At 37.3% G+C, this 502,955-nt stretch overlaps 11 protein-coding genes and 2 long non-coding RNA genes across 31 annotated transcripts; 7 read left to right on the top strand and 6 right to left on the bottom strand.

Moving 5' to 3' along the window:
• The first annotated feature begins 7,976 nt into the window (after nucleotides 1-7,976).
• On the top strand, nucleotides 7,977-68,216 carry tmcc3 (transmembrane and coiled-coil domain family 3). 2 transcript variants are annotated; one of them, XM_088645250.1, is made up of 4 exons: nucleotides 7,977-8,141; nucleotides 61,754-62,676; nucleotides 64,268-64,403; nucleotides 65,743-68,216. In XM_088645250.1, exons 1-4 carry the CDS (start codon nucleotides 8,079-8,081, stop codon nucleotides 66,043-66,045), a joined length of 1,425 nt encoding a protein of 474 aa, XP_088501376.1. In that variant the 5' UTR covers nucleotides 7,977-8,078; the 3' UTR covers nucleotides 66,046-68,216. The 2 variants fall into 2 exon arrangements, with proteins under 2 accessions (XP_088501376.1, XP_088501374.1); XM_088645248.1 differs by lacking the exon at nucleotides 7,977-8,141 and adding an exon at nucleotides 36,769-37,003.
• Nucleotides 68,217-71,460: 3,244 nt separating this feature from the next.
• On the bottom strand, nucleotides 71,461-86,093 carry LOC148655092 (histidine ammonia-lyase-like). 3 transcript variants are annotated; one of them, XM_088645247.1, is made up of 20 exons: nucleotides 85,844-86,093; nucleotides 82,167-82,227; nucleotides 82,052-82,076; nucleotides 81,874-81,948; nucleotides 81,705-81,777; nucleotides 80,514-80,580; nucleotides 79,996-80,033; nucleotides 79,197-79,322; nucleotides 78,946-79,085; nucleotides 78,360-78,407; nucleotides 77,966-78,113; nucleotides 77,140-77,235; nucleotides 77,000-77,058; nucleotides 76,778-76,858; nucleotides 76,255-76,320; nucleotides 75,584-75,749; nucleotides 74,220-74,354; nucleotides 73,302-73,410; nucleotides 73,144-73,213; nucleotides 71,461-72,718 (listed from the first exon to the last, which is right to left on the bottom strand). In XM_088645247.1, exons 1-20 carry the CDS (start codon nucleotides 86,088-86,090, stop codon nucleotides 72,647-72,649), a joined length of 1,902 nt encoding a protein of 633 aa, XP_088501373.1. In that variant the 5' UTR covers nucleotides 86,091-86,093; the 3' UTR covers nucleotides 71,461-72,646. The 3 variants fall into 3 exon arrangements, with proteins under 3 accessions (XP_088501373.1, XP_088501372.1, XP_088501371.1); XM_088645246.1 differs by lacking the exon at nucleotides 85,844-86,093 and adding an exon at nucleotides 82,550-82,837; XM_088645245.1 differs by lacking the exon at nucleotides 85,844-86,093 and adding an exon at nucleotides 82,550-82,837 and having other exon boundaries at nucleotides 71,461-73,213.
• A 6,344-nt stretch (nucleotides 86,094-92,437) lies between these two features.
• On the top strand, nucleotides 92,438-123,103 carry cep83 (centrosomal protein 83). The gene is made up of 16 exons (XM_088645229.1): nucleotides 92,438-92,486; nucleotides 93,895-94,184; nucleotides 100,746-100,896; nucleotides 101,433-101,525; nucleotides 102,049-102,180; nucleotides 103,968-104,219; nucleotides 107,751-107,882; nucleotides 109,196-109,310; nucleotides 109,514-109,658; nucleotides 111,167-111,316; nucleotides 113,016-113,091; nucleotides 115,043-115,200; nucleotides 118,093-118,222; nucleotides 118,537-118,640; nucleotides 121,012-121,198; nucleotides 121,669-123,103. The coding sequence occupies exons 2-16, from the start codon at nucleotides 94,033-94,035 to the stop codon at nucleotides 121,777-121,779; spliced, it is 2,088 nt and encodes a 695-aa protein (XP_088501355.1). The 5' UTR covers nucleotides 92,438-92,486; nucleotides 93,895-94,032; the 3' UTR covers nucleotides 121,780-123,103.
• Nucleotides 123,104-126,473: 3,370 nt separating this feature from the next.
• On the bottom strand, nucleotides 126,474-177,310 carry plxnc1 (plexin C1). 3 transcript variants are annotated; one of them, XM_088645227.1, is made up of 32 exons: nucleotides 176,719-177,305; nucleotides 176,237-176,346; nucleotides 173,114-173,248; nucleotides 171,630-171,764; nucleotides 171,428-171,528; nucleotides 168,889-169,009; nucleotides 168,623-168,794; nucleotides 168,258-168,363; nucleotides 167,943-168,036; nucleotides 157,895-157,927; nucleotides 155,683-155,816; nucleotides 151,840-152,016; nucleotides 151,134-151,227; nucleotides 147,498-147,680; nucleotides 147,237-147,407; nucleotides 146,640-146,736; nucleotides 146,175-146,276; nucleotides 145,403-145,506; nucleotides 145,098-145,139; nucleotides 144,393-144,517; nucleotides 140,047-140,245; nucleotides 139,205-139,351; nucleotides 137,364-137,538; nucleotides 135,679-135,782; nucleotides 133,941-134,016; nucleotides 132,770-132,804; nucleotides 132,584-132,688; nucleotides 132,104-132,267; nucleotides 131,635-131,782; nucleotides 130,987-131,127; nucleotides 130,824-130,898; nucleotides 126,474-127,346 (listed from the first exon to the last, which is right to left on the bottom strand). In XM_088645227.1, the coding sequence occupies exons 1-32, from the start codon at nucleotides 177,164-177,166 to the stop codon at nucleotides 127,242-127,244; spliced, it is 4,158 nt and encodes a 1,385-aa protein (XP_088501353.1). In that variant the 5' UTR covers nucleotides 177,167-177,305; the 3' UTR covers nucleotides 126,474-127,241. The 3 variants fall into 3 exon arrangements, with proteins under 3 accessions (XP_088501353.1, XP_088501352.1, XP_088501354.1); XM_088645226.1 differs by having other exon boundaries at nucleotides 176,237-177,306; XM_088645228.1 differs by lacking the exons at nucleotides 126,474-127,346; nucleotides 130,824-130,898; nucleotides 130,987-131,127; ... (2 more) ...; nucleotides 132,584-132,688; nucleotides 132,770-132,804 and adding an exon at nucleotides 132,853-133,539 and having other exon boundaries at nucleotides 176,237-177,310.
• LOC148655088 (uncharacterized) lies at nucleotides 176,671-213,249 on the top strand. The gene is made up of 3 exons (XR_015941183.1): nucleotides 176,671-176,755; nucleotides 211,103-211,245; nucleotides 213,165-213,249. It is a non-coding gene; the product is annotated as an uncharacterized LOC148655088 (long non-coding RNA).
• On the bottom strand, nucleotides 201,988-209,977 carry LOC148655089 (uncharacterized). The gene is made up of 2 exons (XR_015941184.1): nucleotides 206,286-209,977; nucleotides 201,988-206,050 (listed from the first exon to the last, which is right to left on the bottom strand). It is a non-coding gene; the product is annotated as an uncharacterized LOC148655089 (long non-coding RNA).
• A 675-nt stretch (nucleotides 213,250-213,924) lies between the features above and the next one.
• cradd (CARD and death domain containing adaptor protein) lies at nucleotides 213,925-231,845 on the bottom strand. Its single transcript, XM_088645240.1, has 2 exons — nucleotides 230,991-231,845; nucleotides 213,925-214,581 (listed from the first exon to the last, which is right to left on the bottom strand). Exons 1-2 carry the CDS (start codon nucleotides 231,295-231,297, stop codon nucleotides 214,283-214,285), a joined length of 606 nt encoding a protein of 201 aa, XP_088501366.1. The 5' UTR covers nucleotides 231,298-231,845; the 3' UTR covers nucleotides 213,925-214,282.
• Nucleotides 231,846-245,119: 13,274 nt separating this feature from the next.
• On the bottom strand, nucleotides 245,120-256,577 carry socs2 (suppressor of cytokine signaling 2). Of its 3 annotated transcripts, none has more exons than XM_088645243.1 (3): nucleotides 256,014-256,577; nucleotides 253,864-254,053; nucleotides 245,120-250,485 (listed from the first exon to the last, which is right to left on the bottom strand). In XM_088645243.1, the coding sequence occupies exons 2-3, from the start codon at nucleotides 253,988-253,990 to the stop codon at nucleotides 250,025-250,027; spliced, it is 588 nt and encodes a 195-aa protein (XP_088501369.1). In that variant the 5' UTR covers nucleotides 253,991-254,053; nucleotides 256,014-256,577; the 3' UTR covers nucleotides 245,120-250,024. The 3 variants fall into 3 exon arrangements, with proteins under 3 accessions (XP_088501369.1, XP_088501368.1, XP_088501370.1); XM_088645242.1 differs by lacking the exon at nucleotides 256,014-256,577 and adding an exon at nucleotides 254,888-255,034; XM_088645244.1 differs by lacking the exon at nucleotides 256,014-256,577 and adding an exon at nucleotides 254,888-255,010 and having other exon boundaries at nucleotides 253,864-254,140.
• Nucleotides 255,169-286,734, top strand: ncaph2 (non-SMC condensin II complex, subunit H2). 6 transcript variants are annotated; one of them, XM_088645232.1, is made up of 22 exons: nucleotides 255,169-255,306; nucleotides 260,468-260,654; nucleotides 270,911-271,038; nucleotides 272,130-272,231; nucleotides 272,418-272,473; nucleotides 273,054-273,135; nucleotides 274,252-274,323; nucleotides 274,760-274,833; nucleotides 275,594-275,739; nucleotides 277,762-277,854; nucleotides 278,735-278,826; nucleotides 278,969-279,040; nucleotides 279,177-279,243; nucleotides 279,866-279,973; nucleotides 280,238-280,285; nucleotides 280,476-280,546; nucleotides 280,721-280,838; nucleotides 282,673-282,750; nucleotides 284,320-284,369; nucleotides 284,461-284,562; nucleotides 284,974-285,123; nucleotides 285,483-286,734. In XM_088645232.1, exons 2-22 carry the CDS (start codon nucleotides 260,561-260,563, stop codon nucleotides 285,624-285,626), a joined length of 1,947 nt encoding a protein of 648 aa, XP_088501358.1. In that variant the 5' UTR covers nucleotides 255,169-255,306; nucleotides 260,468-260,560; the 3' UTR covers nucleotides 285,627-286,734. The 6 variants fall into 6 exon arrangements, with proteins under 6 accessions (XP_088501358.1, XP_088501356.1, XP_088501362.1 ...); XM_088645230.1 differs by having other exon boundaries at nucleotides 277,759-277,854; XM_088645234.1 differs by lacking the exon at nucleotides 260,468-260,654 and adding an exon at nucleotides 269,407-269,472 and having other exon boundaries at nucleotides 255,224-255,306; nucleotides 277,759-277,854.
• An 879-nt stretch (nucleotides 286,735-287,613) lies between these two features.
• Nucleotides 287,614-290,919, bottom strand: sco2 (synthesis of cytochrome C oxidase 2). 3 transcript variants are annotated; one of them, XM_088645237.1, is made up of 3 exons: nucleotides 290,737-290,919; nucleotides 288,330-289,928; nucleotides 287,614-288,224 (listed from the first exon to the last, which is right to left on the bottom strand). In XM_088645237.1, exon 2 carries the CDS (start codon nucleotides 289,876-289,878, stop codon nucleotides 288,925-288,927), a length of 954 nt encoding a protein of 317 aa, XP_088501363.1. In that variant the 5' UTR covers nucleotides 289,879-289,928; nucleotides 290,737-290,919; the 3' UTR covers nucleotides 287,614-288,224; nucleotides 288,330-288,924. The 3 variants fall into 3 exon arrangements, with proteins under 3 accessions (XP_088501363.1, XP_088501365.1, XP_088501364.1); XM_088645239.1 differs by lacking the exon at nucleotides 290,737-290,919 and adding an exon at nucleotides 290,570-290,729; XM_088645238.1 differs by lacking the exon at nucleotides 290,737-290,919 and adding an exon at nucleotides 290,338-290,547.
• Nucleotides 290,920-290,995: 76 nt separating this feature from the next.
• On the top strand, nucleotides 290,996-311,231 carry LOC148655083 (death-associated protein kinase 1-like). The gene is made up of 17 exons (XM_088646615.1): nucleotides 290,996-291,028; nucleotides 291,963-292,080; nucleotides 292,210-292,308; nucleotides 292,516-292,620; nucleotides 293,456-293,554; nucleotides 294,940-295,038; nucleotides 295,616-295,714; nucleotides 296,891-297,013; nucleotides 297,295-297,375; nucleotides 298,295-298,420; nucleotides 298,901-298,994; nucleotides 301,846-302,009; nucleotides 302,648-302,768; nucleotides 304,812-304,966; nucleotides 308,333-308,410; nucleotides 309,209-309,322; nucleotides 310,032-311,231. The coding sequence occupies exons 2-17, from the start codon at nucleotides 291,979-291,981 to the stop codon at nucleotides 311,229-311,231; spliced, it is 2,859 nt and encodes a 952-aa protein (XP_088502741.1). The 5' UTR covers nucleotides 290,996-291,028; nucleotides 291,963-291,978.
• An 8,899-nt stretch (nucleotides 311,232-320,130) lies between these two features.
• Nucleotides 320,131-362,265, top strand: ccdc136b (coiled-coil domain containing 136b). The gene is made up of 10 exons (XM_088645225.1): nucleotides 320,131-320,195; nucleotides 325,144-325,256; nucleotides 343,073-343,438; nucleotides 344,856-344,930; nucleotides 348,355-348,672; nucleotides 352,904-353,021; nucleotides 353,432-353,741; nucleotides 356,004-356,138; nucleotides 358,521-358,638; nucleotides 359,866-362,265. The coding sequence occupies exons 1-9, from the start codon at nucleotides 320,170-320,172 to the stop codon at nucleotides 358,620-358,622; spliced, it is 1,563 nt and encodes a 520-aa protein (XP_088501351.1). The 5' UTR covers nucleotides 320,131-320,169; the 3' UTR covers nucleotides 358,623-358,638; nucleotides 359,866-362,265.
• Nucleotides 362,266-372,234: 9,969 nt separating this feature from the next.
• flncb (filamin C, gamma b (actin binding protein 280)) lies at nucleotides 372,235-439,835 on the top strand. Of its 5 annotated transcripts, XM_088645219.1 has the most exons (49): nucleotides 372,235-373,049; nucleotides 392,063-392,311; nucleotides 398,377-398,474; nucleotides 400,895-401,045; nucleotides 401,350-401,468; nucleotides 401,644-401,721; nucleotides 402,404-402,566; nucleotides 402,707-402,907; nucleotides 403,829-403,951; nucleotides 406,804-406,941; nucleotides 407,450-407,576; nucleotides 407,955-408,091; nucleotides 409,213-409,406; nucleotides 409,656-409,769; nucleotides 409,883-410,026; nucleotides 410,357-410,480; nucleotides 410,573-410,733; nucleotides 410,931-411,021; nucleotides 411,236-411,405; nucleotides 411,605-411,722; nucleotides 412,136-412,398; nucleotides 413,568-414,165; nucleotides 415,588-415,761; nucleotides 417,729-417,891; nucleotides 418,173-418,333; nucleotides 418,871-419,038; nucleotides 419,141-419,264; nucleotides 419,592-419,748; nucleotides 422,253-422,442; nucleotides 422,595-422,618; nucleotides 422,773-423,020; nucleotides 423,762-423,857; nucleotides 425,140-425,239; nucleotides 425,655-425,795; nucleotides 426,091-426,219; nucleotides 426,690-426,863; nucleotides 427,928-428,089; nucleotides 428,360-428,563; nucleotides 429,709-429,861; nucleotides 430,293-430,415; nucleotides 431,709-431,948; nucleotides 432,640-432,909; nucleotides 433,164-433,301; nucleotides 434,332-434,447; nucleotides 435,752-435,884; nucleotides 436,527-436,703; nucleotides 437,042-437,260; nucleotides 437,792-437,995; nucleotides 438,528-439,835. In XM_088645219.1, exons 1-49 carry the CDS (start codon nucleotides 372,680-372,682, stop codon nucleotides 438,713-438,715), a joined length of 8,307 nt encoding a protein of 2,768 aa, XP_088501345.1. In that variant the 5' UTR covers nucleotides 372,235-372,679; the 3' UTR covers nucleotides 438,716-439,835. The 5 variants fall into 5 exon arrangements, with proteins under 5 accessions (XP_088501345.1, XP_088501347.1, XP_088501346.1 ...); XM_088645221.1 differs by lacking the exon at nucleotides 403,829-403,951; XM_088645220.1 differs by lacking the exon at nucleotides 423,762-423,857.
• The last annotated feature ends 63,120 nt before the right edge of the window (nucleotides 439,836-502,955 follow it).

The following is a 502,955-nucleotide window of genomic DNA, read 5'->3' as shown; positions in this document are numbered from 1 at the left end:
TGAGATAAATTGTTATGGCTCTTTTCCCTGGGTGTCAATCTTAAGCCCTGAACTGAGGTGACTTTATTTGTTTATTGAAAAGACTACTGTAGTAGCAAGTAGCATGTGTAGAGCTTCACCCTGTGGGTTGACAATTTGCACTGTGTGAAGTGCTCGCGAATCTTCACAGGTTAGAGAGAATGTTTAGTTTTCATTTATATAGAAGATGATTGTGTGATGGGGGAGGGGAGTGTAGTTTTTTTATAAAAGCATGAGTTGGCTGTATTCTGATGAGAATTAAAAAGAATTTTAAGTCATGGAATAACTTTTTCAATCGCTTTACTGTGTCTGCAGTGCTGCATAATATTTATTCATTGGTCATTGTATTTTTCTGTTCCATGTTTCCTGCACGGTTATGTTTCCTTTGTTTGAAGAAGCATATTTGTGCTGGTGACATATTATGTTCATTGATGTGTTTGGTGATATCAAATTATGCCAAAGGAAGAGCTATAAACCTCAGCAATTTACTTCAAATAGATTCCCAAATTACTAAAAGGTGTGGCAATCTGGATATCTTGGGGAGAACACAGGTGAGACTGTCTCCTGTTACTTTTATAGCAGTATCCTCAAAAAGGAGAAGTTAATTATATTTTCCTTCTGCCAAGTTTAATTGACCAGTGCATGAACTAGTCCTGTTCTGCCATTGCAAGTAATGTTCGTAATTGCTTTAGAAAAGCAGTGCATCTTGCTTTGTGTTCAGTAAGGCCAGATTAGTTGCAGCTAATTTTTGTTTATGCTATGTATAACACATTATTGTTATGTATGATAATTGTGTATGTGTGACATATACTGTATTGCACTATGAACACTAATGAAATGTTGAATACAGTCAGCCCTTGACCTTCAGTGAACTTGTTTTAGTGAACTAAACCCTTTCATGCCAAATAAAGTCTGTGAAGAGGAAATTGATTATTGGTGTCAGCCAGTAGATCAATGTATGGGAAAGGTCATGTTTATGTCACAGGTAAGCATTGACCATCTTTTTTGACTAAGGTTTCTAAATCTCATAAGAGTTCCATACGCAGAAATGTCTGTGGAATTAGAGATAAAGAATTTTTAATAAACACAAAATCTATACTGGATGTACTGGGTATGTTAAGGGGCATATCGGAGCTGTCCCTGTGTGCTTGTGTGTCTGTGGCAATGGATTGGTGTTAGGTCTAAGGTCTAGTCCCATCTTACACTATGTACATCTGGGATAGGCTCCAGGATGCTGGATCTTTGAATGAATGCATGTACTCGGGTAGGATCAAAATAAATGAATCTTCCGAGCCATCGAATATTTTATGATGGGTGCCGGCTTTTTTTACCGCTTTCATGGTTTAAACAGAAATAATGAAATTGCTGAGGAGTGATTTGGCAGATGCAACCATACATACACGTTATGTTGCAGCAAAACATGAAACTAGGGAGTTTTATAGATTATTTCAATATTCCCTTAGCACTATCCCAAAACATTTCAATAAGTGCATTGAACAAAGGGTTTAAATATTTAGGGACTTCATATTTACTGAAATGTACTGTTCATATGTGAAATATACACGTGAATTTATTGTAAGGGTGAGCAAATTAACAAAAAATGTAACGTTTCTACCTTTATAATGATCCGTCCCCACTGTGCTCCTGTTTTAGAGGATTGGTCTGGTCAGAGCACTGGGATGCATATCTGAAATAAGAGACAAATGCTTTAATTCAGACTATACCTGGAGTCAGTTACAAAATATTGAGAGTGGAGGGTGGTAAACAAAATTATTTTAAAAGGACAAGTCTTAAGTCTTCTAATGAGTCTCCAAAAAACATTTTGTTTTAATTTGGAGAGTCCGAGTTAAAACTGTATAGATATGAAATTTGAAAACATCTTCAGATGCATGCACACGTCCTCTGCAGCCAGCCCTGAAGGATACGACTATTCGTAAATGTAATTAGCTTACAGAGTTGTATCCTGTTTATTCGATGTACAGCATTGACAGTGTTCGTTTCATGGTTGGCCAACTTGTACAAACAGAATAAGAAAAGCTTTCTGCTTAGCAGAGCAATCAATAATCCGTTAACTGCAAATGAGAGAAACAAATGGAAAACATTTTGTTTTAGAGGTGATTGGGAGTTTTCTGTATTTTCTTTGCAAAAGGCATGTGTCAATGCAGTAGAGTAAACTGGAGTGTAGGATGACAGTTAGCTCTCAAAACATCTAATGTGCTAGCCGGAAATCTAATACAGCATGTTTCCTGTCGTATCCTTCAAGCTGTTTTATAACCTTCCACCACCTTGCCATCCTAGTGGTTTCTTGGCAAACACCTTACAGGGATCTTCATGATCAGCCTGCTTGTGATAAGCTTGCTCTCCCCCATCTACTGTTGAAGGCCTACAAAATGAATGCAAGGAATATGTGCATATAAAATGGGTTACAGTTAAATAGTAGGGTGTTGTCTTGATGTCTTGTGCTTCAGTAAATCGGCAATATCTCGGAATACACATTAAACAGTTTGAGAGGCCTTCTCAGAGTCTCATTATGGCTGATGTTCCTTCATTGTGGACAGTCTTTTTTCAGTAGATATTGGTCTTAAAAAACACATCCAGATAGCCATGTCAGTTTAAGTCAGTGTGTCTTGCAAAACATTGGAGCTACGCGAGTTTCACTTGCTTGTTGAAAAAATATTGTAACGCATACGGCCGACATTACAGGTTGTGCGAGCCGGCTTACTAGCGCGGTGACGTCACCGCCCTTCCCTGTGAATAGCAGGGACCTCAGCTGCCAGGCTGAAGGAAGATCTCCCTTTAGCTCAGCTGGCTAGTTCCCTGTTGAGTGATGCCGGAGGCCTGGGTTTGAGTCCCCAGTGGTGGGTTGCCAACCTGAGGCGGCAGCGGCGAGGGCACATACCCACGTGATCCTGAAAGTGCTACAGTATGTAATAGAACTTCTTACCTGTAAGAGTGCTGTTTAAAGGACATACAGATGTATGTCCTGGCACTGCAGGAACGGATTGTTTTGTCTTCGTGTTACCAATGATTTTACTATGGCGTGCTTATGAAATATTTGTTTCTTTGCTTTCTGACTTTTTGTAATACATTAACAATTGTGCATAGCTCTGTGGAATTGTATAGTTCAGCAGTATTAAATGTTTTTTGGAAAGTTACATAAGTGTTGTGAAGCTTACCAAAACATTCTAATAACTGCTGGAGTTTGTAACTCCACAGAATGTAATGCATATTATTTTTCGATTTTAGAATTTACTGTGTAACTCACTATGTGATCGGTCATCTTTTACATAAAGATGTCACTAAATTAAATTGCCAGTTGTTTTATCTCAGCTCCCAGCCATGCTGCTTCTATCCACGTGGAGAGAATGAGGAAGCACAAACCAACCTGCCCTTTGGACCTTCATGCTTTCTAATGCGTACAAGCTCTGTCGTGAGGCTCAGGAGGGACCAATCTGATTGGAGGAGGAGTGTGACATCTCAGTGACATCACCATCGTGAGTCTGCCGGTACCTGCAGGAAAGTTACAGGGGCCACTGTGTCACTGGGGCAGTGATATTTACAGTATAATGAATGTATATGTAAGGATATTAGTTGGTGCTACTGGTGGGCAGTATAGACGGTATATGGTATATAGAAATATGTGCCACGATATGGATTTGGCTATACCATTTATACCGGTAGAGAATGGATTTTGATGTTTAAATAGATTCCCCCGCCAGCATCGTCGCTAAACAGGGTTTGGAAATTTTTACAATTGACCCGTCATAGTTTAAAATTCTGCCGTATTTTAGCTCCAATTATATAATTCTGAAAATGTTGATCTTGGTGATATTTGGAAATCTTTGGTGGTTCAGACGTCCGGTCTTTGTCAAATCTGAGGTCATTGCGGCCAATAAAAACAAACGCACGTGTTTGGTGTGCCCGTCTGCAAACACGAATATGCCGAGAATGAATAAAACAAAAACGGAATACGCCGAGAAATGCTTGAATGTTTTTTTTTTAATTTATTTGTGTAATTTTATTTTGTTTTAAGAGGTATTACATATTTAAGTTTATAAGAATTTTATTTGAAGTGTTACATATTTACTTATTTAATTCATATTCATATTGTATTGTTTCAGTTCTGCAAAATAAAATGTTCTTAAAATATTCGACTTCTACTTCATTTCTATGTGAAAAACCTAATAGTTAACTCCAGGCAATAAAAATTTACTATCCAAGTCTTGTACTCCTTTTAAAGCATGCTCTATTGAAATTATGAGAAAAAGGTCTATACCATGATGTACAGTGCCTTGCGAAAGTATTCGGCCCCCTTGAACTTTTCAACCTTTTGCCACATTTCAGGCTTCAAACATAAAGATATAAATTTTTTATTTTATGTGAAGAATCACCAACAAGTGGGACACAATTGTGAAGTGGAACGAAATCTATTGGATTTTTGAAACTTTTTTTACTAATAAAAAAATGAAAAGTGGGGCGTGCAAAATTATTCGGCCCCTTTACTTTCAGTGCAGCAAACTCACTCCAGAAGTTCAGCGAGGATCTCTGAATGATCCAATGTTGTCCTAAATGACTGATGGTGATAAATAGAATCCACCTGTGTGTAATCAAGTCTCTGTATAAATGCACCTGCTCTGTGATAGTCTCAAGGTTCTGTTGAAAGCGCAGAGAGCATCATGAAGACCAAGGAACACACCAGGCAGGTCCGTAATACTGTTGTGCAGAAGTTTAAAGCCGGATTTGGATACAAAAAGATTTCCCAAGCTTCAAACATCCCAAGGAGCACTGTGCAAGCGATCATCTTGAAATGGAAGGAGTATCAGACCACTGCAAATCTACCAAGACCTGGCCGTCCCTCTAAACTTTCAGCTCAGACAAGGAGAAGACTGATCAGAGATGCAGCCAAGAGGCCCATGATCACTCTGGATGAACTGCAGAGAACTACAGCTGAGGTGGGAGAGTCTGTCCATAGGACAACAATCAGTCTTACACTGCACAAATCTGGCCTTTATGGAAGAGTGGCAAGAAGAAAGCCATTTCTCAAAGATATCCATAAAAAGTCTCGTCTAAAGTTTGCCACAAGCCACCTGGGAGACACCCCAAACATGTGGAAGAAGGTGCTCTGGTCAGATGAAACCAAAATCGAACTTTTTGGCCACAATGCAAAACGATATGTTTGGCGTAAAAGCAACACAGCTCATCACCCTCAACACACCATCCCCACTGTCAAACATGGTGGTGGCAGCATCATGGTTTGGGCCTGCTTTTCTTCAGCAGGGACAGGGAAGATGGTTAAAATTGAGGGGAAGATGGATGCATCCAAATACAGGACCATTCTGGATGAAAACCTGTTGGAGTCTGCAAAAGACCTGAAACTGGGACGGAGATTTATCTTCCAACAAGACAATGATCCCAAACATACAGCAAAATCTACAAAGGAATGGTTCACAAATAAACGTATCCAGGTGTTTGAATGGCCAAGTCAAAGTCCAGACCTGAATCCAATCGAGAATCTGTGGAAAGAGCTGAAAACTGCTGTTCACAAACGCTCTCCATCCAACCTCACTGAGCTCGAGCTGTTTTGCAAGGAAGAATGGGCAAGAATTTCAGTCTCTCGATGTGCAAAACTGATAGAGACATACCCCAAGCGACTTGCAGCTGTAATCGCAGCAAAAGGTGGCTCTACAAAGTATTAACGCAAGGGGGCCGAATAATTTTGCACGCCCCACTTTTCATTTTTTTATTAGTTAAAAAAGTTTCAAAAATCCAATAGATTTCGTTCCACTTCACAATTGTGTCCCACTTGTTGGTGATTCTTCACATAAAATAAAAAATGTATATCTTTATGTTTGAAGCCTGAAATGTGGCAAAAGGTTGAAAAGTTCAAGGGGGCCGAATACTTTCGCAAGGCACTGTATATCGTTATCGTCCAAAATTAAAATTATACCGTGATATACATTTTAGGCCGTATCGCTCAGCCCTAGTTGGTGCATGTGCACAGGAATAAGGAGATGTTTGTAAACCATGAATGTAGTAACGCAACGTGGTGTGCAAGTCTTTTCCAGTAAAGTTGTCATTCTCTTTCAAATCTTGTGGCTTGATAATGAATCGAACCCAGAATAACAGAACAACAGGACGCTGACAGCTGACATGTGCACCCCTGCCTGGGGAGTCTGAGCACAGCTGGCCCAGTGACGTGACCCGGCCTCTGACTCATAACATCTGGATCACTATGGATTGTAGTCACTGCCTTGAATTTCATGACGGTGAACACCAGGGACAACACTGGGATGTGTACTGTGGCATGAAATTTACTTTATAGAGTCAGGGAAAGTAGTGGAGGTAAATAGCCTTTTACCTGAGATGCTTTGGACAATTAGCTGATTACCACTGTGATGCAAAATAGTGCTGATTACACCCAACTTATACAATCTTGTACAACTACCTTATCTTAGATGATTAAATTGACAGGAATTGCATAATTACATAAACTACAGCTGGCATTTTTACAGAGAATAAATATGTTTGAAAGTTCTGTTCAGAAATATAGGAATTGTGTTACAGATATGCTAACAATCCATCCATCAATTATCTAACCACTTTATCCAGTAGAGAGTCACAGGGGAGCCTGAACCTGTCTCAGCAAGCAACAAGTGCAAGGCAGGTACACACTGGATGACACACCAGTCCATCACAGGGCAGACAGACACCAACACACTCAGACCAGGGCCAGTTTTCCCAGAAGCCAATTAACCTACAGTACCAGTATAGATTTAGACTTTGGGAGCAATCTGCAGCACCCAGAAGAAACCCACACAAACAGGGGGAGAACATAATAGCACAGATAGCACCCCAGGAATTGAACCCAGGGCTCCAGTTCTGCAAGTCAGCCCCATACAGAATTATACAGTATTATGCGTATGTTATTACAAATCACGTTCCTTTACTTTTTGACTTTTTGAGACAAGTCTTTCTACAGTTGTTTAGAATGAAATATAAGCACAGTGAAGAAAACTCTGTGTTGTTAAAAGCCACAGTTCTTTCTAAAAAGCTGCAGGGGGGCTTTTGTGTACAACATAAAAGTTTATTTTTCAGTCAACTCTTAGCATGCAGTAGTTCCACCTCTAAAAACGTCTAGAATAGTGTTTCAAAATAGTTCAGGTACTGTAGGTAGCATGCATAGGCTGCCGAGGAACAAGTAAAAGTTTATTCCATGTTTATTCCAAGAAAAGAAACACGACGTTTAGGCTGTGGAGCCCTACTCTTCTTCTTCTGACACATCTGAAGAAGGCTGCACAGCCGAAATTTTGTGTTTTTCTTCTCTTTTCAGCATGGAATAAACCTTTTACTTCTTCTTTTGTAGAATTGTGTTTCTTTTTGTGCTTCTTTTTTAATATAGCCTACCTCTATATTGCTTCTCTGTTGATCTTTAGGCAGTGTGAGGAGAGATGGCTTGGGAGTCGTGTGGATGTCGTGACAAAAAGCAACATGATAGCTGAACACAGGGAGCAAATCAGTACCCTTCGCCTTGCGGGCTCCTTTGCTTGCTCCTATTATCAAGTGGTACGGGACACACGCTGACCATCAGTGGAACAGTGCAGACTTCCTGTGTCACATGCTGAAATGCACTTATCAAATCAATGTTGATACCAGTGCATGTCTCATGTGTGATTTTTGTAGTGGTCCTGCACACCCTCAACAAGCCTATAACATTGTTTTTCAGGCTTTTTCTTTGCTTAGTTAATCAATAATGATTGAATTACAATTATGTGACATTATCTGTGTTTGAAACTGACCTGCAGTATTATAATCTTCCTGTCGCTGTTTTCAGATCAATTAGGGAGCTTATCTACAATAAATAAAGTCTGGATGGCTGCCTCGATTTGCCCATGTGGGTTATGTTTAATAGCATTTGTTTATCTCTGAAAGGGGAAGGAAAGGCTTTTTCAGCAGCACAGGAAAGTGATTTCCTTAACGCCCTTCCATTGCGAGCTAAACTATGAAAAGATGCAGAGTTCAAGTCAAAATAAGCATGGACTTCCACACATACTTTGACCTAGATGGAAAAAGGACAAGAAATGAAGAAACACTGTGGTGTTGTTCCACAGATACATGTCTCAGAGGTATGTCTCCCTATTCCTTTTGTCATCTTACTAAATCATGCTGCTGTTCAAGCATTAAACTTAAGAACTTGCACTGTATCTGTGGATAAATATCTAAGTTCTAGCTGCAATTTAAAGCAAATTTCAGACTGTTTACTGCTGTAATTGAAACAACACTAAAATCATTGAAGTTCAGAAAGACATATATAATATTGTAGCTGTCGTACTCACACGAGACAGTGAGACTCCGGGACTCGGTATGCTATACAAGTTGTGATCTGTGTAGCATGGAGTGAGGGGTGCTTCTTCATTGAAAGAGGCTCATGTACTGTAGCAGGTGAAGACGCCTCTTCTTTCATCTTGTGTTACCCTCCCAGGGAGATATAAAAAAAGGAGAAAACCAGACCCAGGCTCTTTTTTAGCACAGTCTAAAAATGACCTTTGTCAGTGTCTACACCTACTCAAGTGCTCTGCCTGCTTCCCAAGTTTTGTTTTAAAACTTTTTCTTCATTTTTATACTCTGTCTTATTTTGGATTGTGTCTGAAACCTGGGGGGTACTAACAGCCTTGTAAGCATCCAACACCCACTGCATCATCTGGTTTCTCCACATTGCTGTGGGAGCAGGAACTACTGTATGTGACACTAGACAGTCAGGACATGTTGCGCAAAGAGGAAGTAAAACCTTCGTGTCACAGAGGAGGGTCAGCTGACAGCAGGCTGGGGAGAGGGTTCAGGCGCCACGGCCACAACCACAAGAGTGGCTGGCTGTAGCAGCCTGACTGCCAAGTGTCAGAGTATGCCAAGGGCTGATACTGTGGGCAGCTTTTCAGAGTGTCTGGACAGACCCCACTGAGCAGTGGGAGTCTTCCTGCTGGTGGCAGCAGGGTCTTGAGTGGAGACCAGTCTTCTTCAGGTGCTATGAAGGTGCAGCCGAAACGTTGTGTTTCCTTTCTTTTCAGCATGGAATAAACCCGCTACCTGTTCCTTTGCAGCCTACGCATGCTGACGCAGCTACCTCCTTGAGCTACTTCTTCAGGGGCTAGTCTGACTCTGCCAAACCAAGTGGGTAGGGAAAGGAGACTTAGTAGTCCCTCCTACCTGTGCGGAAATATCTTGCTCTCCAGTGTAGCACAGTATGCTGCTGTGCCAGCAGTAGAGAAGGGATTCAGTGTTTGATGGAATTGTGCCAAAGGGAAGTGGGTCAGGTCCAGCTTGAGATGCAGGTGAGAGCAAATTGTTGGAGAAAGAAGATGGCACAGCTGGTCGAGTCCCTGCAGGGCCTGGTCCTGCAGGAGCTTCTGGATGAAAGTGGTGAGGTGGTATTATGATTGGACACCCTGGCGCATCCCCGGGCTGTCCAGGCTGACCTGACCATGGGGTGTGGTCAGGCAGGGACCAGGAATGTTAGTCTTGATAAGGGTAGAAGTGGCGGCTGAGGCGCATAGAGCATCTGCTGCAGGGGAAACCAAGCTCACCACTTCCTTGGTTGCCAAGGCCAGCTATGCCAGGCTGTGCTGGAGGATATGGGAGAAACGTTAGGCATTTCAGTACATTGCAATTCAATATTTTTTATGTTAGACTTCGACTTAACAACATTATCTCAGCTGCGGTTCTTTTGTGCTTATTCGGGAAACATGAGAGTTTTCCTTTTGCTGTATCAGTGGTTGCATTCAATCAGAAGTTGAATCTTTAGAGTTAAATACCTGGAGTTCTTTGAAAAACATTGTTTCAGAATATATGTTTGTCAAGCTTTTGCTGGTAAGATAAGAGGGGATTCTGTGAAAAATGCTCCTGTCACTGCAGGAAACAGTGCTCATTATTATAGTAATGATGACATAGCAGGTTTAGTCATGCAAAAACTGTTCCTTATTTTATTTAAAGGAATTGGGGTATTCCACATCTGTAAATGTATTTTTGACATGATTTCAAAAACACAGGGCATCAGTTTATTTTTCAGTCTAAGTGTGGGTCAGCTAGTGGCTCAGCAGTTTTCCAAATCCTGTGCAGCCTTGTGAAAACACAACCAACCACAAACTGCAAAAGATGTGTCAGGTTTAGAAACACAGTGTGACCCCAAGAAAAAACTTTGACATCCTGTCTTGATAAGTTTTATTCTGAACGTGCAGCGGGGACTGTGACATTACCAGCACCCAAAGACCAACACTGCCAATGTTGGTTTAGTTAGTTTTTTCATATTTTAAATGTTCTGTCTCTTCCTTTCGGACCCCTCTGACATCCGAATTTTTTATTATCGGTCTTCTCTCAGGGAAAACTGAAGAACCTTTTTCTTTCTGCTGGTCTTATCTATCTCTTTTACATTCCTGTCATGAGTCTTTACACTCAGTGGACCTTCTCACTAACTCATTAGCCTCTATCTTCATTAATCACCAGGCACTAGAGCATTCGTATTCACTCTGTGATGCACAGCTTCTTGTACATGCTCTTCACTCTCTTGTCGTTGTTAATCACCACATCTTCACAAACAACCAGTAACTCTTCTCCCTGCTGACTGTCGTGGGAGATCCTGTGTGACCAGTGACACCTCCCTGTACCCAACACATTGCATCCCTGACGCAGCAGCAGCTGGTTTGTTGTTTTCCCATTCTTACACCCCCTGAGACCACCAGTCTGTCTGCTGATGGTAAGGCCGCAAGAGTAATCTTGTCAGCTCGAGTCCTAGCTCTCTCAGCTCTGGAGACAAGGTGCACCACTATCTTGCCAAGTGATGGTCCACTCCAGCAGTTAGCCCCAGTTCTGTCCTGTTCCTTGACAGTGTATTTCAACCCCAAACAAACTGCCAGCCTTAAGGAACGTAGGACACTCTTTGTCCCTCACCTTTGGGACTTCTGAGCAAGCAGCTCCTAGCTTCACCTTTGGGTCTTTTGGGATTGCTGTACACTACCTTCCTTATCTTCTTTAGTCTTTAGGTAGTTCACAACAATCCCATTCCTAGCTACCATGCAGCCCTGTGGCCATCTGTGGCCCCTCAGTATAGGCTAGGCTGTATTTTCTCAAGCATCCCTAGCTCACTCACAGGCCTGCAAAACAGCTCAGTCCTTTGCTAATGAATAATCCCCTCTAGAGCTCTCACTCTCCCTCCATCCAAGCTGGAGACTAGACTAGTCCAAACCTTAGCTGGATTTGTAAACCTCTTAATTGGCCCAGAGGCGGGGCGACTTCCATGCTAAGCACTATACTGCCGGCTCCTTTCCCTGACATGGAATATCACTCCCTTTGAATGCTACTTACTCAATCAGAGAGTGTACCACATTCTACCGGTTTTTTTTTCCCCATTAATGGGTGACTGTCTCTCAAAACCAGCTCTCATTACCTTAAGGGGACATTTCGGTTTCGAGCTCAGTTGCAGATAGCATCTCTCCCTAGCAATTAGAACATATAGCCCAAGGCTGTTCCGAGCAACTGGTGAATTTTGAGTTTGGTTTACAGCATGGGTTAAAGGACTGGGTTTGAATGCTATGCATGCAGGTTCATGCCATGCAGGTATACTCTAGTAGACTTTAAGAAGGACACCAGCTTGAGGCTGAGCCACTGTCTGGAACAGTGGGCTGGTGTGCCCTGACAGGAAAGCATTGCAAAAATGGGGAATTCTGTTTGCGGTGTGACCCCTGCGTCACTGTGATAAATTCCGCTCTACTCTGTCACAGGATTTTCTGTATATGGATTTTGCCATAAATCATGCCAAATCCCCCCCACTTTTTTTTTCCTTTGACAGTTCATTTAAACAGAAAAGAATGTGCAATGAGAAATGTAAACTCAAAACAGCAAACGGAAGATGAATAGTCCTCAGGGGACGGGACAGGCTGCTGCATCAGCAATCAGAGGAAGCAGTGAAGCCAGAACCGAATGCATACTGGCTAAGAAAAGATAACGCTTCCCTCACCAGTGTCTCAAGTGTCTCACTGCAGGTTCATTGTAAATGGTAGAAACCGGCAGTAAATGCCTCTTACATGCTTACATGGCAGAATATCGAATTGTCTCTGATTTAATACCTTATTCTAAGTATTGCTTATTGATTTATGTTTGTTAAATGTTTAAATATCTGAGCGAATGCATATGATCTCCAATAAAATACGATCAAATTCCTTATAGAAATCAAATACATTGAATTGACTCCTAAATCAAATAATTTCTTTTAAAGGTGACCTTTGCCTATATTAGGCTATTATTATCATTACTCCATAAGCTAACTCAGGTGCCAAGGATGTAAAAACGGCTTTTCAAACGTCAATCTGTTGTGCAGAGCAGCTTCCAGGATGAAGTGTGACATTCTATTTGAAACAGAATCTGTTACATGTTTATGAAAGTCAAGCATCTGATTCCCCACCGCAATGCTTTCAAATAGTGTGTCATTCCTTTTATATTTAATATATAAAATATTTTCAGGATCTTATAGCAATCTTCATTATTGCGAAATTGCACAAGTACTGATGCTGGCAGTGTGCAAAAAAACATTTGTCTCCATCTTCTTCTTCTTTCACCTGTACAGTTCCTTCTTAAACAATATGTGCAGAGTGCACAACAAAAACAACTTTTGCATGTTTTAAGGCTTCTCACTCATGTAGGTGGACATAAGCATGCTCCTGGTGAGCTGTACTGTTGTTGCTTCAAACAACTTGAGCAAGTTCAAACAGTTTAACATGTCTACTTTCAGTCTGATTCTAATTTCTTTTAGATATTTGCTATGCTGCAATTCCTTTCCACAATCAGCAAACACACAGCTCAGCATATTCCATTTAAAACTACAGTGCTCTCTGCTGTGACTTCTTTATCTGTAATGTCTGGATACAATGCCTCTTAAACAAGACCGTGGTTTCCTTTCTGTCACATACTAGCAGATGTTAAACACCAGAAAGGGAAAACTCACTTGTTAACATACAGAAAATAACTTTCAGGCAGGGTGTTCAGAATGTAAAAGACAGTCAAGGAATAGAAAACAAAGTGTAAAGTGAGGGGGTGAACGTTGGGGATTGAACCTTAATTGTGAACAAACACACTATTACATCATGAAAGGGCCTGGACTGATGGTTACAGGAGTTGCCCTGCTGCTGTGTGCATCTTGGAAATTGTAAAGCATACAAATGTCATTTTTATTCCCCACCTAGTAAACTATATTGCATAGCAAAAAATTGAGGTTTTTTTTCTTATGTATCAGTACAGCATTTGACACAGTGCTGATATACTGCTTCTCTTTCAAATTTTTTAGGATTATTTTTTCCTCTGCAGTAATTATTGGTTGTTCCAGGAATGTATCTCCTGTGTTAGTTATATCGCAAAACTGGATAAAAAAAAAATTCTACATTCAGTCAAATATCTGCCCACCCAACCAATTTCTAACCACATCATCCAGTACAGAGTTGTGGGGAAGCCCGAGCCAATCCTGGCAAGCAAGTGGGTCAAATAAAGCAGGATACACCCTGGATGGGATGCCAGTCCATTGCAGGGCACACACAGATAACACAGACACGCACACATTCATAGTAGTGCTAGTTTTACCAGAAGCCAATTAACCTACCAGTATGTCTTTGGACTGTGGGAGGAAAACCGGAGGACCCAGAAAACAATACCCACATGAACAGGAGGAGAACACACAAACTCCACACAGACAGCACCCCAGGAAGTGACCCAGGGCCCCACAAGTGACAGCTAGCAAGGCTTACCACCACACCACTGTGCCACCCACAATAAGCCACTTTATGAAAAAGATAGGAGCCACGTGGACAAGATAAATACAATTATGATCACTGGCAGAAAGGTCAGTTTTATAATTTCATTTGCTGTAAATAGATGTAATTGACATGATGTCATTGACATGATGTCAGTGGCTTGTTGCCATAAGAACCAGGATGATAATGCAGTTCTTAAAAATGTGACAGGCAACAATAACCACTGCTTCATTAATACTGTAGGGGCCAGCAGTATGAATAAGAATGTTATGATAGATTATATTACAGGAATATATAAATATTTACAACATGTAATTGGAGATGAAATCTATATCTATGTGTCCATTTTCTAAAGAGTATTTGGACCTCCTTGGTAGTCTTTGTTTGGCAGACTCAGCTGTACAGTTCGATGCTCTGCTACCCTTCCACCTAGTCACAAGGGTCCCTGTGTACTTCTCCCTTCCTGATGATAAAACACTCCAGCTTTAATCCATTGTAGGCAGGTGGAAACTGTATTGTTTGTAGGCCACAGCAGAGCAAGGCTCACTTGTACAGTACAGAAGAACGGTATGCAGAATCTGTGTAACAAACTGCTGTAGCAATTCAAGAAGAAGATGTTACTTTGATGATGCCAATCAAACATCCGTTTTCATTATAACTCCACATCTACTAACATTTACAACACTAACAACAATAATGACATCAACAATAAAAAAACTGGTGGTGGTTATGCTGCAGTGAAAAACAGCAGTAGAAAATCTGGAAGAAATATTTACCCTTACATATTTACCCTTGTACCAAAAATAAAAACACAATCTTTATTTTAACATTTTATTTTCTTTATCAGAATATTTGTAATATTTTAAGCAATCATCTTAAAAGGTTCACCGCACAAAAAACAATGAAAATAAAACGAAAAGGCTGCTGTTTATGAGCTGCTATTTTTATTTTCAAAAACTCTTTTTATTACGTACAATCTTACACAGGCCACCTTCTGTTTGTGACTTAGCTGACATCTGTATTTCTGCAGTCCATTAAAATGCAGCTAAAGTCAGTACTGTATATGTCTCATAGGATGGAATATTATTCTGAATAACAAACAACAAAAACAAATCCTGCATCTCTCTTTATTCTTGCATTGTTCAGACTTGTGTTAGATACAGTGCCCTCTTTATTTATTCAGAACTCCAATGAAATAAAGTAAAATAAAACCATCATATGATATACTCAGAAAGATTTAGGGATTATGTACTGTACCTTTCGGGAAAGAAAAATCAAAAACTGTCATAATGTAATCTTAGTATCAACGTCATATTTCTCATAAATAATGAAAATCCAGAAAACATGAGGGTCATTTATGTGAACACCCCTGAAGTTACCGTAGTATTGTGCAGATCCTCCTCAGGCATGGAATGCATTGACAGAATTCTTCCTGTAGTGTACTCTGGGATTCTGGCTCTTCTGTGGGGTTGTTCTGACCCTTCCTCCAGGCAAAATTCCTCCTAGCCCTTTGGTTTCAGTCTGTGAATTGCTTTCTTGAGCTCAAACCACACATTATGTATTAGATTGCAGTCTGAAGTGTGGGGGTTGAAATGACCAGGAGAGAACATTTATCTTGTGTGCAGTCAACCATTCCTTTGTCGATCTGGATGTATGCTTTGGGATCAGAGTCATGCTGGAATGACCATTTTAGCCTGTACTCGAAGGAGTTAGGGTTCAGGCCAAAATGGACTGATATGTATTCGAATTCGAACTCTATGATTCATGACCCCTATTTTATCAAGGGCTCCAGGAAACCATAAACAAAACTCAATCCTAATATATAGTAACTCCCAGCCCCCTGCACATTTCACAGGGGGTAATACCTGAGCACAGTATTTTCTCAACATGAGCTACACTTGTAAGGTTGTAAGCAGTCTTAAATGTCTTAATAATGGATACTACAGTGGAAAGTGGTAGATTGGATAACTTTACAGCCATCCCCCATCTTGCGGAATGAAATGACCATTTTGCTTATAGTCTTCAGAGAGCTTTTGAAGTTTCTTTTTGAAATAAATGACCAAACCCAAACAACAAATGACTTCTTTCTAGGAAATATCTTTCTCCTGAAAACCAATCCTATTTACATCACTAAAGATAAGTTTCTTAATCATCACAAAAGTAAGGCAAAAGAGAAATCCCATAATAGTACTGGTGTACCTTGTTGTCAATGAACAATATAACACTAGCTCATTGAAAAAGCAGCCGTCAAAATGTAATGTGACCAGGCTCTGTAGAAGAACAATATATACTTAGACATGAATTCTTAAATAAAAGATGACACAAGATTGGAAAGGCATCTATTGTCACAGCATTCTGAGAGAGAAAATGTAAGGCACCCCTGCTACAACTGTATTAAATAATTCTTCACAAAAGCTGGAGGGAGGAAAATAAACATACATTTTCCTTAAATGTATTTGCTGATGTGTTTTTTTCCAGTCAAATCTGTGTTTAGACTGGGAAACTCCTAACCTGTGCAGAAATGTAGCTATAGGTACACTGTAATCTGACTGGGCAAAATGAAACGCTGACATGTATTGGAAATAAAAATAATTTTCTAGTCATTTTCAGAAAACAAATACCCCAATCTCAAAACAAATTCATTCTTAACATTGCAGTGCTTCTTTAAGAAAAGCCATCCAGTTAATGGAAGTTTTTCTGATGGGAGTTGGTGGAAATGTGGCTGTGGTTTCTGTTCAGTACTTTCAATTTAATGCTTAGCTAAGATTATTGGTGGACACACATAATTACAAAAAGAAGGTATTTTTATCTTTTAGGACTACAAAATGGGTGTAAGCTAATATGGTTTTTCTTATGACTTGTCATAACCAGTAGCAGTAGTGCAGTTTGGAGTTCTGCAGAGTTATGTTTTAAAGGTCAGGATTGTCCCTTTTTCATTGTTCGATTAAAATGTTTTGCTCAAAGTCAAAGATTTAATGTCAAATAATAAAATGGATAAATTATAACCTTTTCATTTTTTGAATAATTGCTCACAGTTAATGAGACTCCAGAATACTAAATATATATATATATAAAATTGCTTCTATTGAAATTCAAAAGCATTTCCTGCCACCTTCTCTCTCTCTCTCAGCTGATTGTAATTCAGAATTGTTAATCACCAAAAGCTAAGTTTTGCTGTGTTGAAATCTTAGAATTTTAAGGAAGAGGAAGAAAGTGAATCAAAGGAATTTTAATCAGAATTTGTGATCCAACTTCAGTCTATTTTTTGGTACGAGCAGAATAATCGACAGAATGACCCTAGTGTTTGAATGAAAGATGGTCTTTATTTCGATTTCATACAGGAGGCCAAATTCATACAATTTGCAGTCCTTCAGTGCTGACATTCTTACTGAACCTGTTACACAAGGGTCTCCAATACTGACTCTGGAGGGCCGTTTCTCTGCACGATTGTATTCCAACCCGGCTCTTGAACTTCTGAATCATCTTGCTATTGCTGAAATTACACCAGCTTAACAGCTTTTTCCAGCTGTTCAAGTGCTGGTGCTTGAAAGAGGTCTGCAGAACCCATATGAGCACCAGCCCTGCAGGACTAGAATCAGAGCACAAAGGTCTGTTTCATTCTGTGGTTAAACTGATTTCACTCCATATATTAAAATTATTTGAATTCAGATAAATTGGATTATAAACTACGATGGCTTAGATCAACCTGGTTCAACCCCTAGCTGTGCTTCTGATTCACTGTATCTTTCCCCGAGCAACCTACACCTCCCCATGCTATACCCCCATGCTACCATGTTGCAGATGTTCTGTATAGTAGATTAGTGTTCGTACTATATTGGACTCTTCTGCAACACCTGTAGAGGCAGGTTGCTTTGGATAAGTGACATTTTAAATTCTGTAACAAGAGGGCCCTGCCTGATATAGCTAAATATTGTGTGGGCTGAGACAAAGCAAACAAGACTTTTGATTTATAGCAGAAATCAACATTTTTCTTTCAGTGCAGATTTCATAGAAATACCCTGCATACTCAGCCATGATGACATAAATTGCATTATTTTAGCTTGTACCATCTTGCTAACTGATTGTACCAGAGCACTGTCTGGCTGCATTTCTATTCCCATGATTCCCATTGCTCTGTACAGCTATAATTATGGCAGAAGAGTGATGTATTGTGGTCATTTCAAGCTGTCACATATTGCCCTAATATGTCTAGAATAACTGGCTCCTGAAACTGTAACATCTGCGTCTCCTCAAGCCTGTTTAGTTAGATTTGATACTTGATTTCATTTAATTGCTTTTATTTATTCAAGTTAATTTACTTAATAAAGTGGCATGATATTTTAAATTTGCTTATTTCACAATGCCTAAGATAAAATGTACCAATTTAAATGATGCTTATGGTAATTTGGAATGCGTTCCCTACCTTTACTCAACAGAAATTCTAAAATAACAGTGAAATATTCCAACAACAGTAGGCATTAGGTGTGTAACTGGCATATCTGTGTTCAATATCAGGTACAATGTGCTTCAGTCTCAAATACAGACAGACGATCAACACAATCACAAAAGTTGATCACTGATTGTGATGAACGGAGGTAACATTGGTGGGATTGTAGCCTCTTGCTTGTCTACATAGTGTAAAATCCACTGCTGAAAGAGACGTTTCTAGCAGATGAAAATGAAGAACAGTGATGTTTTCTAGCAGATAACTACGAGCTTTGATTAAAAAGAAACAAGCCCACAAAATCCACAGTTCTCCAGCTGTTATATTTGCCAGTGATTGGATTATGTTCTCAGGCCATGTTTCAGCTGCAATGTTTTCTGCCACAGGGTGAACTCCCCCACAGTCAATGCTGAAATGTTGTTATTACTAACAACAGTGAAGCTGGCCACAGTAAAGCTGGCGACCAGCAGAAGCATGGTCTGTATACAGTAATTTCTTCAAATCTTTGATATATTATGCAGGACAATGTGGTATCGTGACTGCAATCTCATTACAGTGCTTTATTTTTAGCGTTAGAACATGCTCTTAGCCTTGATCATTTTGGAATGCCTTGAAGATCATGTCACCTGCATTCAGAGTTACTATGGCAGCACGACTCCTTGATTATGATGGTGACGATACATGACCCTCGTTCCCTGAAATGCCACAGAAATCTATCTGAAAGACTGTTTGTTGGAAATCCAGGTTAATTCACATCTTTCTGTCTCCAGTATTAACTGCTAGGTTTAAGAATATGTACTGTAGCTTGGACATTACTAAAAAAAAAATTGCACATTTTTTCCCCTGAAGGATGTGGTGAAAACCTTCTCAGCTGAACAATGAACATAATGGAATTTATCAACAAGCACAGGAACAGCTTGAGACAGTGGTACACACCTGTTGTTCTAATGAATTATTTACCAGCAAAGCCTGTTTTAAAGGCACGCATATCTTTCTGGCTGCTTTCAGCAGAAGGTGTTGAATCATTAATGAAGACACAGCATGACTTTAGACATCCTCTGTTAAGGCCCTTTTGTTCCTCTCTCAATTTTACTACGGAAGAGTGAGTAGAAATGACTTACAAATGTTACTCCTGGATTTAGTAGATAAAGCAGCACAACCCCTTGAGCTCACCTGAAGTTCCATCACTAAATTGCTTTTTCCATTAATAATGAAAGAATCTTCTTCTGCTAAAAGTTCTGTACACAGGATAAGATAAGGGCAACAATGGAATTTCAAAAAGCAGCAGCGTATAACAGAAATTCTAAAATAAAAAAGGATTACATGTTTTGTGCGGTGGTTAGGTTTCTCAACTCCTTGGTTTGTTGGATATAGACTTTTTGGATTCTCTGCTCTCATTGCAAGTGTCTTCATTAGCAAAGACAGTAGAATCAAGGAATCACAGGTTATTTTCATAGGAGCTGTGCTCTTGAGGGTTGAATATGAAGAAATAATCATTTTGGATTAAAATGCATTCTACTATAAATCTACCACTCCAGTTCCCATGCTGCAGTTTATAAAATCACTTTGAGAAACAGACTCGAGACAGCCTTCTGTTATTGTGTCACCTGTATTTCATAACTTTCAAATGAGGTCTGGCCTGCTAGAGATTGCTGACTGCTCTTCAGAACAAATCTAAAGAATCTTGCATGCATGGCAGCCCTTCTGTGATGAATTTTATAATGGATCCTATTACGGCTCAGTCCTTAACTCAGTGTTGTGGAGGCTGCTGTCTTTTAGTATGAGTGTTTACACAATCTCCTAGCATGATGAATCCAGACTCCTTCATGGTCCACTGTTGAGAACAAAGATGGACAAAGGCTGGATCTTCAAGGTGGGACAGTAAAATGTTGCTCTCGCACCAGCAATTACAGTATCTGTGGTAATGAAGTGAAAAGAGAAGTGTCCTGTAAACGGGGCATCATTTCTCATTCCATGTACTCTAAATAAGGCGAATTAATCCTGAGAATGGGTATATCTTTACATTGCTTCCTGCATTGTGCCGTTTTAATAGGTCAAACAGACCTGTCTGAATAGGTCAAAACAGAATGAATAAAAGTACTAACTTGAAGAAAATCCTGGACTATCCTTTCAGAAAACAACGGTACTAAATGAGGAACTATCTCCTGAAACATTAGCAAAGAAGATTGTTTAGCATTACCTGAACTCTTGGCTGCATTGTCAAATTCCCAGACTACTGTTGCCCAGTACATCTCCTCCTGAGCTGCTTCTATGGAGAGTGTACTGTAGCTCTGTGCCCTCTGGAATTCAATCATGGTCTCTCATGGGCAATGTCTGTCTTCAGAGCGGCACAGTACCTCTCTCCAGACAGCAAGCCAGGCCTCACACAGTGGGAGATATCAGTGCCGTTCAGGCTCAAGGAGGTGACATCATCTTCTGTAATAGACTCAGTACGGAAGTGCCCCTGTTACTGTCCGAACCATACTCCTTGTTCTCCTCTGCTACAACCTCAGTGACCAAGAGACATTTTTCTCTGTGGTCTGGGTCAAGGCTCACATTGCACATTGTTGAAAGTGCAGCTCAGTTCTTCTGGGATTGCTATTGTGGCGAAAACCCCAGACAGCACAGTCTAAACCTAAATGCCTGGCCATGTGTTGCAGAAAAACTTGGTTCCATCCAAGTTAAAAGGAGATGATGTCACCTTCTGAAACAGGCTCAGAATCAAATGATCTCTGCTACATCTAATTGCAATGCACTTCACATATATTTAATGTCATACAAACAAATCTTGCATCTATACACATACTCTTCCGTATTAACTGGTCATATTTGGTTTAATTCAAAATGAATTCATCCATAGTCTTTTTGAGCTTCATAAAAAGTAGCTGGACACTGAAAATTAGTCATCATCTAATTGGTGTCCTGGAGAGGCCATTCATCTCAACACCAAAACAAAAATAATTACACTTACAGTCAAACCCCAAAAAACAAACACATGAATTCCAGGGTAACAATTTATGTTGTTATGTTGAAGCCTGCAAAATGTGCAATACTTGTTTAGGGAACATTTAATTTTGTTAATAATTATCTTGAGTCATCTAAGATGACATCATTTAACAAAATTAGCATTGGAAGGAGACGATCCTAGGACTGCTTTTTATCAGTAAAAGTCCTCTTATATGAAAACCATAACGAAGAGGGACAGAACCAAGACGTGACCTGCAGGCCTTTTTAGGTTTCATTTTAATATAACCGAAGGTAATAAATAAGAGTGGCCTTAAGTTCTTAAGAGAGGACATGAGTAACATACATGTTAAGAGACTGAAAATGAAATGAAAGCGCTCTGCTGGCCAGACACTTATGACGTAATCCTCCTCTTGCAGGTTTGCCACCGATTTACTGATAGTGAATTGACAGGACTCTAGAGCACCCAGATGTACAAGATCAAAAACAATTACCATGGCGATACTCAGAACTAATCCCAGCATGCACCCATGACAGTTCAATGATTTCCCATCTATGGAAGCAGGTAAGGGAAGATGAAAGGAATCAAAGACCGGAATCTAGGCGGCAGTGGAGGTGTGTGTGAGATTGTACCATTTCATCACTTTGATCTCTCTTCAAGGCTGTAACTTCAAGAAAGAAAATCAGCACTGCCCTTGAAACAGATACCGTAGTGTGGCTTGCGTCATTCAATGTTTCTCATTGCTTTGCCTACTGTACATTCACCACAAAATGGTAGTATGTGCAATAGTGAAGCAATTGAAAATACGTTCAAAATGACTTACTAGTTGGATTATATTTGGAAAACAAACTTTTCAGTCAGGAATTAAAACTTGAAGGCAATCCTGTACAGTATGTGTTAAGGCTGTGGTTTTAGCTGTCTGTTCCAGGAATACCCTTGAGTGCACTGAGCTCTGACTTTAATGAAACCTTAATTGAACTAATAATTTGTTCCATTACTCCTTTTATTTTATCAATTTCAGACCCTATTAAGCTGGTTATTTGAGGTTTCCCGAATAATGCTTTACACACTGAAATCTCCAGTGATTTAAATAAATTAATTTATAAAGGTCTGATGAAGCAATTTGTCATTTCAATTAAAGTTGAATTCAATAACCAAGAGCTCATTTGGAATGAAAACAAAGAGGGACACTCTAAAACAATGAAATCATGCACAAAATTAAAAGTGTCCTAATGACTTGGTTTTTCAAGATCCCATGGCACTGTTTTTATCCTGGTGTCCGGGCAAAATTCCATTCTGAAATGGAACAAAATGGAATCTCTAAAGTTCTTTCTTAATTGAATTGCTGAAGTGATTTCTTATTTCCCTGCCTGATCTTCTGTGTTGTCCTGCTGCTGGTGCAGAGCAACTGCTGGGTGTCCCTCTGGGGCTGCTGGGAGCTGCACTTCGATGTAGAAAGAAGTGGTCCCTTCCTGTGTGTGAAGCACTTTGAGGTCCTCTGGGAGGAAAACAGCTGTCCAATTGCAACCAGTTATAAGAAAGGGAAGCTGAGTTTTACTACAGTGCATATGCCTGTACTATATTTTGGCATAGCTGGTGCAAGAATTTCAACATTTTCGAAAAATGGAAATGCCAATTCCTTTGTTATTGTCCCTTTTGAAAAGCCACAACCTCAAAACTGGGTCTGTCAGTCCGCTGTGAAGGGGGTTGCAAAAAAAATCAAACAATAACCTGGACCTTTAATAACCTCAATCCCTCCAAACCCCAGTGACTCTACCGATTATGGCCACAGTTAGCTAATGACTCAAAGGAAGTTGACGATATTTGTCTCTGCATTCATTTTGCTCACACTGAGCCTAAATGAAAAACATCACATTTTGTCCTCTGCTATCTAACACTTTCCAAGAAATAGCGAAATCCATATTCAACCCACATGTACAAAGAATTCACCAAATGAAAATTGTCAAAATAGAAAGGGATTTACCATATTTGTGTTCTATTAGAACGTCCTGTGTTTTTTTAAAATCATGAAGCACCATAATGACAGAGCTTTCAAAATGTTTACCTAAACTGAACACAAACTTGTTAATTTTACACAAGAAGAAGACAGATCGTACTTACAGTACTTAGCCCACTACCGAGCATCGGTTATTTTTACATATGTGTAGGAAGGAATTGCTCCTAAATCACAAAAAAACAAAACAAAAATTAGTTGCCAGAGCACTTCTGTCCTGTCGAGGAATCATTTAAAAGATAATAGAGGAGAGTGGTTGGGGTGGATGCTGTGGGTGTGAACACTTTATAATGTTATATAGAATTCAGCAGAATTACTGCAGTTTTATCTGTGCATTTCAATGACACGCTTCAGAAAAACCCTAGATTAAATATGGGTTAAATTCACTTTAAATTTTAGGATTACCTGAAGATATACAGTAGTTGTAGGATGTCTATGTAAATGGAGTTTAAAATTACTGCACCCTGATTAAGCGGTGCATTAACAATAAAGCATTGATTGTTTAATACATGTTGAGATCCTTGCAGAGGTTTGGGCTAAAATGTACTTCAATTATTTAACATACATGTACTGTACTCTATGTATATGAAAAAACTATTTTAAATCCCCCCCCAAGATTTAAACAACAGATGTGTCACGATTGTAGTCCCTCCTCCTTAAGGGCGCTCCGGCTCTTTTCACTTTGGACTTATTCTGTGCACCTGCCCCTTGTTCCACCCTCCTTCCCGTCCCCCTTAAAAGCCAAACACTCAGTCAGTTCCGGGCTCTGCATCTGATTTCTGTATCGTGCGAGCCCGGGTCTGGATGAGTCTGGCTCTGTTATGGTTTTAAGTCTTTGTTCCTGTTACCCTTGCCGGTTCCGTTACCCGGTTCCTGATTTTATCTCCTGTTTCGGATGGATCGCATGGCCATGGGCTCTGTCTTGTTTTTGGATTCCCTGTCTGGATTATTTTTGGATTGTTTGCCTTGGCCACAACTCCCCCGTGCACCAGCGCACTTTGGACACGTCCCCCTGTTTTCATCCCCGTGTTCCTGCATGACTTTTTCCCCAGTGTTTCCTCACTATTTCGGATTGTGTCGTCCGCATAGGGTCCGGAAAGAACTGTTCCATTACAAGTAGTAAAACACCCCACCTACCTCTTTCTAAATGGGCAATTGGAGGGTTTGTGTGATGCACTCCAGCCTTATTCAAATTCAAATTTTAATTCAAAGTCTGGTTTCATATTTAAATGTTTCTTTCATTTTTAATTCATTGTTGTTGTTTTTTTAACTGGTATCACAAGTCATACCACTAGTAAGCTTACGTGGAACCCTTAAGTATGGAACACAGAGATAGTTTTCACAGCAAATATTTCATGACTAGATTTTCTTCAGTGAGAGAAGTGTCAAAATGTGGCTAATGGATTATATCCCCACCTTGCCAAGTAAAACATCTTAAAGGATAAAATTGAGCTAAATTGTGCCTCAAGGAGATTTGAGAAGGAACAAGGATCAGATTCAATTACTATCAGAGTGTGGGGAGGCTGAAACAATTTGACAGACATACATTTTTTCAGTGCTGCTATCATTTTGTTACTTTCTTCACAAGCTTCGTTTTGAATGAGGCTCTTATTGCTCTAGAAGGAAGGGCTGTCAGTTTTGCTAGATGTGTAAAGAATAATAGCCATACATTATAATCTATGGCAGAAAACTGATTCTGTAATGCAAAGTTTTACTCGTGTGATCGATCTATATATTGATCTACTGTATAATGATCACAGCTAAAACTAGGGTACTCCAGAATACACAAGGAAAATATAAGACACAATCCTTTTACTTAAGAATTCTGAGGGTTAAGCACTGTTTAATAGATGGGTTAATAGATTAATTGTGTTTACTGTTATGCAATTTGTGATAACAAAAAATAAAAATATACATTTCTAAGTTTGTTTTTATCAGACAGAATTTATTGTAGTTGGACTAAATTATTACCCTTAAGCAGAAAGAGAACACTAGTTAGTGGAATAATTTAGTAAAAATATACCACAAGACAAAAACCCTTACTTAACTTGAGGTCGGTGTTGTAAAACAAGGACTTAGCCAGTATGCTCATTAAATATAAAACATCCACAGTTTACTAAATATTAATCTTGGAGACAGAATAGATGGTTTTTTCCTATTGAGGACAGTAGAATTTCCATTATTATGTTGATGAGACCTGATGAAATGGAAAACTCAATACTCGAGATCAGAAGCATAAATGTAGAGTTGGCAAAATATCAGTACACTGATACACTGAGGTCTGGTCTTTCACCCAATGCAAGGCAGAACTGTGCAGGGCAGGGTTAACAGGGTCTGTGGACTTAAACCCATTCTTAGCACATAGTCCATTAAAGGGTCTCATGGACCTTTTAAAAGGTCACAATTGTTGCCCACAGTGCGTCAAACAGACAAATTTTCCCACAGCTTGTGGGTGGTTCAGTATCTAACCACACTTCACCACTTGTCTGAAAACTGAAAGCCAGGATCTGAAGGGTAAAGGGTTTTTGGCAGCATGTGTCGCAATGCTCTTTAAGTAATATTATACAGTATATGCTGCTTAGATACAGTAGGTCCAGTGGCTTGTAGGATGATAAGCTATTGTACTGTATCTGCATCTTACTCATCCCATGTGGATGTGATATCCGTCAGTTCTTATTAATTAATACCTTCTCTAGTTTCTTCTCTTCAAGCAACTGGTGTATGGTCTCTAGGATATGGCCATCTCTAGCACCCAGGAGGTTGCCATCTGGCTCCTTTTAAAATGGGCAATCAGCCTTTTTCAGCAGCCTGGAGAATTGTTCCTGATACTTTGTTTACTCTTTGTTGGTTTCTCCCAATGTCCAATTGGGCCAGCGTGCACCTTCATTCAAAGTCCATCAGTTGTTGTGAACCTCTCTTAAGTTACACTCCTATTATTTGTGCTGGGGAACATTTTGTTTTGTATGTTTAATATCTCCTGTATACAGTACATATGTGTATCACTAGATTTTGAGAGGTTAAGAGGTGCTAAAGGTGTGAAAATGGCTGGATACTTTTAAAAAGTAAATTGAATCCACAAAATAAAAAAAATGTTAATATTAAGTATAAGAACAGCGAAAAGTGTTTGGTGCCTGCAATATTGCTGAAAATGTAACAGTAAGGGCACTAGAGACTCTGAAAAATGACAAATTAGACCAAATGGAAATAACAGACTAAAGGTTGAGGAAATTATCTGCTAACCACTTATTCAATATTACCAAATGGCCTGAATCACACATCAGAAAATAATGAGTCAGTATGGCAAACAGGAGACCAGACATTCAGAGATCCAGAACTTAAACTTACAGAACCAAAATAATATACTGTTAAACTCACACAGTCATTAATACAAAAAATACTCAATAAGCAAAGAGTTGCAAAGCATCAGTGTTAATGGTCAATGCCTATAGAATCATGAAATTTGACCAAAGAAAGTCTGTTTATATTTTATAAGTCATCAAATGTACGGTATATTGCAACCAAACATTAACATGCTTTGTTTTCAAATTATAGGGTATCCAGGCTTTTGATGGACAAAACATTTGCCTTGTTGGTCATATTAACATTGATTGGTTTAATTTGACTTTCAACACTCCTTTGTGTTAAGTGGTGGTAATAATATCTCAATCATGCCAAGCGTGCTAATATCCATGCTTTAAACCAGTTACTTACTGAAACTTAAGAATCACATCTGTTTGGAAAAAAGTAAAAGAAAGGTGCTAATTTCTATTTTTTGGTTCTAAGGAACTATGCTATTTTAGAGGGGAACTATAACTGAGGGATTGAACAGGAAGACAACGATTTAAATGGAAAGCTGTTGAGAGTTATACAGACAAATTGTGAAAATAACAGACAGATAATTATTCAATCAATGGGAAACCTTCAATTTTCATTAGTAGTAAAATATTTAACAAATATGCATTACCAGGATTCAGGGCTAAAACTACAACAAAGAAGGTTAGGGTAGTTAAGGTGAAAAGGTAAGAGTTCATATCAAATATTTGCATGGTCCCAATGGAAATAAGCCATGATACATTCATATAAGCTTTAATTCAACAGCAGTCAGTAAGTCTGTGCAAGATCTCTTACATGACTGGGTTTCATTTTTGCAGAGTTCCTTTTTGTGGTACTTCTGGAGTAATAGTTATGTTAGTGTTCTCAGAACTTGATTCTCTCTCTACAGTTGTTCTATTAAAGTCAGCTAAAAAGACATGTAGCTATCTGCAGATTTAAATGTATTAAAACAATTAAGAGCAAATTGCCTTCTTGCAGAAATGCTGAAGTCAGAGCAGAGTAATTGTTTTGATGAACACTATTTCCTGCTTCACCAAGCATCTGGGTGTTAATGTGTCTTTAATTCCTGTTTTTCCTCATAATGAGCACTTAAGCCCTACTCTCTATTAACACAGTTTTTGTTGTTGTTGATTTTCCCCATAAACCAAAACAAGATGAGGTTATAACAGAGATACAATTGTCATGTTGTTACAGTACATATTAACATTGATATTAATTATATTTAATTCAGCTTCATTTGAATTATTTTTAAGTAGGATGCTCAGCTTCAGTATAGAGTGCTTGTTACTTTTTTTAAATATAAAAAGTACACAAGTCATTAGTTTCTATGCTGAAGTATCACTTAGTAATAATTAGGAATGAAAAATGGGATATGAAATTGGAAGTGAAAGAAACGTAAGAAAAAATAAACAGTATGTCAACTACTCACGGAGCAAATCCTTAAATGTAACTTTGGTCCTACAACTTTGATCTTTTACCCAGCTGTGTGTGAGACAAAGAAGACATCAAAAATATTCTTGAGCGGTTTAAAAGTCAACTGGATGAAAATGTCTTTCTGTGAATATATAGCCGTGCTTTGTCTCTCATTAAATGAACCGTTAAATCGTGTACTCAGCGTCTTTTATAAATATTAATTTACAAATTTGATTTTCACACCACTGACAGTTTTATGATATTTTATGAGTGCAATCAAAATGTCGATGAATCTGGTTATCGTAGAAACCATGCGTATTGACGAGTCTTCATTTTTGTAAAACAAATGAGGTTGGAGCAATTGTCCTGGCTTGCAGGATCTGTGATGGGATATTCTTTTCAAATGAGATTGACGACTGCAGGTTGATAGAAAAACTTCATAATGGAGAGGTTCAGGTGGGGAGCTGCGTCAGCATGCGTAGTCTGCAAAGGAACAATTAATAGGTTTATTCCATGCTGAAAAGAGTACCTGAAGAAGGCTTCACAGCCGAAACGTTGTGTTTTCTCTCTTCTCTTTTCAGCATGGAATAAACCTATTACATATTCCTTCGTAATGGAGAGTTTGTGAACTAATATGAACTTCATTAAAACCTATACAGTAGAGGCTATTTTTTTTCATGTAATTTAGACTGTATCTGCATACTTTGTGATTTAATATTAAATGGACCAACCATACAAGCAAGATCATGCAGTGTTTTCTTAAATACAACTTGTGTGCTTGTCTTTACTGTACATTGGTGACACTGGAGTTTTAATTGGTTCTTAGCTATTCTTCAGAGTTTGCCTTGTGAAATCTACAGGAAGGAGCTAATGACCTCTTGGCTGGGGGAAATTAAGCACATGCAAAAAAAAGCACTGATGGACAGCAATGCTATTAGTTTTTTTTTTTATTCTGATCATAATGAAATGGTGAGGAATTTAATAATTCAATCAAAGGGGCAGATGCATTTGCTGTTCCTCATGCTACTACTAGCCAGCAGCTACTGTATATCAGCCTCCAACTCACAACCGGCAGCCCACTGAAGCTCAGCAGGTGTGAGCCTGGTCAGTATCTGGATTGTTGATCTCCTGGGAAAAACTAAGGTTGCTGCTGGAAGGGGTGTTAGTGGGGACAGTAGGGGGCACTCATCCCATGGTCTGTGTGGGTCCTAATGCCCCAGTACAGTGACGGGGACACTGTACTGTAAAAAGGTGCCATCCTCTGGATGAGAAGTAAATCCGAGGTCCTAACTCTCTGTGGTCATTAAAAATCCCAGGGCGTTTCTTTAAAAGAGTTGGGTTGTTAACACCTGTGTCCTGGCCAAATTTCCCATTGGCCCTTACCAATCATGGCCTCATAATGATCCCCATCTATGAACTGGCTTCATCACTCTGTTCCCCTCCCCACTGAGAGCTGGTGTGTGGTGAGCGTACTAGTATACTTTGGCTGCTGTCCCATCACCCCAGGTGGAGCTGCACATTGGTAGCAGAGAGAAGTTTCCATTACCTATAAAGTGCTTTGAGTGGAGTATCCAGAAAAGTGCAATATAAGTCTAAGGATATTATTTATTTTAATTAACTAACAGCATAAATCTTTGTGTGTGCAACACAATAGTCATAGAGGAAGCTGTATTGTGAGGAGGCTGATGCTGAGGCAGGAGAAGAGCACTCAGCAGATCAGGTCCAGAAGCTCAGACACTGAGAGGACTGACGACCACTGTAACTAAATTACTGCAGAATTGGTGCTGCACTCTGTCTGAGCTGTGATGTCAACACTGATACTCATTTCAGCATGCGCAGACATGAGGGTTTGGGTTTGAGATGTGGTACAGTATGTCCTGAAAACACCAAAGAAGTGCATCCAGAAAATTTAATAATCTGTTACTTTTACTGGGGTACAATCAATAGTGACCGTCATCCTTATATAAGGGGAAGTAACTTAACTATATAAACTCATTTATAGTTCAAGTAGGTAGCTGTGTCAGCATGCGTAGGCTGCAAAGGAAAAGGTAACAGGTTTATTCCATGCTGAAATGAAAAGAAAAGAAACACAACATTTCGGCTGTGGAGCCTTCTTCAGGTTCCATACCTTTCTTTCTTTTCTTTTCACTGTGGAATAAACCCGTTACCTGTTCCTTAACTAATTTATACTCTACAGTATTAACTAATGATTAATAGACTGTTTAGACCACACATTTGGTTAGATATGCTTTTATCCAATCAGAAAAAAACATATGTGAAGCTGTAAAGCATACGTTTTTAGGATGACAATTTAAGACATTAAAGGCAGTTGGTCTTTGTTTTCCTTTTTTTAAAAAAAAATGACAGTGACAGTGCAAAAACCCAATAGATGTGGAAAATTACATTTTGGGAATTCCTGTAGACACCTGCAGTATGATTAAAAAAAACCTTTGACCAAAGGCAGTTTATGGCTGGTATTTAGAAGAATGTATCAAATACCATTACTGAATGCAAACTTTGAACTGCATTTATCATTAAAGAATTACATTAGGTGTAATGATCACAGATTTAATAGCAACAAATGTCTAACCTGCTGCCTTCTGAAACATTGTTATGAAAAGGTCTTTCTTGTAGATTAAATGTATATGGTCCATCATAATAGCTTTTCTCTCAATAACAATGTGTTAATGAACATTCTCTTCTTTATTATTTCCTTTTAATGATTAGATGGGAACATAAAGTCTGACTTGTGCAGCTAATGTAAAAAACAACTCGATCAATAGCAAAATGTGCTTCTGCTTTAAATTAATGTGCTTCAAGCTACAAAGAGTATAGGTTACACAGAATGGACTAAAAGAACCAGTATAAAATTATTTTTGTTATGATTTTAAGACACAAGTCTCCTGTTGAAGTACAGATGAAAGGCTGTCTAATCGATGTCTGAATAAAGTAAAACTGCTGACATGAGTTATTAAGCTTAGACACCACAAAGCTGGTTCGTAGTAGGCAATTTGAACTGAGGAAACATGATCATAAGCACTGAGCACAGAGGATAAAGAGACACATGTTCTCACATTTAATTCAGGCAGCTCTCTTCATGGATTAGTGAAATACAGGGAGGTATAACTGTCACCAGCCATGATGTTATTTAAACAGCATTTAATTCTGTGTAAAGGATTTTTTAATTATTAACATTGCAAGACATTGCCTTAGACTAGATTTATTTCTTAAGCAGTACAGAAAAACCTGTGGGATACCTGTACTTGCAGGAAAGATGCTGGACAGCTGTTTTTATAGCACTCATATACAGTACTGTCATTTGTATCTGCTCCATGTAAACATATCCTAAACCAACAGTCCTTCAAAGTGAATAGTGATGAATGAGGTTTTCTATAACAAATCACAATAAATCCCTTGTGAAATACCTTGAGGGTATACAATACTTTCTGTCCTTTATAAACAAACATAATATCTTCAGAATTCTTTTTGCTGCTCTGTTTTGTAGATCTACGCAGTCCCTTACATAATTCTTTCTGCTTATAGAAATAATTTGCCCTTATGAAACTGAATATATATTAACATCAAGTCATTTTCCAAAGTCTCTTCTTTCATATTTCCTCTTTTCTGTTGCAAAACCAATCTTCTTTTTTGTGTGAGGTTGTTGTTTATCAATCAAACTAGATATTTCACTGAAGAAATAGCTTGTGATTAGGCTTTTCATACCTTAATACTAAATGGAGTGAGTACAATTTATCAATGATAAATGCTTCTTTATAAGACCTGTGTGAAACTGATTAGCTTCCCCATGTTTACTGTACATCCTGACCATTTACAGGAGACCTGCCAGTAGTTTTGCTTGTATTTTTTAGCATTTAAGAGATATTGCTAAACTTAGAGCTGCCATCAAAAGGAAAGTTGCAAAGATATTAATATATGTCTTTGTGACCTCTCATGTTGTCTATTTACTTATACCAGGCAGCTGTTTGTTAACTAGTCTGGTTCATAATAAGATCAATTATAATCCTAATTAAGTTACTGACTCGCACATCTTTCACACAGTATTTCAGTATTCAAGTCTTTCTATTGGTTACGGTTTTAAAATATTTACAAAAGTTAGCATTATAATTTAGAATATCCTTCATGCTGTAGAATCTTCGTATCTTAAAGAGTTATTATGGCCACACTTTAAGTGAAATTTGCTCATGTTCTTTGTTTGGTCTACATTAACGTAAAGTGCTCTGGAATACTCTTGCACATAGCCAGGTACAATTTTAATTTGGTTGACAGAACAATTACATTTTCTAGCCATTATTTTGTATTTTTTGTATCATTTTCTGTATAGTGAAATTAAGCATGGCTGACCAGTACTTCCACCTGAATAGTAATAACCAAACAAATACTAAATCCTGTAACTTTTAGACTTAAACCAAGGAATTACAACCTCTTAAAGGTACAGGATTTTAAAGTAATTCTATGATGTTTACACTTTTAAAAATATAAACATACAAATCATCTTGTTTCAATCAGTTTCAAAATGTTTTCAATGAAAAAATACAATTGGAGAATGATAACCTGTTTTCCAGATTGATGTTTTTCCAAGCAATATAAAAAGAGATTAAATCTCGCAGGAATGAAGTCTGACCTGTTGTTCCCAGAAATGTTGAGAGAGAATGAGAGAACAACACAAGAGCTTTGAAGTGCTAAAATCGTCATTCTGTGCCTGTACTGTATTGTAATTTCTGAAAATAGCTCAATGATCATTTAAGTGCAACTCCAAATGAGAAAATAAAATTAAAAACTAATAGTTTTCTTCCCCTGAATACCTACATATTATTCGATTTGAATATAATAATAGAAATTGCATCAATGAAGAGGAAATGAAATGTGGATTGTTATTTCTTTGCATTGTGTAAGAACTTAATTGTTTATACATTGTGCAGAATAGGATCCCTTTGATGCTCTAAACATATTTCATGTTTTTTTTTAATGGCATTATATTCATCATGGTACTGAATCACTTTCACATAATTATTTTTCCCCTGTGCCATTGAAAAGTAGTGAAAGATATAATTTTCAGACTGGTAAGGAGTAATTTAATTGTGGTTGAATCTCCCAAGACCTTTGTCTTGCTACAGTATACTGTTAATGAAAATGAATGGCAGTGTTTCATAGATCTCCTGGCCCTTATTAATGGCTTTTGTGTTTAGTCAATATTAAAAGCCGTGCACGCCATTATGGAGCTCAGTGAAATCGTGCCAGTTGTGCTATCTCTGTGCTACAGGCTAAAGCACAGAGAAGCTGGTATCACAAAAACAATTAAACATATGACAATTTTCAAAAGAAAGCAGCAACTGTACAGTTTAAGGAAAAGCATTCAATACTTTCCTGTAACTGTTTTCCAAGAAAGTGTGCACAGGAGAACACCTCTTACTTGCAAATATAGTATGGAAAGTAATTACCATTCCACCTCACCATGTGGTGTTCTGTTCATCCATCCATTCAGTTTCTATCCACTTCCAGTTCAGGGTCACAGGGCAGCTGGTGCCTATCCCAGCAAGCAATGGGTACAAGGCAGTGTACACCCTGGATGGGACACCAGTCCATCACAGGGAAGATGGACACCAACACGCACACACAGCCACACCAGGGCCAATTAACCTATTAGTATCTTTCTGGACTGTGGGACAAAAGTGGTTCAATCAGAAGAAACCCATGTGAACACCTGCACTAAAAGGCAGCAATGCTAGCCACTGCACCACAGGCCTGCCTTGTTCATTTTATTTAAATATACTTAAAAAATTATTAAAGTCTTTTAATACCTCACTCTGTTCATCATGAACTCTTCACTCCTCATGCTTAATGATGCATCATGTTGCATCATGATGGAGGTGGAGTTAGAGCGAGCATGTGGGGAAGGATGGGCCTCTTTGGCGTCCAGGGTGGTAGGATGACTGTTCTTAGATACCCTGCTGAGCTTTTCTGACAGCACAAACTTATGCAGGTGAAGTAGTCCTACACTAAATATTGGACGATGGTAATGTCCACAAGTCTGGAGCAAAAACCATTGGAGCTTATTTTGAGCAGAAGGTGACAAAGTGCATGGAGTTATCAGAGGAACCTCTGGACCTTATCACTACTGAACATACGGGGAAAATGATACTGAAATTGAGAACAACCCACACCGTGCAAAGCAACACTCCACTTCTATTCAGTGGCGTATTAACATGTCACTGTGACTTGTGCTAGATAATTTCTAGTTATGATCCTGTACAAGTGCGCAGGATCTTTTAAAACTACTGTAGTTTTCAACTTTTTTTTGTTTTTAACCTTTGTTCTGGCAGTGGGAACAGAAGGTTCCCGGTGCCTTTGGAGTCGAGTAAATGACTTAATGAATATCATATTATTATGCATAATGTTCTTCATGTTAAACTGAGTATTAGCATTCTCAGCTTTTCATAAAAGGCACAGAATGAAAATCCTTTTGGTCACAAATCTAGACGCCGAGAGAATACTGAATAATGAAAGGTTGAGGACACACATTTGCTGCTGAAGGTGCTCCAGGACTTTATTCAACTGTATTGTGTGTGAAACTGACTTGGTCTGAAATTGTTTCCACTTAGCCCTTGTGCTATGTGAAGAGAATGATAAAGTCCCCCAGGTAAGTGGGAGGAAGCAGTTAACAAACAAGAGGTGAGGTACTGTACTTACAGTTTGAATAACTAATCCATGAATCATTTAAAAAAGAGGAGTTTAAAAGACTGATTGCTAATTAAATGCTTTGTGTTTTTGCATTCACATATCCAGTTTTCCTCCTATTACATTTTCAAGTAAACTCTTTAAAAATGGATGGTGTGAAGAATGTTTTTTTTTATTAATGTCTTGTTCTTTTCTTAGCAACCATTATAAAGGACTGAGTTCTTCTTCACAGTTTTACATAGCTGGGTGTTACGAGTCAAATTCATCACAACTCCTAATTTATTTATTAGCGATCTATGAATCTTTTTAAAGCATTTCATGTGTAATTAATGACAGTGTATGACTAAAGCCATGTTAGGATGGTGTACTGTGTGTTGATCTCATATTCTGTACATCTTCAGGAAAAAGATAGTTATTTAATAATTTAGCACTTATGCAAAATATAAAATGATAAAAGGCTACCAATGAATGCTTTTGTTGGTTATTAAATTGTGAACTCATATAGGGCAGGTTGAGGTGAAAGTCTGAAATGTCCTCTCTCAACAGAGTATTGAGGAAATATCTGAATTTCAGAGAAGAATAAGAAGATGATTTAATCTACAGAGCTCCAATATAAGAAAACTAGATGTCAGTACATTAGTATCTATAATACTGTACACAACTGCTTGATATTTAACACATACCTTCAATTGTACTGTTCAGTGTTATTGTGAATGTTCATCTACAGTATATATAAACATTTAACCCCATACCTTTTGTAAAGAGAAATCAGAACAAAAAAAGTCAGAGGAGATACATCAGTATGCCAACTGTAAAGAAAGACGTTTACTTCCTTGCTGCAAAGTAAAAGGAAAGGAGCAAAAACACAACATTGTGGCTATAGAGTCCTCCTCAGGTGTGCAGTGAAATGAGCAGGACACAGCAGTGAAAATGCATTGCATGAAACTCCTGAGACACCTAAGCAGTTCATTGAAGTAAAGTTACAGGTGATACTTCTTCATGATTATTAACAAGCTCCATCATGCTAAATCCAGGAGAGCATTTGCTCTTTCTAATGTCATCTGGACATAGTTTCGGCCATTTTAAACAACACTCAAAGTGGCAGGGGCAAAGATCAGACCTAGGACCTACTGTACGAAAGGCCAACGACCTTGGACATAGGGTTTGCAATGCACTAGACTTCATTTACAATATATGGCAAGTGCAACCAAGTACATTCTCCTATACTGTCAGGCTAAAATACGTGAACTTGTTCAGTAATAAACACAGACGTTTATGAGGGCCCTGGATCAAGAGTTCATAACCCTCACAGGTATTGACAAAGTCAACCCAGTGGACTTTATCAGATAGAGCAATGAAATATGAGCCAAGGGGCACGAGCTGACTAAGAGGAAAAATGTGTAAAACTGCAAACAGCTGGCAGTTTTGTGTAACACTAAATGTAACACTAAAACCATAAAATCAATTAACAGAAACGGGAATACCTTGCTAGGAATTTTGCTGCAACGTTTTGTCTTTAATTTGTCTGGACAAGGTGTTGGTCTTTCTCATCTGTGTATTATAATACTACAGAGAACACATAAAAGGTAACGATTGACGTTTGTGACTTTAACCTTCTGAAAAAACACTTAATACCTATTTTAACAACAAATCAAGAAGGGTCTACGCTTCAGTGCACAATCAGCGTCACGTGTTGTATTAAACGTCATGCACCGATAATGTTAAACATTTTGAAACACTCATTCTGCATCAGTTTTTTTTTATTGAGAAAGATGAATCCAGTCACTTCAAAACATTGGATATTATCCATTAATGATAAACACGCTCTGAATCTTCTCTGTGGCAAGCGCTTTGCTGTAATGAAAATGAACCGAGGGACAGACAGACGGCAATTTTAAAGAATTAGGGCTTACATGTTTGAATAATACAATGTAAGTGTACTGTATTGCTGCATTATTATTCGTGAGAATTTAAGAAACGAGCATGGAAATAAGTATTTCCTCAGTCTCAGGGAGATTTTACAAACGTGGGGCGTGTAAAGAGTTAACTCAAACTATTCCCTCTGTCACACTCGGAGCTAGGCGGGGTTTACTCGCACATTGCGTTGCCTGCTGCAAGTGTTGTACAAGCAGCGCGGCAGTAAATCTGGGTGAAGAGTTGTTGTCGGTTGCACTTGGGAACCTCTACAGAGTGAGTCATGTACCTGGTCTGAAACAACCTGAATACCTCTGTGACCGAGTTGCAGCAGGATTATGCCGGACGCAGAATTAACAATTGCAGCGGATAAAAGTTTACCCGAATCGGGCAGTTCCCACGAGACCAGGCAGAATATGGTAAACAGACTGTTCACTATTAGCTTTTATTTCGTCTTTTTTTTTATTTCGAGAAGATCAATGTTGTCTTATAACTTCGATCGTTCAGACGGGTTTATTTATTTTATTGAAAACAGCAAACACTGGACGAAATGAGTCCCCAAACATTGTCAATTTAAAAGTAGGGGCTTTCCAGGATTATTAAAGGGTATAATACTACGGGTTGCTTTCTTAGCTCTAAAGGAGTGCGAAATTAATAGTCTCTTACACGCGAGAAATGAATAAAATTACAATATACCGACTCAGTGCCTGTACACACTGGCCCACATACCCATAGTGTGTATACGGTATAGAAAAATCGTAATTCGTGGGTTGTATATGCATTTATTGCGCTGGTGCTTTGTCTCATCGTTGCTATACATTTATTATTTTTTATTTCAATACTGAAGTCCAAGGACAAGCTCTTGGCTACGCGTTTGTGTTCCACCATGCTTTAACACTCAATGTGTGTTTGTTCCTCATGCATTGTTTTTGTATCTTGTTTTGGTTGTGATAGTGAAAGCGCTGCTATTTCAAAATATTTTGAGCTCGTTCTTACTGCCTATGCAAGCGTTTAGACACAGCAACACGTTGGTCTGTATAGGTGAGACATTGTGAAGAAGCGAGAAATAAGCTGTCCTCCAGCCGACTTCTTGTGGCCAGATGATTTCAGTTCTGTGCTGAGCACTAAGGCAGGAGTGTTTTATAGTTGATTCTCCGTGATGATTTCATACGGAGTATGAAATATATGAAAGTCTCTTGCTGTGTACAGAAAAAAAAGATCGATATGTAACATCACCCATTATTAACTGTAACTTAACTTGAGGGTATATGTCCCACATATTTAAAACAGCATTTAAAATCTTGATTGTGACAGCGCTGTGTTGGATCTAAATGGTTGGGGAAAGTCGATTTTTTCGATTAATAATACTGCAGACGTATTTCTAATTTAAGGTTAACACAGAATCACCAGAACAGCAAAATTAACGGCTGCTCTTTTTTGTGTAGGTAATTATGGTCTAGATTAGTAGCCTAGGAAGAGTCTCATTCACTGTTCAGGTGCGGCTATGGTACATCTCAACACCTGAAGATTTAAACACTCTGGATAAACCAGTAGTCTCTGAACAGCTGGCAGTTTAACCTGTTGGCTCTCTAGAGGCTTGAAGCTATAGCGCTGCAGATGTGAGTGGTAGTTTGCGACTCGCTTCAGTTGTCTGCAGACTCATTTCGTTTGCTTGATGACCACAAGACTCTCGGCAGCGTTTTAGATCAAAGAGCGTATTGTAGGACTCTGGATACAGTAGATTAAGGCACATAACTGAAATAACGATTTCGTTGCTACCATTTTCTACCAGAAAAGCGAAACAAAATTGAATTTATGCTGGAAATTATCCAGATACCCTAATCACTAACAGCGAGTTACACACAAGTCTTGAAGAAATCGCCAAAGCAAGTCGAAAATGAAATGATCACCATGTCCACCACAATGCCTTAGATAATGTAAATTCTCATTTATGTAAACGTAACAGTGATTTATATATTTGTTCTGAGTTTTATTGGCAAATTGCTTCATATGAGCTATTCTTGTTAACGTATCAATGGTCTTTCGATGTTAGAAAACGTCAAATATATACAGTCTAATACTACTTACAGTTGTGTCACCTGTAATGAGTAATACTTGGCAATATTTACTGACATTTTGAATTTAGAAAACATTACAATCATATTAGATGTTTTTCATGATTGTTTTAAAAAATTGCACTGTAATTAGATTTAATTGAAATTACACCTGCAGCGTTTTGAAAACCTCTCTCTTTTGGACATTTGTTATCATTAGTATGTGTTAGACCACTTTGTAGTTGGGAGCAAATTCTATATTCAGGGTATGAATTTCTTTTGTAAAGGCTTTCAAACCTTAGGACACTTAAGTCCTGATAACATTTTAGAGATCTGCATACACAGCTACAGTATGCATGTGTGGTGTGCCAAAACAGTTTTCTGAAGTATAAAACATATTCTTGTTTTGTTTGCAACAAATCTTTGTCATCGATTTTTGGTGCTTCTAGAACAGGGAAAAACAATGACTGTGTTTTGCAATAAAGAGCACTAAGAATTGCTTTCGTGCGTCTACATTGTACTGGTTGCAGTTTCATTTTAGAAAAACAGCAAGGATTGTATGCACTACCTGAATGCAACAGGTAGTGTTTAGTTACTCCAGCCTGCTGCTTAACGTATTCACATTCATCAGTCTGTTATACAAAAAGGTTAAGAAGAAAACCGTATGAATGTTTCATTAATTTTAGAACTTTTGCACAAGGATAAAACTGTACTCGGAGAGCAAAGTTTGTTTACCAGGTAGTGAGAATTTTTCTGTGACCTGTTATCTTGGCAGTCGCTCTTGATGTTTCCTTCTACTCCATTTACATTACCATTTATCATTACAGTACCATTTACAGTGATAGCAGTTCATGGCCTCACTTCCAAGAGACTAAAATTATGCGGTTAATTCAGTTTTAATAATAATAATAATAGCTTACACTTATATTCCTGGACACTCCACTCAAAAGCGCTTTACAGGTAATGGGGACTCCCTTCCACCACCACCTGGATGATGCGACGGCAGCCATAGTGTGCACAGTATGCTCACCACACACAAGCTCTCAGTGGGGAGGAGAGCAGAGTGATGAAGCCAATTCATAGACGGGGATTATTAGGAGGCCATGATTGGTAAGGGCCAATGGGAAATTTGGCCAGGACGCCGGTGATTACACCCCTACTCTTTTCGAGAGACGCCCTGGGATTTGTAATGACCGCAGAGAGTCAGGACCTCGGTTTTACATCTCATCCGAAGGACGGCACCTGTTTACAGTATAGTGTCCCCCCCTATACTGGGGCATTAGGACCCACATTGACCACAGGGTGAGCACCGCCCGCTGGCCCCACTAACACCTCTTCCAGCAGCAACCTTAGTTTTTCCCAGGAGGTCTCTCATCCAGATACTGAGCAGGCTCACACCTGCTTAGCTTCAGTGGGTTGCCAGTTGTGAGTTGCAGGGTGATATGGCTGCTGGTGGATAGTTTTCATGCAGTTTGGACTGGGGAAATGAATGTATGTTGGATGGAATAAAAACCACTAGGCTTTGTGCTTTACCTTATCTCAACATTGGTGTGCTGATCTGAAAGTGGTGGAAGTGCACACACGTTCTTCCATACACGGCACGCATACAGTATTTTTATTTTTTGACAGTACTTCAAATCCTTGATTTTGTTTTTCTGCTTTGTGTAGCTGGAGGATGGACAAATTCAGCAGGGATGGTTCTAATTTGAAACAGCTGGAGTTGCAGGAGGGAAACTATGCGTAGTTGGCAGGAAAGTCAAAGACAGAGAATACTTAGATGTAGTTTGTCTCCTTCATTTCCCTGGCTGAATTCAGCATCTCTCAACTGCTTTCCACGCATTTCTGATTGGTTTGTGCTGTTCTGCTAAGGTATTTTGGAAAGGAATCGATGTCATTATTTTTATTGGTCTTGCACGTCTCATTTCAGGAAACGCATGAAAAGCATTTTGCATAATAAGCAAACATTATCTTAGTAGATAACCTCAGGGATTGCGATATATTTCTGGCATGTGGAATTTGCATTTAGGTGAAGTACAGAGAAAGGAAAACCTAGTTTTGAATCTTTTCAATACTTAAAGAAACCTTACTTAAGAAGACACTCATCATAAAGGTTTAAAACTATTTTAATGAAACCATTGTTTTAGTGTTGGTTTTCAATGTACAGTAGTTTTAGGTTATGGTAAAACTGTTTTGTATCATGTCAAAGAGTCTTCCTTTTAGTTTCCCTTATATACATATACAGTAAATGTCTGAAAGCTTATGTAGCATAGTTTTAGTTCAGTATTCTGTATAGTGTTATTAATACATGTTTCTGAATAGTATTTCAGCCAATCAGGTGATTAAAGGAGTTAGGAGGATTGAGGTCTTGCCAATTGTCAGCTGAAGTCTTGTCTTGTGAAGCAGTCTGACTTGCTGCAAGCCATGTTACTACTCTTCTTCAGACACACTTATCTGTAAGTATTCATTTTTTAAATATATATATAAATGACCTTAAAGTGAAATGCTGAATGTGAAAAGAGCACAGAAAAAAATGAAGGCATCCAATAGCAGTAATGATACTTAACGTTTCTTCGAAAAGGTGTCAGTAAGATTTATAAACTAGTCTTGTTCCGTATTGTTTAAAAACAATTCATCTGACATTCTCTTAGTCAGAGTAGAAAGGTTTGGAAAATAAGACTCACAACTAACACAAGCCTGTGCTTGTTTAGTTTCTTGGTACAATACAGGGAGATACACAGTTCGGTTACATTGTGATTTCCTCCTATCTGAAAGAGCTATCGAAACCTGGGTGTGGAATTGTAAGCAGGGAGAAATCAAAACAGATACTTAACTCTTGTAGTTTCATAAGGAAAGGTTCTGTGGAAGTAATGTAGTAATGTGAAGGTGGTGATTTCATCATGAAATTGATGCTTATCAGATATACAGTATCAACTGTTGCTTCGTGAGACATTTAACTTCCTGAAAATTCCCTCACAATAACATCACATAGTCAGTACTTCCCGTATTGGGGACAACCCCCGCTCCTTCAAGGATGGATGAAATCCCCTTGAAGTCCTGCCTACCCAGACAGTGATCATTTTGAGTAACTAGCCAGTCAAGCCTAACCTGCTTGTCTTTGGGAAACCAGAATTCCTGGAATTATGGTGCTGTATGACAGTAGTTCTGATCACCATGCCAGAGTACCAACCCCCTACAATTTTATTTTCTGCTTATATTTTCTTGAAAAGGTGTTAGGTAAGTGTTTTAGTCCACGTTTAGTTTTTTATATAAATTCTTCGAGTCTGATTTAAAATATTTCATGTAAAATTAAAATAAAATATTTTAGGGCACTTTTTAAAAACTGAATGCCAAATTTACTAAACTTTATTGAGGCAGTATATTTCAACACTAGCCCCTTAGGAAGTCTGTGGCTTTCTGCAAATCATAGCATTGTATACTGTGAATGTTTGTTCGTGTTTTGTGGATGTTATGTTTCTACCATCAGAGCTCTTCAGGAGATATGCTTTTTTTATCACAGTAGAAGTGTTCTTTACATGTGGGGAAGGAGTAGTGTTTGTGTTTTTTTTTCAAAATGGAATGAAAGGAAGGTAATAGACTGTAACCTAACACTGCTACAGTTTTCGGCAGGAATGTGTCTACCTGTCATACGACAGACTTGTTTGGAAGTACAATGTGGTCTCAAGTATGTTAATGAGGCTTCTGTAAACAAGCAAGGAATAGTAGTGTTAAGATGACTTACCGTATTGATGGCCGAACATGTACAGTACATCAACATACAAGGTCATGCCATTTCAAAAGTCATGCCTTTGAGAATGCTGGCCTGCTGGCTATTACAAATAATTTTCCTTTTAGATGGATATTTCTGTTCATATGACTTAAGAGCTGCCTCATTAATCATTAAACACTAAAAGCCAGTCATGCTTTTTTTTAAAAAAAAAGGTGGAAGTGAATTTCAGTGAATGGGCACCTTAGTGTTTGAAGTAAAATGGTCAGTTCTTTATTCTTCAAAATGTTGATAATTACAAGACATGTTCAAGGTGACTGAGTCAGAGATCTTGTCACTACCAGTTGTGGTAACAAAAGGTATTTGATTTTCAGTAGTTTGGGTCCTTCCAAGATCTCTACTGCTCTGATTTGTGTATCTTCAATGTCCCTCCTTCTGTGTATTAACTACATTGAATACTTCCTTTTCACAGTTCGCTCACAGCTGCGACTCTAAACATCTGAAAGTATGAAAGTGTTCCATCTTAAAATAGCAACACACGTTTTTATCATTTCTCTCGCCAGTTGGACATATTTTTGAAGTGCTCACAATTATTACAGATCATAACGATATCAATAAATCATGTGTTTGAAAGTACCCTTTATTTTTTATGTGCACGTGAGACCTACATGGATGGTGCTTTCACAGAACCCTTCCAACATCGAAGGGAACTGGTGTGGAATGCAGGAAAGTTGCTACCCCAAGAGCCCTGGTTCTGAAAAACCCAAAAAAGCTCTGCACTCTCGCAGCTGGTAAAAAATGTTATCTACAATGCAAGAAAGAGGAGCCCCTGCCCAATATAATGCACACAAAGCGGTACTTGCTAGGCTTATTCAGTTTTGTCAAATGCATTTATCGACTATCGCTACTATATACAGTACCTGTAAACTTACTTACTCCAATACAGAGGAGCAGTGACTGGAGTAAACCCCACCTTGCAAACATTCAAGAAGGTACTGTAGGTTGTAATTTTACTGGGACTTGTGATGTTTAGTATAAATGATGTACAGTGATTCAGTAACAGTGACAGCAGGACATGCAAGGGTTAAAAAGACCTGATCATGATATAAAAAAGGCAACCTTAGTATTTCCAAATTTATAAACCTTAACACTTTATGGGTTTGGTAAGTATGCAAAGGCTCTGCTTCTGTATTGGCCAAAGGCTGTAGTACGAAATGTGTGTGCTCCAGTTGTGTTCTGTATAGCTGGATTTCAGGGTTCAGTGGCTGCTCTTAATTGCAGTTTTCAAAACCTGAATCTTGCGTGGATATTTAAAGATTCATTTAAGAACATGGCTGCTACTTGTAATGACATTTTATACTGGTGGTGAAATGACAGTGATATGGTGCTGAAAATGTCGGAGGCAAGAGTTATATTTTCACTGACTTTTACTGTAATTCCCATGGATAAGTGAAAGGCTAGCCTTATTTACTCCTTTACTTTTTCAAGCTGCAACAACTTTATTGCTGCAGGACCATCTGATTCAACATTTTAAGCTTTACTTCCAGCTCAGCAGGCAGCTTGTCTCAGAAACATCTGCGGTGCATTATGTGATATAAATCAGTCTGTAGCACTGGGTCCACAGGAGACTTTAAAATATGAGTCCTTTTTCTGGACTATCTCCATTGGAAATTCTGGGTTGGATACTGCTGTTGTACTCTTGGGCCAGTAGATGCCCTGCTGTAAGAAGGGGTCTCCAGGTTATCATTGTAAATGAGAATTCCTTCTCAATTTACTTCCCTGGTAAAATAAAATAATCAAAAGTTAGGATTGAAGTGTTTTTGTATGTTCTCAGACAGTGGTGCCCCTTGTTGTTTGCTCTCATCCTTGACTTCAAGAACAGTTCAAAATCTCTGTTTTTGAAATATTTTAAAGTTATTGTGGTATCGGTTGCATGCTTGACATAAAGTAGAATTGATCATTTTAACCCCCCACAGAGAGTGTGGGTTAAATAAAAGATGTTGTAATGTTTAAATCTTCTCTTTCGCTGTTCTTTGTCATAATCATTAGACTCTAGATGGAGTTTGGAGTTTGGAACTCTATTTGGAGTTCAAACCTCCAGATGTTCCTTAAAATAACTTGTTGCTCTCTGCTGAGGTGTGCATTGTTTCATTTTCAAAATGCCATAAGAGATCTGTAAACTGCTGTACTACCCCCGTGACAGAAAATGAAAGCCTTTGTATGATACAGGAGGTGTTTGTCACCTATCAGCACTATAAAACAGAGGAAAGTGCTGGTGGTGTCTTTCAAGGCTTTCAAGGGTTTTCTGTACGACTTCCTGTACTCACTAGTAAACACCCATTACTGTATACTACCATTGACTGCACTTTTGTAAAACGATGATATTTTTTTACTAAAACAAAGCATTACATTGTTAGATTAAGAGCACTTTGTTGTAATGATCATAAACAAGCGATTGTCCTTGGTTCAGTAGTTGACTGAAGATGGACTTGTGTAAAAAAGCTCTGAAAGCAGATGCATTGGTTAACTGTTCGGGGAATCAGGACGCCATTTTCTGTTTTACTACAAAAGACGCACTTTCATTGTAGTGAAAAATTCTTCCCAACTGCGAAAAATGGGTTTGAAAATTTGTAATGGTAAAAATTTGTAAATCAGGTGTTCAGAAATCAAGGACGTGGTTATATAAGCGAATTAATCATTTGGATGTTTTACCCCTCTTATAGCAGAATATAATGTAGTTCTCGTCAGGTGTTTGTGAAGCCAGAAAAAATGTAATTTATATTATGACTTTCATCAGACTTCTGTGTTATTGTGTTGCCTAGCAGCACCAAGCTTTTATAAGGTTTGTAAAGAGCAGTTAGTTTGAATTAGTTGCATCTTAATAAATTGAATCTTTGTTCCCACACAACCCTTTTTTCAGATCCACAACTAAATTCCCCAAGGGCCAAAATTTTCTCAGTTAATTAAGTGTCTTTTTTTTCCCCCCAGTGTCATCAAGTTTCAGTTTGAATATAGTGGGTGGTTCTTGAAATCTGTCGGGAGATCATTGCTGTCATGATCTGTTATTCGTTAATGTTATGACAGTGAACAATTACAAGGGGTAGATAAGCTCACTGGGATTCAATTACATTCCATTTCTCCTGCCCACTTTTAACTTTGGTCTTTAGTTTCAGTTAAATTCTTAAAAGATCATTTGAAATTGCATTTTTTTCTGCCTTTCCTAAGTCAAATTAAATCTAGTTCAGTATTTTCAATTGTTGTAAAGGGAGAAGTCCCACTTTATATATACACTGTTCTCTCAAAATCAACAGCTTTCATTTTTTTGTTCTGTTCTATGAAGCAGCTTTGAAAGCTTCTGCTAGTTTCATGTTTAGGGTACTTAGCACCTTAAATAAGAGTTCTCTGCTAAGTTTTTATATTGCTGAATAATTATTTGCATATGCTCCTCTTGTTATTCTGTAGCCGTTTGTGGTTGTCGAAATATTTAAGAACACGAGAGAGGTTAAAAATCCGAGGGGGTGGCATGGTGGTGCAGTGGTTGGCCCTGCTGCCTCACAGCCCTGGGGTCCTGGGATTGTTTGTCTCCCTGTGCTCGCATGGTTTTCATCCAGGTGATCTGGTTTCTTTCCACAGTACGGAGACAGAGTGGTAGGTTAAATGGCTTCTGGGAAAATTGGTGTGAGTGTGTGCATGTCTGTGTGTGTGCCCTGTGACGGACTGGCATTTCATCCAGAATGTATCCTGCCTTGTGCCTGTTGCTTGCTGGGATAGGCTCCAGCTCCCCTGGGACCCTGAATTGGATAAAGCGGTTAGAAAATGTGTGGATTGAGAAATGAGAGGAGAACATTTGGCCCATCTGGCTCATTAGGTACTTGCTTATTGATCAAGAATTTCAGCTGTTTCTTGAAGGAAGCCAATGTATCAGCTTCACCCACTCGACTGGCTAAATCTTAGACTCCTGTAACCCTTTGGGTGAAGAACTGCTTCCTTTTCTTAGTTTTAAAATAATTTCAAATGTATTTTATCTTTTACCGTAAACATTTATTGCAAGTGATTTTTATTAAAGGCTCGGTGTCTTTTAGGACAGGTACAGTATTGACATATTTTGTTAAATTTGCTTTTTTTTTTTAATGGATGTTCAGTCGAAGTGCAAGATATCAACTTGAAAAACTTTCCACAAGTCTCCACTCAAATCTCAAACAGAAATACGTAACTGCTCCTTATCTCAATATGGATCTTATCTCAGTAAGCACATGTGTGGGGAACAAAGTGCAGAGGTTTCAGAAGTTCATGCTGCTATTTGTGTGTTGTCTATTTTTATACATGTCTGCTCAAGACCTGTGTGGGACATGGGGCTTCACTTCAGTAAAGGGAGTGCTTTGCTTTTAGTAATCATGATATTTTTGGGCTTCATGCACCTGTGCTGTACCAGTGTTGTTGGACTGTCTTCAGTAAAGCACAACAGCACTCGTTTACTGTAATAACCCTGCTTGTAGATTTTGTCACGGCGATCTCAAGTTGCGGCCTCCTTTGATGTAGTTCATTATCTGAAGTCTGCACTGTCACACGCTTGTTGCCTGTCAAGGCCTTCATTAAAAAATGATTTTTGAGCAAGTCATGAAAAGAACTTCTTGTGCGGTAACATTGCTCCTAAGCCAGTTGGGCAGCACCAGCTTTTTGAAGTTCTCTAAATTTCCCCCCATTTTTGTTTGAAAACCCAAAAAGAAACGCAGCCCTGTGGAATCATGCAGGAGTCACATGAACATTTGGCTAAATGTGAAGTATTTTTTCTGTTATCACTATATGATTTTTTGACTACATATTACTTTGATATACTTAGAGGGAAACCATGATATATTTTCTTCGTAGCTTATTTCACACTTCAGTGAGGTCTTTTCCGTGACTTTTCTTATCAATTTCTGTGTAATATTTTTGCCTTAAAGTTAAATCTTAACTTTAATTTTTTTTATTATGTGATTAGTGAATGAAAAAAATCCCAATTTTTCCTCCACATTTTACAATTGGCAGTTATTAACTATTTGGAAATAATATAATAGAGAATACTTAACATGGATTTAATAAGTCTTACCTAACTAACTTGTTAGAGTTCTTTGAACAAGCAGCTTCATTTGAAATGTAATTTAAATTTTCATTCTTTATTTTAAATTGAATTCTAAAAAGCATAGCATTTTGCTCACAGAAATGTCCTTATTTTCAATGTGAGGTGTCCTGAAGCTAACAGTTCAAAATGGCTGTTGACACCAGGTATTTATCTTGTCTTTGAGCCTATGGTAGTTTTCATTTGTTAATTTGTTAATTGTATATAATTTGTATTTGAAAAAAGTGTTCAGACAAATTAATATATGCATTTGTCAACGAAAAGTGTGAATAAGTGGACAATATGGTATTATGCAATTTTCTCTTGTAGAAAATTTGTGCAATTTCTAAAAGTGTGAAAGCTAAATGAAATGTGCTATAAGATATACGAAAATGAAGAAAAAAAGAGATGTGATACAAAATTGACATTGATTAATGGTCTAAACAAAGTGAAACAGAATCCTGTGCAAAAGGTGTTTTTAATCACCTTGTTCATCTTTCATGTCAGCCTTTTGCTCTATGAAATATTATGAGCAGACTACAGGACTGACAGCTCAAACAATATGCACTGCTGACTTTGAGGGGGGATTAAAAACAAGTCATTGACACTGAATTATGCTTTTATTTAAGTTACATTATTCTCTCTTTGACAGACGATTCGAGTTACAAGTTACAGTTTCGAGTAACAAAGGTTTTGTGAAAGATTTATTCAGGGTTTTTTTTGGCAATTCTATTAAAGGATACGCTGGCTTTAATCTGATACCTGTTCCGCCAGTTGCTTTGTGCTCATAACGTGTTCAGTGAGTTTCTTGCAGAGTGGCTAAGGGAGTCTTATCAAATTACTTTTTTTTTATTTTGTCTAATTGCAACCCAGTGGATATTTTGTACGTAGTTTTTGACATGAATATTTTCCATCCATATCGTCTGAATTACAGTGCTACAAGGGCAGTCTCTCTTTTGGTTTTTCATATTTGTCAAGTTCCTGTTCCTTGAAAGTGCCATCAAGCAGAAACTTCACAAAACGGTATAAGAGAAAGATGAAGAAAAAATACTAAGAATACATTAAAGTCTGCTGCTTTTGTTGAAATTACTGGATGTACAATAAATTGCCACTGGATGACACTGTTATGGAAAATCAATTTTTTTCTCCTGGCCTAACTTCTGTTACAGAATACGTCTTGCTAGTTCTTTAGAAGATATTACAGTTTACAGTTTTCTTAACCTTAATGCAATGTTACACTAGACCTTACCAAACAGAATTATAAACAACAATTATAAAATCCACTTTGCTGTCGAACGTTACCAGTGCAAAAAGGAATCCAGTTTGGTGTCCATTCCAGTTTTTTAATTAGAATTTTTAACCCAATCCCTGTTGCAGTTCCACTCAAAAGAAATGAGAATTTTCTTTAATTAAATTAGAATTTAGAAAACAAGAAATGACCAGCTCTGAAAAGAAACTCGTTGTTGTTTTGGCTTACTTTACCATGAACTTGAGACGGGTTAAAGTGAGGACTTTTTTGGCTTGTTTGGTCAGTATCTTATTGATCCCAGAAATCCAGCCATTTCTTGAAGGAAACCGTGGTATCTGCGACAGCTGCATGCCGGGTAGCTTGTTCCACACTCCCACATCCCTTTGTATAAAGATGTTCCTCCAGTTCTCAATTTTAAATGCACTTCCAGGTAGTTTCTTCTTTGACTTGCGGTATGTTTTTCACTGTTTACTCTTATTCATTTTAGGTAATCTTTATCATTATATACAGTATATAGAAGTGTTATATATAAATAATATTATTTCAGTGTTTCTGACTGTTAAACTTCCTTTCTTCAGTTTGTTTGCAGTCTACGTTGACCACATTGAGTCTTGTAACAGTCTTTTCTGCCTACATTCTCAGGTTCAGTAGTAGTGATGTGAATGTATTTGCAGTATGCCTAATAGGAATGAGTGATTGAAAGTGATGTGATGAAGTAAGAATGTTCAAGTAACTTGATACAGTGGCTGCCACATATTTAAATACTATTTCTCCTTCATCTGGTAAGCATGTACAATTGCATACAAAATTGCTGCCACTCTATATTTGAAACAGCATCGTTCCCTAGTTTATTTTAATGCCTACAGCTCATTAAACTACACTAATTTATTAATGGTAAAAGTAAAGATTTAGGTGAAATATCTAAGATCAAGTAATTTGGAAAAAAGTCAAAGGGCAATCACAGTGTGCTAAAAATTTTATAAATATATAACATTTTAGATTAGGGGTACCAATACCTTTGATATTGTAAAATACCAATTATGTATTTAGTGTTTACCCAATTAATTACTGTATTTTAACTACTCTGGAAGCCTGCATGGTTTAACAGGCTGTTGCCTTAGATTCTCTGAGCTTATGTATTGAAAGAGAAAATAGAACCACATTCTTGTTAGATTATCTTGACCTTGGATTAACTGATTGGCAGTTCAAACCCTGGTGTCAGATATTGCTAGTAGCCAAGCAGGAGGTAGGCTTGTCTGTCTGGTGCAAAGCAGATTTAGAGCAATGTAACCTTAATGTGAAGTGTTCAAATCATGTTCTGTAACCTGAATTCTTTAACCACTTTACATAATTCCGGGTGAAACACAGGAGTGCTTTTAGTTGCTTTTCAACCACTGGAATAATTTCTGATGTCAGAACATACTTACTGGCCGATATAATTTGTCTAGCCTCCATTTTTCTGTTTTTGTGTCTACTTTTTCAATGATCTCTTTTGTCTTGTGCGATTTAAAAAAAAAACCCAACCCTGCATGAGCAGTAAAGCAATAAGAAGATGATTTTAGTTGTGCAAGTTTCCCCTTCTGTGTTCCCCATCGTGGGAAGTGACCTGTGCAAAATGGGTGCAACTTGCTTTCCCAGCCAGCACTCGGGGAAACCAGATGGTCTCACAGCTGGTTCAGTTCGGTTACATCAGAACTGGGGGGGGGGGGACAAAACAAACAGGAAATCCAGGGAATGAGGTTTTGCTATTTGATACTCCACTTTTCATTATACACATTGTGTGACTGATAATAGTCAAATCTATATGCAGAAGTTGAAAATGTGTAATGAGTTCAATGCTCCATTTAGCAGTGAGGGAGTAATGGTGAGATCTCCAGTCTTGCTCTAGGTACTTTAGTAACTAGAAGGCGGTGCGTTTGAATCCCAGGTGGGACACTGATGTTGTGCTCTTGAGCAAGGTACTTGACTCCGATTTCTCCAGTAGAACATTCGGCGCTGTAAATCACTTTGCAAATGAATTATTAATTTCATGCCTTACAAAGTTTGGTTTTCTTTAGAAGTGGACCCTTCTCTCTGTATACAGCATATTTGAGTTTACATAGTCCTCAACCACTATAACGCACAGTAGTATAGAAAAATTGAAATTATATCTGGCTGTATTTCAATAGGAGAGGGGACAGTGTATTGGATTCTTGCAGTATTTTGACGGGAAACATTTTGTTTTCCAGTTACCCATGCTCTTTTTGTTTGATGTTGTTTTGATTAATATTCATAATAATCATATTAATAATCAGTCTTGTTCCTGTGATGCATCAGGGTTTTCTGGTTTTTTTTATTCTGCCCATGTTAATAATGAAGTGATTAAATCTATTTTTCTTAATGTATCTTAATTGCAGTAATTTCCAAGGCTTAGTCATTGAGGTGTTTGAATTCCCTTATAAAACCTGCAGGGCTATCCTTTCCAGGAGATGATGCAAGGATTACTCAGGGGCTTGGTGCTTTTTTTGTGACACAAATATCTTACTAGAAAAGACATTGCTTTTTACAGGATTGCCAGTGGTACAGAGAACAGAAAGGTAAAATCAGAATTACTGTAGTAGGGGAGAGACTTAAGAACCATCCATAGTGTGAGCAAAGTGAGTGTGCTTTTGTTCCACTGAATTTTTGAATAATAGATATAAAATAAATCTTACAAGGAATTCGGATCTTAGTCTTAGTACACATTTGCATTCCTCATTTGTATGCATGAGCCGGTGGTGTCTCACAGACGCGTCCTGAATTAGATTGGATTAAGAATTGCATTTTGGGTACACATTTATATGAACAGAGACGAGGTGAGGAATAAGTGCTGTAGGAAGGGTACTGTCTGATTACATGTTGGATATTCTGCTCATGTTCCAAACTAGTTTGTGGGTGACACAGTGCTGCTGTTCATATCAAGGCACTATGAGTTTGCATTGTGCGGACATACACTTACTGTATATTAAATAGAACTGTATCTGACCTTTACTGTGGCTGCCTTTGAAGTCTTCCTTCGAGGGACTGCTGCTGTGTCTAGCCTTGCTGTTTAAGGAATAACCAGTAACCATCGATTTTAGTCACATTGCACAACTGCATTATGGTTAAATTAAACTACCTTTCCTTGGGATTTTAGTGTCAAATTGCTACTAGTTTATTATTGGGTAAAATTATACTAGAGGCTATTTTAGGTTTCAACTAAAGCACTGTGGAGTAATCCCTGTTTTTTATTTTTTTTGTTAATTACATTAGTTCAGGGAAAGATATATTTATGCTTAATTTCTTTTGGGGATTAAAGTAACATTTTAATTATACAATTGTGTGATCTTGAACATCATAGTAGATATTTGGCAAATAGGATTTGTGTTCTGAGCTGTAGTTGTATCGTGGTTTCACTCTTACGTTTTGTTGGTAATTTAATGGTAAATTCATGCAGATAACGAATGTTTTTTAGGATGCTTTGCACTGATGCAGATGTTGAATATCGATTCCTGTACTCATTGATGCTCAGCATTTGATTATACTGATTTATTCTTTACTTACATTGTGCTGGCTTAATTAACTTCTTGAGCTCCTGACTTAAATTCACGAATTCTGGTGGTTCAGATTCAACCATATTTCGTAGGGCTGTAGTAGTAATATCTGTAGTACCTTAGTTGTTTATTATAATCACTTTTGATTATATATTTATTATAAGTGACCTTATTTAATAAACCTGACACCTGAAGAAGGCTCCACGGACGAAACGTTGTGTTCTCTTTCTTCTTTTTTTCAGCATGGAATAAACCTATTACTTGTTCCTTATTTAATAAATCCTACTTCTGGAAACCAGAACTTGGTATTTGTAGCTGGTATGTAGCACTCTGGATCATTGGAGATGTCAAAAACTTTCAAATATGGTTAAATATCCAACCAGAGGAGAAAAAATAGTCTATTTTTTTATTTCCATATCCATTGCATGTCAACAGACTTATAAGTAATAACTGTGGGATAGTATGTGCAAGAGATGTATTAATTAAAAAGTATTTAAGACCATACTTGATAACTTAGACAAGCATAACCCTCTTTGTTTTTAGAAAGAATTTCCCAAGTATCTTCTGGACATGTTAGAACAAGAAGCAATACTAGTGCTGTATTCACATTCTTGAGATTGTCAGCTGCCTTTATATTGTACCTGAGGTTAAAGTGCTTTGAAACCACTCCCTGGAGGTGGCCTGCCTGTTGTAGTTTTGAAAAACATGCACTTGTTTTGATGTCTACTTCAATCATGCACACACAGAGTTTTTGTGTTTTTAAAGCCCCTTCTCCTCTGCTGTGTGTGGGGTTTGAATGGCAAACACAAATGTAGATCCTCTGCTTTGGTAGCAGTGTGGTTAAACTGATAAATTACAGAATTGGACCAGTAGTCTTGCTTCTGATAAACTGGTTTTAGGCTTCTCTTGCTTTAGCGATCTCGAGTAATTCTGGTCCGAAGAGAAGGCTGCCACCTGCTGGTGACATTTATAGCAGCATATTGGTTTTCCTTGAAAGTGTCATGCCTGAGCTGACCAGGCCCAACCTGTATTTTAACAAGCACTGTTTATGGATTAATCAGAAAGAGGATTATAGCAGAGCTCTGACTAATGACAAAACCCGAAAAAATGTGTTTCTGTGAACAAGTCTAATCCTGCTTGGATGCCTCCCTCTTCCGCCTTTTAGTTTAATCATAGAGCATTAGAATGTGTATGATATGGATTTGAGTAGCTTCTCCTCATGGTACAACACGGATCATTCATGTTAATCCAACACTAGCACAGTACTACAAAAGACAAAAAGGCAGAAAATTGCCTGGTACATTTATTTTTGTAAGAGCATTATAATAACTCATATTTAAGGCCTTAATTAAGCACTCAGTATGGCTTAATAAGTAAGTGGATCATAAAACCTAAATGCTTGAGTAGAGTTGAGTTTCCAATCAGCAGGTCTTGAGTATTTTTTTAGTCAACACTCTATTTCAGGTAACTTCCAACATTGTTATAAAAATAGCAAATAAGACAAATTTCATTCCATTTCAGTAAAAGCCATACATAATCCGCTTAAAGAAACATGCATAAACATCCTCAAGCATATGTTTGAGTTTGGAATTCTGTTTGCCTGCAGTTTTGTTTCTGGTGCAGTTTCAGCACCACATTCCCTTGGCGAAGAGACGAGTAGTCATGTGTGCTCAATTCAAGTGCTCAAATATCATTATATTTCCAGTTTGCCTTTTTTTGCATAACTGGAACAGGAATTGGCAGCTTTATTGTCACCATGCATTAAATGAATGCTTAGAACCTTTGCAGTCATAGTTTTGACAAAATAAACTGTCTCCTGACCGACCTTGATAGGGTAATTAATGATTAGCTTGACTTCTGATTTGTGTGACTTATGATACTGTCAGTCACTCCTACTGGAGTGCATGGAAAAACAGGTTGTGATCACTGGTACTTCCCTTAGTTGGGTTCACTCCTGTTGTCAGAATCCAGTTAGTAAATGTTGGCTGTTTTAAATCTGAATCCCAAGCTGCTTTGTGCCTTTAAGAAATAGATACAGTGGCCCTACAATACCAAGGTTATAGTTTTTTATCAGAGTTGGTGACGTCAGTTCGGTGATTGACTATGCTGATATTTAACACACGATAGAAGTTAAACACATTGGTTTTACTGTTGACCCTGTGTTTGTCATCTGAAATGCGTGATCGGAATGTCACTCATTTTTCCGTCTGCTTTATATACTGTAGCAAGGGCTCTAACCCAGCTCTGCCTGCTGCTGAAATATTTGATTCACGCCCTTGTTTAATCAAGATTAGACTGATGTTGTGACTTATTGGGATGTCTGTGTATATACTGTAATAAACCAGCTTCAGTATGTTTAGAATTGGGCTTGATATCTATAAGCACTTTGCATATTGGCATAAAACTCCTATACTATATAAATTGGCTTCCTTTGAGGACTTTAAGGTTCTCCTGCTCCCACCTAAGGTACAGTACTGAATGGTCCATCTCATAAGATCATAAGGTCTTATTGTATGAGTGTAGTCTAATCTAGACTAAATCTGATTTGAGATGTGATGATTCAGGCTTTCTTACTTTACTAAAGACCAGATACAACAGGTGACGTAGATTCTTAGCAGAGCACAACATCTGAGGCACTTATTTTCTGAATTCGCTAGAGGATCTGTGACTGTAGGCATTTTAAAAATATTAAAGATCAACCTTTTCACTGTAGGTTTTAATGTAAGCTTCTTTATCTTTTATTTTTTTGATATGCTGATATTAATATAATGTTCTGTTTTTTTGTGTGTGCTTTGATATACTTGAGAGGTGATAATGAATAAAATGTATTATGTCATTTTGTATGGCCTTGAACAGATATAGAAGCATTATCAAACTGAAATTATTTCTTTCTTTTTCCCAGACAGGCCTAGTGTTTATTTCTGTCCTCAGATTCACTATTATAATATTTAGGTGAATAGTGTTAAAAAGTGTTCTCCACAATCCATGACCAAACAATTAATCTTAACCAGTTTTTCTTTGATCTCTGGGTTTATGTTGCCATGTATGTCAGCCCAAAAAAGAAAATAAGCACCCAGGAGTTCAGTGCACATGTCCTGTATTGAAGAAAAAAGATTATGCTTTCACAATTCTCTTTGAAAATAACTGGTCGGAAATTTCTGTGATTTGATTCGTTTTATTCAAAAACTTCTTATGATATTGTACGCCCGTAAATTAGAATACCAGGTTCTGTGAAATTGAGTTTAGGCTGGAGAGTGCAAAAGAATGGCAAGAGAACAAGTAAACATTCAGTTTTGTGTATATGATCATAGGTTCAGCTTGGAGAATAATAAGCAGAAAGACCCTATCCTGTATGAAAACAAAATCACTCTTTCTGGTCTTAGTCTTTCAGAAGAAATTTAAAGAAAAAGACCTTGATGCTAACGTGTGAAGGCAATACATTATGAAGAAACTTGTTCAGCTTTCAGACATGTTTTTTTTTTTAAAAGCACAGCATCATCAAAAGGTAATGCAGACAGAAATCGATTAGATAGCTGAGCAACTGTGTGTGCAAATACTGTATATCTGATTAACATGGTTTGCACACTGTCTCGGAATTCTGTGTTCTTTACACAAAAAGGAGCCCAGTTATTGCTCACTTGTTTGAGCAAGCAGTATGGTTTAGCTTCCAGCCTCAAGCTGACTTCTACTTGACACCTGCATGAGGATCAGCCAAAGAGCTATCTTGGAATGGCTTTAAAATGAATTGGCTCGTTTTGTGAGCGACAGGAGAGCACTGCGATGTCAGATACCACCCTCCTAATAGAAACTTGCTTTATTTAAACTTGTGTGTTTACTTAGTGTCATTAAGACAGCTTTTAACCGACATTCATAATCAGTCTTTGCAATGGCAAGATCATGCAGGCCCGCTATCAACATATGTTGAATACATTTTATTTTTTTATTTTAGTAACTTTCAAGAATGCTTCTCGGTTACGATAAAATGTCTGACATTATCAAACATTGCTTCTTAATGTAGTAATAATGATAATAATAATAATTGCTTACACTTACTGTATATAGCGCTTTTCTGGACACTCCACTCAAAGCGCTTTACAGGTAATGGAGACTCCCCTCAACCACCACCAATGTGCAGCATCCACCTGGATGATGCGACGGCAGCTGTAGTGCGCCAGAACGCTCACCACACATCAGCTATTAGTGGGGAGGAGAGCAGAGTAATGAAGCCAATTCATGGACGGGGATTATAAGGAGGTCATGATTGGTAAGGGCCAATGGGAAATTTTACAATTTTACAATGGGAAATTTTAACCAATGGGTTACACCCCTACTCTTTTCGAGAAATGCCCTGGGATTTGTAATGACCACAGAGAGTCAGGACCTCGGTTTAACGTCTCATCCAAAGGACGGCACCTGTTTACAGTATAGTGTCCCCGTCACTATACTGGGGCATTAGGACCCACATAGACCACAGGGGGAGCGCCCCCTGCTGGCCCCACTAACACCGCTTCCAGCAGCAACCTTAGTTTTGTACTCAGTGACTCTTCTTAATGAAACCAAAGTGTGAGTATGGCCATTAATACCATTAATGTTGTTGCATCTTTATATAACATAGTGCAAGTGGCTCTCTGCATTTTGTTATGGCTATGTCTTTCATTGTATTCTTGTGGCAGCCACTCAAGCTACAGGGTGGCAGGTGGTGCCTGTTTGTTAAGTCTTGTACCCCATGTCTTGCATTGTACTCAATGGTGCTTGCGTGTAGAACCTAGATTATGACCTAGTGTCAAGTTCTACAAATCTGGCCAGTAAACCAGGGCTCATCTTGTCATTTCATGTAGGCTGATAATCAGGCCCTTCCAATTCAATAGAAGTTGCTTGATTAGAATTAAACTATGTATGGAACTTGGAATGGAACTACGTACAGATACCGACAGTAGTAATCTGTTGGTATTTAAACATGACTCTGCTAGTACCTTGCACTAGAAACTGTTTGAGTTTCTTCAATTGGTGCTGCTGAACATTAGTGTTAACAATACAATATCAGTATGCATCATCATTGTGGCTCTATATCAGAATTACAATTTCAGGATTGACTTCTCATTTTTACTGATTCAGGATAAAGCATCTTGTTTTTTTATCCCCCAAAATTTTGTGGGCTTAGGTTTCCTAAACAGAGCCAGATGTGCAATTATAGTGGAGCTTGCACAAAAACGTTGAGCCTATAAGCCGATTCAATTCTTACCATACAAAAATGCGTAAACACTTACTGTAGTATGCGTGTAGCAGACTCAAAGGCCATTTGTGGGTTTTGCAGAAGAAGAACAATTATTAACAGTGGCAGATCTATTCTTTATTGCTCTTGTGTGCTTTATTGCTCTTTATTGCTGAATTGCCTCTCAATGTTTTAATTTGTGCTTTTAATGGAAAATGTTTTGATATGACAACTGACAATTGCTTCTTTTATGAAGGTTTTCATTATGCAGTTTTTTCACTAACTGCATTATTTTCTTTCCACATCTTTTGTAGTGTTTTGCCCATATTTCACAAAAACATGCTCAGTGTTCAAAATCTGAGGGATAAGAACTTAAGGCACTTATAATTTATTTTGCTCTTTTGGGACTGCTTTACTGTTATTCACTTCATTTGCTTCATTATTGGATTTCTCTGTTCCAACACTCCAGCAAAGTGCACAAATTAATATACTCATGATTATCACTTCTGATTCAGTTCAGTCACCTTCTTTGTCTCAAGAAAATGGAGAGCCTATTTAGGTTGCATAGTGTTCTGGTTTCAGTAAAGCTTTTAATACGGATGTGTTTAATTTTGTCATGCAACAAATATTTCAGAAAACCATTGCATTTGTCTTACATTAATGTTTAACAAAACAATGAATCAAATGCTTTTCCTTCATAGAAAAACTTAATATAAATGTTTAAAGCTGCAATATTATGTGTGAAGTAGAGATTATCAGCTTTTGATGTGCTGCTTCCATGTATTTATTGAGGTGAAGTTTGTTTAAGTATTTTATCAGACCATGCATTTGAACTTGATTACATTTTAGCATCCTATAATTGTCCCATAGCAGAATGAACAGGAATTGGAGGTGTGTGTTCTAGCACAAGAAGACCTGATTCCAAAGTGTTCAAGATCTACTACATCTACTGTACCATGTTCTGTGCCCATGCTGTTTGGAAACCTGTTCAGTGTGATTATCCACCCTTGTCACTTTTATTTGCTGCATTTTATCATTACAAAAAACCTGAAGGGGAAGACCTGTGAGATTTCAGCTGGACTCTGAATTGACGTTCTGTGTCTCAAGAGAGAGACTGTAACTCTTTTTATCTTACACCTAGAATACAAATGAGAACCCCAAGAGACCAGAGCAGAGACAGAGGTATCGACGGTTTTGAAGGGATTAAAAAGGAATGGAAAGAAGGAACAGGACATTGGCGAGAAAACATCTTTGTGGCAGATGCAGTGGGTCTCAGGGTGCAGTAAGGGCACAGAGACATAGAGTGCTGTAGCTGTAAAAATTTTTGTATAGCGTTCCCATTTGCTTTCATGTTTCATTAAACAGTGTTCAAAGCGAGGCACTTCTGTATCTTTCTATATGTAATAATAGGATTGCGTTTTTGAATGCAGTGGTGTAATGCAGAATACATGTAAGAACCCAGAATGTCTTTCTTGCTTTTGTGATTTCCCTAGATTATATTATATAACACTTAATTTAAAGATTTGTATTGGTTCCTGTAACAATAACCACATGTTCTTAATCCCAAAAACCCTTGGGAATGATGCTGTATAAGCATGTGCGTTGTCTCCTTCCCTCCCAGGGGGATGAGGTTTTTCAAGCCAACAGCAGTTAACTTTCAGCTTGACCTGGTTTATGTTATGAGCAACAGTTTATTTCCAGAAAGAGGAAAAGAAAAATACATGCAAAACAACTTGAGCACAAAGAGTTCTATATAGGGAGCTCATACGCAAATATAGAAAGAGTGACTTAGTTTATGAAAGTCAAATGTTTTTTAATATTCTGCATCGATAAGAGGGTTCATCTTTCTTGGTGTGTTTGTTGAAACAGTAAGAGCATTCATAGGTAAAATAAGACCAAGGTTTGAGATTGGTCAAGACTGTTTTATGTACAGTAGTCTGCAGACGACGCAGTATGTATCTTTTTGGTCAATAACAATCTCTATACTGATCATTTGGTCACTCTGCCCCTTGCGTTACTGAATTAGAGTGAACTTCATACTTAAGTTCAACTCTGCCCTTCAGTGCTTATGTTTTGTGCTCTTTTATCACAAAATCAGCCAAATAATTGCTCCATTTTAATAATTCCATCCAACCAGTCTCTTCCAATTCAAGGTCGTGGGGGAGCAGGAGCCTATCCCAGCAAGCAATGGACGCAAGACAGAACACACTCTGGTCCATCGCAGGGCAGTTGGAAACAGCTACAAATGCAAACAATCGCATCGGGGCCAATTTTCACAGAAGCCGATTAACCTACCACTATGTCTTTGGATTGTGGGAGGAACCCAGAGTCCAAACTCCATGCAGTAATAGTAATCCATGGATATAAAATGAAATACATAATTTCAACAAAAGTGTAAATCAATCAGAATAATGATTTCTGAAAATAACGTGATGCACGGTCAAAATGAAAGCTGTGAAAAGTTAGTATCAGGTCTGAACTCCCTAAGCATAATGAGGTTCCTGGGAGCGGCCATGCAAAGCTGTGATCAGGCTGTGGTCAGACTGCTGTGGGACGTTCCACCACCCTCCCTGTAAAGCTGCAGCCAGCTGGTGAAGGTTGTCTGGCCGTGGCTGGATCCTCTTGGTGGCATGAGCGAATCACAGATGTTCTACTGGATTCCGGACAGGAGATACAGCTGAGCCTGGCAAGACCTTGATTTCATGGGCATTAGGGTCCATGGCCCTTCTAGAGATAGGTTCTCTAGACCAGTCTGGTTAATGTTTGAAGCGGAACATCTCATGCTGTGGGCGGCTTCTAAGGTTTTGTGTGTGATCAGTGAGATACTGACTTAAAACATGACTCTTGTTCCATTTTCCTTTTTTATTAGTTCACTAGTGTAGAAGTAATGGGACATTCTGAGTATTGGAAAGACTCTTCTGTAATATCATGTCCTTGAATGTACATAACACTGAGAAACATTATACAGTCTCAGACTAAACGGTATATAGGTTATGATGTTGTTTTATGATCATTTTGTATTGGAAAAACTTTGTGAAGTGAGTCATTCTACATTATGACTCTTTGAAAGCAAAAGCCGTCTTGGTTAGAAGGTCAATTATATAACACTCCAGTGGAGAAAAAACCTTTTCATAAAAAATACTGTGAATAACCATCACCTGATTGCTATTGTAAAGAGGAATGAATGTTAGGAATGTATTTTAAATAGAATGCAAACCAGAAATAAAAAATGTGTAAGAATTTAAACTACTGTATAAAGTGCCTTCCAAAAGAATTCAAACTCATAGCTACTTCACATTATGTACTTTAAAACTTGTAGTCAACAATTTGAAGTAGCAAACTGTTATTCACATCCTTCTCCATATTTAAAGAGAAAAATTAAGTAAATAAAATGACAGGAAAATGGAAAAGACATGATTGCATAAATATTCAAACACTTCGTGTCAACTGAAATTTATTTAGATGCACAAAATTGCAATATTACCTCAATGAGCCATGCAGTAATTTGAGTGGTCTTAGTCTGAGTGCAGCAGTAGTGGTAAATAATAGTGGTTTCATAGTTAATAAATCTTATCTTATCTTAAGGTCCTTCAGTTAGGTAGTGAATTCCAGGCACATACTGTGTTAAAACATGAAGACTAAAGCCATACTGGTTTTACCGTGAGAACGTGAATGTTCCTGAGTGTCTTAAAGCCCTGGTTTGATCAACCCCATGAAATCCCAAATGAAATCCCAAGCAACTTCAGAACAAATCTGCCAAGAAGAAAAATTGCACCAAGCCGGCGTGCAATGTTGCTGATGACTGACCAGGCTATAATTGCTGGAAAGGTTGCTTCCACCAAATATTGAGTTCACGGGTCTGAATACTTACAGTATTCTATTTGCTGGTATTAACTGTAAGTTATCTTACCTGCAGGAGTCTTCAGTTTGAGCATTTTACTTTTGAATTTACAATTTTAACTTGGGGAAAAAAACAAGGTCATATGCTGCGAGAAATATTTCATTTTTACAAAATTGGACACCATTTCAGGATGTTATTTAAGACAGTAACTTTTTTAAGTTCATTAGTGATAGTTTGTAATTACTACTAATAATTAGTAATAAAATACAACAGTTGTTCAACAATTCAGGTAAAATACCTTGCTTAATTTACAATACAGTATACAATAGCAGTGTCCAGTCTGGCATTTGAACCCACAACCTTCTAGTTACAAGTCCAGAACCTGGACTCCTCCTGCATACTGCTGCCCTAATTATAAGAGTGCTGTTCTTGTTTTGCAGGCAGATCCGAACGACGTGAGCAGTCTCAGTATACCTGTCCCAATCCGCAGAGGGGGATCGGACACCAACCTCAACTTCAGTGTGACAGATGGCGTCTCGAACTTCCACTGGCTCAAACCCGGCAATGAAAACCTGCAGCAGAAGATCCTGAAGATCGCAGAGCAGATCAGGATCGAGAAGACGGCCTGCGACGAGAACGTCGCCGAGTACCTCAAGCTGGTCAATACTGCGGACAAGCAGCAGGCGAGACGCATCAGGCAGGTGTTCGAGAAGAAGAACCAGAAGTCGACACAAAGCATCGCTCAGCTCCAGAAGAAGCTGGAGCAGTACCTCAAGAAGATAAACGAGAGTGAGATGAATAGCTCCTCCAAAGCTCCCAAAGAAAGCAAGGAATCCTCCAAAGAAAACCTGAAAGACGTGCACTCGATCACAAAGGAAATGGTCTGCAGCTCTAGGACTGGTAATCCTGGTGTGGACAAGGTCAAGAGTTTAGGGCCAGGCGTCACCTTGTCCCCACCCTTCTTTTTCAGCAAGCCCAGGGAATTTGCCAACCTGATCCGCAACAAGTTCGGCAGCGCGGACAACATCACGCAGCTCAAGAACACGCTGGATACGTTCCACCCAGAAAGTGGGAACAGGGCGCTGAGCGGCAGCGCCACGATTGTGGCCAAGCCCAAGTACCCCAGTGACGACGAGTGTTCCTCTGGGACCTCGGCGTCCGCCGACAGTAATGGGAATGCGGACTGCGGGGCCGAAAGGCCCATCTCCGCACGGAGCCAGGCTCAGCTGGCCATAATCACAAAGGAGCTTGAGGATCTCAAGGAGTTGCAGTCACATCTGGCTGAGAATCTGGAGAACTTGAAAATTCAGTTTAAAAGAGACTACACATTCCTGACGCAGACCCTCCAGGAGGAACGATACAGGTAATTGCTTCATTGCAAACTCAAGTGATGTACACGAACAGCGCTTGATGTTATTCACGAGAACACAGAATGATGGCCTGACGTTGGTAAATAGAAGTAATGCCATCCCCCTGAAAGTATAAGGACAGCAAAGTCAAAACTGTTATTTTTGCTTTACTGTCAAGTAATTTGTGTTTTTGATTACGAAATTAACATGGATAACAAGGACAATATAATTTTTAATGTGTATATTTCAAAAATAAACCAAGTGTCCACAAGTATTGGGGCACATTCAATTTAAATTTCATAGTGTAAAGATTTGGATTTGGTTGCATATTAATTTGAGGCAATAACTGCATGAGGTCTGCAGCCTATTGAGCTCACTACACATCTATATATACTTCTGTTGCAATATTTCGGACACCAACCTCAACCAACACCTTTGCTGCAGTCCCTTTGAGGTCTTACCTGTTCTTGAGGTGTTCTGAATTTTATTTTTGTCTTCAGCATGCAGAATGCGTGCTCCCTTTTAATTTGGAGACAGACTTTGGCAGCCTGGGACGTTCCACTTTTTTCTCCTGATGAACTCTGTTTGCTTTAGGTTTATTTTGAGTCATTGTCATGCTGCAGAGTCAAGGAACGCCCAGTCTGTTTGGAAGCATATTCTTGTACATACGCAGATAAAATATTTTGGTAAACATAAGAATCCCTTCTACATTTGCTGCCATCATAAGTTACATCCTCAATAAAAACCAGTGAAAAATTCCAGAGATGGCTACATGTCCAGGTCATGACACGACCTCCACCAGGCTTCACAGATGAGGTGGTGTGCTTTGTAGCATCATCATTTGCTTTCTTTCTACACACTTTATACTGTCCATCACTTTGGTAAAGATTAATATTGAGCCCATTCATCCATTGAACTTTGTTCCAAAGCTCTCCTGTATCCTGTTTCAAGCATTCTGTTGTTCCATTTTGAAGCTTGGTGGAGGTACTGTCATGATCTGGGCACTCAATTGTATTGTTACAAATATTCATTTACAATTGTTAGTTTTTAAACATAATGTGTGGGGAAACGAGTGGGTGGGTCTGCATCATCTTCTTTTAAAGGGCTACTGAATACTTTGTCCTATGACTTTAAATATTAAAACTATTCCCCCTAATTTCCTTATTAGGATGAATATCCTGCTTACTTCTTCAAAATGCTTTCTAAAGCGTTTCTATTGATGAGAAATGTCAACATTGTAGAGAATTCAACTTTGTCCAGGGAAAGGATTGCATGTGACACCACTCTTCTGACTCTGAGGCTCTGAGACTGTTCTTTCCTCTCATCCATCACCTGCAAAGCCGTAAGATTGAGGATTGAGCCGTAGCAATTTACTTTAAGCATTTGCCTTGCTTAAAAACTGCCACCAAGAGTACTGAAAATAGAAATGTTAAAATCCCACCTCTCGCATCCCAGGTGTGTTTCTGCCTTTGCTCCTTGTGCTTTCTGATATAGGTTCCAGGTTGGCGTGACCCCTACCTGGAAGAAGTGACTTTCTCCTAATGGATGATCCCCCTGCTAACCCTCATGACATACGTCCTATGATTTTTTTCTTGAACTTTGCAGGTTTGAGCGTTTAGAGGACCAACTAAATGATCTCACAGAACTGCATCAGCACGAGACCAGCAACCTCAAGCAAGAGCTTGCCAGTATTGAAGAGAAGGTGGCCTATCAGGCTTATGAACGAGCCCGAGACATTCAGGTATGAAACAGCAAATCCAAAAGGCAACAGTGCGTTGCTTCGTGGACGTTGTCTCAAAGGAGACCACAGTTAAGTTGTTGCTATATCAGTATTTGTTTTCTTTGTGAAAAAGAAGGAAATAAAGTTGAAGAACAAGATGTAGAAGAATACATTAAAAGCTGAGCTAGAGTTGAGTGAAAGAGTGAGAGGTGTAAGGCTGTTATGTGTGTCTTTACTAGAACCGACACAGTTTGAAACCAGTTAGCATAACAAAAAGTGCATTTTTATAAAGGTTTAAATAATTTGCTGTCAGATTCTGTCTGCTACCAGGCCTGAGGAAAGAGTGTTGACCTTTTTTCACCTCTCTAGCGTAAGGATTACAGAAGGAATAGATACTGATAAGGATTAGAGGCGCGAATGCACAGTTCCTGCTTTGCCACTCCCTACTGTTACTAGTCTTAGAGGGATACACATTTTTAATGAATATTTTATATGAATCTTTTATATTAATGATTTATTCCTGTTCTGTAACTCGAGTCATTGTGCTCCAGGTTTATGCATTGGAAAATGTGCTGTTGAACCTGTGCTAGTAATGTAATGGTATTAATCTCGTACTGGTCATTACTGTAGAGTCTCAGCTATTCCTGGTCATACTGTATCATGCTATAATAATAATAATAATAATAATAATAGTTGTTTACACTTATATAGCGCTTTTCTGAACACTCCATTCAAAGTGCTATACAGGTAATAGGGACTCCCCTCCACCAATGTAAAGCCTCACCTGAATAATGTGACGGCAGCCAAAGTGTGCACAGTATGCTCACCACACACCAGCTCTCAATGGGGAGGAGAACAGAGTGGTGAAGCCAATTCATAGATGAGGATTATTAGGAGGCCATGTTTGGTAAGGGCCAATGGGAAATTTGGCCAGGATGCTGGTGTTACACCCCTACTCTTTACGAGAAACACCCTGGGATTTGTAATGACCACAGAACGTCAGGACTTCTTTTACATCTCACCTGAAGGACGGCACCTGTTTACAGTATAGTGTCCCCGTCACTATACTGGGGCATTAGGACCCATATAGACTGCAGGGTGAGCGCCCCCTGCTGGCCCCACTAACACCTCTTCCAGCAGCAACCTTAGTTTTTCCCAGGAGGTCACCCATTCAGGTACTGACCAGACCCACACCCCCTGAGTTTCAGTGGGCTGCCAGTTGTGAGTTGCAGGGTGATATGGCTGCTGGCCGATGTTCTAGTGCCTTGAATACACGTGCCGCTTTGTGCGCAAGGGCTCGTCTCATTGCGAGAGGGTGGTATTACTCACTGTCCTTTCTGTCCGTGCTCGTCCTGCGCAGGAGGCGTTGGAGGCCTGCCAGACGCGCATCTCCAAGCTGGAGCTCCACGCTCAGCACCAGCAGGTGGTGCAGCTGGAGAACACGGACGCCAAGGTGCTGCTGGGCAAGTGCATCAACATCATGCTGGCCATCGTCACGCTGATCCTGGTATGCGTCTCCACCGCGGCCAAGTTCACCGCCCCCCTCATGAGGAGCCGGCTGCACGTCGTCTGCACCCTCTGCGCCGTCACGCTCCTGGCCATCTTCTGGAAGAGCTGGGACAACCTGCAGTGCGCCATGGAGCGTGTACTCATGCCGAGCTGAAGCCGGGGAGCACGTCAGTTCTGCCCTGCTTAATAGGAAGTGGTGGATGTGCTGAGGTACCGTTCTGTTGAGAAAAAGGACAAGGCCGTTTGGGATGCCGTCTGCTTCGAAGTGGACTGCATGGATTCCGTGCGGAGGCTTAACTTTAACTTCCGTGTCTCTTCCTTTCCTGCCTTTTCCCTGTGGTGAACCGTCGTGTTTTGCCTTGTAACGATGACTTCAAAGAGCCACTTGATTTCTCGTCTCTCATTTGACAAGTGCAATATACGTGTTTAGTTTTGAAAGTGTGTCTTTTTTTTTTAAAACCAGGAACAGTAAAGTTGTTTCTTTGTGTGTACCCAGTTAATTACTTTGTCAGATTTGTGTGTTGGAAGAGGTTTTCGTGTATGATTTAAAAAAAAACTACAATAGTGATGCTTGAAAGAGGTTAATAAACTGCAGAGCAGTGCCCTGTATAAAACATGTCTCTTAAGCAGTTATGTTTGGGTCCCTTTTAGATGCAAATTGCGTTCTTTTGAAACACCCGGGGCAAGGGTCTGGGGTTTGATTTGGGTGTTTTGTCTCTGGTCCTGATGTGTTCTCATTTCGTTTCCCTGGACTAGGTTTGATTGGCCATTTGAGTTGGTCCCGTTTTTCATGGTCCTGTGATGAGCTTTGTCCAGTTGGTGGACAATAGTTGTGTGCCAAGCGTCATGTGTTTCCAGGATAGGCTCTAGCTCTTCAAGACTTTCTGATAAAGGACATGGGAACTGATATTTCTGAAGGTTCATTCGGTATATTTTTGTTAGAATTAGATGTGTTAGGTGTATATACATAGGAAAATATCACAGGGAGCTTGATGCAAATCTAATGATACATGTTATTTCCTCTAAGAGGACTTTAATGATAAAATGCATTTGTAAATTCATAATTGTAACAGGGCTTAATATAAAGAATCACATTTTCCTTCATATTTTGATGCTTATATTAAAGACAAGGAACATTAACATTCTCAAAATTAGCTTAAAGCTTAACATTACAGTATACAGTAACTTTATTACAGTTTTTATAATATTATTTTTAAACGTTTCAATTAAAAAAGAGGGGTGATTAAATTGGGGGTTGTCTGAAACAAAATTAAAGTTTATGGTCACTAAAGGGGGAACTCTATTCTTAATTTTAGCTTTAGTGCATTTAGGTGCCCCAGTCATTGTGGATTGTGTTCAGGGTGCATTTTCTTTTTGATTTTCTTTTTTCTGTGTAGAATCCATCCTTCTATTTGCTTCACCTAATTTGGTGTCACAGGGGAGCTGGAGCCTATGCCAGCAAGCAACAGGCGCAAGACAGGGTACAACCTGGACGGGACACCTGTCCATCGCAGGTCAGACAAACACAGACCAATTCACCTACCAGTCTGTCTTTGGACTGTGGGAGGAAAGCAGAACACCCAGAGGAAACCCACAGGAACACGGAGAAAACATACAAACTCCACACAGCTACCCCCTCTGCAAAATCAGTTTCTTATTCTTATTTTTTACACCCTTGTCTGAAATCAAGTAGCGTTAATTAGGAGTTCCAAGGTTTCTCTTGAAACAGCATGGAAATCCTCAGATTCTTCGGCTTGCAGTTTGTGTTGTAGAAATGGTGAGCTCCACACAGTCTTATAGGAAAGAGCCTGGGTTGTAGGAATCCTGCTAGCTCAGGGGTGCCCAGGAAATCTCAGGAGTTACAATTGTGTTGCTACTGAAGGAAATGTTGACTACCTTGAGTCCATTTAGACTCTGCACTGCTTTCCCTCTTGTGTGCCACCTATTGGAGAGTGAGCAGCTTTGCTAGTTCAGCTGTTCTGGTGCCCCAGGGGTACGATTGTGCAATTGTCCTAACATTGCAAGTGTATCTTTCTGGATGTTGTGATCAGTTTTGTTGCTACTTACAGTTTTCCAGGAAACTGAATGTAGTGCCTGTGATGGGGTTTGCTTTGTCTGAGTGAATACAGGGATAAAGTTCCAGAGTGAAGCATGACTCTATTCCTGTCACTCAGTAGACATGTTAGTGATGCCTTTGCAAGTGAAATGGAAAGATAACAAAAGTGCACATAAAAGAACACCATGGCCTTAAGACCACTGTACCTGCATTGGTGTCAGCCAGCAGGGGGCACTCATGACATGCCTGGTCACTCCAGGTAGGAAAGATCCAGAGCAAGTAAAGATCACAAGGTTACTGATCTTTCAGTTAATGTTACTTTTTGCATAATATGTACAGTTAATTCACAGAAATGCAGTCATGCATTTTAAGTGGGTGATAGTTTTCCAGGACTGTATACTGTATCTCAGGAAGATTAAACCTGTGGAGAAATATGCTGTTCAAAGGATTATACTTCTGCATTATGAATTGCTGTAATGAGCAGTTTCCCTTTGTGGATCAGCATTCAGTATCAGATTTGAATGGTATTTCATAGGTGCCTGTCAGTGTATTTGCCGACTGTAAGCAACTGAATGGTATAAGCTTTTGAAATGGAACAAGTAATGCTTGTAATGCTGAAAAGAGAAGAAAGAAAACACAATGTTTTGGATGTGTAGCCTTCTTCGAAGAATGCTCCGCAGCCGAAACGTTGTGTTTTCTTTCTTCTCTTTTCAGCATGGAATAAACCATATTATTTGTTCCTTTACAGCCTACGCATGCTGACGCAGCTACCCACCTGAACTACTTCAGCTTTTGAGATGGTAGCACAAAGAGAAACACATGAAACAGAAAGTTCATTCAAGTACAGCAGGGTGATGTGTGAATAAAAATTCTGTAACTTAAGATTGCAGGTAAATAGAATGAAGACTGTACCAGTTTTATCGTCACTTCAAGTTCAAGTTCACATTTGTCATTCCAGCCATATACAGTACAAGTATACAGTGGAACGAAATATCGTTCCTTCTGGTCCATGGTGCAATTACAGACAGGACACTGACATAGACATTGTAGACAGGAACATATGGTGCAAAGTGCAGATTACAAGGCAAATACATTATACAATATACACAACACACTGGGGGGGATCTAAACCCTGTTTCTGGAATTGGGGCGGATGCAAGTAGATTCTTTTGAAGAATTTTTTTGTGCCTCCGTCATTTGCCAAATCGAAACTTTACTGCTAGCAAAACGTCTGAATTCCTTTGTTTGCTTTCCATTGTAAATTCGAAACACCTCAAATTATTGTACAACGAACGGGCAAAGTAGGGGGGGTGGGGGGGGAGTCTCACGTTAGCCATCTTTGTGCCAGTTCTTATACACTGCAGTATTGAAAGCTGTTTTAAATGAATTTGTCTTGCAATACTTGCTAAAAAAAGAAATTAATTTAAGTTGTAGGATTCTTGTTCTGGTGCATATTAAGAACATTGGCTTTATTTTTGGTCTTTCAATTTCTAGAGTACTGTTTTGGTGTTTTCAACTCTTCCAGCATTTGGATTTTAGCAGTACTGACTAATTGCTCCACTTTCCTCTCGTGTGTACTGATTTAAGCATGACTACTCAGTGATAAACTTACCTGGTTTTACTTTACCTGCTTTAATGAAACTCTTTTCAGTGTGTAGCAAGCAAAGGGTGCTGGTGTCTTGTGTGAACTTGAACTTGCCTGACACAACTGCTTACATCCACAGAGCTCTGTCTGGGACTGTGCTGTTGTAAAAAATTAAAATGGAACTTTCTTCTACGAATGTGTACAAAACTAACTTATTAAGAACTGTGTAAATGCACCTGCATCTTATTTTGCAGATGCTGTTTTTTTCCTAATTTTTTTTTTATTTTTTAAGAAATGAATTTTATAACTTATATTTTAAGGAGAGACTGCAACAGTTTCTCCCCTTTGGGGATTCCCTTGGAAGTGTACATGTACAATATTTAGGGGTCTTTTGTCAATCAGCTCAACTGTTGGAATCTTTAAAAACTGCCAGTTTAGAGCTCTCCGCGATTATACTTTTTAGATTTAAACAGAAATCTGTGGAATTCACTTAAGACTTCCTCATTCTGGGGAAGTAGCGTTTTATCTACTGTATACCTTTCATGAATGATATAGAGAAAGTTTCCAAGAAGTGCTTTAGAAGCCTGTAGTGTAATGTGTTAAGTGATTTATGTATATGTGGTTTTTGCACTCCTCTGCAAGCTATGTTGATGATTAAATGGCCCCAGATTCCAAAAAATCAACGTTACCTTATGGCATTCAGCCATAAGACAAAAACCTTACTACCTTTCTTTTTTAGGGCCACAAAATGACTTTCCATTTTAATGCTTTCCTGTTAAATAGTTTTGAGTACAAGTTGATTTGTAATCCTAGCATGAGATTGTTGTGTTTTACTAGTTAGAGTTAATCACTAAATGTCTAGGAGAGCTTTATCACAATGTTCATTCCAATAGCACCTGTCTTCTACCCCTTCACCACCAGTTCCAGCGGAATGCCTTGTTCTTTTGGCCCTCAAACCCTCAAACCTTTCAGGTGACATAGAAGATCTGATAATTGTTCTGCATCAATCACAATTGTATTATTTCTGGGTTGGTTTGTTCTTAACGTCAGTCTTTTCTTTCGTATTGTTTATTCTATCTGTTACCTCCCATGTTCATTTTATGTAACGTTTTGTGTTTTCTGCTTTGTGTGTGGCTAGCTTGGTTAGTTTGGGTATGTCTTTCAGTCAGACCATTATCCCCAAAGAAACTAGACAGTTATTTTATCAATAAATGTTGTTTTTCCACTTTTACATCTATAATGGAGCTTGAGTACTACTGCTGCTGAACCTTGTACAAAAGTGGATGTACTAAGATGTCTATTTCTCGATTATTATTTTTTTCAGGGACAGTTTGGAGAGAATAAATGCCATTTATTTAAGGACAGGTCTTTATCATATTATTCTAAGTACCAGGAAATGTACTGCTGTGGAAAGCTATGTAGTATGGAATGCCTTTCAAAAAATGGATTTCAAAATTTTATTTTCCTGTTTGCAGATTTTACATAATAAAGCCTGTCTTAGCTTTACCAGTTCTTGGAAAGTGTGTAATGTTTAATTTCCCTCATGGCCAAGTAATTATTGTTTGAAGCCACATAGCCTAGAATGATTTAATAATTTGGGGGTTAGTTTTTTTATTGGTGATGTACAATATGGTGAGATATGTGGGGAGATCCTCGTGTTAATTTACCAACAAATGGGTTAGATGAAATGAATGGCTGCATCTTGTTTGTAATCTTTCTTATATCTCTAAATTATCACTCTGTGCCTTTATTCCTTTCATGGATTAACACCTACAGTATATAGGTTTCACAGTGCTGCAACCCTTAACAAGAACAAGCAACTTTTTGATAGGGGTTGCTTTTTTGTGGGTTAAGACTAGGCATCAAAATGCATAGATGGTTAGCTTTCCATTTTTATATTATAACAGTTGTTGTAATGTTTTTTCAAAAAAAAAAAAGTGATACCAGTCACTACACAATGTACTTTGGAAGTAAAATGACTACATTCATTTTATTACAGTGGAAAATACTGATCATAAAATCTCAGAACTTCAGCAAATTCAGAAACTTGTTAGGAAAATGTTTATTGTAGTGGTTGCCCTTTTATTGAACAGGCATGGCAGAAGTAAATTCATTTATGCGGATTAACATTTGCCATCCACAGAGTTGATCAACAGAATGGCTATTGTGAAAAAAGTGTTGAGCTGTGTGTGGCCACAGCAGAAAGCCTTTATATCAGCAATGCATTCTTTGCACCAGCTGTTTTGTGGGATTCTCTCCCATTCTTTTCATAAAGCCCGGACTAGCTTGTGTCTGTTCCCTGGTCTCTGAGCTCTAGAGGCCACACACTGTCCCAGCTCATCCCACAAATGTTCAGTGGGGCTTAATTCCACTGACCAGGGCAGCACTGACCACAGCACTCTTACACAATACAATGATCCTTTTTGTTTTCTGGAATTTCGCCACGTCAGCATGAGCCAAGGGATGGAGGGTAAGGTCACAGAACTTGAGCAAAGTAGCACCATGCAGTCAAGGTGGCATTAATCAGTACTGGTGGAGTTCTGCAGCAACTGCTTATGCCTGCCAGGACCATTGCACTTTGACCTCCCCATCATTCTTGGTTTCCTGGCTCGTGGTCTCCCAGACTGTGACCTGTCATTGACAGAATATAGTTGGCTGTAAACCCTTCCCCAGGTTAGAAATGTTAAACTGTGAACATCCCAGATAATGTGTGCAGAATTCATTCAGTCTCCACCATACTGATGACACTATATCCAAATGAATGTCCAGATTCAGTCAATTCTGTGTTTTTGTAAACAATGTATGTATGATGGGTCTCCTATGACACTTGGTCAAATGTATTTTTCTAAAATGAATTGAATTGAAAACTTACAGTAAAAGCAACCTTTTGAATTTAATGGAATTGTAATTATCCAGTAAAATTAAATACCATTTATTCTTTTGGACTATGAACTTTAAAAATTTGTTGTAGAATGATTATTCTCCTCGGTGTAGTAGAACGTAATTGTCAGCACATTTTGTTCCTGTCGTTCTGCAGTTTGTTTTATAGAGGTATGTAACATCTTAATCTAATTGTTTCTTTCTTGCTGAGAAGTTGAAGAAACAACTTTTTGTTCACAAAGCAGGGACGTGTGGGGCTTGGCTCTTTCTGTACTCCTCCATGTAAGGGCTTGCAACTTCCCACACCTAAAAAGGACCATATTGATAGAAATTTTTAGATTTTTTTTTCTGAAAATCCACCATCAGGTTTTCAAAAACTATAACCAGGTATATCTCCTCAAATGCATAAAACCACATTTTTAAATATGTGATTTATAACATTGTGTAAGGATGTTAGACCTATAAAAACAGATTTAAAGAGTTAAAGTTTTAAGTACAACATCCTCGTCAACCTAAACTTCTCAACAGTGGGGAACAAAACTGGCTAAAGTCCGTCGTAGGCCCTTAAAAAAATCTGAAAATGATCCAAGAGTTAAGGTTTCCAATTCTCCACTGACGAGATTTTTTTAGGCATTTCAGTCCAGTAAACTAAATAGAACTGTTCCATTCCCATTTGATGAAACAAACATCTTCAAAATGAGAAATGACAAAAGAAACCCCGCGCTGCTTACTTTCTCTTCCAGAAGCAGTTTGTGAACAGCCTCAATGTCTGGTGTCATGACGCGGTCCTTATCCAAAGGCCTAATGGGGATAAAATTGACTTATGATTCTTGGACAATTCCAAAGATTTACGAGAATTGTTCAAGCTTAGCCGTTACAGTGGTCTTACTTGACAGATGCACGAACAAGGTCATAGACTTTCTCCAATGGAGTGGTAGTTCTCAGGGGGCGTAAAAACTCGATCCCCTGGCAGGCTGCGAGCAGCTCTATGGACAGAACTGAGAAGGAAAGTCCAGTTGGAAAAGAAATACAGCAAAAACATATACTGTTTCTTAAACTAAGAAACCTGAAAAAGATTATTTTCCACCTGTTGTTTATGGTACAGTAGTTAAAAAAAATCAGTGTTATTTTTTCACACTATGTATGACAATAAAACAAATTGTTTTAGTGGGTTATAGGGGCAACAAATGAGTACCAGCCTAAGCCTTGAGGCACAGCAATTCATGACGCTGGAAAACGAAGAGAAATGTAGGTCTCAACAGCAGAGTGACGCGTGTTGCTCTAGCAACCTCCCACTTCTGAAACAAAGCCCCTGCAGGGACATGATCAACCCAGCTGGTGGCTCCAGAAGATGACACGTGGGATGTCTTCGGCTGTCATTCGGATATTGAGGCTCCCAAGAGGAGGCTGCCTTTGTCTTTTCAAAAAGATGTACGCCTCCCTCTGTCTTGCACAATGACCACCTGCATGGTTCATTTATCATCACGAAATTCTGTTTACACCATTTCCTTAAAACTAAGTTAGAGCAGCTTTGAACTGAATAGAATTTGTTTTAATTCTGTTTCTCTCTTTATATAATATATATATAAAACCCGACTCTTTGGTACATTTCATCACTGTGTGGGAAAGAAAAGTAACTTACTGTAATTTTATACTTATAGTTCTTAAAATAAATATAACTTACTGTACTGTGTATGCTGCAGTATGTTTTTTATTTCTCTGCTCAAATGTTTTGTATGTAAAACTGTTTAAGCTCCCGGCTGCATGTGCGTTTGCTGTTCCCATTGAGATAACAAGTACCGAGTACCTTGTTCCACATGCTCCACCACGCGGAGGGCCTTCCTGGCTGCCCAGCCGCCCATTGACACGTGGTCCTCAGTGGCAGCGCTGGTGGACAGGGAGTCCACAGAGGACGGGTGACACAGCACTTTATTCTCGGACACTGCAGGGACAGGACAGTGCTATTGAATGAAGAGTCTGTCCTCACATTATCATATACAGTGTCCCTATCAAGGTACCTACTGTGTCCTCATCATGCACCATACACTGTAGTCATCACACCACTTGTAGTGTCCTCTTAGTGTAACATACTGTACAATGTCCTCATGATGCTACATAGACTGTGGTTATCACGCCACAGACAGTAGCCTCATCATGGCACATACAGTGTCATCATCATGCCACATGCAGTGCTATTGAGCTCTCTTATATTCACAGTACAGCTCTAACAACTTCAAATAATGACAATACAAGCAGAGTAATAAAATGGAAAAGTTTCCTTAATTCTTTGATTCATCTGGTTGAGGAATTGAGAGCCCTGGCTAAAGGGCTTACACATCCACACGCACACACATAGCAGGAATGAACCACAGCGTTGTGGACAGCCAGACAGTATTTATACTGTAGGTAGGAAAGCAGAAGAGCAAGATCATAATTTGTCCATCTACTGACCTTCTGTTAAATAACAATAGTAGGTACAGGCACAACTGATCAGGTTATATTTAAACTCGGTAATGAAAATGATTCTAAACCCTTTTCTGCAGTTTATTTGTATCTTATTTCAATGCATATCACTGAATGATAAAAGGATTAAGAACAAAGTATTAAAACCATCTTAGTTTACTGGTTATTACAGATTTTACTGCCATATAGACCTAAATTCCTGTTCATATACTAGAAGAAAGAAAACATTACAGCAAATATGACAGCAATTTGACATATCAAAGTCAAACATCCAAGTAATGGAGAATTACAGAGAAAATTTAGTGTTTCAAATCCAAAATTATTTGGGGAAAAAAAACCCATCTGCTTGCTTATCAACTTATCAAATTAAATAAACAGTCTATTAGTATATCTTTGTGATATTATCTGTTCATGTCCAATAAATGAAATTATTCTTCATATTTACTTTTACTCATATTTAAACTAGGTGTTATTTAACTTTTTTTACTCATAAAATAGTACCCCTTAATCTGTTCAGTTTCCTACTGTAGGTATTGTCACGACTTCGACCAAGGATACAAGGTTAAGCTAACTACAACCAGATTTTGCTAAACCAGAATTTTCGGCTTTTGACCAGGTTTGCATCTGGTCCTACATTTACCGTGGGTACAGCGTCGTAACAGGTGTAACTTCAGGACTGCTCAACAGCACACGTAACTACTCACTCACCCAGAGCAGCGGCAGTGCAGTGGGCTATCATGAACCCGGAGTTCAGGCCCCCTTCGCTGACCAGGAACGCGGGCAGCTCGCTCAGAGACGGGTTACACAGCCGCTCAATCCTCCTCTCACTGATGGAGGCCAGCTCGTGCACACCGATGGCTAAGTAGTCCAGAGCCTGGAATTACAGAAGGTGAGCAACTTCAGAACAGTACGGGGTTTATTGACAGGTTGTGGCAACCGTATTTCCAGTGTTTCAATTCCTACAGGTAAGTTCATTCATCCATCTATTTTCAATAACCACTTAATCCAGTGCAAGGCCGGATCCTAACTGGCAAGATTCACCCCAGTAAATCACATGGCACACAAATTTACAGACACATACTGTATGCATAGAGGGGAACAACTGAAAAACACTAGGTGACCTAGCCAGGATGCCTTTGGATTTGGATTGGAGTGTACGCAGTATTCAAACATCTAGTCCCTTAAACTATAACACTAAATTTACTTTTAAACTGAGCTTCAGTTACACAATTATCATCACATCTTTGCAGATTTCATCTACATGAAAACAGCAAGAGAAAATTAATTTGATTGGACAAACTTCTAAAAATGCATAGCAAACTTCTTGGGTCTTTTATCGTGTTCATGAGAAATTTTCACAAATATTTCCATTCACATACTTTAGCAGGGTATTCACCATGAAAATTCCCACCAGAAATAGTTTCTCCTCTCTCAGCAAAAACCATCTTCAGTACTCGTTAAGGTTCTTAATTTTTAAACAAAACGAACAAGCAAAAAGGTAGCACTTTAACTTAACACAATCGATTTCTCTCTTTGAAACAGTAACATAAACATCACAAAAGAGATCTACATACCATATGTTAAGACACAAGCCATTCTCTACAAATAAAATAAAAAAAGGATTATAGGCAAATTGTAGTAAAACCCATAATAAAACCATTGTTCTCAATGGTTAATGTTCGTTGTTCAGTGTTCAAAATAAGGTCTGAAGTATTTGAACCTAAAGGAAGTCCAAGCACCCCTAAAAATAAAAAAATAAAATAAAATGGCTTTTCCATTAGTGCAATATTTGTTGACTGCAACAATACATAAAAGATTTCCATTTGCAGCTGAGCCCTCTAACACTTGTGGTGTTAACACCAGATTAATTAGAGCAAACTTTCGATAGCAGCTGCAGGATACGGGGTTGTCTGTGACGCTGTTGATTTCTGTGTTGATGATGTTCTTGACAAACGCAATTGTGTCGTTAACTACTCCATGGACCTAGAAGAAATGAAAGTGTGGTACACAGTAAATCTGAATAGCCGATTGATTAACATGTTAAGGTAGTATTAGGGCTGTGTGTGTTTGACCAAGGCATGGAATTTGATCTCTTAAATATCACCTAGCATCTGCATTCTATACCTGAGGACAGCAGCGCAGGGTGTACGCATCTTGAACTCGGTCACAAAACCTGTGGCTTTCTGTCGAACAGAATCAGAATCAGAAATCAAGCAGAACAAAATCTGAAAAGGAAATAAGTGCTGATTTAAACAGATCTCCACCTGCTATTTCCGAAGGATGATGACCAGAGTCCAGCAGTGATCGAAACCTGAAGGCCACTTCCTTCTGTCCAGAGTGAGGACGCAGCTCATGGATACCTAGGGGACAGTGCTCTCCAGGTTGGTTAAAGCTGGCTTACAAACAGCTTTATTTGCTAGTGACCAGCAGAGTTCTTAGCAATAAGCAACACACAGTGCAAATGCATTGTCTTGACCAGGTGCTTTCAGCAGAAGGCCTAAATTGTAGCCACCACACAGTGTGTATTCACGCATAGTAACACAGACACAAAGAGGAAGCAAAACACAGCGAGGGAGACAAAAACAGAACTTTTCAGAAATAAACAGCAGAAAGACTGAACAGTTACATAAAGCTTTACTTTTCAGTTCCCTTCAACTCCCAAGGCCTTAGTCCTGTGTGCCCTTAGCAACTGTACAGTTCTCTTCACCTGGTACCAAGGGAACTGCCAAAGCAGATGGTGCTAAAATATTTTTTTCCTATGTCATGATTCACTTTGCGCAGAATTTATTCAATCTCTAAAATATTATCTTCATTTTTTTCCAGAATTATGACTGAGCCTTTTGTCAAGACCATCTAGGAGTTATTCTAGATCTCAGTCGATGCTATCGGAAGTTCAGTCCTACCCTGAAATTTCATATCCAAGACAATGACACATGTGACAAACATTTCTGACGTTATATAAAAGAATAAAATAAGTAGGTTGCAAAACATCTCATGCACAACACCCAAAAATACCCAAGTGTGTCTTCTGTGGTGAAGCAAACAGAGCTTAAAAAAGGTATTCCCAGCCAATAAGACTCCCTGTCTCACCACTGTCAAAGGCCCTTGTGGTTCCCTTGAGCACCTCCAGGGTTAACGCGGCGATGATGTCAGCCTGCCTGGCGATGGCCTGAGCCCTCTCCACTGCCTCCGCACCCAGAGACGTGATCATCTGGGTCCCATTGATGAGGGCCAGCCCCTGGGGGTCAAACACAGGGAGCCATTGACATCCACCAAGCAAGTCAATATTTGACGTATAATATTTGAAAGTGGAAGAAACAATTGTACATATACAAAGCATAATATTTATTGACTTGGCACATCAGCAGTGCACAGTTTGTCTCTACAGTGCATAGTTTATCAGGACACGTATGAAAAATAAAGGAGATTCTGAATCTGGTAATGAACTACAGTGAGATATTTCAAAGATAACATTGATCAGTACCTCTTTAGGCTTCAGAGATATGGGGCTCAGTCCATGGGCCTTCAACACCTGAATAATGGAAAGCCAAATAAAAGTTCAGAGGTAATGGGTTTATTACAATTTTTTTTTTTAAATCCTTTATGAAGGGAAGATTCAATGTTTCTGTCAAACACAGGCAGAGCACATTTTCAAAGGAGTAATAAAATAAGTTCGAATTTAGGAAGTGGAGTAGTGTAAAGGTTAAGCTGTCGGACTCATTTCTAGCAGGTTGTGGCTTTTTACGTCCCTTCTGCTAAATCTGCTGAGTCTGCAGTTATACCCTTGAGTGAGGTACTTTACCCCAGCTGCCCCAGGCCACTCAGCTGAATAAGAAGGGACCTGCACTGGTTGGGTGAAGTCCCTGCAGCGGTTGACGTCCTATCCGAGGGGGGGAGAGGGGTCACATGCTCTCTCATCCGCTTCACGCTACAGAAACCACGATGACCTCTGGCCTGATGAGCTGCTGTGGTTCTGGGGATGAACTTGACCTTATTTACGCCAACCTGCTCTAACTCAGTATCAACCAAGAACAGAACGGAGGGTTGTGTCCTGTAGTGCGAAATCTCACGGATTTGGCGTCGGCCCAGCCGCTCTTCGGCGACCACATCTTGCCCTCTCCCATGAGCCCCAGGGCCAGGTGAGCCAGGGGTGCGAGGTCTCCGCTGGCCCCGACCGTCCCCTTCTCTGGGACATAAGACAGGCAGGAGGCTGCAGAGACAGGCGGGACGCGAGTCACCCGTCGCACATGCCCAAGCGGCTTCTTGTTACACATTAACGCAATGCATCTTGATGAAGGGAAAAGAGCAAACTAAAGATTACAATTGAAAGCCGCTATCATGTGTTGCAGGGTTTCAAGGGAGATGCCACTGTATCCTTTGGCCAAGACATTGATCCTCAGTGCCAGCAGCATTCGGGAGCACTCGGGGCTCAGGGGCATCCCAACACCTGCATTCAACATGAAAGGAGTATAAAAAGACAAAGGTCGTGCCATTCAAAAGACAGTATCTTTCTTTTTATTATTATAAGAATAGTTGGTTATTCTTGACACATTCCTACATCTGGAACAGCTGCCTATTAGAAATGAAAATTCTACCAACTTGTCCTTTCAAGCAAGAAAATATCTCAGTATCAGCAGGGCTATTCCCAGATGAGAAACAACAGGAACTCCTGGTGTGTGATGAGCAACATCATCTCCAACCAAGCAAACCCAAACCTAGGGCATCTGAGTACTCTGAAATCCCTCATCATACTCAGCTAATGTCATAGGCTCGTGTTCACAAGGGTTTTCTTTGGGGATTTCCTGGTTTCCTCACACTGAATTCTAAAGCAAAACTGGTAGGTTAACTAGGTTCTGGGAAAACTGGCCCTGGTGTGAGAATGTGTGTGTCTGTGTGTGTCCTGCAATGGACGGGTGTACCGTCCAGGGTGTATCCTGCCTTGTGACTATTGCTTGTTGGGATAGACTTCGGCTCCCCTGTGACCCATTGTTGGATAAAATGGATGGATAAGTTTGATCTGGCAACCTCTGGGGGATATCCTGCAGGAAATGTTCTACCTGTTATGGCTGGTGAATTGTGTTTTTTTAGCCCTTGCATTAGTGGAAAGGAATGTGACTCACCAGTTGAATCTGCCCGAATCAAGTTCTCCTGCAGTTCCCTACAGATCCAAGACAAGGGTGAAAATGAATCATGTAATTAGTCTTATTTTGAGTGGTATGTGTAATGAATTTTGTATTGTTGTCTTCAGAATAATTTTTTTAAAGTGACCAAACAACATATACAAATAATAGAAAAAAATCTTCCACACGGAGAACATAAAAACTAAAAAGAGGATTCGCATACTTCTGGAATCTGTTTAATATATAGAAATAACTGCAAAAGTAGCTTTGGTGGGTTCTGGAAACCTTTTAACCTTTTAAAACCTTTTAAAAGAATAAGAGTAAATAATCTACAAGGAGATGAAAGGCAGGAAGAATTCCGTTTTAACATCTGACATTGTTTTAAAAAGGTCAAAAACCAAAATCACAGATTCAGAAAACACCTGGGCCAAGAAGCAGTATTTGTTTAAACTGAAGAAAAACTGCTTCCTGTGTCATACAATGTGGAGGGAATAGAGGAACACAAGAAAACAACTTACTTGAGCTTACTTTTTGGTATGAGTGTTCGAGCAACCTTTCCAAATCCTGTATTGATTCCATAAACAACTAGAAGACAGAAATGCAGTTTTTAAATTAGAAAGTACTTATGTCATCATAATTATAACATTTTATATAATATTTCAGGTTTGTGAACTAAAGTGGCACAGGGGTACAGTGGTTAGCATTGCTGTCTCTCAGTCCCATGGTTCAGTTCCAAACCTATTGTGCTATCTGTGTGGAGTTTGTATGTTCTCTTAATGCTCATGTGGGCTTCCTTCCACACTTCATAGACACACTTTAAGACACACTGGTAGGTTAATTGGCATCTGGAAAAACTGGCCTAGCTGTGTGTGTGTGCATGTTTGTGTGAGCTTTGCAAAGGACTGTTGTCCTGTCCAGTGTGTATCCTGCCTTGTGCCCACTGCTTGCTGGGATAGGCTGCCCTGTGGTAGGTTAAATGGCATCTGGAAAAACTGTCCTAGCTGTGCGTGTGTGCATGTTTGTGTGAACTTTGCAAAGGACTGTTGTCCCGTCCAGCGTGTATCCTGCCTTGTGCCCACTGCTTGCTGGGATAGGCTGCCCTGTGACCCTCTACTAGATAAATAAGTTAGAAATGAATGTATGGACAGTTCTGAACTAATTTCTATCAGTTGTGATTTTTTTTAACTAGAATAATATGCTACAATACAAAAACCAACATGGTAACCCCTTCCATATCTCCAACAAAAGGGCATGTAAACAAGAATAAGATCAAATCATGTACAGCACTCAAAGGTCCATTGTCTGCCTCAAACACCTCACTGCACTTCATAGATCCGAGATCTCATAGATCATAGATCACACAGAGCTCCTCATTAATCCAGTGATGTCTGGGGAGGAAATGCAGAAGAAAGTTTAGGATGTACAAAAAAAAACATTTCCTAAATGTGGCATTCTCAAATGTGTAGAGAGCCACACTGCAACCTGACCAGAAACTAAATTCACATAATGGAGCCCTAGAGGGGGGTCAAGTATGGAAGTATGAAAATATTTTTGTTTGTAATTAAAACAAATTGAATTACTATAGTCTCAAATGTTACAGGAAATGCCTTTATTTGTAAATTTCACCTTCCTTTTCCATACAATAACATCTGCTGAGGGTTAATTATTTTAAAAGTAAAATTTTCACAATTTTAGAGAAAGAAAATTACCTTTATTTTCATCAACAACCTTTTCCACAAGTTGTCTTGATTGTCTGACTTTGTGTTCTGCCTCTGGGGTTAGCTGAACCACAATATGACATATGTATCTTATTAGCAATCATATATAAATTACTTGATTTACAGTCAATAATATCTTAATCTTGTTGATAAACCTCACCTTAATCTGGTAAATTCCTTTCCCCAACTTTACCAGTTCTGATGTTGTAAGACTGTTGCCATCCAGATGAATAAACTATGAATGAAAGTAAAAGATGCATATTGTCATCAATTGTTTGCTGCTTGCTTATATTTTACAGATATTATAATAAACTTATTTTACTAGAAATGACACTCACTTCATGGGGTTTTTGATAAGTAGGACTGTTAAAAGCTGTTAAGGAAATCTTTTGTCATGATACTGTAATTGATACAAAATATCAGCTCTGACCATTTAGAATTTCAAAAGGATACAACGGAAAAGCTCCAGGATGAGATGGGATAGAATCTGTAGACATCACATCTCCCTCTATAACTGCAAGAAGTAGTATCGTTATTTTATACTTCGATCATACTTGTTGAAAGAAGAAGTACGTTGATAATCCAAATTATAAAAATATAAAATGTTACTAAAAGTAGAAAATCCGTAAATTATAAACGATTGTTATAATGTTTTTAGTTACTCTTATTACATTCTAATGCGTCCTACGGTATGTGAAACGAAATACTTTAGGAAAATGTTGGTAATAAATTCTAATAAGAAGGTTTTGAAACTGTGTAAACTAAAAATCACAGATACTATTGAATTTTGTTCGAATGATAAGGTACTGTAATTTGGGGAGGTCATTTTTAATTACCGATTTCAACGAAATCGTTGTCTTCCAATACGTCTTCGATCACATCGTCCGCGTCCAGCAGCCCGTGTCCCTGACATCGCCTCACATAGAAACGCACATCTTTCACCGAGCTGATGCCCCCATTGTCGGGCTTGTTCTTCGTGTACCGTCGGAGCGCCTCGACGCCCAGCCACTGCACCGTGTTAGACACGTCCTTGCAGGGCACGGTCAGCCACTCGTCCCTGACGTGCACCGTGAGACGAGCCATCGCGCTGCTGGCGGGGGATACCCTGGACTACTGTAACTCTCCTACTTCGCTGTTCATAGCTCCCTGTACCTGCTCGTACCTGCCCGCCCATGGCAGGGCGGCACCAATCACATGTAGCCGGAGAAACACCTCCTGATTCAAAGTTAAATGGACGTGCGTTTTGTTTGTTGGCCTCTCATATTTGAAAAGCTTACAGTAGAAACCGCACATACTATTATATGTCCACACTGTTCACGTGAAGCAAAAATGCGTCCACTGCCTTTGATATCCAACTATTCAGTAATCTACTGTATTTCTACTTCATGGGATAAGCCAAATACTTATTGTGGTGTTGAAGTAGAGTTTTTTAAGAAGTTTGCAAGCAAGATGAGGTTATTCGGCACATTTGACTCTCTACTAATTAACAGCAAACAATAGACGGTACTGTATATACTGTACAGTAGTATATGTAATATAACTAATATGTATTAAAATATATTGTTATATATAAATATACCTTTAAACATTGGTATTATTCTCTCAATGTAGTTAAATTCCCAAAATGTACACTCCTTAAAATGTAAACGCATTTGTAATAATAAGAAATATACACTAGTATCCTCTAATAATTGTGGCACTGCTATTTCATTAGGAAGTTTTTATTTCACGAGGTAAGCAATTTAAAACATTGTATTCAAGTGATTACATTATAAGTGTGTAAATACGTCACAGCTATGCACGCTATGCACGAGTAAATTAAGTAATAAAACGCACAGGCTCATAGCCAAATGTACTGCAGCAGTTATATTTTACATAGAATATCACCATCTTTAAATCTAATCTGCATATTGAAGAATTGTGTAACTTGTTGACACTGTAGGTGGAGGGGTTTGCCATGAAGATGGTTTCCTGCGTCTTTTCCAGAAATTTCCTGTGATCCTTGCTTCCTTATTTGTCAGGAAGTGAGATTCAATAATTACACCATTCGTCTAGAACTATAAGACTGACAGCAGCAAACACAAGGGTCTTGGCAAACAGGCAAAATGGCATTCCCTGAAAATCTAGTAAAGAACACAAATACTCCTGTGTGGTTACATATGGAAGCATTAGTCAACACCAAAACCTCTCTCCCAGCTGAGCCCTTTTCTAAATTGTAATCTCTCAATAAGATGACAAGGACAAGTATTATTCTGAGGAACACTCTGAGAGTACTAAATCAGATTACAAATTTGGACACAATACCCAAAACATCAGGTTGTGCTTCAATGTTTTTCAAAATGCCTGTACTCCTTCACAAAATTATGAAGTGATTACAAAATGTAAGGAAGAAGACTGATTACTTTTAAAAATCTGGGGTGGAGTGGTGTCTGGAAGGTTGCCAGTTCAAGTCCTGCAGCTGTCAGAGGAATCCTACTCCATCTGGCCCCTGAGCAAGGCCCTTAACCCCAGCTGCTCCAGGGGTGCTATACAATGGCTGACCCTGCACTCTGACCCCTAACTTCTCTCTGTGTCCATGTCTTATGGAGAGCAAGCTGGGGTATGCAAAAAGATGAATTCCTCATGCAAGAAATTGTAGAGGGCCACTAAAGTTATCTTATACAGTAGGTTATACAACTTTACATTGTGTATTAGTATATGTAGTGTATAGGAACAAGTAATAGGTTTATTCCATGCTGAAAAAAAGAAGAGAGAAAAAACACAACGTTTCGGCCGTGGAGCCTTCTTCAGGTGTGACACCTATTACTTGTTCCTTTGCAGCCTACGCATGCTGACGCAGCTACCCACCTTAACTATATCGTGTATATTTTGTCAGTTAAGATATTAATTAAGCCTTACGCAAATGTACTTTTTAAATCTTTTACATTTTAGACACTTTGTTAAGCAAAATGTGCCTCAATTTGCCTAAAGCTGGTCTGTTCTTTGATCTCGTGCAATGAGCTTCTAAGTCACAGCTGGTGTCTTTTTTCCCAGGCACATTAAACTGTCTGTTTGTCACCTGAAATATGCTCAGTGCAAGGAGCTCCGTATAGAATTTTCGAATGCAGGTTGGGTGAAGGGCTTAAGCAATGCTCTCACGGGTGCTCTATTATAATGCTAGCCATCAAGTCATACAATACAAGGTCTTGCATTGACTTCATCACTCTAAAACTATACTGAACACGATACATCCTTTCAGTGTCTCCTGTAAGGGACAGGTGCAGGGTCTCTGGTGGTACACTCACACATCTCATCTGACTACGTCTTGAATTGTATGCCTTGTGGATAGAAATAGTCCAGTGGTACTCGAAAGTGTTGAGGATTAATATTCCCTCTGATCCTGAATTAGCACTCTTTGGTTGTTCAGAGGCAACATCCGGACTAACAAAGGAAGGGCAATCAGCACTGAAGTTCAGAATGGTTGTGGCCAACAAAATATGTTCTTGTTCTCTGTTTCAAGAGCTGGCAAAACAAGATAATCTCCTCAGTTAGAATGGAGTCACATACTGTATGGTGCGCATCATAAACAGATACTGTAACTGCGCAATGCCTCAGAACTCAATGCGTCTCTACACTATGCACTTTTGACTTGAACTGCCATGTATTTATGTTCACTACCATATATTTCCTGTTCTGGTTGTTTATTGACTGTACATTCTATCACTATTTATTATGTACTATGGTGTTGTCTGTTGCACTGCGCTGTGCTTATCCTTAAAGAATAGCGCAAATACGAATTCCAATGTACATGGACATGTAGCAGTAAACTCTTTTACCTACCCTCTCTACCTCTGAAGGAAGTATTTGGCAACTCCTCAAGAAGAAGTACGTTGATAATCCAAATTATAAAAATATAAAATGTTACTAAAAGTAGAAAATCCGTAAATTATAAACGATTGTTATAATGATTTTAGTTACTCTTATTACATTCTAATGCGTCCTACGGTATGTGAAACGAAATACTTTAAGAAAATGTTGGTGATAAATTATAATTAGAAGGTTTTGAAATGTGTAAACTAAAAATCACAGATACTATTGAATTATGTTCGAATGATAAGGTACTGTAATTTGGGGAGGTAATTTTTAATTACCTATTTCAACGAAATCGTTGTCTTCCAAAACGTCTTCGATCACATCGTCCGCGTCCAGCAGCCCGTGTCCCTGACATCGCCTCACATAGAAACGCACATCTTTCACCGAGCTGATGCCCCCATTGTCGGGCTTGTTCTTCGTGTACCGTCGGAGCGCCTCGACGCCCAGCCACTGCACCGTGTTAGACACGTCCTTGCAGGGCACGGTCAGCCACTCGTCCCTGACGTGCACCGTGAAACGAGGCATCGCGCTACTTGGCAGTGTGGCAGCTGTATGTGCTCTGGATAGCGGCTGGGTAAAATAAAGTATATAGGAGATGAGCAGAGTCATATGTTCTTTGTGAATAATTAAAAATATGGTCACACTTTTATGTAAAAATAACCAGCATTAAGTTTCAGTTTGATCCTACTGGATGTATTCATTAATCCAAGTTGAACTCTGCAACGGGGATTTTCTGAGACAATGCCAGAAATGTCTGGAGTTTATATATACTGATGGAAAAAAGAAACACAACATTTTCTGGAATGAGAATACTATAGTTATAGCTTATGTACCTTCACAAAAAGTTGTCAATTTGTTTTAAGCCCTCTGACCAGCAATACAGCTTGTGCAGTGAGCCATTGCAACTTGCCAACTTGGTGCACTTTTACTCAACGAAGTCCAGGTGGAACAATACCTGATCAGGTCACCTTTAAATTTGCCTTAATTCAAAGCTTAGGTCACTGCAAGAAAAAGAAAACAAAGTCAGTTTTCTGTGCATTCCATAATGCCTCCAGTGTCACCAGAAGCAAGGGAGAGGACCATTGGCATGCTGCAGGCACGCATGTCATGTGCCAGCGTTGCCAGACGCTATGGAGTAAGCTTCTCCACTGTGTCTTGACTGCAGAGCAGGTTTCACTGCAGACCAGCAGGACAGATGACTGGTGATCACACCAGAGAAGGACCAACACATCAGACTGGTCCATCTGAGAGATCGTTTCAGATCTGCCAGCCGTCCTGCTGCAGAAACTGCCGGCAGACACAATGCCCGCGTCAGTGACAGGACAGTGAGGCTCCATGCTGCTGGCCTTAGAGCAAGGCGACCTGTCAGAGGCCCTGTGCTCATACCTCCTAGACGTCACACCCGACTGGCTTGGGCCAGACAGAGGCTGCGATGGACTCATCACCAGTGGCATCAGGGATGAGTCACTCTTCAGCCTGTTCCACGCAGACGGGAGGGATAGAGTGTGGAGGCATTTCTTTTTTCCATCAGTATATACAGTATGTTTAAAAGTAAGTGTACTTTCTGTGACATACAGTATATCCCATTAGATTTTGTTTACTACAGAAACAAACACTAACTGGTGGGGAGCTTCTACCCTTCTACATTTTGTTTCTTGTCCTTGACATTATTTTTAAATAGTAGGTGAGTGGTAACTCTGTAGATCAGCTTGTGTCTCTAAAACAGGGAGAATTCTTCCATGACAGGAGACCCATTCTTCGGACATAGAGGGAATCTCTGCTGTCTGTGGAATGGCGCTGTGTGGCTCTGAAGCTGGAGTGGCTCTAATTGAATTACTGTGGAGATAGAGCCACGCACACTATATTGGTGCCATGTCTCCTATTACAGAAACTGGTGGCTCTCAGTCACTGAGGTTGCTGCAGAGGAGAAAGGAACATCTAAAAGAGAAGAATGTAAAAGGGCTTGTTCTATTACTGAGACTGCTGCAGAAGAAGATAGATGATGTCACTTCCTTGGAACCAGGTTAATGCTGAATTTTACCCACAACAGGAGGCTTAGCCTTTTAGTGTAGCAGAATTCATCATTCTGGGAGAACAGCATGGGTATGGTTATGAAACCAGACGTCTGTGATTAAATCCCAAAGGAGAAGAGTTGCGAATGTCACACATTTGTGTTGCTATAAGTGTGACAACATAAATCATTATATTGTTATAAAAAGTAGTGGAGTCAGCATATAACCATATAACCCAGTTTACCATACTACAATGTATTTTATTATTCTTCTGCACAGATCTTGGTGATATAGTAAGAAATCAGAGCCAAACTTGGACAACAAAAAACAAATATTTATTAGCAATTAAACAAATGATAACCAGTGCTTTAAGGTTTCTGAATAAGGTCTTGAGTAAAGCACTCAAGAAGTGAACTGAAAATTTAGACTTGGCCATACACACACACCCTGGGAAATTGTACAGTACATTTTACAATTTATTATATTTCTTTCTGTGTTGGTTTCTGGTGTAATGAAAACAAGTTGTTCACTTTTTTAGGGCGATATGTAAATTACTGCTCTGTCTGTAATTTATCTCTCAGCAAATGCCTTTATGCAAACAGCATTATTATAAATTGATGACTGCAATTTAATAACAGTGGACAACTGTTTCTCCAGTATCACTTTTAGGCCTGGGATTTTACATACATTATATTTGATGAACAGAGTTTAAGGAGTTTCATTAAATTCCTCTTTGACTAATGTGACTAATGGTCACTATGTAGTAAATCAAGGTCTCCCTTTTAATACATGGACTTAATTATCCTTTAAATTAAATAGATCGGGTCTTTTTGCATAAATGTGGTACTTTGTGCATTACAGAACCTCTGGCAGTATTTATGTAAGAGGGACATAATTGTGTGAATCTACAGCTCCCATTCATGCTGTCATTAGTTAACAAAAGTTTAATTTTTCTTAGACCTTTTAGATTTAGGGAGTGTAACTTCTTAACAGATATTAACTCAACTCCTTTTAAAGTTTACAGTTAATCAGCAACAGTTTTTATAAAGTGACTGGCACTATGTTAATATTTATCAGATTCCCACAACTTTATCACGAATGTTCCTAGATTCATGGTGATGGATTTCTGTTCCATCTGTATTGAATATTTAAGTTGTGTTAAACATGTAATTCTGTGAGGCAGTAACTCTAGTTTTATGGTATGTTGGGTTCAGGGGTTCAAACTGCACTTTGTTCAAAGGTGTCGGTTGGTACTGATTCTTGTACATTGAGTGGAACTAGGGTTTACAATATCACCAGTACAACAAACTGCAGCTGTGAAGTAAAAGGCATGAAAGACTGAAAGAAGGTGTTCTATTTCAAGACTGCTGTGCTGGGGCAACCATTGATACTCCAAGCAGACAGCACTTTAAACCAATGCTACACCACCTCCCTACAGTAAGGATCTCATTCCTGTGTGATTCTCACTCTTTTGGACTTCTAAGATGGTCTCAAAAGTCTCAAAGACTGGCCAGCGATAATGAACATGCAATAAAGCCAGACCGTATTTTATACCTTTTTTTATTTACATGAACTTTCTTCATTTCTGTCAGTACTCTCATCTTCTGAACTCTATGTGTATAGTGCTGTCCTATAAAATATAAATGAAATCAATGTTGCAGGCTGTTTTCTGGAAAGACCTGCCACTAGAGGTAATTTAAGGCCCCTGTTGTGTGTAAATAAAACACTGTGATGGATTAAATCCAACATCCAACAATGCGTGATACTTTGGTGCCTGCAGAATGCCAAGATTGCTGCTGGCTATGTGGGTAATCCATGTCAGGGACTCCTTGTTAGGCAGAAGTGCATTAAATCCCAAGTCTGACAGCACGTCTTGCGTTGCCAGAAGTAATTGTTTCTGCTCCTCTTGATACATCTGTCACCAGATGTTTTTGACAGCAGACTTTGCAGCCCAGATGAGAAACTGCTGCCCTATCCATCTGTTTCAGCAGAGACAGCTCTTAGGGGACGGTGGGTGCCACTGTCTTCCAGCAGGACAGTTAAGGGGCTCCTAAGTACAAAATAAATGTCCAGTTGGGTCAGCAGGAAGGGGAACTTCTAACAGGATTCTAACATAAACTTCTTACAATGACAAACACGCGTTGCCCACGTGCCACAGCCTGTTTCTGCTGAAAAAGACACATTGATTTAGTATGTTAATGCTTTATTTTCTTGGACTGCTGAACTTTCACTGAATTTACAGGTATTTTGAAACAGTTCTATATGATGTAAATATGTATACATCTGCAGAGAAACTGAAGTCAGAAGTTGTGCTTTGCTGGCATATGATTAGATCCACATTAGAAGCCAGATCCAGTTTCCACACAAAGAAAAAAAGACTTGATTTGTTAAAAAGCATTTGCATGCATATACAGTAGCTGTAGTTTATACTAACGGGATCCCATAGCCATTAATTAGAACAGGCTGTCACCAGATGAGCCTTAAAGAGATAATCATTCTTCAGTTTTATTGCCTTAAGAATAAGGTTTTGCTGTTTCATTCTGTTGAGTGCTAGTCTTGGAATATATATATATATGATAATGTATCTAGCTATTTTAGAGTATGAATATGTAGATTGAGAATATTAATAGAAATATGCAAATTATTAATTTAACAAGGAGGTAAAATGCTGCCACTTGTGAACAACTGCTAGACCTGGTTCATCATTGGGTCTGTGCAGATTGGATGTCTCTTTCAGAGCTGTGAATCTATGTGGTGTTGTGAACCTTGGCTCCTGGACTCCATACCATTTAATCTTCACTCTGGCTAATCCTTAACTGGACCACCTGGGTTAATTAAGCAGTTGCAGACTGGTTTAGTTCAGGGCTTACGGAAAGTTTTAAAATCCTGTCCATGTGTCATGGTTTCCTACCTCTGACCTAGAGTTGAATTGCTAATTGCTAATGCCATTTCTAAATTACTTGGTAAAGTGTGTCAGCTCAGTACATTTTGGGTGTTCTAGCAAGAATTCAAATATAGGACATAACTGTATTTCACTATAGCAGAGGGTAGTACTACCCTCTTATGACCAACACAGGAAGTTACATTTTTTTTCAACCACATTGGATTTTCTTGATTCAAGGCAGGCAAATGCATTTCTTGCTGTAATCTCAATATCTGAATTCTTAGTATCACTATTTTTTTCCCTCGGCTTTCTTTCTGGTTCAAGACAAGTTAATGAAGCAAAAGGAGTCTTTCTGAGTGTATGGTTTTATATTTGATTTTCTGGCAGTTCTGATGAGGTGGATAATGGTTTAACCAGTTTTGACAGTGTTTTCCCATTAAATTATCTTGGTTTATCTGCACACAAAGCAGAGACGTGTAGGGAGAATCTTACTAATGCAAACAGGATTAACTAACCAATGCAATAGATTTTGGAAATCCCGAAGGTGAAGGTTTGTGCTGAGTTTCAGTTAAGGAAAGTCATTTCCTATGACCTGGGTATATGTAACTAGATGGGCATGTAAAATCCTATTACTTCCCAGTAACATTCCAAAATCCCAAATGAGTCAATGTGTTAGGGCTGTGGGACAATGGAAAAAGCTACTCTGCCATGTTGTTGAAGCTGATACCCCAGTTTCTTTCAAGAAACAGCTGAATGAGATCAATTAACTACTAACTACCAAACAGGCTAGATACTCCAAATGGCCTACTCTTGTCTTATGTTCTTAAAAGAAGCATTTGCTGGAGTCCCGTTCCTCTGAGAGGGTATGTTTGACATCTTGTCAAACCTGAGATGCTTCTCCCAGGGGGGGTAAGTGAGGAAGGCAAAACCAGCGCCATGAGCTGGCAGTGTGGGGTACTGCTTAGGTGCTCCGGGTCAGGCACTGCGCTCATACCCTTGATCAAGGTATTTGTCTGTGGTTTTTACAATAAAATGTACAAACTGGTAGAAATCCAAGTCACTTTGGAAAAGCACATCAGATAAACTAAGAATAATTAAATCATCAGAACTGTGTGCAATTGACTAAGTACTCGGAGAGCATTGCCCAAATTGTCTAAATCCAATTGCTTTGCCATAAGAACATCCCTGTGAACCTCTTACATTGGTCTGTATTGTCTCTATTTTTTAGGTAAAGTCTGATTAGAAATGTATGAAAGTTTTAATTGAAGATGAAGATAACTTGACTAGTTATTTATGTAGAGTGCTAATTTCATGTAATGTGTGTATATACACTGGTTAAAAAATAATAAGGTAATAGTATCTATTGGTTACATATGTTATGTATTTAATTTTTAATTGAAATGGTACAGCTAGCTGCTTCACACAAGCAATCACAAACTGAGCAAATAAGATCCCAAATAACTGCTATAAATATCTTAAACGTAAATATGTAGTTTGAATGTTATATATTATGTTTTATATTTCTTAGGTTACATTTAAGCAGACATCAATGAGTTTTGAGTTACGAGTCACACTTATTATTTTACACTTAATGGGATAGTATTAATTCAGGATCTGGAGCAAACATTTTGTTATGAAAGATGTAAAATAAACTTTGAATTGGGAACATTTTGCAAATCACATGCAAAATTATCGACACTCCGAAAAAGTTCTGTTGATAGTTTAAGACGTTTTAGCAGCTGAAAGGTATATGAGGCGAAAGCAAAAGCTTTTTAACAGCTAGATAGCACAAGTGACTAGAACAAGATTGGTTGAGATCTCTGTATCTTTTACATTTTGTACAGGTTTACAGTTTTATATACTGTTAGTATATGTCCATGTGTTACCGCTAGATGGTGCGCAAACGGCGAGCGCCATCCTTCTTGAATGAACTACACTTCTGTGGTCCATCCCGTGAAGCACTTCGGTTTTGTAGTCCTAGCGTGTGTTGGACTGAGCTTGGCGGAAGGTGGTCTGCAGCTGTAGGTAAGGGGAGTTTAACGCCAGAAATGGTATGATAATTATATCGCGCAGAAACTGTGAAAATATTTTTACATGTAATGATGCCCATATTCACTTTTTGTTTTATAGTAATGGAAGGATTTTGTGTAGTTACGAGATGCTAATAATTATAAGCAGCGGCGGGAGGAAAAGCGCCATTTTTAAATATCAGAACTGAAGTGACAGGAAAAACAAACGGCATCAACAGAAAGATTATAAAGTGCGTTTCTTTCTAGCTGTACTTTGCATACGCGATATCAAAAGCTTAAGCATAAAATGAACGCACTGATTCTCTTAGATGGCATCAAAAATAATTTTAATATGTGTGTCATGGTGTCAAGTTCAGTGCTGTTATCCTCAATTTCCCCTCAGGATCAATACAGTCTTATCTTATGTAAATTACTCAAATGATTGGCAGTGACATCCAGTTCTCGTTCTGTATGCTGTTATTTTAATCGATTATCTGAAAACAGTATCGCTTAGTGATTTATGAGACTCGGAAAAGGGAGTGTCTTTAGTTTCTAACGACTCGCTTTGAACTGGACCTTGTAGTAAAATTTGCTTATGTGAACCACTGGTGTCATCAGATCTTATAAGGCAGGATTTTAAGGCAGGAATTTTAGCCTGGATGTACAAGCTGTTGTTACCAGGGCCGCGCTGTTACCTTAACAACGACGTTAAAAAAGGTTAATCAAGCTCCACCCCAGCTGCAGTTCAGGGTTTGTTTTCGGTTTAGTCTTGGGGTTTACTAGTGCTGAGGAAACAATGGTATTTATAGCTTTTGTCACAGAATAATTTACCGTTGTATTTTAATCTTCTGGAAGCGTGGATTTCATAATTGTGATTATCTTATTTTAGACTGTTTCTCTGTTAACCTGCTTCTGCGCCTCGTTGGCAGTTCTCTCACACAGGGCGGAGTGTGATATTCCCGAATTATCTCGTGTAAGCAGCTGGAAAATGGATGGATTTCTGTTGAAGTGCGTCGACTTCTTTTCCCACACCAACAGAACAGAATGTTGCCTTTTCGATTTACTTAGCAGATGTGCAGCTACAGCTGATTGATGAGAAACTATCGCCCGTCTGTAATCCAGTTTTGGCTGAAGATACCCATCCTTTTTAAACGAAAACTTGATTAGGTGACGTTTTAGAAAATAAAGAAATCAGACTTCCACTACCCAGTTTGTGCTGATTGATGTTAATAATAATAATAATAATAATAATAATAATTGCTTACACTTATATAGCGTTTTTCTGGACACTCCACTCAAAGCGCTTTACAGGTAATGGGGACTCCCCTCCACCACCACCAATGTGCAGCATCCACCTGTTGTAGTTCTAGACTTGAATGGAGTTGAATAGGACACAAGACTATGTCAAACATGTTCTCTTCAAGGTGATTTGTTGTCTGGGATGACCACTGGGCAGGAGGAGGAGGCTGCTGCTGGACACCCTTTCGACGAGTGAGAGACCTCTGCCTGCAGGCCTGGTGCTCCCTTCTGCTGTAGCACAGTCTGCACCCCTCTTTCCAGGCATGGACCCTCTGGCTGGGAACCCCACAATCACGCGAGGAGCTGTGGGGCTGGGAGCTTCCGATATGGAGCTGCAGAAATTGCTCATCGACGAAAGAATGAGATGTGAGCATCACAAGACTAATTATCAGACTCTAAAAGCCGAGCACACGAGGTAAGTCCAATATGTGTGTTTTGGATCGTTCTTGTTACCAAGTTATTCATTCAACCCTTTATTTCCAGAAAACGGTCAGGGAAAGCCAGAGCCTGTCTTGGAAGCACAGGGAGCAAGTGGGGTGTGGGACTGGATGGGATGCCGGTCTATGTGTGATGATTTGAGAGTTTGAGTTTACTTGGGCCATTAGAAATATGATGGTAAGTGGTAATGCTGTCCAGTGTAGTGGCAAACCCACATAGTACATCCCTCATTGGGGTTATGGCAGTTGATATCCAGCTGGAGTATGAGTCTAGATGTGCATTCCTCCTACAGATTCAGTGAGTGTTAATTTAGAGATTAAGTCACTGGTGTTGTCATTGTCTTCCCATGATTGCCTAACTCGGATGTTGGAGTACCATAGAATCCTAGTTAGGAGATCCCTCTCTCGTAAACATCCTTGTGGAGCTGGTTGAGAGGAGTCGACCAGTTCTTGGATTGACTTCCGTGTCAAGGGAAAGATTATAAAGATGATAATCTTTTTTTTTTAAGTTTGTTCTCGGCCTTACCAGTACCTTGATGCAACGTAAACGCACACAAACGTGCGCATGTGCAGGAGTACAGGTGCAATTTAGAGACGCCCATTAACCTCACTAGTGTAACAGCTGCTGCTCTGTTCTGCTGGGATTTGCTCAGGCTCAGAACAGAAAAATACATCAGTAGCTGCAGATAATTTAAAGCCTAGATGAGTTGGCCATTCTTTTAAATTGACATTCATTACAGATATGCCTTTCTCATTTTTTCGGTTTGTGCGTTTGTTGAGTCTTAACTTCCCTCTCAGGAATGTTAACACACCTGCATTTTGGAGCAGCATTTTTTTGTTGACTAGAGGTCACCCACTCCCACTCCCACTCCCAGTTCAATCATCGTGTACGTTGGGGGAGTTGGCAGTTCTAGGCCTGGAAGGCCTGTGTGTCTGTACGTTGTCATTCTAACTCAGCCCTTAAGGAGCTCAGACAGCTCATTACTGGCTTAATGCTTAATGAGGCCAATTTAACAGCTTCATTCAGCTCCTCAGGTGCTGATTGAAGAGATGTAGAGAACCTGCTTGATCCTTTCTTCTGAATTTTTGCTTCATTAAGAGCAATGTGATGGATGTTATTGAGATAAAAACATTACTTATATATCAGGGTTACAGTGGAGAAAATATAGCTTAGCCTAACGCAAAAGTGTGCACTGTTAAACTGCTGTGGAGCTAATGATTGGCTTCAGTTTACCTTATGCAGTCCTGTGGTTTCCTAATAAATGGGGGGCAAATACTAGAGTGGAAATTCACCTTCATCTAGGGTGGTCCCCTGTGGCCTGTAACCATGAAGTTGTATGGATCTTGAATTGGGCCTTTCCCCATTTTGTGCAAATACCTCATGGTGGTGATGTTGAGCTGTGAATCATTTTGACTTATCCTTTGATGTATAGACCTGCGTAATGGGCAGCAAATCAGTTGTTTGATGTGGGTACACTGTGTAAATAATTAAGATGGTAATTGAATTTGAAAAAGGAGAAACAAACTCAGAAAAGTGGAAAACCCGATTTGACTAATCTGATTTTTTTTCTGTAGGACCTTTAAATGAACTCTAAATGAACATAGGGTGTTAAGAAGGTTTTGCAGTGTACATACAAACCTTAGAAAGTTTTCAGTTGAGAGGAGACTATTTGGCCAATGTAGCTCTTTTGGTTTTTAATAGCAATGAGATCTGAGGATTTCATCCACTGCCGAAACCCTCTTTTAAATGTGTTCCCTGTTTTAAATGCACTTTTACATGGTTTCTGTTTGTGTCCTCAGACTCACATTCCATTATTGATTCATAGAAGTCAATTGGGTTCACTGTATCAAAGAGTTCAGCAGAGACCCACATTCTATTTTTGTAAGGGAGAAAGCAGAGCAAATCAAATTTGTGCTTGTTGTGTCAGGGAATCTCTACTGACCGTGATAATGTCAGAAGGCTGAATCAAAGTTGCAGAACTTCCAAGTGTTTGGATTTTTTGTTGCACATATGAATTGGCGATGAAAAATATATCCATGTGAAAAACTTGGCACAAATCAACTGTAGGTATCTGAGACTGGCTGCTGTGCACCATCGGCAAAAAATATTGGGGATGTTGACGCATGATTTTCTGTTGCTGCACAGTGATGTAAGATTTCACAAGAGCTGAGTTGCATAGACTGCCATTCTCTACTGTGGCTTGTACTGCTAATTTATTCACCCTACAGACTGCTTGTGTGTTAATGACTCTTATCACTTCCATTATTTGGATTCTGCTGTGTGACACTTGGTTTTCATATTTCCCGGAAACCTTGCATTGAAGAGTAGGCACCTACTCAATGTTGCGCCTTTTAAGGAAATGGCCGATGCGTTCGATTAACTATGTAATTTTGTACTTTTTTGAATGTCCTTGCAGCTGAGGCAAAAAAGAATGAAATGATTATAACAGCCTCTTATTTTTCTTGACAATCAAAGGAGCTGACTTTAGCTGGGAGTTGGTAAATTGGAGGATAAGGAACTTACATTTACATGGGATAAATACATTGTGAAGAAATGGGTTTTATTGTTTTTTTCTTTTTATGTACCTCAAACCTTTTTAAGGAGAGGCGCAAATGTTGAAGTATTTAACTGAACGCAAGTTCAGGTCTTTGACCCAGGATTAGCGGGTTCGAGCATGAGCCACGCTGCTAGACGACTATGACCAAGACTCTTAAGAGGCTGCCCACAATTTGCTCAGTGCTCCTAGGCCTAGAGTGGGTTTAATAGGTCATAGTTCTCTTTGTCCTCAGAGACACAGGTGGAGTAAACCGTCCTTATTCTCACCTTGTGATGTTGTGAGCTTGAAACCGCCCCACAAGGTGAGAAAAACACGCAGCTGGAAATTGGGTGGGTATAACTTCATTTACAATCTTACGTGTATATTTAAAAAGGCTTTACATACCTCACGAATATTGGGAATGATTTGGTTTTTATTATAATAAAACAGAAATGCGCCATTCTTTTTGTCAGGATAAACAATGAAAGTAAAACGCTTAAGTCATTTATCTTCCTGAATGGACCACTTCTACTTTTGAGCCTGACTGCACTCCTTGTATGGAAACAAATGGTTGAGTTCAGTTTGTTTCAGGGGAAATGCCAAGGAAGTTGCTGAAGCTCTATTTATTCTTTAGTGTAACTGCTGTCTTGCACATATGGTGGGGGGGAAAAAGCAGAAGGAAGTTAAACTCTCCCATTTATTGTAGAAATAAGTCTAATTCTATCTGCAACAATCTGGTGACACATGCAATTTCCGAATTATCAGTTAATCAGTATGTTGCAGAGAAGGTTTGAGTTTTCCTTTATATCTGTTTATCACACAAAACCTCTCTGTAGGACCACTGCTGCTATACATGAAGTGCTAATTATTTCTTAATTCCAGTATCTTGCAAAAGTATTCAGACACTTCCTATGGTGTACAGTGTTGTGAAATCACAAAATGATGCGTGCAGCTTTTTAATGTTGTATTGAAAGTTAATATGTCTAAGGGTTAGGTAATGTACAGTAAATATAATCAAAAACTAAAGAGAAAAACTAAAATATTTTCATTACATAAGTACTCAAACTCGTAGAAGCACCTGTGGCAGAATTTACAGATGTAAGTCTCTACCAGCTTTGCACACTGGTTTGTTGCAGTTTTTGCTCATTATTGTGGCTGATTTTGCTCAAGCTCTCTGAATTTGCTCGGCGATCTCTTATGGACAGAAGCTTTCAGATCTTTGCACGGATTCTCAAGAGGATTCAAGCCAGGATCGTGACTCGCCACTCAAGGACACCCACTGCTTAAGCATAAAATTAGTCTTTATGGTTTTGATAATTTTCAGCTGAAAGCTGAATTTTTGTCCCAGTTTTAGGTCTGAAGCAGGTTTTTCCTCTTTGATTTGCCAGTACTTTGCTCCATCTGTGTTCCCGTCAGTCTTGAGGAGAAGCAGGGTTTGTAAGGGCTTGCAAGCAACATATTGCTGCCGACACCATGCTTGACAGAAAGGAGGGTGTTGACTGTGTGATGCTCAATGATGGGTTTGTACCAGATGTAACACTTTATATTTAGACCAGAAAGTGCCAGTATTACTTGTCTGACCACAAAACCAACAAGTTGCTTGTTTGCGGTATCTCTTACAGTAGATGCTTTGACCATAAACCCTGTATGGATTTTATCACACAGTTTTTCCAGTTCCATACAAGTCCCCTTTTTTGAGTGACTGGGTTATTGTTAATATCATTAATCACCTTTTCTTCCATCACAGCCTTAATGGCTGATACTCTGTAACTTCAGTCATTGTTGGCCCCACAGTGGCATCTCAAACCAGCGTCCTGTTTGCTTAGATGCTCCGTTTGATGGGACAGACTGATTTAGGCCATGTCTAGGTGCCTTTCATTTATTGATCAAGTTCACAATGCTGAAAGAGATTTTAATGGTCTTTGAAATGTTTTTTTACCCATCTCTTGATCAGTACTTTTGTAAAACTCTTTTTTTGTGTTGTTGTGAAAGCTCTTTGGTTGAATCTTTGCTTGAAATTCATTGTCTGTGGGACCTTATAGAGATAATTGTATATTGTATGTTTTGTAATCATGTGAAGCACCATCATTGCATGCATTAGCCACTCAACAAATTGTGTGACTTAAAAAAGCATCTATTGTAGGTGCACCTGAATTTTGTGCACCTGAAATAGTTGAGGTTCACCGCAGTGAAGTGTTTGAATGCTTATGGAATCATGACTTTTCCATTTTTCTATGATCTATTTAATTATTTTATTTTGTTTTGAATGTGTGGAGTAGGTTGTGCATATAAAAAAAATATTAATTCTAACTTCAAGGTGTCATGACTGCAAACTTTAAAGCAACAAAATGTGGTAATGGTCCACAAGTCTGAATATTTGTGCAAGGTCCTATATACTCTATATGTTGTACATTACATTATTTGTAAGTGTCTATGTGCACAAACCTACAGTAGACACTTTTGGAATTTACATATGAAGATAGATATTTCAGAAAAGTTTAATGACAAATAGGAACATGGTTTATGAAACTCCCATGAAGACCTTTTGGGGGCACATTATGCATAAACCATGTGATTAGTATCTGTCATTCAAAGTAATGGCTTTAGCAACATTGACAAACATTGAAGTGCATTTATGTTTCCCTAATAAGGGACGTTCATATGAAAATACCAAGTACAATGGAGCTGACTGGTGGGGAAGGAGCTCACGTATTCCACACAGTCTCTCCACTGAAGTGATACTTCTACTTGCAGATGGCCTTTGTGTCTTTTAGTTTTCACTTCAGCCAGGACTCTTAACAGTTGTTCAATTAATTTGCATTGTCAGTGTCTCCAGGTCTTTGATTATGGAGGATTACAAATTGCCTCTAAACCCTGGTGCACTGCAGTCCTCTCTTAACCAGATTCTAATGAGCTGTTTTTGACTGTCATGCTTCTTTTCTTTTTTTGCCCATCAGAAAGCATAAGCATAGAATATAGCACCAAAGCATAAATATAAAAGCTGTCCTGTTGACGGTCATTGTCATAAATCCTCACATTAAATAAATGAAATGAAGATTACAAACTAACTCCTCCTCAACAGTTCTGCAATGTGAATACCTCACTCTTTCCCTTGAGACATCTCTCACATGTTCTACACTGTGAATAGACACTGTTTTATTTAATGTGTGCCTCTGACGTCCAGTAATCTAGCTCTGTAGTACTGTACAGAAATGGACAAGAGAGGTGGATATTCACAGCCAATTTGTTACATGCTTGTTAGCTTGTTAGAAGTGTTTTTTTTTTTGTTGTATGTAAATTATTGCAGAGTAGCTGGTAAATCAATCTAACAGTCTAAAAGCTGTTAAACAAACAGAACGTCTGACAGAGTAATCAGTGGAGTTGCACTGATAAACAGCATTTGGTTTATTGTGAAATATTTTGACCTGTGCAGCATTATCAGTGGTGTGAGGTGGTTTGGTTAACCTGTTTACTGTGATTTAGATGTAAAGAAAGAAGAAGGCTCCACAGCCCAGATGTTGTGACTCTTTTCTTTTCAGCATGGAATAAACCTTTACTTGTTCCTTAGCAACCTACGCATGCTGATGCAGCTGCCTACTTGAACCTACATGATTTAGCTTTGTCTAGTTAATTCTTGATATTACATAGCCAGCGCAGTTTGAATAGACTAATCTAGGAATTCTGATGTTGGCCTTAGTAAGTAGATCAAACGTTTGTCCCAAACACAGATTGCAGACATATTACCTAATGGTAGATTTCTGAATGCCATAGATGCCTTACATTTACAAAGCTGCTGTTGGGTTCAGAATTGGTGATGAGTAAGTCATAATTTTGATGTGATTCAAGTCTTTGTCAGGAATGACTAGCAAGATTTGTAGAAATGTTTCCACGTAACCTATGGTCTTACACTAACATGGTTTTAAGCATTATATGTGAATACTGTAACAAATGTTTGTAAGAATGATAGCTCTTATTTGATTATGCTTGTGTGTATTTTTACAGGCTACAGGATGAATACACCAGAGCTCAGAATGAACTGAAACGTTTGCTGAGTGAGAAGCAGGCTGCACAAGATAAGCTTCAGTTGCTGCTTGCAGAACTCCGGGGAGAGCTGTTGGATAAAACTAGGGAATTAGAGGAGCTGAAAATGCAGGTAATTTAGTAATTGTTACATTTCTGTTCCCTATCGGGACTGTGGAAATTTTAATACTGTATCTTCTTCTCTAAGTCATTTTCCCTTAACTCTTTGTGTATGTGTATGTTTTTGAGAACCACTGATTTTCTGTAGTACTCTCTCAGTGTTCTTGGAATCCTTGCATATTTTAGCGTGTAGGTCAAGATAACTTTTTCTCTTTGTATTTTAAGTTTTATCAGAAGATAGAGAGCTGAGTCTGAAAACATTTTGTACTTGCATATCTTTAGCATTTTAAATCAAATTGCTGGACTTGTAAGGCTGACGTTTCTTGTGATGCTTTTAGTGTAACACACTAACACTACTAATATATTTAATGTAGAATTCATGTTAAGCAGTGAATATTTTCATATTTCCCTTGTACAGATGCCATGTGTTGTTTTCTGTATTTTTCACAAATGCGAAAAAGGCTGATAGTTTTCTTCCTTGTTTTCATTATCTGAAGAAGAAAAAAATGGGTATTCAGAGTAGGAAGTTTTTTGTTTTGTTTGTGCCAGATGCTTACTCCACAGAAACTGGAATTGCTGCGAGCCCAGATCCAGCAGGAACTGGAGATGCCAATGAGGGAGAGATTTAGTAAACTTGAAGAGGTTAGTCTTAATTTACAATACTAGATATTCATAAGAACAGTTACAAATGAGAGGAGGCCATTTGAACCTTATAGTCTGTTTGGTGGTTAGTATTCAATTATCCCAAAGATCTCATCCAGAGGGTATCAGCTTCAACAACATAGCTGGTTAGCTTGTTCCATACTTTGGGTAATAAAGTGCCTCCTCTGGTGCCCTCTGGTTTGTGGTTCGCTGTTTGCTAGGAAGTTCTCTGAGTTAACTTTGTCAATGCATTTGAGCATGTGCATTACTGGTATCTTAATTTATTTCTAGAAAGCTTGCCCATGCACTTTCTGTAAGATAACAGCACATTTCATTTTATTAAAAGAACCTTTGCATACCTGGGTGGGTGCAAACTGTAAACAGTTGCACGTGCTAAGGGATTCTCAATAGAGACCATCACGGAGAATTCTCATCCTGCATGTTACATTTTTTTAAATGGTTCTTCACAATTCTGTGTAAATATAGTAACATGGCAAAAATGTTAACCTTTCCTTTTTCAAAGGAAACAGAAAAGTACCGTTCGGAGTACAACAAGCTCCGTTATGACTACACTTTCCTGAAGTCTGAATTTGAACACCAGAAGGAAGAGCACATGCATGTTTTGGAGGAAAGGAAGATGCGTTTTGAAGCAGAGGTGGGTTAAGAACTACCTGAAACTACCACTCGTAGACTTGATTCATTTAATAATAGTTTAAATAGACATTCAAGCAACAAAGGCGCTGGAGGAAGTTTGTTTAGTTTTTATTATACTTTTTTCAGATTTTTTTTTAAAAAAATAATTAAAATAAAACTAATGAAATTGCATACTGTTAGACACCATTGTCAAATTGCCAGAGTGATTACATGGTTTGGCTGCCGTATTGAATTATTTGCAAAACTTTAAAACAATTGTTTACTGTGAAACCATTTAAAATGCAAATCTGAAACCTGGTCCACAATTTTAGGCAATGTCAAAGAGACTTGTTCAGGATGTGATAGTTGTTTGCGTGTTTTGGCTGCTATATTGGATTAGTTAAAAGTGTTCAAGTGACTCCTCTCAAACTCCAAGATTAATTGTAATGAAATTTAGTCTGAAACATGTCTGATACAGGTTGCTCTATTGAAAGGCAAGGCCAGTATGAAAACAATGAAGGTCTCTGTTTAAGAGCAGTTGGTCTGTTGACTCCAAACTTAGTACTGTAGGTGCTGTTTTAGTGTCAGTATCAGCGTTCTGCATAAATCAGAATGACTGCCTCACTGTCATTTTGTTCTGACAGCTAAGATATTCAAAGCTATTTTTTTGGTCGTACCTCACAAAGAAAATAATTTATTCTGGTAATGGGTCGTCATCTGCTTAGTGAAGTGGATCTTGGTCTTCTTCATTAAGTGTTTTGCTAATTAATTCAAACCCTTTTAGGTTCTTTAAATTGACAATGCAGTTACCATATAGTGAAACTTAACTGTACAGTAACTATATAAGCTGCAAAGACCAAATGACAGCTGTTTTGTTCTCTTTCTGATCCATAACTTGTACTGAAAACTGATCTTCGGCAAAATACAGTTCATATCGAACTTTGTGGGTATGCTTCCAGTGACAATGCAGTTTTGTAAACCTAACCACTTAATATGACTGCCATTTTGTTCTCTTATTGACTTTTCCTGTACCACAAACTGCTATTGTGCAAAACCTGTTTGGCTAACTATACAGTTGATGTATTGCAATATGGGAGTGATGCCTCAACACCCTTTTCTCTGTACTTTCACACTGTCTCGCTCTTGGGAAATGCTGCACTGATTACACCTCGTGTGTTGCAACAATATTTTTTCTGCCTGCACCAGTTCATTGGGCAAACAGTTCACAGCCTTCTAAGATTATTTCATCTATATGAAATACTTACTCTTTTTTTAATATTGAAGCTAGAAATTGGGGGTTTACAGTAGGTAGAGTAAGCTCAGAGTAGAAGAGACAAGTAAAGTATGTTAGTGAGTGTTTTGTATATGTGCTTTCACACTTGCTAAAGTTCACACTCTGCTGAGGCAAAAAGGGTAGGAGATATTTATATGAGTCTGTTAGACTGAACTACTGTGCCCTATATCTTTTAGGACCACTTTCAGATAGGAGAGGAAGGTGATAAAATAGTGTTTTCCTCCATTATTAGTTGTTTGAAGTTCATTTAAGTTTTGTTACATGAAACATTCTGCTTTTGCCTTCTTTTTTAGGTGGTTGTGGGATAACTCTTCAGGGAGTTCCAGCAAATTTGAATGGCTATCACATAAAACACAGCCTATTTTGCTAACACATACTGTACATGCATTTCTTTATCTTCATTTATGAAACTATATAAATTAAACAAAACATAAAACAATGATCAGGTTTCCTACTTCTGTGTTTTAAGAAACAGATTGCATCCTAGTAAGCAGATGTGTTTATTTTTATATTAGGTCTCCCGGTTAGAAAAAGACAAAGAGGAGCTTTCCAATCAGCTGTTAGGCGCCGACCCCACAAGAGACAACAAGCGGGTGGAATCGCTCCTAAGGGAGAAGGCTCAGTTGCACCAGAGGCTGAAGAGCTTGGAGGCAGAGGTCGCTGAGCTGCGGGCTGAGAGGGACAACTCTGGGGCACAGGCAGAGAACGTGCAGAGGATCCAGGTGCGACAGCTGGCCGAGTCCCAGTCTGCGGTCAGATCTCTGGAGGTAGGTGCTCCAGCTGAGCCGAGACACTTAAATGACTTAAAACCTGAGTTTAATAACATGGAAGATATACATGAAAAGGGGTCTTTATTCTTCTTCAAAATCATCTAGTAAAATATCAGGAAAATCTCCCCCTTTTTACTGCCCCACGAAACACACGATGTGAATAAACCTTTTAGGTTTTCCTTTTGTTAAACAATACACAGTAGCCAAAACCAGTGCTGCACCAGTGTGTATTAGAGACCTGGCCATAACACCAAAAATAGGTCCCAATACTTTTTTGGTCATATTCGTAATCCATATTTGTCAGAAATCAATGAATATCATTAGTTACTATTTAGTTTTACTCTGAAAGCAAATAAAGGAAAAGCAATTCAGACATATGGGCCATAACTAGAAATAGATTTCCACAAAAGAAGAGTACATGATGTCTTATGATCACATGGGTTTTTAGGGGGCATAGGCATAATGTTCTTTTAAGAGGATACAGCATGGAATCATTTAAAATTTAAGCTATAAAAATAATACACATAGATTGTTGTTAATTAACTATTTTATTATTAAGTAGTTCAGTTATTTCTGCAGTCAACAGAAATGACATCTTATGATTTTGAGAAATGCTGAGTTGAGAACAGTTAAATGAAAAGGTGGTACATACATATTGGAACTAAGTTCTAATGTTTATACCAATAAACAGTGTAGTATCAATAACAGCAATTACTAGTAGGGGGACTTTCTAGCCTAAAACTGCAACTAATTGTACTGTTAACTGCTCATAATAAATCAGTACTTTGCATTGGCCTATTTAACGTATGTCAGCATCTTCATATAATAAACACATGACTGATGTGATTTTCTGAGAAAGGTCTTGTAGCTCAGATACAAAATAGATTATTAAAGCTTAAAGACTATGGAGGTCTTCAAAATTTGCCTGTTTCTGAATTTTCAGAGCTGTATAAATCTGCATTTGCATTTGCTTAAAGAAGTACCAGAAAGTGTGATGTTAATGTGTGAAAGTGTGATGTTATTGTGTGTGTGAAGTGTAGTGTGTGTGAAAACTCGAGTTTCAAGCTAGTGAGAAGATGAAAAAAGAACGTGGTTCCTGGTGACCCACACCCACCCTTGACCACTGCACAGAGCTAAATGCCTAATATAAGTGCATAAGGAATATTACATGTAAGAGGAGGCTGTTTGGCCCATCTAGCCTGTTTGGAAGTTAGTAGTTAATTGATCCAGGGATTTCATTTTTGGATATTGAAAAAAACCAATATCTGTCATCACACACAGCAAAATAGGCCCCACATCAGCACAGCAGCTGTCAGTAAGACATACTGTCTATTAATACTTTCTTACTGACACAAAGCTTGTTGAGAGCTGCTAAATGTCTAAAACATGACTGGTACCTGTATTGTTAGTAAGGCCTGAAAAGAAAGCTTTAGTTATTACTGGTGTAATATATAACTTAACAAATGTTGGATAACCACTGCATGATGGTTAGTAAGTTACATATTACACCAGTAATAACTAAATCCACAACAAATGGCACTGAAGCATAAACAACAAATATGTTCTGCAATCTGCTGAAAATCTTAAAAAAACACTTGCCCATTGATTTACCAAATGTTGGATAACCACTGCATGACGGTTGTTAAATGCTAGGATATCATTTGTACGTAACTGCTACATGGTTTACAGGTGTCTGCTTTCTATAGTCTTCCCACAAGAATACTGTAAAGATTCAGCAGGCATCAACTACTTTGTCAATGGGCAAGTGGTTTTTTAAGGTTTTCAGCAGAACATATTTGTTTTTGCTGCAGTGCCATTTGTTTTGGATGATTGTTTGAAGGGCAGAGATTTCTGAGATGTTTAATCCCTCATTCAAAAGAAAGAGAAAAAGAATTAAGACACAAAGAAGCTGGTATGAAGGTGGCAATGTGTTCATTTTTTGCATATATTAAGATGCCTTTTAAAATACTTTAAATGTATTATTCAAATGTTTTTTTTTCCTTAACTGTGGTGGAAATTACTTGTTTAAGCATAGTATAGAATGCAAATGACAGGCAGAGTGCAGTATGTGTATTCATCCTGATTTTCCTCAAGTTATTTGTTACTTCTTTTCCTACTTTGAATGGCACATGAGTACTAACATACAGTATGTACATTGTCTGACTTAAACCTGTGCTGTTTTATATACCAGCACTAACGGTAACTTCAAGATCTTGATTAAAACAATAATGTAAGAAAAATACACACAAGTCAGTCACAGAACAGTGGTAGGTATCTCTGACACAAACAGAGCTGCCACCTGGTCTTTTTTTTGTGTAACTGCCTGTTACAGATGACATTATTTAAAAAGCTGGCTTGTTTTAGAATTTAAAGAGCTATTGCGTTATTGTATTTGTATGCTCTTTTGTGCCAGCACAGTAGAGTCTCTAAAGACTTCTGAGGATAGTTTGCTTCCTGAATGCCTTTTGGATTTTGATGTAGCTTTTAAGGTTAGGCTTTCTCTTACATGAAAGAGAAACATAATCAACTGACATTACAGTTTTCTGATGTTGTATTAGCTTTTTATAATCTGCTGTAGAAGCCTTGGGCTATTACATTCTTTGCTAATGTGTACTATTACAGTTTTAGAAATATCAATTTTATTGTGGAACTTTAGAAGGGTAGTAGTTGGTTTATTGTGTTTCTCAAAAAGCAGGAGATCTAAATACAAATATCATATTTGTATTTAGATCTCCTGGCAAAACGTCCTCATTACTGTAGTTTTTATTAATACTATGTTTGTATCCCCCGTTGGTAAATTGGTAAGGTTTCTTTGGGCTCCCTAACAAATCTAAAAACCCATGTGTCTCATTTTGTTCAGGGATCAATTCTTACTAAGAATTAAAATAAGAATAAAAAATAATATTGCTAAAAGCTGGCAAAGAGCTGTCATTTTATTTTAAGTTCCTAGAGCATATGTTTCTCAGATGTCTTACCATCAAATTATTATTTGTGATTGTTGTGTGTAATGTTTGCATTTTATAATCTATGAACAACATTTTAGTGAAGTTAGAAGACAAATAAGTATGGAAACAGTTTCTTTCCACATTAATGCCTGGGTTAAATCAAAACCACTCTCCAGTCACATTTTATAAACCCAGCACTAATGCAAGTTTCAATTTCTAAGAACTCAGAATGAAACTCAGAGGTTGTGGGGTTATAGAATTTTTAATTTCAAAACCAGGTTAAAAATGTATTTAAACTGGGCCTAAACTTGTTTTTCCAAAATTAATTTAATATGCAAATGCCCATAGTGATCTACTCTTTCTTCATTTTGCTTCTCTTGGGCAATGTAGTTCCAGAAGAAAAATGCAAAATGTAATAAACCAACCCCCATAAATCAAAAGGTCTATATCCACTGAGGATGTGGAGATATCTGGTGTTAGAGTTGAGTGTTTATAGTCTTCATGATTTTTAAATAACTTTCTTGTTGATCACTTTGATAGGCAATTTGCAAAAAGCTGATAGGTGCTGTTTTCTCATTTCTAGGGTGAGAAGCAGTCTCTAAAGCTACAGGTGGAGCGCTTAGACAGAGAATTACTGCTAAGTCATGAACAAAATGCACAGCTCACCAGCAAGTTGCACAAGGTTGAACGTGAGGTCAATATTCTAACTAGCAAAGTAAGTATTTATGCTGTGTGCTAGGAGTTTTCTCACTTTGTGACCTCTGAGATATCAACAACATAAAGCATAGCGATATGAGATGCATTTTTTTCCTTTGTTTTTACACTTTATTTTGAATCATCTTGCCTCATCTTACTAGACATTTAATTTACTGTATATGGGAAATTAAAAACTTCTACTCAATGATCTATACTAGAGGTGGTCAGCCCTGATCCTGGAGTGTCTTATACAGTACATTGCCTTTAATCATTGATTTATCAAAAGCTTAGAACCTTTATGGGTTGTGAGTTTAGTAAGTTAATTAGTTCTATTAAGTCACAAATGGCCAGTTAAAGTGCTTAAGAGCTTTGGGAGTAGATCTCTAAACTTTATTGACGATTGCCTTTCTTTCAAAACTTTTTGGGCACAATTCACAGAAACAGAAAATGCCAACAAAATCCTTATAATTAAGTTTGTGGAATTCAGATCGAGGGAAGTAATATTAGAATTATACATGGTATTATTCTGAGGTTGGAGTGGGTTGTCACTGCATTGTTTGGGCAGCAAAGGAACAAGTATAGGTTAATTCCACACTGAAAGTGGGGAAAAAATGTAGAATTTTAGCTGTTGAGCCTTTAGATGAGGATCTCTCCTGAAGAATGGCTAAATTTCAGATATTAACCTCTCTGCTCCAGTTTTGAAGAAAACACAGAAAGGTCTTATAAACATCAGCCAAAGACTCCCCCTCCATTTATGATTTTGATTTCCGCACCAGTTGTGTGTTTCTGTCCTAAAGTGTTTGCTTTTGAATATTGCTTTTTTTGTTAAGGTTAAGCTTTAAAGACTTTTATTAAACATTTTCAGACCATGCTATACAGTATATTTAACTTTTCCAAAATGGGTCTAAATATTGTTTCTTTTTGTGTTACACAAAATGAAATGATGTCCTGAAAAAAGCCCAAACCTTTCAATTCAGTCTAAAGACTGTTTCTTTCATTTTTAATTAAAAGTGATAAGCTTATTTAATTAAACCTTTTGAGTTTTAATTTCTCTTTTGTTATGCTTAGGACATTTTGATCAGACTAATTTTGTCTAAACATGTCATGGCTTAGCTGATTATGAACTAGGTTTACAGACAGACACAAGCAGCTGTAGCTTGGTCTAATAGAAAGATAATTTGATTAACAACATACATAAAATACCTTTGAATACTAAGAATTATATTCAGCATTGCACACTAAAATGTTTATTGACAGTACCAGTAAATACTTTCTTGGTCTTGATGGACACAACAAGAAAACATTCTCAAAAAACTGATATTTTCTTTTTAGGTAGAGGAACTTAAACATTCCCATAAGATTGAGGTTGCTAATATTAAACTAGAGTGTGCAAGATCAAAGGGAGAGGTGGAGAGAGAGCGGGACATCCTACAGAACCAACTGGATGGTAATTGACTAATTTCCTCATTTAAACAATTAATAAGCATGCCTCCATTCAGGCATTCTTGGGACCATGTGACACAGAGCTGCCTGTTGCTTTTCATGCTTAAAATTAATGAAGGATCAAAAACAGTAGATATTTCCTGTCCTTTACTCTGCCTGCTGTCCCTGTTTTATGCTATATTTTGTTTTTCCTCCATGTTTTAACAGGATTGCAGTCAGACGTTGAAATCTTAAAGACCACCATTGAAAGGAACAAGGAGCATTTGGCTGAAAAGGAACGTGAATTAATACGCAAAGTTCAGGCAGTCAGGGAGGAGGAATTTCAAAAACTGGCCACAGTACAGGATGAAAAGTAACTATACATTTGTTTCATCCATTTCGGTTACTTTCAAGTGCCAACCCGTCAAGCTGAACCTAGTGGATGGATGTGTGCACACATACAAGATCAGACCAAATCTATAATAAAAAAAATTCTTCAAAGCATTTGCCATTGGGATGCTACTTTTCTTTCGGCTGTAGGACGTTAGTCATAATTTGTCATGGAGAGAAATCATTATTCTGTAAGAAGAACTAACACATTGGGCAACTCTTTAAGCTTTAATTTAGAGAAAGAAATATGTCACATATGGTAAGTAATGCACTGCTACTGTAAACCTGCAGCTACTGCTAATGTGGTCAGCCTGACCACATAAATAAAACACTTACTGTAGGGCTGCGCTAGTGTTTTTGAAGTTTGGAGGTTGCAAGGCGAGTTTCTTCAGTGGTTATGTCTGTTGTTGTTGTCTTACAAATGATCTTCAGACAAACATTTTAAAATTGATAGTGTCCAGTTTCTTTAAAGACTGTATTCATTGAGTTTGGTGTTATCCAGTACCGATAATTGTTAATCCTTTTCTGTAGGTGAATCTTCTCTTTGAAATGTCAGAACCATGTGTCTTTGGGCACAAGTCTATGAAATGCTTTGAAAAATGTAATTAAAAAATGACAGATGTCAATTTAAAATAAAATAAAAAAAACTAATTTCACTTTCCCAGAATTTTGGATAATCCTTTTAAAATATACAGTATTTGATTTATATAAAAGTTAGTGAAAACTCACATTTTATTGTAGGTAAAGCAGAGAGCAAAAAAACCCAGGCATGGTTTCAATTAACATATTATTAAAGAAAAATAATAAATTACTAATCATTTTGATTGGTTAATCCACAGATCAGTAATCTCTTTACATATATTTACAAATATTAAAAAATAATAAGTAACCATAAAAGTCCTTCAAAACTAGAACATAATTCCAAATATCCATATCCCTTGATTTTTACAATCACTTAAAAATGATCTGACTCTTTCGGTTTTCTCAGTACTTGTGATTACTACTCTTTTCCCTCCAGCACTTAGAGATAAACATGAGTTTGTTTGTTTTATGAAAGGTTGCTTGTACTAGGCCATCTGCAGACTTTTCTTTGAAGTAATGTGACATCAGTAAGGTTTCTCATAATTTGCTACATGGTTCCGGGCATTTCACAGGAAGCCTTTTTAATCACTTATGCAAATCTTATTTGTATACCTTTGATATTCTTGGACCCGTGTTTTAGAGTTATATTATTCAAAACAGTCATTCTAGGGCACAGCTGAGGTCCAAAAACATTTTTTTACTGAAGATGTTTTTATGCAAGTTAGTAATAATATCATCTATTGATGTAAGCCTACTTTAATACATGTAATGTTAAGAGATTCCTTAGTAAACAGCTGAGGGGTTTAGGTTGTCCCGTACACCTACAGTTCAGTAAGTATGTTAGATGCACAGTGTTTAATGCTCGTTAAGGCTGATTGGGGCTACGGCTGTCCTGTGTCCTCTGTCCAGGCTGGAGCTGGAGAGCCGCGTGGTGGAGCTGGAGCAGCAGAGGGCAGTGCAGGAAGCTGCAGGGAGCTCGCACAGAGAGCAGTGGGAGGAGAAGCTGCGTGCCGTCGAGCGGAGCGAAGATATCGCCAGGAAGGAAGTCCAGAGCCTCAGGTACTGCTTTCTTTAGTGCTGTTAAGGAAGCTGCTTCAAAAAGATGCATCACGTTCACGCTGAAATAGCAGCTCCAAAACAAGTCAGCTGCTACCAGAACTTATTTGTAAGGGTTATTTAAAGATATTTAAACCCCCCCTCAAAGTTACTTTAGAAGTTACTGTATGTACTGGTACGTAGACATCAGAAATCAGGTTTGAAAATGTTCACTGTGGGTTTCAAGGTCCATAATATAAAACTTGTCACAGCCGTTTTAGTGCTGCATATAATACATGTCTCCCCTTGAAATTTCTACACCTCTGTAGCATTATGTAGTACAGGACTGAAAATTCTGAAGTCTCAAAAGCATCAGACTGAAGAATGTATCGATTGCTGACTGCACAGGCTGAAGAAAAGGTTAAAATGGTAGTGCCTGCAATGAGCTACTACAATTAAACATTTCTGCCACTTTGAGTTCTTGGCACTTTGGGTTGTATTGCAATCCGTGATAAATGTTATATGGCTATGAACAGGTTTTAAACAAGCTGTCTTAAGTACAGTATACATTTTATTGACTTCTTAAAGTGTTATGTTATGATAAATATCATAATTTATAATTTCATTTTTCATTTCCAACCAAAGTAATCTGTTCCATTTTTGTTGTGTTCAGTGCACATGGTTACGTTTTTTTTTAGGTTTTATGACTGTTTCTTTAGGTTCATGACTTTATTTTTGATAAGCTGAAAGCTGCTTATTCCATTTTTTTCTGTATGGGAGAAAATCCACACAATCGTCATTTAAATATTTTTTGTAGGAAGCTGAAGGTTATAACAGAGTTAAAAATAAACAGGCAAAACTTACCTGTCAAAAGAAGAAAATGAAAAATAGTTGCCTCAGTGGTTCCTGTTATGTGCTTGTCACTCTCTGTAAAAACCTGATATTGCACTGGTTAAAGAAGTTCTCGTACTTCTTTTAAATTCATTTTTATAGCTGTCCATACATAGAGGTGCTTTTTTTTTGTTTTCCCTGCTCTTAATTTAATTCAAGCATTTGATCCCCCAGGTGTTTAGGGCTTGCAAAAGATACACATAAGCAAGGTTGTATTTCTTGATTCCACCTTCTCACAGTGCTTTTTAAGTCTGCATTTCCACCATTACAATTTCTGATGGGAATTTAGCTCTCCCAATGATTTTTAGTTTTTTTTTTCACAAAATGTGCAGCAGACACCTAACTTAATCTACAGTCTTCTGCTCTGAGTACAACACAGCCTATAAGACATAACACATTCGGGAGTGGGAGTTAGAGAAACAGTTCAAAGTTAGAAAGTTCATTTAGACTTTTACTACATGGGGAAAAAAAAGTTAATTTGAAGATCACAAATTGGGGCTGGTAGTGTGCCTTGCTTGCAGAATTGTCTGTTAAATGGCAATTAGCACTTTCGCACAAATACTAAAAATAGCTTCCTAACACTTATAGGCTGTAGCACCTTTAGACTTCAGCTACATGTAGCCGTTGTCTATGTTTACTGTTATAGCGTTACAGATCACAACGGACGTCCTTGTTATTTTTGTATTCATCTACAACTGCGATACATTTAGTGTACAAGGAAGAAAGGTCCTCAAATGTTTTGTTGCTTGTAAAGTATCTTCAGGAATCATTGAACCTCATTACAAAAATAACTGCCACGTGCTTTCATATCATTCTCACTCCATTCTCTCAGGACTAAAGTACAACAGCAAAGCCTTCACCTGGAGGAGCTGGAGAAGGAAAAGAATGAGAATTGTGACCTCAGACAGGTATAATGCATGTTCACACAACAAGTGGAGCTTAACATGTATACAGCTCTGCTGTTCAGAAAGTCAGTCACATTTCCACTGTAAATGTCATGTCAGTCACATTCCCATTGCCAGTATTGGACTTGCAAAATATGTAAAAAATCAAAGGTAGGAAAATCTTTTCCTGAATAACATGGCTGTTATATAAATGATTAAAATATACTAGCGCATATTGTGCATATACGTTGTATAACTATCACTTCATCTGCCATGGGTATCATGGTCCACTGCGAGTGTGCTCTATCACAACAAGGGTGATGATATATCCAGAAACTTGATTGAGAAAACGGATAAATAGGGCAGAGTGACTCTTTAGTGAAGAAGGCATTTCATTTTGATCTGTTTTTTCAAAAACACAGGGAGCCTGTGTGCTGAAGAAGGCAAAACATTCCAAATGGCATAATGTATCATTATTAATGATAATACATATTATATCAAGGGTTGGCAACATCTCTTTAACACAATGGCAGAACTCCTTGTGAACCGGGCAGTGGGTGGTGAGGGACAATACATAAGGCAGTACTTTAGAGGTTATTGCTGTATTCAAGTTACGCTTACAAATGACACGTGGACAGCATTTTAAAGATCAATATCATACATAAAATGTATAGTACTGAGATGTAAACTATACTGTGTTTAAGACACTACACAAGGCTGTGCAGTTCAACAGGAAACCACATTTTTATGTACTTGTTCAAACCTTTTAATATCAAGTTATTTTAACACCTGTAATGACATACTAGTAGCCAAAAGTAGTAACATTCTTGCATAAAATGTTCAGTGATCATTTATTCAGTTACCCGACTGTGATTCTCCACTCTTGTATGCGTGATTCAATCTGCAATTCATTTTGTGCCTCTAGAGGTTGTGCTGGGATTAGCTGGTTAAGGCTCTGCTGGCTCCCAGCGAAACAGACTCCTGTGGCTTTCCAAAAGCATACAGGCTTATGGTGAAGTCAGTGAGGGATGTGCCACTCTTCCAGTCAGTACTTAAGTCGCTGCAGAACCTATAGCATGAAATAAGATGAATAGCTTGGAATGATCCCTCTGAATTTCTCTTTATTTGTAATCCATTCCCTCGGTTTGTTCACCAACTTTCAAATTACAAGGTAATTTTCAGCGTTTGTTCTCCAGATCCTTGTTGGGTTACATTTTTCTTTTGCAAACTGTCCGCTCAACCAATGACCTTCAGCTGAGCTGCACAGAGCAGATTCAACCACTACTATGAAGCTGTAGTTAGCAATAAATAGAAACAGAACTGCGACAAATTTGAGTTTATGGCATAGCGAGGAGTGATACACTGAGGGCTGGGTGTACTGTAAATTCTAAGTGGTGTTTTTCAGGTCTATTCTTACACTTCCCACAGTGTCAGTAATTTCCAAGGATGAAAAGTGAAAATTTTTAGCAAAAGTTATGAAAACTGATACTATGAAAAGTCTCTGTGTTTGACAACATTTCCAAAATCTGGAGAATTTTCTTTTTAATTTTTTGTTTTTTTTATTTCCCCTTTCTGTGCTTGAACCCAATTGTAACAGTCAATTGTTGCTGTTAAATTGGGAGTAAAAATGGCTGTAACCCACAGAACGTCAAGCAAAAAAATCTGTTTATGTAAAACAGTAAAAGACTATTTCTTTTTCTAACAGTCTTGTTCTTTGTATGAAATTTGAGATTTGTATGATCTAATGAAGTGATGGGGTCAAATTGTTTTTAATAATGTGTTTTGAAAAATGAATTCTGGACATCTGAATGATGTCAAAGTTAGGTTGGATAATTAAATAGTTAATATCAGAAATTTAAACTAACCTTCATAAAGGGACTTAGATAGATGTAAATGTGTATGTGGGGTTACTTTTTTCCCCATGGGCTTATTTTAAATCTGAGTGGCCTGGTGTCCTTTTTTTTTATTTTTACAGCAAACTCATGAGCTGCAAATCCAAGTCAGCACTCTGTCACAATCGGAGAGCGACTTGCTCGACGCTAATCACAAATTGAAAGAGCTGCTTGAACGGCTGAAGGAGGAACTGAGAAATGCCCGAGGCCAAGCGGAGAAGGCACAGAGTGAAGCAGAAAAGTAAATTTCCACTTTTGTCCTGCGAAATGATTACTTCCCATTAGTTTACTGAGCTAAGAAACTGTTGAATTAAAAAGGTGTGAACAAAACATGTCTTCTCCTGAAAAATATTTCTGATCTTAAATCCGGCTTTGAGGTGGGATGCCAGCTCTGCATGAAAGTGAAGCTCAGACTTTAAATTGATTTGCTTTCTTCTTTTTTGGCTTGCATTAGAGGGTTGTCTGAGTATGTGGATCTGCTTTCCCTGAAATACAATAAGCTTCACATTGCAGCTTCCCACAATGGTCCTATGGCAATTATATTTGTACTTTCAGTTAGCAGTTCGGGGAACTTAGGTTAAGATGATGGTGGGATTTTAGAGAAGTTTATGTAGGACTAAAATGTAGACAGTACCCTCAACTTATTTATGATAGCCTATTGGAAGTCACCGAAAGGTTTTGTGGTGAAGTAGGATTAGAGGGAAGTTCAAATAAAATCAGTATAGAAATGACTGATTGGATCAATTGCCAAAGTTTTTGTAAGTGTCTGAGAATACATACTTCTGCAAGTTAGTTCTTTAAAGTATAGTGGTTTAAGGGTTTAGCTTTTGAACTGGATAATTTGATGGGGCCAGAATCTGAGCTAGACATGGCTGAAATGTTAACGATTGCTTCTTGACACAGTCTGTTAAAGCACCTGAGTGGGAAGATGCTTTTATGACCTAGACTTTTTTTGGACAGCTAGGATATAATTAAGGTGACAGGCGAACACCTTAATTATAAGGTGATAGAACCAGTGGATAGAGGTGATATAATATTTTAGTATAGTATATAATATTGTATTTGTTGATGTGTACAGTAAATCTGGTAAATCTTTAAATTTTTTTAAAGTAGTGAACTTTTGCATTCAGGTCATTAGAATGAGGATGAATGGACTTCATAAACACAATTGTTTTAGGGGTGAAGTTGTTTTAAGGCTGTGATATTATTTTCCTAGATTTGGATTTATGGCCTTGATGGTTTAATCGAGAAATTATAGGAAATAAGGAATAGGAATAAGAAAACACACCAGGGGAAGAGAGTGGTTTACAGGTTGTGTAAAAGTGTCCAAGATTCCAAAATAAAAAAACAGCACAGAGCTACAGGCACACATGAAAAACTGCATAGTGAATTGCATAGAAGGAGACAGAAGACAGAAAAGAATATTGTAATGGGGTAAAAAAATATTTTCATTTAATGAAGTAATTAAGTATTTTCATTTTCAGTGTTACAACAGTAGAGGAACAGTATAAGTGTAAATAGTTAAGATAGCAGGATATAAGTGATAGAAGATTATAAAGTTAGTCAACATGCTAAATTAATATGAAGGTCTCTATAGTAGGTGTCAATAACATGCTCCTTGTTATCTTACATGCTTCAATTTTAATTTAACAGATCTAATACCCACAGGGGAATTAAATGCAGTCTGATTCTCACTGGGAAATTTAATGTAATGTAATGAGTTCATAAAAATATGTTCAGAGCTGAGCCAAGGAATGATTGACTAATTTCCCTTTCTCCTGCTGCTGGTAAAGCTATCGGAACAACAGTCATAGCTGAAGTGAAATAATACTTAGAGAATAATGTCATTTTAAGAGACAGCCAACATAGAACTAGAAAGGTAAGATCTGACAACAAAGACTTTAGGCACAATTAAAGCATATACCTGAAACAGTGTATTCGATTTCCTGAGAGTTTTCTATAAGGTCTTTCCTAAAAGATAAATCGTCAAATTAATGGCCATTGGAACTTAAGATAATGTATGCTTATGGGTTAAAAAGTGGTTAGTGAGTAGGAAATGGAAATAGTGAGTCATCTTAAGGAGAGTAACCTGGACAGATGCAAGCACCTGTGTACGGCACACATCTGTTTTAGGCTGCTAGCTCTCCCTGATCTATATCTGTGATTTCGATTCAGATCTACAGTAGTTAACAAACAATTTCAGTGTGGTGATGATACAAAAATAGACTAGATAGCAGAAACAGTGGCAAGGGCTGAGATTTGGACAGAATCGTGGTTTGGACAGACAGTTGGCAAATGCAATTTAACATGAATAAGTGCAAAGAGTTAGCAGATCCACAGAGTTAGCAGATGCATATACGATATTATTCCATGGGTGACTGTGAGTTGTTCGAAGCTATGCTCAAAAATGTATCTGGGTTTTTATGTACATTCACACCAAAACAATTATGGAAATTAGATAGTAAAATTAAAAGAGTAAATGGTATGAGCAAATGCCTGGGTATTTTGCAAAGAGCTTTGCATACATAAATGCAGTAAATAGAAGAAAGTTGTGGTCAAGCTTTACATCAGACTAGTCAGACCACATTGAAGGCTATTTTAGTAGTACTAGCAGACAGTCCACAGCAAGCAGAAGATAGTTGTGCTTGATCAAGGCCATCCAGCCCCAGTGATGCTCGGCGAGATGCGCACAGCTGTTTCGGGAAATTCTGCTCATAGTTGACTGATGGTGTTGTCTCAGACTCGAATTAGCGAAGTCTGTGTTAGAGAGCTGAAGCTTTGCTCCAGATGACTACCTTTACAGTCTGAGCTATCCCCTCTGCTGTGAGGCTGTGAATGCATAATAAGATTAACATTGTTCGAATGAAAATCAAATAAGATCTTTTAAAAAGCATGTAGTTTTTAAGTTTTTTAATTGTGGTTTTAAGCCCTAAAAAAACATTTTCAGTAGACTGTTTTAAACATTGTGTACATGCATTCTATGTGGTTAGTGTAGTAAGTAATATAATTTATTGTGATTCGGAAACTTGTAGATGTATTGAACCATTACAGGAGCTACTGGTGTCTTACTTTACTGTAAATATGAGGCTGTCCTGCCCCTAACAAGGTGCTTTTTGTCCTGTCCCTGTTAAAGAGTTCTTGAGGACAAGCGTATCTCCTGGCTGGAGGAGAAGCACAGGCTACAGGAGCGAGGTACTGAACTGCAGGAGAAGTACAACCAGGCCAAGGAGAAGCTACAGAGAGCTGCATCAGCTCAGAAAAAGGTATCCACTGTGAGCACATTGATTTCCTGAATCCGCGCCTAGTTTACAGTGATAGTTTTCTAACCTTTGTGACTCTGCAAGCTCTGTTGGGAAAGAATATATTAAAAGGTAAGATTCAAACAATGCCAAGCAAGATGAGTTTTCCAAGCAGACAGCAATGATTGATGAAGAGTAATACAAAATCAACTTCTTGTTGTGTATTTAAAGAAAAACCTTACCGAAAGAAGCTGCTCTGTGTAAATTCTGCCTCTGACCAATAAACCTGTAGGTCTAATGTAAAATGAGTTTTGTATATATTTTTTTTTTCTTTGCAGCGGAAGACGTTAACTGAAAGTAAACAAAAACGACTACAGGACAAAATACAGCTGCTGGAGGCAAAGATACAGGAATTAGAAATAGAGAAGAACACCTTAAACAAGTACGTTTCAGGCCTTTTCTTTTGATAGAATGAATCAAGCAGGAGAACATCTTGCTATCAAAACATGAACTGTAAATTTATGCTTTGCAAAAAACAGAATTAAGCAAGGCCCATGATCCACTTTGTTGTTACAGTAAGCAAATCTTAGTGGTTATTTATAGCAGCACTCAAATCTGCGGTGACCCATTTTTCAAACAGACTGAAACCTTATGCAACCGATGATGTGATTATCTGAATTCTCTTTGCAGAACTAGAGGCCTGGGTTAAAACTAGTGTATTCTATAAATGAAGACATAAACCAGTAGTTTGCATATAGTTTGCAAAGCATATGAAAGTCTCAAACAAAAACAAAAAAACATTGACATTGAAGATGGTAAACATTTTAATATTCATTTGCATACCATTAGGTCACTCATTCCCTTAATTATAAGCTCTTTAAAAAAAGCATATTATTATTTTTGCAACTGTGTGTCAGTTATTCTGCATCTTTAAAGAGTGTAACATCGGTTAGTGCTTCTGTAGTTTTGAATTGACAGTATATGTAACAAAACCTCAGAAGGAAATACACCGCCCAGATTTTGTTTCTCAGGAGAAGTGAATTTTCCTAAAGCAGTGAAGTTACTTCTGTAGTAATGTATTTGGTCTGTGCTTATTTGCTCTAACTGCAGACCTACAGTGCCTTGCGAAAGTATTCGGCCCCCTTGAACTTTTCAACCTTTTGCCACATTTCAGGCTTCAAACATAAAGATATACATTTTTTATTTTATGTGAAGAATCACCAACAAGTGGGACACAATTGTGAAGTGGAACGAAATCTATTGGATTTTTGAAACTTTTTTAACTAATAAAAAAATGAAAAGTGGGGCGTGCAAAATTATTCGGCCCCCTTGCGTTAATACTTTGTAGAGCCACCTTTTGCTGCGATTACAGCTGCAAGTCGCTTGGGGTATGTCTCTATCAGTTTTGCACATCGAGAGACTGAAATTCTTGCCCATTCTTCCTTGCAAAACAGCTCGAGCTCAGTGAGGTTGGATGGAGAGCGTTTGTGAACAGCAGTTTTCAGCTCTTTCCACAGATTCTCGATTGGATTCAGGTCTGGACTTTGACTTGGCCATTCAAACACCTGGATACGTTTATTTGTGAACCATTCCTTTGTAGATTTTGCTGTATGTTTGGGATCATTGTCTTGTTGGAAGATAAATCTCCGTCCCAGTTTCAGGTCTTTTGCAGACTCCAACAGGTTTTCATCCAGAATGGTCCTGTATTTGGCTGCATCCATCTTCCCCTCAATTTTAACCATCTTCCCTGTCCCTGCTGAAGAAAAGCAGGCCCAAACCATGATGCTGCCACCACCATGTTTGACAGTGGGGATGGTGTGTTGAGGGTGATGAGCTGTGTTGCTTTTACGCCAAACATATCGTTTTGCATTGTGGCCAAAAAGTTCGATTTTGGTTTCATCTGACCAGAGCACCTTCTTCCACATGTTTGGGGTGTCTCCCAGGTGGCTTGTGGCAAACTTTAGACGAGACTTTTTATGGATATCTTTGAGAAATGGCTTTCTTCTTGCCACTCTTCCATAAAGGCCAGATTTGTGCAGTGTAAGACTGATTGTTGTCCTATGGACAGACTCTCCCACCTCAGCTGTAGTTCTCTGCAGTTCATCCAGAGTGATCATGGGCCTCTTGGCTACATCTCTGATCAGTCTTCTCCTTGTCTGAGCTGAAAGTTTAGAGGGACGGCCAGGTCTTGGTAGATTTGCAGTGGTCTGATACTCCTTCCATTTCAAGATGATCGCTTGCACAGTGCTCCTTGGGATGTTTGAAGCTTGGGAAATCTTTTTGTATCCAAATCCGGCTTTAAACTTCTCCACAACAGTATTACGGACCTGCCTGGTGTGTTCCTTGGTCTTCATGATGCTCTCTGCGCTTTCAACAGAACCTTGAGACTATCACAGAGCAGGTGCATTTATACAGAGACTTGATTACACACAGGTGGATTCTATTTATCACCATCAGTCATTTAGGACAACATTGGATCATTCAGAGATCCTCGCTGAACTTCTGGAGTGAGTTCGCTGCACTGAAAGTAAAGGGGCCGAATAATTTTGCACGCCCCACTTTTCATTTTTTTATTAGTTAAAAAAGTTTCAAAAATCCAATAGATTTCGTTCCACTTCACAATTGTGTCCCACTTGTTGGTGATTCTTCACATAAAATAAAAAAATTTATATCTTTATGTTTGAAGCCTGAAATGTGGCAAAAGGTTGAAAAGTTCAAGGGGGCCGAATACTTTCGCAAGGCACTGTAGATGTATTAAGAGATTTTTTTGTCATTGTTACACTGCTTGTAATTTGTTGCGCTTTATTTTTCAGGAAGCCAATCTATACGGAGGAACAAGCGCAGCTTCAGAAACGACTGAAGGAGTTACAACGCAGACACAATGAGTTCCGCAGACTCATTCTAGTGCCACACATGACATCCGCGGGGATCCACGATCCAACCCCTTTTCTTTCATCCACGCTAGTGGCAGCAGCTGACATGAGTTTCCCCAATCTCCAAGTAAGGTGCCATCTGGGCAGAGCGAAACCTTTCTCCTTTCAGAAGCTCGATTTCCACATAATCAAGAATCATCCTTTTGTATGGCTGGGTGCGCTTCACCCCCTTTTTGAATGAAGTCTATCCACATCTTTTGCACAAGTTAACAAGACCTGGTTTCAGGTTTGTTGTTTTCACCGTCTTTGTTCAACACCACAGTCTTTAGTACTGCCTTCGATTTGCAAGGTCACAGATGTCTGGCAAGCTGTTGCCAGCTGGAGCTGAGTCTGCCCAGGCCAACCCTAACATTACTAGGGTAAAATGAACTAGGGCCTGGGGATGCCTAGGGAATCCTCACCAGATCTAATGACGGCCTGGGTTTGAACTAGTAATGCCTGGAGTATGGGAACACCCTACTCTAACATTCTTTTGGGTGGGCAAGTGCGTGGGTGAATGGAGGATTGTGTTGCTGACCCACTGTATTTGACACACAGGAAGAGCAGCATCAGAGGGAGCTGCGTCTGTTGCGGAAGAGACTGGAGGATCTGGAGACGACGCAGCAGCAGCAGCTGGAGGAACTGGGTGCCCCTGTGGAGCGCGAGTGACAAGAAAGCGCTCGATAAAGCAAGGAGACAGAAAAGGATTTTTAAGATCAAGAACAGGAGGCTGTGCGAGGGATCAGTAATCGGTAATCACCACAGCTTGCTTATGGAACTGTATGATCATTTCGAAATTATTAACATGCATGAATTGATGCAACGTTTTATGGCTTTAAGTCTTTAATTTTTACATGTGGAATTCAATATCCGAGCCAATACAAAGGCATGACACTTTTTTAACACTATAGTACAAAATACCTTAAACATTTAAACCGACATTGAAATCTCCTACAGTAATTATTTTCATGGTCTGTGCAGAGCTTGTGTACCTTGTCCATTTAATTTATTGATTAATTAGGTGTTCTTTTGCATGTACTATATGTGTGTGGATTAATCATCAAATGCTTTACTTTATTGGGACTTAAAAACAGCATCATAAGTCCTACTTAAACACTGCACAAGATGATAAAACTACATGCATACAAACCAATTATTAAAATAAAATGTAATATAAACCCTGAGGACCACTGTTACTGAGATTTATCTGCAGAAAGTCCGTCTCACTTCTCAAAGCCTTAACGGTGTCTTTTCTCTACTTGAAATTCTGCTCCTAGCTTTTGGCTGAAATTGTCTCGTTATGGACCATTATGGATAATTTTGTGCCTTTGATGACATTACAAATCGTTGTAAAGGATAATATGTGTTGATGTATAATGTTGAGTATTTTTTAAGAAAGGAAAATCTTAAATCACCTAATTTATTGAATCTGCATGGTCACAACAGTTCCAGATCTGCTTAAATAGCATCTGATTTTGAAGTTTACATACTTTGCCATAATACATTGTTGTTTATTGTTGCTTTGTTTGCTCTTTGCACATCTTAAAATGTGGAGATCTGTGAAAAGAAGAAAGTCTGTAGTGACTGGGTTTTTAGTACAGCTCCCAGCTGGTGATATGATCCATGATCAAGTCATCATGGTGAAAGAATGTCCAGGTTGGTAACCTGGTAAACAGCAAATTGTTTCTGTTACACAGTATGTACAGGTAAGCACCTTTTTGTAAATCTGAATGCTTTCCAAACTGTGCTACAACTTGAACACCACCAAACCATGACCTGTCTTCGGTATACGTCAGATAATCATTCAACAATGTGACATAATTGTCTTTGCAAAATCATATTTAAAAAGTGGGATGATGGTGTTGCTTATAACCTATCAAAAGAAATAGTCCTTTAATATACCTACAGAAAATAAGGTCATATCTTTTTTTGTACTTAATTATATTTATATTTAGAATTTTGTACATGATTTGTATTAAAATATTTAAAATCACCTTTTGTCTGAATTTCCTTTTTTGCATTTCAGTGTTGGCTGTCTAGGATTATTAGAGTAGTATCTTTTGGATGTTGGAGCTCTTGCTGCAGTAGTCATTGGAGGAGCATCATTTGCTGTTAATCAGTGCCAATAGAAGTATAACAGCTACTGTAGTAACTATTATAGTGATCAAGCTAGAACTGAATATGGAAATTACAGTAACATCTCATTGTATGTGAATGCACAGTGTAAAAGTGTAAAAGAATTCACAACAAAGTGTACTAAGATTCTGAGAAATCTAATGATAGAACTTGCAGCCCATCCAATCTTTTATAATCCACAATTACCAGAAATTTAATGCCATGAAATTTGATCTACCTGAATGACTGGATTGCTGGCTGAATTTCAAGCATTCTGTTTCTGAATTGATAGAATAAAATACTCAGAATCTTACAAATGACATTAATGTAGTTGTAGTAATGTAGTAATATTTTTTTAAAAGCATAGCAGGTCTTACTTAACAAATCTGTTAAAGTTCTTTCAGCAGTAAAGAACACAATCAGAGCACCTTTGGTGTGTGTGGAACACTGCTACACATTTTTTATGAATTAGTGGTAGCGGCGGCCATCTTCTACGCTGTTGTGTGCTGGGGCAGCAGCATCAAGACAAAAGATGCAAATAGGCTCAATAAACTTATCAAGAAGGCTGGCACTGTGTTGGGGATGACCCTTGACCCCCTGGAGATGGTGGCTGAGAGGAGAATGCTGACCAAGCTCACAGTCATCATGAACAACGCCTCTCATCCGCTTCATGGGACTGTTACTGGGCAGCGGAGCACTTTTAGCAACAGACTGCTCCAGCTATGGTGATCAAGGGAACGTTTCCGCAGGTCTTTCCTCCCGGCGGCTGTCAGGGTGTATAACGCTGCGCTAGGCTTGGACTGTTAGCCCTTCATTTGCTCATCTATGGACAACATGTTTGCTCCATTGTACTTTTTGGACAATCAGTCTGTATAAACTTATGCATATTTTGCACATAATTTTATTGATTCTACAGTGACTATAGTCATCACATTTTGCACACACATACAGTATGTATTTATTAGGTATTTTATATTTATTTTGTTGTCTTTTGTTCTTATAACTATTCTGATGTCTGTTTTTGCTTGTCTTGGGCTGGACTGCTGTTACACATCAATTTCCGTACGGGATTAATAAAGTCTTATCTATCATATGGGTATATAAAACAAAGTTTTTGATAATGTTCCTTATAAAAGATGATTTTGTAATTTGCACGTCATAGGCATTAAATGTTGAAAACTGCTTAATGCATACAAACAATTGAAAGAGGTGAATGCTCCAATCAGGGTGAAATAATTTAGTAGTATAGGAACAAGTAAAGGTTTATTCCATGCTGAAAAGAGAAGAAAGGAAACAGCGTTTCAGCTGTGGAGCCTTTTTCAGGTGTGAGGGTGTTTCCTTTCTTCTCTTTTCAGCATGGAATAAACCTTTACTTGTTCCTTTGCAGCCTATGCATGCTGATTCAGCTCCCTACTTGAACTAATTTAGAAGTATACCAAAAGCATCGATATTAAGAGCATTGCTGCTATTAGTTTATACTGCATCATTACTTTAGTTCCAGTATGGTTAATAAACCAGTCAAGTTTGCAGATACCAGAATAGGAGGACTAGCAAGCAATGCAAAGCATTATTCAAAAAGACGCAGAGTGTTGTATGCGTGTAGGAAAAATAAATACCAATAAGATGGGAAATGCTAAGCTAGAAGATGCTACCTATGAAAAAGGTCTTAAGCCATTTCATCTTCTAGACTGGTTGTTCTCAACTCCTAGCCTCAGGGACTGCAGTGCTAGCAAACGTTCTGCTTGCTTGTTTAGGCTCTTTTTCTGCAAGTCAGTCCTTGGTTTCAAAAGTAACTTAGTTAAGGTAATACTTCCAGCAATACTACAAGCATACAGGATTCTGTGATGTCTCGCCTCAGTTTAGAATTTGCTCTTAAAGTGCGGGCAAAGGCGAGAATAATCAATGCATGCAACTGAATAAGTGTCTCTTCCTTCCCCCTAAGTCCAGTAGGTTGTATGGCATTTCAGCTGACACACCTCAAAGAAAGGAGATTTGAAACTCAGGACACAGGGTTGATGCCAATTACGAACCCAATACAACCACTATAGGATCTGAATGGAAATTCAGAAGAGGAACATAGCTGCTACAGCGTTGCTAATTGACATTAATTTGCCTGTAATGAAGAATGCTATCCCAGCAAGCAACAGGTGCAAGGCTTACAACCCGGACAGGATGGCAGTCCATCAAGGACCTTATTCTTTTTTAGCCTTAAACAGAAGAAACAAGGAGTGGACCTGACACATGTCCTCAGAGACATTAAGAGTGTCAACAATGACAACTGAACCAGAGGACACCAGTGAAAGCAAAGAGGAAGTGAGTTTAAAACAAAGAACAAAAAGCCGTTTTCTGCACAGAGGGTTGTGGGAGACTGGGACACGCTATCCGGCCATGTTGTCGAAGTTGTTGCTCTGGCTTCTTGTCAAGAAATGGCTGGATGTGGTCATTGGGTCAACTACTGTAGCACCTAAAAAGCGAACAAGCTGGACAGGATGAATGGCCTCCTCTTAACCTTAATGTTCTTTACCGCTACATTGCATTTTTTAAAAAACGCCTGAAATGTTACTGCTTTACACATCACTCAAAATGTTGTAAAGGCAAAGGTTTATTTCAACACTGAATTGTGTGTACTCTAACACCTTAAAAAGTATGTACATTTTATAATTTCATCATACAACAGTATACAATAGCTTTATTCTCACATTCCTCCTGTATCTCATGAAAACATCAAACATCTTTGCTTTAATGTGCTAGTGTTAGCGCACTTTACAATGTAATTGATGGTTGCAGCTGTTGTGTTTCCACGCTGTTTCCTTATATAATCCTTTCACCAGTTTTTACATTGCAATTTTCTGCACGCTCCACCCAAACTAGGGTGTAATGTTATATTTTTTATTCTCAAAAAAAGGCAGTTCTTTAAATGCTTTTTTCTAAAAAAAAAGTGAAATACAAAAGACAAAATACACAAAACCTTCCTTTTTAGTATTTAAAAAAGCAACATTTGCCCCAATTTTAGTATAAAAACACTACTTCTAACTTTCAATAAGTTAAATGCTGTTCTCTAAATGATCTCTGCCATCAAACATCAAGGAATATTCAGATCCTATCTGAATAGCAGTTACGTTTCTATTGTGATAAAAAGATGGAATGAAACATTCAGACATCCCTTATTTTGAATACAAGTATCATATTTAAGTAACATGAATTCTGTTGATGGCAAAATATGGAACAGCCAAAAATATCCAACCACACATTTTCTAACAGCTTTATTTGATTCAGGGTCACAGGAAAGCCAGTGCCTATCCCAGCTACAGGCTCAAGCCAGGATACACCTTAGCCAGGGCCCCAGTCCATCACGGGGCACACAGTCACAACACACTCTAACCACGGCTAATGTTCCCAAGACTCAATTAATCTACCAGTCTCTGGACAGTGCAAGGATGCCCGAGCACATCTAAAAATTTGTAATTTCCAAAATGATTTCAATACACCATTAGCCTGTCTATAGTTTATCTCTTTTTCTAACAGTTAAGTTAACTTAGGCTTGCAAGATCAAGTAGCAAGATCTGTTTCGTGTTATGTGAATAAAGTATGTTCCATAAATATTTATTCTTTCAAAAAAATGTATCAATGTCTTACCAGTTTCAACAGCTTCACACAAATCTTCTAGTTAAATGGATGTTAAATACACTTTTTTACTTATTTCTGATTTTATTTCTGAGGTATGAGAAATCTATTTTTATATTTTAAAACATTTACATATTTTTAGATTTAAGACAAATGGATGGCTTATTCTGCTGCGTCACATGGCCATAGAGCTGTGTGAAAGTAATACAATTAAAGAAATAAAAGATCACCTTGAACTTAAAGTGTTAGTGCAGTACAGCTCCAGCATCGTTAGTATTCCAGAAAGTGTCATATACAGTATCTGTGCAAACGTTTTTTTTTTAATTACTTAAAAGTACTGATTTCGACTGTAAACCTCTCCCCGCGTTCCTGTTCATGGCAGGAATGGAAGATTATTCCCACTTCCACATTTTTCGTCCATCGAAGACATCCTTGACGTGACTTAGCTGTTGCTTCAGGTCACTGGGAGCTCCGCTCTGTTCCAGTTTCAGCTTGATCTGTTGGAACAACACACAGGTCAAAACAGCCAGGGCCCTGCTCATCCGCCCAGGGTCTCATGGCAAACATTCAGTCTCTGTCTGTTTCCTGAACATGTTTAGAATGATTCCTGCCATTAAAAGTAAAGAATGTGTACCAGAAACAGCGATCATGATAAAGAGCATTCTGAAGTCTATAGCCTGACAAAGTAAAACAACTTACTACAGTAATGTAGAAAAATGATTTGGCATTGCTTTACATGAATTTACTTGAGGCTAAGAAATACAGTCATAGCTCTTTCAATTAACAACACATAACACAACATTACAATATTATCCTGCACAATCCTTTATTACCATTTGTGACATTACAATTATAGGATTATTATTATTGTTATTATTCCACAATATACTTTAAGCCAACAGCTAAGAGCAAAATTCCAGGTAGAATTCAAGTGAAAATGATACAAACACTTTTTGCAGATGCAGTTCAGCAACAATGGTTCAGGTATTTTTGTGAAATTGTGATGTATGGTGTTAATGCATGTTGTGTAGTGTTTATAAAAGAGTTATGACTGTTTTCAACCTTAATTAAATCCTTAGTTATCATTTTCAGTTAAGTTTACACTATGTGTAAATTTTCAAGCAGTTCTATGATGAAGGCACATTGACTTGTACGTTTCTGTTCATTAAGTGTACATTGTTTTCACTGGAAAGCATGCACTAAGCAATCGTACTTCTTAACTTTCCACCTCAGTAACACCACTTAAGACTGCTGTTGTCACACTCGTATTTTCCTTTAGGAATTATTTCCATGCATAACGCTAACAAATTGAAATTATAGACTTTACTAGGTCTATTGAATTATCAGTCGAAATGAACGGGTGTAAGAAACTGGGACTTTCATGGATACTTCTTAGATTTATGTCTCCATTCATCCATTTCATAACTGCTTCTTCCAGTTCAGGGTTATATGGGAGCTGGCAAGCAATAGGTGCTAGGCAGGGGTTTATGTAGTCAGTTACACTTCTAATATTAAAAGAAATGCAATGTTACAATCCAAAAATGTGCATGGGGCTTAAGTGACATCAATAAAGAGCACAGAGGTATTTTCCATCAAGTAGCATATGCACACATACGAACTGTGTGCTTAGGTTTATTTGAATACGTCTAAAACGGGGATTATAAAATAAGATATTCAAAAAATTCAATCCCCCCCCCCCCCCAAGATTCAACATAAATAATAGGTGCACACAGCTTAATATCCAGCATCACAGAAGAGAAAGCTATAAGAGGTTTGTGTACAATTAGTCTCATACTGCGTGCAGTACCATCAATAAATTCCTGTGTAATATGAGTTTAAGGCTGTTTGAGTCCAAATCAAGTACTTCACGTCTTTTTTGAGAGCCTAAAAATAAATCTACAGCTGTGGAACAATGATAGCACTAACACCAATGGGTGAACAATTATCCTACAAGTAACTAAAACTGTAATGCAAGTTAAATTTAGCTTCATGTGTACAGAAAGATCACTTTATTAGCCATATACAATTTCTTGCATTAGGAACTTGTCTTTTCACATACCCCAGCTTGCTCTCTATGAGACACACAAGCAGGGAGGGAGAAGCTTGAGGTCAGAGCACAGGGTCAGCCATTTAGACTACTCTCAACAGAGTAGGGTTCCTCTGCCAGCTGCAGGATTTGAACTGGCAACCTTCCAGCCACAGGTCCACAGATCCACAGTGCCACCGCTCCACCCAATGTATAAAAGCATTGTGTTTTTATTTGACATACAGTGCCTTGCGAAAGTATTCGGCCCCCTTGAACTTTTCAACCTTTTGCCACATTTCAGGCTTCAAACATAAAGATATAAATTTTTTATTTTATGTGAAGAATCACCAACAAGTGGGACACAATTGTGAAGTGGAACGAAATCTATTGGATTTTTGAAACTTTTTTAACTAATAAAAAAATGAAAAGTGGGGCGTGCAAAATTATTCGGCCCCTTTACTTTCAGTGCAGCAAACTCACTCCAGAAGTTCAGCGAGGATCTCTGAATGATCCAATGTTGTCCTAAATGACTGATGGTGATAAATAGAATCCACCTGTGTGTAATCAAGTCTCTGTATAAATGCACCTGCTCTGTGATAGTCTCAAGGTTCTGTTGAAAGCGCAGAGAGCATCATGAAGACCAAGGAACACACCAGGCAGGTCCGTAATACTGTTGGGAGAAGTTTAAAGCCGGATTTGGATACAAAAAGATTTCCCAAGCTTCAAACATCCCAAGGAGCACTGTGCAATCGATCATCTTGAAATGGAAGGAGTATCAGACCACTGGAAATCTACCAAGACCTGGCCGTCCCTCTAAACTTTCAGCTCAGACAAGGAGAAGACTGATCAGAGATGCAGCCAAGAGGCCCATGATCACTCTGGATGAACTGCAGGGAACTACAGCAGAGGTGGGAGAGTCTGTCCATAGGACAACAATCAGTCTTACACTGCACAAATCTGGCCTTTATGGAAGAGTGGCAAGAAGAAAGCCATTTCTCAAAGATATCCATAAAAAGTCTCGTCTAAAGTTTGCCACAAGCCACCTGGGAGACACCCCAAACATGTGGAAGAAGGTGCTCTGGTCAGATGAAACCAAAATCGAACTTTTTGGCCACAATGCAAAACGATATGTTTGGCGTAAAAGCAACACAGCTCATCACCCTCAACACACCATCCCCACTGTCAAACATGGTGGTGGCAGCATCATGGTTTGGGCCTGCTTTTCTTCAGCAGGGACAGGGAAGATGGTTAAAATTGAGGGGAAGATGGATGCAGCCAAATACAGGACCATTCTGGATGAAAACCTGTTGGAGTCTGCAAAAGACCTGAAACTGGGACGGAGATTTATCTTCCAACAAGACAATGATCCCAAACATACAGCAAAATCTACAAAGGAATGGTTCACAAATAAACATATCCAGGTGTTTGAATGGCCAAGTCAAAGTCCAGACCTGAATCCAATCGAGAATCTGTGGAAAGAGCTGAAAACTGCTGTTCACAAACGCTCTCCATCCAACCTCACTGAGCTCGAGCTGTTTTGCAAGGAAGAATGGGCAAGAATTTCAGTCTCTCGATGTGCAAAACTGATAGAGACATACCCCAAGCGACTTGCAGCTGTAATCGCAGCAAAAGGTGGCTCTACAAAGTATTAACGCAAGGTGGCCGAATAATTTTGCACGCCCCACTTTTCATTTTTTTATTAGTTAAAAAAGTTTCAAAAATCCAATAGATTTCGTTCCACTTCACAATTGTGTCCTACTTGTTGGTGATTCTTCACATAAAATAAAAAATTTATATCTTTATGTTTGAAGCCTGAAATGTGGCAAAAGGTTGAAAAGTTCAAGGGGGCCGAATACTTTCGCAAGGCACTGTATCTTCTCCTTTGTATTTTGTTCTGATTATTTGTAAATGATAGATAATCCTTTTTCCCACAAGGATAATTACCTACCTCATCAAAATATTGAAATATATACTTGTAGATTTCATGAAGAGCAGCAGATTCGTTAAATTCGTTTTCATGTTTCTGAAAGGGAAATGGTAAGGTTACAAGAAATCACAAAAAAATTAGTACATAAATAACAAAAATATGTCTGCTTCTAAACATTTAATACCTTTGATTCCTCCTCCAGAAATAATGTAAACTCTGAGAAACCCAACAAAGGCTGATCGTGTATTTGCTTGTAGTATGCCTTCACCTCCTCCTTGTACTGTGGTATGTCTTTGGCATAGAGGAGTTTATTTGTTGGAGCATGCTAAAATCAAACAGGGAAATGAATGAGCCTTGTAGTCATTCAACATATTTACTGTCATTTCCTTCTTCAGTATTATTTTTAATCTGGAAACCCTCTAAATTAAAAAATAGAACAAGAAACAATTTTGGGCCTTGCTTAATTTAGAGGGGAAATACAAAGCAGTTTTTAGTTAAAATGTCCTTAGCTAAAACAACAGAAGTAGCCTGATTTAGCAAAGAAAAGACTGATATAACTTCCAAAACAGAATGAACAAGCATCTTTTTTCTTCTCCTTCTGGTTTTGTTGTGCACATCTTCTTTGATATTTGTTCCAATTCCTGCATCTTCATATCAGGGTGTGCTGTTATGTATTGTAGACACTGTTCTTGCAATAAGGAACAACAGGCATTTACAAGGTATAAACACTCATCTGGGGCTGGAAATGAAAGAATCCCTAAGCACACTTCTAGATGAGGAGAAGCAGGTCATGCTGCACACCCGTGTAAGTACCGGAAACATGGAAAATCACCTTTCCAAGCTGCTGCTCTGCTAGGGAGAAGGAATCCATGAATGCCTGAGCTATGACTGACAGACAGCTATCGAGATGGGCAGTCTTTTCCATGTCAAAGACAAACTGGGGGTTTTTCAGGATATTGACCCAAAACCGCAGAGGAAGGCTGGAGAAGGGAAAAGAAAATTATTATGTACCACACCCAAGTGTTAAGCAGCATTAGTTAATCCATCCATATTCTAACTTCTTCTCCCCCGTCCAAGTAACAGGCACAAGGCAGGGTACACTCCAGTCCATCACCTGCCACTATGTTTTTGGACTATGGGAGGAAACCCACGTGAATACAGTGAGAACCTGCAAACGCCATGCAGATAGCACTGTAGGTCCAAAACTGAACCAAGCACCACAGCCCTGCAAGGCAGTGATGCTAACCACTGCGCCACCATGCAGGATTAGATCATGTTTTGACAAAATGAAAGTGCTGTACCTGTTGGTTTTCCAGATGTGCAATACATCTGGATCAGTGATTTTCTTATTTTCCGCTTGAGCATCCAAGAAGTCAAAGAAGTATTTTACCGCCAGTGGAGCCTTGCCGTTGGGCAAGCCCCATATTGTTTTGAAGAGGTTTTCAACAAAAGAGTGAACTGCAACCTGAAACAGGAAGTGGTTACAGATGGTAGGCTCTTTCGTAAGAATTAAGCTGAAGACTGCTGATTGTATTTCTTATTTTGGGGTGGTGGCAAATTTCAATGTCTAACATTGCAAAAACATCAAATTTAGAATGTCGGAGTAGAATATTTGTACAGTAGTTGAGTCATGCAAATTTGTGTGCACTTTTTAACTTGCGGGTTGGCACCACAGCTAGTCTACAGTATATTTCAAGACTTGAACAAATTACAAAAATAAGTGCCACCTTCTTCTAGCTGCAGTTTCAACAGTGAATGATATAGACAAAAAATGTCTTTACCTTTGAAGACAGAAGTTTTGTCAGGTAGACTTCCTTCAATTTTAACTTTTTTCTTTGAGGATTTCCTTTCTGAAGGTCATCTATTTCTGGGCCATCTGCTTCAATCTGCAAGCATCAAATGGTTAAACACAGAATATACTGTACAAAGCTAACCCGAGAGATCTTTACCTCAGAGATCACACTTACCAAATGGCAGTATTTTGTGGAGTAGTTGTCATCATCTAAACAAACATAGACATAAAAAAGACAATTACAATTACCAATGACACATTATTTCAGTAAGTCATGCATGTTTGTCCCATACACATGCAATAGAAATATGTATAAATGCTGAGACATTAAATCTCCCCACTGTCAGGGTATTTAGCCTAAGATAAAAGAGAATATGTTGTCTATTGTACCTTTCATATACTGTACAACTTTATTGATGCCACTTTTGGGTTTATCTAAGATTGTGTTTTTATTTTATTTTGTGATTATTTTTATTGTAAAACAATTTTAAAAGAACACAAATACAACAAAACAATTAATAATGCTTCAAATATTTAGCTAATATCACAGGGCTGTTTTTTTTTAATTCCATAATTTAAACTACACTGCTGGTTACATTTTTATGAAATTAATATATTATTAATAAAAGACTTGTACTCCACCTCCACCACAAGTAGGGAATAGTGTCCAGGTTTTACATTCCTTTCACTTTATTAAGCTTTTTAGTTACAATATCCTCCGTAATATCATAGAATAAAATTAATGAAAAAACAAGATATTGATTCCTACTTTTTGAGATTGCCGATATCCAAATGATCCTTTATTAAAGTCAAACTGGACCAGTTTTATATTTATTAGTCTTACCAATTGTTACAGTATATAACACTTTAATGACTCCCTTTCTTTGTTGTTTTTCCAGCTGTTCTGTGTGTGTGGAGGATATTGCTAGGTCTGTGTCACAAGCTCTGTAAAGACAGCCATGTGGATGCCCCTCTGTGAAAGCATATTTCAACTTTTTATTCTGTAGTAACAGGCATATAAATTCAGACCAGTAACTCTAAGTATTCAATAAAACAAACACTACACACTGTCAAAGTAAAGAAGCATATATGCAATTCTTGCCTTGATCAGACTGTTTTTACATGCCTATTAATTCACACATATACTGTATTTTTTTATTTTAATTAATTCTGAGCCTTTGTTCCTGGGGAGAGGGAGGACTGCTAAATAAACACTTGCTTGTTCAGCTAATTATATTTTGAAAGTATTGTGAATTAGTTCATTCTTGCCACATTTGTAGAAAGAGGATTTATTTTTCACTGGAAGTAGCTGACATGACTCAGTAGTGACACTGAAAAATATTCACCTTTTATGCTTTCCTGAGTAGATAAGGTGGCTCGAGCAATCTTCTTTATCACTCTAACACTGTCTCCATCTGAAAGCTAATAAAAAATGAATGCATAATAAAGATCCATGACTGCTTGTTTTAATTATCCATCCATTGATCCATTTTCTAACCGCTTCTGCCAAATCAGAGATGCAGGGGAGCCAGAATCTATTCCAGCAAGCTACAGGCACAAGGCAGGGTACACGCTGGACACCTAGTTGATTGCAGGGCAGACCAGACACACTCACAGCAGGGCCAATTTTAGCCGAAGCCAATTAAATTACCAATTTGGTTTTTTGGCTGTGGGAGGAAACCAGAGCACCCACAGGAAACTCACACAAACAGCATTCCAGGTCCAGATTTGAACCCAGGGCCCCAGCACTGTTAGGTGACCATGCCAACCACTGCACTACCATGCCACCTTTCTTTAAACCACCTTTCATAAAATAGTTTTATTTATACAAATTTGGTAATAAATATTTCCCCATAAATACCGGAAAGCTGTAACACACAAAACTCAAAACAAACCATTCATCCATTCATTAGAAGTAAAATATACTGTACAGTATATTGCTGGCAAAAGTTACAGCAATCTAGGGCCTATCCTGAAAGTGTAAGATTACACCATGGGCAGTACATTAGTCGACTGCAGGGCACACCACCTCATCTGTGAAACAGGACATGCATGGCTGCCTCTGGAAATGGCTCAATGGTCTTTATTGATGGTGTAACTGGTGATGGTGGCAGCAGAATGAATTCAGAAGTGTACAAAAACCTACGTCCAAACAAATACTGCCAAATTCACTGGACAGTAATTTACCCTTCAGCAAGATGATGACCAAAACCACACATAGTGCACTTAACCAAGGAGTTCAGCAGGAAGAAGAAGTGGAAACATTTGAACTGATCAAGTCAGCACCTGATTCGAAACCTATTCACTTAGAGAAGAGGAAATTAAAGTCATAAATCCCCACAACCAAACAACAGCTGAACGTGGCTGTAAATGAGGCTTGATAAAAGAAACTCTAAAGAACATACAGTATCAAGAGTCTGGTGATGTTGACGAGTTGTAGATTTGGAGCAGTCATTGCATGTATGGTTTACGGTCAAATACTAACTTTAAACTAGTTTAATTTACTTAAAGTTAATTCGTCACAATAGTTATGCTCACCTGTAATGAGGGGATTGAACTGAACAAATGACATTGTCCTAACATGTCTGAACACATATGTAAAATAATAATCGGACCCAAAAGCTGAAATTCTATACTTTTGTCTCACATCAATCTTTTGTTCTGAAATACAAATTTCATCAGTACACTGCAACAATTTCACTTCGTTGTCCCGATACTTATGCTTTTCATTGTAGCTTTCATTCATTCTTCCTTGCCATTCATTGGAATCTGTTTGTATATCAACAAATGGTGCTATTTACTTGCCTGACAGTGTGATGACCTATGGAGTGAAGAAAGTGCAGTGGCTTCTCTATGTTTTCGTGTTTGTGTTGCAAGTCTGTGAGTTTCCGATCTGAATGATGTCTGGTTTTATGATAACCTTTGGGTATCTGCAACTTGCACAACGGCAGCTTCTTTGGTAATTACTGGATGTCTGGCTGAAATAAACTCACAGGTTAGATGTACCCCAAACCACAAGTTTTTTTTGTTCAAAAAGGTTCATTACTTTTAGAGCTCATTACTTTTATTTTTTTTCTCACCTACCTGATAGTGCCCAATTGTGTTCAGCCTTTTCACTCCATTTTCCCCAACCTTTGAAGTGGAATCCACTTCTTGAAGCTTGAGAACGCTGCCTTCCTTTTCATATTCTTTAAATACAAAACAGAAAGCAAGGAGATTGCTGAAACATTTACAAAACAAATAAGCATGAATACAAAGGCTAGAAAATCAGGTCAGAAAGAGTAAGCTGCTGTGAAAAGTCTGTGGCTTGCAAGCGTTCATTAAATATTTGTTAAATGTAATATATCTAATTGAAACCTACCTATAAGTGCAAACATATATTCCTAAATCTATAGTGCTTTATCAAAGTATTCAGACCCTTGCATACAGTAGTATCCATAGTATTCAGACCCTAGTTTTCACATTCTGTTGCTTTAAAGCTGGCAGTCATGACACTTTGAAGTAGCAGTCAGTGTTTGTTTTATACACCACCTACTCTACACATTCAAAGCAAAAAACAAAAAGATGTACATTTACAATTAATATGAAAGGGAAATAGAAAAGTGATTGTATAAGGATGCAAAAACTTGTTAGGGAGGTCACTGTGAGGTGAACAGCCATTTTGAAACAGTTACAGAGTGCATTGGTTGAGATGGGAAGAAATGACCGTGAGTCAACAGTACCTCAGTCCACAAAGGGGGCTTTTCAGTTACTGAAAAAACACAAACCCCACATGGGGTTTGCAGAAAGCACTTAAGAAATACTGTAATCATTTTGCAAAGGGGTTGTAGACAGACAAGACAAAATTGAACTTTTTGCTGTAAATGCAAAGTTTTGTATCTGATGCAAACCCATCACAGTGCATTACTCAGTCATCACTCTCTCTATAAGATATTGTGTTAGTGGCAACAATATCTTATAGTTCTACTTCTCATCCGCAGGGAGTAGGATGAACTTCAAGACTGACTGGAACACAAATGGATCAAAGTACAGACAAATCTGAGAGAAAAACCTGCTTCAGACCTAAAACTGGGTCATAAATTCACCCTTTACCACTACAATGATCAAAACCATGAAACCAAGACTGCACTTGAATGGTTTAAGAATAAGAAAGAGACCCAGTCAAAGTCCTGACTTAAATCCTATTGAGAATCAGTGTGAAGACTTTAAAATTGTCTATAAGTGATACCCATGCAACGGAAGATATCTTGAGCAAGAAGGAAAGACAAAACTTACAACAAGCCAGTGTGCACAGGTGAAAACATAACCAAAAAGGCTTTAGATTGTAATTTCTGCAAAAGACACTTCATCAAATATTGAGACTTCAAAGTCTGAATAGTTATGTAATCAACACATTTCATTTTTTTTCTTCTTGGTTTTTTCTGACATATACAGTAACCTATTTTACCCTTAGATGTTTTCAGTTTGAGCACTCATGTTTTGAATACAACATTAGCTTTTTAAAGAAATGGGTATGTATCATGTTTTCACAAAATGGGACACTACAGGAAGGGTCTAAATCTTTGTCCAAGGAACAGTACACCGACCAAAACTGGGGGCTACCCTGAGACAGACAGAACAGGAACAGACAGTTCAGCAGCTCAGAGCTAAGACATGAGCCCATGCAAATCTGCACAGCATTGAAAACACAAAAGCAAAAATGAAATAAGTTTCATGGACAAAACATTTTGGAGAACCCAAGTTCCTGTAGCCTAAAAATAAAAACCTACCAATATCAATGTCCTTCAGTTGAACATGGTAGGGGTAGCCAAATTTGCTCTTAAAACTCCGTAGGATCTTCTCCTTTGCCTGCTCAGTGGTGTCACAGTCCAAAACACTCACTTCCAGGGTGGCCCCTGCTTCTTTCTCCCCATCTGGAAGAGCCTGGAATAAAACCTTCAGTTTCTGGAGCAAAAAGAAAACAGGAAGAAAGCAAAGATGAACAAACTCCAGCTCTTTTTTCGTTCAGTCTAATTTAGTAAAAGTCCTGACTTCGATTGTGGTGTCCTTTTGTAAAGAGTTTAATAACATCAACAGCGACAACAACAGTAATAATAATTTCCACACCACTCAAAGAGTTTTAAAGGTAATGGGGATGCCTCTCTACCTCCAATGTGCAGCCCCCGCCTGAATGATGTGACTGTAGCCAGATTGCCCCAGTACACCCACCACACATTAGCTCTCAGTGGGGAGGAGAACAGAGTGATGAAGCCAGTTCATAGCTGGTGATTATTAGGAGGCCATGACTGGTAAAGGCCAGGGGGGAATTTGGCAAGGAAGCTGGGGTAACAACCCCTACTCTTTTCGAGAAACACCCTGGGATTTCCAATGACCACAGAGTGTCAGGACTTTTGGTTTTATGTCTCATCTGAAGGAAGGCGCATATTAACAGTATGTTGTCTGTACAATAAGGGCATTAAGACCTACACAGACCGCAGGGTGAGCAGGGTGAATTACTAATCCCACTAACACCTCTTCCAGCACAACCTTAGCTTTCCCAGGAGCCTTTTCTCCCCGTGTCCATGAGGTGTCTTCCTGGATGTTCCCATTCCCTCTCAATTCCACAATGCAAGCTTAGGTGGATTGCTAGTTCTAAATTGTGTGTGTGCCCTGTGATAGATGGCATCCTGTTCAGGGCAGAGTCTCTCCTTGCAGTTTGCCGTTCTGGGATAGACTCCAGGTTGCTCTGTACTAACCAGGAATGAATTTCTGATGGGAGATGGATCTAATGGAGGATGATGATAACAATAACCAAAAAAGGAAGACTTTCAGTGTTTGGTTTTCCCAACACCTTTGCAGTATCTATAATTGCATTTTCTTGTGATTTAGACATTACCATGTTATTATGTAGTGATATACAATGGCTTGTATTAGTGATTTTATGAAAAAGGAAAATATCTGCAACACGTACTTCCCACAGAGGGAATCACTAACGTATTTTCAAATGGATGTGGTTTTCTACCGATGTTAAAATCACTGGAGGCTTGTATCACAACACTGCATCTTTGTTAATTAATCCACTTCTGATGCTGTTGCAGTTATTGGTTTAAAACAGATAATATCTGGTAACAGGCTTTTGGTAACTGGATTTTTAAAATCTGATAGAAATATTACTGGTTAGAAAAGAGTATAGCAAACGCCAGCACAGATTAGAAGGAATTGCAATGATCCTGAACATGTTGTGGATGGAATGAACTAGTGAAACGTAGGCTCAGTGTATTTTAATTAAAAGCAGACTTTTATAAATGCAACAGTCTTGCATTGAGTGTGTAACCACAAAATGAAAAACTGAGTGGCAGGTTTGTTATCTGATGTGTACTTGTACAACGGAAATGAGAAAGCGACACAGAAACAAGCCCTATACCTCCAGCAACTCCTCACTATGAAGAAAGAACTGATTTTCTATATCTAAAAACTGCAATGCAAAAATAAAGTATGTCTGTATTACAAGAACTGTACAGTGTTATAATACCACATTTATTTTACTTAGCCTTAATTCGCGATCCTCAGTAAGAAGAAGAACTTCAGTGGACAGCTACCCCCGAAACAAAAAGGAAAACGTTCTGTGTACCAGAGTGTGGAAGTCATGAGCCTGCCACAGCAGCCAGTCTTCATTGAGGGTGTAGAGAGCTTTCTCTGTGATGGCATCCACAGGGCCTTTGTTGATCCTCTGTGTCAGGGCTGACACCATCAGAAACAGTGGTTCCCCAACAGACTCCTGAACAAAGAACACAGGAAGTGGATATGAGAAGTGCAACATGAACTCCCAGCCTTCCAGAGAACCACAGCACTAGTATGGTTAACGACATGTTCTTTGTGCAAAAACAGAAGTGTGGTACAGGACTGCATTGCCATTGTGTTTGTCCGCTGAGTCTACCCAATGTGACACTCGCCCCCTCTGAGCGGAGCTGTGGCTGCCTGGCAGAACGAAAACCAGAGGACAGAAACCAAAAAGCTGAACAGCAACAGGTTTTTGAGACCTTGCTTGAAGAACGTACCAAAGTCACCGTGCACACAAAGTACTCCGTACATGACAGCATAGGGTAGTGCCAAGCAGCTACTTTTAATTAGCGTCAAGCAAAGGTTAATTCCATGCTGAAAAATAGAAAGGAGAAACACAACGCTGCTGCTGAGTCTTTTTCTGGTGCAAGAGAGAGTATATGGTGGCGAGAATATAAAGCATAGGAGTACAAAGGACAGCGTACAGAAGGTAAAAGGAGTTTTTTTTTTAGGGATGTGTGAACACGCAGCTCTTTGAATCCAAAATAATTTATCCAGCAACTTTAGGATATCGGAAAACAAAGGTAACTAAGGTAATTATCAAGGTAACGAAGGTAATAACACACAAAAACCTGCAACCAAAGCAGCTCATAAATGCAGCAAACCTTTATCAAAGGCTTCAAGGAATCTCACCCGAAGAAAACCATATAAGCATATGGACATCCAGTTTGTCAGCAGTTTTTCAACAATGGACTCAGTGCGTCTCAGCATCAGCTTTGGCTGAGTGTTGCTAGACTGATCCATGAGGGCGCGCAGCAGGACCTCCATCACTCTAGTCAGGTAAACAAGGTCGCTGTGCAGGGCAATGGTCAGGAGGGAGGCAAAGACACACCTGTAGGAGTTGGAGTTTATGTGTTTATTTGGTCATACGAATTTGCTTGTATAAGTATATAGAACTTGGCACACTTTTAAAAATAAAAGTGTGGGAGGTAAACAATACAAGCATGAAAAAAAAAGCTTTTCATAAAATAAGTTTTTTCAGTGAACACATTTTTTTATTAGTCTAAAATTCTCAGAAACAAAACAAAACAAAACAAGAACATAACAGTCACAACATCACAACCTTACTGCTCCACAGATCCACATAGTAGAGAGTTTCATATTGTTACAGACTGAAGTAGGTGACTCTGTAAGAATCTCGAGACAAAGGGTAACACCTAGATAGTCTTAACATTTTCACTTCCTAGAGCTTCAAACCAAAGGATGTTTACTTAGTTGTGCTGGGCATGAAGCACACTGATCAAAATAATCTTCTGGTTTACCTTAGATACTGTAGTTATGTTCTGGGTAAATAATCAAGAGTGTCAAAAGGGAAACAGAGAGAAGAGAGGAGGACAGAACATAAAGCATGTGCCAGACAAGAGGTCCTTGTCCATATCATCCACACAGACTAGATAGAACCTTAAAAGGGCTTGCTCTTATTTTCTGCATGAAGAATCCATTAGTTAAAAACAGCCTCTCCTGGTAAGTAGGTACAATTTTAGAATAGGGAGACAGGCTCCTATTTATTTTGTGGCAACTGGGTTTGCAGAGTTAGAGATTTAACTGCAGGCTGCATTGTATTTAGCTCAGAAGGCAGCTTTATCTCATTCTGACCTTTGTAGGCATTATGAATTTGAGCAGTTGGTAACAATTGGTTTTTCTGGGTGTTAAGAATAGTAGGCCTTTAAAACACCGTGTCTGTAAACCTGTAACTTGTGTGTTGTATGTTTATGTTGTGTGTAGTGTGTGCATTGTCACTGTTAATAAATATATTTAATTCAGTTTGCCTGAATTATCTTAAATTGATCTTTAAAAAAAGGGCAGAGCAGTGGCACTGTGACTAAGGATTTTTGCCTGTGGCTGGAAGGTTGCTGGTTCAAATCCTGTGGCTGGCAGAGGAATCCTACTCCATTGGGCCCCTGAGCAAAGCCCTTAACCCCAACTGCTCCAGGGGTACTGTATAAATTGACCCTGACCCTGCTCTCTGACCCCAAGCTTCTCTCCCTGTCTGTGTGTCTCATGGAGAGCAAGCTGGGGTATGTGAAAAGACAAATTTCTAATGCAAGAAATTGTACAGTATATGGCTAATAAAGTGATCTTATCTTATTACTCTTTTCACCACAGCAGTTCCAGAGAACAAAGAATTCACGTGACTAACTATACCAATCTCTCTGGTATATTCTTGGCAAAATCCTTACAAGTTGGGGTTTATGATTATTTAATTTACTTATCGATTAATCCACTCGCCCATTTCCAGTTATGCGTAACTCCCCATTTGTAACAATATAAACATCAAAATAGAAGAAAATCTAGTTAATCTAGGTGCCTCTAAACTAGAAACTAATGATGGAGCCTGCTAGCAGCTTTTACATGCTGAACTGTGACCATTACGCTTGCTTGAGCACAGATGCTTCCCCCCCGTACTTACCCCCAAATGGTGAATGCTTACACTAAACTCTGATGAGAAAGGAAGGTTTCTATTTCCTAGAGTTACATCAAAGACAGGAGGGGGAGGGTGTGGAGAAAGGTATATACCGTATAAGCTGTGTAGAGCCATATCTCCTTTGAGCTACAGTAGGTACTATAACTATTATAATAACATCACTTAATTAACCCTTTACAATTTCTTGCAGAAGGAATTTGTCTTTTCACAGACCCCAGCTTGCTCTCCATGAGACACAGACACAGACAGGGAGAGAAGCTGGGGGTCAGAGCACAGGGTCTGCCATTGTACAGCACCCCTGGAGCAGTTGGGGTTAAGGGCCTTGCTCAGGGGCCCAACGGAGTAGGATTCCTCTGCCAGCTGTGGGATTTGAGCCAGCAACCTTCCTGCCACAGGCGCAGATCCTTAGCCACCACTCCACCCTTATTATGGTCCTTATTGTGGTTCCTTGTATAAATACAATAAAGCTTGGCTGGATGAACGAACACTTCAGGCTCAAATTTCTTGGTTTCTACACTAAGAAACCTTCAAAAGAAATCCTAAGATTAGACCAAACTCCATTATTATTTTCAATATGTGGTTAAAAGATGATTCATTCTATTTCACTTAAAAAAGATTCTGTCATGAAGACTTATAAAAATGATAAAATTGACTCCAAAGTGACAAATTAAATTTTATAGAGAATTAAATACATTTTCACACTCATCCCAACATTAACAAGTAAGGTGCACACCCTTGTCTTTGACTTCTTGTCAAAGTGTATGAGGACATAGTATTTGAATGGAACAAGTAATAGGTTTATTCCTATAAGTATTTGAATACTTACTTTCATAGACATACGGACATACTCTAATAATACAGAGACTCTTATTGCATTTGCATCACAAACATTGTTCTGGCTGTAGTGAGACACACTAGTCTAACAAACCTGTTTCTGCTGCTGTGAGAGGCAAAGATTGGAGTTATCATTAAGTAAAGGAATATCAGGACGTTCCCACAATATGTGCAAACAATGCCCACTGGAAAAAGTATACTCAAGAAACTAGGGATGAGCTTTATATAAAAGCATCTGTGAAGACGTGAAGAGTTTTGTAAGATGAATTAATATTGCCCTTCATCCATATCATTCAGATCTCTATTCTAAGTAGTCAAATCTACTAGGATTCGTCTGGAGCTTCTAAGAGGAGGATATGAAATTGATTATGCCTCTAAAATGCATTGGGTGTGTAGACCAAGGTTACCCAATCCTAATCCTGGGGATCCACATACTGTACCTGCTTGTTTTTGTTCCACCTGGGCACTCAATTAAATAACAGAACCTTTCACAGATCAAATAATTGGTTTATTCTGAGCTTTTTGTTATCAGGCTGGAGATTGAAACAATTGCTTTTCATACTATAATATCATAATTATCATCTATTGTGTATCACAGCAAGCTTTGAGTTGGAAAAAAAAACTTGCAAAGGTTCAGCTGCAAAGAAAACCAGCAGGAATAAGGTTGCCAAGGGACTCCAAAGACATATATAGAAATTACAGAGGCAGAAATCCAAAATATTTCTGCTGTAAGGAATGTAAGACAAGCCAAGAAGTTCATATTGAGATAGAAATAAGTCTTATAAAGAGCAAAGAGGATTAACTGCCTTTGTCAACTATCTGCTAGAATGTGTTTCCCTCCATTCCTCTGAAGTGCAGAGCAGATAGAGGACTTACCTGTGACCGGTTTCTGATTACTGAAAATCAAATGGGAAGGCCACATCTTCTGATACTTCATTAATCTTTCTGATAAACCCCATGTCATAATTAACTATGGAATTACAGTTTCTAATGGGAACACTAGCATAAATTAAAAGTTGAAATAATTTTTTTTTCAGGAGGACACCAAGATATACTGTAGGAGTGGCAGGGCTGAACCAGAAACAATTTTAAGTGTAGCAGAGCTATAGCTTTTCATGCTGGAAAATGTCAAATTTAATACACAGTTACTTCACTTTTTGAATGTGTAGGATGAAGATGAATCCTAAAACTGGAAAAAATTAAGCATTAAGCATTTTTTTAGAGACACAAACTTGAAAGGAATTGAGAATTGTATTAATCTCTTCAATTCTGTGTTTATGTGTATTAATATTTTTTAAATTTGTATAAGTTGATAGCATGTACAAAGGAATATATCTGATGTGTTTAACAAATAAATACATAAAAGTAATTAAACTCTTCAGCATTTTTAATCTGCTATAATGTAAGTTTGTCTAAAACCAGTATTTTAGTTGAGACAACCAGATAGGCTACACAATTGGAAAACTGCACTACATTTCTAAATCTCACACAGGAAGGCTACAGGAAAAGCACACATCGTTTGAGATGGAAATATGCAAATACTTCAATAAATAGTAAATAGTTAAAATTTAGTTTTATTACTGTTAGTTGTACTAAAAATAGTACAGTTTTAAAATGTACGTCATATATTACTGTATAAAATTACTCCCACACACGTATCTAGGTATATTTATTTCTTAATATTTTCATACTGTATATGGTGTATATGGCGATCACTCACTTGTCTTTGATGGTGAATTTCTTTTGCTCTTCAAGTGTGTGCACAAGAGTGATAAGAAACAGTTGCTCGTGTATCAGATTAGATAAGGCTTGTGACGATTCATTTTGCTTCCCTTTCTCCATGTCCTGAGTTTAGTCAAAAGAAAAAAAAGATTGGTATAAAACATTATATCAGAGAATAAGTCAGTCATAAATTTCTGGGTTTGATTTGCTTAATATTAGTAAAGTGGTTTAACTCTGTTTTACTGAAACAAAAGAGAATACTACAGTATGCTCCATAAAGTGACCAATCCGTGTACTGTAAGGTAATGAAAACTGCCCAGTACTGTACAGTATGTGCTATGTCCCATGATTCCTGGGGAAAGAAACGCATCAGCAGACCAGGAATTATTCCCAGTGTGCAGTGTATTGAGAAATCTAAATGATCTCACAAGAGGCTTGATTAATACTAGTATATAGCTAGCAACATCCGATCCCATAGGATGCAACTTATCCTCTATCCACATCTCCTGCCTTTGTCAGCTGCTGTACGTTAAGCGATCCATATCTTCAACTGTGAACATCTAATGGCTGCTTGATGCTATAATGTGTTGCATACAATTATGGATTAATGTGGATTATTATTACCATTATTTCTTATATTTCAGCAGATCATCATAAGGATTCAACATTTAAATGTACAGGTGGAAAACAGAGGAAGCATTACCTGGCCAACGTCATTAACAATACTGCTCAGCGCAGGCATAGCCTAAATCAAAGACATCAAACAATTAACCTCCAAACAGTTATACTCATTGCAATAGATTAACTCAATCTTATTAAATTGTTCTGACATGCAGTGTATATTCTTTTTCAATATTATAAATCTTAAGAGTAGTGAAGCAGAAAGTCTTTGCTGCTTTTTTCAGTGCAGGTACAGGTAGTTAATGTATACAACAGATTAATGCAAAATGTAAAATAGGTTTGTGTTGTTGTTGTTGTTGTTGTTGTTGTTGTTGTTATCATTATTACCTCAGGAAAGAAAGTTCTGATGGCAAAATGCTTATAGTCCAGGTAAGGGATTGTTCCAAAAGCTTCAAGTAAATCTGATTTTTCTGTCTGTAATTCTGCAAATCCTTGAAAAAAAAAGTATAAAATCTTGTAAAATGAAATTCTGTTTTTCTAAAAGCTAAGCTGAATTCTGAAATGGCCTCCATCAGTTCATAATTCTAACACATTTCTCAGCCAAGGGAAGTCAATAGTTAAGTGTTGCTTAAGGTGGCACCCAATATAAAATTTTAAAAAGGTGATACTGCAGGCTTCAAAACATTTCTGTTACTTTTACTGTTTACAAGCTATGACTGTAAAACACCAAACATTTTTTCTGTATTTTACACGTCTAGGAAATGTTTGATTAAAGTGACAAGGCAATTTAGTGTACATTAGATATCATATATAAACTTATTACATAACAAACTATTGATGTTCTGTAATGCAGCATTGCTGACACTTCAGCAATTTGTCACTCATTAGACATTAAACAAGAGCCCATTTTAAAATTTAAATTAAATGTACTGTACTTAACTTGTAATACTTTACCATAATTACGCACTTGATTATGAAGGTCAAAACTATTTACTTTTTTCATTAACAGAAAATGGGGCAGGTTTTGTTACTGATGAGTATCATTGTTTCTTGGTAATGTATGATAATCGTACATTTGGAATGAACACCAAGCCCTGTCATTCCCCCAGTGACACTCAAGGTGGGCACACAGCTCAGAAGCACATCCTTAAGGACTAACCTTCACGAATCTCATTTCGAATGTCACATTCCAACAGCTCCACTTGCTCACTCAGCTTCTTAGTCAGTTGCCTTTGCTTGACCCGATTAAAGCAGAACATGGCTTTGGTTTCACACAAAAAACAACAATAAAGAGGACTGAATATCACATTCACCTGGAAATAGCTGTCTACCACAATACTCGAAACTATACTCTTATCACCAAGTAGAAATAATGTAATAATAATGATGGAGGTTTTGGTTTCAGATAAACACAGCCCATTTTATTTTGACATTATTCAACTGTATTCCCATTTCTCTCTGTTCTAGTTTAAAAGGAAGGCATTTTAGAATTCAAAGTGACACGGTAAGTTATGAAAAAAACGTTATGTATAAAAACTTTCTCCATTCTCTGATCTAAAAAGAATTATATGCTATTAGATGACATCAGTTTTTTATTCTGCTTTACTGTTCTTGCAGTACTCACCAAGAATAACGAAGGGCATAATGCAAACTACAATAAATAAAAGCCAGTAATAATTAAATGATTTTTCCAGAACTTCTTTAAAATCTCCCAGTTGTATCTGCAGGAAAAAAGAAAATCTCGTTTTAAAAAGTGTGTCTAGGCAACATGTATTTCCTTTCTCTGACAAATAAATTTTGCACAGTTCCTACTGCACATCTGAATTACCACTGGATTTTCAAAATGGATAAAAATGAATTAATTTGAAGGGATACCATTACCATTTTTCAATAAGAAATAATTACACACAGCAATTACAAACAAATCTAGGAAGCTGATCTACTTTTATTTTAAACTAAATTACACTTATTTGGAATTCAAGGATTTTGTGAAGCTTTAGCAGAAGTGGTTGAAAATGGAAGGTCATTATTCTTTTTGACAAACAGAACCCCTACATTTCTTGTAATCTGATGATTGTATCTGTTACAATTTATACAAAACCCCATCAGGAAAAAAAACCCTGACAAATCTGAATACTGTAGATCCAAATGTTGGTTGGGACAAAATGTTTTAAAATCCCCTCACTTGTTTGACGGTACTTCAGCAGTGTCAATAACTTACCTCTATCTTTTGTATAGATAATTTGGGTTTGTTGTTTATTGTACACACTATTGAATCATCTCCTGAATTCTCATTGAATATGATTTTTATAGAAGTACATGGATGACGCTGATCATCTATGGCTGTAATATTTAATTCTTCTGTTTTTATGGTCAGTGCATCTTTCATTTTCTAAAACACAAGAACAGATTGAGGCAGCATAGAATAATAAAAGAAATTTGGAAAAACAAATATTTTTTAAAGCAATGTAACATGTGTTACCTTAATAGTTATTTGTAAATTGTTTGCTACCGGTGTCGTTGAGAACTCAAGAAATTTTGGATCTGGATGGTAGGTAATGTTCAAGCACTCAAGAGTGTGATTTGCCACCACCATTTTAATGGGGATTTCCACTGGTTTTTCAACTTCTCTAGCAGGCACATAATAACTAATGTTATTTTCTGTCTGAAAATAGAAATGATAAGAATGGGTTACTAAAAAGAAAGCAATTAAAGAAAGCATTATTATCAGTCTTCCTACAATCTGCAGTGCTTCTTGAAGAATTCAGCAGTAAAGGACTCCAATGAAGGATTCCACAACTGTATCATTGTTCCTCAGTAAATCCTGATCATAAGCCTTCTGTGAAAATACTAAGGTTTCTAAAATACTAAATACCAATAAAATAAAGAGACTACTTTGAAACTAAATATAAAACTTAAAGTAATGCAGTGTATGCAAAACCATATAAGTTTAAAATGCCTAGATAAAATGCCTAAAAAGTCTAAAACTATATATGATCAATGTACGGATTCTATTATTTATACACCAGATCAGTAAATCACATACAGGAGAAACCTGTATTTAACACATTCAAGTAAAGTAATTACTAATGTGTATGACTGGATAATTAGCCTGCTTGTAATACTTCTTAAACACGTAAGTATTAAAAAGTCTGATAATATCAACAAAAACAACTTCTTAAACCATACTTGTAACATGTTTACTTTTGAATTCTGAAGTTACTAACTTCTTTCTGGGGTTAATTTCTGCCTACAGTACATCTCTGGTCATTTCTGGAAATACAAGGTTAAGTATTGCAAAACGTTTCTGCAACACATTCCTAAATTAACATTTGGACACACTCTACACTGTAAAAAGTAATTTTTTACTAATGTAACTTTTTGTGCGAAATACAAACTATCCTAAAAAAACCCTTCCATGACATTTCACACATATTTCAACCTGTTAAACCTTTGCAGCAAGGTCAAGTTTGCACAATTACAGCCTGGAAAAGAACATGAGTTTACAAAATGGGGTTAAACTGCAGCTGTAATTATTACTAAAGTCCTGCATTCCGGCCAGCAGGGAGCTAAAATATAGAAAGTTCCATGTTTAATCACTCCTCAATGTGTTTAACAATCTACATACTGCGATTAGGTTAGAGTGGGGAACTACATTTTACAAGGATCAAATAGAAGTGACTTCTGTTCAGAAAAGTGAAAGAATTAAAAATAACATAACATTTGGTAGTAGGCAACAACAATATATGTTTTTTTCTTCTTCCATTTTTTAAATTTGCAGAATGGAATTAACCTATACTTACTATTATGATTATTTGCTTAGTGGATAATCCCTCTTATCAAGGGTGTTACAGGTAGGAAAATACAATACAGTACATATACAGTAATTAAAATTTAATACAAAATTTACTGCAGACTCTGTCTGAGTCTGCTGTTTAAACATATAATCACAAAATGTTATGAGAATGTACTGTATTATTGGATTGGTATTTGTATTTGATTATACTTATAAAGCAAAAAGTGTATAGTAATTAAAAATACACTGCAGTGAAAAAGTTTTGAACATACGACTCTAAGTTCTACTCTTGTTCTTCTTTTTGCCAAAGAACAACTTTTTATTCTTGATACGTTTCATTGAAATTTTAGTCATATTCTTCTGTCTTAAATATGATGGGCTCATCGCTACCAGGACTTTTGACAGGTCCTCCCTTTTTCCTGTACATTCTGAGAAACTGATGGTATTGTCATCACCAGCTACTCTCTTAACTGGCAAAGCAGAGTGGAGTCTTCATGAGGTTCTAAAGTGGGTTTTCCCCCTTCACTGGCGTTTCATCAATAAACCCATGGCACCTCAGGAGGGCATGATGGCAGAACCACCCCCTCAGTACAGCCTGCTTTAGTTTGCCGCCAGTCAAAGTTTAGTTTGAGCCATTTGGATGCTGCCTTCACTTGCTTACTGACCTCAGCCACTAGCTTTTTCCTTGCTACTCCGTCGACACCAGGCAGCCCCAGGCCCCTCCAAAGTGACTTTCCCTTTAAAACCCCCTACAGTCAACTTCAGCTGTTTTGCTGCCACTCGAGGTTGAGGGACTGATATTCCCAGAGCTTTCGCTCATGTTCCTCCTCCCATGTCAATTCAATGAGAGCTCCCTGCTTTGTGTCTCTAGATTCCTCTGGAAACTGGACCTGTCTCTTAAGTTCTGCCTGCATTTCCCAGTCATTTGCTTTTTCTGCTTTGCCACCTTGACCACACCCTCTCCTGACCTGACAAAGTGGGCAAAACAAGGGCGCTGGATAAGTTGATTTGAATTCTCTAGTCTTCTTTGCCATCTCTAGTCCTGTGGCCAGATGTGTCTGAAAAACTGTCTGAGCACCATCCATTAAGAAATGTTTTTTAAACCTTTCCAAACTGATTAGCATCAACTATTCTTTTTCTGACGTCCTCTGAAGTTGCTTTTGATCATGACATGACGAGTTTCCTCCAACCTGTGTGGAATCACCAAACTCACAAAGTTTCTAACCATTATACAGGACAGGTCTGACCAAACTCAGTCTCTGTTTGGTACCTTCATGTACTGTAAGTATTTAACCACCTGATTCTACTTACTACCTGAATAATAGTAACTAATGGTTAACGTATTATTTCACATACACTGAATCTGAATTATTCTTTTTTCTACTACATACAAACTGCATCTCAAAAAACACTGAATTGGAAGAAATAAACCAATGTGGTTAGCTATGAAAAAGACTGGTTTCAATTAAATAAGGGTATCATGGTAAGAACTTGTAATTCACATAATTATATTGGAGGTTTGCAACCTTTTTCTCGACACTGTATTCTAAATGACATATTCCCATCTAAATAACCTGCACTCATCTAAACAAAACATCTAGACTCAAAAAGTATAAGTGTGGTTTGTTTAACTTTCATTTAGGCTTCCCACATTGGCTGCTTTTATGTGTGTTTGTAATGGTTTGAATTTAGGGTCTGTCCACATATGCTACAAACACATTGCAAAGACAAAGTGGATATAAAATATTATATGCAGGTCATGTGTTACTGTAAGCCTGTTAACAGGATGGTTTGAACAAAACTAAAAGGAGGATGGGTAGTGGTACAAAGATTACATGTACTGTATTCTCAAATACAGTATAACAAGGTCCACAGTAGACTTTTTGTTCTGCTTTACGATGTTGAAAATATGATCAGTCTCCTTCAAAGGACCCTAATTATAAATACAGGCCTAAAGTCTAAATCTTCACATTTGTTACGCCCCAATATTCTGTTTGGGTAAACGTCAGCAGATATCACCAGCATTGTGACGAAAACCCATAAAACATACAGGAGTTTCAGCATTGCTCTCCATGACCAGCTAAGTAGACATATAGAGCGTAGGCCTGTCTTCCTGCTAAAAATAAACCAACAAAACTCAAATGAAAAAGAACATCTAGCACCTTGACCTTGTGGCTCTGATATTATTGTCAATTTTTTAAATGTTTCAGTGGGCCAGCTATTTTGCCTATATCCATCTAGTAAACGTCAGTAATGAAGGTCACATTGGGAGAAATCAAAGATCCATCGTTTTTGTAACAGATATTGAAAAAAAAAACTTACCTGGCTGAAATTCTTAATGTTACCCATATTTTCATGTTTTATTACATCCACAAAGTGAAGGTTTTTTCCCAAAATACTAACTCTTCTTTTCCCACTATTTCACAAATTAAAAAAACAAAAAAACAACAAAGAATAAACTGTAAAAATGAAATTCAAGACTTGAGGTATTAACTTAATTTGGATGTACTGCATATTGTTTCTTCTAAATGCATACATTTACTACTCCTCCTCCTTTACAACTAATGTAACAGTTATACACTTGGAATGGCAAGAGTGAGACTCAAGATGGAAACACCCATTACTTATTAACCTTCACTTTCAAGAAGACTGCTCAGGCCAAGACAAGAGAGTGGCACAGGTACAGAATTGTTTTGAACAACCAAAAATATATTTTCACTTTAAAAAAGCAAGTCTACATTTATACAATGGATTATCATTTAATGTTTTTTTATATAAAATAAATACAATAAAACCTAATATCTTTGAAAAACAGAAAATGAAATCAGCTCACATTATAAAAACTGTTCCTCATCTAGCACAGATGCAGACTACTTTTAAAAATAGGAAGTGAAATATGTAACACAGCAGTTTAGAGGGAACTATGTCAAAGCTGTGTTATCGCTATTACTCTTTGGTTTGTTTGTGTGGGTTGGGTACAGTTTACCGATCTGGAAAGACATACAGTACGTCATTATAAAAAAAATACCTGGCCCACGTGCTGTTTGGTGACAGTCTATCACAGGATGGTAGGGATCTATATTGTATTAAAACAGATCCATGACAGATGCCATCATTCACTACAACACAAACTTTCCTCACCCCCTTGGTAGATTTAGGAACGGGGAATTGAACTTCACTGTCTGTGGAGCTCAAAACAGGTATTCTAGAAAAAAAAAACGTTTTACGGTTTATATGTAGCAATTTTCTTTACTGCAGAACATTATTAAAGATTGAGGGTTCTGGGCTGATAACTGGGAAGTTGTGTTTCCAAATCCAGCTGTTTAACTTGTTACTCCCTTGAGAAACTTACTGTTACTCTTACTTACTTACTGTTCACTCTGCTCCAGCAATGTGCCCTGTTGTATTACTGGGATCTCTCCAGTCACCAGAAAGAAGGGTTAGTTCTCACGTTTATTCTTCTGGTTAAGTAAAGGTTTACGGATGCTATTTATAAAATCAGGACAGTACTTTTGAAAACTTGTCATTTCACATTGTAAACGTATACAACAGGATGTTGAGGCACACACAGGCCTCATGAAAAAGCTGACTTCAAGCACAGCTCTTGGCTACAGCACTGTGGAAAGGTGAGCAGAAAACAATTTGAATTGTTCTGGATTAGGTGGTGTAAGCAGATAAGTTTCGGAAATGTGTGATTTATTAAAAACTTTAAAGTTAATGTCTGAGAAAAGAAACTACATAGGCAAGGATGTTTAGAGACCTTGTACATCACTGCCCCTCTTTAGCACTGGTGATTGTAGAAAGGTGGCAATACAATTCTGGCAGGGACATATCAACAGAGATGGGGAAGTAACACATTACAACTACTGTATAGGGTAATGCTTTGCTTAAAAGAAGATAAAAAACAACTTCACAATTCAGAAAAATTACACATATTTGTGCAACTGACATTACAGACATGAGATTATTTGTAATGATTCATAATGAGATATGGTTTCAGCCAGAAGCTAAGGACACAAATCCAAGCAGAAAGAAAGTGAGGTTAAATGATAAGGTAAAAAAGACACCATTAAAGACCTGAATGCATCAAAGATAAGGACTTTCTAAAACACAGCTCAGGAACATAGCTCCTTGAACTTTTATGCAAAATTGTATTGTGTTTAGTATTTTATTCTAAATATATAAATATGCTGTGTTTATGAATAAGGTGTGATAGTGTCTTTCAACCTCATTCATGTTATTTGTTACTGGAACTAGTTACTGTAATATGATATTTCACTAAATTGCAACTGTAGCCATTAATGCAATGTGGTAATGGATTCATTTTTGTGAAAACAACTTACTTTTCATTTGGTTTTGTAAAAGATTACAGCTAAAGTTTGAAGTCTAGAGCTTAAGCACAAAATGCTTAGCAGGTCAAGTAAAATTATCCGCATGTAAGCAGTCATGGTGCCTAATTATAATAAAAGTAAACACACTATAGCATGAATGCATTGAAAGATAGTGAAAGATAAATGCAACACCCAAGTTTAGTGGGTGTAATGAAATGTTTTCAGCATAGATATCAAACAAAAACATAGGATATATTAATGAAAACTGAGGTCAAACAATCAAGGTAAATTTTCAAGTGAACTGTGGCACTGCTAACATGAAAACATAAAGTTAGTACTGGGTATGACCTCCCTGAGCTCTGAGTGCCCACGCATGTAAGTACTGTACAGTAAGCCTGATCAGCCTCAGGACAGAATGATGCCGGATGTTCTGGCACTCAGCGGGTGAAGGGTGGTCCTTCTTGGTTTTCACATGGGAATTAGCAAGTTGGTTCTAGAGGTACTGTATTCTATGGGTCTCAGGTTAGGAGATAGAGACCTTGACATTATTCTCTTGATGCTGGGCCACCATAATCTTAGTACTGTATGTTCTTGCATAGTCATGTTAAGACTGATTCGCGGAAATGAGAAACTGTCGGCTCAAGGATTTCTGTATGTGTATTCCTGAGTGGTAAGGCTGCTAACAATCTGCACCAATGGTGTTCGTGTCTTAAAGGAGATTCATTCCCATATCATCACACCAAGGTTGGGCCTGTAAGGTATGAGGATGTGAGACCTCCAAGGTAATCCAAGCTGCCACTGGAAGAGGTGTTGGTGGACCACTAGGTGGTACTCTGGTCCAGAATTTCCAGACCAACACCCCAGTACAGTGACCAAGGACCTTGCTTTGTAGGAGGAGCTGTTCTTTGCAGGACATAATAGACCAAGGTCTTGACCACTACAGTTTGTCAACAAAAATTCCATGGCACTTTTCAAAAGAGCTAGAGTGTTAAGCTGCCTGATCTGTCGTTCAGTGGAGCCACTGGTATATAATTGCTGCTGTACATTACTCAGGTGGATGAAGTGGGTGCCTTTTTATGTGTAAATGGCTTTGGGGTCCTTTGGGATGAAAAGAACTATGCAAAAGAAAGCAATTATTATATTACTGTACATCCACCACCACACCAGTTAGGTTGAATAAAACAAAAGGCAGTATGATGTCAACTATTACCTGTACTGTAAATACTTTGTTTACAGTCAAGTCTCATAAGCACAAGGTGGTGTATAGGATGCTTAAGTGATCCTGGAGAGCTTCACCAATATGGCTAATTTAATCACTTGAGTTCTTCAAACTTATCAGCTGTCACTTAAAGAGACTCTATTTAAAGTTAGTTATGTGTTTTTCATATAATGTAGAATGTATTTAAAGGTTAAAAAGAAACCTCACAACCTCCCTCAGTATTCCTTTTGTATAGTGCTGCTTTGTAATCAAATTTAAACTTGATAATTTGCTTATACTGTACGTAGGCTTGTGTCAGGTGTGGAGTTTAAAACGCCTGGGTTGAAGAGGGTGGGGTACCTGTCGGTGGGTGGTGCTGAGAACACAAGAACTAATAGTTTGCAAATAAGAAGAGATGTGGCTCATTTGGGTTTTTAGTAGGTAATTGATCTGAGGATTTCATCTGGTTGTTTCTCTCAAGATGTGATGGCATCAGTTTCAATAACATTGGTGGGTATCTTGTTCCTCACTTCCTTATTCCTATGTGTAAATTAGTACCTTCTGTTTCAGTTTTCAAGGCATTTACAGTAGCATCAGTTTCTAGTTGTGGTCATATTTCTATTTATTCCTCTGGTTTGTGTATCGCTGGCAGTTCTCAGGAAGCTCCGAGGGGATTACACCAGGTTCACTTTGTCAGTGCCTTTGATGATTCTGAAAACTTGAATCTGGTCACCTTGCTTTCTTCTCTTTTCAGTACTAAAAGCATTTAAGTTCTTTTTAGTTCTTGGAGCCTGGCAGAGTAGGACAGGATGTGTTTGTCAGAGTTTTCACTGGGCCAAAGACATGCAGGTTAGAGTTGACTGGCTACTCTCAACCATACCTTTCCATAAGGAGGTTTGTTGGTTCCAGCACAACCAGTATTATCTGTGGGACTACAAAGTACCAGAACCAGGGGAGCCTGATGGCCCAAATGACCTTCTGTCATCTGTGGCCTTTACAATGTTCCATTACAATCCCATAACAATGAGCATAATATGGTACTAAACCCTTAAAACAGCTTTTGACTCAAGTGTCTCAATGACAGGTATGTGAGATTTAACACTCAGGTATGTGAGAAAAGAGAACCTGAGAAGTACTATAACTAATTTTAACTGTAACTGCACATTTACTTAAAAGTAAAAAGTTACAGATGAATTACTGTAGATTTATGTCTATCTAAATCTATAGATATATATAAATATGTATTTGTAATTGATTACCTTTTAAATGGAACTGGTCCAGTGGTGCACATATTAACCCTAAATCATTAATCCAACAATAAATCTGAAAACTGGTGACTTACTCAATTGGTCTGCAGTCAGCGCTTCCTGTAATCCAAATTTTAGACACTTGAGATAAATTTGTTCCTTTTATGGCAACTTTGTTTTTTCCCAAGTACGATATCTCAGTCGGCTCTATTAAATGTATTTCTGGCACCTGGAAATACAAAAGAGAGAAAGTAGATGAATGTGTTTATCTAAAATAAAAAAACTAAAAGTGATAATAAAAGTGTTGCTTTTCATGATACATCCATTCATTTTCTGACCACTTTAACCAATATACAGTAGGTTCACTGGGGGTTTATCCCAGCAATCAATGTGAGCAAGGCACACTGGACAAGATACCATCCACTGCAGGGTACTTACACAGATGTGTACAGTACACATTCACACCAGGGCAAATGTTCCCTAAAACCACGTCCCCAGAGCTGTGAAGCAGCAATGCTAACCACAGCGCCACCATACTGAATTCTTGGCATGATGTGGAACCATTTTTTTTCGATTACAGTGGAGCCAAGAATGTCATTTAACACAGCCAGCACAATCTAAACTGACCCAACAGCAATGAATGGCTGATGTTTGTCTGACTAAATTTTCAGTAATAAAATCATTAAGGATTAAGGATTAAAATCCTTTGTCAAAACAGAATTTTCATTAAGATGTTGTGATGACTCGCTTGAAGTAAACATCCAAACAAACCTCACTGTTTTCAACAAAAAGGAGACTATAATCATATCAAATAATGTTTAGGTTAGGGCATTATTTGTTCAGCATAATAATAAAAGTAGATAGAAAGACATCTGTTCTGTAACACATGATTAATATTAAGACAGCAGACATGTTAATGAAAAAGTAAGTAACAGAACATAAATATATGGAACTTTGCTTTCCTTTGCTTTGATGGGTTTGACATAGTCAATGGCAACTGTAGACTCTTTATGTAGGATTTACTTTATATCCAGAAAGTTATTTCCAGTTATTTTGGAATTTAGTCATATTATAACTGAGAAATAGCAGTAACACAAATAAAGATGATTCAACTTTAAGAAACAGTTTATGGCTTATTGTGGAGTGTGAGTCTAGTGTGCTACTTTCATTAGGCAACTAAGATCTTCTGATCTGTTAAAATGATGTCACCACAATAGCCCTATTGCTATCTTCTAATTCTTGTGACTTAGCTTTTAATGTGCATTCAACCACAATGTTTTGGCTTCAAGGTCACTAGAAAAATCCAGAGGCAAAAAACAATGTTTTATTAATTTGCTTTATAATGTTTTTCAATATTTGACATGTCGCCAGTTCATTTTTATATACAGTAATTCTTCAAAACCTCATAGGTTAATATATATTAAAGTGATAATTATTTTTTCCTACTGGCTTGGGAAAATAAATGGTCTTGTTTGTCTTAAAAACACAAAACCATCACCAATATAGTGGAATAGACTTGCAAGTTTGCAACAACTAAAGAAACAGAAATGCAGGCTTATTCTGATTGTGGTAAACTGATCTATTCTGGGAGAAAGGCTATTGCTCTATCTCTAGAATATTAAAGAACTTAATATTTGACGAACATTCAGAGGAAAGGCAGAAGAGGCAACATTCAGAAGAAAGCAGAAGTAACTCAATATATCAAGAGCAACAATGCATTGTCATGGTTAGGACTCAGGAAAAGAGGCTAAAAAGCACAAGAGCCCCAGTGAGAAGCTACAGTATTAGCATTAGCGGTGGCAATGTTGTGTTTGTTTTTTTCACACCAAGGTGAAACTGCACTTAGTGCAATTGCACGTGATATATTTACTGGACTAGTAAGATGATACAGTACATCCGCCAAACTTGTTGCACATTATTCCACGGGCTGCTGTCATTGCTTTGATTAACCTTTGTCCTCCAGTCCCGATCTTGGGTTTGCTTTGTCTGGGAGGAAGTGGCCTTGAGAACAAATTGTTCTACTGCTGTCTCTCACTTTATCAACTTATTTTTACTCTTTTAATTTAAGCAGGCCGGACATATCAATAGAAAATGTCTACGTCATATAGCTAAATGCATTACATTAGTCTAAAACAAAGTATACACAGTAAAAATGGCCTATATGCACACTTTGTATTGTTCAACTGGTGATGCTGCTTTTTTTGTGTAATGAATTTATGGTGCTTCAATGAACAAATATATCACTATAGTAGAATTGTCATTTACTTAAAACAAAAAAAGGTAATAGGAATATAAGTTTGAACTTACCAAACTAGATGTATTTTCTTTTGGACATGTGTTCTGAAGGAAGAAACAAGAGTTACACTGCTGCAGTAGGCAATTAGGCATTTTACATAACTTAATGTGCAGATGAAAGGATCACAAGCAGCAATCCATCTTACAATAATTACTGCACTGAACACTAACATTAATGAAGAAAAAAATATAACATATACTGAGCATCAAAAGAAACAACTTAGAACTGCAACAAATTTACAAAGCATTTACAAAAACATATTTTGTTTTCATTTCTGATACTTCAGCCTCCGACATACCAATAACATGAAGGCATTAGTTTCTTGATAAGTGGGATATATGTGTTCCTTACTGTGTTTTCTTTCTTGATATTTCACAAGTTTGAGATTCAACAGGTAAAATCTCCTCTTCAACTCCAATCACTTTGCTCTCTGAGGAGGTCATTTTTAATTTGTTAATTTCTTAGATGCTGATAAAACAACCCCTGCTCTGATGGTTACCTCCTCTGAATTGTTTTTTACGTCCTCCTGTTATATCTCAGCCTCTGTTGGTAGTTATTAACTGACCCCCTAAACCTTTAAACAGGTTTTTACCCAATCTTTCAGAGCTATAAACTCTTGCATTGTCCAGCCTATGGAAGCATTTAACTTCTTGGTGAGTTCAATAGGAGCGCGGGTTCTCCTGACTACAGCTGATTCTCTGGCTGCTCTGGATTGATGTGGCTGTGCTTATATTGTCAACACCTCAGAACATGACTAAAACCAGTACTTAATCAGGTCTTGTGGTGTTGACACTTCTAACGTACAGTACAAGCATTTGAACTGAGCAGTTATAACCACAAGACTATTTTTTCAACCCTGCTAGCCCCTTCGCTTCACCACAACCTTTCTTCTGAATTTAGTGAATTGAACTTAACTAGTTAGGTGCAGATCACATCAACTCCAATTTAGTTCAGCCTGTAATGGTCTTTATAGTAGTACCCTAATACATATTATCAGTAGTCTAATTCCTATAAAAAGGCCTCAATTTCCACTGCTTGTTCTTCACCTTACACAGCACATGAGTCAACTGTTGGGCAGGGTCGTCACCAGAACAATTCAAATGGGTAGGCATTTGCTTTTAACCAGGGGGTTATGACTCAGCAGACACATAGTAATGATTTCTGAGCTGGTCTGTGTTAAGGACAGTGGAAATTTCCTTGTCATTTTTAATGCGCATTTTATGGTCCTTCCATACAGCCATGAAGGTTAAATATTCCTTTGAAGTGGAGTGCAAGTGGAGATGAAACTCTTTGTCTCTCTCTCTCTCTGCGGCGTGTTTCCAGTCATGGTACCCCCTAACTGTAAAAGTTGAGTCAGTTGCGCGGGCACTGTTGAACTTCCTACAGGGATAGCAAAATGCTGCATCAGCTTTGACGCCATACTTGAGCCATTCTCGATTATGGTACCATGAAGATACAAAAGAGTGATTCTTACCCTGAAACAGACAGACAGGGTATCGATGTAGAATGACCTGGTTGGGTTTTTCAATCCCAAGGTCATCAGGGGGCTTTGGCAGTGGTCCACAAATGACAAATGACCGGACAGGAGTCTTTATTGGTTAAGCCGGCTCTGTCTTTAACAGCACAATCAGCATGGCTGGAATTAGCACGTGCACTTCTGCCCAATGCACATACTTTCATAGTTCATAGGCCTGTAGATGCAGCAGTCTCTCTTCATAACTTTATTCTGCTGTCTTCATAGAGCACAGTTCAGTTCCCCAGCTTGCTCTCCATGAGACACACAGGCACACAGAAGGGGAGAGAAGCTTGGTGTCAGAGCACAGGGTCAACCATTTATACAGCACCCCCGGAGCAGCTGGGGTTAAGGGCCTTGCTCAGGGGCCCAACAGAGTAGGATTTCTAAGCCAGCAGCAGGATTTTAACCAGCAGCTTTCCAGCCTCAGCCACAGATCCTTAGCCACAGTGTCACTACTCCACCCCATGCTCTCCAGGTCTGGAAAATGTAGTTCTTTCTATCTCCCAAGTGAATTTTCACCTGTTATTATGTCTGCAGTGTACTGTATATTTCACCCCGGTCAGACGTGAAAGCAGCACTCAGAGAAATATGTGCCACCAATAACGATTCTGAAACTGCTCACCCTGATACTGCATCAATTGTTGCGGGGGACCAACTAGAGGAAAGATCTTCTGAAATATTAGCAATATTAGCATGTCTCCTGCCAGACTAGGGGTGTGAATACTCTGGATCACTACTATATGACTATAAAAACCACCTACCATTCTATCCCTCACCCTCACTTCGCATATCATCTGTTAATGCTTCCTTACAAGCAGATGCTGAAGCTGAAGCGGGAGAATGTGTCGACAAGGACAGGACAACAACGGGTGGAGGAGACAGATGAAGTGCTGCAGGACTGCTCTGAATCTGTGGACTGGGCCGTCTTTAAAAGTTCATCAGCGAACCTGCACGAGTACACTACAGTTGTCACTGATTTTATTAAGTAATGCGTGGATGACTGTGTGCCTACAAAGACAGTTTGCTTTTCTCCTAGCCAGTAACCATAGCGATATCTGTAGTAAGATGTGGGCAGGATCGAACCATTTTAAATCTGTCAATCTGGACCTCATAAGAAGGCTAGGTAAGACCTGTGGAGAGCTATCAGGGACGCTAAAAGGTAAGATTGTAACAAACTAGAAATGCAAGCTGCCTCTTCCGATGTACACCAAATATGGTGGGGTATTCAGTCTATAACAAACAATAAAGCTAAAATAAGCAGTGCTAATCCGCTGATACTGATTTCTCTCTCCCAGATGAGCTGAATGCCTATTACACTCAGTTTGAGAAGGAAATCACGGAACTGCCAGCACGAGAGCTCCCAGCCGCTGATGATACGGCTGTGTCTGTCATGGAGGCAGAAGTCAGGGCAACATTCAGAAGGCTGGTCATGAGGCATTTTAACAGTATGCTGCCTGAGTGCTCGGACCCTGGGTAGGGACCACACCCCTGTTCACATCAATGGAGTGGCTGTAGAGATGGTTAGCAGTTTCAGGTTCCTGAGTACCTTCACTACTAACGATTTAACTTGGTCTCAGCATATAACTGGAGCTACAAAGAAGGCACAACCAGCGCCTTTACTTTCTCAGTTGAAAAAATCTGGTCTATCTTCAACTATACTTACTACAATTTTACAGGTGTGCTATTGAGAGTGTGCTCATGTGTGGCATTACAGTGTGGTTTAGCAGCAGCTCGTTGTCTGACTGAAAGGCAATACAAGGGGTGATCAGGTCAGCCCAGTCCATTACTGGAGTATAGCCTCCCTCTATAGTGGACATTTTTACAACTCTTTGTCTCAGGAAAGCTGGTAGTATTGCAAAGGATAACAATCATCCTGTATTTCATTTTTCTCTCCCCTTCTCTCTGGTAAGCATTATAGGAGAATAAAGGCACATGACTCTAACTTCAGTTTCTTCCCACAAGGTGTCAGATTATTGGATTCTACTCCTACCACTGACTCACACTGATGTTTTTTTGCACTCGGTTTGTGCTGACTTGTAATTAAGTTGTATGTTATTTAACTTTGTTGTTGCTGCCGTTGTTCTGTTTTTACGTTTTGGTGTTTCCTTACTCTCTTTGTATTGGAGCATAAATGCCAATATGCATTTCATTGCACTTGTGCATATGACAAATAAACTGAACTGTGCTCTATGAAGACAGCAGAATAAAGTTATGAAGAGAGACTGCTGCATCTACAGGCCTATGAACTATGAAAGTATGTGCATTGGGGAAGTCCCTCACTTAGAAGAAGAGGGAGAATGTAAGCAGTGATGCACGTCTTGCTGAACCAAAAGGACAGACCTGTGACCCGTGACCTACAACTACAGAACAGGGAGAAAAGACATTCGACAGAGCTTGACAGGAAACACCACAATTTCTGGGACAAAGCTGTTTTTATCAGATCTGTGCTCAGAAAATCAGAATTTGTCATGGGTTTCCTTGATTAGATTAACAGTGTAGTCTGCTACTGTGACTAGAGTAGAGCAGGGGAACATACTGTAGCGCTTGGGGGAAGCCAATTCAGATACAGGCACTCAACTGCGCAATACATTCTTTAATATACAGTAAGTGCCAGGTTTGCTTTCAGAGCATGACAGACTATGAGCCTCGGAAAACAGATGCAAGTTCTCAGCCTGGAACAAATTCCACACTGCTAACGTAAGACTACGGAAAAAAAAAACAGGCATGAGTTCCAATATGGTATTGGCAATATGGCAGTTTCATACTTCTCTACTCCTGAAACCCAGCCCGGGAGATAGCCAATATGTTGTCAAGTCCAGAATAAGCACCCAGCAGCTCATGTAAGCGGTGCTTTCACTCTTGTAATGTGAGTGCTGCGCCAGACCAGAGAGGAGAGTAGACGCATATTTTTGGGGGCAGGGAGATAGGCGTTGTGTTCTCAAGTGTGGCATGTGCTCCAAGCTGCTTCAAGTGCTATATCAGCACTTAATTCCCAACTAATGTAAAATGCACAAAGTCTCAGAAATTTAGAGAGGACCTTAAGGTTTTCCTGCTCATATACAGTATAAGACACTGAAGGTTTGACTTCCGAATTATTTTAAGGATCTTCGATCCTAATCTTCGATCTGCCAATTCTGGTCTTCTTTCTCAGTTGTCGACCATGTTCAATACATTGTCTATTACATTCATGGCTCCAATCTATTAGGGACTCTGTCACTGCTGTCATGTTGAAAACTTGCAACATTCCCTAACTACGCACCCTTCGAAGCTCAAAACCCTGAACCAACCACCTGGACCACTGACTCCCCTGCCACCCCACCCCCTGCACTATCCAAGCTAGATGTGTGGAAATCACTAAGTAGAGTGAACACACATAAAGCTGCTGGACCTGATGGTATCCCTGGCATGGTACTCAGAACATGTGCCTGGCAGATAGCTGATGTCTGTACTGACATCTTCAACCTGTCCTTGGCCCGGGCCACTGTACCTAGCTGCTTCAAGACGACCACCATTGTGCCAGTACCAAAAAAATCAGGCCCCACATGCCTGAACGACTACCGCCCTATTGCACTCACCCCCATCATAATGAAGTGCTTTGAAAAACTACTTATTCCACAAATTAAAGCCAGCATTCCAAAAACACTGGATCCTCTTCAGTTTGCCTATCGCACAAACCTCTCCACAGAGGATGCTATCTTTATAGCTTTACACACCACACTAACCCACCTGGATAAAAGGAACACCTATACAAGAATGCTGTTCATTGACTTTAGCTCAGCATTTAACACCATCATACCCATAAAACTCTCTACCAAACTCAGGGCTCTAGGTTTAGATACAACCCTCTGCAGCTGGATCCTAGACTTCCTCACCAGCAGACCCCAGACTGTCAGGATTGGCAACCTCACCTCCAACACACTCACCCTTCACACCAGTGACCCTCAAGGCTGTGTGCTTAGCCCACTGCTTTACTCCCTGTTCACCCATGACTGTACTGCCAAGTTCAGCACAAACACCATCATCAAGTATGCTGACGATACCAGAGTCGTGGGCTTGATCACTGACAATGATGAGACTGCCTACAGGGAGGAGATAAAACAACTTGCAGACTGGTGCCGAACCAACAACCTATGTCTCAACATCAGCAAAACCAAAGAGCTGATTGTTGACTTCAGAAGACAAGGAAAAGTTCACTCCTCCATCTACATAGAAGGGTTTACGGTGGAGATGGTGAATAACTTCAAATTCCTAGGTGTTCACATCTCTAAGGACCTTACATGGACACTGAACACCTCCAGTCTCATCAAGAAGGCACAACAGCGGCTATACTTCCTGAGAATAATAATAATAATAATAATAATAATAATTGCTTACACTTATATAGCGCTTTTCTGGACACTCCACTCAAAGCGCTTTTACAGGTAATGGGGACTCCCCTACACCACCACCAATGTGCAGCATCCACCTGGATGATGCGACGGCAGCCATAGTGCGCCAGAACGCTCACCACACATCAGCTATCAGTGGGGAGGAGAGCAGAGTAATGTAGCCAATTCATAGAGGGGGATTATTAGGAGGCCATGATTAGTAAGGGCCAATGGGAAATTTGGCCAGGACACCGGGGTTACACCCCTACTCTTTTCGAGAAGCACCCTGGGATTTTTAATGACCACAGAGAGTCAGGACCTCGGTTTTACGTCTCATCCGAAGGACGGCGCCTGTTTACAGTATAGTGTCCCCGTCACTATACTGGGGCATTAGGACCCACATGGACCACAGGGTGAGCGCCCCCTGCTGGCCCCACTAACACCTCTTCCAGCAGCAACCTTAGTTTTTCCCAGGAGGTCTCCCATCCAGGTACTGACCAGGCTCACACCTGCTTAGCTTCAGTGGGTTGCCAGTTGTGAGTTGCAGGGTGATATGGCTGAGATGGCTGAGGTGATATGGGTGAGAAGGCTGAAGAAAATACACCTACATCCACAGATCCTCACCAGCTTCTACAGATGTATGGTGGAGAGCATACTGACCAGCTGCATCACAGTCTGGTACGGCAACTGCACCGCATCCGACCGTAAGGCACTACAGCGGGTGGTCAAAACTGCCCAACACATCATCGGCAGTGCCTTACCATCCATCCAGGAAATATACAACACCAGGAGTCTGAAAAAAGCCACCAAAATTATGTCTGACCCCACTCACCCCAGTCATAACTTGTTTGTTCCCCTACCATCTGGCAGAAGGTTCCGGTCACTCCAGTCGCACACAACTAGACGCCAAAATAGCTTCTTCCCCAGAGCTGTCAAGTTGGTTTCGCCCCCACTCCCTCCCACCATATTATGATCTCTCCTAACGTCTTCCTGTACCCACAATGACTGTACTCCTACACCACTACACACACATGTAAGCCGAAATTGTACTGTCCCCTCGATAGCCCAGTAAAACTGTACCGGTCGTAATATTTAATATTTATTAATTAACCATACTATTTTTACACTGTTCCAAGAATTACCTTGCACTGTTTTTGTCCTGTTATATTTTCTCTGTTTGCGGAATTTTGCACAGTTTTGATTACTTTATTACATGTTACAGTATTTATGTTATGTTATTACATGTTACTGTTATTGCTATTGTGTTACTGTCTATTGTCTTATCTTCTGTCCTATTTATATACTGTACTGCACCCGAGTGACTAACAAGAAACACTTTTCATTATACTATGCACCTGTGTAAGTTTAATGACAATAAAGTTTAATTTAACTAAAATTCAGATCTTAATGCATCATTTAGTTTCACTCTTGGTTTCAAAATATTAATTTTCTGTAATTTTTTCTTTCAGTTTCACATTGGTTCTGTTCTGTATTTTTAACACTGCACCCATAAACAAAAATTGTGTTTTTAGTGCTTTTGCAACTGTTACGACCCCAAGTGTCTAGGGGTAAAAGGGTGTAAGATTTAGGATAATTTTTGGATGCGGGTGAGTTCTGGTGAGGGACTAGGAAGCGTTACAACTAGTGTTGGTGCAAAAGTGATTATTTTAAGGTGAATAAGTGACTGGTACATAATAGGACACAATAACACACAGTGAAAAGGAACTAGAGTGGTGCCAAAGAAAAGAAAACAACAAACAGAATGGAGATGGCTAAGAAAGTGAGGGAAAGCTAACCTGACTATAAAAGAAAACCCGAAACACAGTCTTTGACGTCTTCAAACACCCTAGCTAACCTTCACTGACTACCCAAAACCATACAAGACAAACGGCACTCACCCATACTAAACTAGTGTTACTAATACAAAAATTAATTACGTGTGTAGAATGTACCCAACAACCTAAACTAACCCTTAACACAAAAGTTCACACAAATACACAAGTGAACTAACAATACAAATAAGGGAAAACGAGAGTAGACACAAGTAACAGGGTACAAAAGAACACAGAGGTTGAACATATAACACGTTAGGGCAAGGTAATGGCAAAATAAACGATAAATACAAACAAACAAAGTAAAAAGAGACAAACACAAATCAACAAAACAACAAAGCCGAAGCTATATGAAAACACACACACATGAAGCGAGACAAAGCCGAAGCAAAACCAAAAGCGGAGCGGAGCCATGTGGGACCAAAGTCAAACAAAAGGCCCCTTCATTCAGAAAACCTCCAACTTATATACTAAATAAGATGCACTCTGATTGGTGGAGATGCTGATTGACGATAATGTCACACGGAAACAATGATCTGTAATGATGGACCAATGGGGGAGGGAGAACAATCAAGATCAGGAAGTGTGGAACATAGCAGTAAAACACACATGGACCACACACTGGGACGTACAGTAACAGCAACTATCAAAATTACTTGGGTGTATCAAATTCAGTCATGAATGTTGAATTGATCAATTAATCAAAAGACCACCAAAAAGGTCACGCATGTATGGGCCTTCTAATTAAATTTTTCAGTGACTAGTTTTCAACATGATCTCTTCTCTGTATTGCAGAATTTACCTTTATACTGATGAGTTAAAAATAAGAAGTAATCATAAAAATAAAGCTGGTTTACACAAACATTGTGGATGCACAATCCAAAGCACTGTAATCTCTGTCAGTTTACAGCCATTATGCTGAATAGTACAAACTATTGCTGTTACATAGTCAGTCATGAAACTGTGGGCATGAAATAAATAATGCAAACAGAATGATTGGGTGTATAGCAAAAAGTATGGAATGTTAATACCTGGGAAGTTAAGGTCAAGATTTAGAACACACTAGTGTGTCCTAATTAAGAATATTGTGCTTATTTTTAGTAAGCATTTCACAGCCATTGAAAGAGTTCAATGAACATCTACTAGTCTCGGGGAATTAACATATACAGGCAGGTTAAGGACACTAAATCCTTTTGGTTTTTAATAAAGGAGATTGAGAGCAGGTTTGATTCAATTATATGATATCTGAAGATGTATAAATACATAGTCAAATAAAAGATATATAGAGAGTTATACGGGGGACTATTTCACACACAGAAGTGAAAGAAAGACATGGGATCACATAAGGAAACCAAAAAGCTTTTTGGAGAGTGGTGGGTATTTGGGACAGACGTACTGTAGCAGCCAGGTTATTGAGACTAAAACTGGGCCCTACTATGAAATGGAGGCATAATGTTATTTTAGGTTCATTTAGCTACTAAACTACCAAAACAGAAAGATGGACCAATTGACTCTTGCTTGCAATCTTTATGACGTTTACAGCTGCTGAATTTATATCTAGATGCTGTCTCCTAGCCAGCAGCCATATCACTCTGCAACTCACAACTGGTACTCACTTAAGCTAAGCAGATGAGAGCCTGTTCAGAACCTGGAGGGGAGATCTCCTGGGAAAAACTAAGGTTGCTGCTAGAAGAGGTGTTAGTGGGGCTAGCAGGGGGTGCTCACCATGTGGGTCCTCATGAGCTAGTATAGTGATGGGGGCACTATACTGTAAACAGCTGCCATCCTGACTCACTATGGTCATTACAAATCCCAAATTTCACATTGGCCCTGACTAATTGTGGCCTCCTAATAATCCCCATCTATAAACAGGCTTGATTAATCTGCTCTCCTTCCCACTGATAGCTGATGTGAGGTGAGTGTTCTGGCACTCCAGGTGGATGCTGCACTTTGGTGGTGGTAGAGGGCAGTCCCCATTACCTGTAAAGTGCTTTGAGTGGAGTGTCCAGAAAAGAGCTATATAACTGTAAGCAATTATTATTATTACTTTATTTTACTAAAGCATATATAGAATTAAAAGTTTCTTTTGGGGCTCAGTATATTTTATATCACTTAAACTCTCTTAAGTCTTTCATTTTTTATTGCAGAGTCCCTCTTTTACAAACTCTTTCAATGTATTTAAAGCCTTTACAGAGCAAAAAATATTTAGTAAGTATTTTTGATAGTAAATGACATAAAATGAAGAGAAAACATTGTGACTGATAATGAAGGACACAACTAAAGGACAGAGCAAGCCTGAACGATTCAGTATAATTGCAGCTCAGATGGGTACAGCCCTTCTTACCTGTGTCTGACTCACATACGAAGAATCAGGAGATGAAGAACATAGGTTGTCTTTCAGGGACCAATAGCAACCTGCTGCAATGCAGACAGCACACCTATATGAAAAAAAAAACAGGAAACTAGTGTCAGGCAGTCTTTCCATACAGTTCAGTTGTAAGATATTGCATACAGTAGCAGCTCTTCAAATGAATTAAAGCAGAAATGCCATTATGTACTAGTGTTTAAAGATGCAAGAGACAATGCAAGAGACAGCATGTTGGTTTGAATTGAATGTCACCACGAACAGAGCAGTTCAATGCAAACAGTAATGGCTCACCTATTAGGTGTGGTGGATGTTCTTCCAATCTCAGAACACTTTTTCAGAGTCCAGTTTTCAACGATATTCACTGTATTTATACGAATGCTTACTTTTACATTGAGACCTTTAAAATGAGAAAAATAAGAGTTTACACTTAACACAAGCTCTGCCAATTACTCCATTTGTCTGTATAGTGCACACAATTGCTGCTCTATGAAAGACAAATGTAATGTTTAACAACCCATTCCATGCCTCACTACCCATCAGTATTGTCCCTATTTCTCAAAAACTTCCCCTTTGCTGCTTCCTGATTTCTAAGCTGCTGTAACATTGCCTTGCTGCTCAGTTGTGCTCTTGAGTAGGATATGAAGCACATCACTCACCTTCCGGAACCAGTCTGTTTTTTGGGAAACTGCAGGAACACCCAAGGAAGACTGGATTTATGCTGGAATTTTCACAAAGGCTCACATTGTCACCATACGTGAAGACACAAGCAAAAGAGGTATTTTGTAAGGAGGCGACATTCAGATGAACCATCACATCCAGTGTAATACCCTGATAAGAAATATACATACAGTATTGACCAAATCTGAATAAAAAACCTTTCATTTTAAGCAAAAAAACAATGCCAAAATATTTTGCTTATTGCCTCTTTGTTTGCCAGTGTGTAGTCATTCAACTGGTAGGAGATCATTTGCTTTAAATTCTCAAAAGGCTCCTCTGGTATGGTGATCCAGGCTGAGTTTGAACACTCGTCATGGAATGTGCATCTAAAATGATCAAAAAAAGAAGAAAGGTGAGAGCTCCTAAATAATATGTTTCTAAGCTAGTGTCACAAAGCGATACATTGAAGGTTCTGTAAGTTGCAAAGATTATTTGATTTGTTATTTTAGATTACATTTTATATTAATATTAGATAGATAGATAGATACTTTATTGATCCCGTGAGGGAAATTGCAGTGCAACAGCAGCTTAACACACACAACACAGCCACAGTGTAACGAATTATATACTAATAGTACAATACATACAATACAATACAAGAGTTACTCACAGTCCGGACACACAAGAGGAAACTAGAACAGAACAGTACACAGAAAATCGTATCACACGTATGAATATAAATATAGATGTAACCATAGATATAAATATAAATATAAATGTATTGCACAGGTCCCTGGCATATATTGCACAAAAGTGGTTGTAAACGGGAAAAAGAAAAAGAAAAAGAAAAAGAAAGAGAACAGATGTAGCAGTAGATGTGTATATGCGTTTAGTCCAGAAACAGGTCACTGTCGCTGTTGCCTCTGCCAAGACGCAAGGTGGATGCGTTGTACAGTCTTATGGCAGACGGCAAGAATGACCTCCTGTAGCGCTCCCTGTCGCACCGTGGATGAATCAGTCTATTGCTGAACGTGCTCTTCATTCCTGCAAGCCTGTCATAGAGGGGATGGGAGAAGTTGTCCATGATGGCCTCTAGTTTGGACATCATTCTCCTCTCAGCCACTACCTCCAAGGGGTCCAGGTCAGACCCAATGACAGAGCTCGCTCTCCTGATGAGCTTGTTCAGCCTTTTGGAATCTACTGCTCTAATCCCAGAGCCCCAGCACACCACTGCGTAGAAAATGGCACTCGCTACCACCGACTGATAAAACATGTGTAGCATCTTACTACACACATTGAAGGACCTGAGCCTCCTCAAGAAGTAAAGTCGGCTCTGTCCGTTCTTAGACCATTCAAGTCTATCGTCGATGTGCACTCCCAGGTACTTGTACGAGTCCACCATCTCCACGCCACTCCCATGGATGTAGACAGGAGTAGGTTTGACCTTTTTCCTCCTGAAATCTACCACCAGTTCCTTTGTCTTTGTAACATTCAGTTCCAAGTGGTTCACCCCACACCACTCCACAAAGCTGCTGACCAGTCCTCTGTACTCCTCCTCCTGCTCACCCTTGATACATCCCACAATTGCAGAGTCATCTGAGAACTTTTGCAGGTGGCATGACTTTGAGTTGTACTTAAAGTCCGAAGTATAGAGGGTGAAGAGGAATGGAGAAAGAACTGTCCCTTGAGGTGCCCCGGTGTTACTCACTACCAGTTCAGACACACAGTTCTGAAGTCTCACGAGACAAGTACTTTCAACCCTTTATTGCAAGCTTGTGTATAAAATAAAATATTTTTCATCATCTGAACTGTTTCAGAAAGGCTGTTCATAAATCTGGTAATCTTTAGAGTCTCTTTAAATCAATAATCAAATTAAACAAAATACAGAATTACACTTTACTGTATGGAAAGTGCCTAGTTTTCTTTATTGTGTTGTGCTTTCAAGCTTGTATTTACCTGTGATCGCTTATGTCTCATATTATTTTATCATCTTTTAAAAATGTTTTAGAAATGTTTTTAGAATTACATTTTGCATTAAGGGGCATTTTTAAAAAAAAAACAGAAATGTAATTTTCAAGAAAGATAAAAAGGACAAAAAACAAATGCGTTCTTTAAGCTGACTTCATACCAGAAGAATTCTTTGAAGTGCTGTATGAAGTATACAGTAATACACGGTATATTGGTATAAAACCTTAAAGTTCCCACGCGTTAAAAGCAAAATTGTACATGACACTTCCTGCCCCATGATAACCTTGTGAGCAATCCTGTGCCTCAAGGCTTTTTGATGCTGTGGGCATCAAAAACAGCTTTACAGCTTGCAGAGAAGGGATTCATAAAAGAGCTTATTTCCCCAATGTCTGTACTGAGGAAAGAAATGTAGAATTCAGACATAATTCACACTTGAAAGACAAACCACCTCGTGCAACTCTGCAACTTCATTTAGCTGAATAGAGCCCCTGAAAAATGTATGACATTGTTGAATAACTGGATATTGAATTTTTATTCCGTGCTAAGGTTGACATATTTTCATGTCAAGTGTGTCCTTTTTCCTAACACCACATTGAAGACTATTCATGCCAAAGTTCGAGGTATAAAAAGCATTCGTATTTGCCTGTGCTACAAAGCTACTGTAAGCCTTGATAAAACAAACTTTTTCACTGCTTTGCTCTCTAAGCGCCTGAATAATAAAATTTATTTCCAACCTACACTGAGCTGCTCTGTGACTTCTTGCATCCCTACAGGAAGAACCTTAAATAACGAAGACATCAAATTCTTAAAAACTGAAAATACATTGAAATACAAACCTGCCCTCAGAAGCACACCACCCACAGTATGGGTCCTGTCCAGCCCAGCAGGTCCTTAGAGCATCAAACCTGCTGCAGTTTGCAACTCTTATTCTTGAGAGCTGCAACATAGACCCAGGAGGGTACAGTTATCAGCCGTGTCCAAAAAAAAAACATACTGTAAATTAAGTTCTTGAACAAAATATGAAAAACTAAAAATTACCTGTTTTTCCAAAGCAATATAAACTTGTTTTTTATCCACTGGATCCAAGATCATTTTAGAAAATACTGCATTATCACCAGGAAATTGATATAAGATATCTGGGCAACCAGATTTTAAGTTCTTGTCCAATACAATCTGAAATACAGAGAAGAATTTGTTATCCTACCACTTAACAGTTTCTATTTTTTTTAATAGACACCCAGTTCACTATTTCTGTAAAATTCAACTCTGCAGTTTATGAATAGGTCACTATTCACTACTTTAAGAAGGCAATATATATTTTTTTAATTTTCAGTTGTATAGTACGGTACATCATACAGTCCTTTATATTGAAATAACTTGGTATTCAATATACAGGGCAGTTACAGTCTTACAATCATCTTCAAGAAAGATAATTTTTTACCCAATTTACATTTGATTCACAGAGTACACTAATGATTATGAACATATGCACTGGACCTGAAAAAACAGCCTTCACTTGTATCATTGTCCAGTATGGATTCAACCCTAATCAGGGGTGTAACCCCGGCATCCTGGCCAAATTTCCCGTTGGCCCTTACCAATCATGGCCTCCTAATAATCCCCCTCTATGAATTGGCTACATTAATCTGCTCTCCTCCCCACTGATATCTGATGTGTGGTGAGCGTTCTGGCGCACTATGGCTGCCGTCGCATCATCCAGGTAGATGCTGCACATTGGTGGTGGTGGAGGGGAGTCCCCATTACCTGTAAAGCGCTTTGAGTGGAGTGTCCAGAAAAGCACTATATAAGTGTAAGCAATTATTATTATTATTATTATTATTATTATTATTATTATTATTATTATAATCAGGAATTGAATCTAGACAGGTTATGATCTTATGGCTCATAAAACCATTCACATGTTAGAAATTCACAGGATATACAGAATCAGCTGTAGAAGTAATGTAAATCTAATTAGAGGAATTGTTATGGATCTTTTGCTTCCCAGAGATTATTTCAAGATTCTATTCCCGTCCTATATAACAGAGAGTGTAGGAAGAGAAACACATCTAATACATTATGTAAACTTTTGCAGTTAGAAGGTAGGTGCTAAAATATTCATCACGGTATTTATCTTCTTATCTCTTAGAGGTTTGACCAACAATATGCTAAAGAATTTCCACATGCTACCATGTCTAATGACATCAAATTTAATTCACTCATCAAACACCATCTTTTGCTTAGCAAATGTACCATCCTGTAGGCATCGCTGCAACAGTTAGGTTTGGTGGATATAACATATTTAAAGCTATAATTCTTTGTCTGATGTATCACAACTGTTATATCAGAAACATTTTTATCACAGTATACAGCAGCAGAAAACAGACTTTCCACAGGATAGAATTATAGACAGATATTTTATGCAGTGTTTTTAAACACGCCTGCAAAGATCGTAAACCTCAATTTTTTTCTGTGACTTTTTTTTGTAAAATTGATTGCATAATGTCACTCTTTCCACAAACCTTGAGTAACTGCCCATCTCCTGTCCCAATGAACAGCACAATCCAGCTGTTCACAGTGGCAGTAGCAACAGATGTCATATTGGGATGGAGAAAAGCTGTTTTAAGTTCTTTTATATGATGACTTTGCACAGTTTTCTGCAGGAAGAGAATTTACAGTAAGATTGGTTATCTGGTATTCCTCCATTTATCTAAGCATATCCACAGCTTCAACTGGCTGCAAAACATTAAATTACATTTTTTTACTAAGCTCGGATTTTAAACAAAAAGACATTCATTAGACACTCTCTTGAATTAAGTTAGTTTTAACTAAGTGTATGAATGAGAAGCAATACAGAGTATATCTGTTTATAGTGAGCATCAAATCAAACTGATTTATTTTTGGACTTCTAAGTGCCGACTGCTCCTACTCATACTGTAAAGTTTAACAGAAAATGGCTATTTTTTGTATTAGATGCACTGATATTTTATTATATTTAAACCATTATGCTGATTTACAAGGTTGATCAACAGGGAGTTTATGGTTAAAATCATAGGCTAGTATCCCGTATGGCCACCAATAGAAGCAATACATGTGTATTATACAGCTCCAACAATGCGTTGTGCCAGGTTGCAGATGCTGATCTTGTGGGACTGTATCTCAGTCATCTCCAGTGTCCTTTCTCTGGTCTCCAAGGTCTAGATGCCACATGCCACCCCGGCCCATCCCACACGTCTTCAAAGGGGCTCATACTGGCAAGTAGAGCACCCATGACATTAACATTCTCATTCTCATCTCACAAGACGAAAGCTGTTGTTACACAAAGGAGAGCGAGGATGTGCACTCTCATTGCGGAAACATGTCACAAAGGGATTAGTCCACAGGGAGGGCAGCAGGTAACATCCCAGGACTGGAATGAATGAAGCACCATCTAATCTGGTTTCCATCAATCACACCACCCAGCGTGGGAGCTGAACTCGGTGTGTGAGAGACTGTACTGAAGGTTTTCCTCAGCTTTGAAAAATGAACTACTTTCTCTTGCTTAGGCACTGATAATGCAATATGATGGGCGATACTCTTTGTATAAAGTGTTTTACAACTGAATTTAACTGTGTATCAATCATACATTCTTCATGCACAGTTCCCAAAGATGTTTATCTCATTAATTTCTAGGAAACATTAGTTTTTGTGACGTTTTAGAACCTACAGTATGATTGCTTAATGTTTAATGTTTACGATATTGCATTAGATTCAAGTTATAAAGTTCCTCCCTTCGTTCTTTAAGCTCTGAGACTGGAACTGAATCATTTCCTGTGTTGACTCCCTTGACTTGGGTCTCAAATTGCCTTGCTGAGCCATACTTGCAATATGCTGTGGAGACTAGGAAAGAGTATGTTCTCCCTGTCTGCTACAGCTAGTACAAAATAAAACAGAAACATCTAAGTAAATGATGGACATCAAGTATTTTGAAAGCAAGATCTTCCACTCAGATGTGGGTCTTGTATGAATTAAGCATATAACATCCAAGTATGTTTAGGGTAGGGTAACAAATACAAGTTCTGTACATGCCTGGATGGCTATCATTATGGCTAGCACAACTGCATGAGGAGACCTCAAGAGCAACAGCATCTAAGGTGATGTCAACATGGAAGGGAAAGACATCATCAGCAACTAGATAACAGTGGGCTGAAGAGCATACTTCAGGATAGTGATATCCATCCAATTCAAAGTGCAAAGCCAACCAGGTCAACAACTACAGATCAACTGATGGCAAATTTCTACCCAGGGAACAAGCAACTAGGTTTAATAAAAAATTATCCACCAAGAACTCCACAGACTGGGACACCACGGTCTAGTTGTGGTGCACATACAGCTCATCACGCCTGACGTGCAGGTTTGTGAGTCCAGTGCCGCAAAGAGCACAGGCAATGGACAACCAAGCAATGGAGAAGTGAGATAGTCAGATGTGCATCACATCTGGCACCACAAGTACTTGTGCAGCATCCAGGTGGATGCTGCACATTGGTGGTGGTGGAGGGGAGACCCCATTACCTGTAAAGCGCTTTGAGTGGAGTGTCCAGAAAAGCTCTATATAAGTGTAAGCTATTATTATTATTATTATTATTATTATTATTATTATTATTATTATTATTATTATTATTATTATTATTATTATTATTATTATTATTACTTGTGTGGTGCCAACCTAAAGAACTCTACTGCCTTAAGCACTAGGTTCCAAAGTGAAGGATTCTGATGGTTCAATAATGTTGTCATTTCCTGTCATGGTGTGAGTTAACTCATTACCTTAGAAGGCAAGGTCAATGCTAATTACTACTTAACGGTACTGAGGGATCATCTTCTTTCCATGTTGCAGCACTTCTTTCCCGCCTGGAGGAGTGTCTTCCAGAATGACAGTGCCTCTATTCACAGATCAACTGTGGTCACCCAGTGATCTGATGAGCATGATAATGATGTTATCCATATGTCATGCCCTTTTCAGTCACCAGATCCGAACCCAGTTGAGTATTTCCTGTATGTGATGTTTCGGAACTATGCTTCAGACAGGATTTTCCACCCCCATTCAACCAAGCCTAATTGACTTTCCCATGGGAAAATGGTGCTGTATCCCTCCATCAAACTCTCAGATGCTAGCAGAATCTCTGCAACAGTGCATATACAGTACAGTACAGTGAAGTGAACTGGACTCATCTGGTGGTCCAAAGCCCTAATATCTGTGACTTTACGTCACTGTGTCAATTGCTAGTCCACTATTTGTATGTACCAGTGGCATGGCAAAACTGATAGATAAATTCAATTTTATTATGAACAAAATCAATTTCTGAGCAAAACCTCCTCTCCCTTGTTTTTCACAAGCATTGTAAATTCTGCTGTATTTAATCCATTTTTCCTCAAAGGCATTGCATGACAGGTAAACCCAAACAACACAGTTCAGTATTTCTTTGTTCATTTACAATAGGAATTTTCATATTTCATTGTATTTGCATATTTTCATTTTCACATGTACAGCATGTATTTGCAAGCATTCGTTTAAAATGAATGCATCAGTTCACTACAGTTAATTTAATTCAATTAATACAGTTAATATTTCCCTGCTTTCCAAATCAAAGGACAATACTACTCACCTCAGTACATTCACTGGAGCACAAATCCTCGTCTTTGTCACTGTCTACATTGGTCCACGGCGTGATGTTGAAGATGGCGAGCGCGGTGTTCTCTGGATTACTACTTCTAGCTGTGAAAACACCAGCCAACAGCACTGGGGGTCCGCGATTAATCAGAGAAGAGGAGAGCAGCACCGTCCTGTTTTTATCCCCGCAGCAGAGAAGGGTAGCTCCTCTTAAAGATTCCAAACTTTTTTGCTTGTCATCTTCGTTTTTCATCCAAAGTATTCGAACTCTTTCACTGTTTGTTTTCAAATTCATAATTACATAAATACTATTTTGAAACTGGAAACCGTCCACAAAATCTACATGTAGGACTGTGGCTTTTTCATTTTTTTCAGTCAATTTAATGTATGGTGAAGAACTGCTTCCTATATAAGAAAATATTCCTCCCCCCCCATCCTTCATGTTCCTTAGCGTTATCAGGTGTTTTTCATACTTACAATCCGTTTCATCTCCGTGCACTGCCCCAACTGTCAGGTACGTTATGTTTGACTTCGTTTTTATCAGAAATCCTAGAGCAGACTTGTCAGGGTAGATAGGAACGATGGTCACGTTTTCAAAATAAATTGCTTTTGAAATATTATTTAGATCGAACACTTCGCAACCACCACATTCCGTGCTGCTTCCACAAGCGATTAACGTGCTGTTTTCTTCATAAACTACTAAAAGCTTTATCCTGTTGGGGTCTTTTACTCCCGGGACCTTCCTCTTTACTTCACAGTGTAAACTGTAGTTCATTTGATAGATGCAGTTATCAGTAGCCACGTACAATTTATTTCTCCCAATAGCTATGTTATTGATTTCTTTATCAAATCTGTACGTTTCATGACCATGACCAAAATCTTGACATGCGATAATAACAATACAGCAGAAAATGTATAGCGTCATTTTAGCTTTTCCACAAGTAAATTATTGAGTGATCACGAACGAAAACCCGGGCTGCTCCGTTTTTGCCTGTCCCATGATAGCAGATTGGTGTTTCAGGCTGCGTGTTTTATGAAGAGAATTTAATCAGTTCCTTTTTTTGTCTCCAAGGCATCGAAGAAACTTCCGCAAATCTCAAGCTAAGCGAACTGCGTTGATTCTTTACTTTTCACTATCACCTGGTGTTCTACATTAGTCATTGCAGTATAATTTGTTTGCATTTTATTCTGCTTTTGCCACTTTGTCCGTTATAAGCCACAAAGGAAGATGGCACTTTCTAATGTCTAGACGTTATATATGTTATTAAAAATAAATACATTTAAATTCTTTCTGATAAATTCTTTAAGTTAGGAACGGCTTTGATTCATTTTTCTGTACCCGAGATGGCATGGAAATCACTTTCCTATGGGTATATCACTTACTTTCAACACTTGCTGTACGTCTGTTGAAGTGCATAATAACTTGGAAATGTGTGTTATATGTAGCCGTTGTTAAACCAAGAACATAGTTGTATCATCTGTATATATTATTGTCATTGTTGTGTCTGCCACAGAGCTCGGCTGTGATGCAACACCTTTCTCTGGATAGTCATACTCCTATTTATGGAAAATGAGCCTCATTGAACCTGTCAACTTGACTATGAAGAACTTTGTAGGGCTAAGAGGACAATGTGTTTCCATGCTCTGTGTTGTGCCCCCGTTTGTGAGTATTCTTCAAGGCTGTTTGTGACCTAGAACTGCCTGGGAAAGGTTATTGGAATGCACCCCCAAATAAATGCACAAAATCCCCTGTCCCATTCCCTGATAGACACACAGTGGAGATCTCTGGGTGCTTCTGTTTAATTACAGGGTTCAAGGACCAAAGAGGTTTTATTGGGAGTGCTCTGCTCCATGTCTAGCCTGCTTACAGAAAGTTAACAGGAATAATCACAACCTGTCCTCACCATGCTGGTACTGTACTTCTTGTTCTGTGACACCCAGGGGTAATGACCACTCACAATGTACAAGTATAATGTACAGTAAAGGAACAACTAATAGGTTTATTCCATGCTGAAACAAAAGAAGAAAGAGAACACAACGTTTCGGCCGTGGAGCCTTCTTCAGGTGCTCACACCTGAAGAAGGCTCCACGGCCTGAAGAAGGCTTCACAACCGAAACATTTTGTTATCTTTCTTCTTTTTTTTCAGCATGGAATAAACCTATTTCTTGTTCCTTTGCAGCTTACGCATGCTGACACAGCTACCCACCTGAACTAATGTACAGTACTGTATGTGCACTACAATATTGGTCAGTAGTGTGTGTGTCATTAATGAATTAATGAATTAATGAATACTATAATCTAGCATTGTAGAGAGGGACAGGTTTGGTGACTTTCCTGATCTTGGTAACAATTCTAAAAGTGACAGAAGACATACAACCTTCTTTATCCAGGGACCTTCTCGGCTTGTGTGTTATACTGCAAAAGGATAGTGCTGGCTCACGCACTCCACGTGTTGCCTGAAATGCTTTGCAACAGCAACAGAAAGTGCTGAGTAACATTTTCCTATCCGTACATGGGACTGATCAAAATTTCTAATATAATTCCACACCCATGTGCTTTTGAAGTACAAAATGCTTTGCAGTCAGCAAGATACTGACTTTATGGCATGAACTTCCTGTCTGTTGTGGAAAACCAAGAAGTAGAACTTGGGGACCTAAATAACAGAGGTATACAGAATTATTTTATTAAACATCATATGTCTCATTGATACACTACTTAGCCACCTAATGTTTCAATTGGAGGGAATGACTTTTAGAAAAGTCAAGTATGCCTTTTCATCAGAAGAAATTTACATGTAACTTCTCTTCTCTCATAAGCCATTCAGTACCTACAGTAACTGAAAGCTGAAGAGGATGATACCATTACAAGATATGAAATAAGAGCTGCTGGACAGATCACCATCTCATCTGTTCAGTTATGTGTAGCAACTGACTCCCAAACATTTCCAACAGAAGAAGCAAAGACCATTGAAAATAATGAAGTACTGAAGGATCCGACCAAAAGAGAATGTTTTTAAGAACGCATTAGGGAAAAGATCAGAAGTCTCAAACAGGAACAGAAGTGTACATACAGTACCACATGGGACAACCTCTAGGCAAATATCTCCAATGCCTGAAATCTCAACATTATACCATAAAAAGCTATCCCTCCAACAAGCAGAGACAGAGATTCAATGGAAATCTTATGTCACAAAGAACAAGCAGTACAAAGGAAATTAATCAATATCTGTAGTTTTTTCACATCTACAAGAACTGCTTCCTGTCCCAGCGCTCAAAGACCTGTTAAAATCCTAAGTAATGGAAGGCAATCAATGTCCTTCAGAAGATGCAGTTTGAAGAATTCACTGTCAACGATACTACTGTACTGTATATAGTTCAGGTGGGTAGCTATAGTATTATTATGCATCAAGATGTTGTGAATGCAGTAGGCCTCACTAATGGATTTCCTTATAGAGACCTTTGAAATACAAAAAGAAGTCCAAAAGAAGGCAGTGCCAGCTCAATTTTCAATATATTCTAAATGGCATGCTCCAATGGTAAATTATTAAATCTCCAACCATTCTGGTCCAAAGCTAAAACCACCCCAGCTTCTGTTATTGTGCTCCACTATACTGATGATACTGCTGTATGAATCTTGATAGAAATGGATCTCCAGAAAATTGTCAACACATTTACCAGAACTTAGGAGATGATGGGACTTAGACTTAACATTCAGAACGCCACAAATCTCCATCAGTGTGATTCATTGATGGATTGAAATGATATGCTAAAATCAAAGACAAAGAAACCCTTTTTCATCCCCTGGAGATTAAAGCTCTTGACTGGACCAGATGGAGGAATAATATCTGGGGAAGAGCCCCGGACTTTGAGGCACAAAGTTGTCAAAGGTAGCAAAGAAAGATCATTAAAGAGAGATCACCATGACCTTATTGAGCAATACATGACCAGATATCTCTCAAGATAACACTTTCTCAACCTGCCAGAGAGTGTGCAGGTCCCATATTGATCTGATCACTCACCTTTGGGTTCATGAAAGATAATCATCCTAACCATGTGGGATAGACAAAGAATGAATCGTACTCATTAGCTTATACATTAAATTTATGATAAAATGCTTAAAAATAATGTTCAGTATTTGAAAAGTGAAAAGTGTGTAAAAAACATACAAAACGAGAGAAGGCCTTTAAGTTATTAGTACTGAAGTGTTAGAAATGGTTCCGAAAAAGGTGGTGGGATCCTATGCGATACTAGCCAAAGATTGAGTGGAGAGGTTTTAGTGAGCGGAGCCAGGTTTACTTCCCCAAGTCGCGTAGACAGTATTCGTGGTTGAGGTCAAGTGTGGGTCAAAAAGCCAAAAGCACAGGACAATGGATTTCTTAGATGGAAAAGTCGAAGTAAAGGTAGCTCGGTGAGGGTTAACTCAATACTGAGTGTGGGAGTGTAGGTGAGTAGCCCTTAAGTAGTGAATGTCGAGAGGCGTGGAGTGATGCAGGATGAGGGACATGGTTGGGTAAATAGGTTGTGTGTCGGCATTGTGGGAAGTCACCTGGGCTTGTGACTGATTAGTGAGATCCGTGACATGTAGCTAACTGATCCGAGATTCTTATCCAGAACGTTTTTTAAAAAGCCAGTGTATTATGTGATACCACTGAGGGGCGGTCATCAAACGGGTTATGTCAAAAGCAGGTCACAAGACAAAACACACCCATGGCATATTTTATTTTAAACAACAAATAAAATAATAAACTAAAGTAAGTCTTAACTCATGAATCAAGCATCTACCTCAATTATTCATAGGTAGGAACTGTAGGTCCCTTTTCAGGCCATAAAGGCCCATGGGGAATGGGGGCCAAGGGCCACCATTTTTCTTGGCTATCCAACACTGGAAGTGGAGGTGATGTGGTCAGCATCATGCTCTGGCCACCCTATTTCCCCCAGAAGGATTAACCCCCAGTACTCATTTGGAAAGCAGGTTGAGTGGCCCTGGGAGCTGTCTGAAAGGAATTAGAGCAAGCTACATCACATGCCTCTACCTGGGATTGAACCCAGGACCTTCCAGTCAGGAGGTAGACACCCTTGACATTAGAGCTACCAGAGCTCCTCTAATTAGCTCTCGCTAAAATAAATAAATAATTGTCTGGCAGCTTCCACCACAGTTCACAACTTTTTCAATTCATAGCAGAATCTCTCTCTAAGGGATCGGCAGTTGACTTATATTGTCTGGAAAAGAGTAGGCACCTGTGCCCTGTTCCATGCATTAAGTCATGCCTCCATTTTGTATTCCAGTTTCATTATGTGGCTATCTTGGTACAGTTAAAACCTTAAAAAATCCATGAAGTGCACAGGAAAATACTGCCCATTGACTATACAAACCTTAGCAGCATTACAATTATCTTTGACTACCATGTTTCACCATGGCTGACAACTGTGTTTCAGACTCCCACATCCTTTTATGTAAAACAGGTTTCTCCTCTTTTTAGTTTCAAGTGTACTATTCTGCTTGTTTCCATTGTGTCTTTTCACAGTCTCCACTTGTGTACAGTTGTTCTTTTTAAATGTTGACCCTAAAAAAGTCCTTCAAACCAGTTCCAAAGGGGTTGTTTATAGTTACAAAAAGTCTAACTAGAAAATAGAGCACTTAAAAGTCTCCATTTAAATTATGTAGTTTTAACTGTGCAGTTTAAATTGTCTAGGGATCAAAAAGTCACTGTAAACACGTGACTTTATAGGGAGTTTTTCAAGCTTAGTGTTTTATCATTTTATATTTATAGTTTATGCTTCTGTCACTTGTATGGAATACTTTGCACTTGTTGTTTCTGTATGAGCTCATGCAGTGAGTATTTAGTTCAACTGCTACTTGGTTGTGGTCAATTATCCTTTCATGTTTCTGTTAGAGATGCTACTATTTTGCATATATGTGGGTGTGTATTTAGGGTCGTTCTTCCCTCTGGTTCTGTTTGGGGAATTGAAAAAAGGGGGGGATGTGAAACACTCTGTTCTGACAATATATGGTAGGAGCTAGGAGAGGAATATTGCATTAAATGACGTAAACCAGTACTTTTACTGCCATCTTCTGGTGAAGGCTGAATAGTACAACACAGTGAAAGCCAGAGGTGGCAGATATCCACGCTCCTTTTGCATTACAAGAGATGCTCTCAACATACAGCATCCAGTTACTGTGCCAGGAAGTCCAGGCTGTGAGGAACTTGATTCAGGTTCAAATAAGAAACAAATGCAAGATAACTGCTTTAAAATGTTCACTGCAAAGGTTAAAGAGCCTCAAAGTCCCTGCAATTATTCTCCATTTAATGCATTAATATATGACTAGCCAAACGTTTTTCAGAATTTTAGACATATCTAATACAGTGCATCTGTTTAGGTTGTCACAGGGGAAAGAATAGAGATCATCTATTTGACAAAGATCTGGTGGTTAAAATGTTAAATTTTCCAAAACATGATATACAATACTTCCAATGTACCTATTCTAAGCATCTAATTTGAATTGTAAGACTGAAAAAAAAATACCTCTGCACATTAAGTGTGAATCACTGAGAAATCTTTTCAAATAGACAAATACTAAAATGGGTTTAATCACAGGGAAACTATATGAGTTCATTTGCGGGGGCATCGTCACCCCTCCCAGCAGAAAGGAGATGCTGAAACATGGGGTAAAGATGATCACTCAGCACCATTAATTAGTAGAGTGTACCCAAACCATGCAAGGAGAATGCACCCCACAACATTACAGAATCATTAAAACCCACCAGAACTGTTGGAACCAAGCACTCAAGGCTTAAGTTTTTTAGGCTGGCTCCTTTCTTGTACCTTACTCGCTTGTCTGTCAAGAACACAGTGCAGAATGATTCATCGGACCATCTCGCTTTTCTCCACTGCTCTGGAACATTTTGATTGTGCTCTTTGCAGCGCTAGACTCACACACCTTTAGCCCGACTGTGGTATCCCAGGAGCTCTCGGTGGACTGTTTAAGATGAAACTGCCTGCTTGCACTGTCAATTGGCCTGCAGTTGTTCAGCTTCTTTGCTTCACACTTTGAATGAATGCACAGATACCATGAACCTAGATACTCCACACTGTCACCCTTTGCTGCTGATGTCTGTACCTTACAGTACCACGCTGACATCACCTTAAATATTGCTGCTCCTGATTGGTAAGTTGAGCTGTCTTGTTAACAGAAGCTCCTGTCAACCCCGCCTCAATATTATCCATCTTTCAGTGTTACTAAGGTCTATCAGCATTTTATATATGGCCCTAAGAACATGTTACAGGGCTCAGTGCGCTGAATGAGTTACAGACGTGTCATCACCCCTTCTGAAAAATAGACACTGTGACTCTCCTATAGCAAATGACGTGGTCTTTAGGCGTGGGGGAGTTTTCTATTGTCAAGGGAGTTGCACTGTGCAGGTTTGGACAGGTGACTAGGATTGAATCCATGAAGGTCAGAGAGAGAAGAAAGAAGAACTTGTCAGACATGCTTGGATGTTATTTGCTTAATTAACACATTAGCCACACCTGTGTGGAAATCCTTGCTTTCAATATACTCTGTGTCAGTCATTTCCATTTTTTTGTCCACCACCTGTTTTATACCAGTGAAATGATTTCTAAGAGTAACTGTGAAACATTTATTATGTAAATCCACCACATTGTATGCAGACACATATTTAATTAGAGGCAAAGACAAGATAGGAAAGGCCAAATGGAGAGTAATAGCTGAGGCAAGGGTACTGTTGTACAGTACATGTGGTCTAAGGTAAGGTGTAGTGTGATGAAAGGTGAGCTAAAGAAGGGCTAGTCTGCCTCCTGGTGTGGGTCTGAGGGACATCAGGACAACAGTGCTGGAGCACATCACAATACAGATATGCATACCTGCAGGCCTTGCCAGTCCAAAGCATCAATGGTACATTTAGAAGGGAGGAAAAAGTTAATTTGCATACCAGCAAGTATTACAAAATATAGGAGGTTTGTTTTTTCCCAGTGAACGCCTGCCACTAGGAACACACTCACATGGCAACCTTTTTACCCTTAAAAGGACTAGAAGGAGAAAAAGGATATACTGTACAGTATGCGAGTTAGCGTTATCTGCTTGCTTTAAGTCGGCAGCAAAGAAGACGTGCAATACCGACCACCGCCAGCAAAGCGCGCCATCGCACTATCAGGATGGAAGCGCCTTGGTCTCTCTCCAGGGAATCCCATTAGCGAATTTAGGAGAAGAAAATGCTCACGTGGAATATCCACTCTCATTTCTTTACACTTAGGAGAGTGCAAAGAGGCAGCACAAGGAAAACACAGGCGTGAGATTTAATAGAAGGTAATTAACCGAGAGCTTAAACGAATCTGAGGAGAGCGCTTCCTCCCTAGTGTAAATGAAGACCTGAGATCTGCGTTTCTCAGGAAAGCTGCGTCGTCCTACTTTCAGGTATCCCGCTTTGTTTATTCATTTCTTGGAACGGAGATGTTGACCTACGTTAGAGGGCAAAGCCATTAAGTACCACGACAACCAAAACGAATCTAGTCTAACACGCTGTTGATTGAAAATTGCTGCGCTAACCATTACAGAGTTCTTTGTAATGAGTCTTGTTAAACACTGCTACTTAAAAGCCTTCGACAGATCAGATGGATGGGCGTTGCACAATTTTTCAGTATTTCACATTTAGATGCACAGCGGATAAACCCCTTTAAAATACCCTATATCCTTTAAAAATACGGTACAGGTGTCCAAAACCAGATTTATATCTACAATAGGTCCATTTCAATCTTTGAGCCGCTGATTTTAAGTATTTCTGCCTAATCTTTTGGTGCATTAACTTTTCACAGCTGTGAATTCACATCATTGCTGTACATTTTTGTACCATTGCCCTTCAAGAATAAAGATTATTTGTAGTTAATGAAAAATAATGTACTTTTAAGCACATATTGGCTGAAGTATTTGTAATAATCGATTCCCCCTTAACTACCATCTGTACTAAAAGATCCTAACAATGCAAATTCCATAAATGTATTTTGCAGAATTGTTACGTAAACCCTACTCTAATTGTGTAAAACTAGATTCTATTTCCTGTCAATCCAAGAGAATTGAAAGGAAGCTGAAGCACCGAGGAGTGAGATGGTGAAATGGCCTCAATGTTTGCCAGTTCTCAAATTACTGAAATCCATTTTGCATGCCCATTGCAGCTTGCTACAAATTGCATACACAACGAATAATATTTTTTTTTAACATTTAAACGTTTATCGATGATACAAATTCAAGCCGGCAAACTCCTATCACCACCTCCTCGCGGTGCCGGCTGGATACAACGATTCGTTGGAACTAACGGTGAAGGTCTCTGATGGCAGGCGGAGCGACGCGCCGGTTGGAGTATTCTCAGTCGCATTTAATGGCAATGTCAGCTCAAAGATTTGGTTCAAACCACCAAATGGAGACAGGCGTCCCGACAAGCGGACCCTGCTGATGCGGGATTAACGCTAGGATGAAGAAGAAGATGATACAAATTCAAATCTGGTCCTGAATATTTTAATATGATAACCACACTATTCCTCCACACTTGACAGCCACCTACAAAGCTCAGAAGATACAGTAAATTATTGTGAAGGTGTTCAAGAAGAGTCCAGTCTTGCTGTGGTAACATATGGGGGACCAGAATGAGTGTTAACACTACCTGTTTCCTAACAAGGCCTACCAGATGAGAAATGGCGCTGGCCAACCATTAAGGTGACGTTCCAAAATGTACCATTCCATGCAATTGTCAGTCAGGGTGTCCTGCAGGTGAATTGGTGAATATTATTTTAGTGGTGTTGGTCTGTACACAATGTAACAAGCATCACGAGATCTTGCACTAACTGAATTACAAAAAGTGTCATGCACTGTTGTGTTTATTGCACACTTGTCACGAATTCAGAAACAATACAGAAAAAAGTTTTCCACAGACCAAAGCATTTCACAGACAAAATAATTACCTGTTTCTCAGTATGATTACTTATTCTGGATTGGTCTTCTCTACCAATGCTATCTATTGTGCCTCTGTATTCCTTGTACTGTATATGTCTGTAATTATTTGTGTCTTTAGTTCAGTACACCTTGTTTGGAACGACCTGGTGTATCAGGGAGATACTGTAGCAGGTAAACCCCTCTGTTGTGAGTTAACAACCTCTCTCGTGACTGTGCTGTTGTGTTTGTATTGACCATAGACTGCCAGTAAGGTAGAAACGCAATGTAAAAAACGGTTTCAAATGAGAGGAGGCCATTTGTTCCATAAAGATTGTTTGTTTTTTTATTAGCAAATCTATCCAAGATTCTAATTCAAACATTTCCCAGAAAGAAGTGATAATACCCGTGTTGACAACATTACTGGATAGTTTGTTCTACACTCAATAACCCTTTAAGTATGGACGTGCATACTGTTCTTGGATGTTAAGTGCACTACTTTCCACTTCTTCCAGTTCAGGTTTCAGCTATTGACTCTGAAGAAGTCCACTGGGTTAATAATAACTTGATTATGAATATTTTAACCAAATTACCTCATACTCCTCTTTGTTCAAAAATAAATAGATGCAGCTCTTTTAGCCTGTGAGTATACAGTAGGTAATTCCTTTGGGTCTTCAAATTTGCCTGTTCACTCTTATCTGGGCTAATTCCAGAGCACTAATTCTTTTTTGATAAATTGCTACTGGTCTGAGGACCTTATTCTTACATATGCAGGTTACTGAAAATGTTAAATACTAAAGTGATAAGAAGGACAGAAAGTTAAATGATTTTGATGAGTTAATCATCATGGTAACCACAATTGTGCACAGTGTTCTGTTTACATTTTCAAAATAGTACATGTTGTTGAGTTCTTGGTGAGTGGAAATAATATTAAAATGTTCTGTTTTATGTTAGGTTGAAAGGTTTCCGATTATGTCCTAGACACTTTATCATCTCCATTACTGTTCTTTTGCTATTATAACAGTGAAAAAAACTATTTTATCTTTATCCTCGGCTTTTCTAATATGTTTTTGTACCTCTACTTATAGTTCATTATATTATTTATTTAAACTGTGTCCTGTTCTTTTTCATAATATTATATTATGATAATCCTTTTATCATGTGTTTTCTTTCTCCAGACTTTTTTCTTAATAGATTTACTGAACAGTGGCCCAGTGTTTAGTGTTGCTGCCTCCCAGCCCTGGGTTCAATTCTGGCCCTGAATTGCTGCATGCAGTTTGTATGTTCTCCCCATGTTCATGTAGGTTTCCTCCGGGTGCTCCAGTTTCCTGCCAGTCCAAAGCCATTCTGGTAAATAATTAGCTTCTGGGAAAATTGATGCTGGTTTTGGAGTGTGTGTGTCTGTATGTTTTCTGTGATGGACTGGCATCCAGTCCATGGTGTACCTCCCTTTCACCTTACTGCCTGCCAGGATAGACTCTGACTCTTCTGAATTGGATAAAGTAGTTAGAAAATGTATGGATGAATTTATTAAGTTGTTTGGGCCACAACTACCTAGACTTTTATTTGCTCACACATTTAGAATAAAACTGGCAGTCTTCAAGGAGAATTTCTTTAAACTGTTGCTGTCCGTTTGCTATGGATTCCACAGCTATCCTGTCCCTTTCTACTTCTCTTAAAGCTCTGTCTCATTGCTTTGTAGACCTCCTGTATACAGTAAATGTTTGCTTTGGACTCTTACCCGTGTAAGAATAGTGTACTGTATGTACTATCATCGCAGTTCTGCTTTTGCGTTTCCAAACAATCAAGATGGAGTAAGGAAAACTAGATTAGGCTTTCCTTCTTGTGGTCATTCAGACAGACTGAGTAAAATGGTCATTGTTATCAATGTCAACCTTTTCAGTTTCATCTGCTAAGATCCTGGCATAACTTCCTCATCTGTGAGAGGAACGTTAAAATCTCCCATATTAACAACTACTTCTTTTACATACAATGATTTCTGTGATCTGTAAAATATTTCTAACTGTCGCTGGATTGTTTTGTTTTGTAGATACTAGGACTCTCAATTCTTAACCTCTATATCCTGAATGTTTGTTTTCATGTATAGTATATTGTTCCACCTCCATGTTTCTTTCATTCCTGTTTCATTTCAGACTGCTATATATCAACGCTGTATTCATCATGATCACTCTTGGTTGCCCATGATTCAGTGAGTGAGATTACATTGCATTACCAAAATATGGTAGCATCTGTTTCTTGTATCTTGTTCAGAATATTCCTAGAATTTAGGTATAAGGCCTGAATTACTTGGTCCTTTGACTGTTTTTCCCTTTCAGTTCTCTTTTTTTGGCTGTACTCCCTGTGTATCTCTCTGGCAGGTTTTCTTTGGATTCTCTCCCCCCTTCCATTGCAGTTTAAATCTTTTTGGATTTCTCTGTAGATCCTCGTGCAGTGCTGATGGATTAACACGGTGCAGGTAGAATTCCTGAGACAAATTGCTGATTTAGTCCTGCTCTTCGATTTCTCACTAAGGTCACTGAATGTGTAAAGTTTGGAAAGACTGCCATTTCCTGGATGTCTGCTGCTCATGTCAGGACAAACAACAATTACAACCCGGGTATAATGCATTTAGAAAAAGAGCTGGGGTTTCTTTCATTGGTCTACACTTTGCTAGAAACAAGAGCAACATGAGCAACATGCATAAGTGCTACAGTGCTAATTATTTACTTCAATGAATCAAGTTAGGGGAAGCATGGCGGTGAGGTGGTTATTGCTGCTGCTTCACAGATCCAGGGTTTGATACTGTGCTTTGCATCTTTCTTGCTCAGTCTGAGCGTTCTCGCTGTGTTGGTGTGGGCTTCCTCCTTCTGCCCAGAGATACAGTATATTGGATATGTTTGCATAGCTATTCTACATGATACCTTTTATCCTTGGCCCTGAGACAGACTGATGCCCCATGACCCTCAGCACTATAAAGGGCACTCTGATTAGTGAAGGATCAGATGAGTTATTTTTTGGCATTTAGAGGGGCCTACAAAGATCTACTGCTGTCTGAGCACCGAAGCATTGCTTTAGAGTTTGCTGTTTAGGTCCTTGCAATCTAAAATTAATTAGGTTTTCTATTGATAAAAGTAATCAGAAGTTTAAGACCAGATCAACTTTTAAACATATTCACAACAGATGGCTTTTAATTATTATTAAGCCAGCACATTTTTATTCTGCCAAAATTCTATATCCCACGAATGGACAGAAAATGGTCAATTATTTAATTTAGCCATAAGGAAGGACCGTTATTTTTTCCACTTTTCAGACAAAGTCCTTAACAGACCTTGCAGTATAAATGGTACTACCTAACTTCATATTCCAGCCTCCCAGGAAATGTCACAATTCCCAGAAAAAAAAGCACAGTGGGCTTGCTCAGCATACCTTGTGCATATTTAATTTTCTGGTGCACTCATTCACGTATCGTGGTGTTCACCCCATTGGGTTATAATATGTGTTTTAGAAGACATTGCTGGCAGTTCATTTGTGTTTGTGTGCTTTTTGTAATAAGGTATTTAGATGTTTTTTTTTCTGCATATTACTGTATATGAAGATTACAAAACTGAACAATACTAAGTATCCAAAGATTTGCTACAGTGGGAGTTGAATATTCCGCTTCATTTTTAATTTCATGCTGTGAAACAGAGCAGTGTTCAGAGAACTCTGCTTATTTCCCAGAAGGTCTCCCAGAAAGCTGCGTACTTAAATGCACTCTTCTGCTAAAACGGTTTTCAAATTACATTGGATCCATTTACATAAATCAATTTTGCTTTTAAATGTTACGTCTGATGCGAGACTGATTTATTTCTTCTTTAGAGTTATTTAGAAAGAACTGATTAGCAAGTTCAGTATGTTCTCCAGAATGAATGGTACAGTATGTGATAAAGAGTAACACAGTAGTACAAAAGACTTATGGAAATTTAATAAGCCTGAGAATCGACACAAACTAATATCACTGGACACAACTGAAAATGAAGTGGCACAAAAGTGAAGGTTAAACAGGTTAAACATATGATTAAGGAGTTTACCAATCTGTTCTTTACTAAAATCCTTTACATATAGCTACTAAGTACACATAACATATTATATACTGTATATTAATTTTTAACAGTCTTTTATCAACATAAAAATATCTTGTTAGACAGTTTTGAATTAGTCACACTTTACATCCCTTTGCTGGACCAAATATTTCTTTCACTCAGTATGCGAGGTGTATAAAAAGCACATCATGAATCAAAAAAAGCTCAAACGCTCCTTGTGTATGGAGGGTAAAGGGTTGTTTTAGGAATGGGGGAAGTAAATGCATGGTTTCCTGAGAGTAAAGCCACTTGAAGAGACTGCATCTGACTTATTTTTCGCATTACAACAGCTCCAGAACACAAAGTGCACAGGATATCTACAGTATACTAATTAGATAATGGAGCAATCACCGTTGATATTTCTGATATTGTTGTGATCTAGCAGTGAGCGGCCCGTTAAGAGAAATGGTATGATAAGACAGATGAGGACCAAGTAATGGTTAGTTCCGCACTTATAAGTAGGGAAAAAAACCATGTATACAGTATACGTACTTGGAATTAACGTTTAACATTTACTTGTTCCTTTGCAGCCAACACACACGGACACGGATCCCTACTTGAATCTCATGATAGGTTTTGGAGCAGTCTTCTAGAAGAGGCAACACCAAGTTGATCAAATACTCTTGTTTGGAACCTTTCTCATGCCTTTTATATTCTTGTATAGTCTAAGAATCTCCCTCTCATTCAGTTTCTTGCACATGGTACACACATTAATGATAACTGGAATAAATGCCTACCAACTGGTGTTATAAGTAAAGCAGCTCAACCAATTTACTATTACTTTAGTCAAGATTAGCTTGAATAAATAACAATATTGCTGATTTTCACAGATTTGTATATCCAGGAGTAAAGAATAAATACAATTTTAAAAAGGTCAGATGTGAGGATGGTATTTTTTAAAGGTATTTTTCTAAAATGTCCAAAATATAAAATCGTTTGATAATAGTGAATATAATGAAATTTCACTGACAAACAGATCTGTATGGAAACCACAGTCTGCTACAAAATAAACAATGGGTTCCTCGTTAAAACAGAACAGAACACAGGGTTTTTCAGCACAAGCCAATTTGTTTTAATTGCATTAGATGCCTTAACATTTTTCTTGGAGCGAGATTAATGAGCAATTGTTATTTTATTCTGTGTCCTTGTTTTTAAGCGTTTCTGGCATTTGTTGAGATTTGCTGCTAAATAAAGACATCACGAGAGAAATAAAACACTTAAACACTAATTCAAAACGTCATGATGTTACAGTATGTGGAATATTTTAGAATGAATGCTGGAGGCTTCCTTTAAATATCAAACACATTTTGTGAGTGGAATACTTGAGCTGTGATCTCAAGACACAGTAAAGGCAACTGTTATATTAAAGACGTTCAGATCATCGACATTTTGGAATTTCTAGGTTTTTTCATCTGCAGCCATCGCCTTGTTTATCATGACACCTTTCAGTCACATAGGTAAACACAGACTCACACAGCATTCCCTGAAACTATATGTTAACATGCTTTGTTAAATAAATTTGCACAGCAAAGCAGAGCTGAAAACACACATTGGAAGACCATTTGCACATACAATACCCCGTTCCTACAAGTATGTACACAATAGTGGCTGTTTGCCAAGCCAAAGACTGCTGCTTCTCCACCCTTCATCTTAAACAATCCTTTGCACAGCTGAGTAACACCACCAAATCTGTCTCACATCAGAGACTGCTAATGGTGTTGAACTCTAAACTGGAAGGCTCATCCTGCTTCCTGGTGGGAGGTGAGCAATTAGAGCCTGGATAAATTGTCTCTTATATATTCAGTGTGACTTTTTGGCATTTATGATGTTGGTGTTGACCGGTTTATTATAGCAGCCTTCTGGAGATTTCATCTCCATTTCATTCTGAATGAAGGTAAAAAGTTTTTATGTACTACAGCAAACTTTGAATTTTAACCTTCCTCTTGCTCTACTCTCTCATTGCACCTAATGTTGGCTAAAAGAAGGAGATAACTGTAATTGATTCTCGGGTACTAGAAATGTAATGTACATACTAGAAACAGCTGATAACTAAGAAAATAAAACAACCCACCTGAAAGAGAAAATACATCTTTCCAAAAAATCATTAGGACATGAGCTTGTGGAAATTTCTTCTCAACATCAGTATGACTTTCCCAGGGCCTGGTAAAGTTTTTTACTGGGTGAATCCAAACCATGGACCATGTGAACAACATCAGTAAAACCATTTTCAATGACAACATCCCTATCAGATTCAGGAAAAAGTTTTAAGCACTAATCCTGTTCTTAACCTAGACCCCAACCATAAACTTGACCTTAATTCACAGTCCTAACCTACACTTTATGGGCACATGCAACCCAGGCAAATCCTTCAAACTCGCTATATCAATACAATCTAGAAGAATATAGACTGGAGACTCTCACAGTGATGAAACCATCCTGATTTTTGGACACTCCAATTCAAGCAGGTCCCAGAATTTATGCTGATCAGTGATCCAGATTCAGAACTGTGTGGCAGATTGATCCAGATATCAGCTATCCAGAGTGGCAGCTACCCCGCAACCAAATGACTCAACACCACAGCCATTCTACAAGAAAACACAAGTACAGAAAGTTATCCTCTCATTCAGAATCAACAACCTGGTCCAAAAATGACAACACCGCTACAATGAAACAGGCAAGACAAGAAAACCTTTCCAGCTGGACAGATCAAAATCCCCTTAATTAACTCACACCTTTACAAAGGGAATCAGTGCATTTTTTCACAAAATAATAAGTCTTTCCTCTCATCAAATTCCACTTCCAGTGTTTCTGGCTGCTTCTCTAGTGGCTCAGGCTGTCACTTCTTGTCTAGTCTTCTTCTTAATCTGCTAGCCATCAGCTTTTCAGGCTTATTCACGAAGGCTGGCTCTGTGTGGCTCATTCATCTCTCACTCAGCCACAGAGCCCTGGTGGTTGGTTTTCCAGTTACTGTACCTCACGCACCTGCTGAAGGGAAAACATTTTTATAGGGAGCATCAGAAACCGTGGCCGTCACCACTGTCAAGTGTATCTTCTCAGATGATAACTATCTGAAGGACTGTTGGATATTTGGGTTTTCTAATCAGACAGGAGCATAACAATTGAAGAGCAATTAGTCAATCATGTTTTAGAGAGTGAGTTAGGGTATGGGTCCAATGTATCTGGTAGGAGGCAAGTGCAAAGAAAACTGACTAAACAAGTATGGCAATCAACATATGTATAGATACTGTACTGTATATATACCATATTTCACGTCAATTACAGAATTCGCTCCTGAGTTTGATAAAGAGCTGTTGAATGGTCCTTTACAAGGTCTTTCGTAATCATTATTCACTTATCTTTTCTTCATCATTGTCTGAATTCACCATTATTTATCAACACATGTAAAGCAGGGAATTTTTCATTTGTATTTGCAGTTTATTTTGCATTTGTTTTTGTTCTTATTAACAAGTATTGTTATTCACATTTGTGGTAGTAGCCATTGATGCTGTGTTTGTGGGAATCCATAGTGCTGTCCTTGTCTTACATCTGTTCTGCCATTTTGTGTTGGGTTACAGACCCTGAATCACCTCTGATGTAATGGAGTCTTACCACCTTACTAAGAGAAGTCAAGGGCAGATTTTAGGTTATTTAATATGATACTCATGAGGTAGCAGTTAGTCTTTGAATTAGTGTAACTTATTCTGTGTGTGGTAACACAGCTGGGCTTATTTAGGCCAGTTATACTTAAAAACTGTTGGTGAGGAATTCCCTGGACAACAACAGTTTGGTTATTTTATGTCGTCAGTTTTGCCATTTTCTTTTGTAAATATTTTTACTTGCACCAGAGCAAAGTAAACGGACACTGGTTTTGCACTCTATTTTGGTCTCTTGCATATTTGTACGTTTTCTTAAGTTTTCTATGACCACCCCTGGACTTATTGCCAAGCGATTTAGTCACACTCAATAAAAAACTGAGGAATGGAATCTGGAGCATATTATTTTTTTAAATGAGGATAATGGTGTTTTCCAAACACAAGCATTAGTGGGGACAGTCTTCAACATCATGCGTACAGTACCTTAGTGAAAAGTCTAGATTATAACGGCGAGACACGTTGCTTCCAATTGGAACAACTGAGTATTGCTATCGTTAAAGAACTGAGCTGAAAAATAGGAAAATGCGTAGCAATTGACACTGGACCTAAAAAAACAAACTGAGATGCAATTAATCATGGTTAACTATTTGTTTATTGAGGGTGAACATACTTCAAGATGTACTGTATTTTTAAGTATTGACTTACAAGCTGATTCTCTAAGTGACTACTCTTCGCGAAACTGTACCTCATGTTTATTTATTGATGCAAACTCCAAAGTAAGTTCACAGTAGAGATTAATCTGTTTCACAGTGTGGCTCTAAGAATAAGGCTTCCTGCAATTCACAGGCAGCCTTCAGTGGTGTGGTATTCTGTGGACTAAGCAAATTCAGTAGAAGGAGAGCATTACTGTATCCAGGAACTCCAGGGCTTCCATATCAAATTTACTTCATCATCTTTCATCAAACCACAGGGAAACTGAATCATTTAAATAAATACTCATACCCCAGCACATGTAATTTCTGGTTAAAATACAGTATGAATATGGGGTTCATTTGGCTCTGGTGCAGCAGTCAGTTTCTTGTAGTAAATGTAAAACACCATTAAATCTGATTTAAAGAAAAACTATACAGCGCTGACTCTTGAAAAATACTGCATGAAATGAACTATGACTACATCACTATCACATCAATTTTGTGTTTGAGATGCAGATTGTTATTTGGTACAGTTAAAGATCTCTAGTATTAAATGCAAACATGTTGCATATTACAGGGTTACCGTTGGTTTTCTTTTATTTGATTGATATTTATATACAGTATAAAGGAACTTGCAGTTACATATACAATAGATTATATCCCTCCATCCATTTATAGTCCACGTATTCTAATGAGGATCATAGTACAGTATATGTAACTGTACTGTATATGCAGTGCTTTGCCATAATATTCAGATCCTTTGCAGTTTCACCTTTTGTGGCTTTAAAACCAACAGTCATGATACTTTGAAGCTGCAATCAATATTACTACATCATACATTTATAGTACAAAAAAAGCAAAAAGAAGTAAACATAATTAAGAAAAAATTGAAAATTCATGATTGCTTAAGTGTTCAAACCATTTGATGAGGCAAACCTAAATACTTTCATGTGCACAGAATTTAATTGAAGTCTTTATTGCCAACAATAGTTGGTGGAATTTGTTTTTGCACAGCAGGAAAACACCGATGACACACAACACATACAATATTAAAAGACATCAACAAAAAGAGATGACAAGATAAGCAAAACACAATCACATGCATACATAAACAATGGTGGGTGGCTCTTTGCCTAAGGATCTATGCCTGTGGCTGGAAGGTTGCCAGTTCGTATCCCGCGGCCAGCAGAGGAATCCAACTTCGTTGGGCCCCTGAGCAAGGCCCTTAACCCCAGCTGCTCCAGGAGCGCTGTATAAAGGGCTGACCCCGCACTCTGACCCCAAACTTCTCTCCCTGTCTGTGTGTCTCATGGAGAGCAAGTTGGGGTATGCGAAAAGACAAATTCCTAATACAAGAAATTGTATATGGCCATTAAAGTTATTAACCTTACATTTAACATTCAGAATTGTGAAACAGATGCTCACGGGAGGCTAAAGAACTGAAGGGGGAGAGTTTAAAGTTCATATGCCAGATGGAAGGAAGCTATGGTTAAAGCAGGCAGCTCTTGAAAGGATTGCTGTAAAGCAGTTTTCCAAAAAGGGGAGCTGAAAAACATTATGACCTGGATGAGAGAGGTCTACAATAATCTTGTAAGCAAGATTGGAGGTATGGTTTGTGTAAAGGGATAAAATTGAACACACTATTATTTTTGAGACTTTGGACACAATCCTTTACAATTTTCCTTTTTTATAGCTGTCCAAAATCCCATACCAAACTGTAAAGGGAGCTGTCAAAATACATTTAATTGTGGCCATATAAAATTGAAAAAGAAGTTGCTGGTTTCTTAAATTGCCTGAGAAAGTATACCCTGAGGTGTCATCTTAACTATACGATCTGTGTAAAATTACTTTCATAAGCTACAGAATGAGCTCAGTAGCTTCTGTGTGCAATAAAAGTGGTTCTCATTATTTCAGAATAAATACACCTGTCTCTGTAAGGTCCCTCAGTGAGGTAATGAATTTCAAATAAAAATTCAACCATGAAGACCAAAAAGATTTCAAAACACCTTGGGAATAATCTGAATATCTGTTTGAGCATGGTGAAGTAAATCATTAAGAGGTAGAATGTGTATCATACCACCCAGACACTGTCTAAATCAAGCTGTCCTATAACTCAGCAGCCATGCAAGGAGGAAACTAGTAAGAGATATCACCATGAGGTCAATAGTGACTCTGTTACAGATTTCAGTAGCTGATATGGGAGAAAATGGTTCAACAATACCCAAGTCACTCCACATGGCTGGCCTGTATGGCAGAGGGGGTAAATTGGGTAAAAGGGTGAATTTAAATTCTTAAATTATGCCTTGGGGATGAATAAAGTATACTGAATTGAATAAACCCATGTCAAATCCCACATGGAGTTTCTAAAAAATACATTTAAGTAATACTGCAAATGTGGCAAAAGGTTTTGTGGTCACACAAACGCCGACTTGGTCTGCTACCAAAGTCTCCCTATCCCAGAGGTTGGCTAAAAATCATTTGTGGTCAGACAAGACAAAACTGGAACTTTTTGGTGTAAATGCAAAGCATTACATCATGATGTAAATCCACCTCAGACAACAGTCAACATCACTCAGTCAACACTGTCCTGACTGCCGAGCATTATATTACAGTTCTGCTTCTCATCAGCAGGGAGCTTCTCAAGACTGGTGGGAACATAATTGGAGTAAGGTAGTGGAATAGTTTGGGTACTAAAGCTGTCCATAAGTGAATCCTAAGCAACTTGAGAGAGCTTGAGTAAATCTGCCAAGAAGAATGGGCAAGAATTGCACCAGCTAGTGTACAGAAGTGGTGAAGACTCAACAGCTGTAATTGCTGCCAAGGAACATACAGTAAGAACATAAGAAAGGATATAAATGAGAGAAGGCCATTTGGCACACCTAGCCTAGCCCATTTGGTAGTTAGTAGTTAATTCATCCAAGCATTTCACCCAGCCACTTCTTGAAAGAAACCAGGATATTGGCTTCAACAATATCACTGGGTAGCTTATACCATACTCCCACAACCCTTTGGTTAAAGATGTGCCTTCTGTTCTCAATTTTAACTGCACGTCCATACAGTTTCCACTTGTACGCTCTGGTTTGTGTTTCACGGTTCATTCTGAAGAAATCCACTGGGTTGACTTTGTGAAATCCTTTGAGGACTCTGAATGCTTGTCCCCTCGTTATCTCTGTTCAAGACAAAATGTTCAATTCCATCATCTGGTCAGTGTGGAATATTTCTTAAGCCCTAGAATATATCTACTTGCTTTGCTCTGGAAAGATTCCAGAGTTGCAACGTCTTTTCTATAACAGGGTAACCAAAATTGTACACAAAATTCCAAATAAGGACTTACTAGTCTGTTATACAATTTTAACAACATCTTTAAAGTATACATCCTAGCAGTTTGTTTGCCTTTTAATTGCATTCCCACATTGTCTAGAAGATGAACTTGAACTTGAACTTTATTGCCATATGTAACCGGTACATGTACTGGTTCAATGGAAATCTTACTTATAGAAAGTCTCTCGATTGTTAAAACAAGTGTAAAAACACAAAGTGCAGACAGTGCATCAAGACAATATACAAACAGTAGACAATGTACAAGTAAACAAGTAAACAGTAAACAGTTTGAATGTAAACAATGCAGACGTGTAAACAATGACTGGAGATGTGCAATAAATCAATAAGAAATCATAATGAGGTAGATGGTATAATAATCATAATAATTGCTTACACTTATATAGTGCTTTTCTGGACACTCCACTCAAAGCGCTTTACAGGTAATGGGGACTCCCCTCCACCACTACCAATGTGCAGCATCCACCTGGATGATGTGACGGCAGCCATAGTGCGCCAGAACGCTCACCACACATCAGCTATCAGTGGGGAGGAGAGCAGAGTAATGAAGCCAATTCATAGAGGGGAATTATTATGAGGCCATGATTGGTAAGGGCCAATGGGAAATTTGGCCAGGATGCCAGGGTTACACCCCTACTCTTTTCGAGAAACACCCTGGGATTTTTAATGACCACAGAGAGTCAGGACCTCGGTTTTACATCTCATCTGAAGGATGGCGTCTGTTTACAGTATAGTGTCCCTGTCACTATACTGGGGCATTAGGACCCACATAAACCACAGGGTGAGCGTCCCCTGCTGGCCCCACTAACACCGCTTCCAGCAGCAACCTTAGTTTTTCCCAGGAGGTCTCCCATCCAGGTACTGACCAGGTTCACACCTGCTTAGCTTCAGTGGGCTGCCAGTTGTGAGTTGCAGGGTGATATGGCTGCTGGCCATGGTATAGGTGTGGTCTGAGGGGCATGGCTAAATGTGTTTGCCAATCGCACTGCTTGTGGATAGAAGCTATTGAGGAATCTGGTGGTAAGTATCCGTATGCTCTTGTATCTCTTACCTGAGGGCAGTGGGGTGAAGAGCTCATGCCCGGGGTGGTGACTGTCCTCTGTGATGGCCAGAATTCTACCACGGCAGCGGTCCTCATAGAGCTGTTTAATCTCGGTGAGACCACAGCCGATTATCTTCTGGGCCATATTGACCATTCTCTGTAGTGCCTTTCTTTCTCGAGAAGAGGTGTTGCTGTACCACATGGTGATCCCGTTGATGAGGATGCTCTCGATGGTGCAGCGGTAGAAGTTCACCCTGTAATGGACTGGTGTCCTGTGCAGGGTGAACCCTGCCTTGCACCTGTTGCTTGCTGGGATAGGCTCCAGCTCCCCCGTGACCCTGAATTGGAAGACATGGTAAGAAAATGGATGGGACACCACAGAAAAGGCCTGCATAATTTTGCAAGGCACTGTACAGCTGAGGGAAGATGATGAGAGACTTTTCAAATCTACTCCTTTACATTCCTGAGTGAAAAAGAGACAAGCATTGTAATACAATACATCATTTATACAAGTGAACTTGGTGGAGCAGTTTGGGTCAAGTACTGTACCTCTCTCAATTGTGCAGCAGCAGTTTTCCCATTTGGGATTTGAACCTTTAGTCTGAAGCCAGACCCCTACCCAATATTCACTAACTCTATTCTCAGTAATTTGCTGTGGGTGGGATTTAGTTTAGGTTAGGATGAATATTAGTATTATGGTAGAGTTTAGGGTTAAGGTTAGAGTCTGCATTAGATTTAGGGTTTCAGTCTTGATTGTTGATGTTGGGTAAAAAGTAACATTGAGTCTAAGGTTATAGTTTGGGTGAAACTAAGGATGAGGTTGGGATTAAAGATGGTGTTAGGTTAGATTTCCATTGTAGTTTTTGTTTAGAATTTGGGTTTGGTGAAGAATCTACTGCTTAGTTTCATACATTACCCATAACCAAACTGTAAATTCTGTAGCATATATAAACACAGTAATTGTATAAGGGTACATTCTGGTTTTGTGACAATTAAAACATGTCACTTCTAACAAGTACTAGGATATATGTCTGAAGATGACAATGTATTCCATCTTTAATTATCAAGGTAACTTTAGTACTATCATAAGATCAATGATGCTTTGCTATTATATAAAGTGCTCCTTTTCCATTTAATTAAAGCAAGTCAGAAATGAAAAGACAATTAAATGAATTTAAAGTGGAAGAAAGTTTAAGATTACTTATTGTTGGTATCCAAGTTGTAAACAATATTTACATTTACAGAGACAGAACATTTTACAAGACAGATTATACATACTGTACATACATAGCTGCTCTTCATGTATTTCCCCTGATGGAGAGAAACTGTAATTCGGTAATTATTGGGTAGTAGTTTTGTAATGGACATTAAATTATTTAACAGCATAGCACCCACTTGCCTCCACAGTTGGTCTTTCTACATTTCCAGGAAACAGCTTCACAGAACCTGGATGATTAGACATACTGTAAATGCAAAACTTATACTTAATGTCTAACATCCTGATAATGAATTTGTTCCTACATGATGGTCAATCCAAGGGCTCTATTATGGAGCAGTAAACCATTAACATGTAATTATAGTAAAAATATTTGCAATGTCTGTGTAATTACTTATTCCAATGGTAGTTACAGAGGAAAACCATGAGATCAATTGGTTTATAGATTAATTACATGGTTGAGTACCATAGTCTAAAGATTTACCATAAAGGGCTAAACTGTAGGCTAAAATTGGTCATGAATATAACTAATTTCTAACATCTGTTTTTGTAATGTTAAATATTAAAAGGATTCACACTCCACACAGTGTCTGAACATCAGCCAAGAAATCCATGCCACTTTAACAAAAAGAATGTGCATAGAAAATATGACATTCTAAATACAAAAAAACAGAATACACGGACTACAGTGGATCATAAAAATGCTGTGGTTTTTGCATTCATTTTTTGGAAACTGTTCTTTGGGAAAAGAATTTGCATAACATGCTCAAACAATATTCACCCCTGAAAGGTGTGGCCCATGTCCACAGTACTCCACATGATTTAGACCTCAGCTGTTCCTCCTCTACTGCTCTGTTGTTATGTTTCTGCCTTCCAAGGCTGGATCATGTAAAAAGGATGTACAGTACTTGTACAGTATGGCTCCAGTCGGCACACTTACTGTAACTGACAATGGGGTGACTAGTTAGCAGTGCAATTGGCGCAAGACAACCATAGTTATTAGAAGTGTTGGGGTGAAAATACTTGAGTGCCAAAACTAGTGTCACTCAAGTATAAAACCTTATAAACATAACCATCCGTTCTGAAAAACATGTTCCCTTGCTTGTGGGAATTGGAAGACATGCTTCCTGTATTCATGTATTTACCCTGATGGATAGAAATTGTAATTTGGTAATTACTGGGCAATACAGTAGTTTTGTAATAGACATGTAATAGACAGCTCCCACGTGCCTCCAGAGTTGGTGATTTTTCATGTTTTGCAATGTTATGAGTATACTTTTGTCCATTAAAATCAAGAGTTCTGGAGGACCAGTGTGTCTACACATTTTCAGTCAGACTGGGCCTTAATTACCTTAATCAGGTTTGTATTGACTTAACTGAGCCTACTTAACAAATTCTTCCAGCTTTTCAGGTGCTGGTGTTTTAAAGAGACATTGAAAACCTGCTGACACTTCCATTACCAGAACTGGGGACTTCCACCTTAATTAAGAAAAATCTGTATCATTCATCTAGATATGGGATTGTCCCTTGGTTTTAAGTGATAACCCAAGCCAATGGACTGAGACTTACAGGCTCAGTGGATGTGATACAACATCGATTGGTCTTGAATTGTTATTGAGAGTTTTTAGTCATTATTTCTAGAGTAAAACCAACTGGTTTAAAGAGGTCTCTGTCAACTAACACTTGCCAGAGACCACACTTCTGACCAGTTTGAATTTTCAAAATGTCTATTCTCTTCTATTTCTATTCTATGCCCTCAAATCCTCACTGTTACAAAGAGACGACATAGACCACACAGTGAAATACTCAAAAATAAAAGTGCTTTATTTACCCTTTTCATTTAAAAATTTATTTTAGTATCTTGGGTGTATTTACCCACTACAGTTACTATATATATACACTGTACAGTATATCATTTTAAGTATAAAAGTGTTTACAGCTCTGTTTTGAAAAACAAGAAAAACAAACCATTTTGTTACCACAAAAAAAGACACTGTGGCGTATTGGCTGTGCTTCGAGGAGCCAGAGTGATTCACTCAGCAGCCCTGTGGTCAGTCAGTCCAGCACATCCAGCACCCTGTCACGTGTAAATGACCTTCACACTGGCTCAGCAGGCTCTAGATGAAGTCTTTGCTCCGCTGTAGGGGATCTCTGTGGTTGATGCGGTTCAACCACTTACTGTATTCCAGCAAGGCTTCTCGGATAATTCTTTGCTTTTTGTGGAGCTACCTTAGACCTTTCTGCAGTTTTAATGAAACCGTGCTCCCCTAAACATTAACAGTACATCTACTACATATGGTATTACATTGTGGGTCACAGTTGACCTTTAGGCTATACTATTTTTCCACAGTAAATAAGGTATAAATAGAACCTGCAAGCTACATACACATAATTGCTGTACACCAGAATGACTGAATGTACCACATTTAAAGCCTACTAATTGTATCTCTTTACACATATGCCACACAGCATACTGCATTCCATCATAAGGCTGAAATAGTTTTTCTTCAAACAGTTAGTGAAATCCAGAGGCCCGAGCTATTACTTTTAAAAAAACAAAGGAAAATCCTATATCTAGAGTAAATTACTCATTTTTCATTTTTTTTATTTCTACATATTTAACAATTTTGTAATGCCAATTAAAGGATACTTACTGATACTTTAAAAGATTTTCACACCTTTGATACAATGTAACTGAAGGTTGGCTTTGTAAAATAAATTGCATGTGTACATTCACACCCCAACAATCAGTATACAAGCATCAAAATGTAAAAACTGGGGAAGGCTCTGAAAACCTTTTTCAAGGTACCATATGTATCTTTTTTTTAAAACAAAGCTTGCAAAGTCTTACAAACAGGAAACAGGAGGAGGTATACAATAAATGTTTAACAAAGTGATAACGTTTTCAAAGCAATCAAAGTAGACGCAAAAGCACTACCAGTGTCTTATTATTAAAAAAAAGCCTCAGGAAAGTGTTTAAGTTAAAGCTTCAGAGATGGATAGCTAAGAATTATCTTCTGACAAGTCTTTTTTTTAAAAACACAATGAGTTTGCCAGGTCTCATCCTTAGGCATACTTCATCTGCTACTATCAATCATTTTGAAATCAGAACCACTCAGCACATACAGTAAATAGCATATGAATTGTGGAACTTCCAAACTCAAGTTGTTGCTTTAAAGCCACCCTCTCTCCTCTGACCACCTCAGAACACAAAGTAACAGAAAGAAAGCACACTTTGTTTGAGTCTGGACATTCAGCTGGGGAACTCCAGGCCAGATTTTCTGCATGTCTCAGTTTTGGCCGTGTGCCTTTTCACAGTGAGAAGCCTTCCAAGAAAGCATTTTACAGTCTTGGCATTGCTGTTCCTGGAAATGTTCAATAGGTAATCTTGAAAAAATTCCTAAGATGTCTGTTTGCATGGTCCAAGCCCTGTAAGCGGACACTTTCTCTCATTACCTTTATTATAGCTGTAGCAGAGGGAGACTAGTACAGTAACTGTGCTCAAGTACAGCTAAAACCAAGACACTTTCCCATGGAAATCTGTTAAAACTTCAGGACTGAATTTGGCCTCATTTTTGACCAAACCTGAAACCCAAATAAAATCTATCTGTATAATCTACTGACTTCTAATTCTAGTATTATAATAATAAATCTAATTCTCCTCTGTGGATTCATATACGGATACATTACCACTTTGTCTGTCAAATAACTGTTGATGCATAATAGAAACAGTTTGTTTACTCAAAATAAGAAATAACATTCTTCAGGGATTCAATCAGGGATTGAAAAAGAGGAAATGTTACCTGAGATCACAAAGCCCAATACAAATGCATATAGCATGACCTGGCAGGAAAAAATGGTATGGTTGTCAGTTACAGTTGCTAGTAAAATAAGGTAGCATATACGGTTCATACAGTATAACAATGGTAAAACTTCCTAAAATATGCTGCAGTCTCAACAACTGCATATGTATTTCCATATGTACAGTATGTATATACTGTACAGTACATATGTATTGGTCAGTGATACCTCATTTAAGTTTACAAAAAATTCCTTTACCAACAGCACATTGAATTAACAATTGCACCTATTCCAAGTACAGATTAATTTTCAAATTGTCATTTTATAATTCATTGAAATAGAGATTCACTTTTACACTAGAAATAAGGAAATAAAATTTCTTCTTCTATCTCATTTTAAATACATTTGGGGATTACAAATGAGATTTGCCATAGCCAGAGTCTCTTGTGAAAAATACAATAATTGGCATCATTTGAGAGACAATGACCATATGAAAACATTATTCAACAACTATTTCATAATGACTGGAAAGCACTATGTCAAGATCATGATAGTTCTGCACGTGATATTCAAGCTATTCACACGTCATCCATTTTTTCCATGTTGTTGATGAGTAAAAAATAAAGACTTTAAGTCATTATAAAATCTCCATGGCAACTCACTTCACACACCATGATAATGCAGAAAAGACACACATTTGCCACAATACACGAGATGTGAGTTTCATGTGCAATGGTGTAAATAATTGAATGGAATAATGCTTTCCCCATTTGCCACAAAATAGTAACATAATTGACCATTTTAACTAAAACTTGTTTTTTCATTTATATACAGAAAATCAATTTGAACTGAAAGTTAATTATATGAAATACTATCTAACAGAAAAGAGTGATTGATTTATGTCTCCTCACTTTCCAGGGGTACTACAGTCAGGTGTTTCATGAGTACAGTGGTGAGATTGGTGTGTTATTTCTTTTCAAATATAACTTTACATAAAAAAGGAAAAGCAAGCTTGATTATCTTGAAGAGATGACTTCTTCACCAGCACCCTTAGTAAGCTAATTCTCTATTGATAATGTTCCTGTAGTTCATCATTGGAAGACATGTTGTAAAAATAAGCAATGGCAACATTTCCATGATACAAATACTGTAACATGCATTGCTAATAGTTTTTAGCTAGTTTCAGACACTGATTAACGCATAACAATGTAAATAAAACATGTCAGTTAATGTTAGAATCAGTTTCATGCTTTGATGCATGTATTAAGAAATACTAACCAGACTGAAGTCAGCTGCTTCATAAGAAGCTTGGTGAGCACACAGAGACTTTAATATGGATTATTTCAGGAAGACCAATAAAACAAGGAAGAGACACGCAGCTTAAGCAAAAGCACACAACCACATAAACAACTGGTCACCACTTGGAGATAAATTGGAGGTAGACCCCCTTATTACTGGCAACACAGCAAGAGCAACTAAAAGAATAACAGGAAATAAACTTTTCCAAGTCATGGCAAGCCAAACAAAAACATGGATGTGCCCATTACCACAGGAAAGAAAAAACAACAAATGCTAAAAGACTAAAAATAAGCTGAAGAGAAAACCTAACGGGGTTGACTGGCAGTTTTGGAAAACCAAGGTCGGTCTGGATTTGTCTTGTCAATGACCCAATGCCAATGAGAAAATGTTCTCTGCCCACACCTCATTTACAATAAAACAAGACTACTGTAAATATTCTTCAGCAAGACAACAAGAGCATAATGTTCATGGCTTTTCTTGAAGACCACTGCCATGATATCTTGTGGCTTGCCTTTTTCTTCAGTGCATTGTCATGACTGTATAATTGATAACAGTATCACATCCTACGCATTCAATCCACCTTGTTAACTCTTGTATAAATAATCTAGAGCTTGTTTTTCCTATGCTTTCTTGAACAGCTGTAACCGAGTATAAATATTCAGCAGCAAAATAATGGGCACGTTGCGTGAACTCAACCAAAAAAACGGTAAAGTTCCTCCTCATCATTAAAATTAGCAGAAAAAAGAAAATTCTTGGTAATCTGTTTCTGACCATTTTACCCAAACCTAGTGTCAACAGCCATTAGAAGATGAAAACAGTCTCAGACAGGGTAAAATACTTTGTGCTTTTTATTCGTGAAAACATTGAAAAAAATATGTAGGCTTGCACTGTTTTTTTAAGAGAACCTGTAAAGCACCTTAGTTAAAGATTTACATCTACACTTCACTTCATACACCATTATGATGCATGGGGAAAAAGACACACATTCACCACTGTATAACAGTACAAGCCATGTCAGTTTCACATGCAATGGTGTAAAGAATTGAATGGAATAATGCTTTCCCATCGGTCACAAAATAAATAGTAACTTAATTGATACTATTAATTCAAGTTATTTATACTGTTAATAGTAATTAACAGTATAAATAACTTGAATTAATAGTATCAATTAAGTTACTATTTATTAGTAGTATACTGTTAATAGTAATTAACAGTAGTATACTGTTAATTACTATTAACAGTATACTACTAATTCTAATACTATTAATACTTAACAATAACTTTTAACATTTAACTTCCAAATGAAGCCTCTTCAAATGTTTTACACTTTCTAAAACTGAGAACCAATCACATGGCTATTATCATTCACAGGAAAAAAGACTTCAAAATAGTGCATTAATACTGCATGATGGCAGGCAGTTATTAAACATTATTCAGCCATGCAGAAAAATTTGCATCTTTGCATGTTTTGAAGTCAGTTGTAGGAACATGTTTTTAGCATAGCATTTCTGTGTGAATATTTCTGGTTTATTTAATAACATTTCCCTTGGTTATTAACAGCTGCCTCAATTTCTAATTTTAAAAAAACTTGCAGTTACATCCTTGTCTTAAAATAAGTGAATTTGGCCTCAGAATGTTAAGAAAATTAAATTTACCACTGCTTTTAAACAAAATAGGCAAAAGAAAATGATATGTTTGCTCTTAATTCTTCAGGTCTTTCAAAATATTATGAAAAAACATTACATTTGACAGAGCAGAATGGACATGGTTTTTAAAACATTGAAGTGTCAGTCTTTTATGTTGATGTGAAAATTAAATAGACACTTTTTAATAGCAAAATTTCTCTACTACTTATTCACACAAGGCATCAGAAAGATGGGGTTTATTTACCTTAGACAGATCAGCCTAAATGGTTGTTTAATGGATAGGAAGTCTTTGATGATAAAAATGTCTCAATAAGATGCATTTGGATATTTGAAAAGGGCAGGAACAAGGCTAAAGCAATACCCTTCATCACTGGCAAGCTGCTGAACATCTCCAGTTACCAGAAAGGCTTACTTTGAAGTTCGGATAAGATGCATTTTTCCGTTTGATGTTTTTGCTAGGTGGATGATTCTCTTTTTATCAGCTCTTCTTAGCTTGATATTTGCATGTCTGGGCCAACAAAACTTGCAAGAATAGCACATGAAAGCATTTCTCTAGGCAAATCGACAGCATTCTTGAGTAAACAGCTGGAAGAGGGAGCTGACACTTTTATGCCTCTGAATGCAGGGTGTTTAGCTGGAGTGCAACATACTGTATCAAACCAGACTAAAACCACAAAAGAGAATAACTGAGGATTCAGTTACACTGTGAAATGTACCCCTGGCTTTTTAAATGCCTTAGGTTGAAAGCCCCTTTAATAACAAGGATGGTCATATATTGTAAAGCATAATACAAATAGTTAACGGAAACAAAGGCCTCTATCGTCATCATGCCTTCTCCTGTAGAAGAAGAAGAAGCCTGTTCTGATACAATTAGGTGTCTCTTCAGGGCTTATGGTGCAATGTAGGGGAAAACATACTTCCATTGCAGTTCTGGTCTAGAAACACTGTGTTCCAGACCTCAGACTGTGTCTGACAGCTGACAACTTACAGGAATGTTCACACAAAACAGCAAATCCTTAAAGAGAGAAATGGATGACACCAAGGGATTTTATTGTGTTTATTTTATAGGATGCAGAACTTGACTGGCTTAAACATGCAGGTGTCAGGGCACCTGGAGAAAAAAATGTTGAACTAATAATGAATTCCACTTATGCCCCAGTTGTCAGTATAAAAACAAGAAATAATAAATGATTATAATAAATTCCTTACACTTGTATAGTGCTTTTCTGGAAACTCCACCAGTTGTCAGAGGGGAGGGGAACAGAGTGATGAAGCCAGTTTATATTAAATTCTTTATCTGAGCTGCTTTTATGCCCTGGTAGATCCGGGGTGATAAGGATTGCAGTTCCAGCTGACCTGCTACCAGAGACACTGAAGACCCCTACTAGGTGCTAATAGTCACACTGAGGGGAATTAATTAACTATTAGAGAATGGATGAAAGGTTAGCAAACCACATCCTCGCACAGGTGAAATTGGGTTTCCTTTGAATAAGAATGCGTGTGCCTAGTTTTTAAGTGGTGTTGGGTGTTTGAAGAGCAAATCTTGTGCATTTGTGTGCGTTTGTTCCAAAATGGGTTTAAATGTGCTCAGGCTGCACATGCAACCTGAAGAAAGAACTCTGTTCCAAAGACATGGAATCTCATTTTGCTTCTTCTTAAAAAATAAAAAGATCCATTAGAATGCTCAGCAGTGGCACTGTCACCATTAAACTCATACATAAAACTTCTGGAAGCTCTGAATTCAACATGACATGTTTTTGATTGACAAATAGCTTCTTTTCCACAATCTTGACCACGCTTGTCATCAATTAACCTCTTAATCACCAATCCCCGTGCTGTTATACAACGCATCAGTTTTGGCTACTCATTTATCAATAGGAGTTGTGGCATACAATTACAAGACAGCACACGCTAAGAGCAGGTCTGCATTACCCCTTAGTTTGCACTTGATGGAGGCAGAAGGCAGGGATGTAGAAGCACTTTTACTATTAAAACTTTCATTTAAAATACTGACTATATGTCAGCATCATATCATTTCTGTCTCAGTTCCCCACATTTCTGATTTGCACATTTTTGTAGGCTTTGTGGATATGGAAAATAACTGGACAAAATCGGTCATTTATGCCTTTGCCATCCATTAGCAAAACCACTTGCCTTTCCCCCTACATTCAGATTCACTCCTCGGGTTTTTACTTATTTGACCTTTAAAATTTATTTTACAAGTCACATTATATAGTAGAATCTCTATATTATTTCTTCTCGTTAATTTCATTTTTCTCCATGCTCCCACTTTCCTCCCACTGCAAGAAGCAGAACTAATTCACTCTGGTTTCATTTGGAGAGGTTTGCTACCAAGGACTTGCTACCAATTCACTTCCTTTCCACTCGCTTTTAACTGGGATACAAAAATTAATAAGTAGGATATTATCCCTGACTGGGAGGCAGTCTGTCATAAATGGGAAGAAACACTATACTGGCAGTTATAGACGAAAAATGGTTCTTATTCAGACTGCTGTTGATGCACTCAGTGTGATAAGCACACACCTACAGTACATACACTTTGAAATGTATGTGACTGATGTTCTCTTAGATATAACTGGATTTCCTAAGAACACTGCACTTATACAGTATGACTAATATATCAGTCATGTTTGCAGAGCTATTTGGATGCCATACCAAAATCAAGAATTAGAGAACACTGTGAAAGAATATGAGAACAGTTTAGATAAAAAGTCAAGACCTGTGCAAACACCTGACAGCTGATACTTCATGTAGACAAGTGCAGAGTGTAACATGCAGGTAGCAGAAACATAAACATCAGAAGGGAAGCACTGAGCTTGAAAAAGCTACAGCTGAACAAGACAGGTGTTTATGTTGACACATCCTCTTCCTCCTCCAGTGTGTGGAAGCAATAAAAAGGAAAGCGGAATATTAGGATATACAGAATAGGCAAATACAAAAATAAATTACCTGTTACCTCCGCTGTGTTCTTATGAGATTGTCAGTCTTTAAATATCCTGCAACAATGACTTTCGGGTTACTGGAGGAGTCAAACTGGGAACATGTGGCTCTTTGTTATTCAAAGGGGTGTGGGAATATGGAACAAGCTAGCCAGCCATGTCGTTGAAGCCGAGACCCTGGCTTCTTTCAAGGAATAGCTGGGTGAAATTCTTGAATCACTTAACTGCCAAACAGGCTAGATGGGCTGAGAGGCCTCATCTTGTTTGTAACCCCTCATGTTCTTGTGTGCTCCCAAATACATTTTGCAGGTCCGGGTGAAGTCTGAAATACCAATTCAAATTTACTGCAATTGTTCTTAATAGAGAAAAGTTCAGCCAAACTGCAAAAACTATTTTGTCCAGGACAGATACATACTGTTGCTTAAAGAATTTGAGTATTAAGCCCCTTTCTTCATTTTCTTTTGTGTAAAATCCGGTTTTTGTGCTGTTGTATTGTTGCCATTTGTTTTTTTCTAAACTTTTTTTAACATAAAAGAACCACTCTGTTAATCCAAGACAGCTGTTCCAAATCCAGGAGTTACATGAGATGCCACATTAAGCCTACAGAACCTAGTAAAGTTATGGAGATAACCACAAAGACCCTTGGTAGCTTCAGTGGCTGGAACCCCAAAACATAGAGCCACAGGGTGCTTCCTGGTGGAGTGACTGAGGACACATCACAGCGCCAGTCCACCACATGCAATTTAGCACTCTGGGATCCACCTGCTGAGTTAGCCTTCAGCACTGGTTTACATTTTGCTCAGGCATTACAAAAGACAACCAAGAGGAAAAGTTACTGTACCCTTTTCAGAGAATTCTCCACTTCATCCTTCAAACTGAGACCCAAGGGTCCTAAATAACTCTGAATCTTTAAAGTGATGCAATAACAGTAGGTAAGTGTCACAAAGCCCTTCGAGACTGAAGGCTAAAGTTCTTTTTGTTTTAGATCTGCAGTCTGAATATATTCCCCAGCAACCAATGGTATCCAAATAACTGTCTAGGTCTGGGAAGACCTCCAAGTGCTTGACAGCTGATGAGAAAGGACCCACAGGCTGAAACAGACTGCAGTATTGTCATTGTGGTTCATCAGAAGCAGCATTTAAGTTAAATTATGCATATTGTAAAACCCATTTCCTACTAACTTAATAACAATAATTCCTTTCTTTTCTATAGAGCTTTTAATCTCAGAGGATCCCTAAGCACTGCACATATAATGGGGGACCCACTTCAACCACCACTGAAGCGCAGCACCTAATGTGACACATGACAGCAATTGTGCACCAGAAGCCCCGCTGCACAAAGGATAAAGTAGAGAAGTAAGAATCCGCTGCACTAATCGAATTAAGGGGTAAATGTAGGCATCCCAGACTGAGGAACTAATCCAGAACAGCTTCTCTTACAAACAGTGCCTTAAGATCTTTAATGACTGAGTAGTAAGGACCTTAGTTTAATGTCTCATCCAAAGGATGACACCCCCTCAGCACAAAGTCCCCAGTCACCAAACTGAGGCATTCGTTTGGAAATCTGGGACCACACAGAATAGTGGCCCCAACTTGTCTACCTATACACCATTTATAGCGGCAACTTGATTTTCCTTGGAGGTCTCCCATCTTAGTACTGATGAGGCCCGGCCTTGGTTAGCATCGGAGATCAGGTTACAAATTGGTACTGTTATCGTCAACTTAAATAATAATTAGACGGAAACAAAATTGCTAAAATGTCAGAAGAAACCAAAAACTTGATAATATGCCAAATAAGCTCACCCTTTACATAATAAATCCAAAAATCTTTCAGGCAAATACTACAATAGTCCCATTACCAATACTCAGTATAAAACTCGTATTTGATCTGCAGCACAGCCAAAATATTTTTTATAAACTGAGGAGATAGGGTTAAATGTTAAAGCCTTCCAAAAGTTTTATGTTTACAAATCAGTTAAATTATGCCAACTATCTTTTCACAGTTAACTATGACCGTTTACTCTGTAACAACAGAAACGGTCCTCAGGATTCTTGGAAAGGGTGATTAGTAGTAGTAGTAGTAAATCATATGGCAGTGGTTGACCAAACTGAACAATTGTGATTAATTGATTTTGTATAAAAGCATTAACCAAAATTTATACTGCATACAGCTCTAATTTTGGTGTGAAGTTACAGTCATCATCAATATATCATAGGTCTTTAGTTTTATCCTAGCATAAATTTGCAAAGCAAATGCTGTGATACAAAGATAAAACATTAATGCAAAATGAAAGGGACACCCTGAAAAAACAGTGCCATCTGAATCACATGTACTGCACATCCCAGAATATTAAATACATTTATAAAACTCCAGGAAACAGTTACTCACCCATTTGAGGTACCCCCAGAAAACGTATTTTTGTAATAATGGGTGAAATTTATGCCACAACAGATTTTCATTTTAGATACTCAGCTTTTACTTACTTCAGAAAATAGAACTATTCCAGGAACCGAGTAAATCTATGTAAAAACTTATCTTCTTCCATTTACTTGTCCATAATTACATATTATATATTATAAAGTATTTCAACATAGACTCAACCTTCCACACATTGTTGATAAGAGCCTTTGTATATTCTACCCATGTACTAAGAATATTATTTCTCAGGGATTATTTATAAAGAAATATACAGTACAGGCTCACATTGTTTTGCGAAACAGAATCCATTATATAATTCTGCACACACAGTGCATAGCTCTTCAAAATGGAAAAAAAGGAAACTGCATGATATTTTAAATGCAATTGGGTACAGTGCACATGGACATTCCACGATCACCCCTGGCTTTCCGGTGTGTTGCAACAAGGTTTGGCTCAGGAGTCTTTCTTATCTCATGGTTACAAGTTTTGAATACACAGAATACATCCAGGAACAGGGTGTTCTTTCCAGTAAGGCTCCGTGCCAAGAGCCTCACCGCCCCATGCAGCTTGGTACATTATCTGCCAAGATGTGGGCATAGGCTTGTATCTGTCAAATAGCTCACCAGGAGGCAATGAAGATGAAACACACAACATCAGTACCAAACAACACTTGGTACTCCAAGGACCGTCTTTAATATGTTCATTTAGAATATTTAAAAGAACTAAATGTCAGCAATGTCTATACAGATATAGTTGATACACATAGTGTTTGGGGCTCAGAATTCCAAGTCTGTGCCACTTATAGTAATTGGATCTGCTTCTTAACTGAACTTAATTCCATCCATTTTTCTGTTAGTTGTTTATGTAGTACAGGGTCGCGGAGCCTATCCAGGCAAACAACGGACACAAGGCAGGGTACACCCTGGATGTGACAGCAGTCAGTTGCAGACAGGGACAATCACACACAGGCTGACATCAGTGCCAAAGTTCCCTGAAGCCAGTTAACCTACTGTACCAATATGTCTTTGGACTGTGGGAGAAAACCAGAGCACCCAGAGAAAACCCACACAAACACCCCAGGAATTGAACCCAGGACCTCAGCACTACAAGACAGCAATGGTAACCATTGCACCATTTTGCTGCCTAAATTCTGCAAGACAAGTTTCCATTAAGAACTTCAAGGTAACCTCATTTAAGTGGGTGTATGACACTATTCAAGTGAGAAACCTCCTTTGCAAGATTAAAAGGATTTGAGGAAGACTGAGAGCTCTATGGAAGCCAGTGCAACAAAGGTGCTTCCAAAATGAATGGTTTCTTTGAACAAGGAAAATTAAAGTTTTTCACTAAGAGTACTAAAAACAGTGATGAGATGAACTGCGCACTGCACTTTACAGTTTTTCAGTTGTATGTAGTCTAATTCAGGTCTTGCAGTGGTTGCAAAACCTATTGCATTTATGTAATTATTTAAATTTAAATTCCTGCAGGTGAAGATTTTGTGGAAGTGGAATACATCACAAAATTTACTTTGTCTAAAATGCATTTCACTCAATTTGATAAATTAATGACAGCTGTCTGTGCAAAAATTCATAATTAAATAGGAATGCGAAAACATTAAATACATCAGAATTAGAAATATATTTTTAAAAACATGTATATATAAACATATGTTGTAAAAATACACTTGAAACTCACTTTAACCACAGGGTAACTAAGTACATTTCAGTGTAACCTTCTTGTGTACAATGTGCACCATGACTTTAAATGCTGTTTCCCTTTGTAACACAGTCTGTAGTGTGGGGTGGCATCAAAATCAATAGTTCTTGAAGGGGCAGATGAAGACAGTTACTCATTTAGAAACATACAAAAGGCCAAATGTCCTGTTTCCAGGAAAGCTGACACTGGAGTATGTTGTCAACAGCTCTGTTTTTAGACTTAGAATTCCAGCACATTAATCCAATCAGTAATGCTGCTCTTTTACTGGAATATGTCATCTACGACAGAGGTGTCTATTTCCGCTGTCAGCAGACTGTTATGAAGGCACCTCACAGTTGCCCGCTTCCCAAACCTTTGCTTCCACAACACAAAAGCTGCTAAGGCCTGGCTCTGCACATTGAGACAGTGGTTGGCTTTGCAGCGGTAAATGTCATTGCTGGACAAACCAAGATCCAGAAGAAGGGTTTCCCATTCTGGTCCCAGCCTACCGACGAGTTTGTTCAGCTGCTTGTCAGAAGGCACACTGTTCAGCATTTCTTCTGAAATTTGCAGAAGTGGTTCTGTAAGGAAAACACAGAAAATCACTTTGAGAAGAACAACAACTTTGATTAATGGATGATGCGGATAATAATTAACATATATTCATCCACTTTCTAACCACTTCATCCAATTCAGGGTCGTGGAGAGGGGCAAGCCTATCCCAGCAATCAACAGGTGCAAGGCAGGGGACAGCCCAGACATCACAGGGCAGACTCAGACACACACTCACAAAAGGGCCAGTTTTTATAGAAGATTGTTAACCTACTTGTATGTCCTGGACTATAAGAGAAAACTAGCACCAGGAGGAAATCCACACAGACCTAGGGAGAACATACAAACTCCACACGGACTGCTCCCCAGGTTCGGAATTGTACCAAGGGCCCCAGCACTGCTAACGACTGTGCCACAGTGTCTCTTGTTAATATATAAGCTTATATTAAACACAGTTTCAAAAATATTTCACATACACAATTAATCAAACAAGGTTCTAAACATTTTTGTTCAAATTATTTAGACTTAATCTGACATACTGTAATGTCAAACCACTCCTGTACATTCATTAGTAAAGCAGACACAAGCACTACCCACAGGTGAAAAGACAGAGGGAAGAAAGCTGAACCAGACTCAAGCATTTACAAACAGCTTATATAGGTGTGAGGTGTGGCACACCTAAAGAACACTTCATTATACCAACAGTCTACAGCAGTGATGAAGAAACACAGCATTCATTTTGCACCACTTAGCCACCTGACAATTCTGCTTTTAGCAGATAGTGGAACTCTCTAATTCCCAATCCTTTTCAGTGGTCTCAGCTTCTCTTCTTCCATTTTTTTCCCCCATTTGATTTTCTTAATTATGTTTTCTCTTCCACAATGTTTTCTTTAAAAAAAATATTGATATTTACAGGGAATTATTTTAAAGTTTTACACTTTTTAGTATACGTCTGAGAACAGTTTATGCAATATTCTATGATTTCACAAATCATTTTTTTAACCTTTATCTTTTCTACGTGTCTTCAGAAGCAACAGTCTGTTTCCTGTTAGCATTTTCTCTGATATTGTTTGCACAAAAACGTCTTATATCGTTTTGTTTACACTCTTCTTTGAGTGTAGAAACAAAAGACAAAGAACTGAGTGCTCCTCCTTCTATAAGCTCTTATTCTGTTTTTTTACACCTTAAAGGAACCTAGTATTGTCTTCCATTGTTTGGAAACCTTCTATGGAAGTGATTTTATTGTATTGTAACTGAAATACCACATTCCCGGAGGTCTGCGTCTTTCCACACTGTACCAGATTCATCTGGGTGAAACAAGGTGTAAGCTAGACCCTAGATATCTAGAACCTAGCTCTGACTGCGTTACCAAGACAAGGGTAATTGCATTTCATCGTTCATGACTGGACGGGATGCACATGAGTGATTCCGACAGTTCCACAAGCAATAAATCACCACCATCAGCAAGAAAGCAGATTGGGCACAGGTGATGACATGATTTAAACTGTTGAATGTCAAACCTGGTGAAAATCAAGAAAGAAAAAAACCAACATGCCCAGCGATTTTCACAAGAAAATTGCCTTTGTACCCATCAGTATACTGGAGGCTGTGCCGAGTCACCTCAGGTGGATCCACTGGCAATGGAGCCAAGTCTTCTTTAGTGATCAAAGATTCTAAAAACTGCCTTTATTTATGTTATGAAGTGGGGCACAATTAGGGCGATGCACTAATTCTTGTGTACAAAAGACAAATTGAAAGGGAGGTCCAGGTGTTCTGGTCTAGTCTAGCTACCTACTGTAGCTGCTACAGAACTCCATGTGTAGTGAGTGATCAATAGCAACATAACTATTGTACTGAGCAATTTCAGGGGTCTCATTCACTGCCCCCTTCTGTGGGTTTATCCCCATGTGACAATATTCCAGCTGGATAACACACAGCCCCAGGCTACGGAGTCCTTATCGAATCAGTGGGAGGAGCTGGGACGGCATGTGACATCTGGGGCTCAGAGACCAGTACACAGGCTGTACAACGGGAGCAGGACAGGATTCCACAAGACCGCATCTGCAACCTGCTGTGAAGCATGCGTCACAGCAATCCAAGCATGAACAGCTTCCAACGGCGGCGGCCACACAGTCTGCTATCTTTGACTTTCCCCCTGCGGGGCGGCTCAGCTGATGACAGATCGTAATCAGCATCGTCAGTTCACTCATGTGAAGCCGGTTCAAAACAAATGTCAAGTGTGCCTGCTACAAAAAGGAAGTCATATTCCCAATAACTAAAATATTCCTGGGAATTTGGTGTGATTCTAACTGATAACTGTCGTTCAAATTGTCATCTTAATAATAACAACATCAAAATAAAAACGTCTGTTATTTTGAAATGTTTTGACAAATTGACCAATCCCCATATACAATATTCTAATCTCGGCATGCAACAAAATACAGCACGGATTTTCAAGACACTTGCGTAATTGTGTTGCTTATAGGCTAGTACAAACAAGATCAACAGAAATTCAGCATTTGTTTTTGTACTATACTAGATCAGTGCATCTTCCAAAGGCCTAAATTATGACTAACATCCACAGACCTATGCTGTTGGCACACTTTAGTGCTTTGTGATACTCAAGAAAAACTGAAGAACCAGGAAAATGATTTCTGGTTTGCAGACTGGTAAAATAGAACGTAAGGTCCCAGGGAAATTAAATGTATATCCTACCAAGTGAAAACACAAATTTAGGAAACGTCACATTAAGAGGATTCCCAACTTAAATAGACAAAGGAAAAGTGAAACCAACATTTTAAATGTGATTTTGCTACAAATGAAGCCTTTAGATTGAATGTAACTTTAATGTTCCTAAGAGAAGCTTAGGCAAGATTAATTCTTATAAAGAAATACACTAAAGAAATTTAGGTCATCCCTGTTTTTAAAGCATTAATTTTATCAATTGCCAATATGCTCTTAATATTACATCATAGTCCTGAATTGCAACTGAAGATTGTAATATTCAGAAGTCAGTGACTGTCACATTATTCTAAGAAATTTTATTAGAGACCGAGACAGTAATTGCACTGAAAGTGCACTGTACTACGAATTAAATAGGGCAGCAGTAAACAATAAAGGTTGTGTGACTGTTTGCATGGAAATCCACATTTATTTCTTGTATAAGCTAAACAAATTATATGCACTGCTTGTTATTCCAATCCTATTTATAATGTAAAAAACAAAACAAGCAATTATGCAGAGTGTAATTAGCATTTTAACTCAATAACACTTTTTTAAGTTTTTTTTTTTAACACAAACATCACAACCTGTTAAACTCTAGTTTAAGAACACTTCACAGTATTCTGTTTCCAGCACACATTAAGCAATTAAGTCCATTTGTACTCTAACAACCCATGTGCTGTACTACAAAACTTAACATTTTTTCAAACATAGAAACATTGTCATTGGCTATTTCCAAATTACTTCCTGGATACCACTGGACCTTGACTGTTTAAACACAAGCTACAGATTAAGGACATGTTAATTTTTTGTGTGTTCAAAGCAATACAAGGCACCATAAAACAGACAAAGAGCTACATTGTAAATAAAAGGAGTATGGAAGCAACTGAATGCTTTACAATTCTATAAAGGAAAGGATTGAGGTTTCCAAGAAACAGCAAGGGGGGGGGGGGGGGAATCTTGTTACTTTTTCTAGGAATTCTTTTTACTTAAAAAAAAAGTCAAGCTAAGGCCATGTGCATTTTTATTGCATATTCCTAAAAGACTTTTGAAGAAGTAGAAAGAAATTAGCAATAATGAATCTCATTATATGAAATTACCACACAGAGATAGCAACTAACAGCTGAATCCCTGCCAATGCCCTCCTGAGTGGTACTACAGTTTTCAACAACAGAGAGTAGTTTATTTTTACTGTGTACTAAATGAAAGTCTGAAAGCAAGCTAATTTAATTTGCAGAGGTTCTTAATGCTATCATGTTCTGAACAAAAAAAAAAGAGGTTTTCTGTGGGATAGATTTCCATATTGTTTCATATCCTGAAATGTGGCAAATTAACGTTAACAGAAGTGGTTCGTAGGTGGCACAGTGGCAAAACAGTTGGAATTGCTGCCTCAAAGCACTGGGGCCTTGGATTAAATTTTTTGGGCCTTGGAGTTTGTATGTTCTCCCTGGGTTTGTGTGGATTTCCTCAGGGTGCTCTTGTTTCCTCCTAGAGCCCAAAGACATACTGGTAGGTTAAAGGGCTTCTGGGAAAATTGTGTCCTGCGATGGACTAGTATTCCATCCAGGGTGTATTCCACCTTGCACCCAGTGCTTACTGGGACAGGCCTCAGCTGCCCCGCAACCCTGAACTGGGTTACAGTAAGTGGTTAGAAAACAGATGGATGCATTCAAAGAAAAAGAACAAGATCACAGATGTTACATATTAATGAATTATAAAAAAAACCTTTTGCAATAGCTTGTTTTTCACCGAATATTGGCCCTGGCGTGAGTGTGTACGTGTCTGCGTTTGTCGTCCCTGCGATGGACTAGCGTCACATCCAGGCTGTATCCTGCCTTACACCCACTGCTTGCCAGGATAGCCTCTGGCTCCCCAGAAATTCTGTACTGACTGAAGCAGTTAAAAAAGGGATGGATAAGCAGTTAGGTAGGTCGTGCTGGGGACACTGTGGTCAACCTCGCCCAACCCCTTCAGCACCTGGTCAGATGTGCACTGTGGCCTGGGGAATCAATAACTGTCAGCCATATCCTGAACCAGCTGAGACATCAGGGAACCACAATAATTGCATGACATCTTAAGGACTCCACACCACAAGGTATATAGATCCAGAAGATTGCTTAAAACACGTGTGAATTTCTGGCAAATGCTGGCACAGATATTTAGTTTAAGATGTCAAATGTACTGCAGACTTTGCTACAAGACCTTTCAAACTATGAAAGTTTGTTTTTTATGTGTTAGTCTCTGAGAGTTACAATTTAACAAGAATGAAAGCACAACATTCTTTACAGAAGAGCAATCTGTTCCTTTGCTTATTGCTCACAAGGGAATAGGCAGACATCCGAAAGGCTTGAGAAAGACTGAATTTCAAAAGAACAGGTTTTGGGACCTTAAAACTTCATTTCACTTGTGTGAAATGTTAAATATTTTTTTTTGAACTGCAACAGATTACCAAACATTTGTTCATTGTAAAGAAGTATAATGGTCCCTAGAAACATAACACAGCGATGAAAACATTGAAAATTACTGTATCATGAATTACAGACATAGAAAAACACATTGAACACATTGTATTAGACCATGTGACTAGTCAATCCCAGTGCCAAAGCAGGATTCTCGAAAAATCAAAACTCTGTGTTCTACTTTTCCTGGCAAGGTCAATTTAAAGAATGCACTGAACCATATAAAAAGGGTAAATTGGCTGGAAGTATTAATATTACCAAAGTAAAACATTCTATGCATTACATTTACTTTGAAATGCACTTATTGTATAACTCAATTTTAGCCAAAGAAACTCAATACCGCTATGGCTACGCTAAGGAAGAAGATGGAAATGATATACAGAACTCAAACTATTTCTTGGAAACAATAAAGATCATGCCACTCGTCTTCCTTGAACCGAGAAGAAAAAAACAGCTTGAACACCTCTGTTGTGGCCTGCACAATTACAGGTAAAAACTGTACAGAGAGCATGCGAGTTATATCCTTGACTGATCCTCTGTGAACAGTATCCCAGTAAGCCTATTTTCCTGGAATCCTCCACACTGACAGATTCTCTGCCAGGAATAAGCTACGATACCACAGAACACGATTGCTGTTCTCAGCCATTCAATATAGAAGAGCCTCTGCTGTATTGCATTAAGCATTAAGCTTGTACTGTTCAGCCAGTACAATATGAATCTTCACAACAAACAGGTGCTCTTTCAAAACTCAAAACTTCTGTTGTCTTATGTATATTCTAGTAGTTCCTAACCCCTGGGTCTTCTGCTTTTTGCCAGTTCTAAGCACTATAAATGTTTTACATTTTCTGTTGTGGATGTACTGTATTGTAAACTACAAATTTGAGTTGAAAACAGTCAAATGGGCCGCCGAGTTTCAGGATGGCACTCATGCACGTGTGCTCCCTGAAATGTTACAAATTGGACCCGTGTCTGTTAATCAGTTTCTCAATTGGTAAGAGCTGTCAGTCAGAAATAACAACAAGCCTATGAACAAGCTGAGGAAAGTTCTGTCTGCTGAAATTGTTGGAAACAGTATCCCTGTTTGGAAATATATATTGTATATTGTTGGAAACAAATTACGCGAGTAGGTTAGCACTGGAACACTTATACAGTAGTACCCACTCTTAGCAAGTTGCTAACAGATATTGTAAAATGTACAAACGTAAATATGCAATGTCACCAGCTCAAAAACGATCTCCATAAACAAGGATTTTCAAACATTCAGGACACTCCTTTATAAGGGCATGTTGTAGATGTGCTTCTTGTATATTATTATAAGACTAGCTTCTTGGGTCCTACAATAAACACACTTTGACAAAGTTTATTTCATTTCTCACAACAGCATCAGCAATTTCTGCCCACCCATTGATCACAATCTGATATTTATATACTGATTCTTGGCTTTGAGGCAACATTGACTCTAGAAGAAAACTGATCTAGTGCCTTCTTGTTAAATCAATATAGAAACTATGGGACCTTTGATACTGTTGGAAAATAATGCATTTCAATCACTTCACTTTAACCAGCAAGAAGCTTTGTTATCTTTCAATGTTCAATGTTCTCATTCAATGTAATATTTTCTCTCATGGTTTCTGGACAGATATCTGATGTCTGATGTCTAATGTACCATGGACAACAGAACATTATACCAAATTATGTGCTCAAATAATGAGGGCCCAATTTGTCCTGGGGTTACCTTACTCATCTCCAGCATTTTGAAATGTGATTTCTTGCATGTCTTGTGTAATTGTCCTCTTCATATGAGGAAAATCTGCATTAATCATGTTTCATAAGAAATAAACAAATAACCCATTAACCCTGGATTATGTTTTGGTGCACCAGAACTGCTTTAAAAGGTGCGGAGGATTACCACAACACAAGGTAGATGAGTACTGAAGTTTCAAAAATTAATAATAAGGCAAGAAAAGTAAAACTATTCCTTTTCAAACACCCTGGAAAAGTGTCAACTTACTGCATCTACTGTAGCTTTTAACCCATGTTTTTAACATCCTCCATCTCCTGGCCCTAAAACACAGCTCGTTTTCTCTAAGCCAAGTATTTCATTCCTAGATCTCACATTCCAAAGTTTAGTGTGTATCCTTGCGGCTAACCAGCAGAATACAATTTCACATTCTGTGGACCTTAACCATTATTACTGCAGAACCGTTTCCAAAAAATAACAGATGCTCGTTAATCTTCAAGTGGTTCAGCAGAGATCTGCATTAAAGCTAATAAAATTGTTGTTGCTCTCTTTCTTAGCTTGTGATTTAGATTAGGCAATTTAGCAATCAGATTAAGAAATAGCAACACTTTTGCTCCTTCTTCATCTTTAAAATTTTTATATTTCTCAGCCTCATTGGTACATAGCGTAGAAGTATGTTTTCTGATGATAGGAAAGTTGTTTTTTTCATGGACATAATACCTTCAAATGCAATGCCTTAACCCTTCAACATGAAAGTATTCAACTTGGAGGTTAACAAAGGATAGGCTTACTTACCCTTTCATACCAAAGAACAAACTGAAGTGGTAGCAGAAGAAAAGGCCAAACCAGGACACCTTAGGTATCACCTTAAATCACCTTAACAGGCTCTATATATTATATAAACAGTCTTTTAAAGGCATTGCCTTACACTAGTACTTATTCCTGGACACCAGACCTATTCCTGGCCTGAAGGGAATGTCAGACTCGGACAGATTAAGGGAATTGAGTATGTTTAGCCTGAAACACAAAGGATTACATGGGGACTTGATTCAGGTACTTAAAAGTCCTGAAAGACACTGATGAACTCAGAAGACTTCACAAAAGTATACTAGAGCTTAGATCACTAAAGTATACTAGTAACCAAATGGTCAAGATGAACGAAATGACATCTTCTCTTCCACAGCCTTTCTTTTGTTCCAAAGCATGGCTGGAAACCATACAACTGGGGTTCCTGACCCATTTAATCAAAATAGAGACCCTTGTTCACATTATAGGCTTGACCCCACACTACAGACATTATGCTTTCTATTTCAGACCCTTTCAGTCCAAAACCAGGAGCTAATCACTTCCGTTCACCTCTACACCCGCTGCATGGGCAAGGCACATCAGCAGACATCTTCAAGAAGCTGACCCCCACGTCAATCTTTAAGACTGGGCAAGTAGAATTCCTAGGTTATTCAGTCAATCCAAACAAGCAAGATGGGCCAAGGGCTTTCTTTTCATTGGTAATCATTCCTACGTTCTTATAGAAGGAAAACAAAAGCAACAGATCCATAATTTTCAAATTCAAAACTGTTCAAACCTACATTAAGCTGCAGTTCTTCTTTACTCAGATAATTTTTAGAAATTCAGATTACATTTAAATCGGAGGTCTTTTGTGCTTATTTGTATTTGATTCAATAACCCTAAAAAGAAGCAAACATCTGGAGCTGATGGCAGTTTTCCTGGTAGCTACTGATAGAAAATGAAATTTCAGACAAAACAAGATTTTGTACCAATGCCAAATGAGAGGCCAACATCAATACTGCTAGTTTTGCCAATTAACTGAGAGAATTCAGAGAAAAAGACCAATATGAGATCATTAATGTTAAATATTGAGGAATTATTAAAAAAAAACTTTTGCAATGGGTTGTTTTTAAAACTTACTTCATAGTAGTTATTTCAAATTGGCAACTATTTTTTCATTTTAGAATGTTCAATTGTTAGAAAATTGAATTTACATGAGAATTGTTTACAGATTCTATTTTTTCATTATAACTTGACACTTTCTGGAGCTCAGGATTTCAATGGTTTACATTTTAAGGACTTCAATGCAAATGTCTTGAAACGCAGCTTGGCAGTGTCTCACTCAAGCACAGTATCACCGTTGTCACTTTTTCCAATAAACGCATTAATAGAAATGACTGTTTCAGAAAGATACACATGACGTGAAAAAGCATAACAGGCAGGCTGAGGAGCAAGTTATTCTGACATGTCTACTTCACTAGACAAAAACCTCTACATTACACTCTCTTTCAACACCAAAGTATAAAGGAATCTCTTTAAATTACATTTGTTTTAATATGGAATAAAAGCATGTATAATACAACTCAATACCGCCCCTAGATCAGCCTGAGGAAAAAAGGCAAGAACAAACAAATCCTTCTAACGGTCACTGGAAATAGGATTTACAGCACTCCGGACACAGACTGCCACAGCTGCTCGACCAGCAATATAAAGGCACCCTTAAAAAGTAAACCCTTACCCTTGAAAGACAGAAGAGTGGCACCGTTTTAAAAAACTGGGATTTTTCTTTTAAGAAAACACTTTCCTAACATACAGTACAATCCAAAGTATAGCATTGTTTACAGTAGATGTGCACAGTAGTTATGATATTGATCCACAGCCAAAAGGAAACCTCTGTCTGAAGTTAAGGATTAAAGTTATGTGAAAAAGAAATCTCATACACCCAGAGTTTTCCCCGTGCCAGTTTTTCAAACTGCAGGAAAGAAAACAGCTTTTCCTAAAAATAGAATCCAGCACGAAGGGATCTAAATGTAAAAGTTTCCATTCTTGTGATGTTCGTGCCTCACCCCAGCCTCTACTGAAATACATCATGTTTAATATCCCAGGCAGGAAGTCTCCTCCTGCCAAGATTCCTGGAAAGCAGACAGCAATAAAACCACTGGAGTAAAACTAGAGCAACCAACAGTTCACCAATAAAGCAAATACAAACATTCAGCTCTGACTCAGTTTTATAGCTAATTATCGATATTAATCTTATTTAACAAGGTGGCCTGGTTCAATTTTGTTTCTCTGAACTTTGCTCAGCTTTAAAGAAAAAAAAAACTATTTCCTTGCAAGCCAGCAGTTATTTTTTTAAATTTCACAGTCTCTTTAACTACAGACTGACACACTTGACTGCTGTACCGAGCAAAGAAGCTGATCTTTATGTAGGTATTGAAAAAGCAAAAATTAATACTTTCACAGTTTCTTCTGACGGGAAGTCTTCTTAAAGATCACAAACATAATAAAAATAATGACCACAGGCTGCCATAAATTTGGGCTTGTAGCACGCAATAAAAGCCCTTCACTAGGAGGAACAGCGTCTGCTTTACTTAGGTAATGCTTTCATCATGTGCTGTGGCCCTTCCTAGAAATTCTTATTTTTTAAGAAAATAGAAGCTCCAGAAACATACAGGAGAAAATGAAAACTGTATGTATGAAAAGAAAAAAAAAAGCTTTTTACTAACCAATTGCCAGTGGCAATAAATGCTGCATATACATCAACTCGTTCTATTCCACTTGGGAGTTCGTTCCCATTTGCTCTCCAATCCCAGCTGACCACTTTTACATGATTTGTGTTCTCTAAAGGCAGCCTTGGGAGACTGCATAAATCAAATCACTTAAAGCAGCTCTACAGCAAACCTCATCTGTGCAAAATTAAACCTGCCTATTTAATTGTAGCAGGTATTTTCTGTGTGAATTTCAAAATGCCAATAACATCTGAGTGTTCATTCACCAACAATGTAAATGAAAATATGAAACTGTTGCAGAAGTTTAAAAAAAAAACGTCACTTGCAGCCATCTTACATTAAATTCTCGCTACGCTCCCGATAATTGCTCATTCCAACCTTTCTCTGGTAAAAAAAAAAGCCCTTTTCGAGCTTTTCACATTTTGTGTGTCAGCAGAATGCTCTCCCCCTTAAAAGTCTCTGTGGTTGCACCATAAATGCTGTCTTTAGCTACAGCTTTTATCTTTAAAAAATGATCCTTTTCTGCACTTCTGACATGACTGGCTGAAAGTTATTATCCTCAGTCTAGTTACACCCTTTAAAATGTGTCAGATATCCAGTTATTTATGAACTTAAGAACCGTCACAAGCAAAAGAAGACCATTCTACCCATCTAGTCCATTTGGTTGTTAGTAGGTAATTAATCAAAAGATCTCCTCCAGCCAGATTTTGAAAGAAACCTGGGTAGAGTTAATTTAGATACAACTTAAGTACAGTACACTTTCTTTAATCTGGCATTTGAAGGCTCACTTTCAAGGGAGAACGATAAATTAATATGATGTACTGTAAATGCTGTTGATCACACAGAAAGGCAAACAATGACTTTTTGTTCTGTCAAACTGTCTGCACAGGATGCATAAAATAAGTCCACTACTTTCTTTGCAAAGCCAATAATTTTCTTTGCAACTGCCACTGGCAAAGACTCTACTGTCCGGTTAACCATTGTTTAGATCTTTGTAGGTTTCTCAAAGGTCCAGTTCATTTACTGCCTACAGTAAGTCCACACAGAAAAATGAAGCATTTTAGTATTTAAAAATAAATCTAAATATTGTGTTTATTATTTGTCAAAAACTATTTTTAATCTTTCTGACCATGTCTCCTTGGTTCTTATTCTAGAAACCAAGAGTCCCTTCTGCAATAAAGAAAATGAAAAGTTGCTTTTCCATTCTGTATAGTCAGTTACAAATTTGGAAATAATAAGAAAAATATTTCACCTTAATAAACTAGAAAAAAGATCTCCATACTTAATGTTAGTTACACTGCAACACCAAAACTCCAGAACCACAGTTATGACACAGGCTCGTTAATAGGAGTATCCGAGATTACTGTACAAAATACTCATGGAAGGAGACCTGTTTCTGAGGGATCATCTCGGGACACAAGGCTCGTCCAACCCAGCACAGCTAAACTGCTCTGGTTAAAGATCTCCCTGCAGGTCGTATGGGGTGCTTCTGGAGCTTTTGAGCTGCAGTGTAAAATATGGAGGTAGATTAGAACCAATTTACAGGTACTGTTAAGGCAGCTGCCAAAAAAAAAACACTGGGTTTTGATTATCAAAGAACAGGAATAAATTAAATCAATAGGGTATGATTTTTTCCCAGCAAATTCTCCCAAAAAAGAAAAAAACAATTAAAGAAATTCCTCGTACCAGACTGCCACCTCCAAAATAGTATAAATCTATCCATTTTCTAACCACTATATACAGTACAGGGTCACATGGAGCTAAAGCCTATCCTGGCAAGCGACGAGCACTAGGAAGGATACACTCTGGATGGGACCCCAGTCCATCCCAGGGCAGACAGACACATACTTACACATACGCACATACTTACACCAGGGCCAGTCTTCCCAGAAGCCAATTAACCTACTGGTATGTCATTGGACTGTGGGAGGAAACCCACGCGGACATGGAGAGAACATGGATACTCCACATTAAAGCACCCCAAGAATTTAACCCAAGGCCCCAGCGCTGTAAGGCAGCAGTGCTAACCAAACTGGAAATTTACAGGTTCAAATTTATAACAGGGTATCCTTGATCACTGATGGAAGCAACTAGACGGACTGTACTAGCATTAACGTCATTAAAAAAATAGTATGCTGAGAACTTTAAATGACATGAAAACAACTAGAAAATGAGACGACGGTACCCTTGTACCGTCTAAGAATAGCTAGATTTAGTACTGAACAATAGTAATCTTTGAAATTCAGAAAATCTGATTTTTAAATATGTTTTGTAGAGGATAAAGCAGAATTTATTAGCACAAATGAGTCACTTGGAAACAGACTTCTCAGAATTCTCTTTTTTTTTTCATTTATCCGCCTGCATGGAATAAGTCAATAAAAAGCTCTGCACTTTAGTGGTGGAAAACAGTCGACAACTGGCTTTAATTACTGGGTATTTTTCCTAGAAAGGCGGATACAGTTCATGCATCTGACCTTGATAGCAGTGCTCCAAATTAAAAAGAGCTTGCATGGAACAAGGAAGTAGGATTGTGCCGAGATTATGCCTTAAAAAGTCTAAATTTAACTTGTTAATCAGCAAAAAACAAACAATATCTAGGCACATTAATGTCCATCATTCTTACAGGTACAGTGTGATCTGATATGAGGGGCTTGTGAGCACAAAGAGGTGGTTGGTAATTGAGGTGCAATGTGACAGCAATTTTTTACAATCAGGTTTATGATACTGTAGAAGCCTTCCATTCCAAGAGCAAAACAGAATATGGTACAACTGCAAATGCATGAAAAGTACTAAATAAGACAGGGGCTCAAAGTACAATGCATTAGTATTCTTAGTGTCTACAATCTGCATCACATTTGTTGTATAAGAGAAGAAAACATTTCTACTTTGAAACTAATTTTGGCAATGTGGCCTGCAGCTCTGAACAGCCTAATGGATTCAGAAAAAAAGGCAGTAAACCCAGAAGGTGAACTGATGCAGATATGAAACTGGTAATACATGCTTCTTACTAAATGTACTGTATGCACATTAAAAGAACTGTGTAGCTGCACATTCTGCTTGTCTTTCAATTAGACATATGGAGCCGTGGTAGCTCAGATGGTACACCTCAGTATATTCCAACATTCTCCATATTATTTCCATTTAGCTGTAGGCTTATACTGTATGTGCTCTTTGAAGCAAAACAGCATATCGTGATACATGGATCCTATTCTGTTGAATACAAATACAGAATTAGCCATCAAAACCATAAAAATATAAGAAAGGTTACAAATGCCATTTGGACTATTTAACGTGTTTGGCAGTTACTAGTTGGTAGTTAATTGATCCAAGGATCAGCTTTAAAACAAGTATGGGTAACTTGTTTCTGACTCCCATAACCCAGTTAACAGGTAATTTCAAAAATCAATCTGGGTTAAAACAAAGAACATTTTCACAATAAAGTGTACCTTTGAAATAACTACTGGTTTTGCAACTGGGACAAAAATCAGGGTTCACATTACAGGCCATATCTAATAAACTTGTTTTTTTACATTTATTTAAAAAAATTGTTAACATTCTCTGAAACTACTAAGTGTTGGTAAGGCACCATTCTGCTCACGTCGATTAACAGAAAGGTAAGTCAGAAAGCTAATGGTACTGTACCAAAAGTTCTTCAGAACAAGCAGCCTGGGTGTAAACAAAGGAAACAAATTACAAACAATTTGCAGTAGAATATCATAGTAGTTCCTAAATCTCTGCAGAAGTGACTCCTGCACTGTCTCTCCCTCAGACCGGGAACTGCGAGAGAAAGAATGAATGAGCCACATGGACAGTGATACACCCACCTGCAGAGTCACCTGTCAGCCCCTGTGTTGACAGTACAATCCTATAGTGCCTGACAGGAGAGTCACACTAATTCTATCAAGTAGAGTAGTAGTGATCTGTGGACTGTGGTGCATCTCCACATTTAGTCAGGGACAAGACCCAAGAATCCCTGTTTGCCGGAAATGCGAGAAAGCACTTAAAGAATTCACCCAACCCTAAACCTGGCAGTGCCCTGCTCATCATATGCTGCTGCTTAGGGAATAGTGACACGAACTACATTCAGACGAGAAATTTTGGCATCATGGTGTTCAACCAGGCATAGTGCGTTTTTTTTTTAAATACACTCAATGATAACGACACGCCTACATTTAAGTATAATCACAAAATCTCACATGCAAAAAATGCGAGATCATTAAGATAGAATATCTTCTGTCTCTAAGAACGGACCGAAAACATGAACCGGAAAAGAATAGTCGAACTAAAAAAAGTTAATTTTAAAGATAGTACACTACTTTGGAAGTGTAAAAAAGTACACGTACATTTCTCTGCTTCTTGGAGATGCATGTCATGAAGGGATCCAAATTTAAGCTAAAGCACCCACTTATTCAATCTTCTTTTAGGAGGTCGTTCTCTGAGCCCCCATTAATTTACTTGTTATTTTTTTTAATACCATTTGGTATTTATAGAAGTATTCCCTTTATAAAAAGGATGTTACAGGGGTCAGGGGTAAGCGAGATCATGCTGCCAACACCTGGTAAATGTATACTGCAGTTCTTTGTTTAACAAGGACAGCACTCAAGGGATTGTGACTGCCCTACTTTTTTCTTCCAGAACTCTGACCTAATTTATACAAAAATCTGTGCGCGCAAGACCCTGAATCCTTTCGGTCACACAACCCCAAGCTCCACTTCCTCCCTTAAAACGTAATGGCTGTTGCCAGCGGTAGTGGGAGCCAGCTGTTTACGTTTTTCTCAGTCCTTTTCGATCAATGGGACAGTGCCATTTAGGTTATGGCCAAACAAACAAAACCACTGCTGAAGAGCAGCCCGTTCCATGGTTGGCACCGAAACTTGTTTACTGGAAATGGCATGAATCACCACTGACAGGACACAAACAAAAGCGTTCCCCTGTCGAGGAACTATCAAGGACACCACCACTCTAGATCACTGTTCCAATTCAACAACAAAATATATTAATGATACATCTACACACAGCTCTACTAAAAGCAGTCAGACGTTAGATAAAACAGCAAAAAATGGTTATGCTCCTTGTTAAACTTTTTAAGTTCCTGAATAAATTCAATATGATCAGAAAGTTAATTGCCTACTCTGTCACGAGTCCTGTATAATTAGGAAATATGTATTAACTTAAATAAAAACCTGTCAATTTTGTAAACTATACGCATAAAAGGGGTATTTAAAATAGTACACAAGGAATTTAAGTTCCCCAGTGTTTACTAAAAAATGTCTTAATTTAATTAAGATATTGGGTCATTGTATAAAGACAATGAGCAATACATCTTGTTGTAGTAATTGCGGTAATCATAACCTTGAACTCTGGATTTTTAAAATGTCTAAGAATACGTTAGCATCAACCGAGTTCAGTTAAATCCGCAAGTTTGTAAAGACATCCCTACAGAAGGAACCGAGTTGCACCGCCAAAACCTGCCGCACGACAATGTGCAAAAGTGCAGATCATCTCAGCGAGAGAATCGACGGAAATGTTCAGTTCCGTCATTTAAAAGGAATGTGGTTTTGTACCAGGAACGAAAGCAAAGAGGGAAAAAAGGACATTTAAAATGATAAAACAAATTAAAGACAAAATATAAATATGAAAACAAAAATGAAACAATCATATCGAAGAAAACTGGTTTTGACAGCTTTGAAATATATTTGGTATACATCGGCGATGCTTTTTTATGGCCTTGGAACGTATTCATTTCAACTGACCTCTGAACAGATTAACGGAATCTTTTTTGCAACGTTGATTAAATAAAGGGTAATGATTTAAGAAGGTGGTGATGTAAGACAGCTACAAAAGTTGCACCGTTGGACTACTGCTCTGCAACGAAACACATCCGCCCACTATTGATCGAGTATTTTGCTTTTGCTTGTACGTCGGTATGTTTACCACACATATAACTAAGAAGACTTCACATACGTGTTAATGTGGAGTTTATATCATGGCACTAGTCTTACCTGTTGAATTTACTTCACTAGTCGCATTCTCTAAATCCTGGAGCAATTTCTCTCTCACCCACGGAAACTCTTCCTTCAGAGACTCCAGAAATGTTTCAAACGCCCTTGGTCCTCTGGTGGGGAGAATCTCCAGCAATGCGAGTGTTTTCTGTTTGTTTGTTATCCGGGATCTTATTTCCTCCACATGGCTTTCTGTTAAAATATTTTCTTGATACAAGTATTGAACTATGGTGGTGTCAATTAATACGAGCTGATTGGAAAGCTCCAATCTGTGCTCTCGAAGAAATTGTTTATGCCTGCGATCCATTCAAGACGTTTATCCGAAAACAAGTCACTATTTCAGGAGTATATCGATGTTTTTAGGCGGCGCTAATTTTCTGTCTACCGCCGTTTTCAAATAAAAACTGGAAGTTTATTTTTTAGTTATCAGTAAGCGCCTACAGTGCCAGTTTCTTCCAAGCACGCCAACTACAATACTTGATTACATCCTCAAAACAAACTTCCAGGTAAAGAAAGCACAAACGGTATGCTTTTATTATGAATTATGAAAAACACGTGACGATATTAAATTCTGAGATCGCCTAATTATCCTTAGGTAAAAATGAATTACAGTACTTTTGTTCTCCTTACACCACAATACTCTCTTAACTTTTGTATACAAAAACCCTTCCTAGCGTAACAGTTAAATTCCTCCCTACTGAAACTTACACTGATCGGTGAGATTTTTGTACTCATTTTTTTAAAATATTTGAAAACATGTTTCAGTAGAGACCACTTCTTAAGCCACAAAGAGCTATACAGTATATTACATTTTTAAAACTAATTTTAAAATAAGGGCAACCTGTTGTACACTTTTTCGAACGCATTTGTTTAGCTTTTGAGTAAGCATTATTATGACCTTCGGTGATATACAGTAGCTTCTCTACACTTAGGAAATTTCGAGCTGTTCTGATTTGTCAAACTGCATTTTCGTGTGCAAATAGTATCAGATCATAATGTGTGATTGATATAACATGAGTAGAAAATATGCATCATTTGCAGGTTACAGTAGCAAGCTTATTGTTCCATCTTTAAAATGTCCAGTGTATTCTTTCTTGTTCAACTGCGTGGGTTAATTACTTTGTGTACTTGTTCTTACAAGTCTTTGTTTTTAAAAATATTTCGTGCGTTGCTGCTTTAAAGGAAGTCTGGGTTTTGTTCTGCGGCAGCCTTGAGCTTTTACAGAGTTTGACAGATCAAGCGGGAAACACATGACGAGGTCTCTGATGGGACCACAATCACTGCTATAAATTTCCACTCTTTAATTGTATTACCGAAGCCCGCTTATTTATAGGCTTCTGAGTAGCTCGGTGACGGGACGAGAAGCTGGTGGGAGTGTATCAGAGTGGGCTCAATATAATAGGTATTAGGCACATCTGTATCCAGTTGTATGGTTTTAATGTTTCTGTATCACCTTTTGTATTTTTCCTTTTTGATTTTGTCTGATAAAATAGTCTACGCATTGATGCATCTCTTACGCCCAGAAACTGCATTATCTTACAGTACAGTATATGTCTGTAAATGTAAAAAAGCTGATGTCACATTTAATCATGTCTCACTTTTATCTTACCTGTGGGAAAGACAGATATCAAAGGCATATGAGATACATTGTTGAGTAACCTGGTGGGAGGGTACAGTATGTAATATGATCTGGCTTAGTAGATTTGCCAACCTTTAAAGAACTTGTTACAGATCTGGATTTGCAAGTTAGAAACTTGAGAGTTGTTTTCCTGAAAGGCCTCCAGTGATTTATTGAAGTCTTACAGTGGAAAACAGTCATTCTGACATTTTGGTAAAGAATGCTTTAATTCCCTCTGTGCCTTGAAGTCAGATTTGGTAGTTTTAGAAAAGTAGCCTGAAAAAATCCCATTACAGGGAAACATTTAAAGTATTCAAGTATTACGTGGTTCAGTCGGTGTGTAAAAACCAGACATATTAAATTGTAAATTTTAGTGAGGTTACAAATAGGAATGTGGGATTACCCTGACCTTTCTCAGTAAGACTTGGAAAGAAAAAGGATTTAGCAGCCTTCAGAGCAACCGTATAGCACAGCTGATGTTGTTCATGAGTCTAAAATGATTTGGTTGGTGCCGCATTTCACTTAGAACAAATCACCTTAAAGATCAATACAATACTCTTGTAATCAGAGCCTCTTAATATAATGGTTGGGGTTTGCAGAAAGCTAATCTTTTGAAGTTGCTTACCATAGAGAGTTTAGGACTAGAGACCATATATGCAGACATTTTGGGAAGTTAGCATAGACAGCCCACACACATCCCTTGGGTGAATAGTGGTGACAATGTGATCAAACAGGAACAACATTGCAGCTGTAAGTATTATTATAAACAAACCTGCAACCAGAGACACTTGTGTTGGATATAGACTTTGCAAAATTCCAAGGGTACAAGACTGGTAAGAACATAAAATCAAAAGACACGTTGACAACAACAGGAGGCCATGCAGATTAGATCTCTTATTAAAATCCTTTACTCTAGACTGGAGAACCTTAGCTCCATTTAAGCTGTCATTCATACCCTTCTTCTATGAGCTCTTTCTAAGCTTATATTTTATTTTGTGGAATTGTGTACCAATCTTTTACATTCCACTGTTTAGAAAGGCAGTCATGGATGTTTAGAAAGGAACAGTGTACTGTATATGATCAGAAGCTCTGTCACCTTGAGACAGGTTAAGAGACTGTGATTATTAGTCAAAAGACAAAATTACAGTGAAAGTGTCGAAAACATATCAGTGCTGCTGAACAGCCAGTCCAAGTTATACACAGTATCCACTACAGCCATCTTGAGTTGGCCGCCATCTGACCAATAAGAAGACGACACCCTACGCTGTCCACAACAGCAGTGCACACCTCAGCAGCAGCAGCAGTCTCTGACAGCAGACAGCGGGTGTTAATTGTTTTTAGTCTTCACAGCCACCTATCCATTTGTAAAACACATTCATTACAAGGCTTATATACTTGCTCTTTTCTCACTGATCAGAAATAATATATTGCTGTTACCCAACTTTTTGTAGGGTGCAGTAGGGCATGACGGTGCAGTAATTAGCATTACTGTCTTGCAGCTTTGTGGCCCTGGGTTCAGTTCTGGACTTGGGGTGAATTTTGTATGTTTTCCCTGATGCGAGTGTACGTCTGTCTCTGTCTGTGTGTACCCTGCAATGGACTGTTGTCCCATCTTCTGCTTGTTGCTTGCTGGGATAGGCTCTGACTCCCCCATGACCCTGTACTGGATAAGTTAATAAAGTGGTTAATGAATTGCAGTGAAAGTTCCCCTTGCCGGGTATTAAAAGCTTTCTGGTACAGAATGAGTTTAATGCTTGAACAATACCTTTTGTTTTTTATACATAGTTTATTTACCCACATTTCCTACAGTATAACTGTATATCACATCAAGACACTATACAAAACAGAATGGAAAATAGCTGTATTGTTATGCCCTGCAAAACTATGACTGCAAATGATTATTACACTGCATGTTTTCCTTTTGTCCATAATTTATCTAGAAGAATGAATGCTATTGTCCGTGACACTAGTTCTGATGTTTTTTGGTTTTTAGTCAAGACTGTGTGCTTTTACATTTTACAAAATTACATTTTACACATATTCAGATTATTCTGAAAGTAATCTTTTCTTGTGGCTTAATATAAATAAAATCTCAGATGCTGGAAGCAAAGTGAAGCCACAACTAACAAGTAATTAACAGCATTAACTGTACATAACTAAGGGATCTTGGAGCAGCAGTACTTATTCTCAAAACTGTGGCAGTTAAAGAAAGATATTGGTCTTATTCAGTTATTATAATTTCTTATTTCTGCAGGATGCAGAAATGAGTTTCATTTTATAAATCTCCCAATTAGAAAACCTAATCAGATAACTTTTTTTGTGGCCTCCAAGAAAATATATTTCAGTTAATTACCCTCATGTGGGCACTTCTGTCTAGGTTGTTCAGACAAAATATTCTGTGTGCTCTGATCTGTAAATTGTATGCATTAGTTAAAGCTGAATTGGAATATTATGGTCTGTTTTGGTCACCATGTTAAAAGAAATATAGTGGTATAAGAGAGCAGGTACAAAGAAAAGCAGCCAAACTAGTTCCTGGTTTGAAGGGAATGTAAACTAAGTGGTACTAAGTGAACTGAACCTTTGTAACCAAAAATAGAGAAGATGGCACAGGGATTTGATCCAGATATTCAAGGTCCTGAAAGCATTGACCTAAGTCTACTCAGGGGGCTTCTTCACTATCAGCAGCAAGACAAGGACCTGGGGACATGAGACATTATGTTTAGGGCCGGTCAGGATAGAAAACAGGAGACACTTCTTTAAAAAGAGGATTGTGGGAACAATGAGCTTCCATGTCATGTAATTCTTATCCATCACATTCCTACCTGTATCCCCACCGTCTCATCTCTTCTTCTACCTACTCTGCTAGTCGTGGCCCTTCTTTGATTTACCGCTTCTAAATCTGTTCTTTATCTAATGTTGCCTCTCTCCAGTGGAATGACCTGCGCAGTCCTTGACCACCTTTTGATGCCTCCACAAAACACATCTGTTCTGACAGCGCTTGTGATGATCTCCTCTCTCAACTACACTCAACCTTACTCTCTACTCCAGTTACTGTGATTCCTCTGAATAGGTCACTTCATCTCAGTATTTGCCCTAAGGCTACCTTTCACAGTGTCCTTTACCTGAAGCACTACTTGTGCTGGTTTTGTACTGTACTCTATCCTGTGTGTGTCATTATCTGTGTTGCACTTTTCTTTTGCAATGTTAAATTATCCCTCCCTTTAGACTTGTATATTGTAATTACCTCGCTTCAAGGCATCTGCACTTATCTGTTCCGGTATTTTATTATTATTATTATTATTATTATTATTATTATTATTATTATTATTATTATTATTATTTTTATGCTGCTATGTTATAAAATACCTGTTCTCTGCTTTATTTTTTACTTTGTGCTTCATTATTGTTTATTCCTTTTTGTATAAATTGTATGCAACTGAAAGTCACTTTTGGTACAAGATCGGTGAAACAAATAATAAAGATGATGTGGTTGGATCTGACTTTACAGGAGGCTTTAAGCAAAACACAGAATTCTTTCATCATCTTGCTGCTACTACCCATAATGAGCAAGACAGTCTGAATGGCCTTCTCTTGTCTGTAACCCTTTGTCGTTCTTCTTTTGTGTACTGTATATTTAAAAATCAAATTATTAAAATAAATATTTTTATTTTAAAGATAATCATTTGCGACGGACAGTATTTGGAAATCTTTCAAAAATCTAAACGTTTAATTGCCAGATATAACAGTCAGGACACTTTAAAAAACGACATCCTAAACACTAACAGTTAACATGCTGTATGAGCCATTCTGTTACAGCAGATATGGATCTTACTGTTGTTACTGAGTGTCTTGCCAGAAATAACAGAAGATTTTAAATGATAGACTTTATTTTCATTTGAGCCACATGGTTAAGCTTATTTAGAAAAAAAAACACTCTTTGCTCTGGTGTGTTTCCTTGGAAAAGCTTTGTTTTTCCTTTACTCATGACATCATGCAAATAAAGGGAAAGATGGAGGTTGATATTTAAATTAGCTGAGCATACAACCACCTTAAAACTACTGACTTTAACTACTTTAACTGTAAAATACCCATCAGTGTCATTTCCATCCATAGAAAATATTTACACAAGAGAATCTACCTAGGAAACCCACATTGTCGGGTTACATTATGTTTGACTTAAAAAATTTAAAGAAAAATCTTACGCTGAAAGAAAAAAAGTTTTGTGTAAATGCATCCTGACTACCTTGTTAACATTTACTTTTGATACTGTAGCCTTAATTGTTTTATAATTGCCACCAGTTGAAGAAAGTGTAATTGTTAATAAAACATTGTAGGCTACTTTCTTTCACAATTAATTATTGAAAATATAATATACTTATATTAACTCTTATGCACTATGGACACTATCCAGTCCAATATTTATTTTGGGTCATCCTGACTATCCAGAGCAAATTAAGAATGCTAGATACCTTTAGCTGGATTCTTCCATATTTTTTTCTAAGGTAGTCTGGATTGAGAACAGTAGATGTTATGCTTTTCCTTTGTCAGTTTGAGTGTTTGAAAATCTTAACATCCTTTGTCAATAAAGCCTTATACATTGGTATCTGATAATAAAAGAAAGGCAATGAGAGAGGAGGCATACAATATACTAACTAATCTATTCACATATTATTAGCTGTGAACTTCAATATTGCTCTTAAAATGAAAAAGCATTGTTTTATAATTGGCATCAGCTGAAGAAAATGTAATTAGTAAAACAATGTGTTATTGAATATTACATTTACTGCTCAGTGGAAACTGGGTCATGTTTGCCTTTCCTGGTGCAAGACCAAAACTTACAGGACAAATCCTAAGGCACTTCTAAAGTCAAGCATATGTTATATGATTCAAATGTAGTTATTATAATGATTTAATTCTATGTTTTGGCTGTTTCAGATTCACTCTTTGGGCCTTACCGCGCTCTTGTCCTGGATGGTGCTGTTTCTTCTCCAATACTTTCACCAGCTGCTACCATGCTGGACTAAATTATCCATGGCTTTTCGGGTTATGGAGACTAAGCACTCAGAATTGAAGGTTATTGATGGGGTTGGTCCTATGTTTCCCTGAGTTCTCTGCTTTGTTCCCATAGGGTTTTCCCATTTGACCTTGGTCTAGTTTTAGGTCATCCTAATCCCTTAGTACGGGTTCCTATGTGAACTGTAAGAGGAGGTATGTGCTTCCAGCTCCCTTAAGGAGGACAATACCTATTAACCTCTGTTAAGTTCATGTGTCCATCCATACAATATGTAAGAAGCTTAAGGGATTTTACAGCATATGAGCTGAATATGATGTTATGTAATTAGGAGGTGTAACAGTTTCACAAAAGTATTTTTTAAATGAAAAACAAGAATGCTCTTAACAACATCTAGGATTTGTATGTTATGTCTTATAACTTGGAGCTAGGTTTTAAAATTGTCTCGACATGCTTCTGTTTTTATTTTATATTAGTAATTAATCTTAGTAAAGCAACAGGTAGCTATTTATTCTGTGCTGAAAAGAAAAGATGCACAGCATTTTGGCTGTGAAGCCTTCTCCAGACACCTGGCTCCACAGCGGAAACGTTGTGTCTCTTTTCTTTTCCTTTCAGCATGGAATAAACCTTTATCTGTTCCTTTAAAGCCTATGCTTGCTGAGGCAGTTACCTACTCTATTAATCTTAGTATACCACATTAGAGATATTACTGACAGCAGTGATTACACAACAAATTAAGAATTGATAACATGTTTTAGTACTGATTTTAATTTATTAGTAAAAATAATTTGCTAATGATAACTTCATAATAGTTTAAATATAATTTTAATCAGAAACATGTGCATTTTGATTCCAAGGGATTAAAGTGCTTTACATACTGTATAATGCCAGCAGCCATATCACCCTGCAGCTCTCAACTGGCTGCCCACTGAAGCTAAGCAGGTGTGAGCCTGGTCAGAACCTGGATGAGAGATCTCTTGGGAAGCTATGGTCGCTGCTGGAAGGGGCGTTAGTGGGACCAGCAGAGGGGCGCCCACCCTGTGGTCTGTGTGGGTCCTAATGCCCCAGCATAATGGCGGGGACGCTATACTGTAGTGGGTGTTATCTTTCAGATGTTACGTTAAACCGAGGTCCTGGCTCTCAGTGGTCATTAAAGATCCCCCGGCATTTCTCGATAAGAGTAGGGAGTTATCCTGGTGTCCGGGCCATATTTCCTCCAAATTGTCCCCATGGATGATTGGCTTGCACTTGCACTGCGATGGACTGGCGCCCTGTCCAGGGTGTACCCTGCCTTGCGCTCGTTGCTTGCCGGTAGGGTCCGGCTTCCCGCGACACGGTATGGTAAGATAAGATCACCACTTTATTGGCCATTTACAATTTCTTGTATTAGGAATTTGTCAAATGACATGACATGTATAAGGAAGGGACCCTCTTCATCTATTCCTGAAGTGCAGTGCCACCTGAGTGACAGTCCAACCCCACTACATAGCACGTCCGGTTGAGAAGTGAGGAATTTATTCACCCATTAAAATAGAAGGGAAATTTAGGTAAGCCAGAGCATGTGTGCCAAGTGTAAGGAGATCTTAGTCAGAACACCGAGATGCTAAAAACATTCCTACTGTTAAAAACAGTGCTATGGGATCTTTGATGGTCAGGACCTCAGTTTAGCATCTCCATTCTAAGGAAGGCACCTCCTACAGCCCTGTGACCCCGGTCATCACACAGGGGCACTGGTTTGACAAACCCGGTCCAGAGGGAAGACTGCAACCTACTGTCCCAGCAACACCAGTTCCATCAGCAATCTGCTTCCCATCCCGGTATAGGCCATGTTCAGCCTTGCTTAGCTGCAGCTGGTGATGCGGTTATCTCCAACAGCCATCTTCCCTTCCAAAGAATTATTTAATAAACAAAAAAAAAAGTAAAACCTGCTACAGAAGTTGCAATGATTGGCTTCAAAGCACTCTAATGAAACACAGGATTCTAGTGGGAATGGAGCCCTGAAGGTGTACTTGGAAAGATCTATTGTAAATAGATGTGTTATTGTTTAAACATCCCTGTACTTGCTTGTGTTATCTTGTTCTTTATGGTGTGTGCAAGAGGCTGGGATACAGTTAGGGGGTGGGGGGCAGGACCACAGAATGCACTCCTGTTACAATGAAATCTTTAACCCCGGGGACTGGGTTGTGCAGACTGTAGAAAGTCTACGAGCCCACGTGGTAGAAGGGATTTGGATTGGCAGGGATTAAGTTCTGTGTGTGGCTGTATTGTATGTCTGCTGTGAATGAGGCTTTTATGTTTTGTGATCACTTTTAATGCACGCCCCCACAGCACTTACCTGCTGGATTTGTCTGTGCATCCTCAGCATCCAGGCAAAAACTTCTACTTTCATTTCAGCGTTAAAAACTGTAATTTACTAATCTCTTTCCTTTTGTTAATCTGCATCACGTACTGTAGGTGCTGCTTCATGACCAAAAAAAGACAGTTGTCAGATGTTTTTTGATGCATTGACATCCAAAAAGAGTGTGTTACTGTGTATTGAAAACGTTTGTAACAGGTAAGTTAAAAATTTAGGTTTTTCTAATTTTTAAACATTAGTATTCAGATTACATTGTTTATGAGGATTTACTGTACACACTATAATGTATACAAGAGCAGTGGAAATTATATCATCTGCACAAATGTTTGGAAACATTGAGATGATGTTGCTCTATAGTACTTGCAATAATAATAAGCATCTGTGCACTTTTACCACACATTTGTTATTATTTAGTTTCATTGCAATATTCTAAAGTGAGGAAATAATTCCTACAGAAGGGCTCTCCAACCCTGGTCGTAGAGAGCCCCTGTTCAATTATTCTTAAAGGTCACCTTATATCACCAGTTATTTAAAGATTAGGAAAATGTATTAAGCAATGGAATGATCAATTAAGCATGTTTCGATGAAGTGAACGCTGGTCTTTGAGTATATTTACAGCATAAATATTCAGATTGTTTTCCAAATTATCTCAGAATGACTTAATTAAACACGTCTGATATTTAGTTGATCTTAGTTAAATTGTTCCAGGTCTTTAGATTTGGTTATTTAAAGGCTACCGCGATTGACTGCAGCTGTGGGGAATCAATAGCTTGAGGGCCGTGGGTCTGTCTGGAAAGACTTCACAGACACTCTCTTACACCTGGCCCGCATGCATAGAGACTGTAATGGCTTTCTTGGATCACAGAGAGGAAAAGCATTCTTCTTTAAACAGCACTGCATGTCAGTGGAGAACTCCTCCCGAACCCACAGTATGAGAGTGTGTGTGAGTGTTGTACATAGGTTGGTCTGGAGTGAGATAGACGCTGACGATTGCAGGAGTGTTGTATGTAGGCTGTTCTGGTGTGAGGGAGGTGTTAGTGGATATAGGAGTGTTGTACGTAGGCTGGTCTGGTGTGAGAGAGACACTGCGGCTGCAGGAATGTTGTTCATATACAGTACATAGGCAGGCCAGGTGTGTAAGAAAGCAATGGCAGTAATGGCATATGAGTGTTGGTAGCCAAGGACTGACAGCTGCAGTGTTGCTAAGGGCTGAAAGAAAAGCACAGTGTTGTGCTATATGAATGTTGTGTGATTGTGGCCCTAAAAGAGAGTTTGTCTGTGTGCTGGTGTGGCCAAAGAGGTGCTACATCCCATGGGTGTCGCAGAGGTACTGTATGTGAATTGTGCTTGGAATGTAATCCACCAGGGACAGCCTGGTGAACTGTAACCTTGTAAGCTGCAGAAGGCTGACAGCTGGAATTGCCTGAGACGTGACACAGTGGTGCAGAGGCATGTGTTAAGTGTCGGCAGGGTCGTTTGCGAGAGTAAACTGTTTGTAGAAAGACAGCAGGTGAAGAACAGTCTTGCCTGGATAGGACACAATGCGGGGTTCCAACAGAAAGGGGCTTTGAGATCACAGCAGGGCTGGTCTCCTGTCTGGTCATACCTGTGTATGAGTAAAGAATGCGAAAAGTGTGTGAGAAAATGGTAGTGTTTATTAATGACTGACTGGTGGTTGCTGAGTTGGAAGGGCCACACACGGGAATATTAGGGAGAATATTATAATGGTGAGACTGGAAAGCAGGAGACTCAGCTATAATCTCCCAGCTCCCAGTAGGAAGGGTGGGTGGGCTGACATTTACCTTCCTGTCTCAGCTGCTGGACTAGGCCTAAGGGTCTCAGCTCTGTTCAAGAAGATGTGGAGGAATCTCTGCCTGTCCAGAACCTGGTTGTCTGGCAGTGAGTGGTATACGGCATGTCACCACTGCAGGGACAGAGAAGGACCTTAGCAGGGATGATTATATTCCACACTGAGTTGTTGTACCTGTGTAAAGAGAGGAAAAAATGGTTGTGTTACCTGTGTTTATGGACTGTGTGGCATGAAAGAAAAAGAAAAGGTGTTGGAGTGAGAGTGGGCAAAATCATGGCATGTCTAGTGTAGCGACATATAAAACCTGTTGGATTTGGGCTTCCCAGTAATTAATCCCCTGCCCTTTGATATATCATCGGATTAAAGTCACACACTTTCTAATGAAGATGAGCAACCTCCTGTTGGTTTAACAATGATGTATGAAAAATCATTGCTGTTTAAAAGTTTATAATTTGGTTTTGAGACATTAAACTGCAAAACATTCACTCACATGTACGAACATCTGTATAAAAGTATTTAGTCATCATGGCAAATGGTTACATGATTGTAAGACCAGGTATTGGCAAATTGATAGTCATTTTTATTTTAGAATATTCTGGAACTCCACCCTCCTCACTTTGATAGCTCATGTTTTTTCAATTCTGCAAGACAGACTTTGCTAATGATCCCCTAGTCTCCTAAATGTCTCTTGACTAGGAACCGTCCGGGTTAAAAATGTGTTGGCTGCTGGGAAATTGCCATTTCTGGTAATGCTTCAGGATAACGGGATGGGAGATGTTCAGCAAACAGTATATAGTACTTAACAAAGCTTCTTAGTTTTTTAATATTAACCACATATTGTACTGTACATCCCTAATAAGCATTTGTGGGATAAGAGGATTTTTGAGCTTCATTAAATATCCCTCAAAGTTGTCCTTTCATAAAATGAAATAGGATTCACCATTTTAAGCTAAATGACTGACGTTTTTAGTTCACAGATTTTACAAGACATAAATCTAGCTTTGTTAATTGATCTGTTCAGATGCCTTCCTACATTCTCAACCTAAACCACAAACCACATTATAGTGTAACCAGTGCTGCTGAAGGTGGAACTCTAAACAGTTGTCCATGGAGCAGCAGGCAGTGTAGCAAACAGGCAAAGCAGTCCAGAAACATAGTAGGGGAAACAAGTACTGTTCTAAACTGGAGCGACACAGCTGAGGCACAGAGAAAGATCCCAAATCCCAGGTCCAACGATGGAATCCAGTTAAGTAACCAGGAGACAGGGGAGGAGATGTGATTACCCACAGGTGAAGCAAGCTTCCTGTGTGAATGCGTTTCCATGGCACCCGGCCTGACTGGCAGGGGGAAGAGACATGGGTGGCTGGTGCAGTGGAACTAGCCCACTCCCTGACGCTCCTGCAAGGACGGGTGTGACACAATCAAGGACTGCAATTTTGATTCTAAAATATACTCTGACAGGTCTTTTAGATGATTAAAATATGTCCACTCAATATCTGCTCCTGGAGGTTTCTAAGGTTCTACAAACTCATGCAAACCACTAACAAGGTTTACAAAAAAAATTCTTTATAAATTGGTTTCAAAATTGGGAGTGTATATCTATTAATGACCATGCATTCACCCTTAAGAGGCCTTAATAGTTGATGGAGGAGGTAAAAGGTTGAAGAGCTCAACTTGACTGGAATGCATTACACATATTTTGTGAATTATCTTTTTAAAGCAGGTGAATGTCTTGAGAAAACCCTGATGCCTTATTTATGTGACCTTCCATACAGTATCTCGGTAAGCTTAAATACTGTACATAGTACATTAATACTGTACATACTGTACATAAATACCAGGTTCAATAAATATGTAAAAAACATGTAATTATCTGAACACAACCAACAATAAATGAAATAAAAAAAATTACAATTTCACTTGACTTTCTGTATGTAAGCTATTATGTGGTAAGAATGCTGCTTCTTACACTGAACTTCCCATGATAAATAAATTTGAACACGCTGTCTTTAGGAAAGTGTCTTGAAGTACTAAGCTTTTTCCGAATTAAAGAACCTCTAGAATGTTGCAGTTTCCGCTCAGGCTTTGGAAGAGGATCCCTTCTAAGTTTTCAATACCAAATGAGAACGGTAAAACTGGTTACTTCTGTATCAGGGATGCCAGTGTTGTAGAGAAGCATCCCTGGCCAAACAGGATCAGCTGGCAAGTTTGGTGATCAGTACCCATTAGGGGCAAGAGTAAAGAGCTGAGTTGAGTAACATGAAGATAAGTTAAGCGAAGATGGAGAATTGGACGACTCAGAATTAATCAAGCTAAATACTCAAGTAGTTCAGGTAGGTAGCTGCGTCAGTGTGCGTAGGCTGCAAAGGAACGTGTAATAGGTTTATTCCATGCTGAAAAGAGAAGGAATTATTTTCAGCGTGGAATAAATATATTACTTGTTCCTAAATACACAAGTGCCTGATTGTGTTCAAGTGAATAGTGAAGATTGAGAACCAGGTGATAAGGAGTTAATGAAGTTTGATACTCAAGTGCCTGGTGGTGTTAAATTGAAGAGTGAAGTGAAGATTGAGAATTGGTTAACAAGGTGTTAATTAGGCTGAATTCTCCAGCGCCTGATTGTCTTAAATTAGAGAGTGAAGTGAAGATTTAGAATTGGTTAACAAGGAGTTAATTGGGTTGAATACTCCGGTGCCTGGAGATGAAATGAAGGCAGAGAGCAAAGAACTACCAAGAAGACCTAGAGAGTCTGATGTCTATGTGTGTGAGTAGAGCCAAGGACAGACCAGAAGAAGGAAGAAGACCATCCCGTATTCTCTGAGAAGGGACAAACACATGAGGACTGGGATTTTGGAGGGGGTCAAAAAGAACAGGACAACTCACTAAAAATGCAAAAAAATCTGGTGGCATTCTGGCAAAGTCAGGATCGTGATGGAGTGTGTGTCAGATTGTATCACAGAAAAAAAACATTGTTACTAACTGCTTTTCACAAATCATGAAAAGCAGCATCTGACTGAGACTAAAATAAACTCCTCTTGACTTCTTGCATAAGAAAATATGTACTGCTTCTGGGAGTAGCTTTATATAATCAAATTACCCTTATTGAATTAGCAACAGTGGAAAAAAAATGTTTTAAGGTTTATTCTGACAGTATTGTATACACTGTATAAAACATATCATCTTGGATTTATTTTTTGTATATGTGAACAGAATCTAGGATTCTCAACAAAGGCATGTCTTTGAAAAAAGGCATCGAGGCATTATGACAATCCCAAGAAAGAAAACCAAGTTAAGAAGGAAATATTTGATGTGTTTTCTGAAAATATGCAAAAGATTAAAAATAAGAATGGAACAACATTTTTATTAATGCAATAGTAGCAAAAAAAAAAATGAACACCGAACACTCGTACACAAAAAAATGAAAGTACATTGAAAGTTGTGCTATTGGTATCTCAGAAATTAATTTAGTCTGCAAACAAATCATTTGAGATGTATCAGTTTATTTTCACAAGCAAAGAATGAAAAAATGCCGAACTCAATATGGCAGGCATGTAATGGATGTCCTTTTCTAACCCGGATTTACTTTTGAAGCTTTCAAGTATGCTTTTCACCATGTTTGTATTTTTAAATGAAAAAAAAAAAACAATGTCCATTTCAAGTCAGGTTTGGCACACAAATAATACACCACCCAAAATTTTCAGGAAGGGAGTGGTTTGAGCATACTGTATTTGTAAACCAAATAGCAAAGAATACCTTTAATATTGTTCTTGGAAATGAAAATAAGTAACAGAAAAAAGCTCAACAATTCCTAAAGAAAACCTGTCTGAAATACAGAAAACAACTTGAAGGGGACGTGATGTTTCCATTTTTTTACTTAACCTAATTTAGATTTCAATAAAACATTTCTCATGTCCACGGAAGACTGGGGGTTTAATTAAAGAAATATGATTTCCCTAATGATAATCAACTGAAAGAGAATACAAAGGACAATAGAACTGTGTGACTTGTAAGGATTTAATAAAATGTGCAAAAATAGTATGGAAGGATTTAAGACAGATAGTATATTTGGCCCTAATCCTAAAAGCCAGTGATTTTCTGTGATTTTCTACAGCTCTATGACCTAAGAAGCAGTATTTATATCATGCAATGTACATACAATTTACAGTTTGCGTTATTCTTAACTCTGTTTTTACTTTAAAAATCAGCACGAGATGTTTTTTTTCTGTACACATACTGATCTAGCTCTTCAAACATTTATGTCTACAGTATTTTCCACTTAGCTCACTAATTTATCTGACCAGTGTCAATAAAAGGCTTTTTTCCCTTTAATAATGACTTATCTTCTTAAAATAAAAGCGTACAAGTCATTTAAAGAATTAATAGCTGTAAAATGTGGTGTTTGCTTTGTTTTATTTTTACAGCAGTATATTTATTTTTTCCATCATTATTACTGAATGTAAAAAAAGTAAATTTTAGGAATTGTTTTTGAAAATAAGGTACAGTAGTTACGTGTGAGTAGTTTGATTTTCGAGAATTTGTAATATTTTGCATTATGTTGGATATTAATTGTGTAAAGTTATGCACATACTTTAAATATCTGTTCTGCTTAAAATTTACTAATTTCGTTGAATACATCGTCATATTCTGGGAAATATTTTGTGTAATGTAACAAATATCATAGTATGCACACTTTAGGCACATCCACTAATTTTTATTTCATGTAAAAATAAAGCCTTAAGAAATATCAAAATGGGCAGCAATATAATTAGGATCAAGTCAACAGGACAGATTATCAATCTGACTTTAACTATACTGTTTGGTTTATACCAGAAAATAAATGAGGAATTTAGAGTTTCTCTGTTTTTGTAATAATTACTATCCTATATATGATACAGTATTGTGTACCACATCCAAAGAAATATTTTGTCTTGCTCAGTAACCCAATTGGGGTTCTTAGCTACACTATTGACCTCAGAACATGACTAAACATGATCATGTCACAGAACACAACTGTGAGCACTGGAATCCACATTCTTATGAAAACTTTTTTTTTGGTGCCTGTAAAATATGCCTAACAAACAGGCTATATTTCACACTGATCTGCGATAGCTATGAGATCACTGAGGTTTCTTTGGTTAATTTTTCAGCACACAAATTGTAGTAGATAATACTGATCCACACAAATTCCTTTGGTTGAAAGTCTGTTTGCCCATTAACATACAGGTTTTGGAGAACACCAAAAAGAAATATGTATAAGTATCATAAAATAACAAGAGAACTGACAAATAAATAACATTTTGCTAAGATCTTTCAACAACTGTATTAAAATGACTTAAACAAGAACAGTGTGGGATCAATGTGTTCTTTTCAATTTCAAATAAAATCATAAAGTTCAGCATAACTTTAAAATTAATATTAATTTTAATTTAATCTGTAATCTGTCATATTTATTAAACCTGGCAGCTGAATACATGTGGTGCAACACAATTTAAATAATTTAGGCATGTTATGCCAAAAATATACTTTATTGCATCACTGTAAATCTAGTTATCGTTAGGTACTGTAGGTATTTCTAGAGATCTATTATAGTTGGACTTCAAATTCTAAAACACAAAATACCGAGGGCAATTCTGAGAACCTTTAACAGGTGAAGGGAATTTTTTTCATCAACACAATCCACAATCCACACTACACAATAATCATTTGATTGCGGTAAACTGGTTTTCATTATTTTAATTTTTCCAAAAATTTTATTTTTTTAATTTTAATTAAATTGTTTCATTGTTTTATCCTAGGTAGAGTACGGATTGCTTAATATCTTAAGTATTTCATGGAATTTCAATAAATATTTTTTATTTCAGGCAGATTATGACAATAACTTTAATAAACTAAAGATATTTTACTTTTATTGATCATGAAGATAAACCAGTATCTTAGCTGCTTTCTCATCTTAGGCTGTTTCCAATTATGTTTATATACAATACTACTTCTTTACAATAACTCATCTGTTCCTGTATTTTATGTTTTAGAAAACATTGTGTGAATACTTCCAGGCACAACTTTCTTTGAAGAGCACTACTACATTTACGAGCTTAATTAATTGGCCAAATTCCAATCATTCTTTTTCAACTTTAATGTTAATGCTGTTTTGTTTAATTTAAAATAACATCCTGTCTTGTACTGATTTTAAAGCATATACTGTACTTGTCTCCTACTCTGCATTACAGGATGGAAATAAGGGAAATAAAAATAAATCACTTGAGTACAAAAGCTTTTCTCTGCCATAAAAGAAATGTCCTAATTTAGACTTGCCTGATTTCAAAATTTATCATTTAGATGTGCAGAAAATAAGAGCATATAAGATCATTTTTTTGTATCCAAATACTTTCTGGTAAATGAAATCTTTTAACTATTCAACACACCTGAGCAAATTGCAATTTGTTTGGCACCTTTTGAAAGCTAATAGCCTAGACAATAAATTAAAACAATCTCAGAATACAGTATTGGATTTAATAATTTTCTTTTCATACTAATGTATCAGAGCAGACAGGATAGACTACAAAAATAAATTTCAGTTATGATATGAGTGCATAAAGTGATGCAAAACTTGGCTACTTTTAGGAATGCAGATACTCTATTTAACATAAAATATAGAGATTTGATGACCTGAAAGCAATGAGGTCAAATACAATAAATTAGATCCTCACTCCCTGACCAGGATAATGCAATTAATACGACTCAGATACTGCAATGCACTTTACAAGTTGAATTTGTTGTAATTTCTGTACTCCTGAAAAATAGATGTGGAAAATGAGCAAGCCTGGATATAATTAGACATCTCATCAATCAACAGTCCAAAAAGCAAACAGTAACTACAGTATAAATATCAATGAGAAATAATGCAGAAACTCCAATTAACCTGTGACCCCTAAATAAATGCCTTACTCAGTTTCAGTACAGAATGGTTCCAGTTTCCATTTAAACATCAAATTTGTCATCTTATTTGAATTTTACCCTTCGAAAACACAATGTACAGTAACTAGAATCCAGAAAACACCCATCACCTGTAAGGTTTCACTATCTGTCATTATTTCACAAGATCATAGAATGAAATGGGCATTAAATTGTTAAACATTGTAGTTATATTTTAAAATAGACACCCCTGTTTAGTCATGGTGAACCCCAATCCAATAAGTCTTAAAGATCACATTGCCTCAAATTTCCTATTTCTAAAGACTGGGAACACTTATTAATTATTGCTTAAAAAGGCTCAGCTCTGGAACTCGTGGGCTAAATTTGTGTTCCAGATTTAGAGATTATTTAACACATCACCTGGAACTGATCTGAATTAAATTGTTCCAAGTCTTCAGAACCTGATGTTTTAATAGTTACCTATAAAACTTGCAGCAGTGAGTCTCTCCAAGAACTGGTTTAGAAATACCCACTCTAAGAAACACAAACATGAAGAAGGATGGTGGATGCAGACTGGTTTCAAGTGGTGAAACATCCTGCTTCAATTTGACTCATTCTCTATTGTAATTTTTTTTCTTTGATTTAGACAGAGGATCTGTTCCATACATTGAAGCAATCTAAATTAGCTAAATACAATGATAACTGATTATAAAAGATTCAGGTAAAATGAACACCTGAACAACCTTTTCAAAACGTTGGGATAAAAACTAGTCAATTTTTTTTTCATTTCTTCCACCAAGTGGAACAACAAAGTAAAAGCATTTATTTTCAAGTGTTAAAAATATAAGGACTTGTAAAAGCACAAGTCCCACAGCTGAGTTCATAAAAATGATCACATATACAGTATGTTAAGTAAGGGCACCAAAGTCTCAGTCAACAGAAAATGTCACATTTGTATAGCAGTCCCAGAGACTTCACCTAAATAATGGAGCTATTGCTTTGCCAAAAGCTTTTATTGCTTGCGACAGTATTAACTCAATTTGTGGCACAAAACAAAAGTAACAAGATTGTGTCAAAGATAGAAAATATCCCTTAAGCCTGTCAATGAAATGTCAGATCTTCATTTCAGATAAAAAAAGATACAAAATAAAAATAACACTTACAAATATACTTCTGTGATTTTGAATATTGCTTGTAGATAATCTGCATTCATGCCACTCCAAAATCTTCATGAATTTAAACACTTTTTAACCCCTTATTTGGCAACAGTGAAGAAAAAAAATATCATAGATTGAATGCGTGTACACTGTTACAAAAAACACCTTTATCAAACGTGGTAAATGTAGTCTGTTAAATAATCTTTCAGCCTGTTAGGCAGAGGCAGGTCCTGAATCCTTTTGGTTGCTTTATTGATGGAGATCCTACAGAGATGCTGCAGAGATGGTATTGACGTATAAACTGGCTTGGTCAAAAGCAGCTGGACTGTGCCATTGGGTGGGTTTAGAGACTCTGAGCCTTTCAAAGTCCTTGACAGAAACACATAGTGTTCTACAAGATGAACTACGCTGTCAAACTGCTTCAGTTTGGGTTTGATGAGCACCACTGAGTCCAATTTGAATTTGCCATCTTTGTATTCTATGCGCAAGTTGGTTGGCCCCACGGAGGTTTTGGCAGAGATGGTAAACAGGTAGTCCCTTTGTGAGCTATCCCTGACCAGGAAGGTGCCCTCCGGTGTGTCCTGGAGTATCTCTTTAGCTTCACTGGCAGTTAAACTACCCCAGTACCACCCTAGTCAAAACAAAACAAATGCATTGGATAAGTAATTCAAGTAAAATAACAATTATATTATCAATATAAAAAAGCAAGTCCTTATTTCCTTTACTTATACCTTAAATAATGTTTCAGTGCTGCAAAAACACCCAAAAGCATTCCTAAAATAGTATTATTCCTTTCTAGACTAATACTTTAAGTTGAAAAGGTCAGTGATCACATCTCATTTAAGAAAAAAATCCAGCATAAAAGAGTTTAGTTACTTTTACAATGAAGACATTGACTGAAAGATGCTAGCTGAATATCCCAAAGGCTCTGTTGCCCCATTGTTAGTATCGTTTATGTCAGTAGTAGCAAATCAGTGACATGAAAGGCATTAATTCCAAGATCATGTACAGTACACTTACATTAGTCTCTGTTTAAGTACCTTGGAATGAAAACAAAATTTACAATCGAGGAGACTGAACTAAGGCCTTTCATGGACCTGTAAAAGCTAAGTTACACTGTAACTGCTTGTTATGCGTTGTTGTATTAAATCGGCCAAGACACACACAATCTAATAAGTGGAAATTAGATCAGCATATGCTCGCTGTTTTATAGAATCAAAAGAGCACCATGAACACAAGTAGAATCGTTGTGGAAGTGCCTTTAAATTTGAAATAAGGTGGCACTTCTTTACACAAAGGGCTGCAAGAGTATGGAACAAGCAACCTATCCATGTTGTTAAAGCCAAAACCTTGATTTTTTAAAATACATTTCTTGAAGAGATCCTCAGAAAAATAAGCTACTAACTACCACTAGATGGGCACAATGACCATTGGGTGTTCTCATGTACTTAACAACATATCTTGTAGTGAAACACTGGTTGCAACAGAATACCGATCTGAAGATACAGCAAAAAATACCTAGCATGATAGAAGTTCCAACTCCAGTAGCACACAAATGATATGTGGAGCTTACAGCAATGGGAAATTGCAGCAGACTTTAGAACGGACCATCAGAAATCCTGCTTAAGCACAGACTCTGCTGAAGACAGTGAGTGTTTGTGTCCCTTTACAGCCAAAACATTAATGGAGGTTTGCTCTATTTCTAGATGACTGTACAGTCTGCACAAAGGAGCAGCATTTTGAACTCTGGTCTCTAAAAGAAACACTTGTGGTGTAATTAAATAGATAAGAAGCACCATACATTGTGGCAGTGATCTTAAATTCTTAATTTCAGGCTGTTTTGCAGTTCTAATAGAAAGGTGATATCTTATTACTCATTTATCTGTTTGCTGTTGGTCAAAACTGTTGCATTTCCTTACTAAGCCACACTTTGTTGAGCCCTTCCTCTTTGATTGGTCGCCTGACTAGATTCATGTCTGGATTATTGTGCCTGTGAGCACACCTAATTTCAACCCCAAGTGAACTATCCACGATGATCTTGAAGAAGGCACATTTATTTGACAATATCATTCTGGAACTAGGTGAGAGCTACCCACTGACTAGAGAAGAAGATGGTGCAAGGGCCAAACTGGGAAAATCAACTTAGTGATCTGGAGCGAGTGCCGTCTCCACTGAGCAGCAGTGGAATGACAACATGGAAGTCAACCGAGCCACCTCATAGCTCCAAAGTCCTGGTTTAGATCCTGGATTTTGGTGTTTGTGTTGGTTTCCCTCGGGTACTATAATTTCTTCCTAAGTACCCAAAGGCTCTTCAAAGGATATCTTTACATTTATTTGTCTGACCGCTGGTCTCCCCTGATGAACACATGTGTGGCATCCTACCACTTTAAAAAATAATACTCTGCAGAGAGCTTTGGTGCCTCTTTGACTTCTGCATTTGAGAACAGAGAGAACTGAGAGAAGTACAGATCTAGATTTAGTCTTCAGCTAAAGGTGACACTTAGGGAAATTAAATTGTATTTTGAGTGGTGTTGACTTAAAAGTGGTACCAGAAAGTCTTCTTATGACACATGGAGGGTTTTTCCATTCCTCATTTTTAATCTACACTGCTCCTGTGGAACACTTTATATATGTGGGTTTTCAGCACTTTTGACCATTTTAAATTTCCAAGCAAAATTATTGCACAACGGACTCGGGCGGATTTATTCTACAGCCATGTGACCCTTTTTGTTTTTGATCTGTTGTGAATAGCCATGCACGCGCTAGCAATCGCATGAAATAAACGCTCTTCAAAATGTATGCTGGAAATGTGGAAATCTGGACCCACATTAAAACGGCCTGAATTATACAGTACATGTTGCAAGCAGGCTACTCCATGAAACTAAGAGTTAAGAAACTCTTCTAAATGTAAGTGGGCATATTCAAGAACAGTACAAACTAAAATGGTAGCAAAATGGCTGTGTGAAACATGGAGAAACTGACTTAAAATGATTCCCAAACTCAAACTGCTTTGCACTTCTGAAGAATGGTAATTTACTCTGAGATAGACTCATTTATATTGAATTATTATGTATTAATTCCAACGTGTAGCTCCCATGTATCTTCTTTGAATGATTCATGCTTTCTTTGAACAAGAATTAAATTGGAAAAATAATAAAACAGGCTCACTTAAGGAGTGCCAGTTCTTGTCCTGGATAGCCATTGAATCTTCTGGAACCCTGACGTAACATTATCCTGTATAAACTGACTCCACTATGGTTTTGGCTTCTCCAAATCTTATTTTATTCCAGGAATTTAGTTACTGATATTAATAGAGGCCAATAAACCGTACAAAATGTGGCTCACCAGTTACAGGTTAGATCACCCCTGGGCTACATAAAAATTTAATACAATAATTTACTGATTTTATTTTACTTTAGGCTAAGGAAAGATATCAGCAAGAAAGCATGTGATGACAAAATACTTTTAAAATCCTTGGTAAATCACAAAGGGCAAATAATGCTTGTGTCTTAAACACAAGAGGCTTATTTGTGTGCATTAAAACACAAAAGCACATCTACAATTGCACCACAAAATCACATTTTGAAAAGCCACGGTACTATATAATCTGAGGTGTATAGAACTTTCCCTGTTTATGATTTGTATGTGTCACAAAAAACAGCTTGCATGGAGTACAAACTGAGCTATCATTAACTGACTGAATTAATTTAAAAATATTAACACTTTAAATTCTTGGTCAACCTGAACAACTTTAGTACAAACTGCTTTTTCAAAATAAGAAAGGGAAACAGTCCCACGATAACTACCTGGCATAACGCTGCCTCTCTTCTCATAAATCTAATTTACACGGACAAAGAAATATGAAATGACATTTTAAGAGACAGAAAAAAATAGCGTATTACTCTAAAAACGTTTCCCTAAGAGCACTCAGTGTCCTGAAAGGGGCTGTGACCCTGAGTTGTGCTGATGATGAAATACGTTATTAAAACGCAAACTGTGGTCATCGTACCTGTCTTCTTAAGATCTCTCATGGCTGCTGCAATGCGGTTCTGATCGGAATCTACAACTCTGGACTCGGTTTCCGACCTCCTTTCATTCTCTATGGTTTCGGTGGAGTCGGATGAATGGCAGGTCATTGGAGAACACCCTGAAATCCACCTTCGCGCCTCCAGCAATGTCTGTACCTTTTAAGTGTATTCCTTCAAAAAATAAAATAAAATAAAATCAAAATGGGTTGGCTAAACCTTCCTATCTTTTAGTATCGGCAAAAATCTATGTTCTTCCACCTAAAACAAAAAAGGGTTAGAGTTATTTTATAATGCACTACTGTAGTAGGGGAATTTTGGATACAGTTACTTTATACACTGTAGTTGTGTAAATTAAGTTACATATTGTTATATCGCCGTGATATTTTGAGATTACAGGCAAGACACTTAACTTTTATTTATAGTGTTGAAGACACAGTCGCATGGTTCATGAGCATCGCAGGCGAAAGGTGAGAGGAAAACGTGTATTCTGCATTTCTGCTACATTTGTTCACTTTCCGACTATTGCATAATACTGGACATTTTTAAACAAACAACACCAAGCACAGGGCTCTCTATTAAACGCACCAAGTCCTAATTTGCCTGTTTGGCGTAAAGAACAAATTTAATGTTCACTCCATTTTTTAAATTGAATAAATTTAAAAGTTAACAATTTTTTTAAAAAATTGAAAAAAATACTTTGGAGTCAAGTTCTGTTCTTAACATTGGAGTCAAGTTCCGTTCTTAACACAGAAACGATGGGATCCTGATAAACAGCGTTACTAGTCTATACATAACTTGAACTTTAATTTAAAAAAATGAAACAAATGAAGCAATGACAGTGACACACTTCGTTTCCTTATCTTGGAAGAGATGGTGTTTAAACGTGATGCAGCCATCATATGAATACAGAAGATTCATTTGAATAAATAAAACGAATGAAAAAAAAAAGAAACGACGTTTTTAGTACAGCTCAGTGCTGTGTAGTTAGAACGAAAACAATCTTACCTGTCAGCACGGAAGGAGCGGGCTCCAATTAAAAAAAAACAACATTAGTTGTTGCACCAGATTTTGTGTTTCACGGACTTCATCTGACTGACAGTGGGGTAAAAATGTGCAAGACGTTATCACATCCACGCGTACAGCGCGAGAAGCCACTTGAAAGAGTTCCCCTGAGCAAAGGCGTTAGAAATCTTCTAATGCTCCATTACCCGTATAAATGGAAGCATTCAACGTATCATCCTTACAGATATATCCACCAGGCACCAAATGTCAAGCCTTAGGTAAATATGAACTGAGAACGTTTTCCCTCTCAACCTCACTGGATTTACATTTGGTGCTGCCTGAACTGTGCACTATAAGCACGAGGACGAGCGACGAGATACCGCATATCTCGTCTTAGCATGGCGCGCATTTACAGAAAAACGGTAAGGATGCGGACATCTTCTGCGACTTCGCAAGTGTTTCTCTTTGCATTTGTATTTTTTTTTGTTGTTGTTGTTTGACCCAGTCCGTAAGAAAGACTGCCAGCTGCTAAACACAAAAGGCCGATTTCCAGGAACTTTCCAGGAATCGTGTCACGTGACCTCACCAGCTAACCCAATTTTCTTAAGGTGGCTCCAAAATGTGTTTTCTTTAAAAAAAACGTTCTTCCACCGTGTTGCGTTGTCTGTCGCGACTTGCAATAGGTTCAACATTCCTACGAAAATGTATAACATCGCATTTTTTTCCCCGTTACATAAAATATGTGTGCTATATCTAAACATTATTGGTCGTCTGCTAAGGTGAATTACAATGCATTTTTTTAAAAAAACGTTGTTTCAATGCAATAATCAATGAAATATTTTCATAAATCACAGCGCGGCGTTCTCCATTTTATGTTCATGTAAACAGAAACACGAAAGTCTTACAAGATAGATCCCAATAAAGTAATATACTATTATTCATGCATTTTACAGTTATACAGCTTCTTTTTTTCCGACTGGCAATATTTTGCTTCCCGGTGTTTGCGAATATGAATACAAAATTTGTATGTCTTTAAAAATGTGAACAGGAGATCAGTGCTTCTGTTCATAAAATGTGTGTACGTTACAATCGCCCACATTATACCAGCTTTATATTAATTTGCTCTTACCTCGGTCGCGGTTCCTTCAATACCTAAGAAACACGCCAATTCACTTTACATACGGTACATTTAGCATTACACCTTAGCGTTGCAGTTTCACGGCACGAAAACGAAGTTATAACACCCGTCCGCAAGGTTTTTAGAGTAGGGCAGTAAAGTAGAATGAAGAGCCACTTATAATGAGATGTAATAAATTCTGGTTAGCCTTAAGTAACTCTTAATCTTTCTCCAGCTATTGCAACAATCGCAATTGTAATCCTAACCTATATTTACTGTATACCAACTGATTAGATAGGTGTTTATATAATGTCCAAAACTAAAACGGGTTTCTTCAAATTTGGACTCGTTCGATCATATTATTCCAATCCATAGATCAAATACGGCTTCAGAGGACTGTATGTCATGCACTTTCGGCACTTGACAAACCATAAATTCTCCTTAGCTCATGTTATGTTTGCGTTTCTTGTTGTAATTAAAACGTTGCTTCACATCTGAAACCATTGTCTTTTATTCTGTCGATGGATTCTAAATATGCTTTTGAATAAAAAAAATCGTAAAATAATAGCCAGATCGTGGACAGGTTATAGTTAAAACACGTCTTCATGCTGGTAATTGCGACACCACGCTTCCTTAAGAACTGAATTTTTCTGTACAGTATTTCACTTAAAATTTACAACATAATGAAACAAAGAAAAAACACGAACTTCAAGGTTGTGGTATACTGACTTTATGTGAGTTCTTAGAAAGTCAAAACAGCTCCGGTACTATCAAGAAATTAACAGACTTCCATTACAAGAAAAATGAAATTCTTCACGTTGTCACATTATCCGATCGAAACTAATTTGTAGATCCTAGTATGGATTATTATAAAATCTGTATTTAAAATTTAATATCACGATAACCCATTTCGCAGCAAAGCTCAGATTTGTTATTATATAACTGCCTAATTCTTTTTTTTTTAATTTTAGATCTGTTTAGATCCGCTTTGGAATAAGAAACAGAAACAGAAAACTAGTTTTGAAAATACACAATCTATCTCAGTTTTGGCGTTGAAATTAACATGAAACACCCAATTATCGCATCGATTTAATCTGAATTTATTGTAATGCAGTTAAGGAATGAGCTGCAGTGCCATTGAGTAAAAGCATCCTGGGGCCCTTAATTTATGCGAAAAATATTACATAAAAAATGCTGCGCACTAGAGTTAATTACGGTGATAATGTTTTTCCGAATTTCGGTTAAAGCTGTGTCGAAGAAAACACCATCACCAAACTTCAAAGTCCTAATTTATTTGATTGTTTTCATAGTTCATTGCATTTAACAACCCAATTTAATTACATTTTGGAAAAAAAGTACATTAACATGAATCTGTTTTAAAACTCCCACTAAAAATGTTTAAAGTGTTGTATTTTTACCAGTGTTAACTTTAGGTTGTTGTTCCTATTACGATCTCGCACCCTCTCCCCCCCCCCCCCCAAAAAAAAAATATCTAATCACCATTTTCGGGAATAAAATAGTTTTTTTTAGTCTTTTTGAAATGAGCAATCATTAAACAAGCGAACACTGAGTACTATAGGGTGTCTACAGATCAGTTAGCTGATTGGGCTTTTAATTATACTGTGCATAATGATTAGCTGTGTCTTGAACTAGGCGTTGTGTTGTGGTATTATTTTAGCAAAGCAATAATTGATTTCGGCGTTGATGTGGTAGCAAAATTTAATGCAGATTTCATGCAGATTCCAAGGTTAAATTGTATCTTTTCGTGGTCGGTGTAAGCTGCTTTTAGTTTATAACTAAGTGTCCCCATATCATCGTGATCTGTCCTTAAAACAAACTAGGCAACTGTTAGGCCTAAATTATTTTATCACAATACAATACTCATGCACGCGTTAAACGCGATAGAGCACGGTTCGCAGAAGTACAAGGTTGTTGGATGTGCAAAACAGAATTACAGGTGAATTATGCCTTTTTTATATGAAAATACAATTTATTATACTCATATGTTGTAAATCAATGAAGACAACCTATGATCACAATCCTCCTGGTTTTCAAATTATAATGCATTCTTCACATAATATGTGTTCTTGAGATCCTGTAATCCGTGTAATACAGATCTAGTTTGGCCATACAGCCCGAAAATCAAGGGCACTCTCGGTAGTATAAACGAAAAAGCAGTGGATTGAGGACTGACCATCTGAATACCTTACTTATATCAAGGTAATGGATGTTTGGAACAAGATTTACAGCTATTTTGTTGACGATGATTCCATCGAAATCTTTCAAGAAACTGAAAAAATGACGTAATTCTCATATCTTTGTAATTAATTAATCACTGGAAAGTAGGTACAGTAATTAGCACGATGCCTCACATGCCTCACAGTTTTTAAAAGGCAGCTTACACAGTAGATACACATAGGTCAAATGCGTGTGTACAATGCATACCCCAATTATCAATCTACAGTATGTGTAAATGAAATGTAACTAGTACTTTACATAACACATAAAGGTACTCATGTGCTGATTTTGCTGTTTGTGTTCTGTTGATTCATAATGCATCACCCTAATGTTTTACAGACTCTCTCAATTTTTAAGTAGGAGAGTGGTCAATTATTCCAGATTTCATAAAGACCAACTAACAAATACTACCTAATCAAGAATATCTGTGACGATTAGGATGGTTTTATTAACACAAATAAGAATTTAAATTGTGAGACATTGAAAAATGGGAAAATGTAAACATTACCTAAGAATAAAAATGCATTTGTAGTTGTAAACTATAGATTTTTTTTCCACAAAACCACCTATTATTAACAAAACAAAATCAGTTTCACAAAGAATTATAGTTTATTTTATCTGTTCCTTTATTTGAGATTAGGAGCCAAATTAAATACAGACATCTTCAAGACCGAATGTCTTTAGTCTTTGAAAGTATTTAAAATTCTGGAGGTTTCTGACAACTTGCTGATGTACTTCAGTATGTGCTGTGAAAGATGAACCCAAGGACGCAGGTGGAAATTAATTGTTTTCTTGGTGCTAAGCAAAGTCTAATTCAAACCTACTGTAGCTAAACCAATACACTGTACCAGTCAAAATTAAGAATCCTTAACTCTGGACCCAGATTATACCAAACCTTTTTACCCAATGGAACACCAGCATCAAGTACTGGGTCTGTAATGTGCAGCTGGCAGGTGGATTGAAATTTTGATTTAATTTTATGCTCAAACCATGGAGAACCACAACGTCGCATGAAACTAGAATACATGAAAACTTTGATCCAAAGAGCTGTGCTCTTACAGCACATTTAATAATGAAGATTAGTTTGGGTTTATCATGTTTTATGTATAAAATGCATGATAATTTTGTCAAAGGCAATATGGTTGAGGTGTTACACTCAAGGTGTACAACAGCAGTATGCAGTGGGCTGGTTGGAACTCCCTTACCTTTCTCTTTACAAGTCCAGAGCGCAGACTGCTCTTCGACACCACTGCCTGTACAAGGCATCTATTATTACCACCCATTAAATCTGTGGGCTGCACCACCTGCCTTTCAAGAATGTTTAGTCTTCTTGTAATGTGGAGCAGTGGTCAGAGCTCAGGAACTATAACTGCAAGGCTGTGGCTTCAAATCCCTGATGGATCACTGCTGGTGTACCCTTGAGAAAGGTACTTTCAGTACACTTACAGTAGATCGCTTCAGTGAAATGCCCAACTGAATAAGTTCAAATATAAGTTACTTTGGGTAAAGGCATTTGCCAAATAAATGATTATTATTATTTTGACAAAAATGTCCACTTGTCAACTGGGTAAAGGAATTTGCCAAATAAATGATTATTATTATTTTGACAAAAATGTCCACTTGTCAGCTATCTCAGATTAATGACTACAGTATATCATGTTTTCTTCCCTATAAGGAAAAAAAAAACATGATTACAATTACTGTAAATCAAGAATACATCAGCATTCATAATGAGTTAAAGTTTTCCAGAACACGATTAACCTACCTGTAGGTTTATAAATTTGGAGGAAGACGTCAGGAGGAAGCTCACACAAACTCCAAGAGAACATGCAAACCCCATGCAGAGAGCACCACAGGAACTAAACTCAGGGTCCCAAAGCTGCAAGAGAGCAGTGCTAGCCGCTCTGCCATTGTGTCTCCCAACACGTGGAACATAGTTTATTTACTTTATTAGTCATTCAGTGCAATCAGCTAAAATTCTATTTTTCAAATTACCAATTTATTTACAAAAAGAATAACTGCCTCAATTATTGGTGTCCCTCTTTTCAGTACTATGTGCACCCTCCACTTGCAAGGATAACAGGATAGAGCCTTTTCTAGAATGTTTTATGAGACTGGAGAACACATTGGGAGGGATGTTATATCATTCCTCCATACAGAATCTTTCCAAATCCTTGATATCCTTCTGTGTGAGCTTATGGACTGCTATCTTCAATTGAAACCCACAGGTTTTCAATGGGATCCAAGTCTGAGACTGAGATGTCATGTCATTGCTTTATACCATACGGTGTCGCGGGAAGCCGGAGCATACCTGACAAGCAATGAGCGCAAGGCAGGGTACACCCTGGACGGGGTGCCAGTCTGTCACAGGGCAAGTGCAAGCCAATCATCCATGGGGACAATTTGGAGGCCACGGTAAAGGATAACTCCCTACTCTTAATCGAGAAATAATAATAATAATAATAATAATAATAATAATAATAATAATAATAATAATAATAATTGCTTATATAGCGCTTTTCTGGACACTTTACAGGTAATGGGGACTCCCCTCCACCACCACCAATGTGCAGCCTGGATGATGTGATAGCAGCCATAGTGCTCCTCAACGCTCACCTCATATAAGCTATCAGTGGGGAGAAGAGCAGAGTAATGAAACCAGTTCATAGATGGGGATTATTAGGAGGCCATGATTGGTAAGAGCCAATGGGAAATTTGGCAAGAACACTGGGGTTACACCCCTACTCTTTTCGAGAAACACCCTGGGATTTTTAATGACCACAGAGAGTCAGGATCTCGGTTTTACTAATTTTAGTTATTCCTTGCATTGTCATCTTAATTAGGTTTAATCTATATTTGTTCTCATATTACACATAGGATGGTAAATTTAATTACATGTGTTTCGAACAAAATTGCAATTGTACACCTTTTTAAAATTAGTTTAATTCACTTTGTATGAATTGGTTCTTCAGAAATTCTTCAAGAATCTCTTCACCTTGTAGAAATCGTGCTTAAGATTATTAGAGAAATTTCAATTTCAAATCACTGTGTTTTCTGTGGTCTCAGGACTCAGGACAGCAGCTGTAGTTGGATCTAAAAGTGTTTGCAGAGTAATTCCATTTCAGATCATTGGATTTGTAAGAGTTAATAATTTCTGTGTGACAGACTCCAATTTAAGCATAGTGACTTGAGGAGTCTGAAAACATGAAAAATTCAGGTGGATGTAAGAAGTACTGCATAGGAGTCAGTAGTTCAGGTGGGTAGCTGCGTCAGCATGTGTAGGCTGCAAAGGAACAAGTAATAGGTTTATTCCATGCTGAAAAAAAGAAGAAAGAGAACACATCGTTTCTCTTTCTTCTTTTTTTCAGCATGGAATAAACCTATTACTTGTTCCTTTGCTGCATAGGAGTCTTTAATTACAGAGCACCTCAATAAATATACACAGCCAATTACTAACAGCTTCAACCACCACCTAACATTGTAAGATGCTTTATATATCCAAACTCATAACCATTGCTTATCATGTGAGAATGAGACCCCAAAACCTTTACCATAATCACCTGGGTGTAATTAATCACCTATTATCACCCTGTGTGTCTATTTACAATGATAGAAAGCTATACTGGCATCTAGTGGAAGGTTAACTAATAAACACTTTCCTGAAAGACCGGCTTGTCACACTCCATACAGCACGGTATAATGAAATTAGCATTTTTCTCTTTTCTCTTCACTTTCCAGACTATACACGTTGGGACTCTAGGTATTCTCATCTGCAGGCTTTGACACCACCAGTAAGCAATAAGTATTGCTGTTCAACTATTCCCACCACGTGTCAGACTGTGTAAACAGCTAATTGATATAACTAACTTCATTACAGAGAATTCAAATTTGGACCGTTTATATTTAAATTGAAAATGAAAAAAATGTAACTGGAATAATTGCAAAAACAGAACATATAAAATACTAGCAGTTAAACTGAAAATGCAATTGACCTCTGTGTTTTAGTAAAATTCCATGTTTTTGCCGTTTCCATATGGTAACTAAGCAATAATCCCATAGTGTCTCAGGTATTATGAGACCAATGAGAGGTTTATGTAACCACATGTTGAATCTATTATGAAATCTTCCGTCTATAAAATCAGTAATATTTTGAAGGAATGCCCATCTCTCACCTGTCAGTGATATTCTCCGTTTCTCAGTTCTCTCAGTTCTCTCAGTTCTCAGTTCCTATCACAGTTCATCAGCAGACTCCAACTTTCTCCTGAAATCTCACTGGTAACATACAGTAAGCACTTTTGTGTAAGAATTATTATTCTTACACAAATTCTTATTCTGAATTTTCAACTCCTCTACAACTATTCTGTATTTTGTTCTGTAACTATGAACTTCCTTAGTTTTTTAAAACTTCTTAGTAGACGGATAAGCTTCCTGTAATTCTCAAAATTTCAAACGGTCCTCTGTTGATTGATACTCAAATAAAAAATCCAGTTTATTCTGAAATGTATTTTTTTTATTATGGTTGATTAGCCTTCTATTATGAATATGGAGGACAGAACGTCTCTTACATAAATAGGTATATACTGCACAAAAATGACAAAAATAAAAATTTTATATGCTCAGACATGACACTAGATGATTGGAGGGCACACGCATGGATATACAAACACAATTCAGAGATGAAAGCATTTTGCAAAAACCCACACAGACAAAGAAGAATATGCAGATTCCACACAGAATCTACCCCAATCTGGATTTTTTTAGGGCAATTCTTGGACTGGATATTTAAAAAACATTTTTATAATACACGTGCAAAGTGTCAAATGTGAACTTGTGTGTTGTTTAGGCTTTGAGGTTCATTTTGCTTGAATACTAAAATGTTCCCCAAATACTCTCAGTGAATTGTTAAAATGTGTTGAACAGCAGCCAGCGTTGTTCTTATTGAGTTACAAAGCTATAAAAAAGTAATTTATTGGCATCAAGTAAGGCCCACGCTCATAGGTTTTTCAGGATTCTTGGAAAATTGTTTTCATGGAAATCCGAGCTCTCTGCATTTCAGAGAAATATACTGTATGGCTGCACAAGGCTGATTACATTGCACACTGAGCGGCTCTTGAGTGTCTAAGAGCCTTTTGTCAACTTATTTCAATTGAAAATTAAATATGTCTAAGCTTCACCGTGTCATCTTTCAAAATCAGTTCTTTACAATACAGTCCATACAAAAGCACTACAAAAATAATGTGCAGCATTTCCAAATAACATCATCACTAAACCTCACCACGAAAACTGTATCTTTAATAATTATACTCTTTTTCATTCTAGCAAATGGCAATTACATGTCCTGCACACATGAACCATGCTGACGGATACTGTACACTGTAACTGTATAAAGTTATTAGAGTAGCAGCAGGCTACTAGCACACTGACTGAATGGCTGTCTTTTTGTAGACTCTGTTATATTCAGACATATAATTTTTTAGTTCTTATGGCATTTGGGCTATCAGCAGTCATTATTGTTTGTAAATGATCTGCAAAAAAAAGAACAAAAGGGGAGAAAGAACAGCAAATTAAGAAAAAAACAACATTCAGCAAATAAACTATGTAGCCTCTCTCATCTTGGCGTAAAAGGAAGAAATGATAAAATTACTTTTCCAACAGTAAAATATATCCCTATTTTTAAGTCATTGGTATGTGTGTTTTTAAATGACATTTTATTGTATTTTAATTATTTTTTCCATATCAATACAAAAACAAATAGTCTTATACAGAATACAAAAAATATAATAAAATGTGTCTGATAATATATGGAAGCAGTGTGGTTGATTTTCAAATATTCTTTTGGTGTATATTTTCATAAATATTATTTTTTAAAATATTTTTTTTAATTTCTTACATTATCTACAACTAGTGTTGTCAACAGGTCAGTTAATTAGCTTTGACACAATGTTTTTTTAGAAAAAGTGACAAGTAACCTTACAAACAATATCACACTAGATGAAAACACATCTAAGATGTAGAAATCAATGCACTAAATTTAGTTCAAATGTATTTTCTCTTTTTTGTTTGAAGATCTAACATTAACATAAACTTAGCCTAACCCTAAATCTGTCTCCTTATACTGTATCCTTAGAGCTAACCTTAGTGTCAATTCTAAGCTTAAATCTAATACTAGATCAAACCCTAGCCTTCAGACAGCTTAATCAGAGTCCTAACCAAAGCTGTCTTAATCCTAAATCTAACCCTAGAATTATCCACAGGACTAACTGCACCCTTAACCTCAAGTAAATACATTTTCTTAATAATATTTTTTTTTAAAAATAAATTGGTAATACAAAAGGGAATTGTGACAATCAAAGGTCTTAATGATCAAATAATTACAATATACAACTACAGCTGACGAAACAGTTACAGCTTCAATTATATACACTTGCACATAAAGTGTAATTCAGACACGTGCGGGATTTTGCATGCAGGAAGTAAACAAAATGAAGACTATAAATACAGAAAAAGAAACACTGAGAGGCTTCATATGAAAAAGACTGTGTTTTTGTTGACACATCATTTACTGTACATCTTGTAGACATTTGGGGAAGCAATTAAAAATTCAATTCAGTTCAAGCTGTATTATCCCAAGGGGGAAATTTGTTTTATAGCACAGTCCAGTACAACAATAAAATTCAGGAAGACAAACATAACCAACAGGAAAGACAGAAAAACAGTGTTCCAGGAGATAAGAGAGAAGGTAGTTACTTGACATTGTTTTAGATTATATTGCAGTAGAGATGAAAGATTTCCTGGATCTGTTATTTTTACACCTGGGGACAAAGAGGCATCTTCCAGATGGGATTAGTGTAAATTCACAATTAAGGGGGAGAGACACACACTCCATAATGCTCTTGGCCTTCTTTATAACCTTTTGCTTGTAGAGAATATTTAGGTTGATTTGCCCCAAGTATTTTGCAACTTGTTTTTATTAATTTTCACAAACTGTTACAATTAATTGTACTGATGTTGCCAAACCAGCAAGTGAGACAGTATGCTAAGACACTTTCAATAAACAACTTGTAGAAAAGTGTTAAAATAGTTCTATCTACCTCGAAATGGCTGAGTTTCATAAGAAAGAAAGAGTCTCTGCTGACCTTTTTTATAAATGGTGTCACAAAGTTTCCCATCTAGCAAACAAAATTCTAGTTCAGAATTGTAATAAAGGGGTTCATCCATGCATTTTCTAACTGCTTTACCCTCTTTATCCAGTACAAAGCCGCAGAGGACAGCGAGCCTAACCCCGCAAGCATTGGGCAGTATACAACCTGGATTGGACCCCAGTCCATCAAAGGCCTTCACACAGACACAAAAACACACACTCATACCAGGGCCAATTTTCCCAGAAGCAAATTAACCTACCAGTATGTCTCTAGACTTCAGTAGGAAACCTGAGCATCTGTAGGAAGCACATGGGTAAAATATACAAACTCCACACAGAAAGCATCCCGGGAGCTGCAAGGTACAGTAGCAATGGTAAACCGATTTTCAATTTTTAAGAACTTTATTTTTTCACAAAAAAATACAGAGAATCACAAAAGAGAAAAGTTTATAATATATATACATACCTAAAACAGTATAGTTCAAGTAGGTACTGTAGTTGCGTCAGCCTGCTTAGGCTGCAAAGGAACAGGTAAAGGTTTACTATACTTTACATCTGTTGTGTCGCTTTTCAGTATGGAATAAACTTTGACTTTTTCCTAAAACAGAATATATGAACACATCTCGTTAAGGTTAAAAAAAGCAACAGTCACATTACAAATAATTACTTTTTTTCCTAGTGCATTGGTTTATGTCCTTTTGAATCACTGAAAATAAAAGACAAATGCATTTTTTTCCTTTACGCGATAATCAGTATCACAGGTTTGTGAGACCACTGTGCACCAGGTTAAGTTAATTGGCTACTGGGAAAATTGACCCTGGTGTATTTGTGTCTGTGTGTGACTTGCAATGGACTGGCATCCCATCTAGGGTGTATCCTGTCTTGCACCTGTTGCTCGCCTGGATAGGATCCGTCATTCCTACCTCCCTGAATTGGAGGAAGCTTTTAGAAAATGGATGAATGGATACATAAGTACCAGTGCACTTCCTTATACATTTACAGTATATCAGTAATTTAGACTGGTATAATAAGTGTAGTAGTCAAGCTTGAAAATAATATAACTGTATATTGGGAAGATTACCAAAGACGATGGCAATACAAAAAAAAAAGATTTAGAAAGAATTCAACACTGGGAAAATATATGGCATATGAATTTTAATTAAGACAAAGAATCACAGCAGGAAGCAAAAGGCTACAAATACTGTACATAATGGAATATACAGTACATTGATCTTGAAGAAGCTACTAGTTAAAAAGATTTATGGTAGGTTTTTATGTTGATACATCATTTACATTTTCTAGACAATATGAAGAAGCAATAAAAGGGCAAAATAATGTTAATATATACCTAAAGGTGTAGAACTATATTCAAATAATGTTATGTTACAATTGTACAATGCACTAGTTAAAGCTTATTTAGAATATAGTATATGACATTTGTCACAACATTAAAAAATTACTGCTCTTTTTGTCTTACTGTCATCTGTATTGGCCTGGATTTCATACACTCACCCCCCCATGTAAAATATATAGACGAGTGATTATGGATTATTTACTTACATATAACCTATCCATACATCTTGAGAGTTTTCACATTTCTTCTATGTTTTACGGTATTTAATATTTAGTTTATCAGGAGGGCTAGATTATATTAATCCTGTGCTTCAGTATTCCGGGAACTAAAATGGGATGCCAGACTCATTCCAGCTGGCACTTAAATTGCACACTAGTTTAGTACACAGCTGCATACTAACTACGGGTTCATCCCTAGACAGTACACAGTTTTCAATTTACCCACTGACTATACCATTAAAGTACTGTATATTCAAATCAAGTTTGTTCAAGACTAAAACGCATGCAAATCTTACTTAACCCAATTCGTGGTAATGCAAATTAAGAGTTCCTGCAAAACGAGTCTATTGCTTATTATATATAAACCAGGTGGCCATGGCATGCAACCACATACAGTATGCAAAGTATCTACCATATTAATATAATGAACTCTTTCTATACACAACAGTTACATTTATAAATAATTTTATATTAAAAATACCTATCTGATCTAAAACAGAACACTTATGATTAGCCTCCAATGGTTCAAACAGAAGTATAAGTGCAAGTAAACTGTAATGGGATTGCACCTGCCGTTATGATAGTTATGTTAATGATTGCGTTAACATTATATACAGTACGTGGGCGCAGATTTTCACTTCTGACAACACTGATCACAGTTCATTTGGCAGAAAGGTGAAGCTATTGACTCAGTTTATGGAGGTTTTGTTACAGCGGTGACTGCAGAAATGTAGGTAAATTATAAGAGGAAATTTCCAATTACATTAGCTGTGCTATGTTTACACTATTAATTAATAATAGATTTCCAGGTGTCCGTGAATACGTGTTTCGAATAGAATACAGTAATTTTGAGACTGATGTTGGATTGGATTAACTGCTGTGTGTTGTCTCCCCCTAGTGGCCGAAGATTCCTGATCGAGTATGGAATCTATCAGTATCTCAATGGCTTTTGAATCATCGCACCGAGAGACACTAGAAATCAATGCCAAAAAAGGCATTCCTTTAAGCACGGCCTTGCTTGCAGAATACAAAAATAAATCATTGTGTTATAACTGTTTATCCAATAAGAGAGGCTATTGCACATACCAAAGTAGCTAATGTGCAAATGTAAAGGATCAAAGAAAAAATCAAACAGCTACAGTAGAATATTAAACTAGTTTTTCAAGCAATTTTGTGGGCATTTTCTGTGGTTTGCATCAGAAAAAGCATCTGACATGAGTAGAGGTATGTACCAAGTATATATAACTAATCAAAGGTTTCTGTTTTGCACTAATGCTTAGAAATTAACTTAAATTTGATTTAGATTTTACAAACTATAGTGTACTGACCATATGCTCTACAGTTGGACTGTGATGCTATAAATAAAAAGATTATTTGCATGAGGGTATTGTCAAACCCACTAGGAGACTGAAAATCTGTCAATTATAAATCTGTACCCAGTGATGTCTGTGGGCAATAGAACCCACAAAACCAATTAAACCGACGTGTACTTGAACTCGAACTTTATTGCCATATGTAACTGGTACATGTACTGGTACAATGGAATTCTTACTTACAGAAAGTCTCTCGATTGTTAAAAAAGTGTAAAACACAAAGTGCAGACTTTGTGCATCAAGACAATATACACGCAAACAGACAATGTACAAGCTCTAATGTAAACAATGCAGACATGCAAACAATAACTGCAGATTAAAATTACAGTGAGGTACAGTAGATGGGGTAGGTGTGGTCCAAGGGGCATGGTCAAATGTGTTTGCCAATCACACTGCTTGTGGGTAGAAGCTATTGAAGAATCTAGTGGCAAGTGTCTGTATGCTCTTGTATCTCTTGCCTGAGGGCAGTGGGGTGAAGAGCTCATGCCCAGGGTGGTGACTGTCCTCTGTGATGGCCTGAATTCTACCACGGCAGCGATCGTCGTAGAGCTGTTTAATCTCTGTGAGACCATGGACGATGATCTTCTAGGCCACATCCACCGTTCTCTGCAGTGCCTTTCTCTCTCGAGAAGAGGTCTTGCCGTATCACACGGTGATCTCATTGGTGAGGATGCTCTCGATGGTGCAGTGGTAGAAGTTCACCAACACAGGTATGGGCATCCCCCATCACTTGAGGTACCTCAGAGGTGCCGCTGACCCTTCTTCAAGATAGAGTGCGTGTTCACAGACCAGGTTAGATCATTAGAAATGTGAATTCCCAAAACTTAAAGCTGATGACCGTTTCCACTCTGTTCCATCAATACTGAGTGGGCTGTGAGTGTGCGGCCTGTGTCTCCGAAAGTCCACTATTAGCTCTTTTGTTTTACTCACGTTCAAGTCCAGGTTATTGCTATGACACCACCTCAGCAGCTGTACGACTTCATCCCTGTAAGTGGACTCGTCATCATCGCTGATCAGGACTATTATAGTGGTGTCATCTGCAAACTTAATGATGTGGTTGTTTCTGTGTCTTGCTGTGCAGTCATGAGTGAATAGGGAGTACAACCGTGGACTCAGAGAGCAGCCCTGTGGGGTGCCAGTGCTCAGGGTGAGTGGTGTTGATGTTTTATTACCTATCTGCACCACCTACAGTATGGTCTCTCCATTAGGAGGTCCAGCAGCCAGTTGCAGACTGAGTTGCACAGTCCTAATCCCCTGAGCTTTGTCACCAGTTGGCTGGGTATGATGGAATTGAATGCTGAACTGTACTCCACAAACAGCATTCTCAAATATGAGTTCTGGTACTTTAGGCAAAACAATTTCTTGGGTATGCAACATTTCTCACTCACTAGCGTTTTCGAAACACGAGATCTCTGTTCATAACATCTTATATTTACTGCATTGTGTTGAATTTCTAACTAAATACCCGCCACTGCCAAATGGGAATGAGAAAAAATATCATGTTTGTTTTTGTAATGGAGACGACTCTACCCAAAACACTATGCAAATCTAAGTACTGTGAAACTTTCGATTTGCTATATCAACTATTTGGAGGTGCAATTGGCCCTACTTTGGTTCCTCCCATTAATGCAGTAGAACATCTTTCTTCTAGGAAACACTCTTTCTTGTTTTCTTATTTCCTACCGGTAAAACAGACTTCAATGTTCCTGCTTTCTAAATCCATTACGAACTCATACGTCCCGAATTCAAACATCACCCCGCCTTCCTTGTTGTGCGTGCTGTACTTATGACGTCATACGTAAGGCGCGTAAGCGGGAAAAACAAAAATGGCTGGTGCGCGGTTGTTTTGAATCACACAGAGGAAAATTAATAAATCATAATAATCTGATCAATCAGGAAAGGGGTTTCAGAATATTATTACATTTAAAATATTTGTGCTCAAATCTTATTTTATTTCAAAGTATTCTTTGAAAAGGTAAGTGTTAAACTTGCTTCACTTTTTAAATAAACGGAAGCGCAGATTTAGTACTTTATGGAGGGCTAGTGCCGGAGTGGTTATCTTTACATTCAGTTGTTAATGGGTGTTACGAAAATTATTTTCAGTTGTGTTTTTTATCCCGTCGGTAAAAGGTGATTGATTTAATGCGGTAAAACGTAGTAATATAATGTAACTGTCAGCTTGATTTACCTTTTACTTGTTTCATAAGAAAGGAATTAGTTGTAAGTCTGTTATGTTGTAAGCTGATAAAAAAAAATCGCTAGGTTGATCAAATCAGGTGTATTAATAAAGCATCTGATATAAGTTATTTAACAAATGAATGTTCTTGTGCTGTAGAGCGGTTAGAATATATATAAAAAAATCCCAATACAAAATACATTTAAACTGCTGTGCCCTCAAAGTTCAGGCGAATTTCGAATCGATTTTGAATTTATTACAATTAATTTACCGCGCATTAGCGGTCAAATAGACTATTTTTTAACAATAATAAAACAACAGTGTATTAGTAAAATGCTTTTCTGACGGCAAGTACATTCTTATGTCAGACAGACGTCTAGCTGATATTGAGACTGTTGTTGTTTCCCAGGACGGGGAAAAAAGATGATAAACGATTCTGCAAAATCACGGTTCAACCATCTCCTCCAACCCATCAGAGACCTGAGCAAGAACTGGGAAGTCAATGTGGCTGCTGAGTTGGAGGAATATCTGGATGAGGTGAAAATAGATGAAAACCAAAACTGATTGTAAATGTTTGTTTCCAGTTTTTGGCTGCTGATACATAGATCCTTTTTTTGAGGTGTAAAATTACACACAGAATGTCCAAGAATTGTAAATATTCTGTCAAGTTTACATAGATCTTTGCTTTAAATGCAAAAAGGGGAAGAAATTATATTCTGTATTGCAAGAAAAAAGTCAACACTGATTTTACATTACAGGGTGTATTTAAATTTAATTTTTATACAGGAGAGCGGACTATCCACTTATTTTTTTAACTAAAGCAACGTTAATCTGGAAACTTTAACTTGAGTGTCCTTATGTTGTCCACCTAATCGTGCTTTTTTATGTTTAAGGTCACTTTTTCCAAACCAGTTATTGTGGTTACACAGTGAGGCCCAATTTAATTATTTTCTAGACACTATTAAAAGAAAATGTAATTGTGGAGAATGCAGGAGAAATTGTGCAATGCGCCAGTAAAACCTCATTTTGTGTATTGTTTACAATTTTGATCACCACGGTACAACAAAGCTGCTTTAGAGTCGGTCAAGAGAAGAGCAACCCGATCCCTTCCTGGCCTCAAAGGAATGTCCTGCACTGACAGGCTAAGGAAGTGAACCTTCTCTGAACAGAGAGGGCTACAAGGTTACAAAGACATTGACAAAGTCATCTCAGTGGACTTCCTCAGAATCAGCACTGGACCGTGAGCCTGAGGACACAAGTGGAAACTAAGGGAGAGTGCATTGAAAAGCAAGAACAGCAGGCAATTCTTTACACAAGATGATGGCGCTCCACAGCCGTGTTGCTGGAGCTGATACCCCTTTTCAAGAAACACCTGAATGGAATGCTGGGAACAGTTGGCTCCTTAACACCAGATGCACTGTCCTCCTCTTTTATGTAAACAGTTTTATGTTCCATTTGTATTTGCATAAATCCAGTTAACTTATGCTTTTACACTTTGCGGTTATTTGAAAAGGTTCTCATGTTATAGAGATTCAATTAATCCTAACCGATACATGGCTAAGGGTGAAAAAGTTGAATGTTACGTAAGAGACGTGCTGTAGATAATGTTGTTTTTTTCCGTTATATAGTTGGATCAGATCCCAATTTCGTTTGATGATGGTGCAACAACAATGAATTTTGCAGAGGCAGCTTTGCTTATTCAGGGGTCAGCATGTGTATACAGTAAAAAGGTGAGTGTAAATTTGAGTAGTTAAGCATAACTGTTGCAATTAATGCTAAGCGTCTATTTTATGTTCTTTGTTTTTAATGTAGACAATCAATTCTGCATATTTCTTATCTCTTAATGAAAAAAATACTATTTTACAAAAAAATGTACAGTAAATGAAACTTTATTTCTTAATTATGCTTGTTTTTAGGTGGAATACCTTTACTCTCTGGTGTATCGAGCCCTGGACTTCATTTCAAATAAAAAGTAATAAAGAAATCTTCTGAATCAAAGTTTTTTTTTAGATCAGTAATTTGCAATCTCTTTTCATATCATTATGTATTATATTTGCCCTGGGGCAGAGAGGTGGCCCTGTAGCTAAGGATCTGTGCCTGTGGCTAGAAGGTTGCCGGTTCAAATCCTGCAGCCGGCAGAGGAATCCTACTCCGTTGGGTTCATGAGCAGAGCCCTTAACCCCAACTGCTCCAGGGGCACTGTACAATGGCTGACCCTGTGCTCTGAATTTGATTTTTCACATACCCCAACTTGCTCTCCATGAGACACACAGACACAGAGACAGAGAAAAGCTTGGGGTATGTGAAAAATCAAATTCCTAATGCAAGAAATTGTATATGGCTAATAAAGTGATCTTAAATATGTCTTTACAATTAGAATGTTTTGTTTTGCCCCTTGGATAGAAGTTAAATATTTTTCCAGGTAGCTATATTATTAGTACAGTGGCAAGTATTGTAGGTTAATGAAGTATCCTCTGTTTGAAGTACTGTGTTGATCTTTTTAAATGTCAGTGTTAAGGCAAATCATATATCTTGTTTCTCTTTCATCCCAGGCGAGACAAACAAGCACCATCTGTTGGACGGGATGGTGTAGATAATGATGCCACTTTTGCATACAGAAATGATGAAGAGGAGGTAATTTCTGAGCAGATTATTAATTTATAAATGCCGCTTTCTGTGACAAAAGTTCATTAATCATCAAAGGAGAAGGAGTGGATGGAATATCTAAGAAGGATTTTTGATGTGTTTATAACAATGGGAATGTCCACACTTACATGCAAAGTTACTGACTTATTTTGACATGTTTGAGAGGTCAGATTCCTCTACTTTTGAGTAGGTTGTTGTCTATAGCATTGTCTTGTCTGTGTTCGCACCGTAGACCTGGAAAACGATATCTCGCTCCTCTGTATACTTACAAATGGCTGAAATAAATAAACTTGAACTTGTTCACGAATCATTGTTTTAGAGTATTGAGTACAGCAGCGTATAGTCATAGGTTCAAATCCCAGTTGAGACACTGCTGCTGTACCCTTGAAAAATGTACAGCATTGGTCGTGCAAAATACCCAGCTGTATAAGTGGATGAAAATGTAAGTCCCTGTGGATAAATGCATCTTCCAAATATATGTTTATATTGATGTGCTGGACGTATGATGCTATGGCTTAACCTGCTTGGTTGAGTGTCAACCGCCTAGTAGGATGATGAGTTATTTAGGACCCCCATGCAGAATGAGTCATTAGGCAAGCTGTAAAAGTGACATAGTGGAGGAGGAATGCGAAATGACAAATACAATTAAGAGATAGGAGTTTATTATGGAATTTACAGTTTTTCAGAAAGGATTGTCATGGAGGATTACAAGTTAAAGAGGCAAAGGACAACATGGTTGTCGTCATCCTTCTGGAACATCTGTTAAAAAAAACGTACATTTTCTCTGATTTTGTTTTAAAACACTGATGTTTTAGGTTATATTTCCAACATCACTAAATGATATACATTACAGGCAGCAGCATCTGTTGATAACCGTTGTAGGTTTCAGGAGCTGCAATTTTAGAAATTTGGAAGGAATCACAATTGAATCCTATGGCCTAATTCTCTCACCTGTTTTCTAATTCAGTGATCTCTTTCATGCATTAGAGTAACTGACTGCCTTGCCAGAGTACCTGTAGTTCATACATATTACTGCATTTCATAATTACAAATTATGTATTATAGTCGCAACGGTAAACTTAGTGTCTCATTCTTCCCTCTTAGCTTCTCTCTTTGGATGACATTGGTGACAACAGCAAGACAAACTGTGAGCTCAGAAAAGAAATTGGTTCCAAAGTAAGTTGTAAGTCTTTGATTGTCAGCTGTTCTTCCTTCGTTCCAGGAACTAGGATGTGCTGATCATATTTAAATAGCATTTTAATGTTTTTAGGAAAAGTGGATCATTACCTTTATAGAAAGACGAAGTACACTAAATATAGCTGTTCACTTAAAAATTAAATAACACAATAAATGAAAGTTGTACATATGCTTTCATTGGTTTTCTTTTTGCTTGATGTCAATTTAGTTCTCTATTTTTTATTAAATGTATTAATTAGAATTATTTGTTGAGACCCTACTGTATTGAACATAAAAATTGTATTAACTGCGGTCTAAAATAGCAGAAAATATTTCAAGTCACTGTAAAGATCATTGAAGCTTTAAAACAAATAACTGTTGTTAGCTTTGTATGTCACTACTGCCATGTACTTACTTTTTAATTTCAAATTTTCAGACATTGACAATAGCTCCTCTAACTCCCCTGGCTTTGAGTCCACCAGACGAAGAAAATAAAATAAATCTCCTCAGGTAGAGACTAATCGTTTTTCAAAAATTTGAGCAGGTTATCAACTTTGAAGGGCTCTTTAGAATACTATTTTCATCTGAATTGCACCCAAAGGGATAATTGAGCTCTGAGTGTTCTGTTATTGTCTTAATGATTCATGGCATCAAATTCATGGTAATGATACAAACGTTAACTCACTTTGAAAAACCGTATCATTTCAAATAAAGTGCTTAGAAACGAAGCTACAGTATAGTGCAGGATATAGATGAACAGAAAGGCTCTTAACACATACAAGAATTAACACATTCAGTCAGCCATTTGCCAGAAAGAAAGAAAATAGCAATTGAATTAGAAGACTGCAAATATTTTAATGTGGAAGTTATTCAATAGCAGAAATGTAAACTGGTTTATATATTGAAGGTTAATGTACTAAAATCCCAATCCAGGATTGAACATATGTGAATTTTCATATCTGGGCCCAGCTTTTAATTCGCATCACCTCTGGCAAAGCTCCATGTGTAAGCTACAGTACATAACTGGAAATCATGAACTGAGATAAAGGATGCTAAAGAAAATGCAGACCTTTTATTTTATTCTCTGCAAATTACTCCGTTGTTTTACATCTTTGTTGTTGTAGAGTTTATGTCTGCTTTAGAAATGTAGTATTTTTTGCCATTTAAATTCTGATGTGGTTACATTTCATATACAGTACATTTAAAAAAATATTTGATAGTTTTAAAAATAACCATTGTCTTTAAATAACATTTCATTCATGTTTTGTAGCAACAAATGTGAGATTCTAGCGAGCTACAGTGATTTTCGTATGCATAATTCCACTCCCCATGGAAATGGGACCTTCCTGCTGGTTGCTGCTGGAGATACTTCCCAGTCTTTATGGAATTTACAGATAAACCACAAAGATAATTCAGGTAAAATTACTCTCTTGAACCTATGGAAGTCTTTAAAATGTAAAAGGGCTTATTGTTTGTATTGAACTTGCTTCATGGATGCATCCATACATTATGTAGATCATACAAATACCCTATATCAATACGGATACCCTATATCAATGGGCTATTTTGTCTAGAGCAGTGGTTCTCAAACTTTTTGGACCAAGTACCACCCCTAATCCAAACAAAGCATCCAAGTACCACCTACAAGTCATCATCTCATAGGAACCCCAGAAATTCTCAATGACCAACATGAGTGTGCGTGCACACACTCACACATACATATAATAAATATTATAATAATAAACTTTGATATAGCGCCTTTAAATGTGGCTTCTCAAAGCATTTTACAGAAAAAAACAGTAACAACAACAAATAAAAATAAAATAATAAAAAAGCACCATTTCAGTGAGAGGGGTGAGCCTGTTTAGTCGAGCAAAGCAGATGTGAATTCATTTTTCGAGCCTTGATACAATTCCCTACAGAGTCTAACAGATTTTAAATCGTCAGGCATTTTCTTGATGGCAAAGCTCTCGCGGTGAATGTTGCAATGCGTCCATTAATTTCTGGAGCAACCTCTCTAATTCGTGCAACTACACCGCTATGTCGGCTTGTCATTGCTCTAGCACCGTCTGTACAAACTCCGACAGATTTTATCCAGTCGATGCCATTCTCTTCGATAAATTAATTCAGAAGCTGAAATACGTGCTCTCCTGTAGTTCCTGTTGGTAGCGGCTTACATAACAGAAAGTCCTCATGGGACGTACCCTCAAACTTGTATCTAACGTAAACGAGTGAATTGGCCAAATTGACTACAGACTCAGCTAATTGCAGTGAAAAACATCTGCTCATCTTAACGCGCTCTATCAGCGTACTTTTGATATCATTTCAATAATTCTATGAATGACCGTGTCTTTCTGGGGGGCAGTAGGTCGAGCTGTTTAGCAGCTTTTTCTCCACACATAATATGTGTCCGCTCTTTTGCCAACGGTAAATAAGGTTCTTCAAAAATAGTGTGGAGCTTACCTGCTTTAGCAATCCGCAAGCTTGCATTTTTCCCCGTTTCCGTTTTTATTTCCTTATTTATTTTAAGTTTTTATTTCATGCGCATGGGAGCGAAACACAGAGACGCTCTGTGTATTTTTCTCAAATGAACTTTTCTTCAGTTCTTAAACAGTTCTTAAATATTTTTCTGTTATCTATCACGCTATCCTGTGCTCACAAGATTACAAGCGTTAGTAGCACGTATTTCTATGCATTCCTGTGTTTACAACATTGGCATTGTTCCAAAATCACGCACATTCTCCTACCTCCCTATTTGCTGGAGATACAGTAGCTTTTTTAAATACAATTGGTCACTTCGTCCGTAGCACGCATTCCTATAGAGTGGTATTGAATTACAGAGTATCTCTTGTGTCCACTGAAGTATTAGCGCGCACTGTATCGCAGTACAGTACATAGGCTGCGTATTCGACACGTATTAAAATAGAAAATATGAAAACCGTCCCGATTTTTCAGCGCACACAACAAAGTTCTATGGATCATATGGCGTACCAGCTGGCGGCGCTCCGCGTACCAGCAGTACCACAGTTTGAGAACCACTGGTCTAGAGGGTCTAACGTGAGTGGGCTGTGCAATTCAGGAAACATTTGAATCTTTGATCTGACTACATACTTTGCCCAAGCATTGTTGCTTTTGATTTTGATTATGAATCAGCATCCTCTCTGTCATAGGTCATGGAGTTTTTGAAACACATCGCATTTGTTTTTGCTTATATTAGTCTTGATTGTGGTCAGTCTTTTATTTTTAAAGCTTTACTTTTTAAGAACAGTTTGGAAGCAAAAGAGAAACTAATAAAGTTATGAAGTGTGTCCTCAGCAATGTCCTTTTTTACTGTATGCGAATAAAATCAAGTAACCAGCGATATGACAAGAAATGGATCGACATTGCTGTTGCCCCTATTGATATAATAACAGTAATCCAGCTCTCTGATTCTAGTAGTACATGAAGATGCCATGGATGTCAACAGGATGGTTCTACAAGAAGTGAGTGACCATGAGGCTTTAGAACCAGCTCTGAATATCTCTGGAGAAGGTAAGGTTCATATGGTGGATGTGTAATGACTTGAACATTTGTGTCATTTTTTAACATCGTGGCTGTGATACATTACGTTATACTGATGGTACTGTGTATTGGTTGTGTTTGGTAAATGTTAATTATCAGTTACTGGACTCTGATGTTGTAGCTAGCGTGAAGATAAGTGAACACAATTTATTTTTACAGGACACTGCTAGGAGAAGTAGATGCAAATGTACTGTATATGTTTTAGATGAAAAATTTTTTGTAGAGATGGAACAAGCTTTTTTGCCTGATTTGTAGAGAAGCAATTTTTTTGTGAAAAACCATCACAGACATACACTACAAAGTAAATTAAATCTGGAGAATTATAAGGAACTGTCGGTACAGACAGAATTTAGGCACTAAAAAAAGAATTTAGATGTGCAGTGAACAGTTTTCATGATACCATGAAAGGAACTGGACAGCATGCCTCATAAAACTTTGAGCTCGATCACAAGAAACATTTATAAAAGAATGTGTCATTGCTTCAGAAGCTTTTTTGGCTCCAGAAACTCTTATCTGGCTCGACAATGGCAAATTGAATTAACACAATCGTCCAGGATATTGGTGATTTTGATTTTGAGTTCTGCTCACTAGTTATGGGTGATGAACAAAACAAATACTACTAATACTACTAAAACTGGCTAAAACTGTTGAAATCAGGGTGAGATGATTTCTTATGCTAAATATCAATTAAATTTTCTGACTTTTTATTTTACTTTCTAGAAAATGTCCTGTTGCTTAAAATATGACCAGGCATTTAATTTTCTGTCATGGTATCATGTCTACCTATATATCAATAATTAAATTTCCCTTTTTTTATTTTCTTCCGATGCTGATTAAAACCACTATGAAGATGCAGGGGAAGCTTTTGGTCCACAAGGAGATGACAATGAGATGGATGTGGAAGTTGGACCAGTGCATGACATACACATTGAGCGACATCAGGTATGATTCTTCTTTCCTCTATTTCTTCCCAGTGATGAAAAGCATGGCTGTTATTAAGGTTGCCAAGTATGTCTGGCAACCAGTCATGTACGTATAGAAGATATATTGTATTCAAATTGCTATTCTTTCTGTGTTCTTCAAGTTCTCTGGTGATAGACGTATGCTAAGGGAACGTCCTCCTGTACCATCTGAAAACGAGAAGGATAAAGTACTGGTAATATGCATCAAATTATTAGTCACATTTATGACTGCAAAGGCGTGGGGATGGTTCTGACATTTTTGCTTTTTTCTACTATCTATAGTAACATACAGTAAAAAATAAAATCTCCAATCTCCAATACAATTTTTAGGAAATTCTGGACCCTTGGAAAAGTCTTGATCCTTTCAAAGCCTCTGAAGACAAGCCCTTAAAGAAAGGTCGGTGTTGCTTATATTTATCATCAACAAGAAGTCTATGGTGAGAGGCACAAGCTAGCAGCAAGTGTGGCTACTGTTTGAGACAATACAAGCTGTACAGGTTGTCAATGCTCCCATGTACTACCTAACAAAAACATTTCTCTCTTGCTGTTTTGACTGTTTTTCTGTGTTGATTTTCAGCAGGATCGACATTCAGCAAGTTAAAGCACCTCATCACTTGTGCCCAGGCATTGTTCTCACTTTTGAGATGATTAGGCATTAATTCAGTAGCCAAAATCACTCAATTCTATGACGGTCAATCATGAATGAATAATTGGAATAATACCAAAGCTTTGAGTATCCAAAATCCATATACTTTAACTAAAATCATACAGTATGTGCTTAAATAGAGATATGTTGCTTTTGATGCACAGTACTTGTTTGAACATGACAAGATCTTTTGCTTTGTGATAAAAACTAACCTAGTTATGTATGTATGATCCACGTTAAGTAGAAAGCTCATAAGTGTTATGAGAGGTGTCGTATATGTGAACTGCAGATGAGTATAGGTAAAAGACAATATATGTTTCAATACATTCTATAAATCCCATTAACTTTGATATTTAATTCTTGCTTTCACCAGGCAGATATTATATAATCCCTCAGCGTGTTCAGGAAGTAGAAGGAAATAAGAGAAAAAGAAAAGTTCCTAATAAGCTATTGGATTTCCTGAAGTGGTTCTCTGGAGTGTGTGAGTAGACTATCTTTTATCTACTACTTAATATATCTGTGGAGGATGTTTGTTTTTTTTGTTAGGAAGAGTTGTACTTAAACAGGTACAAAATGTACAGGTATTAGTCTTTAATGTGTGGCCTTTTACAATAGAGCTGTACCTTTTTGAAAGAGATGTACTATTCCTTTTTTAATCTTAATGCGTCTTATGGTAAATCTGAATATTTTAAAGCATTTTGATCATGGAATTGAATTCATTTAGTAATTTTTAATGTAATTTTAGCTTCTGAATCCTCTGGCCGGAAGATTAAGAAGGGACCTACATTTGCAGGTAATGTTTTTTTTTCTTTACAACATTGCATATTTTGTGAGCATTTTTTTTGTACAACATAATTTCAGTATTTTGTTTTCTCAAATGCTTGTGATTAGGAGAGTCTTAAAATATCGGATTAAAAAATGAATATGTTAACAGTTCAAGATAAATTATTTCACAATTATCAGTTAAATTGTTTGTTTTACAGACTTGGAGGAGTTGCACTGCAAGCAAGTGAAAGAAAAGCTAGCAGCACAAAAAATGTTAAAGAGGAAAACAGTAAGCTGATACATTATACTTGCATTATGAAGGTATTGAAATTTTAGCCTTATGTGTCAGAATCTGTGATGTATGCATTTGTCATGAATTTTCCAATTCAGAGCTTTAATTTAATTTTTAAATTATTTTTGTTTTACAGTGGGTTTCAAAGTTGTAAAAGTATTTTTCTTTCAGGGAACTATATATTTTGAAAAATGTAATGAGCTGCAAAACAAAGAACTGGTAAATGCAGAAGAGCAAAATGAAGCTGAAGAAGTTCGACATGACGATTACCTAGACAATGATGGAGGGGGTAAGTGGTACTTGGCGTATTTCCCACATTTGGCTATTCAGCCTTTGCTTGGCAAAAACTGTAAGTCATTCTCACCAACATGAGCCCTGGATTCTCTTCATTTTTGTCTTACTTCACGATGCCTCTTGACATCTGATATTGATAAGAGGCAAAGGTTAACGGTTAATCCTTAAGGTTTCCTTATTCTTTGTATTATTTTTTTCTGTGAGATTGCAGGATGTGAAAAATAAAATGCATGTTAGTAAATCTTATTGATATAAAAACTTTTTTCTGTATGATGGCTTAAACGAAGGTAATACCCATATGCCTTAGGAGACATTTTGTTGACTGTGACTGTAAAAGACCCTTTTGTGCAAATACTTTTTGAACGAAAAGTCTTATAAGTGGTTACCAGTTAGATTAGATATTAGATGTCAATTAGATAATGAAGACAAGCACACTGCCTGCTTATTTTTGTGAACATAAAGAAAAGCGAGGGGAAGTGACCAGGCTTGTTCTGGAAGTTTGTGGCTGGCTGGGCACTGATGTTGTACGCTGGAGCAGGGTCTTTTGCTCAGGTTTCTGCAGTAAAATACATATATCCATAAAAAGGTGCAAATGTAAATAACTTTGGATAAAAGTACCAGCCAAACAGATGAGTAGTCGTAATAATGCTAGAACAAAATTGTATTCAAATGAGGCAAATAGAACAGATCAGTCATTACTTTGTAGAAACACATTGCTGAAGTGTTTGAACTGTTTTTGATTATGCAGTCTAGGCTGCCATCTTGTGGACCCAGGAGCTGTAACATGCATTGCAAATTTTATGGATTGTCTCCACCAGTATAGCTCCTCATTATGAAGCTGCTAGGCTGCCCAGGATTCAAACACAAGCAACTATAGTTGTTTGCTTCTTGGAAGCATAACAACAAGAAAATAAACATTTATAGGGGCACAGACTTCTGCTTCTACAAGTAATATAAAATACAATTCTGCACTACAGAAAAGTGTGTTAAATTCTATAATGTATCCTGACATTGTCATACTAAAAGTGATTTTAATAAGAGAGTGATTAAGGTTCTTGGAGGCAAATACTTTAGAGACCTCTTCGTTAAATATCTGCATACATATATATGCTCTAAAATTACCAAAACAGACAAGAAACTGTTCATCGCAAGAAACCACACTTTATTTGTGATGATGTGCATCCACCCCCACACTTAAACAGTTAATTGAAATCCTTGTAATATACTGGTGGTTTATGACTGTGATTAGGTTTGTGAGTTTCCTATACTTGCAGTTGTGGTAGCAGTTTTGATTGCTGTTAGAAAGCAGTCCCTTCAAAGGTGATAGCCCTTTAAGTCTTTACAGGTCGTTGATCTGATCACTGTTGACCACTGGTGTTTCTTAGCAGTTAGTAGTCATTTTGATGATGGTTAGATTCTAGATACTCATACTGAGCTTTCTTTTTCTGCATTACCAGTCATGGCATGATACAGTATGTTTATTCATACAGTATGAATTGGCAAACCCCCATGTTTTAGATGTTCACAAATTCAAAAGTGATGTATGCAGACTTACATGTTTTTTCTCAATTTCTTAGCGAGCATTGAGTAAAAGTGCACAAGAACAATTTTCTCAGCTGTGTGCCTTTCATAATCTTTCAGAGTTTATGTACTCATAGGTTTATTCTTAAGCATTGTATAATATCAAAGGAAAATGTTTGTGATGCATTTCTGAACTGTTTTCATTATGATGAAACTGAACTTTCTTCAGTTTCTTAACGTTTCTTCACGTTTACCTAATAAACCTACTACATCCTTCTGGATTTTAAACTGGAGATTTGTCATTTTAGGTGATTTTTCGGATCACGAGGACTTTGCCGAAGACTGTCCTGCACAGAGAGCGGAAGACCTGGAGGTGGTTGCAACAGGTGCAAGTTTTATTGCATTTCAACAGAATGTAATGTTTCCTATCTGTGTCCTCCTCCTATCTGTCTTAATCAACAAAAAGTCCTTATACCTTTAACATTAAAAGAGCTTATATAAGAGTGATAATGGTAGAAAACTAAAATGAACTTTTAGGCATTAATTCAACACTTTTATTCCAGTTATCTTGTAGTTATTCAGTACTGCTAAAGATTATGCCTTTGTCTTTCAAAGGGTTTTGAAGTCAAGTAAAAGCTGAATGTTGTAATTTTCATATTTAAATGGTTACGGATAGGTGTGCTGTATTTCAAAGCCTGCAGATTCACTGGGCACAAAATAATATATATAAATACACTGATTCTGCCTATGTAATTAAATACATATAATTAAAATATAATTATACATATTGTATTTAATTAATTAATGAATGTATTGATGACAAAGTCCTGATATGAATCAAAGGCCATACGTAATGTTCCAGTGAGAATAATGTATATTACAGAATATGTGCTATTATATCAATATACAGTGCCTTCAGAAAGTATTCACCTCCCATTGATTATTTCTCGTTCTGCTGTGTTGCCAAGTCAAATTAAAGCATATTTAAATGGGATTTTTTTCCACACCTGTAGAAGTAATTCTCTATTATGTTAAAATTAAATAAAGTATTTAGATGTCTTCAGAATTATGTTAAAAATGAAAATCTGAAAATTATGTAATTGATAAGTATTCATCCCCCTTTGTTTAAGCAACGTAAATTGGGTGAGGTATTAAATTATCTTGAGAGATCACAATAAATACCCATTGTCACTCCCAAGTGACACTGAAACCCAGTGTCACTCCCAAAGCCCCAGCTGAATATACATGGAAAGAAAATTTGGTTTGGAGGATGCATCAGTTGATTTATCCTTGCAGTCAAATCTGCAAGGATTTAACAAAATGTGTATATTATAAACAACAATATACAGTCCATTATGTCGAGCCTATGTTAAGCTCCCCTGTCTTGTTAATCAGCAAAGCAGTGGTTCTGTTTCCAGGAGCCCATGAAGTACTGTAAGCTGCATGTTCTTATTTAAAGTGTTGTTGGCATTCCACTTAAAGTCCTAAATTTAATTTAGGGACAAGTTAGTGTAACGCATACGGCCACCATTTGTTGTGAGAGCCAGCTTACCAGCGCGGTGTCGTCACTGCCCTTCCCTGTGAATAGCAGGGACCGCAGCCGTTGGGTTGACAGGAGATTTCCCTTTGGCTCAAGTGGCTGGGTCCCTGTTGAGTGACGCCGGAGGCCTGGGTTCGAGTCCCCGACGGTGGGGGGCCGACCCAAGGCGGCAGAGGCGAGGGCACATACCCACGTGAACCCCAGAGTGTTACATTATTATACATGAAGTGACACTGAAGACAGTTCATAATGGACTGTAAATTGTCGGCTTAATATGAAAAATATCAGATTCTTATCAGAAAATGAACTCATGTTTTTTGGCTTGTAATCTGATGAAACATTACATTAGTATTTTTGAAAATGAAATGAATAAAGCGAAGACAAACTATTCAAATGTATAATTAATTTCTTTCAGCACCTGAAAGAGAAGGGTCATCTTATGAAGATCTGATCCTAAAACATGTGGTATGTATGTCACTGAAATATCCAAATATTTCAGAACACCAAAATGAGTGTTTCTCATCAGTTTCACATAATATTCATTTGTCTTTTGCAGGAACTATTTATTGCTGAGTCACAGAAGTATGCTCAAGAGACAGCTTTGTCTCTAAAGATAAAAGAATGGGAAAACAAAATGGGTCCCCACCTAACAGCACAGGTAGTTTTTCATTGTTCTGAATTTTGATTGAATTTTGCAAATGTTATTGTGAACTGTTTCATTTAAATATTAATAGCAAGTAAACCCCTAAATATTTACAGTAATTTTTTAAATGACATCTCAAATGGTTTAATTTTAAACCATACATCTTAACAAAGAACAGGAACAAAGAAAGGAAAAAGAAATACCAACCCTCATTCTTACTATAGTTTAAGATCTTATCTCTAATTGTTCTTTATTGAAAATTGCAAAAAACAGGATTGCTGTTAATCTGTACTGATGGGTTTTAAATTCACAGGTCTTTCACATCTAGTATCAAATAATTATGTATTAAATTGTTTCATATGGTATTAATTAAAAATGCAATCTAAAGATAGGTATGATTGCCTTTCAATTTCCTTTCCTATATAGGAAGAAAGGTTAGCATTTGACATCCATGACTATGGGGGAAAGATCATAAGTGCCTTTGACAGTGTTGGAGAGAGGCGCACATTTGCTTCAATTGTGAAAGGGAAAGAGGAATACGAGGTGTGCCGGTACATGTTGGCATCTCTGCAGCTTGTAAGTACTTACACTCTTCAGCCTATGAGGAGTCATGTTGCTGCTTTTCCAAACTGATGTTAATGTATTATTTTAAAACTATAATATAGCTGTTTACAAACGTGGAGAAGCTAAAAATTAACTTTCTGTGCAAGAGCTTAAGCATACATTTCATATTACCTTGTTTAGGATATAACTTATTTTTAGCATTATTTCAAATGTATGTTGTGATAAATCATACACAGTACCAAGAGGCATCCATTTAAAAAAATGAGTATATAGTAGGAACTAATAACATTTTTTGTGTTTTAAAGTACAATAAATGTTAGTATTCTGCACCTACTATCTTTATACCTAATGCATTATTTTTTTCCTTGTAGGCCAATGACTACACTGTGGAGATACATGAAAAAACAGGACTGGAAGAATCTCTTGATTCAATGGCGCTTACACTGCTTAGCAAACGGCAAGCCCATGAAAGATTTAAAACATTCACCGCTCCTTCCATTTCAGAGACGACATAATGATTTTGAAACTTTATTTTCAAGACTGTGAGCAAAAAAAACTCAGGTTTTCCTAATTTTCATAGGTTTGGAATCACCAGTTGTGTATTTTAGTGCCTCCCAATTTGGAATCCAACTTAATCAGCCTAATATTATTTCTCCAACCCTGGTATGCCATGGAGGGGAAAACCAGGCCCTTTAAGTACACATCTTCAACGTGGACACATATTGGGACTGTTCATCATGGCAAATGCAGCTGCACAGTGTCATGCAGGTGTCATGGGAGGAGGGATCCACTATCGCTGACAATGCTGCAAACTTGTAGGCACACGTCAACACCTAGGAGGTACTGCCGTGCAGCAGGCTGAGGAAGTCCTGACCAGGCCCTGGTGACTCTTGGTCAACTGCCCATAGCCCTTGGGGATCCTGGCAACATCCAGCTAAGAACATAACCCAGACACCAAGCAGTGACATCTGGACTATGGGGCTGTACTGGGTGAACCTCTCATGAGCCTAGGTTTTTATTTCTACTTTTCCTAAAACTTTTTGCTCACCTGAATTTGACTTTTTTTTTAGTTGTCTGTAAAATGAAATGACATGATATAAAATAAAGCTACAGCAAAAGCAACATTTAATCATTGATTTTACTCCCACAATGTGCATTTATCTAAACTGCATTGCATTTTTCAGCATGGTATGCAATTGAAAGCATGCAATAGAAAAAGGTTTAAGTTATTTTGACCGTAATCAAGTTGTTATAGCTGCTTTTAGAAATATAAGTATCATTAGTTACAACTGAATTTCTTTCAGCATTTGAAATCCTGTCTCATGTTAGTTTGTTAGATTTTGGACATCAGTTCTAATGCTGTAAAAAATGTTGATGCGTTGTCTGTATAATTTGGTTTCATGTAAGTTAGGAACTAAGCAAATCTATCAGGTTCACAGTGTTTTGCAGTACCCTTTCTCTGCTTCTCTGCCCTACTATCTTTTATATACAGTATATAAAATGTAATGTATTTATGTAGGAGCCAAATATTTTTGTAAAAAAATACTTAACAATGGGATTACAACTTTCCAAAAGTGTCATTTTCAGCACTGGGTAAAAATAAAATTGTTATATTGACTTGAACCAACTGTCTTTGAACACCGTTTCAAATGATTATGTTTAGAGAATTGTTATTAAGGATAACAATATTAAATGTATCTCAAAAACCAGCCCTCAAAGTACAATAATCCCTTGCCAACTCTAAGAGTTCCACAAGAGATATCCACAACTAGCAAAGCCCAATAATGCAATAATGTACATTAATATACAAAGAAAACGTGAGAAATTCTACTTGTAAAGGAGGCAGGGAAAGAATTAGATCAGACCACATGGTTGCTGTCTTTCCTCCTCTTGTGAAAAGCATGCATCACATGGCCTCCTAATAATCCCCATTTATGAACTGGCTTCATCATTCCGTTCTCCTCCCCACTGATAGCTGATGTGTGGTGAATGTACTAGTGCACTATGGCTGCCCTCGCATCATTCAGGTGGGGGATGCACATTGGTGGTGGTGGAAGGGAGTCCCCATTATCTGTAAAGTGCTTTGAGATGAGTGTCCAGAAAAGCACTTTCTAAGTGTAAAGAATCTAATAATATTCATCATCATCACAACTGTTGGATGCTTTCTGACTACAGATACTCAAAATTTGAGGGTTATGCAAAGTAAAATGGAATACAGAAAGTGTCACACGCATACATCACTCAGGGGTGTGGGGTGGGAATTCTGCAGTCTGAGCGTAGCTGTTCAATTCCTGTATCAATGGCTTAGCAGAGGTGGTGGTACAGTTAGCTTCTGGCCTACATGACACTGAGACCAAGTTTCTGCTTAATGCTGATGACCTGGCTCAGGTGGTGCTGAAGAGCCTGGCACTTCAGAAGTGGTAATGTCAGCCCTGGGCTTTGCAAGTCAATCTGGACAACACCCGAGATATTGGTTTTCCAAAAAACAGTGAGCCTCTCAGATAATATCTACTACTTTAAGTGTTTATTCATTTTTCCTGCTTTGGAAACACTTGTCATTCATCGGTCACGCCAATAAAGCTCTTTGAATTTGAATCAGCGCTTTGTAAGAGATGAGTCAGTGAATCACGGAACAAGCTGAGAAAAACTACCAGCATAACAACCTCTGCACTTTACACAAGTTTTATTTGTATTTTATATTAAGGTTTTAAATTCTATCAGAAAAGAACTGCTCATTGAATTCAGAGCTGTTTACTTTCAACATGTAAGTCTACATTTCTATAAAGTGGGGAAAATCTTTTAAACTAAAATTATTGGTAAGATGTTATATCTGGGCCAGTATAATATCCCGATTATTAGGAATTGTTAAGGATTTAGATTGGAATCTTTGTTCACAATGGAATAGTTTTTGGATAGGTTACTGTGCATTCTGGAGATTCTTATAAGATTGAAAAGCTTTAGTAATTCTTGTGCTATCTCTTTTGTATGAGTTAGAAACTCATTTTTTATTTGCACTGTTTTATGCAAAATAAGCTGTTCTATTTTTTTTAGAAGACATATAACGGTTGAAATTCTTAAAAGAACTAGGCATTATTTATGAATAATGCCCACACCTGGGCATTATGCTCACACCTGAAGAAGGCTCCACGGTTCTCTTTCTTCTTTTTTTCAGCATGGAAAAAACCTATTACTTGATTATTTATGAATGTTGTGCTAACAGAAAGCATACATTTAAATATCATATTAACAGCAAGTTGTAAGATGAACTTGGAAATATTATATGATCATATAAAGTACGTTGATGTTTGTACATATTATTCATATTTTGAAACTTTGAGTGACATACTTTATAAAAGCTTGAAAAGTCTGTGTTTGTGTGTGCCCTATGAAGGACTGGCATCCTGCCCAGGCAGTATCCTGCCTTGAGCCTGTTGGTGATCCTCTGCTGGATAAAGTGGTTTAAGAAAATGGATGGATGGATGCTGTTGAGCTACAAAATGTAAATGTCACAACAATACCGATTATTTGTATTGATACATTTACTAATCACTTTTCAGTAGCTAAAAGCACAGTACACCAATGCACAAATAACATATATATAAACAGGAGTGATGATAAAACTGTAAATTGACCCACTAAAACCAACAGTACAATTTACACTTATGAAAAGAATAGAGCATTGTGGTTTGGTCACTCTGTGACTGCACAAAACTGTCTCCCCCATAGAACCTATTGGAAACCTTTCTTTCCGTGGTTTGACTGGGTTGTGTTATTCCAAAGGTCCCTCCCGGAGCATTATTGCGAATTCGGTTTCTAAGTGAATAACTTCACGTACGTTTGCATGTGCTTTTTGATACTCTCTGCTATTTGCTTATCAGATTTGCTTCTGTTGTAATAATCCAGGAACAGCCCATCTGGATTGAGAAGATAAATGATGATGGTGTGATCCACTATGTAGTCATTGTCATCATCCTTTGGGCCCATGCTATAGTACACTCTGTAAGCCTTCCCAGCTGCTTTCACCTGTTCGGGAGTCCCTGTCAGCCCAAGAAGACGAGGGTGGAAATCTTTCACGTAACCTGCCATGGCCTTAATGTCGTCCCTCTCTGGGTCCACTGTGACAAATATGGGCTGTACCCGAGGGAGCTCCTGGTGCTCATCCAGAATACTGACCACGCTGGACATCTTCTCAAGCTCATCGGGGCAGATATCCGGACAATGAGTGAAACCGAAGTACATGAGAACCCACTGACCCAAGAAGTCCTTCTTGGTCCTGGGCCTCCCATGGTGGTCCACCAGGTCGAAGTCTCCCTGCCCAATTGCCACTTTCCTCAGCTGCTCAATTCTCCGCAGCTGTTCTTTCTTTTCCTTCTCAGATCGCACACAGTACCAGGTGGCTAAAATGCTGCCACCGAAAATCAAAGTCACAAGCAGGCGAGTTTTTAATTTGATCCGAGGTGTGGATGTGGACTTTGGAGAGGTGCCGTTTGGAGCTCCCTGTGAAAACGGTCTTTGAAGTGAAAAACTAGAACACCACAGTTTATGCCTATCCATCGGTCCGGCAATTTTGAACAAGCCATAGTTCATGTATTTTAACCTATGACAGGAACCAAATGTCATCGACAGCGACCTTTGAACTTGGTATACAGCTTCCTTACAGTTGGGCCTGGAAGATCCCAGACATCTTAAATAATTAGAGCCAGATATCAACAGGTTTCCACAAGTAATGGGTAGGTTTAGTCTTCTGTAGTTCAGAAGGCAGTGCATCCTTGAGTTTTGATGTTGTAGTTTTTGATGTAATGTCTAGATCAGTATATCTACAAAACAAAAAAAATGCTTTAGTTTGTAGATTTCTTATATTGACGACAGATTTCATCTTAACCAAACATTCTTTAACATTTTAATAATAATAATAATAATAATAATATAATTTCTTATTCAGACTTTTGAATAAGATTTTTGGGAAGTCCAGCACACAATTCTGATCACTAGGTTTACATTTTTGAAAATAATATTTAAAGTTAAATGACAAATCCCTTTCATGAAAGAACAAAAGATTAGATGTGATACAGTTTAATTTGACAGATAATTCAGTCTAGAAAAGTATATTTCGAGATATACTGTAGTAGAAGAAATATTAACTTATTAACTTAATATTAACAAGTAGAGGAACCGCAGTCATTAAGCACAGTACATTAATACTAAAGAACTGCTTTTGCTTCTTACCTTGAAAACGAGGCAGGGACGATGTAAACAGATAAAATGTTTACCTCAGCTAATATTTAGATAAGATTTATTAAGAACCTTATCCCACCTCTTTCCACATTTTGTAAATAAAAAATCATCATGTCAGCTCATAACGTTTGTCTTTTGTGTTTTAATGCTCTATTTTGTTACGCTGCACTTAATTTCCTGCAAAATCACTTGGCAAAGCGCTTTACTCTCAAAGTATAGTTACAAAGTCGATAAAGCAAAGAATTCAATGCCAAAACATTCTCGAGTGCTTCACCTCCTTCCCAGTATTTCACATAATTTGATAATCATAATTTATATTTAACTGTTTAACATCTTCATTAACCCTAATTATTTTATAAGGTAGTAAATATACTAAAACAGCCGGCTTACCTGACCTCCGCGGGCAATGTCACATGGTTGTACAACAGCATTTAAAGTAAACCAATCGGTATGATTGAGGCGCAGATTCAATAATACTGACAACACCGAATGTTGAAATAATACTATTAAATACGAAAATAAAAATGTCAAAATATTAAAATAATACTTTAAATACCAAAAAATAAGATGTCTCCCATGGGTTGAATTTCTAAATGAAGGGCAGTCATCACCCTTCCTAGGACTGTCATTGACTACATCTCCCATTATGCACTTTTCTGCGCGTTTGAAAGAGGAAGTATAGGTGAGTGGTCCATGTGTTTTTTGGGAAGTAGAGCTGTATTTAGCTTTAACTTTTTAAAAACTTTTAAAGGTGTAGATGATATTGTCTTCAAATCACTATGAAGCGAAATGTTATGTGTAATACGAATAATGTAGTATTTAACAGTGACATTTCCAGACACTATATTCCTGCTCAAAAGACTGAAGCTCGTACGTGTGTATTCTATAAAAGTTTTTGCGAATGTTTAATACATTGTTTTATGAGGCTTAACAGTTTATAATGCTGTTAGCGTACGCACATTGCATGGACATATATACCGTTTTTAGATTCAAAAGACTGTGTGTGGGTCTTAGCTTATTAATTAGGTAGGAATGAAAGACGTTTTCACTTCACTGGGAATAGTCACCATCACTTAATAACTTATGCAATTCAGGGTCACGGTGGCTTGGAGTCTGGGACGCCAGTCCATTGCAGGGCACACAGACACAAACAATTGCACTTGAGACACTTACCAGAAGCCAATTAACCTACCAATATGTCTTTGGACTGTGGGAGGAAACCCATGCAAAAATGGGGAGAACATACAAACTCCATGCAGATAGCACCACTGTGCTGTCTCAATGGGAATAGTCTCTGTGATAAAAATGTTCTATACTGCACTTGACATGAGACAGTGAATGACTTTTCTGCCTGCTTTAAAAGCTTTGATGAAGAATTCTAAAGTCCTTAAGACAGAGCTAATGAGGTACTGTATACACAGACTTGTGTATAGTGAAATAAAGGGTTTATTTAGAGGTATATACACAATTCTGTGTACAGTCATAAAGTACTGGGGTTTAGCTGCTTTAGCTAATAGTTATTCTATAACTTTGAAAAAACAGGTTGAATTTTCCATTCTTTTCAGGTTTTACAGACCTTTTTTCCATGTAACATGTCTTATCTGTCTTCTTTCTAGGACTGTAAGAGCCAACATGAGTGAAGAAGAGTTTCTCAGAGTCGTCAAAACCCATCCACTTCAGACTATCCAGGATTACCTGACACAACAAGGTGTCAACATCAACTACTGTGATGAGGTAACACAAAGAAGCCTGTTGAATTTTTAAACCTTTTTACCGGGAATAATGTTGCTAATTATTGCTTCAGACATGTATATTTGACTTTTTCTTTTTCCTACAAAGCCTAACATTTCTGTTTTGCCTCAGTTCTCCAACACTGCTCTCCACTATGCAGCCCACAATAGGAGCAGGGAAGTGGCCCGTTTGCTGGTCTGCAGTGGGGGGAATATACTACACGAAAATATGGTGGGTCTGTCTGGTTCTCTGGTCACGATTTATTTTTCACTTAGAGTGTCCTTTCTTTCAAAGTACACTTTAGGTTACAGGTAGAACAGAGCTGCCGCACTGAAATCACTGTAATGAAATGCTTCATTGCTTATTTTGTGTTTGTTACTGAGTCTAATGCAGAAATGATTCATTTTTTTAAAATGTTGACCATTGGTGTCCCTGCAGGATGGACTCACTCCTATTCATTTTGCTGCCTTTGGCGGAAACATAGAGGTCCTTACAGAGCTGCTGCTGAAGGTGCCGGAGGCTGTCAATCTTCAGAGCCATAAGGTGGGGACTATTGAATATAAATGTGTGCCTTATGCACACTTTGTCCACAAGGTGGTGGTGGTATGCCGCGGAAGTTAAAGTATAAAACAGAAAGAAGGGCTCGCTGGTACCCTGCTTTAGAGTCACTGGAGCGTATGCTTGTCTTACTCTGCCCCCCCACCAGAATGTCTTAATCTTGTAATTTAAGTGAAGTCTAATATGGGGTTTAATTGAAGACAAAAAAAATATAAGAATACCTCTTTTAATCTTACTGTCTATTTGTACAGTAGCTTCACTCATCCTGTGGGTGATGGGGGGGTTCTAAAAGGTTTTCCAGTATAAAATCTCAGCCCACACTAACTCTCTAACTCTCCATTTATGATTATGCTCAAAAAAGTCTTGCACAAACACATGTACAGTGGTGTGAAAAAGTGTTTGCCCCCTTCCTGATTTCTTATTTTTTTGCATGTTTGTCACACTGAAATGTTTCAGATCATCAAACAAATTGAAATATTAGACAAAGATAACACAAGTAAACACAAAATGCAGTTTTTAAATGAAGGTTTTTATTATTAAGGGAAAAAAAATCCAAACCTACATGGCCCTGTGTGAAAAAGTGACTTTTTTTACACCACTGTATGTGTGGAACATTAGTCATTTCTCAGTGATTTCTGCTGTCTATATAAGTTATAATACTAAATATGCATTATCATATTTATGTTTGTATTCTTTATATTACTATATTAATCTTTATGTTCATACATGATATGTTCTTAAAATAAAATTATATGGAATTTGTGTGTCTCACTGTGGTCTGGCACAATAGTTTTCTGAATGCACTGTTTTTGTGGCTCAGAATCTCTCCACCCCTCTTCACGAGGCTGTGTCGGGGAAGATAGTGCAGGCTGTTGAAGGTCTGTTGTCCAAAGGCGCGGACTGCAATTCTCAGAACCAGGTAATGTACTAAAATCATAAGAGGGCTTATGCCACTATACACGCTTCACTTCTCCGATATTCTCCCATACACATGGCTATGACCATGGAAATGGTGAATTTGGGCATACAGTATACTGTACCATGAAATTTGTAGGTAAGTGATGCAGACATGTTAAAACATGGTGTTGTGGATAATATTCTGGGGAGATGTTGTATTTCCAGTACTTGAGCATAGGAATCAATACCATGATGTATGGTATGAGTGAAAGACAATCGATTACACTCCACTGAGATGCATCCACAAGGCACTGTTGTTACTCAGTCGACAACCCAGACAGGTATTTGTGAGTTTATACATGCTAACTTCATTACTTTTTTCTTTTTGTTATAATGCAAGGATTTAATAGTATGTATGAGCTGCTGATTTTAGATATAACTAGCTGTGATGTATGTTTAAATGTGCCTTGACAAAATCATGTTCATATCCTTACTCCTACATGCATACTCAAAGATTGCTGTTTGCATTCTGGAGTAGTTCTAAATTCTTTATGAAAATGCAAATCTACTTGTCTAAAGAACTCCATTTTCTACAGAGAAAATGATGCCAGATCAGACATGACACAGACTCTAAGGTCAGCTGAAGTGTGAGCTGTAGAGAGTGTTCAGATCCAGAAATTGGTTTAAAAAAATGGTCTTATGTAGTTGGGGCAGAAAAGAAAAAAATAATGCACCCTTCATGTCCAAAATACTAACAACCCACATCAAATGATATTTTGCAAGGAGCAGGAAAAGCCTGAACAGGGTGTTGCCAGTATTCTACAGATTTCTGAAATATTTAGAGCCAAGTCAAGTCCCTTCCTAGTGTGATCCGTGTAGCAAGGTCACCATCCCTCCAGGTTCTGAAGCCAGTTATGGGGAATGGGATCCCTACCTCATTGTTTTGAGGTAGGGATCTTATTATTGGTGCTGTTTTAGACACTTTACCAGCTAATTGCCTGTTTTTAATCTTAAGATACTCAGTTGAGTTCTGACTGAGCAATGTTGTTTTGTATCATGGTTTTGTACTGTTGCAGTACTGTATTATTGTCACATATTGTATGTTATATGATAAGAACTCTTGATGTGCAGGACAGATTCCCTTTGGGATAATAAAGGCTGATTCAGTTTAATTCAGATCAACATCCCTCTAGTTCTTTCAGTTTTCAGTAGGGTTCAGATCTGGGGGCTGTTCTGACTGAGAAAGGTGACAGAAGACTATCTGGTGTTCTTCAAGTCAGCGACACATTATTATTATCAGATTATTTCACCGGAGACAAAGTTTGATGATATTTTGTCATAGTGATTTATCAGCTGTCTGCATGATTTCTGCTTTTGTGTCAGAAACACAATTTAATGTATTTGTAGAATGGTGACACTCCACTCCATCTTGCGGTCTCTCAGAATTCCGAACACATCTGTTGTTTACTTCTGCGACACGGAGCCAATGTACTGCTGAGGAATAAGGTACTTAATCTACGAACCAGTTTGTTTATTCAGCAATGAGTCATACTGGCTCCAGTAAATATCAGGAATGGTGTTGGAGCCATTATAAACACATCTGAAATAATATGAAATAAATCCAGAAAATGGCTTTACAAAAAACAAATTAAAATGACCTTTATTATGTTACTTCCATGTGAGTTGTGCACAGCAGCTTCTAAATGATTTCGTAGACTTAGTGTATATTGTGGTCTGTCGACTGATAACATTCACATTTTCCTTCTTCATTTATAACTACTGCCCTTCATTCTTAGTTTACCTTTATTTTTCGTCAATCCCATTCTTAAAATTTCTCTCCTAAGAGACAGTAGAGAGAACTGAAGTCTGGATGTTTTTACCCAGATGTTGGGCAAGGTATTTTCAGTTATTAAGGTTAATAAGTGAGAATATATTTACAAACTTTATTGTCCCAGCTTCACTAATCTCTAAACTTGTAACACTGAATTATCATTTTTTTAATTACATGACATTTTGTGCTTGAGAATTATTTAACCATTTTTAAAACGGTGATGGTGCCTCAGTCCTCTTCTCTCACTCTCAGAGAGGGGACACCTGTCTGCACTCTGCAGCTGCCAGAGGAACGCTGTCCATCTGTCAGATGCTGGTTCGGAATGGGGCTTCCATGCAGGCAAAAAACAAAGTAAGCAGTTGCTTTTATATTAACATTAATAATCAATTCATTTTTTTGCTTTTTTTATTGTTCACAGTGTCTAGAGCATGTGATGTGTCAAACTGAACACTCAGATGTTTTTTACTACCTTCTGTACATGCAAGATCTTGTGTGTCTATATTATTAAATGTGCCAGGAGTTTTCCGAGTCTTGGGTTTTATCGAAATCTGTTGAGTTTTGTAATTTCATTTTCTGCTTCGTTAATTTATTCATCCTCCTATTTTAGTATCATTTCCAAATGTGGCTAGTTAACTATACCACAGTCTAAATCTTTGATAGACATTAAGAAGACTATTGGTTCTAGTATATATCCCTGTGGTACGCCACTAATTAAATCACCCCAATTTCACTTTAGGTTAATGGAAAACAACCTTCCTTGACTGCAAGAGATACACTGTTAATCAATAAAGTGAATGTAGGGTGGTGGTTTTAGTTGAGTACGTCTGTGTTAAAAGATGCTTAATGCATGAATGTGAACTACTTTAATGCATAAAATTTTATGATGCCTGATCCTCCTGAGTTTAAGGTGCAATTAATTTAATCAGTCTAACTAATGGGTTTCCCTCTTCTAATTCTAGATAAAATTAGTTTTATTTCCCAAACTATCTAAATTAAAAGCTTGAAATCTCTAGTTTCAATATCTAAGCTGCCTTTCAGTAGATTTTCACCTTTAACCCTTTACAGTTACAGAAAATCTTTGTTTTAGAGCGGGGTTTTCAAAATTCTATAGTAAGTTAATTGTTGCGCAAAGTTTTTTTTGTGTATATTGATGCAAATCTACATTATAATGGCCAGCATTTTGTTGCAAATCAAAATTAGTAACTTTAAGAGAGTATTGTGAAAGAACAGGGAAAGGAACAGTTACCCTCTACAGTTATTGATTTTACCAAGCTTGCATATGTTAAAACATTAAAGAAAAAATAATGCATGATTATTGAAAATTGAAACATTTTCAGATCATAAACCATCATGAGTTTTACCCCGAAGAGAACATACTTTCTTCTTAGCTGTTCTGATTAGGGCAACATCCCACCTATTGCAAAAATACATTTTTTTCTAATGGATAATAGAACACATCTGACCTCAAACATATGGAGTTATGGGTGGTTGAATCCTTACATTTCTGTCCATTTTATCTTGGAACAGAATTCTGAGACAGCTCTTTTCAGTGCTGTGAGGGGCACAGGTAATAAGAACGGAGATGATTACTGTGAATTGCTCAGCTGGATGGTAGAAGAGTTGGGTCCATGTTTATTATACAGGAACAAGGTAAGTCATTTACACAGTGGTGGTTTCATGATATATACATGTCTACAACTTCATACTCTTGATGTCTATTACATAATAGAAAATCAAGAACCCTTGTCCTTCCAACCAAGGAATTGTAAAGCATGCACTTTTTGAGTCTAAAGATTATCTAGGGTTGCTCCTGTTATGTTCTGTAATGAAACAGAAACCACTTTGCCTTACTCGCGTTACCATGTCAAGCACAAAAAGTTGTAATTGTTATCATTTTTTTTTTGCACTTTTGTGTCCTGCTTCTATAACAGGATGGGCTGAGAGTGTTAGATGTGGCCAGACAGAGTAATCTTCCTTCCAAGTCTGAAGTTCTGCTCCAGCAAAAAACTCAGGTTATTTTTTTCTTCATAAAAGTGGAGGTGGGGGTGAACACGGGCGACTCGCACTAAGATGTGTGTTGCCATAGCCACTTGTGAGCTGTGGAATTCCAGGGAGTGGGGAGTAACTTGTGAGCAGCACCTCAGCCATGGTGACAAAACATATATAAATCTGTGAGTCATCCTTGCGTCTCCAACCGCTAGCACAGTCCAGATAAGTGGCACCAATTAAACAACAATTCTCTACTTCACGCGGGATGTTCGTTTAACAAAGAATGTCATGCAACTTGTTTGGAGTTACCAGTCACTGTATTGTTTTAATGGTCTGCCACTCAATTTCCTCAACCTGCTGTATTATAGAGAGATAATGGGAGATGATGTGCATACTGTGTATGCATGTATGAGATGACTGACTTCAGTGTAATGTACGACAAAACCATCCTTCATTATCGAGAGTAATGATCCCCTATGTCCTCTGCAACTGTTAATCAATAATATCTAGGTCATTTGTCTTAATTAAATACTACTTTCTGGACCCTGCTGAGTTAAAATTAACAGTGTTGGCATGGAATTAGTGTATATAAAATACAGCAAGGCCTGATACAGACATTCACATGGAAGGTATACTGTATAAGTTGTGAAAAAACTGTGCAATTCCACTATGTCTAGTTTTTTTGTTTTAATTTGTCATGCCTCTGTATATCAAGTAATCACTGCTTCTGTATATGGGCAGTCTTTTTGCTGAACTGCTTTATTTTGTACATTTTATGTTTCTTTACAGTCAATATTTTTTGTAAACATTTTCCTCCTTAGTGTTCTGAAAAGAAGAGTTTAAAACCATCTGCTTCATGCTCAATGACTGCAAGCACTTGGTTGTGTCTGACCTGTGTCTGAGATTATTCCGAGAAATATATTTTGCTTGTGCTCCTTGCAGGAGCTGCAGATCAGGGATCTCCTGAAGGAGAGTAAACCAATTGATCGACGAGTGGCAAAGCTGTGCATTTGTGGACACTCTGGAGTAGGAAAGACTACACTTGCAAAGACACTGCAGCAGCAGCAGGTAATGGAGTCTGAACGATGAGCAGGAATGTAGCAATGGTAATGGAGTGTTGGTTTAATTGCACTCTTGGGTATAAAAATTAGTGTATAGGGTGTATAAGAGTTAGAAGTTTGAGGTCACGTAGATCTCAGAGGTGGAGGTAATCCTCTGTCAGTAAAGGATTTTATACTGAGTGCAAAAAATTAGCTGTTCCAGAAAGTTGTCTAGGGTTTAGTTAGGGCTTATGTGAGCTAGGTATTCTGTTTTTTGTTTGTGTATAAAAGAAAACTAAAGCCAGGAAATGTCCCAGGGCTTTAATTTACACTGTGGTCCGTGTAGGTTTATGTGTGAAGCTTGTCGCAGCTAAGCTGATACACAAGAGGATTGTCTGCAGTGCACTAAAGGTTTTCACTTGTTTCACTGACAGTCATTTTGATGTCATGATTTCAAATGAATTAAAACTTTCCCTCGTTGTTTACTGATTGTTCTTTTTGTTTCTAGGATGGATTTCTATCCAAGTTCCAGTACTGGTTTAGCAGACCAGATCCACCTTCTTCTACCCAGGGTGTTGCCATTACCGAGGGTTACCTTTCAGGTAATATAGTCTCATAAACTGAGTTTCTTTTTGCTATTGAAAGAAACAGAGTAAATTCTTAAGGAAAGAAATCAATCTTGTGTCCTGATAAATATTGGAGGTATACGATATCTCCAATATTTTATCTATCCTTCCCTTTTCTAACCACGTTATCTAGTTCTGGATCTTGAGTAGCCAGAGCATATCCCAAGAAGCACTGGGCTCAAGGCAGAACACAAGTCCATTGCTGGGAACACAGACACAGTTATCCACACTCACAGCAGGGCCAGGTTTCCCAGAAGCCAGTGAATCTAGAGTACCATTAGGTTTTTGTTTTGGACTGTGGAAGGAAACAGGAGCACTTGCAAGAAACCCATGGGGACAAGATACAAACTCCATGCAGATAGAATCCCAGGGATTAAACCCATGGCCCCAGTGCTCTGAAGCTACAATGCAAACCACTGGCCCTATTTTATCTATGTATGATAAAATATACTGTATATTAAAAGGTCAATATTCCATGGTACATTTCTGTGTCACTAGAAAAATAGTCCTTTGTTGTCTGAATATTTTGTGTTTGTATCTGGTTTCAGTACTGTTGGAAATTATAAAATGTGTCTGTTTGATATCAGGAGTCATATATAATGCATTATGCTTTAAAGATTCTGTATGTTTATTTGCTTTTGTTGTAAAAAAACAGTTCTTTACACCTATTAGCAAGGCATTCTTTAAATAATTGTAGGAATTAGCTATACAATAATACCGTGTGTTTATATCATGCTGAAGTGAAACAACCGCTGTGTTAGTAGTCAACAGCTCTCTTGCTAAGCAGAACCTTAACAAGATGGAGAAGTAAAAAGCTGGTCAAAAAAGTTTCAGTTGTTTTTGAAGAATGATTGACAGGAGACTGGTTTGTTGGACATGCATGTTGGACATGCATTTTGTAATGTTTGGGAAAAGCTTATTTTCTTTACCTGTTGTTAATGTAAGGGCCTGCCTTGCTGTGCCTTTAGTCTGTATTTCTCTTCAACCCCAAATTTCTGTTAGAATTCAATGACTTTAAACAATCAGTGAAATTACACAATTAGATTTTAATAATATTTTAAAGACAATTGATCATTGTATACCTGAGAATATGACTGACCAAGCTAGCCAAGTGTTGAAATAAGTTAGATTTCGTGTCCTTTTTTATGGTTGAAATATATTTTCTGACTGTTTAATTTAAGTGTTTTCTGTTCTTCTTGACTTTTAGATACTGCATTTCCTGGGGTCTGTGTAAAAAGGCTAAATGAATGAGGTATAGGAAGGTTTGACAAAATTAAACAGGTGTCCATTAAAACAGCTGTGAATTTCTGACATTGAAAGGCTTTCATGTAAGTGTTAAGGATGCTAGGAAGGAGAATTAACAAAGCATGAAATATATAAGCCTGAAAGCGAAATATAAAGGGGATTAACAGTCGCTTGAAGTTTATTTATTCTGATATCGGCATGAAGTGTTACAGATGGTGTCAGAAATGTAAGAGTATGTCAGACATCATTAGAAAACTGTGGTGTGGTATCAGCTTAGTCAGTTCTTTATCATGGAGGGAAGGAAGAGGAAACCTGCTCTTTTGTTTGTGCAGACCTATGCATCACACAAATGCTTAATCAAGCAAAAATGTGTCACAACCTCTAGTCTGGGTTCTGAGTAGGCTGTGAGTAACATGTCATTGCAGATCTGCATCTGCTAAAGTAGCCCAGATAAGCAGCAGCTGCCATCTCTGATTAACTGAGCACGAAAGGAACAGGTGACTGTCTCCAACAGCCCAACCCATCAAGGAAAGCATCCAAAGTCCAGTGCACTTTCGCCAGTTCACTTTTGTAGTCTATTTTTTTAGAATCATTTTGCTCTATGTATGACACATTAATTGTATTGTCTACTACCCTAGAAAAAAAAACTTAACCTAAGGAGATTTTGAATTATGATTTCCATTTTATATAAAATAACACCTCCACTAAACATGATTTCCTTTTTTTGCCATAACAGGAGCAACATATTCCCAGAACTGTATTAATGTTATTTTCCTAGAGAAAAAACAGTCAACTCATGAAGAAGGCTTAAAAAGTGTTTATTTATGGAAGCACAGGGCACAAAGTGGGACTGAGAGCATGCAACTGGTGCCCCCTGGTGAGGGCTCCAGGCCATTGCAGGGCCATGATGAAACAGAAAGTTTGAGTAGACAATCCATTATTACCTGTAAGTCTCTCGGAAGTGTAAGGAAACTGAAGCACCTGAAGTAAACCCATGCTAGCATGAATAGAACATGCAGACTCGCATAAGCAGATGCCCAAGGCAAGAACTGGTATTTCATGTTGCTTCCCTTCATAAGTTATGATGCTAAAAATGACTCTTTGATCCAGTTTGAATTATAATAATAATAATTGCTTACTCTTACACTTATATAGCGCTTTACAGGTAATGGGGACTCCCCTCCACCACCACCAATGTGCACCATCCACCTGGATGATGCGACGGCAGCCATAGTGCGCCAGAATGCTCACCACACATCAGCTATCAGTGGGGAAGAGAGCAGAGTAATGTAGCCAATTCATAGAGGGGGATTATTAGGAGGCCATGATTGGTAAGGGACAATGGGAAATTGGGCCAGGACGCCAGGATTACACCCCTACTCTTTTCGAGAAACGCCCTGGGATTTTTAATGACCACAGAGAGTCAGGACCTCGGTTTTACGTCTCATCTGAAGGACCAGGCTCACACCTGCTTAGCTTCAGTGGGTTGCCCGTTGTGAGTTGCAGGGTGATATGGCTGCTGACAAATATCAGCAGCCACAAATACACAACAATTATTTGTTGCTTTGTGTTTTAATCACAGCAGGGAAAGTGGTGATCTGGGACTTTGCTGGACAGATGGAGTATTACTTCACACACTCCCTGCTGTTGTCAACAGAGAGTGGGAACGTTCTTTACTGCATTGTCTTCAGCCTGGAGAACATTCAGTGTGACAAGGGTGGCACTCAGTCTGAAGCTCTTAGGCAGGTAAAGTGGGCACAAAACGTTCTAGGGACATACTGTACAGATAGAAATTTTAGCATTCAATAGAAATGGTGGCTTTCAATACAAATAATTTTCATACTATACTATATTTTAAAATATGGGAAGAAAAAGCTATGCAAACACATCATGTTTTCTGTACAACTGCTTCTTAGTGCTGCTTAAGTGCTTAGTGGGGCGGTGCGGTGGCTCTGTGGGTAAGGATCTGCGCCTGTGGCTGGAAGGTTGCCAGTTTGTATCCCGTGGCCGGCAGAGGAATCCTACTCCGTTGGGCCCCTGAGTTAGGCCCTTAACCTCAACTGCTACAGGGGTGCTGTATAAATGGCTGACCCTGCGCTCTGACCCCACGCTTCTCTCCCTGTCTGTGTGTCTCATTGAAAGACAAATTCCTAATACAAAAAATTGTATGTTGCCAATAAAGTGAACTGATCATTTCTTAAGAACCAAGATGTCCAGTTAATGCAATTCACACAACAGTCCTATGATTTTCCACCACCCAAGACAAAAAATAGTAATAACCATAATCCAAATTGGGTATAGTACCAAATATGCATGCATGTAGTCAGAACTCTGAAAACCGTTATTTTGACTGAACACATATTTACTTTTCCTGCATTCTGTAGGTGTTGTATTGGCTGCGGTTTCTAAATGTCTGCAGGAACAGCGGTGTAGCACACAAAGCCAAGGTGTTCCTTGTCGGCAGTCACAAGGATACACTGGAAATTGAGTGCAAAGACGAAGTTGGTAAGCTGGCAGTATGACTTAAGAGTGCAAATATGTATGTGTGTGTGACAGGTTTAGAATCGTTTGTATACAAAATGTCTAAATTTATTTGGCAGAGTGGCAGCTGTTGCCAGTATAACTGTTAAAATTACCAAGCGACCATTAAATTAAATGCAGGCTTGAAAATTAAAATATCTTAACAGCTAAAGACAACAATGTGATTGGCCTGTACATTTTGTTACACTAAATACATTTAATGTATTTTGACAAAATGATTCATTCTTACAGCTGTTGCACTGGAAAATAGAACACTGCAATAAAGTAAAATGCTGAAAGTGATCTGAGATTGACTGATTTGACCAATTCTTTCCAGGCTTGTCTTCCATTGCTGTCCATTTGCTTCTAAAACAAAAAAAAGGTGATGAAGGGGTTATTTTTAACATTTTGGTTCTACAAATTGACACCTATATGCTGTGCAGTTTTGTTTCATTCTGATTCAATTGAAGTACCATTACGTTTCAGTGTTTTCTGATCATGCCATACAAAAGAGTACATGCTCATTTGCTACAAGTTTAGAAGATGCTGCAACTTGTTAAAAGAGTAAAAGAACTTGTTAAATGTCAGTGCTTGTTCTCAAATACCACATTGTTTTCATTCTCTGCAGCTGAAATCACCTAATTTCTTCATGGTCCAAGCTTATCATAGCTGTTTAAATGCAGTACAGTATGTGCTGAATATCGAAAGAAACTCATGAACTCTGTTCATACTGTACATGTGTGTTTTTAGAAAAACAAAATAAACTGATTTACTGAATTGTGACTGAATTAGAGAGTTGGTTGAGCACAGATGATGAGGTGATTTAACCCAATGTAAATCAATAAAGCAAAACACGGAAAAGAACCAAGTATGTTGGAGGCCGGACTAAGTCACCTCAGGTGGACTCACCAGCAATTGATCTAAAGTCCTCTTTAATGGTGAATAAAAGTTGTGTGTAGACCGCCCTTATGGGCATGAGCAAGTGTAGTGCCGGGTTTCTGACTATACACTAATTATTGTGTATAAGACCAATTAATGGGCATTTCTGAATGTCGGAGTGGGCGGGGGGTCTGTAGGTACTACAACTTGCTGAGATTGGGATTCTGACTGCGTAACGCTACATTAACCAAGTCCTGGGGCTTCACCTGCTGCCCTTCCTGCGGACTCATCCTGATGTGACAGCATTCCAGCAGGACCATGCATGCCTTCATGCTGCTCCCTTAACGGATTTCTTGTGAGCCGAGAATTTGACAAAATGCGCAGTGGACAGACACCCTGCTTGCCAGACTTGAGCCATTATGAGGATTTGTGAGAAGAGCTGGGGTGTGGCATCTAGGGTGCAGAGACCAGAGAAAAAGCATGGGCTTGTGTTGGCACTATGAGAGGAATGGGACAGGAACCCACAAGACAGCATCTGGAACCTGGTGCAAAGAATATGTAGTACTGTAGATTGCTTGTGTTGCTTCCATCAGTGGCTACACATGCTACTAGCTTGTGACATTCCTGGTGCACCCTTAATTGATGACAAATGTTAATCAGCATAATGAATTTGCCTGCATTAAAATGTCAGGGCACCTGCTGCAGGAACGAAAAATGATCATTTTCCTGTTAATAACTCAGTAAATCAGCTGCGGCTGAAAGTGGTACTTCAATTTTCTTCTGATACTTAGTATATATTGAGCTGAATAAATGGATAATTTTATTATAAGAAATAGGGATTTTAGATTATTTGTTGTTTCCCTAAGAATGACTTAATCTTGTGTATATGTTTACATTTTTACAAAATTGGAAGTGATTTTACACAGTTAAATATGCAGTGAAATATAAATAGGTAAATATACACTTATATACTGTATATATTGCTTTCTTTTTTTCTCATATCAGTAGCCTGATGTTCTTGTAATCCCAAAGATTGTTTTAAGGTTCACATTGTGTTGTTAATGATAACCTCCATTATTTAATACAAAAATTAAAATTATCCATGCTTAAAAATCCATGCTTAAAAATTTCTGCTTCTTTGTATTTCAGTGAACCATTTCTTTGATATTGTGCACAGCCGTGTGAGAGAACTGGGCACTAACCTGGATATTGACACAACAGTGCTGAGTGTGAACTGTAAATCTCCCAGTGATCTGCAGACACTCAGAAAGAGGTTGGAGGAGTGTGTGGCACAGCTACAGCAGGTTGGCAGCATGACTGGGGCTACTATACACATACTGTACTTACAAGGACCCTTAACAGATTGGCCTGGCAGTTTCACTTGGTGTTTAAAGCTGTTACATGAAGCTCAGTTTCACTTTTGCATTATAGCGTTATTCAGCCAGATACAAATATCTGCACACCCACCTGCATTATTGGTGCAGAATATTTTACTGATTCACACTGAAACTGAGGCCTCCTAGGAACAAGGTTATATTCGCCAATAAAACAAAGTGGGCTATAATAGCAAAATGGACTTCTCCCACTTGTAACGTTTCTTTTGTCTGCAGGACAAATGATATTCCATCAGAATAACTAGAGATAATAATACAAATTGAAAAGTTGAAAAACATTTTAATTAGCATGAAAATTGTGTTTTGGAATTAAGTATAGGCCTGTAGTCCTAAACCTAGACATTAGCTGGAGATTAAGTTTAATGACTGTATTCATACAGTAAATTGTTCAGGTAATGTGACTTAAATTAAGTTTACTTGCTTATTCCTTATTTGTTCTCTTTGTTAATGGAATAATATGGAGTTAAAAAGACAGGGTGTGCTTACTGGTGAGCATCTTTGTGTTTCATGTTTACATACATGTAAAAAACAAATTTTAATAAGTAGTATCTAAATTCATAAACAGTAGTTAACCTTTATGTTAACAATTCCTTTCAGGTAGTGATCATGGATGAGCAAAATGTCTTTATTGATCATTTTTAAAATAATTGTTCATTTTGGCTGCTCAAGCAACACAAACCTGAAGGATTCATGTTTCTTATACTGTATATGGGGCATCAAAAGAGACATAACATTAATAACTGCAACAGATTTACAAAGGTGTCATGATGAAAATGACAATCTTTTTTTCTGACATTTTGTGGAACAGACCTGCTGCTGGGACATCCATTATGCTGATGAACATCTGTCATCAGCAAGGGGTCTAATGTGAAAATAACAGGCTTGTAATGTGTGGCCACTGTTGAAGAAATGCATCCTGTACATCTGCACCACATGCTTTGCACCAGGTTGCAGATACTGTGTTGTGGGATGCTTTCCCATTTCCATCTGCTGAAGTCTGGCAGAGAGGTCGTCCTTGGCCTAACTGTCACATTTTCATTTCACAAGAAAGGCGTTGTTAAATGAACAGGATAAGGATGTGCGTAGTCCTGCAGGAATGTTTTAGTGTCAAGTTGAGCCTAAAGGAAGACAAGCAAGTGAAGCACCAGATTCATTCAAAGTAGTGCTGTGTGTTCATATTGCCATCTCGTATTAGTTCTGTTGCAACTTGACACACTTGGACCTCCCCGTCATTCTTTTTGAAGTGTCATGACTCCTTGTCTTCTAAATCGTGGCCTTTCATTGATGGACTACATTTGTCTGTTAAATCTTGATAGGTTGGAAATTGTTGGAGGTTTAACCCTTCCGATGGTGAGCAACAGACTGCAGACTTAGACCAGATCCCAACATACTTAAAAGCACAAAAGTGTTTGCTGATAAATGGTATTGATATTGGTTCCTTTCTGTGCTGTTCTCAATTTTCACAAATTTCTCAGGTTAAATCATCTCATCAGCTGTGTTGTGTCAGATCAACTCTTACTAAATGAGGCAAATTAGTGCTTATGCTGCAGTCGCTGGAGTGTATCGTGGTCGGTCATGTATGAGCAGTTATCCCAAGTGAAGTGAAAAATATTTAATCAATATCCAAAATCCATATACATTATTTTAAAAAAACATACATGAATGAATAATGCTCATCATATACTGTAAATTATGTCATTGTTTTTTTATTTTAATATATCTGGCAGTGACTACTCTGTTTTTCTGTAATTCTTTAAAATTTAGCTTGCAACCTCGGATAAAACAGCTCTTCCAAGGTCTTAGAATTGAAGATGCGGAGGTGGATAAAAGCACTCTTTCTGCAACCCACTTGAAGCATCGTCTTTCTCTTACTTAAACTAGGTGTTCATTCAATTTCTTTACAGTATTTTTGCTTTTTACATTTAACCTTCCTAGAAACTGAAACCTGGCCCTCCATTCCCTCAGTATTGTCTGACCTATTTTTACTGGTATATTTAGTCCAGGCAGCTGTGAAGTATGGCAAGTTTGGTTTATCTAAAACTTTTAAACCTCCTTTGTGGCAGTAGATATTGAGAAAGTGTGCAATTGCAGAAAGAGACTATGTAAATGTAAAACTATTCATGTAATTAGCTTGCTGGGTGGTCAAATAAAATGTCTTTACTATGAATCTCTTCAGTTCTCCTCATTATACTCTCCTAATTTCCTGAAAGGAGAAATGTCCTGGCATATGTTAGTTAAAGGGGAACTGCAATGCTGTTTTTATATTTTGCGGTTGGAAAGAATCAGCATTGATAAGTGTATTTCAAATCACAGTAAAAGTAAAATGTACACATTAACTTGTAAAACTTTACAAAATTTACAAAATAACCAACATTTTCAGGAATGCACGGTGATTCATGTTCTGTGATTCAGAACCAGGCAACAAAACCTCCAGTGAGGTGAACCGGCCCTATTACATTGTAAACAAGCAGGTTTGTGAATACATCTCTTTTAATCAAATAGAATTATTGCTCTTGATTTTGAGACGGTTTTGCTGACAAATACTACTAATTTCTTAACTCTGCATGCGGATCACATTGTAACATTTTGTGGTGAAATGGTTGCTGCACAACCTGTACTTATGTGCTCATATAGTACATCACATTACATTACTCATTATAGTGACTAGTGAGCAGGAAGGGCTGCATCACGTTGCAATTCTTGTGAACTCAAATGCGAGTTAGCGACAACATGACGACTTACAGTATTTTCATAAAGGTCCTGATTTTGTGCTTAATTCAAATTTTTGTTAAAATTTTCTATAACATCAGTGAATATAGTTTATTACCAAGATTTAATAACCAGTTTAAGATATTGAGACTGCAGTTCTCCTTAAAAAGAGTTCAATTTCAAAATTACAATCACATTGTTATGGTGATGTTTCCCTTATTTCTCCATTTTATCTAAATATTTCTGTTTTCACAGCTTTACATTATTTACATAAAGTCTTTGTTCACATTAATCATTATTTTTTAATCTTTTCCATTTGGGGTTTTCTGATTAAGTAAAACATTTTTCATGTTCTGGAAATTAGATGCTCTTTACATTTGAAAGATGGCTTTTTACTGCACAGACTCAGAATCAATTTGCATGATTTTAACAAATCTGAAAAAATCTTATGCTAAGTTATTATTCTTACAAGGTATACTAAATTCTTTATATTTGGTTTTATTTTAATGTTTGGTACTTTGATTCAGTTTGTTTTTATGATATGTGATACCTGCTTTTTTCTTTCAGAGTACAACAGACACCAAATTTCCTGGAATATGCTGTGAAGTTTTGGATGAAATCCATACCATCAGATGTAATGGTAGTGTAAGTGACCCAAGTCAGTTTATAATCTTTTAATTGTACTTGAAGGTGATAACATTTACATTTTAGGGTGATTTATCCTTTGATCAGGAGAGGTTTTTAAAATTTGTAGTTTTTTTGTCAAATGACATCCTCATCCCATGCGACTTGGAAGTCTCATTAAGCAAAGGTCTTACCAAAAGATTTTCACGGGGATATTACATTTTGTGTGTCTGGAATTAATTATGTACTTACTCTTTTCAGGAAATTCTAAGGAGGTCTGACCATCTTAGTGACACATTAGACATCTGGATTACTAGTGTAGGATTGCTTGGCAAATGTGCCTGTTTTGGGCAGACATACAGTAAGCACTGATATGCAAGCCAGTAGCATAGATACAGTACTTCAAAAGTGATTCTGTGTTCTGTTAAGTGTCTGAATAAGATAAAAACAAGATACAGCGGAGCTAAATTCAGCAAAGAAACAAATGTTAATACAGAGGTCCTAATCTATGTCATGGCAAAATGTTTGTTGCCCATATAGGACTGTGGTGTCACCAGTGGCGCTGTGTTGTAGTATAAGGAGCTGGGAAGCCTGACTCTTTCATCACAGCTGTGCAGTACTTCTCCACACTGATGAGTAGCCAGGTGCACTGATGTCAATTAATAGCATTAGCATATTTTGTTTAGCATTTTTCCTCCTTGAAACAATAGTAGCATAGCTTATATGTAGTCATGCTTAACTCTTTTAGTGAAACATAATATGCATGACGTACTGACATAGAATATTTGGTTTTTATAACTCATTATTTTTTTATTGTAGGTAAAGTACTTGCTATGGGGTGATTTCTTTGCTTCTATCAACAAGAACAGGTTTGAAAAAATTAGTGTTGAAACACTGAGGACTGCTGTGGAATACCTTCATAATGTTTCAGAGGTGATTGGAATAATAACATACAGTATAAATGATGGCATTTGCATTTCATACTTAAAGCCAATATTGTCTTATGGTTAGCAATGAATCAGTGTTGTCCTCCACACAAAATACATTGAGGAAAGCTGGCATCTAAAAATCATGTCTGTGAAGGTTAATATATGGGATGGGAAAGACAATAGAGTACATTAGAAAACTGGAACTGTCCTAGTCAGGACTGAGGGTGAGTTTTAAGTACTTGCCATAGAAACATACACTACGGAATAATAATTGATTGATTCACTGATATCCTAAGTTTACAGTATACAGCTATATCCATGCTACATCTGCCAACTATTTCAGCTATTTCTAAATACAGTATGGTCTCAAAATTTGCAACTGTTCGGTGCTGCTTTTAAATCTGGGCACTTGGGCAGGGGATGGGGAGAGGCTCACTAGCTAGAGTTGTCTCACAATCCTAGTGAGTTGCACAGCTCATTTTAAAGTTATGCTTAACAGCCTTTGGTTATATCTCCTCTGCTCTTCTTCCATACACGATCCCCTCAGCCAAACCGAATTGCGAGTAAGCAAATTTGCGAATGTTAAATTTGGAGGTGTCCTACTGTAGTTATTTTTAAAAGTAGTCTTTTAAAGTATTTCTGGGATTCAAAAACATAACTGGTGTGTATTATCAATAGTATTGTATAAATGCATTGTTTTTCTCTCTGTGCAGTTGCTTTTTTTCCCCACTGTTACTGTGGATGGAGCAACACAGTCTGCTGAATCTGGGACAGGCAATGGCTTGGTCATTCTTGATGTCCAGTGGTTATGCCAGGACATCTTTGGCAAGTTTGGCCATTTTGCTCTCTCCACACTTCCATTGCAGCAAGAGAAATGGACCACTGAAAACATAGCATCCTTATTAAATCTCGAAGATTCTCCAAGCACGGTCTTGAGGTTACTTGAAATCCTGGAGCTAGTCTTCAGCGAAAAGGAAGGGCAATACATAGTCCCGGCATGGCTTAATAAAGGGAGGCCTGCGAACATATGGGAGAGAGAGGAAGTCTTTAATGTCTACCATGGAGTGTCCTTTGGGTGGCAGAGTGAGTTAGGCCTCTTCTCCCAGGCTTTCTTCTGCAGACTTCAGCTGAGGCTGATGAAGCTTTTCACTCAGACCACAGAGGACGGGGCCTCAGCCGAAAAGTTCATCATTTGGACAGATGGGATGAAGTGCATCGACACCGCGGAGGCTCTTGTGCAGGTATCTGCTGGCCGCAGATCCATCAACATAGCAGTCAGAGGCTACAAACCTCAGAGGATTGGGAGCAGGTATCCAGACACTCGCCGAAAGTGTTACGAGTTGCAGAACGTGATTTCCTGTCAAGTGCAGCACTTGCTGCAGGAGTTCAAGGTGGGTAGTGAATGTGAGATGCTGTTCTTGAGCTCCAAGGACCTACTGGACGAGATGGATGCATCTGATGTTGACATAACAGCCTATACAAAAGACGAAATCTTACTGAGCGCGCGGAGTGGGAGGAACCTTTATTCAAAACTTAAAGGCAGGGAGGAATACCTCCATGATGTGTTGTTAGCTGGGTATGACCAAACCATCCTTCAGAGCTTGAAGTGGGAGGCTACCATCCAGTGGATGACGGCCGAGTGCACCGAGAAACTCTGTGCCCTTCTAGATCCTGTGCACCCCCTTGGGAATTATTGGAAGCGCCTCATGGAGGCTCTCGAGGACTGTACATATGAAAATGTCGAGGCTTTGGCCACACAGTCTGAGCAGGCATGGGTATCACCCACTCTTCTTTTGTTTCAGAAGCATCGCCACACAACAATATACAGCTTGTATAAAGCCTTTGAGAAACTAGAAAGAGAAGACTGTATGAGCCATGTTGAAATAATGCTTAATAACATCTCACTTCCATAGCACTGAGAAACACTACTTGTTGCATACGTAATGAATTGTCATAAATGAAAGAATATCAAGGAAAAGCTCTTTACTGTTCAAAATATCTGAATATTATTTGAAGATTAGCGTAGAGGATTATTTGTTACAAAAATATTTTATTTTTCTAAAATAGGAATACCTCTCGGATCAACTATTAGATATATTTCTTATGTATACTTGTGCACAATTTCTTTTAAATCTCATTGAGATCAGCTTTCTAATTCAAATTAATATTGTGCACACTCCAAACTATACATTCTTGTACAAATATATCTACATATTATGAAGTACAGTATAATGTAATTTTGTCTGTTGGGAGAAATATGATTTCAGTTTTAATCTCTATAGAAGGCAGTAAAGTCCAAATTTACATTTAGTCTTTGTTTTAAGATGAGTGATCTAAAATAATTACTTTTTTCTTCTTAACAGATTTAAATAATCTCTCATTGAAATGCACTTTTTATTTAATGTAAGTCATGTGTGATCTTACCTTGATAGTTTAAGGAATCCGCTGCTTAAACATTCTGCATTACAGCTTATAAAACATTTGATCTTACAAACTTCACCTGTACTGAGATAATAATATATGACCTTGTCCATGGCAGTCTTACGACTCATCTAGATATTTCACACCCTTGAGATGAGCTATTGTACCCCACTCAACTGCAGTGCCACTCCCACTCTCACTCAACCTCTCAGGAAGACTTAACGCCTTTTACAAGTCTTGAGAATGCCCTTTTAATCAAAGAACAGAATGTGTTAAGGCTATTCAAAAAGCAAAACTATAAAAAGGCAGCAGGACCTGACTGTGTATCTCCAGCCACACTAAAACACTGTGCTGGCCAACTTGTTCCAGTCTTTACAGATATTTTCAGTCAATCATTGTCCCAGTGCACAGTGCCAGACTGTTTCAAATCTTCTATTATTTTTCCTGTTCCAAAAAAGGGCTAAATAACCTGCATTAATGACTATGGACCCGTCACACTAACGTCAGTGATAATGAAAACATTTGAACGTCTGATTCTCTGCTACCTGAAGACTGTTACTGCTACTCACCTTGATCCCCTGCAGTTTGCATATAAGGCAAATAGGTCAAGTGGACATCACTGTGCATGTGGGCCTAAACTTTGTCCTGCGACATCTGGACCTTAGAGGCGCGTACGCCAGAATGCTGTTTGTGGATTTTAGCGCAGCATTTAACACAATGATTCCTGATTTACTACTGAGCAAACTGTCAGATATGAATGTTAATCAGTCCATTCGGAAATGGATTCGCTATTTTAGGACCAATCGGAAGCAGTATGTTCGAGTGGACCCCTATCTTGCAGCCTGCCGAACTAGCAGCACAGGCGCACCCCAAGGTTGTGTGCCCTCTCCTCTGCTTTATTCCTTGTACACTAATGACTGCACTTCCCGGTGAGTCCTCGCTTAAATTACTTAAGTTTGCAGACGATACCACTCTTATAGGCCTCGTCACAAATGGCGATGAGAGCTGGTACAGGAAGGAAGTGGATCGACTTACAATGTGGTGTACCACTAACAACTTGGATCTCAACACCATTAAAACTGTAGAAATTATAATTGACTTCAGAAAGCATCCCCCAGCACCCACCCCCCTGGTAATCAAGGACACTGCTGTCAATGTGGTGGAATCCTGGAAATTCTTGGGCACCATCATCTCAATCACTCTCCGCTGGGAGAAAACATCGCTTCCATTATAAAGAAAGCACATCAGCGCATGTACCTTTTGAGACATCTCAAGAAGCTTGGCGTTGCGCAATCTATTCTCATACAGTTCTACAGAGCCATTATTGAAAGTGTGATTACTTCTTCTATCATCGACTGGTTTGGCTCTGCTACTACACAGTCCAAAAAACAACTGTGGCGTATTATCAAGTGTGCCGAGAAAGTGATTGGCTGCAATCTTCCATCCCTCACCGTGCTTTACAAATCTAGAGCAGTGAATCGGGCAACCAAGATTATTGCAGATCCCTCCCACCCCGTCATAATTTATTCAAAAGCTTCCCTCCGGAAAATGTTTTAAAGCAATCAAAACTAAAACCAACAGACACCTGGATAGTTTCTTTCCCAACGCCATATCCTTGCTTAACCAGCATCCTCCTCCAACAACTCCCTGTTTCAGCTGAAAAAGCTTTAAACTATTATTACTGCTTAGTTCATACATCTTGTATATCTTGCGCTTAAGAACTGGTGCGTCATTCCTAATGCTTACATAGTTGCACCTTACTCCACAGACCGTACTTTCGCACATGGTCTGAACTTGCCATGTGTTTTGCATATACTATAATGTCTATTGTTTATATATTTTCACTGTACTGTAAAATGTGAGTGTGCCTGTGTCTTATATACTGTATACTGTAATGTCTACATGTTCCGTACCGTGAGCACATATTATGACGGTGTTGTGACAGCCCCATCTTTTGTATATTGTCCAATGTAACTATGTCAGTAATGCTAATGCTCCTTTTGCAGCTGGGTTTTGTGGTGAGCAGGTTCCAAATGTACGCATGCAAATTCCTGTACCTGACACGTACTGGCCAATAAAAGCGATTCTGATTCTAATGTTTTTTATAACTTTAGCTTTAGTACAACATTTGTACATTTGTACTGTATGTACCAACCTTTGTTCTTTGGTGCACTAACCTTCTCACTAGTACATTGAAGTCCAACTTATCACTTGTTGAAATTTGTAGTAATTACACAGCACATCATACACAGTTGAATTGATAATTATCCAGTTATAAAGAAAAAGATGGGGATTATTGGAGGGCATGATTGGTAATGGCCAGGATATAATTTGGCCTGGACACCATAGTAACACCCTTACTCTTTGAGAAATGCCCAGGGATTTTAATGACCATGGAGAGTAAGGACCTCTGTTTTACTTTAGCTTCAGTGGTTTACCAGTTGTGAGTTCAGGATGATATAGCTCCTGGTTTAAAGACAGCTTAAAAGTTTAAAGACCTATTGGATTAAAAATTCTAGAACTAATTTTTATCCGCTGTGTATCGCTGTGATATTATAATGCAAAAAAAAAACATTCAAGAGTTATAATTTTGTTTTTCAACTGTTTAAAAACATTCTTTAAATGCAATTTTACCAGATCACTGATTATTATATATTTGAAAGTTGAAAAAGTAAGTATACCGAAGAACAAATGCTAACCTATAAATACTTTTTGGAATTCTATATATGGGTCAACAGTACATTAAGCTTAAGAACTCCAGTGTGTTCCTCCTTTGTATGAATGAGTTATAACGGTTTATAATATTAATGATAGATATAGATAAATAGATTATTCATAAACTGCTGTAAAAGACACCTAAAGTGTTAAAGCATCAGTGCTATGTTTCAGTTTATTTGGAGTATGAGCCTTATAATTAAATCTCTTAGATCTGTTGGTCTTTTAAAACCACTCGTGGTGCCTCTCAAAAAGATGAGAAATATTTTCTCCACTGAATGAATATTTCAGTGCTCATTTAAAACCTTTCAGAATTGCTCAGCAAGTGTATGACACTAAATCGTAAACACTGTTGAAAACATCTTTTTGTGCTACAGTAACATTAAATTCATATTTTCAAACTGCCATAACCACTGCTGAATCGATCCAAATATTTTTAAAACCTCTTTGCAAGAAGTGCTTTTTTAGATTAGTCATCATCTTTTTTTTTTTCGGTCCTTTTGATTTACAAAAATTGACTGCTGCAGTTAGTCACATTTATTTGAAGGCAGTGGATCATAACTGTTGGATGACACCACATTTGTGTTATCTGTAAGTTAAGGCCTAAAGATTCTGTGATTGCACATATCTAGATTGCTGTCACTTTTTCCTTTGTTTGTCACATACTTGAAGTAAATTGATTAATGTTTGCAATGAAGGTCCATTAGAAAACAATAAAAAGATGTATGATCCTGTATTTTGTATTCATTATGGGTACCAGAAGATTTTCTTCTGTTAAAACTATGTATTGTGTATTAATTCAGTGAAGGAAAACGAGGGGAAGTTTCCCAAATTGCTGTCACTGCTGTACAAATCATTTGACTGCTTCCTGAAAAAACAAGAGTTTTTCAAATGTGGGACCAAGATGAACTGTTGGCATCATTTAGTTTTATGACATGCTTCTCTGGAACTGAGTATTTTACTACACTTCGGAAATGCTGGATTTTCAGTTTTCTTTACGCATTAAGAAAATTACAATTTAACCTAATTTAGTTTTTAATAAAATAGTACACAAGCACCTTGCTGATGAAATTTAGGATTGCTGGGTATATAATTATTTTTTAATTTGAATACTGCCACATGAGGAAAAAAGGTTAAAGCCTTATAGGAAAAAGCTGCAGTTAATCTTTTACAGTGTAGGAATCCTTCCATGCATACAAACATCTCAGAGATTTAAGAATGTTTTTTTAGGAAAAAACATTTGTTCTTAAACAGCAGTATAAAACATTCCCACATTTGTATTTATGTATTCTGACTAGATTTCTCTGCTAAATAAAATTGATTGAAACAGTGCACCCAATCTGATTGTATATTGTATATCTGCATTTATAGATGCAATTTAAAAAATGTTGGTATACCACAATAGTATTGCCTCATTAAAATGTTTATGTTCTGGAACATTAATTCATGAGGTCAGAGTTTATTTCACAAGTTAGGTTTTGCCATTTAAGTGTTTTAAAAACGTGTTTGGCACAATATACCTCTTTTTATTAGAGACATTTAAAACATTTGATCCGTTTACTGTAAATGATTAGCATCAAAAGCTGATTCTAGCGTTTTTTGTGTTAGTCAAATATCTTACATTTCTTTAACTTCACAAATTTTCATTATGGATATTAAATAGATCATGACAATGATTTCCATATATAAACTCAACTGCTTTCTGCAAACCTTCAATCTACAAATTGTTATTCATTGTCTTCAAAATAAGGCTGTTTAAATGAAATGTGATCCTTAAAAATGTGTTTTAGATTAAAATTTTTTTTTAGAAGTGGTAGGTTGAAGCTTTGTGTTATAATTAAGTGGAGGTTCTTTGAATTTAGCTCAGCGGGTATTTAAATAGGCAGCATACCTTGTAGAGTACAACTCTTAATGATACAGACTAAGTTTAGAGTTTATGTGCAACAAATTCAAACAGCAAAGGTCATGGCGTGCTGGGACTTGACCTCTCTAAAAGGCTTTTTTATTCCAATCTGTGCTTGTAATGTATATTATAGGGAATGGGAATACCCTCAGTAAATCATCAAATCATGCTGGCTGAAGGACTGAAGTAATAAAGGTATGAACAAACATAATCTTTTTTTATCTGTTATCTGTTCAAATGTAATGGGCCCAGAATGTGCTTAGGCTGTTAAATTAGTTTAAAGTACAAATGAAAGAACTGCTATGATATTTTTCTTAAAATGTTAAAATTTCCCAATTTCAAAATGTTGATTTGAAACCAAGTTGTTCAAAAAGGTCTAAGGTGGCCTCCAGCAAGGTGCTGTGCTTTGTTGTGTTGGCAGTTCTCTCTTTCTGTGTGTGGGTACTGTGGCAAAGCGAAGGGAGAGCTTAGGAGCTCCCTCCTGCAGGATAAACAGAGTGTCTACTGCATTGGCATTATGATCATGAAGGTGAGGCACGCGCCAGCGACCCTTCCTGCAGTGCACCCTGCATCAGTAATGCAAAATGTGCCCGAGGATTCAGGAATTGCAACTCATCAGCCATGACACCAACTATCCCACTTCACACAATCGCAGCAATCTGTCCATGGAAACCAATCCATTAAAAGGCAATACAAAGTATTGTACTGTCACTACACCCAGACCTGCTGACAACAAGGATCTCTTCAGGCTGTAATCTGTGCATGATTAATCACAATTTTAATCCAGCACTTGGAAGCAAATACACAGAGAGGTTTGTGAGAGCTGGAGGCGTGGGATGCTGTGGGCGTGAAGCAGTGTTTTCTAATTCTTTAACTCGTATTTTATCCCTCCCACCTGGTGTCAATGTATCTGTTAACTTGCCTTTCTCTCTTTTCTCTTCCTCCCACTCTGCCTCTCTCTGACCCTTTATTTCTGAGCTGTTTGGCAGATTTAGTGGATAGAATGAACGCTTGCTTGTCTAATGGAGCACACTGCTGGTGGCTGGCGATCTCTTCTTCAGCGAGAAAGCTAAGGTCAAAGAACTGAGGTAACCATGACAGTATTTTCCTTATGAAGGATTCATCTACAGCGCAGGATAGAAAGGCAGCTGTCCTCCCATCAGGCACTTATGTATTTAAGTTTCCCATGCCAAATTAAACATCTTTTACATTTGTAACAATCCATTTTGTAGAAATACTTTCAAAAATAGTTGGCAAAAATGGTCCATGCTGTGTCCTTGTGTTAATAGCAAAAATGTTATTTTTTTGTTATAATCAAGCCATTTGAATCTATGATCATGATAGACATTTGAATGTACATGTAGCCAACAGCCATATCACCCTGCAGCTCTCAACTGGCTACCTCCCTAAAACTAAGCAGGGTTGAGCCTGGTCAGTACCTGGATGGGAGACCTCCTGGGAAGCTATGGTTGCTGCTGGAAGTGGTGTTAGTGGGACCAGCGGGGGGCGCCCACCCTGTGGTCTGTGTGGGTCCTAATGCCCCAATACATTGTGGGTGGGTGCCACCTTTTGGATGAAAAAACCGAGATCCTGACTCTCATTGGTCATTTAAGATCCCTGGGCATTTCTCAACAAGAGTACGGTGGTGTCCGGGTGAAATTTCCCTCCTCGGCCTTTACTGTGGCCTCCAAATTGGCCCCATGTATGATTGGCTTGCACTTGCCCTGCGATGGACTGGCACCCCATCCGGGGTGTACCCTGCCTTGTGCTCATTGCTTGCTGGGTAGGGTCCGGCTTCCCTCGACACTGTATGATATAAAGTGGTTTGGCAAATGACATGACATAATATACATGTTATTTAGTTCCATTCATGAATTTGATCATAAAAAAAACATGAAGAAAGACACCTGAAGAAGGCTCCATGGCCGAAATGTTGTGTTCTTTCTTCTTTTTTTCAACATGGAATAAACCTATTACTTGTTCCATAACAAAAACATACTTTGTGTTCAACACAGTGATTTCAAGTGAACATGGATATTGGAAAGCATTCACTTTAAGTATCTTTTTGAGTGTAAAAATCAGTATTTGGTTGCATATCCTTTTGAGTTGCATGATATAGTTACATAGAAGAAAATTTATTTGGTGGCACTTTTTCATGCAACATACTGTATAACTGATGCAACCAAGGGGTGTTCAGAGAAGTAGAGAAGAAAAGTGGAAAGTTTGGTGAGCTCAGTGGGCTCCAGAGATCATGTAGTTATTGACTGCAAATAACAAATCCAGGATTGTATTGCAATTGCATTGTATAGCCTTTGCCGTCTCGAATTATTTGTAAGACAATGTAATACCATCTGTCTATGCCTCTCTAACTCTTTATACCTACAATATCTCTATCCATATTAGGAGATTTGGGTTATTAAACACACGGTACTTTGAATGTTATAACAAGTCTTATGAAAGGTCATTTGTAGGCTAGAGTCTTAGTTACTGACTTGGTAGGAATTCCTGTTACTTTTAAAATGCTTTTCCTTTTTTATTATTGTTTCACTGGTCTATTGATGAAAAAATCTAACAACTCTGGTAGATTGGAACTCTGGTAGTCCCCTCTTGTTTACTTGGTTATTTCAGCAGCTATCTGAGAACTGAGAACAATCTGTCGTGACATTTCTTGGAGATTCTGAGAGGACGACTGGTGACTCCACTGAAGTTTTGTGGATAGTAGTAGGAGGACACTTTAAAACATTTTTAGAATCTTTAGCCTAGAGTTTAAGGATATTTTTTATAAAAATGTAATGTGTTATTATAATTCTGACTGATGTGACAGTAAATTTATAAAGCAAGTTATGTATTTGCATATGACTAGTTTGAATAGTAACCCAATCCGTTTTTTTATTGTTGCAATTTTTTCACACTGCCCCTACACATAAAAGACTTGTGGAGGGCTATCGATAATTTGAACAATTTGATAAATCTCAAATTGGAACTGAAGGGAAAGAGATTCATGTATTTTCATTTTCTTGTATTTTCTGAAAACAGTATGAAACCTATTTGTTTCAGAAACAGCTGTGTGGTTTATTTATGCACCATACATATGTTATCTTAACTTTAGTTCCTTAGTACATGCATTATAATTTGTTTAAACTCAAGTGAAATGTAATTTAACCAATCTTTTATTTGAGGCTGAGTGTAAGGGAAGCATCTTCACTTCAGAGACACAGAATCCTATATCCACAGGCAGCAGTTTCAACCACTGGTATATCTCTCCAAACCAAAAGTTCTGATGCCAGAAGATTCTTATGTTGCCTGAGCCTTTATCGTGAATGCACAGAACAAAATGCTTCATTTGTTAGCTTAAAGTAATTTTTGTTGTGCTAAAAAATGCAAAAATGATTAAATAGACTCATTAAATCTCAATACAATATCATGAGGCGACATCTGTTTTTTCAAAGACTGTCTGGTTTAAATCTGCATTTGATATGTCTGCCATTGTTTTCGTTGTGCCACCTATTGTGAGTGTGAGGTTGATTCTAAAACTTAATTAATAAATATTAACAATATATTTTCTCCAGATGACATACTGAAAGGCTTCATTGTTATACTACATTTGAAATGAAAAAGGAGAATGTTTCAAAGCAATTCACTTTCTCAGAATCTGAAAAAGTATTTTATTCTAATCCACCTTAAACTACTTATAACACTAATATTTATTTAAATTTTTCCTTTTTTTTCTAATTGTGAATAATACCAGATTTGTTGGTTTTACATTTTAACAGGTGTGGTGAACACAACCTAGTTCAAAGAAAGAAGGCGTAATGAAGACAATTGTACCTACCCCAAGGTATGAGAAAAAAGGAAATAAACCTTAAATGTGAATGCCTGTGATTGAAAATGGGGCAAATTGCTGTCACGTCCTTGGACTGGACCACGAGTCCTAAAATACAGGGATTATGCACGGCTAATAGTGACAGACACGTGTGACCTTTCACGAATCTTATTTGATTGAGAAAAGGCCTTTGAAATTTAACAGTGGATAAAATTTTGACCCAAGACAATTTACAGATTGATTCACGAAGTTGGTATGAAGTCCAGAAGATCTCTATATCCAGAAACATGAGATAACGTACGTACATCTCGTTAGGTGGATCATCAGGGATTGGAAAACCCTGGTTCTCTTAACTGTCAACTGGCCTTCTGTTCACAAGTCCTTATATTGAGAGTGTACTTTCCAGTAAGAGTCCGTTCAAGGATTTTATATAAATCACTTTTCTTATTTTCTTATAATTTAATGTATACAGTATAGCAGTACCTATAAGTAACCAAAATGAGCTTTTCCATAAATGTTGTAGCATACAAATCCTGTATTGAACATCCTTGACATAGTAGCATATGTGTGTTAGACAAGGCAACTTTCCTGTTCTTTAAGTGAATTGAATAGGTACAGTATTTGTAAATTTAGTAAAATAGTGGCATGAGCTATTGGTTATCGCTGCAAAGTAAGATGAATGGTAACTGGACAAGTAATAGGTTTATTCCATGCTAAAAAGAGAAGAAAGAAAACACAATGTTTCAGCCATGGAGTCTTCTTCAGGTGTCAATAGTATCTGAATGGTAACTGGGTTTGTTCAAATGTACTGCTATTTACTGCATTTACCATTTACTGCATTACAACCGATGTAATGAGTAAATGCCTCCCAGTGTTATAAAACTAGAGGTGGTTTTATTAATCATAGAAAATATAAAAGCAGTATTAAATTACAGTTGCCTTGCAAAAGCATTTTGCCACTTTTTTGCCCCTTTATTTGCCCTAGAGTAAAATATGTTAATTGCATAAGTATTCACTTCCTAAATCATCAGGAGGAAGAAGAACCTTTGACAGCAATTACAGCTGTGAGACTTTTGGGATAGGTTTGTGCCAGCTTTGCACACTAGTGTGGTGAAATTGTTGTCCACTTTTCTTTACTAATTTGCAAAAACTCTGTCAAGATGGTTGGGGATTGTTGATGGACAGCAATACAAATCTGTTCAGTTTGAGCTTTTTTATTAACTTTTGATGGCGAATATTGACTAAAAAATGTGTATCCATCATATGTAATTCAACAAACCGAGATATCATTAGAAGGGGTGAGTATTTTTTCAAGCCACTGTAAACCTCTGAGTCAGAGAAGTGTTTTCTCTGTTTTCATTCTGTTAACAACCAGGTACAGTTTTTTGTCATCAATACTGTTGTATATTGTGGTTCATTTAGTCACTGATGATACATCCTCTTGCTAATTAATGTGGAATATTTAGGGACAAATTAGTTTATCTGTTCACAAGTAATAAGGACTGTTACAAATAAGTGATACAAATTATTGAACTTTTAAGTAACCATGCAGTATTTAGGTTTATCAGAACTGAATTCATTTTTATGCACATAACAGGGAGGTACATGCCAATGTATTTCAGAAATGAACGCTGCGGCTGATTATGCCAAACTGCCAAAAATTATGTATGCAGTCCACAATAAATGCACCTGGAAATTATGCTGCATTATCCAAAATGCATTTCCCCTATGTGTGTTGCACAAGGAGCAGTGTGAGCTCAGGAGGATTTACGGCTCTGAACAGTTCATATAGTTTTTGTCTGATACTAAAATACTTTTGTCTTTGTTCTGCTAGTAAATACTTTGTTTGCACTTTTACATACTGTATATCTGACCTTTCATGAGAGTAAGACAGTACCAGTTTTCCCCTGTTGTCAGTTGCGTTGGTAAGGCTTCTGGAAGGTTCTGCAGTCTGCAGCAAACCAGTGAATAATCTCTTTAATAACAGAAAAAAACTGTGACAGCCTCTGCTTCCAGATTGTGCCAGTGGAGGATCTGCATCACAGTACCTTTCAAACTGAAAAAAGAAAATGCCTGTTTTTTTAAATAAGTACGTAACAGTTCTCTCAGCCTTCTTAAATTTATTGACCATCAGAGCATCAAATCTCTGTTATGTTTTAGCCAGTTACTGAATGGGTATTCTGCAAGGCATTTCTGAGGTGTCTCATAGACTTACAATCTGCAGCACATTGCTATGATTCATAAGGCAAAAGAAAGCACCAAAATTCTTAAGTGGCCAGAGCTACTGTATGCCTTCCAAAATCAGAAGGTTCCGTATGTGCTGTAGGTATTCACTTTATTATGTTTCTGTATGCACATGCACAGCATGTTGTGCATATGTGTTTTGTGTGTTATCTACTTTTTCTTTATTTTGAGCATTTTGGTAATTAGCTAAACATAAAATACAACAAATTACAGACTGGTACCTTCTGCAGCTCCCACATTTCCATCTCTTTGCTGTTTTCACACCTTAGCCATTCTCATAATTTATTTAATCCTCCATACCTTCCTTCACCTCTCTCTACACATGAAGAAAGCTCCACTGCCTAAACACTGCTTTCTTTCTACTTGTCAGTGCTGATCTGTAGCCTGTAGTCTATAACCTTTACTTATACCTTTGCTGCTCTCAGTCTGGTGCAGCTTCCCACTTGAACCTTTCTACAGGCATAAATACAGATCCCAACCACAATTTCCTGTGATTTAATTGTGACCCCTGCTTGCAGATTTACAGACTGTTCTTTTGTTTAACACATGGAACTCTGCTGTGCCTGGAGATAGAGAAGAATGCTGTGTGCCTGGCACACTGCTCAATAGCATTTACAGTCTGTGACTCTTTTTTTGTTTATTTTCTGTTTTTACATATTAGTAGCCAGCATGTACATAGGAACATAGGAGAGTTTGCAAATGAGATGGTAATGAGGGTTCAAGCTCACAGTTAGTGGAGAAAAATGTATTGACTTTCTGTACCCTACAGTAGTTCAATGTCAACTGTTTTAGTTTAATGGGCTGTATAAGAAGAACAATGTTTCAGTTCTTGATAAATGTAGATTTTTTAGATTTATAACTTGTGGTATGTATAGAATGCGTAAAAAATTTTGATATCCTGTTTTCGAAATTTGCCTTTAAAAACTTTAATGCCTCTTTACTTAGTATTATTGATATTTTTGCCATACATTGAATTGTAGTGGTATTCAATGCAACTAAGTTTATCTGAAGCTTTATGAAAAAATGGTTTTGAAATTTAAAAGGAGCAAACCTTATTTGACTTGTGGCAGTACTGAAAAGGTCTTTGGAAAACCCTAAAACTACTTTGATTAAACTGTTACTTTATAAATATATTATGTGTCTGCTGTTGCCGCCACATGAGCAGTTTCTCAGAACGACAGGTCTGCTTTTTTCCCTTCAAGGATAATACAACACATGAGGTACATCAGGCAGTGTCTGGAAGCTGCATTCTTTCAAGACTCACAAATGTCATCTGTCCACTGTAATTCTTGAGCCAGCTAAAATTTTGAATGGATTACGATTTCTAATCATATTCTATATATACAGTAAGACAATGATTAAAATATAATCATATGTATAAAGTGTATAAGAGTCTGTGAAACTGATAGATGAATGCTAATATATATTTTCATGTCTGTTGTAAAAGGAAATAACTTAATCTACAAATAGAAGCATATAAAATGCAACTGTCTTCTGTTAAAACTGTTCAATTAATTAGCGACCTTCATCCTATACGTAACAATACATAATTTAGATCATTAAGACATCTCAGGAGCTCCTGTAAAAATACACAGCTGCTACAGATGAGGCTCCACTGTTATTGTGTATCTCATTGCTTTTTCATTTGGATTTAACATTCAGTTCATAATGGTTAAAACTAGAGACGTAATTCTAATACACTTATGTAACCTCTTAAATATTTCCCTGAATGTTGCCAAGACAGCTGCAGTGTACTTTCAATTGCACAAGGTTTTTTAGTTGTGATTTTTCTCAGTCTTTTTGAAACACAAATGCACCTTCACACTGCAATTTAGAAGTGCTGTGGATTAATACCTACACTTAAATTAAGACGGGAGTCTTTGCCTTGTGGGTACAACATTTTCCTTTCTCTAAGTACCTGGGTGGCGTTGTACACATCACAGATCAGACAGTCTCAGTAAGGTGGTATAGTTTGATAACATGTTTTTAACAAAACATTCAGGATCACAGTCATTTATGATCAAATAGCAATTTAAATTTAAAAAGGCTAGAGGTTATGCTTGCATATTAATGACAGTGTTTGCGTCTGTCATGCCGTGCTGCATTTCATACAGAGCCCCGATTCTAAAAATAATTGAAGGCCAGCAGTTGAACAGTTAAAATCCCCAGCTGTGTAGAGAGAGAGTGTGTGTGAGAGAACTACAGTACAGTGTAATAGAAATGCTCAGCAACATTTAGCAGGAGGGCTGCAGCTAGCGACAATTAATACCATGTTAGAAGGCAGGGGGGGGAATAAAGGAAGAGAATGGATATAAACTCAAAGGTGGAGGAGATTTAATTTAAGTGTCCTGAGCTGAAAGGCCTGGATCTTATTAAGGGTAAATAAGACTAGCTTGCCAGTGGAGCTGTGTGTGTGTGAGCATACGCTTGTTAGTGTGTGCGGCATCTGTGACTCCAAGTGTGTGTTTCTGAGGGAGACAGAGGGAGAGAGAGAGCAAAACCACTCTATCCACATACAACCGACAGGGGCTCTTGAGCTCAGCCTTCAATAAAGCTCAGTCTTAAGGTCTGCAATCTCTATAATGTCGCAGATGCAGCCCCGCTTCTGAGGATCCTGAGGAGTCTCTCAGGGCCTTTATCTGCGGCTGCTTCATTTCCTCTGCTCTTCCGACTCGCCCAGCCTCAGCCCCTCTCTCCTCACTCTTTCTCTCCACTTCAGAAGACGGCATCTCCTCGCCTGCCCCTCTCGAGCAGCAGCAGCAGCAGCAGCAGCCGCCGCGATGGATGGACTTCGGCTGCCGCCTGTGATTGAAGAGGTTGGGGACCCTGCAGGTTGGTGATCAGCTTTTCTGCTCCCTTTGCCATCTGGCTAATGGAGGTCTGTCTAATTAGCAGAGCATAGAGAATGAGAGGAATTTATGAGGCACAGCTGAGGACAGGAGCTGAAATGAGTCTAGGTCTGCTGTTCTTTTCAGTTCAGCGATATGTCGGGATTTTACTTTATAGATGCTGCAGAAATTAATTTCAGTTATTTGCTTTGCTTCAGCTATTATATCAAAATTATAGGTCATATGTTTTGAAAAGAAATGTAATCTTTATCTTGATTGTAGATATTGTTGATATTGCAGTAGTTCCCTCTTTTGTTTCTTCTGAATGTTAGTATAACATTTCTGTGATGCTGCCTCTTTTAGTTTCTCTCTGGGGACAAAGCATTACAGATTCAGGTGAACATCTCTTTATAGTGTCACAATCCACAGGTAGCATTCTGCTTGGTGGGATGAGGTAGTGATCAAAAACTCTGATTTATTTCATCTATCAATGCACAAGATGTCTGTGAGAAGCTTTCATAGACGTGAAAAATTAACTCATACTGACAAAAAATGAATCCTATTATTCCAAGATAAATGAAAGAGCAAATGCCCTAGAGTTTAATGTGCAATTCATAACACCCTAAAAAGAGAAAATACATGTATTAATCATGTCAAGGCATTTAATAATTAAAAACCCTTTATGGACATATATTGTGAGAAAATTACTGAGTGCGCATTAAAAGAAAGTCTTGACCTCCAATCATGACGCTCCATGTCTACACCTTTTAGCAGAAAAGAGATGTGGCCATCTAATAAGGAGGTATATCGAACAGTAGCACCATATACTGTACTACCATTTTAAATTTCACCCCTCTGTGATATATCAATGTCATGTTCATTTTGTTAGAAGTTATTAAACTTCTTATTTTTCATTGAAATAAAACAATAAACAACCTCACTATTTTGAGGTAATATTTAAATGACCCATTTTAAAAAAAAACAGATTATTGCTTCTGCAATAACTGCAGCATTGTTTTTTTTACATCAGTTTTTTTAATTAAAAATATTTTAGATGTTTACACTACTAAATTTTCCCTGCAAGTAAAGATGTAAACCTTATTGTTTTATCACCTTTTTAGAGGCAGTCTTGGGATGTTCCCTATAATTACATGGGAAAGGCATTTTTAATGCAGGAATATTTATAATGTGTCTAATTTCTGAAATATTCACTTTTTCACAACTTATCCAATTAATTTAATAATAAAATGATTTCCTCTATTCCAGGAAAATTCCCAACTGCTTTTCTCACACTAACACAGATGCCCCTTATTGTCCTAGACATTTGTTTCAGATTGCGTTCCACACCCACCCCTGTAAAATAGTCTATAGTCCCTAAAGAACCCACAAGTGTCTCCTATTGATGGATACTGATGGATACCAGCCTAGTGCCTGGTTGAAAGTGTGCTGCAACATAAGCTTTGCTTATTTCTGACACTGATGTTGTAGTTTAAGCTAAGCTTAAATGCTTTATCATCTATGGTATTTTTTACACTGACTTTGTACCGTAACAATCATAGATCACCGTGGAGACACCTCAGTGACACAAACCGGCAGGTTTTCTGGGTGCCTTTAAATCACCACATGTGTTAAACCTGGAAATGAAGCTCGAATGTGTTCACCTTAGCCAATAATTGGTTTAATTGTAAGGTAAGGTGGAACAAAATGCAGAAGTCTCTGCTGACACCAGCCACTAACAAAGAGCTTTTAACACGGCTAATTACCTTATGTCTTAAATTTAAAAATTTGACTTAGTATTACAAGTGTTACATTGATTTAAAATAGACTTTTCTTTAACTCCTGATTATTAGCTCTTACTTTCATCATCTTTTGTGTTACATCTCAATGATGGGCAGTGGAAACACTCTAATCTCTCACCTGGGTAACTCAATCTTGTATTATCGGTTCAGGTGGGTAGCTGCGTCAGCATGCATAGGCTGCAAAGGAACAAGTAATAGGTTTATTCCATGCTGAAAAGAGAAGAAAGAAAATGCAACGTTTCGGCCGTGGAGCCTTCTTCAGGTGTGAGGTACATTTGAACAAACCCAGTTACCATTCAGATACCATTGACACCTGAAGAAGACTCCATGGCCGAAACGTGTTTTCTTTCTTCTCTTTTCAGCATGGAATAAACCTATTACTTTTTCCCTTGTATTATCAGTGTTCAACAACAGCAGATTTTCTTATGCCCTTGGCATTCATGGCAAGGAAAGAGCGTAAGTCCATATCAGTTTCCTGGAACTGCCAATATGTGATGGAATAAGAAGAATTTCACATTACTCCTTTCCAAACTGGCATCGTGAGCATTGAATCGAAACTCTGCAGAAGTGATTAGTCTCAGTCTTTACACCCTAGCCTGACAGACTACCCTTATATATTCCAATAAGCCAACATTTGAAATAAATACTGCTTGATTCCCAGTAGCAAATCTAACACATAATAATGTTTTTCCATCTTTTTAATGTACCATATGATCTGTTAAATTGCATTTTAATTTATTCTTCAAGAAAACATGAGCTCATCATTTATTCTTGCTGGAACAACTTCTGGAAAGCAGACGCTTCTGATCTGAGTTTCTGTTGTCGGGTCTAATCTAAAGGGATTAAACTTGAAAACAACATACTGAACTAAATGAATAATGCTGCTTTTTTTTACCTCTATAGTGAGAGACTCTATTTTCCATTGAGAGTGTGCATTTTGTTTCCATGTCAAAAACCGATCAAAGTAAGCTCTTATAAAAGGTTGTTTTTTTGTTTAACTTGAGCTACATTATTTTTTAGGCTAAAAATGCTGTGTTTTAATGATGGTGAGTTTAATCTCATGAAAATAAAGGCACAAATTTATTTTTTATGAATGCACAAAAGGCACAATTTCTGTCTTAACATTAACAAGCCTAATCCACTTGGGAACCTGTCTCCATAGCGATTATAAGCATGATAAACATAGAAGTGTATTGCAAATGCTTTCAAGGGCTTTCAATATTTCCTTTTGAAAGCGTTACAAAAAGAAAAAAACAATTTATGGTGTTTTTTTACTTTCACATTATGACAAGCATCCACTTTATTGTGGAATAACAGCGACAATGCAATTCTTGTAATACTGTAACTACTTGAAAGCAGAACGAGGAAGAGACATTGAATAATTCATGCCCTCCCACATTGCAAAATAGATCCAAGGCACACAGGCTTTAATTCTGCATTCAAGGAGGGAGCCTAGTGCAGTGGCAGGCTCACAGCAATCGAATCATATGAGACCTTTGGTATAATTTGCTCTACAATTAAAATATGTTGATGTTTAAAAATAAGATTTATTTATTTGGCATAGTAGTTGGTAAATACATCCATTGTGTAATTGTTTTTTCATGTTATTGCCTTAATACTGTTTTGTACTGCATGACTGACTGCATGCCCGAACCAATTTGTTAGCATATACCACTGTAATAAAGGCCATTACATGGTAGTGTGTGTTTTAACAGCATTAATTTGACCACAGATGCAACAGATGGTATCACTGACCTAGGTTCTACTGACATTTAGTTGTTTTAAAAATAAATAGTCTCCTATAATGCAGCCTGATTATTAATCAAGCCAGAAACAAACACATCTAAACCTATTGTGTAATTAGAGAAAGTTTTCAGTCATGACAGTAATTTTTTAACATAGTTACATAGGCCTCACGGATTGAGATTAATCTCTTCTCCTACATCATATATGGTTATGGTGATATCTGCCTCTGTTCAGCATTTCCTGTCTATCAAAGCTTTCGAGTGATGAGAAACCAGATGTTGTTCTGGACATCCTGCTGAGCTTCTGACTGTATAGACTGAAATTCAGAGCTGGAGCAAGGTGTTGTTGTTAGGAAGAAGGGATATGTCTTTGGGACACTTTAGCACGTTAGCACATGACCTGTTTTTGTTCAGAATCTGTGACTAGAAAGCTATTAGATCCACACTGGATAGATTGGGCCCACTACAGCTCCCACATAGTGAAGGGGCTGCGAAAACTAATGAGTTTTACATACAGTAAGGTCCTACTTCTCCTTTATTAATAGGTGATCATCAAAATGGTTCTGTCCACCAACTGTACACCCAATTATTTCGGTAAGAGTAGTTATAATGCCGAGGATTGTTTTTGCATTGCATATTTTTGTGTACTGCATTATGTTCAAAGCCATAGAAACCTACACAGTATGTACATGGCATCTGTCCTCTATTATAAACCTTCAATAATTGTGGCTTTACTTAAAGCATTAATGATGTGCACCCCCAAATGTTCTGCATGAAGTTATAGAGGGAGGAGCCTATAGTAAAGATACTGATAACTTCTACTGTACAGTATATAGAGTACAACAGGGACTGTCTCATATTAGAAACAAGACACTTAAAAAATATCAACAGGCTTAAAAATTCCTGTACTTATGTATTCCAGTGAATTCTATGCCTTGAAGTAAAGATTAATAAACAAAAGAGAGCCTGTGCTGCGATTTAGTGTTCTGGTTACATTTGAAGCTTACAGCACAAAGCAGTGAAAAACCTAACACTGACATATAAAATCCTGGCTCGTTGAAAAGGTGGTAAACTGCAGCACTGGTTTATATCATTTGGGTTTAAGTGTTATTTAAAAAAATCATCACTCTTTGGTTGCTAGGTTACACCTAAAAATTGGAAACTGCTGAAGTTAACCTCATTTCTAAACTCCTAGCTGCAATGCAGATAGTGGAAAGTATTTGCAGGAGCCTTTATGACATGTAGAATTGCAATCATCCCCTCAGGTAAACTGAAAGGGCAGAGAAATACTGTAGGTTAAATGTTGTCTTGTTGGTTTTAGTCCATTTGAACCGGACATGGAGTGAGCTGCATTTATTTCCTTTTGCTTTGAAAGGCTCCAGTTAACATATAGTTTGTCCACCTTATATAATTCTATTCCAAGATTTGTTGGAAACCAGAGAAGGTAGAGTTAAAAGGCTTGTCTTAAATATCAACTATTGGAAACAACCTTTGTAAACAGACACAACATTTGCTACTGAGCATCAGCCTTTGGGTATAGTAATTTCCTAGCCTTTCTCTTTTTACAGTCCCTCATTACTAACTTATTACTTTACCATCAAATATTCATAGGTTTTCAAGAGGAGATGATGAAAAAGTCTATAGACTGGTTTAAGAACTTGTCTTCTCACCACTGCCAGAATGAGTAATGATGCAGACTGATTAGTCTTGCAGCATCACACTATTATTCTTGTTTTATTTGTATTCTTGGCCTATTACCGCATGCAATGTGGCTGTCAGCTCCTAAATATTACAAAGTCAGTTCCAGTCAAGTGCTCACAGTCGAAGAAAGGAAGAAAAAAGGAGAATGTATTTGCCAGCAGAGCAGACTTGCCACTGAGTGAGAATGCTGAAAGAGGGGCACCTTCATTCTCATGACTCAGGCAATTAAACGTCAAATTAGGAAGAGGCACGTAGCGTCTCCAACCAGCATGCATTTTCAAATGTCAGATTAGAGGAGAGCCATGTGGTTTCTAACAGGAGGAATCAATCTTTGAGAAAGAGGTGCATTTAGCATGCTAAGTATTGGTGGGTAGGATTTCCTATGAATTCAGCCAACGTAACAGAGCAAAGTAACTCATGACGAGCACTTGGAATTGACATTTATTGAGTGTGAGTCAGGCCTGTTGTTCATCAATGTGTTCAGAGACAGCTGAGATTTATTTTTCATCATATCTACAGCAAGGATAGCTGATTAGTGCCGGCAGAGGCACCTCCAGTGTTGGAGTGTGAGATGTGAGTTAACTGTTCCAGCTGATAAACAAGGTTAGAGAAGATTCTCAGCCCTATTCTGGTTTAGAGGAAGACTTGGTTTAGACTAGAGCAAATCTATTCTGGTTTGCTAGTGAACTTATTTCCTGAGTCCTAGAATTATAGAAAGAGAACTGCTTATTTCTTGCAATATAATAAGAAAATGACTAATTGTAGTAGATACTATTCTCAGTCAAACAAGATATCAGTGAAGGGACTGATCAAATGAATATAATTAATTTCAAAAGTAGTTTTTCCTGCTTATGCTACTTATGAAATTAGCTTTTTATGTGAAAGTGATGTTGATACTGTGCAGAAGAAAAAATAAGATGACAACTACTAAAGTTGTCAGATTCAAAAGTTTTTACAAATGGGATCTGTCCCGTTTCAGTCAGTGATCTGGTGCCTACAGTAACGTGGGAGGCACATGGCACACACCCTGTAGGACTACACCTTGGGTGGCATGCAAGTGCATTTTTGAGCATTATGTGAAATTATCCAAAACGTACTATGGTTTTACATTAAAAGAAGTCTGTATTTTGTTAGTTGAGTGCCTATCATTGCATTGTAGTGGCTATAAATTTGTGAAGTATGATTCACAATGTTCTGCTCTTGCCTGAATAGGTGTTTTAGCAGAAACTGAGCTTTTGTTGATCAAGCACAGACTCTTTGCACTCATGAGAACGCACAACTGTTTCCGTGAATCGTTTAATCTTTTGCTATACTGTTAGTAATAATGCCATCAATTTACTTTTTTCTTTTAACATGTATGTAGCAGTATATTTTTATTCTGCTTTGCTTCGCCTTTACTGAAATAAATGTTTACACTGTGTTGGGACATGCTAGAAGGAAATGTTCTTTGTATTTTCTTTCAGCTGGAGTAGGAAAAACACAGACGAGGATACACAATCCTTAGACACTGAAGACACCCTCTACTTTATATTGTAAATTATTGATGACAATAAGCTTTACATAAAAGCTATTCATATTGAATGATCTTACTTCAGTGTTCACAGAACATTTTTATTAAGGTGCTGATCCTCTCTGTTTACAGTTTAGCAGACTGTTCAACACATGAACATCGCAGGGTACAGTTTGTACATCCTCCAGAACAACAAATCAGAATACTCCTTGTGTAGCAAAGTATATCTCTATGGTCATCGTGAAGCAATAGTCTTGGAGTCAGTTGTGAGACTAGAGAGCATAGTTAATTTTAGTGCTCTGCTGAACATGGAGATGGGTCAAATTTGAAAGTTGCACAAAGATAGATTTAAATCAGTCTTCCATAAACAAGAAATTATATGTATCCTCTCATAAAAACAATCTAAGATCTTCCATTTCCTTTGTTTGAAGGCTGTTTTCCAATGCATTTTATATGTATCTGCAAGACAACATTTCTCAGAAATATATTATCTGTATTTTGATCGGATGGAGAGAAGTGTCTGAATGCTACTGGTGTATTAAATCTTTTTCTAAGTGATTACATTTTTTGGAATCCTTTTTAAAACCAAACTTTCATGGTGTCTGAACCTTTAAGGTAAGATGGTAAGAACTTTAGAAGCAAACTACAGTTGTAGAACTCAGGGGACATTTTTGGATTTACATATCTAGATCCTAAATCCATTACTCTCTCTTGTAAATGAACATACAATACATAAGGCACATCAAGGCCTAAACTAAGTATTTAACACAGAAGGAAATATCAACCAGTAATTGTATTGCCGAATGTTGAAACATTTAGTGCCCTGTTACCATGGCTGTTTTTATGTACATTTTTAGACTACAAATAGTTAACCTAAACATTGTAATTAACATTTTTGATAAATATGATTTATTGCCACAAATAATCATATTTGTAAATATTTTTTCATTGTTGTTCACACTTAGAAATATAGTTAGCTAGCTGACATTTTTCTATATAGTGGACCAGGAGAATCAGAATTGCAGGTATGTATTCAAAAAATGACTTGGCTTCTGTCCCTTAGTTTGTCATTGATATACAGTCAGTTTCACAGCTCATTAAGGCTTTGCATCCTTTTTAAAGCCATGCATTAGGTATCGTTTTCTTTGTAAGGTGTCCAGGGGAACTCATGGCCTTATTTATTAATGTGCAACTGTACCTTAGTTACTGAGGAAAATGAAAACCTTTGTGCAATTTAAGAAGAGATGGGAAGACTCAGGGTTGCTGTTATTAAGGAAATGCAATTTTTAAAACTTGGGATAAAAAGAAACACGTTCTATTATTTCCCATTAGATACTCCAAAACTGAGGTTTCCATGGCTCAGCCAACTGATACTCAACGTTCTCACTTTCAGCACAATACACAGTTTAAAACACCATATGCAGTTTAATATGAATGCTTAAAGGGAGTATTTTAATTCGAACAATAAATGACATTGAACACTCTGAATCCTCATCCCAGAATAATATGTATTTATTTAACCTGGTTAGTCAACCAACACTGCCAGCTGTCAATGTTCTAACTTTTGAGAGGTGATGTGACCACTTACAGCCACTTCATTTATAGCTTGTGAATTGGATAGAAGCAGAATACATTTGGAACATGTCTTACTCAATGAACATGTGCTGCTAGGAGAGGTGTATAGTTACTTAATCTCGGAATAGTTAGACATGGGCTATAAAAAGTAAGATAATGTCAGAGTCTGGCTGGCAGCCACAGCAATGCAGAAGGTTAGGGTCAGGACACAAGGGAAATAACTCAATGATCATGTGTGAATGCTGGGAGACTCATAAGACCCTCAGCCAGGGAATTCAGATGATCACTTTAGTTTCTGGGAGTCACCAATGGTACTACAGCTATAGACCCTATTTTTTCAGTATATGTTAGTATTACCGCTCCGACTCTAATTCTAACCTCAACTCTCCTAACAGTGCCTGTAATTTACCTGGTTTCTGAGTCAACAATGACACCATTAGTACACCATTGCTTTGTGGGGATTTTATACAAGCCATTCAGTCTGCCACTCTTGAAACAGCCCCAGTAGGAAATACACATTGGTGTCTCTATTTAAACAAGTCTGAGACATTTAGAAACTGAACTGACTGTGCTAAAGAGTTGCTAAATACTCTTTAGTAGTAAGTAGTAATACATAGTATTGTATGTAGAGTATGTAGAGCCCTCGATGTCTATCATGTTTTCATAAAATATATTGGTATCTGTGAATTGTTTTTTTGACCACAGGTGTACCACACATTTAATGTACAGTATATGATGACAACCAATGCTTTATTATATTTCTTAATCACTGACAGGACTGGAACCACAGATACATCCTTTTAAGAAGACCGTATGTTGAATTAATAATGATTTTGGAGGAATACTTTGTGAATACTTATGTGAAAAATTAGTATCTTGAATGGATTCTGACCATTTTCATTCTTAAGCATGTTGTAGCTAGGGATTTACTTTTGAATTCTGGTTGAAATAATGTATTAAATAAGATGGAATTAAATGGAAATAGATCTTAAATACTGGTTAATAACATACTTCACAATGATATAATACATTACACTCAATATGAGGATTCAAAACATTTTCTTGTAATTGCCACAATAGGTCAGTAGCATGATAGAAGGCTAATTAGCACTACTACCTCACTGAATTTTAGTCCAGGATTTAATTCTGGACTGGGATTCCATTTTTGTCAAGTTTCCTTGAGCTTTCAGTGTTCCTGTGGGTTTGTGTTGGGTGCTATGATTTCCTTCCACCTTCCAATGCTGCATTAATTGTGTATACTGTACGTGTCCTGTGATAGACTGGCACCCTGTCCAAGACATGGATTATGTGTCTTTCTGACAATAGATGAATGGGTACAGCAATAGGTGCACTGATAATATTTAGTATAATTTGCAGTATGCATCCTCTTTATGATATGTATTTTTAATACATGGCATCATTATATTTTTACTCTTAATCACCTTCAAAGTCTAATACCAGATACAGAGATGACATTTCATATGTTTTGATATATTATGTAAGGTTCAGAACCTAGAAGAGGTATAAGTCTGTTGAGTTACAACTACTTTATTAACTGCTAACTACAGTATATTCAAAGCTTGCTTGTTTGTAACAAAGTGAATGCCAAAGAATGATGCAGATATTCAGTGTGTGGTCTGTGTATAACTCACAAAGCTGTACTAAAAATATTTGTACAGATTATTGATATTATGTACAATACTGTGCTAAATGAGTAGTAAGATACCATTGGGTGATTAATTGAATCTTAAAAACAGTTGTTCTTCATATGTCCTGGAGGGATACTTTTTGAGGTACACAGTATAAATAGCTCGTCATTACATTTTTTGTTTGTTATTTAGTTATAATGGTGTATAATAGTGCAAAAGCTTGCTCTGCCATGGTTTAAAGAATCAGTAAAAAATGTAATTACTCGTGGAACTTGAAGCATTATGTACTGTACTGTAGGTCCCTGATGTGAATACCTACAGTAAGTTCTAAGCAAGGACAATTTATAGTTTTGCAAAGGAACTGCTAGTCTTCAGGCTGATTATTAATAAACTCATATTTTTTATTTCAAAAGAAACATTAATTTCAGTACAGCAATACAACAAGATTTGGAAAAATAATTATAGATTCAGTGCATTAATATTTCTTTTTAAGATGCAAAAAACAACACATTTTATAGAACAGTTCTTAATTCTTCACAGTTCTGTACATAGATTTTAAACAGAAGTTCAGGAGGAGGTCAAAACCTATTTCCACCTACAGTACCTACAGTGTGTAGAGATATCACACTCCTTGCTTATTCGCTTGCACTTGGCTTGTTTCTGTATTTCACCCTCCACCCCATCTTTGTCCTTGCAACGTACTGTACACTGCAAGCCCTGAGGGTTTCTGTCAGCCCTCTCTTTAGGCTGTGGTTCTCTGCAGACAGGTACTGTAAGTTACTCCTCAGTAATGCTTGCTTTTTGAATCATGCCTCTTCTCCACCTTAATTGCAGTTTGACCAAACTACTGGTTTGTGTTTCCTTCCTGAGTGATAAAAAGTTGCACTGAAAAAAGGTTTGTTACATTTTCTGTTGCACCTCAGAGCTTTCATCTTAGATGAATATAAGATTACAAAAAGGCTACAAATGAGATGAGGCCATGTGGTGCATCCAGTTTACATGATTGCTGGGAGAAAAGTGATTCATTCAAAAGTGATATCAGCTTCTTGAAAAAGCCAGGAAGGATGTCAGCTGAGAACATAGCTGGGTGGCCTCTTAAGAACATAAGAACAGAAGGTTAAAAATGAGAGGAAGCCATTCAGCTCATCTAGCCCATTTGGTATTTAGTATTTAACTGATCCAAGGATCTCATCCAGCTGTTTTTTAAAAACAGACAGGGTATTGGGTTCAACCACATGGCTAGGTAGCTTTTTCCATACACAACACAGGTCCCACAGACTCCAAATGGGACCTCTGACGTAATGTTTTCTTGAACAGGTGCATGGATACTGTGGCATTTCATTACTGAGTCATTGCTTGCAAATCATTACCTTTTAACCTCATCTCATAATCCTATATAATTTAATCTTTTACACGGTAACCAAACTAATCATAGTGATAATTCTGTTGGTAGTTTTGAAAGTAATTCAATTACCAATTAGCTTTAGGTAGCCATTTAACAAAATGACACTTTCATGTAATGTTTTCAGTGTGTAAATATTGAGTTTTGTAAACTATGAAGATAGTAAAGGAAGCTTTAGAAGATATTAAATTAGTAGAGACTGTAAATTTTGTATCTCACTTACCTGTATGTAACTACCTTAGAAGAGATAATGTCACTGCATTCACTGATCTGAATCTTGTGCCTCTTGTAGTGTGTAGTGACAATATACAGTAGTAAAACTAAGGAGAAAACTCAGTTTACATTTTACACACTTTTGAATTGGTAAGCATTCAGTCCAGCAGACTGAAACATTAAAGCTTTATTTATAAAGCCAAAACCTGCAAAAGTGTTTGGTTGATACTGTATCTAAGCAAATAACGCTGGAAGAGCAAAGCGTTGGGAGGAATAGCAGAGACCCAAATCTCAGAGTAAAGAGCAGTGCTCGGAAAAGAAAATCATTTATTTCTAAAACTTACAAGAAAAACATTCTGAATTAAAAGAATGTCAGTGTGCAAGCTGCTGCAGGTTGTCACAAAGACAGAGACATGGTGATAATTGGACAGGTCCATGTACTGTAGCTGTCATCTTAGTAGCACAACACTGGCAGCTTTCCAAGTCTGTATCCAATCGGTTGGGAAGGCAAATCATCATTTAATTTAGTCACTGCACAGCTAATTATAAGTAAATAGAAAAAATGAAAAGCAATTACCCTTTCTGCAAGGCATTTATACTTCCATATTCATATGGAACAGTTCCACAGGGCTAACCACACAAATATTATTGTAGGGAAGAGAGAAAAACCTACATGCTTGCAAATACTCATATACTGTACCATATCTCCTTTTTTCCTCTTTTGTTTTTTATTCCTGCAGTTCCATGTTGGACATATTCACTATTCTAGCCCTCTAAACATCCAATAATTATTATTCCTGACACAAGGATTAATTAGGTACCTCCTTGTATCAAATTAAAAGATTTTATTGATTTGGCCTTTCCAGTTGCCTTCTTTTTATAGGTCACAGGTATAGCTCAGATGCTGCAATGATATCATTCACAGGAGAGAAGAGCATGCAATGTAAACCTTACCAAATAAACTACATAGGAAGGGGATGTTGTTTTGGACAATTGCTAGAATTCCCTGTTTTGTAAACTTGCTCTCTCCCATCTTTGCTGGAGGTGGGTGCGCAGATATTTATTATTCTTTTTATAAAGGTATTTACTTTAAACATGTGCAGCACAGAGGCGCAGTGGTTAGCATTGCTGCCTCTCAGAGCTGGGACATGGGTTCAATTCCTGGGGTGCTACCTGAGTGGATTTTGTATCTATTTCCTATGTTTACATGGATTTTCTGTGTACTGCAGTTTCCTCCCATAGTCCACAGACGTACAGTACTGGCAGGTTAATTGGGTTCTGAGGAAATGGGTCTGGTGTGACTGTCTGTGTCTGTGTCTGTGTGTGACCTGTGATGGACTGGTATCCTGTCCAGGGTGTATCCTGCCTTTCACCCGTTTGCAGGGATAGGCTCTGTGTGGCTCCCTCACGTGCTCCTCCATTCCACTATGTGGAAACACTTTGGTCAGCAATTAAAGCTGTGAATCTTTTTGGGTAGGTCTCTAGCACACTAGTATGGTGCAGTTTTCACCTTTTCATTTTTTCTAACATGCTCAAGTTCTGTCCAGTCAGTTGGGGATCATTGAGGGACAGGAATTGCTACAGACTTTCTATCGGATTAAAGTCAGGATTTTGATTCGGTCACAAACTTTCATTTGACCTTATGCTTTGGGTCACTGTCCTGGTGGAAGGTGATATTTCATTACAGTTTTAAGTCCTTAGCAGACTGAAGCAGGTTCTCCTCATGTACTAACCTAGACTTTGCTCCATGCATTCTCTTCTCCTGACAAGCCATCCAATCCATGCTTATAAGAAGCATTCCGACAACATACTGTAGTTTAAAAAATATTTTTTTCCAGAGGAATGGCAATGCCTGGGTGATGAAGTGCATGTATTTTGTGTTTGGCAAATATGATATCAGAAGAGTTCCAACTTTGTCTGACCACAAGATCTTTTGCCACATGTTTGCATTTGCAGTATCACTTAAATGTTTTGTTGCAAGTCCATACTGTATTCGAGAAGGGTTTGTCACTCTGCCATACAGGGCAGCTTTGTGTTGTGTCTAGGATATTGTCGATTCATGGTATTTTTTTCATCTCAGCTATTGAACGCAGTAGCTCTCTCAAAGTCACTGCAGGCCTCTCAGTGTCATCCACAACCACTTTCCCAACTGCTCAGTTTACCCAGAGGGACAGCCCAATCTAAGCAGTGTCTAGGTAGCAAAATACACCTACTACCTCATTATGATCAACTTTTCCATGTTCATAGGGACATTGCCTTTGAATTTTTTATAAGCTGCTCCTGATCTCTGCCTTCCTACTTTATCCCTAAGTTGTTCGAAAGCCGTTTGGTCTTCAGTGTTGAATGTTTGCTAGAAATTCAGTACCAGACCGAGATGACAGAGTAATCTTGCAGAGACAAGTGTTTATACTTTAAAATCATGTGAACCAGTATTACTGCACACAGACAGAAGCCATTCAACTCATCGTTGGACTTATCGAAGTCTTAACTAATTTAGGTTTGCTACAGTATAGTAAGGAGAATGAATACTTATTCAATCAACATATTTTAGTTTTTTATGTTCTTTGCAGTTGTTGCTAACATTTAACTTTGTCATCCTTAAAACTGTTTATTTGAAGTATAAAGTAAATTAAATAAACATTAAAAATGAGCATACAGCACATCATTTGTAAATCAACAAAATTGGACATCATTTGACGGGGAAGAATGTTTTTGAAAGACACTGTACAATATATACAATACATACTATATTCATTTTATAATGACAGCATTTTTGTTTGTGTTGACAAACTGTATAGATTCACTATCTCTTTTCTTTAAAATTTCAATTCAGTTTTTAGGTACTTTTTTAGTTTATCTTAGATTTTCTTCTGATAGTTTTCTTCATTACCGATGAAAGGTAGTGAGAATCTTTGAAGTTATTATTGCAATAAACTAGTGAAAGAGCACAATATACATTCTGTAAAACGTACTGTACCAGCACACAGGCAGGAACACATTTAACTGACTGTGAAATAGGTATTACATATAATAGGATAAGGGGATTTTATTTCTGTCTGACCTGAGCTAAATCTTTAAGCCGGTGACCTTTCTTGATTAGGCAGCCCTGTAGGCCAGACCTGTTGTAGCAACAAAGTCCTTAGAAGACGACATCTGCTGAATCAGAGTCTGGGTTGAAGTGCTGAGTTCTTTAAGAGTTAAGTTCAAGTTCTATTTTAATTGTCGAAACTATTTTTTCTAGTGTTCTTGTAATTTTACTCTAATAGCATTTTTGTAAAGGTGGAGAATGATCAAAGCGGTCTCAGGATTGAAAATGACAGTGTTACAGTATGTACTGTACTATACGATCCCCGTTGCCTGGCAACAGGAGCACAAGCTACACACAGTATTCTATATCAGACTTGCTTAGATATTCCCCCCTTTTATGCATTCTCTTTTATAAAAGACATTTCTCTGAACTCTCAAGTTAACTTTCTCTCTCATTGACATATGTGGTGACTCTGAATCAATTGAAAGCAACTATCTGCTTCTCTGTCCCTCATAAAACGGTAAAGAACTCAGGCAAAGCTTTACATAATGCCTCATAAAACTACAATATCATGTGACATTCTTGCTCATTGACAATTTTTTTTCTTTGGCATTAAAGGCAATCATTAATTAAATGCGATCAAATAAAGACTATTATTCTGAGCTTCGTGGCCAGATGAGAAAAGATAACAGACGAATCGGAATCCATGTTGAAAATGAACAAGTGTGGGTGTGTGGTGTTGTGGCAGTTGTACTTTTCCAAGTCAGAGAAGTAATTACTTCACTTCAGTCCTTTGGTGTGTGAGTAAAATAAGTGAACTATAAATTAAAGTAATGGATAGAAAGTGCATAGTTTTAATTAGCGCGTTCCTCTCATTTTACACCTTTATTATAAAAAAGCGTCCGGAAATTCGATCCAAGTAGAAACTAATTTTAAATGGAAAATACGGCTCCAAATTAAAACCGTATAAAAATAATCTATTAAAATATAAGTTAACTGATACAGAGGAAAAATAGGCTTGAAGCACATGCAGCTGTCAGTGTTTGCAAATTAGTAAGAAAAGCAACTATATTTAGACTGTGCCTTCTGTTTGGGCTTGAGTGACAGAAGCCAAGGATAGCAGGAGCAGAAGGTCGAGACACAGGAGGGATTCTTTGGCTGAATATTCTCTCCTGGACGACCCAGCTCGTATTGCATGTTTATCGTGACTGTTTGTCTTCCTTCCATCTTGCTGCTGACATTCCGAGAATTCAGGTGGATGTCAGCTGTTTTTATGTGCATCCAGGACTGGTATGAAAGAATGTGCTTTATAAACCATTTGAAGAAAGTAGTACATACCGACAATTTAATATTCTTCTCTGTGAACGACCCTGTGGAATTCAACCTTCCGCAACGCCGCGAGATACGAATTTTATTGAGAAGCTAATTTCACGGTTTAATTCTGAGGTTGGTTTTTCTATCGAGCCACAAGATGGCGTCATTGAACATTTAAAATTGAAACAGGATTATGTTGAGAAGTTTTTTTTATTTATTCCCCGATCTTCCAGTCCTTGTATATCTTTCAATTTTGGGGGAATTGCTTTACTACATACAGTATGGGTTCATGACCAAACGCTGACAAACAGAACAGGTGTTTTGCATTTTGGATTCTAGCATTACAGGTCCTCCAAATCATGATTCAAATAAGGATAAGACATTAAAGAGGTACAAACAGGCGTTACAAGAAGAGCCAGATATGACTGTGAAAACTGTGGAAGCGATAATTGGTAAATTGTAAGTGCAAACAAATGAGAATTATTTTTAGACAGTAGGTTAGTGTGATGACTGTTGTAATATACTCAAAAAAAAAGAGTACAGAAATAAAATAAGAGAAACAAAGAATTGTTTAAAGGGGAACTTAAAAGGCAAGCTGAAATAGTCATACTTATTGCAGATCAGCCTTTCACCTCTGATATCACACAGCAGAGCATTATAAATGTTATTGAAAGCTGATAATATTTTATGTATGAATCTTGTGCAGTCTTGTAATATATTTGTTTGCTGTCATTTTAAGTGTATAGTATATATACAGTTGGATAAGAATGTGGCACAGTGGTAAGAATTGATGCCATGCATTAGTATTGCAGTATTGGTGGGGCCCATTCCAGAACTTTGTGAAGTTTGTTTGTTCTCCCTGTGTTTGTGTGGGTTTCCTTCCACAATCCAAAGACATACTGGTAGGTTAAATGGCTTCTGGGAAAATTGGATTGGTGTGAATGTGTGTTTCAGTCCCTACCCTGGCATCCTGTCCAGGGTGTACCCCGCTCATTGCTTGCTGAAATAATTTCTGGCTCCCCCGTGATCCTAAATTGAATAGAGTGGTTAGAAAATGGATGGATGGAAGAAATTTTATTTTTAACTGGGGAATGCATTGATATAGTTCTGAAATCCACAGGAATCCTGTGCTAGAAACTAAAATAGGAGATCTAAGCTTGTGCATTTTAGTTCCAATTAAGTTCTGAGCAAATGAGTTCTGAACATTTTGCAATTTTGTAAGCACATATTTTCAATCCACCAGAAAACGATGCCTTCTAAAAATCATGCTTGGAAAATCAAAGTTGCACATTTGCTTCTTCTTACTTAGATTAGAAAAGACATTAATGCATATGAGTAATATTCTGAAGAGAGCAAAAATACAAACATTTTAATTCTAAAATGAGTTGGAGCAAATTGTTCAGATTTTGTTCCACGGAGTTTCATGAAGGGAATTTGGTAGCTGCATCAGGGGAATGGTGCATAAATGAATCTTCTCTAGTTTTAGTTGATTAGCTGGCTCTTAAAGTAAAACATGAGTGAAGACTTCTGCAACTTCCTATAGGCTTGTCAGAGTCTAAACCTTCTGCCAGGATCTGTGGTGGTTGCAGCATTTAAAAAAAAATAAGTGGCTGTTTTTAATTCTTCCTGTGCAGTACAGGTTTAATCACTGTAAACTGAGAGAATTCCAAAGATGGAAGGCATGACATCAAAAGAAAGGCTAATACTGTATGATGACTAGAAAAACCAACACCCCCTATTGTCTTACTGTATTATACTGTTAGTGTAAAATCCACGTCCATTTGTAAATAAAGAAGACTTATATAGATCTTAACATGACAATGGAACTGTGGCCTCTTTCCTTCAGTGGCGGCTAACTATTTTTCAACTTCTTTCTGAACAAAGAGGACGCCTGCGATGAGAGGCCTGATAGACCTGGGCAGGAGGACATGACTGCTATGGAGAAAGAGGTGAAGGAAATTAATAACAAGGAAGAAGAGAAAGAGGTGGCAGGGGTTAAGGAGGAAGAAGAGGGGACAGCAGTCAACGACAGCAAAGCACAAAAGGAAATGGAGGGAAAAGAGGAGAAAGAAGCGATGGATGAGAAAGAAAAAAGGAACCTGAAGGCAGGAGGAGACTATGGTGAGGAACTAATACCCGAAGAGCAGGAGTTGGAAGAGCTGAGGTCCCAGGTTCTTCAGCTGCTGAATGAGCTAGAGGAGGCAAAAGAACTCTCCCAGAAACATGAGGAGAGCTTCAATGAATTGCAAGGTAGGAAAGACAACTGATACTTTTAGAGAATTAATATACAGTATAAATTGATTTATATTTATATATAGAATACCTCTTCTTGTTTGTAACCTTTCTTACAGTATGTTCTAACTCTTTGTGTAAAGAAGTGCATCCTGTTCTAAGTTATATATGCATTTCAACCTCGTTTCCCTTTATGTTCAGTATGTACAGTAATTGATAGGATTTTGAATACTTTGGTCAGACTGCCTTGTAATGGTCTCTGTTCAGAACTCCGAAGGTTTCTTTTAGCCTTATTGTAGGACTTTCCTTTAATAACAGTAATATTTGTTTTGTGACATGGTGACCAAAACACAAAACCCTACACACAATGTGGCACACAATATTCTAAAGATGGGCATCCATTTAGAATCTGTCAACAACAATAGGTTTCTGTTGTGTAAATTAAGTAAAATGTGTAGTAGGAGTCATTTACCTGCTGCACTTGAGAGCAGTTTGTACAGGGGAAGGTGAGTTAAACTTTACATGCTCCCACATCTGACAGCTGCAGTCCCAGTGCGTACATTGTGTAGACAGCTGTTCAAGACTCTATTGTGACATCACTGCTGGGCTCTCTCAGGGAATGCTCAGCTGCTCGGATCTCTGCACCCACGGTATCATTTCAGAGTAGCTCCAAGGCTGCCATTTTAATTCTTGCTGAGTCACTGCTTGCTGGACTGCAGTGGGTCACCTCCTTTCAGCACATACTGTCACTTCACAAAAATATAGGCTTCTCTGTGTCCAGAGTTTTAAAAAGAAACACGACTGTTTGTCCCTAGAATTGCATGTATTTTAAAAGAGGAAACTAAAAGAAATAAAAATGATATGAAGTCTGCATAGGTCCACTTTCTCTGTGCATTTTACAATTTTGTAAATATTTTAGATCCCAAATGACTTCCAAAAAGGGGATTTTCAATTTCTTTTAATAGTAAAATAAATCTCAGGATTGTTTTAGTGAGATACCTACAAACGTAAAATGTAGATTTTTACTGTTCACAAACATGTTTAGGAGTTTTTTAAAGTAATGTCACATGCTGTAGCCTTGAAGTCAGACAAGGGGAGAACAAAAGAACAGAAACAAAAAAAAGGTCACTAAGCCAATTGTTTTTTACATGGCCTAAATCCAAAATATTCATGTGCTGTGACTTTCATTTTATAAGGCAATGCAAAATGGGAAAAACATTTAAGAACTATGTTACAGAAAAACACATCATCTCATGCAAACTGTTGAGTAGTATTGAAATTTAGGTCTACAGAAATTGTTGGCAGATTCACCTAATATTTTGTATTCTAAATGGAATTTTGTTTCTGAAAATTTTCTAAATGAATGTGAGAAAGTGTTCTCCGTGTCCGTGTAGGACACCTCTAAGTGCATCATTTCCAATTTCCCAACCAACAGGGCTGCTGGAGGATGAAAGGCTGGCCAGTGCACAGCAGGCTGAGACCTTCACCAGACAGATACAGAGATTACAAGGTAATGATACCAAATTATAGTCCATTTGTATTCATTGATTTTAAGTCTTTAAGTGTGAAGTCTAAAATAAGACACCAAGATATTATTTTTTCATGCTGCTCTACATGCATATTTAAGGAGTTCTCAGCCATATAAAAGATATATTACTCTGGCAAAGATGCATAAAAAGATATATAACACATGAAAATAATATATAAACAAAGAAACACTGTACTATGGTGTAACCATATATTAATCTTAAAATTTTATAGATGAGAAGTCTGTTTGAAATCTGTCTGTTGTGTCATATACCATACTGTATGGTGTTAAAACATAGACAATGAACAAGACTCACTAAAATGGATTGGATGTGCTTCAGCAATGGTTTTTATGGAAGATTTTATGTATTCAGAGGGAGGACAGATACAGCAACATCAGTATTCCCTAGATGTTGTCTAGATGTCAGATTTCAGGCTCACAGAGAAGGCCCTCTTTTCCCAGAAAACCCAAAGCAATCACATCGGAGAAGGGCAGAAGAATACATAGTGAAATCAAACATAGAGAAAGGCAACATTGATATTGTTCCTCCAGACTCCTGCAAGATTACAACCTTTGGCCCTTGAACTAAATGGAGAAAGAATGTCTGGGAAGGAGCAGAGCACTTTGAGAACCAAAGCTGTCAAAACAAGGAAGAAAGAGAGTTAACCATAACTGGATTGCAACTGGAATCCCACATTGGCCTGATCAGACATCTTCAGGTCCATGGACATCTATCATCCTCAACTATGAGGGAGAGCCTTATTCAGCTGTATAAATGAAAGTGATAGGTTTATTCCGTGCTGTGGAGCCTTCTTTGGGTGTAAGAAAGATAGGGCAGTCAGCAAAGATAATATAGCATGGGAAAACAAAAGCCTGGATAGAGGAAGAGGCGGGAGCAGGGGAGAGGCAGAGTGGCCAATCAAGTGGTGCGAGGTCGAGAGGGGTGAAGAGAGGTGTGAAACAAAACCTACAAATGAATAGAGAGAATTAGAAAAAAAAGTCTGTCGTTGAGAGAAGGGGGAAGGTGTGAATGAAGTTTCAGGATAATTTTAGTTTCTAATGTCTTTCTGCTATAGGAGTTAAGAAACCCTTTTTTGAGAACACAGACGGAGCGATCAGTGTGATCATGGCCGTCAGAGGTGAAATGAGAAACTTTCATTTCAGAGGTGAAATGAAAGTGTCAAGTAACATAAATTGAGCTCATTGAATATTTTTTTATCGACTTCTGCACTTCTTATACTGACTGAATCCTAGCAATATGATAAATCATAGAATAAAGTTTTTGATTTATATCATGAACTGTATAGTTTCAAGACAAACATATAATGTACAGTATATTGATATTATAGTATAAAGAAATTTCAAACTGTAGTGTGAGGAGCTCCGTTTATACAACTGGAATTGTGCTATCAGCTCTTTCGTGCTGCTTGAAGTAAAAAAAGCTACCTGTGGAGTCAACTGATGAACTAAGTAAAAATAAAATACAACTACAATGTATTGTATTGGAAGTGAGTTTTTTTTTCAGGTTCATATTGAATACATTAACCAGCCGGTGAAGTTCAGCAACAAGTGTTCTCTTGATTATTTCATTGCATGCCAAAGGGTTTGGCACTAGACACCACATTAATATCATTATAGTAATTGCATTAGCACAGAAGTGTTTTCATTTATGTTTTCTATTGAGACACCAAATCAAGTCACCAAGCTAGTCAGCACAAAACACACAAATGTTATACGACTATGCAAAAGCAATGTTTTAATACTGCATGAGTTCTGGAATTCAATCTGTTGCCAGAAAGGTGTCATATAAGATTTGGGGAATCATTTACACCAATCACAGTACTATTTCAAAGCCCTGGATTTCATCTTCACAGTATACAAGCCAGTACAAATGTAAGAAGGAGTGGAAATACATTGTTCTGTCTTCTGTGTGATATTTTCAAAATTTATAAATCTATAATATAGAACAAATTAAAGATAGCTTCAAAGATTTTAGAATTCTGCATGGTGTCTAAAATATCTATAAAAGTATTTTTAAAGCTATGAATTTAAAATAATTTCATTTGAATTACTCACTTTAAATGTTTGATATTCATATATATGCTGTTTAATTGTTTGCAAAGGTTGAAAACAATATTTTCCTGATATCTGTGCAAACAGATTTCATCACATGTGATTTCTGAAGTGCTGATTGTTTGCAATTAAATTGACAGTTTGTCATTTTATGGGATTCACACATAAGGCTTGAAGGTCTACCTTCTGTGTTCTAATTAATTACAAAAAACACTTTAAATGTGAAGACTGTAAATACCAAAATAACACCATGGCCAGAAGTGAAAAATGCAGTTGACTGTATCTTGCCATTTGTTGTATAAAAGAAAGCTTTTAACAACCAAATCAGCACTTTGCAGAGGTATACTTTATATACAGTTCCGCCAATGAGATGGGAAACAAAAATAATGTAGAACAGAATTAGTTAATTTGTTTAAAACTATTCTACAGTAATCATAATAACAGAAGAAACAAAATATTGATTTACAGTATTTATCAGAAATTCTTCACAAGACTAAGTATTTCTTTAAATGAAGTCCAACAAAATCTAAGTGAAAATCTTCAGAACTATATAGAGACCTTCGAAAGTTTCTTCTTGCCCTGTGGTATGAAGGGAGGTAACACAAGGAAGGCGTTCAATAGTAGCACACATCATGATAGTTAAGGTCACAGAGCTCCACACGAAAGAGGGTGGCTATAGAATAATCCACAAAAGACCTGAATCTAATACTTGCTGTACTTTGGTATCCACTATCAAGAAGTTTAAGGATGTAATTGCAAGGATGCCAAGAAGAGAATTCAAGTACTGTACATCTTGCCAAAGGCTGTAGTTGGAAGTTTCCAATACAAACTGCCATCCTTTACTATTGTTTTTGTCACAGTAAAGAGGACTTGATATAATTAGATCCTTAAAAATCCTAATCAAGTTCTTATTTTGACTGGTAAAATAGATGTATACAGTATACACAAATGTCAGCTGCAGGAAGTACAGTATTTGTAAAATGTTTGTGTGACAAGCAAACAATGCTGTCTCCAATATGCATAAATCCCTTCAGGATGTGTCCTGAACTTGGTTAACTAGGGTGCCAATGGAATGATCATCTTCTTAATGTGAGAACTTAGAAAAAGAGTTTATTGCCTTTTAGCTGTATTGTTCTAACATGTAGACATGTTAGAAACTAATCACACAGCAAATCACAGACTGGTCAACAGGAGCCACACATACAGTACATAGCTCCGGGAGTATTAAAAAAAACAGAACCATTTACCAAGCCATTCATTTTCAAATGGGTTTTATAGCTGAATGTGCACGTAGAGTTACTGGATCTTGAGGTGGTCCCGTTGTCTCCCCCAGCCCAGCTGCGTTCAGTGCAGGAGGAGATGGACAGTCTGGAGGAAGAGAAGGAGAGCGAGCTGTCAGAAGCACAGGAGGAGCTGCGGGCTGCGCAGGAGGAGGTCATGGTCCTGCAGCAGGCTGCGGAGGAGGCGGCGGCCGAGCGGGAGAATGACATTGCCAGCTTGCAGGAAGAGCTGTGCCGCCTCAGGGCCGAGCTGCAGCGCCTGCATGCCACCACCCAGGAGTACGAACTGGAGATCACCAGCCTGCGCGCTGAGATTCACATGAAAAGTCAAGGTGTGGGAACCAAGACTGAGGACGTGGAGCCCCTACAAGGTGAGCCCCTGACTCCCTAAAAACAACGACCCACAGAAAACCTCCGATGATCTGAAACGCCATTACTGGAGAGCTGTAAGTCTAGAGGTTTCAGAGTTATGTTGAACAGCCAAAACCACAGCCCTGGAAAACGCTGTTGTGTGCAAATTAGGCTTCAACTTTGCCTGAACTAAGCAAGTTAGCAGGCACAGATATGATATTAACTTTGAGACAATAATCTGGGGTCTTGAGAAAACCAAGATGGCAACTTTGCCCGTTTATTCCAAAACCATCAAAACCGTTTGAGGATATTCGTTTTGTGAACGGCTGCGAAGACTGAATTAAAACTTGGCAGCACCAACCACAGCCAAAGCTTTTTCAAATTTGCATCTCAAAGATAGCTGCAATACGTTTTAGACCTGTACATGAACACAAACATATGTTCAGCAGACTACACAAACTGTTCCTGCTCAAAAACCGTTTCGGCAATTAACTTCAAAACCAATGGGTATAATTTTAGTACCTACAGGATAAATATACAGTATGTGAAAATATTCCTGTGTAGATGAATATCCTTGTTGTTGCTACATGCCCCATATCACAAACATTTGGCCAATTAACACCAGATGTGGTACAGTATGTACAGTACATATCATTCAAGTAAGTGTACTATTATGCAGTACATCTTCTGTCATTCCTGTGTACTGTATATCATGAATGAATGACCACAGTTTTATTCTCACAACACAAACTATTTTGAGAATTCCTACACTGATTTAACCAAAACGTGGCAGATTTCATGAACAAAAGCTGCCTATGATTTGCACCTCTCAAGTTAGCTTTGATCATTTTCTCACTTACTATGGATCATGCATGACAAAACACAGCCTCTTATGAAAGTGTCTGCTGTTTAAGAACTGTTAAATCAATTGACTCCAAACTTGGTAGGTATCATATTTGTGACGATGTACAACTGGAAAGAGGTTCCTGATTAAGCCAAAATTTCTGACTATCATTTTGTTTTATTACTTCATACTATTGCTGCATACTATTTAATTAGATCACATTCTTTGTAATTGCATACAGTTAGTTCATATTTAATCCAAACACATTCATCTTCTATTGATACAGACCTCATTTCGGGTCAGGTTTCTAGTGGACTGGACTGCTTTACAGTAATGAACATTCGGAGAATAAACTGATGTTTGAAAAGAAATCCAAAGATGTAAACCAATGATTAAGCAATTGCTCTGGAAACATCGAAATGTTTCCTTAAAACTTTCCGAAGGTCAGATCTATAATATTATTGACATATACTGTTTGTGGGTATTGAATTGAATTAGGGTAAGAATGAGATGGCATGGATTGTACAGCTCTAGAATGTGATTCTGACAGTATTGCATAAGTACTTCTTTAGTAAGTAGATGCAATGTTTAAAGAATAATCTGAGAAAGTTTGTTTCTATAAATATTTCCCAATATTTATAGAACCAATTTTAAGCAATGATAATATCTAAGGAATGTAATTAATCTGTTCAGTTGCAGTCAAAAACTGCAACCGTGAAAACACTACTGAGTGTAAATCAGATATTTCACAGCTCCAGGAGAATGCTATGGACTCTTGTTATGCCTAACAACAAAATAATGAGATTTAAAAAGCTAGATTTATTAATGTTTTGATGGCTTAGCAGACCCTGGAAGAAATAGCAAATTACTGCAAATGTATTCACCCCTCTGAATTACAAATGATATATACAGTATATATAAATACTTCACTTAAAAAGTGAAAATTTTAAGGAAAACATGCTCATCTTGCAACACTTTTATGGGTGAAAGAAGTTAAATTTCAGCAGATAAAAACAGATGAAAATAAAAAAAACTAGTATTCACTCCCTTTACTATGACACAAAAGCAGCTCAGGTGCCAGAACTTACTTTGATAAGTCACACTATGAGTTGAATATAAGCAATGTGTAAAAATGGTGGATTATATGATTTATGAATTAATACCCCTGTCTCTTGTAAACAACTTGGAGATAATGTTTTAGATAATCAAAGATCAAGAGAATGGTATAAAACATTAAAAAAACACAGAATGTCCCTTTGTTCACAGTGAAGTTGATCAATATAAAGTGGAATCAACAGAGACTTTGAAAATCGAGTTCAGTGGGTGAGATGGGAGAAAATGTCCAGGAGCCAATAATATCCTTGGTACTTCACAAAGCTGGCCTGTATGGCAGATTGACAAACCAATCTCAAACCATGCATGCAGTTTGCAGCAATACATTAAAATGATGTTGCAAACATGGCAAAAGGTCATGTTCAGATGAGACAGAGCCAGAAATCTCTGATCTAAATGCAAATGATGTCTAGTGCAAACCCAGCACAGCACATCACCCAGTCAAAATCATTCCTCCTGTCTAGCATGGTGATGACAGCATTACATTGTGGGTAGACTTCAATCCCTACTCTGGAAGGAGACAGAATGGCCAACTTTTCTGAATGTACTTCGGGAGTTTTACAGTAGGTTCATCTGGCAGCCTGAGCATGTCTCTTCCTGATGAACATGACTCTTTTTTGATTTTCCTGGGAAAATGGTGAGTGGATGGTGGGTTCCTGCATCCTTCCATCTTCACCACTTGCATAGGCCAGCTGCATTTCAGAGTTCTTGCTGAACCTGGCCACTTTGCATAGCACTCAAAGTGGTATGTCAGTCATATGACTTTCATTACTAACGGTAGAGCCTCTGCTGGCAATCTCCTGTTTGTTGTTCTGCCCTTCATTATGATGAGCAGCAGTTCGGACTCTAGCGGGGATTGTGCTCCAAGGAGTATACAATAGGTAATGGAAGGCTTGCTGTAGCCCAGAATAATTAAGTCTTCTGAACCTTTCTCACATCACTGCTTACTGACTCCAGGCTTGTAGAGATTGTAACAGTAGAATTACACATATATTCATAAAAGACAAAATTATTTCTGTTGTAAAAGTTTTAGATACTTTACATTTTTGGCCAGAATGAACAGATAACACTCAAACCCTTCCTAAAACGTAGTAAGCTTTTGTTTGACAAACAACATTTCAGGACCACAACTTAATTTTCCAGCGTCCTAGAGTTACAGCATTTATGTTTCTGGCATGCAATGTTAATGTTATACATTGTTCTGGACAACAACATCAGGGTTCAGTTTCATATTGTTTCCACTTTACAATGTTTAAAATACTTAACTATTAAGGAAGAGATTAAAAGTAACAAGTTCACATTCAATACTTTATTTCCATAACAACCAGCTACATGGAATTTGGTTAGGTGAGCTCATACAATTAAAGACATACAAAACAAATATACAACATAAAGATGATAATAGGTAGCATCCACTAACACATTTACAAATCATTCTAAATACATACTAGTAAAAAATCAGTAATGGTGGGGCTTGGTAGGATACCAATGAGCCATTCAAAAACATCAAAATTAAAGTGCAGAGTTTATGCATCTCACAGCCTCAGGGTAGGTACTGTTATGAAAGGTAGGTGCTAGCAGGCACTGTACAATAGGTGCCAGTAGGCCTCGTCTTGATTGACCTGAACCGACTACCAGACGGGAGGAAAGAAAAACAGAGGTAGATTCAGGTTGGGGGACTCAGTGAAGATCTTTAGAGCATCACGTTTCAGTCTAGAGAGGTAGAATGAGTCAACAGAGGGAAGGTGGCCTCCGACAGGTTTGAATGTGATATACACTACTCTTTCTAGCTGCTTCCTGTCCTGGGCAGAAGTATTGCCAAAACCACACAGTGATGGAGAAGGTGCCTGGGAGCTTCTCCACCACCTCTACAGCCTGACCATTGGTGTACAGTGGTGAAGAGTGCTCCCTTGCTTTGCTAGCAGCTCCAATAAATGATATTACAATATAAACAGCTATTTTAAACTCTGCAAGTACAATTAACCGAATTAACAGAGTTTAGCTGTCAGTTAAGATGCAACATATTAAGCATTAATCAATCATATTAATAAATATATTAGGGTCATAAAGAGTAGATCTGTTTGACACATACCATCTGAACATAGTTCATAGTCTCACACAAAGATTTAAATTGAAATAGCATAAATGTATTCTTATCATCATTTAGGGTGCACAGTTTTGTTAATAATGATAACATGCAACAGGTTTTTTAAATGTTGAGGTAATACCCACCTAGATGCACAAGAAAAGTGTAGAGATCTGTTTGAACCCTTTGCTGTTTGACTTGATTTTAGGTGACCTGAAGTCGCTGAGGGAGGAATGCCGGAGCCTGAAGGCTGAGTCAGAGTTTCTGAAGGATGAAAATAAACAGCTTCTTGAGAAACTGAAACTGTTGCAGCTGCAGAGAGCTGGGTGAGGATTGAGAAAAGTTGTCTGAACTCTTTGCATCCACTATTTGGCTGCAAAGGCCCTGCTTTGCCCTTAGGCATGATTAAAATATTGATGTTTCTGGCAGTGGTCTACCCAGCATGCTAATTAAAACACTTCAATCCATGGAATTGAGAAGCTGTTGATGTTTTTTTGTGGGGAACAAAAATAAAAAGGAATATGTCATATACATTCCATTTAGAGAAATAACCTGAATTGTTAAATCTTTTATGGAAAAAAATGCATTTTTTTATATTTTAGACTCTATGTATAGTCCACAAAATGATTTTAAATCACTTATTTTATTGTTTTGTTGTAAGTCCATTATGTACAACTTACACATCTCTATGCAGTAAAATACTGAATGTAAAGAAAGCTCTTTTTTATAATCACAGATCGAATGATGTATATCTGGCACTGAAAGAAGATACAGTGAACAGTGAAAAAGAGAAACATTTAACTGGCATAAAAGACATTGGAGAGGGAACTGAGGATCCATATGAAATGCGAAAGGCTGGCAGCTACATGACAATGACAGAGCCAAGGACAAACTGCAGACTGGTGGATGTGTCCATTCAGAAGAATATCTCATTTGACGGAAAACCAATGACACCAACAAGTATGAACGGTGGTTTCTCTGAGATTTATTCTCTAAGAGACCAACTAAAACAAGCAGAGGAGAAGGCTTTGCAAGTGCAGAATGAGGTATGCCTAGAGAAGATATACAAATTATTGGTGTTGTTAGACACCCGTGTGTTCTGGAGACTATTTGGAAGTCCATTTAAAACTGAGAAGATTAGGTACTATTTACACAAAGGATTTTAAGAGTTTGTTGCAAGCTACTCAACCATATTGCTGAAGCTGATACCTTGGCTTCTTTGAAAATATATCTGTATAGGATCCTTGAATCAGTTGGCTACTAACTACTATAAAGGCTAGATGGTCCAAACGACCTCTTCTCATTAATAACTGTTCTCTAATGTGCTTACATTGTGTCAGATTCTAATGATGAAACAAGCCAATGAATATAAAAAAGATAAGGTACAAAACTCTTTAGGTTTAACTCATCTGGCTGAGGAAATTGTAGTCCTGGTCCGAGATGAGTGCTGTCACAACCCGCCTCACCACCACCACCACACACTTATGAAGGATGAGCAGGGAATTGCTGCAATGTGGATGTTGGAGTGGAAGACAGGGTTCTGCACGGGGAAGCCGAAGTGTGATATTAGAATTTTACCTCCTCAAGAGCTTCTGTTTAACTGAACACCATTTTCTCACACAATAAAACTATACACCATTTATATTAACATATTTAATACTTTGACTTTAAATCGTGTGACTGAGGAAATGATAATGCTGGTCGGAGATCATACACCCAAAAGAATCCCTAAAACACAGACACAGATTTCAAACACTGAGCTATTAACAAATCAGTTCAACTACAGTTTTGAAGGAATTGGGCAGAAGATGCATGTACCATGGAAAGAAAGAGAAGTGCATAAGATGCAGACGTGAGCTTATTTGAGTAGATTCGGGTATGCAGTGAATGAGAAACGTGTGATGCAGGTGACAGAATATGAGGTAGCAGCACTAGCAGGACTGGCTATCTTGAGATTGGAATTCTGTGGTAGAAAGGAAGGTGTACAGTATGTCACATGACACAGAAGTAGGAAGAGAGCTACAACTTGCTGAGATTTGCTAAACAGAATGGATAAGGATGTATTGCAAGCAAAACCTCTAAAAGAAGAAAAAATATCAACTCTGTATGTGGCTGGAAGCTTTGGTTGGGGGAACGTATTGAGAGCTGACACTGTACCAGTTGGACCCCACTGTAGCAGCTTAGGTAGTGGGTGCTAGGGACAGCCTGAGTATGAATAAGGATGCCCAAGTCTGGTACATATTGATGCAGTGCACTCATACCTGCAGGGTGGAGTGGGGAAGAAGAAGGAGAGTGGAGCAAGCAGGAATAGGAAGAGAGGGAAGGAAAGAGGAAGTCAAAACTGCCGCAGATGTTCAGAGTTTCTAGATGGCTTGATGACATCAGTTATTTTGAAAGAAAAGCACATATACTGTTGCATGGCAGTATGTGAAATGCTTGTTTTTGGTGGAGGGTGAAGTTGAAGATGCCAGTACGTGACACCACTCCTGTATGAGATGAACACGGTGAAGGTAAGGTCCAAGCTCTGCCAAGTGCGAAACACGTCCCTCTGCAACAAAACAACATCTGACTGCTAGAAAATATCTGTGCAGGTGGGAAACCAGGCAGCTTATATGTTTAGGGAAACAGAAGTGTGAGATTATTATTTGACCTTATCCTAATTGTCTGTTTAATGATGGATTCTTTAAGATATGCTTCCTGAGAAACTACCTGAAACAAGTCGAAGAGTATGTTTTATAATGATAGAATGAGGTGCCTATAAAATGAATGGTATTTGAACAAAAGAACAAGATACTGATAAATTTGTATCCCCCACACAGCTTGTTTCCCCTCGCCTATCATATGTTTTATCTTTTACTTATAAATTGATTTTTTTAAGATTTCTAATTATCTTGCAGCATTCTTCTCCATAATCAACATTCTGACATCTTTCAATAAAACTCGAATTCAGTATACTTATAAACAGAGACACCATTTATAGTGATATCATTCAAAATGTTTTCAAAAGTTCTTAGCTCTATTTCTTTAACTTGTCTTGAGTGTGTTGTTTTTATTTAGTGTAATAATTTTCCTTTCTGAAAGTGAATATGACCATATGTTGTGGCCCTTTGTCTTGTTCTTTGGTGCACATTATCCCCCCCTTTCAACTTGATGGTCAAAGCTTCTTTTCTGCTAGACAATTCCTGCTGAAAGGTGAGACCAAGCAAGAGCTATAGTTTCTACATGTATTTAGTACTCATTGAGGAAGGGCCTCCTTTCAGTAATACAACCCAAGTTTTCCAAGTTTTGAAAACAAGTCTCTTCTGCAGTGTGATGGACTGAAGGGTGAGCTGGAGGAGCTGCAGAGCCGATACAAAACAAGCCAGAAGGAGAAAGATGAACTTCAAAGGGAACTTCAGAAGTGCCGGGAGGAGCTAGAGAAACTCACTGGGAAGAAAGTGCAGGTAAGAGACTCGGACGTCCTGTGACATTGCTACCATTTGGAAGAACTCCTGTTGGTTAGTATTACAGTGGCAACAACATTTTGCCATTGGCATTCAGCAAAGATGACGAGCACTGTGGTGGGAAAACGCAGATATTAAGAATCTCTGGCCAACACCCTAATCAACCAGTTAAGCATGTTTCTCTTGTTCAGCCAACAAAATAACAATAGTTTTCCCCTACATATTTCATAGCACTTTTCATCCAAAAGGATCTGGCAGCATTTTACAGGTAGGAGGGGACTCACTTCATTCACCACTGAAGTCGAGCTCCCAGTTAGCTGGTCCTTGACAGCCATTCCATTGTAGTACTGTACCTCACTATACTGTACATCAGATAAGATGGAGAAGTGAGTTCATTGCATAAAGTCTCTCTGAAGTACCAGACCTTAGGGAAACTCACATCGTATTGCCAAACCATACAGAAATTGCATGGACAATGCAGGAATAAGCATCAGTTATCAATAAAAGTTATGATCATAAAGGTTTGTCAGTAGACATTTTCATACATTTTCATGATCGGTGATCGGTGGTGTCGGTTCAATTTACTGTAGGTTGAACCTCAAATTTCCAGGTTTAATTAAGTCATTGTTGGATTTTTTTGACACTGGGAAAAACATGCAGTGCATGTACAAAATAGAATTAGTTTATTATCATGGTTAAACAACAGAAAAAAGACATACACTGCTCTTTTAAATACTTAATCTTTATGTTATACAGTAATATTACTACTGTTCTGGTACCTTTTATTTTGGATTAGCATGTAAATACAGTATGAAAGGAATACTTTGTTTAAAAATCACAATATATGTCTGACAAGAAAGGGTTAGTCAGAAGATTCTATAGCATGAGAAAATATACAGGAATAAGAAAAAAAAATTAAATCCATGGTATCTGAGGTTAAAAAAGTTTTATTGTAACATTACCATAATCACCGTATAAATGTCTTGTGTGACAAACATTACAATTGCTTATGTATTCTTGAATCTTTGCCATTTTTCTGTGTTGCTCTGTATAGTTTTATACCATGAAAAAAAAAAGTTTTCTTCTCTCTTTTATTTTTGTTCATTTTTGTCATCGTCTGAAAGTATGTGCATAACAGTGCAGCTTTTAAACTGTAATGACTGTACTGCAATAAAATCAGTTGCACACATGCTTACATACCTACACCTACTAATATCACACACAAATAAAAAAAAATGACACACAAGCATCCTGAAACTTTCTCTACAGCAGCTATGCTCTCATCATGCATCTTAGCCAGCACTCTTTGCACAAGCAATTGTATTTTGTTTTTGTTATTAGAATTTAAAATATAATGATGATATAAATGATGACTACTATTACCGTTAAATTTTTAAACGTTTCTAATAGCTTTTTAAATCATTAATAGTTGATTTAAGAAGCTGTTGGCTTCTTATTTAAAAAATCCCTTAAAAACTGTACTAGAAATGAATGTGTACAAACCTTTTTTGTTCTTAAAAATAACTGCAACATATTATGCATAGAAGGATTGTGGTTAGTTAAACAGTGATAACAATTCATTGAGAAAGAGATGGAAAACACAGTACCAAATTTATGTGCAACATGGGTTTTAATTATTCATGAAGGTACTGTAGCTACATCAGCATGCGTAGGCTGCAAAGCAACAAGTAAAGGTTTATTCCATGCTGAAAAGAGAAGAAAAGAAAAGAAGCACGTTTCGGCTGTGGAACCTTCTTCAGGTGGAGCCTTATTCCACACCTGAAGAAGGCTCCACAGCTGAAACATTGTGTTTCTTTTCTTCTCTTTTCAGCATGGAATAAAGCTTTACTTGGCACTTTATTTATTCATGTTGCAAATTAATTTGCTACTGTGTTTCTTTAATGTGGATTTAATTTCTGGACAGTAAAAGGCTTTGTTTTGACTTCTGCACCAGAAGAAACACCACTAAATGAAATACCTTTGTGTCATGTCATTTGTCTTCCATAACTGCTGTGGACCTTGTGATTAACCCCTTCAAAACCATACCTCTTGATTCAAACATCAGTTTACCCCAAAAAGTGACTCATGGCACCAAATATGGGCAGCACGTTGGTAGAGGTATCTCTTCGTGTGTGTGTGGGGGGGTTAATTCATAGCAAGGTGCCCAGTGTGGTGTAGGTTCTAACTGCACTTCTTCACTTTGCTGTACATTGTCTCTTATGCTTTTCTGATTTTACACCATTATTCCATATTCACCCTGCCTCACTGCTTCTGTGTCTTCACCTTACTTGATACCAATGTCGATCTATCTATCGCCCTTTCTTTTCCTGCCTTTGTTTCACCTGTCCTTTTCATTCCTCACATTCCCTTATTTTTCCTCAGAATTCTCCTACCCCTGAGCCACCTGTTCTGTCCATTCCCCTAATAGGAATGATTGTTATAGTGGCCCTACTTTGGTGCTGGTGGGCGGAGACCTCATCCTAGAGGGGACAAGGTACCGGTATGATATTTCTTTATCTTCCAAAAGACACCTCCCCAGTCCACCCAGAAATAAGTAAATTAACTTCAGTGAATGGCACAGGCCAGATTTGCCAAACAAGAAACGCTCTCTATTAAAATGCATGACCCTAAGGATGTTATGCAGACCACACACATGGTGTGAAAAGGAAGAAAATCAGTTTCATTTCAACATTTAAAATGTCCAACATTCAGTTAGAAGCACCTATAAGGACTTTCACTCCCTACATTACTTACAATAATCACTTTGGCACTACTTCTGGTCTGCATGTGTCATACTTCATTCATTTCAACACTGGTACTGAAATGTTTTTGTAGGAGGGCATACACCAGGTGTGCTGTCTACAGTGTAACGAATGTCTAAAAACAACCCCCTTATGAACAATTATTAAACAATATTTTAAAATAATGAGTGCAATCAGAACAATACATTAATACATAATAATAGTACACTGGTATTTCATAAAGTAGTTTTTAGTAATAGCTGACTTTTCAACAACAGTTTGAAGAATTTCCAACTAATTAGAATTAATTATTTAATTAATTAGAACCTTCTGGCAAATTTCTGCCAGAGTTACTGTACGTGAGGTCCTGCAATTGTCTTATCTAAGCTAAAGAAGGCAGTCAGACAATACTACATAATGTCCTAGCAAGAAATACCAATATTTGAAATAAAAAGATGGTCTGTCAGCTTCAATTACTCACTTGCTATTTATGCAGGCTACTGGTTGGGTCAAAACAAGACAATCCTCATTTTGATGCTGCTGCATTACTTTCATACCCAGTAGTGAATACAATTTCAGTCTCTTACCAGCCAAGAACTTCCAGAATTCAAAATTTCTGTTTAAAATAATAGGTAAATCCTCGCTAGGGACATCTCATTTACTGTACCTAGTCCAATGTTATCTTTGTTAGCAAGCCTTCTTCCTGGTTGGTAATCATGATTAAACATAAGCCATTCGTAAAAAGGGGTCCAATTATATTCGCTTACCAAAATATCATGCTGTGGGTTTTGAGGCTGAGAGAAATTCTATCAAAGGATATTTTATAAATTGTCAGAAGTAATACTGTATATTATGTATACTTTATATGTGGGAAATTGACACACAAACTCTGTGATAAGACCAAATACAGTACTTACCTCCTTACCAGGTGCGTGATTTCTTGTGAGTTAAAGTGCCCTGCAAGTGTTTTCCTCTGTTGTTCATAGGAGCCTGAAGGAGTCTGGAACCCAATGATGATGGTGGCTGTGGCTGCAGCTGTGGTGTTGATCTTTCCCACTCTGTCACGAGCACTCTCCTGAGGACCTCTCCACGGCCTTCCTTGGCAGTTCCCTTCTTCAGATGCAGCCCTCCCTCGCACACTCAACTCTCCACCAGCATTCACATCCTGCTACGCCTCGGGCCCCTGTTAAGCCTAGTTGAGGAGGGTCTGCTATCAGAGACAACTGTCTTTATGAGAAATGAGGATCCTGACTGCTCCCTCGGTTCCATGAATTGTGAGGATCTCTGGAGCGTTCTAAGTAAAGCACATGTTTTGCAGATTAACAGTAGGACACAGTTGAAGAAAATCACTTGGAACGAGTGTGATTCTTAAACCAAGTTAACCAAGATAATAATCATTGCACATTTCCCCCATTACCTATTCTTCTGTACAAAATACAAGGCAAGTTAGTATAATTATTTGAATTGCTTTCTATACAACTTTACCGATTTTTCTCTTTTTAATTTAAAGATGCCTCCTTTCATTATGAATAATGATCTTGGATGCTGTATAATGTGACTTAAGAGACAAGACATGGACTGGATTGTTGCACTGGACTTTCACTATTGCTGTCTTCGTTTTACATAAGGCGATATCCAGAGAACTTTATTTATTTATTTGGCGTTGTGTAAAATGTGACGACAGTCTGCCTTAGAGTTGATTTCAAAGGTGTTGATTAGATTTACTCTGAAATAATGGGCCAGATCAATACATTGATTGACTGTATTGAAAACATGTTTTTGCAAAAATAATATACAGTATATTCAGTGTAGAAATAAAAAGCTGACATGCACAAAATGTGACCAAAAGAAAGCAATGAAATATTTTATATTGTATTTCATCTGGAAACCAAACCAATGCAGTTTTTCAAAAGACAAAAGCAGAGCTAAGTGCTGACACTTAATTCCTTAAACAGTTGAATGTTAATGTGCTCTTTTTATGTTCTCTGGCTTTTTAGAAAACTTTGGTGATAGAAGTATCTGTTGTTATCAATCATATCATAATATACTTGTTCCTTAATTTATACTTTATTGATTAACACTTTTTTTCAAATTAAATCCTGAAATCTCATTTACTTGTAGCTGCCTTTTGAGATAGAAAGCCTGCCTTCCCTTGTACTAACATTTATAATAGACGTTACTCCAGGGATATGATAAATCAAACTAATTTTTAAAAGTGTTCTTTTGTAAAGTCTTGTATTTGATAGTATTGCTCCAGGATGCTACAACATAAATGGAATGTGCAGTGTATCCAGTGTCCATCCAGGTCAATCCATGTGGGAGTAGCTCTTGTCTGTAGTTGTGAATCCTGGAAGTCTGGCCCTTGTTCGTTCAACTGCAGCACATATTTCCTGACCTTTTTGGCAGCAGCCCACCTGTACATCATAACTCTTCACTGTCTAAACTCCTGGCCTTCATAGCCACTCAGTACTGGCTTGCTGCCTTTGCCTCTGTGGTTGTATTTTCTCGTCTATGGTTCAATGTCCCCTGCATTTCTTCAAGCAATCATGGGTCAGTTTCATATTGGACTGTGGGACTCATAAGCCTATCACAAAAAAATAATGTTTTCAAAGGAGAGATACAATGAAACACCTAAGTGATCAAAAGATGTTCACACTTGAGGCTCCCAATTGTAAAATTGCCAATTGTACAATTTTTCAGTCTTTATAGATTTGTTTGAACCAAATATTTTCTGTTTTTGTTTCTATTCCATTTAATGTCATACACAAAAAAGAAAATTTTAAAAAGTATTTATTAAGCGTAAAAACATAATAGTTGAGAACTATTCCACCTAATGGTCATTAGTCTCACAGTGCATGTGAACATATTTTTTTTCTTTTTCTATGAATGAAAAAATTGCAAAAGCTATTCGTGTAGATCGTTTAAACACAACATTCAAGGTTTAACATGGGAGCCCTGCCTGGTTCTGTTTGTACATTGTAAGCACCCTATCTTTGGATTTGCATAGGAAATATATACACACTTAACAGAATATATACTGTACATATGCATTGAGATGTATATTCTAACTTTTCCTGCTGCTTATACTACAAGTAATTATTATTGCATTTTCTGAACTAAAAAAGGAAAAGGGAACCAAGAAAAAGGAAAGAAATTGCAGGACTGAAATGGCTTTGAATGTTTCCACCATTTGTAAATACAGTAGTTCTATAGGACACAATTTACCTTCATTCAATCACATTCCTGGGATCAGAATTATATACATATGGAATATGTATACAGTATATATAATATGTGATTTTTTTTTTCATCTGTATTGTGATTTATAAAATACAGTCCATGGCCAACTAAACAGTAAATAAAATCCATACTATAATTTACTAAAATCATAATGTACTTTACATTTTTTCTGACTGAAAGAGTAGTCTTTTAATTTTTTTTTGTATCCTTCCCCTGATTTGTGCCTTTCTACAACTTTATCCCTGGGTTGCACTGAAAGCTTCTTGGTTTTCATGGTTGAATCTCTGCTAGAAAATCATGACCTGACTGAGGGACCTTACACAGATAGGTGTACTGTATATATTCTGAAATCATGTGAGCCACTATTACTGCACACAGAGACCATTCACCTAATTGTTTGACTTATAAAAGTATTTTTTGCATGTGAACAAATGTAAGCTTGTCACAACAAAAATAATACTTTTGCAAACAATATATTCCATCCATACATTTTTTAATGTCTTCTTTCAGTTCACGATCATAGGGGAGCTGGAGCCTATTTCAGCAAACAAACAACATATTTGAATTTCTAATTTTCTTTGCCATTTTTACTGGCATTTAAGTTCTTTCACTCCTGTTAGTCTTCAGTTTTAACATTCAGGTTTGGATAAAAATATTCACTATACAAATGTGCATAATTCATTTGTAATTTAACAAAATGGGATATCTTTTGAATGAGGTCAATACTTTTGCAAGACACTATACAGTACAGTACATACACCTGTGTATGAATAGATATAAACCAAAGTTAAATTTACTGTAGTTTCCTTGAAATGGCCTGTTCCTGTGTAAGGACCTTATGTCAGCACTTTTTATTGATGAAGTAACTTTATTTAAAAACAATCCAACCTTTCAGAAATATTTCTTGTCTTTATGTAGTAATTCATGTTTATCTCACTTATTATCTTATTGACAGAATTCATAAAGGAGATGTGCCAAAAAGATCCCATTGATGCCTTAGAAATATATTAATGTCTTATTGTGAGATAAATCCTACAGATCCATAAAATACTTCACTCAAGAATCAACAAACATGCAAAAATTATTTATGTATGATTTACAAAGCACTAATGACAAACTGTGTTCATGGTACAGTATCAATACATCATATTTATCCAACTGATGCCCAAATGCTCCCTCACTACTATATTTTAGTACACATCTCACTACATTTTTTTTTCTGTGGGACACTATGGCATACTTTATTTTAGAATGACAGACAGTATAATTACTGTGGTTCCTGCAAAATTTACAATCTTTTTCAAATGTTTACAGTGTTTGACTGCGATGAAAGAAACCTACAGTATAAGGCAAAACTATGTACTGTACATATAAACAAAATGCTCTCTATTTCCCAGCTGTGAAAATGTTTAGGAACTGCAGCACATTTTATTTTTTAAAAAGGCAGCTGCAAATGTGAATGACATTTTCTATTGCACACTAGAGATTTGTATTTCTTCATTTCTAGAATTTTGAACGCTATTGAGAGCACTGAAATAATTGACCCATAAGGTGGCGTTTGTCAGACATGTAACTCTATTTGTTGAGTTTAAGATGAAAAAGCCTGCAAGCTATAGGAACACACATTTTAATACTGTTTTGAAAATATGTTTTGGAGGCATTTATATAGTTTTATTTTGTTATTTTGGGATTTCTATAATTTCCATTTGTTTTGAAGTGTGTATCATCTCTTCTGTATAAATGTCTGTTGTTCTTTGAGTTTATGTTATGAGTTGTATTACTAAATACCTTTTTTGCACAATTGGCATCTTTATTTAGAAGCAAAATGAAATTCCAGCAAGCTCTTTTGCCCAGTGCTGAAGTACAGAATTAAGAATCATCTTTCACTTAGCTTTGTTAAATCCGCTGTAGTCTGGCTCTAATCTCCTGTAGTTTTGCAGGAATAGTTACTTGACACAACATTGTAATTGTTATTTGCTTAGCAGATCCCTTTGTTCAACAGACTCCATAGCAGGACATTTAAAAGGTGCAGTGCATGAAACAGGAAAATGAGAATGGGACATACTACTTGCTTTAATCTAGTGTCTTTTTTTTTCATTTTAGAGTAGTTTCTGCTCATTTTGTTTTTACCTATTTTTTTAATTCTCCCTGGTATAGGAGGAGGAACTGTGAGCACTTCTGTTCAAAGGAGTTTTAACTCCTTTTAACGCCTTGTTGAAATTGCATTTACAATATTTGCATCCCTCTTTTTGCATTTTAGCAGACCAAAGCAGGTTTTCTTCTAAGATTTTATTATACTTTGCTTCAATTCTTCTGTAGTAGTACAATAAACAGTATTTTAAAATTACAGCGCACCTAGAGTGAATGTGTAGAACACATATTAACAATGAAATGCTGTATAAAGTACCCGCATTTAGTGGTTAACAAATTTCATACATTTCTATTAAAATGTAGTCTTCCCTTCACATGTCTAAAATGTAATGCATTCATTTATTATTCTAGCAGTATTCCTTTTTTGCTATATTTTTGTAGTTTGTCAGCAGTAAAAATATACTTTTGAAGAATATTGAAGCTTTATTTCCACATAAATTAATATTAAATGTAATTTGCAAATATTTTGTAACTGTCAATGAATGCTGTAATTTAATGTAAATAATACATGGAGACAACATATAAATAATGTAATGATACATTTTGTGTTTAGAATATGGGATGTTGCACATACACAATTATCAGTGTTTAATGAAAATTAGAATTGTTTAAAATATTTATCCTAGGCAGAACACAGGATTATTCACTTTTACTACAATAAAGTATACTTATTACTTTTAGTATTACACTTCAGCCGCAATAACAACGGTTAACTACTTACTGAAATGAGTCCTCATTAAAAGAAATACAGTTCATGATGTACAGTATTATTTCTATTTAAAAATAACCCTATCCCACATATTGTGTTATCTAAATATATTTACCATATTGTATTGGTAAATATATAGTCTTTCTCAATCAGGACAAAATAACCTATTTATCTTGTCACTTTTATTTATCTTGTATTTGCATGTTGAGTCTTTTTTTGTCTCTTTTATTTTGGTTGAGGTTGCATCTTGAATTTTAGACAGCAAAAATTACATTTTGCATGTAATCCTCAGTTTTAGAATACATTTCTAAATAATGTGTGTTTTTGGATTGCTTTGAAAAAACTGCATGCACAATTTACTAGGTAGTTTCCTAAATCTTGCTCCTAAAATTGCACGATTATTCCAGATTCTTGCATAATATATACTGTACATACTCTGAATTTTCTGTGGGAAATGCTTTTAAAAAAGCCAGTCCATCATTAATGCTTAAACTGCTATTTGTAACTCAATTTACTGCACAAAATCAATTATTTCAGTGTAAATCATGAAAACTGTCCTAGTGTTTGAACTTTGAATCCCACAGCTGGGTTCAAATGTATCATCTTGCAACTCCACACCTTACACAGTCACAACAGGATCAAGGTGTGGTAGTAACCTGAAAATGTATCAAGACTATATAGCTAAGTAATTACAACTAAGGCTTACTGAATGTGGATGTATTTTTACTTTTTACTTTATAAAAAAATTAAAACATTCAATACAAAAAGCTGTATTAAGTAGATGAGTAAAAATATTTACAAATTTCTAATAAATTTAATTAGACAGTACAGGCTCTGCTTGCACTGAGTTGGTTATTCATTATCTTGCATTGATGTTAAAGTCTATGAAAAACTGGTGACTGTCTATGTAACATAGCTAAAGAAATGTAATGTTATATGTTTTCTAGCAAGAATGTACATTCTGAAATGCTTGTTTTTTTAGATGGCTTAATTGTTTTCACAAAATGTGAGTATTTTGGTAATAGGGTGTATATTTTGTAAAGGAACTGACAAATAAAATAATTTAGCCTTCCTTTTCTTTCCCTCACATAAACGTCCTTGATTTCTGAATTATTTTATTTAATTGTTTAAAAACAAATCTTGTCATTTCCAAAACATATTTATTGAAAATCTTCCTGTCAACAAGCCTGCTAGTGATTGGGACCATGTGATGTAGCTACAAAATCTCAAATTACTGTGAAAGCTTTTTGCGGATTGCTGTCTTTTAAAGTTCTGTCTGGATAACTCAGGCAGAAACTCAGAAACTTTTTATTATGTTAATAACATGCACAGAATGTACTCATGGGATCTTGATTTATCAACCTTTAAAATGGCTAAGTCACTTCACAGTCACCGATTCCTATCGCAGACACACAATGTATCAGCCAGAGTAACATCTCAGGGCCTATTTTTATCACCCATTCTGCACTACTAGGTGAAGTAGGAGGGTTTCACATTTCATATGCAGTAATAGTAGAAATTGTACTATAACAATATTTTACATTTAGCATTGCTGCCTCTCAACACTAGAGCCCAGGGTTCAGTTCTGGGCCTGGGGTGCTAACTGCTTGCAGTTTGTATGTACTGTACTTTCTGTGCTTGTGTAGGTTTCCTTTGGGTACTCCGGTTTCCTACTAAATTAATACTAGTAGGTAATTGGCTTCAGGAAAAAAGTAGCCCTGGTTTGAGTGTGTGTTTGTGTCTGTGTCTGCCCTGTGATGGACTGGCGTCCTGTCCAGGGAGTATCCTGCCTTGCGCCTGTTGCTTGCAAAGATTGGCTCCAGCTCTCCTGCAACATTGAATTTTATTAAGCAGTTAGAAAATGAACAGATGGATAAATAAATAACAGGATTTCAGAAATCTTGGCTTTGGCAGTGTCATTTAAAAATGTGTCAGAATAGTGCAAGGCTCTATACAGATGTGAATATGGGAAATATGCATTACACTTATATAGTTAATTAGACAATATCTCAATTAGAATAATGTTCATAGTCTCAGTCCATCTAAATACATAAAACATTAAATCTAACTTAATCTTGTGAGGTTAGTTATACAACTGGACTTATGCAAAGCAGACCTGCAGTAAACTACAGTACCTACTAAATACTGTCATAAAGTGTTTCAACATTTCTTATGTGCAAGTTCTTGAGTTTCATTAGTGAACACAGATCTAGCTGTCCTGTGTTCCTAGCAAAAAATAAATTTGCTGATAAGACTCTATAGATGTCAGAAGACTTTCTCAGTATAGCCTTTGACAAGTTTTTTCAAGGAATATATGGTCATCTCTGCACAGATACCAAGAAAGATAGTAAGTCAAGGATATAAATGAGGAATGATGAGCAATAGTTTCCTTGCACCAGTACTTCTGTATATCATTTACTGCTTACATATAACAAATGCTTGTTATATATAGTAGTTGTGCTAAATGTCATAGGTTCTTAGACAAGTTTTTAAGTATTCTCTACAGGAGTCTGTTTCTCAAATAAGTGAGTTCAATGAGCCACGATCAATACAAGTTGGATTTTGACTAATTTGGATGTGTGCTCACACAAGTTACACTTAACTGAGGACAGCTGATAAAATAAAAATTGAATGGATATGAATGGCGAACACCATCATGCCTTACTTAAATCTCTGCAGTAGCTTTATGTCAGTGAGGGTATAAAAAGTATAGCATATTGTTATGGAAGAGAAAAGGACAGAGATGTATCTGAAACGTTTTTTTATGACTGAAGACAAGGCAGTGGGCAGAAACTAAAATTATGAGAGATATATTACATTTACATTTTATGCCAATTTATAACTGTTAAATCATATAACAGATTTTATAATGAATTCCAATGTGAAATAATCACAATTATATGTGTTTATTTAGATGATACAGTACAGGCAGAATCAGGTATAAGTATTTGAAATAAATTGACTGAATATCATTGGAATAGTTCTTAGAATGACTGATATGGAATCAAGATTTGCTTGTCTTGATAGCAAATTAATTAGTGTCAGTGAGATGCAGTGCCAGATGCTCAGTTAGCTTTTAAAGCATGATGAGTTTCTTTAAAGTAAGAAAAACGGAGACAAAACCTAGTGTTCTTACGCTATCCAATGTAGGGGCCTAAGATGTGCATGACTGCTGAAATACTTAGCCGTAATAAGTGAATCTGACATTATAATGAACCCACCCAACCATATTGTTCTGCAGTATTCCAAATCCTGTCTAGATACTGTAGCTGAAGCACTGCCAGTTTATGCTTTTTTTCTTACTTTTTATGCTTTGATATTAATAGTAAGTACAATAAATAAAATTGAATAAGTAATAGGTGAACACCTTATTCCATGCTGAAAAGAGAAGAAAGAAAACACAACGCTCAGCTGTGGAGCCTTCTTTGGGTGTGAAAATTGCTTTATATTTCTTTATATTTTAATAAAATTGTTTTATATTTCTTATTTTGATCAAAATCCTTAAATCGAATACGGATTGTAAAATAAAAGCTGATTATTGGCTTTCACAATAATTTCAGGTAACCCTCACATCAGGCATGTTCCAGAAATAAGAAATGCAGCATTGCCAGAATAATTGTTTTAGGATTATTTTAAACATAACAGATTTTTCAATTAAGGTCATTAATTTTGAAGGTTTGAATCCTGGATCCTTTGGATCCTAGCCCTCGTCTGCTGCAGTCTGAGAAATTCCTATTACTGTAGCCTGTTTGCAGTTTACCCACATCACAGTAATTGGGTATGACATCTGTAAGGGGTCATATGTTTCCATTCCCAACAGGATCCTGTGGTTCCTATGACAAAGTGAATAGCTGGGTGAGATCACTCAGCCATGGGGTCGGGAGGCAGGATACAGAGTCTTTCTGGGTTTGGTTTCATATCTGATATTTACTACTGATTGAGATCCCCAAGTGGGCAGCATGTACAGTAAGTGTGGCTGTTAGCACTGCTGCCTTGCAGCTCCAGTCTTCTGGATTTGATTCTGGCCTCTACAGTAGGCTTCCTTATTTGTGGAGTTTCCATGTTCTCTCTCTGTATGTGTGGATTTCCTCCAGGTGCCCCAGATTCCTCGCAGCCTCCAGAGACATTCTGGATTGACTGCAGTAAACTCTTTTTCTGAGACGACTCATGCTCTGTCATTCTTTCAGAATTCTTTCAAAATGCCCTCAATTATTTCCTTTGTGGATCTGGAATGGACTGGTGTCCCACTCCTATAGCTTGCCACAACTCTCACCAAGATCAGTAGGTTTCAGTTTATTAGGGACAACTACATCCAAGCATTACCTGTATATGCTTTGTGAATGTTTGGTTTGATTTGGTGAGATGCAGTAGGTGTGGCTAGACCCACTTGGTTAATTTTGCTGCCCATGTTTATATTCCTTGAGATCTTGGCCCTATCCTTGGCACTAAAATTATTGTCCAGTGTTCAGTCCTAGTGGAGATGTTAAAAGAGAGCATGCCAGACTAGTGTAGGCCAACTCTAGGATGTCTATTTGTACATACAAGTGCCTCAGCCTTCTCAAGAGATATAATTTCTTCATGACTTTTTATAAACGTACTCTGTGTCTAGGAACTTTAGCTTATTATCAATATACTGTATGTACTCAGATATTTAAAACAGGGAACAATCTCCACAAGCTGACCATTTATATGCATCAGCTGTGTAGCTGGCTTAAACCTCCCTGATTGTAGTACTAATTAGTTTGTGCTCAAGATGTTTATTTCCTAAATAAACTGGCACCAGTTAATAAGAATTAATACTTTGTCATAGTAGAGTGTTTGGTCTGGCCTTTCACTTCCCTGCAGAAGGTCAAACAAGGCCATGTTGTCAGCGTATTTAAACAAGTTAAAAACACCATCATTGCTCTGCATTTAATTTGTGTGGATCACAAACTACACTGGTGATAAAACACATCCTTATGGATCTCCATTCACAAGAATCATTTCCCCAGAGAGTATGCCATTCATAAGGATCCTGCAAGGATCCTACAGAGTTCTAAGGGGTATGTTCTCAGGATTTCATGCAATATACATTTATACCGGTTTATTGGAATTACTTAATTTTATTTCCATAAAATTCAGTAGTAGCAGAAGATGAACTTTAATACCAAACCTGCAAGTATCCTTCTTGAACCATATTGTTTCATTATATTGTTGAACATACAACCTTATTATTGCCATCGCGATTGGTACAGTGACTTGGGATAAAAGGTTATTCAGTGCTTAGGCAGGCTGTGAACAAACGCCATTGTCTGTTTTGCTGTTAAGGAGGTTTTGTTGTTTATTTTTTTTACTCTAATAGGTTTAACAACAGTCATCTGCTGTACAGAGGGTCCCAGACAGGGGTCCAGAAGGAACTAGAAGAGAAACCTATGTCTGTTGCTGTTTAGCTTTGCATTTTTATTTATTTAGACAAAATGTAACATTTGATTGGCTTTATTTACAAATATATCGTAGCTGATACGTTGTGTTTCTTTCTCCTTTTCAGCGTGGAATTAACCTTTACTTGTTCCTTTCCAGCGACTTCAAACGCCCTACTTGAATTTATACGGATTGTTATTTTTTCCAAAATGCAGCAACGTTGTTTTTATTTTTACGTACAGATTTTAAGTTACACACAGCATGGCTTTCACAAAGAATAGATCAAAAGGCAATTCCTTATTACTGTTCAGAACCGTTAAATGTAGAAATCGTAAAGTATTTTAAAAGTGTGAAATACTGTATTACCCGTTTTATCCATTCTCGAAACTTACAAAATCTACACGAGCTATTTTATTTAAACAAAAATACAATATGAATGATAAGTAAATATAACGTTGCCGTGTTTTATTCAAACGTCTAACGTTTGAATAAAAAATATACAGTAGGTCGTGGTTAAGAACACAAGGGGTCGATAAGTTCTCATGTTGTATGAGTATCATTTTCCTCGTGTGAAGATGAAGTTTATAGACCTTATAGAAAAAGTGTTATCCGTTAAATCAGATTTTACTGGTAAACAATGTGTAGGACTCACATTCGATTTCAGGCTTGTTAAGTTATATTTTCAAAGTTCAATTCCAATATCTAAAGTTATCTTGTTTTGTAATAAACCTTTTCCCACCCGAAATAAACAAATGCTAATATTGTAGTAATGAGCTAATTAAAATAAGTATATTCTAACACGAATCGTAAATCCACCCTTTGATTCAGGCTCTCTCGTTACTTAAACTATGATGCTGTATGCTTTCATAGGCATGCCTTTCAAATGTTCTAATAATTGCACTGGCTGTATCAGGAGTACACCATTTGAAATGTATTATACATCCTTGCTAGAAAAGTTTTATATCTTTCATAGTAAGATTTTTTTTGTGGTTCTTACTCACGCTCAATAAAAATCTCATGACCTTTCTCTTTAGAAATTGCCGAGACATCAAGTGAAAGAACATACAACAGTAGTAATTCACCAGAAAAAGTTGTCAGATCCCATCTTTGTTTATTAAAGAGACATTTTTCACTATGAGGCGACACATAGTTGCGGGCCTATGTATTGTGCTAACGTCATAGTTTAATAATTGGAGAAACCCTGCTCTAAAGACGAGGTATGACCTCATACCTAATGTTAAAAAGAAAGGGAGGTCGAGACAACCTATTGAGAAGTGGTCTATCCTGTGTTATCCTTCCCTTAGTTAAGAATAGAATATGAGTCCAACTCAGCTGCTGGGTATCTACTCGTCTTAATTTATGTGACTTACTCCGCAGAGAGACACTAATAATAAACGACCTTGTAATGTAGACTTGTGAGCACAGTTAAGTAGACGTCAAGCCCTACGCAAAATACATGATATATGAGCAAACACAACCTGTAACATTAAATACAGTAGGTTTAGCAGTGTACCTAGCCGTCATTTTCCTTTCCTAGCTCAATTATAAACCTTTGATGACCACCCACTCACTTACACACTGTCACAACCCAAAAAACTCCAGCCAGCCCCCGAAATCCTGATTTGGAGCGGCTAAAAATAAAGTTAGTTGTCACTACCGCGGCGGCACATGGGGGCTAGCCAATCATTGCCCCTGCTATCCTTAGTGTCCAATCCTGTTACATATTATTATCTCCGTAGGATTAGAAAAATACCCATCCTTTAGTTGTATATGGTCATGGCAGAGACATTCCGGAGAATCCTTCCCTCTGACGTTGTAAAGGGGTCTCAGATCTTTTTAAACCCCTGTCCTGTCTGTTCCTCCATTTAGTCACACAAGTTAACAAGCTTCTCTTAACGCAGCTCTGCTGATTTCTTAATACTCCTCGCCAGGAGCAGCTTTCTTCTTCTTCTTCTTCTTCTTTTTAATATACTCCTGCTCTAATCTATAGTGTCTATTAAGAACTAGCTAACACATTTCTCACAATATTGCCAATTAAAAGGGTGGACTGCCTGCCTTCCAAACGAAAACCGGATTCCTTAATTTATCATTCTGCTGACAGTTCTGCTTGGTTTGACAAGCCCAACCATTTTAACAAGTAGCTCTGAAAAAAAAAAACTAGTTTTTGGAACTTTTCAGAGCGCGCGCGCCTGGCAGTGCCCTGCCAAACTTTTTTTTTCCCTGTTTCTCCCCTGCGTGCAGTAGATTTCACACTGGCCTCATTGATTGCGGTATAAAAAGGGGTCACGGAGACCGAAACCATGATGAGCAATAATACTTACTACGAGCAGCAGCCTCAGTACTACCAGGGCACCAACAACGGGGAAGAGCAGGAGGAGATGCCCGCCACAGAAAAGGACCTGGCCGAGGATGCACCCTGGAAGAAAATCCAGCAGAACACCTTCACCAGGTGGTGCAACGAGCACCTGAAATGTGTCAACAAAAGGATCAACGATCTACAGAAAGATCTCAGCGATGGGCTGAAACTTATCGGTCTGCTGGAGGTTTTAAGTCAAAAGAAAATGTACAGAAAATACCACTCCAGACCCAACTTCAGGCAGATGAAACTGGAAAATGTCTCGGTGGCACTGGAATTCCTAGACAGAGAACACATCAAGCTGGTATCTATAGGTAAGCGATATGTAGTTACTTTTCCGAAGCTTCGGTAAAACTGCTTTGGTTTGCAGAGTTCACACAAAAGAAAGTTGACATTTTTGTTCCTGCGGGAAAGTTCATTGGAAGAGAGTTAGAGGGCGTCCTTGAGTCATAGAATACAATTTAATTTATTTATTGGAAATGTGTTTGTCCTTAACACACCCACTATTTATTTTAAGAGATACATTTAGTTTAAATGTTCAAATCAATATCAGGAGGCTCATTTAATAACGTACTCATTTAATTGTAATAGCGCATTTTAAAAGCCAAGATTGACATGCTCATTAAAACAAAGTTGAGCAAGTGTTGGACACAGTACGTGCATTAACATCGCACCGCCTTGAAACATTCCACTCGCTTTTGACGCAATTAATGTATTAGTAAAGTGGCATTAAATCAAAACTTCTATATACTGTGGATATAATGCAAATACATGAACATTTTTTTTAATTCACTGAAATATTACTGTATAATGGATTACATAGGATGCCCTGGTGTATGAAAACTTCATAAATAATCATAAAGAAAATGTCATCTTCTGGTAACACCTTAGGTTTATAAAACAGTGTCTAACTGTGTCGTTTGTGTATAAAATTAAAATGTGACCAAAATATTTTGTCATTTATTCTTTAGTTTTTTTTCAGCTTATTAATTACTACAGCTTATTATTTTAGGGGGGTATACTTAATTTGCTAAAAGTTAACACATTCGTCTGTGACGAATACCTGTGAGAAATTGTGGAAGATTTGCGACTGAGGATTTTAAAACTTTTCAGAAACATAAAAAATGCTCAACATGCATCCAATTATGCTACGACACAAAAGTAAAATTATGACTATTTTAGACGGCGGGTACTTACCGGGAAAATGCAGAAAAAATATGTTGTTATTTATATTGTTGTTGCTTTATATAGTATTGAGGTTTTAAATTCCAGCATTTAATTGGCATTTACTGTAAGATAAAGGTTTTCATTTTTTGTAAGTGTGTTTTAGTGGCCTTTTTACGTATTAGCACACCCTCAATTTGAATGGATTATTTTATTATGGAAAACGTACCATTGTTTTGCACAAAGTATAGGAAAAGTAATATAAAAGGTAAACTATTAACATGTTTCCTTTCATTAGCAGAACGGTTCCTTTCGCCTTAGGAGCATGCTTAGGTACTCGTTTTTTTCCACCAAAAGTTATTTCTTTGTCTTTTGCTAGCTTTTTATTTGAATTAAATTTTCTAACAATTTGTTAATGGACTAAGTATAAACATTCGTAGAATAGTCCCTGGCATCTCCGGTGAAAAATAACTGTAGCCTTTGCGCCCAATAAAGATGTTCTTTGTTTCCAGTTTTGTTCGGATCCCCTTTTGACAGTTTTAGTCAGTCATTTTTTTGTGATTTTTACTGAGATCACGAATGAATACAATTCAATAAGAAAATTCCAATTTTCTTATTCCATCTTGGATATATTGCTGACTTCTGACATTTTCTGTATATCATCTGCTACATTACATGCTGTAGAAAAACCCCTTTATACAGTACGTGGGAATAAAGAGAAGAAAAAAGAATATGTAGTTCAGAAATATATAATTAAATCAGGTGTTGAAGAGACAGTTAATGACTTTCCTTCCCAAAGTATCCGAGTTAAGGTGGCTTTCTGTTAACGTTTAAGCTGGTCTTTAATGACACTTGTCCGTAGAAATGTTGGTTTTGTGGAATTTGAACTGAAACCAAAACAGGAATCTCTTAGGTCAAAGTAGTATTTTTCGTTCGGCACAATTTATCGTAAAGTCTTTCATTGTGCACGTGCACTTAATGTTAAACCTCTTAAGTAATTAAATAACATCAATTTTATTGGACATACTAAATGATCATCAGTGGAGAAGAAAAGGCAGACGGAACCTTTCAACAATTAAAGCTGCACTTTAAAGCAAAATGAAACTATGTACTGTAGCAACTTGGTGGTTAAGCAACACTGCTAACTGCCTCACAAGTCTTGGGTGCAAAGTTTGATTCTAGTCTGCAGCACCTTCCACAGGGAGTTTGCATGTTCTAGCCACATGGACTTTCTCCAGGAGCTCCAATTTCCTTCCACAGTTCACAGACATGCCGTCTAGGTTGTGTGGCCTCTCTAAGTTAAATGCATGTGTGTTCCCTGTGGTGAACTTGCGTCCTTTCCAAAGCTGATCCTGCTATTCACCCTGGGTTAGGCTTTGGCTCACTATGATGCTGTACTGGACAAAGTAGTTATTAAAAATGGATAGGTGGATATAGTACAGTTTTTTTATGTGCTCTGCAATCGATTATAGTCTGCAATATATTTGTACTGTACGAAACATATAATATCATTTGTGTGCCTTTGCTTAATGGATATCATGCTGTTTTGAAGCCCATGACCTAAAAGCTAAAAGCTTTAGTTAAACTATAAACTTTGGTTTTCCTATAACAAAACTTTGTAGCTGTGTTAGGTCAGCTGTAAAGTGTGTGACTATGCTACAACATTGAAGTACCTGTGGAAAATTTCAGTATAAAAAAGAAACTATAGATTTCCTTTTTCCTTTTCTTAATGGTATTAAACTAAAGTTAAGTAGAATGTTTTGTGTTTTTGTTAAAAAAAACATTTTCAGTTGAGGTTTAGACTTTTGATTTAATTTTTTATTCTATACTGCTGTGCCCAGTAGAGATTTTTAAGGAATCTGTAAGAAAATGTGGTTTTAGATCAAGATTCAATGAAAATTGAACCAATTAAACTTTTCTTGTGCTTCGTTGCAAATAAAATGGACCATAATAGTGGTTTTCAGGACTTTGCAGTTAAAGAGTCTTCACCTGAGCCAGAATACAAGTTTATTGAAAATAGCATTAATACTATAATATTTCTATCACTGTTGGAAAGGAGCTTTAGTTCAGTAACCCAATCTTTCTTTAATAAAAATAGGCTGTAGTTTTCTGTTTCTTCAGAAGAACGTGAATATTTCTTTCTGTTAAGGTTGAGTTATATCGTTAGAGAAATTAATATGCTTGTGAAATAAATTATAATTCTAGGTGATCATTTCTGGTGTAGGTCTAATGTATACTGGACCTTGAAAATGTCAGTGATAAATAGCTGAAAAGAGAATATTGGTTTTCTTTTTCCTATTAGAACATAACTTTTTTTTGCAGAGTGAAACTGTAGACCTTTAAAAACACTGTAGAGGCATTTCTATTTATAACACCAAAAACGATTATTGGTTTAGTATCTTCTGTCTTTGACAATTCCTAACAGTACCAAGACATCAATTAGGGACATGTTTAGATGCATGTATAGAAGTGCATGTGTAAATGATTTAATTTGGCCTGTATAGTTAAAAGGATAGGGTTTGATATGTGATTTCTTTAGCCAATGTTTGGCTTTGTCACATACTGAAGCAAGCTGGAAGGATAATGTCATGTGCATGCCTAAACCCAAGACTGTAAGGTGGCGTGGAGGGTCCTGGGTTCAATAATGACCTTGGGCTTGTGCTTGTAAGGCATATACATGTTCTCCCTCTGTTCACATGGGCTCTTTCCAGGTGTTTTGGCTTTCATCTACCTCCTAAAGACATGCTGTGTCAGTCTGATTGTCTGGTCTAAACTGCTTCATTCACTGATATCCTGCAATAGACTGGCACTGTTATTCCTTGTACCCTTGCGGGGTCAGCTAGCTCTGGCTTGATACAGAGTTGGTACAGCCCTAACCAGGTTAAGCAGCTTGCTCATATTGTAAGGATATTTAACCACTAGTTCTAAAGTAATAAAGGTTGACTGCTTGTAGGGATCTGGCTTTTGTTGTAGCAATAAATTCTTTTTGTCTCTAGAGACAAAGAACAGGGAAGTCAGTGGAAAGTTTTACAATGTGGGTTGAGATCATTTTGGAACATTGGAGTTAGGAAAAGCTTTAATAACTATTCCTAATATTCCATCTAAGAATGTGACAAATAACTTGAATTTCCACAGAACTCCTCTAATGAGAGCACTTAACCAAGACACACACATACACCCTCACCACTCATACTCACATTAGTTTTTGGACCCTAAGCTCTGAACTGATCAGTTTCTGTCTGTGCCTGTTTCTGCCAAAGAATCCCAGCTGCTGGGTTTAAGCAAGAAACAGCTGAGGTCTTTAGCAGTCTGTGCATGCAGCAGTCTCTGAGTGAGAGAATGAGCAAATGGATTAGTAGACACGTAATAGAAAGGTGCAGAATTGAATGACATTGCAGTCGAGAAGGATCTTTCGAGAAGGGTAGCTCTTCTTTCTGAGGTACAAGTGTCAGATTTCACATGCCCTGGCCTCGTGGCATAACTAGAAACCCCTAGAAAGGCATGCCCGGAAGCGTGTCAATACTTTCTTGCTGTAATATGATCATTAACATGATTAAGGCTTGGCATTGGTCAGGAGATCCTGCTTTCCACACCTGTCTTAATGTTCCATTCTGCCTGAGTCATGAGGTGAGTATGCCTTAATAACCTCACAGAACCCCTGCTTATTTTTGTATTGCATTTACGTTTAATCACACATTTTATTGAAAATTCCTTACATTGCAAAAACCATCACTGTTCTGCCACTGGAGAATCTCACCAACCTTTAAGACAGTGAAAAACATGAGTCTGATATTTCCTCTTTATATTCTTTGATGCTGGAAAGTAGTGTAAATACTTAACCCATAAACATTTAACAAGAAATTCACAAAAAGTTTAAGTTTGATTTAGCGTCCCCCCCCCCCCACCAAAAAAAAACAACCCAAAAGTATTGGACAGTCCTAGATGGGTCAGAAGGAGCTTGCAAGGAGGTCTGTGGTGTGAATGAATGACAGTTGGTTATTAGATGTTGGTGGGGCTTCCTTTTAGCTTCAAAATACGTGATTGATAGAAAGACAGCTGGTTCTGGGCTCTTTCCAGTAACAGGTGCTTTAAATAGCTTGCAGTTCAGCGAGACAACAGTGTGACTGCCACTGGGGCTTATGGGGCATGTTTTTTTTAAGAAATCTTTTTACACTATGACTTGCAGACTGCTGAAAAGTATTTGTGGCTGTCATTGTGAACTGACAGATAATCAGTAAGAAGAATATAGATTAATTTACAAGAAGCAGGGACAACAAAATAGAAATACAACATTTTAATGAATTTTGAGCATGGAGCTGCATCAGAGTGCACTGGCTGCAAAGGAACAAGTAAAGGTTAATTTCATGCTGAGACATAGAAAGAAGAAACACCATTTGTTAAGCCTTCTTTAGGTGTCAATTTTTTTACAGTTGACCTTTTACGTTTCTGATGTAATTTTATTTCCTAACAGCTGTGATAAATGGAAGATTCCAAGAGGGAATTTAAATGACTACTTCACATTATGTGTGAACTAATGTGAATCCTGGCCTTTTACACTCTTGCTGAACACACACATTTCAGTACATTCAAATAAATGAGAAAAATATAATATTTCAGTTAAATCCAAAGTTATTTTCTGAATACTTAGAAACAATACAGACGCCTTGGAAGTAGAGTCCTTTTCAAAGTTACTAACACAGGGCATTTCAGGTTCTCTGACTCACATTTGAGTACTTTCATCTTTTTATTTTTGTAAAGAGATGTTGGAAGATGTGTATCCGGATATACAATGAATTGTCCTTTATATAAAAACTAGAGCCATGCGAGCACCATACTTTGAAGTAATCCATCACAGTAATGATAGCAGCTGAAAAAAACAGATGTGACCCTGTTCAAACATGAGGCCAACAGCAGTGAGCTCAGCATAACGCACTGTATAATGCACATAATGCAAAAAGCTCTATCACAAATCAATTTAAATGAAAAGTGCTAAGCAGGAATGGAGAGTCATCCCATCACAATATACTGTACTGCATTTACCACAAGTTCACTAACAATAAAAGGCAAGTGACTTTCCACTATGATATACATAATTTGTTCCACGATTTCCTGGCTTTAGACACCTTAGAATATGATTGGTTTGCAAGGTTAATTGCTCTTATATGTGCTATTTGAGAAGAGGGTTAACTAATAAATTTGCTTGACGTACAGTACAGTGCTTGGCTTGTGAGAGTATGCGGAAGAAGCGATCCAGCCTTGACGTTGAAGCTGATACTAAGCTTCATTCAAGAAACGGCTTAATGAGATCCTTGGATCAATAAGCTGCCTTTTCTACCCAATAGGCTAGATGGGTCAAATGCCCACCTCTTGTTTTTGACCTTTCTTATGTTCTTATGTTCAGGGCTGTTGTTGCAACATTAACCAAAAACATTGCCTGCCAAGGGTAAAACCATGCCTTGTGCAGTGATTTTTGTGTTTTGTCTGATAATAGTAAACACTTAATCAATCCTGAGGTTCCTAAGAGACATGATAGGTGTTTCATTATTTAGTGAAATAGTTTTGCTTGGATAACAATTTTCTGGCTTATGTTGTTCTTGTTTTCTTTTTTATTGGATTTTGGAGAATGATACAGAATACTCTGCAACATGATCTCTAATTGTTACCATGTGCTAGTGATGCAGTAAGCACGTAAGAATGTGCGTTTCAAGCCAGTGCTCTCATTCTAGGAATAAAGTAAACAAAATGTCAGCAAACAGGCATTACATTGATTACGAAAGTGTACCCCTGGACATATCAAAAAGCTGTAATGTTGTTTTAATACTTTTTAAAAATGAATTTATTACTTCAAATTTGGACCTATCACTAATTTCAAAGCAGAGTTTTTAAAATATCTTTTGCTATTTTGCCTTTTCCCTTCATGTTTAAAGCAGTTGGTACAAAATGAATCCATATTCTTGTGTGTTTAGTTTTGTTTCCCTGAAAATACATTAGTTATGAGTTTTATACATTAAGTCTTTAATTTGAAGACATTTGGTAGCAGTTGAAAAAGATTTGAGACAATGATTTCAAAATGCTAAAATATCTATCTTAGATACAAATTCTTAAGTGCTACAGTGCTGTTATTATAAGTTATATTACACTTTGCTTTCTAATGGAATCTGGCCTAATGTACAGTAGGTACATGTTTGAATTTCTAACAATTAATTAAAATCTTAGCAGCATAGATTTTACTTTCTTATCAGAGAATACTTGTCAGAGATACTGTAAATATATAATCAACGAGTTTGGCCATGTAGATATTTCAGGATAGGGTAGAATTCATGACATTCAGTAACATAAAGGACAGCTTTTATTATCATGTTAGGATCTGAATTCCAGAGTATGTAGTTCTTATGTATCTAATTGTTCTTGATTTGAGTAGATATACAGTATACAGTATCTCCATTCCAGCTTCTCTGTTCTTCTAAAATACATGTCTTGCTGTAGGCCTACAGTATATTCTATTGAGTACAAAACTAAATTCTGTAGAGTTTAATTTGGTATTTTTTAATAGACTCCCCAAAGGAATGGGTTTAGCAGCTAAGTTCACATTATTCTAGGGGGAGTTCCTGTTTCTCATCCTGTTTGCCAGATATTCTCAATATTTCCCCCTGGTCAGTATACAGCCAGACCGAAGAAAAGAGCTCAATCTGGATCAGTTCCAGTGGTTTTGTGTTTTCACTAGTGTTGGCAGTCTTTTGCAGAAGTTGAACACTTTTTCATTCTTGAGACCAATGCATTATGGCCCTGTGGCAAATAATGGAATAGACTACATACTACAGATCCTTATTAATAACTATTCTGAAGGCAGAAATGTCTCATTTCATTTTAATTTAATTTATGACTTAATAGTCTCTTCCAAAATAGCAATAGCGTTAGGGACAGCAAATTCAAAACTGTTGTATTTGTTAAAAGAAATTAATTTACAGACAACTGTGGTCTTTTGATATCACTTGATTGAACACAAAGTATTTTTTCATTCTAATATGATCAAAGCTATTAAATGAAATTGCTAAAAAACAAAACATCAATTTTATATGTTGGTATGGAAATTCTATTAGTGTACCTACGAATATGAGAAAATGTTATTAATTGTATGTTTCCTTCAGCCTAGGTAGTATCTGCTAGAATAACCTTTTCAAGCCTATGGTATTAAAATCTGTTTTTTTACTCATGGATTGATATTTTAGTTTTTATTATTGTTACAAGCCTCTCTGAAAAGCTCTTTAGTGTAGGTTGTACATGTGGAATTGTGAGCTGGCTTCAGGCTAGTCATTATCTTCTTTGTCATTTAATTTTATTACCTACCATAGTTACCTACTGTATAAGGTATGGTTGTTCTAAATTAAGTGTCACGAGTAAGTGGTGATGGTGAAATGTATGTACTGTATACAGTATATTGTACAGTATATCACTTCTATAATTCCTGGTTAGTAGTGGATTACAGGCTTGTGCAGAATAAATTATCTTAACACTACTATTTATCTAGTTTTTTAGATCTCCTTTCAATCCAGACTTTATCCCAGAGAGCCCTGGTTAAAAATCTTTTGGAGTTTAAGATCCTAATACTTTGTGATACCTACTATACAGTTATCCCCTATCATATTTGAGTACAAATATTTGAATAAGAGCTCCATCGATTGTATGAATGTATTTTGTTCCCTACTAACTTATGTATCACATAGTGGTCTCTGACTGCTTTGGGAAAATCGGATAACATTCTCTGAGTTGCACATGGCATTGGGGGCCTTATTTTCTTATAAAGCTTGTGCTTAACATCTGGCTCCCTCACAAACGGAATGATGACATAAATCAAAGCCAATCCTTTTTGGTAATCTACAGAGCTGTTACAGTATAAAGGCTGGGTTTTAAACTCACACTTAGTTGAGATGAACAAAACAAAAAGAAAAATGGCTTTTTGAGATCTGAATGAGTTACAGTAATTGCATTCTTTCACAGACACGGTACTGAAACCTGGGGAAACTGTGAATGTTTACACTCTTGCCTGAAAAGTTAGCCAGCTTTTAACTCTATGTAAGACCTTTGATTCAAAGCCAAGCCTTAGTGAGGGAAGCCATGTGTCTGAAGAAACATGAAAGAAGGCCATACCATTTTCGGGGATATGTGCAGCCCAGCTGGTTGTCAGCGGTTGTAACAATGATGTCATTAGCACTCTTCTGTAGATCCAGCACTGATAGACAGGGACAGCCTTTCTCTTTTCAGTTGTGATTTCGATGGTAACTTTATGGTGGAATTACAATACTGTATCCCTTTGAGATATTTTATTTAAGAAAAAAAGAGAATTGTGTTTCTTCAAGTCTTCATCAGTATAGAAGAAAATTACTGATAACATCTCTAGAATATTTCCCAGGCTTATCAAGCTTAAATATGATTTCAAGCCATTTAACACTGACTCTGGTGTCAGACTATAACCGCGGGGCTGAGTGCCTGAACAGTCCACTTCCAGGTTCTTATTCTTCACACATCAGTTACGGTCAGATTTTGCTCAAACTACTGGTAGTTGGTCAGTAAAATAATAATTTGTTGACTCATTAAATGACAGACGTGTTGGCCAATCCACCTACAGTATATGATTCTGTGCTGTGAGAAGAATAATTGTGTTTATTGAGATAGAAGCAGATGGACTGTGCAATGTTAACCGTTTTATTTTCATATTTCTCTATATTAACTGATTTAATAAACACTGAATAATACATAATTCACAATGCAACTTTATATACATTATTCTCATCCTTATCTCGATGTTTTTATCTTAGAGTTTGATTTGAAATGTTCTTTTGATGTGGTAAATGTGTTCCACTTGAGAAAAAACTAATGAATGCTCATTGTGAGATTTGCCATGTATGTATGTTGCCATTAACAATGTACTACTTTACATCTGCTATATAGATCATTGGATTAATTGCTTTTTAAAATTATTTTAAATTGTATGCATGAAAATACATTTTCACAAAAGAATTGTAACTGATCACAAGTCTTGATTACAAGTCTTCAAAGGCCAGGTTCCCTCCTTTCAGATGCAAGCTGTATTACTGGATGTAAAGTTAATTAAACCATATAATAATTAACATTTACCCAATGTTTCTAAATACAACTACAGGAAAATGTCATGAATCAAGGCAGAAGTGTCTACTGGTTGCAATTCTTAAGCATTCCTAGACAAAGTTGTATTTTTGTATTGTATCTTGTCTGTGCAAGAATGTGGTCTTTGAACACTAAGAGAGCTTCTTCATAAAAAAAATTACTTAAAAAGCCAGAGGCTATGCAGTGTATTACAGAGTTAGCCAACACTTTTAATAAGCTTAACGTGGGTTCATTCCAGGGGTTTCTATCTGCTGACTGTCACATTGCTGGCCCAACGTCCATGACTGTTCTCTATTCATAATATCTGGCATTGCATCCTGTCCAATAGACTTTGATCACCAGGCGTGGTGTTTAGAATTGCTTGCTGAGATAGTGTGTCAAGTAATAGACTCTGTAGTCTCTTTCTATTTTCATTATGCGATGTGCCTTGAATTCTAATTCTAATTCTTTATAATTACCTCATTATAACAAATAATAAAAGTCACCTTCTCTAAACTCAAATCCAGACTCAAAACCTTCTTCTTCAGAAAAGCCTTTACTTAACTGGTTCCATTCTTCACCCCTCTGCTCTTCTTAATACCACCTTCCACGGTCTCCTCTATTGTTATTGTTGTATTGCTGTAATTATAATTGTGTCCTGTCTTGTGAAATCTTCTTATTTATTGTTGTAGTCTTCTTATTTATTGTTATTGTCATCCTGTAAAGCGCTTTGAGAAGTCACCTTTAAAGGCGCTATATAAGATAAAGTTTATTATTATTATTATAAATAGGACCTATAGCAACAGTATGAAATGTTTGTGTAGAATGCCAGAAAGAAAAGATTGAATCTTGAAGAAAATATGAACTAGTGTAAAAGGTTAAACAATTTACAGTTAAAGTAATTCTCCTGAGAGTAGTAAATTGACATACTGGGGATCATATTCAATATTTATAATGTTACACATGTTTTTGCAATAAATCTTTAAGGGAATCATTTTACATAGATAGGAAGGTAGGAAGGAAGAAAGAGATAGTAAGCCTTATTGCAGATGAATGAATAACGTTTTTTAAAAAGATATGTTGACTCTGAAGACCTTATTTAAATGTAAAAAAAATAAACAAGCTCCTTGTACTCTTTATGTATTTTCCATTGGACACGATTTATGGTGAAGGTGAGGAAAGTACAAGCAAAACTAACACAAACTGCACATTTTGAATTCTATCCATTTTTTTTTTGCTTCAGTTGTTTCAGTTGCTGCCGGTATATAAGTTCACAGGCCATTCAGCCTTCATTGAAAGTTATTTAGAGCCTGGTAAAGGCTTTGTGTTTGTCTGATCAGTGGCGGGGTGGCAGCTTTTCTCAGCCATCTGCTGATAGAGAAAGTGTGAGGGAGGGAGCGGGGGGCAGGGAGCACAGTTGCTGTTGTCTATTTTCAGTCAGGCTGGAGTCACTGGCTTACTCCTTTGTTTCTACAAGGTGTCTAAGGAACAACTGGACAGCAGCTGAGGAAATGATAAAGGAACAGATATCGAGTGCTTTCTTAATGTTGACAGAGAAAAAAACAAACAAATAAAACCCAAATAAAGGTATAGTAATGAAAGGAAATGAAATTCACTTTAGATGTTGTGTTGTTTTTCTCTTGCAGTGATCTATTCCAGATTCTGATGAAACAACTACTGCTTTCGTAAACCAAATAATCTGCCCGAATGGTCAATGGCATTTTTTTTAGTCTTATATATTACAGACTGTCTTGGTATGCTCTCTGAGGTAGTTACCAGGGCTTCCTTTTGCCACATCCTTATTCAGGATGACATACATTATTTAAGACAATCAACAAATTGGAAAAAATATCCTTAAAAAATTCTGTTGTATAACACATTCCACATAATATAATAACTGAAACAATGGAATGTATAGTAAGTATTGCAGAGGAATCATAAGTATGAAAGTGTAGTTTATAATAAGTGAAAGAAAAGTAATTTTGCAGAAGGAAAATACATTACTGGCATTATACATATATTTGGTATATTTGGGGTCTTTAGAGCATCAGCAAATATTGAAAAGGGATTATTTTTAGTGTTCTGAAAAAATGTATTTGTTGGTTTTTCATTTTTGTGGGATTGGAACAAATTCATTTAAATCCCACTGGATGAAAATGTGAGTACAGTATAATCTTATGATGCCGAGTTTCAAAAGGAAATCATACTTTGTGTACTGTGATGCGAGACATCTTCTGAGAACTTTTTGGGAGGGTGTATAGAGATTGGGCTGACATCAACAAATTTATTGCACCTTTCAAATGTTTTACCATGTTTTTTCAAAGAAAACATTTTGGAATGCTGAATTAGTTCAGTTACATTGTTGTACTTTTGCTCTACTGAGAGAACATGGATTGCAATTTAATTGCCTAGAGATCTACAATACAATTAATTATAATTGTAATCTTTTTGGTTGTATTAATATTTTTTTGCAACTTTCAAAGTGTGCATGCTACAGGTGACGGGTCATAGAATATCTTTGTAACATATTATGTGCAGGAAATAACTTAGCTTTTAGAGCAACAGAGACAAGTTCCACGGTTTTATAGTTCCCACTGTGGATCTTAAATTACAGTTTCGACATTTATCCAGCTGCTTTGCTCATCGGTGTGTCCTATGGAGTGTGTCTGTGGAATGTCTGTCTTGTCATCTGGTGGGTCTTCTGTCTATGCTGTGATGTCTGTTGTGTGGTCATTAAAGGCCACAATGCCTGACACAGCGAACAGAACATTTGTCAGTTCTCAAGAGATTCAGTACAAGACAGTCTTTTGTATCCTTATTTGGAAGTTTGAACCAAGATTATCACCTGTTCAGTGTTGATCAGATTATACACATTATACTGTAATCATAATAGCACGCCATGGAGAAGATTCATATTTGTCACAAATATTTGTGTCTAAAAAGCAATAATATCACTTTTATTCACTTTATGTTCTATTTATTAAATGAATTCTAAATATTCCAGACACTTTATGTGTTGTAAATGTCTTTTTATGTATTGAAGAAATTTTTATTGACATTTTGTCTGATGTTGCTGTGAAATTAGCCAAACCTAGGCACAAAATAAGTATATCTACACATTGTACTTGAAGATCAGGCTTGTTATTTATTTGGTTGTGTTTCTGTTTTTCTCTTTCCAGCATAAAAAGAGGTTAAAAAATGTATTACATATTATTGATATTGGTACATATTATTCAATTTATTCGTCTGGCAGACTCAAACATCTGTGTTAATCAAATAGAAATGCCAAAAATGTCAACTCCATGATTTTTGTACACTCTTCGCTAAATGGATAATTTGCCAGAAGTAGATTTAAATCAGGAACAAATACTATCCCAACAGTTAAGGGAGGTGAAGACAGTGTTCTTGTTCAGTACATTGAGTTTTTTTAATTCTGGGACAGCTTGTGCTGTCATTCCTTTATGTAAGTTTAGCAGCGTTGCTAGACTGCAAACTTTTCTTTGCCTTCCATTTGAAATCACTGCAGACAGACTCGGTGTCTACATTTTCTAATCATATCAAAATAATAACAGAAACATCCTTAGGGATTCCGTGTTCATGTGGGTAACCGCCAGGTGCTCTGGTTTTTTCCCTTTGTCCAAAGACATACTGCCTTCTTGTCAGATATATATATCTATGATGACAAATTATTGATCCACTAGAAGGGCAACATGGTGATGCAGTGGTTTGCATTGCTACCTCAAAATGTTCGTGACCTTGGTGCAATTCTGGACCTGGTATATTATATGGTCAGTGTCTGTATGTTTTCTCTGTGTTTGCATGGGTTTCCTCTGGGGGCTCCGATTCCCTCCCACAGTGCAAAGACATACTGGTAGGTTAATTAGCTACTTTAGATTATCCCTGATGTGAGTTATTGTGTGTTTGTGTCTGCGTGTGCCCTGTGATGGACTGGCATCCCGCCCAGAGTGTATCCTGCCTTGTGCCAGTTGCTTTACTGGTTATGCTCCTGCTCTCCCTTGACCCTGTACTCGATAAACAGGTTAAAAAGTGGATTGTTGAGGACAAGCTCATTTCATGGTACTTTGTATCAGAATAATATTATGTACCTATGCATCTGTCTCTTTATTAATATGCTGGATAGATTGAGGTTTATAGGTTTATACATGAGATGGTGTTTTCATAACCCAGATTATAGTTATTCTATTAGAAGGTAATTCTTAATTTTGGGGTATAAAGTGGTTAACCTCTCACATCAAAACAGATTTTGTATCTTTATGATAAATGGAAAACTTGTGTGAGTCTTCTGGTGAGCAATGAATACAATATTCGTAAAAATAGTTAGTAAAGGTAGTTATTATGAAAAACAAAAAATCATCTACAAATATTTGCCTTTAATAACCACATGCTACTGTATATGACAAATTCATATCACATGTCTGAAGCAAAATGACCTTTTCCATAAACTCTGCAGTATATGCAGGGAACACATGTTTTACTTCTGAAGAGTGTTAGTAACAATCTTTATAATCTGAAAAGCTGTTAAGGAGTTAAGGTAATTTTAAAAGCAAATTCTAAAAGATTTTCAGGCTTAAAAGAAGTACTGCATCACTAAGGCTGCATTTAAATATTTCTAATTCAGATAAAGCCATTCTCTTTACTTAATACATTTAAAGGATATTAAAACTTTGTACTGTATATACAAAATTGATTATTTAATGCAGTTAAAGAGATCTGGAATGCCATCTTTAACTAGTACGCAATCTTGTAGGGGAATCACAACCTGAAGTTGATGTATAAATATTAAAGATGAAAGTTTCATCCCGATTTTGTGTTTTTTTGTTGCCTGGCCTTGTGTGTCAAACACTAAAGAAGCACACATAACTCTAGATATTACACAATGGATATCCAGGACCTAGAACAGAAAGTAATGATTTGCGTTACTCACATCCAAAATTTGTTATTTTATGTGTCTCGGGGGTCTCTGAAACAAATGCTAAGCTTTATTCTGGAGAGCTAACTTCTTTCTTTTGGACATGCTTGCTTTGTGTTTTAAAAATCCAGTGGAAAAAAATAGCTTAGATGGAATAGCGTTAATCAGTTGTTTTGCTGCTAATTCTATTGGAGAGATAAGGTAATGGAATTATACTCACCCCCATCCAGGACTGAAACAGAGACCGAGGTGGAGGGGTTATTGAGAGAAGAAGGATTTAAAAAGGGCGGAAATTATCTTTTGGAAAGACTGTAGCTAGATAAGAGCTTAGGAAACTCAGAAAGGAAGCAGCTTCCTTATGCACTCTGGGTATGTTTAGCTTGTTTCAGAAAAGAGCTATTACAAATAAGAAGCTATACAACAGGAGTGCCAAACATTACTTAATGGTTGTTGAATGAAGTACACTATATCACAGTGATTTCATGGTTGAACACCCCTTTATCTGCATACTAATTAACTTCTGCAGTTCTGGAAGAATAACTTTTGAACGAGGCCATTCAGACCGTCTAGTCTATTTGCTTTTCATTTATACAGGTGAACATTAATCGAATTTCTACCAGCTCCTTTTACAGTATTATATGTATGAATTTATTTAGCCTCCTTTGAAAACTTGCAATCTTATCTGTGTGATTGCTATACACTATAAGGCTTTCTCAGTGAGTTGTTATGGGCAGATAATTCCTCTACACACACTGGGAACTTTTACTCTTTCACTAGAATGTAATTGTAATTTAATCCCTTTTGAAGGTCTCAGTAAAAGTACAAATCTACATGAGACTAGCCATGTCACTAAAGGCTTCTTTCAAGAAATGGCTCAATGAGATCCTTGGATCATTTAGCTACCTGTATAACAACCACTTGACAATAGATTAGAACTCTTCCTGTTTCTATCCTTTCTTGTGCTTTTCAATGGAAGTAAAAGGACCCTAGACCATATGAAAAAAAAAGTCCTCTAGGATGCCATCAAATCTTATTTAAATGCCAAAGTTGCCCATTTTTACTCCTTTATTAATTTTCTGACAAAGATCAGAATCTAGACTCTTTTTGTGTCAGGTGGTTTTTTTATGAATACAATTGTTTTTCTGACATGTTTGAAAAGAAAAAGTGGCATTCTTTTTCCTTAAAAAGCACAATGACAGGTTTTTTATTTTCCCTGGCAACAAAACACAACAACAAAACCTTCTCAAGGGGGGAACTTCACATCCTGTCATAACATATAAGCGCAGATAAAATTCACCACAACATAAACAAACATAAGTGGTCATTGTGGTGTGTGTAAAATGGGGACATTGTCTTTTCAAGGTTTTGTAACACTTTTGTTAGATGGAACATATAGCTTAGGGGGCAAAAGAGGAAAACAGGAAAAGAGTTATGCTTTGCATTTGCCTAAAGAATCATGTTGGGAGTTGCCTCATTGAATGGAAAGGGCATTTTTTTAAAGATTGCCAGACAAGCACCATTGGCAAAAAAAAGACCGTTAAGATATGCATTTTAGTATTATCATGGCCACTATCCCTGAGATGAAGAATCTACATTTTTTTAGCTATCATCTATTTTCTTAATCTTTATCTTTTAATAATAAAGGATTTACAGAAAATATTACACTGTCCATTACATTTTCTGTAAAAAGAGCAAAATATGAAAATGTTTTGACTTGGAACTTAATTCATCTCTGACTTGTATTATCTAAAGGAATACTTTGTGTTGCTTTAACCTATTATCAGAACTTGTAATTGGTGTACAGCACAATATATAAAAAGCATTAAAATGCAAAGTAATATATACAGTATTTATTCCTGATTAAAAACCACATCCATGTGATCTCCCATGGAAAATCTTACAGTTTATGCACATGAATTCACTATTTGTGTGCTCATGTGCATTTAATATACTGTACTCATTTTGATGATCCCAGAGAAGTTATAATGAGAAAAATCTGCATTTCTTTCTTGAGCTACAAAACACTGACATTTGTAATGAAATTAGGTTTGTCAGGCTCCAGAAACCTTACAATAACATCTTGTCAAAAGTCCATTAGACCTCAGTTTACACATAAAGATTACAGGTGAGTTTTACAAATGTGTGGCCAGACTTTGCCTACATTTTATCAGAAAAGAAAGTTTAGAAATGGTTTTAGAATTTTTTGTTCCATTTGGAACAAAATTCATGATTCCTAGATTAAGGGTTTTAATTAAGGGGATTTTAATTACTTCAACACTTTTTTTGTAGTATTTTGGAAGTATGACGTGTATACAGTACAATCAATTTAATTATTGGACTCATTTATGGTAATTGCTCTTTCGTATCTTGTGCATGTGTTGGTAGTAGAGAACTGTAGTATAGTGAGTAGACATCGCGAGACAACAGAACGAGAGGGTAGAAGGCGGGAATATATGTTGTAAGGGCGTGATCTCTGTAGTTAATAAAATAGTTAAAATAATATAAGAACGGCTCTTTATTAAGATACACAACACGAACTAACGTGCTAAAGATACTGTAGTTCTGTAAGTACAGTAGCAGTTATTCTTAAACATGGAGGTGAGTGTTGAACAATTAAAAATAGTGAATATTATTAATATTTGGTTATATAAATCTCAAATGCTCATACTGTACTTCTGGGTTTGTTTACTTGACTGTTGCTATAATAACATTTTGCCATTTGGAGCTGTGATTAGCTTTCAGTAATCTCGCCTTGATTATAATCCAAAACCTGTGGTATACACTATATTTCTTCAAGTGTATTTATCCATATTCTGGGTAGAACACTCAGATGAAAAATAGGGTTCTAATAAAGGTTTTAGTCACAAGATGAAAAAAGAATTCTAAAACAGCATACTTACAGGATGAATTGATTATACTGTATTTCCTTTTTTGGTACTGAATATGAATCTTGTTTCTGTGCTCCTTTTTAATAAAAACAGAATGGTGTGTTTAATGTAAACAAATGGAACAGAGTGTTTTTCATGAGTCTGTATCCATGTGTTTTGTGATCATATCTGTCGTTTAGACTCATGTTAAAAACTCAAAATCCTCATCAAAGAGTTTGAAGTGAGTGGAACTGTAGTGTAGATACAATGCATCTTTGACCAATGATTTGTAGATGTAATCTGAACTAATCAGAAAGCATTTTTCTGCCTTCATGTATGCAGATATTTCTATTGATTCAGCTCAACAATGAGTCATTAATTGTGGTTATTCTTGACCCCCTTTAGACAGCCTCAGCTGTCCACTTTGCAGGTCCTTTCTTAGCCTACAAAGAGAGAAGAGCTTCTTTCAAATTTTACAAAGTCCATGCAGAAAGAGTTGGCAACAATCATGAGACTTATCATTGGATCTCCTGTATTATGCAACTGAATATCTCTTTAACTTTTAATAGAATTGTTAAACACTTGGGCGATAGTTACTGTTCTTGCTTCATAGATTTTGAATCCTTGGTTTCATTCTGGCCTGGGGTGCCTTCTATGTAGAGTTTGCGTGTTATCTCCACAGCCACACAGGTGCTTCAGTTTCCTCCGACAATTCAAAGACATGCTGTGTGAATTTACGGGTATCTCTAAGTGGTCCTGCATTCTCTACCAGTGTGTATCCTGCCTTGCCTGGATCATCTGCCTGTCTAGGCTCCAGCACACTGTGACCCATATTGGACCAAGCGGTTATGGAGAATGGATGTTAAGCAGCTTTTTTTAAAAAAAATAAAACTATAAAAATTATGAACATCTTAGCCCCTGTGTAAAAATTTAAGTGATCCCCCTTTTTAATGTCCAATGACATGAACATTTGACAACAAACAGGATATTACAGAATAATACAGGATAAAATAATACAGAATATTTGTGGACTGCTGAATACATGCACAGATGTTTGAAATGAACTATAGGCTAAGGATGTTTCCATATCCTTGTATCATGATTTAAAAATGGGTATAGCCTACCCAGTTTCATTGAGAGATTAAACAATATCGCGGAAGATCTTTGAAGCCTTCATTTAGCTCATAATATCTCTTTCTCAAACATTAAGCTGTAATGTTGTGTGTGTGTTTCCTCTTGACAGACAGCAAAGCCATTGTGGATGGGAACCTGAAGCTAATTCTGGGCCTGATATGGACCCTCATCTTGCACTATTCCATCTCCATGCCTATGTGGGAGGACGAGGATGACGAGGATGCCAAGAAGCAGACACCAAAGCAGAGGCTGCTGGGATGGATCCAGAACAAGATCCCACAATTGCCCATCACCAACTTTCACCGAGACTGGCAGGATGGCAAGGCTCTGGGAGCACTGGTGGACAACTGTGCTCCAGGTCAGGCACGATATCCCGAAGTCCTGTTTGTTCTTTTATAGTGGTGACTGCAAGGCTGGTCCCAATCAGGTTTCTGACTATGGTGGTGCTGTTGAGGTTTCAGAGCAGTGATACTAATTATTGGGTCAAGTTAAAAGTTAATCTGATGGATGGTTCGCTGCGTGCCTGATAAGGTGATTCCTCGGAACCCTGAATACACTGTGTCTTTGAATCTAATGTGGCTATTTCTTCATTGAGCCTGCTTCAGATGGATTCAGGGATAATCGTTTATGGAGATCTAGCCACAGTGTTTGTAAATATCGTTCAATTCACATGATTTTAATTTAGTTCACATAGATTCATTTTTATGTTTCAGCTTAATTTATTCTGTTTTTGACATTTTACATTTTCTTTATTACCATTAATAAGTTATTCTTTGGTGTAGTATTCATACATTATTAACTAAAAAAAATCTAGAATTTTTTCTCTGAACATAGTGTACACTTTCCACTTGCTTTTTCAAAAATAAACTTGGGTCCCGGTATTTTTGTAAAGTGGGATCCTGGACATCTTTACAGACAATTGCTGTAAAAAAAACATATCCTGCGCAAAAGCTTCCTAAAAGAGGGCTAGGATATTGTGAAAGAAATAATTTAATTATGAACTATGACCTTTTTCTACATTTTGTAATATGTGGACATCGACATACGTACAATGACCTAAGATGGTTTTATTTGTTACATTTATACAGGACTTTTTATGAGCAAAAGGAAAAATAATGGTGTCAACTAATATACTGTATTTCCTCATTCGACAGGAAGTGCTGAAATGTGTTGGAAATGGGCAGGGACATTGCAGTTAATAATGGACAATAGTTCAATTGTTGAAAAGAACAAATTAACTTGTTCCGATGCCATTCACCTTCTGGGCAATAAAACAGTTTGATTGTATGCAATGATGGTTAAAGGGATAAAATATTTTGAAACTGAACAGAATGAAAGCATAAAGCTTAGTTAACCATTGATTGCCAAAAATATTATACTGTATTAACTGTGTGTGTTCTATTTAATCCATGACCCAGTGCTTAGTAAATAAAAAAAGAAAATTTAGTTGGACACTTAATTTAGTTTGCATTGTAAATCCTTTAATTAAGAAGTTTTCTAGTTACAGTATTGACTTGAGAAACACAGGGCCTGATTTCCTTTCTGTAATCTTTCTTTTTGTAGCTGTAATTGGTTACAGTTGTCTTATAAGATGCTTTTTTTACATTATTGTTATTAAAATATATTTTATCACAGTTACATTCAAGAGTGAAATCAGAGCTATATGTATAACAATTCTAGTCTGAATCTCATCTGTGTTTCTGCTCATTTCTATGACAAGCCAAATTCAGATTTTTCAGATATGTCTAAATAATTTTAAGATAGATACTTTATTGATTAAGAAACCTTTAAATATGTAGAGATATCTTAAAATGATTTAGTAACGTTATTAAATCCATTTAAGAGACCTACAAATAGTGTTATTCAGGAGGAATGTTGGATCCTCGCACACTTCCTCTCACCGAAGTATATAACGCTTGCACCCAGGATTTCCCATACTGCATTTCTCTCTTACCCCAGTCCTTGCAATACTGAGGGGGAGGGGGTGAGCATCTAGACAGTCTTGCCCTTCTGGTAAGCCTGACTATTCCCCCACCCAGGCAAGCTGCTGAATGTCAAACATGCTCCGCCTATCTCCTCTCTTGAATTTATTAGGATCTAACGGAATAACTGACATTTTTAAATCATACACTTCAAGTATGCACTTCTGAAAACTGACAGTTATCAGTTATCCACTTCATGCAGCTTTTGATTATTGTTTTTATGATTTTTGCATAAAAACTTTTAACAAAAGGTTACAGTATACAGTATCTCTATGTTTATTTCTTCTTTGCCTTTTCTTTTGCTTACAGTATATCAAAGGATATGTGTAGAATGTTAGTGACCAATGGGCTAACAGTTTTAGGGCATGCCAGAGGTGCATTCAAATATCATAGCAGTTTCATCCCTCTGATAAAAGACAAAACAAAAGCAATACAAAATTAAACAAGGAGAGGACAGGAAGAGACCCATGACATTCCTTCAGGAATTTTCCTTTAACCATCACCTAGTAAAACAAGCAAATAAACAATAAAAACAAGCCCTGTTTGTTAAACTAATGGTGAACTTATGTAGGACTGGGGCTCTCTGAGCTCTGTTTGCCTGGAGCCTTCCTTGTGTCTGGAAACAGAAAGGCCCTGAGGTGCAACTCCTGCCATTATTTACTCATAAAAAAACTCAACACTAACCACATGAAAGCCTCATTTGTAGGATGCCACTAAATAGTAACTGAAAGTGATGAAGAAAACTATAAAACCCTTAATACGACCTATAAGAGGAACAGTTAATGGTGTACAAGGGACACTTCGGGAGCATTTTTTTTGTATAGTAAGGGAATTAAAGAATTTCTTCAACTACATTTTTCTTTTTTATTTACAAGGACATAAATCAAGACCTTTCACAAGACTTCCACTGTTCTAAAGTCTTTTGCTATACAGATTTTTGTGCTTACAGTAGCACAAAGATATTTATGACAACCTTAGGTTACCACTGAGATTTGTTATTGTTACCTTATCAATCTAATGAATAGTTTGCATTGATTACTTTTTTCAATAAAAATTACATTCTTGGACATAATAGTAAAAATAAATTTTATCTTTGGATGGTGCAGTTTAAACAGTTTAGAGTCACTCTGTGCTTGACTCCTTTGCAAAGCTCATGCAGTCTGTAATGCATCCTGTGATAAACTGCAACATTTTTTCTTTTTTCTTAATTATTGTATACTGGCAGTATTACTACTATTTCTAACATTGTTTGTGCTAACATTTTTAACAGCAAGCAAAAAATGGGTGGGTGCTTCATATTTAAGACTTTTATAAGTACATAGGGCAAGTTGAGTACATTTTTCAATAATAGTATATGATTGCTGATATAGCGGTGAACCGACTTCAGAGTTAACACTCAGTTCTATGTGTGGTGTGGAGCAGAAACAGACCAGAAAGGGCTGGCATGTTTCACACACATGTCTTTACTGGTACTTCCTCAACTGGTTTGTTGTATGTCTGGGGAATTGGAAATTTTAGTACAATACAACTGTGCACTGCAGGATACAAAAGTTAACAGTTGGGATGCAGAACGAGAATTCTTAGTAAATTCACCATGAAACACAATTCTTAGCCATTTATCTTGGAAGAAATTCAAACAATTAAAGATTGGTTTTGTGAACTGGGTATGCAGATTGTGTAGGTAATGCACTGCATGCCCAACGTGCCACAGCCTTTTGCTTAAAAAAAAATCTTCCAATATGAAACTTCCCACCCAACCTCTATAGTCTGTGACCTTTGGCTTCTAACCTAACCATTGCCTGTGACTCATTAAAAATGACATTTAAGTCAGAAGGGGGTGGGGGGAGAAGCAGAATGCAGAGTATTTTATGAGAGGAGAGGAGATGTGGTGGAATGAGGATGAAATGAACAGAATATGAGGTTCTGATCACAGTTTGCCTATGCCATTGGTGCATGTGGAGATTAACATTATGCTGGGAAAAATATTTCAATTTCCTGCTTTATGGTAAAAGGACTTCTGTGCAATTGAGTGTAATCTTCCTAAACATGATTAAATGTCATTAAAAAAATCCTCCATTACTTCCAGAGAGTATCAGTTTCTCTATAGTGAGTACTCAGGCATCAGAGGCCTCAGAGGTAACCTGAGGTTGTTGTGGTTATAAACTTTTTTGTGCTGAATTCTAAAATCTTGATACCATGGGATTTTTCTTAAACTAAACCAGATGAATTAAGCAACTATTCAAAACTGACAATAGTTCATAGATAGAACAGAACATTATTATAATAGAGGACAATTGGTCAATTTTTTACTTAAATAAAAACATTAATAAAATAAAAATGGTACAGTTTAACTGCAGTTTGGTACAGGAAAATTAAAAGGAGTGATAAATTAGTAAATACATTGGTAATACAGGCAGGTTGTTAATATCTTAGTATGATATCCAACATATAAATTGGAGGCATATTGAATGAATAGTTTAAGTTTGCTGAATACTTGCACTACCAGTTTAATATTCTTGGCATCTCACAGATCAATAGGCAGAATCTATTCTTAACTTCTGTTTTTATATCAGTTTCTGCGGACAAGATTGACCATTTCTACTATTACATGGCATACTGTAGTATGACAGGAATGCCTTGTTGTCTAATTTTGGTATATTATGCAACATTGCATTTTTTATAGCAGGCACTTCAGTTAAATTAATTGTGGTTTTATAAGCTGGTAACAATTAAGTGATATGTGATATATGTGGAGTCTATAATGTTTGCTGTAAAAATTTATTTTTTCATATTCTTGTGATTTTAGTTGAAAATACAAACTACACAAAAATAGAAAAAATCCCCAATAGTTCCTTAATTTATACATGTATATAAAAAGCTGTGTTATAATAATCTTTGATTAGTACAATAATATGTTTAATTGAATAAATAATTTGAGAGCAACTTCTCATTTGGAGAGACCTGTTCAAGAGGCTTACAGTATATCATTGTTGCACTGAAGACAAGTGTAAGAAGAACAACAACAATCAGGACAGTGTAAATAATATAATAAAAAACAGAACATAACAGTGTCAACAAGTGTAGGATTCAGGTGTTTATTGAAGTGTCTTTCTTTTCTTCATGAGTCCTCAAAGAGGTCATTTCTGTGCCTCATTCAGGTCCCTGTCCATAAAATAAATTACTGTACGTACAAAAAGCATCTTATACAGTACTCTCAGCAGCTTTCCTCTAGTAGCTCATATTCTTGCTTTATTCAATGTGCAGTATATAATTCATGAAATAGCTGAAGATGTCAGTACAGTCTCTAACATTTAGTAAGGTGTTCATTATTCAAATTGCTTTTATTCATCCAACCGCTTTCTGGTTGTATTGAAGTACTATGGTAACAATGGAATGCACATTAGCAACAATGGAACCTTATAGTATTTTTTTTGAAATCATGGGAACAACTGTTATTGCACACAAACAGGTCATTCGTGTGGTTGGTTAATGGAATTTTGTGCACCTAAAATACTTTGGGCTAGCCACAACGAAAGGGTTGAATACTTATGCAATCATGACTTTTCCATTGTTGTTTCATATCTGCTCGGTTCTTTTTGTTTTTTGCTTTGAGTGTGTGGAGCAGGTAGTGCGCGTAACAAATACGAATTTCTACTTCAAAGTGTCATGACTCAGCTTTAAAAAAAGAACAAAAATGTGAAAACTGCATGGATCTGAACTCTTCTGCAATGCACTGTATTGTATTAATTAAATGACAATTGCTAGTTTCAAAACAGAGAGGCTAATAAAAAATAATTAGACTGAGCTGAAGCCCAGTTTCATACATGAAGTGTTTTTTTTATGGTCAAATCAGCCAGGATATGTTGGTATAGCTGATCCTCAGTCGTATTTAATTATTTGAGTGAATAATTAACAATTATCCCAAATTCCAATTTATTTCCTGAAGTTCTAGTTTCTACAATTATTGGGATTTTATCTAAAATACATACTTTGTAATTACATTTTATTTTAGCTCAAACCTGACGTGAAAGCTGTATGCAAGAATAATTAAACCTGTCAATATACTGGTGCCCCAGTCTTAGTGAGAGAAGAGTACACCGTGTCGCATATTGCTAACCCAATTTGGGAATTACTTTTATACTGTATATTCTTAGATAACTCACATCCTAGAAGTACTGTGCTGTTGAAACTGTGGGAAAACTCCTTGCATAGTATGCAAGTATAAAAGAATAGCCATCCTTCCCTTTTTAGTCACCAATCTATCCTTGGAGGGTTGTGGTGTGCATTGTTGCTTTAATCTGGCAGCCAGAAGGGGTGACATTTGTAGAACTTGGCATAAGCTAATCATCTTTAATTATTTTCCCAGTATGTTATCAGATACTGTACGTTGTCGTTTGTCAGAGTCTTTTCAATAACAACCATTCATGTTTCTCCCCTGCAGGTCTGTGCCCTGACTGGGAAACCTGGGATCCTAACCAGCCTGTGGAGAATGCAAGAGAAGCCATGCAGCAGGCTGATGACTGGCTGGGTGTGCCTCAGGTGTGTTTTAATCCATTAGGACAGAGCAGTAATGTTGGGATCTGCGTGAATTTGCCCTTGTTATTCATTCAGTATGAATTAGTGGTTAGAGGTCAGTCCCTCTTCCACTCTTTGTGTATCATATACTGTACATTAATATTATGTACAGAGCTTACAAAACTGCAGTACAGATACTGTAAGTGCCAAGATAAAGGAAAGTGCTTATTTTATTTTATGTTTCCCTTGACCAGTAGTGCTGGTGAATAGAAGAAAAATCTCAATGGAACAAGTAAGATAAAAATAATTGGAACAAACCAAGTGGATAAAAATGCAGTACTAGTTGTCTCTGCTGTCAAGAATCTTTCATTGTAACCTGTAGAGTAGTCTACAGTATGGATTCCATACCATGCCTGGAATACTTTTAACACACTATTTAATACCTAACGCTTAGGGACAGTGAGCGTCTAAATATGATGTGCAAGCTAAGCCAAATTTCAGAGTATTCTCACAGTTAATGTTGCCCTAATTTAGGTGGGTAGGGGATTAGTTAGAGCAGAGGTTGTTTTGACATTCAACACTTTACTTTTCCAAGACTGATCCAAGTCCAGCTGCAAGCAAATTTATATTCTGCACAGACTCACCACTGCTTTTTTCTCTAAAAAGCTGCCCCTTGAAAATGCACTGTGGACAAGTGTAACTTCCAGTTTAACTTATTATAACCTCATAAATCTGTATTCTAAAATATTCAATCTCTTGTTAATGAGTTTTAAAAAACAAGTGTAGGGCAAAACTACATTTTATTTATCCAAGAAGAGCATTTCTATGTATAGATACATAGATAGATAGATATACAGTGTTGTGCTGTATATTAAGACCGTCATTTGTCTTAGCTTTGTAATGGAAAATTGTATAACTGGTGAGAAGTGATGTAGAAGAATCCCTCTTTAGAGGATTAGTGCATTGCAGAAATTGTGTTAGTCCTGAGTCATGGGGTCCGTGGAATGTCTTGTCTGAATGAGGTTTAATTTTCCTGTCAGTGTCAACTAGGTGGGAGAGTGGTGGCTCATTCTGAAGGCATGTTAAATGCCATTCTATTTTGAGTAGCTTGGTAGCACAGCAATCACTGTTATAAATAGAAAAAACCAACATCTTATCTGTGTACAGGGATTACCAACAAGAAGACTTTTGATCTTCCAACAAAAAAACTTGTGAAACTGTTTAGCTTGGCCTCTTTTCATGTAAAAATATAAAACCACATATTCAGTGATTATGAGCACATGTACACAGTGATCGGTGAACCTACCCTTTCGAATATGAAGAGCAACAAAATAAGTTTTTTAGCTAGCTATGTTTCATGTTGCTTTAATGCCATTGTAATGAGTTCAGAAACCTCAATTTAAGAGGATAAGAGGCATGACTCCAGTCATGAGCTTTATAACTCACCTAGCTGAGAATACTGACTACACATCTGTAAGGACAGGGCTTTTAATGAGGGATGTGTCAGTGACCAACTGCAAGGGCAAAGACAGGGTGGAGGCAGGGATATACAGTACAGTAAAAGCAAAATGCACAAGCAAATAGGCATGAAGCAAGATATTTGTACATAGTAAGCAGGAGTACGCAAGATTAGTTTTTTAACCACCTCCCAAACGTTTGTTTAAAACTGTTAAAAAGTAACAAGTAGAGATTAATTCCATGTTGAAAGCAAAAAGAAGAGAGTGAAATATACAATGCTTTGACCATAGGGACTTCTGAAGATTTTATCTTCTAAAGAAGTCTCAATAGTCACAATATTGTTTCAATCTTTCATTTGCTTTTAAACATGGAATTATGATTAACTTTAAGTGAAATAAAGGTAAAAACCTAAATTATAAGATATTAAAATGAAGCAGAAATTGTTGTTTTATTTGTCATCTTTCAAATTTCCTTTAGGCCTTATCTTCAGTCATTCAAAGCTGAAGCAGCACCCTTCTCCTCAGAGAAAAACATTCATTTTGTGTTAACTAAGGGGAGTTGAGGGCTGCCACAACCCTTCAGACTTATTTAATTAACCCCTAAAAGAATTGCTTTCTCGTGATTTTTTCCCTGATTTTCTGAAAACAACAGAAAACACATTGTAAATTTCAACAGAATAAATTAGACCTAATTTGAAGTCAATTACATTTGGCCTTTGTAGCCACTGGGTCATTTCATCTTCTCATATTGATTTATTTTAATGGGAGTCAGATTTTCTCATTATATGTCTGTTGTTTGTGTTTGCAAAGCATTTAGCAATGTTTCACAATATAAATAACCTTTTTTTCTCAATGTGGCTCCTTCTATCAGAGAAAGAAATTGGTAGGGAATTAAAGCAAAGTTCTATTTAATTTTAATTCAGCAGGCCAAAGTGTTGTCATTTGTACCTTACATACAGTACTGTATGCCTCTTTTTCTCCATCTAGGTGATTGCTCCAGAAGAGATTGTTGACCCCAATGTAGATGAACATTCAGTCATGACCTACCTGTCTCAGTTCCCCAAAGCCAAGCTTAAACCAGGGGCTCCTCTGAGGTCCAAACAACTCAACCCCAAGAAGGCAAAGGCCTATGGACCAGGTATGAGAATATTTGAAGGAAGTAAAGCATCACTGAACACATATCATATGTTACATGCGATATTAGAGGCAGTTTTGTGGTTTCGCATTCATTAATGCTTAAAAAATTGTATTTGACATAGACAAATTACAATGGTTTTGTACCACCTTTCTGAACAAAATTTCCATCATGTCACTATTCATTCATATCTGGTTAATTTCTAAGTTTGGTTTTATGGATGTTTTTTGTAGCAGGAGGGAGGATTTTGCTGCTTTTGTTTGACAGCAGATTATGCTGATGACTGGATATATGTGTCCTTCTGTAGGTATTGAGCCCCATGGTAATGTTGTGCTGAAGCCTGCTGAGTTCACGGTAGAGACCATAGAAGCTGGGCTTGGAGAGGTGATTGTCTATGTGGAAGACCCTGAAGGACACACTGAGGAGGTATGAACAATGGTCATGTACTGTAGGTAGCAATCATTTGAAATCTTCATAATTAAAAAAATATATATTTTTGTGCATGACATTTGCTCTAATGATCTGAATAAAATATGAAATAGCAATCAATTTAATTAGATATAAATTGATTTATTTTTCTTTTCTAATTTCAAATTTCAAGGCCAGAGTTGTTGCCAACAATGACAAAAACAGGACCTATTCTGTGACATATGTTCCCAAGGTTGCTGGGCTTCATAAGGTATGGATGTTTAACGTATCCAACAATGATGAATGTATACATGTTTTCCATAGGCCAAGCATTGTGACAGTAAAGTAAATAAATACACAAGTTTAGAGTTGCCTAGTCATATATCTTACAATCAGATCAGCATACATTTTGGTACAATAATTATGTAATTCATGTATTTGTTTTCACACATACTTTTAGTTTTCTAGTTGTCTGTGCTTTTTATTTGCCCAGGTATGTAGTTATGATCATTGGCATTTTTCATTATATACTTTTTGCTATGTACTGTATATATGACTCATGGAATAATTACTGTATATACCTGTACATGGTCTTTGGGGTCTTAATTGGGTCTGATAAGGCTTTCATACTGGTGAAAAATCACTAGCTTAAATCATATGTACAAACCACTCTTGATGGCCTTGAGCATTAATTCCAAATAAAATTCATACGGTCGATGAAAAAGACAGATGAATAATGTCACTACTTTCACTCAGAGAATCAGGGTGAGGATATTGCTCAGATACTTGAAAATAAAAAAAGATATATTTACAGTTTTGTTTTGGGCATAATCATCACACTCATGACACTGCAATGCTTTGACAGTACAAAATATCAAGGCCAAAATGAATGTTTACTTAAAATGAAGACAAGCTTGGAGTTGACTGCTGACTGCTGACTGCTGTTTCTTCAGGTGACAGTTCTATTTGCTGGCCAGAATATTGACAAGAGCCCCTTCATGGTCAATGTTTCTATGGCACTGGGAGACCCCAACAAAGTTTCTGCTCGAGGGCCTGGTTTGGAACCTGTTGGCAATGTGGCCAACAAGCCCACATATTTTGACATTTACACGGCAGGTACAGTGCAATGTGTTCAACTCATTTGACTCTTCCAACCTAATTAAAAAAGTTTGTTTTTGGCAGCTGTCTTAATTGGGTCAATGTCAGTGTTGCTCTGATATACATCCTGGTATTTTTTGCCCTTTTGTTTCCTAAAGGTGCTGGAGCAGGAGATGTGGGGGTTGTCATTGTGGATCCCCAGGGTCGTCGTGACACTGTAGAAGTCATTCTGGAAGACAAGGGCGATAGCATTTTTCGCTGTACTTACCGTCCCATTCTGGAGGGACCGCATAACATCTATGTTACATTTGCTGGAGCTCAGATTCCAAAAAGTCCCTACACGGTTCATATCTCAGAAGGTATGTATTTGAGGGGCCTTTTAAATAGATTTGCTTTGTAAAATGTAATTGCTTGCACAGGATATTTGCTTTGCAGAATAGGCTGCTTAACACAAATGAATGTACAGTGGTATTTAAAGGGGAATCATACAGTATATCACTTATATGAATTTCATAGATATAATTCCTTGCACTTGCTTTCTCTTTTTCTCCTTTTCTAACCTCTTGAAAAAGTTTCACATAGGATAATATATTTATTTGAATGCTAATAAAGAAAAATTGGTATGATGTGATTTTGGTGGTAGGATACTATTTTCCAGAAATGCGTATTGCTTAAACCTTATGCTTGCTCTTTTTTAACAATGATGGACATGAGTCTTAGAAAAAACTTGCAGACCCTTTGCAAACCATAAAACAAATCCTAATAGGGCCAATCTGTATCCTTATTCAGTAAAAACACCTAACAACAATAAAATAATGATGAATTATGATTGATGAAAATCGTCACATAATGATCAATAAAATCAATGTGATTCATAATATACTGTAATAACACTTCTCACTTTTTATAAGGACAAAAGTCTGCAAGCCCTATTATTTGTAAAGTGTGTGCAAAATCTTCTATAAAACACCAAAAACTACAATAATGATTTATTCGTTCAGCTGCCAAGAGAGTAAAGATTGGGGTTCATTTTCCCCACATACTGTACACAGAACACAAGTAACAAGAAATGCCTTTTCAAGCAAGGCATCCAGAGCTGTAGCTGTGAAGCTTACATACACTGCAGACATTTCTTCACATGTACAATACAAAAGAATGAACATTACTGGAACGATACATCATGCAGGATTTTTCTTCAGCACTTCCTTAGCTTTCCATATTCAGCTGTCGCCTACAATATGTGAAATCCTGTTCCATCTCTTGCCTGTCTGTCCTTCTAGCTCCACAATCTGCCCAGCCAGCTGGGTCTCCGGTTCAGATTATTCCTCAGTCAATTTGCACTCCGCCAACTGAAAAGCCAAAGAAAGTCCCACCCCCAACTCCTCCCAAACCAAGGCGACCAAGTTAGTACAGGCCTCTGGTGTGGCTCATGCCTGTGTAAAGTCTGGCCCGATTCTGGATTTCACATCCTCAAAGCTTGTTGGCATGCACTGGAGCTTTGCCTTCTGTAGTACTATTCAGAACAGCTTTCAGTATGAAAAATGTCAATATAAAGATGCATTTTTGTGTTTTAACAATGCCAAAAGCATCTGATACTTGTTTTTAATGTGTGGATGGACATTTTAACATTAATTCAATACTCCTCATTATTGCAATGTAATTTTGTAGACTGAAGTTGTGAGTTTAAGTCTGGTCTTGTCACTGGGCAACTGTGAGTAGGATTTCCCCACATGTTGGGGCATACAGGCCTCACAGTGATGTTAGTGAGGGATGGTACTGCGCCAAAGGGCACAAAACCCTCCTGTATGTCCCTGCAGAGCTAGTAGTGTATCAAAAGTTGAGTGGTGCAGTGGGGAGGTGGGTCAGAGTATCCCCCCCCCCCCCCCGTCCTTTCTAGTTCTTCTGTAGGTACAACAGTTACGAGATGAGACAATTAGCGATTCCAAACTGGAGCCATGTGCGATAAAAAATGACTGCCAATCCTAAATCCTAAATTTAAACATGATGTATTTACCTTTTCATATACTGTACAATATAATAAAGATATTGACCATTTAGTTACTGTTAATCCTAAAATGCCTTCAAGATAAAAGGAGATATTCACTTGTCCTTCATTGTTTTCAATTGTGTTTTATTCTCTAATTATCCATTTTAGCTTTTAGCTTGACATCGTAAACTTTCCAAGGGAAATAGTTCCAGAAAGCCGTCTTAAAAGTGTTTGAGCAAAAAAGGAGTGAAAATGTATTTTAAATTGGTGTCATTAGTTTATCATGGCTGTATCTGAATTATACTTACGGTATCTCTTCAGTAAGTTCCTATCCACCACTGTGTACAATTGTCCCACAGTCTCAGGCAGTACGTTAAGGGGCTTTTTAAGCACTTTTCTGCATTGCCCTTCAAAGCTGCATTGCTGTGCAAGGCTGCAGACTCTGTAGGAGTAGTGATTTAATGGCAAATACAGCATGAGAAGAATCTGGACCTGCAGCAATAAAGCATTAACAGGAAGTGTGTCAAGGAAGTTTCAAAGTAAGATAATCTATCTGGGTAGTGAGGACTACTGTTTAAAATGAAGGGAGAAATAAATGGATTAAGTTAGGAGTTAGAGTATAAGGACTTTTACAGCCAGTACTTTCTCAGTGGGTTTGTGCAATATTCTTTTTCTTTACCCCTGTGTACAGTACTGTATAGCATCATCAGGTTTGAGAAGTATTTTCAATAACAGTTTTAGATGGACTACTAGAGTAGTTATGAAAAGTAAAAATACTAAATGTAAAATCATACCTTTAACAATATATTTGAGGATTTATTAAAAGGTACATAAAAACGATTCCAATTTGGTTAAATAAAATAATAAATCTTAGTAACAAGAATTGCATTCTATTCTAATTTATATAACTTTTTATTGTTTTGGGGTTGTTGATATTTTGAATTAATGTTAAAATTGCTTTTCAGACTTTTGGATTGTGAAATGTTAATTCATTACATAGGGAACATCGTGTCTCTTAATCCAACATTTTTTTGTCTGATTCCACTGCTGTAAGAAGATCATGATGCTGAATATTAATGTTGCTTGCGCAGAATGCCACTGTTATCTTGGTTTGTTAATAGCAATTTCATGGAAGGTTTAATATGCATAGATATGCCTTTTTTAATTCAGCTATCATTAACATTGTTTTGCAAGATTTTGTCTGATTACTGTTTTGATTTGGTTCAGTGTCACATTTAAGATTCTCATCTTATTTTCACATAAACTGTAAGATAAATAGACTTGTGTTTTAATTTAGTCAGTACTTGCTTTGAATAAACTTTCTGAAATAGGCCACGCATATTTTACACACACATATACAGACTTGTTTATCAGCAATCCAAAATTGTTTAAGTGAGCTGATGTTAATGGTTTTTTTCACTGCCAGATTTGACCAGATGGAAATACACTTTCTTTCCCTTTTTAAAGTATGGAAAGTGCCAGCAGCTACAAATCTCAAGAGCCAACATTGACTGCCACCACTTTAGAGTTTGTTTTTCTAGTATTTTTTTTTTGCCCCAAAGGACTTAGCAGTTGTGTATGATTCACTTGTCTATATTGCCAGAGCTTATTTCTATAAAAGACATTTTCTGTTTCTAATTCTTTTGATTTATTTTCACTAAATTAATGTCAGGTCAGTGAAAAGAGAATAGGTAAAATGTTTAAAACAGAAGAGCGTATTTTTCTTGTCCACATCTGAGCCATCTACAATAGCTTCCTTCTGAATTTTTGAGTTCAAGGTATTTAGTGCATCTGAGCAAACTAATTGCTGCTCCTGTTTACTAGAAGGGAAACACAAGTGAAACCTTTTCAAATAGCAATTAAACTCTTTAAATTCTGTATGTGACCAGAATCTGCATTCTGCATTCTAATCCTTTGATGCTTGGTACATTCTTGGCTGCTTGTAGTCAAGGCCATATGAAATGGCTTCTCTTAAATGTTCGTTCTAGCCAAGTGACGCATAAAGCCGTTGCACTGTTTTGTTCTGTTTTTTTTGTCTGCTTGTTTGCTTTTTTGTAGCTTATGGTTTCACAAAGAAACAAATATCTTGCCCCCACGTCCTCCCCTTTCCTGATGAAATGTTTTGGGTTCACGGTATTCATTTTTGCTCCGTGATAATGTTTCATGCTCCTACAAACTAACAGCTACCTCTGGATTTAGTGCATCAGACTGCAGTGTGTGTCAGATGGCCTTCAGTTATACTGTATGTCTGTGACTTTTCCCTGCCAGCTTGCAACCCCAATGCCTGCCGAGCCACAGGCCGAGGCCTCCAGCCAAAGGGACTCAGGGTGAAGGAGGTGGCAGGATTCAAGGTGTTCACTAAAGGAGCTGGGAGTGGAGAGCTCAAGGTTCTTGTCAAGGGACCAAGTAAGTAACAGAGGTGTTTATTTATGACCATACTTGGTGTAGAATCAAATAGGTATTGTAAGATAAGCAATGATCTGTGTCCCTTAAAAAGCCTGTTGTTTTATCTTTTGAAAGTCTTATTAATAATGACAATTTACACCACCACTAGTATATATCTATTTCATAAACATGGGAAGGGCTGGTAAATGTGAAATAACTACTCTTTTAGGGTTAGGGTTACAAAATGATTTTAATAAATTGCAAAAATAACAGCAATTTGTGGATTGTAAAATGGATCAATATTATCATCCTAATGCAAGAATCGCATTTCAGTTTTTTAAAGGCTTCAGGTGTGCCCGTCTGAATAAAAAGCAATTACATGTAAAAATAATATTTCCCAATTGTTAAAAAAGATGTCATTTTTCACAATTATGTTGAAGTTTCAATAGTATTAATCCTGTGAGACTTTTAATGGAAATTAGAGTTGATATAATCTTTTAAAGCTTTTCTCTCATGTGTTCTTTGTTAGAAGGAGGAGATGAGCCAGTGAAAGTTCACGATGTGGGTGATGGTGTGTTTGAATGTGAATATTATCCTGTTGTTCCGGGTAAATACACCGTCAGCATCACCTGGGGAGGGTACGCCATCCCAAGGAGGTAAATGTGCCCTTTTGAAATTAGCAGTATGAAAATAAACTGTAGTCTCAACAGAGTACAAATTACAGGGAAATTTTATATAATAACAAATTCAATTAACACCCATTTCATTGTGTTTTGAGTTCATAGTTACATATAGTCTTTATAACTGTATAGACATTCTTCGTTCATTAAGCCCAAAAAAAATGACTTTACAAAGTTTGATTGACTTATTTGATCGGACAAATACTGTAAGTCATACATTTTGAAAGTCAAAAGCTATGTGGCCCCTTTATGTATTTGGGTGCTCTAAAGAGAGATGCTTCTGATACAGAGTCAGTAAAATGGCGGCTGTGCATGGCGGCGCTAATTTGTGTCTACCCTGTTTCTGCTCACCAGCCCTTTCGAGGTTTTGGTGAGTGAGGAGCCTGGACTGCAGAAGGTGCGTGCCTGGGGCCCTGGGCTGGAGACTGGAATGGTGGGCAAGTCAGCAGACTTTGTTGTAGAGGCCATTGGGACTGAAGTGGGGACTCTCGGTAAGTCGTTGCAGCCGAGTCAGTTACGTAGGAGGCAGGATACACATTCGCTGGTAAAGAATAATTGTGTGACAAAACAACCGTCAGGGAACAAATCAGTATGCCATAGCTCGGTCATATTACACATTTGTCCAAAATGGAAATGTTGGTGGGAAACTGGAAAAAGAAGCTAAATGAAAGAGCGCCCCGTTTGGTAGAATCTGCAATACACAATATTTTTAGGATTAAAATGGAATGTTCAAAATGTATCATGGAAAGAATGTGCTAGCTAATATCCTGACATACAGTATCATTTCTTTAAACAAATATATAACAGCTTTAAACATATTAAAGTATAAGTGTTTATAAGACCTTTCTCACTTAGATTCATGAAACTTCTGAGTTGAGTTTTAAAGTTTTTAAGTTTATTGGCAGTTTCTTCTCTGCAGGTTTAACATTTGCTGATGACATTGATGCAGTTTTTTTGCCACCTTTATCTTATAAAATAGCATTTAATTGAAGGCAGCAATAACAGCATTATGCTGTGGATAGCTTAACGGAAGCATGGTGATCTGTTTTTTTATTATTTTTTTCATTAGTTCATTTAAGGGTTTAGTTATACAAACACATTCATTTCTCTTTTTATATTCTGGCAAAATTACTATTCCTCCTACTGAGATTCCTTTCTTGTGTTGCCTCCCCTGCCTGTCTGCAGAGATTTTAATTGTTAGCAGTTGAGAAAAACAAATACAGGCACATAGCTGGATACTAGGCCTCTGAGCACTAAGTCTAGGGCTTCCTTCAACTCCCAGAAACTGACAAGATGGAATAAATAACAGAACCTCTGGGGATTTTCTACAGTAGGTCTTCTACTCACATTAAAAAGGATGGTGTTGAAAGTAAGTTTCAGGGCAAAATTAAGTCATTGTGCATGGTGAGATGCATTAAAAATGCAACAAATGCTATTAGTTCTATTTTTCGTTCAAGATAATCCCCTTCCTATGGCTAATATATGGCATAATTTCTCATGCTACAAGATTCCAATCTTCTTCTTAGAAGACAGATGGATTACATGAGGCATTATCTTGAAGGATGACCTATTCCAGCTGTAAATGACAGGATTGAATTTGTACTCGTTCCAGGTTTCTCGATTGAGGGTCCCTCTCAGGCTAAGATCGAATGTGATGATAAAGGTGATGGGTCTTGTGATGTGCGCTACTGGCCAACAGAACCTGGTGATTATGCTGTCCATGTCATATGCGATGATGAAGACATCAAGGACAGTCCCTTCATGGCCCACATTCTCCCTGCTGCCAATGATGTCTTCCCTGAGAAAGTAAGCTTGCAGTTTTTTCCACATCCCATTAAATAAAATGCTACAAGTCTACGGCTTGCAAAACCTAAGGAGAACAGTCCTGGGTTATTAAGTTCGCAGAACTGATTACATTGTTTATTGCTGATGACAAACTGTAGTTCATATTTTTTCTGATTGTCCTGAAATTTAAATCTATCTCATTCTAGTCACTTCATAATTTATTGTTTTTCCCTGGAAAGACATGTCTCATCGTTATTTTTGTTTATGCAGGTAAAAGCCTCTGGACCAGGCCTGGAGCCTACAGGCTGCATTGTTAACAAGTCTGCAGAATTCACTATTGATGCTCGTGGAGCTGGGAAAGCAGAACTCAAGATTTATGCCCAGGTACTTGAAAAAAAAAAAGATTTAACTTTATGGTGTTTCGATTTAATTACAGTTCTAATTGAAAATTAAAAGCATTTTTTGTTACAGAATTGTATGTTGTTTTTTTTATACAGGATGCAGAGGGGTTCCCCATTGATATCCAGATCACTGATAACGGAGATAACACTTTCTTCTGTGTTTATATCCCAACAAAACCAATAAAGCACACTATCATTATCACCTGGGGAGATGTTAATATCCCCAACAGTCCCTTTAGGGTAAGAGATACTGTCAGAAAGATCCCAACTCCTGAATTCATTGCCTATAAAGTGGCTATATATCTGATCCTTTTGTTAAACGTTTGTACTGGGTTTTCAATTAAATAATAGATTCAATAGACATTTTAATAAGGGTTTCAGAATATCTATAATATATGTTGTTTAAAATAATTATTTAATTATTATTAATTAATTAATATTAATTAAAATTTTAACATACATAAAAAATAATATGCTGTATAAGAAGTTATACTAAGAAAAATTACCACATTATATTCTTATCCAGATGTTTGCTTTTGGTTTATTTCCATACATATTGACTTCCTGCAGGTGAACATTGGAGAAGGCAGTCACCCAGAAAATGTTAAAGTGTATGGACCAGGAATTGAGAAAACAGGTCTGAAAGCCAATGAGCCCACTTACTTCACAGTGGACTGCAGTGAGGCTGGTCAGGGTAAGAGAGGGCCATAACGTTTCAACAATTTATAGGTAAAATCGATGGTGAGAAAATTAGAGACATAAAATCCATATTTTGGTGTTTTTCAGGTGATGTGAGCATTGGCATCAAGTGTGCTCCTGGTGTTGTTGGTCCTGCTGAGGCAGACATTGACTTTGACATCATTAAGAATGACAATGATACCTTCACTGTGAAATACACCCCACCTGGAGCCGGACGGTACACTATCATGGTGCTGTTTGCAGATCAGGTATTTCAATACTGGAGAAAACTTCATTTGTGAAAAATGTACCAATTATTCAAGTTATTTTTATCTAGAATAAGATAAGTTACAGCCTACATAGGATGCCCTCTATCACAAATCATATTTTTCTATTTTGTTTTTTAAAGGCATTCATAAAATATTTGATCTCATATTTTTCTTAACCACGTTCCTTAAAATCCTAGGAAATTCCCATCAGCCCCTTCCGTATTAAAGTTGATCCTTCCCATGATGCTGCCAAGGTGAGGGCAGAAGGCCCTGGACTGAACAGAACAGGTAATGCCTGATAGTAATTTCAGACATATTGATTTTTAGTTGATAGACACATTGATCAATTTGTGCATAATCATTTTAATAACCTGTGAAGGTGTCTAGAGTGCACACTGGTAAGATATAGTTGAAACATATCTCATTCAAGGACTTTTGTCTTATTTTTAGGTAAATGTACCTGATAGTTTGTATCTTTTGGGCTTTTTAAATAACTCTGCAGGTGTGGAAGTGGGCAAGCCAACACATTTCACAGTTTATACCAAGGGGGCTGGCAAAGCCAAACTGGATGTCCATTTCACGGGGGCTGTTAAAGGAGAAGCTGTACGGGACTTTGAGATTATTGATAATCATGACTACTCTTACACTGTGAGGTACACTGCGGTTCAACAGGTAGGAGATTCATCATTATTAATTATTGATTTGTAGGTAACAGGCTCACTTCATGGATTTATTAATGTTTTTATATGAATCTAAGGTGCATTTGTTTGAGTAGTCTGTTACAGTATATATCTAACAAGACCAACTTATTCTCCTTGAGTAACTGCTGCTTTTTTTATTTCCTGGCTCTGACGATTTGCTCTCTTCACAGGGAAATCTGACCATCTCAGTTACCTATGGTGGAGATCCTATTCCTAAAAGTCCCTTCACTATTACTGTGGCACCACCTTTAGATCTCAACAAGGTCAAAGTGCAAGGGCTGAATAACAGTGAGTATGCATTGTGTATGAAATGACTGGACTGAAGTTCTCTCAAAGTAAGTCCTGTGATGTATGCCACTGGCCAATGGAACCTGGTGATTCTGTTTAATTTAATGAGCCAAACAATGCCTTTAGATATGGGATATGCTGTTTTATTTTGTGAAGAAACAGGTTTTTAAAGGTTATCAGCTTAGTAAATATAATTGTAATTTCTAAAGACTGTTTGGATTAAATATTTGAGCCAACGGCCAGCATACTCCTTTATTGTTCTCCAATTAAGCGTCTGTTGCTCAGTGAAAAGCAAAACTTTTGGAAATCATGTGTTTCTGGATTTTGCTTTTCACCGTGGTGCTTTAAGACCACATTAAGACGGACACCAGACACCATAAGCCTCTATCTTTATGTTTTTTTTTTTAAATTAGAAGTGGATGTAGGAAAGGATCAGGAGTTTTCGATCAACACCCGTGGCGCAGGAGGACAGGGCAAGGTGGATGTGAAGATCACCTCCCCCTCCCGCCGGCCCATCCCCTGCAAGGTGGAGACTGGCACCGCCAACGACCTGCACTCCGTCAAGTACATGCCCCCAGAGGAGGGGCCCTACAAGGTGGAGGTCAGCTATGATGGGAACCCCGTGCCGGGGAGCCCCTTCACCGTGGAGGGGGTCATGCCCCCTGACCCCTCTAAGGTAGACATCAATCTACTCCCGGTATTATTCAGAGCTATTTTTTCTTTCGTTTTTTCATTAATAATAACTTTAATTCAAGCTTCGGTTGTAGTCTTCTATGGGTAACATGTTTTGCTACAGAATCCAAAATGGCAATATTACAAAAATACCACCAACAAAAGGGTTTGAGATAAACAATAATTCAGAAAATAAAAGAAGTGTTTACATTATTTATAAGTGAAATTGCTGAAGGATAAACAATTTGATAAGTCTATTTCTGTTACACCTTGGGGCACAGAGGCGTCTCCTAGATGGGATTAGTGCAAATTCACAGTGGAAGGGGTGTGACACACAATCCATAATGCTGTTAGCCTTCTTTTAAACCCTATTTTTGTAGAGAGAATTACAGTTGATCTGTTTTACCCCAATGATTTAGCTACTCATGTTCACAATTTTACCTAACCTACTAAATCTGCAGAAGTGATGTCATTTGGAGCTGTCTGTGTGGTAAATACTGAAGTTTACGGCCTTGTAAAAACATGACTAATTTTTTTCTCCTCCTCCCTTCTAATATCTGTAATTCAGCCAGAGGATGAGTAAGTTACAGTATATGTAGATAATATATAAAAAAAGTCAGCAAGGGTTCATAGAAGGTACAAGTGCCTTTATACAGAAAAAAGAAAATAATATTGCTGCAATCAAGTGCAATTTACTTTCAGCTCAGCATGAGAGCATATCTCCATTATATCCAGCTGTACCATATTATTGATTAAGAGATATCTTTGGAGAAATCCTTCATAAATTATAGCATATTAAGGGATTTGTTTTATCTCTTAAAGGGCATGTCTGCTGAGGCTGTTTTATTTGGCATTGCAACTTCTGAGGCTTTCCTAATAGAATTAATGTAGTAAAAGTTGGATACGTTTACATTCTGGATGAGGACATGATCAACATTCTCTGAATCTCTGGTCTTTACATACCTGAACATCCTCTGTTTGTCATTCAATCCAAAAGGATAGTTTCTTAATAGACGGAGGGTCTCCCTGCCTTAGATAAGGTTTCTTTTGTTTGGCCTCACAACAAAAAGGTCTACCCCTTTTAATTGAAATAGTCTGCCACGTGCTGTATTGGTTCTGAGGCTAAATCCTTTGAGATGACTTTAAAGCCACCTCGAGAATTCTGTTTTCCAGGTGCGCGCATATGGTCCCGGTCTGAAGGGAGGAATTGTGGGCAAGCCGGCTCCCTTTGCCATTGACACTAAAGGAGCTGGCACTGGTGGACTTGGGCTAACAGTGGAGGGGCCTTGTGAGGCAAAAATCGAGTGCCAGGATAATGGCGATGGCTCCTGCTCTGTGTCCTACCTGCCTACTGAACCTGGCGAATACTCCATCAACATCCTTTTTGCAGAAGCTCATATTCCGGGGTCTCCTTTCAAAGCAGCCATCAAGCCCGTGTTTGACCCCAGCAAGGTGACAGCCAGTGGGCCAGGTCTTGAGCGAGGCAAGGTCAACGAGGCTGGGTCGTTCACTGTAGACTGCTCCAAGGCTGGTGATGCTGAGCTGACCATAGAGATCATATCGGATTCTGGTGCCAAGGCGGAGGTCCACATTCAGAACAACAGCGATGGGACATATTCCATCACATACATACCTCCCTTCCATGGAATGTACACTATCACCATCAAATATGGAGGACACTCAGTGCCCAAATTCCCTGCCCGTGTCCAGGTGGACCCAGCAGTCGATACGAGTGGAATTAAGGTTTATGGACCAGGAATTGAGCCACGAGGTAAGTAAGGTTGCTTAGAACTGCTGAAATCAGTCATTAAAAAGGTCTTTAAGGACCACTTAATTCATCTGTGAATTATTTGGAAGGAATCCCCCAATGCCAGAAACACCATCTGTGACATAACACAGAAGGCAGTTCTTTGTTCTTTATTTATACAGTAATGCTGTTATGAGTGTTATATGACTTTATTCTGGAATACTCCCTTTGTTGGGTAGCTCTCCACTGATTTTCCCCACAAAAGTTAAAATGTACTACTCTCTTTCAATTAGTAACTATAATGAAAAACAGCATTAGTAAAGCATTTTTAGTGTATTATGTCACTTTAATCCATGTCCATGTGCTATTAATCTTGAAATCTCAAGAGCCCTAAATTCATTAAGAGATCCATGTGTGGTGAATATAATCACTCTGATGTCATTTTGTATCCTCAGATAGGATATTCACTCACTTTATTTGGCAAATAAAAACAAGCTAGAATAAGCTGTATTATACTGGCTGCAATTCAGCACAGTTAACAGAATTTGCTGAAATGAGGCCTACGATTTTCCATCATAACATCAGTGCAGCTGTGTTAGAGATGGAGCAGTGGGCTGTAGTTTGCAAGCCAGTTTTAATTCAGTAGTCTTGTATTACCACCACATTTTCTTTGGTTCTATGGAGGGTGGGGAGTAGAGATTAAACATAATTTTAATCTTTAGCTGTCTAACAGTCAGAAAAACAAACATACAGTATAAAAAAAAAACATTTCTATAGCAACAATAAATATTTTAAGGCATACAAAAAGTCCAGATTGCAATCCCTAAAACAATATGCAGTATACAGTATGTAGTTACTCTAGCAGTGTTGCAGTCAATGAGGCTTTACCCATAATAACCAACTGAAATAGTTTAGGAAGCATAAGATTTTATTAGATGTGTAGTTATACAACTTAAAAGTGAATTAATAACCATGACATGCTGAATAAGCCTTTAAACTTATACAACAATGGTCTCTGTGAGTCAGTCTGAGAAGTATAAGCAACAGACCGTGCAGATGTCTGGCACAGTGCCCTGCTGTTGTTGCAGCTAGGTTGATGTAAAGGTTACCATTTTGCACTGCGGCTATTATTATCCCTCTTTTATAATGGAATACCCTGTTTTCCTCAATGATGTAATAGAATGCATCCTGGTTTTATTAAGCTCAATATCAGATGTAGTTCCTTGTTTTGTGCCAATTTTAAGAACTTCTGAGTAGTGTATTAAATATTTATTGAATGTATTTTATTATAATCCTACATTCCATTTAGTGTATTTATTGCTTTTTTACTGGCAAAAGTAAAATTGGAAATAAGCAGAAAGATGTAGAATTCAATAAAAAAAGCTTCCTGCCTAAGCTTATTTTCTTCGAAATGACAACAATCACTTGACGTATTTGTGTTTGCAGGGGTCCTCCGTGAAGTTACTACACACTTCATTGTTGATGTCCGGACACTGAACAAGACTGGAGGCAACCATGTGAAAGCAAGGATTGTAAACCCTTCTGGAGCCAAAACAGATGCCTACATCACTGATAAAGGGGATGGGACCTACAGGGTAGAATATACTGCATATGAAGATGGTAAGGCAAAATATACACTACTGAAAGCATGAATTTGAAACACTGATTTATGTCCAATGGTGTACATACATGTAGACATAAAAAACTATATAGGTTTTTTATGACAGAGTATAATCATAGAAGCAATTTCATGATTCACGGTTTACTCATATCAAAATTATTATTCACAATACATAGTAGGAAAATCAGCTATCTTCAATTAAATTGGGAATGATAAAACTCGCGGAGTGTTTGTATTGTCTTAGGCTTTAGCTTGCACAGACAAGCTAGTCTGTATAGTATCTTGACACATATCTGTACTGTATAAGAGTGTAACAGAGATACATTTTAGAAAGAAATATAGAAAAAATTAAAACCAAATTTCATGTTTGCTGAATGTATCTGGCTTCATGTATTTAACAGACCTGGTGCATGTAAACACGCCAATATCTTTTCATCCTTAAACTGAACCTGCCTCAAAGGGTTAGGGTATATAAGGTCCTGGCTGTGCACAGACAGCTTCAGTGACATGGACTGTGTGAAAAATGCATCACTGACATTTCTTTTTGATCTGGCAGGAGATTGGCCGTGTTCCACACCTGCTAGTTGCCACACAGCCTTGACACTGAACAATAGAGTGGGATCATTTGGGAAGCAAAAGAGATGTGACCTGGCCATGAGCCCAGCTAGTGCTCTAAGTACACTGGGCAAGCTTGGCAATAGCGGTCAATGTTTTAGAGCTGTGGTGTCCAGTCCTGGTCCTGAATGCCTGGGGTGTCTGGTGGTTTTCAAGGACTCTTTGAGTTCACAAAATAGGTCCAGTTAATCCAGACATCAGCTGGCTTAGATAGTTAAAAACTGAGCAGGAATGCAAAACACACAAGTCATCCAGGGCTAGGGTTGGACAGACCTGTTTTAGAGCTATTAGCTTTTTTTTCTTTATGGTTAATATATTTCTAAAATTGGTTTTAATTTCTACAGCTTATGTGCAAATGCCATATTGTAATAACAGGTTATGAAATGCAAAATTGTCAGAACTGTACCTGCTGTTCCCACAATTAACTAATACTGAGTACAACAGGTTTCTCTTTTCTCACAGACTCCTTTTAACTACTGCTTAATCATAAAGTCTTAGCAAAATCTTCATTTACATAATGTATATACTGTATGTGGCATGTGAATGTAAATATCACTGGCCGGTGATATTTTATTTCTTTGGTTCATATACTACTTCTTTAATTTGATTGAAAAATCACAAAAACAAGTGCTTCAGAGAGGAGACGTTGAAATAGATATTAAGACATGCACTTCTACTGTGTAGAAAAAGTCCTTTTATCTGTGCTTTCCCTGTGATAGACGATTGGAACTTTACCACACAATTGCTTAAAACAACAAAAAAACACCCATTTCAAAAAGATTAAATGTATTTTGATAAGGGCAGGGGAAGGTTGCATTTTCAAGAACATTTTAAAGGAATGTGAGTTTTTCTTTCTAAGATTCTTTTTGTGAACACTTCTTTTATTTCTTGGCTTTAAAACGTCTATCTGCTTTCCTTCTTAGCCATTGAGACATTTGCTGATCAAATTATATTACAGTGAAAAACAGTAATACATTTTGCAAGATCAGAGCCTCCATATACGGTCATGCAATTTAAGAGACAAGGGGCAGTTACAGTTTCACATTGGGGAGGTGGTATAAATAGCCAGTGAATCAGAACACATGTTTAAACACTGACAAGGATTTCTGTTATGCTATGGCAATAGTCTGGCAAAAATATATTCTGGAATAGTTTCTAAAGTACTGGAACTTCAATGATATAAATAGATAATAACTCAAAGCAGCTGGTGTTGAAGTGGTTCATTTCACAGGTTTAAATGACTGTTAATATCCCTCCCATTATAGGCAATATTGGTCATGAATTCAAATGCACATACAGTACCCAGATGATCACGTTTGTGGGCTTTATGTTTGCTCTGCCTTATCTCCAGGTATACACCTGATTGAGGTGCTGTATGATGATGTTGCTGTTCCTAAGAGTCCCTTCAGAGTGGCTATTGCAGAGGGATGTGATCCTTCACGTGTCAGAGCCTATGGGCCGGGTCTGGAAGGAGGCCTTGTTAACAAGCCCAACCGCTTCACAGTCGAAACCAGGTACATTTTGAAATACTTACATTTTGTACTTAGGACAACACATGTTGAAAATTGTCATTATGTTGACAAAAACATATCTTATTTTCTTTTGGAAAACAAATTGAAATGCAAAATAAGTCCCAGATATCCCAAATTACTTTTAATTGGTAAATAAGAAGAGTTACAAATGAGGGGAGATCTACCAAAATCTAATTTAACCTAAATATATTGAGGTTTCCTATAATTAGCTGGTGACGTTTTTAAGAAACTCAAATTGGTGATTCTGCTGTTTTGCCTTTCAGGGGTGCTGGGACTGGTGGACTGGGCTTGGCTATTGAAGGTCCATCTGAAGCCAAAATGTCTTGTAAAGACAACAAAGATGGCAGCTGTAGTGTGGAGTACATACCTTTCACACCAGGAGACTATGATGTCAACATTACTTTTGGGGGACGCCCAATTCCAGGTAACAATTCACTGGCACTTTAGTCTGGAATTTTGCTTTGCACTCAGTTCCAGAGCTGGGATGCTACTGTATGTGCATGGAGTTTGTATGCTCTTCCTGTGCTCATGTGGGTTTTTGCCAGGTGCTCAGGTTTCCTCCCACAGTCAGATTTATTGGTAGGTTAATTGGCTTCTTGGACAATTGCCCCTGTGCTGTGTGTTTGTGTCTGTGTGTCCTGTACTGGACTGGTGTCCTGTCCAGGGTGTATCCCCCTTGTGCCTGTTGCTTGTTTGTTTTGGCTCTGGCTCCCCTGCGACCCTGAATTAGATTAAATGGTTTGAACATGGATGGATAGACGGAGTTACACGTTATGCAGTAAATAAGATGACATAGGTTGTTTATACTAAATCCTATTATAATAGTATGTTTGTTAAGGAATTTATCCTGCTGGTTTCTGCAGGATACTTTAGGTTAGTTTTCCGCCTTTATCTGTCCATCTTTTCTATCCTCTCTTTGGAATCCTAAGGGTTCAAACATTGCTCTTTTCTTGTCCTGCAGGCAGTCCTTTCCGAGTGCCTGTTAAGGAGGTGGTTGATCCCAGCAAAGTGAAGTGCTCAGGCCCTGGATTGGGCACTGGGGTGAGAGCTCACATTCCACAGACGTTCACTGTGGACAGCAGCAAAGCAGGCCTGGCTCCACTTGAGGTTCTCTTGTTTGGGCCTGCAGGTCAGTGGAAAAATGCTTATGTGCAGCAGGGTGCAATTAATAAGAACCCTTATCTTGTAAGAATTTGAATATGATTTCTGTTTTCTGATGGTACCCTTGCAGGAGTGGCAGAGCCTGTCAATATCAAAGATAATGGAGATGGGACACACACTGTTAATTATACTCCTGCCATGGATGGGCCATATACTATCTCAGTCAAGTATGCTGATCAGGAGGTGCCACGCAGGTAAGCACCAGAGATTGCACTAATATATAGACATACCTTCATCTCAATATAAATGTGAGGAGAACTTCTCATTTAAATCAATACTTCAGCAATAAGTTGCATAAAGCTCTGTTAAATTTAGCTGCAATTCAGTTTCTGTTTAAGAAAAAGGAAGACTGGTATTAAAAAAACTAAATGATGGTTTGCATTGTTAGGGAGCACTGAAATCCAACATGGTTTCCTACCTGAAAAGCTTTTGATTGTGTTACAAACAATGGCATGTCAATTTAGTCCTTCACTCTTGTTTAAAAATACTGTTGTATTAATGTAAGAATATATTTTTTACAGCCCATTTAAGATTAAAGTTTTGCCCACTCATGATGCCAGCAAAGTCCGTGCCAGCGGTCCAGGACTCAATGCCTCAGGAGTGCCCGCCAGTTTGCCTGTGGAGTTCACTATAGATGCCAGAGATGCTGGTGAAGGTCTTCTTACTGTTCAGATTCTTGTAAGTAGAATCACATAAAAAATATTTCACTGTTTGACAAAAACAAAATATTTGGTGTCTGGACAGACACAATCCACAACAATGTCAGTTCATATCTTAATTTTCATCCTATAATTTTAACTCTTCTAGTACTTACTGTAGGTAAGTTAGCTTAACTCTGTTTACCTTTAAATATATCTACTCCTTACTGCTTGTAGCATGTGATACATTGACTGATTTGAGTTCCATCATGAGATGATGGCCTTCCATGAAGAGGTAGGTCCAGCTAGAGCCATGGTGAGCTCCAAGGATCCCTTTCACCTCTGGAGCTAAATAAGTTGGATAATATGACGTATCTACCTGTTGCTCGTAGGACCCTGAAGGCCGCAAGCAGGAGGCCTCAGTTTTTGTGGAGGACTGGAAGAGGAGGGTTTGGGAGAAACGTATTCCAAAGAAAACCATCCCTTCTCCTACTCATAAAAAAAGCTGTGTAAGCAGCTCTTCCACCAGTCCCTGTGTCACCTCATTCTGTCTTCAGTCTTCCTTGCCTCTCAGTTGCTTCCTTGTGTACCATGTGGATAAGTGTGAGGGGAAAACAATTGTCCCAGACAGTGGTGGTCAACTACATACACCTTGAGTTTTAGGAAAACTGGTGCCTAGCTGAATAGTGTACGATAGTAAAACCTACATTGAACAGTATATTGTCTGTCAAAGTTTATGGCAACTGTTTAAATTTGGAACAGACATTTGGTCTTCCATCTGCTCAGTAAGGCAGTCAAGATGAGTGTATGCCTAATGTCTGATACACAATGACAGATGTCATTCTGCACTTGTAGGGCAACATTGTGAGTTGGCCATCACTAATTTATACAACAGAAGACTTGCATTTTAAAACCAAAACTAATCTTCCAAGGCATGGGGAATGGCCCTTTTTTGTAGCAATACTAATCTGTGCCAATTCTGTAAATAGAATTTATATCACTTGGGAAACCAAAAGTACTGTACATGCATTTCAATGATTCATTTGTTATAATTTAGAAAGAAAAGTAATTACTGTAAGTAGTACTGTATATTTTTTAGTGTATGCCATGTAGTTCAGCTAAGCATCCCTTCTTTAATAAAGTGGAGTTGTCTTTTGATAAACAGAGAAACATACAGTAATACATGCAACGCTTTTATAGCCAGCTAAAAAGTGTTTGCACAAAAAAAATGTTTTTTTTTCTGAATGTTCAATGTCTGAATATTTAAAATTCATATGCTTACAGATAAAGTAAATTTGAAGTGCATCTCAGAAATAAAGAACTTTTTTTTTGGGGGGGGGTCAGTCTTGGCAATAACAGGGATTTGGATGTAAAATTGCACGTTTTCCTTAGAGATATCAGTAGAGAAGATACACACGAATCAATAAACAGTTCAATCCCCTTTTGCAATTAAAAACAAGAAATGGTATGCTGTAATTTCTAAGTTAATATTCTTCTCCTAGTCTTTGTGGACTGACACTCATGAAGTTCAACTAATTTTCCGATTGCTGTTTGAAGTACATGACTAACACTGAGTAAATGTTAACTAGCTTTGACACAGACCCACCCATCTTTTGGGTCATGATAAAACCAGAGAGTCTCAGAGACATAGGGGTGCAAAGGGTGATTTCAGCCTGGACTGCCAGTGCTTCACAATATGCTGACACACAGGGACAATTTAGAATTTGGAAGGTGGAAGGAAACTGGAACACCTGGAGAAAATCCAAGTAAATACAGGAAGAACTGCAAAAGACAGCTGGGCCTCTTAAATTATACATTACACTGGTTTAATTAGGTTCAGTTAAGCTAGAAAATTGCTATTGATCTGACATATTTGCCCACTATGAATAATTTGTTCTTGATTGCTATAAAAGCTTCTCACTAGCTGCAATTGCAAAACATTCACATTTTTATATTTTGTAGGGATATCTGTAGAATAATATTTTGCTAAGTCCCCAGTACATTTTCCAAACAAAAGAGTTTGTATGTATGAGAGATGTATGTGTCTACAATTGTAACATGTACATTCCAGTGCTCCAGAGAAAATACAAGAGTTAGCAAAAATGTGTTCTCATGTCACCAAATATACACATTCAACATCACAACTTTCCATGTGTAACATTATCGTCAACTGCTACTGTACATTACAAAGAAGCTGTGCAGGCTACACAGTGTTTAAAAAACAAATCCTTGTTTTGTTCTATACTGTACATGTAGCAGGATTGAAAGTTATCCTGTTGTATTGATGATATTACATTGATATTACTGTCCTGTATCTTGGTTGTGTAGTTGAGATCTTTAAGTGTGTTGTATTGTCAATGGAAATATAACAACAGAGAAGAACTGAATTCTGCTTGGGGTTAGGTACTTTTTGAAACTTTTCAGTCAGAAAGTGTGAATGTGTGATGTAGTAAAATATTCAACACTATATAAATATACAGTACATACTAATGTTTTGTACTCAACACTCATACACACAAACTATAAATGTTCTTATCTATTTAGGACCCAGAAGGGAAACCCAAAAAAGCTAACATCCGTGACAATGGAGATGGAACCTATACTGTATCATATGTGCCTGACATGACTGGTCGCTACACCATTACCATCAAATATGGCGGAGATGAGATTCCCTACTCTCCCTACCGCATTCATGCCCTGCCAACTGGAGATGCCAGCAAGTGTTTGGTTACAGGTCAGTCACAAAGTCTATTTACATGTACCGTACAGTTATAAACACACTTAACAGCTTTGTTATGCTTTTACAGTGGAAATGACACTATCACACCTTGAAAAACCAGTTAGATGATTTATCCATTATATCTAAAATTGATTTTCTTTTTGCAGTATCCATTGGGGGACATGGTTTGGGTAAGCAACATTATTTTCTATTTCAGTTCCATAAGGTGAATGCAGCTGTAGAGATTACAAAGAGCAGTTTGTAGAGGCTAACCAGATAAAAAAAAGATGGTGAGACATGCTTTGCCTGGCAGCCTTAATTTTTCTAAACATCTTTTCACAATAGGTACAGGCCTTGGACCCACAATTCAGATTGGAGAGGAGACTGTGATCACAGTTGATGCAAAGGCCGCTGGAAAGGGAAAAGTTACCTGTAAGGTGTCAACCCCCGATGGTGCAGAACTGGATGTTGATGTTGTGGAGAACTCTGATGGCACTTTTGATATTTATTACACTGCTCCTGAACCAGGCAAATATGTTATTACTATCCGCTTTGGAGGGGAGCACATTCCTAATAGCCCGTTCCATGTTGTGGTAGGTGCTTTCTTTGGTCTCTTCCATGGGGATACAATCATTTGTTGCCCAGTATCAATATTAAATTTAACAGAAAAGGCTGGTGGAAAGTAATGAGGATATTTAGATTTCTGGATTTTGCAAATAGAAGCAAGGCTTTTGTCAATGAAAAAAAAAACATTTTTGTACTAGTGCTTAAGGAGTTCAACCAAAAACCAGATTTGTGTGTTCAAATGTGAAGCAGTTTTTATAGTAATGGAATAAGTAATTCTGATACGTTAGTTTTGTCCTCAGTAATGATGATTTAGAGCCCTTTCAAATTTTAATATGTAGAGGAAATGCTTAATTTGTTCCAGATGTCTGCTTTTCTAACTTGTGCTAGTTTTTTTATGGAGGATGTTTTATGTGTTAGTAAAGCTGAAGCATATCTTGGGTCATGAATGCCTTTCTCATAACGTAAAAGGAACAATACATTTCATATAACGTAATGATATGACAATTGGAGAAATACAGTATGACTTGTTTTTGTTGTTTTTACATTTGACATTTTTTCGTAAACATAATTAAACCCATAAATGTTCAGTTAAGTTATGTGGGAGGCAAACTGAATTTGTATATTCTGATTTTACAATTGGTAGAAGAAAGAAAACAATTGCATGGCTGTCATGCACTAGTCTATTTATAATGGTTTTAACATTGTACAACTGTTTTTTTTTTGTGCATGATAACATTGTTCTGAATTTGTAACTTACCTTCCGCTAGGCGTGTGATACCATTCCCATAATTGAAGAGCCATGTGATATGCTGCAGTTACACCAGCCCTACGCATCCTACCACACTGGCTATCCATCGCACTGGGTATAACAATTACACTGGAGAAACAGCTATCTCAGCTCTGAGAAATACCCTCTTTTTTGTTTCACAGGACAGCATGGATTACTCTGAAGAAAGATAAAAGCATAAATGCATTTACTAGTAACTTGCAGTATATTCCCAGTGCAATATGCTCTGAACTACAGTGCAAGTAGTTATAACCTGTTACCAGAAAACTGGCAGAAGAAACCTACAGCATGCATTGGGTTGAAAAACCATTTGAAAATGTATCCCTGTAGTCCCCTTCAAATTAGTTTTCTGGTTATTAGATAAACTGCTACAAATGTAATGCTTAAGGGACAAGCTTACAAATTATTTTTCACCCTCTGGTGCTTGAATATTTTGATATTCTTACATTTGCCACTCATAAGGCAGCTACCTTTGCCAGACTAGTGTAATGAAGCCACAGAGGGTATATTCCAAGACCTTTTCAGTTCATTAACACAATTTCCCTCTTTTCACTCACTCATTCACTTCCTCTTTCATTAAAAAGTCATTAAATTCTTTACAAGTCAGTGTACAACATTGTCAATCACACCATCACCATAACCCTGTGATCTCAGTCTAACCAGATATCTGATAAGGCTATTGAAGGCATTGTAGGAATGTGTCAAAATTATCTATTAAGGAGTACATACATATATATATTATATTATGTATATCAATAGGTCCTTTATTATTATATATAAAGGAGTAGGCCATTGGTGTATATTTTAAATTTGCCTACCTTAAAATAATATATTACATAAAGAATAGAAATATGATTTATTTGGAGAACTTATCACTGTTTAGTCCTATTGCATGATTATTACTAAAAATAAAGCACTGCTTTTATTATACTGATAGTATTGTTAATTTAATTTAAATTTGAATGCAACAATCCTCATGTGCTTCCTTGCAGAATGTGTTTTCAAGGACCTGTCCTAGTATAATTAAAAGATTTGTAGCTGCAATTAACAGATATCTGAATAAGCTGTTGTCTCAATGTCAACCAATGTCAGTATGTTGATTTTTTCCCCCATTTCTTTTCTGAGTGTAATCCTCATTTTTAATGTGTGCATGGCTCGTTGTACAGTGTATTCACTCCTTTCCTTGCAGCTCTTCTTCTTTCTTCCAAGACAGGCTCAAGCAGCCTGGATCATTTATACTCATGCCCAAACTCATCTTTGATGTCTTTTCCTTATAACAGTCTTCTCTGATTCCTGTCTTTATGCCTCTATCTCTCTTACCTATTACATCACTTGATGTTTGTTATTCCTTCTCCCAGGCAACAGAAGAGCCCATTGCACCTGTTGATGACATGGAGCCAGCTCTTAGACCCTTCAACTTAGTTATCCCTTTCACTGTCCAAAAAGGTGAAATAACAGGTAAGTCCCCAGTGAAACCTGGACACGTGGTGCTGAGAGACATGCATGAGGCAATGCAATGGACAAGATGCTCATTGTCAGACCAGATAAGAAAACCCATTGATGTTTCCAGATGACATGTACTGTACTGTATGTATAGTAGATGGCAAGTATTGACAATCATGCTTTTGTAATTCGTAGTTGGCATTTGAGATGCACAACATAAAGTCACGAATAAAACCTACATTTTCTGTCCATTTTTTCATGTTAAAGTGTGCTGATGATTAAAAAAGACTAAAGATTAAACGTTTTATGCCAGTTGATGGCAAATGGTGTTTGCCAAATAAAAGCAAACTCTGAAGCTCATGTATTATATAGAAGTCAACAGTGTGGTTTTTCTTTCTTGTATTTTAATAGTAGACTTCTATCATTTTAGGTGAGGTTCGGATGCCCTCAGGCAAGACAGCCCGTCCTAATATCACTGATAACAAGGATGGTACTGTCACAGTTAAATATGCTCCAACAGAGAAGGGACTGCATGAAATGGATATTAAATATGATGGAAATCATATACCAGGTAAGTAGCCAAAAACCCAAAACATAGCCTCTTCAGGCTATGAAACAGAAACATGATTGCTCCTGTTACTTGTCAAAATAAGTTCTGGGCCTGGGACTGCTCTGCCATTCCCCTATTAGTCAGTTTATTTCCCCTTGGTAGTCCTCTTCAAAAAATCTGTTAATTATATTGGTGAGAATAGTAAACCAGTTTAAATAATTTAATAATTCAAACAAACAGGCCACCTGCTCCCTTAAAATATTGAAATACACTGGGAAAGCTTTAGTAATTGTGTGATGTACTTTCTTTTTCACAGGCAGCCCTCTGCAGTTTTATGTGGATGCTATTAACAGTGGCCATGTGAATGCCTATGGCCCAGGTCTCAGTCATGGAATGGTGAATAAACCAGCTACATTTACTATTGTTACTAAGGATGCTGGAGAAGGTAATGTGTTCTGGCAATAAACTATGATTAATTACTCTCTAACCTTCACATTATGACTAAATGCACATACTGGAAAAAAATGGAATGCACAAAGACAGACTCATTTAACTACGGTATGGAAAATAGAGGGCTTTTGTAGAAAAAAGCAAGGACAGTTGTATTTGATTCAGCTATCACTCAAGATCTCCATCACAGCCTTTCTTACTACTGCATGTGCAATACACTTTAAATATTTCACATAACTTTCATAGTAAGTATTTCAGTTGGTTGGATACAGCAGGCCTCGTCAGCTTTAAAATCTGTAAAAGACAATTGTAAAAGAAACTGAAAAAAGTTAGAAAAATCTTAAAGTTAGTTTATTAAGAGTATTGCTATCAGCATGCTATTCTTTTAGCCAGTTTAGAAAATCAGGGTTTGGTGATACCTGGCATTGACAGAAGAGTAATGGTATTTCATTTTGATTTGAGCAGGTGGGCTCTCTCTTGCCGTGGAAGGCCCATCTAAGGCTGAGATCACCTGCAAGGATAACAAAGATGGCACATGCACTGTGTCCTATCTCCCTACTGCACCAGGCGACTATAACATCATTGTCAAATTTGATGACAAGCACATCCCTGGGAGCCCCTTCACTGCCAAGATCACAGGTAGATGAAAAGCACTCATTAATCATAGCAAGATGGCAACAATACACACGACAATTTAAGGGGAACCACCTGCTCCCTTAACAGATCCTCATAAGCTTTCAAATAACTTAATCTTCCACAACAGAGATAATTACTTTTTAACAACTCTCTAAGACATACACTATATGCATCAGGGTTTTAGTCAAAAATAAAGGAGAAAGAAAAAAAGACAAAAGGGGTGAAACTTACTTAAATATGGACATCATGTCTTCTGAGCTACTTTGTCAATAGCAGTGTCCCAATCTACGAAAGCAGTGATAGAGGCTGACTAAAAGCTGAGACACGTGCCTTTCTAGAAGGAACATACAGTATCAGAAAAAAATAGAAGGATCTGTCCAACTAATTAAAAAAGTCTTCGTCACTACAGTAATCCCTGTTAAGATAAATCACTTGTCAAGCATTGATAACTGATATACATCAGAGAGTAACAGAACTTCTAGGGATTTAAGAACAATATGACCTATTATGTAGATCAACACATACCCTGCACATTTCCAAAATCCATTAATTATGGGGCACTCTAAAGACATGTAAATAAGCATCCATAACCTTGGATTTACAGAGCTGGCTGGTAGTTATTATTAACCTCATATGAACTCTCTTAAATGGAGTAACATTGGACCCGTAAATAAACTTGAAATGGATACAACAGTGTTTTTGTTTCTGGATTATGTTAAAATATTGACCCTAGATCACCTTCTAGTTTAGTGTAACATTCCACTTCATCAACTCTCCATTACAGATTTATAACACACACAAGGGGCCTTAATATTGTGGGAAAATAAATGTATATTGCTGATGCAAACCTGATTTTAATGGAAGTGCTGTATTATTAATTGGACATGAAATGAATGAAGCTTAATTTAAAATGTAGCACATTAAGATAATCTGTAAAACGTTTAGTTAAGATGGTTGTAGCTGGGGTTTTCACATAGTTGATATAATTATTTTTCTGAGCAATGTTTTGAGCTTTTTCATTTTGTATAGTTTAAAACATTAAATATTTTGCCAATTTTCTTTTACAGGAGATGATTCCATGAGAACATCACAGCTTAATGTTGGCACATCAACAGATGTCTCTTTGAAGATCACAGAGACCGATCTCAGTTCATTAACTGCCAGTATCAGAGCTCCATCTGGCAACGAGGAGCCTTGTCTTCTGAAAAGGCTGCCAAACAGGCATATTGGTGAGAAGCCTACAGAGCTGGTAGCATAAATTTGTAATCTGAAATTCAGCACCTTAATTAAGATAGCTCTTTTGTATCATTATCATTACCATTATTCATACAATCCAATTAAGCCATACAAATCAAGGGAAAAACTGTCAAGCAAACTGCAAATATTTCCTTCCACTCAAGTCCTAGATATATAATGAATCATTTCATATGCATGCTATTTGTTAAAAATGTAAAAATAAAACAGGGTATTTTTTGATGGCACTATGTATTTTTCCAAAGGTATTTCATTCACACCCAAGGAAGTGGGAGAGCATGTGGTCAGTGTGAAGAAGAATGGCAAGCATGTCACCAACAGCCCCTTCAAAATCATGGTGGGGCAGTCAGAAATTGGAGATGCCAGCAAAGTGAAGGTGTCCGGAAAGGGATTAATAGAGGGCCACACCTTTGAGGTGTCTGAGTTCATTGTGGACACAAGGAATGCAGGTATGACCACTATACAGATTTCAGCATTTTATGAAAAAAATGGCAGTTTTCTCATTTTCTAATGCATATTACTGACTCCTGAAAGTGTACTATGTGTTCCCAGGAAGCTACAGACACATTTTTTCAAATATGGTCATGGACCATACAGTATGCTGCATAAATGTTCTATTGCTTTGGAGAAGGGTATGTGTGACTGTCCACAGTGCTGAAACCTCTATTGGCTTAACAACACCACTGAAAAGGGTGTGGTTGTCTGGCATTACTACCACCTAAAGAATGATCACATGTTGTTGGCAGCCACCACACCTCCTTCCGTGACCCCAGTGGGCCCTTGCCTTTCATGATATTGCTCAAATGGAGCTGTCTACTGCTTGGGTCCTTGGTGCCACAAGAGGAACCTCTAGGAGAAAACTGGTCCTGCCACCATCTTCTCGTTACTGAGTTAGTTTTGCAGAATCTCTGGGGCTGGCCATGTGGCATGGGGTGGGATCAGGGCGAAGATGGGAGAGGGTTTTTTCCAAGAGGGGGGGTACATTCCAGAAAGGTAAATTGTGGGGTCAAGAGGGCATTATGGAAGGGGGGAGAGAAAAAAGGTGAAGACAGAAAAAGAAAGATGCTAGTTTTCTTCTGTTTTGGATTCTAACATCAGGAAAGGTTTACATGTATGTGGTTATTTTGAACCAGTTGTGATAGGTAGCTTATGAAAGAGCTTGGGATCTTTTTCCATATGAAATATGACGAGTGATACTTAAGCTACAGTTATATAAAATTGTACAATATTTTCATGTTGAAGAATAAAAACATGGTAACATTTGCAAATGTGAAAGAGGGGAAGATCTGAGGATTGTCTTGCTTGTCCAGTTGCTTGCATGTTCTCAGACTATGGCCTCTTTGAACCATTGCCTCTAGGTTTCTTGTTCTTTGTAAGGTTTTGATGTCAACACTGTAAGTAGAACCAGTGCTCTTTGTTTAAAGAAGTCTGTATATAGTTATAAATGAGTTTAAAGCTGCTCTCAATATAACTTCACAGCAGCTGGATAATTAAGCTTAAATACATAAAGGTAATTGCTCTAACTGTGCTCTATTAAAGTTCAACTTGAAAAATCCTGGATTAACTTGTTTAACTCCTTTCATCTTTCTTTTAGGTTATGGAGGTCTTGGTTTGTCAATTGAAGGTCCGAGCAAAGTTGACATAAACTGTGAAGATGTGGAGGATGGAACATGCAAGGTGACATACTGCCCGACTGAACCTGGAAACTACATCATCAATATCAAATTTGCTGACAAACACGTGCCTGGTAAGGAGTATTTCTAAAAAAGACTGCTGAACACACAAAACAGAAAAAAATCACTGAACAAGATATTTAGTGTATTATTTTTGTTCAATCTTTTACTGAAGCATAAAATCAATAAGTCGAGAGAAAATAACACTCAACTCATCTGACAGAACAGAGGACTAGTCTTCAAATCTAATGTCTACTGGCACTCTTTACTTTTTGACACACATTTCTAGCAAATAGAAATCACTTATCATTAGTATTGTATGCAGTATTAAAAGCATCATGTGAAAAAATATCTAAATATCTGTTTCTCTTATGAAAACTGCCTTTATCAGTATACAGTATACGTAATGTTTTATACAGTCAAATAGATGGATTATACCTTTAAGTCTAGTTCATCATCCTTTAATGTTCATGTATTCCTAAATCAAGATGCATTTGTTTTGCAGGAAGTCCCTTTACAGTCAAGGTGACAGGAGAGGGAAGGATGAAGGAGAGCATTACAAGAAAAAGACAGGCTCCCTCCATTGCAACTGTTGGTAGCACATGTGACCTTAACCTCAAAATCCCAGGTAACCAGATACAAGAGTGATTTTGAATAAAGTTATATGTGAAAATGTAAGCCTTGAGCCAAGAAAATATGTGATTTTTCTTCACATTCCTTTCACCTCATGAAATGTTGACTCATTTCACTCATAATTTAAAAAACTTTTGTTTCCACCCTCAAGCTTTCCATATTTTGTGTTTTTAAGCCTGTGTCCTGCTTTTGTTTATATCTGTCGCTAGCTTTGTCCTTGATAAAAAAAAGGCTGAGGCCCATACTAGACAGGAAGCACTAACATGGACAGGAAAGCAGATGCACATACTGTAATTAACAGAGCACATGTTTCCATTTTTCCTCCTGGAATTAGGTTGATGGGAAATTATGGTTACATTCTGCGCAGCAATATGCTAAACTATGAAAATGTCACTTATGTAACAGGTCTTTTGACAATGTGAAATTGTTTGGATATAAACTATTTTGAGTCATGCAACACAGAAGCATTTAATCAAGCACAAAAGTCCCCAGACTAATTCAAAGATAAATGGAATTGAACTGTTCTTTGACACACATAAAATAATATTATATGCAACTTCAATGATTTTAACTTGAATGATGTTGATGCTCTAGGGCAATACATTAAGAAGTACACACATTTGTGTTGTTGTCCAGTTTGATTCGATATTTTATAACATCATCTGCAAAAAGAATAACATTATTTCCCTATCAGTATAAAATATTAATACTTTAGAATTCTTTCATAAAGGGAATAACATCTTTAAAGAAATGTCTCAGCAAGCTGTGCAAAAGAAGATATGTGAACCTGAAATAAAGGTCCTCTTAAAACGATAGTTAAGTGAGGGTTATGGTTCCAGCTACTGTATTGCCAGGATTAGAGCTTGTTACCTACGTTCAGTTAATCTACTGTATGGACTGTTTTTTGTCTCATTAATTTAACCCCGTTATTACTTTATGCATTTAAAATGTTATTGCAACCCCTGATCTAAAGTGTTACTAAACAAGCAGGTTAGCTTGTGGGGCAAGGGCTGATGTGCTTTCACAAGAAGTTCACCAGACTCAATTAGTAGTTAATTAAAACATACATATTTAAATATAGTCACTTTTGTCAGCGTAACCAAAACCACTTACTAATCAAGTAAAAATCTAGATAAAGAAACAAGAAAAGGAATAAATACAATAGTGTGCACAGGCGTATGGGCTTTAGTATTTTTTTTTACCAACAGTATCTTCTACTTTCTATACCTTTTTTCCTCAACCCCTCTGTTCTTCCTTCCTTCCTCTCCTTGTTCCCTCATCCTTTCAGGGAACTGGTTCCAGATGGTATCGGCCCAGGAGCGTTTGACACGAACTTTCACCCGCAGCAGCCACACCTACACGCGCACTGAGCGCACTGAGATCAGCAAAACGAGGGGTGGGGAGACCAAGAGGGAGGTGAGGGTGGAGGAGTCCACTCAGGTCGGAGGAGACCCCTTCCATGGCGTCTTTGGAGAGTTCTTGGGCAGAGAGAGTCTAGGAACTTTCAGCGGTATTCCCAGACAAGAGGGTGTGTGTCTCAGACCACTTGTGCCGCACATTTCAGCTTTTTAGCTCCTGTGTTTCTTTAGGAACATAAAAGGATGCCTGAAAGAAAAGTGGCATACTGTATGTGGCATGTTGTGGTGTGCAGAGGTTTGCCAGTTTGCCCAAGGAGTTTTTACAGTTGGTTTGAATCAGAGCCCAGCTGCTGTCACAATTTGTGAACCTGGAAGCAAGATTTTTAGACTTTCCCCCCAGGAGAAATATATTTCAAAATTATATATTCATATAAAATGACAACATAGCTGGAAAATGTGATCGCCAACTTGTTAACTCATTCATCAATCATTTAGATTGTCAACTGTAAGAAATAAAACAAAATTTTCTACGACTAACCTTTCTGCAACAAATTATATTTAGAAGAAAATGTATGATTAAGAAACTGATAATGGAATATAATATGGAAATATGTTTTGTATGTACCCTTCTAGCAAATTATAAAGGGCTTTAATCACACTCTTATAATCTGCTGATTATCCCTTCACTGCTTTACCTGTCACTCTGCACTGTTTAATCTTTATTAGTCTCTGTTACATCTTACACCAGACCTCTGGTGTTTCAGGATGATGTGTACCTCTTCTTAATTTTAGTAGTAAAGTGTGGTTTAAGTTCACGATGAGACACCTGAAGTCTCTTTCTTCCTCTGTCTGGTCTCTTAGGAGAAGCTGGGTCCCAGGATATGACAGCCCAGGTCACCAGCCCAGGAGGGAAGACCGAAGATGCTGAGATCATTGAAGGAGAGGACAGCACCTACAGCGTGCGTTTTGTGCCTCAGGAGATGGGCCCTCACACAGTGAATGTGAAGTACCGTGGACAGCATGTGCCTGGTAGCCCCTTCCAGTTCACTGTTGGGCCACTGGGTGAGGGTGGAGCTCATAAGGTCAGAGCTGGAGGCACTGGTCTGGACCGCGGAGTTGCAGGAGTTCCAGGTACTGTCTTGAAATGTAAAGAAAACCCTGTTTTCTTTAACACTTCGATTTCCCTTTCTGAGCAATCCATTCACATAAAACCTAACAAAAAATTAATGTGCCATTAACTTTTGGAGTTTTAAATGAAGCCTGGTAAAGGATAATAAAAAACTGAATAGTTAATCTTACATTTGTAATGTTCCTCATTGATACACTTTTTCATTCATTGCATCAATTAACTGATTTATAAATATGCATTTCTCTGCTCTCCACAGCGGAGTTCAGCATCTGGACGCGAGAGGCAGGTGCTGGTGGCCTCTCTATTGCTGTGGAAGGGCCAAGTAAAGCGGAGATTTCTTTTGAAGACAGGAAAGATGGATCTTGTGGTGTCTCCTATGTTGTCCAGGAGCCTGGTAAGGCTATTCACACCTGTCATTCAATGTATTTTGCACTGTGCAAAATTAAGAATAAACTGATGAAGATGTATCACGATTTAGCAATGAAAACAATTATCGATTCTCGGCTAAAAACATGTTTCTACATGGAAAACGATGGCCTCAACAAGTCAGTAAGATGTCAGGTGTGCTTAATTTGTATTTGTACAGTACATGTTTTACAAGGTAGACTGTTGTAGGCTTTTGGGTCATCACAGAGGAAAACAATCCTAAAGATACAGTTTTATAGTCAATTATACAACAGCTGAATTAAACCAATTAGATATATGATTTACAAACCATAGAGCTCTAACCTCTCTTTTTGGTCAAGTGTAAAATTATTATACAAACCAATAAAAAGAACATATTGATAGGTTATTATGGAACACAATTGGGAACCTATATGAGCACTGTCATCAAATGTTCTCTACTATTATGTCTGTAATCTCCTAAAGGATAAATGCAAAACTGTGTGATACCATATTATACAGTGCAAATAGGGCCACCATTATAATTTAACACATGCAGTACAGGAAAATACTCTATCATAAAATGTCCTAGATTGCGGTCTTTGACGTAGAAAACTACTTATACAGTTCAATTCAATTCAACTCAGCTCAACTTTATTTGTCATTATACTTACAGTACACAGGTGCATAGTATAATGAAAAGTGTTTCTCATTAGTCTCTCAGGTGCAGTATACTGTATATATAGAACAGCAGACAAGACAATAGATAATAAATACAATAACAATAGCAGTGTAAACAGCAGTATGGTACCACTGCGACAGTACCCATATCCCATAACCAGTGCATAAAGAATCATGTTTACTGTTGAACACGTGTAGGAATTCAATTATGCTATGCTATGGACGGTTCTTGCTCATGATCTTTCTACTAAGAGATTACTTTGCTTTGATTTTTTAAAATCATTTTGGAGAAAGTTGATAACGTTAATGGTAACTAGAATTGATTGAGTTGGTTCTAACTTCTGTTCTGGTTTTCCAAGGTGATTATGAGGTTTCAATCAAGTTCAACGATGAACACATTCCAGACAGTCCCTTTATTGTACCAATTGCTACACTGTCTGATGATGCACGGAGACTCACTGTCACCAGTCTGCAGGTACACTTGTTGGCTATACTATGACTCTTCTTCAAGCTGTTTATCCCCATATATACTGTGCATACAGTGATTACCCTAGAGAATAACTTACTGCTTTTGTCTGTGCTTTAAATAAATCAGTGATCCATTGTCCTTTTTTATATATAGTATAATTTTAGAACTGATTGGCTTTTTTATCATATACCCTATTCCTCAAATTTGGTATTGCCAGTTGAATCTTTACTGCATGGCTCACAGCAATGTCTGCTGTACACACACATTGAGAGAGTGAGAAAGTGCAGAGGTTGTGCCTCCAACCTTTCCACTCCTTGAGCTCTTCATCTTTTGACATTTTAGAAGTTCTGTAGTGCTTCCTACAAGCTTCGATGCCAGCTAGAGGACAGGCATATCCCTCTTTGAGGTCATTGCAAGTCAGCAGCTACAAGGGCTTTTTTCTTGTGGGGAGTCAATAGAGCCACAGCTGACTAATTCCAATCCTACCCTGGTGGTTTTGAGCCCATAGTGCACTGCTGCTTGTGGCATCCTGGTCACAGTCAGCTAGTGACATGACCCAACCTGGAACTCACACTGTCTGGGTCACAGAGCTCAACCTGGACTTGGAAGTGACCCTTGTGGGCTTTTTAATCTATCTGTCACAGGAATTATAGACAAAAACCTTACAATATACTGTATATATTGCAAGATATTAAGATGGCTGAAACTGACTTTTGGTAGAGCTGCAAATAATTTAAATGGTGCATAGTATTTGAAATTTTTGTGTTTCCAAAAATGATCTATTGATAGAAGAAGTGCCTGATGGGTTATACTGTATCTCTCGGACTATTGCATAAGTTAAAGCGAATGCTAATTTGCTTTTACATTTGTAGACTTTTATCAAATATTTCAAGTTCTTATGAAATACTTTGTTTCATACAACAAACCCAGCAACAACAAAAGGATGTCAAATATCTGGGAGATCCACATATTCAGTATGTGTTAAAGCAGAAGGCTTAAGTTATATTTATGTCAAGTTATATTTATATCAAGTTATGTACTTGGATGCATCTAGAGTAATGTGTATCTTGTATTGCACCTTTTATCATCCTGTGCTGATACAGAGGCTTAACTGTCCTTCCAGTAATCACAAGTAGGTTACTTTATATGAGACCTGCTCTGTGCTGAGATATATTGGCTGTATCCTGCTTGGACTGTTCACATAGGAATTGTTCCCCTCTGCTCTGCACATTTTACGTGTGTGATCATCTCCAAAGGCAACCAAAATAACATGGCAGTTAAATTTGACACTGCTCTGCCATCCCTTACAGGAGACTGGATTAAAGGTCAACCAACCGGCATCCTTTGCGGTGCAGCTGAACGGAGCCAGAGGGGTGATTGATGCCAAAGTTCATACACCATCTGGGGCTGTGGAGGAATGCTATGTCTCTGAGCTGGATAGTGGTAAGAACGTGAACCAGATCTTTTTTTATTACCTTTAGAGCAGAGTCGCAAGTACGTGGGAAAAAAACACTTCATTTTATGAAATTTGAATGCCAAAGTAAAATATATAAAATAATTATAAAATTATAATAGACATATCTTCTAAGCTTTTTTGATTAATTAATTAATAGGTGCTTTCTTCTGCCTTTGACTATGTATACATATAGGCTTGACAAGCTTCATTTAGAAAAAGCTTGGGTTGCCATGCAGTGATGTTTGGATTAATGTGTGCTTAACACATGAAAAAACAACATTTAAGAAATGGTCTTTATTAATTATATTGTTACATTTTTATTATATTGTGTAAATTGGCTACTAAACCTTTAATAAAGTATGTCCAGCCTTTGATAATAATTGTGTAATGTCCTGACAAAGCCTCTGTTTTGCCATCAGTTAATCAAAGGGTCTTGAAGGAACAGCTGCAGAACATCACATGCCATTTGCCCCCTCAGTCATAAATCTCCACCCCCCATTATCTACTTGTTCCCAGATGTTAAAAAGTCAGTTGTCAGAATAGTTGAGGTTCATATTTTCATCAAACAGAAAGCGTTTGTGTCAAGAACATTCGTTAAGCAGGATCGATTATTTTTTCTTGTTCCACAGATAAGTATGCCATCCGCTTCATTCCCCACGAGAACGGAGTCCACTCCATTGATGTGAAGTTCAATGGCAGCCACATCCCAGGCAGTCCTTTCAAAATCCGGGTGGGAGAGCCCGGACAGGCTGGGGACCCAGGGCTCGTGTCTGCGTTTGGGCCTGGGCTGGAGGGAGGAACCACAGGTAAACTTCCCATTTCATTTCCCATTTTTTATCTCTTTCTGACATATTTATATCAAAATTCATGTCTACTGTTTTTCTTAGGGAGACCTGTTAAGAAACTGTCCTCACAGAATGTACATTTTGAATCCCCCCGTTGTAAACATACAGTAGCACAAAGATCAAAATACAAGTCATTTAGAAATTATTAAGGCAATGAGCACTCTTGACATTCTTGCTTTAAGATTGTATGCGTTTATTACACTGAGGAATGTTTTGTTACTATGTTACTACATTTAAAATATTTTTATTTTGTTCATTTATATCATAGTAGATGTTTGTCCCTTTTTCACTTCCTTTAGGAGTGCCTTCTGAGTTTATAGTGAACACATGCAATGCTGGGTCTGGCGCTCTCTCAGTGACTATTGATGGCCCCTCTAAGGTGAAGATGGATTGCAATGAATGCCCAGAGGGATATAAGGTTACTTACACACCAATGGCTCCGGGAAGCTATTTAATTTCTATTAAATATGGTGGACCTCAGCATATTGTGGGCAGCCCTTTCAAAGCAAAAGTCACAGGTAAGAAAACTGAGATATAGAGATAAACAATTATGAAAATCTGCCTTAAAAACCTATGCAGAGTGGAAATTAGCTGAAAGTTAGACTGATAAAACTTTAAACAAAATTACAAAACCCTAAATAAACAACCTTTTAAGTCCTTTGTAAACTTACTGTATACTGTAGATGGAGGCAATGTATGAAGAATTACAAAGCATTTTGTCTGACAAAAATGTTTTAGAAAAAAGGGGGAATACAGTCTATCAATATAATTTTTTTTCATTTGTGTGGAAGGTTTTACAAAATTTTTAACTGGTTCCACCTTTGTCATTTATTTGCAGCATCTGCATACTGTATATACTATAGCTATCATCCCAAAAAAAAGTATGTTGTGAAAAATGAAATGTTATTATCATTTTTATTAGAAAGTTAAATTGACTGGCGCTCTTTATGTGACTTCATGAGGATAGTCAGGGTTTTGTAGATCTAGAGATGGTTTTTAATGCTCTAGTGATAGTGGTTCTTAATAGTTCTTTGATTCTAAATGTGTAGGTGCTCGCCTGTCAGGAGGTCACAGCCTGCATGAAACCTCATCAGTTCTTGTGGAAACTGTTACTAAAACTGCCACTGTTGGAGGATATAGTGCCATGCCAAAGTTCTCATCAGATGCCAGTAAAGTTGTTTCAAGGGGTCCTGGTCTCTCCAAGGCCTTTGTTGGGCAGAAAAACACTTTTACAGTGGACTGCAGTAAAGCAGGTGAGTGTGTTTTGACAGAGCGGCATTGATAGTGAACATCATTCTTTAGTTGCTAAGGGAAGATGGAAAACTCTTTACTCTTCTATTTAAACACAGGGTTTGTAGAATTGTTTTAAAATTAAATGGTGACAATGAAAGGATGATATCAGAATGGCCAGTGCTGGTCAGTGCTGACACTCGCAGCTCTTGGCTCCTAGGTTAGATTCTGCGCTGGGGCTCTGTACGTGGAGAGTGCATGTTTTGTCTATTTTTGGATAGGTTTACTCCAGTTGCTCCTATAAAGACATGCTGACTTGATTAAATGATGTCTCTAAATTGTGCCAATGTGGACATGCACCCCATCTAGGGAATTATAAGTCATTATAAGTGGTTTATAATTCTGAAAAGGGCTATTGCAACCTTTATAAGCAACTTTCGGATGATGGATAGATGGATGCATCTGTTTTTTACTTCTTCTCTTTTCTGCATGAATGTTCTTCAATGGTTTGACAGCTAGAGTGAGAGATAACAAAACTTTCCCTTTTTTTTGTAGGTACGAATATGCTAATGGTGGGAGTGCACGGTCCAAAGACACCTTGTGAAGAAGTGTATGTGAAGCACATGGGCAATAGAATGTATAACGTTACATACACGGTCAAGGAAAAGGGGGACTACATCCTTATTGTCAAATGGGGTGATGAAAATGTGCCGGGAAGCCCCTTCCATGTCACAGTACCTTAAGCACAGCACAGTACTTATGTTACATATGTTAAACCCCCCTTGCTATGCAACCTAATGGACGATTCTGAGATGCACTAAAATTGCAAAATAACTTCAAGCCATGTGCCAAGTGTTTCATTAGCATATTCATTTTTTTTTTAAAAAGCAATAATATTTTTGCAGTGCATGAAGACAAAGTTGTGATGTCACATTAAACAATAAGTGCACGGTAAAAAAAAAAATACAAAACACCTTTTCCTGCTTTTTTGTTGAGCATTTCTTTTGTAAGTTCAGCCCTTACAGTAGGGTTAAAGATTGTTGTTTTTTCTTTTCCTTTTTGGTAACTTTTTATATATTTATATGGAAGACAAGACATGCAGTATGGATAAAGTGAATCTTTTTTCCATTTCATATTGGGCCAATTTTAAGCCTTAAAGTTTTTATTTCTGCTCTGAAAAGAAGGAATCCTTTGAATTCCAGTATTTGGGTGGTATATAGTACCTCTTTCTTGCTTAATTCACATAGAAAGATAACAGTAAATGTATTTATAACAACAAACATACATAACATCTTGCTTTTTTTAAACAAATGTCATATTAAACAAATTAAGGCCAATATGAATTTGAAAAAAAAATAAATATCACTTTGAAGAGGTCACTGTCAGAGTTGAAAGGATACTGGAGGTTGTTGCAATTAATTTATTTTGTGAATTGTATTTTTTTTCTTTTATGTGAAAAGGAATTTACCTGATATCTGCTGGGAGAGAATTAATCTGAAAAGTAAGATTTACGGAGTCAGAAATAAGTATGAACGTTTGAAAAATAATTTGTTAAAACCTATCACTTAAACACTGAACATTCTGACAGTGACTTCTTTTCATGTCCTGGCCCGTTATATAGGATTGTGATTGGTCAGAGGCTGAAGAAGTACTAAAGAAAAAAGACAGGTGTAGCAATGTTTTATTATGTGAATGTCAAAACACAGATTTTGTCATGAAACAGTATTAAAGAGTGCCATTTTATAGTGTTTTTGTATGTATTAAAATAAGAATACCTAACTGTTTGATATATTAACCTACTGTTTGGTAAGAATGTGCAGGCATAATAAAGGTTTAACTGCTAACTTGCCACAAAAATACAAACACTTGTGGTCTTGTATGCTTTACTGGACACTGCTTAGTAATGGTGAATATTTTCAGATAAAGCTGGAGAATAATGGAAATGTTGCTTATAATAAAACTCTGATAGTGGCTGAAGAGCCGGTGCATTAGGAAATTATAGTAACATCTTTTCTCCAACTGTCACCACTGACACCTACTGGTTTTAATTTGTAGTGCCTTTTCATTTTTTAAGGCACTTGAGGTTTTGCAGTTTGATATACAGTACCTTCTTACCATTCATTTTAGGATAATAATGTTGCAATCCAAATATGAAGAAATCACATGGTTTTTATAACTATAATGGGAAAAGATAATAGTTTTATTTTCACAATTACGTTACTTGTGTTAGGTATTTGTTTCAGGCATTGATTCTACTGGTTTTCAGTCACATACATTATTTTACATTAGGAGAATTTTTCGGTTGGCATCTGGACTGTTTTCCTCCTTTTAAGCATAGACATTTCTTTTAAAAAATGGCAAATGGTTTCTCCACTAAACCACTCTTCACTTACTCTTCTAAGTTGAAAGTATTCTTTTTTTGGGGGGGGGGGACTGCTTGACAGGCTCCTTGATTGCGTGACCCAGCTTCATCTTGGTAAATGATTATTTGCTCAAAGAGCTTCAGAGGAAAATTGCAAAACAGTTCAGTAATATGCATTTTGCAGGAGAGTAGAATTTGACTTGGCAGCAGGAATCATCTCTAATCAGTAGACTCAAATCCTCTAAACCTTCAGAGCGCTATGGTTCAGTATCTAGTACTTACACTACTTAAAACTCATGGTAATCAAAGAATAAACTGTGGGCTACACGATCACATTACCATAATATATGAAAAATGCTATAGGTCAGGGAGACATTTTATTGATGAGCATAAATGATTTATACTGTATGTCATTATGCTTTCTTGCATTTAACTGTTATTTTTAAACAGTACTGTATGTGTTCGCAGAATGTATGTGTCTTTTACATGCATTGAAAAGTGTATGTCTTATCACAAGCCCTGGTGTCAGAACTTTTGACAATATTATAAAGCACAATCAGTATTTTCCTATTATTTTTCAGGCTCTTCAGGTCAAAATGATCCTTCTCAGAAAATGAGTATTGACTATTTTAGGCAAAACATTCAGTCTTAATGTGTGTTCATACAACATTAGTTTCTGATACATCTCAGAAATCTCGGAAATATGGAAACCAAAATCAATAGGATAAACAAAAAGGACTGAGCTCAGCTAACATCTTCTGTTCTCCTACAAGATTTCTTGGGATTCAGTTAGAAAGCACTTAAAACTTTCCAGGCACACTATCCAAACTGGCCTAGAAATTAAATCTCAATAAACCAAATAATATCTTCTCTACTCTACAGTGGACTGCATAAACAATTTGGAAACAGCAAAACAAAATTCATGGTGTTCTGGAGATAAACTGTCAAATTAAATTAACTTGGAAAAGTTGGAAAAGTGCTTTGGTCCGATTAAAAGCAATAATTTGGTTAGTTAAATAGCCATTATCCATTTAATATGCATGAAATCCTTGTTATGAGTGTCAATAACTTACACAAAACCACTGCTAAGGTTCCTACCATTCTAAAAACATTGGATGTGAAATAATCATCTGATCATACTGAAATTCATTATCAAAACCTCACAACAGCCCAAGAGTACATACACATGATAAGCCAATATGAATTGTTCTTGTAGCTAATCCATCACATTTGCCAATCAACTCTAAATGACGCATTATCAGATTTTCCTCTTTAATAGCATTGCTGGTTACGCTTCACATAAAACACAAAAGTACAAGGTTGCGGTGAACTATAAAATGCAGATGTTTTAGGGTTAACTATTAGCTTTAAACAAAATTATACAATTACATACAATTTTAGCAGACAGCCACAGAACTGTGTTTTTGCATGAAGAAGAAAAAACAGTTAAAAGAGTATAACAATGTAAGATGTTTTTGTGTAACACTAAAGACAATGTGAAAGTCTGTGTAACAATGTAAAATATATTTGCACAGCAGTACACATCATATTGTGGTGACTGTGACAGCACTCCAACAAATGAAGACAGTTCTTGTTAGTTGCTGTACTGTGTACAATAATGGTCTTTTGAGATTTTTTTCTTCTGGAGTGACAAGCAGTCAACAGCTCCTGACAGCAGTGAATATTACAAAGAATTAAAACGGGGCTGCCAAAACAGTAGACCTGGATATACAGTAATCATCCCATTCAATGAAGTGTTATCGCAAATTATCGTTTAGTAAAAAACATCCAGTATAACAGAATATCAGGATAATATAACACAATGTAATTGTATATAACAATTTGTGGTGTAAGATACTGTAGATTTTTCCTACGTTGTAAAATTTTCCTAGCCTGTTTGCTGAGCCTACCAAACATTTTTTTTTCCCTTTCGGTTCAAGGCATGTCATCAGAAATTCCCTTTCACTCTGCGTCTAAAGAAAATATTTTGCTTTTAAAACAGGTGCAATTTAATCATTCAAATAACCTCCAGCCATTGACATGTTTTTAAAGGAAAATATCCATAAATTCTGTAATGTCTTTTGATTAAGAAAATGCTTTCACTATGAAACCTGACATTTTGTTTTTCTCTTCTGTTCTGGTTCACAGCTGAGGTAAAAAAATCTACTTGTTAAGCTGAATGTTTGCTGAAACATTCAGTGGATTTAAATGGAGACATTTCTGTAAATAACATAAAAACCTTAAACAACACCTGGTTATACAGTGCCTTCCAAAAAATATTCAGATCCTTGAAGTGTTTTCAGATTTTGTTGTTTTTAAAGCTAGCAATTATTGCATATTGAGCAGCCAGGCAAGGAGGAAACAGGTTAGGAATACTACTCTAAGGCCAATGGTGAATTAGAAAGAGTTAAAGAATTCAGTGGCTAGGATGGGAGAAAATGTCCATGGGTCAACAACATCTCCACAAAGTGAGCTTGTGTAGAAAAGAAAGAAAATCTACATTGAACATCAATAAAAAACATAATGCCTCAATTAGTCAACACTTCACTGCTGTCAAGCATGGTGGGGGTACTGTAGCTTTATATAATAATTTTGCTTTTCAATAATTTTCCCTCTCAACAACAATGACTGGAAAGCTTGGTAAGATTGGAGGGAACATAGAACCAAATTTTAGGGGAAAACCTGTATCAGACCTAAAATTTGGATCAAAATTCATCTTTCTGTAGGGCAATGATCCTATGCCCAAGGCTATAGCTACACTAGAATGGCTTAAGATTAAGAAAGTAGCCACATCAAATTATTGATTTTCCTAAGCAACTTAAAAGAGACTGAGCAAAATTGCCAGGAAGAGGTAAAAATTGCACCCCGCTGACAACAGAGTTGGTAGAGGCTCAAATATTGAGTTCATGAGTCTGAATATTTATTGTAATCAGTTTTTTTTCTGTTGACATAACTGCAGCTTATCTTATCTTCAGATTCTGCATTCAGGTTTTGAATAAAATAATTTTAAAAAGTATCCACCATTTTGTAATTTTACAAAACGGGACATCAAAGGGCTGACTCTCCGTGACGGGGTGAGGAGCTCGGCAATCCGGGAGAGCCTCAGAGTAGAGTCACTGCTCATCCAGATTGAGAGGAGCCAGTGGAGGTGGTTTGGGCATCTCATGAGGATGGCTTCCACTGGAGCTGTTCTGGGCACGTCCCACTGAGCGGAGACCACGTACTGTAGCAGACCCAGGAAACACTAGAGGGAATATATCTGTTGGCCGGCTTGGGAGCGCCTGGGGATCCCCCAGGAGGAGCTGGAATCTGTTGCTGGGTACAGGGAAGTTTGGGCTGGCCTGCTGCAACTATGACCCTCACCTGGAAAAGCGGAGTGAAAATGGATGGATGGATGGATTGGACATCAAAGGAAGGATCTGAATAGTTTTGCCAGGGTTAGGCACTAATTGTTCACAGGAAATGAAAGACCCCCTTATGTCCTTGCTTATTGTTCTGTAACCAGTGAAGGTGTGTGGTTACTTGTACCAATTGTTTATATTTAAGCCAGTGTCAGATCTATTGTCTTTGTTTTGACTAAAATACCACTCCCATATGCGACAATATTCTATGCACAACTTTTATTCTCAACCAATATACAGTAGTGTATAGAGTAAAGTTTTTTGGGGTTTAAAGACATTGCATAACTATAGTATATACGATTTAACATTCACCGCAAAATTAAGCAGACGCAAAAGATTTTTAACAATCCAGTCAATCTAGTAAAAGCATGCTGGAATATTTTTTACATTTATTTTTTACATTTATATTTACAGTAGATCAGAATACAAAGGAGAAAAAACACTTAATCCACATCCACGTTTCCTCAGTGAATAATGGAATTATCACTTGTTAAAATTAAAAACATTGGACAGTGAGCAGAGCTTCAGTTGTGAAATTAGTGCAGATGTACATTGTTACTGTTGTCTTCTGATTACTTAAATGCAAATGCCAATATTTTAAATAATTCAACCTTTTTAACATACCAGCATCGTGATTATTCCTGTTGTGTTAATCAGAATGGAGGACATCTAAATTAATCAAAGTAAAGATTTTAGTATCAGAAACAGTTCAATGAAGAACTTATCAAGTTATCTTATGCACGAGCATACAGTATACAGTAAGTAATCTCTCCAGGTTGTTACCTCCTTTGTACATCCACAAAATTATCATCTTATCACGCAGTGATTTCTACACCAATGAAATCCAATAAGTACATTTCAGAGAACAGAACAAGTTCATTGAGGTTAATGAAACCTACAGTAATGAAATAATACAGTACTCCTAAAGTACATGGAATAACAATGTAAGTTGTAAAAGGATCTCTGTGACTGTTAGAACTGTGCCTCTCTCCAATGTGCGATTAGATTTGGTAAAATCAATTTCTTCATTATTTTGTTTGAAAAGGTAATTAAGAAATAGACATACCTGTAATGTTGATGATTTATGCAATGAACTGAAAATATTTATATAGAATAAAATACAACACATTGTATTTTTACATGACATTAGTATCGTAACATAACATTGTATTGTTACAATGCCACTGGCACCTCTGGTCCCTCATCTATGACAAATTTGAAATCCTTGATTCCCCAATCTATACAATTAATTTAGGTAGTCTAAATGACACTCATATTACAGTTAGCCCTTTACTTATATGCTCTATTCACAATGCACTGACCTCTGTGGAACCTAATGGTGGAAAAGTAAACCATGGTGAATGCTTCTGCACCATGAAATTGCACGTTGACCTTGAATTAAAAAAGAAAGGCGGCATGGATGTTTTATATTATATGATTACAGTATATTGAAATTTCCTTTATTTAATAGCATTTTTTTCAGTGATATTACACATGGTTGAATACAAATATTGTTCATTGAGAAATTCAATTTTATTTTTAAAATTGTGATGTTTCTGGCCAATTAATGCAAGGAGGAGACTGGAGATATCTTGTCAAATATTTAGATATTAACCCTTTATGAATACAAAGGTTCTATGGAATTATTGGTCTTTGTGAAATTACAGTATGTGAAGCAAGTACTGTAATACTGTATAATACTGTACTATACAGAACTGTAGGTAGTGTGTTAGAAAAAATGCTTTGTGAAGGGTTTGTTGATTTCCTAGTATCTTAGTCATTAATTATTAATTATTAATGTCTGTAAAGATTAATATTTTATTAGAGATAATAACATAGGTTTGTTAGAAATTTAAGTTGTTGATTTTCTTACAACTATGGTACTTTTTATCACTGCACATACTGAATAAAAGTTTAAAGTAAATACAAGCACAATAAAACAAGTAACCTGCAAAAAAGTACTTATTTTTAGATTCAGATAAAAACCTAATTAAAGTCACAGTAGGAAGGTCTGTGATTTCATGGTGCACGGATTTCTAACACGCATCAGAGTAAAGATGATTCAATGCAAGTGTATTAGAATCTAGGAGTACACAGTATATCAGAAAATGTAATCTGTAATAATTTAATGTGAAAGTCCCATTGTGGGAGAGCATGAAAGCCTATCTCAAAGCGTCATCGGAGGGCATTTGATCTTTGTGTTCTCTGTATATACAGTATGTAAATAAACAGAAGCACAAATTATTAAATTATTTTTTATACTTTCCAGCATGAGGTTCATCCACTCAAACTTCATCTGATTTCTATCCAAATGCAAGGTTCAGATGAAAACTTAAATACATTTTTGTAAATTAAATAAGCATTTTTAAGTTTATTTTCTAATTAAAAAAATATTGCGAAATTAAATATGCTACACAGAATATGCAATGAAGAACTGAAGAAAATACTGTCAGAAGTCAAATATTAAACAATACTGTGACCAATGAATAATCAATTCCAAATAAGTTTGATCAAAAAGCTTGTACACAGAATACAGCAGTCATCTTAAAGCAGGTGAATTGCAATGAGCTTCACACTGTGAATTCCTATGGCACTTTTGAAGAACTATACATTATTAAGAAAGTATTATTATAATTATAAAAACTACATGTTTTGAGAGATGTACACTATAATAACAATCACAGTGTAAACTGAAAGTAATTTAATTATATGGATCATGGAGAACCATAACTATCACCCACAGCTACTGTATCTCTAACATTGTGTTGTGCATCTGGTTGTGTTCTACTAATCCCCCAGGTGGCACTAGAGATTCATACTGCACTATATTACTCTAATAATCTGTGCTTTATGCTAGAGTTTTGGTGGAACATTCTCCACAGGTTGTATAAGAATATTTGCAAAGGTGACAGCGGTGAGTTACATGAGCATGCTAGCTTCAAAGGAACAGGTAAAAGGAACATCTACATTGAAAAGAAAAAAAAAACTCATTTCATTTCTTACCATCAGCTACCTAATCAACACAGCCTTCCACAGTTCCCTTAATTGTCCACACCCCCTATCTACACCAGCCACTGTTTATTGTAACAGATCCTCTTTGTCAACTACATGTTGACCCAACAGCACATACTGTATACCCATGGAATCTGTCTATTTCGATTTCACCTTGAAGGCATCATGTTCGTCCAGTAATTTCTTCTCCATCTCTGGCAAAAAGTCATCAAAATTGATGGTGAAAGAGCTCTTCAAACTGACAGTTCTCCAGTTTTTGGTTCCCTGACAGTTCCGTAGTCATAACTGTCACGCCCGACATCCCTCCCTAGAGGGCGCTCCACTGCTCCCATTATTGTCCTTGTGATTAAGCTCTCCAGGTGTACCCTTTTAGCGTTATTATTTAAAGACCAGCTCCTCCAGTCCTCGGGGCTCATCATTAGGGTAAGATGTCGCGAGGCCCACCTAGCACCAGGAAACCCTACGTCCGTCTCTTGAGGGCATAGGCCTCATTCCCAACATCTACCGCTTCCTGAGCCCGGGGTCTGGAGGATCTCGCCCCGTCACCCTTGGACCTCCATGTTTTGTTTGTCCTCCCGGGGATTTTAACTTTGTCGCGTCCCAGGATGGATTCCTTGTTGATGGACTCTCGGACTGTGCTTTGACCCGCCCCTGGACCCGTTTGGATTTGGATGCTGTTTTGTCTTCCCCGTACACTGTCTCACGGATTGTCACTATTATTTTGTGCACTATTAAACCCCTGTGTGTTCCTTTTTACCATGCCTCCTGTTTTCTCCAGCTCTTACTGCATCGCATAGGGTCTTCTACAAGATCTGACACGTATTTCAGTCTGTGTTCGTGACAATAACAAACTGAATGTTCTGTTTGTGCCCTTTCAAGATAATCCAAAAACTCTTACTGTACATCAGAAGTCATCAGAAAGTCACAAAGGTCATATTTATCCTTAAGCATTCCACCAGGACTCAATGAACAACCCATTTCTTTCTACTCTCCATTAATGTACAGGAATGCAGTGCCCAAATATCAAGCCTCTCTGTCCCTTTTTCAACTCCCCTGTCCCATCTTCATTCTCTGTGTCCCTTCCCTGGTCCTCACTGCCACAACCCTTAATCGCATAATTCTGCAGATTCACACCTGACACCTGTCACAGGTGAAATTTTAGAATTATCCACTGCTTGATATAAAAATATCCAGCCCACCTTCTTGTTACATGTTCCATGTGAAATGAGCAAAAAATATTATTTTTCTCATATAAATATTTTTCTTCTTCTTTCTTTTCTTATTTTAATATGACATGTACTGTACATAGATTATAGACTGTTTCTAAAAAGTCACTTAAATTTGTTTAGATGGTGATATACTTAGTATCATGATAGAACTCCATTCAATAGTCGGTATAAAGGTATAATTATGCTTTAACATGGTGCTGTATGTGCCTTTTAACTGCTAGTTTGCATTATACATGTACACCAGTTATTATTAAATAGTAAGCTTTCTATTCTGGAAACAGCCTAGCCTATAATTAGATGCTAATTTTCCCTTTCCCTTATTGTATGACTCCACGTGTGGCTGATAATTATCAATATTCATTTCCTCAATTTGGCCATCTGTGAACGGGTCTGCATATTCTTAACAAAGCATTGTCTGTATATAGTAAATTGTCTAGTTTATGTATTGAGTTTTTTTGTACAACAAGAAGAAAATTGCATAAAAGCGTCTTTTTTAACAATTAAACGCAGTTAAAAAATAAGATTTGTGCAATTTATCCCGTCCATGTGGGAGAGCTACAATGGGATATGTTAACGTCCAACTAGAGAACATTCTTAATTACATAGTGAACCTTTATTTAAAACACATAAATGTATTATTAGGCAAATGGATGGTAAGTAATTAATACCATTCAAGAACGTGATGAGCTGGTTAAAAATATACCTCCTATTTATACTTCGTGGATTCTAATCCTGGATGTGATACATTCTCAACCTATTACAGTCTCTGCAGTGAATCACCTCACAGTGACACGCAGGCTTTTTTCTTTCTTTTATCCTTGTTCTAGAAATTGTAATACACAGACAAAGAATGAGATATGGGAGAAACAAGACATATCCTGACAGCCAGAGTGATAGTGAGTGGATACTAAGAGCGAATGCTGTTATAAATTCATCTGATCTTCCTGTTACAAAAAAAATTAATGGGATATTTCCTACAAAGACTATTTCCCCACCTTTGGAACTGAAGTATATCTATCCCTTTCAGTCTGCTTATTCTAGTGAGGTAGCAGGCAACATAAGTATAACTCAACAGAAAATAAATGTCCATTAATGATTCTCATAGAGTTGGCTGATGAAAGCTTCAAATTATTTCTCTGTTTTTTATACTAAGAGGCAATAAAAATATGATGACATTCTCTTACGGAAATAACTCATTAAATCCTTAGGTCTTTTTTTGTCACTGGTCTGAATTAAAAATAAGCAGGGAATATTTGGGTTTCAGGTGTGCAACAAACACCGCAGCACATGAATTTAATGGAATGTCATTTCCTGCAAGAATGTCATAATTAATTATAACTCTTTGCATTTATAGAGTGCTTTTGCCCCAGAGTGCTTTACCTATAGGAGAGGACCCATAGTATCCACCACAGAATTGCAGGACTCACTTGGCTGATGCATGGTAGCTATTATACACAGCAGCCCACATAGCAAATCAGATGGATAAATGAGAAATTGGTTGAACAATTGGATCAAGCGGGACCTTTACGAAGGCAAGACTATGAAAGCTCAGCGTGACATTACTCCACTTAACACCTGTAAACAGTGCCATGGCATTTTATAATATTTCAAGACCTCATCCAAAGAACGGCACTGATAAAAACAAATTGGGAACCAGAAGGAAGAGTGCCACATGTTGTGCCACTGACACCAATTACAGCAGCAACATGCTTTCCATTGGTGATCTCACTTTCCAGTACTGAACAGTCAAAACCTTTTGTATTTCCTTAGATCTGGTTAGATCAGGCTACAAGGTGGTAATGTTGTTACCATGTGCATTATGCACATCCAATCCCTATCAAAATATTTCATTAATGAGTTCTACGATTCATCTGGAAGATACTATGACTGATGACTACAGTGAGGAAATGGACACTTGGAATGGTCAATGCTGTAATGTTGCAGCAGTTCATTCGATGCTGTTTTAATGTCTAACCAGCTACCAATTCTTGACTCTTAGACCCTATTAGGATAAAGGATATTGTTAGCAACCTTTGTTGTCCTTTAATCCCAAAGAAATGACTGGAACATTCATGTTCAACACCACAGTTTCAAATCAATCACAAACACCAAAAAAGTTCAAGCTGAGTATGTGACTCAGCGACAATGACAATATTCTTGGATCAGAATCTGTCTCTACCCTCCCTCAATGTGGATAGTGAAACAGTAGCTAGTGCAACATACTCTGTTGAACTTTCTGTAACTGTCTGTGAACAAAACTATAACCAGCAATATACGTACACGAAGAACTGCAGTTGGTGCCTACTCACATTTCCAATGTTGATTAAGTGAGTTTAGTAGGAGAGGCCCACGATTCTTTGCTATAAAGTGATGGATTTTTAGACACGTACAGTAATTGTAGCATTTGGCTAGCTACAGTACCTAAATATCTTCTACCTGAATTGTCATTCCATGGTTAATTAGTAAAAGACAGTTGAAACACAACCTCTTCCCAGAAGACAGGGTAGATATGGTGAGCTTTCTATCTTTTCTACAGGGCACAAAGGCCTACAGCTAGCAATAGACTGATGGAAGATGCCAGCAAAAATCAAAGGTTTATGTACTATATGATAGAAGTATGAAGCAGATGCACAGTTCTGTACTAGACTAGTTATATAACTAGTTCCACTAGTTCTTCATCTCCTTGCATTCAAGTTAGTTTCAATAAAGTGGTTTATGCTGAAATGCTTTAAATAATAACATGGGAGCCAATATTTAATACTTATGTTTATTTAATCTAATAAATATCAATATATTTTTTGGAAATGTGAACATTTTGAGTAGAAATTAAGATAAACATTGAATAGATTCAGCATGCTATCTATATAATCATGTATTCCTGCATAAAACATTTTAATTGGAATGAAAATAGATTTAATTTTATTAGTGTAATCTTAAAATATTGTTTATCTGTTTGAAACCAATTAATATACAGTTCTTTATTTATTAATTCATTTTTCAACTGTTTTTAATTGCATGTTTTTTAGGTATTATGAGGGACATTTATCAATATCATGAGTTTCTTATTAATAAAAAGCACCCTTGTCACACAATGGTGTGAGGAAGGCCAAAGTACAGTAGGTCCACTTTATAAAAGAATGGCTCTGCCAAAAAGCACTCAACTAAAATAAGTGCAGTTTATTTACAGTGCTCCCAGTCCCCCAAACCAGAATAACAAAACCTCAAAAAGAAACAAAAATATTTCTTCAAATTAAGATAAATCCTAATTTTCTTATTACTTTTTCTGTGTTCTAAGTCACACTACCTGACTTACCACCAACAACAACAACAACTCTCTTAACCTGAGGAGCCAGCTTAAATACTGTAGCATGTAACCCCCTCCCCCTCTGGAGCAAACCATTTCATATGCATGTGGTTTTTCCCATCCCCATAAATAAACCTTGCGAAGTGGAGTTATGTTTGGCCTTCTGAGGCCACCATAGGCTAACCCACCCTGGAAGTACCAACACCAAACAAACAGTGAGTATCAGCCATTTTGAGAGTGCTCTACATTCACACCACAATACTCACTCATACCTGTGTTTAAGTATGTGAATGTATATTAAATTAAGTAATAGCAGTTACTAGTCAAGCCCTGAGTGTGCACCCTCAGGAACTTATTTAGCAGCTGCTCAACGGAAGGTGTATGAATAGTGTAGTTCCTGTGCTACCTGTACCTTGTGACAGGCTCCTCTGTCACAACCCTATTTAACAGATGATTGACAGAAGTAATCACTGAAGTGCAACTTCCAATGTGAAAAAGAACAACAGTCACACTTGGCTGACTATATTCTTAATTACATAATACTATTTAAAAGCAGCATTATGGTCTACAACATTTCAATGCTAATGTTGACAGATGGACCATTTAAGTTTAGCCAATGATGTTGCAGAAATGTTTAACAACCTGTCCTGTCTGAAACTCTTTACTATTACTGCATGTAGTGATATTCTGTTATGGACTTTTTAAGTCATAAGTTTTGCTATGATTGCAGTAGTTGTCACCCTATTACTAATATGAATACATTTCATTATTCTACAGAAGGAACTTTTCTCATGTTTGTATTTGTTTAATGCACATTTTGATGTAATTGGAATTTAACCTCTAAAGTGTACCATGTACTGCAAAGCATGCTATTCTTGTCAAATAAATTCCAGTTTAAAAAAGCCATGCCTTCCTAGTACACCTGAAAAGGTACAAGAAGCATGCAAGTGTGCAAAACCCCCAATACAGTTTAATGAAGGTTTCTAATGATTGTTAGGAGTAACAGGCTTGATGAAAATGTAAGACATAATGACCAAAATCACCTCGTACACTGCTTCTTCTTTCCTGTACTGTCTGCTGGATGTTTGTCTTTTGTTTTGAATAAATGTATTTGTTTTGTAAATGATACTTTGGTTTAGTAGGGCTGCACAATGGCACAGACGTTAGCATAATTGCAACACTGGGGCACTGGGTTCGATTCCTGGGGTGCCATCTGCATGGAGTTTGTATGTTTTACCTGTGTTTGTGCAGGTTTCCTCGTGGTGCTCTGGTTTCCTCCCAAAGTACAAATACAGACTGGTAGATTAATTGGCTTCTGGGAAAATTGGCCCTGTGTGTTTGTGATTGTTTGCCATGCAGGTGGGCTGGTGTCTTGTCCAGGGTGTACCCTGCCTTATACACGTTGATAGTTGGGAGTCTGTGGCTCCCCTGTGACCCTGTATTGTAGAAAATGAATGGATGCATAGTTTGGTTTAATAACAGTTATTCTGTGAACTGATTGTAGGCATTCTTTCTCAACGGGATTTTGCTTCTTTTGCTTATATTTAACAATTGATTTTAATGTACAGTGCAACACAAAAATATTCACACCTTTCAATGATGTCCCATGTTGTCAGATTACAAATGATGTACAGTACACACAGTTTTTAGAGTAAATATTTTTAATCAAAACTTTAATGGTTCAACTGAACTGAATACTTATACAATAACAATATTTAATGGAACAAGAAATAGGTTTATTCCATGCTGAAAAAAAGAAGAGAGAAAACACAACGTTTCGGCCGTGGAGCCTTCTTCAGGTGTCATTAAATGTAATTTAATGTCTTCACACCAGAAGAAGGCTCCACGGCCGAAATGTTTTCTCTTTTTTTCAGCATGGAATAAACCTATTACTTGTTCCTTTGCAGACTACGCATGCTGACGCAGCTACCCACCTGAAGAAAAATATTTAGTATTTGATTTGTCTTTGCAGGTTCTGCTGATATTTAACTTATTTCGCCCATAAAAATGTTCAATTCAAGCATTCAAATTTTGATTACTCATTGTACATGAAATAATGGAAAGACTCTGCACTAATGCCTAATGACCCCAAACACAAAGAGAGAGTAAAAACTATTTCAGTTCTAGCAGCGCTGTTCTTATGATTTGAATGTTAATTCATATTTTTCAATTTGCAATGCTGGCTGCAATTTACAGTTTGGAAACATGTGCTGTTTTCTCAGTCCCCAAACCCTAAACCCTAACAGTTCACTGTATTATGTGACTTTATATTGGGATTTGAAAAACTGGAAAGCATTTATAATACAATGATAAGCTGATTTTATTGAATTGTACTGAAAATGTAATTTGGAACAAAGTGGTCTTGAAAGTATTTTGGAAATTAATTATAGTATCTTCTATGACCTGGAGTACATACTATCTCAGTGATTATGCCGGGTAATGGTCATAGTATGCATCTTTGCTGCAGATAAATGTTTGATTAATCTGGAGTTGCAAGGTACAGATGCAGCCATTCAAAGTGCGCGGTACAGACACGTACCGGAGGTAATTGGCTACGGCGTCGCGCATTGTGACGCAAGATGACGCGTGGTACCGCGGTACGTGATTGGTTGAACGACAGGGGCACTCGTGGTCCGTTGGTCTGTCGTAGACAGACTTACAGTAAACGTCTTTACCGTTGTAGATATTGAATTTTACCACTGAAGGGAAATCTTAGTAGCTGAGCATAAAAAGAATAGGAGCACAATGTAATGCGTGTGAAGGCCATAAACGATATTAATTTTGGAACATAAACATACAGTATATGGCTGGTCTTGGTACTTTAAAGAAAAAATACACACCAGTATTCCATTTCTCCCTAAACATTTTAAGCATCGAAGTCTTTAACTAAAGAGATACCGGAGTCAACAAGCATACTTTTAGAATTTGATTAAAAGGGAATATAATATGGAATCGCGTATCTAACGAAATTAATTTAATCCATGTTATAAATGTATCTTGAAGGACACAGGTACGCTGAAACCTAAAGAGAATATAAACAAGTACTGGAAACTAAAAATCTGGGAATTATCATCATTCTGTTCATGCAAAAATCCTTACTCAAAGTCTTTCTTTTACATCATGTGTCATATTGTATGTATGAGGACATTATATTGAAAAAGTTATAATGCAGTGAATGAAAAAGAGAATACAACTGAAGTAAATGTAGGATATAATGAATAAGTAACATCCCTGAATTAATACAGAAAAAGTAAAATACAAACAAACAAATGACCATATGATCATTAACCACTGTTTTAGGTTTGCTTTGATTTCTTTAAGGTACAGTCATTTAAAGAATTGCTTACTTTAATAAAGCAGTTATACAGTACCTCAATTACTTATTCAAAAGTCACAGTCACTTATTCAAAAACCAAACTAACAATTCCATGTCTTTCTGGAAAAATTGAAAAAGTGGTTGTGAAAAGTTTGCAATATACTTTAATTTTCATCTTACAATATTAGTCTTAATAGTAATGAATTTCTGTTATTCAATTTGGAATCACTATGATTTTTTATATTTTATATGTTGAATTTGCAGTATCCCATTGTTTGTAACATCACATTGTACATGTTCTCCAGATGGAGAATGAGTAGCTATGGACAATGGCCCACAAGACACCCACCTATGTGAGGCATTTATCAGTGTCATTTGACATTCATCAGTCATTAGTGTCTCACTGGAGTGACCCAACTCTGTGAAGTCCCTGCAAGTTTACAAATGTCCAGCAGTAGTAACAGCTAAACTTAAAGCTGAGGAAACCCAAGTTAAATATGCCATGGTTAATTTTTAAATATTGACCAGTTGTGTACCCCCTGAGATACTAAATGTTTTTTTCAGAGTCCAGAAATGTCTGAATACTATAATTCAGGACAGACTACAAGACCAAAGTATTTGATCTATGACAATACTGGGACTGCTAATGTAATAATTATTTATTTCAGGCCTACCTATTTTTGAAGATAAACTACAGGTGTATGCATATTATTTACACTCTATTCAGGAGTCACAAAATCATGGTTTCCATTTTTGCACTTTATTTTGCTTATAGTGTGACATTGTTTCATCTCCAGCTAGGGATATATCTTCTAACTAATATCTTCATACGTAGATTAATAATTTAAATAATTGCAAATTATTAACCTACTTATGCATGCTTACATCACTCATCAGTAAATTACACAATTCAGCATGAGCTGATGGTAATTATGTGCTTTGTAAATGTTATTTTCATCACCTCTTAACAATGAGGCTTGTCTGGGTTGTTTAGTGATGTATGAAGATTCATATCTATACTGATGTACAATGAGAATGCAGCAATCTAAGGCTCATTTGAGTTAAAACTGCTAAAATTAGTTTAAGAAACTATATAATCTTTTCAGGAGTGTGTGAATGCCCAGGGAGATTATACATGAAATAAACTTTGAAATGTGTTAATTCTTACAGTGTCACTCAAATTTCATACCTCAAAAACCTATTTCATTTTCTCAAAACATACCATGATTCTTAGATCTGTATTTTTTCAAATTTCCTTGTTTATAATCAAATCTTAAATGCTTGTTTAACATATTTGATTATATTGAATTTATTCATCAGAATGAAACTATATCAAATAACAGAGGGTTTAATAAATGGTGAGCTTAACCAATGTGATTTGACTTTATGAATTTACCTCTTGATATTGTTGTTAATTTACCTTCATGACTTATGCATATCTTTTCTAAAAAATACAGAATAAAATTGATTGATTTCCCTCTACTCTTTTTCTAAACATATGCACAGGACTCTTTTTGACATGGATAAATACCAACATGATTTGATCACATCTCTCTCTTAATGGGTATAGGTCTGAAATTGGTCTTAAGTCTGGTGTTCCTCATGGCTCAATACAAGGCCCCTTGCTCTTCAGCATTTACATTTCCATTCTGTCAGCTTTTATTTTAAGATCACATGGGCTCAGCTATCATTTCTATGCTGATGATACACAAATTTACATCCATACCAAACCTGACACTGATATGGCTGTCTCTATTCTATCTAATTGCATCTCTGACATAAAAACTTGGATGACTCAAAATTTCCTTTATTTTAACTGTGACAAAACTGGTTATGCTTATTGGCACCCCTTTCAACTTTGTAAAGCCAATCCTGTAACTCTGTCTGTAGATGGTTCTGTACTTGAGCTTCAGTCTAAATTGAGAATCCGTGGGGTGATATTTGATTCTGGCTTAACATTCAGCCCACATGTGCAGCAAAATATGTGCAGCATATTGTCAAAACATATTTTTTTTTCACCTCAGAAGTCTCGCTAGACTACACCCTATGTTATCACTCGCTGGGGTATCTAAATCCACATCGAACAAACTGCAGTATGACCAAAATTCGGCTGCCAGAATCCTGACCAGGTCTAGTGCAAGTTATCACATTACTCCTATCCTGGAGTCCTTGCACTGGCTTCCTGTCAATTCCATGTGGACTTTAAAATCCTCATGCTCACCTACAATGCTCTGCATGGTTTGGCAACTCAGAGCCTGTCTGAACTATTATCACCCTACTCCCCACCGCACAACCTTCACTCTTCTAATTTTGGTCTCCTAACTGTCCCCCAAGCCCGTCTACATTGTAAGGGTGACAGGGCCTTCTCCTGTTATGCCCCCAAGCTCTGGAACTCTCTCCCAAAGGATATCAGAGAGTAATCTTCTGTAAACTCCTTCAAATCCAGACTCAAAACCTTCTTCTTTATAAGAGCCTTTACTCAACTGGTTCCATTCTTTACCCCTCTGCTCCTACTATACTTAGTACCACCATCCACAGTCTCCTCTGTGTATTGTAATTGTGTTTTATCTTGTGTATTCTTTTTATTTATTGTCATTCTGTAAAGTGCTTTGAGAAGCCACCTTTAAAAACGCTATAGTTTATTATTAATTATTATATAGAATTAAATGATAGCCTTGATGAATATTAATGAAATCTGCGGTCCAATAAAAATTTACTTGAAGCTTCTACAGTACTGTACTTTCTGCAAGTATTTTCTACAAAGATTTCATTCTTTTATGAGACAACTGAATCTCATTACATGGATGTATAGAGTGCAGTGTACATCACTTTTATTTTATGATGATTGACTGCTTCCATGAGTGATTTAAACCAGTTATAAAATATTCATTTGATGCACTGTATGTGTTCTGCTTACACCATTTATTTCTTCAAAACAGAAATACCCATTTCTCTTGTGAAGTGTGGAATTTTAGTAGTGTATCTGTCTTTGCTTTTGTTTTGTTCAGAGTGGCCTTTTTTTACTTATGTTACCAAGCTGTATACTGTATACTTCATACTATGTCATCTGTGATAAAAAATATTTCATATTGCTACAAATTGGGGGCTATGAAACTGGTGAAAATCAGGAATTGACCAAGCGGTTTAATCAATCAGGGAAATAATTATTCATAACCCCCAACTTGTAAATGACTTCTAGTAATATTCCTGAGTGGCTGGTACAATTGGAAGCACGTGAATTCTTTATTCTTTGGCTTATCTTTGTTGAGAGAAGTAATAATCCAGGCACCGAGAGTTACTCCTTTATTACAATGACAAGACACAAACTACACTTCACATAACAAAACATACAACATACAAGTTACTCTATGGACAGTATTTACAAACAAGGCATTTCAGAGTGAGTGGTCACCCAGAAAACCCCAGACTGCTACATTAAACTCATAATTGCCTACTGAGGCCACATGTGAGATGAGCTGCATTCTAACTAAATACAAAGCAACCTGCAGTTAAATCTCTCTCTGGACCCTGGATGCCACAAAATAAATGGGAGCATATCTCCCTATCCATAAAATGCACCCTAATCAGGAAAGATGTTTCTAACTGAGGTATCTTTTACCCAGGAAACCCAAGTTCCCTAAAAATACAGAAAAGCACACTCTCTCTAGCAAAGTTCAAATACTTAGCTCCAGTCAGGTTTGGTTTGGATGATCAAGAAGTACAGGCTCTCGCATGGCTCAAGCTTCAAGTCCCAACTCCTCTGGACTTTTCTGTCTTCTCCTTGTTTCCTGCATCTTGTTTCTTCCTCCCTTTTGTACTCTTAATGTGATCTTATATTGTGTGTGTCTGTACTGCTTCTTGACAATCATTAATCTACAACTGACCTAGGTATACGAAACTAAATTTTACAATTGTTTCTGATCAAGGGACCCCCCCAGACCTCGGCAAACATCCTCTCTTCTTTGAGGTTAGAAGTGTTTACTCTTCCCAGTGTCACAAAATGTATCTAAAATCTAAGAGACACTTCTCAGTCACCTAAAGCTGTCACAATATATTTTGTGTTTGTGATTTGTTTTGTGTAATTCTCTTTTTTTACTGTCTCTCAGAATATGAATGTTTTAGGTTACAGAACATTGGTCATGTTACAGATGTATGGCTATTGTTACGCATGTTATACAGTATAAGAACTTGATAGCCATTTACTATGCAATTGTCAGAGATGGCGTTAGGAGCACCAGGCTAGACCCTATGCGGCACTGAGCATGAGGATGACTGGAACCGTAAAACAACCAAATCCAAAGGCAAAAGGCAAAAATTGAAGTTGACAAACTAGAACTAGGTCGGGTATCCAAAGTCAGGTCGAGAGTAGATGAGAAAGCCGAAGAGTGCTTCTCAATAGTCAGCAGGGTCTGAGTGGAGTGAGAGGGTACTGTATAAACAGGGAAGAGTGTGATGAATTACAATTGATTAATTAGTGCGTGGGCGTTGGCGGGCAGAGGTGTTTGTGATTATGATACAAGATGCAAGGCAAGACGACACCTCCCTGTTTTTTGGCAAGCAAACACATATACAGTACACGAGCACAATTTACATAAATTGATTAAATTAGCCAACATGTCTGCAGAATATGAGAGGAATATGGAGCACCTTGTCAAAAACCCACAAATTCAACACGGAAGGCACCCTTCCTAAAGTAACCCAGGACCCAAGAGCTATAATGCAACAGCACTAACCATGACACCCATATGCTGCCCCATTACAGTATGTAAGTCCTATAGACTTCAGCAGTAACAGAAGCAGGAACTAAATGGTTGGGACCGTAATGAAAGGGAGGTCCAAAGCTTTTCTTTAAGGTGATACATGTTTACAACCAGAAATTAAGTGCAATACCTACAAAATGTGCACTTGCTACAGCGTGTTTGATGGTATTCAAAGCCAGGCACTTTGAAATAGAGAAGAATTGCACCATGCCAGAAAATGAATCCTATTACTATTAGTGTTCTAACTCGTCTGCCAGTTCCTTGCTCCTATCCTAACTTAGTATGAAAATGCCAGCATAAAATTTTTTTTATCTTTGAAGACAATCTGAATACCCAAATGATCATTTTTAATGATTTTGACAAAAAATGGATATTGAATATCATGGAACTATAGCCGGCAGATGCAGAATTAACCTTTTATCCATCTTTGCACTCATTTGTAATGAACAGCATATGGTTTTTCCAAGGTAGAATGGAGCTAATAAAATCTGTTACAGTGACTCATTTCAGGCCAAGTAAAAACTTGCTTGCCATATGCAGTCTGTGACCTTCAAAGAGTTTATGTACTATAGTGTGACACCTTTGCTCTACTGGTATTTCCTGGAAAGCAACTAAAATAACCACTCAGACACAAAAATGTAATACTTGTATATTTTTTTAACAGGAAAACTCATTTGATAGTGTATTTGCATTCTCTTATCCAAGATCAATTTAGCCTCTCGTATGGGATTGAAACACCCTAATGCTGCAAAATAATGTTTTCTAGATGTGTCCAGTATTTCAAAATATAATTTCTAAAACAAATTCTGAATCAGGATAATTTATTCATGTTAAATGTATATTTAAACAAAAATGAAGTATTTTATAGTATTTTCCTTAGCTTCCATTCCTTCTTGGAATTCTCCACTTCACACTTGAATTATACGTGCTACAGGTTCACAAAATTCAATTTCCAGCCAGTATGAAGATTAAGCTACAAAATTATGATTCCAGGAAAACATAATTTACCATGACCCACAGCAGTTTAAAATAAGGTCTTAATATATCATATACAGTACTATAGTGCTGTTTAAAAGAGGGAAAGTATACAGGTAGTGAGTGGTCCAATTAATCTTCACAGATTCATCCTTGTTACAATGTTCTGACAGGTACTTGGGCTTGGCCCAGAAAGTTGCAATGTTCAGTGATTTGGCTTTTTTTTTTGCTCAGCTGCAAACACCAAACAGAACATAATTAGCTATAAGTCAGCTATTTGCTGCTGTTATCAAACTCTTTCTTCTGGCACCACTTTGGCATACTTCATACTATCAGGTGAGATTAATATTTAAAATGAAAATTTGTTTAGGTAAAAGGGTAAGAAATTTGTGCAAATTTGTTTCTAACATACCTAAATCTTATTACAATGGCTAAAGGCATATATTTTAAAAAACGCTACAGTATATAGCATTCAACAAATTAAAATGTACTGATTCTGTGCCTCCTTAGCCAATGCATTGGTATTAAGATAACAAATCTCAATCATATTTTAATTTGTGGATGTTGGGGCTGAATGGGGGCTGGGGGCAGTGGTTTTCATCCAGCTTTCAGTTGTGGTGAACTGTATACACTGGAATTTCAATCAGTTTAAAGAAACATGACAGTTTTGACAGTAACCAAATGCTAGCCATGCTTTAGTTTGCTGCACAAGAAAACCTGGTTATACAGTTGATTCTACAGTACAAATATTACGGTTAGAAAAGTAAGAACTTTCTTTTAATTTCAATGGCTTACAATGTGCAATAAGCAATGAGAAAATGAGAGTAAGGTAGTGGTGCTAGAGAAGTCATGTCCTGCAAACTTTCACTGCTAATACAAAACACTAACTGAATAGTCTATGAAGGACAAAGTGGAGCTGTATGAGAACAGATTGCCCAGCTGAGACCCCACTGAGGCTTACTGACCTTGGATTGTGACCTTGGTTTTCCCATACATAACGAAAACTGCACTGCACTTGGCAAGACTCATGCTGAATGAACCAGGTGTCAGTGGAACTGTTTGTTTCAGTGATGACTTTGCTCAGAATGAAACTGTGAGGAAGCAATTATTAAGCAAACAGAATGTTGAGATATATAGTTAAAATGATAGAATTTAAATCAATGTTTTATGGAAATTATGCAATGCACATGTACAGTATGTATGGTATGTACAGTATGTACAGATAAAGCATCTTACCACGACAGACTAAAAGAACTGAATAGTTTTAGCCTTCAACATACAGTACTGTAGAAGACTCTGATTCAAGTAGTAAACTTCCTACATTGCACAGACAGCCCAGAGGACCTCTTATGAATCAATGCTTAAACAAAAATGGGCTGAATGGTCTCTTAATTTTTAAAATTCTTGCTGATGAGTACTGTAGGAAACTGAATGCAAGCAGAGTATATTAATCCACAGTTTTGTCCTAAAGCCTTTGGTCAATGTGTTTTTTAGATGAATTGTACTCTGCTTTCAGTATGTGCAGTGTACTTTTTTTCTCCTGGGTAGGATTTTGCCTGCTGACATTTAAATATTTCAATACTGAAATAAACTCCCAGTTCACCTGTCATTTGAGATGGGTTTTAGGTGATATCTATAATTGTATAAATGTATAACAATAATTTTAAGCCCTAATCAGCAGACCTGGTGAGAATAATTAATAAGCATTTATTTTCCATTAAGTTCTATTTATGTTGCCTGCTACCTCAAAACTAAAAGCAGACTTAAAAGGTCTAGATAGACATACCTACACGTCCTTGAAGAAAACATCTCACTAAATTATTTGTAATCATATCTTTGAAAGATCACATTAATTTTAACAGCATTCTTGCTTAATATATTCACAGCAAAAGCTCTAATTGCAAATAATTATTATTAAATTGTATTAATTTGGACAATTACTCATCAACTTTTGTCACAAATACAGTATGAATAAAATGAAATGAAATCTCTGTACAAATATTATGAACGTGTTTGTTATATTTGTGAATATGCAATAGTAGCAGAAAACAAATTCTTGTTTTAATTTCTATGAGATACATGAGCATACTGTTTTAAAAGTTTAACAGAATCAAAAGGTAGTGCATGTTCATTAGATCTGAAAAAATATTTTTTAATTTATAATACAATGTTTATATTAAAATATACAGTTTATAGCTGAAGTAACAGAAAGAAGCATAATGACTGTTCCATGATAAAGCTGGAGACCTACTGTAGCATATTCATAGCCAGTGACTAAGGAACATTAGTAATGGGAACCTCCTGCTTTTCTAATTAAAATTAACAGTTGGAAACAACAGTCATTCTGCCTGTTCTCTATCTTTCATGACCAAAATCATATGTTAATAAATCTATATCAGAAAGACCCATTAGAAACATCCAGGCATTGAAACAAGTACACAGAAATACAAACCAGTTTTTAATGTTTTAAAAGAAATTAAGTGTCAATATTTTGTTAGAATTAGGGAAACAAATATACACTGCAATAAATTACTTTTACATGTGTCAGAAAAGTTTTTAGTGCGTTACTCTTAATTCCTTTATAAGATATTAAAATGTAATGTTTTTCTTTCTCAATTCAGAATTTTTATAATATTTAAAAATGTCCTGCAACTGTAAAATATTTACATCTATCCATTAGCAGAAAGATGCTAATTACTGGAAAAGCTCATGGCAGCCTGGACCCTGTCCTCTGTGCATCCCGCACACTGGATTAAGTGCCACTCTATCACAGGACGTGGTCAGCACAGGATACCATGCTACTATGCCCTCTTCTTATTTATATTTTTTTGTGATCATTTGTTTTATTTTTTCCCAAAAATACAACCAAATAAATTCACATAAAAATTATAAAATGAGAAGTTGCTATGTATTGGGCCCATGTAGCTCAATAGTTTGATCAACCATTGCTTGAAAGGGTTTCACTTTGATAATATGGCTACGGTAGGTAGCCAGTTCCATTACCCAAGAGCTCTTTATATAAAGAAAGGTTGTTCCTGTTCTCAGATTTAGATACACTTCCACATAATTTTCACTTATGACAATGAGTTTATTTTTCACTGTGGATACTGAAGAAGTTCACTGACTGAGTTGACTTTGTTACTGTCTTTGAGGATTTTGGATACTTGTATCAAATCTCCATACCATTATCCTTCTACTTCTCAGGTATATATCTGAGAACACCTGATGTATGATCATGTACTGTATACTTAAAATTAAACATTTTAAACAAACTAAGCATTGCCCATTCTCTTACTGGAACCATGACCCAAAAGGTACATATAAATAATATTGTGATAGGCCAGGATGTTGTGATGCCACAAGAAGGAATGCCGAGATGGCACCAACATTTATTGACAGTATGACCAGCCTACCAGATCTGTTTCTGCTGCTCGAGACCCAGATTAGAGTCATTATCTAGGAGGAGCACCAAGCAGGAAAAGGGAATTTCCACACTTAAGATAATGGTCAAACAAGAAATGACATGAATTCAAATTCTTACTTCCACTGGACACTCCCTAAACGTCTCAAGACAACTTGTACATACACATTATATATACTCATACATGCACTGGGGACTAGGTCCTGTCATAGGTCACTAGACTGTCATATACTGTACGGTACACTCTGTGAAAGATTTCTGGAGGCAGAATTTGAATTATCCCTAACATTGTCCCGGGAAATGACTTCTTCTGCAAGTCCCTATTCCAGATATGTCACGGGCTCCTGTAATCTGAGGCAAGCCTCCACCAATTTCAGAGGATGTAGACATCAGAACTAACGATCCAATCAGCCCTCCCCACACCACCACACCTTCCAGCTTTAGACTACTTAAGAGTTGATCACAGTTACATTGGTGCTCAGTATTGGGTTTCCCCGTGAAGCCTCATGTCTACGCCTTCAGATCTCACAAACAACCTGGCTGCAAATACATTCTTTGCATTTCTAAAAGAACTGTAACATACACATTAATATAAAATGGTTTTAATTGGTGTTTGGTCACTTGGAAACCTTTGCTGAGTGGAGGCAAGAAAAGCAAATAAATCAAATAGCAAAGGCAAATTGTGCAGGTACTTACAGTACTGTATATAACTTGGTAAATAGTGCTCTTTATTGACAACTACTAGTTTAAACTGTTTGGCAGCAATAAATGTCAATTTATACAAATGCTGACTGGAGAGCAGTATAGCAGTCAGCATTGTCAGCAACAGCTACAGCAAAACATTCAAGTAAATCAATACATTGTGGGGTTGTATATTATACAATCTTGGCTCAATTAAACAAATTGTTGGCATTGAGTGCCTTTATTTTTAAAGGAGTAAAAATATTGGTTCATTTGTTTAAGAGCTGTACTTTGTGGATCAAATGTTTTTTTAGTCAGCAAATAGACTAAAAAGACTAAATGGTAAAGAGATGTGAACATCCTATCAACCTGTTCCACTTATTTAAGTGTTTGGAGTCTACAAATAAAAAGTTAAAATTAAAACCATAAAAAAGTAAAAGAAAATTACAGTATACTTAAATATAACTAAGGAGGTCATCAGGGAAAAAAAGTAGAAACTCATTATGATTAATATTTGTCATCAACAGGACCATTCAACAGCTGAGCTACTGTGAAAATCACAGGCTGAGACATGCTTTGCACCTGGTTGAGGATGCATTCTTTTCTGTCACATTCTTCTCTTAACACCTGGACCAGTATGTGCCTGTCCACTGATGTTTTAGCCTTACTGTATATAACATGTCATCCCAGCTCATTCTACTAATGTTCAAGGGGGCTCATGTGTGGTCAGTAGGGCATCCACAGTCAGAACTATCACATTAGCATTTTTTTAGAAAGTCAATGTTACACTCCTGGCTAGACTATCAAACTTAGATCTCCTTAATGATTGGAACATGCTGATGGGAGCATTATGTTATAATTTTGCATTTTACCAGTAGGGACTAGGAAGCTTGTCAAGATTGATAAGAACATAGTGGATAAAGCCAAGTACCAGCAAATCTTGTAGGAAATCAGCTTTTGAACTAAATCTGGAGCAAAAGCAAACCTTTCAACAGACAACGACCCAAAGCACAAGGTCAAAGCAACAGTGGCATAGCTGAAGAACAAAAAAAAAGAATGTTCTTGAGTGGCCCAGTCCAAGTCCTGTCTTGAATCCTCTTGATAATCTGTGGAAAGACTTGATAACTGCTGTCCAGGCAATTTAAGAGAGCTTATGATAATCTGCTAAAAAGAACGGCTAAAATTGTAACAAGAAATACACAAATTTGGTAATGAGAGACTTGTAGCTGAATTTTGTCAACGGTCCTTCCACCAAAAACTTACAGGTCTGTATACATATGCAATCACCATTTTTTTTTTCTTCAGTTTTTACTGAAATGTATCTCCCTCTTAGACTTCTTCAGTTTGAGTACTCAAGTTTTGCTTTAACCACTAACTTTAAAAAATGGGTACGCCTACCACAACGGAATGCTTAAGACAAAGTCACAAGAATGGCCCAGTATTTAGAACCCAAATTCTTCCCAATCCTAATAGTTTACCAAGAGAGTGCCAAAACAAATTAGGTTGCTGCTGTTGAAAGTGGTCTTGGTAGACCCATAAGTAGGGCTCTTCCCGCTCTAGTCATGCACAACCTGTGCTCCCCCAAAATTTCCCCATAATAATTTAATTGAGAAAACAAGTTTTTTATGTGGCCACCTGATGTGCTATGCAGTAGGGCTTCTAATGCTATATAGCTGAGAGCTGGCCGTGTCACCCAGGTGGCTGCTACATTTCAGTGGTGGATGAAGTGAGTCCTTCCTATTCACATTCTCTTCACACTTTTAAATCCTTTCATACTGTATGTAAAGTATTGATGCTTTCATGGTATAAATATACAGTATTTCTTCGAGACTCCATTTCTTCACTAAATATTTATCAGTGGTGCAGCCTGGATAAAAACTAACATCGGTCAACCATTCCAGATTCAAGCGAAAAGATCCCAGATTTCTGTTTTAGTTCTAATCTAGCTTTTCATGACATGTCATAATATTACAATATGGTATACCATGACATGCTTATGATGTCCTGTAACTTTCAATTCAATGTCTGCGTTTAAGTACTGTGAGTACTTTTTTCAAAGACCATAAACAGTGATGTTTATACAGTAAATTTGGATTTTTCCTTTAATTTCAAATATAAATCATCATAAGACGTGGTGGGTATGTACTGTAGTTGGGTAGCAATTAATTTTCTGAAGTAAACTTGATATAAACATGTAAACGGTTTTAAAGAGTTCCCACTAGAAACTGGAATAAAAACTAGGAAAAAAAAGACAAATAATTGCAAACTATTATACCATTCAGGTTGGGGTACCCCAGAGTATAACCCGAAGGAAAGCTTTCCTACTTTTACAGACTCTAACTCCCGAATTTATGACAAACAGCTTAGTTTGAAGGCTTGAATATACAATAGAAAACAAGTTTTTACAATATTCATCAGTAAGTTAAAGTGATGATTAAGATAAGTTAATTTGAAATGCTATATATAAAAACTTGTAGAGTTTTGAATTGCTTTAATGAAGGATAAGACCCAGAACTGGAAACAAACATTACCGTAAGTTTCTGGTATGCAGAACATTTTGATTAACTGAACAAGTGGGAAAGTATTTTTAATTTCACCATCTCTTTAAAAATAACAATCAAAGCACTTAAGACCAAGGATACAGTATATCCTTAAGAACGTGACTGGAGTCAGAAACTTTCATAATATTTGAAGTATACTTCAAATCTAGTGATATATACCATATTATTGGTGAGTTGGTAAATCTTCCTTAATCTGAATAGTTTGCAAGAGTGGAAGCAAAGCTGATTTTTAAAGTTAAACAATTTATGATATGGCAGTCTTTTAAGTCTCATAATCAAATGATCACTGGAGGTTCACTGGAACCTAATAGTATTCCAGTGACAATTTATGTAAGCCATATAATAAAGTAAGAATAATATAGATTGTAGAAATTGTATAAATGTAGAAAAAAACAGAGCATAGATATTTTAATGTAGATAATCAGACAAAGACCTGGATAAAAAGGTATGTTTTAAGTTTAGATTTGAAGAGAGTTAAGTTGTGTTGTGTATCTTAATAAAGAGCTGTTCTTATATTATTTTAACTATTTTATTAACTACAGAGATCATGCCCTTACACCATATATTCCCGCCTTCTACCCTCTCATTCTGTTGTCTTGCGATGTCTACTCACTATACTACATCCCTTCCTTTATTTTTAAAGTCCATAACTTTACCATACAATTGTAACAATTCTATATCAACACACAGTAAATGGTTATTAACTATTACAACACAATGTATGTAAAACCTTCCATTTCTATTCAACACATTCAACTTTTTTTTACAACTATTTCTATGCGTACCAACTCAAATTTTAGTTCAATTTCTACTTAAGTCACTTCTAAATATCACCTCATTTCTAGCAGTCTAAGCAACATCTACGTAGATAACAAACAAAATAGAGCAATTTAACATTTGGAGAGCTATGCAAGTCCTATATTTTTAAATGTCTCTGTAACGAGCCGGTTTCCTGATAACCCTGCCACTTCTGGTTGTTACTTCACTTCTGGGTAAAGTTACTGGCTCTCCTACGGATGTACTCTCCACTGTCTGAGGACTCGGCACTTCCTGCACATCAGAAAGTCCTGTATTCTCAGCATTTTTCTGTTTCTGCAGATTCAAAATCAAGATCCAATGGAGGAGCGTGTCAAAGATGTTTTACATTTCTCATTATTTTTGAGCCATCTTCCACATTCACTAACTCAAAAGAGTTACAAGAGGTGTTTCTCAATAACACATGTGTCTTTGAACTTGGCATCCAATTTACCGTTGTCTAGGCCAGCCACAAACACTACATCACCGACCTTGAAGTTGTGATCCCTTGCTCAATGTGTCTAGTCTGCATAGAATTTCATTTTGTGTGTGTACTCCTCATTCAGAATCTTCAGATCAAAACATGCTTTTCTTCCCAACAACGCTTCTACATTTCCTTCAATTACATAGACTGTGTCCTTTATTACATTTTTCTGCCATTTCAGCTGTGCCTCGAAGTAGCCAACACACTTAAGTGGACTAATTTGTGCATAGGCATAAAATTTCTTCTTAGTCTGCTGAAGTTCAGTTCTGTGTGCAAACACTTTCTTGAAAAGTTCTACTACAATGAAGTTTCTTGACTTCCTGTATCTATCACCATTTTTATCTCTTAGCCATTTATTCGAACAGTTTCTTGGCATCCGGAGCTTCTGTAGATCCACTGGCTATTTAAAAAAAATCTGTACGACTCCTTCCATATCTTGTATTCCGTATACAAATCCGGAGCTCCGAGGTTCAGTGGAAGCGGTGGAGAAAGCTGGGCATAAGCAAAACTTCTTGGCGTGGCAGCCATATCTTCCATGGCGCAAGCTAAACGAACAGTCCGAAAATTCAAAAGTTCATTTCAACCAGCAAGAGAACTAAAATCTGCAGTGTTCTGCTCGCTTTGAGTTCGTCAAGCACTCATCTCTCTTCGCCACAAATGTTGTGTATCTTAATAAAGAGCCATTCTTATTATTTTAACTATTTTATTAACTACCCAGATCACGCCCTTACACCATATATTCCCGCCTTCTACCCTCTCGTTCTGTTGTCTCGCGATGTCTACTCACTATACTAAAAGTTGTTATTCATAAAGTCCATCGAGGTCATTCCACAACACTGGAGCAACAACAGAAAACGCACGGTCACCAAAAGTCTGAGATTTAGTCCCGAGAACAGTGAGAAGAGGACTGGGCTCAACTGAACAGAGCCTATGGAAATGTATTATGGAGCCTGATTTTTTTTAGAGCTTTGAAAGTCAGCAACAAGATCTTATATTGAATATATGACTTTATAGGCAAGCAAAGTACAGACTTAAGTGTAGGAGTGAGAAGGATATGTTGCCAGGGTCTGGTGCGAGTTAACAATCTAGCTGCGGTGTTTTGAACATATTACAACTTGAGAAGAGAGTTAGGGAGCCCTTAGAGCAGTGGTTCTCAAACTGTGGTACGCGTACCAGGAGTGGTACACGGAGGGCTGCCAGCTGGTATACCATATGACTATGGAACTTTGTTGTGTGCGCTGAAAAATCGGGATGGGTTTTCATATTTTTTATTTTAATGTGTCGAATACACAGCCTACGTACTACGATACAGTGCGCGCTAATACTTCAATGGACACAAGAGATACTCTGTAATTCCATACCACTCTATAGGAATGCGTGCTACGGACGCAAGTGACCAATTGTATTTAAAAAAAAACTATCTCCAGCAAATAGGGAGGTAGGAGAATGTGCGTGATTTTGGAACAATGCCAATGTTGTATACACAGGAATGCATAGAAAAACGTGCTACGAACGCTGGTAATCTTGTGAGCACAGGAAAGCGTAATAGATAACAGAAAAATATTGTTTTTTAAAAAAGAACTGTTCTAAGTTAATTTGAGAAAAAAACACCAAGCGCCTCTGTGTTTCGCTCCCATCCGCATGAAATAAAAACTTTAAATACAGAAATAAAAACAGAAAGTGGAAAAATGCAAGCTTGCGGATTGCTAAAGCAGGTAAGCCCCACACTATTTTTGAAGAACCTTATTTAACGTTGGCAAAAGAGCTGACACGTTTTATGTGTGGAGAAAAAGCTGCTAAACAGCTCGACCTGCCCGCCCTCCCCGAAAGATACGGACACTCGTAGAATTATTGAAATGGCGGATGATATCAAAATTACGCTGATAGAGCGCGTTAAGATGAGCAGATGTTTTTCACTGCAACTAGAAGAGTCTGTAGTCGATTTGGCCAATTTGCTAGTTTGTTAGATACGAGTTTGAGGGTACGTCCCATGAGGACTTTCTGTCCTGTAAGCAGCTACCAACAGGAACTAAAGGAGAGCACATATTTCAGCTTCTGAATGAATTTATCGAAGAGAATGGCATCGACTGGATAAAATGTGTCGGAGTTTGTACAGACGGTGCTAGAGTAATGACAAGCCGACACAGCGGTGTATTTACTCGAATTAGAGAGGTTGCTCCAGAAATGAATTGACGCATTGCAACATTCACCGCGAGACCTTTGCCGTCAAGAAAATGCCTGACAATTTAAAATCTGTTAGACTGTTGTGAATTGTATCAAGGCTCGAAAAATGAATTCACATCTGCTTTGCTCGACTAAACAGGCTCACCCCTCTCACTTGAAATGGTGCTTTTTTTATTATTTTTGTTTGTTGTTACCGTTTTTTTCTGTAAAAAGCTTTGAGAAGCCACCTTTAAAGGTGCTATATCAAATAGTTTATTATTATATTTATTATATGTATGTGTGTGTGCACGCGCGCTCATATTGGTCATTGAGAATTTCTGAGGTTCCTATGAGAAGATGACTTGTAGGTGGTACTTGGATGCTTTGGTTGGATTAGGGGTGGTGCTTGGTCCAAAAAGTTTGCGAACCACTGCCGTAGAGTAAAGAGTTAATTCCAAAGCCTTGATGTTATAAATGCATGAATAAGGAACTCAGCATCGGGCATTGATAAAAATTGCTTAATGCGGGCAATATTTCTAAGGTGGCAGGAAAATGTCTTTAATCAAATTTTTCACATGTGGCTTGAAAGCCAGGAGAAGATCAAGTGATAAATCTGAGTATCATTTGCATAACAGTGAAACTGAAGACCATGTTTGCATATAATTTGGCCAAGAAGTAGCATCTGAATAGTAAAAAGCAAAGGGACCACGACTGAACCCTGAGGCACATTGTGGTTGACTGGGGCCGTGGGTGGTTTATGAGGACCAAGAGAGGCAAACTGTTGCCTGCCAGTCAGATAAGAGCAAAAAAGTTACACAGTACCACTTATAGACAAATGTTTGCAAGTTATTTAGCAACACAGAATGATTTACTGTATCTATAGCTGCACTAAGATAAAGGAGCATAAGGATACTTATAGCCCTGAGTCAGAAGCAATAATTAAATCATTCAAAACCCTGACAAGAGCAGTCTCAGCGTTGTGGTTTGAGTGGAAGCCAGACTGAAATGGCTCAAACAAGTCATTACCTATCATATGTGCCTGTAGTTGACTTGCAAGCACACATTCTAAAAATGGAAACGGTAAATTAGAGATTGGTCTGTAGTTCTTCTTTATATCAGAATCCAAGCCAGACTTCTTGAATATAGGAGTGATAGATGCAGTTTTTAAGGCAGTAGGGATAGTTGAAAACATAATTCAGTAATTTATATTTACATATTAGGGGGGGGGACAGGGACTGTGTTTTGTTTATACAAATTAATGTTTCTTGGCTTCCAAGTTTCACAACCAATACAAATATCTGTTCTTAACAGGCCTTACACTAGGTCGAGTCTTGGCTGTTTGAACTTGAAGCGCTGTCATTCACTCATTAAGTTCTAACTGTCTTTGTGCATTGATGGTCATTGGCAGAAAGAGAGAGAAAAGTATACAGTATGCAGAACACTCCTCTGCTGGAATGAAGTTTGTATTGGTAAGCCAAATTGTTGGTGATTATAGATTAGGGGAGGTTTGGGGGGTAAACAAATAGTTGATGAATATACATTTAAAGTAAAAAAGTATTATACTTTTTTTTATTTGTGTCTTCAACAACTGCCTTTTAACATGTTCTTACAAGATTTCAGTGTATTCATTTTCATGATTTTTAGAGACATATTTTAATGTATGCACTATGTGGGGGGTTATTTACTTATTTCTTCACTATCGCTTAGCACTGTGATCTTCTCAGTAGTCAAGATTGGCATTTAGTAAACACTGCAATGCAGTGGACAACTATCGTCATACCAAGGGGATAAACACCACTCCATGTGATGCTTTGGAATCTTAAATGTTGGGAAGGAAGAAAAGAAACTTATCGAAATAATTATAACAATCAATATCAGATAAATACAAAATATATCTAAACTTCCCCCATTTCAGAGCTCACTCAGAATAATATTCTTTCTCTAAGATTTGAAAAGTGGATCTGTATTCTCTGCACCAGCTAAAGGCAGCCTGTTACCATGGTAACGTTGATTTTAACTTGAATTGCATTGTTAGCAGTTGCAATATGAAATATTTCACTTTGAATAGCAAAATTAATATCATACACTCATATAAGAGAATAATTTATTTCAAATATAAACCTTTTGCTTTACTTACTGATAGTTAAACTGCTAGTCAACAAAATGTTGTTTGGGAAACAGTCTTTATTCATTTTAACACTACTTCATAGACGTCTTCACATCTGCAGTGTTATTGTGTTATTATAATCAGAATAAAAAGCTTTCAAAAAGTGTCTATGAGCAAACAAACGAAATGTGGGTGGCATTCTTGTATTTGAAACCTGAAATAATTTAAAAGTAAGGGTGTTAAAGGAACTTTCACACAAGTTACATACAGGTATTACCTATCCTTAGCTTCATTCATAATGTGGACTTTAAATATGTATATAGAACAATGTTTTTCCCTGTTATGTTTTCATAAACGGTACAGTTTATGGCTCTGACTGCATTCATATACAGTATCTCATGAACAGGCACCCATTGGTGACCAAACATTTAGGTATTGTGCTGACTAAACTGGTGTACTGTACCTTAAGCAAAATAAAAATCAAACATTATCAATTTAAGGATCTCAAGCAGCATTGATCTGACATGCTGGGAAAACTCTAAGAATTGAATCGCAGCTCTAGAGTTGAACTGACACAGAATATACCACTAGACATTTCTCCTCTATGTGATATGTTGATCAAATATATCCATTGAATTAAGGTGTGTCTGAAGGGATAGCCATTTTTCAGCACTCATATGTACCGGGCTAGGGTTAGATAATGACTAAACCCAGATGTTTCTAAACAAAGTGAATACAGCTCAAAGAGTTAATGTTTTGAATTACTTTTTGTTAAACCTTTGAATTACTTTGACATTTTTATTTTTTCACTTTTCCTGTCATTGACATCAGGTATTAAGGTATGCACTTGAAAAAAAAAAACTTCATTAAAAGTTTTCAGTTGTGTCCATAAAATCATTGTAATTTGTAACTCACTTAATTTGGCCAATTTAAAGACATTTATCAGCTTTTCATTTTGAGCTTTGGTAGTAATTTCAGTCCTACACCTAAGCAGACCCCATTTGGTCCCCTATTCTCATTACTATAACAATGATTTTACCATGTCGGCACATTTAATGTGTGAAATGTTGAAAATTCTTGCTTCACCCATTCCAAAGTCACCACAAAGTCACACTCTATTACCTTGATATTTCTTATCCATGTGATTTGCTTATCGAACACAACCATTAAATTAAGATGTACCTGAATTGCTAGCTCATTTTCAGTACTAATACAGTATGTGTGGGGTTAGGGTTAGAGAAAGACGGAGACCAGTTGACTGCAAGCAATGTGAATGTGTTTTTAATTCAAGGAGAACTCATGTTTTAATTGAACCTTTGAATTTCTTTGACTTTTTTTTAACTTTTCCTGTCATTGACATAAGGTATTTGGGCATGCAGTACTACACAAAACACTTTAGCAAAATTTTTCAATTGAGTCCACAAAACCATTGGAACATGCTTATTTTGGCAATTTAAAAGAACTTTTTAAGCTTTTCTTTTGAACTTTAGTAGAAATGTTAACCCTAGGCAGACCCCATTTGTTCCCCTACTCTTGTTAGTATAATAATGATTTTGCCTTGACATTTAATGTGTGAAATCTTGAAAATTCTTGCTTCACCCATTCCAAAACACTTTAAAGTCAATCTCTATTACCTTGATATTTCTCCTGTATGTGATTTGCTGATCAAACACATCCATTGAATTAAGGTGTACCTGAAGCGCTAGCTAATTTTCAGCACTCATACAGTATGTATGGGGTTAGGATTAGGTTAGGAAATGACTGAAACCAGATGACTGTAAACAACGTGAATGTGTTTTTAGTGCAAGGAGAATTATTTCAATGGAACCTTTGAGTTTCTGGGACATCTTATTTTTTTACTTTTTTTCTTATTGATTAGTAATAGTTTATGCTGACTTTCTTGTTTAGATGTACAGGGTATATAAAATATTAAACTAAGTGTGACATAATATCCAGAAATACAATCAAAAATAATCTGTGGTATTTGTATAGATTAAACTTTTCTAAAATGTATTAAAAAATAAAAATGTTTAAAAAATATAATCTTCCCACATGTACTGTCATTAGGAAGTACAATAAGCACCTGCTTTGTTTAACGATTGTTTCAAATATAAAACTGATTGATGAGAAAGCTGTTAAATGGAATTAACAATACTTCAAGTTAAAAAAATTATTTAAGTTCCATTATTACATTTTAAAGGCACACAGACATGCTCAGTGTAAAGCTGCAGAACGGTCTCTATGTATTGCTGAACTCTCTTTGACGGAGCTCAGCAGGTGGTGTCCTGTTTCCTCAGCAACCTGCTGATTGCTTCACATCAGTAAGAGTGGAGAAGGAATGCAATTTTATCAGTACAATATGCGTGTTGTGTTTACAAAATCAAAATTTTTAAAAATGTTTAAAAAGTTAGTTATATCTTACACAAAGATTCTAAGATGATCGTGCATAAAAAGTGTCAATAACTATTGAAGATAGATGGGATGTGAAAAAGGGGTTAACTGATTTGTTTCTGCACAAAGACTTCTTGTGACACAAGACATTCCATGGTTAGGCACCTTTGAGTTATGGCAGGGATGGGAGTTACCTGATAAGAAATTCCAAGTGCAAGCTAGAGACCCTCTAACTAGGGAAAGATGAAACCGATCATTAAAAGCGGCCAAGGTCTTGGGAATGTCCCCCCCTCCCCCAATTACCATGGTAAAATTTGCATCAGAAGTGGCTGAAATTTGCTATATAAACTGGAAGCTTTGTACCTACAGATGCAGCCATTCAAAATGCGCGGTACAAACCCGTGGTACGGTAACCTACCCACAAGCCACTGCGGGGCACCGGAGGGCACCGTGGTAAGTGATTGGCTGGCCAAAATGACCGACAGGGGCACTCGTGGTGCATTGGTTGGTAGTGAAAAGATTTAATCATTTAATGTCTTTACTGTGCACATTTTAATCCGCCTACTTTTGAATATTTATATGGAATTTTACCACTAAAGGGAAATTTTAGTAGCTGAGCCTAAAAAGAAGAGGAGCATAATGCATCTGAAGGTCATAAACGATATTAATTTAGGAACATAAACATTACTGTATGTACGTAAACTGTACTGTGTATGGCTGGTCTTGGTAGTTTAAAGAAAAAATACACACCAGTCTTCCATTTCTCCCTAAACATTTTAAGCATGAAAGTTTTATGAAATGGTACCCAAATATGCGATTGCTGTATAGAATTAATTTTAATTTAAAAAAATTATTTAACACAAAAATTAAGCTGTTTACATCTTCCGCCTGAGAACAGTCACCCGTTCCTACCCAACGCAGAAACACAGCCACTAACTAGCAAAGAGAGGACATTAGCTAGCCAATATGATAAAGAAATAAATGATTATTTTGTTTATTTCTTTTGCACATTTATTTGAACATTTCCATCGATTGTACAAGCACTTGGAATCTGTCCAATCCCTAGTTCCTCAGGCATTTTCTTTTACGCTGCAGGCATTCTCCTGGTCTGGCGCCAGTCTGTATCTTTTAGGATATAATGCCAACAAACTCTTGTTTTTATGTCCACTATAACAGACAATCTCCTTTGCTTTTAACCGAGTGTTTAATAATTTCCTAAAATGAAAATGATTTACTTTATTTCCCTTACGGGATCAATAAAAGTATCTATCATCTGTCTAAACTATGGGACAGAATTCTGGGGTCTCCCCATACCAGAGATTATGGTAGGGCTTCAGAATGGTGATTGGCTGACACCATCTGGCACCCCTCTGATTGGAGAAAAAATACGTGCTGGTTTGCTATACATACAGTACTGTACCAGGAAGAGGATTTCTTTCTAATCGAAACGTGTATTTTAAAAGTTTAAGAAGTAAAAACCTTACAGCGTACACAGATTTCTAAACTGATCAGGATCGTTATCTTTGTCTTATGCATAATAATGTTCACCGCTCTGTCCAGCAAATTAATAATAAACTTTATTTTATATAGCGTTTTAAATGAATAAGTAATTAGATTGCTCATAAACCGAATCACTTATTCTGCATAAACACAGCGTAATTGCTCTCTGAAAATGCTTTTTCTTTTTATTTAGGCTCAGATTTCAACTATAGATCGTATTATAAACTTTCTTGGAAAAATGTATTTTATGTAAACCATGTTTGCTATTAATTCATTTAGGGCTAGATTATGTTCATTGTCTTCCAATCGAGTCGAGTTGACATTAGAAGCTTGCCACGCCCGGACTGTTACACCAACGCATTAGCATGTTAAAGCGATTTCATTGAGGAGCCTAGCTTTCTTAACTAGTAAGTACTGTACTACCTTGGTTTTGGAGGGGGGAGGTGTCTTTCGCTGGAAATCTGCCCCCCTTCTACTTTGAAAATACCTGTGAAACCGGTTTAATTCATCACAGCCAGCACTCCCGCAGAGAGGGGGGTTGTACTCGTTAATGTCTTAGCCGGAACACATCATTATATCTCATTTTGTATTTCTATAAAAAAATAGTTTGCCCAGCCACTATTGTTGTTATTGTTTTTATCCTGTAAAGCGCTTTGAGGAGCACAGCTTTCTCACCACTTAGATTACTTTTTGATACCATCCTTACACAAAGCAGAAACGTCTTGTATTTTCCGATAACATACAAGTGGAAAGATTACAGATTTTAATTGTCTTTTTTCTGAACCAGGGAAAATCTGATCATGTTTCTTTATAACAATAATAAAAAACTTTATTTTACATATCACCTTTAAAAGTGGCATCTCAAAACAATACAGTAGATGTAATCCACAGATTACAAAGTAAATACCCAGACAAACGCAAACGCGTTTTTAATAAAATGCTTTTATTCATTCAGCAGAGAGAGAGCGTAAAACCTGGGTGTAACAGCTGTTCCTTTTTCTGATCACTCGCTCTCTGGATAAACGTCTCGCCTGTCCTGTTCTTTGTTTTCCTAATTTGCTGATTAGACAAATCAGCAATCAGCAATCCCAAGACCTTCTGCGATTCAATCCTGCCCTCACACCTAAAGAAGACTATTTTAAATTTCTTTGCGCGGCCAATTGTGCAATTAACCCTTGTATGTGCTGTCCTTAAGGTGATATCACATAAAGGTGACATGTAAAATAATGTTTTTTATTATTGTTATAGAGAAACATGATCAGATTTTCCCCGGTTCGGGAAAAAAGATCTAAAGTATACTAGTTAAGAAAATAAATCTAAACAGGGAGAAAGCTATGCTGAAAGTTTATTTAGATACTTAGAAGACAGATATCAATTTATGTTGCATTTGTCTGATTGTGAATAAAAAAACAATATTTAAACCCGCGTTTGAGATTTAAATCGAAACGCGATTTAAATCAATATAAATGTTTATATTGTAACGCCTAGGTGACTATTCATTGTTATTAAAATGACTTAAATTCGATCATGTTGTGATATTTAGAAATATACATTTGTTTGGTGCGAGTGAAGTTTTATTTAATCTCTGAGCCATACTGATTCTTATGGAAGCCAGTTTCCGCCAGGGAGTAAAAAAAAAACACACTAGGGTATTCTCTCCGATGCAGTGCAGTTAAAAACATATTTCTGATGCTGTTCCTAAATGAATATCGTTTATGACCATCAGACACTTTATGCTCCTTTTCTTTTTTCCAGTGGATTGAACAGGGAGGTGCATTTCATGATGTACTTTTCACTGATGAAACAACAGTGGCTCTGGAACAGTTTTCAACCATGTCGTTCTATAAAAAGGGGAGATATGTATGCGTTACTGAAGCTAAAAGTTAAGCCTTTGTCACTAATGTAACTACTAAATAAAGACATGTAGAAATCCCTACGTTAGACTGTATATGGCTGGTATTGGTAGTTCAAAGAAAAAATACACACCAGTATTCCACTTTCTCCCTAAACATTTTAAGCATCAGAGTCTTACATGTGGTTATTTCGGAAATGTTTGTACGTGCTCCTTCTGACCATGTGACTGTTTACTGTTACTGACCATATTAAGTTTAAGTGCCTGTGGGCACTTTTCCTGTCCGTGGGGGGTGGACCGTCTTTCATTAGAAGGTTAGTCTGTTCTACTCTGAGAATGTAGAGGGGGTGGAAAGTAATTCCGTGTCGCATTAACTAACCTCTTCAGTTTATTCCGCCAGACAGTACATGAATATAATTATATTGTTATTAATTTGTTTAGATACGCAATTCCATATTATATTCCCTGTTAATCAAATTCTAAAAGTATGCATTTGTTAGATAACAAGCGAATTCACAGAAAAGGTCAAAAGACTATCACTTTTCACAAAGTATATAATCCTAATATAAGTCTAAATCCTAATATAAGTCTTAACAGTATCAGCTTTATTTACGGGTTACAATTTAAAAAAAGTCAAAAGCCGCACTCAAAATGCAATTTAGAGCTTTCTGGCAAGAGGACACACCCAAATTAATAATGTAACATGCCACTGTTTGTGCATGAACAAGGTTATACTTGTTCCCCGGCGGAACACATTCCATAAGAATCAGCGCTTGTATATATCGCCTTTAAAGGTGGCTTCTCAAAACACTTTACAGGATAAAAACAACAATAACAGCAGCAACAACAACAATATTGTATTTCATTGCACTTTGACAGATCGTCCTTAAATCAATTGTTGACTTTTCTCTCTTTACTCTCTTTACTACTGTACTTGTCTGGATTGACTGAGCTCCGCTTTGTACCACACAATGATCCCCCAGAGTCTCTGCCCCGGGTGATTTGGTTTTTTTTGACAGAGGGTAAAAAACTCTCTCTCTTGCCCTCCCCCCCCCCCCCCCCTGTGTATTGTCTGTTTTTTTTGTGCTGTCCTTTGACAAAACAAGGCTCGCCAGATAATGTGAATCGAAACCTGTTTTTCTAGCTTTTAAAGTCATGCGATGTGTAAGCGGGAACACATCATTATATCTTACATATGAAAAATACATAATATAGCTCCCAAACAAACGCAAACATGTTTTTAATAAGATGTTTTTATTCACTCATTATCCGACAATTTCAGGAAGACTAAGGAAGGACTAAGGGAATTGTCATCTGTTGTTGAAGCTCTGTGAGCTTGGTGACTTTGAGACCACTTGTTATCCCAGGTTGTTTGAATCGCCACAATTCAAATAGAGAAAAAAGAGCTGACTGACAAGATTTAAGATGTGGCTGTCAATGTTGGATTAAAAAAAAACACATTGCCCGACGTTTGTTGCATTGCTTGAAAAATAACTTTATTTCCAGAGACTGGATAAGTAATTCAAGTGTTTTTTTAACTTCCTGAAAAACAACTAATAATTTAAATAATAGGGAATATAATATAAAAATATAGTACTAAAAATAAGATACACTCTACAGACATTCACAACAGTGACTGTCAGAAGATAGGACACAGCGGCTCAGACACCCGCTGAATGGACAGGGGCACTTTAATGTTCTGTATGGCTAATACTAAAGCCAATACTTTAATATTCTTTTCTGTATGTTTAACATTAGTGGGTACTGGCCCTGTTGTTAGGTGTTAATGTGTTGTTAAGTGTGAATTTGAACCTGTTTCCCTGAGGTCTGGCTTTTTTTCTGGAAAACCATAACTCTGGTCTTGTCCAGATTGACTGTCAGCGCCCAGGTCTGACAGTGCTGCTCCAGCAGTGCCAGGTTCTGGCGCAGCCTCTGTTCTGTGGGCGACAGCAGGACCAGGTCATCTGCAAAGAGCAGGAACTCGATTTCTGTAATTAATGCAGATCAGTAAATCAAGGGACAAAACAATTATTGCGCCCGGCTCCTCAATGGGGTTTGACGTGCTAATGCGTTGGTTTAACAGTCCGGGTGTGGCAAGCCTCTAATGTCTCCCGACTTCGGCAAAAGGAACCTGCCTTTCATTGGATGGGAAAGCAAGAGCCGACCGCTACGCCGCCCCCGTGTTTCGAAATCTTGTGACTTTTGAAATTTACTGGGAATGGACCACGTCTGTAAATTTCAATGGGTCCAGAGGCAAAAGTGCCTTCTCCGGGATCTCCGGGAAACCATTAGTAGCATGGTGAATCGGAGATTCACAACCCTTACTTCGTGCGACTGGAAAAAAATTCGTGATCGGATCAATGAAAAAACAATTACTTTTTGTCAATGAAAACCGGTGTGTGTGTCTCTCTGCTGGATGTCCCTCTCACTCTCTGCTAAATGAATAAAAGCATTTTATTAAAAACGCGTTTGCATTTGTCTGGTATTTACTTTGGTCCTTTTAACTGTTTTTCCATCTACTGTATTGCTTTGAGATGCCACTTTTAGGTGATATGTAAAATGTTTTTTATCATTGTTATAGAGAAACATGATCAGATTTTCCCCGGTTCAGAAAAAAAGATCTAAAGTATACTAGTTTGTCACTCTTCTCATCCCCTCTTTGCTAAATGGCTTTTGAATAGAGTGTAGCGGCAATGCTTGTTAATAAGACAGAATTAAGTGTTGGTATGCTCCTAAAAGAGGCCCCATCTCACCCTCCATCTCTGTGGTGCAGCCACAGAGAAAGAATTCATGCAGGCTGATTTAAGATGTTTTCTTTTGATAAGGAACAAGCTCCCAGACGGGGATGCAATTAGCTAAGCCTGGCTATCATGATCAATGGTCATCCATTGGCGCCTATCAGTCAAGGGAGTGCCGAATGGACATCTGGACTGCATTCCTAAGTGTCAAGAGTAAGTGACTTATATCTCACCTTGACCAACCAATCAGGGACGGCAGGGCGTGGTAATACCACGTGGGTCTCCAATGCCCGCCAAACTCTCAACCAATCAGCACACATCTGGGTCTTGATCAAAAAGGGAGCACAAGCTCAGATCGGGGCTCTCCTTGGCCATTTTCGCGCATCCTCAGAGACAATCAGGTGACAACTGCTGTTGTCTGCAAAAGGGACTTGCACTTTGTTCTAAGCGCGAAGCCGAGGATCCCGTACGTACTCAGAATTCTACCAACGTGAATGCTCCGCTTGATCAACGGCAGCCTACAGTTGGACCCTCGTCGACAACCTGAATAGCTTATTCAGAAGCAGCGCTGGACCGGGAACGAACCAGCTTCTTTCCAGGCAAAAGAGTGACTTGTGAGGACTCACGGTCACACTCTGTGCATAGAGACTTTCTACTAGCCAGCCAGACTGCTGGTAGATCCCCTCGGAGCAACGACTGCCCTGCGCGCCGCAGTTAGATTCCTCCGCCCGTCCTACTCCGAGCTGCACCTTGACTGGTTGGCCGGTAGCCAGAGGATGCCGACACAACGCCCATTGGACAACCGCTGGAACAGAGGCTGCAACAGAGCCTGTCAGCTGGTCTGGTGTTCGTGCCGGGAAATTCCAAATCCATACACAGTGGATAAGTAAACCCCATGTTCTACATTGCGTCTCGAGAATTCAATTGTATCTCAACACAAGTTGTTATCAATTTAATTCATGAGTAATGTATTTACTTCCGAGTTTAGAGTAACAGTGGGTAATAACACTGATTAGTGATTTGGTAACCGAACGATATATATTGACATATATTCTCTGTTGTGTATCTCTTTGTGTTTGCATCTCTTCGAGATTATATACCTCACAGTAAGGTCTGCCACTCGTATCCAGGCAGACTAGTATATGTTTGGTGCACAGGTTATATTAATAAATGTATCTCGTGTATTGAGCCCGTGTGTGTGCGTTGTTAGTTGTTCTGACGATTGATTTTCTAAAATCCCCAACGAACAACCTCGTGATTACTGCTACAATTAATAATTGTCTCAGTAAACCCATCAAACCACTACAAGAGTCACATGAAGAGAGAGGTGAAACAGCCCTACACAGCCCTGTCGCAGTACACAAATATAATTATATCTTATTAATTTCTTTAGATACGCAATTCTTTTAATAGTCTTTGCTGTGCTCTAGAGGATCCTTGTGATATTTCGAGCTCTGGTTGAATGATAAGTGTCGCAGTTTAAATAATTTTCGTAGTTAGAAATTATGAAACGCTCTGTTAAAAGCAAGGGAGTTTTTATGTCCTTTGCAGTAAAAGAAAATGCCTGACAAGGTAGGGCTTGGACAGATTCCAAGTGCTTGTACAAATGTGCTAAAGAAATTATACTTTGAGTATACAGCTTGTCCAAAGTCATTCATTATTAATACTATTAGTAATATCTTCGGTAAAGGCTTTGATGCATAAATATTTCTGATAAAGGTAGGTTGTGTACTTTTGTCCAACTGAGCAATCTTGCTTTCATAAAATATACCAACTTTTTAATGACTGATGATTAACATGCTGTAATACACAGTTTAAATTTAAAAGCTCAAATGCTGTACATGAGGTTAAGCTTTATTGGCTCCTCCTGGCGGTTTTACAAGGTGATGCCGGATACTTTCTGGCATGACGACAAATGACGCAATTTACCCCATGATACTGTGTGATACTGCGACACGCCCACCGCGAAACCGCGAAATACCCCACCCATTTTGAATGGCTGGATCTGTATATTCCGAACAATACTTTGGTCTTATTGTTCCTTGCATGTAATAAATTCAGTTGTTTAAACATCATCTCGGGATCCAGAACTTATTTGTCTGTTACAACCCTATCTAAACCAACCCATAAATAACTATCTAACCCTGTTTTTTCATGGACTTTAAAGTCATGAAATGCCTATTTCACGTTGGGGCATGCTATTTCTTATTTTTATTTATTTTCTTTAAAAGATTTTTAAAGAATCAGTTGCCCATCGTGCCATAGAATGTTACATTTTTATGTTTTTGGTATTTATTTATTGAACACGTTGTGATATATAAAAATAAAATGTCAATATAATGTACATAATATTAACTACTTTAAATGCGTATTTGTTAACCTAGCTTCCAGAATACAAGTCACACACTGAAGCCATTATGCCAATAAGCTGCTCGGCAACTTGGGCTATAGCTGAAAAGGGCAGGCAAAATATTACCAAGTAATCACATGTGAATGAATCATATTGACAGATGTTTACAAAGAAATTGGACTACAGTAATACTTTGAGCTATATAAATATATATCAATCTTTAAATTAATATTATTAATTTCTATAGATATGCAATTCCATATTATATTCCCAATTAAGCAGATTCTAAAAAGTATGCGTTTTTTTTACTGTGATAAGGAGCGCAAGTATTCACAGCCTTTTATAAAGTATAGAAACTTAGAATAGAGTGGTCACACAAACATTTTTCCAAAATAACCACAGTAAGTGACCACGTGAAAGACTTGGATGCTTAAATGTTTATGAAGAAAGTGGATTCTGTTGTTTATTTAAACTACCACAACCAGCCTCATACAGTACGATAATACTGTATATTTATATTCATTATGCTCCTCTTATTTTTATGCTCAGCTACCAAAATTTCCCTTTAGTTGTAAAATTTCATATTATTCAATATTAAGAAGATTTAAACATGCACATTAAAGAAATTAAATGAAGCAGTTGTTTCACTATCAACCAATGCACCACAAATGCCACCTGTCGGTCATATTGGCCAGCCAATCACATACTGCGGTATTCCGCACTATTCTGTAGAAAATATCGTACAGTACGGTGTATTACTGCGCATTTTGAATAGCTGCATCTGTAGATCGCAGAAATGCTCAGTTGACACTGATGCTCAGAGTTCAGAAACTCTGAGGCCTGGATAGCACAGTACATCTTATCCCAAAATGGAGTCGGTCGGATCAAAATTTGTAACCAAGCATTATTGAATCTCATTCAATAGCAAGAATTTGATCAATGGTCTTGTTTCCCACTCAAACTTCTTGGTTTGGGGAACATGTCAAAGTCCTATGCCCAGAGAAGTTCAGATATAGATTGCGGAGATGCTAAGTTAACACCCCAGGTACAGTTAGGGTAAGCATTCACAAACTACTTAGACAATTTTTAAACTCAGTGCTACATTTTGGGGCCCACGTCACGTTTAGGAATAATTATTTTTTGCTCATCTGATTTTTTTTTCAGAAACTCTGGGGCCTGGATAGCACGGTGCACCATGTGGTAATACTATCCCAAAATTGAGTCAGTTGGATCAGAAGTTGTAACCAAGCATTATTGAATCTCATTTACTTGCAAGAGCTTTGATCAATTGTTTTGATTTTTTAACTCTCATACTTTTTCTTTTGGGGAACATTTAAAAACACAATGCCCCGAGAGGTTCAGATATAAATCGCAGAAATGCTCAGTTGACCCTCCAGATAGGGTTAGCATTCACACACAACTTAGACAATTTTTAAACTCAGTGCTGCATTTTCGGGCCCAAGAAGTTTAGGATGATTGATTTTGTGCTCCTTTCTGATATTTTTTTCAGAAACTCTGGGGCCTGGATAGCACGTGTGCACCGTGCAGTAATTGTATCCCAAAACTGAATCGGATTCACATGATTCACATACATAAAACACATACTGTACTTACTGTACTCAAAGGTATGAGTGAGTATTGTGGTGTGAATGGAGAGCACTCTCAAAATGGATGATACTCACTGTTTGTTTGGTGTTTGTACTTCTTGGGTGGGTTAGAAGGCCAAACGTAATGCCAGTTCTCAAGGTTTATTTATGGAGATGGGGAAAAAAACCACATGCATGTAAAGAGAGGGAAATGTTATTCTTTATTTTCTGTATTGTTTATTTGAACCAGGATCAAAAGAACTGTTATTAAGATATGTGATGTTCTTTGGTTAGAAAGGAATTTATTATGAATGTATAATTTGTGAAACTATGAATTGGAGAAATGGTTTGTTCCAGAGGGGGAGGAGCTTACATGCTACAGTATTTAAGATGGCTCCTCAGCCTACGGGGGAGTTGTTGTTGGTGGTTGGTGAGTCAGGTAGTGCGACTTAAATCAGTGAGAAAGCAATAAGAAAAGGAGGATCTGTCTTTATTTGAAATTTTTGTTCCTTTTTGGGGTTTTATTATTTTGGTGTGGGGGACTGGGAGCACTGTAAGTAAACTGAACTTATTTTACTTGAGTGCTTTGCGGCAAAGCCATTCTTTTATAAAGAGGACCTACTTTGGCCTTCCTCAGGCCATTGTGTGACAAGGGTGCTTTTTGTTAATAAGAAACTTATGATATAGATAAACATCCCTCAAAATACCTAAAAAATAAGCGTTTAAAACAATTAAAAACAGCTGAAATATGAATTAATAAAGAAAGAAATGTATATTAAATGGTTTCAACCAGGCAAACACTATTTTAAGATTACACTAATAAAATAAAATCTATTTTCATTCCAATTAATTAATTAATCCATTGTGTGACCCCAAACATTATTAAATCTCATTTACTTTCAAGACCCATTTGATAAATGGTTTTGATTTTTTCACTCTCATACTTTATGCTTTGGGGAACATTTCAAAAAGCAATGCCCAGAGAGGTTGAGATATAAATCACAGAAATTATTGAATTATTGAATGTCATTCAAATGCAAGTGCTTCTATCCGTGGTCTTGATTGTTTTTCACTCATTGGGGAACATGTCAAAATCCTATGCCCAGAGAACTTCAGATAGATTTCGCTGAAATGCTCAGTGGACACCCCAGGTAGGGTAAGGCTCAGCATTTGTACACTACTTACAGAATTTTTATTTTCAGGGTTGGATTTTTGGCCCATATCAAGTTTAAGAAAAGTGATTTCGTGATCCTAGCTGAACATTTTTTTTCTGAAACTCCGGGGGGCCTGGATGTCTTGTTGCACCGCGGGCCAGTTTTATTCCAAAACTGAGTCAGTCGGATCACACAAGTAACCAAGCATGACTGAAACACAATGAAATGCAAGTGCTTCTATCTGTGGTCTTGATTGTTTCCCCACTCATTCCTTTTGGTTTGTGGATCATGTCAAAATCCTATGCCCAGAGAACTTCAGATAGATTTCGCTGAAATGCTCAGTGGACACCCCAGGTAGGGTAAGGATCAGCATTTGCAAACTACTTACAGAATATTTATTTTCAGGATTGGATTTGTGGCCCAAATCAAGTTTAAGAAAAGTGGTTTCGTGATCCTAGCTGAGAATTTTTTTTCTGAAACTCAGGGGGGCCTGGATCGTGCGGCAGTTGTATTCCAAAACTTAGTCTGTCTGATCACAGGAGTATCCCAGCATGATTGAAACTCATTCAAATGCAAGTGCTTCTATCCGTGGTCTTGATTGTTTTCCCTCGTGCCTTTTGATTTGGGGAACATGTCAAAATCACATGACCAGAGAGGCTCAGATGTAGATCGCAAAATGTTCAGTTGACACCCCAGCTAGGTTTAGGGTTAGCTTTTACACTCTACTTAGTTTATTTGATTAGCACTCTGTTTTGGGGCTCAAGTCAGGTTTAGAATGAGTGTTTTTTTTGTCCTTATCTGAAATTTTGTTTTTAGAAACTCTGGGTGGTTTGGATGGCACGGTGCACCACGTGGTAGTTGTATCAAGAAACTGATTGAGTTGGATCAAAAGTTGTCTCCAAGCATTACTGAATCTCTTTCATTTGCAAGAGCTTTGGTCAACGTTCAATGTTTTCCACTTGTGCCTTTTGATTTGGGAACTTGTTAAAATCACATGACCAGGGAGGCTCAGATGTAGAGTATTTTAAGTACAATGAAATATATATAAAATATATAATATATATATATAAATATAATCAATTAAATAAAATTAACTATGTACTGTAGTTAGAAAGCATCCTGAGAAAGCATTTGTGAAGTCAAATAATTAGAAGTTGATTATAAATTTAATACAATTATTATACTGCTTGAAGAATTTAAATCTGTTTGTCATATTGTAACTTTTCTGAAGGAGCAGGAAAGGCATTTTGAGGTTAAGGCTCATGTCTTCTGCTGTTGGTTGTTTTTTTATTGATCACTGTCCTTCAGACTTTTCCTCATCACATGTATAACCATAATGCATTTGTCACATGTTACAGAGTAACTCCCTGAAAGTTAGAAAGGCACGGAGAATGTTGTAGCCAATAACATGCTTAGCTTTTAGGGAATTTGTCCATAAGCCAAAGAGCTATAGCAGAGTTTTATCTTGTAAAACTGCCTACTTTGTTTTAACAAACATTGTTTATTATAAAGGGTGGGGGTTTTATGTTCTGGCATGTTTGTTAATTGGAATAAGCAGATTGTTTGGGTTGTAGGTGTTTTTCCTTTATGGGGCCACACAACTGGCATGGTGTCTGGCTGATAAGTTAAATTATGTTTATGATTTGTATACTGTGAGGGATTCATCAATTAGCAAGCTCCATAAGTTTGAAGGATGCTGCTAGACACCTGAAAAGAGGAGGGAGGGCACTCAGCTGTTGAGTTGTGATCTGTTAATAATTTTAGGATCTGGAAGAAATCTTTTTACTTTTTCTAGCTTAGTTCATTTAAGTGTAGCCAGTTAGTTTTTTGGAAGATTTTTTTGGCATTGTCATTGTTGTTTTTTGGGAAAAGGAGTTGTGAAAATGTGTAACTTAGAACTGTTTCTTCCCAAAAAATATTTTCTGCATTCAAGGGAGATGCAGACATAATTTTATTTTCACAATATCACAATATCATTAATCTTTGTCACTTCATGCGGAAATGTGGCATTAAACAACTTGAGATTGTTGGTCTTATCTGGCAAGCAGAACTGTGTTTTGCATCCCCAATGTCAGTATTCACATGCTTGCACATTCACACCTGAAGAAGGTTCCACAGCCTCTTTTCCTTTCAGCATTGAATAAAACTTTACTTCTTTACAGCCTGCTCATGCTAACACAACACCCTACTCAAACTTTGTTTGCTGATCTATGTTCATTCATGTATTCTTAATAATTAAATAATAACTACATTCAGCATAAGTAGTGTGGTTTATACATATAATTAATAAATATATCCAAATATGTACATATTATTTAATTAAATATTACATAAAGTCTTAAAAGTAGAATTAACACATTGGCCAGGAAGTGAAGCTGGGCCATCACTGAACAAAACTGTCACTCGGGTTGAATTATTCTTCTAGCAGGTTATTCATTTTCCTTAGCAACAGTCATGAATGGAAATGTAGTTAAAATAAGCATTTCAAAATGTTTCTAAAATAACCGCAGGTGACTAAGTTAAATTAGATGCAGCTGTTTATGAAGAAAGTGGAATACTGCAACCAGCTAAATAAATATATTTATTTGAATATACATTTTTATATTCAGCTTTTATCTAAATTTCCCTTTAGCTACAATATTCCATAATGATATTTCATAGTAAGTGGATTTTAAAAAGTATTACATTTTTGTTGTTGGAAGCTCATGTTTTCATTAACATTTAATGCACCACATTGCTTGCTGGGACCCATATGACCATGTATTAGACAAAGCAGTTAGAAAATCGATGGATGGGTATTGTTACAAACATCAGGAATTAAAATAAACAATCATAACCCCAAATTGTAAAGAATTTGAATCTGAGTAGTTGGTATAATTATTAGAGGCACCTGAATTCTTTGTTCACTGGCACAGTTTTGGTGAAAAAAAATAATAAATCAGACATTCCGGGTTAAATATTTATTGATATTGACACAACACAAACTAAACAACACACAACATCAACATACAACATGCAGGTTATACTTTTTACAAACAAGGTGTCTTGAAGGCCTACATCCTGATCAACCAGAAAAACCCCAGATTGCTATCAAGTATTCAAATCCTATATCATTCCTGATAGGCCCCACAATGGAGATAAACCTGTCTTCTGCATCAAACAGAATACAACCTAGAGTTACATCCTTCTATTTTTATCTGGATGCTACTGTACAAAGCGAATGGGCAACCTTTATCCCTATTCCAAAAATGCATCCATTAATCAGGAGAGACAGAGTTTAACCTAGGGATTCTCTATGCAGAAAATCTGAGAATTGAAACAACAGAATAGAAAGTTCTCTTAACAGGGTTCAAATACTTAACTCAAATCTAGTCTTAAAGGGTGATGGGAACAAGGACTCCCCTGTGCGGCAATGTGTCTTCTCCTCTTCCCTTGTGTATTGTCTGCATTTCTCCTGAGTCCTTCCGCTCTCTTTTTCAACCTGCCTCCTTTGTTCCCCAGCTGTTGATGGTTTTTAATTATATATCCAGAACTTAATTAATTAAGATAAACCAGATGATTCCAGTGATCACTGTGTATCAAAACAAAGTAAATACTTCAGTTTATTTCTTGCTTTGAAGCTCCTGAAAAATGTTGACACTAGCTAGAATCTCTGACTATTGTCCCTAGATTCCTGAGTTATCTCAAAAACCACTTTGAATAACTTTTACAATATTTACAGTATGTACGTATGTTTGTGCCATGTGGTCAATCTAAATGTGTCAGGTTTTGATGGACTCAAACATTCTAAAGATCAAAATCAAATCAATTAGAATATAAACAATAAGACTTCGAGAGATTATTAGGGTCATTTGGTATCATCACTGGCTTCCGTCTAGAAATAGTCCTAGGATGTAGTCCAGAGCAACTGGATTGCTGGGAAATAATTCAGTTGTAAAAAAGAGAGAACTTTAAAAATGGCGTCCTAACTTGAAAATTAATCCCTGATCAGTTAATCATAAAATACTAAAAAAAAATTCTAAATGTATTATCAGGGAATCATATGATGGATTACCCTTTCAATTCCACTTCTGTCCAGAAGATTCAATGTCTTCTTTTTAGGCTGGTATCTGTCTTAAGGGGAGACTGCACATTAGTGCAATGCTTTATTGAAAACAAATTGAAAATACTGAAGTAATAACACTTCCCAGCCCACCAAATGGTTACATGCCTGTCCTTGAGCTTTAAATGAATAACCGACCATCCAAAGTATTTCTAAAGCTGAAAGAACAATTATTCAGGAGAGAAACTGAGAATTAATTTCATTTCACTACATTTCTATCTGGGGTCACCAAATACCCATGTATAATGGTTCACAATGCAGCTTACAAAACAGAACATCTGCTTTTCATTCGAAATACACTAAAACATTTGTTATCTGATGAAGAGTTTCTCTTTTTCTGAAAACCATAAATACAGTCAATGAGCTGTGCAAATCGTCAGGAATCTTTATGGTATTTAAAGCTGAGACCAGGTGTAAAAATAGTCAGCTACAAGCCTTAAAAAAGGGTCAAATATGCATGCTACAGATAACTCCCTTTAGGATGTTCATCTTCATTTGAACTACATTCCTTCTTTTATTTTATATTCTTTGTGTTTTTATTTTAAGAATAATCTTTATAATTGCATCAAATAGCCAAAGATAACTTTTTTCATTTCATCACTGCATGTATTCATTGCAGTAGGACTGACATTTTTATTGATTTTCTAATGCAAGTAGTACACTACTATAATGTATAATGCTTCTGCACGATTAAAGTTAACACTTTTTTTTCAATAACAATCATTAATAAGAATGAAGACTTTAGAAAAATGTTAGCAGGAACAGTAACAATAGGCAGGAATAATCATTTCTAATATGATGTACTGTACCTGTAAGTAAATACTAAAATGTTACACAATGAATTTTCAATGTTTCTGTTATATTAAAATTGTATATTTCACATCTTTACAGTGACTTACACAATACTCACCAATTTCAAGTGATGCTCTGTATTGCTGAAATGATCTATATACAATAGTGTTAATCACTAGTAGAATATTTAGTCTGAGCTCTTTCATGGGTAAACGTATTTAAATATATTCAAATATATGCGTTTACTATGTAAATTTGTTGATTGCAAAACTATTCAACCCTTTACTATAAAAAACCTCAGTTCAGGTACACAAAATTAATTTGACAAACCACCTAATAAATGGAATGGCCTTGTGCTGTAATACCTCAATACTTTTGAATTCTATATTTTTTCTATATATATTCTGATTTTGTCTATTCATTAAAAATTTTAGTGGTCACATTTTTCAATTCCAAAACCTAATTCATTTATATTCATGGGCTGAACAGTAGAAGAGTAAATGCAGAGCCCACATACACACCACATAATATAGACATACCTTGGTTAATAATAATAATAATTATTATTATTATACTAATAATGTGATAGTTCCTTACACTTGTATAACATTTTTTTGGACACTCCACTCAAACCACTTTACAGGTAATACAGACTCCTCTCCACAAGCACCAATGTGTGCCCCCAACTGGATGTGATGTCAGCCATGATGCGCCAGTACGCCCACCACCAGGAGAGGAGAACAGAGCGATGAAGACAATTCATAGATGGGAATTATTAGGAAATCATGATTAATAAAGGCCAATGGAATATTTGGCCAGGGCGCTGGGATAACACCCCTACTCTTATCAAGGCATGCCCTGGGTATTTTTTTTAATGACTACAGAGAGTCATTTGTTTAAATGTGAAGTGGCAGCATTCACCTAAATTCTTTGGTCTTTTGGCTTTGTTGTAACAGTGCATCAAAGCATACAGTAGTATAAAATGTAGATGGTGTTAAGGAGCTTTTGATGAAGATCAAACAGAGCTAGAATCCAATGACTTAATCTGACTTTAGCCAGCATGTAATGTTTGGTTGACAAAGAGTTAACATGTTTTTGTAGAAGTGCGTCATGGGTTATGCTATATTCAGTTTCCTTCAGGAAATTAGATGAAGAGTAGATGAAGATGAAAAGTAGATGTGTCATGTGTAGACCTGCTATCAGAGGAATGCCTGTATGTGACTCATTATTTTTCTGGAAAATAAAAGACAATAACAAAAAAACCTTCAGTGGTTCCCTAAGTTATCACATTCTCTGTTCTTGTTCTCATGAAAAAGAGATAATTTCTCATTTCTTTCTAAGAAACTAAATTAGAAGGATGAGAATGAGAGAAATTCAGTAAATTTAATGTACTTTATTTCTGTTATTACTGTGCTGTGGTGAACTTACAGTACAGCAGTAGAGTAGCACATTGGCACAATTAACAGTGCTGCCTCGCAGTGCTGGGGCCCTGGGTTGAAGTCCAGACCTGGAGCTGTCTGCGGGAGTTCAGCTTTCAACGAAAGAAAACGAACCAGAAGCTTACAATATGTACAATATTACTGTAGTTCTATTTTGTAATTTCTAGAAATTACAAAATAGAACTACAGAAATTAGAAATACGGAGTTGTATTTTAATAAGATTCAATTGAATAGATCATATCCTTCCTCCATTAAACCTAAGCCGTTTTTACATAATACTGGCACATATTGTATGCTTCTGGTTTGTTTTCTTTCATTGAAAGCTGAACTGCCCCAACAACAGCTGGACAAAATTGTTTTCAATAAATCCATAGTGCTTTCCTAATATATCAAAGATATAGAAAAGAACCAGAAGATTATATTCTACCACTAGGCTAGTGAACTTCCTTTTAAAAGGATCATTTCTAAATATGCCTTGTAAATTACAATACTGTATCTTGCAATGAACATTCCCAGACATCCTATGGACACAGAAAAAGAGAGAAAGCTGGTATTCTTCCCCATTTGGGGAAGGTCATGAAGGAAGTCCAACATAGGGGAGGGGGTGGGCGCAGATTTTGATATTATGTATCATAAACTAAAATGAGTTATATCAAGTATGTTCATTTTCTAAATTATATAAATTGAGAAAAAAATGGTTAAAGTGCAGCTTCAGAGTATCACTCTTTCCAGTAGACATGTTGCACAAATCTAAACAACATTTAGTTAAATTTAAACTATATAATTTTTACTAGTTAATACTTACTTATTAAACTAAAATTAATTTCTGCTGTATATTAAAGCTAAATATGTGCTCAGGATTTCTGTGCTTCTGTATGATGTAAAAAACAACTAGAATTATATAAAAGAACCTCTTAATTTTTAGATATGTCATGAAGGGCAGCTACAGTACCACTCAGAATTGTATTATCATCAATGAACAGCTGATTAAAGATTTAAGTAGAGTCTTCAGAACAAATCAGTGTTTTTTGAGTCACCCCTCTGTAATGGAAAAGCTATATTGACCTTAGGCATTATAGTTTATTTTGCATGACATGCACAATCTCCATTACATTCCACTTTATTCCCTGGATTAAAGCCCTGGTCTTTGTATACTTTCCGTTAAGAAGTCATGCTCACATGCCTTTTAACATTTACTTAATCTCTCAAGAAATGTCATTAATTTTCTGAACGGTCAATTTAAAACTGAAAAATAAACATATAAAAGGTGTTCCTGCTTAAATCAAGAGCTGCGAGAGGTAAATAAAATGATGGTGGAAACCTGAGCCACTGTTTTTAAAACATTTTTCATTAAGTAAATAGCCTGAAGCAGACATCCTAACACTGCTGCGGACTGGAGGGAGATTGCTTAGAACAACTTGGATCTCCTGCACTAACATGCCATATTGACATCTAACATTCATTGTATTTGTGAATTTAAACCCAAGGCACTGTATATGACATAAACTAATGATATCACTCATGTGTAGATGTAGATTTGTAGTTTTTGTATTCCATCCATCCATCTATTGCATAGAAACCCACACAAACATGAAGAGAACATACAAACTCCATACAGATTTGGAAATTAACCCCGACGTTCCAAGTGCTGCAAGACAGCAATGCAAACCACTGTTGCACTGTACCACCCACAAATATTCATGAGCTGATTCTTATCATTTCACTCCAGTCCATTTGTCCATCTTATCCTAGAGTAGTGTTAAAGGTACTGTTTCAATCCCAATTCCTAAATCAATATAAACTATAAAGTATGGTTTACTACATACTTGCTACCCAAGATGAATTCCAATATTTTATGTTGAACATTGACAAAATAATACAATTGTAAATAATACAACCTTCACCCCTAGGGTCAATTGCCGTTATTGAGTTTGAATTTTTAATTGAAAGATAAGAAGAGAACTTTAAAGATGTATGAATTTTTTGGTTTTTCTTAACTACAGTATATAATATACAGTAGCCATAGGTGGACTAAAAGACTAATGATCAAAGGGAATTATCTTGGCGAATTATTCCAGTAAATCGCAATAAATACAAACATTCAACAAAGACAAGCACAACATAAAAAGATCACAGAGAGGAAAAATTGAATGAATTTGTCCTGTACTGTCAGGTGCATTTGTAACCCAGTGATGTGGTGAGTCTGGAGTAGTGTAGGCTGGTGTGGTAGTTACTGTAGTTCCCGCTACCAGCTTGTAGCACTCGCACTCCTGACCTGTGAATCAGGAATTTAGTTTATGTGTCTATGTATTTGGCTCATGCATCTAATCAAAATTATTTTAGAAATATAAAATTAATAAATGCCACTCACAAAATCCAAAAGTAATTGTAAATAGTTGTTTTTTTCCACTTGTGTCATAGCTAGGAGTCAAAATATATAGTAAGACTTTAGCAGAACAGCATGAATAAATATTTAGATTAGCTAATCTGTGTGAAACATGACACAATAATTGCTGAAATTCAGAGAACAAATATCCTTGTCACTTGCTGCTATAAAAACCAAACGAGATGTATCGATTAGCAGCTGCCCAGGTCACAGAAGCGTATCACACTACTGCACTATTGTGGAACACAATTTGTATTGGGGGCACACTGTATCTGATATTATAGATAAGAATATATTTTTTAAAATAAAATTAATTGGATACATTACATTGCATGGAATGAACTGAGTTTAACAAGCCAGCAGGTTTATGATAAGGTTTATGCTACTTACTGGGCTATGCAAATGTCTTTGATTAAACCTGACATACTGTATACAAGGGGATATTCAATTTAGTATGTTAAATATTAAATGTCCTACAGTATGTGGGCGATAAAAGTCATGCATACTGTAGGAGTTTATGTAGTCTTAGCTACAAGATAAAAAGTCCTAATTGGGAAAAAAAAGTACTCCAGTATATATGATTTTTCTTTTCCATGTACAGTAGCACCATGACTCTGCATACAGAGCTAACAATCTTGGTTAAAGATAGTTTAGATTAAAGCTTGTTTATGTTGCTACATTAAAAAGCAGAGCTCACAAACTGTTATCCTAATATGAACCACCATAGCTTATATTAAAGTTTTCAGTCCAAAACAAAACTCTTCCCTCACCTCATTAATGTCCTTGATGTGTGAAGAAGTACAGAATAAAAGAGCAACAATTAATTTACCACCAGATCCCACTGTTTTTATTTTTTTAATTTTTAATTTGTTGAACCTTTTGTAGCTACACTGCAAATATTTTTTGATTTGTAATATGATGTTTTATGGAGTGTTTCTCAGTAATTTTGTGTACGTTTTCATTCAGTATTTGTATTTATATTGTTTTATTTGTGAAACACTTCTAGTTTGACATTCATGACTTCATGACATTAAATACATCAAGTTAGCAACTATATTTCTAGTCTCAGTCATCCAATTAAAGTGACACATTGGCAGTTCAGTGGTAGAATTCTTTCCTGCTACATGGATGGCCTGGGTTCATTTTCAGGCCAATGCACAAGCTGTACTTTCTTTAACAAATTGCCCCCTGGGAATAATAAAGACTTTATAATAATTACACAAAAGTAAACAATATTTATACTATATTATTTTTAATTAATTTTAAATAACACAGTATGTTAAATATTATATTTATATAAGTAATAAATTTAGGTATAACTAAATTATCAATAAATTGAATAACCATTTGAATCAACACTAAAATTGTATTGAATAATTGAGTTTAATTTACCATAATTTAATTTAACGCTATCTGATTTCTAGTTATTTATAATAGATAAAACATAAAGGTTGTGAGGATATAAAGAAATATTATTTTCACACTAATCACTGCAGAGACAGTGTTCCTTGTATTCCAATATTAAGATTATATAAAACAATCCAACAATAATCCTCTAATATACTTAAACTGTACAATAAAGATAAGAATGTATTTATTGGGAACAATTAAATTATAGAATGTTTCAGATATACAAAAACATAGAAAGACTTTATTATTAAAGTCTGAGATAATTTGTTAATTAAAATAAAAATATTATATTGAAATTTAGGCTGACAAAGACTAATTGACATTACAATTAATATGTGTAAAGCTAATCAAGTCAGAAATAAAAAAAAACAGACCTAGAAATCCTGATTTAAATATTTCTAAACATATAAATATTTTTGAACTTCAACAAATTCAAGACAGGTGATTTCTTTAATATAGGACAGGGATATCTTCATGTCAAATTCATTCAGAATTCACTTTTAAAATAGAAGACTAAAAACATGTTTTTAGTCACATATTTGCATATAAAAAGGTTAATTATCACGAGTCAACATTGCAGACTCCTAACTATGCAATTAATCTACCTTATTCACATGGGGATAAAAATATATTTTTCTCATCAGCATGCATGCTTTCTACAGTCCTATTCAAAGTTCTTGTTGAGAGAATATGCATTTAAATTCCCTAATCAAACACTGTATTTATCTATGCCATTCATTTCTTAGACAAATCAGTAGGCTAACTCTTTTTGAGAAAAGCATTAAATAGCATCTGACAGAATACATCTTTAAATGTCATGTTTTGTATGCATAATCAAACATGGCATAAAACTGCTTTAGGTAGAGAAAAGTCAAGGATATAATCTATTTTCAAGTATTACATGGTTAAAAAGGAAGCTTTCACATAGTTTAAATTCACCTTCTCCTGAATTAGCTTTTTGGCAAATGTTATGAGTTTTCCTTAGCAATCTTAAATGGTTCGAACAACAAACATGAAAACAGTAATAAAAAATTTAAGTCAATTGAATATGATGACTAAAACATAATTTGTAGTTTCCAGAAATTCAAAAAAGTGCATGCATTCCAAGAGGTCCTAATCAGTAGTTAAAATAGACTTTTGGGTAATATAGAACTTACCCCAACTTTCTGAAATCTTGTCTGTGTAATAAGCACATACATCTCAGCAGGAGTCACTGATGTTGATTAGGAGAGCTGGTGGGTGGTTGTATTTGTTATAAAACCAAATATATTTCAAATATTGCACATGTAGACAAGAAACAAGGACACAATTAGTCCATGAAACAAAAACACAGCACGCAATTATGGATGAAAGGTAAGAAGTGAAAGTAAAAAAGTAAAACCTTAAAATGAAGTGTAATAGAATAAACCATACGTTAAATACGATGGCAAACAAAAATAAGACCTCTAAATTTTGCAAACATTTTTAAAGATTGTTCTACCAGCAGTACATACAGTAGTCAATTGAGGCTTAACACAAGATTAAATCAGAACTTTTAAAGTTTCCCATTTTACCCTAAACTGGGTTGTCTTCTCTCAGTCCTCTACAATTACCTAGAAACAGAAAACATTTAAACAATTTACATAAACTCATAATGGTTTCAATAAATGTTGATAAGAAAGGTACAAACATAAGAAAACCATTTAAACTGTACACACTTTTGCTGATCAGATGGTGTTTCAACTCAGTCATAAAGGAGGCAATGTCATAGAGGATGAAAATGCAAAATATTTTTTTTCAGGACTGTAAGTTTCTTGTGAATTATAAAGGATAACTCACATTTTATATTAATTGAATATACTTTAAAATAAACTAAAGTGAAAAAGATACATTATTTTAAAATATATAATCCTTCTTATCTCAAGGTCACATCAGTTCATTTAAGCTTTAAGAAACTTTGATTCACGATCAGTAACGTATTATCTGAAAGCTGTTGATATAATAATATGGGTCAATTTCTTCTTCACTCGAGATTTTGGAGCTAATTCTTTTTGAGACATGGGAACTCTAAACAAATGCTCATCTCATTTATGCCTGCTCTGTGGGATGAACATTTCAACACAGATAATACCATCAGCACCCCTTGAGACAATAGTCTCTCTCTGCAAAAAAATGAATGTCATCTGACATTCAAAGCATATAATACTATAGGAAGTACCCAGGAATAACACAGTAAATCTCTTTATAGTTCAGTTATTACATGTACTGTACACATGTGAAAGTACACTGACTCATGCAATACTCATGTAGTAACAGTACAATACTTTGTATAGTTAATTTCTATGAAAGAAGTACAAAATCTGAAGTAAATACTTTGTGAAATAATATTGGATTATTAAAAAAAGATGATAAAAAAGGTACCGTTTTTTAATTTGATATAATCACATCTCAGGAGCTAAATAAGGTTTTGCCTAGTCGGTATTGGGATGGGAGACCTCAAAGGAAAACTAGGTTGCTGCTACTAGAGATGTTGGTAAACCAGCAAGTGAAATTCTCCCCTCTGGACCAGAATTTGCAAACCCGTGTCCCATAGAAGATGTCATCTTACAGATAAGATGTAAAATAAATGTTCAGATTCCTTAGTTAATAAAGATCCCATGGCACTGTTTATAAGAATAGGGGTTGTAGAAAATGACAGATGTTACAATTCAAAGGTTTGAAATGCATTTTAATGTTACAAAATCACTATTTTCCAGAGAACATGGTTTTCTGAATCCAAACAGGTTTTTCTGAAAGTTCTATAGTCTGATTAAATCTCCAGTCACTTTCTTTTATTAACATGAATGGGTGAATGTCACATACTCAGGTCAGGAGTGAATCCAGGTTAGGTACTATGGGTGAGACCATAGTGCCTTGGCTAAATACCATTCTACACTTGTAGGGGTTTTAAAGTGAAAGGGAGAGGAGAAAATTGATCAAATGTGAGATTTTAAAGAGAGGTGTGCTACAGATCACTTTAAAGGAATAGAGGAGACACCCTCAAAATAGACAGAGAAAGAGATCAAAGACATTGAAGTGGGAGGAGATACAATATATAAAAAGATAACAGAAGCGGCAACCTGGAATTGGTTGGCTTCTTCAGTAGATTTAATTATTCACATGAAATAGCTCTGTGTCCCCATCATATCAGTTTCTTGAAGACAGAATAAAACCTTATTACTGTTACACCGTGGAAGACCAGGGGCTGAGGCGGACAGATTCCACAGACATCTGCTCTTTATTGTGCATAACTTGTAACTGACACAGAATGGATAAAACCCGCCAAGGCACTGTGCATTACATAACAATAATCTCTTCTGAATATACAGTCAATTAATTTCAATGTATCCCTTTCCTGTATTATTAGCGCGCACTTATTTTCCAGTCTGTCCACTTCTCTGATATTATAGGTTTTGGCATGACTTTTTTGTCAGGTTCTGAAAGCTGTGGTCTTCTCCTTCAATGCACTGTCACACAGGTGATAGTTACTGTACATGTGGCTGATTGTGGAAAACAAAATCAGCCACAAAAATATCCATTGTTATATATTTTTTGGAAATTACCAATATTTTTAAAAGCCTCATTTGTTGTTCTTCTTTAAGTATTAAAAAAACTACAGTATAATTTACATTAATATAGGACAATAGTGTGGAGGACTGGTCAGGGATCTGGTCTCTAGACCACAACATATTTGGTTTAAATCTCAGACAGGATCTGTTGTTACACACTTGGATTTATGCTGTTGAAATCCTGATAAATGTAGTAGGTACTGTAACTCTCCAGGTTTTTTAAAATGTAAAATCAATTGATTAGTATTATTATTTTTGATAGGTAGGTACAGTACACAATATAATAAACATGTGAGTAACATTTGACAATGGAGAGAAAAATTGATTTAAGCATTGATATTCTGCAGGCATATCAGGGAAACCATGAGGGGTGGTGTCAAATAACATTTCTTAAGGAGATTCAGGTTCACAGCTAGAGTGGGTTCTTAAGGCAAGGTTAAGAAAACACGTGGGAAGTGTTATCATTCTTTGCTGAAGGTTATGAAGAATTTATAATATTGTATTGGCCAAGAATGCCTCCAGCAAGATGAAATAAGGTGAAAAAAACAATCATACAGCAATGTGTGCTATGTACAGTACCTATATAACAGTATACATTTATAGTGTAATGTCCATGAGTAATGTATAACTATTGTATGTGAATATTTATAAAGATATAAAGGTGAGGCTTTACCTTATAAAGGTGAAACTGTGTAAATCATTATTAGATAGGACATTAACCAAGAGTTAATAGTATTCTATTACATGTATACTACAGCTGGCATATTATCATATCATTGATTGGCCTTGCAGTATAAAAATGTATAAGAATATGAGAAAAGTTACAAAGGAGAAGAGACCATTTTGTCCATATGCAGTAGCCCATTTGCTAGTTACTAGTTAATCAAAGGATCATCCTGCCGTCCAAAGAAACCAGACTCGAAACCAAAGTATTGACCCTAATGACATGACTGGGTTGTCTGTTCCATAATCATCTTACAGTTTTGGTAAAAATGCTTCCTGTTCCTGGATTTTGAATCCACTTGCACAGAGTTGCAAGTTATGCCGTTTGGTTCGTGTTTCACTATTCATTCTGAAGACATTTTCTGGGCTGACTTTGTCAATGCCTTTGAGAATTTTGAAAACATGTATTATATGTGGTCCCCTAGTAGTCTTCTGGGTGCAAGATAAAAGAGATTAGTTTCTTTCAACCTGTCTGTGAAAGATATTTCCTTAAGCCCTTCACCATATTTGGTTGGTGTTCTCTGTACTGGTTCCAGAGCAGCAATGTATTTTCTATAATATAGCAATCAGAAATGTACATCTAGAAAATTATGACCTTCTAGTGTGTTATACAATTTTAAGATAACCTATCTTAATTTTAATTATATGCTTTTAACTACAGTATGGATTCTTGCATTTTGTTTGCCATTTTAATTGCTCTCTCACTCTGACTAAAAATGTAAATGACATGTCTACACCCCAGTCTTTTATTTAAGAATGCTCTTCTAGCTTAGTGTCTCCCATTGTGTATTTATATATAATTGTATTTTTTACTACCTTACACTTTTATGGATTAAATATAATCTTGATGTTTTGCCCAGTCTTGGACTTTGGATTTTTAAATGTAATTTGCTGCTTCTATAGTATTTGCTAATCCTCCTAATTTGGTATCATCAGCAAGCTTGATTAGCATTATCTATATTGGAATTTTGAGTATTAATATAAATTAAGAAGATTAGTGGTCCTAGTGCTGATCCTTGTGGTATTCTACTAATTGAATCATCCCATTTGAGTATTTATCTCTTATGTATACCCCACATTTTCTATTTAATGGGCAATTTTCTCAGTCTAAAGACTTGCATTTCACTGAATTTATTCAAAATATTTGATAAGGAAATTTATTAAAATCTTTCTTAAAATCTAAATAGTTCATATCACACATGTATCCATTAAACTTCTGTTTTTGCTTGCTCAAAATACTAAAGTTCAAGAGTCAAGTCCAAAGGTTATTAAATGAGAATGCATTAGGTAATTCCGGATCACCCAGAAGACATCCTGTACAGTACCTCCAGCAACCTCATTTACTGTATCTCTTGCAAAAAATGCCCAGCTATCTACGTTGGGGAAACTGGAAGGAGACTAGGAGACTGCTTCAGAGAACATGTTAGGGCTGTGAAGATGAAAGATTTCTCCAAGCCTATTGTTTCTCATTTCACCTCTATATTACACTTATATTACACTTTAACAACCTATTTAAAACACCCTGTCTAGTAAACAAATAACCAATAATAAAAGACAGAAGCCTGATCAGAATTTTTCATTTTACAACTGTAACAGATTATGCAATCCATGTGGTCATCTAGGGCAATTGCTACTAATGTTTGTACTCCATCTGGCTCCAAAATCACTCCAATGCAGTTGAAAGCTTTTCCTCAAGCTAGCCAGGTTGTTTGGAAACCTATACACCATCTGCTTGAATGACAGTTAGAACAAAAAACATACTAAATAAATCAAGCATAAATGACTGCTATAAAGCTCTTTAGGTGAATGAATACATTAAAAACATTTTTTAGGTAATGTCAGGTGTATCCACTGTGAGAAGAAGCAAATAAATATTTGATTAACTCAAATAACTGAAATCAATACAATTATTGATCAATTACAATTAATATGAGAAAACAGATTAACACATTTATAAAACTTTTATTTTTTATTATTAATTCAGGAATCATTTAATATGTAGGGAATAAAACATGGAACCTTTTAAAACAGCCTTACTCTTTGGCGAGTCCAACACTTTATCATCATTATTTACAGGCACAAACAGGATATTTGAGCAAATCTGTTACAGAAAACTCATCAAACTTCTGTCAGGAAAAACTGATTGCTTTGTCAAGGTTTGCTGATGAAAATTCTCAATGGAGCTGACCCAGTTTATTAAAATGATTCCAATAAGTGGCAAGGTCATGGGCAACACACCAGAAGAAACATTACATTTTCACATTTCTTTCACAAAAGAGTTCCATTTAATTCTAAGCTGTTCATGCATTTAACAGAAAAGTAAAATACGTATTTTAATGTTCGTGAAATGGAAATGTTCTCTTCACTCCTTAAATTTCTTTATTTTAAATGTAATAAATTT

Source organism: Lepisosteus platostomus, chromosome 9 (assembly GCF_059453375.1).
Source record: "Lepisosteus platostomus isolate fLepPlt1 chromosome 9, fLepPlt1.hap1, whole genome shotgun sequence".
NCBI classification, from domain to species: domain Eukaryota; kingdom Metazoa; phylum Chordata; class Actinopteri; order Semionotiformes; family Lepisosteidae; genus Lepisosteus; species Lepisosteus platostomus.
The sequence above is the reverse complement of the archived record's forward strand: the minus strand, read 5'-3'. Positions and strand labels throughout refer to the sequence as shown.

Bases quoted from the DNA above. Each gene is read 5' to 3' on its own strand.
- tmcc3 (XM_088645248.1), top strand. From the start codon at position 36,923: ATGCCGGACGCAGAATTAACAATTGCAGCGGATAAAAGTTTACCCGAA. The intron at 62,677-64,267 runs GTAATTGCTTCA...TGAACTTTGCAG, and splicing joins CTCCAGGAGGAACGATACAG to GTTTGAGCGTTTAGAGGACC. The intron at 64,404-65,742 runs GTATGAAACAGC...CGTCCTGCGCAG, and splicing joins AACGAGCCCGAGACATTCAG to GAGGCGTTGGAGGCCTGCCA.
- LOC148655092 (XM_088645245.1), bottom strand. From the start codon at position 82,796: ATGGCTCGTCTCACGGTGCACGTCAGGGACGAGTGGCTGACCGTGCCC. The intron at 81,949-82,051 runs GTGAGTGTCATT...TTTCATTCATAG, and splicing joins CTTATCAAAAACCCCATGAA to TTTATTCATCTGGATGGCAA. The intron at 80,581-81,704 runs GTAATTTTCTTT...TCTGTCTTCTAG, and splicing joins GGTTGTTGATGAAAATAAAG to TTGTTTATGGAATCAATACA.
- cep83 (XM_088645229.1), top strand. From the start codon at position 94,033: ATGGACCCTCTGGCTGGGAACCCCACAATCACGCGAGGAGCTGTGGGG. The intron at 94,185-100,745 runs GTAAGTCCAATA...GTATTTTTACAG, and splicing joins CTAAAAGCCGAGCACACGAG to GCTACAGGATGAATACACCA. The intron at 115,201-118,092 runs GTAAATTTCCAC...TCCCTGTTAAAG, and splicing joins GCACAGAGTGAAGCAGAAAA to AGTTCTTGAGGACAAGCGTA.
- plxnc1 (XM_088645226.1), bottom strand. From the start codon at position 177,166: ATGACGCTATACATTTTCTGCTGTATTGTTATTATCGCATGTCAAGAT. The intron at 155,817-157,894 runs GTAAGTTCAAAC...TTGTATTTCCAG, and splicing joins AAGAAAATACATCTAGTTTG to GTGCCAGAAATACATTTAAT. The intron at 146,277-146,639 runs GTGAGTACTGCA...GTGAAACCAAAG, and splicing joins TATGCCCTTCGTTATTCTTG to CCATGTTCTGCTTTAATCGG.
- cradd (XM_088645240.1), bottom strand. From the start codon at position 231,297: ATGGATCGCAGGCATAAACAATTTCTTCGAGAGCACAGATTGGAGCTT. The intron at 214,582-230,990 runs GTAAGACTAGTG...TTTTCCTTACAG, and splicing joins TAGTGAAGTAAATTCAACAG to AACCACTTCTGCAAATTTCA.
- socs2 (XM_088645243.1), bottom strand. From the start codon at position 253,990: ATGACCTGCCATTCATCCGACTCCACCGAAACCATAGAGAATGAAAGG. The intron at 250,486-253,863 runs GTACGATGACCA...TGTTTTGACTAG, and splicing joins GAGAGATCTTAAGAAGACAG to GGTGGTACTGGGGTAGTTTA.
- ncaph2 (XM_088645230.1), top strand. From the start codon at position 260,561: ATGAGCGCAAGGCAGGGTACACCCTGGACGGGGTGCCAGTCTGTCACA. The intron at 274,834-275,593 runs GTAGAGACTAAT...CATGTTTTGTAG, and splicing joins AATAAAATAAATCTCCTCAG to CAACAAATGTGAGATTCTAG. The intron at 284,563-284,973 runs GTAGTTTTTCAT...TTTCCTATATAG, and splicing joins GTCCCCACCTAACAGCACAG to GAAGAAAGGTTAGCATTTGA.
- sco2 (XM_088645237.1), bottom strand. From the start codon at position 289,878: ATGCACTGCCTTCTGAACTACAGAAGACTAAACCTACCCATTACTTGT.
- LOC148655083 (XM_088646615.1), top strand. From the start codon at position 291,979: ATGAGTGAAGAAGAGTTTCTCAGAGTCGTCAAAACCCATCCACTTCAG. The intron at 292,309-292,515 runs GTGGGTCTGTCT...GTGTCCCTGCAG, and splicing joins ATATACTACACGAAAATATG to GATGGACTCACTCCTATTCA. The intron at 292,621-293,455 runs GTGGGGACTATT...TTTGTGGCTCAG, and splicing joins TCAATCTTCAGAGCCATAAG to AATCTCTCCACCCCTCTTCA.
- ccdc136b (XM_088645225.1), top strand. From the start codon at position 320,170: ATGAAGACAATTGTACCTACCCCAAG. The intron at 348,673-352,903 runs GTGAGCCCCTGA...ACTTGATTTTAG, and splicing joins GGACGTGGAGCCCCTACAAG to GTGACCTGAAGTCGCTGAGG. The intron at 353,742-356,003 runs GTATGCCTAGAG...TCTCTTCTGCAG, and splicing joins CTTTGCAAGTGCAGAATGAG to TGTGATGGACTGAAGGGTGA.
- flncb (XM_088645219.1), top strand. From the start codon at position 372,680: ATGATGAGCAATAATACTTACTACGAGCAGCAGCCTCAGTACTACCAG. The intron at 410,734-410,930 runs GTATTTCAATAC...TTAAAATCCTAG, and splicing joins TGGTGCTGTTTGCAGATCAG to GAAATTCCCATCAGCCCCTT. The intron at 430,416-431,708 runs GTAACCAGATAC...TCATCCTTTCAG, and splicing joins CCTTAACCTCAAAATCCCAG to GGAACTGGTTCCAGATGGTA.